Source organism: Pogoniulus pusillus, chromosome 8 (genome assembly GCF_015220805.1).
Source record: "Pogoniulus pusillus isolate bPogPus1 chromosome 8, bPogPus1.pri, whole genome shotgun sequence".
NCBI classification, from domain to species: Eukaryota; Metazoa; Chordata; class Aves; order Piciformes; family Lybiidae; genus Pogoniulus; species Pogoniulus pusillus.
Window position 1 is genome coordinate 8,901,939 of NC_087271.1, and position 576,716 is coordinate 9,478,654.

The 576,716-nt window shown below is 42.6% G+C and overlaps 6 protein-coding genes across 17 annotated transcripts; 4 read left to right on the forward strand and 2 right to left on the reverse strand.

Moving 5' to 3' along the window:
• Window positions 1–20,166: 20,166 nt before the first annotated feature.
• ZBTB41 (zinc finger and BTB domain containing 41) lies at window positions 20,167–41,526 on the forward strand. Its single transcript, XM_064147142.1, has 11 exons — window positions 20,167–20,366; window positions 20,818–22,018; window positions 23,452–23,659; window positions 24,324–24,393; window positions 27,045–27,192; window positions 28,217–28,346; window positions 29,793–29,888; window positions 30,518–30,624; window positions 32,097–32,202; window positions 32,899–32,987; window positions 33,737–41,526. The coding sequence occupies exons 2-11, from the start codon at window positions 20,899–20,901 to the stop codon at window positions 34,378–34,380; spliced, it is 2,718 nt and encodes a 905-aa protein (XP_064003212.1). The 5' UTR covers window positions 20,167–20,366; window positions 20,818–20,898; the 3' UTR covers window positions 34,381–41,526.
• Window positions 41,527–41,858: 332 nt separating this feature from the next.
• On the forward strand, window positions 41,859–70,526 carry ASPM (assembly factor for spindle microtubules). The gene is given in 25 exon segments (XM_064147141.1): window positions 41,859–42,187; window positions 44,804–44,947; window positions 45,310–46,663; window positions 49,384–49,485; window positions 50,208–50,354; window positions 51,179–51,424; window positions 51,585–51,652; window positions 52,192–52,333; window positions 52,412–52,542; window positions 53,698–53,873; window positions 53,981–54,126; window positions 54,205–54,290; window positions 55,415–55,627; window positions 56,480–56,696; window positions 56,786–56,931; window positions 57,031–57,159; window positions 58,485–58,679; window positions 59,291–62,644; window positions 62,646–63,914; window positions 65,212–65,403; window positions 66,747–66,939; window positions 67,392–67,546; window positions 68,236–68,412; window positions 69,958–70,127; window positions 70,205–70,526. Coding segments are annotated over 25 exon segments (9,561 nt in total). The 5' UTR covers window positions 41,859–41,884; the 3' UTR covers window positions 70,311–70,526.
• Window positions 70,527–74,481: 3,955 nt separating this feature from the next.
• Window positions 74,482–98,175, forward strand: LOC135177837 (coagulation factor XIII B chain-like). The gene is made up of 12 exons (XM_064148278.1): window positions 74,482–74,560; window positions 79,718–79,918; window positions 80,514–80,699; window positions 81,882–82,058; window positions 82,740–82,916; window positions 86,209–86,388; window positions 86,716–86,808; window positions 88,005–88,187; window positions 95,039–95,242; window positions 95,653–95,835; window positions 96,964–97,205; window positions 98,088–98,175. The coding sequence occupies exons 1-11, from the start codon at window positions 74,482–74,484 to the stop codon at window positions 97,173–97,175; spliced, it is 1,875 nt and encodes a 624-aa protein (XP_064004348.1). The 3' UTR covers window positions 97,176–97,205; window positions 98,088–98,175.
• Window positions 98,176–100,202: 2,027 nt separating this feature from the next.
• On the reverse strand, window positions 100,203–181,718 carry CFH (complement factor H). Of its 8 annotated transcripts, XM_064147144.1 has the most exons (30): window positions 181,635–181,718; window positions 181,198–181,546; window positions 166,133–166,318; window positions 161,615–161,720; window positions 160,206–160,282; window positions 158,287–158,481; window positions 155,260–155,430; window positions 151,783–151,968; window positions 150,517–150,693; window positions 149,576–149,752; window positions 147,788–147,967; window positions 147,461–147,634; window positions 146,757–146,939; window positions 145,437–145,616; window positions 143,968–144,153; window positions 142,598–142,777; window positions 140,941–141,150; window positions 140,334–140,510; window positions 139,525–139,701; window positions 138,386–138,562; window positions 125,591–125,773; window positions 125,006–125,206; window positions 124,287–124,463; window positions 122,887–123,069; window positions 120,700–120,900; window positions 119,981–120,157; window positions 118,815–119,015; window positions 118,353–118,541; window positions 101,995–102,195; window positions 100,203–100,772 (listed from the first exon to the last, which is right to left on the reverse strand). In XM_064147144.1, exons 2-30 carry the CDS (start codon window positions 181,271–181,273, stop codon window positions 100,534–100,536), a joined length of 5,127 nt encoding a protein of 1,708 aa, XP_064003214.1. In that variant the 5' UTR covers window positions 181,274–181,546; window positions 181,635–181,718; the 3' UTR covers window positions 100,203–100,533. The 8 variants fall into 8 exon arrangements, with proteins under 8 accessions (XP_064003214.1, XP_064003215.1, XP_064003216.1 ...); XM_064147145.1 differs by lacking the exons at window positions 181,198–181,546; window positions 181,635–181,718 and adding an exon at window positions 170,057–170,448; XM_064147146.1 differs by lacking the exons at window positions 166,133–166,318; window positions 181,635–181,718 and having other exon boundaries at window positions 181,198–181,619.
• On the reverse strand, window positions 104,172–115,940 carry LOC135177333 (complement factor H-related protein 1-like). Its single transcript, XM_064147159.1, has 5 exons — window positions 115,611–115,940; window positions 115,163–115,522; window positions 105,639–105,848; window positions 105,032–105,208; window positions 104,172–104,399 (listed from the first exon to the last, which is right to left on the reverse strand). Exons 2-5 carry the CDS (start codon window positions 115,236–115,238, stop codon window positions 104,194–104,196), a joined length of 669 nt encoding a protein of 222 aa, XP_064003229.1. The 5' UTR covers window positions 115,239–115,522; window positions 115,611–115,940; the 3' UTR covers window positions 104,172–104,193.
• A 236-nt stretch (window positions 181,719–181,954) lies between the features above and the next one.
• Window positions 181,955–361,547, forward strand: KCNT2 (potassium sodium-activated channel subfamily T member 2). 5 transcript variants are annotated; one of them, XM_064147153.1, is made up of 30 exons: window positions 181,955–182,662; window positions 229,354–229,433; window positions 238,141–238,240; window positions 240,930–240,986; window positions 242,086–242,134; window positions 245,109–245,168; window positions 246,950–247,024; window positions 247,991–248,074; window positions 248,651–248,745; window positions 276,951–277,131; window positions 279,304–279,468; window positions 281,026–281,162; window positions 285,572–285,635; window positions 296,069–296,177; window positions 307,587–307,695; window positions 311,080–311,136; window positions 314,224–314,373; window positions 315,813–316,042; window positions 317,314–317,530; window positions 319,072–319,177; window positions 319,453–319,625; window positions 321,928–321,999; window positions 326,865–326,999; window positions 333,562–333,673; window positions 337,406–337,507; window positions 342,935–343,018; window positions 344,482–344,610; window positions 352,470–352,770; window positions 355,656–355,740; window positions 357,541–361,547. In XM_064147153.1, the coding sequence occupies exons 1-30, from the start codon at window positions 182,160–182,162 to the stop codon at window positions 357,650–357,652; spliced, it is 3,933 nt and encodes a 1,310-aa protein (XP_064003223.1). In that variant the 5' UTR covers window positions 181,955–182,159; the 3' UTR covers window positions 357,653–361,547. The 5 variants fall into 5 exon arrangements, with proteins under 5 accessions (XP_064003223.1, XP_064003224.1, XP_064003225.1 ...); XM_064147154.1 differs by having other exon boundaries at window positions 240,933–240,986; XM_064147155.1 differs by lacking the exon at window positions 321,928–321,999.
• Window positions 361,548–576,716: the final 215,169 nt, after the last annotated feature.

Consider the following 576,716-nt stretch of genomic DNA (forward strand, 5'->3'; position numbering starts at 1 on the left):
GATGGTGCGCTCTGCCTGGCTGGCACTGCACAGCAGATGAGGCACAGCGCTCGTTTAATCTTTCACAACATCTCGTTCATTACCTTTCACTAAACCTCCACTGCATCACACTTCTGATTAAACACTTGCTGCTCTCTTGCATAAAGTCACCTAACAAACGCGTTCTGCTTCTTGCATTTTCTGTGTCGTACCTCATTAGCACATCAAATGAAAGGATGAAATGCCCACTCTCAGGTTTTATTGTAGTTAGTTATTAGCCTGTTCCTCAAGCTTTTCTTTTTTGTCTCTCTTTCTTTCTTTCTTTCTTCCTTTCTTTCTTCCTTCCTTCCTTCCTTCCTTCCTTCCTTCCTTCCTTCCTTCCTTCCTTCCTTCCTTCCTTCCTTCCTTCCTTCCTTCCTTCCTTCCTTCCTTTCTCTCTTTCTCTCTTTCTCTCTTTCTCTCTTTCTCTCTTTCTTTCTCTCTTTCTCTCTTTCTCTCTTTCTCTCTTTCTCTTTCTCTCTTTCTCTCTTTCTCTCTTTCTCTTTCTCTCTTTCTCTCTTTCTCTCTTTCTCTCTTTCTCTCTTTCTCTCTTTCTCTCTTTCTCTCTTTCTCTCTTTCTCCCTTTCTCTCTTTCTTTCTCTCTCTCTCTTTCTTTCTTTCTTTCTTTCTTTCTATCTTTCTTTCTTTCTTTCTTTCTTTATTTCTTTCTTTCTTTCTTTATTTCTTTCTTTCTTTCTTTCTTTCTTTCTCTCTCTATCTTTCTTTCTTTATGTCTTTCTTTCTTTTCAAGAGTGGTTCTCTCTCTTTCTTTCTTTCTTTCTTTCTTTCTTTCTTTCTTTCTTTCTTTCTTTCTTTCTTTCTTTCTTTTCAAGAGTGGTTTGCTGTTATTGTTTACATTAGATTTAAATGCTTTTATCATCACTAAAAAGCATAATAATTGGGACCTGGCACAGTTCCTCTGAGTTTCGTCAGTTTGTGTTGGAATTTTGAACTGCTAATAAAGGAATGGGTTGCTCAGAGATTTGGGGGATGACATAGTAAGAGCAAGAAGTGAGGGGGATGGGGGCAGGGGATGAACTCTGTTTCTAGTTAGCCAGAGCTGGCCTTAGACAGCTGTGGCTGGTGCAAGTGCAATGAGCCTGCCCATACTCAAAAGAGTCTTCACCAGCTGCCACAGCAGCACAGTACTTCAGCTTCTCACTTCTGCATGGCACAGGCAATGCCTTTTCTGCTCAAGGTTGTCTTGGTGTCTGATGCCTCATCCATTGATCACAACTTTGTTCACAGATATTAAAGCCTTGACCTAGGCTTGCAGAAGGGAAAGAGAAGGAAGACAGCATGTTTGGATGCTATGATGCCAACCCAGACTTTAGCTCTCTGGCACCTTACAAACCTAAACATTAAGTTTGTGTGCTTATTATGGGTAACCTAAACCACAAAAGGATTGCTTGCAGCATCATTCAGGTCCTGAGACAAGAAAGAGAGGAGCTGCCCATTTGGCAGCATATGCCCTCTTCTGCCATCTTCACTTCTACCAGTCTCTCTGGCCCTGGTCTCAGTGCTTCACACTGGCACTCCGCACCACAGTGCAGAGACCAGGTGTTCCCAAGCCCAGGAACAAACCTGAAATATCTGCTTGGCCATTGCTCTGTTACACTACCATAAAAAAAAGATAACACTCAATACATTTGGGATTGCTTTTTGTCCTCCTCCATTCAGTGGAGCCTTTATCCTCAGTTCAGGAAGCTTGTGACAATGTGTTTAACTTGACATATACACTTAAGTGAACTAAGCACACTCAAGCATATACTCAAGGCCTCAGGTGAGTAGACAGCAGACTGTTGATGCTAACATGAATTCAAGGAAGCTGTTTATAATGGATGGGTACTTTTACATCCACTTTTTCAGCTCAGTGAACTGAATAATGTTAGAATTTCTCCTGCTGCAAGCCCTTCCTTCTTTCCTACCTCATTCATGTGAAGCAGCAGTCACCCACTTCAAATCCTGTGGCACATCTTTGCAGACTCTCACCTCTCTCTCACTTCTCCTGGCATCAGCAGCTGTATCCCCTCTGCTTCTCAAGAGGCCTCTACCCACACACAGGCTGAGCCTCCAGTTCCTCTGAGCCTCCCCACTCCTTCCACTGCTCTTCAGGAGGCTTCAAAGAGCTCTCACCTATCCAAAGGCAAACCAGGCTGGATTTCCTGGTTAAATGCCATGAGGTATTAGCATTACGATGAACTGGATTCTTACTAGGAAGCCCTTAGATATCTATAAAGTTAAATGCAATTGAATAGCTAATTGTATTTTTCATGTCTTTCTCTTTTAGTAATCTCCTTTGTTTAATATGTACATTTATAGTTGCTTGGATGTTTTCCTCTCCTTGCCATCTGTCTATTTAGCTTCTGTTTGAAATTATATCTAGTAAAATATACAAGCACTAAAACACAAATATGAAAATATTACTGTGCCTTGTGGGAATTCTTCTGTTGGGCTAAATTATGCAGTTGAGCTCAACACTGATTGCCTGCTTTAAGTGCATTATTATTTAAGTTTCTTACCATTAATTTACTGGATAACATTTTCCATCCCAATGTTAAACAATTTTTAATTTGGTTTTATGGAAACAGTCTCAATTAACAGGTATCTGATACATCATTTTATGGTAGCTATAACTGCTGATTAATTTCATTTAACCTTTCCTAGGGAAACACTGTGTTGCTAATCTAGAAATTTAAGGGAGAAGGTGTTGCAGAGGGGGGGGTTCTTGGTACCTACACCTATTTGGCAGAGGAGAGAAATTAATTGGAGTGATATCAATTTTATATAAATATATATATTTATTAAATTCAATATTTTGAACTCTTGCCACTCCCAACCACTGTATATTAATATTCAGTTCGGTACACGGTTATGAAAACAATTTAGGATAAAATATGTACAGGGAATTAGTTATTTAACTAGCAAACATTCAAACTATAAAGAAAGAGAGGAGTTTTTCCTGCGGCTTCATGCCACTTGGGATCTTTATGCTATTTGCCCAGCAGAGCAGGCTGAAACTCTTTCTGCTCTATGGCAGAAGCAACTTATTTTTACAGAGGTATTAAAGCTTTTACTCACAACTCTTAGCAGTTATTAGTCACCCTTTGGGGCTGTGTCACAGCCTGTGTCTAATGTCCAATTCTCCAGGATCTCTGCCTGTGGACTCTGAGGCTGGAATCTTCCTGGCTTGAGGGGAGAGGATAAATCTTCCCAGTTTGTGGGGAAATAGGTTTTCTCTAACCTTTGTTCTCCTGGTGAGGGACGATCTCTGCCTTTGGTGCTCCTGGCTTCTTCTGGATGCTTCAACCAGGGATTCTGAGCTTGGCAGGATTTCAGGAGCAGTGCAGACAATCCAGAGTCTGTTTCTTGGTTATCTCAGTGGCAGTGGCTTTTACCAGGCAATGATAGGCAGCAGGCATGCAAAGTGTGCGCGGCTGCTGGGAGTCTGAGCTCTGTAGGTAAATCAATGCAGGATCTGGTCCTGGTAGCAATGGCATGCAGATGTGCACAGCTGGCTTAGGAGGCTATAGGCTCCTTATATATATATTATGTGCAGGCTTAAATTAGCTCTGCATCTAAGGTACGCAGGTAGGTGAGCTGCGAATAAGTCAAAGCATGAGGTCTGAGCCTCTGAGCATGGGAGCTATGCAATGGCATCCGAGCATGGGGGTCTGAGTGGCTGAGTGCTGTAAGTGAGGGTCAGAGCTGTGTCTGAGCCATGCAGGTGAGTCAGAGCGGCAGGGCGCTGCAATGGGGTCCGAGCTGAGCTGCGGGTTGGGTCAGAGCACGTTGTCTACCTGTGCACCCCTATTTATTGAATGTGGGCCGAGATTAATGGGCCCTTTGGCCACCAGAATGACCAATCAGGTTGGTAGTTAGCTAAACCTTACCATAATAGGCAAAAGCTACTTGCCTGGACTTTCCCAAATATGGGGATCACATGGGCTTGCCCCAGGGAGACACGAGTTGGGTGTGTGGAGGCTTACACAACCTGTTTACAACCAGGGGTCCTGGCAGAAAGACATGTCCAGGCATGCATAGGCATAAACAAGCCTCTTTTTGGGCCTACAGGCCCTCCACAACAGAAGGCATACTTCCAATTATTAGAATATATTTGGTCTGAAGACCTACAGATTCAATATACCAATCATTAAAAAAGATAAAATCTTTGAATAGTCAAAAATAAAGAGGCAAAATTCTGCATAACAAAAGATGAAGCCTTCCATTCTGAAAAAGAAATGGTAGGTACTGCAAGGAAGCAATCACATCTATGAAACTGAGCACAAAGCCCTAAGAGGAGTAGCTGAAGGAGCTGGGGTTGTTTAGCCTGGAGAAGAGGAGGCTTGTGGGGAGACCTTATCACTGTCTACAACTACCTGAAAGGAGGTTGTAGCCAGGTGGACATTGGTCTCTTCTCTCAGGCAACCAGTGACAGAACAAGAGGACACAGTCTCAAGCTACATCAAGACAGGTTTAGGCTGGATGTTAGTAGGAAGTTGTTGCCAGAGAGAGTGATTGGCATTGGAATGGGCTGCCCAGGGAGGTGGTGGAGTCCCTGACCCTGGAAGTGTTTCAAAGGAGAACGAATGTGGCACTTGGTGCTGTGGTTTAGTTGATTAGACAATGTTGGGTGATAGGCTGGACTTGATGATCATGAAGGTCTTTTCCAGCCTGGCTGATTGTGTGAAATCTGTCTGTTTCCGTGAGAGTTACGCAAGTACATGTAAAATCTGTGCTTAAAGCAGACAACCAGTCCTCGGACATGAGGATATGCCACCAGTCTGAGTACATAACTGAGTGTGTAAACACATTGACAATTGAATTAACTTGACAAGTAACTCTGTTACAAGCCATATAGCAAGTGTATGAACAAACTCTAGGTCTGGTGAACGCTGTTAAACTGTAATTGCTGTCAAGATAGCCAAAAGAGCTGCTTTTTCACCCCTTCTGAAAATTAGCTCTGCATTGCTCCCTCTTTTCCATATCTTTTTTCTTCTTCATGAGCTACTCATTTCACTCTGCTCTGGTGAGGCCACATCTTGAGTACTGTGTTCTAGTTTAGGGCACCTGAGTACAAGAGAAATGTGTGCCTCATCCACTCTTTGCTTGAACACCTCCAGGTGGGAAGAACTTCCTCCTAACATCCAGCCTAGACCTCCCCTAGGACACCTTGAGACTGTGCCCCCTTGTTCTGTTGCTGGTTGCCTGGGAGAAGAGACCAACCCCTACCAGGCTACAGCCTCTCTTCAGGTAGTTATAGATAGCAATGATGTCCCCCCTGTGCCTCCTCTTCTCCAGGCTAAACAACCTCAGCTCCCTCAGCCTCTCCTCATAGGGTTTGTGTTCCAGGCCTCTCACCAGCTTTGTTGCCCTTCTCTGGACACATTCCAGTATCTCAACATCTCTCTTGAATTGAGGAGCCCAGAACTGGGCACAGTACTCAAGGTGTGGCCTGACCAGTACTGAGTACAGGGGAAGAATAACCTCCCTTGTCCTACTGGCCACACTGTTCCTGATATAGGCCAGGATGCCATTGGCTCTCCTAGCCACCTGGGCACACTGCTGGCTCATCTTCAGCCTATATAGTAGGAACCATAACCTAGCCTCCTCTTCCAACTGTATTTTCAATGACATGAATTTCAAGCAGTTTGCTGCACCTTGTGCTATGATATGACACAAGTTAAGGTGGCTGCTGTGCCAATTACTGCATTTCTGGCAAGGACTGTAAGCTGTTTGGTTTTTCATATCAAGTCTCTCCTGAGTATTTTACACTTAGGCAATACAAAGTGACTTTGCAAGATAAAACAGGATTCCCCTAGGACCTGCAGAACTTATTAGTCTGTGATTCACTTATCCTCATCTTTGATGAATTTTTGCAAAAGAATCTGGGTTTATGGTATTATGTGTGGCTGAGATCATCAGGGAAGCAGTTCCACCATCAGATGCATGCTAGGTCAGGCCTTGTCAATGCAGACAAAATTTTGCAATTAGTATTCTGTTCCTTGTTGCTAATGAACTGTCTAATCAGAAGGTTTCTGCCTGTACCAGTAATCTTCCTGTGACTGTCAAGGTTGCAGGAGTGCTTGAGAAAACGAGGCAAACAGTGCACTGCTGCATTAAGTGCCAAATGGGTTGTAAATTTACTTCTCATCTGTATGCTTTTTTCTTCACCAGCGTAGATGTGTTAACAGACTTACAAATCTTCTTCTAATCTTCTTCTTTCTTTCCTTCAGAGTGATATAAAACAGATCAGAAAGTCTTAAACCTCCAAGTTTTGGAATTAAATTGAAAACTCCATCTGTTTTGGAGGATATAGTTGTAAAGACAAGCGACAGTTTCAAAAGCATTTGGAAACTGTTTAAGTTAGTATGTAGATTCATCTCACCTGATCAATGCTAAGTAGTTTTAGAAGGAATTCAGACCAAACAACTCCAGCAGGAAACAGTGAAGAGAAGGGCAAAAATCAAGAATCAGGAAGGCAGGAGTACCAACCTGTTTGACTTCAGCACAGACCACACCTGTAAACATTTTTACTTTTGGTGTATGCTGTACTTGTCCTAGGGACAGGGCAGGAAGATAATTACAGCCATATGGAGATGCTGGGAAAGAGAAGATAGTTCTAAGCTGTAGGTCAAATGTTGATCTTCACAACTAGAGAAACCTGACAAACTACTTGATTTCACAGGCTGAGCACTGTGCTAGGGGGGAGGAAATCAACTCTTTCCCCAGTTCTGACTTATTGCCATTTTCAGTGTTTGTCTTCAGTGCTAAATAATTTTGAAGTGCTGCTATTTGCAATGAAAATGCAAGACACCATATTCACCAAACAGATAAATAGAGAAGCTTCTGTTTTTTTCCTGATCCTTAATATCCCCTACATTTTTTTTCTTTATTCAGTCATTGTACTGAGTCTTTATGGCAGGGTTCTAAAAAGCATCTGATGATTGGGAGCATTTTGATTTGCAGGATTCCAGCTGAAGGATGTGACTTCCAGAAAGTGCAGAACAAAATTTCCCTGCAGGTATCTCTGCAGTGTCTCATTGTAGGTCCTGGCAAGTACTAAACTCCACTTGAAAATCTTGGCCTCTGTGTTGAAGACTTAGATAACATCATGGGAACAATAGGTAACAGTAAGTGCCTCAAAGGTATATCAAGTTCCAGCTCAGTTATTGGTTAAGACAGCATTCATCTTAATGTCAATGCATTTCTCAAAGGCTGCAGTTTTGTACCAAACTAAATCCTGAAAGTTTGTCCGTTTGAATTATATAATTCACAGGGTAAAATGAAACAGTCTGGCTTACACACGTGTGTTGATTCAAAATATTTCACACCTGTTTTAATCACTGATAGTGATACTGTCCTCAGTAACAACAACATACATGATACCACCATATTCCCATGACATGAAAGGAAAACATCCCCTGGATGGAGATGGCACAGCTTAATCTCTAAGTATCATAGAGTCAACCAGGTTGGAAGAGACCTCCAAGATCATCCAGTCCAAACTATCCCCCAACCCTGTCCAATCAACTAGACCACAGCACTAAGCACCTCATCCAGTCTTTTCCTGAACACCTCCAGGGACGGCGACTCCACCACCTCCCTGGATGTGAGAGGGGAAAAGGGTGAAGGTTACTACTGAAATTAACTTACATCCTGTTAGCATCCAGAGGGGTCTTTAAATCACCAGGTGGTCTGTAGCTGAATTCAGTTGTGTGAACTGCATCTTAAATTTTGTGTGTAGGCATACTGAGATCTTTGCATAGGCTGAAGTTCACACAGCACTTTGCATTTTTCTGGGCATCAAGATATTTAGACTTCATTTTTAAAAAGAAAAAAGAAGAAAATACAGCACTTTTGTATACTAACTTACTCCAATACATTGAAAGCCCTGGTGAATATGGCTGTTCACAGGCAGCTGCTTAGAAGTCTTGTCTAACACCCAAATTTGGACTTCAGCATCAGTGTTCATCAACCACAGTTTTGTGGGAGACTTCTTAATCAGAGACCCTGAGTTACTAGTGTGCAAGAACATCTCAGCACCTATGTGAAAAGAGGCGTTCACAACAGCAAACATAAGTCCTCACAGCAGCCATCATCTGAAGGCTTGGTACATGCTGCAGGAGCTCCTGATGTCAGCAGGGGAAGACTTCCTCTTAGCTTTCAGCAGGACATTAACCAGTGGTGTGACAGTGAGGAGAAACTCCACAGGCCTGCAGGACTTTTGGAATATTTTTTTGCTTTGAGTCCTGAACTAATCTACAGGAACAACTCATGTGCCTGAAGAGCAGCAAACACTGAGCTCTTTCAAAAAGGTAGTTCTGGATGGTGCTAAATGGTGGAAACGGACAGTAGCTAAAGACTCAGCCTGTACAGCTCACTCTTTTCTTAGATAAGATTAACCAGAGTGAATTAAACAGTCTCTGACTACTGAAAAAAGGCTAAAATATGAGTCACATTAACCTCAGCCCTCTCCTGCAGCAGCAAAGTCAGATTTCAGCACTCATTTGGTGGAGTAGATTTATATAACATCCTTATGTAACACTGTCTTTAAATAAGGTGGGAAACCAATAACCCAAAAGCAAATTATGACGCTAAATTTCATCATGATGTGGTAATCACAACCAACTAATTGGTCAAGAAATGGAATTAACTTTCTGAAGGCTTGGGCATGCAGAACTTACTGCATTTGCTGGTCATGATACCAGAAGCTATGAAAATAGCTGACTGCAGTTTGTGGGGTACTTAACACAACGCTAACAATTTGGCATTTCTTCATGTAGTGGAGGGCCACATAGGCACAAATAGGCTTGTATGTATATATGCTTGCCTGGACATGTTTTCCCACCCAAACGTGTTTTCTGCCCAAACCAGAGGTAAACACATTAAACGGACAAAAGGAGCACAATAAGCCCTGGTGCCATAAAGTCTGGCCTGCCCTGGTTATATAAGGTGGATGTAAACAGGTTGCATAAGCCCACCCACTTAGCATGTGGCCCACCTGTGCTCTTCCCATATTTGGGGGTACCAGACCTATGGACTCTACCTTACTTGGTGTGTTTTGGCCTGTTACCAGATGCTTATTGGACAGTATTGTGGCCAAAGGACCATCAATCTCAGCCCACATCCTATAAATAGGGCGATTCAGGTAAAGAAAGTGCCTCTTGCCACCTCCTCTGCTCACCTCTCCCAGCTGAGCCTGGGGCCACTACCTCTATTCAATATACGTGACCCATTGTCCCACGGTACTCTGCACGGATCCAGTGGGCAATTGAACAAGGCGTTCCCAGCCGGCTGCCGCTCTGGCTCACCACCGCTCCAGCCCCCCGCATCAGCCTGGTCGTGCCTGTAGAATCTTCTCAGACAGTGCACCCCAAATTCAAATTGGACTATTAGCTCCATGAAAGTCAACTACGTGCCTTTCGCTATATATATTTGGGGCCACAGATGCTGAGACTTTCAATTAGTGAGTATTTGAACTCTCTTGATTTGAGTAGCTAAGGAATTTAATTGACTTTACCTGTGGCACTTTATGCCAACAAGACTCTCGACCAGGATCTTTCCAAACCCCTACCAAATTGCTTAACCCTGCTGTAAATAGACATTCTGTAAAATAGGTTCACTAATTGTGTACAAAGAATTTGTGTGGGTTAACTGTACATAAGTTTGGGGGAAATTCTCTTTGTATATATTATTAAATTATTCCAAAAACTTTCAAGTCAGGCTCATATCTCACCCCGAACGCAGACTAAAACCCCTCTAAAACACTTCAGGACCATATCCTTTTACATGTGAGATGCTACACTGATTCTGAAAATAGGTGTTGCACTTGTAATTCAAGACAGGAAGAATAATTTTTGTATCTGGCCAAATTTGATGCCAATCAGACATGTTCTGTAGCAATAATAAGGGATTATTCTATCCAGTCACATTTATCATGAGCTGTGGTGGTTTAAAACTAATACTTTAGCTTTTAGTCTTAATTGCAAACAAGAACTATGAAAATTCCAGAGACAATGAATAGAAAAAATAGTAAAAAGTAAGTAAAATGGAGTATTGGTGTTGGGGAGGGGAAATTAATTGATGCGAGATGATATTTTTCAGAGTTAATATTGTTTATTAATGTTGCTATTCAGAACTCTCACCACCCCCAACCACTCATTTTAATAATATTTCGGCTCTTACATGGTTATGGAAACATTCTATGGATAATATCTGCATCTAATATAAACAGCAAAATATATAAACATTCATTGAACTGGAAGAGATTATTCCACTCGCCCATTAGATTGGCTCAAGCTCTTTCAGCTCTATGGCAGAAGGCTGTAGAGAATTACAAAGAGGCATTGAGCATTTACAGATTATTACTACTACCCTCGCTGGGGCTAGCCACAGTCCAGGCAGTGCCCAAACGCTTTCAGGGGACTCTGTCTCGTTGGATATTGAGGCTTGAATCTTCCTGGTGTCTGGGGAAAGGACACAGACAATCTCTGACCTTGTCTCCTGGCTGCTTCTGGAGGATCTGTGTATATGTCCAGGGATTCTAGGCAGGACCTTCAGGTGCAGCAGGCAGATGTGGTGCAGTCTCAGCACGATGTCACGCTGGCCACACAGGCCAATCGTGTGCAGACATCCAGGGTCTGCTCCTGGTAACTGGCAGCAGTGGAGTTCAGCCAGTGGAGTTTAGCCAGTTTAGCCTTACTGCAAGCAGTAAGGCAGTGTGCAATAGCAGCAGGGCTGGGCACAGCAGAGCAGGCAAAGAGCAGGGAAGCAAAAGCAGGTTGTCCACCTGTATGTCTCCTTTTATCAATGTGGGCTGAGATGAATTGCCCTTTGGACACAGAATAGCCAATCAGGATGGCAGTTAGCCAAACCTTACCATATTAGGCAAAGCCACAGGCTCTCTTTTCCCTAGTTTAGGAAAAGCACAGGCCCTGCACTAGGCAGGCACAAGCTAAGTGTGTGTACCTTACACCACAGGACCCTGGGCAGGCCAGACTCAGTGGCTCGAGGTTTTGTGTCTGTTTGCTGTGTTTGCCTCTCTGGTGGAGCAGAAGAACATGCCTAGGCAAGGCAGGACATGTATAAGCCTATTTTGGGCCTATCAGTCCTGCCACAACAATTGGATGCAAAAGAAAAATAATAGTAAGTTTGTATCATTCCATTGGCTTGCAGGTTAGGATAAAGTGTGCTGCACAAACTGTTCTTCCTTTTCCCTTCTCCAGTATGGCTGATGCTTTTTTGCAGGGCTTCGCTGACCTTGGCTGAGACTCTTGTTTATGGCTAAGTAGATAGCAGCAGAGGGGCCTGACTTCTCTGTGGGGGGAGAGCTATTCCCTTGTTCCCTTGTCCAGAGAAGTAGGGGAACAATTTGAGGAGGGGGGTTGTGTTATTTCTGAATTGCAAATAATTGTAAATATGTTTTGTATGTATACATTGCATTTCATGCTTTTAGAGTTTAGCCTGCTTGTAATAATAGCTTCATTCTGCTTCCAAACCTTCTGAGCTAGTTTGCTGACTTTATTTTGGGAGGGTAATTTCAATCCACCACATGAGCAAAAGTAATCATGGTTGTTTTGGCCTGTGTGCCACTGCAGATGGGAGTAGCTTTACTAAAACCAAATAGGAATGTAAGTATCTTTTCCACCCAGTCACTGAAGTGGAGGTAGCCCAGGAAGTTTTGGAGGCTTTTAGAAGGGAGTGGAGTTTTGTGGTTTTTTGTGAGGGTGTTGTGGCTTGTTGTGTTGTGCTTTGTTTTTTTAATTGTCTTTTATTTAGAAGTTGTTGGACAATTTCAAAAGGTATAGCCTTCTCTCTAATTTTGTTAAGTATTTTCAAGTGTTCAACATAAATTAAGATTCCTCCAACCAAACCTTTCAACTAATCCAAATCACTTCTATCAAATATTTTCAAGGTAATAAACAAATATTAAAGATTTCAATCTGTGGTTTAGTTTGCCAAAAGGGAAATAATTTCAGAGGAGACGAAAGCATTCTTACTCCCAGATGTGCTTGGAACTCTCTTCTCTCTATCCTGAATCAAACAAAAAATACTAACATAGGGAGAAGTTTAAAGACAGTATTTTTTTCACAGTATCATCAGGGTTGGAAGAGACCTCACAGATCATCAAGTCCAACCCTTTACCACAGAGCCCAAGGCTAGACCATGGCACCAAGTGCCACGTCCAACCCTGCCTTGAAGTGCCCCAGGGATGGCGACTCCACCACCTCCCCGGGCAGCCCATTCCAGTGTCCAATGACTCTCTCAGTGAAGAACTTTCTCCTCACCTCCAGCCTAAATCTCCCCTGGCGCAGCCTGAGGCTGTGTCCTCTCGTTCTGGTGCTGGCCACCTGAGAGAAGACAGCAACCTCCTCCTGGCCACAACTACCCCTCAGGTAGTTGTAGACAGCAATAAGGTCACCCCTGAGCCTCCTCTTCTCCAGGCTAAACAATCCCAGATCCCTCAGCCTCTCCTTGTAGGGCTGTGCTCAAGGCCTCTCACCAGCCTCGTCACCCTTCTCTGGACACGCTCAAGCATCTCAACGTCCCTTTTAAACTGGGGGGCCCAGAATTGAACACAATACTCAAGGTGTGGTCTAACCAGTGCAGAGTACAGGGGCAGAATGACCTCCCTGCTCCCGCTGACCACACCATTCCTGATGCAGGCCAGGATGCCACTGGCTCTCTTGGCCACCTGGGCACACTGCTGGCTCACGTTCAGGCGGGTATCAATCAGCACCCCCAGATCCCTCTCTGTCTGGCTGCTCTCCAGCCACTCCGACCCTAGCCTGTATCTCTCCATGGGATTGTTGTAGCCAAAGTGCAGCACCCTGCACTTGGAGCTATGGAACCCCATCCCATTGGACTCTCATAAGAATAAAACAACAGTGCTTCTTTACCATTTAAAGGCACCCAAGCATCTGTCAGCTCTTTCACCACTGAACACAACAGTTCTCAGAGAACTCAGAAATGACACAAGGCAGTGTAACTCCTTCCAAAGAAAAGCTGCTAGCCCTTTCAGAATAGTGCCGACATTCTAGCAATGTTGACTATTAAAGGAAATCTACTTTAAGAACTGGTTCTCCCCTTTGTTCTTACTGGAAAAGCATTCTTCTTTCTAAATTGAAATAATCCTGGGATAACAACTAACCACAGTAAGAAAAACAAGTACAGTTGATCACAGTGTGGCACTGAGACACAATGAAGTGACAGCCCATGCAGCAAGTTTGGTTTGTTAATTATTTTTCACTCAGGAAGGTCACTGTTACAGGGCAATTTCATAGTGTTGCACTTTGGAATGACTACAAGAAGACCCTACCCTGCTTTTGTATTTACACAGACATTTTACTAACTCAGATGTAGTTTAAATGTATTTTTAAATTTTGGTTAGTATGATGGTTTAAAATAACTCTTCTGTAGCAATCTCTTGCATAAGTTTCTTTGCTGGCTGTTTATGTATATTGGATCATTAACAAGGCAGAATTAGTTCTGCATTTCCAGGTTTTTACAGTTAAACAATTTTCTTCTGTCCTGTGTGCTCACATAGTGTACACTCATCACTTCTTTGACTAGAAGCAAGTTTGTCTTGCCTCAGGTTTTTAACAGTGGCCTCAAAGCATAATTAATTTGCTTCTAATTGGCCTTGTGATATCAGAGTCTAACTATATGTTCCTTGGGAAATGTTGCAATTACTATTTAAACATTATTAAGAATTTATAAAATTAAAAGGTAGTCCTGAAATTCTCCCTTACAATACAGTGAGGCCTCCTAAACAGACAGAATGCTTTCATTATGTTGTGCTTCTTTCTTACAGGGAGCAGAGTCATACAAGATGCAAGGTTCATAATTGCTGCCTTTCATCTTGCCTGTAAGTGCATCACAGAATATGTAATTCGGGCTCAGGCTCATATAACCCTAAAACTTCCTTCAGTTTTTACAGTCACATGCCTCTGGGAAAAAAATGTATTCTAGATGATACACATATCTTTAACTTTATAATGAAAAATAAATGCCATCTACAAACTACACCAATAGTGATGAGGGAGAGTGCAGAACAGCATTTTAAACTCCTCCTACACCTTGAGGCACCCTGCCTCTTCAGCAGCAAGATGAATTTTGATTGCCTGACAACTGTAACCATGTGAAGGTTCATCACAAAGGGAAGGAGAAGAGCTCTGGAAAGCCTAGATAAACATTGAACTAGCAGGCCTATCTGACTGCTTCTAGCTGCCCTTATAATTAGCAGATACAATTTGAGGATATAAAGGTTTAAAAGCTGCTGGTAATATGTCAGCTTCGTGCAGTAACCTTCCAACATAAGACCATTGTTGGACTTCTTATTTTTTACCACATTCAGAAACTTCTATGAATTGTTACTTTATTTCTGAATATGTTTTCAATAGCAAGTGAGAGGTTTATCTGATAAAAATACCAGAGTACATTGTACACAAATGTTTCAATATGTCCATAGAGCTGCACCTTAACCTGAGCACCAAATACTACTTTCTGCTGGGCAACATAAATGTTCTGCAAACGAGTCCTGACTATGGTCAAATGTGACAGCGTCTGCCACATCCAGCTCAAGCAGACATAAGTTGGTTCTAATAGTGTGAACAGAGGTGCTGTAAGTGCAGCAGAGGTCCTTCTGACTTGGTGAAGGAATTGCTGGTCCATAGGATAGGCAGGTGAGCAAGAGAGCTGCATTGTGAAAAGATAGAGGAGATGAATCTCCCTGGCAACAGTTCTGTTTCATAAGTAATTGCAGAAGGTGTCTATGTCCAGGCATAAATAATGTGGCTGTATTGTGCCATACTCTAAACAAGCTAGGCTGGATAACAGACAGGGCATTTAGCTCATGTGGAACTTCACATTGATGTTGCTGGACTGTCTGCAATATTAAAGCAACTTTAAAAACTGGTAATTTAAATGAGCTACCTAGTTTGGTACCTCCTCTTGTGTCCCCTTAAGACCTCAGAGGGTCACAACTAAGTTCTAACCTGAATAAGTAAGGACTTGGGCACACTCAGTGCATGGTTTTTTCAGCTTCAAACAATCAATACAGCAAACTAGGCAAACCCTCAGTACCTCAGCTTAATACTATGTCAATCATGCTTTCAAGTTTCAAAATAGCATGAGTTGAAAACTATATTCTTGTAAGAGTACTAGGATCAAAGATCTGATATCTTAAATATAAATCAGCAAAAAGCCTTAAAGCGAGGCCTTTCATGGCAGAGCTCCCACCACATTCTCTACAAACTTGAGAGAGACAGAATGACCTTCAGGGTCCTACTATGACAAAGAATATCTTAAAAGATTATAATTTTTAACGTAAAATGCAACTACTTTTCTTAGGTGTAAAAAAAAAAGATGAATGCCTATGGAAAGGATGGAGAGAGAGTAAGAGCAAGACCTGAGTGACTCTTACTCATCCTGTGGCCCAACAAACAGCACCACATCTGACCATAACAAATCCCCAATTACCTAACTCGAGGGGAGGATAGCTGGCATTTCCCTCTACCCAATGATTTAATTGAGCCTGTCAGCCAGGGATAATTGGTTTCTGGTTGACTGCAAAAAGTGACAGTGACATCAGCTCTCTGCTACCCTTCATTATTGAAATTCTTGCTGCCTCATAATAGGGCCTCAGCACATAGGGCACTCCAGCAGCTTTCACAGGTCCCTCATCACACAGTGCGATGAAAATGCAGCATTGCAGGACACAGAGAAACCTTTTCAAGATGTTTACCTCATGTGTTTTCATAATACATTTTTGAGAACCAAGATTATTTCTGTACTGGAAGTCTGGGTTTGCTTCTTTACTGGAAATTTGATAATACTGTTGCTGCTGTGATGGTCTAAGGCTATAAAAAAGGCAAGGTTTACTGGGAGAGACAATACCTTTTATAATCCAGCTAATATAGCTGGGAAAATAATGATTATTTTGGACACATGAAACCTTCTCAAGGTCACAAGTCCAAAGCTGAATTGTTTTTAGTGCAGGTGGTCATATACACCATCTAAATGAATGAAAGGCATTGTATTTCTCCCCAGTGCTTGCCTTATTTATAGGAAAATACCTCTTTGATGCTAGTGGTGTATTATTGCAAAAAGTTTTGTTTATTCTGTATAAGGCACAGTTCAAAACAACAGAAAACAAGTTCTTGTTTCTTTTCTTATTTCTTCTTTACATAACTTCAGACAGGGAAAATAGAGCTTGAATTTAGTGATTTTTGTAACACTGCTTGAGATTTACATCAGTAGAGGGGCAGATTAGATATTTTCTCCAGTGTTACTCTCTTCCATTCAGCTTGTCTCTCACTCCCTCTGCTTTCCCCTGGGCTGCTGAGCACAGATGATAGCACCACAAGCAGTAGCAGCAGTGTGTCCAGACAATTCCCCTCTACTCAAGGACTTCTCCAGCTACAATATTTTTCAAAGTGAAAAGTGAATGCAGTGTACCTACGAATCTACCCAGCAAGCCCAGTTAGAAGTTCAGACTTAACAGACCTAGCAAACTTCTGCATTATTGCCACAGCAGTGAGTGTCTTATTCACAGCCCCTGTTCCCTCCATCTCAGAGCTGCACCAGAATAGTGTTCCAGGAGGAAATCTGTTCTTGTGCACTCTGTAGCTGTACAGCTCTTTGCAACTTCCATGCTGCATTAATTCCAGCCTCCTCCCCACCCCCACCCCCCAAAGATGACAACAGCCAAGACCATTGTTATTCAATCCATACTCTGTGGTGGAAAACTCAAGAGAACAGAGCCCAAGCAGAGGGTGCAGCGTCTGCCCTTCCTTGCGTTAAAGCTCCTTGGATGGCAGCTGGTCAATAGGGCTTGTGGATTTGACCTCCTTCTCTACACATTTCTTTCACTTGCTGCACTTTAGAAAGGAGACAAGAGGAGAAGCCTGATCAACATGATTCACATGTAAAACATCCATAATAGTACAACAAGCTTTCAGTTGATTAGTGCCCCTGAGAGGCCTGAATTGAGAGACAAGGGTGGTCTTTCCATGGCCTGTTTGAAATAATTTCTTGGCAATGGTTCCAGCAATGGACTTTATTCAGCACTCTTGGCTAGAAAACTTGGAGTCTCTAGACAATCTTACAATCTTTTCACTTCACAGCCTAATTCAAAACATTTGTGTGTATGTGGTGACTGGCAGTAAAATATAGAAATGTCAGACTAGAAAAAATACAGGCTTTGTGGCTTCCTCCCTGGGTCCCACCCATCAGTGACACAGCTGTGATACAAAAAGGATGGATGACAGCACGGGTCATATTTTAGCAGTGCCATACACCCTGAACTCATGTTAAATTAGCTCTGAAATTGCTAGAGACATAGACTTTTACCTTAGATAGAAACCACATTGAAGGTGAGTGTCTAGAAGGGATGTGAACGTATATGCTACTAGTTTTATAAGAGGATACTCCACAGTGAGTAGCTCCTAAATAAAACATTGGGAATAAAGAGGAATTATTCATCAAGGTCTTAAAAGCTGAATGTTATTTTTATGTAATTTTATTTCTGTTTGGCTAGCAGCTGCATGTTTACCATGAGAGCAGATTCTCTATCTGCTTATTGTTTAAATTGTATTTGATTCAAATATCTGCCATTTTTACTTTTGCTGTATCTCAGAAGTGAAGATTTGGAGCTAGAGAACAAGTATTTCAAGATTAAAATGCTTCATCCAACACCAAACCCTCTTGCATAAACCTACATCAGTTTCCAACAAAGCAATAATATTCTTTTCATTGACAAACAGCTGCATTTACAAACTATGTATATGCTCACACAGGTGAGCAAATGCTTACTCTTGGATTGAAGCCCTTAAATGTGAAAGTCAGGGTTTTTATCTATGTGAGGTATTTTATTAACTGGCAAGAACATTTAACATGGATAAGCATTAGAACAAAAAGGATTAATAGTTAAATTTTGCCTGTACCCTGTTATAGGAATTAATGCTGAAAGAACTATAATGACCTGAGAGTTCAAGGACATTTTGCTTCCAGAGTGTAATTATTGTAGCAATGGCAGCTATGGTAATGGATCACTTAGCATTGTATAACTTTCCTTTGAACTAAATCCTTCATGTAACATAAAACAGCAGAAGACAAAAAGTGTTACCTTGTGCTTTGTAGGCTGCCAAGAAACCATGTAATGCTCAACAGAGAGTAAATAATACAAGAAAAAAAAAATTCAGGTAGTTATCTAAAAAAATGCTAAATAAAAAAACAATCCACCCCAAAACAACAATCAACCAAAAGCCAACAACACAGAAGAAACAATTGGCACAAAGAGGTTGACTTCACTTCTTAAAGTGCAATGGGAAGAAAATTCTGTCTGGGCCAAAGTCCATGCTATAATGCAGAGGTGCATATTCTGCTTTCTTCATGGGGAGGGTGGATGCCAACTCTGAATTCTGCTGATGGGAGTAATTATGCATGAAAGTAATTTTGCTTGGCCTTAATTCTTCACTTCCATCTAAGGACATTTAGGCTTGAGGTGAGGAGAAAGTTCTTCACTGAGAGAGTCATTGGATGCTGGAATGGGCTGCCCGAGGAGGTGGTGGAGTCGCCGTCCCTGGAGCTGTTCAAGGCAGGATTGGACGTGGCACTTGGTGCCATGGTCTAGCCTTGAGCTCTGTGGTAAAGGGTTGGACTTGATGATCTATGAGGTCTCTTCCAACCTTGCTGATACTGTGATATGAACTCTGTTTGGCTTTAAATGGGACTGAATGTCTCCTACTTGCAATTCACCTTCCTGCATTTGAAGCATCTCCCAAGTATGTGCACAAATGTAGTCTCTGACAAAAAAAATTAGGTATGTTGAACATCTGCATTATTTTTTCTTTGCCGAGGAACAGGTGTGGGAATTCTAGTCCATGACAATCTAGTAGCTACAGGTCGCTGTGTCTCTCATTAAAGTGCAGAGATAACTAAGCTAAGTCTCAGGCCTATTCCACATTAAGTTTCCTTGTTTGCTGTAAGCTTTCAGCTTCCTCTTGCTGGCAAAACAGTTACCAAGCTTCTATTTTCCCTAGATATTTCAGTCATGAAAATTCAGGAAGCATGTAGATTTGTCTTTCCAAACTGAGAGTATTTGCTATGGAAACACTGAGTCCCCAAAAGCCAGTTACCTGCTAGATGGTGCTTTTTATGTACTTGCTCTTTAGAGTGAAATGTTTTTAAGGCACAGCTTAAAACATAGCACTACTCTGAGTGTGCTGTTTTCCATGCAAAAAAGAAACAGGTAAATTCACTTTTATGCTTTCTGTAGAGTCTACATTAAGTTGGTCATCCTAAAAGAGCAGATGCCCTGAAGGTAGGTCAGTATTTGCCTTCAGTGCAAGAAAAAAGTTATGATTGCTCTAACAAACGGATGCCATAATTTCACCTCAGAATAACTGAAAGAACTGAAACTGCTTCTTATTTCAAGCAATTGTTAGAATGTAATTTTATTTTAATGCACTACAGTGAATAATCAAATTGTAGACTTCAATTCGAAAGTGGGTCTTGAGCAGAACACAGCAACAAGCACGAAACCAGGCGATTTCACAGGGACGTACGCGAGCGCTATAAACCACTCGGGAAACAAGCGGGTGGCAAACGCAAGCAGGACGAGGCGCAGCGGGCAGGCACTCGGCGCCCCTCCCTGTGACACGGTAACGTCAGCGCGCCCTGCCTTCCAGCGCGCAGCCGCTTTGCCCTGCTGCAAGGCCGCAAGCGCGGCCCTCAGCTCACGGCTGCCCCGCAGCGGCCACACCACGCGACATGCCTCGCTGCCCGCCACAGAGGCGTGCGGCTCCGCTCTCAATTCCGCCCTGCGGCCTCCGCTCACGTCCATTTCCCGGCCCCACCCCGCCGGAGCCTGCCAGCCCCGACAGCTGAGGGACAAGAGACAGACAACCGCTACCGGACCGCCGGTAAGGCTCCACCCCGCCCCGCGCAGGCTCGGAGGCGCCGCCGCCGCCGAGTGAGGCTGCGCGCGGCGCCGGCACCCGGAAGCGGCGGGCGCGGAGCGCGGCGGCGTTTGGCGGCCGAGCGGGCCCCGGGGAGCGCCCGGCGCCGCGCGGGTGCGTGAGGGCTCGCCGATGGGGCAGCTGGGGACGGGGCGGGCGCGGCCGTTTTAAGCCCTGCTCTGCAGGGCGCAGGGGCCCTGAGGAAGAGCCCTGTGAGGGGGGCGGGTCTGCCGCGCCCTCTTTGCCCCCGAGGTCGATGCTGTGGGGCTTCTGTCTCGCCGGGCCGTGGCTCCGCGGTGGTCCTGCTGGCCTTAGAACAAAGGCACCGCCCGCGGGTCAGGCCGAGGGAGGCGCGGAGCCCGGCCGCGGGCTTGACACTTGGAGGTGACAAGCGCGGGGAGAGGGCCGCGCGGGGCGCGTCCCTGAGCTGGCCCGAGGGAATGGGCAGCGGGCAGGAAAAGCAGAGGCGTTAGTTTGCGGTGCTTGGCTTAAACAGAAAGTGAACGCTTCTCAGTGTAATAGTAGCAGCAGCAGCGTACGCCCATGCGGGCGTGTTTTCGCGGGCTCTGTGTGGGTAGGAGACGAGCAAAACCAGTCCCAGCCGTCTCTTTGGATCTAATAATAGTCTGCTCAGTTCATTGGTCTGAGTAGCGTTGTGCCGTGGTCAGGAGTGGGAAGTGTTGAGGTTGGTAATTGACTAACGGCTTCAGGTATGCAGGATAGATGAAACAGTGTGAAGTACAGAAGGCATTAACAAGAAAGTACTAAGATGTAATTTTAATCGTCATTATTTTGTAGTTTATAAAATTCTTGCTACCTTTTTTTTTTTCCCAAGGTCTGGAGCAGAACAGTCATCACAAGATTTTTTTTTCCTAGTCACCTATGAAGCTCCTGATTTTGAAGTTGCGCTTCTGCAATGAAGAAAAGGAGACAGCTCGCTGCAAATCTAAACGAGAAAGTTCATCTTGGCCATGAGAAAGATACTTCAGAACAAATTCTTGTAGTAGACTGTGCACAAGAAATTGTCTCAAAGTCTGCAGAAATAGCCCCTGCAGATCAGCTTGAATCTTCCCAAGAACTTTCACCATCATCAGAGCAAAGAAAGCTCCTAAGCTCTTTGCAGTATAACAAAAATCTACTTAAATACTTAAATGATGACAGACAAAAGCATCCATCATTTTGTGATTTACTCATAATTGTAGAAGGAAAAGAATTTAGTGCTCACAAAGTTGTAGTGGCTGTTGGGAGTAGTTATTTCCATGCCTGTTTGAGCAAAAATCCAAGCACCGATGTTGTCACATTAGATCACGTAACTCACTCAGTCTTTCAGCATTTGCTTGAGTTTCTCTACACCTCTGAGTTTTTTGTGTATAAGAATGAAATTCCGTTAGTTCTGGAAGCAGCAAAATTTTTAGATATCATAGATGCAGTGAAGTTACTAAATAACGAAACTGTTTCTAATGTACAGACTGATGTAACTGATGTGCCTACACCCGTGGAAACACTCAGTGAACTGACAGGCAAACTCTTAAATAGTCATCAGTGTACTTTCTGTGATCGAAGTTTCTGTTACAAGAAAGCCTTAGAAAATCATTTGGCAAAAGCCCACAGAGCTCTTTCTCTGGAAAGAAAACATGGGTTAAAGATGGTTGAGAAGGCTAACTTTTCCACTAGGCGCTCTACAAGGAACCGTAAGTGTCCAGCTAAATTTGATAACAGTGACAATGAAAGCGGTGGTGTCTCTGACAGCAATTTGGAAAAAATCAGTTCTGACAAGGAAACATCTGACAGAAGTGAATTTGAAGACAGTGAAAGTGAATGCAACGCTGATGAGGAGGGACAGGAAGAGGAAATGTCAGGTGAAGATTCAGAGTCTGAAGAACAAAGTGAAAAAGAACAGAATGATACCGAAGAGGGTTCCGAGGCAGTTGGTTCAGTGGGAAATATGCTTGAAGGCTTAGCTCCAGTCATCATTCAGAGCAGTAGTAAAAAGCTGCTGCAGTGTCCCAAGTGTGACAAAAAATTTGATCGAATAGGTAAGAGCAAGTTAGCTTAATCTCCTTTTTACCATGTGGTGGTGCTGTTTGTATGGGAAATAAAATGAGCTTTTTCTCTGTCCTAGGGAGTGAAAATGAGAATTTCTGGATCATCTCACTGATCCAAGTGTGCTGCTAATTTTTCAAAGTGTATTAACTTGTTCAGTCTGTGGTGCTAAACAGTCTCAATAAATGAACTGATTGCATTGTTTGAAAAATCTGCAAATACTAAGTTTACTTCTCTTTCATTGCTCTGGATTCTGTTTGTTAGTATGGTGTGTAAAAGTAGCCTTGAAAACAAGGGAAATTTAGCAATATTAAATGATAAATTCATATGAAGTCTGAAACACGTACTGGATTTTCTGCCAACTGAAGTAACAATGCTGACAATGTTGCTGTGGTAAAATAACACCATTGTCAAGCAACTTGAAATTCCTCTGTTCTACATAATGCATACATGCTGAGGACCTATCCACTGATTTCTAGCTGGGTCTTACTGATCTGTAGTTAGGACCAGGTAATACTTTGCCAGCTTAATCTGTTTGATTAGGATCATTTATGTTACAGTCAAATCTACATGTGTAGTTACTCAAGGTAAAAATTCCAGTCCTAAGCCACCCATTACTTCTTTCTCACATTAAGAATAAACTACCACTGTACTCCAGAATTTTCATGTTCTTTCAGCCAGAATAAATGTTAAATTATAATCTATGTAAGGTACTGACCACATTTCAATCATGGGAGTTTGGAATGGAACAGTTCCTTTCTTTATCTAGCTGCACAAAGTATGATGACTATTCTTCAGAGAGAGAAATATTATATAGTACAAAGCAGAGAGGCTGATTTTGGCTTGAGGGAGGTAGATAGTCAGTGTAGGATGGAGTTCTGTCCTCAGGTAAAGACTCACAAACACAAGGCAGAACTACAAGCAGTGTTACAGAAATGAGACATTATTGTTGTTTATGGTGATGTTTTGGGTCACAAATATAGAAAATTGCAAAAGCCTGTATTGTTCATTCTGTTATTTGAAAATAGCAGGTGTTGCAAGGATGTTTGCTCTTTTGAAACAATACTGCAGGATGTGTAATTAAAAAGTAGTGGTATAACTCAGTAATTAAGATCTGGGTATGCCGTAGGGTTGAATAAAGAGGGATTTGCAGCCCTCACACATTTAACGGACACTTGGAACACTTTTATTTTTACTCTTTAAAATAAGATGGAAGTGTATGGACGAACCTTGGAACAAATGCATGTGATCACATGCAAGTTTCAGTTGTGTAAACCAGTAGAAATCTTTAGGTGTGTGTTGGAAGGTACTTGGATCTTGAGCTCATTTGAGAGAGATACCATAGAAGAAAGTCCAGATGTGTGTATTTTAGGTGATACCTGTTACAGTTTATGCTAATAGATTTTTTGTTGTTACTGTTGTACAGGCAAATATGAGAGCCATACACGTGTACACACTGGTGAGAAGCCTTTTGAGTGTGACATATGTCATCAGCGCTATTCAACCAAGTCCAACCTGACAGTACACAGAAAGAAACACTCTAGTGACACTGATTTTCATAAAAAGGAACACAAATGTCCCTACTGCAATAAACTGCATGCAAGCAGGAAGACTTTAGCGAAGCATGTGAAGAGGCAAGTATGAGCAAATCTGTCTCACACTTGGAAGAGCTGGGGTTTTTCAGTTCAAAAGTGAAGAGAAATGTATGTATGCACATAGCAAGTTCTACATTATTTCTATATCTTTTTCAAGGGGCTTAGCAGTATCAACTAACCTGCTGTAAGGACTAAGTAGTGTTTCTGTGGGTGTTAGGCAATAGATTTTTCACTCAGCTAGCATTCAGTGAGAGCACAGCAGTCTTAATAATTATCAATGTTGCTTTGAATTTGCAGTTAGAATAAAATACCTGCTTTGGTTTTAGACACTTAGGCTATAGCATTGATAATAGGTGGAGAAATAATTTCCTTGAGGATTCCTTTAGGTGAATAAATTTAGTAGGTGAAATTATAAGGTAGAATTATTGTTTACATGCTGCTGTATCTTTTTAAAAATTATCCATAAAGACTTAGAGTTGAAAGTGTCCTCTATCTTCCTGATTGTTGTGTGAGATGTTACAGGTGTCTACACTGCTTTCTAGTTACTTCTTCCTTTAGAACTGCTTATTTAGCAACGTTCTCTTCCACTGAATTGCTTGATGACATTTCATGACACATGAAGCTTACAAGTAGATATTTTAGTATTTGGGTGAGCTTCATCATGGAAAGTTTTAATTACACGCAGCTTCTGTCTATCTTCTAGGTTTCATCCAGAGAGTGTACATGAATTTCTTTCAATCAAGAAAACAAAGAGTGAAGGTTGGAAATGTGATGTGCGTAATACTTAAGTACTTTTGGTTTTTTGTGAACATACTATGCTTTGTGACTTGAATGCTTAAGTGAAGATACAATTTGTGTTTCTGTAAAATCTTAGTTAAGTTTTGTCAGTGATACTGTAAGTTTCCTCTTTGTGCTGATTGAATGAGTGAATTTTACCTGTGTGTACAGGTGACCATGTAGATAATGCCAGATTAAACTCTAAAAGAGTTGAAGGCAATGTTCTTGATGTGTTTTAACAATGCTAATAACTGATCACATTAAATTTACAAATTATTAGACTTCAGTGTTATGAGTAATTTAAAAACAGAGTGTTTCTCTTCCATTAATTGTGCTTATCAAACGTTGACTGTGACGGCTCTGTCAGTTGAGAGAAGATACATGCTAAATCTGAAACACTTAATCATTTAGCTGTATATGTACATTAGCAGAGTTGTGAATTTATACTGAATTTAGCTCTAAAATCACAGACTGCTTGCCATGATTTTCTCAAGCAAGATGTGTGAAACTACCTCTACTACATGTAAAAATAAGTTTGTAGAACTCAGATACACTATCTGGCTGCTGCCATAGAATATTTTAAGGTTTGAAATGTGAGGATTTGTTAAATTTTGGTTTTGTTTTTTTGGGAATCAGTTAACTCCTTTTTTTCATGGCAGTTGTTTTATTTATGCAAACTGCTATACGCCTCTGTCTGTAATATCAGACATAATTACTAACTGTAATTATGTAATTACTAACTGTACTTTGGTTATGAACTTGCACTTATAAACATATAGTTGGAATTAGGGAAATGTCAGCTGTAGGAATTTGTAGTGTTTCTTCTGCTGGTCCTGTAGTTGGAAGGTCAACTAACAGGTATTATATTCCAGATGAAGTTACATCAAGTGAACATCTTACAGGTTCTGTTTTTTACTAGATAAGAAACATTTTAATGGTGAGACTCAATTGCACAACACTGTGGATTTCTTGGAAAGTGCTCTTAGCAGATGAATGATTTCCTCAACTCAACTTTGTGGTTTGTTTGGGGATTTTATTTGTTTGTTTTGGCTTGGAACTTTTAGTTTCTATTAATAGCAGGTTATTTTTAAAGTGAGCTGATGCTCTTGTACAGCCCATATGCACTGAAAATGAACTGTAATTGAAAGCAAGGGTGGAAGTTCAGAATGACAGAGCCCTTAGAAGCTGTGACTTTGGTTTTGGGTTGTTTACTGTTTTGTAGGGGAAGAGATGCCACAAATGGGAGCTGCAGGGTTTCTTTAGCTTGTTGTATGCTGTACTCTGTGTGAACACCAAGGTTTGGTGACCATGCTTTAATCCTTGAAGAGTATGAGCAAATTCACAGAAACAATTAAGAGTATTAATCACAGAATCATACAGGTCAGAAGGGAAAGATTAGCTAGTCCAACCTCCCCTGCCAGAGCAGGATCACCTAGAGTAGGCTGTCAGGAACACGTCCAGGCAGCTTTTGAATGTCTCCAGAGAAGGAGCCTCTCTGGGCATCCTATTCCAATGTTACTGTCACCCTCACAGTTGAAAATGTTTTTTCTGTATGTTCATGTGGAACCTTTTATGCTCCACCTTGCACCCGTTGCCCCTTGTCCTGTCATTCACATCGCTGAGCAGAGCCTGGCTCTGTCTTCCTGGCACTCTCACGTATTTATAAACATTAATGAGGTTACCACTCGGTCTCCTCCAATCTAGAGAGACCCAGCTCCCTCAGCTTTTCCTCTTTACTAGTAAAGAAATGCATGCAGGCTGTTACACTTTTTACAGGTATGGGATTTTTCATGCTTATCTTTAATGTTAATGAGCTTTTAAACAAATCTGTTGATTCTGATTTGGGTGTGTTCTGATGCAGTGCATGGGAATTAGTACTAAATGTAGCTACTGTAAACAATGGCAACAGTTCCACAATAAGGTCAATGAGCACCTTTTTGGTTTATGTTAAAGTACAGGACTCTGATGTTTAGTTATAATACCAAGTTTAAATGCCTAAATTTGAGCTTTAACTTCAGTTCTGTGATTGAACTGCATGCTTACTTTCATGACTACTAATAATTCTTGTGCATTCAGATTTTCATCAATCTGAAAGCAATAGTAAAAAGCTCACAATTTTAACATAATGAAAGTTCTGAAACTGAAGTATATTTTGAGTTATATTTCTTTGTTGTTACTGGCATTTTCTCTGTAATATATGCTGTCAGGGAATTTCCCAGAGGAAATAAAAGAACAGGAATGATTCTAAATCTGCAGTAGTATATATTACTGCAGCTTTTATCACAGTGCAGCTGAACTGTTTCAGCATCCAAAAGCAAGCTAAAGCTATTTGTTGGGATATTTTCTGCTTAGTTACTGTGTTGAGACCTGGTAAGTGCTGGAGTCAGCAGTAAGAAAAAGGGAAGAGCATTTAACTGTATGCAGGAATTGCCAGTGCTTTGCCATGAATTGACATCTTGGTTTATATAGTGTAATTTGGTTTATATAGAACAGAAAGCTTTACAAGTTAGGATAGAGTGTGCTTTGCAGTATGAGCTGCTTAATCTTATGTTGCTGCAGACAGTAGATGAACTAAACTGAGCTTCTGAGTAGGGAAAACTTCTGCAAATGACTGATGTGTTTTTGACAAAGTGTATTATTGTTTTAGATCTGTAATAAATTCTTCACTCGAAGACTTCATTTAGAAGAGCATATGATCCTTCACTCTCAGAATAAACCCTTTAAGTGTACCTACTGCGAGGAGCACTTTAAATCCCGGTTTGCAAGACTGAAACATCAAGAAAAATTCCATCTCGGTATAGAAACCTCCCTCTGACATGTAAACAATAGATTTAAAGTAAAACCTTCCTCCACCTTTGTATGTTCTTACCAGTCTGGTTTTCACCCCACTTCCTTTTCCAGTTCTCTTTTTTTATCAGATATATGGGGGAGGTTTTTTGTTTCATTTGTTGTTTCTTTTGTTGGCTAGGGTTTTTTTTTTAATCTTCTGTTGAGCTGTCTTCTGGAGATACTGCATTGTGCCTAAATAAATGTAAAATTTGGGGTGGGAAGAAGAATTAACTAGTTTTGTTCTAAAAACATGACATTGTTTTGCGTGAAATTTGTTTGTAACTATGGAGTCAGACTACCTGAAAGGGCATTGTAGCCAGGAGGGGAGTGGCCTCTTCTCCCAGGTAACCAGCAATAGAACAAGGGGACACAGTCTCAAGTTGTGCCAGGGTAGGTATAGGCTGGATATTAGGAAGAAGTTCTTCACAGAGAGAGTGATTTCCCATTGGAATGGGCTGCCCAGGGAGGTGGTGGAGGCACCGTCCCTGGGGGTCTTCAAGAAAAGACTGGATGAGGCACTTAGTGCCATGGTCTAGTTGATTGGATAGGGCAGGGTGATAGGTTGGACTGGATGATCTTGGAGGTCTCTTCCAACCTGGTTGATTCTATGATTCTTTCTGAAGTTTTCCAAAGACCTTTTTCTTTCGTCCTGAAGTATTCCAAATACTTTTAGTGCTACTAATTATTTCTGCCAGTTAGGAAATAGATTGGTGTCAGTAATAGGAATTTGTTTTTCAAGCAGTCTTAAATGGTCTTAATTCTAAACTATTAATTCTTAGTTTTTGCTTTACGGTCATGAAACATGTCAAAATAGTAGATATTAGAAAAAACCTGAACAAAAAGTGCACAGGGTGTAGAGTGTGCTGACCATATTAAACATTAATCATGTGTCAGATAAAACTTCTGCTTTGTGAATTGAACAGAATTTTCACAACAAGCTGATCTGTGCAGCTGACAGTGAATAATGCCGTGTGTGTTATCTCCTTGCAGGACCTTTTCCTTGTGATATTTGTGGCCGCCAGTTTAATGATACAGGAAATCTGAAGCGCCATATAGAATGTACTCATGGAGGAAAGAGAAAGTGGACATGCTTCATCTGTGGAAAATCCGTTAGGGAGCGGTAAGGAGTCGTGTGACTGCTTGAGCTTCGGAACAGAGCAGTATATCGTGTGCTGTGTTTGAATATGTTGTAACTTCAAGTTCTTAACACTAATTAAACTGTTTCAGAGATAGGATGAGGGGCAATGGCTTCAAACTAGAGAAAAACAGATTTAGGTTGGATGTTAGGAACAGGTTCTTTACCATGAGGGTAGTGGAACACTGGAGCAGGTTGCCCTAGGGACGTGGTTGGGGCCCCAGCCCTGAAGATAGTCAAAGGGCAACCTGGCAGGGCTCTGGGCAACCTGATCTAGTTGAGGATGCTCCGAGGTTGGACTAAATATCCTTTGGAGGTCCCTTCCAACTCAGACCATTCTATGATACTATGATTAAAAGGTGTCACCAGAGACATACGTAGCATGTGATTTTCCTGATGACCTCTAAGGCTGACAACTGTAGGTAATCAGTTATGAAACTGTATTAAGGAGCTCATACCACTAATTCACTTCACTTATGATTCCTGTGTTGTGCAGAACATCCTACATTTGTCTGGGGAAGAGTTTTCTGCCACAGATATTTTGATAAATGTACTGAAGAAGAAATTTGACTATTGCAGATACAGTTTAATGAAAGATGGAATAATACTGTACTACCTTTGCTGCTGCTTCTCAAGGTGGAGGAAAAAAATGTTAATTTAGTGCTTTGAAAATGAGAAGCTCTCAATGATAGCTTACAAATTCTAATATATAGAAAAGCACATAGAGAAGCAAAACAAAATGAAGATTCCATTCCTCACCATTTCTGTTCTGTGCACATGAGGGGAAAAGTGATTTTTTTTTTTTTAACTGTTGCTGACGTGGCTAAAGTGCAGCTGTCTCGTAGTGCTCTATAAAGAACATCTTTTAAGTTTTTCACATGCCAAAGAATTTTCTCTTTTCATTTATTTCACACACTTTATTGGCTGTGTAGGCAGTAAATTTTATTGTCTGACCCCTTTGCTTGTGAAAAATTTTCACCTGCATCCATTTGGGTCTTTTGTTAGAAAAGTGATAGTAAAAGTAGACTTGCATATGTATACATATGTATGTGTGTATAAATACATATGTATTTTAAAATAAGATCTGTGATGAGTTAAATTTAACATCTGTGATCTAGGTTTCTTTTCAGTGTCACTTTAAAGTTCTGGTAACAAGGAAATTATTACACAGAAAGTAGTGTCAGCATTGCTGTTTACTGTATGTGGTCCAGATGAATACTGGGACAGTGCTTTGTTTCTTGGTTTATGTTGTTTCTAGGTCCAGGTGATTCAGTAGGTAGTAGGTTGCCATACTGCCTTTGAATGTATGTGTGTGTGGCTGTAGCTGAATAAGTTGATGCAGTTATTTGGATATATTGTGTTCCATCAGTGTGAAGGAAATTGAGAAAATAAGTTTGGTTAAAATTAAATTTTCCTGCCTTTGTCAAACAGAACAACTTTGAAAGAACACCTGAGAATTCACAGTGGAGAGAAGCCTCATCTCTGCAGTATTTGTGGCCAGAGTTTTCGTCATGGAAGCTCTTACAGGTACAGGGTTTTGTTAATTAAGTTGGTAATATGTATCCACCATGTTAGCAGCATCATTTTTTGTGGTGTATGTGTTGGGATTTACTTACTCGGAAAGCATTAGTGAATGCTTTAATGCTTAATCACTGGAAATATATTAATAACCTGTGAGAATTCATTGAATTTATAATCCATTGGCAGTTTAAACACAGCCAGAATCCCATACAAATGCTGTATCAAAGTTGATTTTCTTGCATATGCAAGACGGTGGAGGCACCGTCCCTGGGTGTCTTCAAGAAAAGACTGGATGAGTCACTTAGTGCCATGGTCTAGTTGATTGGTTAGGGCTGGGTGATAGGTTGGACTGGATGATCTTGGAGGTCTCTTCCAACCTGGTTGATTCTATGATTCTAAACTACTGTTATTCAAATAGAAAACAAGGAGAGGAATAAAATGTTCTGAAGTTTATGTCAAATGTAATAGTTTAGCTGTGTTCTCTCTTGCTTTGCAAGACCAGTTTAAGCATGCCTCAACTGCAATTTTTTTTTTCCTGATATTTGTGTGACTGTATTTCTGTATTTTACATGGAATTATCAGTGCAGATTATGTTAACAAAATGGCATTTTATGGTTCTGACTATAAATGTGCAGACTTCATCTAAGAGTCCATCATGATGACAAGAGATATGAATGTGAAGAATGTGGGAAAACATTTATTCGGCATGACCATCTGACAAAACACAAAAAAATACATTCAGGTAGGCAACTCCTTTGAAAAGTGGTTTCAAAATAACTGGTTTTGAAATAAGATCAAATAGAAAATCAATTATGGATTTTTTTTCAGTACATACAATGTTTTGGGCCTGATAGAAGGTCCTCTCACTGTCTTTAAGGTTCACTACAGTTGGTCGATCTTACATGTTTTCAACTTTTAATAGCCTGGTGTTTTCTCCATGTTGACATGAAAAGCTGAGGGACAGTCAAAACATGTAACAGTGAATTGCTTTAAAATTAACAGAATAAAGCAAAAGTGGAAAGGAGGATTTTTTTTTTTAATGAGTTCAGGTTTCTTTTTTTTAATAGCAGTTGTGTGACACATTGCCAGAACGCAGAAGAAGCTGTCACAGTCTCTGTCAAAGTTTGTGCACTGATCACTTTAATGTAAGAACATCAAAGAGGTGTTTCTGAAGTCCCTGTTATGTGGAAGAGAGATGGAAGGAAGGTGGTGGGAGTTAACCCTGAGAACAGACAGATGGGGATGATCAGGAAGAAGAAGAAAAGAATTTGTTGCACTAGGAGCAGAAAGGTTATAAAATGTATAGGAAGAAGGAAGATTCTCTAGGGACTTCCTTTTCAAAACAAGTTTTAAAGGGAATGTGGTCTAGGAGGCAAAATACTTTCTAGGCAGCATGAAAATATGAAAGTGATCAGAGTCTAAACTTTCTGAGCCTTTATTTTGAAGGACAGCTTCTTTTTGGTGTTTGAAATCATAATGCCTGCTATAAAATAAAGAAATCTTTGAAAACTCAAGTACACACAGACAAAAAAAATCCTCTTTTCTACTCTATTTGCTTTTCCCCCTTCTAGAAAGTTACATTCTTTGACTGTTCACAGTCTTACAGGAGAAGAAATATTGTGCCACTTTGTGGAAGATCTCAAGATGACTGAAAAAAGAATAAGGGTACTTTTAAACAGCAGCATAAAAAAAAAGGTAACTATGGATATCAGGATAACTAAAAAGATGAATACTTTAAAAGAATTAAAATATTTAAAAGGAAACTTTATTGAAATAGACCAATTATTTTCTGCTAAGAATTTTTAGAACTTAAAATTCCATCAGTTTCCTTTTAAATCCCTTGAATTATTGAAGATACCACATTTTGAGTCATAATAATGCAAGAGCAGGTTCTCAGTCATTCAGTTGAACCTATTATGCAGAAGGTGTTTGGGGAAGCATCTCTTAGCTTCTGAATGGAAATTTCCTTGTGGAAATACCAAAGGTTTGATAATATTCATATATAATAAGTGGTAAAAGTCCTTACCCTGATAGAACCAACCTGCTTCCTGAATTTTGTTCTTTGCTAATGGAAACATTCTCTGAATAAGACAAGGAAGAGCTGGATTGTCTGGACTTTGTGAACGTGGATCTCCTATATGGTTTACAATTACAGCTCTTAGATATTTAATAAGTTTCATAAGATTTAACCCAGTATTGGATTTCCCCCTGTAGGTGAAAAGGCACATCAGTGTGAGGAATGTGGAAAATGTTTTGGCCGTAGAGATCACCTTACTGTTCATTATAAAAGTGTTCATCTAGGAGAAAAAGTTTGGCAGAAGTGAGTGTAAATACTTTTGTACTGTAGCTGATTTTATTGAGACTTGCATGTTTGTGCAGAATTCTAGTAGTCTGTGTGTGTTGTCATGCCTGTTACTTGAGTCTTGATAGAGAGAGGACAGTTTGAAGCGGATGTCAGAAAAGTCCCTTAGTAAGATGTTTTCTTTGTAGTATAATTAGCTGATTGACACATAAAAAATGATACTTTATCTTATTTACCTATCTCAATATTGTTATGAATGGATGTGTTTTGACTGTTTGTACTTGCATAGTAACCACCATAGACTTCTGTGTGTTGAAAGTATAGTACTCTGCTTTTGCTGTTCGCTTTTTCTTGGTAGCCAGTAGCCTAAACCATACTTAGTACTTTATTTTATAGCATAATTCTGCCAAAGGGAAAGCCTCTCATGGATTTTGGGCAAAAAAATGTTAGCTAGGGATATTTTTGGGGTCAGAAAAGAAGTTTCAGTGACTTTTGCTCTTTATGCCAATCCCAGTAGGGAATAAGATTGGATATTGAAAAGAATTTGTTTGACTTTATTGGTGTTGTATATGAACATTAGTGATGAGATTTGGAAATGCTGATATTCAGCTGGTTTGCATTTAAAAGATTATAGAAAGGACTGTGCATGTAGCTTTATTCTATCCTTAAATATATATATATATATTTAATATAAGATTTTTTTTTCTTTTAAAGATATAAAGCAACATTTCACCAGTGTGAAGTCTGTAAGAAAGTTTTTAAAGGGAAATCAAGTTTGGAAATGCATTTTAGGACACATTCAGGTAATAAGAAGATAAAGCACAACAAACATACAAAACATGCAGGAATGTATTCTTGTGTATCAATGCAGTGACAGAATTATTCATTGTGCTTGTTGAGGATTCAGTGCAGGAGTAGTAGAAGCAGCAAAACTTTATTCTGTCTTGTATGTTGGTCATTCCTGAATACTAGCTGCTAAATGTATTTGTTGAAATACTGGCAATTCTCAACACAGGCATGTGATGTGCCCTCTATACCTTTTTCTTTAGTTTCTTGGTGTATGTTCTTGAATTTTTTTCCCTTTAAATATTTTTTTGTGGTCTGTAGAGTACTACATTTCAAGTTGTAATTTAAATCTCTTTGGAAAGGTTTATGTCCTTAATTGTTTGCCCTTGTTTTTTCTGCCTTATGTCCAGGAAAATCATTGTCCTTTTGAAATATATTGAAGTACAAACTGAGATCATTTAATACCTGTATCATAAGAAATTGAAGACAACTCTTTTTAAATATTCTGTTTATCTTTTATATGCCTGACAGAAATCCCAAGTATTGAGAGAACTGTGTATAAGGAGAAGAGTACGCTAATAACAGCTTCTTAACAAACTTCTAATGGCACCTTTGCTTCCAAAATTGGTGTTAAATCTATGCTCTTTGCAGTAAAATTGGTTTATACACAAGATATTTATGCTGTAATCCATGTATGTATTTTCATTTTTATGTGTGATGTGGTGCTGCTCAGAATTAACTAGTTCTTACTCCTCTCTCATAACAGGCGAGAAACCCTACAAATGTCAAATCTGTAATCAGTGCTTCAGAATTAAGAAGACACTAACAAAACACATGGTTATTCATTCGGATGCTCGACCTTTTAATTGCCATCACTGCAATGCAACATTCAAACGAAAAGACAAGCTGAAATATCATATTGATCATGTTCATGGTTCAAAGGCTGCAGAAGAGGCATTGACATCATCCTCAGAGGAAAAGCTAGTGTCCTTACCAGTGCAGTACACCTCTGATGACAAAGTTTACCAAACTGAGGCTAAACAGTATGTGGAACAGTCCAAAGCATATCAGTCAGAAGACAAAACTTTGCTGCAGAATGTATCTACAGAAGTGTGTGTGCCTGTGACTCTGGTACCGGTTCAGATGTCTGATCCACAAGCTGATCTAGTACCGCATACAGCACAGTCGCACGGCATGCTTCCTCCGCAGCCTGAGCAAACCGATTATCAGCGAGCAACAGATCTCTCATTTCTAGAGAAATATACTCTTACTCCACAGCCTGCAAATCTTGTTCATCCTGTGAGGCCTGAGCAAATGTTGGATCCTAGAGACCAGTCATACCTTGGAACTTTGCTGGGGCTAGATACAGCTCCTGCTGTCCAGAATATTTCAAACAATGAACATTCATGATCAGACCATAACATTCCACCTAATTTACTAAGCCATTAGCCAACAGGAGGCTGATATGGCAATTAAGATTTGTATTTTATATTTTATTTGGACTCACGAGTCTTCTGCATAGTTTTGGATGAACAGGTTTGTTTACATAATATTTGAACATTTAGGCACATTTTGATGCGCATTGGAAGAGTGTTTCTTGTGATTTTAAGAGATTTTAAAAATCTTATAGGTGGTCTTTTAAAAACTATGCTCTGAAATGTCTTACAAGGATGGTGGCTGAAAAATGGAATCTGACTATTTAAAAATACTGTTTGCCTTTCTGCATCTCACATTGAGTTAATGTTTTAAGTGTGAAAGAAAGCATTCTGGAAGAATTAATAAGGACTATATCAAATTCATTAAAAGTTGCAAGGACAGGCAGGAGTATTTGAAAACTTTTATGTTTCACACAAAATACTGTTTCAGGGATGTTTGGAGGAGTTTAAAGTGTGCCAGCCTCTGGAGCATAGTCTATGAACACAGGAATTAGATTCTCCTGAAAAGTGATTGAGAAATTTTATGAAGATGCTCCCTGCCTAACCTTGGCCTCTCAACTCTTCCATGATCTCTAATACTGAATTATGTCAGAAGATTTAGACAGTGGTATTGTCTAATTTACTACAGTTAGTCCTATATCATTTAAATATGCTTTTTTTCTCTCGATTTTTTTCAGTGTTGTTTGTCTTCTAAAGTGTGCCCCACACTCTTACCTTAGAAAGAAATGGGGGTATTTGCAAGGTCATTTTAATTTATCGATGATCAATTGATCAATGATTGGCATGGTTTATCCTTGTTAGAGCACAAGTTACACCAGGGGCCCACATTAGCATGCCTGTTTTCAGGTTATTTGTGATTGAGAAGAAATTTCAAGGCTATTATTTCCAGACCAGTACTCAACTTCTATTTAAAAAACAAAGAGAAATAATCAATAATTATAAATCTTTTGTGAGTTGCTAGTGAAATTGGTTTGGTTTTCATTTTCATGTGCTGTGTTAGAAAACAAACTCAAACTCTGTAGAACATTTTATGTCTTGAATTACTTTTAGCCTTTTGTCTGCTGGACATAAGGGTTTTTTTTCCCAAAAGAACCATTCTGAAGTACAAGTCTAGTGTGACTCACTGTGACATCTACTATAATTTAATCTCGTCAAACTTTCTGGTTTAAGCCTACTTTAACAATAATTGTTCTGTGTTTATTTGGTGAATATTATGCCAAAGAAAGTATCTGATGTAATTTTATAATCTTTGTTATTGTTCACAGGATTACATAATAAGACAAAATTTTGCCCAGTTTTCCTTATTCTTAAATTATTACCTTAAAGAAACTTTAAAATGGGAAACTGGTTGTATGTATTTGTGGTATTGTAACTGTTAAATTTATCCATGACCTGAGCACAAGCAATATATGGTAAAAGGCTCTCTTGTTACTGCAGTTCTATAGACTCTTGAGCAGCATCAATCATTTTAAATTCTATTCAGATACTTTGGTGTTCGATTCTGTTAATCCCCATCTACTTCAGCATTAAGCAGTTGCAGGAGAGGGGCCAGAGTTGCCTGAATGTTTGTATTTTGAAGCTTGCATCCTAATGGATTCTTAACCTAAACACACCAAAGATTTCTGTTGGCTGTTAAATAGTGGCAGTTATAGAATTTTAAGTGTTACCAATATTTAAGGAGGACTTAGCCAAAGAAGCACAATATAAGTCCTAAACTTTGAAAGTCCAGTTTCTAAAACAGGACTGCATATGTTTAACTGTTCTATGTTTGTATCTCTAAAGTAAAATTTAGAGCTGTGCTCTGGGAATGTTCAGACTGACATGCTGTAAATATATCTGGTAAGAGCTGAATACTAGCAATTACACAGCAATAATGAGGCCATTGAATGCCACCTTCTGAAAGGACACTATCAAGTACTACCCTTCCTGCTTTCTTACTCCACCTTCATCTCTGTTTCTGTCATCTTTATGCTCCATGGCTTGAAAATAGCTCTTTTATGTGTAGTTTTTGAAGTCAACATGTATGTGTCGTATTTATACAACCGCACGTGGACATGAAACGTGGTTCCCAGCACTTGTAATTGTACTGTTGAAAATAGCCCAACATCAATGATGTCAGTGTAGTTCTCAGACTAAAAAGCCTAACTCTTTGTTATTTCTTGTCTTTTCTGTCCTACAATAGAAAGGTATTGTATGATTTTGGTCAAACAGTGGCTTAAAAGTAGTTGGCAACTAATATTTTCTTTTAAAGTCAGGTCTTTTCAGAAGGCACTCTAGGAAAATACTAAGTTGGAATTTGGAGCATATTTACTTGATAATGTCCTTTTAAAAATTCTTTCATGATTGTGCCTTTTATATATATTCTGAATAATTTTTTTTCTAGTTCAGTTGATTATTCAGAAAACAATAAGGTCAGTATCTTCCAAAGGGCTTTGCGCTTTTGGGTGCCCAACTAAAAAGAGACTATGAAAGGACTCATTTTTCAGAAAAATGAGTGCTATCTGCTGTTTGAGTGGCCAGAATTACTAGTCATTCCTGGAATAAATGACCTACTAGTTCTTTGGCATTCTTTTGTTTGCAGATAACTCTACTAGTTAGTGTTTTTACCTGCTGGTCAGGCTGGATCATTGCCAGTTGACAGTTAAAGAAAATAGGAAAGGCTTAAGTGCTACATACATAGTTTTTATTTTTTTAATATCATGAGTTATAATTGTTATGGCTTTACATCTATTTAAAATTCATATATGAGCAAAGTACTTTTTCGTGGACTAGTACTTCATTTGGTAGGTGGAAGTAGCTGGTCTCTGCTTGATGGAGAGCAGTTCCTCTTAAAAGGACTGGACCTGAAGGACAGAGATCTGTACTTCACAGCTGCATGGGTCGAAACTCCTTAGGTGTCTGATACCTCCACTTTGATATGTCTATGTACTCATCTGAGAGTGCATGTCCTGTTGAGCTGGAGGGTGCTTTTGTAATAAAGGCTGTGTTTTATCTGGCAGTCATTGACTCAGTTGACTGTTTGTTGCCAAAGAAGGAAGAGGCAGGTCTCTCAAAGATAACTTTAAAGAATGATCAGTGGCACATTGCAAAAAGTTGCTCTTTTCCATGTACTGGCTTTTGGGGAGGAGTGAAGTCTGTGAAGCACTCTAAACTGCTCTGTGGTTCTGAGAACTTAGTGCACTCAGCCTGTTTGAACATTGGATTATGTGGGTTTTGCTAAGCCAGTTTCTGGTTGTTGACTGTGTTACTGCCCTTAATTCTTAAAGTGGATGGTTTATTTTGGGTTATTTATTTATAATGGTATTTCCTCTTTGAGCACTGACACTTTTCCTACAGAGGTGAGGCTCTCGTGGGTTCTTTTTATGCTGATGTCATGGTTCAGGCCCAGTTTGCAGTCAAGCCCCATGCAGGTGTTTACATAACTACCCCCCCTCCCCTGCTGCCCAGTGGAGTAGGAAGAGAATTGGGAGAAAAAGGCAAAAGTGTGTAGTTTGAGATAAAGAGAGTTTGACAGAACAGTACAGAGAGACACCATTTGCCTGGCCCTGGCTCCCATAGAAAAGCTACCCAAGTCCTGGCCAGCTCCTCCCTTCTGTAGCAGGCATGTCAGTGTGGTGTCAAATATCCATTGACTGGTTCAGGTGGCTGTCTTGGCTGTCTCTCCTTTCATCTTGTGAAGGGAAGAAAGTCAAAACCAAAAACTTAATCATATCCTAGCTGATCCCCAGACATTATTTGCTTCCTCTTCTGTACCATCTACATCCTGCCCAACAAATTACATCATGAGATTTAATTCACTGTCTCTTTTCACCCCAGATTAGATCGCCTTGCTGTACACAATTGGTTTCTCTGTCCTTCTGCCAGGTTGATTCTATTCTATTCTGTTTTCTGACTCTATTCTCTCTAGGGTGCTATGTTGTTTTTCAGAGTCCAGGATGGTGTTCCAGGTGGTGGGATGGAGCACTGGATTTGTTTCCAGCCATTCGGTGATTGCTTCCTCCATTGTGAGCACATGGCATTTGCCGTGGCAGGTTTGTGGGAGTGTGATGTAACCAATCTGCCAGGCTTCCCAGTATTTGCATTTCAGCCATTGCTCCCTATACCACAGATGCTTTAATCTTGTGGCTGGCTTGCTTGGAGCACAGCTCACATTTATGGATAACCTGCGCAATCATGTCCTGGGTTAAGTGCACCCCTTGACCTTGCTCATCTCTATGTTGCATCTCTTCCTTGATGACCCTCATGTTGCCAGTCTAGATCTACCTGAACCATTTTAGTCTTAGAAGCCTGATCCACTTGTTGGCTATTCTGATGTCCTTCAGTGGCACAGCTCTTGGGTACATGGTTGTGACATACTTTCACTGTAAAATCATAGAACTGTTTCTGTTGGAAAAGGCCTCTGAGATCAAGTCCAAAGACATTATTGAATGCTAGGTTTTCTACCTGAGCAGCAGTATCTTGTCATAATTCAGCATCCTGGATGGGTTTACCTCTGTGCTGCCAGTTGCTTTCCTTCCATTGCTGCAGCTACTCCCCGCACTGCGTGTGCCACCATCCTTCTCTGTAGAGACACGGAGCACTGTCTGCCTTTCTTGCTCAGCAGTATTTGAAGCCAGTTGAGTGGCTTACTCTTCTGCAATCTGACTTGATTCACCTTTCCTATCAGCAGCTTTGGCAACCCATTATGTAGGACTCCACACAGCAGACTTCCACCTTCGGTGTTTTCTCACAATGTGACAGGACCCATCAGTGAGCAGGGCATATTGCTCCTCATTATCTGGCAATTTGTTATACAGTGGGGCTTCCTCAGCATGTTTCCTTCTCCTCTGGTGGTATCCCAAAATCTTTGCTTTCTGGACAGCTTGTATTGACTTACAGGATTTTTGGGTTCTCTGAGCCCGTCGCTTTATCAGTGCAACCCTCTTCATGTGGCATCGTGTGATGGCTAGAGGAGACCCTTCTTTCGAACATCCATCCCAGCACTGGCAGTCAGAATGCCAGGAGAAGCTGTACTTTGGTGTCAACTACTTCTGAGGCAGCTTGGTCTCCTTCACATGCTGCCAATATCTCTTTTTCAGTTGGAGCGTAGTTGGCTTCAAATCGTTTGTATCCCTGATTCCAAAGTCCCTAGTGGTTGGCCTCAGGTCTCCCCTGGTGCTCTGTCAGAGGCTTCAGGTGGAACCATTCATACCTGCTGCAGTGGAGCTTATTTTTATATCTTGTTCTGCTCAAACTGACCCACGGGCTGCTTGCTCGGGTGACACATCTTTCTTGAAGGAGTACCTATCCCTTGCACCTGCCAGAAGTCACCTCCAGAGGCTGAGGACTTGTGGCTATTTTCCCATTGCTTTGTCAGTCCCCCTTCCCTAGACAGAGATTCCAGCTGCTTGGCTTCCCTGCCCTTTCATTCCATACCCCTCACTGGAGCAGCCAGGTGATGGTGGCCAAAGACCAAAATCCTTTCACATAATCTCACAGCAGCTCAGGCATAAAGACCTCTGGCTCTTCCTCCTGTTCTCATGGTGACTTGGGTTCGTTGTCAGCACTTGTGAAACAAACTATTTTTTTCATGTGTTTCCTTTTCTGTACTGGGGCAACTGATAACCAACACAGGCTGACTTTATGGTATAGCTGCAGCCCCTGCTGTTTGAGGCCAGAGTAGCTGAAGTGCCTGTGAGTCTGCCTTTAGGCCCAGAGACCTTCTCTTCCATTTAAGGGCACACATAAGTGATCAGAAGGGCTCCACACATGGGCCCATTGGCTGGTTCAGCTGGCTGCCTTGGCGGTGTCCTCACTCAGCCACTTGTGAGGGGAGAAGAAACCCCAATGAACCAAAACCTTTACACTATCCCTGGACAGCCAAACATCAGTAACTGTAATGGCGCTGATATATGTTCTGTAAAGATGTGGTTTCCTTAAAAAAGTAGTGCTACTTTATAAAGTCTGAGATATAATTCAGGTAGTTGTTTATAAAGATGGGTCATGCTAGAATACAAGGACAAAAAATGTGTTTGGTATCATCAGGGAGCTGAGCTTATTTCACTACAAACTAACATGAAAGTGCATCCAGAACTCTGAAGACTCCTTCAAAGCAGCAGCCTTGTGATGTGCCTATCAAACATGAAATGTGTTGTGGAGTGCTAAGGAATAAATGGCCCTCATGCTTTTAAATTTAGAGCAATTTCAATGTAGAAGTTCATGAATGTAGAATTATGAATGAATTCTGAGAAGGCTGCTGTAGGTGAGTAGGGTTTTGTGGTCCCCTGAAAACGGTTAAAAATACATGGTTTTTTTCTGTGTTGAGCATACATGCATAAGTGATCCAGATTGCATGATCCTTTTCTGTCTGAAACTTGAGGGAAATAGAGCACATTTATCTGCAGGTCCTTGTAACTGCTCTCACTTGTGCTCTTTTTCTACAATATCAGCTCGCAGTGGTTTGGTTGTTTCAGCACAGGCATTGAGGAATGACGCTGACAGAACTAAATGCAGGTCAGTCACTTTGATCAAGACCATAAGGATCTTTTCCATGGTTCACAAGAAATGTTTTGGTTTAAAAGGGTCAGGTAGAATAAAGGTAACCATGGCAACTTTTTTTTTTTTTTTCAAATGTCCCATAAACATTTTGATCATGTTTAAATATTTGTCCTTTTATACAGAAGAATAAGGTTAAATAAACTCAATATTTTTTTTGTCACTGGTATATGAGATAACATGTTCTAAATGTAATCTGTAGAGGCTGATATTTTAGATGAAATCTGAAAGTTGTCTTTTTAGAGGAAATTCTTTACTGTAAGGAAAAGTTAGAAAGTGCACTGTAAATGTGGAAGTACTGAGTCCTATGTGTGATTTTATTTGTTATGGAAATGTAAATTCTTTTGTCTTAACATGGCTTGCTTCACAAGACTTCTTGCAGGGGAACTCATGCTGTCTTGGTTTGGTGTTTTGGTGTTTTGTTTTGTTTTAATTATTATTTTCTTTTTTCAAGCAAGGTGGCGACATAGTATTGTTTTGGGGGGTTAAAGCTCATGACAGGCTTTTTTTTTTCTTCCCTAAAATCTGCGTGCATCTCATTCTTTTAATTTTAAACTATTTTGGAAATTAAATTTATTTAGAAAAATGCTTGGCTTGGCTTCATTTATTTGGGTATGGGAAGGGCATTTTGGTAAAGCCAAGGGCTTTGGTTTCATACTTAGAAAATAGGTGGGAGCTGAGCCTAAAGCCAGCTCTCGGCCGTGCCCTTGGAAACCTGCGATGCGGAGGGCGCCGGAGCAGAGGAGAAGGCTTCCCGCCGCCACGAGGGGGCGCCTCTCCACTCACCGGGCGCGGTGTGGCCGTTTAAATAAAACGCCCTGCGCTAATTGGTGGAAAGACGGGGGGCGGGGCTAGGCTGGGCGGGTCTGCACTGGGGTTGGCTGGAGCGCTGTGTTTGAACGCGCGGGCGGTTGGTGCGGTCCGCTCAGGGGTTCTGCCCCGGCATGGCTGCAGGTTTCCTCTCCGGAGCGGCGGTGTGGGAGGTGAGCCCCTCCACCAGCCATGGGCGGCGGCGCTGGGCCACGCGGCGGGGTGAGGAGGAGGCGGACGAAGCGCCGGCGGTGCTGGTTCTCAGCCACTTCTCGCGGCCGCCGTTCCTCAGCTTCGGCAGCCTGCGCGTTGGTGCTTCCCGCACACGTCTCCTGGCTATCGACAACCCCAACGCAGAAGACGTAGAAGTGGTCGTCGACCGCTTCCCGGCTTCTGCCAGCGGCTTCAGCATTGAGCGTCGCTGCTTTTCAGTGCAGGTACCGAGCGGGAGCTGCGGCGGGGAGCAGTAGGGGAGTGGATGTGTGACATTGGAAGGGACCCCGAGCGATGCCTTGCGTGCAGGGGCGCTGGGCGTTTGGGAGGGCTGGAGGTGAAGGGGAACGGGGTCTCTCCCTGCCTGAGGCTGTCATTCTTCGGAGGCGGAGAAAGAAAGCCCTGGCTTGAAGTGTAATCTTCCCTCGGGCAAGTTGCGCCTCACCTGGCCGCGTAGATTAAGGTTTTCAGGCAGCCGGTAGCCCTAAAGCTGCCCCCGCGGTGTGGGTGGTGTTCGCGGGCTGTGTTCGTGGTTCGCGGTGTAGGGGAAGAGCCGGAGCTTTAGAAGGCGGCACCTCAGCACCTGGGGGCTGTCAGCGGCCCTGGAGGAACAACATACTGGTTTTGCAGAAAGGTGCAAAGAAATGTAACTGTTTTCTGGGCGTGTGGCTTTAGAGACAGAGGAGTAAGAGGTGTTTAGAAAATTACCTCTTAAAACAATGAGAAGCCATCTGTGTGGTTTAGGAAGAAAAGGTGGGGGAGTGTGTTGTGGAGAGGATGCTGATGCACCGCTCTGCGGGGTAGTTAATGGTACAGTAGGACTAAAGCTGGCTTTAATCTAGGAATAATTTTTTGTGATTCCCAAGGAACTATAAAGAATGGCTAAGGCAATCACTGCTGGTTTCTGAAAGGACAATTTGGCCAAAGAGATACCCGTGCTCATCTAGGCTCGGGTCATTGTGAGAGACGAGGAGACTCCCTGGGTGTCTCTTGCAAGTGTGCTCATAAAAACAGGCTGGAGCCTCACTGTGAAGCATTTGAATCACAAGTTCCTGTGGCAATTAGTGAATAGTAACCACTATTTACTGAGCTTATTGTATAAGCCCACATTAAATCAGCTTGTGTGTTGTCGTTGCCCCAGGAAGTTTAACTCCTAGTTCGAATGCTCGAGGGGTTGGTCATTTTCACACTGCCTTTGATTTTGTCTGCGTTGTCACCATTCTTTGGTCTGTTAGTGCTGACATTAGCAGAGCACCAAAATGGTTTGATGGAGGTCTCTGCACATGAAGAGTCTGCATAGGTCACATGTAGCTACATCATGTCCTGCTTCACTTGCAGTGTCGTCTTTTTTTAATGAACTTGTCTGTCACATCTCATCTTTGCAGGATGTTTGACTGAAAAAAAAAAATATTGAGTCTTTTATTTAGATTTAGCTGGCCCAGAGAGTGGTGGTGAGTGGTGCCACATCCAGTTGGCAGCCAGTCACTAGTGGTGTGCCCCAAGGATCAGTGCTGGACCCCGTCCTGCAATATCTTTATTGATGACCTGAACCAGGGCACTGAGTCCAACATCAGTAAGTTTGCAGATGACAACAAGCTAGGAGCAGGTGTTGATCTGTTGGAGGGTAGGAGAGCCCTGCAGAGGGACCTGGACAGGCTGGATGGGTGGGCAGAGGCCAATGGGATGAGACTGAACAAAGCCAAGCGCAGGGTTCTGCACTTTGGTCATAACAACCCCAAGCAGTGCTACAGGCTAGGGACAGAGTGGCTGGAGAGCAGCCAGGAAGAAAGAGATCTGGGGTACAGGTAGATAGTAGCTGAAGATGAGGCAGCAGTGTGCCCAGGTGGCCAAGAGAGCCAATGGCATCCTGGCTTGTATCAGAAACAGTGTGGGCAGTAGGACAAGGGAGGTTATTCTTGCCCTGTACTCAGCACTGGTCAGGCCACACCTTGAGTGCTGTGTCCAGTTCTGGGCCCCTCAATTCAAGAGGGATATTGAGATACTCGAATGTGTCCAGAGAAGGGCAACAAAGCTGGTGAGGGGCCTGGAGCACAAACCCTTTGAGGAGAGGCTGTGGGAGATGGGGTTTATCTTGGAGAAGATGAGGCTCAGGGGTGACCTCATGGCTGTCTACAGCTACCTGAAGGGAGGCTGTAGCCAGGTGGGGGTTGGTCTCTTCTCCCAGGCAATCAACAATTGAACAAGGGGACACAGTCTCAAGTTGTGCCAGGGGAAGGTCTAGGCTGGATGTTAGGAGGAAGTTCTTCACAGAGGGAGTGATTGGCGTTGGAATGGGCTGCCCAGGGAGGTGGTGGAGTCACCGTCCCTGGAGGTGTTGAGGAAAAGCCTGGATGAGGCACTTAGTGCCATGGTCTAGTTGATTGGCTAGGGCGGGGTGATGGGTTGGAGTGGATGGTCTTGGAGGTCCCTTCCAACCTGGTTGATTTGATGATTCTAAAAATTAATCTGTTAATCTTAATACAATTGTCCATTACATTAGGGGATTATTTGGTTAATGGGTGCAAAATCAGTTGTTATTTTTTTTTCTATCAAACTCTACTCAAATCCTGTTCTTTGAACTATGCATTCATTGCTTGCTTTTATATTTTCATTAAGAGGTGTATGTCTTGTTACTAAGATGGCTTTGAGGTTGTTTAAATTTACATGTTAAATTGCTAAATATCAGTTTTCTTCTGACATATGTTTATAATTTCCTTTTGCCAGAATATATATTAATTCTCTATACCACTTCTCATTTGAGTTATGATTACCTTTTATGTTACATAAGTGTACCTGAGAGTTAGGAATTAAATTTTTTGTCTGTTTGTTTGTTTCAATAGTCAGGACAAAAAATCTTTGTTTCTGTAACATGGACACCATTAGAAGAAGGAAAAGTCAGAGAACTGATTACCTTTATTGTTAATGGAGTTGTAAAGCACCAGGCTGTGCTTCTGGGTGTTGCTGAGCAGCCTCTGAAGAAAAAGGTGAGGATGTGCTTATTGTGTTTCTTACTGTTACTGCTTTGCATAGCTGATACCGTTTCTGTTAGTAGAAAATCCAGTGAAGGAGAGTGATAAACTGATAAATGAAGGTGTGTGCTGGAAAGCCCATTGTCCCCAAAATTTTTCAGTTGGGTTGGAAACAAGGTACTGTTGCATTACAGGCTGGAGAGTAAAATTAGATGGTAACTAAAAAGCTGTTTTCAAGCCTGGAAATAACTTACAGTGGATTCCAGAGTAAGTGTTCTTTTTTTAGAGTGTTTTAGATTCTTGAATGAATATACAACTAATGCTCACTTTTACACAAAAAACCAGCATGCTAGCTTTTATTTATGGTTCTTTTTCAGAGGAGTCTTTGGGATAATATAAAAAAGAGAGGCTTTTCAGAGTCATCCACCTCAACAAAAGTTAGAAGAAGTACATGGGAAGTTAAAAAGGTTAATAACAAAACCTTCCAAGTTTCCCAGAAGGAGGATGGACTCAGAAGCCCACTTCAGCCGTGTGAAAATCAGAACACAGATCAAAACAGCACATGCCCAGGAAACAACTCTCTTGTTGGCTCGGAAAATAAATTGCCAATATCTCCTATTGCACCAGTACTAGAAGAACATCATAGCGCTGTTTGCACACCAGTTGCAATGAGAAGGTCTACTACATTCTTGGATATTGCTGCCATTGTAAAGGAGGAGTTACTGCCTCAAATAGACAGCTGTAATGTCAATAAATCCATTAATGAACACAATGAATTAAAATCTGAACACGCAAACAGCTCTCCTGGTTCAATGCAGCTGCCCATTTCAGACAATGAACCAGTTCTTAATTGTACACTCACACCAGTTTGCACTCCAGAACACTCACTATCTGTGCCTGTTTTAAGTACAAGGAGATTTTTAAGTCCAGATTCTTTTGTAAATGGCACTTATCAAGTGGACATAAATGTAAATGAGCAGCCTGTTCCTATTCTTTCACCTGATCAGTTTGTGAAAGACAACTTGTCAGATAAACAATCAAAGACTCCTAAACTGGAGGCACCTTTGGTATCTTCTACTACAGAGACTTACGTTGTGAGGAGAATCCTCCCCTCAAAATGGAAGAAAAATGGAGATGTAGAGACAAAAACCTGTGTTCATATAGAATGTAATTTAAACAAAGCCTTTGAGGTGCATAATGTGGAGTCACAGGTACTTCATTATGATAAACCCAAAGAAAATCCCTTCAGTTTGCCTTCTACAGAAGGACTTCAGACACGTAATTCTTCTCGGGCAGAGCAGCCAAAAAAGCGTCCAATTCTTTCTGCTACTGTCATAAAAAATAAGCCTGAAGAGAAAAGGATGGAAACCCTCCAGCCAAAATCTAAAAAATGCCTAAGTAAGGCAATAATGGGATGTGCTGCTGTGGCACCAGTGCATACAAAAGCAGAAATACCTAGGCGCCTTCCAGTTATAGCTCCCATTACAGCTGAGAATAAGCCTCCCAATGAGAAAGTGAATTCATCTCCTACTGAATCAGCTACTCTGTGTCGTAAGAGAAAGTGTGAAGTATTTGTAGAAGCTATTAGAGATACAGCTCCAGCAAATGTGGAGGAAGTGGAAAGAAAAAAAACTCTTGCATCTAGCATGGAGAGTGAAAAACATCCTACTACAAGATCATCAGCCTTCAAACCTACAAACCGAATGAGAGCAGGGCAGAGAAAGAAAGCTGGTGAGCAGTGTTTCCTTCATTTTCCACTTTCTTAAAGATGCCTTTGATTAAAAATAGCAAAGAAAGTAAACTAAATTCTCTTGTTAAAGAGTCAGGAATATTTAATCTCTCTGAACTGTGGCCTTTGCTATTAGATATTATCTGCATTCTAAAAATTTGAATGACTGAGTCAGTTTTGGTTATGCAATTGGCACCAAATTTACTTTATTCTTTTGTGAACATTGTTAGTGGCAGTACCAGGTAAACTATATGCCAGTTCTCTAGCAGAGCTTATATGTACTTCAAATTTATTAAAAGCTTATTCATTGACTGAAACTTCTGACATATGTATGCTTGCCATTCTGCACATTTGCTTGCATTGCTGTTGCCAAGTGTTTTCAGCTAGAGTTCCCAACTCTTGTTCACATTTTATTCTCTGTAATTAGCTTTGTTGTCAGCCCTGTATATATCTTTCTGCTTTTATCATTTTCCAGTACTTTATTACTTGAAGATCAGAAGCTGTTGTCTTCCTGTATTTCAGCATGTTTTGTTTGTTTCTAAATGTTACATGCTCTGGAATACAAAAGCTGTGAGGGTCTGAAAGAAACATGTCATTTGCAGACTTTCCTGCCGTGTCTGCAGTGTAAGGAAAAAGTCACTATGGCTTTCTTATCAAAATAACATATGCTGCTTCCTTCAGTTCAGATGATCTGTGTTGTGATCCAGATGTTAATTTGGAGCCTTCAGTAATACACTTTGATTTCAAGCTTTTTAAGTTAGTCCTTGGGAAAAGTGTTAGTGTGAAGTGGGAAAAGCTGTGTCATCTGCCAGGTTATTCCTATTCATCCATTAGGGTAAGGATAGATTGGCTGGACAAGGAAGTATTCTGAGAGTCTAAAATTACTTTAGTATCTCTTAATCACAGATGTCAAACACAAATTAGGACAAGTTGGAGTTACTCTTAAGAATTTTTCATGAGAAATACAGCCCTTTACCCTTCTAATGAAACAGGTGGTGTTCTCTAGGCTTCACAAAAAATATCATGTTTCACTACTAATTGCCCATCATTAATCCACTTGAGAGCCAACTTCAATAAAAATTGTCAAAATGTATTTAACATTCATTAGTAGTGCATGAGAAATTAGAACGACTTCTTCTTTTTTCTAGAAGTGACTGTTCTAGGAAACACTACATCAGCTAAGTGGGAGAATGCAGCCTGTATTTCATGATCTTTGGAGGGCAGAAGGGCTCTGCAGCGGGACCTTGACCGCCTGGACAGATGGGCAGAGTCCAATGGGATGGGGTTCAATAGCTCCAAGTGCAGGGTGCTGCACTTTGGCTACAACAACCCCATGGAGAGATATAGGCTAGGGTCGGAGTGGCTGGAGAGCAGCCAAACAGAGAGGGATCTGGGGGTGCTGATTGATACCCGCCTGAACATGAGCCAGCAGTGTGCCCATGTGGCCAAGAGAGCCAGTGGCATCCTGGCCTGCATCAGGAATGGTGTGGTCAGCAGGAGCAGGGAGGTCATTCTGCCCCTGTACTCTGCACTGATTAGACCACACCTTGAGTACTGTGTTCAGTTCTGGCCTCCCCAGTTTAGAAGGGACGTTGAGATGCTTGAGCATGTCCAGAGAAGGGCGATGAGGCTGGTGAGAGGCCTTGAGCACAAGCCCTATGAGGAGAGGCTGAGGGAGCTGGGATTGTTTAGCCTGGAGAAGAGGAGGCTCAGGGGTAACCTTATTGCTGTCTACAACTACCTGAGGGGTGGTTGTGGCCAGGGGGAAGTTGCTCTCTTCTCTCAGGTGGCCAGCGCCAGAACAAGAGGACACAGCCTCAGGCTGCGCCAGGGGAGATTTAGGCTTGAGGTGAGGAGAAAGTTCTTCACTGAGAGAGTCATTGGACACTGGAATGGGCTGCCCAGGGAGGTGGTGGAGTCGCTGTCCCTGGGGCATTTCAAGGCAAGGTTGGACGTGGCACTTGGTGCCATGGTCTAGCCTTGAGCTGTGTGGTAAAGGGTTGGACTTGATGATCTGTGAGATCTCTTCCAACCCTGATGATACTATACTATACTATGATACTATCTCCATCCTTTTTTCTGAAGTACCACCTCATCAGTGTCAGGCAGCAGATACAGTCCATCTTGTGCAAGAGCATACTTTTTATACCCTTCATATTGTGTCGACATAACTGTCCTTGAAGTGTGTGATTTTTATACTCTGAGTTGAGAAAGCCTAGATCTGCATTTTTAGTTTGTGTCTTATATTTAAGCCCTGCTGCTATGGGTTGAATAATACTTGGTAAGTAGTGCCTTGATTAACACAAATCAGGCTGCTCTGCAATGAGTATCAATATAGTATCCAATCTAACTGGTGGGAAGAAGTGAATCAAGCCTTACAATGTATACCTCTCACTCAGGTGTTTATAGAATACACACTTCCATGTGTCCTAAGGAATTATTTTAGCTTAGCGTTTCTAGCAAAAATCGTGGACTCTACTCTCTCTTAGTATGTGGAAGAACTGTGAAACACAGTAGTAATTCTTTACTCATAACTATTTTTCCCTTTAAATTGTAGTCAAACTGCTTTGCTTAACTTTTTCTATCAACAGGAGATTATTGGTGTTTTGTATGAGTTCGTGGGGAATTACTCTGGTTTCATGCTTTCTAAGTGATAGGAACCCTAGTACATTAACTTCCACTGATGTGTTTGTTGTTGTTATTTATGTGTTAATGCTTGTAGGTTCTTCACTTCAGAAAGCATCTAAAACTACCAACAGAGTTAGTAAACCCATCCCTGGATTGGCTCAGTCTCACCTGACATTTGTGAAACCACTGAAAACAGGTAGGCAAACTTCTAGTATTTAGTAGAAGGCAACAGGCCAAACTGAATATCACAGTTTCTGTAGTGCTAGTGATTGGTAAGACTGAAATGGTTGGAGTTGAGGTGAAATAGAAGATTGTACCTGCAATGAATCAATATCTACTAGAAAAATATATGTAACTTTTTATGTTCCACTTTGACTACTCATAAGAAAATTCTTTGCAAGACATGTACAGCTGAAGGTGAATGTTACTGTCCTCCAGTTTTGCCTGCAAGTGTAAAAGCTACATTTACAGCTATGTTCCCAGCTGACGGTTATCACTGAAATGATGCTTCCATATCTAATAATGTTTTAGTATAATAACAGAATACCAAAGAAGAGAAAATTTCTAACCAAGAAGACACTAATTTTTCAAGCTAATAATACTATCTGTGCTAAAAAAATGCATCTTTTAAGTGGTTCTTCCCAGTTGTAATCCTGCTCAGCTTTGATTTGCTCCACAATGTGCATTGCAAATGGCCTGGATTTGCTGTTGTAATGGGTTTAGCCACTGGTTTGTGGCTTAAATTTATTTAATGCTGACTGATTTGCAATTCATTGAAGATTTTAAAAATCTTTTTTTTTTGGTGTGTTTTAGACCTAAATGAGGTATCAAATGTTAATCGTTCCCACAATGAAGTGTATATTGGTTATCAAACATTTCAAGAACTGTAGAGACTTATTTTTCTTCTTTTTTTTTAAGTCATCCCTAGGCACCCAATGCCTTTTGCTGCTAAAAATGTGTTTTATGATGAGCGTTGGAAGGAGAAGCAGCAACGAGGTTTCACCTGGTGGTTAAACTTTGTGCTTACCCCTGATGACTTTAGTGTGAAAACAAACACTTCACAAAGTAAGAGTGCTAAGGATTTTTACTTTGTCCCTTAATGTTATTGAACACTATATAATGCTTTTTATTAGTATTAGGGAAATAGTAGTGCTATCTTAACTGTAGTCTCAACATGTTGTGTTAGTTTGTGTAATGTTAAGCTCTTAGGTAAGTGCAGATTTTGAGTTGTCAATTTGTGTATATCACCTGTGATTCTTTTTTCATCATCCTGTGGCTTCACATTGTGATAATGATAAAACAAATAAGTGGTAGTGCGTTTCAGCGGCTGTTACGCTAGAAAATGCTAAGCCAAAAGCAGTTCTTCTGCTGGAGATGGTGCTTTTCATCCCAGCTGAGTTTTACAACCATTTAGCCCTTTTCAGAGCTAAGTGTGGGTGGCACACCTGCTTGTGCCACACACAACATAACGCAAACCTGAATGGGAAGTGTGCGCTTTAACAAATACGCACTGGAACGTGCGACTGCAGCACTCCTCAGAGGGTTGTGAGGAATCCCACCTGGTGAAAAACATACTTTACTAAGATGATAGTAATGTCATTTTCTTCCCGTCTTCAGTTTTAATCTAAACATTTGAGGGTCGTATATTGAACTTAAAACTCAATTCCTAGCACTGCTTGCTTATGAAATAAATGTTCTATTAAATATTTGACTAATATATATGTACTTGACCATATGTGCTTAGTGCAATAGATGATAAGCTTCCCGAGGAATAGAATTACTCGAAGGAATATAACAATGGGAACTTGAGAGGGGAAAAAATAAATTAAGTGAGCAAAGCTACATTTATTTCAGATGTGAATGCATAGTTTTGGTGTGTGTTTAAACAGTAAATGCAGCTGCTCTTATCTTGGGAGAAGAGAACCATCATAAGGCCAGTGTTTCTAGAGCACCAACAAAAGATGAAGCATCTCTAAAAGCTTACACGGTTCACCGTAAGCTGAATAAGTTACGGCGTGATGCTTGCCGGTTGTTCACATCTGAAACAATGGTTAAAGCTATTAAGAAGCTGGAAGCTGAGATTGAAACTAAACATTTGCTAGTTCGTAAAGACAGACACCTCTGGAAAGATGTTGGTAAGAATACTAAAACTTTGGATCCTCCCTTTTCTTGTAAGTAGAAAAAGGATTGTGCACACATTGCACAATCTACGCTCATCTGAAGTTGGTTGATGTCAGTTTTTGCTGTTGTATAAAGTGTTTGCTGGTTGTAATATTGCAAAATGCTTTCTTGCAGGAGAGAGGCAGAAAGTCCTTAACTGGCTCTTATCTTACAACCCTTTATGGCTGCGGATAGGTCTGGAAGTAAGTACAGAATTTATGGTCTATAATCAGAGGATATTTTTTTCACTTTTTCAGTAGGGGTGTTTTGATTGAATGTCTCTTGCATCTTTCTCTTATACTAAATCAAGTAGATTAAATTCAGCTATAGCATGTTTGCAGGTCTTAAATTACTACAACAGGCATACTTTGCAAATTGCTTACTGAAAAGGAAAATGTTTTGAGGAAAGCAGAGATTTAACTCTCAGACCAATAACGCAGAAGCAATTTCTCATCAGTATCACTCTTCACTAAACTAGATAAAAATGTTGTTGTCTTGAGGAAGTTCCTCATTGATTCCTCAGATACAGATAATCATATGTGCTTTGAGATGAGATTGGATCTTCTGGAGTATCCTTCAGTGACTGATTTGGAAAATAAAACAAACAAAACGACATTGATATTTGGAAACTAATTACCATTTTCTGCTTCCAAATTTCAGTGATGTATGTAATTCAGACAAACCTCATTACATTTGTGGTGATTTTTAATAACTCTGCTTTTCCCCCCTCTTTTCATATTAGACTGTTTATGGAGAACTGATAGCTTTGGAGAATAACAGTGATGTTATGGGTTTGGCCCTATTTATCCATAATCGCTTGCTTTGGAACCCTGACATTGCAGCTGAATACAGACATCCCACTGTGCCTCACCTTTACAGAGATGGTAACTACTACTTCCAAAACCAGGTTATAGTTAGCACTTATTTTTTGACCTGTCAATTAATGGGTTCTATCTTTTCAGGTCATGAAGAAGCCTTGTCAAAATTCACACTGAAAAAACTGCTCTTGTTAGTTTGCTTTCTGGATCGTGCCAAAAGATGCCGACTAATTGACCACGATCCTTGCCTCTTTTGTAAGGATGCAGAGTTCAAGGTAAGAGGGCTGTGAGTTGATGTCTCTCGCCAATATTGTTCTAAGACTTATTGTAGACCTTCTTGTAATTTTTTAATTTTGTTGTTGCTATAAATCTCATGATGTACTTTTGTTTAACAAGTTTTGGCCTTTTGCATGAACATTCTCAGAAGATCATGTTGTGGTCCTGTCAATGAAGTTCTAAGAACATTTTGAAGCATTGGTCCTGTGGGAAGGACTCTGAAGCTTCTGACTTATTTTTAGATATCTAGCATACTGCAGCTGATCTTAAACTGCCAAGTCAGTTTAGGCTTTTCTGTTTGCTTTATTTTGTTGCAATAAGAGACTGTGCAACAAAGGCTTCAATTAATAAATACATGACATTCACAGGCCACACCTTGAGTACTGTGTCCAGTTCTGGTCCCCTCAATTCAAGAGAGATGTTGAGGTGCTGGAACGTATCCAGAGAAGGGCAACAAAGCTGGTGAGAGGCCTGGAACACAGCTGTGTGAGGAGAGGCTGAGGGAGCTGGGGTTGTTTATCCTAGAGAAGAGGAGACTCAGGGGTAACCTCATTGCTGTCTACAACTACCTGAAAGGACATTGTAGCCAGGTGGGGTTGGTCTCTTCTCCCAGGCAACCAGCAACAGAACAAGGGGACACAGTCTCAAGGTGTGCCAGGGAAAGTATAGGCTGGATGTTAGGAGGAAGTTCCTGCCAGAGAGAGTGATTGGCATTGGAATGGGCTGCCCAGGTAGGTGGTGGAGGCACTGTCCCTGGAGGTGTTCAAGGAAAGACTCGATGAGGCACTTGGTGCCATGGTCTGGTTGACTGGATAGGGCTGGGTTGTACTGGATGACCTTGGAGGTCTCTTCCAACCTGGTTGATTCTATGATTCTATTAAAATTGCTTTTCTTGGGTCTGTGCTATGCACAGATGGAGGAAAAAAATCTTCCTGAAATTGGTGGTGGTTTCACTGACGAGTTAGCCAGGTCCAATGAAAATTAAAGCTGTGTCAATTGCATAAAAAAAAAGAAATTTTGAAATAAAAATTATTATTTTAAGTATTAAGCAAAGAGATCTGTAATGCAGGTTGGGGGACATGGTGTAAGGAAAGTACTCTGCTTGACAAATGCTACAGTGTTAAAATTATCTTCTTCTTGTTCTCCTCTTTTAGACTAGCAAAGACCTTCTGCTTGCATTTTCTCGGGACTTCCTGAGTGGTGAAGGTGACCTTTCCCGTCATCTTGGTTACCTAGGACTACCTGTCAGTCACGTTCAAACTCCACTCGATGAATTTGATTTTGCTGTAACAAATCTGGCTGTGGACTTGCAATGCGGCATTCGTCTCGTGTGCGTTGCTACAGAATTGTTGTGAATTTCAAAAATACTGTCTTGTCTTGTATGTATTGCTCACGATGGGCCTGGCTAAGGCATTCAACTGAATTTCCCTTTGTTAGGAGGACAATGGAACTTCTCACCAAAAACTGGGATCTTTCCAAACAACTGAGAGTTCCTGCAATAAGCCGCCTACAGAAGATGCATAATGTTGACATTGTTCTGAATGTCCTTAAAGAGCGAGGAATTAACCTGAAAGATGAAAATGGTAAGATCTAGAAATCAGAGTTATTCTAAGTGCTTCGAGACACTCGTGCTTACTTTAATTCCATGGTTTGTTTGATAGGTGCTTCAATTGACTCCAGGGATATTGTGGATAGACACAGAGAACGAACATTAGCGCTCCTCTGGAAAATTGTCTTTGCCTTTCAGGTACTATTCAATTAATTACTGTGTTGGTGACTAGTTACAAATAAACAGTAATGAAAATGCCAGTCTTTCAGGAACATTTGTTGTCTGTCAAAGCCTCTACTAATCACATTTTAGATGTGAAATGGTCTAATTTATTCAAAGTGCCATGCAAACTTTACCTAAGTGTGCTAGCTGTTCCCGAACAATACCTTTTAACTGTACAGCTTCTTAGATGAATTCATACCGTTAGTTTTATTTTAAAGCTTAGGCTCAAAAGTTGTGTTAGGACAACAGAATTGATAATTAAAATAACACTGATCTCAAAGTGCTGCTAGGCTTTTCCTCGGTGGAAAAGACATTTTGAGGTTAAACTGGTAGATGACAATAGAGTTAAGGTTTGAAGTTACATCTCTTCCACTCTCCCATTTGCCTGAAACAGTTAATTTGAAGAAACAGTCTTGAAATTGGGATGAAGATTTTGTAGGTGTAACTTTTGATGGCACTTCAGAGCTACTAAAAAAATAAAAAACAGGAAGCAAAAATATTTTTTTTCTTAAGACTATTTTAGGAGTTAATTTGAGTTTGATAGTCTATTGAAAGTAAATATACAATTGGCAAATACGTTTGGAAGGAACAAAAGTATGAAAGGTGAAATATGATACAATCTGAGGTGGAGTTTTCCAGTAAGTAGTCAGGAATATATGTACAATTAACTATCAAAATGTTGGAAGGAAATAGTTTATTAACTACTCTTACAGTATTGAGGAGTTACCTTCCTCTGGTTAATTCTCCTGATGCATGGACTCAGAAATGCAGGCAGGACTAAGATTGTTGTTTCCTCTGAAAATACAGTGAAATGACAGAGTCTGTTTCCTCCCAACTACTAACTAATGAAGTAATTGTTTTATGCAGAACTGTGGGAATGTGAGTTTAGGTTCTTTTATTTGAAGCAGCTGAGAGCAGACACTGACATCTATACTGGCAAATGCAGATTATCCACTGATTCAGTGTGGCAGGTGCTACTAAGTAGTAAGAATAGTTTCTTTTCTAAATGTTATTATATAAAGCCCTTGCATTCAGCTGCTGTAATGCACAACTGTTGATGATATAAATAAAGTCTTGGTTGTTTTTATTCTTCCTGATAGGTGGATGTTTTTCTTAATGTGGAACAGCTAAAAGAAGAAATTGAGTTTTTAAAGAATGCACACAAGAAGAAAACACAATTGGGTGCTCTCAAGACTTCTTGTACTCTGCATTTTGAAGATTATAGCAGTAACTCTTCACCTCAAAGTTCCAGTCAAAACATGAAGCTGCTGATGGCATGGGTTAATGCTGTTTGTGCATTTTACAGTATCAAGGTTTGTGTACTTCACAGCAAATGCATACTTTGCTGTCTTAAACATGCCTATTCTTCATAAAGCAGAACTCTTCAAACTATCAAATATGTAGTGCCAGCCAGTAGTAATTAGTTTTAACTATCCTTCTGGACTTTGTTCACTTTGATTTACAATTACTCTTTTTCTCGTGGTTAGATGCAGCTCTCTTTAAACAACCTTGAACAAAAGGATCTCTCCTCCTATTTAGCCTTACACAAAAAAATGCCTTTTAAAAATAGAACATTCTTCCTGGAGTATGAGATTGAGGTTTTTTTTTTTAATTGAGAGTTCATCCTAAAAGTATTAGTGTATAGAATTTTCAACATTTATAGGAACTGTGAGAAGTAAACTAATGTTTTTAATAAGGGGAATTCCTTTCTTCAGATGTTGTAGAAGGGATGTGTTGTTTGTGCCTTCTAGGAAGTCCTGTTCAGAAACCTGTCAGAATACAGTGAGAGTTTTTCTGAAGAGTAAATAGAACACTTAAGGCTGATGCAAGTTCAGGATTATTTCTGCACTGAATATCTGGTGTAAAAGCATCCATAGAAGATCTCTCTGTAGAAAGATTGCTTTCTTTTTGTCTTCTCAAATACTTGCCTTGGAGATTCACTGTGTAGTGATTCACGTCTTTCTGTTTCTGGTTTCTCATAGCTGTCTGTCACTGCACAGTGAATGTTCAAAGGAAACACTAGCTAAATAATACTTTTTTTGGTCAACAAAATATTTACACTTGGTCATTTTCAAAGGTACAAGATAATGAAGTCTAGATTTAGTTTATTCTGATTAACCAATACCAAAAATTTAAGGAACTTGTGTCTTACTGCATTTTAACAGGTGGAAAATTTCACAGTGTGTTTCTCAGATGGTAGAGTATTTTGTCATTTGATTCATCATTATCATCCATGTTATGTGCCTTTGGAAGCTGTGTGCCAACGTACAACTCAAACAGTGGAATGCTCAAGAACTCATACAGTAGGATTGAACTCTTCCTCCTCATTCTCTTCAGAGTCTGATACTTCTCTAAATATTACAGAAGGAACTGTTGACCACAGTGAGTTATTTGATGCACAGGAGGCCATGTTAAGTCCGTTTACTTGTATGTATAACTTGATCTGACAAACATTTTTTCTCTTTGCAAAGCTCTAACTGCCTCAGTCCTTTACAAGGAACTCTTGGACAATGAAAGGAAAAACTTCCAGCTGATCAATGCTGCAGTTTCTGACCTAGGTGGAATACCAGCAATGATTCATCACTCAGACATGTCAAATACAATTCCTGATGAGAAGGTACAGTGCCCTTATAGTTGATGGAAACATGTTCTGCACTCTTGTGAATGTGTTGCCGCCTTTGTAACCCCTAACTTGCTGTGTTCTGTGTTCATACAGGTCGTTATTACCTACCTATCATTTCTGTGTTCGCGACTTCTGGATCTTAGGCAAGAAATTCGAGCCGCGCGATTAATTCAGTCTGCTTGGAGGAATTACAGGCTGAAAAGGGAACTGAAACTTGCTCAGGTACTCTTTACCTGTACAGCATAGCTTCTACTTTGAAAAATACTGAGTAGGGAGTATATGTTCATTCACTATTTGGATTATTATATTAAAATAACATTGGCATTTTTATTAATGAGTACCATTTTTTACTATTCAATTATCTATCCTTTTTGGTGGTGTAACCTACTAAAACCCTCTTTCATTTTAGACTACTCTGAAGTAATTACATTTGTTAAAAGCTCCCTGTTCTTTCTTCTGTGTTCCGATTATGGCATGTCACCTCTTAAGTCTTTTCTCCAATACTTCAGATATAAAATATTTGCAGTGATTCCTTTAAAACAAACAAAAAAGGAGTAGTTTAATTTCTAAATAACGTCTACAAGATTAAAAGAGTAACTTAAACTTCTGCATGGATTTAGTATTTTTGTTCAGGAGCTAAACTTCACTACTGTTTTAAATTGAATCTCACGACTTTGGGTATTTTGTTTCTTGCTTTTCTGGTAGTTATACCAAATCTACTGATGGTTTTAAAACCATGCACTATTAAGGTTGCTAAATGTCACTACTGTCTCAGAGGCATGCTATTCCATGTTGGAACAGTGAAATATTGTAACAATCTGTTTCTTTATAAAAATTACACAACCTGAGTGGTGATGATGATGATAAAGCATTCCCTGCATTAATTGTTTTTAAAAGAACTAATTTTAAAGATATTAATAGAGGGACAGGGAATAACCAAAAGCTATAAACACTGCAGGCAGTATTTAATCATACAATATGTGCATATATACTTTGCCCTGTGATAGGATAAGCTAGTAGGAAGATTCTGCCAAGGTGATCCAAATGTTGCTGTGTTGCCTTTTGTTACTTGCTTTTCACTTTGACCAACATCAGTTTGTTTCTACAGTCTCTGGGTTACTATATAAACACTGTTTGGTATTTGGGCTAGGAGGACATGAGCTGGTATGACTATCTTTATACTCTTATTATTTAAATATATCTGGGAAGCATTCTGGGATGCTTCATTAGTATAGGTACCTTGAATCTATGACTAAAAAGTAAAACTGAGGCTTAAAAATGAGTGTCTTGGGAGTACTGAAGAATGAAGTATCAAAGAGGAAGAAGTATGGAGATAGGGGGAGCAGATTTATATGATCCCACCCTTGTACAAAGAAGTCAGGAGTTGAGATAAATGTTCTTTCTTAGAAAAATGATTTCACTAAAGACAGTCGTGGTATCAACAAGCCTGATTTTTATAAGATTGCTTTAGACAGCTATTTTAATAAATCAAAAATGTGAGTGAAAATTTCAGTCCTAATGTTTCAGTGGAACCTCATTCTTCATAGGAACGAGACAGAGCTGCTCGGATAATTCAAAACTCTGTAATAAACTTCTTGTCTCGTCGACGCACTCTGAAGAAAGGGAATGCAGCAGTTTGCATCCAGAAGCACTGGAGAAGATACTTAGCCAGGATGACTTTTTTAAATCTGAAAAAGACAAAGGTGGAGGAAGCCAGAAATAAATCTGCCACAGTTATTCAGGTAATACAACCTAAAGGGAGACTACGAAGCAAAGAAGCCTTCTGAAACCTGTAGAGGCTTGTGTAGGGTCATTTATTCTGCTTGCAGGAACTGATGTCTTCATGAAAATCTAGTACTTTTTTTTCATCTTTTGAGATGTATTAGTAGCTTTCCTCAAGAGAAATGCTGAGTATTCCTAAAAAAAATAAAATATTAAAACTTCCTCTCCCATTGTTATGACACCTGCAGTGGGCACAGCAGTCACAATGACAAACATCAGTTAAACATCAGTTGCCAATTAGTAGTTGGGCAGTTAATACAATTTCTTCATGGTACTTTCCTCACTATTATCCAAGGCTAAATTTAACATTCTTAAGACTTTATAGAATGAAGATTAAAGAAGTACTGATTTTTCCAGTAATTTAAAAGAATCTTTTGATGCCAGGACAAATGTAGACGTTAAAATGCTTTAAAAAGCAATGATTTGGGTGTTTGAGGTTTTTTACATCACTATTTGGCCTTACTTCCTAGGGATTAAGTAGGAATAAAGTTTTAATCTGAGTGTGGTGGTTCTCAAATTTATTATTTTCTTCATTGTATCTTAAGATAAATTTTTTTCTCTTTTCCTGCAGGCTTATTGGAGGAGATACTCAACTAGGAAAAGATATTTACGTCTGAAATACTATGTTATTTTTGTACAAGCAAGGATAAGGATGGTGAAGTGTGTTGCTGCATATAAACGAACTGTTTGGGCTACTATCACAATTCAGCGTCATCTGCGTGCATCTAAGATGGCAAAGGAAGATCGGCAAAGATACAAAACCTTAAAATCTTCAGCACTTACTATTCAGACTGCATTTAGAAAATGGAGAAATTACAAATTTCAACAGAAAATTAAAGCAACTTTAGTGCTTCAGACTTATTTCCGAAAATGGCAATCTTCAAAACAGGCTAAAAGAAACAGGGCTGCCATTGTCATACAGTCTTGGTATAGGATGCACAGAGATCTGAAGCGGTACCTGTGTATTAAGCTAAGTGTTATCAAAATTCAGGCTTGGTACAGATGTCAGATGGCCAGACGTGTTTACCAGGAACACAAGGCAAAGACAGTGGCGATTCAGCAGTATTACAGAGCTTACAGGCTAGGAAAAATGGAAAGAGAGCACTATTTGCAAAAACGTGCAGCAGCCATAGTTCTGCAGGCTGCTTTTAGAGGCATGAAGGCACGCAAACTATACAGACAAACAAAAGCAGTTTGTGTTCTTCAGTCACTGTGGAGAATGAGAAAAGAGCGACTAAGATTTCTGAAATTAAAAAGGTCTGTTGTCACATTGCAGTCACATGTGAGAAAATACCAACAAGTGCAAAGATACAGAGAGATGAAACGTGCTGCTTCTGTCATTCAAAGCCGCTATAGGGCCCATGTCACTTCCAAAAGAGCAGCTGCTGCTTTCCAGAGGATGCGCCTGGCCACTATCGTCCTACAGTCTGCCTACAGAGGAATGAGAGCTAGGAAAGAGGCTCATGTGCTGAGAGCTGTGGTAAAAATTCAATCAAGTTACCGTGCCTATATTGTCCAGAAGAGATTTAAAAAATTGAAAAGGGCAACAGTGAAGATTCAAGCGTTTGTGAGGATGAGACAGGCGGTTAAGCGTTACTGTGCATTGAGGGAGGCAACACTCTATGTCCAGCGAAGGTATCGATCTCATATACATGCTCTTCAACTTAAAGAAGATTATAGGAAATTGAAGGAAGCTTCCATAAGAATCCAAGCTGTAGCTAGAGGCTATCTTGTTAGGAAACAAATACAAAAGTGGAGGGAAACTGCAGTATTTCTCCAGGCGTGCTTCAGAATGAAACGGGACAGGCAACGTTATTTAAGCCTCTATAGTGCTGCCATTGTCATTCAAAAACGTTATCGTGCATACAAAAAGCAGCTGTGTCAGAGGCAAGAGTTCCTGCGAGTTAAAAAAGCAGTGGTGTGCTTGCAGGCAGCCTACAGGGGTTATAGAGCACGCAAAAAGCTCGAACTTCAATACAGAGCTGCTATTACAATTCAGACTGCTTTTAGAGCTTATGCTGCAAGAACAAAATACAGGGCAATTGTTCAGGCCTCCCTTGTGATTCAGAGGTGGTACAGAACCTGTGAGACTGGTAACAGACAAAGACTGAACTTTTTAATGACAAAAAAAGCAGTGCTTTCTTTACAAGCAGCATTTCGTGGCTGGAAGGTGCGAAAACAGATTCAAAGACAACATGTTGCTGCTATTAAGATACAGTCTGCCTTCAGAAAATTCATAACTCTGAAAAAATTCAGGCTTATGAAACATGCTGTGCTAACTATCCAAAAGCATTACAGAGCCACTGTTGTAGGCCGCAAACAACGGCAAGAATATGTTCAGCTGCGTGACTCTGTAGTGCGTCTTCAGGCAATGTGGAGAGGGAGAACAGTGAGAAAAGAAATTCAAAAGCAACATAATCTTGCAACAGTTATTCAGTCCTATTACAGAAGGCATGTTGATCAAATGAAATACAAGAAACTAAGACAAGCTGCACTAGTGATTCAAAAATACTACAGAGCTTACTGTAGGAAAAAAACCCAACGAGCAATTTATCTAAAAACAAAGGCAGCTGTGTTAGTCCTGCAGTCTGCTTACCGTGGGATGACTGTGAGGAAACAATTGGACAAACTAAACAAAGCCGCTACAGTTATACAAGCTGCCTTCAAATCTTACCTGGTCAGAAAGGACTACACAAGACTTAGATCTGCAGCTATTGTAGTTCAAAGGCGTTATCGTGCAGTTATTGGTGCTAAATGTCAGAAGGAAAAATACTTGGCCTTGAAAAAAGCCACGGTCAGAATTCAGGCAATTTATAGAGCTGTAAGAGTCAGACGGCAAATTCATCGTATGCGTCAAGCAGCTATTTGCATCCAGGCCACCTTCAGGATGCATCAAATGAGCATAAAGTATCAGGCAATGAGAATGGCAGCAATTATGATACAAAGACAATACAGAGCATTTTGTTTAGGCAAAGTACAACGTAACAAGTACTTGGAACTAAAGAAATCTGTCGTTCTCCTTCAAGCTGCTTGTAGAGGCATGAAGGTCCGTCAAGACTTAAAAACCATGCATCGGTCAGCAACAGTGATACAGTCCTACTATCGAATGCACAAGCAACAGAGGGACTTCAGAAAATTGTTGCTGGCAACTAGGCAGATTCAGCAGTGGTTCCGTGCTTGCAAGGAGCGAAACAGACAAGTTCACAATTACATGGTTATCAGAAGTGCCGCACTTCGTCTCCAGGCTGCATTCCGTGGTATGAAAGCAAGACAACTCATAAGAACTATGACTGAATCAGCTGTGCTTATTCAAAGAAGATTTAGAACGTTCCTCAAAAGAAAACATTTTCTTTCCATTAAGACAGCTGCTATTGTAATTCAGAGAAGATACAGAGCGGCAAAAGTAGCAAAACTTCAGCGTCGGAAGTATCTCTCTCTCCTTAATGCTGCTGTTATCATCCAGTCTACATATAGAGGCTTCGTGGTGAGGAAAAAAATGCAGCAGAAGCATCGAGCTGCTACAGTTATTCAAGCTGTGATAAGAATGCACAAAATTTACATTTCTTATCGAGCTCTCAGACTTGCCTCAGTAATCATACAGCAACGTTACCGTGCTTACAGGGAAGGGAAGCGTGTGAGAGAAAGATACTTAAAGCTGTGCAATTCTGTTACAGTGCTTCAGGCTGCCTATAGAGGAATGAAAACAAGGCGCTTTTTGAGGAGAAGACATGAGGCAGCCCTTACGATACAGAGAAACTACCGAATGTACAGGCAGTACTGCTATTATAGAAAGGTGCAGTGGGCAACCCAGGTCATACAGAAGAGATACAGAGCAAATAACCTCAGGAAAGTCGCAGTACAGCATTACTCTTCATTAAAGAAAGCAGCAGCTTGTCTTCAGAAGGCTTTTCGAAACAGGCAGGCAAAAAAAACGAGAGCAAGAAATGCACCGTGCTGCTGTTGTTCTTCAGAGACGTTTTAAAGCTTTTAGAGAACGTCAAAGATACCTTTCTCTCAAAGCAGCTGCTCTGGTCTTTCAGAGAAGATACAGAGCTTTGGTTCTGTCAAGACAGCACACATTGGAGTATCTCTCTCTTCGCAGAGCTACTATACTTGTACAGGCAGTGTACAGAGGCATCAGGGTGCGGAAGAGTATCAAGCGCATGCATTTAGCTGCAAGTACAATACAGTCGGCCTACAAAATGCACAGGAGTAGAAGGTCCTATCAAAACATGAGAACTGCAGCTGCTGTTATACAATGTCACTATAGGTCTTACATTAAAGGAAAGCGTCAATGCAAGGAATATCTGACCATGAAATATTCTGCTATAGTGATTCAAGCCTCATATAGAGGTATGAAGGAACGTCAGCAGCTGAAGGTCATGCATGCTTCAGCGATTAGAATACAGTCTGGCTACCGCATGTATGTACAACGCAGGCGCTACAAACAGTTCTGCTGGGCTGTCCGAGTCATACAGCAAAGGTTCAGAGCCAAAATGGCAAAGGATGCTGATATGGAGAGCTATGCACAAATGAAAAAGGCAGTCATTTGCCTTCAGTCTGCTTTTCGTGCTAAAAAAGCCAGGCAGTTGTATAAAGCCAGGGCTGCTGCACGGTGCATACAGGCATTCCTACACATGTGTGTTGAGCGGAGGCGTTTTCTTGAGAAGAAAGCAGCAGCAACCAGGATCCAGTCAATGTTCCGATGCCAGAGAACAAGAGCTCGCTACAAACTGATTCTGAGCTCAGCAGTTACTATTCAGAGGTGGTACAGAGCATGCCGCTATGCTCGTTTGCAGAAAGAGTATTCTGCTCAAAGACAAGCCATAGTAATTATTCAATCTGCCTTCCGTGGTATGAAAGCAAGAAAAACAGTAAGACGCATACGGGCTGCAAGAAAGGTTCAGTCTTTCCTGCGGATGGCTGTGCAGCGTAGAAGATTTGTTCAACTTAGAAGAGCAGCTATTACATTACAATCCTACTATTTAATGTATAAAGCCAGAGCACAGTATAGCAGATACAAAAAAGCAGCTGTTGTCTTGCAACGATGCTACCGCTCTCACCTGGCTGTGAGAGACTACAGAATGACTTACTTACTTACTCGGAGGAGAATTATCATTGTGCAGGCTAGAGTCAGAGGATTCATTGAAAAGAAGAGGTTTCACAGAATGAAAGAAAACACAATAAAAATTCAGGTAATTTTGATCATGTAGTAATGGTTTGGGGGTGTGGGACTTAAGGTTACTATTCTTGCAGAGCAGCAGTTTAAAGCTGCAAATTCGAGAACATACTGAAGTGCTTCAAACCCAACATGGCCCAGATGATCAAAAGAGTTATTATTGTCCTGCTGTACTCAGCATTAGTGCAGCTTTACCTTGTGTGGCTCAGAACCACACACAATTCAATTTAAGAAGGGTATTTGGGTCCTTGAATACATCTAGAGAAGGGCAACAAAACTGATGAAAAGGCTGCAACAAATGTCCAGTGAGGAGCAGCTGAAGACTGGGTTTATCGCCAGGAAGGTGGTGGAGTCACCGTCCTTGGAACTGTTCAAGAAAAGACTGGATGAGGCTCTCCAGGGATGGTGACTCTACCACCTCCCTGGGCAGCCCATTCTAATGGCAAATCACTCTCTCTGTGAAGAACTTCCTCCTAACATCCAGCCTATACCTCCCCTGGCACAGCTTGAGACTGTGTCCCCTTGTTCTGTTCCTGGTTGCCTGGGAGAAGAGACTGACCCTTGCCTGGCTATGACCTCCCTTCAGGTAGTTGTAGAGAGGAATGAGGTCTCTGTTCAGCCTCCTCCAGGCTGAACAACCCCAGCTCCCTCAGTCACACCTTGTAGGCCAGGTGCTCCAAGCTCTTCATGAGCCCTGTTGACCTTCTCTAAGCATGGTCCAGGACCTCAGTCTTCCTCTAATAAGGGACCCAGGACTGAACACAGTTCTTGAAGTGTGGCCTTTCCAGTGCTGCATATAGGGGGATGATCACCTCCCTGCTCTTGCTGGTCATATGTTTCTAATACAAGCTAGAATGCCATTGGCTTTCTTGGCCACTCGTGCACACTGCTGTTAAGTCAAGGATCAAATAGTACCCCCAGGTCCCTCTCCAAGTTTCAGCTTTCCAACCACATATCCCCAAGTCTGTAGCTTACCATGGGGTAGATGTGACCCAAATGTGGGACCTGGCAGTTGGCCTTGTTGAACTTGGTTGTAGGTCCTTTCTACCTGAAAATACTCTACTCCTACTCTACTCAGAATGCTTCCCTGACTACTCTCACTTTGCAGTCTTGAAGTCTTGGCTTTCAGCTACCCCAAGGCCAATCAGAGATGTGTCGTAGTGGTTGGATGAGTACTAGAGATGTTTAGAATGCCTGTATCTGTCAAAGCTCATGTTCAAATAGTTGTTTGGTTATTACTGATGCTTGTTTAGGATGTAAAAACTTTAGGGGTGCACCTTAAATACATAGAAACGTACTTTAATTTTAAACAGAGTTGGTTCCGAGCAAAAATGCAACAAAGAAGATTTCTAAGAGATTATCAAAGGATCATTCAGTTGCAGCGTGCGATTCGAGGCTGGCTGCGGCGCAGAGATGAGGCAGCAGCCATAATCCAGCGAAACATACGCAGATTCCTTGTCCACAGGCGCAGGAAAAGATTTGCAGTTGGAATAATTAAATTTCAGGTACGTGCCTCCTGTAAGAAATCTACAATTTGACCCAAAAATTAGTATGTTTTGAATTTATTTTTTGTTTTTCCCCTCTTGGGCTTTTGGGAAGAGGAAAGATGTTTGTTTTGGTTGGGACATTTCTCAGATAAACTGCAGTCTAAGTCACCTTCAGTTTAGACACTAAAGCTAAATACAAACAGATCAATAAGTAGTTAAGCAAGTGCTGGTTGAGGTGACTGAGGGGGGATACACTTGTGCTATGGAGACAGATTGAGAGAATTGGTGTTGTTCAGTCTGGAGAAGGCTGCAAGGACACCTTATTGTGGCCTTCGAATGTCTGGAGTGGGCTAAAAGAATGCTGGTGAGGGGCTTTTTAGGGTGTCAGGTAGTGGTAGGACTAGGGGAGAATGGAGCAAAACTAGAAGTGGGTAGATTGGGTTGGGTTTGGGTGTTACCCACCCCCCCACACATTGGAAATCACCCAGACTAGACTCAGCCAGCTCTGGAAATTGAATGAAGCTTATTATTTACAGCTTATCACAATATACAAGCAGATATTTGCAGTATATACAGTTATAGACAGAAATATACAAGGTAAAAGGTGATACAGAAACACAACAGCCCTCCCAGAAACCTGAGTCGCCAGGAGGGGCCCCCCAACCGCTCCTTCACCTTCCCCCTGCCCCTCTCAACCTTACCCCAGTCCCAAGGAAGAATGGAGGTTCGGCCAGGGGGGTTAGGAGGCAAAGTGGATTAGTCAGAGAAACGGAGGGTGAAGTTAGGGAGAGAGAGATGCAGCTCGGAGCTCCCCAGCAGGAGAAGTGCCTTATCTATGTTTTGATTCTTGTTCTTATACATCTCAGCAAGCCTATGAGTGAAGTAGACATCACCATTGTTTTTCTTTCACAGCCTGTAATCTAGTCCTCCTCACCAAAACACTCTAGCTAGCTTCATACTAGCACAGTTAGGAAGCTCTTCACCATGAGGGTGGTGAAACGCTGGAACAGGTTGCTCAGGGAGGTGCTGGAAGCCTCAACCTTGGAAGTTTTTTAAGGCCAGGCTGGTTGTGGCTCTGAGCAACCTGATCTAGTGTGAGGTGCCCCTGCTGCGTGGTAGGGAGGATTGGAACTGGATGATCTTTGAGGTCCTTTCCAACCCTGACAATTCTGTGATATATATGCATGTTTGTTTTGGTCTTCTGTCTAGAAAATGTAGTATTTGGAAGATTAAACACTGAGTGATGATTACTTAAAAATGAATAATAAATGCTTTATCAGACTTGTAAAAATGATTTGCAAAAGTAATGGAAGTTCTCCTGTTAACAGCTCTCTTCTCTTTGTGAAATTCTTTTTCTGTAGGCATTGTGGAGAGGATATTCTTGGAGGAAGAGTAATGACACAGCAAAAACGAAAGCTATAAGACATAGTTTACAAAAGGCTAATGAAAACAGCAGAGAAGAAAACAAATTGGGCAACAGAACTGCAACTGCTATTGACTACCTTCTCAAATACAAAGATTTCTCTTATATTCTTGCAGCATTGAAGCATCTAGGTCAGTATTTTATTATAGCTGACATGATAGAAACATTATTGTGAACTCTTCTCTAGTTTCTTTTTTCTGTATGATTGAGAAATTTGAATGTGTTAGGGTATAATGGAGGGCTTCTTCCAGACTAAAATTAGGTTATTGATTTGAAAGCAGTATTAAAATGGTTGTGTAGAAAAAGGAAATCTTATAGGATGGCTTAGATTTCCTGGCACTCCTAGTAATAATGTGCCTTGCATAAGTCAATTATAATTAGCATTAGTGTAGTCATCTCCGTGGATAGTTTTGGCTACTTAATTTTTAATCTAGAGTATTAAAACTGTTGACTTAGAAATACTCTTTTAAATCAGTGGTGGCAGGTTTTACTTCTTTGCACTTGCAAACCAGGGTTTTCTCTTGTATTTTAGTTCAATTGCTTGAGCTTCAAAGTGTTTATTTACTTACTTTCATCGTTATAGAGGTGGCTACCAGGCTGTCTCCACTCTGCTGTGCAAATATGGCCCAGAGCAGAGCGATCTACTCTATTTTCAGTCTGATTCGAAGCTGCAACCGGAGTGTTCCATGCATGGATGTGATCAGATATTCAGTTCAGGTTCTCCTTAATGTTTCAAAGGTAACTTTAATATTTTCCTTTGCTACTTAATAAGCTGTGGGTTACGTATGACTTAATGATCCACAAAATTTGAGGACAAATTTGAAATAGCTTTTAAAAAAACCCAAAACAACAACAAAATCAAAACTGTTTCTGAATTTTAACTGCCTTGGTATGGACCCAACCAGTAGCTGAGCTGACCCAGGCAGCCACTCACACAACTGACCCCTCACCTCTCAGTGAGATGGGAAGGGAAAAGACAAAAGCTTGTAGGCTGAGATAAAGAATGTTTGACAGAACAGCACAAGAGAAGTAGTAAATAAGAATAATAATATCACCAATGAAACAAACAGTGCATAAAGTGATGCAAAGTGCAGTATTGACAGTGGTGGCCCGGCCTGACTGTCCACCTGGTCCTGCCCCACTGTGTCACCTTTTCATAGCTGCCTTATATAGCAGGCACAACATTTAATGTAGAATCAAATAGCCATTTTCCATCCTATAGACACCTACATTCAAATTCTTAGATTTTTGGTTTAGGGGAAAAAAATTAACATTTAGGCTAAACTTACTTATAAACATATCTAACGTTATTCTAATTTAATTTTCTATTCAACTGTACATGAAAATGGATTTTGCTTTTTCTTCTAACCTGAAAGGTTCTAAAGATGTGTCTATATAACCCGTCTTGTCTATTTCATGTGTAACAGTGTGAAAAAACCACTCAAGCAGTTTATGAAGTGGAACATTCTATAGATACATTGCTAGACTTACTGCAAATATACAGAGAAAAAGCAGGGGACAAAATTTCAGAGAAAGGAGGAAGCATATTCACAAAAACCTGTTGCTTGTTGGCCATCCTTTCAAAAGACTCAAAAAGAGCTTTGGTAAGACTTTAATGGGTTTTATGTAATGTGATACAATGTTCTTTTCTTCCATGTGTTGGGATGTTTCTAATGAATTTTGGTTACTCTCCCTGTCTACCATACGTAATATGGCTGTAACATGAATTATGACTAAATTCTGGGTTTGTTTTAAATGTGTTTCCAAGATGGTGGAAACAGGCATTATTTTGTGCTTTGTATACCCTGGTTCCTAGAGCTATTCAGTAACATACTGAGATTCTGATCCTGCAAGCTTTGCAAGATGGTGATATTGCAATCCCTACTTTCCATAGGATTTTCTTAGCATTAGATACAGTTAAGTTGCCACTTCATTAACTTGTATTCCATTTCTGAAAGTTTATGATTGCTCTTCTGGTAAAGTTAAGAGCTTTGTCATTAACAACTGGCAATACATAACGATTCTGTGTTGTTGTACACTATTGTAACAGAAACAGATTGTTTCTGGAACAGAATCATAGAGTCACAAAGCGTCAGGGGCTGGAAAGGATCTCTAAAGATCATCCAGTCCAATTCCCCTACCAGAGCAGATCACCTATACCAGATCACACAGGAATGCATCTAGGCAGGTAACGAATATCTCCAGACAGGGAGACTCCACAACCCCCCGGGCAGCCTTTTACAGTGTTCCGTCACCCTCACAGGGAAAAAAAAGTCCTTCATGTGTTTCTGTGGAACTTCCTTTGTCTCAGCTTCCACCCATTTCCCCTGGTCCTTGAGCATCACTGAGCAGACCCTGGCTCCATCCTCCTGGCACTTTATGTATTTATAAACATTAATGAGGTCTCCCCTTAATTTCCTTCTCTCCAAGCTAAAGAACCCTAGATACCTCAGTCTCTTCTCATAAGGAAGATGTTCCACTCCATCATTTTCATGTCTCTGCACTGGACTCTCTCAAGCAGCTCCCTGAGGTCCGTCTTGAACTGCAGACCCCAGAACTGGACACAATATTCCAAAAATAGAGGAGAATGTCTCTTGACCTACTAACCACAGCCCTTCTAACACACTTCAGAGTGGCATTGGCCTTTTTGGCCACTAGAGCGCATTTCTTTGTTGATGCCTATTGCTACAATCCCTGATAAAGGTTACTAGGGCAGTCTGGGTTCTCTGCTACAAATTCATTACCCATTTATCCATCAGATACAAGCACAAGTTATCCACCCGCCTCTCACAATCTCATTATTCTTTCATAGTTACCAGGATGGGTACAAACACCTAATTTATCTTTGTACCAATCACTGAAGGCATATGTTAATGACAGGTGAAAATTGTTTGTAATGCAAAGTGAGTCAAATCTCACTTGTGAGATCTCAGGAGATTCAACCTCTGAAATCACACTTCAGTGAAGTGTTTTGAAAGCATTAGATCCCTGACTCGTAAGTGTGCTGTCTTTAAAATGGTTTTGCTATCTTTGTGGGCAGGAGTTCAGCTGTAATTAGAAACATTCATTTTTCCTTGGATAAAACACTTCTTGATTTAAGTCTCTTGGATGTGCAGTCTCAGCTGTGTACCGTTTTCACCTTTCCTCAGGCAATCCGAAGCATGCCGAGAGCTGTTACTTGCCTGCAAAGCATATATAAGCTTACAGCTCGTAAGCACAAAGCAGATGCAGAGAGAGCCCTCGTGAAGCAGAGGACAAACAGTTTAAGTGGGCTCTCCTTCATTCCAGTAACTCCTCTAAGAATAAAATTAGTTTCAAGGTAAGAGCTTTAAAATTAGTCTTTTTTTTCCCCTTCTGGCAGTATATTTTAATGACAAACTACTACTATTTCCACAGAATTAAACCAGACTGGGTTTTAAGGAAAGATAACATGCAAGAAATTGTGGATCCTCTGCAAGCAATTCTGATGGTGATGGACACACTTGGTATTGCTTACTACTGATATCTACAAAATGTATCTGGAAATGTATTTGTATAGCAAGTAGGTAGTAGGCAGCTAAATGGCTTTAAAATAAAGCAGAGAAGTGTCAAGCTACCCTTGGAAATGTTTTTTTAAATTGCAGTTAACATTCCTGAAACTGGTATTGTATATAGCTGTGGAAATCCTGTTTTGTACTACTACACAAAGTGATTGTACAATAAAATCCTGGAAGTCTCACCAGTGCAGTGATGTATTGCTCCTGTGCCACTGCGAGTTCTGTAAATGGTTTGGTATTCCCCACTCCCAATAAATACTGTGTAATACTTCTAAAAATGGTTGGTTGTGGGACAGTTACAGGGACTGGTCTGATCTGGAGAGACACAGGTAGGAAGAGAGGCATAGTCTGCCTTTCCAAACTGGCTGCTGTTTCTTGGGAGTTGGAGTTTACATTTTAGTAATGTTTTGAGGGGGTTTGTGTGACTGCTGGGAAAACTTTTTGCTGCTCTTTTTATTTATATGTAATTTGCAAGATGGTGTAAGTGTGAGTCTGGACATTCTGACCTGGCACTTAGAGGAAGGTCATTTGAGAGAACCATATAGAAGGGTTTGGGTTGGAAGGTCATCTAATCTAACCTCCCCTGCAGTCAGCAGGGATATCCTCAACTGGATCAGGTTGCCCAGAGCCCTGTTGAGCCTCACCTTTACTTCCAGGAGTGAGGCCTCAACCACCTCCCTAGGTGACCTGTTCCAGTGTTCCACCGTCCTCATGTTGAAGAACTTGTTCCTAACATCCACTCTAAATCTGCTCTTCATTTTGAAGCCATTGCCCTCATGCTGTCACAACAGGCCCTTGTAAGCAGTCTGCAAAGGGTTAACCCTCCTGGGAAAGAATCTCTAACTCCTCCCCGGGGATGAGCCTTAACCTTACTCCAGATGTAGTGGTTAGCCCACTCCCACTTGCTGTCTAGCCTCATATAAAAACAGAGGGACTTCCTGTTTTGTCCTCTCTTGCCCTGCATCCCTGCCTGACAGCACCACCCTCCTGTTCCTGCTGCTCTTTGTTTTACCATCTGGCCATCAGTCCACAAGGTAGCCAAAAGCACATTGCCATCAATCTGGTTGTGTTTACATATCTTCTATCTTGATTTCCCTTCCCTTCTTTGTAAGTCCCCTACCTCAAATACCTTTTATTTATTGTTAGTTCTCTCTTTTAATTTACAAATCAAAGTGAGATTATTTATTTGGGTGTGTTTTACCTTTTCCTCTCTATATCTAATTCCTTTTCTTTGAAAAAAAGAAGGAAGAGAGAAAGGCATCCTATAAATTGTTATTGGTTCTATTCACTATATTTGAGTCTCTGAGAAATTTAAACTAGAATTGAGACACAGCCTCTCTCCACCCTTCTTCTGGGACCCCTTCATGTACTTGGAAGGTTTCTATTGGGTCTCCCTGTGCCTTTTTCTTATCAAGTGAGCAGTACACACAAATCTACATCTTATCTGGCTGCATAGCTGATCTTCATCACAGCATCTTCCTTAAAGTCTGTCAGTTCTGTGCCTTAGAACTGCATTTTACTAGAAAGGAGAATAAAAAATATGACATTGTGCTGTGATGAAGAGATGGCGAGCAGCTTGATGCAAGCTAAGTTCCGTTTATTGTACTTTCAGCACTTGGTTATATACTCTTAACGAACAAGCTAAAGATTGTGTCAAATCCTAATTGGTCATCAAGACAGACCTCAGTACCTTAGCAACCAGATAAGCAAGGATTAACAAAAACCACAAGTTCCTGCTTTACATTGTTTCATCTGTTGCACCATCCTCTAGAATCATAGAATCAACCAAGCTGGAAGAGACCTCCAAGATCATCCAGTCCAACTTAGCACCCAGCCCTAGCCAATCAACTAGACCGTGGCACTAAGTGCCTCATCCAGTCTGTTCTTGAACACCCCCAGGGATGGTGCCTCCACCATCTCCCTGGCAGCCCATTCCAATGGCAAATCACTCCTTCTGTCAAGAACTTCCTCCTAACATCCATCTATACTTCCCCCAGCATAGCTTGAGACTGCTCTATTGCTGGTTGCCTGGGAGAAGAGACCAACCCCTACCTGGCTACAGCCTCCCTTCAGGTAGTTGTATACAGCAAACTCTAAGGTCATTTCAACCCTCTATTTTACTTAACTCTGTACTTTTCCACTTACACATTCTGAACCCATGGCTTATGTTCCAGTGTATCAAGATCAAGGAGCTGTACAGCACTAAAAGTCCTACCATTCCCAACAACATTGCACTTTCTCAGCCCAAGGACAGAGCATGTGTGGTGAAGGGTTGCAAAGCCCTCATTTGGACAGAATTGTGGCCCAAGGTCCATCAATCGTGGGGTCAAAAGTCCACGGCACCAGCCAAGGGAACTGACTAAGCCGCCGTCCCAGCCACTGTTCCTAGCTGTGGGAAGATTTCTTCCCCAGCGGGGCATAAGCTGTAAACATGAGACTTTGTTATGGGAAAAGGACCTTGAGTTGGGAGGCACCATGAGCACCCTACGCACACCTGCTGAGGGCTGACCCTGCCAGCCTCCTGGGGTGGAACTACAGGTTGTTTTATGAGAAGTAACCTATCTGTGCCTTACACATAACTTTAAGCCAATCTGTATTGTCCACTTGTGCCAGCCCTAGTCTGGCTGGATACACCTCCTCTGAACAGTATATAAGACTGCATTACTTTAATAAAAGCGCTCTGCACTTGCACTGTGCTGATGCATCACACTCTGCACACACACGACGTGACACAGCATTTGCACTCACTTTCGCACCGCATCAGACGGCACTGATCGAACTGATCGCACTCGTCAGTGCCCCAATCCGCGCCTCGCCAGCCTCCGGACCACCAACGCCCAGCTTGGCTGGTACCCGCGGAAGCCCAAACAGCACGCTCCAATAAACTCTGAATTGTTCCAATCCACGATACTTGGGACTTTCAAACTGACTCCGGACAGTGAGTAACTGAGGAACTCAATCTAAGCCAGAATAATCTCTCAAAAGCCTACCAGTGGCACTTTCTGCCACAGACTCTCTTCCTAAATCCTTTTCAAATCTTTGCTAATTTGTTGTGCATAGCCATTCTGTAAAAATAATCTCACAACCGCATGCAAAGAACTTACGTGGGGTAGTTACAAATAAGTTTGGGGAAGGGGGATTCCTAGCATATATATAATATTAAATCATTTAAACTCTTTAAAAATCAGCCTCGTATTTCATTCCCCGAAACCCAGACAAACTCCTCCGTGACAGCATGGTGTTAAATAAACTGGTAGCCATTAGCCAGTAAAGTGAGAACATATTGTAAATGTCCTTTTATTTAAAAAAAAAGAGGGGGAGTGGAGGGGAGAGAGGAGACAAAAAGGACTGAAAAAGGATAGCTGTATATAACAAAATTTGGCAGACAGCTAATAGCAGTGGCTATGCTCTTAATGTGAGAGCTTCCAGAATAAGTAACAGAATCATAGAATGGCTGAAATTGGAAGCGATCTTAGAGATCATCTACTCCAACTGCCCTGCCATATGCAAGGACTTCTCGCAACTGGACTTCAATTATACAAGACCTCATCCAGGTTGGCTTTGAACACCTCCAGGGAGGAGGCATCCACAACCTCCCTGGATAGTCTCGCCACCTTCTTTCCTTTCCCAGGTTCTTCAGACACCTAGAAGTTAGGTGTTGCAAGCTACTCATCTAATTTGTCTCTGTTGTAAGTAGAGAGAAATAGAGGTTGTCTAATAGAGAATGCAACTGCCTGACTACATGCGGGTAGGGTGGATGAGGGGGGTGAGTTTTCTGTTTCCTTTTATTTCAGCCAAGGTAAATAACCTGATAACAGAATGCCCTTTAAACCTGGGACTTGAGAGGTTCTGAGGGGGGCAGTGTTCAATTTAAATTGTCCTGGAAGCTTGTTATCTGCTTTCCCTATAAAATTATAGATTCTGTTCTCTTGACTTCCATTTGGCATATTTATAGCAGTAGAATTCTGCAAGTCTGGTGTTAGGGTATGTGGAGAATGAAGATTAGAAGAGTGTTTTCAGCAAAATGACTTGTAAATGCTGTGGATACTAAGGCACTTGTGAATACCTCTTGAAAATGTAGTTAATTATTTACAGAACTTACACTTCATGAGTTTTCAGAGATGGTGGAAACTGGTGATGGAGACAGTAATGACGATCAGACTTAAAAGCTGTTTTTTCTTCACATTTATATGTTTGGGCAAGCTCTTTGCAGAAGGTAAATATACTGAATTCTATCACTGATAAGTCTACATTGAATCTAGGACATGTGGTGTCAGTAACTTGACTGAAATGTCTTTCAAATCTTTACCAAGAGTAAGCACTGCTTTTAAAACATAATTTTGTTGCGAGATGGCTGATGGTCACAATTCAACTGCCACTGCAGCTCAAGGCTAAAAATTGGTATCTAGCTAGGTTGCAAAGCTGTGGTGATGGAAAGTTCTGACTTGTACTCAGGAGAAGTTTCTTTTGAGCTCTCTTTAAGCAGTTTTGAGTCACTTCTACAACCTGAGTCTTATACTGTTACACTATATATTGAAATGCCTTATATATCGAAATATTCTATATATTGAAGTGACCAAAGTGTTTTTGCTTTACCACAAGGCAAAAGAGTGCAAGATAAATGCAACCTCCAGAAGCTAGTCTGGGGTGGATCTTGATTTCCTATCCCTATTTTCAGCCTTGCTTAATATTCCTGGGCTCATGTAGTTGACATACTATGTGGACAGCTGTGGCCATTTGAGCTAGATTTCTAGCTCAGACATAGGGGAAAGGTGAACATTCCAGGGAAAGGCCATATCATGGCAACAATGAGTAAGTTAATATTTCATTGGAGCATCAAGAGCTTTATGTCTAGAAGCACAGCTTGGACCTTCCCCTTGCTGGCTTCTGCTGCTTCAGCTGCGTCCACTGCTATCTTCTACCGCTGCTGTTTTGGCTGCTGCTGCTTTGCTGCTGCTTGACCCCTTCCCCATCTTAGTTAAGGTTATTGCATTTCTCTAGTAGTTTATTTCTCCTTATACTGTTATATTTAAACTATGAGAAATATAATTTCATCTTTCCCTGACTTTCCAAAAACAATCCATGTTGTGATGAGTTTATTCTGCCGGGGGAGCGATCCAACCTAACCCAGGACAACAGCAATTTCACAAAGCTATGGACTGTTATATGTGAGGGTAACCTTCCATTGATTGAGAAGGTGTCCATTTTTATTTGCATTTCATATTGTATTTGCTAATGTGTACTTAACTCCAGCACTTTTCTTGCAACTACCTCTCTTTTCACTGGAGTTTTGTCCTCATGCAAAGCAGCTGAAATTACTCAAAGACAAGGTATGTAGGTAGAACCATTTCTGTCTTTTAATTGCCCCCAGTTTGGGGGTTGGTTTGTTGTTTGGTTGAGAGTTTTTTTGTTGTTGTTGTTCCAGTTTTGTTTGATGTGTTTGGGTTTGAGGTTTTTTTTGTTTGTTTGTTTGTTTTTGTTTAGATATGATACAGGAAAGGAATTACTAAACAATTATCTTGACAATTTCTATTTAGTAAAAGCACTAAACTTGCAGACAATTCTAGGAACTGTAGTAAATTCTAGTGTATGATGTTTTGGGAGTTACCTGCTCCCCCTGCGCCTGCACACACAATCAAATCGACTAGACTAGACTAAGCTGGGTGGAAGTTAAGGAATGAAGCTATATTTACAGCTTAGCACAATTTACAAGCATATATCGCAGGATCACAGGATGTTAGGGGTTGGAAGGGACCCAAGGAGATCATCGAGTCCAACCCCCCTGCTTGCTGGAACAGAGCAATACTATCTAACACAGATCACAGAGGAACACAACCAGACAGGCCTTGAAAGTCTCCAGAGAAGGAGACCTCCACAACCTCTCTGGGGAGCCTGTGCCAGTGCTCTGTATATATATATATATATATATATATATATATATATATATACACACACACATATATACACACACACAACATTAGTAGTTATATACAAGTTAAAAGTAATGCAGAAACACAATACCCCTCCCAAGGAGGCTCCTGACCCAAACCTCCTCCCCTCTTTCCCTCCCTTTAGAAATAACTAGATCAGTCCCTCTATATCTCATGTGATAAATTGGTAAGATGTCAAAAAGATGACAAGGAGGTTAAAGGGGAAAAAAGGGTTAGGTCAGATTAAAGAGTTAGCCACACAGACCCAGACCGCCAGAGAGAAGGAACAGAACTGAGAGAGCTGAGCAGTGTGTGAGTGTCTTATCTATGTTTTAACTAGTTGTATTTCTCAGCAGAAAAATGAGTGATACAGGGTACTCTTGTTTGTTTTTTTTTTTCTTCTCACAGCTATGGATTTAATTTCTTTCAGTAAAATATCCCAATTAGCCTCAAGCCAGCACACAGTGATATTGAGTGAAGGAGCAATATCTGGTCTTTAATATATGTAGGATGAATGTAGCAGTGCCAGCTGGTGGGACAATTCTGCCCAGTTACATTGAGATTGATGGATGGTGGCAGTGGTCCAGATTCTTCAGGTTAGATTGTTTTGTAATGCCATGCAGAGTCATCCCAAAGGATGGCTTTATAAGAAATAACATCATGGCAATTGCTGGTTTGGTTTCTGGGGCTTGGGCTTATATTTGTTTTTGTTGTTGTGGGATTTTTTTTGTAGTAATGTAGTTTTTCAACATAATTCATTTGAAAGAATTTCCTCCTGTTACTGGTTTGGTTTTAATTTCAGTTCTACTTGTCCTTAACCCCCCTTCCTTCTTTTATTTCTATTGACTCTTGTGGTGGTTTAAAACTAGCCCTATAGTCTACATCTTAATCATAACAAGAAGAGGAAAATTCCAGAGATGTTGACTAGAAAATAGTAAAAGGTAAATAAAGCAGGTGTGCTAGTTTGAAACTAGCTGGAATATTCTGGTGAGAGGAATTAGATTCTAGGCTGTGAAAAGGAAACAGTGGTGGTGTCTACTTCACTCATAGGCTCGCTGAGATGTATAAAAACAAGAACAAAAACAGAGATAATGCAGTTGCTGTGTGTCTCTGTCTGCCTGCATTTTTCTCCCTAATCTGCTGTCTGCATAACTAATCCTTCTGCTTTCTAACCCCACTGGCCAAACCTCCAAACTCACCTTGAAGGTAAGGCAATGTCTGGGATAAGGTAGAGGGGTGGAAGGGTGATTTGGAGCCCCTCCTGGGGACTCTGGTTTCTGGGAGGGCTGTTGTGTTTCTGTATTACTTTTTAGAATCATAGAATGGTTTGGGTTGGAAGGGACCTCCAAAGGTCATGTAGTCCAACCTCCCTGCAGTTAGCAGGGACATCCTCCACTAGATCAGGTAGCTCAGAGCCCTGTTGAGCCTGACTTTGAATAGCTCCAGAGATGGGGCCTTTAGCCCCTCCCTGGGCATCATGTTGCAGTGTTCCACTACCCTTGTTCCTAACTTCCAAACTTGTATATTTCTGTCTACAGCTGTATATACTGTAAATATCTGCTTGTATATTGTGCTAACTGTAAATATGAAGCTTCATTCTAATTTCCAGCTCAACCGAGTCTAGTCTGGGTGATTTCATAAGAATTGGGGGGCAGGTAACACCCAAACCATCACAGAAGGGGATTGGATACAAAAGAAAAATAATATCATTCCATTTGCTTGTTGATTAGGCTAAGGTTTGCTCCATAAAGCATTCTTCTTCTTCTCTTCTCTTTGCAATTCTTTGAACTACTCCCTTATCTCTTTCCTGACCTTGCTGGTGTCTTGTGTCTGTGAGGTACAAGGAAAGGTAAGGGAGAGGGGAAGTGGGCTGCTGGTATCCCACTCAGGGCTTGTCCAGAGGAGTGGGGAACAATTCATGAGGGTCTTTTTGTTGTTTCTGAATTTGAAATTTATTTTGTGCATATTAATTGCATTTTATACTTCTAGATTTTAGTTTGTTTTTGTAAATATAGCTTCATTTTGCTTCCAAACCTTCTGAGCTAGTCTGGTGACTTATTCTGGGGGTAATTTCAACCCACCACAACTCTGTTCTTAAAGTCTCTTTCTTCAGCAAGTTTACTGAATCAGAGTCACAGAATGTCAGGGGCTGGAAGGGACCTCAAAAGATCATCCAGTGCAACCCCCTGCAGAGCAGGATCACCTATAGCAGGTCACACAGGAACACATCCAGACAGGTCTTGAGTATCCCCAGAGAGGGAGAATCCACAGCCCCACCCCATGCAGCCTGTTTCCATGTTCTGTCATCCTCACAGTGAAAAAAGTTCCTCCTCATGTTTACATGTTTACTTTCTATGCCTGTAACTTGCATATTCCCTCACGGCAGTTTGTCATTCTGTTCTGGTAACATTTGCTGCATTGAGGAGCTGTGGCATAGCTTATCTTGACACTTGCCACTGGGTTTTAGAGCAGGCATCCTTATGTGTTTATGCAAACAAAGGGTGCTCAGGATTACATCTGGGCTAAATAGAGAGTCAGGTGAGTGTCCTGCATCACTGTTGCCCAGTTCACACCATAATTTAATTCTACAGCCTGTATGCCTGTTAACCCAAAGAACAAAACTTGATGTAATTGTAATATATCACAGGATCACAGGATATTAGGGGTTGGAAAGGACCTTCAGAGATCATCGAATCCAACCCTCCTGCCAGAGCAGGACTATAGAATCTTTTGCAGGTCACACAGGAATGCTTCCAGATGGGTCTTGAAAGTCTCCAGAGGAGACTCAACAACCTCTCTGGGGAGCTTGTTTCAGTGCTCCATGACTGTGGGTGGATTTCTTGCTAACAGAGGACATGATTTGATAAACATGAGCAACCCATGCTGCAGACTGTCCTTGAGTCCATCCCGGAGGCAGGAACGAAGACCCCCCAACATGTAGCTGAAGGAGGCAGGGCCTGCTGGCACAGAAAGCTGATCCTACAAGTTTATACAAGTTTAAGCTATCTGTACCTCACACATAACCTTAAGCCTATCTGTATCTTCCACATGTACCAATCTTAACTAAGCTAGCCCTGCACGCCTCTTCCAAGTTGGCATATAAGTTGCTGTATCACTGCAATAAAGGCAATTATTGGGGAACAGTCATATAACCATGTTGGTGTTTGAATTGTTACTGTGGGGTGCAACGCCAGCACAGGACGCTTACAGTAAAGAAGTTCTTCCTCATGTTGAGGTGGAACTGCTGTAGTTTATATCCATTCCCTTTGTCCTATATCTTAAACTCAGTGAGTTTTACAAGACTTACCATGCTTGTAGGTATCCAGAATGTCCTTCACCCTGTTTGAAAGCCTGCACCAGTCCAACTGATGTTAAATAATTTAAAGCAAAAAGGTTCATAACTGGGCTGAAATTCTTAGTGAGAAATATTTGTCTTTTTGCAGATAAGCCTTGTGATTTGCCACAGATAGAGCATGGACAAATTGCTCAGTACTACTACCATTTCAAAAGCCACTATTTCCCTATGCGTAAGGAAAAGAAGCTTTCCTATTCTTGCATGATTGGTTACACAACTGAAGCTGGGACTCAGGATGGGAGAATAACTTGTACAGCAAAAGGATGGTCTCCAGCGCCACAATGCTACAGTGAGTTAGCTTCATTAACCTCAGCATTGCTTTTCCAGCTGAATTTCCTGAAACATACAGGAAGAGGAGCTGCAAAATGTGGAAGTTAGCACAAGGAGGTGAAATCAACCCTGTGTATTTACAGATTGCATGTGTGTATATGTAGAATATTTTTGCACTGATACATGACTCACAGACTCACAGAATTGTCAGGGTTGGAAGGGAACCTCAAAGATCATCCAGTTCCAGCTCCCTTGCCATGAGTAGGGACACCTCACACTAGATCAGGGTGCTCACAGCCACATCCAACCTGACCTTAAAAACTTCCAGGCATGGACATTTCACAGGTGTTTACCTCATGTCTTTGTAAGAACACTACAAAATTCACACAGTTTCCTCCTTTTAGAAAGACAAATAGATAATTTCCCCTGTAGATGCATATCCTGCAAAGCCTCCCATTTGTGTGCTGTGCTGTTTGGTCATTGTGGTAGTGTTTTCAGTTGGCCAAGAAAACAAGATTAGACCAGGACAGCTGAAAAACTTCTGCTTACCAAAGAACAAATATATTCCATTGATTCCTTTTTAAATTCTAACCAAGCTGTCTCTTTTTACTTAGAAAAATGTAGCAAGCCCCTTTTGGAGAATGGGTTTTTTTATGGCACAGAAATATACTTCAAAGTACATGAGACACTGCAATATAAATGTTATCCAGGCTACTCCACTCCCAGTGGTAGTGCTGAAGAGACAATACAATGTCGGCCAGAAGGATGGTCCTCTCAGCCAAGCTGTACTAAAAGAATTGGTAGGATTATGCATGTTTCTCCTTCATAACCTGCTTATATGTACAGAATTCCACTGCCCTTTCTGTATCTGTAGGGCTAAACTGTCTCGGGACAGGGATCTGCTGGACAGGGTCTAGCGGAGGGCTAAGAGGATGATTAGGGGGCAGGAGGGCATGGCTTATGAGGAGAGGCTGAGGGACCTGGGGCTTTTTAGTCTGGAGAAGGGAAGACTTAGAGGGGATTTGATAAATGTTTATAAGTATCTGAGGGTTGGCCAGGAGTGGGGGGGACAGGCTCTGCTCACTTGCTCCCTGGGATAGGACAAGAAGCAATGGGTGTAAGTTGCAACAAAAGAGGTTCTGCCTCAACACAAGGGGGAACTTCTTTACTGTAAGGGTCACAGAGCACTGGAACAGGCTTCCCCGAGAGATTGTGGAGTCTCCTTCTCTGGAGACTTTCAAGGCCTGTCTGGATGTGTTCCTCTGTGATCTATGTTAGATAGTATTGTCCTGCTCTGGCACGGGGGGGTTGGACTCGATAATCTCCTTGGGTCCCTTCCAACCCCTAATATTCTGTGATCATATGAGTAGGTTTTTAGCTGTAGAATTGTCAGGGCTTAAAGGGACCCCAAAGATCATCTAGTGTCGACCCCTCCCAGGGGCAGGGACACCTCACACTAGATCAGGTTGCCGATAGCCACATCCAGCCTGGCCTTAAATGCCTCCCCCTGGAGGAGTGCTTCCAGCACTTCTCTGGGCAACCTGTTCCAGTGTCTCACCACCCTCCTGGTGAAGAACTTCTTCCTAATATCCAATCTGAATCTACCCTCCTCTAGTTTTGCTCCATTCCCCTGAGTCCTGTTACTACCTGACACACTAAAAAGTCCCTCACCAGCTTTCTTGTAGCCCTTTTTAGATACTGTAAGGCCATAATAAGGTCTTCTTGGAGCCTGCTCCTCTGCACGCTGAATAGCCCCAACTGTCTCAGCCTGTCAGCTCCATAGGGAGAAGTTGTCAGATTTCAAGTGCTGCTGATTTGGTAGATTTGTACGGATGAAATTGTACGTGGAAGGAAATCAGTGTAGCTGGAGCTGCATTGGTTCAGTTAAATCTGTTGTCACCCAAACTTTGTCCCCAAATGACACCTGGAAAACTTGTGTAAAACTTAAAGTGAATACTATGCATGTGCTTTATTTATTTAAGAGTCGTGCCAAGTGCCAAGCTTGCACCACGGCAGCTACTTCACAGCCCGGCAAGAGCTTCAACTGAACGAAACACTGCTCTACAGGTGTGAGGAGGGATATCACACTGCGGGAGGAAACACCACAGAGGCAGCAGTGTGCCTAGCGCATGGCTGGTCCCTTACTCCAAACTGCACTAGTATGTAACAGGCTGGAAAGTCATTCCATTTGATATGTCATTCTACAAATTGTAGAGGGCTAACATTCCAGGGGGAGTAACCCTGAACCTGACCCTAGGGGTCTTGACCCCTCCCCAGGGGTGGGTCTGAACACCACCAGGTGATGGTTAGGTCACTCCCCCTTCCTGTCCCATAAAAGCACGGGGGCTTGCGGTTTATCTCTCGCCCTGCACCGCTCCCTCTGCATCCCTCTCTGCCTCACTCTCTGCCTCGATCATGCCACCACGCCACGTGGCAGACACGAGGCAGACAAAGCCACCACCACAAACTCGGGTTGTATTTATACATTGTTTGTGTTTTGCTTTCGCCCTTCCCTGTCCTTTGTAAACTTCTCTACCCCAGATACCTCTTCTAAGTTATTGTTAAACTTTTCCTTTTAACTTCCAAAGCGAGATTGATTGGTTGTATTCGGGTGTGCTTACCTTTCCTCTCTACTTCTAACTCCTTTCTTTTGGGAAGGGAGGGAGGAGAGGGGAGGGCACTCTACAAATTGTTATTGGTTCTATCAAATTTATTAGAGTCCCTGGGAATTTTAATTAGAACCGAGACACAAATGAACCAAGATTTGTTTTGTAAGCCACTGGGGTCATGAGGGGAAGTCTTCCTCAACTGTTTTTCACGGCTGTGTGTTTTCTTCCTAGAGATAACTTGCTCCTCTTTGAGTGCAGTAGCGCATGGAGCCTTCTACCCAGTGAGGAAAATCTATGAAGAGGGAGATGTAGTTCACTTTTTCTGTGAGGAAAACTATTCTATCAGTGGATCTGACCTAATCCAATGCTATTATTTCGGATGGCATCCAGACCCACCAGTCTGTGACGGTACTTTATTTTCTTTCAGCTCTACTCTGTTGAATTCTTGGTGAAGCCTTACCACTTTCTTTAATGAATGCAAAATAAAAACACGTGTCCATTCACAGCCTAAGGAGAAATCCAGTGTTAGCTGAAGGGCATGGAACCAAGGGAGCGAGAGTGAGGCAATAATAATTGGAATTAGCTCTCAGTTGCCTCTACTAATAGAATAGAGACTGTCTCTTGCTGTTCCTCTGTGTGTTGTGCCCTGGAGAAGCAGGAATCAACAGTGATAGGAAAGTTATTCACCCCCTGAAGCTCAGGTTAAGCCATGTTCAGATTACATAGAGGTTTAATCATGCTTTAATCCCGCCTCGTGAAGCGGGAGCATGCCTCTTCAGCGGCATTAATAATAGCGTTTGAAAGAAGTTCTTCTGATCTTGGCACCCACAGTACTTTTCAGTTTCACAGCCTCACCAAACTGTATTTTCAACAGCATTAACTGCAAAGGTTATCCTTGGGGCAGAATCAGCCTTTTAGCAGTTACTCTTTCTTCCCCAGCCACTGAGGAGTAATGGAGATTCTCTGACAAGCCATATTCGGAAGCACAGCAGGTGTAGTAAAGCAGACGAGACCTGCTCTACAGCAGAAAACAGTGCAAATCAGCTTTTAGGCTTGCTGAGAACTTAATGTTCAACACTGGTAGTTGTGGATTATTGTTTTATCTGGATACTGTTTCCTTTATGAAGATTAGTTCTGAGCTTTAGGAGACCTCAGTGCCTTATAGGAATAAAAATCTGCTTGATATATTAGGGCTGCTAGGTGTTGATGGCAGAGACTGGGACAACCATTTTATTGCCTTAAGTTAAATAGAATCATAGAATCAGTCGGGGTTGGAAGGGACCACAAGGATCATCTAGTTCCAACCCCCCTACCATGAGCAGGGACACCCTACCCTACATCAGGCTGGCCACAGCCTCGTCCAGCCTGGCCTTAAACACTTCCAGGGATGGGTCCTCAACCACCTCCCTGGGAAACCCATTCCAGCCTCTCACCACTCTCATGCTCAACAACTTCCTCCTCACGTCCAGCCCAAACCTACCCACCTCCAGCTTTGCTCCATTCCCTCTAATCCTGTCATTCCCTGATAGCCTAAAAAGTCCTTCCCTGGCCTTTTAGTAGGTCTCCTTCAGATACTGGAAGGCTACAAGAAGGTCACCTGGGAGCCTCCTCTTCTCCAGCCTGCACAGCCCCAACTCTTTCAGTCTGTCCTCATAGCAGAGGTGCTCCAGCCCTCTGAGCATCCTCGTGGCACTCCAGTCATCCACATCTTTCTTGTAATGGGGGCTCCAGAAATCTGTGGTATTCTTTCTCAGTATATTTTTAGAAGATTTTTTTTCCTGTGAAGTGTGTTTTCTAAAGCAAGTTTGCTAATCATTGTCTGGGGTTGCTTGAGTTTTGCTTAAAAAAAACCTAAACAGCTGTATGTGGTCTTTGAAAAACAGAGACTTGTTAGGCACACTTTTCAGTAAAATCAGTACTCAGTAATTCCTTTACAGAGTGTCTTGTAGAAGACTGCGATGGGTACAAAGATGAAATTCATCTTCCTTTCATAGAAGATGGGTCCAGCCTAGAAGGGCCGGAGCACCTCTCCTATGAGGACAGACTGATGGAGTTGGGGCTGTTCAGTCTGGAGAAGAGGAGGCTCCAAGGCAACCTTCTGGTGGCCTTCCAGTGTCTGAAGGGGGCCTACAAAAAAGTTGGGAGTGACAGAACTAGGGGGAATGGAGCAAAGCTGGAGGTGAGTAGGTTCAGACTGGATGTGAGGAGGAAGTTGTTCAGCATAAGAGTGGTGAGAGCCTGGAATGGGTTGCCCAGGGAACTGGTTGAGGCCCCATGCCTGGAGGTGTTTAAGGCCAGGCTGGATGAGGCTGTGGCCAACCTGCTCTAGGGTAGGGTGTCCCTGCCCATGGCAGGGAGGTTGGATCTAGATGATCCTTGTGGTCCCTTCCAACCCTGACTGAATCTATGATCCTATGGTTCTAAGATACATTAGTACTTCAAAGGCACTGGAATCAATTAAATCACAGAATCACAGAACTTTAGAGGTTGGAAGTGACCTCCAGAGATCACCAAGTCCAACTTCCCTGCCAAGGCAGGATCTCCTAGGGTAGTTCACACAGGAATGCATCCAAGTAGGTTTTGAAAGTCTCCAGAGAAGGAGACTCCACAACCTCTTTGGGCAGCTTGTTCCAGTGCTCTGTCACTCTCAGTGTAAAGAAGTTTCTCCTCACATTGAGGTGAAACCTATGTTCCAATTTGTAGCCATTGCTCCCTGTCTTATTGTTGCTGACCAGCAAAAAGAGATTGGCTCCATAATGGCATGAGTTAGGACTCCAGTCCCATATTTGTTCTGATGGCACAGCATGGAGTTTTTTCGTGGGAGCACAGAGAAGATGGAATGCTCAGAAGCATGAAAACAAGGCCTAAATCTACTTTTGAGGACAGACAATTGCAAACTTAATCTGGTGATAGGAAATGGGCTATTATTGCTGCTTCTACAGCACAAGCATTAATGCATAAACAGCTTTAAATATATTAGTGGAGCCATATGGGAAACCTTTGTTTCCTGGAGTCCTTTGAAGAATGCCTTATTAAATCTACATGGTAAAGGTACAGATTTCTTTTTATAGCAATGCAACAACATCATTCTTCTATTTTATAGTCTATTTTTTGGTCTTATTTCCTATTTTGTGAATAAAGTGGGAGTAAGCAATCCCTCTGAACCCACCAGAAATATCTTGAGAATGACAGGCTTGCAGGTTGAATTATAGAATTGCCTGCATGGTTTGGATTGGTGAGAAAGCAATAGGCTGGCTTCCCTCCTTCCCTCCCCTCTCTCCTTCCCTCCCCTCTCTCCTTCCCTCCCCTCTCTCCTTCCCTCCCCTCTCTCCTTCCCTCCCCTCCCTCCTTCCCTCCCTCCTTCCCTCCCTTCTTCCTCCCTTCTTCCTTCCCCCTTCCCTTCCCTTTCCTCCTTCCTTCCCTCCCTCCTTCTCTCCCTCCTTCCCTTCCCCTCCCTTCCCTTCGTCCCTCCCTTCCTTTCCCTTCATCCCTCCCTTCTTCCCTTCTTTCTTCCTCCCCCCTTCCCTTCCCTTCCCTTCCCTTCCCTTCCCTTCCCTTCCCTTCCCTTCCCTTCCCTTCCCTTCCCTTCCCTTCCCTTCCCTTTGTCCCTCCCTTTTCCCCTTCTTTCTTCCTCCCTCATTCCCTTCCCTTCCTCCCCTCCTCTAGTTATTTATTTATCTCTTTCTTTCTTTGTTTTCAGGTGTAAAAACCAAATGCCCTCCCCCACCATTCCCTCCTCATGCCCATATCCTCACAGTTAGAAGAGCGTATCGTAATGGAGACAAAGTTCGTATACAGTGTAAAAGGAACTTCGAGCTACAAGGATCTGAGGAAATCCAGTGTGAAAAAGGAAAATGGACATCACCCCCTATTTGTGTTGGTTAGTAATGTTGGGAAGATTGACAGATGATCAGAAATGAGCCTATAAACAATGCCTTGGTTTTCTGAGAAGCCTCAGTTTTCATACCTGCACAGCCACGTATGTCCTCTTGTGTTAAAGTGCTTGAGAGCTAAAGTGCTGCATAACCCATAGGCAACCCACTGTTCACAGATTAACACAGAGAGGATGGGCTGGGTGAATTCAACTGACATCTTTGTTGAGTATAGTGATTTTTATTATCTCTTACATCCATCCATCAATGTCTGTTTTGGTATTTGAATATTACTTTCTCAGAGTACCAGTTCTGAGTTTCTGCTGTGGTTGTAGGAACCACGGATGAACAAGAATCTGAGGCACCACCATCACTTGAGGCAGATGCAGCTGTAAGAGCAAACAAAACACATCTCAATGAAGATATAAGTAGGTGATCATTGCTTTTCTATTTAAAAGCACCTTCAATACTCCCTAATGCTCTTCTAGGCATTTAATGACTGTTTTATACTGCTCTTTTGCTGTAGCATAGCTCCTGACTCTTTAAAGTGTTTGTATGTGCTATGAATGTTGGTGTAGCAGTCTGCATGGATGAAGGCGATTGTTGCCTGTGTCTACTGATCACAAGCTATGCCTATCCAGGGAGGTGGTGGAGGCACCATCCCTGGAGGTGTTCAAGAAAAGACTGGATGAGGCACTTAGTGCCATGGTCTAGTTGACTGGATAGGGCTGGGTGCTAGGTTGGGCTGGATGACCTTGGAGGTCTCTTCCAACCTGGTTGATTCAATGATTCTATAAGCAATTTTATTTCATTTCATACTTTAGCATTTGCTTTCAGCTATTTTGCACTATCTTGCACTGTTTGCATTATTTGTTAATATCCTCTGAGCATGCAAATTCATGTGTATTTTGCTTATACTTGGAGTAAATTGTTCCAGTGAGTTTTCTTTTGTTGATTTTTGAACCACACATGGGCTAAACATCCCAAGCAACAGAAAAAGGCCATCTTGTCACAGGAAAAGAACTAATCCATACTGAGTGTAATCCTGCAAGAACCAACAGCAGACACAGATCACAGAATTGTAAGGGTTGGAAGGGATCTCAAGGATCACCTAGTTTCAACCACCACCACCCTGTCACAGGCAGTGACACTTTCTACTAGATCAGGTTGCCCAGAGCTACATCCAGCCTGGCCTTAAAAACTTCCAAGGATGGGGCTTCTGCCACCTCCCTGGGCAACCTATTCCAGTGTCTCACCACCCTCATGCTGAAGAACTTTTTCCTATAGTCTAATCTAAATCACCCCTTCTCTAGCTTGGATCCATTCCCCCCCAGTCCTATCGATCACTACCTGACACCCTAAAAAGTCCCTTCCCAGCTGTCTTGTAGCTCATTTCAGACACTAGAAGGCCACAATAAGGTGTCCTTGGAATGTAGAGAGAAATACAATGTCTGCCTGCAGTTCAGTAAGGCACACGTAGAGTTTCTGACAACAAAACTTGGAGAGGAAGGATTGGTTTACATTTTATTTGTATATCTTTTTTTTTTTTTGCTCAGTCTCATACTTCAGTCAGCACTAACATAATTCTAAAATTGTAATTATTTATCTCCCTACCTCACGTTAGAAATGCAGCCAGGCTGTGCCTCTCCACCCGTGGTTAAAAATGGTGTTCTCCTTGGTCCCTTGCTGCCAAGTTACAGAAATGGTTCCTCAGTAGAGTATGGCTGCCAGAGTTACTATTTTTTGGATGGACCTCGCACTGTTTACTGCCAGCAAGGAAACTGGACGGAACAACCAACTTGCCTAGGTAAGTCTTGTAAGAAAAAGAAAGTTTTATCATGCTTAATGTAGACAGGTAGAACTGGAAAGAACCTCCAGATATTCCCTCTGGGATCACCTTTTCTCTTTCATTTTGGTGACTAAAGATTCCAGAACATGATCTTGTGGTTTGGGAGTTCTCCACACACACACACTAGATTAACCAGACTAACTCAGCTAGAGGGAAGTTAAAGAATGAAGCTATATTTAGTGTGCACAAATATACAAGCATATATATATAATATATATACACAGCTATTTACAATTATATACACGTTAAAAGTAATGCAGAAATTCAAACCCCATTCGAACAGCCAAACTGCCCAAGAGGGCTCCTGACCAAACTCCTTCCTTTCCCCCCATCACCCTTTATCTCAGAAATCCCAAGCACACACACACACTCACAAAGCTGGCAATTCCAAGCACAAATCCAGGCTGGAGAGCAGCCCCGAGGAGAGGGACTTGGGGTGCTGGTGGATGAGAAGTTCAACAGGAGCCAGCAGTGTGCACTTGCAGCCCAGAGGGCCAACCAGATCCTGGGCTGCATCAGGAGGTGTGGCCAGCAGGTCAAGGGAGGTGATTCTCCCCCTCTACTCCACTCTGGTGAGACCCCACCTGGAGTACTGCATCCAGTTCTGGAGCCTCTATTACAAGAAGGATATGGACATACTGGAGCATGTCCAGAGAAGGGCCATGAGGATGATCAGAGGGCTGGAGCAGCTCTGCTGTGAGGACAGACTGAAAGAGTTGGGGCTGCTCAGTCTTGTGCTAGTTTGAAGCAAGCTGGGATGTTTTGGTAAAAGAACTAGATAATGGGCTGTGAAAAGGAAAACAATTGTGATGTCAACTTCTCTCACAGTCACGCTGAGACCTCTGGGAAGAAGAAGGAAAGACATTTGATAGCATTCTCCATTTTGTCTCTCACTTTGCTTCTGGGCTTTGACGAAGCTGCATCTCATTAACCTTGCTGCCACTAACCTTGCTCCCTAACCTCTTGGCTGCACCTCTCTTCTTTCTGAGAACTGGGGTAAGGTTGAGAGGGCAAGAGGAGGTGTTGGGGTGGTTTGAGAACCCCTCCTGGGGACTCAGGTTTCTGGGAGGGGAGTTGTGCTTCTGTATTGTTTATCCTTTGTATATTTCTGTATATAACTGTATATATTGTAAATATCTGCTTGTATATTTGCTGCTGTAAAATAAATAGCTTCATTTATATTCCCAGAGGCCGTCTGAGTTAGCTGGGGCAAATTCAAAAGTGTGTGGGGGGGGCGGGTTAATGCCCAAACCATCAAATTTTTTATTGGCATCTGGAGAAGAGGAGGATCAGAGGTGACTTTCTTGTGGCCTTCCAGTATCTGAAGGGGTCCTACAAAAAAGCTGGGGAAGGGCTAGGGGGAATGGAGCAAAGCTGGAGATGAGTAGGTTTGGACAGGACGTGAGGAGGAAATTGTTGAGCATGAGAGTGGTGAGAGCCTGGAATGGGTTGCCCAGGGAGGTGGCTGAAGACCCATCCCTAGAGGTATTTAAGGCCAGGCTGGATGGGGCTCTGGGCAGCCTGAAGTAGGGTAGAGTGCCCCTGCCCAAGGCAGGTGGGTTGGAACTAGAAGATCTTTGTGGTCCCTTCCAAACCTGACTGATTCTATGATTCTAAATAAGCAGAGAAATCTCTGGATAGCTGTTGAGAAGGGGAAAGTTAATTAATGCCAGATGATATTTTTTCCAAAACTAATACTGTTTATTAATGTTGCTATTCAGAACTCTCGATACCCCCGACCACTAATTTTAGTAATATTTAGGTTCTTATACAGTCATGGAAACATTCTATGGATAATATCTAGATCTAGTAATAACCAGCAAAATATATGAGCATTAATTAAACTGGAAGAGAAGATTCCTGAAGTCAAATGCTGCTTGCGGTCAATATGCCCCTTGCCCAGTAGATGGACTCAAAGAGCTCTTCCTGCTTATGGCAGAAGGCAATGGAGGATTACAAAGAGGCTTTTAAGTAATTACTCACACAATTATTATTACGCAGCTCACAAAGGCTAGCCACAGCCCAGAGCAGTGCCCAAAAGCTTTCAAGGAACTGTGTCTTGTCAGACATTGAGGCTTAATTCTTCCCAGGCTTCTGGGGAAAAGAGGCAGACAATCTCTGACCTTGCCTCCTGGCTCCTCTGGACTTTCTGTGTATGTCCAGGGCTTCTAAGAAGGACTTTCAAGTGTAGAGGCAGAATGTCGTGTGATGCGCAGTCTCTGCACAATGTCACACTGACCACACAGGCTGATCGCGTGCAGGCATCCAGGGTCTGCTCCTGGTAACTCGCGAGAGTGCAGTTTACAGGCAAACAATAAGGCAGTAGGCAATTGCAGCAGGCAAGAGCACAGCACATCAGAAAGCACGGCAGAAAGCGCGTTGTGTACCTGCTTATCTCCTTTTATCAATGTGAGCTGAGATTAATTGCCCTTTGGACACAGAATAGCCGATCAGGATGGCAGTTAGCCAAACCTCACCATATTAGGCAAAGCCATAAGCTTGCTTTTACCCTAATTTGGGAAAAGCACAGGCCTTGTACAAGGCAGGCACAAGCTAAGTGTGTGTACTTTGTTTACCACAGGATCCTGGGCAGGCCAGACTCAGTGGCTCCAGGTTCTTTTGTGTCCGTTTCCCATGCTTGCCTCTCTGGTGGAGCAGAAAAACATGCCTAGGCAAGGCAGGACACGTATAAGCCTATTTTGGGCCCACACCAATAGCTCATGTGATAAATGTGTGGAGGTCTGAGGTGAGATGTCAAAAGCTGCTAAGGAGGTTAGAGGAAATGATTAGATAGGGCTACATAGATTTCATGCAAAGGACTTAAGGAAAGATGCAATCAGACACAGACTGAAGGAGAAGAAGTGAGGAGTGCCTTATCTTGTGTTTTGACTATTTATGCCTCTCAGCAGAACAAATAAGTGATACAAGTGTCACTACTATGTTCTTCTTACAGCAAAGGATCTATTTTCTCTCATTAAAATATTCCACCACACATGAGGATAAAGCAAAATCAAATACCCTTAGCTCACTCCTGCTAGGTGTCCTCTGGCCCATTCTTACAAACACCCAATTAAATAGATTCTTCTCTTTTCCTGAGTGGCCTATTCCAGAACATGCCTATCCCTGATACATAGGAAGATTCTCTAGTTTTTCCTCACACATTCCTCATTAATAGAATCATAGAATCAGTCAGAGTTGGAAGGGACCACAAGGATCCTCTAGTTCCAACTCCCCTGCCATGGGCAGGGACACCTCCATTCAATGGATTTCTTCCTGACCTTCAATAGCTATCTAGAACTAATGATGGCAATCACTGCCAAAACGGCTTCTAGGGCTTTCATTTTTGAATGAAAGGCTTAAAAACCTTCAGCCTTTGGGTTTTATTACGTATCTCGATATTATTTAATTCTGACCTTTCTCATTTTTCCATGTTGCTCTCATGTATGTTCAAAACAACACATAGAACTCACACTGGGAATTTACCACTACCAGCAGGAGTCCTACTGATGATCTACAAGAGCTGTTAGAATTCTTTCATGGCAGAAAGGAAAGATAAATCATTTTATTAGTATTCTTTGTTAAACTGACTGCCTTAAAGTTTGAAATAAGTGACCAGCTCAGTTTCTACATTGTACCTTGTCTGGGCTTAAAGGTCCATATCAGCATTCTTGGATCTGAACACTCAAATTTAACAATTTGAGTGAAATAAGAAAAGCTCCTTTCTTGTCCACTTCATTTGTCAACTAAGCACCTGAACAAGCACATCAAACTTTTCTTCTTTGCTGTGAGATTTCTTCCCAGCTTCTTACCAGGCCAGAGGCAGCACAAGCTCTGGTTAGTTTCGGGAAAACATCCATACCAACATATTGCTGTGCTACTGGCGTCAGAATGTGTAATAACTGATTTCTCCTTACCTTTCCCTCAGCAAAGCCTCTGTCAGGTAATGATTCTCATGGAACCTGCAGACATTTATTTACATGACTGTCCCTCTGTCAGACTTTGCTGAAGTTGAATAGGGGCTTGGAAAGTTAATGAGGGTGGCTACCTAATGGGAGGGTGAGCTTCCCGATGTGAGCCTTTTAAGAAATCAGCCAAATGTCAACCAAAATTCTGTTGACTTTGAATAACCTGAAAAAGCTCAAATTAGAATGCAAAGCTTCCCAAAAAAGCTTTTTTGGAAGACCTCTAAATTGTTACAGCAGTGACAAAACAAAGGAAAAAACGCAAAGCAGAGGCAATTGTCAAAACACTTCCTTAGGTTCCTAGTTTAAATTTACTGTGTACTAAACACTGCTGTCCTCAAAGGGTTTCTCAAACCTGTCAGCCAGATCTGACAGGTTAATTTTGATGAATGACTTAATGTTACAGTCAAGAAGTGGTAAATCCAGGCCGCTGTATGTTTATAAGTGCTGTAGAGATCAGATTTTGTCAGAAGTGTGTTTTCTATGACTTAGTGTTTCAGTTTAGGGTTCTTGTTTTACAGGTTACTTCAGCTTATTTCTTTATATTTGCATTTTGGTTTGTTTTAATGCCTCTACAATTCTTTTTCTTGCAAGATGAAAAACCACATCATTGTCCTGGTAGGGCATAAATCCTGCCAGGCAGGTTTAACCCTGGCTCCTCCTCCTGTCGTTGTGGGGTCAGATGAGCAAAGCCTTGAGGGCTAGGGGGCTTAGCACCACGTGTCAGGTGTCTTGTTGTGGGAATGCAGAACGCAGAAGAGTTGTGGGGTGCAGGTGCAGGAGAGCTGTGGGAACGGAGTGAAGAGAAATGACAACAGGCAGATCCTTGTCATAACAGACCTTGGTTCTCACACGCAGCTGGCCACCTTATCTCAGAAGGGGTAGATAATGGACACTTTGGTAATGAGAATAACAAGGCGTGTGTGTATGCTGATGGAGTGGGTTGTCCCTGACTAGTTATGCTAATGTGTAGGTGTGTGCTCTACTGGCTGAGTGTATATATTTGGGCTGTTACAAAAATAAAGTTGCCTTCTGCCTAATTCACATTGAATTGTCTGGAGACCCTCGCGGCTGGCCTACGACCAAACTGGTCTGCAGGCTTGGTTACCGCGGTCTCGCCGGCAAGCAGAGATAGCAGGCAGTGTGGCTTGCAACATCTTGTGCTGCCCTCACCGTGCCTGTGTGGTCAAAGGAGGCACGAAGCTTTCAATTCATTGGCCAGAACAATGGTGCTAGTGCCTACTGGCCAGTTTGATTTTCAAATGAAGTATATAAAGGGGGATGAATTAGAAAGCTATGCCTTTCTGTATTCAGCTTCTTCCACATTCTGCCTTTCTGCATTCAGCACGGAGCCATCCTGCCTCTCCTCGTACGCGGCTCTTTAGAGGCGGATGCGTGTATGCAGCTCACACCCGCCAGCTTAACAGCATTTCTTCCCTCTGCCTGAAATATTTGTATATTGCCCTGGAATCATCATGAGTTTGAAAGTGTCTTTCACGCAGGAGACTTACTCAGGGACCAAAAGTGTTGTGAGTACCTATGCTGGAGTGAATGCTGAGACTCCATGAGCATGGTTAGAATTTTCCCTATTTTCGCGCTACTATCTTCCAAGTTCTGCTGGTTTAATTCTGTGCCATTGCTTCCTGTCGACCAAAAATCCAAAGCACCTTAGGGAATTTTCCCATTTTTAAAATATTAACAGTAAAAATTAATATTTGTTCCGAAATGAAGAGTCATAATTCATAACTATTATTAATTTTCTGATGCAATTGTAGTACTGTTGATGTAGATTTTCTCTTGTTTAACTCCTACAAAAAGGGGCTACAAAATCACTTGGGATTGTGTGCTATTTTGAAGCTAGCTAGAACGTTTTGGTGAGAACGATTGCATCACAGGCTGTGAAAGAGAAAAAAACCAATGGTGATGTCTAATTCACTCATAGGCTTGCTGAGAGGTATAAGAACAAGAATCCAAACATAGATAAGGGAGTTACTTCTTCTTCTTGGGGCATTGCCTGAGATGCATTTCTCTCTCTAGCCTCTCTGCCATCTCTCTGATTAATCCACTTTGCTTCCTAACCCCCTGCCCGAACCTCCATTCTTCCTTGGGACTGGGGTAAGGATGAGGCGGGGGGGGGGGACGGACAGACGGGGAGAGAAGGTGGAAGGGCAGTTTGGAGCCCTTCCTGGGGACTCAGGTTTCTGGGAGGGCTGTTGTGTTTCTGTATGACCTTTTACCTTGTATATTTCTGTATCTAACTGTATATACTGTAAATATCTGCTTGTATATTGTGCTAAGCTGTAAATATAAGCTTCATTCAAATTTCCAGAGCCTGCTGAGTCTAATCAGGGTGATTTCCAAAGTGTGTGGCGGGGTGGGTAACACAGAAACATAGAATCAACCAGGTTGGAAGAGACCTCCAAGATCATCCAGTCCAACCTAGCACCCAGCCCTAGCCAGTCATCTAGACTATGGAACTAAGTGCCTCATCCAGTCTTCTCTTGAACACCTCCAGGGACAGTGACTCCACCACCTCCCTGGGCAGCGCATTCCAATGCCAATCACTCTCTCTTGGAACAGCTTCCTCCTAACATCCAGCCTATACCTCCCCCGGCACAACTTGAGACTGTGTCCCCTTGCTCTATTGCTGGTTGTCTGAGAGAAGAGAGCAACCCCCACCTGACTACAACCTCCCTTCAGGTAGTTGTAGACAGCCATGAGGTCATCCCTGAGCCTCTTCTTCTCCAGGCTGCACACCCCCAGCTCCCTCAGCCTCTCCTCATAGGGTTTGTGTTCCAGGACCCAAACCATGATAACTTTTTGTTCAAGTGCACTTTTATTTCCTAGAGCCATGCACTCTTAATGCAACTGATATGAACAGCAACAACATAGAGCTGAAATGGAAACAGGAAGAATTAATTTTTCTACATGGGGACCTCATAGAGTTTGAATGCAAACAGGGATACAATTTTCTCCAGAGTACTGTTCCATCTCCTGGGAGGACACAGTGTACCCGCGGCAGGCTGGAGTATCCAAAATGCATTATGCAAGGTAAAACTACTGCTTTTAACTGCCTTTTAAATCAGCTTCCTTTTTGAAGCCTAGAATCTGTTGCAAATAATAGATGTTTAGGATATCCTCTCACATGACAGCTGAGCATGCATCTAAGCCTGGAAAAAACAGTGCACCTTCCTTTGGGGAATGTTGTGGAAAGAGAGATGAGCTCTTCTCCAAGCCCAGGGAACACAAAGCTCTGTAGAAAGACAGCAGTACCTAAATTCACACAGGGGATCTCCTATGGTTAGAATATAGGAGGAGATTGTGTTCTAATGACACATAACCAAAAAGTAAAAAAGTACACTGAGAGTTGCTGAATCTTTAGTGTTGACAGGCACTTAAAGCTGCTGATTTCATCCGTTTATTGAGCTGAATGTTTCTCAAATGCTTTCATTTTATTCCAGCTCCTAAAGAACAGTGTGACTCTCCACCTTCTATTGCAAATGGAGCTCTTACTCTCCCAGCTCTGACCCAGTACGACAGTGGTTCTGCAGTTCGGTACATTTGCTCTGACTATCATTTTCTGCAAGGATCTGAGACAATTTTCTGTTCTGAGGGACAGTGGACTTCACCACCTGTTTGTATTGGTAGGTGTTGTAAACTAAAATAAGCACTAATTTCTCTCTGTAATTCAGAGATGGAAAGGACCTTTCAAAGTTCATCTCATCTAACCTCCCTGAAGTGATATAGAATCAGTCAGGGTTGGAAGGGACCATGAGGATCACCTAGTTCCAACCCCCACCAGAGACACCCTGCCCTGGAGCAGGCTGGCCACAGCCTCATCCAGCCTGGCCTTAAACACCTCCAGGCATGGGGCCTCAACCACCTCCCTGGGAAACCCGTTCCAGGCTCTCGCCACTCTCATGCTGAACAACCTCCTACTCACGTCCAGCCCAAACCTACCCACCTCCAGCTTTGCTCCATTCCCCCTAGTCCTGTCACTCCCTCATAGCCTAAAAAGTCCCTGCCCAGCTCCTTTGTAGGCCTTCTTCAGATACTGGAAGGCCACCATAAGGTCACTTCGGAGTCTTCTCTTCCCCAGACTGAACAGCCTCAACTCTCTGTCTGTCCTCATAGCAGAGGTGCTCCAGCCCTCTGATCATCCCTGTAGCCCTTCTCTGCACACACTCCAGAATGTCCACCAGGGACATCTTCACCTAGATCAAGTTTCTCAGAACACTGTCCAACCCGACCTTGAATGTTTCCAGGGATGGGGCTTCTAACACCTCACTAGCCAACCTGTGCCAGTGTTTCACCACCTTCATTGTGAAAAATTACTCCCTTATCCAGTCTAAATCTTCTCCTACTTTAATCCAAAACCATCACTCTTTGTCCTACTGCTACAGGCCCTACTTTAAAGTCTGTCGTACTCTTCTTTATTAGGCTCCCTTTAAGTACTGTGAGGCCACAATAAGGTCTCCCCATAGCCTTTGCCAGGCTAAGCAACCCCAACTCTTTCTAAGCTGAGATACTTAGAGTTTGTAAATTAATTACTTTCAACTAGAATGTTAAGATCTCAACTTCAGTTTCAGCCAGTTAGAGATGAAAGTTTCAATAGAAGCTGTCTGCCTTTGGACCATGACATAAATACAGTGATTTAATGTGTAACATATGATGAGAATGAGAAATAACCTACAGTTTTAGTCTCTAGTAGTGAGGATGCTATTATCTTAAAAATATGTTTATTAACACTGGTTAAACTTCTCTTTTTTTAGAGCCATGTACCTTGTCAAAACTTGAAATGGAGAAAAATAACTTGCTGCTACAAGGGTTCTATCAGAATCAAGTTTACTTTTACCATGGGGATTACATTGGATTTTACTGTAAACAGAACCATTTTGGAGCAGAATCCGGGACAACTTTATTTCAGGTGCAGTGTAAGGGAGGACAGCTGGTGTATCCAAGGTGTGTTGAAAAAGGGAAATGAGTCTGGATTCTAGGAAAGCCTTCAGGAAAGGTATGTACATGTTCTTTATCTGCTCTTAACAGCTGAATTAAGATTGCTTCCTATATTCAATGTCACTGCATTCAGACTTGAGAAATGAGTGTATGCTGGCATTGTAGGGTCTGAGATGAACGGGGAGGGAAGTTCCAGTGCTTTGTGGTATGAGGACAGAGAATGCAGCAGAGGAATACATTGTTGGCCTATACATGGAAAATGAAGCCTTACAGTGAGAAATCTGAGGATGCATCACAGTCTGGAGAACTTGAGTGAAATGCCGCAATGAGAACCGCAGAATCACAGAATATTTCTAGTTGGAAGAGACCTTTGAGGTCATCTGAGCCAATCCAGTACTGAAAGGTCAACACTAAACCACATTCCTAAGTGCCAGGCCCACAGGCTTGAACACCCCCAGGGATGGTGACACCACCACTGCTCTGGGCCAACTATTCCAGTGCTTGAGAACACTGTCATTGAAGAAATATTTCCTAGCATCCAGCCTGAACCTCCCCTGGTGCAACTTAGAACCATTTCCTCTGGTCCTGTGGCTTGACACCAAGGAGCAGAGGCTGCCCCCTTCTCACTCCAATCCCCTTCAGGCAGTTGTAGAGAGCAAAAAGGTCTCCCCTCAGTCTCCTGGGCTCCAGGCTGAATAACAACTGCTCCCTCAGATACTCCTCATAGGCCAGGTGCTCAGGCCCTTCATGTGGCTCATTGCCCCTCTCTTGGTAGGCTCCAGAACTTCAATGTTCCCTCTGCAGTGAGTGGCCTAGAACTGAACACAGTACTACAGAATATAGCTAAATTGAGATTTATTCCTGTGTGCTTCAAACCAGACGTTGAAGTGTAATTTTACAGTGATTGCAGATCTTAACAGCCCCATGTCTCCTTTCACAGGTAAGAAGGCTCTAAAGGACAAGGCTGGAGGGACGAGATAAAAAAATAAAAACAACTATATGAAAAAATAAATGAAATTGTGTTTAAGGCATTTATGAAACCATTTAAAATCTAAAAACACACACATTCTACTGAGTAATCAAAAAAAAAAAAATTCAAGCATCTTTGTCCTGTTAATCAAGAACATTGAAAATAATAAAATATCAGTCAGTTACTTTGATTTCCTATGACATTTTAATGACAGCAGGGCTCTGCCTGTGAACATGTGTGACTGAAAACATGAAGCAAATTCAGGAATGAGAACAATGTTCATTGTTCACTCATTTTTGATGTTTCAATTTTAAAAGCCTCCTGTAAAGGCAGGATTTTTTTTTTTTTTTTTTTGCTATTTTATTTCTAAACCTCACTTCCTTATTGTAGAATCATGGAATCATAGATTCAACCAGGTTGGAAGAGACCTCCAAGATCATCCAGTCCAAATTATTACCCAGCCCTATCCAGTCAACTAGACCATGGCATTAAGTGCCTCATCCAGTCTTTCCTTGACAGCTTTGTGCAGTGAGGCAGATCTGGTGGAGAAGGGCTGAACTCACTATGCAAGGACACCGCACAATCCAATGTGGATCAAAAGCGAGTGACAACTTTATTTAGTAGACGCACACTTATATGTGTTACAGATAATATATGCATACATGTAAGAAGCTAAATGGCTGAATCCCTAAATACCCCATTTGCATGGTGCACCTACTTGCTACGTGCAGCTGCAAGCAGCAAACTACTTCTTATCTTATTCAGAGTTAGCTGTATCCTGCTCTGCCTGAGTTGTCTGCTGACTCGTCAAGGACAGTGCCTCCCTAGCTAGCTACATTAAATGCTGCCTTTGTTTATTCAATATGTCTTTGTTTCAGTGTGGCCTAGCACAGCCTTAATTTACTTCCATATACTCATCCTGCTTGCCCACCTCTAAGTCATGTCCATTTTCCTTTAGCCATTATGCAACAGCTTTGCATGTATGCTGCTCTGTATGGTTTGCCAAGGCTTGTGAGTGCTACACGAGCAAATAAAGCAAACCAAAAAAAGCAATCAAAGCATTCAAGAAATAGACAACTTATGCCATTGGAATGGGCTGCCCAGGGAGGTGGTGGAGGCACCGTCCCTTGAGGTCTTCAAGAAAAGACTGGATGAGGCACTTGGTGCCATGGTCTAGTTGACTGGCTAGGGCTGGGTGCTAGGTTGGACTGGATGATCTTGGAGGTCTCTTCCAACCTGGCTGATTCTATGATTCTTTAATCAAAACCCAGTCAACTATTTTGTGAGGGCGAAAAGCTGATAAAAAGAACACTTTACATGTTTTTTTACAATAGCATTTTGACATGCTGCTGCATGACATCCTAGTCTCTAATTTGAACAGACATAGGTTTGACAGGTGGATTGCTCAGGGATTGGCTGGATGGTTGCATGCAGAAACTTGCAGTCAGTGGCTCAGTGTCAGGGTGGAGACCAGTGATCATAGAATCACAGAATCAACCAGGTTGGAAGAGACCTCCGAGATCATCCAGTCCAACCTAGCACCCAGCCCTAGACAATCAACTAGCACCATGGCACTAAGTGCCTCATCCATCCAGTATTTCCTTCAATGCCTCCAGGGACAGCAACTCCACCACCTCTCTGGTCAGCCCATTCCAATGCCAATCTGGCAACAACTTCCTCCTAACATTCAGCCTAGACCTCCCCCAGCAGAACTTGAGACTGTGTCCCCTTGTTCTATTGCTGGTTGCCTGGGAGAAGAGACCAACCCCCACCTGGCTACAGCCTCCCTTCAGGTAGTTGTAGTCAGCAAAGAGGTCCCCCCTGAGCCTCCTCTTCTCCAGGCTGCACACCCCCAGCTCCCTCAGCCTCTTCTCATAGGGTTTGTGTTCCTGGGTAATGAGCAGACTGAGAGCAGCTCTGAGGAGAAGAACTTGGGGATGACTGTGGAGGAGGAACTGAATACTGGCAATCTGCTCTGGCAACCTAAGAAGCTGTAACTTGGGTTTCAAAATTGGAGCAAGCCCAAATGTCTGAAAGAAACCTTCCAAACAAACAAAAAAAAATAATGGAGAACACAGAAAGTAATGCAGTTGCTTTTTAGGAGGTAAGGAAACTTTAATTACTCTTTTCCACTACACTTATTTTCTAAGAATGTATTCATGCAAATGTGGCTTAGCAGGCATGGGGAGACACCCATCAGTTACATGTACTGCTGGGGTAGCAGAGAAGTTGCTGCAGGCACCGTGATACTCTAGTGTGGGTGGGATGCTGAAAGCACATCTGACAAAACGTAGCGTGTATGTAATATGCATTGCCAATGAGGTTCAGTAGTGTGCAAGCTCAAGAGTGTTTCTTGCCTCCTAGCCATATGTGGAAGCAGAGAGAAACTTGCCAAGCTGTGCTGCTGGAGTAACGTTTAAGACACCCTTCGAGAAATCAAAGACCAAAACTTTGTTGGCTTGCACCGAGGGTATTCGATTCTCCCCTGCACACACTGTGCTCTAAATGGGGACGATGCTGGGTCCTTCTTATATCCCCATTTACACTGAAATTCAATAAAATCACCCGATGCAGGATGCAGCTCCTTTTTTCTTAAGATCCATCTCAGCTCAATATTGTTTGTGTTCATGTCTTCTTCAGTTGCTGTACAGGCCACTGGAAAGAAGCAAAAGCAGAGAGTCATCACAATGCACTGAAGCACCACAGGAATCTTATTTTTCTGTGATTCTACTATCACATCATATTGAAATACCACAAAAAGCTGTGATTCTGTGATTCCCCAATCACAGCCTGAAGTGTCTGACATTGGGATCCCTCACACAGTGCAGTTCAGCCAAACTCTCCCTTCCCAAACCCACTGTGGTGGTGAAAGACAGCAGAGAGGGGACCACCCAAGCTGGCTTCAAGAATAATCACGCATGTGATTGCTGATGTCTAGGGGGAATTTGTCTTCTCCTGGGCTGGAATTGCCTTGCAGGAGGTGGGTGTCTGTTCCTGATGGCAGAAACATGCACCCAGTCAGATGATGCAGGGATGGTATCCTTCACCAGGTTGGAAATGGAGGCTTTAAGATCCTCCTTCAGTTCTTTCATGCCATTTCTAATGCCATTCTCAGTGCTATCTTTAATGCTATCTTTAATACCAGCTTTTATCTCTGTACCTAGAGTTTTTATGGCACAGATTATGTCAGAATGTGACAAGCTGTCCTCTATCTGCCTGAGCTGGTCAGTGAATTCACCAGCAGTGAAAGACCTTCCATTATCACTCATTGATAGAAACTTGCTAGCCAAGATGTCAGCATAGGATGAAGGAGCAAGCTTAATAAGCTAATAAGAGGCAAAAGCAGAGAGTCATCACAATGCACTGAAGCACCACAAGAAACTTGTTTTTCTGTAGAGCCTACAGAAGATGTTTGCATCAGAAAAACACTTCCAGCTATTTGCTCTGACCCTCTTTCACCTGTGCCTGGAAAGACATGGACATCTAAGCCTAAGGGAGAAAGATCTCTGGCTGAGACCCCACACAGAGCTATGGTGAAGCATTTTCACTCTGCCAGTCACACAGGGCAAGGTCAAAGAACATATGGCAATGTCCCCAGGCACCAAAGAACTTCCCTGTGCCTTTTTTGAGATCTCCCCTTCTGCTCAGCACTCCTATGGATTTGCTTCCTCAAGGCCATGTCTCAGATGCAACCTAGAGTTCTGTGATTCTGTGATTTGTGGCTCTACCCTCATCACCAGCACTGCACAGGATACTCCCACACCCTTGCTGCTCCCCAGGTGCTCCCCCAGCAAAGCTAAAGGCTTTCACCTCGCCTTCAGCACTAAACATGAAACAAAACTCTGGCTAAGCTGTGGCTGAAGTGGACAAGACTTACTTGGTAGCTTGCACCGAGGGTATTCTATTGTCCCCTGTACACACAATACTCGAAATGGGGATGATTCTGGGTCCTCTGTATATCCTCCTTTACACTGAAATTCAATAACATCACCCGATTTGGAATACAGCTTTTTGCTGTGGGACCATCTCAGCTCAATATTGTTTGTGTTCATGTCTTCTTCAGATGCTGTACACGCCGCTGGAAAGAGACAAAAGCAGAGAGTCATCACAACGCACTGAAGCACCACAAGAAACTTGTTTTTCTGTAGAGCCTACAGAAGATGTTTGCATCAGAAAACCGCTTCCAGCTATTTGCTCTGACCCTCTTTTACCTGTGCCTGGAAAGACATGGACATCTAAGCCTAAGGGAGAAAGATCTCTGGCTGAGACCCCACACAGAGCTATGGTGAAGCATTTTCTCTCTGCCAGTCACACAGGGCAAGGTCAAAGCACATATGGCGATGTCCCCAGGCACAAAAAACTTCCCTGTGCCTTTTTTGAGATCTCTCCTTCCCTTCTGCTCAGCACTCCTCTGAATTTGCTTCCTCAAGGCCATGGCACAGGCACACCCTGAATTTCCCGAGCACTGACACCATGAGGAGACACTGAGGGATCTGGGATGCTTTAGCTTGGAGAAGTCTGGGGGCAGTTCAGCCAAACTCTTGCTTCCCTAACCCTCTGTGGTGGTGAAAGACAGTAGCAGAGGGGACCACACAAGCTGGCTTCAAGAATAATCCTCTGGACAAAACAGGGACTCATTGCTGTTCTTCCCTGCCAGCCTTGCAGCCTCCTGCACAAGCACTGCTGTACAATTGACACCTTCAGGATCTGAGAAGGCAGCTGGAGCAGAGGCAGAGTCTTTGGCCACACAGCAGGTGCTGCAGCTTACCTAGGCAAACTGGAGGGTTCATCCACTGGCCATTATTACAGGTGATAGTCTCAGATCCTTCCATTACATATAAATTTGGACATTTGTAGGTCAGAGTTGCCCCATCTGGATATTCTTTCTTGGGAAAGGACAGAATGTCTCCATTTTGAATAACTGGTGGGGGGCCACATTTCCCATTTATCCCTGGAAGAAAATTCCCCATCAGAGAGAGAGCCACAAGAGTTCACTTGTGATGGAGGCCTTGCCACAACATCCCAAAATCCCTGGGGAGTTCAAAGGAGCAGTAGTTTGTCCTTCTGCAGTGCTGAGACTCACAGCTGCCAGCTCATCCTGTTTGTTTGCCCAGAGCCAAAGTGCTTGCAGCTGCCTGCAGGACCTGCTTTCGTCCTGCATAACAGTGTAGTGGCAAGCACTGCTCTTTGTGTGGCTGTGCCTGATGCCTACCTCCTCCCTGAACTGCCTGAGCAGTAGAGAAGTGAATCTGAGTGCAGGTAGTGGTGACTGTCACTGAACTGCACCACTGTGACCCCTAATGGCACAGCCTTGGCTTTGTGGGCTGCTTACAGCTGCTGGGGGGTGCCACCTGCCTCTCCTGATGCACTGCTTCACAAATCTGAATACCTATTCAAGCAACACACTGCTGTCAAACCTGCCCTTCCAACAGAGCTTGCACTAGCAAATCTGCAGAGAAGACTCAGACTCCTTGGTTGCAGCAGTGAGCCTCTGCACTTGCATTTATGGCCTAGAGCTACAGGATGGAGCCTGATCTTAATTCTCCTGTGGTTTCTGCAGACCTTCCCACTCCCACCTGAGTGGTATTTGACTCAAGGGCTGAAACTTTCTGCATGTCTAATGAAAACAAAGGAGATTATTCAGTGTGCTCATGAACTCTTAGGAGGCACCAACAGAGCACTTGGCATAGGCTTACATCAAATTCTGCCCTCAGCTGATTTACCAGCTGATTTGACTCCCTGGCATTCGATATTGCAGCTCACCATCTGCACTATGAGAACATCAATGAGCAGAGGAGCCGTGGGCTCTGCTCTCCAGCACTGCTGGCAGAAGTTCTCACTCTCTTCTCGTTGTGCAGGTACAGAAAGTTGATGCCAAGAAGTCCAAGGGAGAGATGTGAAAATCAGACCTGGCCAGTAAGTGCTCTCAGTCTCAGGATATTTCAGAAGCATCAAACAAATTAAAGTGTCGTGCATGGGAGCAACAGTAGGTACAAAACTGGGGTACACAAAGGAGGTAGAAGTGAAAAAGGTAAAGTCTTTAGACTGTTTAGGTAAACAAAGTGCCCCTCCAGAGCTAGCAAGCAAGACAGTACAGATTCCTACCTGTGCAAGTTGGTGGGTTTGACCATTCACCATTTGTACAAACAATATAATTTTCACCCATCATTTGAAAATCGCTTCCACATTCATACTGCACTCTGGCACCAGGTCTGTACCGCTCCTGTTGAGTGCTTGTAATGTAAGCATGGGGAATTTCAGGTGCAGCTCCACAACTGTTATCTGGAAAGAGAGGTGCATTTAAGAACAGTAGTGCCTCAACATTAGCAGTGCAGCAACAAGACAATTAGAGAACATTGCACCCTGGAGCACCAGTATGGAGTGGAGCACAAGTGGTGTGTGACATGCAGGATATTTGCTGCAGGCAGAAAATGTTTCCACTGCAGTGCTTCACCACACAATAGAGTGACTAAAAAGAGAAGAGCAGTTGCAGAGTTAGCTGAATGTGCACCTTGGTGCTGTACAGCAATGTGTGCCAGAGGGCTGGGGAGTGATCACTATTTGAAGGCAACTTTCAGCAACTGACACTCTTAGTGGGGTGAAAAGAAGAGCTGTTCCCTGCCAATTATCTCCTCAGCTGTCAGCAGCATCCATTCTTCTGTAGCCCTCTGCTTGCTTGATTTCAGCAGAGAGCTTAGTTTCACCTGCTAGCTTCAGCTCACAGGGGACAGGATGTCTTTGCTGATCTACCCTGCCAGAAAGATAGATGCTGTAGCAGCCCATTCAAAGCCTATTCAAACCTGTTGGCTCTCTTGGCCTGACTCAGTCGTGTGCCTGAGTTGACATAATTTTAATTCACAGCATGAATGGCTAAGGAGGATGGTAGACTACTCACTTAGAAGTAGAACCTATACCTTCACAGGAGGGTGGTTCTGTCCAGTTTCCTTCTCTGCAAAAAATTTCAGGAGAACCAATGATCTGGAAGCCTGCCCCACAGTGGTAGTGAATTGTTTCTCCAGGCTCATAACTTTCTTTGTGCCTGCCTTCAGGCTGAGCATTGGCAACCCTTGGAATACTTCCACATGGCAGTTCTGAAAAGACACAGAAAGCTGATGCATGTGCTGATGTGATAGCACTCTGCCCGTTCTAGTGTTCCACCAAACATGCTCTAGGGCTTCTGTGCCTTTCTACACCAAAGTGGTTTCCATGACTGAAGCCTCACACCAGCTCCTAGTGACTTGTGGGCCCTGCAGACAGCTGGTCCTTAGATTCACCCAGGCCTCACCTGGCAGGGATAGAAAATGAACAAAGATTGCAAGAATACAGAGGAATACTTGAAAACTAAACTGCATTACGGACATCAGTCTTGCAGCCAGGCAGGATTGTTCTGAAGATACCCATGAGAAATGGCAAAGTTCCCCAGCAGAAGATGGAGTTACTGGCCCTTACCAACTTCCAGTGTAAAATTCTTTCCAGTTTCATTGCTAAATGCTTTTCAAAACCAGTATTGTTTTGTATTACCCAAGCATGCAGGAGCTGGAGTCCAGTTTCCCGCAGAGCAAGTTATCACTTGTGTTCCACTGAGCTTGTATCCTGGGCGAGGAACATACTTTAATCTCGCCCCAGACAGATAGATTGTTTCTCCATTTTTTGTTGTAATTTTCAAGTGTGGAGTTTCCAGGCTGGGAACAGCAGCACATTCTGGAGGATTTGGTGGCAAACACGATCTTGCTAAAAAGATGCAGAAAACACAGATAATTAATAATGCAGGCCAATTAATATTTCAATGATACATGCCTCCTACAAGTGGAAAGGCAAAAAAAAAATGTAGCATCATCCAAATGTAAACTAAATGGCTTGCGGGGGAAATTCAGAAATACCTAAGATACACAAACCAAATCTTCTCTCTTCTTTCCTCCTACACAAGAGTTCTGGCTTCTCCTCTCAAACAAATTTTCCAGTTCATAGCAAAGGGGTAGAGGTAGAGCATGAAGAACTGGGAAAATTTAATTAGTAAGCAGAGAAACAGATGAGAAATTACCTTGTTTTGTGATACTGACAGAGAGCCCAGTACTGCTGTGCACTCAGTCTCATCATCATAAAGGACAGACTGAGGGAGCTGGGGCTCTTCCGTTTGGACAAGAAGAGAATGAGGTGACCTCATTTGTGTTTCTAAATATGTCAGGGGCGTGTGCCAAGTGGATGGAGCCAAACTCTGCTCAGTGGTGCCAATTAGGGGACAAGGGACAAAGGGTGGAAGCTGTGGTATAGGAAGTTCCACGGAAACATGAGGAAATTTTTTTTCCCCTTGAGGGTGATGGAACACTGGAACAGGCTACCCAGATGGTTTGTGAACTCTCTTTCTCTGGAGATATTCAAAACCCATGGACATTCCTGTGTGATCTGCTCTAGGTGTTCCTGCTCTGGCAGGATCTTTCGAGGTCCTTTGCAACGTTGCCCTTGATGGGCACGCAGCGACCTGGTTCAGGAACGGCACGTCGACCAGCCCTTGGCCGCATGGACCATCAGCTCAGAGACACCGATGCGGTGGAAAGCAAATAGAGTTTACTAGTGGGCAACGCTGAGTTATATACTGTGGGTTAATGCATCATTTCCATCTCCTTACATAATAAGCTGAATATTATTGGTTATGGCAATATAGAGAGGAGCCCTATCTTTCCGTACAGCGCGGTATCTTCCGGCCGCCGGGCCCTAGCTGCCCACATTGCAATCCCTAACATTCTGTGATTCTGTGATTGGTGGCACTGCCCTCATCACCAGCACTGCACAGGATACTCCCACACCCTTGCTCCTCTTGCTAGCCAAGATGTCAGCATAGGATGAAGAAGCAAGCTTAATAAGGTTCTTCATGAGACCTGTTTCAAGAGGAATGTCATCAGGCTCATGTGTGCCATGATGTCTGTAGAGCACTTCCTTCACAGCAAACTCCTTCAGAAGCTTAATTCCCTGCTCAATGGTGTTCCACTTCTTAGCAGCCCATGGCAGATCATCTCGGGAAGGGTATCTCATAGCCACAGCCAACAGAAGGTCTGTCCACAAGCTAACCTTACCAAGAGGACTTGCTAGGTGTTTGTCCACTCCACTCTCCTTGGTGAGTGGTTCTAGCTGTTTGGCAGACTTGTCTCTTACCTGCAGGGCATTGGCACCAATGCTACAGCATCTCACCAGCCAGCTTAGGATTGGCTCTCCCGATTCCCTTGAGTATTCCTTTCTCACTTCCCTGACCTCTCTGAGGGGATCACTGGAATGCTGGATGCCATCCTTCTCCTCTTCCTCTTGTTGATCTGGTGGCCCCTGGCCTAGAAACAGAACTTTCCTAAGAGCACTCTTAAACTCATTGGAACCATCCTCTTTCTTGGCAGCCAACCTCACAGCGCTCCTCTCATCAGAGTACCGGGATCTGAGCATGTTCACCAAATCCCGAAGACTATATGTCTCCTCTTCCTCCTCTTGCTCACCAGAGGTCTCCTCTCTTACATCCTCTTTTGAATCCCTCTTTGTCAAGTGTGGTGTCTTAGGTTTCACCTTGCCAGGCGCCAAAATCGCCTACATTGCAACAGCCTTTGACGAGCCTGCTGGTGGGTTTGAATCATTGGGGGTCTGGCCTGAGGCCTGTGAGTTCAGATCTGCCTTAGAGCTAGAGTCCTTTTTGTCTACTGGCTGGGAATTCGAACTGGCTGAATTAGTGTTGTTAGTTGAGGGAACATCCTGGCTTTGATTATTTCCCTGTACTCCTGGGAATCCTGCCATGTTATCATTCCCACTAGGAACATTGGCAGCTTTCCCAGAATCTTGGGAAGGAGGAGGTGTATTGGTAGCTCCTTGCTGTGCCTCTGAGTTATCTTTGCTTTGTTTTACACTGGTACATTGTTTATCTTTCGTCTGGGACAGCACTGGCACCTTCTTCTTACAGGCATCGCACTCGAGCTTTTCTTACATAATGCCAAAATTAATATGAAAATCAGAATTACAAGACCTAAAATCCCACTCGATAGAAATGCCACAGACTGACGTGAATAAAATTCTGAACAAGGGTCTGACATCTCAGTTTTAGGTAAGATAACTCTCATGAGGGCTGTAGGCAAAGCAGTAGAAGTACTACTTTCACTGCCTGTAATGTTACTGGCAAAAGTCTCAGTGACATTAAATCCAACATAGCCAAGGATGAAATCCCCCCAACTCCAAAAAGTGGATGTGAGTTTAGCTTTGACCTTTTAAAAAATTAAACAAAAAATAACCAATTTGGGCTTTGATCCAATTATACAAAAGAAAACAGATCCATCCAGTACATATAAATGTGGACATCTGTGGGTCAGAGTTGCCCCATCTGGATATTCTTTCTTGGGAAAGGACAGAATGTCTCCATTTCCAATAACTGGTGGGGGGCCACATTTCCCCTTTATCCCTGGAAGAAAATTCCCCATCAGAGAGAGAGCCACAAGAGTTTACTTGTCATGGAGGCCTGGCCACAAATACTGCTGGACAGTGTGCGGGCACAAGCGTAAGCAACAGTGGAAAGCAGGGAGTGTTGCGGAGACAGGAATTAATATGTGGCTGAGTCGGGAAATTATACAAAAATAGTTAACTTTTATTTTCCCAAAAACCCGCCCCCAAAACTATATATACAAAGATTAATTTAGTTTAATAAGCAGATTCAGTCGCTTGAGAATTACCTACAAGGATACCGTCAATAATCTGACTATTTTGGAAGTCAGAAGTTGGAAAAGGCTTTAGCTATTAATTAATAGCGGGTTTCTTGCTATTAAGCTGAGCCAAATAACTCACGATTAGGCTGACTTGCTCGCGGTCCGTCTTTCTCTACCTTTCAGCGGCTGCAGGTGGATCGTTAAAAGTCGTTAAGGGTTGTTAGGCTCACAAAGGTGTCAATAGGGAAAGCAAATCCTTTGAAAGTCTCTCTGCAGTCAAGGCGAGGAGAATGGGGGAGCTCAGGCAGACACGTACGTCCAGGCACAGGCAAAATCCAAAGCAGGAACCCCCAAAGGCAGGAAGACCCCCAATATTTATAACCTTTGCTAGACAAAGGGCAGAGTTACCACACCTTAGGCGTGAAAGCGCACGGCCAATCCCAGCCTGGCTCCAGCGCGGGAACTCACGGGACAGATCCTTTTTCAGAAGAAGTCGACACCAAGAAGTTTCCAGAAGATTTAATTCAAGGGTGATCTGCTTGGTCACAGAAGGTAGGTTCCTGCTGAAGTGCTGACGCACACCCTAACCACCGGGGCAGAGGACATCACCCACTGAACAGACCATACAGGGAAGAGTGTAAGGCACATTCCCCTTTTAATGCGTTTGCAAAATGAAGACTCCTGTAGCTCCTTCTGTCTTTCCAAGCTATTCAAAATGCTTGCTTCACACTCACACCTGCCCCCTCCTGGCCCTCCTCCTCCAAAAAAAAGGACTTTGTAATCATGAGGAAAAGATTTTTGTCTAATACCACAGGTTTTTCACTAGAGCTTGTTAATATCAGTGCTTTCAGACAGCAAGCTGCGAAAGTACCCTCTGAAGTCTGGGATTTAAAAATTAGGATATTTAATACAGAAAGAGCTTCTCTACTCCGTTTGTCACGGAATCATAGAACGGTCCGGGCTGGAAGGGACCTCTAGAGGTCATCCAGTCAGGCCCCCCTGCAGTCAGCAGGGACATCCCCACTAGACCAGGTCACCCAGGGCCCCACCAAGCCTCACCTTGAATGTCTCCAGGGAAGGGGCCTCAACTACCACCCTAGGTAACCTGTTCCAGTGCTCCATCCACCTCCCTTGTCGTAAACAACTTGTTCCTCACATCCAATCTAAATCTGCTCTTCTCAAGCTTGAACACATTGCCCCCCGTCCTGTCACTGCAGGCCTTTGCAAACAGCTCCTCTCCATCACTCCTGTAGGTCCCCATCATGTACTGGAAGGCTGCTATTACGTCCCCTCAGAGCCTCCTCCTCTCCAAACTGAACGATCGCAGCTTCCTCAGCCTGTCCTCATAGCAGAGATGCTCCTTTTCTTGGCCCTCCTCTGGACCCGCTCCATCAGGTCCATGTCCTCCCATAACGAGGGCTCCAGAACTGGACGCAGTACTGCAGGTGAGGTCTCAGCAGAGCAAAGTGGCAGAATCACCTCTCTGGATCTGCTGACCACACTTGGTTTGATGCAGCCCAGGACACGATTTGCCTTCTGGGCTGCAAGTGCTCACTGCCTGCTCATGCCCAGCTTCTCGGCCACCAGCACCCCCCAAGTCCCTTTCCATGGGGCTGCTCTCTTAACACCTTGTTCCGCAGTCTGTACTGACAGTGAGGATTGTTCTGTCCCAGTGCAGGACCCTGCACTTACTCTTGTTGAGTATCCTAAGGTTCACCTGGGGCCACCTTTCCACTCTGTCCAGGTCCCTCCCTCCTGTCCCTTTGGTGTGTGGGCATCACCACGCAGTTTGGTGCCATCTGCAAACTTGCTGATGGTGCCCTTGTCCCACTTTGTCACTGATAAAAACAGTAAATAGCAGCGGTCCCAGAATGGATCCCCGAGGGACACCACTTGTCCCCATTCTCCATTTGGACTTCGAGCCATTGAGCAACACCCTCTGGATGCGACCATGCAGCCAATTCCTTATCCACTGAACAGTCCACCCATCAAACCCACCTCTCCAGTTTGTCCCTTATTTCTGAGTTCGACTGTACTTTTATTGGCTATTGTGTCGAATGAGGACACTTAATTCTACCTGGCTTCCTATTTTGGTTTAGAGAAAACAAAACCCACAAAAGAGGGACATGTTCTGATAACAGCTAATTATTCTTTGTTGTTGTTGTTTGATGCACTTTCTTAGCTGCTGAATAAAAATAAACCTGCTGGCAGGTTTGTGCACTTCAAAACTCTATCAATTCCATCATGGACTCACCAAAACTGGGACGGTTTCATTTGTATGTTGGAAAGGATGTACTAAATGCATACCTTCAAATCCCTAACTGAGGGACCAAGAGAGCTGGAATTAATCATTTACTGTTTATATGGGATGTGGCCTGTGTTAGAAACAACTCAGGCTGCTTCCTTGCTGTCATTATACAGGTAGCAGCTTCCATTAAGCCAAGCATAAAGCATCAATTCACACAGAATTCAGATGCCCACATGCAAACACACAGCTCACACAGACTTTTAACACAAAGCTTCAACCAGGAAGCCTGCTTGACCAACAGTAATAGTTGTCCTGGATAAATCAGGTACTGCTACATTCACATTCCTGTGCAGTCTTTCTCACTCAAGTGAAGCATTGTGAAAAGGATGTGCAAATTCAGGCAATCTCTCTTTTCAAATCCCAGGACTTTCTTTGGACTTGTTTGCACACAAACTAGACTTTATCAGGTGCTGCATTTCATTCATATCCTACTTTTTCAAGGTAAAATCCATTGGATTGTTTTTAATAAGGACCTTCGTCACCTTCACTTAAAATAAAAACCAATCAGGACCAGTTAAAGACACCCTGCATTAGCTCAAAATCACACAGCAGCACTTCCACAACAGACCACAGAAAGAAATCCAGAGAGAGATGGAATTAAACTACTACAAATACATTAAACAACGGAAACACAACAACACAAGAAAAATAAATTGCACAGAAAATATCAGAGGCTTTCAAGAATATACCCTGAATATTAGCTACATCTTTAAACCTGTACAAAACTAATATTAGCTACAACTTTAAACATGTACAAAACTATACCTGCATACATTTATCTCATTTAATACATCAAACAAAGTCTGTCAGCCGTAAGACACCATGGAAGCTTTTCAGTCCATTTAGTAATCATTCTTGCCTCTCCAACGATCTCACAGATTGTTCCATGCAGAAAGAAGGGCACATCCATTGAATGTTTTCTATTTTAGTCTCCCAGCTGTTTACAGGTTTTAGCTGTTCAAATAATTAAACATCCTTGACGAGCTCTCTGGCTCTAGTGTTTGGGAAAGTGACCCTTGAAGAAGTTGTGTGAGAGATAAATACCAGCAGCAGTTATCCAGATAAACAGACGAACTAATACCGAGGAGAGGACACTAAATACTGCAGATGCTAAATACTGCCAGAAGAAATCTCAAGTACTGTTATTGCCAGATGTTCATTAAAACAGGCTACAACGCAAACATTTAATCTATATCTTGCTTTAGTCACCAACTTTGCCTATGCTTTAAGAAAGGGTTTGGTTTTCTTTTCACATTTGAACTTACCTCTGTCTGCAGCACAATACACCCAACCTAACAGCAGAGCTGTATAGGCCAGCAACAACATCTTAGCGTTTCAGAAACCCAGCAGATGCCATCAGTACCATAACCTGCCTTTTCTGACTGCTTTGTGCTATTTCCACACCTCCTTTCCTCACTAACTGCTCCAGGCACTGACCTTGCAGAGCATTTATACTCCAGTCCCGGTAGTCACTTCCCCTAATCCTCTTGCAACACACAGGTGCTTATTTTTGTCCCTCTCCAAACATTGCTAAATGAACATGTAAATAAGCGCCTGGCAACTTCGGTTGCTGCAGTTCTCCCCCGTGGCCTGCTTGTTTTAACATCACACTTTTTTCCCTGCAAATCCCTCCCAGTCTCAGGTAAGTTTATTTCTTTTGGCGTCCAGAAGAAGTTGTAAAGAGAAATAATGGGTTGATTCCTTGTGCCTTGTATGCTAAAATAAAGAGCAGAAGTTCACATGAAAGACGTGCAAAAAGTCACTTTACTACACGCATTCCATTCCAGATGTGTGCTGAAAACATCAGAAATAAAGAGCAGAGACAAATACAGAACCTACAACTGGCTTACTAACCCACTGGCTCTCGTGTAAGACAGCTGCTCAGAGCAAAGGAAGTACAACCAATCAAAGGCTTGATTAAAGAAAGCTAGGCCGTGTTGAAGCATTTGTTTCAGTGCCACATGAGAAATACTAAGCTGGAGATGATGAGAATTAATTGCAAGATGATGATGAACTACCCAAAGAAAACACAGTACAGACTGTGCTAAAAGAAGAACTATGAGCTTTATGAGAGGTGCACCCCAGAGGAAATGTGCATCAAACAAAAAGAATTACCTGACACAGAGAGTTTGGGGTTGTTTTTTTAACCTGGTCTGTGTTTTCAGTTACCAGTACTAAAGAACTGCCAGTGAACAGCCACCGAAAGAACGTGAAGGTGCACAAGTCCATGGAGCACGATGAGATCCACCCATGGCTCCTGAGGGAACTGACAGAGGAAGCTGCCAAAGCACTGCCCATCCCATTTGAAAAGTCATGTCAAACTGGAGAAATCCCTGCTGAGAGGAGAAGGGGAAACACAAGCCCTCTTCAAAAAGGGAAAAAAGGAGGACCCCAGAAACTACAGGCCACTCACTCTCACCTCTCTGCCTGGCAAGCTCATGGAGCAGATCCTCCTGAAGGCCTTGCTGAGGCAAACAGAAAATGAAGGAGGAGATGACCAGTGGTAACCAGTGTGGCTTCTCCAAGGGTAAATCAGGCCTGACTAACTTGATGGCTTTCCATGAAGGAGTTACAGCAACAGCTCATAAGGGAAGAGCCACTGATGCCCTCTACCTGGATCTATGGAGGCATCTGAAACTTGTCCCGCATGACATCCTGGTCACCAGATTGGAGAAGTATGGGGTCAAGGGGTGGACCACTCATTGGATAAGGAATTGGCTGGGTGGCTGCTCCCAGAGTTGGGATCAATGGCTCACTGTCCAAAGGGAGAACAGTGAGCAACCGTGTGCTGAGCTGCATCAAGAGATGCAGGATAAGGGAGTTGACTCTCCCTCTTTGATGTCTCCTCAGACATCAACTGGAGTACTGAAATCCAGGTCTGGTGCCCTCAGCATAGGAGGGACATGAACTGCTGGGCCAGGTCCAGAGGAGGGCCACAATGGGCTGGAGCACTTTGCCTGTGGAGACAGACTGAGAGAGTTAGGGCTGTGCAGCCTGCAGAAAAGAACACTCTGGTAGAGAGCCTTCTGGTGCCTGAGGAGGGCCTAGTGGAAAGCAGGAAGAGACTTTTCACAAGGGCCTGTTAGATTACTTGGGAGCACAAAATTAAGCTTCAGTACAAATTGCATGACTACAGTCCCTGTTTTCAGTTTGATTCCTCTAAGCTCTGCTCAACTATTTACTAAGTTGCCAGTTTACTAGCCAGCTATTACCACTCTGAAATGCAAAAGGCAAAAGCAAGCTTCTACTGCTACTTAGCTCCTCAAGTATGGAAGCAAATGTGAATCAACTCAGGCAGAAATATTAATTGACTTCCCAGCTGATCTGTGATTCATAGGCATCAGAAAAGGGCTACAGTTAGTCTCAGCACTTTACTTTTACAACAAACCATTGCAAAGTGCAGGCTTCACTTCACCTCCTAATTTGGCAAGAGGAAAAGATACCCAGGCAGAGAGGAAGCAATGTTTTCTTGGAAAAGGCAGCCAGCCTGTCCAAGCAGAGAAGCAGCCAAGAGACAAAAACAAGGCTCTGTGGCCACAAATCTGCAGCAAAATAATTCAGCATTTTGTTTAATTAGGCTTTTAGAGAGATCTGACCTCAGCACACAGCACAGTAAAACAGGCAAGAATAAGGCAGCAGCTCACGCTCTGTTTTATTTATTTCCCTTATCAGCCAAAGCAAAGAGAGAGAGAGTTACCTTTGAACTCTTGCCACATGTGTGCATCTGTTTTACACACAGCCTTTCTGAGAAGCACACTGTGAATGCTGAATGCAGCAAGCTGTGTAAAGGGGTAAGCACCATAGCCCAGGGATCTCAGCACCGCACACAACCTGGGTTACAAGTCGCTTTAAAGGAGGAGCAGAGAAGTTATGCTTAAGACTGTGCTAAAGAGGGAAGGTAACAACAGCAGAGATAACCCAAGTCCTGAACTGCACTGGCTGTCGCTTACCTGTAGAGAGCCATGAAGCTGAGCTGGCTTTTCAGCAGGGCACATTCTTTTGTGCTACACTCCAGGCTGCCACACTTAAGCTGCTACTGTACTTGCCACATCAGCTTTCAACGAACTTACCTTTTGCACAGCCATCCAACGGAACGGAAAACGCTTCCTTCTTCAACGGGCAGCATGAACGCAGGCAGCCTAACATGTGGTGCTTAAACCATAAGCTTCTCCTTTATCATTCAGCTTCTGAGCCAGCAGAATCGCCATCTGCAAACTGTACCAGGGCAAGAGCTGCTTATGGCCTCCTTCTGGGGAGGAATGCTAGGACTGAACAGCTGAGGTGAAGACCCAATCTGGGAAGGCAAATGATGACAGGCTGTGGAAACGTAGTAATATTTGTGTTTACCGGAGGAGGGGCATTGGATGCTAGGTGTGAAGAGCTGTCACAAAGCAGGACCAGAGCTATGTCACTGAGCAGAGAGTGCCTGACTAAAGAGGAGCAAGAGACAAAGTTAGGAAAGACCCAAGTACTCTCAGACGACTACCATCAGTAACACGGGCGCTGCGCAGCGGCTACCTGTAGCTCCCGAAGCCTCAACGCCTCCCGTTTCGGGGGCTACACACAGAGACTTCAGAGGAAGCCCAGGTGCTGCAAGAGGAGGTCGCCGGCTGCAGCGGAGAACTCCAAAACACCCCCAAAGCGGGGGCCGGAGTCGTGCTGGTGCTCAGAGTGTGAGGCGCCTTCTCCGTTCTGCATGCCCAGTCCCGGTCCTGCACGGTGGTGTCTCCGTGCGGCGCCGTGCAGAACACCCGAGAGGCGCCGAGACCCGGCAGCGGTGCCCGCGGAAGCGCCACCAGCGCAGCACCGCCTGCCGCACCTCCCACTGCCTGCCGCTCTCCGACCGCCACCAGCGCAGCACCGCCTGCCGCACCTCCCACTGCCTGCCGCTCTCCGACCGCCACCAGCGCAGCACCGCCCACTGCCTGCCGCTCTCCGACCGCCACCAGCGCAGCACCGCCTGCCGCACCTCCTACTGCCTGCCGCTCTCCGCCTGCCTGCCCCTGCGCAGCACCGCCTGCCGCACCTCCCACTGCCTGCCGCTCTCCGACGGCCCCCAGGCGCCAACGCGCCCTGCCCCTGCGCTGCCGAGAGGCTTCCATTGGTCGGCAGGCGGAGGTTCCCTCGCAGTCACTGCAGTATGCCAATGAGCGCTGGCGCCATTGGCTCACCTGGCCTCTGCGGAGCGCTTCTGGTTGTCAGGGGGGCCCACGCCACGGCAGGCGGAGCTGTGCCGCCAGGGGTCAATGGACCCGCAGCTCCCCGCAGCCGCCGATTCTGGCTAACGAGGCGCATGTGGGAGCAGAGAGACGCTGAGCTGCGCTGTTGCTTTCAAAAGAAGCATCGAGATACCAAAGCCCTCAGCGTAACTCCCTGGCAGTCCTGAACTTCACTGCCTTTGTACAGTCGCATGTAGAATCACAGAGTAACAACCAGGCTGTCCAGGACCTTAAGAGGCTGTTTCCCAGCCTGTCAGGGAACCTGTTCCAACGTTTGTCTTTCTGGTGAAACTTTCTTCCTGATACCTAACTGGAATTTGCTGTACTGCATGTTTGTGTCTTGTCTCACCACTGCACATCTCGTAGAAAGGGCACAGCTCCATCATCCCTGTCCTGTCCCCTTAGGAAACCAAAACCATAGTTAAAACCTTCTCTGTGCCTTCTTTTCTCAAGAACGGCAGTGGGAGCCACAATAAAAAGGGATTTCTGTTCAGGATGTTGTTCGTGCTATACTAAAAGTTCCCCAGAGACCTGTGTTTCTGAAGTGGAGGAGAAACAGAAGGTGAGGAGGAGGCGAGTCAGAAAGATTGGGCTCAGAGTGAAATCCAGAAAGCTTTGTGAAGTGTCATTTGTGGGGCTGCAGGAGCCCATTCACTAGTTAATGCCTGAGGTCATGCTGGGCTGGCAAGATTCATAAACACAAGTGAATGCTATGCACCTCTGGAAACGTTAGTTACATGCTTATGTTCCTGTGTGGTTTTCTAAAGCATGTGCATAGTTCCTTCAAAAGTGGTTCCCAGAGGTGTTAATACTGGACATTTGTCACAGACTTGCATTTAGAACACAGCTTTTCTGTGAGATGCTTTGAAGTTCTGGCAGTTGTATCAAGTAGCACGGCAATGCAAGTGACAGTCATTTAGAGTCTGAAGCAAGAGCAATACCTGCAGGGCAAGGAGATTTGCCCCGTGCTGCACAGTGTCACTTGGGCTGACTGTATGGCCTTAGAACAGTGAATGGCAAGAAAAAGAACTGCTCCTCAGCTGCACAGCAGGATGAGAGGCAGCAACAACTTCCTGACCAGCAACACATCCATGACCTGGAAATGTGTTAGCTCCAGCATGCCAGTGTACACCATTTGCCTGCACTGGAACAGCCACCAGAACAGTAAAGAAGGTTCTGGCCCTATGAAAACACCATCAAGACACTCTCTTATAAACTCTCAAGGCAACAGGTCCCGTTCCAGGAATGGTACCAAGAAGTCATCTCTGCCTGCAGCCAGATAGCTGCCACTACTTGCATTCCAGCATCTTGCCCTGCCAGCAAACATCAAGGAGCCTTAGGTTCCCTACAAGAACCGTGTCTGTGATCTGAAGATCTCCTTGAGTTATTTAAAGGAGACTCCATTCACTTGCTCCTCCTGATCAGGCAGGCAGGGGACACAGCTCTGCACAGAGCCCAGGGCAGTTCCCAGGTGAGTGCATGGAGAAGAAGCCGGAGCAGGCAGGGCCAAACACACCCTACTTGCTGCTGAACAAATTACATGAATGTTTTAATTCTTGTCTCAGCAAGCCACCACAAGCAGCCTATTTCTGGACACAATGGTTCACCAAAGTAACAGTGAGATGAGTATCGAATGGGTCAGTGCAAGCACAGCTATTCACTGGGTAACATGTAAGGGCATGTACAAAGCTAAATACAGTGGCAGAAATGGGGAAGATGTGGAGACAGTGGAAACATAGTCATCCAGAGCAAAGAGAAACCCAGTAACATACTCAAGGCCAGAACGCTGGCTGAGCTGCAAACAAAGCAAAGCAAAATGAGAAATGCCAGGAAAAACTGGGCTCAGATCTCTGGGTCACTTGAAGGATCTTCCATTTGCACAGCTGGGCTCCTTTGTGCTGTTGCCATTTATCCAAAGGTCCTACACAGGAAGAGAAAGCAAGGGGTAAAGGTGTGAAGACGAAGCCTGGGCACATCACAGTGGCTCCTCAGAGTAGCAGACAGGCAGTTGTGCCCCATGCTCTCAGCCTCGAGCACTTACATGCACAGACAGGGTATGTCACTGCTCCGTTCTTGCATACTGCGTTGAATTGCTCAGGGTATGAAACTTGCTGCTTCCTCCAGGTGCAGTGAAATTCAATGGTTTCGCCATGGTGGTAGGTGGATTTTGCCCAATACCCTAATTTGATATGATTTCTTGCCATAATGCTCGGATCCACTGTACAGTCCTCTGCAAAAAGTACTTTCATTATTTGCCTGTAGACCTCACGCTGGACAACTGCTACTCGGAAACTGTTGGTACCAGCTGAGTGTCCTTAAGAACTCTTTCCCCAGCAGTCTTTCCATGCTGGTTATGTTCTCTGTAGCACTGCACAGGATACTCCCACACCCTTGCTCCTCTCCAAGTGCTCCCCCAGCAAAGCTAAAGGCTTTCACCTTGCCTTCAGCACTAAACATGAAACAAAACTCTGGCTAAGCTGTGCCTCAGTTGGAGATGACTTACTTGCTGGCTTGCAACGAGGGTATTGTAGTGTCCCCTGCACACACCGTACTTGAAATGGGGATGATTCTGGGTCCTCTGTGTATCCTCTTTTACACTGAAATTCAATAACATCACCCAATTTTGAATACAGCCTTTTTCTGCGGGACCATCTCAGCTCAATATTGTTTGTGTTCATGTCTTCTTCAGATGCTGTACATGCCTCTGGAAAGAGGCAAAAGCAGAGAGTCATCACAATGCACTGAAGCACCAGAAGAAACTTGTTTTTCTGTAGAGCCTACAGAAGATGTTTGCATCAGAAAACCATTTCCAGCTGTTTTCTCTGACCCTCTTTTACCTGTGCCTGGAAAGACATGGACATCTAAGCCTCAGGGAGAAAGATCTCTGGCTGAGACCCCACACAGAGCTGCTGTCAAACCTGCCCTTCCAACAGACCTTGCACTAGCAAATCTGCAGAGAAGACTCAGACTCCTTGGTTGCAGCAGTGAGCCTCTGCACTTGCATTTATGGCCTAGAGCTACAGGATGGAGCCTGATCTTAATTCTCCTGTGGTTTCTGCAGACCTTCCCACTCCCACCTGAGTGGTATTTGACTCAAGGGCTGAAACTTTCTGCATGTCTAATGAAAACAAAGGAGATTATTCAGTGTGCTCATGAACTCTTAGGAGGCACCAACAGAGCACTTCGCATAGGCTTACATCAAATTCTGCCCTCAGCTGATTTATCAGCTGATTTGACTCCCTGGCATTCGATATTGCAGCTCACCATCTGCACTATGAGAACATCAATGAGCAGAGGAGCTGTGGGCTCTGTTCTCCAGCACTGCTGGCAGAAGTTCTCACTCTCTTCTCATTGTGCAGGTACAGAAAGTTGATGCCAAGAAGTCCAAGGGAGAGATGTGAAAATCAGACCTGGCCAGCAAGTGCTCTCAGTCTCAGGATAGTTTTCTCCTTGTGGCCAGCTTGAGTGAGGCCACCCAGGTCACTCAGCTGGGAAACTCATGTGCATATAGACCTCAGAAAATGTCCTTGCCAGATACGTTGCAGTAACTGTGCCTGGCACAAGGTGAAAATCTGGAGAAGTAAACGCTACCAGGTCAGCCTCCTGACGGTCTCACTGGCAGCTAAGAACCTCTGTAGGAGTGACTGTCTGAAGAGAGAGAGAATTTACCTTTGCACTTTGGCAGCTCTGTCCAGGTCCCGTTGTCACACGCTACAGTGGCAGCCCCTGTCATCTCTGCACCTTGCCAGCACTGATAGCGAGCTGTCTCCCCAGGCAAGTACCTTGCCTTTTTGGTACCTTGGACTCGACCACCAGCAATTTCTGGAGGAGGCCCACATGTCATATCTGAAAAGACAGACTGCAGCAGTCACCTTTGTAGTCACAGAGGTGTTCCCTGGCACAGACATCAGTTAGTGCTAACAACTTGGTTACAGTTTCTGTCCAAGATTTCCTTCTCAGGTGTGTCACAGCTCTCAGAGTTCACCACAGAGAGGGCAATTAAGTGTGACAGAGGCAGCACTCAGCCACTGTCAGGAGATGGCAGGGTCAGTGAGAGATGCTGGGAAAAGCCAGCATTTCTGTAGCTACCGGAACAGGCTACCCAGGTCGTTTGTGAACTCTCTTTCTCTGGAGATATTCAAAACCCATGGACATTCCTGTGTCATCTGCTCTAGGTGATCCTGCTCTGGCAGGATCTTTTGATGTCCTTTGCAATCCTTAACATTCTGTGATTCTGTGATTTGTGGCACTGCCCTCATCACCAGCACTGCACAGGACACTCCCGCACCGTTGCTCCCCCAGGAAAGCTAAAGGCTTTCACCTTGCCTTCAGCACTAAACATGAAACAAAACTCTGGCTAAGCTGTGCCTCAGTTGGAGATGACTTACTTGTTGGCTTGCACCGAGGGTATTGTATTGTCCCCTGCACACACTGTGCTCTAAATGGGGACGATGCTGGGTCCTCCATATATCCTATTTTACACTGAAATTCCATAAAGTCACCCGATAGAGTATACAGCTTTCTGAGGAAGACCCACTTCAGCTCAATATTGTTTGTGTTCATGTCTTCTTCAGATGCTGTACACGCCGCTGGAAAGAGGCAAAAGCAGAGAGTCATCACAATGCACTGAAGCACCACAAGAAACTTGTTTTTCTGTAGAGCCTACAGAAGATGTTTGCATCAGAAAAACTTTTCCAGCTGTTTGGTATGATCCTCTTTTACCTGTGACTGGAAAGAGAGGGACATATAAGCTAAAGGGAGAAAGTCCTCTGTCTGAGACCCCACACAGAGCTATGGTGAAGCATTTTCACTCTGCCAGTCTTTGGTGGAGGGGCTGCAGCTCCAAAACAGAGGCCTCCCTATGCCTCTATGTGCCTGGACATGTTTTTCTGCCAGGACCCATGGTGGTAAACAGGTTGCGTAACACACACACGGCCTGTCCGTGTATCCCTGGGGTCCGCCCAGGTGATCCCCATATTTGGGAGGGTCCAGGCAAACAGCTCCTGCCTATTAAGGTAAGGTCTGGCTTACTGCCAACCTGTTTGGTCGCTTTACATGGCCAAAAGAGCCACGAATCTCGGCTCAGAGTCTATAAAGAGGGGTGCAAAGGTGCACCACGTGTTGAGTGTTCAGAGGTTCAGACTCCACTCTCTGATCCATATAGCAGCACCCTGCTGCTCTGACCTGCTTGCAAGGCCTAGACACAGGATTGGGCCCTCACTTACATACTCACTGAGGCTCAGCCCTCTTGCATTGATCTCAAGGCGCAGTTATCCTGTCTGCATAACCTTTAGAAGCAGAGCACATTCACGCCTGCCTTTGATACATATATGGGGAGCCGATAGCCCCCTAAACTAAGTCTCATAGCAGCCTGGCACACATACTGCATGCCTGCTGCCATAAGCCTGAAGAATCAGGTCAGTAGACCTTCCAGATTGTCTGCAAACCCACAAACACAGCCTGCTAGCTGTGAAAGGACCGTGCCAGGAGCTGCATGGACAAATCCTTCTCGTGCACCTGGAATCCTGCCAGCTGACCATCCCTGGACATGCAGCATCCAGAAGAACCAGCAGCATCGAGGCAGAGACCACTTCACACCAGGGGAGAAGGTTAGAGATATAATGTTTACCCCAGAGACTGGGAACACTTATCATTCTTCTCGATAGCTGGGAAAGATTCCAGCCTCACCAGGACACACTGGGTACACGCTGTGACACAATCCCGAGAGGGTGATTAATAATCAAGAGCAACACATTTAAGTAAGCTTTGATTTCTTTGTAGAATAAGGCACCTCTGCCTTAGAGCACTCACAGTTTCAGCCCCTGCTGGGCAGACAGTATAGCTGTTAAGCAGGCATTAAGCCTAAGGGAATCTTTCTCTCTGTCTATAGTTGTTGATAATTTGAATAATTGATAATCCAATCCCTGTAAATATATCATATCCTAACTGTTTTCATAACTTTGCACAAAAGAACTATTCAGTGGTTGGGGGTGACAAATTTGTAAATATTAATTTTAATAAATAATTTTATAAAAAATTAACACTGCCTCAAATTAATTTCCCACCTCCCCCTAATAAGGGAGAAACAGACAAATCCCCCTCCGCAACACAGTTACACAGGGCAAAGTCAAAGAACATATGGCGATGTTCCCAGGCACCAAAGAACTTCCCTGTGCCTTTTTTGAGATCTCTCCTTCCCTTCTGCTCAGCACTCCTCTGAATTTGCTTCCTCAAGGCCATGGCACAGGCACACCCTGAATTTCCCGAGCACTGACACCATGAGGAGACACTGAGGGATCTGGGATGCTTTAGCTTGGAGAAGTCTGGGGGCAATTCAGCCAAACTGCCCCTTCCCAAACCCACTGTGGTGTTGGTGAAAGACAGCAGAGAGGGGGCCACACAAGCTGGCTTCAAGAATAATCCTCTGGACAAAACAGGGACTCATTGGTGTTCTTCCCTGCCAGCCTTGCAGCCTCCTGCACAAGCACTGCTGTACAATTGACACCTTCAGGATCTGAGAAGGCAGCTGGGGCAGAGACAGAGTCTTTGTCCACACAGCAGGTGCTGCAGCTTACCTAGGCAAACTGGAGGGTTCATCCACTGGCCATTATTACAGGTGATAGTCTCAGATCCTTCCATTAAATATAAATGTGGACATTTGTAGGTCAGAGTTGCCCCATCTGGATATTCTTTCTTGGGAAAGGACAGAATGTCTCCATTTTCAATAACTGGTGGGGGGCCACATTTCCCCTTTATCCCTGGAAGAAAATTTCCCATCAGAGAGAGAGCCACAAGAGTTTACTTGTGATGGAGGCCTTGCCACAACATCCCAAAATCCCTGGGGAGTTCAAAGGAGCAGTAGTTTGTCCTTCTGCAGTGCTGAGACTCACAGCTGCCAGCTCATCCTGTTTGTTTGCCCAGAGCCAAAGTGCTTGCAGCTGCCTGCAGGACCTGCTTTCGTCCTGCATAACAGTGTAGTGGCGAGCACTGCTCTTTGTGTGGCTGTGCCTGATGCCTACCTCCTCCCTGAACTGCCTGAGCAGTAGAGAAGTGAATCTGAGTGCAGGTAGTGGTGACTGTCACTGAACTGCACCACTGTGACCCCTAATGGCACAGCCTTGGCTTTGTGGGCTGCTTACAGCTGCTGGGGGGTGCCACCTGCCTCTCCTGATGCACTGCTTCACAAATCTGAATACCTATTCAAGCAACACACTGCTGTCAAACCTGCCCTTCCAACAGAGCTTGCACTAGCAAATCTGCAGAGAAGACTCAGACTCCTTGGTTGCAGCAGTGAGCCTCTGCACTTGCATTTATGGCCTAGAGCTACAGGATGGAGCCTGATCTTAATTCTCCTGTGGTTTCTGCAGACCTTCCCACTCCCACCTGAGTGGTATTTGACTCAAGGGCTGAAACTTTCTGCATGTCTAATGAAAACAAAGGAGATTATTCAGTGTGCTCATGAACTCTTAGGAGGCACCAACAGAGCACCTGGCATAGGCTTACATCAAATTCTGCCCTCAGCTGATTTATCAGCTGATTTGACTCCCTGGCATTCGATATTGCAGCTCACCATCTGCACTATGAGAACATCAATGAGCAGAGGAACTGTGGGCTCTGTTCTCCAGCACTGCTGGCAGAAGTTCTCACTCTCTTCTCGTTGTGCAGGTACAGAAAGTTGATGCCAAGAAGTCCAAGGGAGAGATGTGAAAATCAGACCTGGCCAGCAAGTGCTCTCAGTCTCAGGATAGTTTTCTCCTTGTGGCCAGCTTGAGTGAAGCCACCCAGGTCACTCAGCTGGGAAACTCATGTGCATATAGACCTCAGAAAATGTCCTTGCCAGATACGTTGCAGTAACTGTGCCTGGCACAAGGTGAAAATCTGGAGAAGCAAATGCTACCAGGTCAGCCTCCTGACGGTCTCACTGGCAGCTAAGAACCTCTGTAGGAGTGACTGTCTGAAGAGAGAGAGAATTTACCTTTGCACTTTGGCAGCTCTGTCCAGGTCCCGTTGTCACACGCTACAGTGGCAGCCCCTGTCATCTCTGCACCTTGCCAGCACTGATAGCGAGCTGTCTCCCCAGGCAAGTACCTTGCCTTTTTGGCACCTTGGACTCGACCACCAGCAATTTCTGGAGGAGGCCCACATGTCATATCTGAAAAGACAGACTGCAGCAGTCACCTTTGTAGTCACAGAGGTGTTCCCTGGCACAGACATCAGTTAGTGCTAACAACTTGGTTACAGTTTCTGTCCAAGATTTCCTTCTCAGGTGTGTCACAGCTCTCAGAGTTCACCACAGAGAGGGCAATTAAGTGTGACAGAGGCAGCACTCAGCCACTGTCAGGAGATGGCAGGGTCAGTGAGAGATGCTGGGAAAAGCCAGCATTTCTGTAGCTACCGGAAGAGGCTACCCAGGTCGTTTGTGAACTCTCTTTCTCTGGAGATATTCAAAACCCATGGACATTCCTGTGTGATCTGCTCTAGGTGATCCTGCTCTGGCAGGATCTTTTGATGTCCTTTGCAATCCTTAACATTCTGTGATTCTGTGATTTGTGGCACTGCCCTCATCACCAGCACTGCACAGGACACTCCCGCACCGTTGCTCCCCCAGGAAAGCTAAAGGCTTTCACCTTGCCTTCAGCACTAAACATGAAACAAAACTCTGGCTAAGCTGTGCCTCAGTTGGAGATGACTTACTTGTTGGCTTGCACCGAGGGTATTGTATTGTCCCCTGCACACACTGTGCTCTAAATGGGGACGATGCTGGGTCCTCCATATATCCTATTTTACACTGAAATTCCATAAAGTCACCCGATAGAGTATACAGCTTTCTGAGGAAGACCCACTTCAGCTCAATATTGTTTGTGTTCATGTCTTCTTCAGATGCTGTACACGCCGCTGGAAAGAGGCAAAAGCAGAGAGTCATCACAATGCACTGAAGTGCTGCAAGAAACTGTGATTCTGTGACCCCGTGCTCAGAGCCTGCAGTGTCTGACATTGGGAGCCCTGCAGAGTGACGGAGATCCCTCACACAGTGCAGTTCAGCCATTCTCCCCCTTCCCAAACCCACTGTGGTGTTGGTGAAAGACAGCAGAGATGGGGCCATACAAGCTGGCTTCAAGAAGAAGCTTCTGGGCAAAACAAAGTCTCATTGCTGTTCTTCCCTGCCAGCCTTGCAGCCTCCTGCACAAGCACTGCTGTACAAGTGATGCCTGTAGGATCTGAGAAGGCAGCTGGAGCAGAGGCAGAGTCTTTGGCCACACAGCAGGTGCTGCAGCTTACCTAGGCAAACTGGAGGGTTCATCCACTGGCCATTATTACAGGTGATAGTCTCAGATCCTTCCATTACATATAAATGTAGACATCTGTAGGTCAGAGTTGCTCCATCTGGATATTCTTTCCTGGGAAAGGACAGAATGTCTCCATTTTCAATAACTGGTGGGGGGCCACATTTCCCCTTTATCCCTGGAAGAAAATTCCCCATCAGAGAGAGAGCCACAAGAGTTTACTTGTGATGGAGGCCTGGCCACAAATACTGCTGGACAGTGTGCCGGCACAAGTGTGAGTGCCCGCAGAAAGCAGGGAGAAACCCAAATCTCCGGGGAGTTCAAAAGAGCAGGAGTTTGTCATTTCTGCAGTGCTGAGACTCACAGCTGCCAGCTCATCCTGTTTGCCCAGAGCCAAAGTGCTTGCAGCTGCCTGCAGGACCTGCTTTCGGCCTGCATAATACTGTAGTGTTTAGCACTGCTCTTTCCTAGTCCTCTTAACTCCTGAAAAGGACTGATCCTTTTTCAGAAGAAGTCGACACCAAGAAGTTTCCAGAAGATTTAATTCAAGGGTGATCTGCTTGGTCACAGAAGGTAGGTTCCTGCTGAAGTGCTGACGCACACCCTAACCACCGGGGCAGAGGACATCACCCACTGAACAGACCATACAGGGAAGAGTGTAAGACACATCCTCCTTTTAATGTGTTTGCAAAATGAAGACTCCTGTAGCTCCTTCTGTCTTTCCAAGCTATTCAAAATGCTTGCTTCACACTCACACCTGCCCCCTCCTGGCCCTCCCCCCCCTCCCCCCCAAAAAAAAGGACTTTGTAATCATGAGGAAAAGATTTTTGTCTAATACCACAGGTTTTTCACTAGAGCTTGTTAATATCAGTGCTTTCAGACAGCAAGCTGAGAAAGTACCCTCTGAAGTCTGGGATTTAAAAATTAGGATATTTAATACAGGAAGAGCTTCTCTACTCCGTTTGTCACGGAATCATAGAACGGTCCGGGCTGGAAGGGACCTCTAGAGGTCATCCAGTCAGGCCCCCCTGCAGTCAGCAGGGACATCCCCACTAGACCAGGTCACCCAGGGCCCCACCAAGCCTCACCATGAATGTCTCCAGGGAAGAGGCCTCAACTACCACCCTAGGTAACCTGTTCCAGTGCTCCATCCACCTCCCTCGTCGTAAACAACTTGTTCCTCACATCCAATCTAAATCTGCTCTTCTCAAGCTTGAACACATTGCCCCTCGTTGTGATGGTTTCGGCTCTTACCTGCCCCCCCACATTTTTTGAATTTGCCCCAACTAACTCAGTCAGCCTCTGGGAATATAAATGAAGCTATTTATTTTACAGCAGCAAATATACAAGCAGCTATTCACAATATATACAGTTAAATACAGAAATATACAAAGGATAAACAATACAAAAGCACAACTCCCCTCCCAGAAACCTGGGTCCCCAGGAGGGGCTCTCAAACCACCCCAACACCTCCTCTTGCCCTCTCAACCTTACCCCAGTTCTCAGGAAGAAGAGAGGTGCAGCCAAGAGGTTAGGGAGCAAGGTTAGTGGCAGCAAGGTGAATGAGATGTGACTAGGTCTGAAGGCAAAGGCAGAATGAAAAGACAAAATGGAGAATGTTTTACTTCTTCCCAGAGGTCTCAGCATGACTGTGAGCAAAGAGACACAATTGTTTTTCATTTCACTGCCTGTTATCTAGTTCTTTTACCAAAACATTCTAGCTTGCTTCAAAATAGCACACTCATCCTGTCACTGCAGGCCTTTGCAAACAGCTCCTCTCCATCACTCCTGTAGGTCCCCATCATGTACTGGAAGGCTGCTATTACGTCCCCTCAGAGCCTCCTCCTCTCCAAACTGAACGATCGCAGCTTCCTCAGCCTGTCCTCATAGCAGAGATGCTCCTTTTCTTGGCCCTCCTCTGGACCCGCTCCATCAGGTCCATGTCCTCCCATAACGAGGGCTCCAGAACTGGACGCAGTACTGCAGGTGAGGTCTCAGCAGAGCAAAGTGGCAGAATCACCTCTCTGGATCTGCTGACCACACTTGGTTTGATGCAGCCCAGGACACGATTTGCCTTCTGGGCTGCAAGTGCTCACTGCCTGCTCATGCCCAGCTTCTCGGCCACCAGCACCCCCCAAGTCCCTTTCCATGGGGCTGCTCTCTTAACACCTTGTTCCGCAGTCTGTACTGACAGTGAGGATTGTTCTGTCCCAGTGCAGGACCCTGCACTTACTCTTGTTGAGTATCCTAAGGTTCACCTGGGGCCACCTTTCCACTCTGTCCAGGTCCCTCCCTCCTGTCCCTTTGGTGTGTGGGCATCACCACGCAGTTTGGTGCCATCTGCAAACTTGCTGATGGTGCCCTTGTCCCACTTTGTCACTGATAAAAACAGTAAATAGCAGCGGTCCCAGAATGGATCCCCGAGGGACACCACTTGTCCCCATTCTCCATTTGGACTTCGAGCCATTGAGCAACACCCTCTGGATGCGACCATGCAGCCAATTCCTTATCCACTGAACAGTCCACCCATCAAACCCACCTCTCCAGTTTGTCCCTTATTTCTGAGTTCGACTGTACTTTTATTGGCTATTGTGTCGAATGAGGACACTTAATTCTACCTGGCTTCCTATTTTGGTTTAGAGAAAACAAAACCCACAAAAGAGGGACATGTTCTGATAACAGCTAATTATTCTTTGTTGTTGTTGTTTGATGCACTTTCTTAGCTGCTGAATAAAAATAAACCTGCTGGCAGGTTTGTGCACTTCAAAACTCTATCAATTCCATCATGGACTCACCAAAACTGGGACGGTTTCATTTGTATGTTGGAAAGGATGTACTAAATGCATACCTTCAAATCCCTAACTGAGGGACCAAGAGAGCTGGAATTAATCATTTACTGTTTATATGGGATGTGGCCTGTGTTAGAAACAACTCAGGCTGCTTCCTTGCTGTCATTATACAGGTAGCAGCTTCCATTAAGCCAAGCATAAAGCATCAATTCACACAGAATTCAGATGCCCACATGCAAACACACAGCTCACACAGACTTTTAACACAAAGCTTCAACCAGGAAGCCTGCTTGACCAACAGTAATAGTTGTCCTGGATAAATCAGGTACTGCTACATTCACATTCCTGTGCAGTCTTTCTCACTCAAGTGAAGCATTGTGAAAAGGATGTGCAAATTCAGGCAATCTCTCTTTTCAAATCCCAGGACTTTCTTTGGACTTGTTTGCACACAAACTAGACTTTATCAGGTGCTGCATTTCATTCATATCCTACTTTTTCAAGGTAAAATCCATTGGATTGTTTTTAATAAGGACCTTCGTCACCTTCACTTAAAATAAAAACCAATCAGGACCAGTTAAAGACACCCTGCATTAGCTCAAAATCACACAGCAGCACTTCCACAACAGACCACAGAAAGAAATCCAGAGAGAGATGGAATTAAACTACTACAAATACATTAAACAACGGAAACACAACAACACAAGAAAAATAAATTGCACAGAAAATATCAGAGGCTTTCAAGAATATACCCTGAATATTAGCTACATCTTTAAACCTGTACAAAACTAATATTAGCTACAACTTTAAACATGTACAAAACTATACCTGCATACATTTATCTCATTTAATACATCAAACAAAGTCTGTCAGCCGTAAGACACCATGGAAGCTTTTCAGTCCATTTAGTAATCATTCTTGCCTCTCCAACGATCTCACAGATTGTTCCATGCAGAAAGAAGGGCACATCCATTGAATGTTTTCTATTTTAGTCTCCCAGCTGTTTACAGGTTTTAGCTGTTCAAATAATTAAACATCCTTGACGAGCTCTCTGGCTCTAGTGTTTGGGAAAGTGACCCTTGAAGAAGTTGTGTGAGAGATAAATACCAGCAGCAGTTATCCAGATAAACAGACGAACTAATACCGAGGAGAGGACACTAAATACTGCAGATGCTAAATACTGCCAGAAGAAATCTCAAGTACTGTTATTGCCAGATGTTCATTAAAACAGGCTACAACGCAAACATTTAATCTATATCTTGCTTTAGTCACCAACTTTGCCTATGCTTTAAGAAAGGGTTTGGTTTTCTTTTCACATTTGAACTTACCTCTGTCTGCAGCACAATACACCCAACCTAACAGCAGAGCTGTATAGGCCAGCAACAACATCTTAGCGTTTCAGAAACCCAGCAGATGCCATCAGTACCATAACCTGCCTTTTCTGACTGCTTTGTGCTATTTCCACACCTCCTTTCCTCACTAACTGCTCCAGGCACTGACCTTGCAGAGCATTTATACTCCAGTCCCGGTAGTCACTTCCCCTAATCCTCTTGCAACACACAGGTGCTTATTTTTGTCCCTCTCCAAACATTGCTAAATGAACATGTAAATAAGCGCCTGGCAACTTCGGTTGCTGCAGTTCTCCCCCGTGGCCTGCTTGTTTTAACATCACACTTTTTTCCCTGCAAATCCCTCCCAGTCTCAGGTAAGTTTATTTCTTTTGGCGTCCAGAAGAAGTTGTAAAGAGAAATAATGGGTTGATTCCTTGTGCCTTGTATGCTAAAATAAAGAGCAGAAGTTCACATGAAAGACGTGCAAAAAGTCACTTTACTACACGCATTCCATTCCAGATGTGTGCTGAAAACATCAGAAATAAAGAGCAGAGACAAATACAGAACCTACAACTGGCTTACTAACCCACTGGCTCTCGTGTAAGACAGCTGCTCAGAGCAAAGGAAGTACAACCAATCAAAGGCTTGATTAAAGAAAGCTAGGCCGTGTTGAAGCATTTGTTTCAGTGCCACATGAGAAATACTAAGCTGGAGATGATGAGAATTAATTGCAAGATGATGATGAACTACCCAAAGAAAACACAGTACAGACTGTGCTAAAAGAAGAACTATGAGCTTTATGAGAGGTGCACCCCAGAGGAAATGTGCATCAAACAAAAAGAATTACCTGACACAGAGAGTTTGGGGTTGTTTTTTTAACCTGGTCTGTGTTTTCAGTTACCAGTACTAAAGAACTGCCAGTGAACAGCCACCGAAAGAACGTGAAGGTGCACAAGTCCATGGAGCACGATGAGATCCACCCATGGCTCCTGAGGGAACTGACAGAGGAAGCTGCCAAAGCACTGCCCATCCCATTTGAAAAGTCATGTCAAACTGGAGAAATCCCTGCTGAGAGGAGAAGGGGAAACACAAGCCCTCTTCAAAAAGGGAAAAAAGGAGGACCCCAGAAACTACAGGCCACTCACTCTCACCTCTCTGCCTGGCAAGCTCATGGAGCAGATCCTCCTGAAGGCCTTGCTGAGGCAAACAGAAAATGAAGGAGGAGATGACCAGTGGTAACCAGTGTGGCTTCTCCAAGGGTAAATCAGGCCTGACTAACTTGATGGCTTTCCATGAAGGAGTTACAGCAACAGCTCATAAGGGAAGAGCCACTGATGCCCTCTACCTGGATCTATGGAGGCATCTGAAACTTGTCCCGCATGACATCCTGGTCACCAGATTGGAGAAGTATGGGGTCAAGGGGTGGACCACTCATTGGATAAGGAATTGGCTGGGTGGCTGCTCCCAGAGTTGGGATCAATGGCTCACTGTCCAAAGGGAGAACAGTGAGCAACCGTGTGCTGAGCTGCATCAAGAGATGCAGGATAAGGGAGTTGACTCTCCCTCTTTGATGTCTCCTCAGACATCAACTGGAGTACTGAAATCCAGGTCTGGTGCCCTCAGCATAGGAGGGGCATGAACTGCTGGGCCAGATCCAGAGGAGGGCCACAGTGGGCTGGAGCACTTTGCCTGTGGAGACAGACTGAGAGAGTCAGGGCTGTGCAGCCTGCAGAAAAGAACACTCTGGTAGAGAGCCTTCTGGTGCCTGAGGAGGGCCTAGTGGAAAGCAGGAAGAGACTTTTCACAAGGGCCTGTTAGATTACTTGGGAGCACAAAATTAAGCTTCAGTACAAATTGCATGACTACAGTCCCTGTTTTCAGTTTGATTCCTCTAAGCTCTGCTCAACTATTTACTAAGTTGCCAGTTTACTAGCCAGCTATTACCACTCTGAAATGCAAAAGGCAAAAGCAAGCTTCTATTGCAACTTAGCTCCTCAAGTATGGAAGCAAATGTGAATCAACTCAGGCAGAAATATTAATGAGGCTGCTAGAAGATACAGTAGAAACACCATTGACTTCCCAGCTGATCTATCATTCATAGGCTTCAGAAAAGGGCTACAGTTAGTCTCAGCACTTTACTTTTACAACAAACCATTGCAAAGTGCAGGCTTCACTTCACCTCCTAATTTGGCAAGCGGAAAAGATACCCAGGCAGAGAGGAAGCAATGTTTTCTTGGAAAAGGCAGCCAGCCTGTCCAAGCAGAGAAGCAGCCAAGAGACAAAAACAAGGCTCTGTGGCCACAAATCTTCTGCAGCAAAATAATTCAGCATTTTGTTAAATTAGGCTTTTAGAGAGCTCTGCCCTCAGCACACAGCACAGTAAAACAGGCAAGAATAAGGCAGCAGCTCACGCTCTGTTTTATTTATTTCCCTTATCAGCCAAAGCAAAGAGAGAGAGAGTTACCTTTGAACTCTTGCCACATGTGTGCATCTGTTTTACACACAGCCTTTCTGAGAAGCACACTGTGAATGCTGAATGCAGCAAGCTGTGTAAAGGGGTAAGCACCATAGCCCAGGGATCTCAGCACCGCACACAACCTGGGTTACAAGTCGCTTTAAAGGAGGAGCAGAGAAGTTACGCTTAAGACTGTGCTAAAGAGGGAAGGTAACAACAGCAGAGATAACCCAAGTCCTGAACTGCACTGGCTGTCGCTTACCTGTAGAGAGCCATGAAGCTGAGCTGGCTTTTCAGCGGGGCATATTCTTTTGTGCTACACTCCAGGCTGCCACACTTAAGCTGCTACTGTACTTGCCACATCAGCTTTCAACTAACTTACCTTTTGCACAGCCATCCAGCTGAACGGAAAACGCTTCCTTCTTCAACGGGCAGCATGAACGCAGGCAGCCTAACATGTGGGGCTTAAACCATAAGCTTCTCCTTTATCATTCAGCTTCTGAGCCAGCAGAATCGCCATCTGCAAACTGTACCAGGGCAAGAGCTGCTTATGGCCTCCTTCTGGGGAGGAATGCTAGGACTGAACAGCTGAGGTGAAGACCCAATCTGGGAAGGCAAATGATGACAGGCTGTGGAAACGTAGTAATATTTGTGTTTACCAGAGGAGGGGCATTGGATGCTAGGTGTGAAGAGCTGTCACAAAGCAGGACCAGAGCTATGTCACTGAGCAGAGAGTGCCTGACTAAAGAGGAGCAAGAGACAAAGTTAGGAAAGACCCAAGTACTCTCAGACGACTACCATCAGTAACACGGGCGCTGCGCAGCGGCTACCTATAGCTCCCGAAGCCTCACCTGAGCGCCTCCCGTTTCGGGGACTATATACGGAGACGTCAGAGGAAGCCCAGGTGCTGCAAGAGGAGGTCGCCGGCTGCAGCGGAGAACTCCAGAACACCCCCAAAGCGGGGGCCGGAGTCGTGCTGGTGCTCAGCGTGTGAGGCGCCTTCTCCGTTCTGCATGCCCAGTCCCGGTCCTGCACGGTGGTGTCTCCGTGCGGCGCCGTGCAGAACACCCGAGAGGCGCCGAGACTCGGCAGCGGTGCCCGCGGAAGCGCCACCAGCGCAGCACCGCCTGCCGCACCTCCCACTGCCTGCCGCTCTCCGACCGCCACCAGCGCAGCACCGCCTGCCGCACCTCCCACTGCCTGCCGCTCTCTGCCCGCCACCAGCGCAGCACCGCCTGCCGCACCTCCCACTGCCTGCCGCTCTCTGCCCGCCACCAGCGCAGCACCGCCTGCCGCACCTCCCACCTGCCCGCCGCTCTCCGCCCGCCACCAGCGCAGCACCGCCTGCCGCACCTCCCACTGCCCGCCGCTCTCTGCCCGCCACCAGCGCAGCACCGCCTGCCGCACCTCCCACTGCCTGCCGCTGTCGGCCCGCCACCAGGCGCCAACGCCCCCTGCCTCTGCGCTGCCGAGAGGCTTCCATTGGTCGGCAGGCGGAGGTTCCCTCGCAGTCACTGCAGTATGCCAATGAGCGCTGGCGCCATTGGCTCGCCTGGCCTCTGCGGAGCGCTCCTGGTTGTCAGCGGGGCCCACGCCACGGCAGGCGGAGCTGTGCCGCCAGGGGTCCCTGGAGCCGCCGCTCCCCGCAGCAAGCGCAGGCGCACTCTCGCCGCGGAACGCTCACCTGCGTATGCGCAGCCGCCGATTCTGGCTTCCGAGGCGCATGTGAGTGCAGAGAGACGCTGAGTTGCGCTGCTGCTTTTAAAAGAAGCATCGAGATACCAAAGCCCTCAGCGTAACTCCCTGGCAGTCCTGAACTTCACTGCCTTTGTACAGTCGCATGTAGAATCACAGAGTAACAACCAGGCTGTCCAGGACCTTAAGAGGCTGTTTCCCAGCCTGTCAGGGAACCTGTTCCAACGTTTGTCTTTCTGGTGAATCTTTCTTCCTGATACCTAACTGGAATTTGCTGTGCTGCATGTTTGTGTCTTGTCTTTTGTCTCACCACTGTACATCTCGTAGAAAGGGCACAACTCCATCATCCCTGTCCTGTCCCCTTAGGAAACCAAAACCATAGTTAAAACCTTCTCTGTGCCTTCTTTTCTCAAGAACGGCAGTGGGAGCCACAATAAAAAGGGATTTCTGTTCAGGATGTTGTTCGTGCTATATTAAAAGTTCCCCAGAGACCTGTATTTCTGAAGTGGAGGAGAAACAATGGTTTCTAGGGGTGTTAATACTGGACATTTGTCACAGACTTGCATTTAGAACACAGCTTTTCTGTGAGATGCTTTGAAGTTCTGGCAGTTGTATCAAGTAGCACGGCAATGCAAGTGACAGTCATTTAGAGTCTGAAGCAAGAGCAATACCTGCAGGGCAAGGAGATTTGCCCCGTGCTGCACAGTGTCACTTGGGCTGACTGTATGGCCTTAGAACAGTGAATGGCAAGAAAAAGAACTGCTCCTCAGCTGCACAGCAGGATGAGAGGCAGCAACAACTTCCTGACCAGCAACACATCCATGACCTGGAAATGTGTTAGCTCCAGCATGCCAGAGTACACCATTTGCCTGCACTGGAACAGCCACCAGAACAGTCAAGAAGGTTCTGGCCCTATGAAAACACCATCAAGACACTCTCTTATAAACTCTCAAGGCAACAGGTCCCGTTCCAGGAATGGTACCAAGAAGTCATCTCTGCCTGCAGCCAGATAGCTGCCACTACTTGCATTCCAGCATCTTGCCCTGCCAGCAAACATCAAGGAGCCTTAGGTTCCCTACAAGAACCGTGTCTGTGATCTGAAGATCTCCTTGAGTTATTTAAAGGAGACTCCATTCACTTGCTCTTCCTGATCAGGCAGGCAGGGGACACAGCTCTGCACAGAGCCCAGGGCAGTTCCCAGGTGAGTGCATGGAGAAGAAGCCAGAGCAGGCAGGGCCAAACACACCCTACTTGCTGCTGAACAAATTACATGACTGTTTTAATTCTTGTCTCAGCAAGCCACCACAAGCAGCCTATTTCAGGACACAATGGTTCACCAAAGTAACAGTGAGATGAGTATCGAATGGGTCAGTGCAAGCACAGCTATTCACTGGGTAACATGTAAGGGCATGTACAAAGCTAAATACAGTGGCAGAAATGGGGAAGATGTGGAGACAGTGGAAACATAGTCATCCAGAGCAAAAAGAAACCCAGTAACACACTCAAGGCCAGAACACTGGCTGAGCTGCAAACAAAGCAAAGCAAAATGAGAAATGCCAGGAAAAACTGGGCTCAGATCTCTGGGTCACTTGAAGGATCTTCCATTTGCACAGCTGGGCTCCTTTGTGCTGTTGCCATTTATCCAAAGGTCCTACACAGGAAGAGAAAGCAAGGGGTAAAGGTATGAAGACGAAGCCCGGGCACATCACACTGGCTCCTCAGAGTAGCAGACAGGCAATTGTGCCCCATGCTCTCAGCCTCGAGCACTTACATGCACAGACAGGGTATGTAACTGCTCCGTCCTTGCATACTGCGTTGAATTCCTCAGGGTATGAAACTTGCTGCTTCCTCCAGGTGCAGTAAAATTCAATGGTTTCGCCATGGTGGTAGGTGGATTTTGCCCAATAGCTTAATTTGATATGATTTCTTGCCATAATGCTTGGATCCACTGTACAGTCCTCTGCAAAAAGTACTTTCATTATTTGCCTGTGGACCTCACGCTGGACAACTGCTACTCAGAAACTGTTGGTACCAGCTGAGTGTCCTTAAGAACTCTTTCCCCAGCAGTCTTTCCATGCTGGTTATATTCTCTGTAGCACTGCACAGGATACTCCCACACCCTTGCTCCTCTCCAAGTGCTCCCCCAGCAAAGCTAAAGGCTTTCACCTTGCCTTCAGCACTAAACATGAAACAAAACTCTGGCTAAGCTGTGCCTCAGTTGGAGATGACTTACTTGCTGGCTTGCAACGAGGGTATTGTAGTGTCCCCTGCACACACCATACTCGAAATGGGGATGATTCTGGGTCCTCTGTATATCCTCCTTTACACTGAAATTCAATAACATCACCCGATTTGGAATACAGCTTTTTTCTGTGGGACCATCTCAGCTCAATATTGTTTGTGTTCATGTCTTCTTCAGATGCTGTACACGCCGCTGGAAAGAGACAAAAGCAGAGAGTCATCACAACGCACTGAAGCACCACAAGAAACTTGTTTTTCTGTAGAGCCTACAGAAGATGTTTGCATCAGAAAACCATTTCCAGCTGTTTTCTCTGACCCTCTTTTACCTGTGCCTGGAAAGACATGGACATCTAAGCCTAAGGGAGAAAGATCTCTGGCTGAGACCCCACACAGAGCTATGGTGAAGAATTTTCACACTGCCAGTCACACAGGGCAAGGTCAAAGCACGTATGGCGATGTCCCCAGGCAACAAAGAACTTCCCTGTGCCTTTTTTGAGATCTCCCCTTCTGCTCAGCACTCCTCTGAATTTGCTTCCTCAAGGCCATGGCACAGGCACACCTTGAATTTCCCGAGCACTGACACCATGAGGAGACACTGAGGGATCTGGGATGCTTTAGCTTGGAGATGTCTGGGGGCAGTTCAGCCAAACTCTTGCTTCCCTAACCCACTGTGGTGTTGGTGAAAGACAGCAGAGAGGGGGCCACACAAGCTGGCTTCAAGAATAATCCTCTGGACAAAACAGGGACTCATTGGTGTTCTTCCCTGCCAGCCTTGCAGCCTCCTGCACAAGCACTGCTGTACAAGTGATGCCTGTAGGATCTGAGAAGGCAGCTGGAGCAGAGGCAGAGTCTTTGGCCACACAGCAGGTGCTGCAGCTTACCTAGGCAAACTGGAGGGTTCATCCACTGGCCATTATTACAGGTGATAGTCTCAGATCCTTCCATTACATATAAATTTGGACATTTGTAGGTCAGAGTTGCCCCATCTGGATATTCTTTCTTGGGAAAGGACAGAATGTCTCCATTTTCCAGAACAGGTGGGGGGCCACATTTCCCATTTATCCCTGGAAGAAAATTCCCCATCAGAGAGAGAGCCACAAGAGTTTACTTGTGATGGAGGCCTTGCCACAACATCCCAAAATCCCTGGGGAGTTCAAAGGAGCAGTAGTTTGTCCTTCTGCAGTGCTGAGACTCACAGCTGCCAGCTCATCCTGTTTGTTTGCCCAGAGCCAAAGTGTTTGCAGCTGCCTGCAGGACCTGCTTTCGGCCTGCATAACAGTGTAGTGGCGAGCACTGCTCTTTGTGTGGCTGTGCCTGATGCCTACCTCCTCCCTGAACTGCCTGAGCAGTAGAGAAGTGAATCTGAGTGCAGGTAGTGGTGACTGTCACTGAACTGCACCACTGTGACCCCTAATGGCACAGCCTGGGCTTTGTGGGCTGCTTATAGCTGCTGGGGGGTGCCACCTGCCTCTCCTGATGCACTGCTTCACAAATCTGAATACCTATTCAAGCAACACACTGCTGTCAAACCTGCCCTTCCAACAGAGCTTGCACTAGCAAATCTGCAGAGAAGACTCAGACTCCTTGGTTGCAGCAGTGAGCCTCTGCACTTGCATTTATGGCCTAGAGCTACAGGATGGAGCCTGATCTTAATTCTCCTGTGGTTTCGGCAGACCTTCCCACTCCCACCTGAGTGGTATTTGACTCAAGGGCTGAAACTTTCTGCATGTCTAATGAAAACAAAGGAGATTATTCAGTGTGCTCATGAACTCTTAGGAGGCACCAACAGAGCACCTTGGCATAGGCTTACATCAAATTCTGCCCTCAGCTGATTTACCAGCTGATTTGACTCCCTGGCATTCGATATTGCAGCTCACCATCTGCACTATGAGAACATCAATGAGCAGAGGATCCTTGGGCTCTGTTCTCCAGCACTGCTGGCAGAAGTTCTCACTCTCTTCTCGTTGTGCAGGTACAGAAAGTTGATGCCAAGAAGTCCAAGGGAGAGATGTGAAAATCAGACCTGGCCAGTAAGTGCTCTCAGTCTCAGGATAGTTTTCTCCTTGTGGCCAGCTTGAGTGAAGCCACCCAGGTCACTCAGCTGGGAAACTCATGTGCATATAGACCTCAGAAAATGTCCTTGCCAGATACATTGCAGTAACTGTGCCTAGCACAAGGTGAAAATCTGGAGAAGTAAATGCTACCAGGTCAGCCTCCTGACGGTCTCACTGGCAGCTAAGAACCTCTGTAGGAGTGACTGTCTGAAGAGAGAGAGAATTTACCTTTGCACTTCGGCAGCTCTGTCCAGGTCCCGTTGTCACACGCTACAGTGGCAGCCCCTGTCATCTCTGCACCTTGCCAGCACTGATAGCGAGCTGTCTCCCCAGGCAAGTACCTTGCCTTTTTGGCACCTTGGACTCGACCACCAGCAATTTCTGGAGGAGATCCACATGTCATATCTGAAAAGACAGACTGCAGCAGTCACCTTTGTAGTCACAGAGGCGTTCCCTGGCACAGACATCAGTTAATGCTAACAACTTGGTTACAGTTTCTGTCCAAGATTTCCTTCTCAGGTGTGTCACAGCGCTGAGAGTTCACCACAGAGAGGGCAATTACGTGTGACAGAGGCAGCACTCATTCACTGTCAGGAGATGGCAGGGTCAGTGAGAGCTTCTGGGAAAAGCCAGCATTTCTGTAGCTAATCCTTACAGCACAAGAAGTCACTCCAGCTTTCTGTCATGCCCTGGCACTCCTGGGCATCACAGGGGTAATGGCTGAGATGGTGCTCTGCTGATGTACAGGACTCTGAAAGGCCATCAGCACTAGAGAAGCTTGCCAGCTTGCACTGCTCAGGGGTGGGCAAGCACAGTCAGTTTGTTGGAGGTATTTGTGAAAGCCAAGTAGCACTTGCTAACCCTGCAGCCACAGATTTGTGGCTGGGGATGGCAGCACAGCTCCTAAGAGTTTCTGCACACAGAGGCACTTCCAGTTCTACAGCCCTAGCAGATATGACATGGTCTTGATGCAAGTCTCTGCTGGGATCTGCATTGGCTCGGGTGGAGCCCTGGGGAAGAAGAGCTGCTTCTCTCCCCTCCTGCTTCTTCCATTCAGAGACCGCCTGACAGGTTTGAACAGAACAGATGAGCCCTTACATTGTCTTTCTATGACTCTGGGGAAATGCCTGTATCATATGGAGCATGATGGAGCAGCACATTTTGGGTCCTGCTTCTTCAAGGTGCTGAAAAGACTGCCAATATTTCAGAAGCATCAAACAAATTAAAGTGCCGTGCATGGGAGCAACAGTAGGTACAAAACTGGGGTACACAAAGGAGGTAGAAGTGAAAAAGGTAAAGTCTTTAGACTGTTTAGGTAAACAAAGTGCCCCTCCAGAGGTAGCAGGCAAGACAGTACAGATTCCTACCTGTGCAAGTTGGTGGGTTTGACCATTCACCATTTGTACAAACAATATAATTTTCACCCATCATTTGAAAATCGCTTCCACATTCATACTGCACTCTGGCACCAGGTCTGTACCGCTCCTGATGAGTGCTTGTAATGTAAGCATGGGGAATTTCAGGTGCAGCTCCACAACTGTTATCTGGAAAGAGAGGTGCATTTAAGAACAGTAGTGCCTCAACATTAGCAGTGCAGCAACAAGACAATTAGAGAACATTGCACCCTGGAGCACCAGTATGGAGTGGAGCACAAGTGGTGTGTGACATGCAGGATATTTGCTGCAGGCAGAAAATGTTTCCACTGCAGTGCTTCACCACACAATGGAGTGACTAAAAAGAGAAGAGCACTTGCAGAGTTAGCTGAATGTGCACCTTGGTGCTGTACAGCAATGTGTGCCAGAGGGCTGGGGAGTGATCACTATTTGAAGGCAACTTTCAGCAACTGACACTCTTAGTGGGGTGAAAAGAAGAGCTGTTCCCTGCCAGTTATCTCCTCAGTTGTCAGCAGCATCCATTCTTCCATAGCCCTTTGCTTGCTTGATTTCAGCAGAGAGCTTAGTTTCACCTGCTAGCTTCAGCTCACAGGGGACAGGATGTCTTTGCTGATCTACCCTGCCAGAAAGATAGATGCTGTAGCAGCCCATTCAAAGCCTATTCAAACCTGTTGGCTCTCTTGGCCTGACTCAGTCGTGTGCCTGAGTTGACATAATTTTAATTCACAGCATGAATGGCTAAGGAGGATGGTAGACTACTCACTTAGAAGTAGAACCTATACCTTCACAGGAGGGTGGTTCTGTCCAGTTTCCTTCTCTGCAAAAAATTTCAGGAGAACCAATGATCTGGAAGCCTGCCCCACAGTGGTAGTGAATTGTTTCTCCAGGCTCATAACTTTCTTTGTGCCTGCCTTCAGGCTGAGCATTGGCAACCCTTGGAATACTTCCACATGGCAGTTCTGAAAAGACACAGAAAGCTGATGCATGTGCTGATGTGATAGCACTCTGCCCGTTCTAGTGTTCCACCAAACATGCTCTAGGGCTTCTGTGCCTTTCTACACCAAAGTGGTTTCCATGACTGAAGCCTCACACCAGCTCCTAGTGACTTGTGGGCCCTGCAGACAGCTGGTCCTTAGATTCACCCAGGCCTCACCTGGCAGGGATAGAAAATGAACAAAGATTGCAAGAATACAGAGGAATACTTGAAAACTAAACTGCATTACGGACATCAGTCTTGCAGCCAGGCAGGATTGTTCTGAAGATACCCATGAGAAATGGCAAAGTTCCCCAGCAGAAGATGGAGTTACTGGCCCTTACCAACTTCCAGTGTAAAATTCTTTCCAGTTTCATTGCTAAATGCTTTTCAAAACCAGTATTGTTTTGTATTACCCAAGCATGCAGGAGCTGGAGTCCAGTTTCCTGCAGAGCAAGTTATCACTTGTGTTCCATTGAGCTTGTATCCTGGGCGAGGAACATACTTTAATCTCGCCCCAGACAGATAGATTGTTTCTCCATTTTTTGTTGTAATTTTCAAGTGTGGAGTTTCCAGGCTGGGAACAGCAGCACATTCTGGAGGTTTTGGTGGCACACACGATCTTGCTAAAAAGATGCAGAAAACACAGATAATTAATAATGCAGGCCAATTAATATTTCAATGATACATGCCTCCTACAAGTGGAAAGGCAAAAAAAAAAAAAAAATGTAGCATCATCCAAATGTAAACTAAATGGCTTGCGGGGGAAATTCAGAAATACCTAAGATACACAAACCAAATCTTTTCTCTTCTTTCCTTCCTACACAAGAGTTCTGGCTTCTCCTTTCAAACAAATTTTCCAGTTCATAGCAAAGGGGTAGAGGTAGAGCATGAAGAACTGGGAAAATTTAATTAGCAAGCAGAGAAACAGATGAGAAGTTACCTTGTTTTGTGATACTGACAGTAAGTTTCTGGAATGTTAGGTATTAAACCTTTCCACCATTCAGAAATCTGTACCAATATCTTCATCAGTTTTGTCATCACATGATGAAAATGTGAAGAGATAAACTATTGCAATGTTTTTCCTGATAGATACAGTGGATTAAATCTCTATGAAGCCCTCCTGTTGGGGCTGTCCCCATGCCACTTTCTGTTACACTACTGTAGAGTGAGTTGATTTAAATTGTGTTTTATATGCTCTTTATTAATAAATTAGTTCTTATCGGTTGAGACCTTAAGTTGAACACCTATGTTTGCACTGAATTACACAACAGAAAACATCTAATTATAGTCCAAGTTCCTGTTCAGTATCTTTTCAGTAAAAGTTGCTTTATGAGTAGTGGAGACTTTTTTTGTTGTTGTTGTTACTTTTCTCTCTGTCTACCACTTCACAGCAGAAATGGAGACTCAGAGGCAATGCGAAAGAAGAGGTGCTACATGGCATTGGAATTTTGCAGCTTAAAAATACAGGTATGGTTGGTATGTGCACATCAGTCACCAGTTGGCATCTCATTGGTCCTGCGCTAAACTACCTCTAAATCAGTCCTGAAAACACTTTATTTGTATCTCTTAATGAACTTTTGCTTACAAGATATTGCCTGCATTGGTAACGTTTTAACAACTGAGTTACAGATTCCCCAACGTTTCTTATAATATATGGCCTGAATTATGCCTTATTAGTAACAGTCTTATTACAGGAATAAGCCAAAACAAAGAAAAGAGGGAAAATAAAGACTTACTACTGCAAATAAATAACAACATATACTGATTGTTTTTTCACTAGGATACAATTAAAAGGTCCACAGCCAAAACTAAGACTCTATACTGCAATACATGAAACAAGGAAGTAAACATAGCTCTTGAGGGTCTACCTGGAAGCTTTATATGCCATGTTAGACAAGTCCGTGTAAATGAAAAGACTTGCTGTGCAGCAGTTGGTTAACTTCACTTTCTTTAGCAGCTTATGTCCTATTGTTTTTCTGCAGTTATCTCTTCCTGATAATAAAATGCCCCAGCTACTGATGCACAGAAATTCACAATAGCGCAAATGGAAAGCAATAATCCACTACTGACCCACACAGTAAGGTGGTGATTGCCATTTCCCTTCTATACATGTTATCTCACTTGCACCGATGAGCTGGAAACCCTCCCGACATGAAAAAGATATTTTACTCCCATTCTTGTAATTTCTTCCCGTTGTTATCTCTTGGGCATCAGGCACTTGGGGTGGAGGAGGGCACATAGTCGTCTCAGCTAAGGACAAATACTCGTGTTATAATAGAATATAAGATAAAGTGTAACAGTGCATTACAGGTTACAACACAAACAAGCAAGAAAACACTGGTGTTAGATAACGCTTCAGTAAGTAGCTGAAAATTTAATTCAGTATCATGATTATTTTATTCTGCTTCAGAACTGCCTTCAGCTGCTTATGCGCTTGCAAACTTGTCGGAAAGACAGCCACAGTTGCCTATACCAATGAAACTTCTTGTAGTCTCCCCTTTCCTTTATGGATTGCCACAGAATCTTACTTGCTTTCTCTGTCCCCTCTCTATGGTGAACTATTTTGGGAGACCTGGACCAACCTCTGGTGTCCTCTTTTCATTTTGCTATTGCATTTCATTTCAGATTTAGCTGATAACAGAGATAAATTAAAATCACAAGAGGAAACAAAGGAGGTAAACTTTAGTTTTGCTACTCAAGGACCAAAAGGCTGCTTCCATCTACAGAAAGAAAAAGATAAAGGAGGAGATAAATCTAGAAAGGAGGAGACCTCTAGATCATGGTCTGTTTCTTCCAGTGGTTCCAGAAAACTGAGAAGGGCACTTGGCTTCTCAGTTTGAGAGAGGCGATTGCCAGTCCATGTACTTCGCCAACTTTCACACATCATTTCCCATGATGGTAGCATAATCAAAGCAGGCAATGAGGCAGTGATTACAATCACACCTTCTGCCTAAAAAGCAGGCTCTGCTAGGTCTGTGCTTTTGAACTGGATAACTTGGAGTTTTGTCTTTACTTTGATAGGAAGCAACTGGAAAAAGTAGAAGGGGGAGGGGGGAGGAAAGAAAAAATTGGAAATTGAAAATTTTTGAAAGTTTACAGTAAATAAAAGAGTCTTGTCTGGAGCTTCAACTATGTGCTGCTCTCATTTTCACCAGGGTAAAGCCCTTTAAAAGAACTGTGCTCAAATTGCATCTTTTCTTACATCAGAAGTGACAGAGTAGAAATTACTAAGTGTGCCTCACTTATTCTTGTGTGTCTCTAAACAGTTCAGATGATTCCCCTGATCATTCGTGACCACTCAGTAACATAAAATAATTTAAGCCTATGTATATATAAGCTTGTAAGCATTTCTGTTTCAGACTAATGACACAGTAATGCTAAGAGGCTTTAACAAGGAGCATTTATCATTCCTACATAAAAAGAACAAACTGAATGCAAACCTGAAAAAAGATCTGCACATTCAATCTCTGGTAACCACTTTCCAGACACACAAGTTGCCAATTTAGTACTCTCAGCTGATGGACATCTATACTGTATAACTGCAGGCATCCGAGTTCTCTGATTGGAACTATAATTTTCGCCCATAATCTCAACATCCTTTGGACGTGCACACTGAGGCTGTGGATCTGAGAAAGATAAAGAACAGATTTAGTTCAGATAATTCATACACACTCGTTCACTGATGAAGAGGTCATCAGCTTCCTAATGAATGTCCGTGCAAAAATGTTTTTGATTTTCTGCAGTCACTACTGAGATTTTTAGATTACAGAAACAGAATATTTTTTTTCCAGTTATCTAAAGCAGAGACTGTTCCCACTGACAAAGCAATTATTATTGTTGACAGGATCCATTTGTTGAGTGTAGCAAACAGCATAAAAGCTAAGCATTCTTCTCTTGCCTGAAATCTTTTACTGTAGGAGCAGGAGCATTTGGGAGCTACTACTCCACACTAAATATGCATCAGGTGTCAATTTCCTGTGGAAGCATCTTTGTGTCTTTGGTGATTCTGAGAGTCAGAACACAAGCTACTTGTGAAAAGTAAGCAGATTGTGTTTTGTGTCAGGTTCAGTCCTCAACATAATTGTAAATAAAAGATACAGTGTACTCAACTGATGAATGTAAAATAATTTCTGAGGAAAAGGGGAATCAAGACCTGGATACATCATACATAATATTCACTTAAAGGTAAGTGAAGTACTGGAATAGTTTATCCTAGGTAACATGACTCCGTGTCTGGTATTGCCTTTTGTCTTAAATTACTAACTCCAATGTAATTTATTTTTCTTTGTCTTCAGAAAAGGCATTGTTTTCTGTCTTTTTAAAGAACGTGCTTTTCTTCCATTTACACACTGCAAAACAAAACAGGAATAAACAGACACCCCCAAAACAAAACAAAACAACCCCCCAAAAAACCCCAACAACTACTGACCAGAAATGAAAAGGACTAATCTATATAAAAATAGTAAGGGTGAGATAAGCCTCGCACATTGTGGCTCTTAATATGATTTTTAATTCCTGGTAGGATTTTTTAAAAGCAAAGTGGCATGCAGAGGCATAAAACTACAAGTAATGAATGGAATGAGAGCACCATTATATTGCAGGCTCTGAAAGGTGTTACCAGGAAGGAACACTGGAAAATGGGTAAAAGCCACTACACACCAAAGATACACTCTCATATTTGATATTTTCCCATTGCACAAGTGTAATTTCCTTCCCCAAGCAACACAGAGTGCTCACCAAGTTATGCACAGAGAGTCTTTAAAGGGTGAAGGACATGTTCACATAAAGAGTAAATAAAAGTCCCCTTAGATAGAGGAGACTCTACTATCTCTGGCTACATACTGAGAGCTTAAAGTTCTGGAGAGAACTGTGCTATGTTTAGATCTGAAATATTATGGAAACAGATTACCAGGACAGTGAAGGAAAGGCTTCCATTCTCCATTAAGACATCTCAGCTTCTTTGCAGCAGAGTTGAGAGGGCTTTGTTTACATGTGCAAATTACTTCATCTCCATGGGAAAACGGGGGTTGTTTTTGCTGACAACGAACATTGGGAATAGAAGAAGGTGATCCACATGGCGTTTTGACTTCTGTTAATAAGAGCAGAAGTAGTTGACAATAATAGTGGGGCCACATATGAATAGTTAGAAGAACTTAAAAATACTTGGTGAGTCAAATCTACTCCCATTAACAGTAACAAATTTCAACACTGTTGGAGCATGTACATCTTTTAGTAAGTTTACTGAATACCTCTCTGATCTTTTCCCTTCCTTTTCCATCACTGTGGTAACTCCACAGCACACATCACAAGTAGCTTCAGCTAACCTTAATTTCCCAGGAACAGGCTCTAAATGCTTACATGCCATTGGCTTGCCTAGACAGCGTGACACTGTGCCAAGACTGCACATCACATTGCATTCTACCTGCCCCTCTGCAAGGCTTCTGCTGAACTGGGAATCAAGAAGAACCAGGTCAGAGACTAGGCTAGACTCCCAGCTGCTTTAGAAAAGGGCCTGGAAAAACTCCAAAGCCTCTACTGGCTTTGGGACCATGGACAGCAACCCTTCCACATGCTTTGGGTACTGTCTGATACTATTCTTTGAGTAAATGCTTAAAGCCTCTTGTAATTCACTAACTGCCTTCTGCCATAAGCAGAAGTCCATCTGGTGGATAAGTGGTATAATTAACTGCAAGAACCTTCTCTTCCAGTATAATGTTTGCGTTTGCCACTTTAAGAAATAAGTGTCCTAGTTTTGCCTGTTCCCTGTGTGTATAAATTTCCAAACTCTGCATTTTGAACCTTGTGAATAAGTTTTCTGGCAAAATTTAATGTTAATAAACCATGTTCGTAGTTACTAACCATCATTGCCTGCATATCAAAATTAATACAGATTATTAATTTTGCATAATTTGTAACAATGTGATAAATGGTATTATTTATGTATTCTGTTTTTATATATTTATACTTCACATACCTTGTATTTATTTTCTTCCTATAATAATTTGATTAGGACTCCCAATCCTTTAACTGGACTGTTAAGATTTCAGTTATACTACTAAGAAAGTTTTGGCTTTACATACAGAGTGTATTTATTTTTCACCCATAACACGATTTTGAGCATAACCTGTATTATACCTGCAAAGATGTAATTTTAATTGTGACTGTGTCTGTGAGATACTAGCCTATGATAAATTACAGACTTCTCACAAGTAAGAGTTACATAGATTACCAATGCAAGAGGGAGGAGATGACCACTGTCCATCAATGCATTCTATTTCCTTCGGTCCAACCAATTTGAATTCAATGCCGCATTCATACTGCATTCTGTCACCGTGCTGATACCTTCCCACAACGTCTTTAGTAACAGTTCCATTAGCAATCTCAGGTGGAGGTCCACAATCCTTGGGATTCTCTGAAATCAAAAGATCAAACCTATGCTCTGAACTCAGTACTTTTAGTGTAGTTATATGTCAGATGCAACATAACATAAATACAATTTACTGTTTAAAGTTAAGAAAAAATCAGTAAAACAAGTTAAACAGGTTATTGGTTTATGTCTTTGAATATCTAGATTCATGTGTACAAACAGGTAGATGTGACCATGGCTTGCTCTACTCTCTTCCACACACTATCAAGTGCCTGATACGATAAAAGAAGTGGTTGATAATATTAACCCAGTTTTAAGATTTAAAAAGGTGATATGTCAATGACTTCACTATTCTCTTAGAAACACAAAAAAAAGAGCGAAAAATATTTCCTTCACTGAGAGCAAAACACAAAGAAATGATCCAAAGAGGACCAGTTCCTGTTCTCTTAGAGTCAAAGATGGGATAATTGTTCTTGGGAGCAAGAGTGGTTTACAGAAGGTGTCCATAGCAGTTTTCAGGACCCATGACCCGTTTCTTACCACAATGAAATTATCAGGAGAATTACCTTTACACAATGGTGGTCGTGGAAACCATCCAAAGTAATAGCACTGACTAAAGGCAGGTCCCAATCTTTTGTAATTGCTTCTACAGGTAAATGTCACAACATGTCCATTGTCATAGTTATTCCACCAGGGAGAAACATCTCCATCGGTAAATGGTGGCGTTTCACATTTTATTTCTACAAAGACAAAATATTTTAACATATAGTGTACACTCTACAAGAATTACCTGAAATGCTGCTGATTAGAGCAAAATCAAAGAAAGTTGAAGAAAAAAAGCTTCACAAAGTGTATACAGAATTACACTGATTAGCAAACACAGTGATATTTACCGAGACACTGAGGCTTTGGGTTCCATTCACCCTTTATGCCACACCTTGAAGTACCAGTTGGCATTTTATGTTCTGTTACAAATCCGTCTGAACACGCATACTGAATTGTATCACCAGGGACAAACATGGTTTTATTTGCAGGGTAATTCAAAATATCCCAAGAAGGTGCTTTACATGCTTCTGTGGAATAAAACAAAGCATAGCGCATTTTGTGATCCACAAGCACTGCACTTTGGAAGCATCATTTCTGTAGTGCTTTAGTGTGTGCCAGTCTATTGAACTGCTCAGTATATGTGAAGCATTACAAATTCTGCATTGCCAGAATATGAATGTAGAATATCATAGGTAGCATATTGTAGTGGTTTGGGTGTTACCCACCCCACACACACACTTTGGAAATCACCCAGACTAGACTCAGCTGGCTCTGGAAATTGAATGAAGCTTATATTTACAGCTAGCACCATATACAAGCAGATATTTACAGTATATACAGCTATAGACAGAAATATGCAAGGTAAAAGGTAATACAGAAACACAACAGCCCTCCCAGAAACCTGAGTCCCCAGGAGGGGCGCCCAAGCACCCTTCCACCTTCTCCCACCCCTCTCAACCTTACCCCAGATGTTGCCTTGTGCCCCAAGGAAGAATGGAAGGTTGGCGAGGGGGGTTAGGAAGCAAGTATATTAATCAGAGAGACGGAGGGTGAGGTTAGAGGGAAATGTCCAGAGCCCAGGCAGTGCCCCAACTGCCTTATCTATGTTTATACTCTTGTTCTTAAACATCACAGCAAACCTATGAGTGAAGTAGACATCACCATTGTTTCTCTTTCACAGCCTGTAATCTAGTTCTTCTCACCCAAAACATTCTAGCTAGCTTCAAACTAGCACACATATTCACACAATAGCTGTTGCATTCATCCTCAGAACTATGTGTCTAAGAGTAATATCTGCACAAATATTGCTTCCTTAGATTCACTTCCTTTCCTTCTGCTACAATTATTATTAATGGTCAAAGCAAAACCAGTTTGTCATGCTGTTCCTTTTGGTCATTTGTGAGGGTGTGAGAAAAAAAGGCTGTGAATTTCTAGGTAAAGGCAGCCTGAAATAAAAGGACGAGATAAAGTATCAGCTAAAGCTCATTAATATCATGACACGGGAGGATTAAATCTCTTCTTTTGCTATCCTATATTTCTGTTCAGGAGAATTCTAAGTTCAGGAACTTCTATAAAGAGAAAGACAACAGAAGTTTGGAGATATTTTCAGGCAAAAGTGCTGCAGTATTTTTCACAAATGTACTTTTTAACACCAAGGCAGACATGTGCATAGTGCACTTTATGCATAATGGTAACAACTTCCCAAATAAGGAATCCACTTTTTCTCTACGGTGGTCATTTTAAAAGAAAGTTCATGGCAGAACCCCTTGATTTGCAGGCTCTTCTTTGTAAATTTCCCTCATGTATGAAAGACAGGATAATTGGGAGTAAATTGGGGCATATGCACTCTTCACCAGGTAAGAATTGCCAGAGCCAGTGATTACTCTCTCTTCACTCTATAGAGGTCTAAAAAGATGGCTCACCCTGAAGGCAGCAGATATTTTGCTGCCTCAATTCCTTTATGTTTTCTGTCATTTCTTAGAGCCCCAGAAAGGCTAACCTCCTGGGGGAGCATTCCTCTATTTGAGTCTTCCTCTTCCCAGTAAGAAACCTCTGCTGATCTAGTTGAATACACAGGACATCATGTTTGACACAGTAGCAAGGATAGGCAGCTCTGAAGACTTTATGCTACTCACTGATGCACTCTGGACGCGGACTCCAGCCATTCTCTTGGCACCGTGTCGCTCCAGTTTCTTTTCCTTCTGGAGTTACAAAGCCAGCATGACAACGGTAAGTGGCCATCTCCTGCAAATTAGCCGTTCGCTTGCTCCCGATGAAGTCACCATTGCCAATATTTGTCTTCTGGCATCCTCCTGAAAGAGACAGAGTTTCTGACAAGTAAACCACTACAGTACTGCATGCTTGTAAGAGACACATGGGAGGACAAATGAAGCAGCAGAGGGATTTAGCCCATTTTTAAGCGCACATGAATTTTCACTTTTGCATTGAACTGTCTTCTAGGGTTACAACTGGAAAGTGAAAAGTCAAAGTGCATGGTTAGCACCTCAGGTAGCAGTGTTTTGGACAGAGGTTTGATTTGCAGCAGCCCTTAAAGTTTCCCAAATTGTACATCCACATCTGGTGTGACTTTCTGTCCGTATCACAAGGGCAGCATTGTCAGGAGAGCTAACTTTCCTATTCCCTTCCCTTTCTAGTGTGGTGCCAACTGGAAAGGAAGCAAGAGAAACCAGGATCAGGTGGCACTGTGAGAGGCTGAAAGGAGACAAGCTGCAGATAGACTAGGCAAGGGCAACAATTACTATTTGTGATATTAGAGCACAGCTATGCAATAACAAGATTTCACTACTGAAAACAGAGCTCATATTCTAGGTCTGGACGAGCCATATGTAGATGACAGTGTTACATTCTGCATGGTGGTATAGTGACTGACCTCAGCAGCTCACAGGGATGTGGGAGCTGCACGAGACAGCTGAGAGAGTGCCTGCACTGTGTTCCAGTCATAGAGTATCTAGACGTGGAGCTACTAAACAGTAGTAGTGGGTTGGTGTAGGTGATGAGATGATTTTCAATATACTGGGTCTAGGTACAAATCTCAACAAAACACAAGCACACTCACTTTTACGGATACACTTTGGCTGAGGTGACCAGTCATTCTTTGTGCAGATGACCTCCCTCTTTGCATATGCAGCAGAATATCCAGCGTCGCAGACATATGTAATACTTTCACCTTCCTTGTACACATGCTGGCTAGGTGTGAACTTGCCATTTGGAATATATGTGACTTGACATTGCTCTGAAGAGGGAAGATAAATACATTTAACCACAGCAATTTGGACATTAAGAACAGAGGCAAATTAACCCTTAGGAAGAGAGTGACTAAGAAAGAGGCCTTGAAGCATCTTTCCATAGCCTCTTATTTCCAAAAACCATTTGTGTTCAAACCTGAAAGAAAGCATCTTTGGTTTCACTGCTCTGAGATGAAGGAAGTGATCCAGTGAGCAGTGTCACTTCCCGAGTGGTCATAATCAAGTCTGGATAACTTTGGTGCCTCTAGCATCATGCATACCAGCTCTGGTTTGGTCTCTAAAAGGTTGATGTCTGCCCTGAGTGATTGTCAGCGTTTGCTACAGAAGATATTTTTCACCTTGGTGCAAATATATCAGCCTCTCAAAGCAGATCTACAGATTTTCACAGCAGCTGGGCACACTGGCTGCACAGCATCCTGCACTTCCAAGACATAAGCAAGATGGATGAAGGAGTGCTAGAGTTCTGATACATCAGTAACTGGTCCTTTCCTCTTGGCAGCACTCCATTAATTTCCTGCACTGAGCACTGCTCCACTGAGGGCAACAGGGAAAGGTCATTGACCTTTTGCAATCCACTTCCAAGCCTCTAGTAGGCAGCATCTTTACCATGACTGAAGAGTTGTGTTAGGAGAGGTGGCCTCAGCTTGCAGCCTTAAGTCTATTTCCTGTAGTTCAGTGACTAAGTGTGTCTGGACCCCTTGCTGATGCCACGCTTGCTTTCACTGATTACAAGAGTGTGCCACCTTCTCAGGTCCCAGTATTGTCCAAAGGACTGGGCAGTGGATCTCAGGCAGGAACCTCTAGACAAAGTGCCCAAGTCACAGAGGGAAGAATAAAGTTAGAGCAGAAATTTGCTGTCTGTAATTTCAACCTTACTTAAGAGTATCACCTTGCAGCTGAAAGTTTGAGCTCTGCAGACAATATGGCAGTCTGGGTGCAACTGTAGGGGTCAGCTATGGCAGTTCTACTTTAACAAATTGTTTTTTGTTCCATCTTGTGCCCTACTGGCACAATTTCTGCTGCACAGACCTTTGATAATTATAACAGAATTGAACATATAATGGAAATGTACTTACTGAAGCATTTTGGCACTGGAGACCAGCCATCTACAGAACAGACCAATTGCTCCCATGAGTTTCCACTTGAGGTTACATAACCACTTGAGCAGTAGTAATAAACGTTCTGCCCAACCGTTTTTGGACGGTTCTTCACCGGCATGTCTAACCGACCATTTTCTATAAGTAGGTATTCACATTTTTTCTCTTGAAACATTCAGCAGCAGCAGTATCAATGCATGCATGGGGGGGGGAAAAAAAGTACAGGACACAATTAATTCAGCTTCACCATTTGAGTGTTTTCTGTGACTAACAAAAATCAAGAGTGCAAACTTTGCAGATGCTACTGAAACCACCAGAAACATAGGTAGTGTGCTCAGTGGACTTCAAAGGCTGACCAAGCGTAGGTACTCATTGTACGATGAGAGGACACTGTCTTTGTAGAGCGTCTCTTGACTAAATTGATTATACTGACTGCGATGGGGTCACAAGCAGCTAGCTCTTAAAATTGGGATGACTCCTGTCATTGCTTCCAATTGCAACTGTTGGAATTTGGCACCAAAAGTTCTTCCTTAGATGTTCTCTTTTTTTCTTTTTAAACTAGTGTTTTTGTTTTGTCCTCTCAGTTCCTCAAGACAACTGATCCTTTTCAGGAAGAAGTCAAGAATAGGAGCTTCCCAGAAGATTTCATTCAAGGGTGACCTACTTGGTCATGGCAGGTAGATTCCTGATGAAGTGCTCTGACCCAGAGCCTACCCACCGGGGCAGAGGAGATCACCCACTGGACAGACTATAGAGTGGAGTGCCTGAAGTGGTCTGAGAATGATACCTGACTTTTAGAACCCACACATACAGAGAGAAAACATTAATCCAGATACTATCAGTGTACTTTTCAGGAGCAGCTCAAATCAACTTATCCCCAAAGGATAATTTATAAGAGTGACTTCATCAAGGTTCCTTTCAGATCCTATTTTCTAAGTGTTTCTTTTATTTTCAGTGACCATAGATTGAAGAGTGCTAGATTCTTAAATGAATTGCTAGTTCATTTTCCCCAAAGGATAATTTATAAGAGTGACTTCATCAAGGTTCCTTTCAGATCCTATTTTCTAAGTATTTCTTTTATTTTCAGTGACCATAGATCGAAGAGTGCTAGATTCTTAAATGAATTGCTAGTTCATTTATTTGTTGATGTCATCCCCAAAGGATAATTTATAAGAGTGACTTCATCAAGGTTCCTTTCAGATCCTATTTTCTAAGTGTTTCTTTTATTTTCAGTGACCATAGATCGAAGAGTGCTAGATTCTTAAATGAATTGCTAGTTCATTTATTTGTTGATGTCATACATACTGAGCAAAACTTAAATCTTTCCTCTGAACTCTTTTTCACTGAGATGTTTCTATGAACTCTGCATCTTTTGTCTTCATTCCTGAGAACTACTTATGGGCACAGTGAGGATCAGCACCCAGCAATTCTTGGTGTGTTCAGATGTGGGTTTGCTAGTCAATGCTTTAAATCTGTACCCGGGGTCACACTGTATTGTGGTTTATAGCATGTGGTGGAAGGGCCCAATGGCCCAAAATAGTCTCCAGAGGAGTCCTCAATAAATCCAAACACAAACCCAATACATCCTGGCATGTCCAGTCCATAATCCTCCTCTCCCCCTTGCACTTCTGGAGCAAGGAATCTCAGGAAAGAGGACAAAGGCCTGGGACCAGTGAGTCTGAATAACAATTATTAACAATCCTTTATATCAGACTTTCAGCATTGTAAATATATTAATTTGGAGAAATTCTCAGCCAGTTTCTGCTGGGAAGTTTGAATGTCATGGATAAAGTGGTTGTGCATGCAAGTACAGTTCAGATTAAACAAGTTGCTGTCTTCATTCTAGACTATGAGTTGTGGACAGTGGCAGGATTCCTACATACCATGGTACTTGGATCTCTGTTTATACATCACTTCATGTCCATGGTACTTAGCGTTAGTGAATTTCATGTTGTAAATGACTCTTGGCATAACAGCCCTGTAGAAAATGCTATTGTTTTCAGCTTTACGTGTAATCCAACATTGCAGATCCATTGTAGTTTGGAGCTTACATGCTCATGGCCACCAATGGACTACTTATCCATCTGAAATGGGACTATTTCACATTTGCTTGAACTCCTTTGGAAGTTGTCATGTCAACTTCCGATTGTTCTTCCTGCTATCTTACTATTTCTGAAGAACTCTGGAGAGAGAGCTTACAAACTAAATTAATTCAAAAGATACTTTGAAGGATACTTCTCTTAATTTGCAGTTGTCTCTGGAAGGCTGCACAGTACACTAACAATTTCTTATTAAAGTTCCATCAGTGAGAACGGGTCAGTTTTTAAATTGTTCCTCTTTGGTTGGAACAGGTTGATTAGTAAAGCATGGCTCTAATGACAACCAGCTTCTCAGTCTCTTTATGTTACAGGAAGACTCATCAATACACTCAGACAAAATGCAGAGGTTAGTTCATTAGGTCAAGCAAATTTCCATTCTGTCAGATTTTCATATAAAGTAAAATGCTGAGTGGTATTTGACTGAATGACAGTCCTATTATTACCAGTAGCAGTCTTGATATAGGGACACAGGGAAGACCTGAAGATGCATTAACTTGTATCTGTCCCTCAGAGAACAGCTTGTGATTCATAAGTAGGTTGCCAAGCTAAGACTACTATCTTTCCCCAGTTTTATTGATACTACTGCAATTTATGTGGTATGAAATAAGTATTTCTTACCAAGCACACAGCACACAACATAAGCCACTGACTTGTACCAATAACATTCATGCTGAACACACTTAGAAATGGTACTGAGGCATGATATGAAGACAGCGGGACTTAAAAAACCACCTAACTTCTCTAAAAAGCTGGTTAAAAATGTTAATTTTCCCATACATTAAATTTTCCAGATTCCTTCTGTAGTATCTCTGATACAGACCTTTATTTTTTCTCTCTTACTTGTTTGAATATTCTTTTTCACGTCTGAGTTTTCCATTCCTTAGGTAAAATGGTTGCATTGTATTTTATAGTAAGTAGAGATTCAGCTCTACCCTTCTTACAGTCCAAACTAGGACTGTTTTTCTAACTCAAGAAATAATTTTTTCCTACATTCTCCCTGGTAATTCAGAGTCACATAAAAAAATGATAATAACAACAGCTACTACTAAAGTTCCATGAAGTATTTTAGCATCAGTCTCTTTTATGAAGTACACCAGAGCAACTCTTGCTTCCTGGATATATTTAACTACACTCAAGTAACAAAAGATAAACTCTTTGTGCTACTGTTCTCCATGGATAACTCTTACTTAGTTGTTTGGTCCCTTTTACACTTAATCCTTCCAGATCTTCATGAGGCACTATTTAGATGTGGAAGGCTTTTTTCCATTACAAATAAATTAACTTTTGTCACAACCTAATCTTTGAAATTCCATTGGAAACACAACAAATGTACAAAATAACTTTGGGCAAGGCTCACCAACACAATGTGGGGTTGGATTCCATCCCGACTCAGTGCATCGTACATCTGCTCTTTCACCCTGTTTGTATCCTTCATTGCAGGCAAACTGCAGCTTTTCAAATTTCTTGTAAGTTTGCTTTGGAGAACGTAAATATCCATTTGGGATTTCTGGCGCGTTACAGAGAACGTCTGAAATCGAGAGAGACAGTATCCATATATTTTAGTTTATTTATGTTTGGTAGGAATAAAGGCCTATTGGAATAAACTTTAGGTGGGGTTTCTTTCTTTCTTTGTTTTTCTATTTGACATAGCAAAATATTTGGATTTGGAAGCTGTTTGAAGCTTAGTGGAGAACTGTTCAATGACTTGATTGTGGGTACCAGGTAGAAAGTGTGGTGTAGCAGAACATCAATATCAAACTGGTAGGTGAGACAGATTTTAGGACTGTGGTTTGGATTTTAATGGATCTCAGAATTGGCATAAAAGGCAGGGGACATTCTAAAAGAAGAAACAAGGCTAGCTGATCTTTAAGGTTTTCCATTCAATTTCTGGCAAACCTAACGCTCTTTTGTAGTCAACAGACAATTGTGGATTCAACAGGAAAAAGGAATGAAGCTCTGAGGAACTGAGACTAGAATGCTTAACCACATGTAAAAGAAGCTCAGCATTCCCAGCTCCTTGCCAAACCAAATAAAACTACCAAACATCTTGCAGTTTCCAAAAACTGTATTCATAAAGCCAGAGAATAGTCAAGGCTTTGTTTCCAAAGCCACCAAAGAGCTTTCTCAGATTCCTTTGCTGCATGAAAGGGTGAAATATAGTTCAGAGGCACTGCCATCCTGACATGCATACTCTGCCCTTCTAAACATATACTTACCGATCAGATAACATATGAATAATCTAGGAAACTTAATGAACTGAATGTTTGACAGTGACTGTTACCATAAGCTTCCTGGGATTCATCCTACAGTCCAGTTGTACACAATTCCTATTTGCAAAATGGAAGAATAACTCCATCCACCAGTACAAACTGTGGGTGGGGTAGCGTGGGGTCAAATGTTTGAAATGTAGTTCTGCAGAAACAAGGATTGGTAGTCCTGATGGAGAAGTCAAGTTGATCAGGGGCCAGTAATGTGTCTTTGCAGCAAGCAAAACCACCCCACATTCTGGGCTCTACTGGGAAGAGTGTTGCCAGTAGGTCAGAAGAGGTGATCCTTTCTTTCGATTTGGTATTGGCAAAATAACATCTAGAGCATTGAGTCCAGGTCTGAGTTCCCTAGTACAAGAAAGATATGGATGTACTGGAGTAGGTCCAGTGAAGGGACATGAAGGTAATTAGAATCATAGAATCAGTCAGGACTGGAAGGGACCACAAAGATCATCTGGTTCCAACCACCCTGCCATGGGCACAGACGCCCTACCCTAGATCAGCCTGCCCACAGCCTCATCCACCTTGGCCTTAAACACCTCCAGGGATGGGGCCTCAACCACCTCCCTGGACAACCCATCCCAGGCTCTCACCACTGTCATGCTGAACAACTTCCTCCTCACGTCCACTCTGAACCTACCCATCTCCATCTTTGCTCCATTCCCCCTAGTGCTGTCACTATCTGATAGCTTAAAAAGTTGCTCCCCAGCTTTTTTGTAGGCCCCCTACAGATACTGGAAGGCCACAATAAGGTCACCTGGGAGCCTCCTCTTCTCCAGACTGAACAGCCCCAACGCTTTCAGTCTGTCCTCATATGACAAGAATTAAGAAGAAATTGGAAAAAATGTGAGATAAATGAAACTTAAGACAGTTAAGAGAAAAGAAGGCCTGCAGGGGAGGATCTCATATGTATAAATTTTTGGCTATGGTAGGGCAGGCAGAAGTAAATTTGATAGAGCCAGACCCTGCTCATGGCACTCAGCGATGAGAAGCAAAGGGCACTATTTGAAATACAAGAAATACTACTTTAAAATAAGAAAAAACATTTTTTGCTCAAAAGTGGTCCAAAGGTGGAATGAGTTATCCTAAGAGGCTGTGGAGTCTGTATACTTGCAGATGTTGAAAAGCTGACTGGACTTTAGCAACTTGCCCCAGCTGACTGCTTTGAGGGGCCTTTTGAAATCCCTTTCAACCTATTCTGGGTTTCTGTGGTTCTGTAAAAACATAAACCCTATGAGGAGAGGCTGAGGGAGCTGGGGTTATTTAGCCTGGAGAAGAGGAGGCTCAGGGGTGACCTCATTGCTGTCTACAACTACCTGAAGGGACACTGTAGACGAGTGGGGGGTGGCCTCTTCTCCCAGGCAACCAGCAACAGAACAAGGGTACACAGTCTCAAATTGTGCTGGGGGAAGTGTAGGCTGGATGTTAGGAGGAAGTTGTTGCCAGAGAGAGTGATTGGCATTGGAATGGGCTGCCCAGGGAGGTGGTGGAGGCACCATCCCCAGAGGTGTTGAAGAAAAGCCTGGATGAGGCACTTAGTGCCATGGTCTATTTGATTGTTTAGGACTGGGTGCTAGGTTGGACTGGATGATCTTGAAGGCCTCTTCCAACCTGGTTGATTCTATGATTCTATGAACCTTCTAATTTGTTAAAACATATTTGTCTGAAGAAAGAAAATTCCATCACAATTTCTTTGTATTTATGTACCCTAAGAAGATGAACAAAGTGAAATCAAACCTGTTTCTTAAACTCGTTTCACAGAGATTGAAAACTGTTTGTGACTACTTCAGTTAGTCAACACTGAAGTCACCAAATCTTATGCAGACATATCAAAGCTAGTTTCAAAGAAATTGACTGCTGCCTGGCAAAATGTACAGCTTGTAATTAAAATCTGGAACAAACAGATGGTCCATTATGACTATATTAGTATCCAATATTCTCCAGTTTCTTTCTTATCCTACTTCTTCATGCCAGCAATGGAAAATTCTTTACAGAGAAACTATATGCAAATAAAATGAAAATGTTGTAATTTTCCATACAGTAATAAGTCCTTCAAAGTCTGTGAGAATAAAGCTTCTTAATTACAGATAAATAACGTCCTTTTTTTTTTTTTTTACCTTGGCACTGAGGCACATCACTACTCCATTTTCCATTTGAAGAGCAAATCAATTCTTTATTTCCAACAAGCTTGTATTCTGCGTTACATTCAAAATTTACAACTTGGCCAAAGGAATATTCTCGGTTTAGCTCAAAGGCACCAGCTGTAATTATTCTTCCATTTTCTGGTGCTTCTAAAGGTAGACACTTTGCCACTGGAAAAAAATAAAGGGAAAAAAGAAATAACCATTGTGAGGTCTATTCTGTAACATAAACTGATGCACAAAAGAAGTTTAGATACAGAAAACTCACTGTAATTTCCTTACACAATTTAAAACCACTCTTGCTATATATTCAGATAACATTTGCATTAGATGTAATAGAAAACCCCAAGTTGGAAGAGAGATTGCCATAGAGGAGAGTTTGTAGGGCAGCTCTTGTCATCCTCTCCTCTACCCTTGAACGTTAAGGACCGACCACCTAAGGAAATATATGGCCTCCTAAGATCTTTCCCAGTCTAAATCATTGTGTGAATTCTAAGGATGGTTAGATGATCTTTGGCTGACACATAACAGCCATTAGACTTTGTCAAAACAGCTATGCCAAAGTGAATTTGCTATAGACAGCTAAGTGGAAAAGTGTGTCATAGACTGACTGCAACAGTTCAGTTACTAATTAAAACTCCTTCTTAAGGATATCAGAACAATTATATTACTAAAGTAAACAAACCCAATATCAGTCATGAACTTAAACTTCTTGTATCCCCTGGCTTTGTAAGTGCAGGGGAAAAAAAGAAGAATTAACATATGCCATCAGATATTTCTTATTACGGGAGAAATTACTATCAAAACTCATTCCTGTATGTTCACATAGTTATTGCTGAGCACATACAAAAGTGTCAGGAGTTTTCCCTGCCAAAGCTCCCTCTTCTCTCTGATAACATCCTCCATCTTATAATTCATCTATCTTTTCTGTGAGCTCACATTCTATGTCATGGATTCCTCACAAATACAACAGTAAACAAATACTTTCATATATAATCATATTTTGTCCTAATGGAAACTTCTCAATCATTAAAAAAAAATCTTATGAGGACTTTGAACGTGCAGTATTTTGGTAACATGTGCCAAAAAAAATGTTGGAAACCATTGCTCTGTATTGTGCAGACAGAGATTTGTATGCCTAAAATCGAGGACACTCAAAATCCAGTCAATGAAATGTGAAGTATCTGAGAACAAGCAAATGTCTGATGACAAACTCTAGAGAATAACAAGATACCTACTTTTGTTTGTGATTCTTTACTAGGAGTCCCTTTCCTGACATTAGATGCTTAACCTAAAGAGAAATTTCACTGCTGACATATATGTCAAAGTAGTACCAGTTAAAAATTATCTTTGAGAAGAAAGGAAACCTATTTTCATAATCATACAGGTTTGAAATTGGTGAAAAGGCTTCAAAAAATCAGGCAAGCATTACCTGAGCCATCTATTTATTATGTCTTGAGGTCTATCTCTCTTGCGCTCATTCTTACTTACTGAAGTCATTCCACAGTATGCTAGGAGGGAGAAGACCTTAAAACAAATCCTAATGGCTAGGATATTGGAGGGTAGGAGGAGAAAACTAGCTAAAAATACACATGCTTTCATGCACATCCATAGCACTTCATCCCATCTGCCTTTCGTACCCATGTTTTGGAGACATCTATTCTATCAGGGCCCTTAGGCAAGGCAGAGCTTTGAGACAGTCTGAAGGTGAATGCTTTTTAAGAAGTGCTTGAGAGTTTACTGGACAACAGTGGCTGAGCAGTCATTGTAAGAGTTTCACTGCCACGTAACATGAATTTAAACATGGGAGCAGAGAGATCACATTCTAGTTTTAGATAGTGTCCAACAGATAAAATAACAATTTGATAAAGGATTGAATGTCAAGCTCCATTTACCTTCACAGTGAGGGACGTCATTGCTCCATCCATCAGCCAGACACTCACGGTAGTTTTTTTGGCTGAGCATCCAGTACCTTACCAAATAAAAAGGAAACAATGCTAAAATGCAGTCTCGTTTTGTGACAGAAACAGCAGTGTTGCTGTTATTGAAGCAAAGGAAGTATGTTTCATATGTTCTAGCACAGATTAACCAAATCATGGCTGAATCAAGCAGGGTTTTTTTTGGTCTGCATCTTCCCTATTTTATTTCTTTTAACTTCATATGGTAAAAAACTTGGAAAAAAAACCTTAGAAAGTAGCAAGTAATCTGTAATATGACTTCTTCATTACAGATAGCAAGCTTTGGCTACATAACCAGTAACCTTGTTACGGTACTTAAACTATCAATAGCAAGCAAAGTGAAAGTCCTGTTGCCTAAGATCTAGTATGACTGAAAGCCACGTGACAGCATCTTAACAGAATTTAATCCAAACCATAGGTACATCGTGCTTTGATGAGCTAGTATTAGCTTTGAGGGCAACATGCCTACAATCCCATGGCTTGTGCATTGTCTGAAATGTAGTCAGAGGAAGTACAACTAGTCTGAAATGACAGCGAAGAACTGTCTGAATTTAAGGGATTAAGGAGAATGCTGATTTTGGAATGGTGGGTTTTTTTTTGAGTTCAGAGTTGATTTCAGCTCTACAAAGACTGCAAAAACCTGGCTAAACCACTGAACTGTGCTTATGGTTGCTTTGCATTTCAAGAGGAAAGAATCCAGTATTAGGCATACTTAATTAAGCACAATACTCTATATTTGCCTTGCTACAGTTTCCATAGGAGAAGATTCATAGAGGAGGAAGAGAGGATTTCTTCCAAGCAGTCAGTGAGGGTATATTAGTGACTCTAGCAGAAATTTCTTTCTTCAAGAATTTTTACATTACATTTTACTTCATAATGCAAAAAAAATTAGGCAAAACTGGTGAGTTGCAATTCTGAATAAGAGACAGCTGAATGGACTAATGACTTCATTAACAATAACTGCATTGTGACTGCTTAATGAGAGTTTATCGTTCCAGCATACAAAGCTGCATTTCCAGCTGGACTGACTTCATGGTGGACTCATGAAGAAGCTTTCCAGACAGATCACTATTTTTGTTTTCTGGTTGAGTTAGCTGCAGCTTATGTATTTCATACACTTTGGATGACAGTTTCAGGTGTGTGAGTTCAGTTAGGAGTTATGTCTCCCCGGACATAAGGAGTAACATTCAGTATTACTGCAATTGCAAAATTTTAAATGCAACAATAACCAGGTATTAAATTCATAAGTTACAGAATGCTCTACAGACAACAAAACTAGAATTGACACTCCTCTTAACATTAACAACTTGTATTAACTGCCATCTATTGAATCAAAGAAGTATTACCCATCGTCACATCTGTATTCAACTCTGGCACCAAATACAAATTCACTTCCATTGGTAAGTTGAAAGGAACCGAACTCAATATCTCCAGGATGTCCACATGGCTTATCTGGGGGGGGAAAGAAAAGAAAAGAAAAGAAAACAAAACAAAAAGAAAGAAAATAAAAGGAAAAGAAAAGAAAAGAAGGAAAGAAAATTAAAAGAAAATTAAAAGAAAAGGAAAAGAAAAGGAAAAGAAAAGGAAAAGAAAAGGAAAAGAAAAGGAAAAGAAAAGGAAAAGGAAAGGAAAAGGAAAGGAAAAGGAAAGGAAAAGGAAAGGAAAAGGAAAGGAAAAGGAAAGGAAAAGGAAAAGAAAAGGAAAAGAAAAGGAAAAGAAAAGGAAAAGAGTGGGCCGGGGGGGGGAGGAGAGGCGTGGGGAGCAGGCAAATGAGCGAGGGGGGAGAAAGACCGAGTGGGGGGGGTGGGGGAGAGGAAGGGCGAGGGGGAGGAAGGGAGAAGGAGGCAGAAGGAGGGGGGCAGAAGGAAGGTGAAGAGAAGGGGGAGGAGAAGCAGGGAGGAGAAGGAGGAGGAGGGAGAGAAGTTAACCTACATCATACATAGGAATGTAAAAATGTGAAAGATAGAACTTTTCTAGCATCATACATAGGAATGTAAAAATGTGAAAGATAGAACTTTTCTAGCATCATACATAGGAATGTAAAAATGTGAAAGATAGAACTTTTCTAGCAATTAGTAGCAATTATGAGCCTTTCAAAAGCTAAAAGGAGAAATGGTCAGCCTTATCTGAGCATTAGCACTGCCTCCCATTTATTTAAGCACTATCCTTAATGAGGACATATTTCAGTGAGGATCTGCTGAACTAAAAGTAACAAAAGGCTAAGCTGATCTCAAGTATTATGACAAATTTAATTGCAGGATGTAACTTTAGTTTTTCATATGACTTTAGACAAACTGATCAAAGCTTCCACTACAGAATCTATTAGTGATTGGAAATGAAATTTCCTTAATCTGATGGGATTGTGCTAAGTAAAGAGAGATGATCTAAGGCCACAGAAGTCTTTTTGTGCTCTGTCCTTTCTGCTTAAAGTTCTCCATAGGAGGGTTCTTGCTGTCTGGATCTCCAAAACACTGCAAGCACCATGAACACATGATCCCCCTCAATTATCCACCTTTAGTGGTATACTATGGACTGGGAAACCACCTGCATAGCTAAAACTTACCAGACCTTCTGTGAAGAAGTCTTTCCTAGTCCTTGTCAATCTAGGCAACTGGATTTCTTAGACCGTATGAAGGCCCTTGTTTTGTTCCAAAGAAGAGCTGTTTGAGCAGTCTCTAAACCTGCTCCAGCGTAGTTCTGTCCCAGTTCAGGGCCATGAGCTACTCAGGACTGGAGAACAGAAATTATACCTGAGGGGAGGTTGTGGCCAGGAGGAGGTTGCTCTCTTCTCTCAGGTGGCCAGCACCAGAACGAGAGGACACAGCCTCAGGCTGCGCCAGGGGAAATTTAGGATGGAGGTGAGGAGAAAGTTCTTCACTGAGAGAGTCATTGGACACTGGAATGGGCTGCCCGGGGAGGTGGTGGAGTCGCCGTCCCTGGAGCTGTTCAAGGCAAGGTTGGACGTGGCACTTGGTGCCATGGTCTAGCCTTGAGCTCTGTGGTAAAGGGTTGGACTTGATGATCTGTGAGGTCTCTTCCAACCCTCATAATACTGTGACACTGTGATATTTACTGCTTTTGGGGAGTAAAAACTAACTGGAAGTTTAGAGGGAGATTCTATTTCCAGGTACGTATGTACAGAAGGCATTCAGGTAGAATGACTACATTCACAAACTAGGCCAAGTCTATCAGAATCCTCCACCCCATCCAACCTCAGCAGGCCTGAGAGTAGGCCAAAACTGCCCTCCCCACCTCAGGCCTACAAGGCCTCAGCAGGCCTCCTGACGCATCTCAAAACTCCCTGCCAGCTGGGAGCAGCCTCCCCACACGAACCATGAGGTAAGCAGAGCCCTTCCGGAAGAGAGGAGTGAAGGGAAGAAGACAGCAGTGTCAGCCAGGCACTGCTTTGAATAAGTTATGACACCCAAAAGCAGAACAACAATATTACAGCATCCTGGGATGACCAGGTCTGTCCCCACCCTGGCAGGACCCCTGGCAGATGATCCCTGGCCAAGCCACTCCACATCATTTATCAACAGTCCTGGCTCACTGGAGAGGTGCCCAAAGACTGGAAGCTGCCAGTGTGATGCCCATCCACAAGAAGGGCCAGGAGGAACTGAGAAATTCCAGACCTGTCAGCCTGACCTCAGTGCCAGGCAAGGTCATGGAACAGGTCATCTTGAGTGTCATCACAAAGCACCTACAGGATGGCCAAGGGATCAGGCCCAGCCAGCATGGGTTTAGGAAGGGCAGGTCCTGCCTGACCAACCTGATCTCCTTTCATGATCAGGTTACCTGCCTGGTGAATGTGGGGCAGGCTGTGGATGTAGTCTACCCAGACTTCACCAAAGCCTTTGACACAGCCACAACAAGCTCCTGGCAGAGCTGGCAGCTCATGGCTTGGGCAGCCTCACTGATATGGGTCAAGAACAGGCTATAGGGCCAGGCTCAGAGAGTGGTGGTGAATGGTGACACATCCAGTTGGCAGCTGTCACTAGTGGTAGAAGACAAACCCTATGAGGAGAGGCTGAGGGAGCTGGGGTTGTTTAGCCTGGAGAAGAGGAGGCTCAGGGGAGGCCTCATTGCTGTTTACAACCACCTGAAAGGAGGCTGTAGCCAGGTGAGGGCTGGTCTCTTCTGCCAGGCAACAGCCAACAGAACAAGGGGACACAGTCTCAAGTTGTGCTGGGGGAGGTATAGGCTGGATGTTAGGAGGAAGTTCTTCTCAGAGAGAGTGATTTGCCATTGGAATGGGCTGCCCAGGGAGGTGGTGGAGTCGCTGTCCCTGGAGGTGTTCAAGCAAAGCCTGGCTGAGGCACTTAGTGCCATGGTCTAGTTGACTGGCTAGGGCTGGGGGGTAGGTTGGACTGGATGATCTTGGAGGTCTCTTCCAACCTGATTGATTCTATGATTCTACTAGCAAAACTTTTCTATGTTAATATGTTTAAAAAAAATGCTCGTGTGTGTCAAAAATTTCATTGTGTCTAAAACTGTGTATCTGCTAATAACAATAAACTTCTGTTTCTTCACTAATGAATTCTTACTTGTCTAACTTCTAAACTCTTAGCACAGCATACTAGAGATAATAAACATTAGCTTTCATTGCAATTAATTAAATCTCCTTCACAGATTAAAAAAGCAGCCCGGAAAAAATAATTTTCCCCCTCCAAGAAATTGTAGCTTTCATAGAACTAGCTGAATAAACTGAAAAGACAATACTGCCCCTGGATTTGCATTCACTAACTATGATCAGGGTTTTATTATGCACTGTACTTTACTATAGACTGCTTTATTATGCACTGTGCTTTATTACAGACTGTAAAGTCCATCTGCATTAGACTTTAAAAAAAAATGTTGGAAGCAAGCTGTGCTGGTTTGAGGTTAATTTTTAGGGAGAGAAATCCTTAGCTGTGAGAATAAAAAAAAAAGAAAAAAATAACAGTATTCTCTATCCCTCAGTTTTCAGCTGAGAAATGCAACCAGTCAAAATACAGATATGACACTTCTCACACACACACTGCTTAGCTCTCACTTGTGGTTGTGCCTTCTTTCTGGTGGTCTGGTCTCTGTGGCTGACTCTGCCTTTAACTCTCTGATCCACCTACCCCTTTTTCCTCTAACCTCTTGGCATCTTTTTTTGACATCTCACCTCAGAGCTCCAGATTTATCACATGAGATATACATGGGTTGATCTGGTTATTTCTGAAGGGAGGGAAAAAAGGGAGGGGGAAAGGGTTTTGGGTAGGTAGCCCTGCTGGGGACTTTGATTGTTTCTGGGAGGGGTATTATGTTTCTGTGTTACTTTTAATTTGTATGTAACTGTATGTGTGCATATATGCTCGTATATTGTGCTAAGCTGTAAATATAGCTTCATTCTTAATTTCCATCTCAGCTGAATCTAGTATGGGTGATTTCATAAGAGTGAGTGGGCAGGTAACACCCAAACCATCACACAAGCTTCTAATAACTTCTTAGTAAATTATAACTTAGTAACATAAGGCTAGCCTAGAGTATGATTTTGATGGTGGGATTTAGTGATCTTCTTAGTAAGTTAACTTCACTTTCTAATATAAGGCTGGTCTAGAGTAAGATTTTCATGGTAGGGCTTGATTTCAGAGGTCTTTTCCAATGAAAACATTTCTGTGATTCCATGATTTTAGTATTCTAAGATCTTCTGTCAAGAAAAAAATAAATAAATCCTGTGATCTGAACAAAAAGAACTTCAAAAAATGGTTTCCTAATGCATAAGTACTTCTTAGGAAGGATGCTGAAATTAGCAAGCTACAGCTAAAGAAACAATGGCAATTTCACCTTGCAATCACAGGCAAGGAACAAGTTGTCAGGTCAAAGGCCTGCGTACTTACTTTTGCATTCTGCCCCTGTTAACTGCTGTATCCATGTACCATCATTACACTCAAACGTAATTCGTCCAACTTTTATATATCCAGGCCGACATCTGTACGTTGCTTTAGTGCCGTGTGGGTAGGGAGGTTTGTTCCATGTTTCAGTAGGGGTTTCTCTAATCCTCCTAGGAGGAGGACCTTCACAAGCTAAATATCATTAATAAAAGTATTGGTTAGTGTAGTGCATGCTGCAAATGCCAGAACTGTTTTACACCAGAAAATGTAGCAAGAAATCCTGCTTAATTAGCACAAACTAGGAAACTGCCACACTTTGTAGGAATATGAACAGACATTAAGAAGGACATAAGAATAATCAAGCAAATGCCAAGAAACCACACACAACAGTCATAGAATAGATTTTAGTTGCAAAGATTGAGATGAGATCAGTACCCTGGTTCTAACCACAAACACCTCTTACCCTTCCATCTACAGGAGCTCCTCCATGCCTGCCCTCCCATGGCCAACTCTGCAACTGTGTGCACTGTGTAAAGTTTCCTAATTATTTTCAGCCACCCCCGTCCTTGCTGACATTAGGTTTATGTGTCATTTGATCAAGATCTGTGCTCTAGTTTGAGCCTAGCTGGGATATTTTAGTGAGAGGAATTAGATTTTAGGCTGTGAAAAGGAAAAAATGGGGATGTCTACCGCACTCATAGGCTTGCTGAGATGTATAAGAAACAAGAACATAAATATAGATAGCACAGCTGCTCTCTGGCTTTGGCTGAATCCCTTCTTTCTCTAACCTGCTCTCTGTGTAGTCTGTCTGCATCCTAACCCACCTGGCTGATTCTCCAAACTCACCTTGAACGTAAGGCAAATTCTGGGATAAGGTAGAGGGGTGAAAAGGAGGTGGAAGGTGGTTGGGAGCTCGTCCTGGGGACTCTGGTTTCTGGGAGGGCTGTTGTGTTTCAGTATTACTTTTTAACTTGTATATTTCTGTCTATAGCTGTATATATTTGAAAATACCTGCTCGGATGTTGTTCTAAGCTATAAATATAAAGCTTCATTCTTTAATTTCCAGCAGCTGAGTCTAGTCTGGGTGATTTTCTTAAGTGTGGAGGGACAGATAACACCCAAACCTTCACAATCTGTTAAATCCACCCTCACCTTTACATTACCTAAACTTTCCACTTGACCATGAGATTACCTCTTATGACAAGTTACTTATTAACTGATTTAATTAATACTGAGTATTCGCTTACATCTCTGCTAATTCAAAAGCATTTTGATTCGGTCTGAGGGGTGGATTGTGCCATCGCTTATTTCACATTAGCTCATGTTATACAGTCCTTGAATGTTCTTCAGCATCCATGAAATGTATAACCAAGCTCATATGAATTAGTAGAGATGAGCCTGAACTATTTTTATTAAGTAGTCCTTCAGCAAAATGAGAATGAGAAAAAAGGCACTAAAGAGGAAAGAAACAAGTGTTTGGAAGCTCTTAATGAAAGACTAAATGGTGAAGTAGCAGACAAATTAGATGCAGGAAATTGTTTAACGTTTTGTTGTTACAAGAACCTCTGATGATACTGTTGAGGTACTGTGGTGGAGGGTCACATACAGGCCCTAAATGACAGCGTTTACAAATCTATTCATCCCCGGACATGTTGTCCCCCTGAAGGGTGCTGCCCTACCCAAACCTGGGGGAAATAAATTAAGGGGGACAAAGGAGCACAATAACACTGGTGCCTTCGAGTCTGGCCTGACTGTTTGCAAGGTTGAAATAAACACGTTATGTAAGCTCACACACCTAGGGTGGGGATCCGCCTGACCCCTATCCATATTTGGGGGTACCGGACCCGTGGACTTCACCTTATTGGGTATGTTTTGGCCTGTTGCCAGACCCTTATTGGACAGAATTGTGGCCAAGGACCATCAATCTCGGGGTCATACCTCATAAAAGGAGCAATTCGGTGTTCCTGTCACCTCACCTCTCCTCTCCTCCACCCGCCGCTCCTAGCCGCTTTGCCGCCTTTTGGGACCACCGCCGCTGTGTGATTCCAGCCCACGGCACCTTGCACCAGCCCAGGGAAACTGACCAAGGCGCTCCTGGGCAGCTGCCGCTCCAGCCCGCCGTGCCCGTGGAATCTTCAGACAGCGCGCCCCAATAATCCCTGAACTGAACTATTCAAACCCACGAGGGTTAACAACCTGGCTTTGCCGCACATATTTGGCATCACCGAAACCGACTCCAGCCAGTGAGTAACTGAGCAAACTCGATTTAAACCAGCATAGACTCTCAGTAATTTTACCTGTGGCCCTTTCATGCCACAGACTCTCTATCTAAATCTTTCCAAACCTCTGCTAAATTCCCAATTTTGCTGTATATAGACGTTCTGTAACATAATTTCACAACCACATACGAAGAACGTGTGTGGGGTAGCTGTAAATAAGTTTGGGGAAGGGGGGAATTCCTTGTGCATATAATATTAAATTATTTAAACCCTTTTAAATTCGGCCTCATATTTCTTCCCCCCAAAACCCAGACAAAACCCCTTCACAACAGGTACTAAGGAAGACTACTCCAACACCTTCGCATTTTTTCCCAAGCAGTTCTCCTCTTTTGCCCTACTACTTCTGTCCACTAGAGGGTACTACCCTACTATCAAAGAAGAGAGCAGGGACTGCTTTTCCTGCTAAGCATTCACTTTTTAACGTTGTCGCAAAACTAACAAGACTTCTCCAGTTAATTCTGTCTTTCAAATATCTTCAAAATGTCTACTTTAACACCCCCCTTCCAGACCCCCACTCCCAAAAAGTTCTTCGTAATGGTGGCATAAAGATTTTTTTCTAATGCTACATAATTTTTTATTAGACTTTATCAAAATCAGTGATTTCAGATGCCCACATGCAAACGCTCAGCTCTCAACTATCTAATGCAGACTTTGAAGATGAAGCTTCAACCAGGAACCTTGCCTGACTTATGGTAATTGTTGTCATGGATAAATCAGACACTGCTCCATTCACATTCCTGTGCAATCTTTCTCATCCAAGTACAGCACTGTGAAAACGAAGTGCAAATTCAGGCAAATTTTATTTTCATATTCCAGAACTTTTTTGGACTTGTTTGCAAACAAATTAGTTGTTTTGGAGCAGTATTTATTATAAGTATATATAAAAAAGGTACTGCTTTCATTCATATCCTAGTTTTTCAAGGTAAAATCCATTGGGTTTTTTTGATTAATAAGGAGATTCATCATCTACACCTAAAATTAAAACCAATTGGAACCAAGTAAAGACATACTGCATTAGCTCAAAGTGACATAGTAACACTTCCACAACAGACCACAGTAAGAAATCCAGACAGAAAGAGAAGGAATTAAATTACTACAAATACATTAAACAATGGAAACACAACAACAAGAAAAAGAAATTGCACAGAGGTTTCTGAGAAAATACTCAGAATATTAACCACTTCTTTAAACATGTACAAAACTATACCTGCATATATATCTCATTTAATGGATTAAACAAAGTCTGTTAGTCAAAAGATACCATGGAAGCTTTTCAGTCCATTTAGTAATCATTCTTGCCTCTCCAACGATCTCACAGATTATTCCATGCAGAAAGAAGTGCACATCCATTGAATGTTTTCTATATTAATCTCCCAGCTGTTTACAGGTTTTAGATGTTCACATAATTAACAATTAATAATTGATGAGCTGTCTGGCTCTCATATTTGGGAAAGAGACCCTTGAAGAAGTTGTGTGAGAGATTAATAACGGATGAAATAATACCGAGGAGAGGACACTAAATACTGCAGATGCTAAATACTGCCAGAGGAAATCTCAAGTACTGTTATTGCCAGAAGTGCATTAAAACAGGCTACAACACAAACATTTAATCTATATCTTGCTTTGGTTTTCTTTTCACATTTGAACTTACCTCTTTCTGCAGCACAATACACCCAACCTAACAGCAGAGCTGTATAGCCCAGCAACAACATCTTAGCGTTTCAGAAACCCAGCAGATGCCTTCAGTATCATAACTTGCTTTTTCCAATTACTTTGTGTTGTTTCTGCTCCTCCTTTCCTCACTAACTGCTCCAGGCACTGACCTTGCATAGCATTTATACTCTGATTTCAGCAGTCACTTCCCCTAATCCTCTTGCAACATACAAGTGTTTATTTTTTTTCCCCCTCTCCAAACTTCTCTAAATGAATACACAAATAAGTGCCTGGCAACTTTGGTTGCCACAGTTCTCCCCTGTGGATTGCTTGTTTTTATATCATGCTTCATTTTTTCCCCCCTGTCAATCCCTCCTATACTCATATATGCTTATTTCTTTTGGCATCCAAAAGAAGTTGTAAAAAGAAATTATTGTGTGATTTCTTGTGCCTTATATGCAGAAATTCACATTAAATTTGTGCAAAAATTAACCTCTCTACTACACACATTCCATTCCAGATGTGTGCTGAAAACATCAGAAATGAAGAGCAGAGACAAATACAAAAACTACAACTGGCTTACTAACCCACTGGCTCTCGTGTGAGACAGCTGCTCAGAGCAAAGGAAGTATAATCGATCAAATGCTTGATTAAAGAAAGCTGGGCTGTGTTCAAGCTTTTCTTTCAGCACCACGTGAGAAATACTAAGCTGGAGATGATGTGAATGAATTGAAAGATGGATAATGACCTATCCATTGAATGGCCCCTACACAGGTTTGAGGTGACAGGGAGCTAGCTGTGTGGTCAGGCTGACACACTGCAGGGAAGCAATGCCACCCAGAGGGACTTGCACAGGTTGGGAGGTAGGTAGGCCCAAGCCAATCTCATGAGGTTCAACAAGGCCAAGTGCAAGGTCCTACACCTGGTTCTGAGCAATCCCAAGCAAAAATATAGGCTGGGCAAGGAGTGGCTCGAGAGCAGTCTTAAGGGGAAGGGCTTGGGGGCATCAGCTGATGAAAGACTCAACATGAACTGGCGAAGTGCAGCTGCAGCCCAGAAGGCAAACGTGCTGGGCTGTATCAAGAGATGCAGGATGAGGGAGGTGACTTTCCCCTTTGCTCTTGTGAGACTCTACTTGGAGTACTGCGTCCCAGTTTAGTGCCCTTAGCACAGGAGGGACATGGAACTGCCAGACTAGGTCCAGAGGAGGACCACAAAGATGGTCAAAAAGTTGGAGCACCTCTCCTATGGAGACAGGCTGTGAGATTTGGGGCTGTGGAACCTAGAGAAAAGAAAATTCTGGAGAGACATTACAGAGACCTTCTGGTACCTGAAGAAGGCCTACAGGAAAGCCTGGAGAAAAGAAAATTCTGGAGAGACATTACAGAGACCTTCTGGGACGTGAAGAAGGCCTACAGGAAAGCCAGGGAGGGACTTTTTACAAGCACCTTTAGTGATAGGACAAGAGGGAACAGCTTTAAGCTTGAGAAGGGTAGATTTAGGCCAGATACTAGGAAAAAATTCTTTACAGCGAGGATAGCAAGACACTGGAACAGGTTGCCCAGGAAGGTTGTGGATATCCCCTCCTTGGGGGTTTTCAAGGCCAGGATGGATGAAGCCTGGAGCAACCTGGACTAGCAGAGGCTCATGTCAGAGGAGCTGGAACTACATGATCCCCTCCAACTTGAATCATTCTATGAATCTATATGTCTATGAAAACTGGCATTCATCTGTTTCACTTATAAGAACTCTTCCAGGTAGCATAACAGCTCTTTCTTGCCCTCCTCCCTTCTCTTGCTCAGAGAGTAGGAAAACACCGAGGCAGAGTGCTGGGAGGTGCTCAGATTCCAGATTGTTTCAAAACAGTCAGCTGTAAAGATCCATGCTGCAGGCATGGGCTCTGTGATTTTGCCAGTGCTGTGTTATAGCTTTGGATATCATGAAGCTCTAAGTGGTTCAGGTTTTATCAATCACTGGCCAAATCATTACGGGTTTGAAGCACAGTCAAACATATTTTCAGCTACACCTAAAACAAAACTGGAAGCAAACTGAAAATTCATGATAAATTTCTGACCGCTGTCAGTGAATACAGGCAATGTTCAGCATCACACCAGCACACAAGAGTACATATGTATAATATTCCTGTGAATAAGTTGAAGATGAAAATTAGAATATTCACTTAAGTAGTGAAGCTTTGAAATAATCTTTGCATAGACATAATGCAGGCCTATACAAAGAAACCAGCTTCAATTTCAAAGTAATCTGATTCACTTCTTTCCAGCCCTGTGTTTGTGATCTTTTTAAGTCTTTGATTAAACTTACCCTAAGCAAACGGAAATACATTCAGGAACTTTACCTTTCTTCCTTTCCTCACCTCTTCCTTGGGCTATCAACTGACTTATCTCCAGCATCTAACAAAGAAGAGTGCATTGCGTAGGCAAACTGTGCCTCAGGACCTCTAAGACAGGCAGAAAAAATGATAAGAAAAATCCAAATAGTGATGCAACTGAAGGCAGCTGGATTTTACCTAAGAAAGCAGAACTATTGCATTAAGAACAGATATGACCACATTAAATATTGCCTAGGGCACAACCAGACAGCCAAAATATATCACATAGGTCCTGTACTAGCAAAACTTTGTGTTAAGGTACAGTATCACAGGAAAGTTCAGGTTGAAAGGAACCTCAGGAAATTATCTTGTCCAAAACGCCTGTGCAGAGTCAATTATGAGGTCAGACCAAGTTACTCAAGATTTAATTAGTCACTGATTAAATAGCATCTCTGACCATTATAATTTCACCGTATTCTAACAGCCTATTTGCTGTCTCGTCAGTTGAGTTTAATACCATTAGAGCTTGCAGAATTCTAGAACCAGACACTACTTTGCCCAAAATCCTTCAAGAAAGATTCTTACCCCACTATATTAATAGTGAGATTATGGTTTTGTTGTCAACAGTTCTCTCCTCCCACTGGCAGACAACTTCTCCAACTCATAATTAAATTAGACATTATGTAATAGCTACAACACCAACATAATGGGGTGATAGAGAAAACCTACAGAATGAACTCATTTTAAAACAGATCACAACCAAATCAGTTTATTGATTTACTAACAGCAGGTAATTATGCATTCAGGTTCAATACTGGCAATACAAGAGATAAGCACTATCAATAAACAAAATGTTAATGAACACCTAATACATTTCTGAATAACCTTTCTTCACTAAGCTGTTTGCCCACTTACCCACAGTTCTATGTAGGCTCCCTCTCACACATACCTTTTGCAGGAGGTATGGGTACTTAATGGACACTTGTGCTGCACCTCACAACCTGGTCACATGCCAGGGAGAAAAGCACCACATGAGGTCACCGAAGCACACCCAGTTGTGCATCCCTACCTGTTGCACTGGCACTGTCACAGCCTGAACTGGAACCAGGCTGCTGGTAGAGTTAGACTGGGGGAAAGGTGCTCCGCCTCACCCAGCCAGAGGTTGTGATGCCAGTGGGTGAACATATAACATGCTCTGGTTTTGACTGGCTGTTCTGTTCCTGCTGTTCTGTTCCCACTCTTCTCCCCACAGTCACAAAGTGTTATTTGTCCCTTATGTTTTCTTTTTTTTTTTTCCTCCAAATTGGCACCCGTTTGGTTTCAAAATTCACTCTGTGCCTTCCTGGCTACTGTTTAATCTGGCTGGGGGTCATTATCCCCTTTCAGTTGTAGCATATGCACTCTCAGGCAGTCTTGGCTGCCTGAACTCATGTTCCTATCTTAACAGCATTGTTGCTCAGACAATTGAGCTTTGTGAACACCCCTGCAATAAGAAAAGTAGGAATTCTTTGAATATTCCTCCAGATTCTTCTAATACACACTAGGTAACAGTGTGTTCAGGCAAAGTTTTGCAGCGTGACAGAAGACAACATCAAAATTTTAGAAGTATTTTGTGCCACATTTCTTATTACTCTAGTTTAAGTACTGTCTTGTTCTGCCTTGGTGCTTTGTACTCAAAAGAGAAAACTATTTGAAAAGGTGTTCTTTGGAGAAAAAAAACCCAAAAGAAAAAGTGTTCTTCTATATAAAAGCAGCTGTCAGTTTTAAATAATGTCCTCCTACTCACAGCCAAGTGGAGATTTACTGGAAGGCAGTTAAAAGGTTATCACCATCTCCCAACACCTCTCTTCTGCTGCTGAACTGCTATTCCTCTTTCTCCTACAATTTCTTTCCAGGTCACCACAGATGTCAGAGAACTACGGTGCACCAGGACCTTGGGTAGCTCTGAAGTGGATGCTGCTCCTTTTTGGATATGTCCTATGGTGGTTTAGGATATAAAAATACAAAGATCAGGTCACACTGTGTGCCTTGTGTCTAAAATAGCCTGCTCACAGTACAGCCGTGGTCACTTGGCTGTGGAAAACATGCCCTCTACCTACTAAAAATCAGTTTAATTAAGCACATTATAAACCCAAGTTACCTTCCTTCCCCCCCCCCCCCCCCCCCTTTTTTTTTTTTTTTCTTTAATCCTTTCTGAGGAATTATGAAATGGGAAATTCCTCACATTCCCCTTCGCCCTAGCTTTGCAGCTTTACTGTGACCTTAAAACTCTGTTCTCGCTTTCGGCTATTTCTATCTGTTACTGTTTCTGAATCACTATCAAACCTTTTGTGCCAACAGAACAGTCTGCTACTGCACAGCCATTTAAAAGAGAAACACCCAGTGAAAAGATAGGAGGTCTCCAAGAACATTTTTCCCCTGAAGTGTAAATAATTACAAGCATTGTAGCATTGTACTCTGGAAGGTATATCAGATAGTAAAACCAAAAAGCAAAATACACAATAAAAGAAATAGTGTCATTAAAGATTTAAAGGTATGTAACAATAGCAAGATTTGGTTAGACAGAAATACTTCTTTGGGGAAAAAAATACATGGAGCAGCATGGAGCTTGTGTCAATGGTTGTAGAAACTGACAATTACCATTTAAAACAAGTTTCATTATGTAGTATTCTCCCAATGGCTGTGTTTTCTTAAAGGACAATTAAAAGTATCATCAACCATTCCTATTACTAGTTCATCATACGCCTCAGCTACCTAACAAAGAGGTGACAAAATATTTCTCCCTGCAGAAACATTAAGAAGTCTTACTGGACAACATGAGTATTATTAGTTATGCTATAGCAGTACTCAGACCCTTTCCACTCTGCTCCCAGACTGTAAGCTTCAGAATGTAGCGAAACTGGGCCACATGCCTAACAGCCAGGAACCTAGAGAACTGCAATAAATGTACATTTAAATTAACAAACAAAATGGATGAAACAAACAAGCTCAATGTTGACCTAACTATCTAGCAAGTTCTTTCAGAAAAAAGGATGTGAAGGAGTGGCATTGCAGTGGCAATTCCTTTGCAGCAAGGAAGAAGTAAGAAAATGATGCCTTCGAATTATAATGTGTGGGAACAGAGAGTATTAGTGAAAGATGCAAGGCAGAAGCAATCATCTAAATAGGAAATGACATAAAAGAATAAGGCAAAGTCCAGGCAGTGCTTGAAACTGAAATGGAAATAAGTTGATCTTTGATCTAATAGATCATAGAATCAGTCAGGGTTGGAAGGGACCACAAGGATCATTTAGTTCTAACCCCCCTGTCACAGGCAGGGACACCCCACCCTAGATCAGGCTGGCCAGAGCTCCATCCAGCCTGGCTTTAAACACCTCCAGGGACGGGGCCTCAAACATCTCCCTGGGCAACCTATTCCAGGCTCTCACCACTCTCATGGTGAACAACTTCCTCCTCACATCCAGCCTGAACCTACCCATCTCCAGCTTCGCTCCATTCCCCCTATATCCCACTAGCTATAGTGTTACACTCAAAAAAATGACAAATGTAAGAAAAATCTACCCTTACTCAAATAATTGACACAGAAAATGATGGGTCTAAGAAGAAATGTACATCAGATTATAGGAAATAAATGCTCAAGATTTAGATATTGTAGATGCAAGGATCTAAAATTACAGTCTTTAAGTACTGTGTGCTCTATAAATGTTGTGCTGCTCAGCAACCCCTCTTTTCTTGCCATCAACCTCAAGAAGCAAAAGTGCTGGGTAAAAAAGAAGGCTGTATGACTCAAAGGTCATTTCAGCCCCTTGCAGCTCAGTAGAAAACCACGTATCAATGGAACATTTCTTAGCATTATTAGTGTAGAGTGGTGATATATATACTTTTTAGACATCTATTTTAAGAAGTCAACATTTCAGTAAACAAGCTTAAAAACTGTGATCCATTAAGGCACCCTTCAGGTAACCATTTCACTCTGATGTAGTTTTTAGTTGTATACTCCATGTCACAACAGTTCTGCATCATGGTAGGCAAAGAGAGAGAGTCTGCAAAATATATTTTTTCACCAGTTTTTAGTATTGGTTTGATTTAGCCTCTCAGATCCATTCAGAATGCAGGATGCTGTGACTCAGTCCAGCACACAGAACTTTATTCCTGTAAGGCATTTATGTCCTGCATAAGCTGATGGTTTGAAGGACAGGCAAAAACCAAAACAAACTCTCCAAACCTAACAGATTTCTTTAACAAAACAATTTGTTTTCTAACTGATGAATATTTTTTTTCAATACCCTTTTCAAACCCAGCCAGCAATGAAGCACCATACAGATGCTCACTCACCCCTGACATGGTGGGATAGGGGACAAAATCATCTCCTTGCCCCCATTCTTGATTTGGCTTATCCACAGACTGCAGCCTTATCTGTGTGCCATGGTCTCTTCAGGGGTGTATCTACTGCATCAGACTTATCCACAGCCTCCATTACTTTGATGTGCACCTGTTCCAGTGTGCCCTTTGCCATGGGCCACAAAGCCTTAAGAAAATATACCTGCTACAGCATAGCCTTACCCACAGGCACAGTATTTTCAGAGTTAAAGCTGCTCTGAGTTCCTCCAGGGGAGCTGTTCTGTCATGGGCTTATTCATGGCCACACACTTTGAGGTGCTCTGGCATGAGGTCATGCAGAGCCACTGATCTTTCAAGGTGGACCTGCTGCAGTATGGACTTATGTCTGGGCCACAGCCTCTTTAGAAGGTCCATGCCAGTTGTGGCGTAGACATAACCATGGCCATAGACACTTCTAGATGTGCCTGCTTTGGTGTGGACTTACAGCCACAGAAGCTTTGGGGTGTCCTGCTCCTGCACATACTCATCCACAACTCACAGTCCCTTTGACTTGAGTTCAGAGTGAAACTCCAGTGTCTGGTAGAGCAGCACAGAAACAGCAGCAATACCCTGGCCATCTGCCAGCCCAGAAACATCACTATTGCTGTTATCAAAATGTTCCCAGGCACAGCAGAGTAAGATGATAAGCAATACAGCAGTACAGCAAGCAGCAAAAGCAAAAAGCAGCCACTACCCAGCTATGGACTAATGTACAGTAAGGCAAGCAAGTTCCATGGCAAACACAGGAGCCTGACAATTAAGCTAAACAGAAATAGCTGCTATAAATTCAATCTACCATACTCCAATCCAGCCTGTCCTTATTTTGAACCCTTTGAGCCCACATTGAGTATCAAAAAGGATTGCTGTGGTTTAACCCTGGCCAGCAGCTAAGCACCACACAGATGCTTGCTTAGTTCCCTCTTACTGAGGTAAGGAAGAGAATCAGAAGAGTAAAACAGAAAACTTGTGGGCTGAGACAAAGCCAGCTTACTAGGTAAAGCAAAAGACACACACACACAAGCAAAGTAAAAGAAGGAATTCACTCACTGCTTCTCATCAGCAGACAGGTGTTCAGCCACCTCCAGGGAAGCAGGGCTCCATCACATGTAACAGTTGCTTGGGAAGACAAACACTGTAACTACATGTCCTCCACTACCCTTTTATTTTCCACTGCTATATGATGAGCATGATGTCATGTGGAATGGATATCCCTTTGGTCTGTTGGGGTCAGTTGCCCAGCCTGTGTACTCTCCCAATTTCTTGTGTACATCCAGCCTAACTGATTATGGAGTGGTGTGAGAAGCAAAAAGAGGCCTTCACTCAGTGTAAGTGCTTCTCAGCAGCAACTGAAACATCTCTGCGTTAGCAGCACTGTTTCCAGCAGAAATCCAAACCACAGCCCCACAACAACTACTGTGAACAACATTAACTCTACCCCAGCCAAAACTAGCACAAATGCAGGAAACTATTTTCTGAGATAAATAATATTTATTGGCAAGGACTCTTCATTCCAGAATTTCATCTAGGCACATTTTAACAGATAATGTCATTATGCTCTTTTCTGCAGAAAGCTCTGCCTTTGCAGACTATTTGGGAAGTGAAATTACATCTGAAGTGAATCAAATATTGTTTAAGTACATCTTACTAATCTAATCCTCAAATCATTTTGTGTACTGTGAATGCTGTGTCCTTAAATATTCTGTTCAGCTGGCAAAGATGCAGACTGTCTCATGTGGTTTCCAGTGCTGCTGGTACTCCAGTGCTCATTTCTAGTCTTAAACTCCAAACCACACAAACACACTCATGTGAGAATTGATCAACTTGCAGAAATATGATAGTTCCAGAGGCTGTCATTAGAGACACAAACATTCAGATACTTCTTAATCATAGGGGAAGAAAATTAAAAAGCAAAGATAAAAACCTAAAAAAAGAACCTAAGTCTTGTTAATTTCATCTCAGTTGGTTTTTCAATCAGCCTGCCTAACCCTATACTAGCAGCAACAGACAACTAGCAAAAAGCATTCAGACTTTGCAAAGGCATTTCCACTTACTGTGGACACTGCAGTGTCTTGTATATGTTTGCTTACTGACTTAACTGAATTCATTTGGATAATACTACACTATCTTCCATGAAAGTAGAAGTTACTCATTTTACATAGCAGAAGGATGTGTGCATTTGTTTCATAAATGCTTCACCTTTTGCTTAAAAAAACTTTGTCTCCATGAGTGTTCTTTCTTACCCCAGTCACTACCTAATAATATAATTTAAGAGAGTAAAACTAACATAACAGTTTAATAGAACACAATAGCTAGAATGATGAGCTTATCAGCAGGGGAACAGAAAGCACTGTGCCATGGTAAAAACTGAAAAGGAATGAAGGTTAAAGAAGGAAAATCTGTGTCTTGTAGAACTGGTTCAGCACCACAATGCAGAGGGCCATCAAAACTTCAGGAGGGTGAAGTGCACTGGTATATTATGGGTAAGATTCTTCTCTAGCTCTTTGCAGTCAAGTTTGGCTTTGATTTCCTTGAGTAGTTTTAGGTATCAATGCTAAGAGTAAAGAATATTCCAATGAGAGTCAATAATTAAACTGATTAATAATAAAGAAAACCTTGCAAGCTTTTAGAGTAAAATATTAAAAATTAACCAAATAATTTAGTTTATTACAGCATAATGCAGAATTCAGATTTAGATAGAGGGGGTAGGCATCTTGAATTAAGAATGGTATTGATAATTTAAGTATATCTCCATCCACACTGCAGCTGTTTGAAAAGTCTAGAACTCATTTGCATTGTGCCAGCTACTTTTACCTATACACCATCAAAAACATAAACAAACTAAAAATAAAACCTAAATACTTATTTTGTTCTTGCCTGTACTTCAGTAGAATCCACGATTTTTATCCAATCACTAGCAAGAAACTCTGTAACACAGTTCTTAACCCTCCCTTGTCTCCTGAACTCCAGAGTTGAGTACTTGGAAAGAGTTACAACCTATATCTACAGAGTCATTAAAGTCTATTTCAGTCCCCAATTGGGGACACAGATGCTTCTGACACGTCTCAGGATCAGAATCATGCAGAGAGTATAAACCTACGTTTGTTCCTTGAAAGAGATGAGTGTGGCTCACAGTTTTTCTTTAACACAAACACAGCAGAAGGAATGAGCGTAGTGGCCCAGTATAATGGTTGATATATTTGTCTTCAAGTTGATGATTCAGTGTCTTCTCAGCTTGAGGACATGTATTTGCCAGGTCAAGTTAGTAAAAACATTAGATTTAGCCAAATAAAGTACCACCTCTGTCTGGTTTTACAGACTTAGAACTTTTCAGAGTGACCAGGCTCATGCTGTCAGATGTACAGAACCACTGCTAATTTTATACTGTAAATAGGCTATATTACTTGGGAGCACAAAATTAAGCTTCTGTACAAATTGCATGACTATAGTCCCTGTGTTGAGTTTGATTTCTCTCATCACTGCTCAACTATTTACTAAGTTGCCAGTTTACCAGTCAGCTATTACCACTCTGAAATATATCTTCATGGTAGAAAAAGGGCAAAAGCAAGCTTCTACTGCTACATAGCTCCTCAAGTATGGAAGCAAATGTGAATCAATTAAGGCAGAAATATTAATGAGGCTGCTAGAAGATACAGTAGAAACACCATTGACTTCCCAGCTGATCTATGATTCATAGGCTTCAGAAAAGGGCTACAGTTAGTCTCAGCACTTTACTTTTACAACAAACCATTGCAAAGTGCAGGCTTCACTTCACCTCCTAATTTGGCAAGAGGAAAAGATACCCAGGCAGAGAGGAAGCAATGTTTTCTTGGAAAAGGCAGCCAGCCTGTCCAAGCAGAGAAGCAGCCAAGAGACAAAAACAAGGCTCTGTGGCCACAAATCTTCTGCAGCAAAATAATTCAGCATTTTGTTAAATTAGACTTTTAGAGAGCTCTGCCCTCAGCACACAGCACAGTAAAACAGGCAAGAATAAGGCAGCAGCTCACGCTCTATTTTATTTATTTCCCTTATCAGCCAAAGCAAAGAGAGAGAGAGTTACCTTTGAACTCTTGCCACATGTGTGCATCTGTTTTACACACAGCCTTTCTGAGAAGCACACTGTGAATGCTGAATGCAGCAAGCTGTGTAAAGGGGTAAGCACCATAGCCCAGGGATCTCAGCACCGCACACAACCTGGGTTACAAGTCGCTTTAAAGGAGGAGCAGAGAAGTTATGCTTAAGACTGTGCTAAAGAGGGAAGGTAACAACAGCAGAGATAACCCAAGTCCTGAACTGCACTGGCTGTCGCTTACCTGTAGAGAGCCATGAAGCTGAGCTGGCTTTTCAGCAGGGCACATTCTTTTGTGCTACACTCCAGGCTGCCACACTTAAGCTGCTACTGTACTTGCCACATCAGCTTTCAACGAACTTACCTTTTGCACAGCCATCCAACGGAACGGAAAACGCTTCCTTCTTCAACGGGCAGCATGAACGCAGGCAGCCTAACATGTGGGGCTTAAACCATAAGCTTCTCCTTTATCATTCAGCTTCTGAGCCAGCAGAATCGCCATCTGCAAACTGTACCAGGGCAAGAGCTGCTTATGGCCTCCTTCTGAGGAGGAATGCTAGGACTGAACAGCTGAGGTGAAGACCCAATCTGGGAAGGCAAATGATGACAGGCTGTGGAAACGTAGTAATATTTGTGTTTACCGGAGGAGGGGCATTGGATGCTAGGTGTGAAGAGCAGGACCAGAGCTATGTCACTGAGCAGAGAGTGCCTGACTAAAGAGGAGCAAGAGACAAAGTTAGGAAAGACCCAAGTACTCTCAGACGACTACCATCAGTAACACGGGCGCTGCGCAGCGGCTACCTGTAGCTCCCGAAGCCTCAACGCCTCCCGTTTCGGGGGCTACACACAGAGACTTCAGAGGAAGCCCAGGTGCTGCAAGAGGAGGTCGCCGGCTGCAGCGGAGAACTCCAGAACACCCCCAAAGCGGGGGCCGGAGTCGTGCTGGTGCTCAGAGTGTGAGGCGCCTTCTCCAGTGAAATGACATTCTCTATGCCTAGTCCCGGTCCTGCTCGGTGTCTCCGCGTGGAGCCGGAGCCTCCTGCCGTGCGGCGCCGTGCAGGGACACCCGAGAGGCGCCGAGACCCGGCAGAGGTGCCCGCGGAAACGCTACCAGCACAGCGACGCCGTCCGAACCTTCTACCTTCCGCACCTCCTACTTGCCCGCCGCTCTCCGCCCGCCCCCAGACACCAAAGCCCCCTGCCCGTGCGCTGCTGAGGGGCTGCCATTGGTCGGCAGGCGGAGGTTCCCTCGCCGTCACTGGAGTATGCTAATGAGCGCTGGCGCCATTGGCTCGCCTGGCCGCGGCGGCTCCAAACAATATTTGCATGGCGGCGGACAGCCCTTTGTTGTCAGCGGCGGCGGGTGCGCGTTCGCGGTCGCTTCGGGTGGGTGGGTGCGCCGCGGGGGCCCCCCCACTGCCGCCAGTCGGCACCTGCCTGCGCCTGGGGCGGGCCGCGGGCGCCCTCGCGGCGCGAGGCGAAACTGTGCCGCCGGCTCCGCTCAAGTCGCCGCTCCCCGCAGCCACCGGCAGCTGCGCTCCCGCCGCGCGCCGCCCGCCTTTGTGTGCGCAGCCCCCGCATCCGCCGAAGGGACAGCCCGCGCCGCGCCGCGCCGCTCCCCGCCTCGGCTCCTCCTGTCGCGCTAGGCTCTTCCCCACACCCCTTGTGGCGGGTGGCGGGGTGAGTGCCCCTCCGCAGGGGATCGGCGCTGGGTGTTCCCCTTCTCCGGGCAGAATGGCGGACCTGGACAGCGAGGTGCCCCCGCTCCCCCCCCGGTACCGGTTTCGGGACTTGCTGCTGGGCGACCAGGGCTGGCAGAGCGACGACAGGTGAGGGCGTGGGGGGGCTCCCTCCCAAGAGGGAGCTGGGGTTTGCGTCTCGGGCGGCGTCCCTCGCGCCTCTCAGCCCGCCTGAGAGGGGGGGTACGGGCCCCGCAGAGGGGTCGAGGTGGCGGCGGAGCATGCCGCCCGGGTACCGAGCGGCCCTGCTGCCGACAGGTTGATGCTGTGAAGGCACGCCCGCCCGCAGGAGGCCAGCCTCGGTGACAAACTTTCCCGGGAAAGGGATGCAACCGGTGCGAGTCGAGGCCGGCGTCCCCACCAACGTGATGGGCATCCCGCAGCCTTCGGGGCAGTACCGCCTCTGCGGAAGGGCTGTATCTTCCTATTTCCTACAGTCACGGTAGGAGGAAGAGTCGTAGAGGTATGATACCGTCTCCGGATGGTAACAGGTACTGAGGGGAGAGCCCAAACAAAACGCGCTTATGCCGCTCGTCGGAAAGCTGACTGCTGGGCTCGCTGGATGTTTTCATTGTCCCCATATGCATGCTTCTCTGCATGCAGCTTCTTTTCATGCTAGGGTTCTAGGCTTGCGTGTAACTACCGTTAATTTACTGCTTTATGAATTATTTCAACGACAAACCAACAGAAAAAGATATTTGTCTGTTTCAATTCAAATAGTGGCCCTTATTTTTTAAAATAAAAACAACAAAATAAATAACCCTTATATGAAAACAAACCAGGAATGTGGTGTTTAATTTCAGAATGCTGACTGAACTGTACCCATGAACAGGATCCTGACACTTTGTTTGACGGTAGAGCCTGGTTTGTCAGTAGGCTGTTACATGATCCCGTCTTGCAAAATTATGTGTGAGATGTGCTTTGCACTTACAATATATTGTGGTTAAATGACACAAGAGCAGAAGTCTGCTAATGTATAAAGGCATATAGGATTGCTTTTAATTGAATTTATTTACTTTACCAGGATGAGTCTTCAACTCAGTGGTCTCTGACTTTAGATATTAGCTACTTTCATAGAGAAAGATGGGTTCTCATTTACTGGTGATCACAAGATCATGCAGATTTGCAACTGAGTATTACCTCTGTTTAGGAGAATATGCTATACATTGAATCAATTAAATGACGTTTTTTTCAGACAGTTATGAAATGGTAAATGACTGAGGGATACCACTTTACTGAAATATTAATTAAGTCCTATGTTGCTGGTGTTTTACTAGTGTCCACTATAGAGAAAGCATATATATTCTGCACAGAACTATAGTCAAATAGAATATTTAGTCCATTAGGAATACTTTCAGCATACATGTTCTGCATGGAACTACAGTCAAATAGAATATTTAGACTATTAGGAATACTTTCAGGAAATATTTCATGTGAAGGACTGCAGACCTGTAAGCACCCTGAGATCACCTGCTTATTAGTTAGAAATAAGTATTACACAAATATATCTTATTTTTAATGGTCTTTTTTTTTTGTCTTTGCACCCTTATGGAAGTGGTTCAACTTTGGTTTTGGTGAAGCACATCTTTTGTGTCTTTTATTCTAATTAGTGTTCAGTATAGATACTGCAAAATGTATAGCTTGTAATCCCGCTGTAGAATGGACATTTAGTGTGAATGGAATATCTGAACACTAAAATACAGTTGAAGTAGTTTTATAGCATGGCCACACAATGTCAGGTGATCAGGATAGTTTGAGGAGGTTAATGGCTTTTGGCCAAAATGCTGAAAATAATTTGTTTAGCTCTTTCTGGTTTACTGATACTTCTTTATTCCACTTGGTTTCAACTCATAGAGTCTACTTTTTATCAAGTGTTTTCTGTGTGTGTGGTCTGTGAACTTCAGGTCTATTATCAACTGAATGCTTTGTCATCTCTCTCCTTTCTTAGATGTATTCCCTTTTTGGTTTTTCCATTTTATTGAGGTCTCTCTTCTTTTTCTGGAATACCACTTTTCCCATCTCTGCATTCCTTGTTGATTCTTTAAAGTGGGGAGGGTATGGAATTATTCCTCTTATCTGCCACAAACCATGCAGGATTTTTAGCCACCAAATCAAACTTTCAATAGCATTGTTAGCCAGTAATTAATACTGTAGTATTTAATAGCAAGTCTGGTTGAAATTCTGTAGATTTCACTGTGATTTCTGTGGCAGATAGGGCAGTGTGATAGGTTTCTTCTGGCCCCAGTACTGGGCTGTGGCTGAAGAGAGAGTGAAGTGACTCACTTGCTTTGTAAATATCACTAATGCCTCGTGAATTTCATGTTTTGTTTTCATTACTGAAAGTGCCTGAAACTAAAATAAGCTGTCTAGATTTACTAGGCATTTTGAGATAATTTTTGACCATCATAATACAATTCATCTTTCAGTTTGGCTGTTGTGGTAGGGAGCAGAAACAAAGGGGAACTCAGTGATTAACAGAAGTTATTCACCTGTTAGTTCAGTGAGGTTCCACTAAATTAACTGCTTCCCTTCCATCTGTTGCCAGCAGACCTAGTATCCTATAAACCAATGCATGATTTAAGTTCTTTGATCGTGGGCTGATTTACAGGACACCAGGCCTGCTGACAGTAGAAGGAATACACCTGTCTCAAAGTGGGAAAAGTATCCTACCACAGGAGCTAGCAGGGCTCATTGAAAGAGCTTTAAACTAGATCTGAAGGAGATAGGGCACAGAACCAGGCTTGCTAGAAGTAAGCCCGAGGGCAGCAGAGCAATGTTTGAAGGGTGGTGTGCTAGTGAGGTCTGTAGGTTTGCCATATCAGTGGAGGTAGGGAATGGAGACCCACATGGCAGCAAAGACATAAGGGTAACTCATGATTTAGCCACAGGAGCACCTGAGAACAGCCCGACTGAATTAGAACTCCTCCCTGCAGAAAGGTGGCAAGACCTATTTAGAGCAGCTGAAGTGCATCTACACTAATGAATACAAACAGGAGGAGTTGGAAGCCAGCTTGTGTCAGGGTTACTAGGGTGCAGTAGCCGTTGCAGAAATGGTGAGATGTCTTGCACAACTGGAGTGCCACAGTCAATGGCTACAAACTCTTCAGAAGGTATAGGCGAGGAAGGAGAGATGATGAGGCAGCTCTGTATGTCAGGCAGAGTTTGGTTGTGCTTGAGGTTACTGATGGTGACAATAGGGATGAGTATTTGTGGGTAAGAATTGGGAGGAAGACCAGTAAGGCAGATACCATTGTGGGAGTCTGTTATAGACCACCCAACCAGGATGAAGAGACAAGTGAAATATTCTTTAGGCATCTGGGAGAACTGTCACAATCTCTAGCCCTTGTGCTTGTGGGGGACTTGAACTACCCTGTCTGCTGGAAATACAACACAGAGGGAGCAGTCCTGGAGGTGTGTGGAAAATAACTTCCTGATACATCTGGTGATGGAACCAACTGGGGAAGGTGCCCAGCTGGACCTGCTGTTTGTGAATAGAAAAGAGCTTGTGGGTGATGCAACAACTGGGGGCCTTGTTTGGCATAGCAGTAACAAAATGATAGAGTTTTCAGTTGTTGGAGAAGAGGTGGATCAGCAGACCTGCCACCTTGGACTTCCAGTGGGCAGACTCTGGACTGTTTCAGACTGCTTGGAGGGCCAAGCAGTCCAGGAAGGCTGCATACTGTTTAAGAGGGAAGTCTTAAAGGTAGCAGGCTGTCCCTATGTGCTGAAAGACAAGTTGGCAGGGAAGAAGGCTGGCTGCAGTTTATGGAGAAAAGGAGAGGTTACAGTTGTCCTCCTCAGCAGCCTTCCTCCAACGAAGTTATCATGAGGCTACACAGAAAATTAGAAGGGCCAAAGCCCAACTGGAAATTAAGTTTGCTTTAGCTGTTACAGAGAACAGGAAAACTCTCTGGAAATGTATTAGCAACAAAAGAAAGACTATGGAGAATATCTGTCTTTTGTTGGATGCAATGGGGAACATAGTTATAAAGGATGAGGAAAAGGCTGAGGTACTCAATACCTTCTTTGCCTCAGCCTCTAGTAGCAAGACCAGTTGTTCCTTGGATACTCAGTGCTGTGAGCTGGAAGATGCGAATGGAGAGCAGAATGAAGCTTCCATAATTCCAGATGAGTGTTAGCGACCTGCTGCACCACTAGGACATACATGGGTCTGTGAGGCTGAATGGTGTACAGCCAAGGGTACTGAGACAGCTGGGGAGTGTTCACCAAGCCATGTTCCATTGATACTGGCAGTCCTGGCTAAGTGGAAAGGTCCCAGTTGACTGGAGATTGGCAAGTGGCACTCCATCTACAGGAAGGTCTAGAAGGAACTACAGACCGGTCAATGTGACCTTGCAACTGGGGAAGGTCATGCTGTAGAAAACCTTGAATGCTATTATGGTGCATGTAGAGGACAACAAGGTAATCAGACTGAGTCAGCATGGGATCATGAGGGGCAGATCCTGGTTGATGAACCTGATCTTCTATCACAAGGTGAGCTGCACAGTGAATGAGAGAAAGGCTGTGGATGTTGTTTACCTGGACTTTAGTAAAGCATGTGACACTGTCTCCCACAGCTTTCTCGTGGAAAAACTGGCTGCCTGTGGCTTGGATGGGTGTAAGCTTTGCTGGGTTAAAACCTGGCTGGGTGGCTGAACCCAAAGAGTGGTGGTGGTGTTAAAGCTGGTTGGCAATGAGCCACAAGTGGTGTTCTGCGTTCCCCAGGGCTCAGTAGTGGGATCAGTCTTGTTTAATTTCTTTGTCAATAATCCAGGTAAGTGGGCTTGAGTTCTGCCTCAGTAAGTTTTCAGATGACACCAAACTGTGTATCTGCTCCAAGGTAGGAAGGCTCTGCAGAGGGATTTGGACAGGCTGGATCAATGGGATGAGTTCAGTTGTATGAAATCAACATTCAAGGGCCAGGTCCTGCACTTGCATCACAACAGTCCCATGCAATGCTACAGGCAGAGTGGCTGGAAAGCTGCCTAGTAGAAAAGGACTTGGGGGTTTTTGATTGCCAGCCATCTGAACATGAGCCAGCAATCTCCTCAGGTGACCAAGAAGGCCAACAGCATCCTGGCACGTTTCAGGGATAGTGTGGCTGGCAAGAGCGATCATGCCCTAGTATTTTGCTCTGGTGAAGCTGTGCCTTGAATACTGTGTTCAACTATGAGAAGGACATTGAGTTACTGGAGTGTGTCCAGAGAAGGGCAGTGAAACTGAGGGAACTGGAATTGTTTAGTCTGGAGAAGAGGATACTGAGAGGAGACCTTACTGCTCTCTACAACTACCTGAAAAGAGGTTGTAGTGAGGTGGGCGTTGGACTCTTCTCCCTAGTATCATCAAGTGATAGAATGACAGGAAAATGGCCTCAAATTGTGCCAGGGGAGCTTTAGATTTGGATATTGGGGAAATTTTCTGCAGTGTAAAATCTGTTGAGCATTGGAACAGGCTGCCCAGGGTGGTACTGGAATCATTGTCCCTGGAGGTGTTCAGAAAACCTGTAGACTTGGCACTTTGGGACATGGTTTAATGGCCACGGAGTGCTAGGCTGATGACTTGGTAATCTTAGAGGTCCTTTTTAACCAATGAGATTCTGTGATTCTAGAGTAAATTGTATATTAAAACATTTCATGAACCTATTGATTAGGTTGAAGAGCAGCACAAATAAAAGTAGAAACCTAGTAAAGACCTGATATGTTTGAAGCTGGAAAGTTGGCTTCAGAGAATAGAAGAGGATATTCAATTTAGATCTCCATGTAAGCTTTGAAAAGACAGAATGAAGAAGTTATTCACAAAAAGAGGTTGTGCACATATATAATTACTACGTACTTCAAAACAGCCAAACCCTAGGATATTAGAGATGTAAAGAAAAAAGTCCATGTTAAAAATAAACCCCATTTACATTCTGTCATTATCGCTGCTTTTTCAGTACAATCCATCACATAAATTCAGTGCTTGAGTATCTTGCAGAGCACAATTTACCTCACATTTCTTAATCCATTTATGTACAGACATCTAGTCTGATCCTTGGATACTTATAAAGATAGAAAAGCTACTTTTTTTTTTTTTTTTCTAGTAGATTCAAGCAAGCCAGGAATATTTCTACCCATTGAAGCATGACTTGTTCATACTACTGAGCTGTTAGACTTTTTGTTTGTGTGTTTTGACCCTAGCCACCTAGCCAAAACTGCCTTGAACAGTGCAGTGCTCAGGAATGAGTTGGCAGTTTGAGTGTCCAACGAAACACTCCAAGCAGACAGGTTGCTGGTAGTCTCCCAGTTTGAGAACCTGAAGCAGTTTTCTGCTATGTATCTGCTGCTTTGTGCTGTGATTTAGTGTCAGTGCCTGGGCAACTTTAACTTGTATAAGTGTACCCAGAGAGGGTCAACATAATTTAGTTGTGAAGGTAGATTCTACACTTTACCTGTACATGATGCATCTCTTATTTATGCTCCTAGTTCCTCTCTTTCTGGACTCCTGTTTCCTGCACATTCACAAGTTCAGATTATGCATATATAATAGACTGTATTGCAAAAGCATCCATGTATAGAGAGCAGAGCTGCTTAGGTTTAGTGCTTCCTTCACTGAAATATGCAGGATAGCCCTTAAACATAGGCAATATGTGCATTTTGTCTTAGAGTCCTTGTCAAAAATCAACCAACTAAAGAAAAAACTTAGTTTGAATTACTGGAAGAATTCTTTTCCAACAGCATTTTAGAGGGAGAAAAAGAGAAAACAGCATATGGTTGGTTTTAAAATATGCACAGTGAGATTAATTTTACTGATCTCTAAAGCATCTGTAGTATTTTTTTAGCTTATATACCTTTTACATTTCAAATCCACTTGGACTTATGTAAAATTAAGCAGTATATTGGGCTTTCTTTAGACCTTGCACCCCAAGGTAATTTCTTTCAGTGCTGAATATTTCTGGGAACATTGAGTCCATGAAGTATACATTCCAGAATTGATTGCTGAATGGAGAGTCTGTCATATGAACAAGTCATTCAGCAATCACAGATTTAACAGTTTAACAATCACAAAACACAAATATTTCCCAATTCTGTAATTTTTGTTATTTTTCTCTATGTACATAACAAGACACATTAGCTACCACTGGAAATACTGCTCGTGTACTTTAAATCCTGGTCCTGTATTGAGATGAAAATTTGAGTGATTTTGTTACAGTACATACTTTCATGATGAAACCAAAGAGCTAAATTTTTCCTTTGTGCAAGAACTGTTCTTACACTGGATACTTATAGGATTAAACTAAAATCAGCTTTCCCTTCTGATGTGCTGACTGTATAAATGAGCATTACCACCCATCTGGAAAGAGGCTCAGATAATACAGAACACCTCCACACATCACTTGGACAATTGTATACTGCTGGCTGTCATGTTGACTGGTGACTTTCAGGAAATGGCTCCCTGCTGTAAATCTCAGAAGGCACTCCAGCAGTCGTTTGTCACATTGTGAATTAGTGGGTAAAGCCCTCCCCTTGCCTTTCCTGTTGGAAATCACCTGAGATTGTTAAACTGAAACGGAATAAAAAGCCTACACGTTTCTAAAACAAGTGGTTTAAAATATCTGGAGTCTAGATCCAACTCACACAAAAATTCCATAATAATTTCCTCAAAAGACAATTATATTATGATTTCTTCGAAAGAATCTTCTTCTTTCCTTCAAGAAATAGTTTAGTCAGTATAGCCTCCTCATTTTAGAACATGTGTTAACTTTCAGGAGTTCTCCATTTAACAGAGGCTACAAAATAAAATGACTTGAGTCAATAGTGTCAAATTTATCTTGATTTGTCCTGGTAAGTAAATTATTTTCAAAAATAAAGTGAATTAGAAGCCTAAATTCTATTTTTAAAGTTTGGTTTTGATTGAAATTGCTCAGGATCTTAATGGTCTAATTCACTAAGGGACCCAATTTTATTTGTATCTGCATTGAGACTCTGCACAGAAGTAGTTGGAAAGTTGGAGTTGCTCTAAACCCTGAAAAACGATTGCCTATGTATAGCCCAAGCCTGTTCTTACTGTGCAAACCCACCTGCATTAAAAAAAGTATTAAAGACAAATACTAACGTTTATAAAACCGCTGCATCAGCCACACAGAGAGGACTGAATTTACACTTCTGTGGCAGGCTTAGGAGTCAAGTTGCATGTCTGGTGTGTGACAGGTTTGAGTCCCTATTACAGATGAAAGAGGAAATCAGTTTACTTGTGTGGAAGGAAGAGGAACTAAAGCTTTGTAGAAAGCGTTTCTGTGAGCTTGATGCTAAGTTTTGTTTTAGCATTATTCCAGCAACAACAATGGAAGGAAAAAAACATTGTTTCTGTATTCCACTAAAAAGTGGCATACAGTGGAAATGAGAGAAAGACATGAGAAGATAAATGCTTCAGTGTTGTTACAACTGTATAAATCTAAGGAAGACTTCGGTAGTGTTCTAGCAGTTTCTAGTGCAGAAAAGGTTTGTCTCAGCTTAATATCTTCCACAGATCAAGTAGCCTTCCTCCTCTGGGACAGCATCATGCACAGTTTGTAAATGTTCTTGGTGCTTCAGTCATTAATTATACACTTACTACTCTGAAGCTCTTATTTTTCCATCTAGAACGAGATATCTACCACTTTACATTTAGCAGATGCTGTAATACTCCATGGGGAACTGAAGCAGTTCTCTCCCAGATGGTTTTGCTCCTAATTTTACAATTATTATTCTATCACAGCCAATTATTATGATTATTTATTTTATAACAGTAAATTCTGTGCTGCATTGTGCATTGCTCTCAGAATGACTCTTCTATAATGCAAGTAACTTTGATTCATACTGTCTCCCTTCTATGTTGTAACAAAGAAAGATCACTTGGAGCATGGGAAGTCTCCGAAGCTAGTGTAAGGAGGTGTCTGCCAACTATGTGCCCAAGTACTTCGACTGATTGCCTAAATGCTTTATAAGTGAATTCTTCTTATTTTTTTTCAAGTAAATGGGCAAGTCAAGTCCTTTCCAGAGGCCTGCACACCATGATATTATAATCTCTGTGTCGTTGGAGAGAACACCATTCAAAAACTGTAAATGTTCTGTGGCAGAGAAGAGCTGGTGGTACACAGTGCCTTAAACCAGCTGTTAAAGATTTCAGCCTCTCCCATGCAATCATCTGCTAATTATGTTAGCAGTCAACTTCCTAGTGGGAAGTAGCAGTAAAACAGAAACAGTCATTGAGAGACAAAAAACAGTGTTTATCCTCACAGATAAAAATAGTGATATCATTGAAGCATCTCTTGAGGGACAAATCCTGCCTCCACATAGAGAGAAATCCGTGCTGCAGTTTTGCAGTGGAAGGCAGGTTGCGAGGTTTAATGTAGTTGTGCTTGACTTGCTGAGTGTTAGGCTGTGCTAGACGGGGAAGGCAAGCATTGGGTTAAGACTGGTGCAAGTTACATGAGTTAGCAAAACAAAGAAAACTTCGTGCCCTCTGTCTGGGTCTTAGAAGTCTCCTGCTAGCTTTAGCCATTAATAATTGCGTATCTAAGAGCTAACAGTAGGATCTCACGCCTGGCAGGGCCAACAGTCCTCACTATGGATTTTCTCTGTCAGGAAAGTCTATTCCTGCCTCTTATATTCTGTACCCTAAGTCAAAGCACTTTGTTTTTTTGCAAAGAAAAAAAGAAGTTGCCCTTTAGCTTTTTACGATGTTGATGGTGTTTATGGTACTGCAAGTAGTTCGAAGTTACAGAGCTCCTTCCAAGTAGTGTAATTGTTAAAATATTTAATAAGGAGTAAACACTCTAAAATAGCCTCAGTCTTATATTGTTCTAAATAGCAAAAAAATGTTCTAGAGGTTTTGTGGTTTTCTCACCTGGTTTTCTCTTCCCTTTGTGACAAGAGACAACTGCAGCACAGGTAAAAGCAGTATTACCGTATCTGAAACAAATACAGATGAGAAAAACAACAAGCTGAGTTGCAAATGGAAAACCATGGTTATATTTGTTACATAGGTGCCAGCACCTGTTAATACACAGTATTCCCTGACTTCTGGAAGGGCATTTGGTTTTCCCCTCTTCACACCAAATTTAAAAGAAGCTAAGGACACTCCTCACTTATCACTATTGTCCTGTAATTCTCACCTTCAAGTACAGACAGCAGTAACAGAGATGGTCTAAAAGCTAAGCTCTATATATAGCTGCATGTACCCTTTTGAAAAGTGAGCAAGCTATGTTTTCAGTGTGTACAACAAGCTCGCATTTGAGTACTTGTTCAAAGGTGTTTTATCAGTTAAAACCCCCCAGATTTTAAAGAAGGCATTTTTGTAGGTAACAACTGCTGCTTTGTTTTTGCAGTCATTCTAAAATGAGAATACGAACACAAAAAAGTGGAACAAAATGTTTTGTGATGTGCAGATGTTGATTAGTCAAACAGGTTTTATAAAAGACTAACAAAATTTAAGGAGATTTTTCACCCACTTAGAATATAAGCAAAGCTTTTTCTCACAGGACTGGTTCCGGATATCGTGGTCTCATTGGTGCTGAGGAGTTAATTCACAGACTATTCAAAGCAACCCACAGGATGGGTTTGGTGGTTTTTTGGTTATTGAGACTGACCACAGATTGTATGAAAATTATGATTTAGCTGAAATGATACCACATTCAGAAGGCCCTGATTTAATTTTAAAGGCTTGATTAGTTCTTGTTTCTCATTTCCCCCTCTTATTTGGCAGTTCACAGATCACAGGCAACCACCAATAGAACAAGGGGACACAGTCTCAAGTTGTGCTGGAGGAAATACAGGCTGGATGTTAGGAGGTTCTTCCTAGAGAGGGTGATTTGCCATTGGAATGGGCTGCCCAGGGAGGTGGAGGAGTCACAATCCCTGCAGGTGTTCAAGCAAAGACTGGATGAGGCACTTAGTGCCATGGTCTAGTTGATTGGATAGGGCTGGTTGCTAGGTTGGTCTGGATGATCTTGGAGGTCTCCTCCAACCTGGTTGATTCTATGATTTACAGTCTGAGTCCAGGGTTAAAAAAAAAACAAAGTTAAGCTACATTGGTACTAACATTGTGAATCCATTTTAGTGCAATTTAGTGTTATCAACTGATCATTCAGAATTTTGGGATTTTAGTGTGGTATTGGCAGAGTATTGCATCCGGGGGTAAGAACATGGATGACTACTAGAAGTGTTTCAGAGTGCAGAGAAGGTGTCTGCAAGGTTGTAAAAGAGAGGGAACTTTTAATGAGTCTTTAGCGGAGAGTCTTTTGATAAATATCTTGGGCTAGTCTGAGGCTGTTATGAAAGACTTCAGATTCTGCTCTTATTTTCAGACAAAAATGACCATTATCAAAATATGAAGTGAATATTATCCTCTAAGGCAGAGATGACTAGGATTGTAGGGAAAAGAGTTGGAAGTATTACTGTTCTTTCTTACATACCACCCTTGACATCTGAGGACATCGAGGACCTCTCTCTTAGTATCACAACTGTACAGGGTTAACCCTCCAGGGGGAGTACCTTGAACCTGACCCTACGTGGTCTTGACCCCTCCCCAGAGGTGGGTCTGAACACCTCCAGATGACTCATGGTTCGCCCATTCCCCCTTCCTGTCTAAAGGTCCATAAAAGCAGGGGGAGCTTCTGTTCTCTCTCTCTCTGCGCTCCCTGCTTACCAGCATCACCATCCTGTTCCTGGTTCTCTTTGTTTTACCACGTGGCCATCACCCACGGGGCATGCAAACCCATTGCCATCAAAAATCTGGTTGTATTTACACATTTTGTATTTGTTTTCCTTTCCCTATACCTTTGTAACTTCCCTACCTCAGATACCTTTTTTAATTTACTGTTAAATTTTCCTTTTAACTTCCAAATTAGAGTGAGATTATTTATTTGGGTGTGCTTACCCTTCTTCTCTCTACATCTAATTCCTTTCTTTTGGGAAAGAAGGGAGAAGAGGGAAGGGCACTCTCAAAAAATGTTATTGCTTCTATCAAACATATATTTGAGTCTCTGGGAATTTAAATTAGAACCGAGACACCAATCCAATTCCATTCATAAACACAGGTCTTCACAGTATCACAGTATCACAGTATCACCAAGGTTGGAAGAGACCTCACAGATCATCAAGTCCAACCCTTTACCACAGTGCCCAAGGCTAGACCATGGCACCAAGTGCCACATCCAACCTTGCCTTGAACTGCCCCAGGGACGACGACTCCACCACCTCCCCAGGCAGCCCATTCCAGTGCCTAATGACTCTCTCAGTGAAGAACTTTCTCCTCACCTCGAGCCGAAATTTCCCCTGGCGCAGCCTGAGGCTGTGTCCTCTTGTTCTGGAGCTGGCCACCTGAGAGAAGAGAGCAACCTCCTCCTGGCCACAACCGCCCCTCAGGTAGTTGTAGACAGCAATAAGGTCACCCCTGAGCCTCCTCTTCTCCAGGCTAAACAACCCCAGCTCCCTAAGCCTCTCCTCGTAGGGCTTGTGCTCAAGGCCTCTCACCAGCCTCGTCGCCCTTCTCTGGACACGCTCAAGCATCATTGTGTCCATATATTCCACCTAAGTTTGATCAGCATTAAGATCTATGTAAGACTTAAAGACATATGGCAGAACAAAACTTGTCACTGCTACAGTTATCTAGAGATCTTAGATAATTTGATTCCCACCAGTCTGCAAACTCTGAAATTTCTGCATCCCTTTGGGAAGTCATATTTAAGGGAAAAATCCCAACCCAGTGTTGACATTAACCAGGCCAGTTTGCTGAAGGTACCTGCTCTGAATGAAACACACAATCTAAAGGCGATTAAAGCTATGCCTTATGATTAATCAGGAAGTGTCATAGCTCATAGAGTAAGGAGACTAAGATTTCTATGGGTTTCATTATTAAGTCTGTAATTATATGTACCATTAGCTGTGGAGATAGCAGTATCAGATGGGTGACATTTTAGATATGGTAATGACTTTTAAAATACTTGTCGTACTATGTGTTCTACTTGTTGTACTATGAGTTCTTGAGTCATTGTCACTCCTTAATGAGATATTTACAGCTTGTGTTAAAATGTAATTTTTCACATGCAGAACAACAATCACATACTATGGTTGTACTGTGCAGCAAGCTGTGTTTGGTAGGAAAAAAGCAATTCCACACCACCGCTGGGTAGTTACAGTGTATACATATGTCAAACTCCCAGGAATTGCTTCAGAAATCCTGAGTATTTTATTCTCCTCACTGCAGCCAAAGCACTTCTAAATACTAGAGAATGAGGACAGATTTGTATCAGTCCACAATTCTCTTGGGAAGTGGCATCAGCACTTTCCTGTTGATTTGGTAGAGTAATTGGAGTCTCTGACAGCCCTTTCTTCTGTGGGAAATGTCAGGCAAGACACCGTCAGTATTGGGGTTTTATTTATGCCTTTTTCTGAGTCCTTGCCTGAATACTCCTCCACTTTATCTGTTAAATATTCACCTTTGTCCTTTGTGTAACTGTTAAACACACGATCCTGGGAGACTGAAAGCTTATGCAGGTCCCATAATTTCAGGGAAATTGTGATGCTCTCGGATTCGGATCTATGTTTAATTCTCAGAGTTGCTGGCAAGCTAATGACAGCTTTTTGGGCAAATTGTGTTTCCAGTTTGCAAGTCTGGACTATTAAAAAATGTATCTATAAAGAAATGATAAAAAAAAATCCAAATCCCACTTTTTGAATTCTCTTTGGTAAAGTTTCCTTGGTCCTGGGCATGTGTAAAAAGCATGTGCACTATCACTTTTTCCCCCCCTTTTTAACACTTCAGCTATATATGGAGTCTCAGATAAGCGCTTTCTAAGCTTGTTAAAGTGTATGTGGGAAGTTCCTGACAAATTGAATTTGGCTTTTTACTATTTTTTCCCTTTTAGATCAGGCATTATCCCTATAATTTCTTACCCTGTAATTAACAAACATGCCTTATCTACTTAAAGCTGTAGGTAAGTGGGAAATTGAGCAGAGTATGCATAAAATGAATGAAACAAACTAGCTTAATTTATTGCTTTGGATGCCATATCCTTGCATCTGACCTAATTTAATTTACCTCTATCAGCAGAAGAAATGTAGCTTGCAGAAGAAATAAACGTTTGCACAAGAAAATCTTAGTTTAAAAGGTCCGATATAAATACTTCATTGTGTTCTGTGACATTGACCAGTACACATTTTTTTGGAATAAAATCCAAAAGATAATGGTGTAATATTTTCATTTACTTAAAATTCTAAAAATAATAAATAAAACATAATTATCTTTAAGAGTACCTTTACTAACTAGTAAATACTTTGGAAATACTGCTGGCTGTGACTGGAGTAAAGAAAGAGCTATAAACCCGAGCCTTCATTGTGCATTGTTTAGGGAGTTTTCTTCCTTACTGAGTTCATACGAAGGTGAGGAATGATCAGAATTAGTTAAGTATTTGTTTTAGATTAAAAAGAGAATGCATATTTACCACACAACTTGGTCAGTAAGTTTCCAGAATGACTTCCAGTAACTTTGGAGAGACTGTTTTAATCTTTCCCTCAAAAGTGAGTGAGGGCTTATTATAATGAATAGTGGTTTGATGAGCATTAGCACAAAGTCTGATTTAGACTGGAAGCCTGTCTCTTCAAAGCCCAAACATCTTTTTCAGGTAGTTTTCTGCCTCTCTGATCAGTAAAAATTCATAGTTCAAAAAGTTCTGTATCAATTTTCACTTCAGATCATAGGATAAAAAGCAGCTTTTGGCATTTATTCCCTATTGCAAATTGTAATGTAGATAACCTGTAAAAGACATTGTTCCTTAGAAATGATGAAATTATGCACAAATGGGAAACCCCTGAACACCAACTCTATTCCTTATGTGGCATTCTCCCTTCTCCACCTCCATTCTTCACTCCCAACATGTGCATACACAGTTGAGGCTGTATATTGTGGAAGCGAAACATCAGTGTTTTATCCACCTGATTACACTTCTAAGTGGATTTGCACAAGTAGTGTTCTGTGTAAGCATACTGCATCAGTATTGTACAGCATTGCTTTAGCCAGAGTTTCATTCCCTGTGTATCAATAGGTATTCATCAAAATACTGTACCACCACCACATCTGCCTGAAGAAAGTTAGCCAAAATATGTTCTGACAGTTATAGAGAAACATGATACATACATACACCACCTCCCCTCCACTTCCCCCACCAAATTTCTTTTATAACCTGTAGAAAGATTGTAAATGTTGCACATTCACAGAATGGTCTGGGTTGGAAGGGACCTCCAAAGGTCATCTAGTCCCACTCCTTCTGCAGTAAGGTAGATCAGCTTGCCCAGAGTCCTGTTGAGCCTCACTTTGAATATTTCCAGGGATAGGGCCTGTATCATCTCCTGAGACTGAAGAGGATGTTGTCCTCCTTTTCAAAAGTGTGAACTGCAGCACAGAAAGTTAAAGGTCTAAAGAAATGTGGACAAAGATAATGAAAGAAACAGCAGTCTTTTATGCCTTGTGCCAATGCTACCCTCCTGCTTTTCAGCAAGGTGATTCAATAATTCCATTTTTCTGAGTTTCAGAAGTAGTCCCTCTTCAGTCATTCCTGGAAAGAGTAATTTCTGTTTATTTCAGTGGAAATATTTATGGGTCTTAGTCTGAGTAGAAGAGACTGTTTTCCTTTGAAGAGAAAACATACCAAGCAATATGGTCATAGAATCATAGAGTAAGCCAGGTTGGAATGGACCTCCAAGATCATCCAGTCCAGCCTATCAGCCAGCCCTGTCCAATCAAATAGCCCATGGCACTAAGTGCCTCATCCAGGCTTTTCTTGAACAACTTCAGGGATGGTGACTCCACCACCTCCCTGGGCAGGAGGTGGTGAAGGAGTTCTCTGTGAACTTCCTCCTAACATCAAGCCTATACCTCCCCCAGCACAACTTGATACATGTCCCCTTGTTCTGTTGCTGCTTGCCTGGAAGAAAAGACCAATCCCCACCTAGCCACAGCCTCCCTTCTGGTAGTTGTAAACAGCAGTGAGGTCACCCCTGAGCCTCCTCTTCTCCAGGCTTTATGGAGAACTTATTGCATCTCGCCCCAGTGTAACTGATCTGGTGCCTTAATAAAACTGCACAAGTTTTCATGTATATGGAAGGCTCAAAGCTAACTTCAGTTTCCTTATTGGTAGAATGAATATAGGGTTAATAGGTTAAAAACCAACCAACCAAACAAAGGTCAAAACCCATCTAAACAAATGTCCAGTGAATTCTTATGTTGATTTGTACACAATCAAATACAAACTGGTTAGTGATTCTCTTGGAAGTCTCAGTTTGCTAAATGAGATATGTGTGTATGTTTTCATGCCCTACAAAGTTGAGACATATGTACAAGTAGTTATTACTGGCCCCATATTGTACTGCTCTGTATTGAGGTTCATGGAGCATCTAAATCACTCTCTTTTGCATTATGTGATGTATTTTAAATGGAAGTGGTATCAGGAATAACAAGAGGCACCAGTGCAGATTGGGGGCTGCCCTGCTGGAAAGCTGCTCCATCGAGAAAGACCTTGGAGTCCTGACGGACAGAAGTTCTGCATGGGACAGCAATGTGCCTTTGTGGCCAAGACAGCCAACGGCAGCCTGGGGTGCAGCAAGATAAATGTGGCCAGCAGGTCTAGGGAGGTTCTTCTCTCCATCTGGTCTGCCCTAGTGAAACCACACCTGCAATACTGTGTCAAATTTTGGGCTCCCCAGTTCAAGAGACATAGGGACTTGCTGGAAAGAGTCCAGTGGAGAGCCATGAGGATGACTGGGGGACTTGAACATCTCCCCTGTGGAGAGAGACTGAGAGACCTGAGGCTGTTTAGTCTGGAGAAGACTGAGAGGAGATCTCATCAATGTGTACAAATATTTGAGGGAGTGGCTGTCATGTGGATGAGGCTACTCTCTTTTCAGTGGTGTGCCACATAAGCCAAGGAGCAAAGGCTATAAATTGCAACATAGAGGGTTTTACTTCAACATGAGGAGAAACTTCTTCACTGTGAGGGTTGTGGAAGCACTGGAACAGGCTGCCCAGAGAGGTTGCAGAATCTCCTTCTCTGGAGGCTTTCAAAACCTCTCTCTATGCATTTCCATGTGAACTACCCTGGGGGATCCTGCCTTGGCAGGGGAGGTTGGACTTGATCTCTGGAGGTCCCTTCCCTTCCAACCTCTAAGGTTCTGTGATTCTGTAGTTCATGCTGTTGGGTCCTATATAGCATATTTCAGGTGACATCAGTGACCAGGGCTTGATGACATAAAAGTATTCTAGAAGCAGCTCATAGATCGGTCTTGTTTGTCAGTCAAGATGTTTAAAATAGTAGGTCAGTTTGCTGTTACTCGGTATTTTAAGAATGGAGATGCTTTGGTTTGGTTTTGAAAGCCTAACCACTCTACAAGGCCAGTGCTAAACAATAAGCAGATACAAAGATAACAGCTGGATACTGTAGCACTTGGTTTTCTTGTGAACCCTAGCACTGGGTCCTATTTCAGATGCTCTTGCCTCTTGTATGAGAGAACGTCAATGGCTAATATGGAATATTAGGAGTCAAGGAAATGTAGTTATACTATGAAGCAAACCATGTCCAGTATTCCTTTTAATGTGGAAATACCCCAGGCTGATGATTACAGTGAACTGACACCTCTAACATTTTATTGTGTGTGTAAAGCTTTATATCAGGATATGTAACATCAGAGATAAGATACCACTTTAGGTAGCACTTAGGTAGCTAAGAGGGTTTTGCTGTCATTAACATTACAAGGAAGTCTCACATAAGTTACTATACAGCTCTGTAACTGCAGACAGAAGATCTAAGTCATACCCTGACATGTGACAGATTTTGTTAAGACAGAATAGAATAGAATAGAATAGAATAGAATAGAATAGAATAGAATAGAATAGAATAGAATAGAATAGAATAGAATAGAATAGAATCAACCAGGTTGGAAGAGACCTCCAAGATCATCCAGTCCAACCTATCACCCAGCCCTAACCAGTCAACTAGACCATGGCACTGAGTGCCTCATCCAGTCTTTTCTTGAAGACCCCCAGGGACGGTGCCTCCACCACCTCCCTGGGCAGCCCATTCCAATGCCAATCACTCTCTCTGTGAAGAACTTCTTCCTAACATCCAGCCTAGACCTACCCTGGTACAACTTGAGACTATGTCCCCTTGTTCTATTGCTGGTTGCCTGGGAGAAGAGGCCACCCCCCACCTGGCTACAATGCCCCTTCAGGTAGTTGTAGACAGTAATAAGATCACCCCTGAGCCTCCTCTTCTCCAGGCTAAACAGGCCCAGCTCCCTCAACCTCTCCTCATAGGATTTGTGCTCCAGGCCCCTCACCAGCTTTGTTGCCCTTCTCTAGACATGTTCCAACACCTCAACATCTTTCTTGAATTGAGGGGCCCAGAACTGGACACAGTACTCAAGGTGTGGCCTGACCAGTGCTGAGTACAGGGGAAGAATAACCTCCCTTGTCCTGCTGTCCACACTGTTCCTCATGCAGGCCAGATGTTAAACAACTAAACATGAAAAGTAAAATTGCAGTGCCATACTCTGAGGTATGAAAGCAGGATTCGATAATGATCATCTGTTTGTCGTTAGTTATGGTAACAGACTTGGAGAGTAAATAAGAAAGTGACCACAGATGATACAAATAATCCAGGCTAGAAAAGAGATTTGAATCAGGTTCTCAAAGACATGCAGGAGAAGGCCATATTTTCCCTTATTTGCCTATCATTAGATTAGATGGGTAGATCAGATAATAGCATGTTTTGTGTGTAGGAGCTGAAGTAACTGTAGTTTTTGTGCTCTTCCAGTGCAGGTGGCAAACTACAAGACCTAACTTTCCATTATCTTTCAGGTAATTTCTCAGACTTCCAACTGCAACAGTGAAATTTTAGACCATTCAGTTGTCACAGAGGTGCCAGAAGGGGAAGATGGATACATGCAGTTTGTCAGAGGTGTTAGAAAAGGGGAGAAAACCCAAACAAAACAAAAAAATCCTAGGAAAGGCTGAATGCAGTAGAATATTAGAAAGCTTGAGGTTGAAAAGGTGCCAAAATAGACTAATTTACTTATAGGAAGGAGATGAAAATTGAAAAGTGAGCACAAATCAAGGTTGTTACATCTGCTCTTGCCTTAACAAGCTATTAAGCTGCCATCTCAGCCTGCAGTGACCTGGAACACAGGCCCTATGACGAGACACTGAGGGAGCTGGGATTATTTAGCCTGGAGAAGAGGAGGCTCAGGGGTGATCTCATTGCCATCTGTAACAGCCTAACGGGAGGCTGTAGCCAGATGGGGGTTGATCTTTTCTCCCAGGCAACCAGCAACAGAACAAGGGGACACAGTCTCAAGTTGTGCCAGGGGAGGTATAGACTGGATGTTAGGAGGAAGTTGTTGGCAGAGAGAGTGATTGGCATTGGAATGGGCTGCCCAGGGAGGTGGTGGAGTTGCCATCCCTGGAGATGTTAAAAAAAAAAAAGCTGGATGAGGCACTTAGTGCCATGGTCTAGTTTATTGTCCAGGGCTGGGTGCTAGGTTGGCCTGGATGATCTTGGAGGTCTCTTCCAACCTGGTTGATTCTATGGTTCTGTAAAGTGGCAAAAATCTCATTGATATATTTATAGCTACATCTGTCATAATAATAATAATAATTAGTTATTCATTCCCATTCATTACCCTTCTTGGTACTTACTATGCTAAAACTATTGTTTATTGTAACAGTTAATGTAATGTAATCCCTCTCTGGAGATAATCAAGACCTGCCTGGATGTGGCCCAGTGTAATCTGCTCTAGCTGATCCTGCTCTGGCAGGGGGGGTTGGACTGTATGATCTTCTGAGGTCTCTTCCAGCCCCTAACTTTCTGTGATTCTGTGAAAAATCTTTCTATTTTTTCATAAATATTTAATAGAAAAGGCTATTTTTTCCCTTTGTCCCAATACCTATGAAAACAGTCCCCTTGTGTACTGGAATTCTTTATGTTCAGGATAATAATGTTAAAAATGCTAGTCCAGAAATATTTACAGCATCAAAGCCATAAGAAAACTTTATCCAGTTGAGCTGAACAAACAATGTTTAGCTTGTGTTGTTTTGTTCAACTGAAGTATTAATTTGGTGATCTGTTACTTTTACCTCTGTGTGCTAGTTTGAAGCTAGCTAGAATGCTTTGGTTGAGAAGAATTAGATTACAGGCTGTGAAAAAGAAACAGCGGTGATGTCTACTTCACTCATAGGCTTGCTGAGATGTATAAAAACAAGAACACAACCATAGATAAGGGAGTCCCTCTCCAGGGTTTTTGGGCTGCACTTCTCTCTCTAACCTGCTTGACTAATCCATCTGCTTCCTAACCCCCCGGGCCAACCTGCCTACTGTTTTTCCCAACCCAAACATCATCTATGAGGATAGGCAATCACTTTGTGTTATATCAACACTATTTACTTTTTGGGTTGTTTACTTATTTTCCTTATTATAAGCATTTGATTTTTTTACATTCGGTATCAATCTCCAGAGATCCTTTTCAAATGCCTTATAAAAGTTTAAGTACATGATGTTCATTTCAGACTTCCCCCTTATCTGTCTCTTCCAATTATCTCGTAATGGAGCAGAGTGCTACAGCTCATACTCTATTTATGTCTGTCGTTTGCTTCATTCTTAGTTTGTTTCCCAGCTAAATCCAACTTGTAGGTGTTGCCATGGGTTCCATTTTTTGGCTTTTCATCTTTCATTGACATTCTAACTAATACTTATGTTTTTTTTTTCCAATTCATGATTATTAGTTTATAAATTAGAATTAGGGATGTGTATTTTGTAATTATAAACCTAGTCTCTGTACCTGGAAACTCCTAGCACTTTGGTAAGGTTAAGAGTTTTACATATGCCAGTTTATATATTCCCAATGTTTTGGTAACAATTGGAATATATAAACTAAGGAGAATTTTGATATTAATTGAATAACACTAACAACATATTTGAGACTACTATATTCATGCCTGTTGCTCACATCTAATTGTGCAGACACGTTTCTGCTAAGAACATGGCTTATGCGACTCCACAGAAATGGAAATCATTCCACACTGAGCATTATCTCCTGTTTAAAATGTTAAGATGCTTTCCAACTTTAGTGACTACTGAACTGCAGACTTCTATTTTTTTTAAGGCAAAGCATTCTTAGGAGTTCATAAAGAGAAAAATGAGGGAAACAAAAGACCATTGGAAGGAAATAACTGTGATTTCATTTTGAACTACATTGTGTTTTGATACAATCCTGAGACCTTGAATCTAGGTCAGGTTGTTGTAGAAAAGCAGTGTAGGGGAAGCAAAGCAGCATATGATTCCCATTTCATAAAGAATGTGGCAGAAGTCAAGCAATGTGTAGCAAGTAGCTGGAGCTACTTGAATAGCTCAAGTGCAAATCATACAATGAAACCCCCTAATCCTGAAGGCATAAACCCCTTCAAACTTGAGACGCGCTTTTAGCAGGAAGAGCATTTGAAGACAGTAGACACGAAAACAGAAGAATTACTGAAGGAAAAACAGACCAAGTTACAGAGGTAAATGGAACACAGCCTTCTTCTAGACAGAACAGAGGCTTGATAGCCTTCATGTTTAGGTGTGTTATTAGTAGAGTAGGAGAGGGGATTCAGCTTTTGACCGGGTAACCACTCCAGCATCAATCAGTTCAGCAAATAAAAAAAAGATGACCTGTGAAAGCCTCCTTGTGGGAGTACTCTGTTGATGGATCTTCTTACACTTCTTTCAAATACAGTTCCAACTATTGCTGTAAAAGCATCAATTTTGATTTTACAAACACTACAAGCTGAAATGGGGAAGTAGATCATGCTGTATTTTAGTTAGCTGGCTGGATATAATGTTTCAGTTGACGAGGTGAATTTATACAGCTGAAAGTTAGTTAAGGTTGTTGTTAAAAGGCTGAAAGCTCTTAGAATTATTTTTTTTTTGGGCCAATTGTATTTGTCTTTGCTTAATTAGATTTCTTTTAAAACTGAAAAGTGTCTACACTGAAGCAGGTTATTTAGTCCACGTGGCAGATTGAACTGGCCTGTTTTGTCAGTTAGCAGATGGTGGCAAATGTTAAGAGGAAGTAAAGCACATCAAATAACACAAAAGTGTATGTTCTGGTGCACCCTCTTTTCCAGCTTTCCACTCCACCAACACACATTCCATTTCCAGGTGTATTATACCCATTTCGTTCTTACCATCAATGTAGTATTGAAACAAATCAACATTTTCCTAATGGGACCAAAGTGCTCTTGATGCTCTACTCTGACAGGTGAAAATGTGCTTTGGAACTTTTGTATTAGTTAACATGTACAAAATGCTATTAGACAGCCTAATACAGGCAGAGCCATTAAGGGAAGCTGCAGAGAAACAGCTGGACCTTCTTGGAATTAACTTGTGTTTGGGAAATGCACTCTGACTGCATGACTATTAGCAATGATCAAGTAAACAAGTGATGTGTTCTGCCTAAACTACTCACGTAGGAGCTCTAACATCCAAACAGTGACAGATACATAATCCACCTGGAAGTGTTATAGCACTTTAAGAACACTGTTTAGGGATTTGGCCTATAAAAATACTGTCTCAGATTGCAGAATTAATAAAATTACATATTAAAATACATAATAAATTTAACAACATTTGTCCAGATGTGGAGACAAAAATGAGCCAAGGAATTTGCTTTTGAAGTGCTATTTATAAATACGTTTGCTAGTCGCAAAAATACTGAATGAATGTGTAATAGGACTATGTCATCTGTTATTACTGTATTATAAATAGCATAGGTGTTTTACAGAATCAGTGGAAGGGCCTTCCTAAGGGGATCACTGATGGAGGTATGTTAAGGGGGTCACTCGTGGAGGTATGTGTAGCCAGCAAAAAAGTCACAGGAACATATTTTCCATGTAGCGTGTACACTTGACTGCAAGTTTATCAGTCATGCTCCACAACATTAAAGTGTTCAGCTAGTCCAAACTGAAACTGGTGGACCTGAAAGTGCAGTCCAAGCATAGTCTAATGTCCTAAACATCTCTGTGTTGCCTCTGGAAGCTGCTCTTCCTCTGTAGTGTGAAGTAAGCTCAAATCAAAGCCCAAGGCTTGGGCCTCTTCTCCTTTCAGAGCTGCTATTCACTACACTGCAGGTTGCTACAGAAAGGAAACTGAGAGTCCCTCTATTTCTTTACTCTGAGCCCAACAATTTTGTCCAAAGGTGGTACTGCTCACATTAAAATCCTGGACAGCTGCTTTTATTTGCCATGGTGCATGGTGCTTCGAAAGGCATTGCTGCCACCTCTTCCACCCTGTGTTTGAGCTTCATTGTGACAGTTGCTCTCCGCCTTGTTTCTAACAATTGCTTCTCATGTCTGGTGGTTTTTTGTTTGTTTGTTTTTCCCCTCAGTTAATTTGGTTTTTAAACATACAACTAGAGAAATAATCAGTGTTATCATTTGGCCTTTCTGGATTACTTCAGTAGTGATTTGGACTGTCAGACTTTGGCACCTGTCACACAAAGGTTTTAGGTAATTTCTCTGAGCATACAAATACCTTAACTTGTCTTGCCCAGACGTTAATATTTACATTGTAGATGTGCACCTGCATTTACCTTCAGCATAGCATAAAACTCATCCAGACTCCTTTGTTTTTTATAAACTGCTGTTGAGTGAGTCTGCTCTACAGGGCCCTGGAGAGCAGTTTTGCACTTACTCCATGCTTATATCCATGCCTGGAGGGAATTATGAGGTGACAAAGCAAACTGTGGTGACAGCTGTGGGTGGCAAGAGGAAGTTGTGAGGATTAGGGATGGAAGGAAAAGAGTCAGTGGCAAGAGTGGTGATGGAGAGTGAAATTGAGCACTTCTGTTCCTTCATGTCTCCCAAACTGAAGAAATGTTCTTCAGTTTTGCTGAAGGAAACGTGCAAGAAGTCAAATAGCCAAGGCATCAAAGATATCACAGGTATATAGAGATGTATACACAGACCACAGGGGATTTCACAAATTAGCAGCAACTTCATTCTGGTGAGCTAAAGGTCTAAATATTTGAAGGTTCTAGTGTCTCAAGAACTTATCTGCTTACTTCTCTGTGACTCAGTAATAAAGTCCACTAGTTTCTGAAAGCGTAGTTCACGCCTCAATTGCTTTTGCTGCATAGTCAGATGTGAATTGTAGACTGAGTGCCAAACTTTCATTCAGTAGTGACGAATTTTACCTGCGAGGTTTCTCCTATAGCAGACAGTATTTTTTGAGGTAGTTGTGTGATTCAAAGGTAGTTGTGTGATTCAAGTTCCAAGGGAGGCATCTCATTAGTATCGCATCCCAAGAAACACAGAAATCATTTCATTGGTTTTGTTTTGGAGCTGAAGATTTAGATCTAGCCATTGGAGCAGGTCCAGAGAAGGGCCACAAAGATGATCCAAAGATGACTGGAACACCTCTGCTATGAGGACAGGCTGAGGGAGCTGGAGTTGTTCAGCCTAGAGAAGAGAAGGCTCCAAGGGGACCTTATAGCTGCCTTCCAGCACCCAAAGGGATCCTACAGGAAGGCTGAAGATGGATGATCCTGGAGGTCTTTTCCAACCTGGTTCATTCTGTGATTCTGTGACTTTTCATAAGTGTGTCTAGCAGTAGGACAAGGAGGAATGGTTTTAAGTGGAGGGAGAGTAGGTTTAGACTGGATCTTAGGAAGAAGTTCTTCAGTACAAGAGTGGTGAGAATCTGTAATCGATTGTGGATGCCTCCTCCCTGGGATGTTCAAGGCCAGGTTGGATGAGGCCTTGAGCACCTGAGTCTATCTGGGAGGCATCCCATGGGGAGGGTGAAGAAGGTGATCTCTAAGGTCCCTTCCACCCCAAGCCATTCTATGAATATGTTCAGGTGTCATTTTCTCCAGGTTAATAGTTACACACACTTCCATTTTATATTGTTTTAGAGAAATAAGCTAAACTTTGGAGTTTGTTTCTCCTCCACATATCTGAAGTATGGACATATTGTTTGGCTTGAAGGAAACAGCTTTAGGAGATAGAATAAAAGAGGAAAAAAAAAAAAAACAAGCCACCAAGCAGGTCAGCCTGAATGGGATCAGAGAATTCAGATTTCTTAGAGATCTCTCTTTGGTAGCTGATTTTTTTTTATAAAGTAGGCTCTTAAATGCAAGAGGTATTTGCTTTTGGCTTAACACTTGGAAAGAATCTGCCATAGCTCACAGGATCACAGAATGTTAGGGGTCAGAAGGGACCTCTAAAGATCATTGAGTCCAACCCCCCTGTCAGAGGAGGACCATCCCTTAGCACCCAGACCAGGGGATCCTCTGGGACAGAGGTGCCTGTATGCAGGATACTGAGCAGCAGAGGATGCTGAAGCATTAAGGCCAGGCCTCAAACAATGGCTCCTTGGAGTACAGGATGCTACAAGGAGGCAAAGGCCTCTCACAGACTGTACCACAGCCCATAATAGACAAGCAGCAGCAAGAAGCTTATTTCAGTGGTCAACCAAGAGAGTACTGGAGCAGGAGGCTGCTCCTGAGGATGGCTCTTACCGGGTGCCCTGGAGAGCTGGGCCTCACTGCTCTTCATAGGCAGCACATTGGTCTTGGAGCGGTCCTTGATGAAGTTCTTGGTCAGCCTGTGGAAGGACAAATGCAACATTTTTCGAAACTGAAAGCTATTCCAATTCATCTGACACTTGTTACATTTTTTCCTAGTATTTTCAGTGAAGATGGCCTTGTTTTTTTGCCATCTTCACTGCTGAACTCTGTGGGAAGTTGTTACACAACTAAGAATCATATTATCATCCCCATGTTGTTTTTCAGAAAGCAATGATGACAACAGAGTTTGGAGAGATATATATGAAAAGACTCCAGCTTCTGAAAAAGAAGACAACAGGATATAGACCACATCCTCTCAGGTCGATGTGACTCAAAAGGCAGCATAATGTCTTGCATGGTAACTGTACTTGTACAGGAAATAGAATTAAGGCTGCAAAGACTTAAAAAAATCCAGAAAGTCTGTTTTAATAAGGTCAGAAAACTCAGACAGTCCAGATGAAACATAACTGGGTCTTGTGTTCATGAACACATTTCCTTTGAATGAGTTCAATGGAGGGTGAACCAAGACCTTTTGATTTGGACATGGTACATTGACATTGCTGTCTTAGAACATTCACTTTCTGAAACTTCTCTCCTTACTAAGTGTTAATCTCTGATTAAGATTGCATAAACAGGTCATGTAGGTTCATCTGTTGACACTGTATGCTGTAGATTAAGATATTTCATAAGCTTCTATTTTCTTTTGGGTAGGTGCAGCTATTACTTCACTATAATTTGCTGTGTCTTTAGGAAAAATGTGAGGCAGTTTAATGAATCCCCAATATTTTCAGTTTCTGTTATGCTGTGCATTATTCCAGGAAAAAAAACAAATCACATTTTGTTTAAAATTCAATGTACCAAGTACATACTACAGTAAAGATCACAGTATCACAGTATCACAGTATCATCAGGGTTGGAAGAGACCTCACAGATCATCAAGTCCAACCCTTTTCCACAGAGCTCAAGGCTAGACCATGGCACCAAGTGCCACGTCCAGTCCTGCCTTGAACAGCCCCAGGGATGGCGACTCCACCACCTCCCCGGGCAGCCCATTCCAGTGTCCAATGACTCTCTCAGGGAAGAACTTTCTCCTCACCTCGAGCCTAAATCTCCCCTGGCGCAGCCTGAGGCTGTGTCCTCTTGTTCTGGCGATGGCCACCTGAGAGAAGAGAGCAACCTCCTCCTGGCCACAACCACCCCTCAGGTAGTTGTAGACAGCAATAAGGTGACCCCTGAGCCTCCTCTTCTCCAGGCTAAACAATCCCAGCTCCCTCAGCCTCTCCTCATAGGGCTGTGCTCAAGGCCTCTCACCAGCCTCGTCACCCTTCTCTGGACACGCTCGAGCATCTCAATGTCCCTTTTAAACTGGGGGCTCCAGAACTGAACAAACCCGAAGCAGAAAAGTCAGCACCAAAGTAATAACAGGTCAGGATGGTAACAGTAAGAAGCTGTGGAACTCTATTAAAGAATGAGTGTATATACACTTCTGAATCTCACACTGACTTGCCAGTGTTATGTAAAATACATTATATAATGGAAATAGCAAACCAATTAATTAGTATTTTTCTCCCAAAAGAAATCAGTAAGGAAATACTTAGTTTGAATATGTTTTCTGTTTGGTTATTTTGCTATACTCTTTTATTTGCCATTAGAATGGGCTGCTCAGGGAGGTGGTGGAGTCGCCGTCCCTGCAGGTGTTCAAGATAAGACTGGATGAGGCACTTAGTTGTGGACGGGATGGGAAAGCCAGGAGAAGACTCAATATGAGTTAGCTAGCCAGGCAATCCTAGGTTTATTGAGAGCATCAGGCTTCAACTTACAGAGCACACATTGCTTGATTAGGGTGAGAAAGTGAGCGCACCCAGCATGCAATGAGGTACATCTAGAGATTGGACTTTGCATGTTCCTCCTATTTGCGGTATCATTCAGGGCTAACTTCCCTCCTAATCTGCACACAGTCCCACAGAAGCTGTTTATCAGAAGGCTCATGGACAAATTGCTTTTCTTCTTCACATACACTGCTGTGGCTTACTGTGTCTCAACACACTCAGACCTCACGTCAGGGGCTTGATTGTAAAAGCTTCTAGGGGCTCATGCTTCCTTCTCCTTCAGCCAGTTCCCAACACTTAGTGCCATAGTCTAGTTGACTGGACAAAGCTGGGTGATAGGTTGGATTGGATGGTCTTGGAGGACTCTTCCAACCTGGTCGATTCTATGATTCTAAGCAAAGAGAATCTCTCCATTGATCTAAGCAAGCACTGGATCAGACTTGCTAGGAAGCTGTCTCTGTGCTCCAGGTAACACAACATCTTGACAAGTCAGATTTAAAATTATATTTTACACTTGGTCATGTGATACTTCCAAATGACAGATTGGGATTCACCCACAATTTTTTTTTAATGCTTTTTTTAGATTTTTTTTTCAATTCCATCTGCTCTTTTTAACTTCTCCCTTCTGCTACATTTTCAGAAAACTAAATCTTAATTTCTTCTTCTTTTTTTTTTTTTTAAATGTAAAATTAAAACTGGGAGAAGTGACCTTATCTGTGAGGATACCATGTAGGAACAGCTCTCAGGTGTTGTTCTACTTGCTGCTCTTGAAATGATAGAATCTTTAAAAATAAGAATGAACTAAAAGCTCACCTGCAGAAGAGCAGTAACAGAACAGTCTCATCCTACAGGCGAGAAATAGAATTTAAGTGAATATTGATTTGAATTTCTCTTGTAATCAGGGGCTAGCTCGAGTCACTTGCAGAGAACCAAATTGAAGAAGAGTGTTTGCTCAGCAAACCAAACCAAGGCATGTTGGAATCATCCTTTTTCTCATTAAACAGGAGTCCTGTGAACACGGTGTTTTTGCCGTTTTAAACCCTGGACTACTATACACACACAAAAAGACCCACTGCAAACCAATCAACCAACTAACCTACCCCCAGACCAAAACTCCAAAATAAAACAAACAAAAGCTCACAAAAAAAAACCCCTCAGAATCTCAAATCAACCAATTAATAAATAGTTTCTATTTGTTAACAAAAATGCTTCACACAGGTATTTGCCTTTTTATATGCAAGAAAGGTGAGTGTACCTGTAAACTGCCAGATCTGAAGTGAATCATGAGTCTAAAAGTTTTTATTTATTTAGTATTGTAGAGATGACAAAGTCTCCCAGAACAGTTTAAGGCTCCTATCCATCTGAACACCTGTTTCTATCTTTATCTGGATAATCTCCATGACAATGTCCCTCATAGTCTTTCGCTGCTTGCTTTGTAAGAAATGTTAAATGGAGAGCACAAAACTGAATCTAAACTTATTAAAATAAAATGTGCAGAGAAATAACATCACAAATCAAGTGTTGTGGTAGGAGTGATAACTCCATCTCTACCATCCATCCATTTCAAACATATGGTGGATGTTTTCATACACGGTCACCAAAAGTTTCTGATGGTCCTGAGGAAGAGTTGTCTTTTAAGGGCCATATAGCACCAACAGTAAGAGGGCCCATATGGCATTTATACAGTGCTGCAAAGTTTATTTATTACAGCCTTGATATTTATGGTATCCTAATGTGCAGTACAGGAAGTAGGCTGAAAACTAATGAAATAATTCAAGAGGAAAAGACACTCAAACATCTCAAAAGATGCAGATTTCTCAAGGCCATGAAATGATAACTTAAGAGTAATGAAATCCAGAAGCCCAGATCAAGATTTTGAACAGTAGGAGTCCAGAAGGAAAGGAATAATGTTTAGGTTTACTGTTAAGCTGAAGGATAAAGTGACAGGAGGAAATTGATAATGAAAAAGGAGAAGTTGCCATGAAGTTGTTAAGTGACATGGAAGGAGGGCCAGACAGAAGGTTATACAAGCTGTTTTGACTGTGGTTAGAGGCGGTGGTGCTATGAGGAAGAAAGAGTTGTTTTTTGACTTGAAGAAGTGAAGCAAAAATAGAAGCATGAGACTTTGGCCAGAAGGAAGGGAAGTTTCTAAAGGAGAACAGAAAAGTCATGGGTTACAATGCCAGACAGTGACTGTGTAAAGAAATAGGTATGTTGAAAGCAAAGATCTGCATAGGAAGTTAGAGAAAAGAAACCACAGGAAGAACAATTGCCACTTCCTCAGTATTTTCTAGGGAAATTATGTAGCATGTAGAAGATAACAAGACAGGGAATTCTGCAAGAAACTAGAGAATCATAGAATCATAGAATCAGCCAGATTGGAAGAGACCTCCAAGATCATCCAGTCCAACCTAGAACCCAGCCCTATCCAGTCAACTAGACCATGGAAAGGAACTGTTGGAGAAGAGATTCAAAATATTCTTAAAATTTGGGTGAAAGAATAGAAAGAAGGAGGAATTACAATGAGAGGGTGATGGAGAATAAATTGTGTGTTGATCATGGAGTAGCAGGAGGGAGGTGTCAGAAAACTAAAGGAAGAGGTTGAGGGCAAGAAGGTAAGTAGATGGAGGACTACAAAACAACTCTGAAAGTAGTAGATCCTGAGGACTCTCCTTAGGGTAGATGCAAGAATGTTTACTTGGGGAAATAATTAAGGTTTGGTATTTTTTTAAGAGAATGTGATGGTTTGGGGGTTACCCCGCCCCCCCACACTTTTGAATTTGCCCCAGCTAACTCAGACGGACCCTGGGAATATAGATGAAGCAATTTATTTACAGCTAGCAGAATTTACAAGCAGCTATTTACAATATATACAGTTATATACAATTATATACAGAAATATACAAAGGATAAACAATACAAAAGCACAACTTCCCTCCCAGAAACCTGAGTCCCCAGGAGGGGCTCTCAAACCACCCCAACACCTCCCCCCGGCCCTCTCAACCTTACCCCAGTTCTCAGGAAGAAAAGAGGTGTAGCCAAGAGGTTAGGGAGCAAGGTTAGTAGGAGCAGGGTTAATGAGATGTGACCAGGTCTAAGGCAAAAGCAAGAGAGAGAGACAAAAATGGAGAATGTTTTTTTCTTCTTCCCAGAGTTCTCAGCGTGACTGTGAGAGAAGTAGACACAATTGTTTTTCATTTCACTGCCCGTTATCTAGTTCTTTTACCAAAACATTCCAGCTTGCTTCAAACTAGCACAATCCACCCCTTGTCTACTTCGCTCAGAGTATCGCTGAGAATTATCTAATCTAATCTAAACCAATATTTACACTAAAACAATATATACAAGTTCAGTTCACACTTCAATCAGATGTAGGTGATTCAAAAGCTCAGAACAGGGACTCCCAGGTGATATTGGGTTCGTGCTCACGTACTGTAGATTCTATTGTAGATTCTCTCAGTGTTGGGCGCCGATGTTACCTAGAACAGAAAACTCCTAACAGCTTGAATTTAAACTCTCTCAGCTAAAGTTAGATTTCTCTGTGGAATACACTGGATTTCACCATTCTCCTGCATTACCCAGTATGTATGACCAGGACCTTCAGCAGAAACCACCCCTCGGACAGGTTTCCCTTCGCCCGAAGGAGAAAATACCCAAACAGTTTTCCCTAACAGATTCTTCTCATGTACAACAGGAACTTTATCACCGTCTACTGTTTGGACCAAATCTGATTGTGCAGGTCCTGCTCTGTTTACTGAACCTCTACTATTTACCAACCAAGTAGCTTGTGCTAAATGTTTGTCCCAGTTTTTCAGAGTTCCACCCCCCATGGCTTTTAGGGTGGTTTTCAGCAAACCATTGTAGCGCTCAATCTTCCCTGAAGCTGGTGCATAGTAGGGTATGTGATAGATCCATTCAATACCATGCTCTTTGGCCCAGTTTTTCACAAGATTGTTCTTGAAATGAGTACCATTGTCTGACTCGATTCTCTCTGGAGTTCCATGTCTCCACAAGATCTGTCTCTCCAAACCAACAATGGTGTTACGTGCAGTAGCATGTGGAACTGGATAGGTTTCCAGCCATCCAGTGCTGGCTTCTACCATCGTTAGCACATACTGCTTGCCAGAACGAGATCGAGGTAAAGTGATGTAGTCAATCTGCCAGGCTTCACCATACTTGTACTTTGACCATCTCTCACCATACCATAAGGGTTTGATTCGCTTAGCCTGCTTAATAGCAGCACAAATGTCGCAGTCATAGATGACTTGGGTGATAGCGTCCATAGACAAGTCAATTGACCTATCACGAGCCCATCGGTATGTTCCATCTCTGCCTTGATGTCCAGATGAGTCATGGGCCCACCGAGCTAAGAACAGCTCACCTCGGTGTTTCCAATCAAGGTCAATGTCAAGTTCAGAGTTGGTATCAGCTTGAGCAATCTTAGCAGCTTGGTCTGCCTGCTGGTTATGTTGATGTTCCTCAGTAGCTCTGCTCTTAGGCATGTGTGCATCTACGTGTCGCACCTTCACTGGAGTTCTCTCCAGCCGTGCTTCAATGTCCTGCCATAGATCAGCACACCAAATAGGCTTTCCTTTCCTCTGCCAACCATTCTTCTTCCAGTCCTTTAGCCAACCCCATAGAGCATTGGCTACCATCCACGAGTCGGTGTAGAGGTAAAGGATAGGCCAATTCTCACGTTCAGCCACATCAAGAGCAAGTTGAACAGCTTTTACCTCAGCGAACTGACTGGATTCTCCTTCGCCATCTTTCGTTTCAGTAACTCTCCTGGTTGGACTCCAAACCGCTGACTTCCATCTTCGCTTGTTCCCAACAAGACGACAGGAACCATCTGTGAACAAAGCATAGTTCTTTTCCTGATCAGAGAGATCACCATAGGGAGGAGCTTCCTCAGCACGAGTTATTTTCTCCTCTGGAGGTTTGGAACAGTCTGTGCCTTCCGGCCAGTTGGTGATCACCTCCACCAAACCAGGTCGGTCAAGATTACCCATTCGTGCTCGTTGGGTTATCAAAGCCATCCATTTAGACCAGGTTGCATCTGTGGCATGATGTGGTGATGAACCTTTGCCCTTGAACATCCAGTTAAGAACTGGCAGTCTAGGAGCTAAAAGCAATTGTGACTCAGTTCCAATCACTTCAGAAGCTGCTTTCACTCCCTCATAGGCTGCTAGAATCTCTTTCTCAGTTGCAGTATAATTTGTCTCTGAACCTCTGTAACAACGTCCCCAGAAACCAAGAGGACGACCACGTGTCTCATTTGGAGCTCTCTGCCAGAGACTCCAAGTTGGACCATTGTCACTGGCAGCCGTGTACAGAATGTTTTTGATGTCCGGACCAGATCTCACAGGTCCCAAGCCCACTGCATGGACTACTTCTCGTTTGATTTGATCAAAGGCTGCTTGTTGTTCAGGTCCCCACTCGAAATTGTTTCTCTTACGAGTCACATCATGCAGAGGTTTGACAATCTGACTGAAACCAGGAATGTGTAGCCTCCAAAATCCCACCACACCAAGGAAAGAAAGTGTGTCCTTCTTACTGGTGGGAACTGCCATGGTAGAGACTTTGTTAATCACATCCTGAGGAATGTAACGGCGACCATCCTGCCACCGCACTCCCAGAAACTGAATTTCTCTGGCAGGTCCTTTGACCTTGTCTCTCTTAATGGCAAAACCTGCTTGCAACAGAATGTCAATGATTTTGTTACCTTTCTCGAAGACTTCCTCAGCAGTTTGGCCCCACACAATGATGTCGTCGATGTACTGGATGTGCTCTGGAGCTTTACCTTTCTCCAGTGCATTGTGGATGACTGAGTGACAGATGGTTGAGCTGTGTTTCCACCCCTGAGGCAAACGATTGAACTGGTACTGGATTCCTCTCCAGGTGAATGCAAACTGAGGCCTGCACTCCTTTGCTATGGGAATAGAGAAGAAAGCATTAGCAATGTCTATAGTTGCATACCATTTAGCCTCCTTCGATTCCAGCTCGTACTGGAGCTCCAGCATGTCCGGCACAGCTGCGCTCATGGGTGGCGTCACCTCGTTGAGGGCACGAAAGTCAACTGTGAGTCTCCAGTCGCCCGTAGGTTTGCGCACAGGCCAGATGGGACTGTTGAAAGGTGAATGAGCTTTCTCGATGACAGCCTGACTCTCCAATTGACGAATCAGCTGATGAATGGGCAACAAAGAGTCACGGTTAGTTCTGTACTGCCTATGATGAACAGTTTGAGTTGCAATTGGCACTTCCAGGTCCTCTATGTCATGATGTCCCACAACTGCAGATTCATCAGAAAGTTCAGGTCTAACAGACAATTTCAATTTATCATCCTCAATCTCTACAGATGCTATTCCAAAAGCCCATTTATGACCCTTAGGATCTTTGAAACAACCTTGTCTCAAAAAGTCAATTCCCAGAATGCAAGGCGCATCAGGACCAGTTACAATAGTGTGTTTCTTCCACTCTTTACCAGTTAAACTGATCTCAGCCTGTATCTTAGTTAACTCTTGAGATCCACCAGTGATTCCAAAGATAGAAATGGACTCTGTCCCTTTACAATTAGATGGCAATAAAGTACACTGAGCACCTGTGTCAACTAAAGCCCTGTATTTCCGAACTCTTGAACTGCCAGGCCACCTAATGAATACATTCCAATAGATTCGGTTCTCTCCACTATCCCTTTCCTCCTCCTGGCTGGAGGCAGGGCACCCCTAATGCTGAACATGGCATGTAGGGTGTACACAGTGATTGGTGTTGTTGTGAGAGGAACTGCAACTGTTGGAACAATTGCAGTTGCTCTCAGGAGCTGAAGAAGTGACAGCTACTTTCCTGGCATTATTGCCTCTGTTTCTGCCACTCTGCAGTTCCCTGACTCTCTTTGAAAGAGCTGAAGTGGGTTTACCATCCCATTTGTTCATGTTCTCACCGTATGTGTCACGCAGAAGTATCCACAGTGACGCACGTGATTGCTGCTGTCTGGGTGGAATTTGTCTCCTCCTGGGCTGGAATTGCCTTGCAGGAGGTGGGCGTCTGTTCCTGACTGCAGAAACATGCACCCATTCAGATGATGCAGGAACGGTATCTTTTACCAGATTTTTGAGATCCTCCTTCAGTTCTTTCATGGTATTCTCAAAACCATCTTTCATGCTCTTTATTTCAGAAGTCATAGTTTTTATGGCACAGATTATACCAGAATGTGACAAGCTGTCCTCTATCTGCCTGAGCTGGTCAGTGAATTCACCAACAGTGAAAGATCTTCCATTATCACTCCTTGCTAGGAACTTGCTGGCCAAGATGTTAGCATAGGATGAAGGAGCAAGCTTAATCAGCTTCTTCATGAGACCTGTTCCCAAAGGAATATCATCAGGCTCATGAGTACCATGATCTCCATAAAGCACTTCCTTCACAGCAAACTCCTTCAGAAGCTTAATTCCCTGCTCAATGGTGTTCCACTTCTTGGCAGCCCATGGCAAATCATCTCGGGAAGGATATCTCATAGCCACAGCCAACAAAAGGCGTGTCCACAAGCTAACCCTACCAAGAGGACTTGCCAGGTGTTTGTCCACTCCACTCTCCTTAGTGAGTGGTCCCAGCTGCTTGGCAGACTTGTCTCCTACCTGCAGAGCATTAGCACCAATGCCACGGCATCTCACTAGCCAGCTTAGGATTGGCTCACCTGATTCCCTTGTGTATTCCTTCCTAACTTCCCTGACCTCTCTGAGTGGATCCTTGGATCCCTGGATGTCATCTTCCTCCTCTTCTTCCTGTTGTTCTGGTGGTGCCTGGCCTAACACTATCTTCCTCATAGCATTCCTAAACTCATTGGAACCATCCTCTCTCCTGGCAGCTAACCTCCCAGTGCTCCTCTCACTTGAGTATTGTTGTCTCAGCACATCTACAAGGTCTCGCAGACTAACTATCTCCTCCACCTCTTCTTGCTGCTGATCACCAGAGGTCCCCTCTCTTACATCCTCCTGCGAACCACTCTTTGTCTTAGCTTTTGCCTTAGCAGGTGCCAGAAGGGCCTGAGCAGCAACAGACTTGGATGTGTCTGCTGGAGGATTTGAATCCTTAGGGGTCTGACTTGGAGCACTTGAATTATTGGAGGTCTGACTTGGAGCATTTGTATCCTTAGGGGTCTGAACTGGAGCTTGTGAGTTCAAATCTGCCTTGCTTTTAACAGGAGGATTTTGGTTCTGGTCTGCTGGCTTGGGGTTTGAATTGGCTGAGCTGGTGTTATTAGGATTTGGACTGACTGGGCTAGCGTTACCAGCACTAGTAGTAGTATTAGCATTAGTGGGATTATTTGCCTGTCCTCCTGGGATGCCTGCCAACCCTGACGTGTTTTGATTGTTGCTAGGAACATTCTGATTTTGGGTACCTGCCTGTCCTCCTAGGGCTCCTGCTAAACTCTGTGGCTTGTTTTGGTTATCCTTATCATTGTTTACGTTAGTGGCGGGAACGCTGGCTGTGTTCCCAGCACTCGGAGAAGGAGGGGCAGAGGCTGGCAAGGGGGAAGCCGATAACTGTGTTCCCTTGTTTTGCTGTGAAAGAGACTGCTTCTGAGACACAGAATTTTTCCTAGCTCTTACAGAAACTGGTTTTGAATTTTTCACCAATAATGCCAAAATTAATATGAATATCAAAATCATGAGGCAAATATTAAAAATTGTGAGAAGAAAAACAGTTTTACACGAGCATGTACCTATGCAAACAGTTGGAATTCCTGTCTTAGGCTGAATAACTCTCATTAGAGCCATATTTAAAGCAGAATTTCCATTGATTGTCACATTATTGACCAGAGCTCCTGTAATGTCCTTGGTAATATTCTCAGAGATATTAAAACCAGCATAACCAAGAATAAAATCACCCCAGCTCCAGAACATATCTGAAACCTTAGCTTTAGCCTTATTATAAGCCAGATCAATGAAATAAGCAACAATTTGACCTTTTAACCAACTAAATGCCAAGAAAACAAAACCAGACCAGAGCAATGCACCAACCAAATACAATAGCTGCTTGATTAGCTTCATCTTAATTCCCAGAGCTAATTTCCACTCACTGAAATATCTAGCCTCACGTTGGGAAAAGCCAATTAAAAATGTGATGGTTTGGGGGTTACCCCGCCCCCCCACACTTTTGAATTTGCCCCAGCTAACTCAGACGGACCCTGGGAATATAGATGAAGCAATTTATTTACAGCTAGCAGAATTTACAAGCAGCTATTTACAATATATACAGTTATATACAATTATATACAGAAATATACAAAGGATAAACAATACAAAAGCACAACTTCCCTCCCAGAAACCTGAGTCCCCAGGAGGGGCTCTCAAACCACCCCAACACCTCCCCCCGGCCCTCTCAACCTTACCCCAGTTCTCAGGAAGAAAAGAGGTGTAGCCAAGAGGTTAGGGAGCAAGGTTAGTAGGAGCAGGGTTAATGAGATGTGACCAGGTCTAAGGCAAAAGCAAGAGAGAGAGACAAAAATGGAGAATGTTTTTTTCTTCTTCCCAGAGTTCTCAGCGTGACTGTGAGAGAAGTAGACACAATTGTTTTTCATTTCACTGCCCGTTATCTAGTTCTTTTACCAAAACATTCCAGCTTGCTTCAAACTAGCACAGAGAACAAGAGTGTTACTAAGGTAACAACTGGCAATATTACAGCAGACAGAAGTTTGGGAAGCATTAATATCTCCAAACAGAAGGCTTGCAATGATTAGTGTTAAAATACTCTAGTAAAAGATACTGTTAAATCAACAACTTCAGGCATGTTGTTATTCTAAGAAGAGTAATTTCTAATTCATTCATACTATGTACATGGGGTACTCAGGCAAGCTGCTTGACCCTGCATACACCTCATGGTGAAGATAGATCTAGTGAATAGACCACTGTAGTTGGAGATGAAGGATCTGTCTTCTAACTTTTGTTACAGGACATTTAGAGGAAATTGGTATATGGAGTTGCCCTGCTACTGCACTTTCATCAATTAGGAATTGCTAGCTGTCCTGTTGCCTTTCACAGCAAAGCAGATTTTCCCTTGAAAGAAAAATCAAATGTGGAAAAGTAAAGAGTTGGTGCAGAAAAATAATTTCAGGAAAGCAATAGAGAAATTGTTCAGGTGGGCAGAGAATAAAATTTGGACATATGAACCATAGATAGATATGGTAGCTTGTAATGGGTTACTCTTTTGTTCCTAATACTCTGTCCAAGGCTGACAGTGTTAACCACAGTGTGCTTAATATTCAACAAGCTTGTTTCAAGTCTGTCTTTCACAAGTAGGTGACATTATGAAAACAACATGAAAAAAAAACCAGCCCAGCATACATTCCTTCTACAGCATGGGCAAGTGACACAATCATAGTCAACTGAGCAGGGTCTGGAATCAAACTCCTGAAGCACACTCCATTCCTTAGCGCTCCCCAGTCCTGAGAATTAGCTGTTAAAAAAAGCCTTGCATAATGGATTTTCATTGCAGGACCTCTGTGCTGTATATAACCTACATGTGAAGTATTTTTGCTTAGAGTTTAAAAAGAGCTGTCCTCACATGCAGTAAGTTCACTTTAAAATATGTATGGTTTACTACCCTCGTATGGTTTACAACCCTTGTATGGTTTAGGGAAGGAAAAAAAAAAACCCATAAGAAGAGTTTTACCAAACTTTTAATGTATCTTGCCTGCAAAATTCAGCTTAAAAGCACACTATTCCTTAATGCATAATTCATATTTATTACCTTTCTAACTTTAGGCAATAGATTTGCAATAGGAAAGTGTATTTGTAGTAAAAAGTCAAGTACGTGGTATTTGGAGGGCCACTAAAACGTAGAGGGAGATTGCTCTGAGGTTTCTTTTCCCCTTAGTAAAACTTCACAGTATTTTACGTGTTGAGTTTTTAAAGAAAAGTTTATAATCACAACAAGTACAGATTGAAAATCTATTTTTAGTATCATAGAATCAACCAGGTTGGAGGAGACCTCCAAGATCATCCAGTCCAACCTAGCTCCCAGTCCTATCCAGTGAACTAGACCATGGCACCAAGTGCCTCATCCAGTCTTCTCTTGAACACCTCCAGGGACGGTGACTCCACCACCTCCATTGTCCCATTCCAATGTCAATCACTCTCTCTCTGAAGAACTTCCTCCTAACATCCAGCCTAGACCTCCCCTGGCACAACTTGAGACTGTGTCCCCTTCTTCTGTTGCTGGTTGCCTGGCAGAAGAGACCAACCCCCACCTGGCTACAACCTCCTTTCAGGTAGTAGTAGACAGCAATGAAGTCACCCCTGAGCCTTCTCTTCTCCAGGCTAAACACCCCCAGCTCCCTCAGCCTCTCCTCACAGGGCTGTGCTCCAGGCCTCTCACCAGCTCTGTTGCCCTTCTCTGGACACATTCCAGCATCTCAACATCTCTCTTGAATTGAGGAGCCCAGAACCGGACACATTATTGCACCATTACTTCAGTGGTGAATTTGTTACTTGTTTTAATGACTGCAGGACTGAAAAGGTTATTTCCTTTTCAAATCTGCATGACAGATTATGAAAGGGAGATTTTCTTAAAGAAATTATTACTACTTGATTAAAAAGCATGCATATTATCCACCACTGAGTCTCATTCAATTGCTATCAGCCTTCTTATGTAAAAAAACCAAGAATCTTTCCCCTCAAAGGAATGGAAAAAAATAAATGTATCTTGCATGGAAAAGTTTGAGATGTAATATTATTTCACATCTCTCTCACTGTAATATTAGATTGCTGCCACAGGACTTTATATGTTTAACAAAGGCAGTTTTTTTGTAGCTGAGGCCAGCTGATTGTAAAAAAGGAACATGAAGCAGGCTCACACAAAGGCAGTTTTTTTGTAGCTGAGGCCAGCTGACTGTAAAAGAGGATCATGAAGCAGGTTCACAATCAGATGATAAAACATTTTTGTGTTTGTGTGCATTAAAATGTAGGTACACAAGATACTAGTTCAATTGTAGGGAATAAAATTTTAATTAAGGGTTGATTTTTTTTTTTTTTTGCATTTTTGTAACATTTGACCAAAAGAGTAAAAGGTTGCCTTTCACAGAGAAAATATCTTCTTGTGGTTGCAGGGGCAAATTGTCACTTTGTGCAACTTCAAAGTTTTGCTTTGGCCTGTTTTATGCTGCTGCCCTGGATTTGTTTCAGCTGAAACAAGCAGCTCTTACTGGAAAGATACAGTAAGAAAAAAAAGGTTAGAAACACATGCAGTTCTAAGAGACCAGCTTATTTCTTCGTTGTAGAACCTTACTCTGTAGCTTATGATAATCATAGCATCATAGAATGGTTTGGGTTGGAAGGGACCTTTAAAAGTCATCTAGTCTAACCCCCCTGCAGGGATATCTTTAACTAGAGCAGGTTGCTCAGAGCCCCAATCAACCTGACCTGGAATAGTTCCACGGATGAGGCATCTACTACCTCTGTGGGCAACCTGGGCCAATGTCTCACCACCCTCAGTGTAAGAAATTTCCTCCTTGTATGTAGTCTGTGTATCTCCCTCTTAAGTTCAAACCCTTTTCCTGTCACAACAGGCCCTGCACAAAGTTCTGTCCCCAGCTTTCTGCTCAGCCTCTTTAAGCACTGAAAGGCCACCAGAAGGTCTCCCTGGAGCCTTCACCTTTCCAGACAGAACAAGCCCAACTCTCTCAGCCTAGCCTCACAGCATCATTGCTGTGGCCTCCTCTGGCCCTGCTCCAACAGCTCCATGTCCTTGTCATGCTGAGAGCTCCAGAGCTAGACACAGTACTTCAGGTGAGGTCTCACCAGAGCAGAGCAGAGCAGAGTTCACTGAATCAAGTTTGCAAATAAATGCCCACATCTGTCATCATGCACACCAAAAGGCAACATTATTCCCAGCCTGTTTTACTGCCTCAACTCAGTTCATGCTATCCCTGTCTTCATTAATAGAGAGCTTTTACAGTGACTCTGATAGCACCTAGTCTCTATAAACCCATTTCTTGTGGTAGCAGCCAATTACATAATCAAGCAAATGTAGGTGTGTCAGGAAGTTCTTCACCAGCTAGATTAGCTAAGACTCACCGATTTAGATCACAAAAGAAGCAGCTTTTCTGTTTTTCCAGTGAGTGAGAGGAGACAAGCACACTGCTTGTCCCAGTTACCACCGTTTGTTTTGGGGCGCTGTCATTCCCTGTGGAGAAGAAAGGAAAAGCTCATAACTCTACATGTTCAGTGTTCATCATGACCTGTGCAAGCAGTGACTCGTTTCCAGGCAGAAACAAATGAAAAAGCCTTCCCAAGTTAAGAGCCAGTAGTAGAAAACTACTAATTGTGCTGCCATTCCTTCCAGCACAAGATGATGAGGTATCATTCAACAAGCAGTCTTGAGCTGTTGTATTGATTCTGATGGAACAAGTAGGCCTGTAAAATCGAATGAAGCTCTGAACAAGTCAGAGCTCTGACTATTTCAGGTTTTGCAAACCTTGGTGTGATGATTTGAGTGTTTCCCGTCCCCCCACACTGTGGAGAAATCACCCAGACTAGATTCAGCAGCTCTGGAAATTGAATGAAGCTTTATATTTACAGCTTAGCACAAGATACCAGCAGATATTTACAGTATATATATATACAGCTATATACAGAAATTTACAAGTTAAAAAGTAATACAGAAGCACAACTCCCTTACCAGAAACCTGAGTCCCCAGGAGGGGCTTCCAACCACCCTTCCACCTTCCATGCCTTTACCTTACCCAAGATTTTGCCTTATGCCCAGGGTAGTTTGGAGGGTCGGCTTGGGGGGGTTAGGAAGCAGATGGATTAGTCACACAGACAGCAGGTTAGGTTAGAGAGAGAGGCTGAGCCCCAGAGAGACAGCGACTCTGTTACCTATATGTTCTTGTTCTTATACATCTCAGCAAGCCTATGAGTGAAGTAGACATCACCATTGTTTGCCTTTTACAGCCTGTAATCTAGTTCTTCTCACCAAAACATTCTAGCTAGCTTCAAACTAGCACACTTGGGCAGAGGAGAGCTGCTGCCTGCCATCATTAAAATATGCTAATCTTTTATTAAGAGCTGCAATTCTGGTGAAGTCACCAGCAAAGTTGTAATTGATTTTCATCTGAGCTGAAGATTTACCCCACAGGGGAGTCAGTTTTAAGTAATATTGAGATGGTTTGGGTGTTCCCTGCCCCACCAGCCCCCCAACTTTGGAAATCACCCAGACTAGACTCAGCCAGCTCTGGAAATATGAATGAAGCTTATATTTACAGCTAGCACAATATAGAAGCAGATATTTACAGTATATACAGTTATAGACAGAAATAGACAAGGTAAAAGGTAATACAGAAACACAACAGCCCTCCCAGAAACCTGAGTCCCCAGGAGGGGCTCCCAACCACCCCTGCACCTTCCCCCTACTCCTCTCAACCTTACCCCAGTCCCAGGGAAGAATAGCAGTTCAGTCAAGAGGTTAGGAAGCAAAGTGTGTTAGTCCAAAGTGATGGATGAGGTTAGATGCACCTCAGCCAGCAGCCCCAGCAAGAGTGGTGCCAAGTGTATTATCTAATGTTTTTGTTTCTTGTTCCTATGCTTCTCAGCAAGACTGTGAGTGAAGTAGACATCCCCATTGTTTTCTTTTTACAGCCTGTAATCTAGTTCTTCTCACCAAAACATTCTAGCTAGCTTCAAACTAGCACACTTGGGCAGAGGAGAGCTGCTGCCTGCCATCATTAAAATATGCTAATCTTTTATTAAGAGCTGCAAGAAGAAAACATCCAGTGGGGTGTTTTTTGTTTGTTTATTGGTTCAATATTTTCCCCTGTAAACTAAGCTTTGACAGTAGAATCATAGAATGATTTTGGTTGGTAGTGACCTTAAAAATCTTTGTTTTCCAGCCCACCAGACCAGCTTGCTCAGGGCCTTGACCAGTCTGGCCTTGAATACCTCCAGGGAAATGACATCCATCCACAACCTCCCTGGGCAATCTGTTCCAGTGTCTCACCACCCTTATTGTAAAGAATTTCTTCTTAATATCTAGTCTAAGTCTACCCTTTTGAAGCTTTAATCCATTCCCTCTCATCCTGTCACAAGCCCTTGTAAAAAGCCCCTCCCCAGATTTCTTGTAGGCTCCTTTCAGGTACTGTTAGGCCACTATAAGGTCTGACCAGAGTCTTCTTTTCTCCAGGGTCACTTCAGTACTTGAAGTACTTGATTTTTAAGCACCTACCTATGCCCTACATAATAAACTTTGAAATTTGATATCTAGTAGGATTTTAAATATATTGGATTAGCAGCAAATCCCAAGGAAAAGAAAGTGTCTATGTTACAGGGGACTTTTGGTAGTATAATTCATGATGTCCCTTCCCATAAAGATGAATCTAAATAAATTGATGTGGTTTTCTTCAGGTTGTCCCCATTTGTACGTTTAGTATCTTGATTCCAATGCCAAGTAGTACTAGGTGTAAACATTTACAGCTCCTAGCAGTCACACGGTGTTACTATAGCAAAGCCTGGTTGTGGAATTAGAATGACATTGTAAATAGCAATGGAACAGCACAGACAACATTAATGAAGTAAGCAGGGTGCAGACAGATTGGTCACAGTGATTTAGACTCATCAGAAGTGCTTTGCAGTGCTATCTGTGGTGTGAGTCCTGTCCCTGGTGTGAGTCAGGATTTTCCTTCTATGCTTTGTATTTCATTAAAGTCTACTACTCAGATTACCTCTTGACTGAATTAGGAGTGCAATGTGTACTTGTACTTTGGGTACTGAAGATGCTTTTTACAGTTTGAAGGATTCCACTGACACTACTGTTCTTTGGCTTTAAACTAAGGAAGACTGCTATTGACGGTATTGAAGGAGGAGATTGAGCAACACTGTTCTTTAAGGGAAGCATAGAACTTCACTTGGGTTTTGCCACAGGTATTTCAGCCACATATTTGTGCATTTTCAGTAAAGTTGAAGCAAGAGTCAGTAGAGCCTATGTCCTGCTCTCTACCTTCCAAAAAAACCAAAGCTTTTCATGCAATATTCAGTGCTTAACATAGACACAGGAAAAGTCAGAAGCAATTGGCTATGTGTGGAAACATGGCTGTGCCAGTAACCTGTGTGAAGGAATAATACTTTAATCCTTCAGCTTGATTTCCTCTTTGTCAAGATGGACTGAACTATAACTGTCTTTACAGGCAAGTAAAAACAATGAAACAGAAGTTGTTTAAACCACACTTTTAAAATTCCTTACACTAGAAAAATGGAACAAAACCAGATCTGTTCCATAGGCCAGATGATCTGAGAGCACACATACTATCACCCTCTAATCCATGGGTGCTATTTCATCACAGGCATTTGCTCGGAATTAAATTACAACTACAACTTATCCTGCAACTAAGGATAACTGAGCTTATGTAAGTATGTGCCAGTGAATTTCACTCACTTGAAATTGCCTTACTACTTTGTATCTAAGTCCAGACAAAACTTCTTCAAGGCCTTCACTACTATTACTGATAAACAATCTTAGTATTAGAGATGAGGTCCAGAAATTCAATGTGAATTCTGAAATACTCCTCTTTTAGGTTACGCTTCAAAGTGCAAAGAATACAGAAAAGAGCCAATACTTGAAATAAAATTTTAATCATTGAAAGATTAAAACAGAAGGGCAAGTACAATGAGTGCTAACATAAACAACAGAGTGTTAGGAAGGAACAGCATCTGGGAGTTTCTCTCCTTACTCTGACTCCTTCGGCCATTCATTCTTATCTCCACCTTTAAGAAACAAAGTGAAATATTCTCTGTCCAGTAGGCAAAGTATCATGAACACCCTGCATTGATTATAGAGTACTGATGATGCGTTTCCTGCAGATGCTAAAGGCCAGTATAGTTTCTGCTTAAACTTAGAAAGAAGTCAGGGGAAGGAGAAGGAGGAATTGAACCACAGAAGTGGTGTTAGTAGCATTCGTAATCCATTTTACCATGGAAACTGCTGCAGTGTGGAATCCCAGTCTGCTGTGAGCACAGGTTGCTAAGGAAAGAGAAGTAGACAGCTGTTAGAAGGCTATCAGAGCACTTCAGAATGCTAGTGATAGGAGGATGATTAGCTCCCACGTCCTTTTTCCTCATTATCATTAAATCATGGCTTACTGATAATATGTTGTTCTTTCGTGGTAAGTGACTACTGCAATTTTCTTACTTAAAAATCTTAATATGTGTATGAAAGATCACTGATACTGTGCACCTTTTGAATCACATCCCATAGTTTAGTAGTTTGCACCACTTTGTTTACTTATTGAAATATGTCTTTGAACATTAAATATATACACTTACTGTGTGGCAGCTGTCAAATCGTGGCAACTGTTTCTCACTAAGTCACTGCATTAGTAGTAAGTACCTTGGGAAATGGGCAGTAAAGAACAGAAGCAGAGCTAAGGCACTCACAAACCTGTTCACCTACTAAGTAACCCTTGTACATGCTTCCTTAGCTTGCCTTAAAGCTACCAACCATCTAAGTTGTACCTCTGTTAATGGCAACAGTTCTTGCACAAAACAATGCCACAAAACACAGCTTATATTTAAGCTCAATAAAGACCCAGAAACAAGTTCTTCATCTGAAGGGCTTTTCCTCTAGCTGGGCAGCAGTTTCTACAACCTTCCTCCAGGCCCAGTATCTTTGAAATATACAACTGCAGCTACTCCTTGTTTAAAAAGCAGAGGGCAACTTCTTGGAGGTCTTGCCACAAAAGGTGTAGAGCCAAAAAGGGCAGAAAAGCTGGTCTAGGGTTGGAGTTGCTCTTGCCACTGTGTCAAATGTATCATTGCACAGAAATAAATAAGTTCAGCAAGTTGTAGAGCTCATTTCTTAAGAGAAATGTTCTAGTTTTGCTGCCTCTAAATAGGAAACAGTGTAATTATCCATTCTACAGGGAACACTACAGTAAACCACACCAAAGCCAAGTGACTAGCTAAAATTAGCTGACCTCGCTAAGTGAGGCATAGAGAGCCTTTCTTTTTATGTCATGCTGACCCTGTCCTACAAAGTGATATGCCTAAACTTCTGGTAATAAGTAGGCAAGCATGAAAAAGTCACTTTCCCTGAGTTGCCATCCATTCTGGGCCCACAGCTAAATATGCTATTCAATACCATGTATGCATAAATGCATGGTATTAGACAAGTATTTGAAGGGAAGAAAGAGACTACAGATAGCATTAAATTATATCAAAAAATGTTTCAGCGAAGGCTCCACACGAAAGAAGGGAAAAAATTCTAGCCAGGATTGTGCATGAAATATGTGACAGGATATAAGCAATATATGCCTGTACAATTTTGCAACATGTGATGGTATACAGAAAAAATGAGAAGGCAGCAATTCACTTGTGTGGTGTTATTTTGTGCTTCAGCAATAGGAGAACAGTTAAACTGAAGACTGACTTCTCAGGAAGGCACAGAGGTTGTTCTGTGATAATTTTATTCATTGCTGGAGGAGAACTGGGCTTGCTGTTGAGGGAGATCCAGCTGGGTAGAGCAAGGGCTCCAACTATGCAGTACTACAGCTCTGGAAGCACCTATGTTTTTCTGTATTGCTATTGCACACTTTGCTTTTCCCTTGCCAAGCCCCTTCAACGATTTTCTTTTCTCCTAGGCTGTAGAGCAATTGCATGACTTGTACTCAGACTGAATTGAGGGATAGAAACATTAAATACATCTGGGCAAATCTGTGAAGAAGGGAGGGGAAGAGAAGGATGTTTCTGTGCTTCAACATAATCAGAAAGAGGAATTCTCTGTAGAAAATTATGTGATTGCAACATAACTATGATTTCAGGTCTCTGGCGAAAGGAAAGTATAGAGGTTAGTTGGTTTGGGGCAAAGGTATTTTATCGAAGATGAAAACATGCAAGTGAACACTTAACTGAGACACAGATTCTTAACAGAGATATGAATAAAATAGAAAGAAATGAGGAATTGTTACCAAGACAATGTTATGAGAAAGAAGTTAATCTGAGATGGAACATTCAGCCTGAATATCAAGGAACAGCTTGTTACACAGCTGTAGAGATGAGAATAGTGTCCCAGTGAAAACAATAAAATGTAGCTGCTTCTGATATTGCAGTGTAGAGTGCCCAAACAATAGGAAAATCATTCTGCTTGTAAAGGGGATAAACTGAATAAGGTTTGTTGGTGTTTTGTTTGATGTTCTTATTTTGTTCCTTAATCTATTAACATTACTCATTCAAAGCTGTGTCAGCTGAATGGTCTGTCTTTCCCTGTATGCTCTATGTGAAGAACAGATGTTTAAGGAAACAAATTATATTGGAAGAAAATAATTTGTATTTCATAATAAATTCTAATGCTTCCTTTTGTATTTCAGGGTGCAAGTTGAATTCTATATGAATGAAAATACATTTAAAGAGAGGCTAAAGCTCTTCTTCATCAAAAACCAAAGATCAAGTAAGCAGTTGCATTAATTTCTATTAAGCATCATTATGATAGTTTGAGTAGAATACAATTCTGTTGAAGTCACCAGCAAAGTTGTCATTGATTTTCTTCTGAGCTGAAGATTTACCCCACAGGGGAGTCAGTTCCCTGCCCCGCCAGCCCCCCAACTTTGGAAATCATCCAGACTAGACTCAGCCAGCTCTGTAAATATGAATGAAGCTTATATTTACAGCTTAGCACAATATAGAAGCAGATATTTACAGTATATACAGTTACAGACAGAAATATACAAGGTAAAAGGTAATACAGAAACACAACAGCCCTCCCAGAAACCTGAGTCCCCAGGAGGGGCTCCCAACCACCCCTGCACCTTCCCCCTACTCCTCTCAACCTTACCCCAGTCCCAAGGAAGAATAGCAGTTTGGTCAAGAGGTTAGGAAGCAAAGTGTGTTAGTCCAAAGTGATGGATGAGGTTAGATGCAGCTCAGCCAGCAGCCCCAGCGAGAGTGGTGCCGAGTGTATTATCTAATGTTTTTGTTTCTTGTTCCTATACTTCTCAGCAAGACTGTGAGTGAAGTAGACATCCCCATTGTTTTCTTTTTACAGCCTGTAATCTAGTTCTTCTCACCAAAACATTCTAGCCTGTGTCAAACTAGCACAAATCTCCAAAACAAATCCAGGAATTTAAATTTAAAACCAGCATACTTATTTTGTAGGATCAAATACTTAGTGACATGACTTTATTTTTGTATCACAATCAAGTTGACTAATTTGTAAGGACCTGACATTGGAATACTCCCTGACAAGTCAACACCTTACGTCTAGGAAAGAAGAGAACCTCCAAGATACTGGATGAAAACCACAGCAGAACTGAGTGGCCTTTTGAAGCATTCAGTTTTATCAAGTATTCCTAAATCAAATTTGGACTTGATCGGTACTAAAAATCACAACACACTAACAGTTTGGAATGGAACCTTGTGGGGACATCATACCCCCTTCTCATCAGTGTGATACTTTAGAAATTTAGCAATTTGGCCCCTATGCACTTAAATTCATAGGCCATCATAGAAGAAAACAAGGAACCAAGACACTGACCTTTTAAAATAACATCCCAGCAGCTGGATCAAGCACTGTATTAACCACATTTTGTTAGGCAGAGTTCATAGCTGAGAAGAGCAGTAACTGACCTCTTTCTCTGTGTGGCAGGATTGAATTTACTTCCATTTGTCCCATACCTGTAAAGTATTAAAAATGTAATAGCTTTATACACAAGGCTTCTAGACTAGAAAGAATACATTTAGACCTTTGTAATACAGTTAAGACTGTTTCAAGGCTTTGTGTCTGGGAAAAAAAGAAATGAGAAAAGACAGACCTTTACTTTTGTGATTCCTCAATCTAAAAAAACCCAGACAAAATTTGGGAGACCCAGAGTGTATTTTTGGAAGACAGACAGACCATAGGATCTCTCTGTAGGAGTTGTTATTCAGTAAATACTAGTTTTACAGCACAGCAAATGATTCTTTTATTGGCTAAGCTTCTCTAACTTTCTAAGCATGCTAAGCAAAGTATTTGCCTAGGCCAAATAAAGCCTTCCCCCCCAAAAAACCCACCAAACAACAACAAAACCCCAATCAAACAAACATCCAACCTTCCCAAAAACTGCAGAAAGAGAGAAAAAGTGTTCTGTGAATAACTTAATTTCAGTTTGGGCTTTGGTTTCCAGCTGGAGAATCAGGTTTAAACAAAGCTGCTGGAACTTCACTCACAGTATCACAGTATCACCAGGGTTGGAAGAGACCTCACAGATCATCAAGTCCAACCCTTTACCATAGAGCTCAAGGCTAGACCATGGCACCAAGTGCCACGTCCAATCCTGCCTTCAACAGCCCCAGGGATGGCGACTCCACCACCTCCCCAGGCAGCCCATTCCAGTGTCCAATGACTCTCTCAGTGAAGAACTTTAGGGGCAGATTTGTTTATTATGCTTACAGTGATGCACAGGAAAAAAATCTTCCTAATTCAGTTACCTAAATAGGACAGAAAGCCAAGGACTACCTCTCCCAGTAAATCATGTGGATAGTCTTAAGAATATCTTCTCTTCTGAACTTCAGATGGGAGATAGTTGTTTTTTTTCCACATTATTATACATTGAAATGGATGTGGTAAATACCTGTGGTTGGTAAATGCATTTTCTCATATTTAATTGAAACAAGTTGATTATTCTGTATTAACATGCTTCAGAGCTTTCTTACTGTATTTGTATTTTGACTAATGTGGAGAGAACATGTACAAAACCTCAGTATCCATAGAAGAATGAAAGGAAGAGTGTGTGATGAAATTTCATTCAGTTTTGTGTTTACAAATCTGTTTCACAGAATTCATTTTTGCTCAGACATTTCTGTGCGTAGATTGCAGAGCCTACTAGTTTTCATGATACAAGAAGCTTAACCAACAGTTAAACAAGGAACTAAACCAAAATTACTACTGTCCTGAATTAAAGAAAATGAACAAAATCCCCAAACTGAGGTGGTCAGAATTAGGAACTTCATTTAAACTTAACTCCTGCTTCTCCAGGTCTTGGTTCTCATCCAAGTACACACAACCAGAATCCTCTGAAAGACAATCTCCAAAACCCTGCTGCTGAGATAGTACCTGCCACTCACTCAAGTGTAGGCATTCAGGCCACCATTAAAATTGTAGGATTCTGTTGCCTGGAAATACCAGGGTGTTGATTAAAGGTACTGCCCTTTAGATCTTAGTTGGTGTTCAGTGAGAACACTGAAAACCTTACTTCATGCACTAAACATGTACTTGCTATGATTGATTCAGTTCTATTATTGGAAATTTTTTTTCTCAAACTACACACATTCATCAGTTTTTGCTAATCCTTAAGACTTTGCAAGTGAATTGAACACATTGAAGTGTAATACCACCTGCTTTTGTCAACCAGAGCACTTAGCTCTACAATTTATATGAGTTTTTTATAGGCTACTATTCTAATCTAAGTCAGGTACAGGCCAGTAGCATGAAATATCAACTGCTTCATTCATTGCTCTGATCTTGGAAATATTCCTTTAAACAGATATAACAAGACTTCATCCATGTCTAGTGCTTGCTTAGCTGCCACTCAATCCTCTGCAAGCAAATGTCTAATCATGTTCAACCAATGCATGAAAAGGATACTATTCTAATCTGTAGGATACTATTCTATTCTAGGTCAGATACAGGCCAGTAGCATGAAATATCAACTGCTTCATTCATTGTTCTGATCTTGGATGTATTCCTTTAAACAGATATAACAAGACTTCATCCATGTCTACTGCATGCTTAGCTGCCACTCAATCCTCTGCAAGCAAATGTCTAATCATGTTCAACCAATGCATGAAAAGGATACTATTCTAATCTGTAGGATACTATTCTATTCTATAGGATACTATTCTATTCTAGGTCAGATATGGACTGGTAGCATGAAACATCAACTGCTTCATTCATTGTTCTGATCTTGGAAATAGTCCTTTAAACAGATATAACAAGACTTCATCCGTGTCTACTGCATGCTTAGCTGCCACTCAGTCCTCTGCAAGCAAATATCTAATCATGTTCAATCAATGCATGAAAAGGATACTATTCTAATCTAAGTCAGATATGGACTGGTAGCACAAAACATCAACTGCTTCATTCATTGTTCTGATCTTGGATGTATTCCTTTAAACAGATATAACAAGACTTCATCCATGTCTAGTGCTTGCTTAGCTGCCACTCAGTCCTCTGCAAGCAAATGTCTAATCATGTTCAACCAATGCATGAAAAGGATACTATTCTAATCTATAGGATACTATTCTATAGGATACTATTCTATTCTATAGGATACTATTCTATTCTAGGTCAGATACAGGCCAGTAGCATGAAATATCAACTGCTTCATTCATTGTTCTGATCTTGGATGTATTCCTTTAAACAGATATAACAAGACTTCATCCATGTCTAGTGCTTGCTTAGCTGCCACTCAGTCCTCTGCAAGCAAATGTCTAATCATGTTCAACCAATGCATGAAAAGGATACTATTCTAATCTGTAGGATACTATTCTAATCTGTAGGATACTATTCTATTCTATAGGATACTATTCTATTCTAGGTCAGATATGGACTGGTAGCACGAAACATCAACTGCTTCATTCATTGTTCTGATCTTGGAAATAGTCCTTTAAACAGATATAACAAGACTTCATCCATGTCTAGTGCTTGCTTAGCTGCCACTCAGTCCTCTGCAAGCAAATGTCTAATCATGTTCAACCAATGCATGAAAAGCATTTTACAAAAGCTGTCAGCCAGCAATCTCCCCCCGCCCCCCAAAGAGAGACATATTGGTATGACATGCTTGTGCTTGCCAAGATCACAGACTGCATTCTCACAGCCTAAAATAAGTCTCAAAAGGAAAAAGAGTGAAGTTTTATTCCTTCTCTAATGAATAGAAAGAAAACCACCACTGGGATATAAATTATTGACAGTATATATTGATTCAAGTTACAAAGCCACCTACTACTGAAATGATTGCACTAAAACCAAAAGATATTTTAGAGACGTAGGAGAATGGAATGATGGAAGGTGATTGTAAAACCTTGAGTTGCTGTCTCTGTCACACTTGTTTTGGTTTAGAGCAGCTCTCTAACTGAGAGGGTTAATCCTCACAAATGTATGCAAGAGAAACATTGAGAATTTGTAATAAAAATTAAAGTCACAGCCAGAAGTGGTGCAGTGTAATATATCACTATGCTTACACATGCCTGAAGAAAAGTAGCAAATTCTCGTTCAAACCAAGAAGGAAACATTCCTGTTTGACATGGTTATATTTGTTTCAGAACACAAACAAATTTTGAGCTGTTATTATCTGTTTCTTCTTTGAAGGAAGACAAAGGATGTAACACCATGGTTACATGGACACAGTGCAATTACTGTCTCGTTAAGGAACACATAACTGGATAGCAGTGTATGATGGATGTAGCTGAATACAAGTTTCAGGCACCAGTGTCAAAACAGAGAGATACTCCTTGAAAACAGCCCTGCTGCTTGAACAGTGATTGTGAATGGAAGAAAAGAACTTTAGTCAAGCAGACCACGTTGATCCACTGACAGCATATAAAATAGAGGACAAAAAATAGGCAGCAAACAGAAATATTAAATTCCTTCTTTGTACAAGAGCAAAAAAAATCTCCCCTCTTTTAGATGCCTTCTGCAGTGACTGTCCCCTCCTTCCCACATTTGGTATCCTAGATCTCCATGACAGTAATATAAATGCATTTCTTCACACTCTCAGGGGACATCTCTGTCTATGAAGGTACAGAAGATTCGACCAGAGGGAATACTCACTTGGTACTCCTACGTTAATTATTAAAGCTTTAACAGAGTGACTAAACATGCCCTAACAGCACATCCTGTTTCTAAAGCCTGAGGAGCACAGAACTAAGTAGAAGAGACCTTTTGAAGCTTGTTCTTCTATATTTATATTGTAATCACAGTGGAACAAGACGTGTTCTATTGCCTTTGTAACCCAGTCCTCTGCTAACTTAGAATCCTTAAACAAAAGCCTTACCTCATATTCTGTGAGAAACAGCCATTCCTGTGGAGGTACCAGATACTCTCCTGGTTGCTAGAGTGTAATGCAAAGCATAGCAAAGCATATTAAAAGCCACAGAAATCCATAGCCTGGGCTTAACACAGAAGCTCGTTAAGCCAAAGTTTCACATAAAACTCCCTTTATACCAGGCCATCCAACCCAGACTCTCATGCTGCCCCCCAGCAGAACTCTACCCTCCGTTACCACACCATTTGTGACACAGCACGAAATTCAGCTTGGCAACTCCAGGCCCCAGTTAAGCCACCCCAAGTCTAACTGGGAGCATTGCCAAGGTCAACAACCAAGCCTCGCTCATCCACAGGAGATAAGAACCCAGGCAACCTTCTCAGGAGCAGAGAGCAATGGAAGAGGGAAGAAACTGACTTTGCAGTGTTTTTTATAGGGAGACAGGACTTACAGGTATACAATACAAAGGTTACACTTTCTGGTACACCTCTTGGACCTCTCTAGGTTCTTGAGGTCAGTAACTCTGCAGTGTTCTTAAGGGCATTAGCCTCAAACTGACACACCAGAGCTGGAAGAACTTTTAGGCATAGCCTGAAAATGATCTATGAAACTGAAATATTTGAATACTTAAAAGCATTTCTAGGTCTTTCAAGACTCAGATTTGAAATGTCAGAGTTTAAGGAGTTTAAGACAGAGGTGTGGGTCTCCTATTCTGATGTAGTTTTCAATCAGAAAAGCACCATGTGCTTTTGGCATTTAAACCAGCATACAATTTCAAAATATTATTAGAAATCAGGCCATTATCAAAGCAGAAAAGTAATATTTCATACCAAGAGTAACATTTACAGAGCTAAAACCCAGAAGATACAAACCATAGACTTTTGTACTTACTTAAGAAAGCTAGACAACACAAAATTGGCAAGGCAAGGAAATCCTGGTAGGCTGTAAACCCTGCTTAGCTGGGTTTGGGTTTTTGGTTCGTTATTTGTTTTACCATTATCTGCTCCTGTTATAATAGCCCAGTTGTTATGGCAACCAGTCATACTCCATCAGACTTCCACAAAACCATTAATACAGAAACAATTCAGGCTTTCTTCATTAACAGTTCAAAAAAGATCATAGGATTCCCCAAGAAAAGCACTGAAGTTCTTCCTAATCAAATAATACCACAGCACACTCAGCTACACTCCTCAGCCTCTCCAACCATTTACCACTTCAATCCATCAACATCTTCACTCATGTTGGGGAATAAATAGTCTGTGGCTAATTGCTTTTGATAGTAGGAATCACTAGGCTAATGTTAACCTAATTGTCAGTAACAGCTGTGGGATTTCTCATGGTCCAGACCACTGGATTTTAACCCCTAGTTTACACATGACAAGCTGTTATAAAAGCCCATTCAGTTCTCATGTGATAACTGCAACTCCACAGTTAAAAGTGATAAACAGTGCTGTGTAATAAACCTTAAGAATTCTTTCAGTAATTGTATGGTAGACTATTTAAGAATCTATTTTCTAATTTTCTGTGTTTGCTGTAGATTGTGTTTTAGTTGTGTGTGTCGGGGGGAAGAAGTAGATACAAAAGGTGGTTTATCACTTTTCTCTCTAAGGTGATCATTTTGAACTTGGGACTGAGGAAAGTCATAAACTACATAATATTACCATAAGATTACTGTGATTCTTTCCTTAAGGAGGGATGTATGCTTATACTTTTGGGTATGCATAATGTGGAAGTAATTCTGAGGTCAGCAGAGCTACTTACATATTTGCAATACAACAGCAAATATGATCTTCATTGTGACTCGGTACAAGGTTGGACGTGGCACTTGGTGCCATGGTCTAGCCTTGGGCTCTGTGGTAAAGGGTTGGACTTGATGATCTGTGAGGTCTCTTCCAACCTTGGTGATACTGTGATACTGTGAAATGTGCAAGACTCAGTTAGTAGTATTTTGCTTTGGACAGGAGGATTCTTTCATGTAGAAATGGAGTCTCAGGTCACAAGACTCAAAAACCTGAATGCTTAAAGTGACCTCCCTACTCTTCACCTAAGTTGGCTGGCAGTTTTTACCTAATGAGTGAATGAAAACTTGGAAGCAAGGTACAAATATTTACACTGACAAAATATTAAGACTAGTCCATTTAATAGCAAGACTGAAAATTTAAACTCTAATAATGATTACAAAATGTGATTAGAGTGCAGTTAAATTCCACTGTAGTAGGTAACTGGAGCAGCTAGCACTAAAATAAATTGCATATGTGAAACAAGGAATATTTCAATCTTGACACGGTCTGTAGAAGAAGCTGTTGGTTTAGTTCAGTTGTACATAGACAACTTGTGCATAGACATAGACATCTTGAATCTTGAAGAAGATTATCATGCAATTTTGTTATTAAATAACAACAGAGTAATATTTTATAAGTTGGGATGCTATTATTTCTGTATGAGAAGCTACTGTATGAAGACTTTTCATATATTAATATCTAAGTACTTTCCATTGTATATCCTTTGCCCATCACTGAAAGTGTGTTTTCTTCTTGTTGCTTTACCTTGCATCTCAGATACCCATATAGAATCATAGAATTAGTCAGGGTTGGAAGGGACCACAAAGATCATCTAGTTCCAATCCTCCTGCCAGGAGCAGGGACACCCTACCCTAGATCAGGCTGGCCAGAGCCCCATCCAGCCTGGCCTTAAACACCTCCAGAGACAGGACCTCAACTGCCTCCCTGGGCAACCCATTCCAGGCTCTCACCACTCTCATGGTGAAGAACTTCCTCACATCCAGTCCATATGCAGATCTGGTTCCCCTTTCAAGAAAGTGGCCTGAGGGAATGTCATGTCATCAAGAAAGACAAATGGCGTAGAAGAGCTTTCTAATAAATGACTGAGTAGTTGTTCTTTCCATTAAAACAGACTGAGTCTTCACCTGGAGATCTCTGGAAGCTGGAAAGGTGTATTGTATGGGTGTCTGAGAAGCTTACTTGTTATGTCCTTCTGTCTGACATGCTGTATGGGGAAAGGTTACTGTCTAGATCAACCTCTGTTCTGTTGCAGCATAACTATTCTAGTTCCCTTTAGTTTTACCTTAAATGTGTATGAAAGAACCTGGGTTTAATTCTGTATTTTCCTTTAAAACAGGCCTGAGGATAAGATTATTCAATTTTTCTCTCAAGCTACTAAGCTGTTTCCTATACATAGTTCGTGTACTCCTGGATGATCCTACACAAGGACTTGGATGGTAATGTTTTGGTTTTTTGGTAACTTCTGCTTTAAAAGCATTGTTTAATATTCTAAGAGAGAACTGAATTTGGTGAATAAATGTTTGATATTCCATTTTACAGATGTTTGGAAAGAATCACAAAGCTAATCTTACATTGTGTGAATGGAAGTAAGAAGTAAAATAACAGTATTCTTTTATTCACTTTCCTGCTGAAATCATCCTGGCTCTTTGCTCAGCTGCTGTACATCAGATATAGTCGTGCAAAGTTACATCTTTTGTTTATATTATCACCTAAAATTTCTAAGTATCTTATTTATATTTCTACAACTGAAATTGCAAGTATCTGATTAGCAGCTAATGCAACAATAATTTTAAGCTTTTACTTAAATATTTTTACTTAAACCCCTATGTCTCAGAAACAGACAATACACAAAAGAGCTTTCATGTAATAATTTTGTAGCCTTCTGCTTTCTCTGAATATTTGAGAGGGAGACCAAAAGTACATTCTACACTTAAGCTTATCTATAGTCATAATGGATGGTTTAGCACAGACACAGATGGTACTTCTGCCACAGGTGTACTTCCATACCTTTATACTCATATGCAAAGATTTTTCTGCATCTTGCTGACTGCTTAACTCCTCAGACCATTCTTGGCATGGTTGTTCCTTTCATGTAAAGGAGAGCCAGAGAGTATTATGTATTTTCTGTACATATCATTCCCTTGTGTTGGGAAACATTTGAGAGAGTTTGTTCTGTCTGTGCTTAACATCAGTGTGGCTGAGAAGCTTTAGGTAAGTTGCCACTGCATGCTAGAAGAATCCAGTCGTAGAAGCTTTGCCAGACAAACCAGCTCTGTGCCCAAATGATAGCCTGTTTACATCAATGGTTTTGCCCATAGAGATCCTGAGTGCCTGATAGCTAAACTACTGCCATAATGCATTCTTGCAAATGCACTGTTGTGAAAAAAATCCTCTCTAGACCTGTGTCACAGCCTGAAGAAAGAAACTACTCAGTGTCTTGAGAGCATTGCCACAGCAAACGTTAGCACCTGGTTGTCTATCAAGTGGCACTTTTGTGAGGAATGCTTCTCATGAGAGATTTATTTTCTGTTTCTCAGAAATGCCTGCATAGGTTAGTATCATTTATTTACTCCTTCCGGCACAACAGAAGAGCTTAGGGCATAAAGCATCCTTAAATAATGGCATTTAGCACCTGCCCCTCTCATAGTCAGTGAAAATAGAGCTATTACTAATCTGTGGCAAGTCATTTTCCACTGACCTTGTTTGCCAAGGAGAAACAAGGATATTTTACATCATTTAGACAAATACGTAGTCCCACATCTGTGCATGCCCATTTGAAGGGAGGATTTGTGCTAGCAGTTCAGGGCAAGATAACATCAGATGTATGTAGCAGCTATTTTTTACGTAGATGTCACCGTTTTCTTCCTTGAATTACTGCTGCCCTCCAGCCCTTCTCACAAGAGGATATAAAGTGTAGTTTAATGCTGTGTTTCCTGACGAGAGGATGGCAGGTACATGTGCTCTTTCCATGCCAGCCTATCCATGTGATAGGCTTTCTAGTACCTGTCTTGGTTCTAATTTAAATTTCCAGAGGCTCAAATATATTTGATAGAACCAATTAACAGTTTTTTAGAGTGCCCTTCCCTCTTCCCCCTTCTTTTCCCAAAAGAGAGGAGTTAGATGTAGAGAGAGGAAAAGGTAAGCACACCCAAATAAATAAATCTCACTCGATTTGTGTCTCGGTTCTAATTTAAATTTCCAGAGACTCAAATACATTTGATAGAACCAATTAACAGTTTTTAAGAGTGCCCTTCCCTCTTCCCCCTTCTTTCCCAAAAGAGAGGAGTTAGATGTAGAGAGAGGAAAATGTAAGCACACCCAAAGAAATAAATCTCACTCTGATTTTGAAGTTAAGAAAAGGTTAACAATAAATTAAAAAGGTATCTGAGGTAGGGAAGTTACAAAGGTATAGGGAAGGGAATTCAAATACAAAATGTGTAAATACAACCTGATTTTGATGGCAGTGGGTTTATCTGCCTTGTGGGTGATGGCCACATATTAAAAACAAAGAGAAACCAGGAACAGGATGGTGATGCTGGGAGGCAGGGAGTGCAGAGAAAGAGAACAGGAGGTCCCCCTGCTTTTATGGGTCTTTAGACAGGAAGGGGGAGTGGGCTAACCATCACCTGGTAGTGTTCAGACCCACCCCTGGGGAGGGGTCAAGACCACCTAGGATCAGGTTCAAAATTACTCCTCTTGGAGGGTTAACCCTGTACTGTACCGCTTGATAGTCCATGTTTAGTTCAGCTTCGGGAAGCAGCATTTCAGTTGTTTTGTTTTTTAATCAGAACATGCTTGAAAATAAATCTTAAAAAGAAGCCAAAACCTGGAATGCTTCATAATCCTTTATCTACAGATGCAGAACACAGACAGAACTACTCTCCAGAAGTCATTTGACTTTTAAAAATGTCTATGCATTGCCTGGGGTTTCAAATGACTGTGTGCAGTTTAGAGAACAGTTAATAATGGAACTGCTATCCCTTTTCCTCCTGTGTGTTTTTGTCATCGTGTTCCCACATATGTTTGCTAATGAAACTGGACTTTGTGTGGATGGGATGATGATGACTTCCCACCTACGTTTGCTGATGAAACTGGACTTTGCGTGGATGGGATGATGACTATCAGCAGGGAGTTAAACCGGAGTTGTTCCAATCAAAACTACACACCTGGAACAATTGATTGGTGAGTAAACCAAAAGTCCATGTAGTGGTTGGAAGAGGGAGAGACAGGAATAGTGGCATTTTAACATATAATCTTGATGTTTCCATAACTCTCATGAAATTACTTTCATGTTCCTGAATATTCAAAACTGCCATGACTATTTTATCTCTGACTGTGTAAGTGAACTGCTGGATTGGATGATCTAGTGAGATCTGGATGCCAACAATGCTCATACCTTGCAGGCTGCCCATGGAGGCAGTTGAGGCCAAATCCTTGGTGATATTCAAGGCCAGGCTCAAAAGGGCTCTGGGCAACCTGATCTAATGAAGGATGTCACTGCTGACTGCAGGGGATTGGACTGGATGACCTTTGGAGGTCACTTCCAACCCTAACCATTCTATGATTCTAAATACTGGGTGCCTTTGTTTAAAAACCTATTATGACCAGCAGTGGATTACTATCAGTAAAATATTACACCACTGAGCATGCCAGATTCCAGTAGTTTTGTATCAAAGTGCCTATTGTCAGAGTTTACCAAATATTAAGCCAACATGATATTTTTCTAAGGTTTGACACAGCCTCTATGAGTTAGATACCATTTATGTGATTACACAGCACAAAGTTCACACAAAGGAGTTGTCAAATTTGTTTTTCTTAGCACAAAAAATGACACCTCTGCATCTCTAGAATACAAAATAGTAATGTCTTTATTCTTGGAATCAAGGAGATAAAGTCTCTTTCTCTGGAGACTCTCAAGACCTGTCTGGATGCATTCCTGAGCTACATTCCTGCTCTGGCAGGGCAGTTGGACTCAATGATCTATGGAGATCTCTTCCAACCCCTAACATCCTTTGACCTCATACCTACTGAAGGTGATAAAAGATTTTAGCATTACTGAGTGTTGGATTACTCCCATGGGAACTCCATGATTGGCTCTCAATTAGGAATACAAGCAGTGTCGTTATTTTTACTTACATTTTGTATTGCTGAGAGCTTTTTGTAACAAATAAAACCGCTCTAATTTCTACTCACATGTCCATTTTTTTTCCTCTTGACTTTGTTCAAAACAGTAATCAGCTTTTTATTAATTTCATGTTTGTTTTCTTACTATGATGAACAGGACTCCTATTATTTGGGTGAATCGAAGCTTGCCTTTGTGGGGCTTGCAGGTAATGTGTCAATGACCATTTTAACTGTTTACAATTAGTAACTGTAGGCAAGACTGATTTTATAGCATTGTAAAGCTTTTAAATGTGATACTAACAAAGATGCATGACATCAGTGCTTTGTGGGGCTTAGGGATATTTTGAGGTTTGGGATTAAATCTTCACTGTCTCAGAGCCTGCTCATTTTTGGAACAGTTTTGGTTTTTTCACTTGTAGACAGTGCTGTGGGAATTCTTCCTGTAAAATGTCTTTTTCTGCAAAGAATTCCTTAAGCTTGTAGAATGGCTACACCATTATATTGATAATCTTGAAAGTCTTTTACAACCTGATTACTTCTGTCATTCTGTGATTCTTGTACCATGGGCAACACCATTATGATAGTTTGTATCTTGCCATCCCTGGAGGTGTTCAAAGACTGGATGAGGCACTTAGTGCCATGGTCTAGTTGATTGACTAGGGCTGTGTGCTAGGTTGGACTGGATGATCTTGGAGGTCTCTTCCAACCTGGTTGATTCTATGATTCTAAGATCTCAATGTAATACAGAGTTTTACTAAGGGAAGAATCTCTTAATGAAAACATCTTTCAATTCCTTGCTTAAATTATACATAGTTTGGATAACTTTTGATGTAGACAGTCAAATTAATGTATTCAATTTCATTAAAAGCCACTGAGAAGTCTATTTGCTTCTGGTTGCAGCCTTAGTTATAATAAGTTTATTTGGTAGACAGGAATTTATACATGTGTATACACACATGCATGGGCAGGATATATACAACTGTTGCAAAGAAAGGTTTATTTTCATTTGAGATACAATATAAACCAGCAATACTTATTTTGAGGACCTGATATCATAGCAACTCTGCAATTCATAGTATCTTTTTTTTAGTTCTAGATAATGATATGAGTGCAAATAGTGCAGTTTTCAGTAGTAGTGAGAATTAGTTTAAAACCAGAAGTCCTGAGGCTTTTTTGACTTCAGGCTCCAGCTGAATTTGCACATCTTCTTCACAGAATATCCCCACCATAGACATGAAATATTTACTGTGCAGAGGATTTAAATAAGTATATATGCTGGAGAGCAGCCATGAGGAAAAGGACCTGGGGGTCCTGGTTGATGAAAAGCTTAGCATGAGCCGTCAGTGTGTGCGCACTCAGCCCAGACATTAACTGTGTGCTGAGCTGCATCAAGAGCAGCGTAGCCAGCAGAGCAAGGGAGGTGATTCTCCCCCTTTACTCTGCTCTTGTGAGTCCCCACCTGGACTACTGTGTACAGTTCTGGAGCCCCCAACATAAGAACATTGAACTGTTGGAGCAAATCCAGAGAAGGGCCTCAAAGATGATCGGAGGGCTGGAGCACCTCTGCTATGAGGACAGGCTATGAGAGTTGGAGCTCTTCAGCCTGCAGAAGAGAAGGCTTTGAGGAGACCTTGTAGTGGCCTTCCAGTATCTGAAGAGGGCCTACAGGAAGGCTGAGGAGGGACTATTGAGAAGGTATTGTAAAAACAGGATGTAATGGGTTGAAACTGGAAGAGGGGAGGTTTAGACTAGATGTTAGGATGAAGTGCTTTACAATGAGGATGGTGAAACACTGGAACAGGTTGCTCAGTGAGGTTGTGGGTGCTCCCTCTCTGGTGGTGTTCAAGGATAGGTTGGATGAGGCTTTGAGCCACCTGTTCTTGTGGGAGGTGTCCCTGCCTATGGCAGGGGGTTGGCACAGGGTGATCTTTGAGGTTCCTTCCAACCTAAACCATTCTATGATTCTATGAATATGTATAAAGTTTTAAGCATTTTTTTAACTGTTTTGATATTTGATTATTTAAATGTTTTAAAAATACATATATATTTAAACGTTTAAGCACATTTAAATATACATTTAAATGTTTTAAAAATACTGCTCTGTGAGACCTCACCTGGAGTACTGCATCCAGCTCTGGAGGCTGCAATATGGGAAGGACATGGACCTGATGAAGCAGGTCCAGAGGAGGGCCAAGGAAATAATCAGGAGGTTGGAGCACGTCTGCTGTAAGGACAGGCTGAGGGAGCTGAGGTTGTTCAGTCTGGAGAAGAGAAGGCTCTGGGGAGATGTAATAGCAGCCTTCCAATACCTGAAGAGGGATACAAGAAGACCAGAGAGAAACTGTTTAAAGAGGCCTGCAGTGACAGCGTGAGGGCCAATGATTCCAACTAGAGAAGAGCAGATTTAGATTTGGTATTAGGAACAAGTTCTTTACTATGAGAGTCATGGAACACTGGGACAGTTTACCCAGGAAGGTGGTTGGGGGCTCCTTTCCTGTAGATATTCAAGGTGAGGCTCAACATATCTCTGGGCAGCCTGCTCTAGTTGAGGATGTCCCTGCTGACTGCAGGGGGGCTTGGTCTAGATGACCTTTGGGGATCCTTTCCAGCCTGGATCATTCTATGATAACACATGCACTAACTACCTGTAATCTAAGTGAAAGCTTGGAAGTTGAGCTCAGCTGCATTTAAATATTGAAATCGATAATGATTCATCCATGCCATTTTTTTTTTTGCTGTTTTCAGCTTCTGAATTATACACAGTGAGAAAAGTGTTTTTCCACACAGTCATAACATCTTTACAGAGAAGCAAAGAGCAGACTAGCTTCCGTTCTTTACAGCTTCCTTGCTAGGTACCTCTTGGGAACAGACAACTGAAACTTGAGAAGCAGTCTGGCAGGCAGTGTATGGAGCTCCCTAAAAACCATGGAAGGGCTACCCTGCAGGCTTTCTGGAGAGTTATGCTTAGGAAAGAGCAACAGGACTCAAGTCACAGCCTGTGTTTTAGTCAGAAAAAATAACTAATTTGAGCTTTGTGGTAAATGCTGTTAGCTGAGATGGTTTAAGAAGATGTAAAGGAAAGCTGGGTTTTGTTACCTGTTACTTTGCATTGTAATGCTTAATGTCATAAGTTGTTTAGAAGTCAGTATTAACACACATAATGTTATTATTTCACTTAAGGTTTCTGTGGCTTTAATAAGTCTCTTTGAAACTCTGCTGCTCAGTTATTTAAGCTACAAGGTAAGTCCTTTTAGTTACTTCTAGACATAATTCATCCCAAACAGAAACTGAGGTAAATGTTTTAATGTAAAACTCATGTGCCTGCATTTATGCCCATGCTGCTATAGAAGCAGGAAGGACAAACCCACACATGTAGAAGGCTGCATATTGTCACAGGCAGCCCTGTTCATGTTTCCCACATTCATAAGCGAGCACAAATATCTACAGAGTGGAAGTCAGAAATGCAATTTCCACTTTTGTCCATTTATGTGTCCAGTGTCCTGGCACACTGTAATTTGAAAACACATTCTCAAAATGACCTTGATTTTTGGGTACTGATTTTTCAGGTGTACACTTTGATGTGTTTATCAGTAATGCCATGGACCTGATATTCAGTGGTGTCAAAGCTGTTGCTTCTCAGTGCCTGTAAGTCAAGCTTTAGGCTTTTAAAACTGCACAGCAAAAGTTAGGCCAAGAGAGTACTCCTTTATTTTCGTCTTAAATCAGATTATGAATACCTGCACACTTGTTTTATCTAGCCCTCTGAGGCTGCATCAACAAGGGCTTTGCCAGCAGGGATAAAGAAGTCATTATCCCACTCTACTCAGCATGTGTCAGGCCACGCCTGCAATACTGTGTTCAGTTTTGGTGCCTGCTATGCAGAAAAGATGCAGACAGGCTAAAGAGAGTCCATTCACCACCACTCTTTGGGCCCAGCCATCCAGCAGTTTCTTATCCATTTCAGAGTACATTGAGAAGTTTCTAAGAAAAAAGAAGAAGTAATTGCAGATAAAAGAATTTGCCAGCAGGGTAGTCTGGTACTGTTATGAAGAGTCACTGGAAAATGGCTGTTGGGTTTTGGGCAGAATTGAGCAGTCTGAAATAAGGAGAGCAGGAAGAGTACTGTTAGGTCATTCTGATAAGGAAGCACAGCTGCAGGAAAATAACCTTGAGAAGGCTGACAGAGGAGCTGCAAAGTTAGCTGCTATCTGCAAAGTTAGCTGTAGTTAGCTGTGCTAGGGGGATTAGGGGAAGGGGTGGTCAGTCAGATCTGCCTCTAGGCATGTGGACAGCCCATATTCTGCTATGTAACCTATCAGAACTATACACATTATGTTAGCCATTAAATAAGCATCACTCTTAGCTACAGTAAAGGGTATTTGACTTTAGGCATCGTGTTGGTGTAAGACTTGTTGTACCAGTCCCTGCACAGATTTGAGGAACCTCTGGCAAATGACAGTTATTAAACAATGAAATTCCTTAGGACAGGAACCTCATCTCCTTATCTGTGTGTCCCTGTAAAAATAAAAGTAACCAACCCTTTCAGAATGAAAAAAAAGAAGATGACTTTGTAAAGTGCCAAGGTTTCTAAAAATGCAGTAGAAGAGAACAGAAACATATTATCTGCTGAGAAAAAAATAAACTCTTTATAATGCAGCTCTTCATTAGCTGAGAGAATGAGTTGAGTTGTTAATGCAACTAGAGTTCTTCACTTCAGCTATCTTACTAACCAGGTCACAGCAAGTGAATGTATGGTCATATGGAAACAGCTGCACTAGTGAAAATACAAATCTAAAAGTCTGTATTTTTACCTGTGTGGTACATGATGTTAAACAGTAAGAAAAGTAGGCCAGAGTGGCCTATATTCTATATTCACATTTGACATATGTGTTTAAATCTGAGATGAATGATCTGCCCAAAATTCAGCTAGTGGGAGAAATTCCATATGTGGCATTGGAATATGTAAGCCTGCTGTAACATGGTGGTGATTTTTTTTGTTTCTCATTTCCTTTTCTTTGAAGGGAAATATCTGGGAACAAATCCTGAGAATACCCTTTCTCCTGGAAATAATTAATGCTGTTCCTTTCATCATTACGGTAAACACATTTGAATTACTACATTTTGACATTGCACTTCTGAATCTGCACATATTGAAGTAAATGTGAATCTTCTGCTGCCACAGGCATAAATCTGTCACCCACATAAATTTGTCAACAAGGAGATAGTTTGCTACTTGAATGAAGTAATAGTACAGGCTACTTTCCACTTTTTCTGCCATGGAGAAAACCCAAAACCAAACTCTTGCATCTCAAACTACAGCACAATCAATAAAATAAAGTACTGTACTCAACACTGCTCAGGCCACACCTTGAGTACTGTGTCCAGTTCTGGGCTCCTCAGCTGAAGAGAGGTGTTGAGATACTGGAATGTGTCCAGAGAAAGGTGACAAAGCTGGTGAGAGGCCTGGAACACAGCCCTGTGAGGAGAGGCTGAGAGAGCTGGGGTTGTTTATCCTGGAGAAGAGGAGGGACCTCATTGCTGTCTACAACTACCTGAAGGGAGGCTAAGTGAGGGTTGGTCTCTTCTGCCAGCAATAGAACAAGGGGACACAGTCTGGAGTTCTGCCAGGGCAGGTCTAGGCTGGATGTGAGGAGGAAGCTGATGTCAGAGAGAGTGATTGGCATTGGAATGGGCTGCCCAGGGAGGTGGTGGAGTCGCTGTCCCTGGAGGTGTTGAAGCAAAGCCTGGCTGAGGCACTTAGTGCCATGGTCTATTTGATTGGCTAGGGCTGGGTGCTAGGTTGGACTGGATGATCTTGGAGATCTCTTCCAACCTGGTTGATTCTATGAAAGTAGGTAGACACACAGAAACTCTGGTGTCTGTTATCAGATTATCTTACATACAGTTGATTGTAAAGGAAAAATTGCTATTTAAATTCTCATCTCACACTAGAGACATATTAGTGATAAATATTTTTCCCAAATTATTCATTGCTGCCTGAATAGGAAAGCTCTGTTGGTGAAAAGAAAAGCTTTTAATGAAATTGCTAATTTTTCTTTCAGATTTTCTGGCCAGTCCTGAGAAACTTGTTTATTCCTGTGTTTTTAAATTGTTGGCTGGCAAAGCATGCTTTAGAGAATATGATTGTAAGTATGACAAAGGAAGTAACTACTTTAGAGTTCCATTTTGTTAGTGTGTTTGTTGTCCTTACTGAGATCTTGTCAGTACAGTCCACTGTCCAACTTTAATAGGAAGCTAACCAGATCTTTATTTAGATGATTCAAATGGTCAAGCATTGCTAAACAGCTTTCTGCATCAAAATTAGAAACAAAAGTCAGCAAGTGAAATCTTAATTAGCATAAAGTGTTACTGTGTCAATATGGGAAAATTGGAATGGTTGGTTCTTTTACTGCTCTTCTATCCATGAAGAATTGCAGGGAACTCAACTGCTATGCCTTCATTGGTCATTGCAGTTGTAAGCTAGACATGAACAGACAGATATTAAAGCACTTGGAATAGTATCAGAGTTGTGCCAGGATGAACAAAGAGCTAGTTAAACAATCACAGGTTCACAGCTGGCTCCTTTGTGCCCTTCTATACAATCAGCAAATTCTAACTACATTGGAGTGACTGTATTTTATCAGGGCACTATATAATGCCTCTACTGAATCATGCCTTATTAATTCAACCCCCAAAATAACATCTATTTTCCATTAATATAGAATGATCTTCACAGAGCCATCCAACGCACGCAGTCTGCGATGTTTAACCAAGTCCTCATTTTGATATCTACCTTACTATGTCTTATCTTCACTTGGTAAGTGGCCAAAAGCCCTTTGTTTTTATCATTTTGTATTGGCTTTTCTTCTTTTGCTGCACAGTGATAAAATTGGCATTGTGGAAATAATACATTGAAATACACAGAGTAATATATTTGCACTTAAAGTGTTAACTGGCACCTGGTGCCACTGGGGTCCTGACACAGTAGGTTTGGAAACAGAATGTGCATGCACTTGGGTAAGGGAATCCTTCCCACTTTAAGGAAGGAAATACAGGTGATGCAAACAGATGGGAGAAAGGAGCGGGGGAAAGTTTAACTCTGTGTCAAGAGTGCAGTTTCAGCAGAAAGTTCGCTCTGACTTGAAGAGTATCAACAGAAGTACCCAAACTAATGTCGCCTTATTCTCATTGTTGGGACAGACAGAGAAAAATATGCAAATATCTCAGCCTCATCACTATGATGGCCAAGTCAGGTTCCCAGAAGGACCACTGAGGACAGATGTTAATCATCTAGGTTATAGAAAGTAGTGGCTGGCAGATTCAAACAACTGGAATGTGTTACTCTGAAGAAATTCTTGCTGCAAGACCTTGTAAACTTAAATTTACAGGAGGTTGGGAAGCATGGAGAAAAATATGTTGAGAGTATTAAATACAGACATACTTGGTTAATGAAATTCTTCAGTTGCAGATTATTGGAGGCTAGGAAAAAATCCACTACTTGATTGCCCCATCTTTATGCTATACCTTAAGAATCTGCTGTTTATCAGGGCTGGAGACAGATGAAGCAGGCTACAGAAATCTTCAGTCCTACCCAATATGGTCATATAGGTGCTCTTATAGGTAGATAGAATTTTTGTGCTTAACATAAATAATTTTGTCAGAGATAATGCCTGAGAAATGATTATCATATGCAGGGAAAAAAGAAAAGGGAAAAAAAAAAGAGAAATAAAGTGTGTTCCAAGATGGTGTACAAGGGGGCAGAGAGCAGAGAAGATGATTCTCTGTGGATAGGCTAAATCATCTCTATTTATTTCTCCAGACAGGATGCTTTGGGTCAGCACACTGATAAAGTTTGGTCTGTCATTCTGGAGACAGTGATTTGATTTTCTCTAGTTTGTTTTTTCTGCTAGCCACTGTTAATATGCTGCCTAACCTTTCTAGCAATAACAGCGTAAAGTAACACATGGCCTCTTCCAGTCTTCTTCCTCTCTATCCTTTATTCAAGAAGAGGAGTTTTTTCTAGCCCGTGGTTAATGAGTGGTCCACCTTTTGTCTTATGGCTGCACAACTGCATAACAACAAATGCTGCCACTTCAAAGCAGTAACAACTTCTTGTGAGATTAAAGTGACTGCTGAATATTATGGCCCCTTAAGAGGAAATTCTATATGAATAATGACTACAAGAAATGTACCAGAATGCATAAAATTCTGTAACTGTAGCACTTGGACATTTTTAATTTGCTTTAATTTTGCTTTTTAAGCTTTTTTACAACGCAAAGCACTTTTCAGTTACTATATCTTCATCTTTTTTTTACTAACCTACTTCAGTGTTATACTGAACTGCTAAACAAAATATATATCCTGTTCTTACTGAAGTGAGCTAATCACAAGGATATTTTCTAAGAACTCACCTAAGCTAGTCACAAGGATATTTTCTAAGAACTCACCTTGATGATCCCAGACTGAGTAAGGTATAGAAGCTGCAGCTAACAGAACATCGTGCTCACCACCAGGCATTTTGATAACTGACAGTAAAACATGCTGAAAATGGCAAGCTCACCTGCAGTAATTACATCTGCTTTCAACAGCTGCAGATACCAGCTCATCACAGATCATTATAAGCTGACCTATTGTTGACCCTGCTAGACTGCAAAATAAGCTAAGTAGGATGAAAACACCCAATAATACAATAACTAAAGAAATGAAGCACATGGGGAATTACTAAGAATAGTTGTTCAAGTGTCTGCAGCTTTCCTAAGACAAGTTCAGCTTAGGCAATTGTTGCTGTTGCTTACATGAAGGCATACAAGAGCATTTTTATACCTTTTAACCCATCTATGTATGATTTTATGTTGCATAGTGTACTTTTTTTGAGGATCTACAAAATTCTCTATAGACAGTTAAAATCAGTTAGCTTAATGTCTTTGATTAGGGAGGTCTAGGCTGGATGTTAGGAGGAAGTTGTTGCCAGAGAGAGTGATTGGCATTGGAATGGGCTGCCCAGGGAGGTGGTGGAGTCACTGTCCCTGGAGGTGTTCAAGCAAAGCCTGGATGAGGCACTTAGTGCCATGGTCTATTTGATTGGCTAGGGCTGTGTGCTAGGTTGGACTGGATGATCTTGGAGGTGTCTTCCAACCTGGTGGTTTCTATGATTCTATTCTATGATTATGCTATATCTCTCTATAGACAGTCAAAATCACTTAACTTAATGTCTTCAGTTATGTTACCTCTGTGGTCTATATGTAGATATGTTCCAACCTATGTCTTGTAACTAACTCAGATGTCAGCTTTCAGATGAAAAATGTGAAAAATAATCTCATCTTTACAGCCACTTGGCTAATCTCAAAGCTTTTACGTATTTAAGGTGTCCTTTGCACTTAGAACACAGTGGGGAAAATCTCCTATGTTTCTGTACAGTTGACAATTTTGGATGTTGTTACAGAACAAACAATATTCACACACAATAATTTTTAGCTCTATTCCAGTCTTTCATTTTTGGTGATAATTGTTTGTGGGTCTGGGAATAGAATGCATTTGCAGATGGAAAAATTCGTAAGCCTGTGTATGTATTTACAGATTACATACAAAGCTTTTTCCCCCCTTTTATTCTGATTTCAGAGATAGATTTGGCTGTCCCATCCTCAGTGGCCTAAACCCCTCTATGGCACTGTTCAGCAGATGCCATTGATAGAATTTGAGTGGAAGTTGCAGACCTCGTCAAAGTATATGTTTTGTCATTTAGCCAATGGATGTTTGCACTTGTTTGTCAGATGGAATACTAATTATTTTTGTAAACTGTACAAAAACATTAATAACAGTGAATGATTGTTTCAGGCATCTTTCTGTGACAGAGTGAATCATCTATTAAGACTTATTTTGCTTTTTAAATCAGTCATATATTATCAGTGTAGAATTATAAGCTTCTAAAAAAAGTGGCTACCAACTGATTGAGATATGCTTTTAGCTTTTTCATACTGAAGGCTAAGGAGCAGACATAGGATTTATGTCTTCACTGAACACTCATGTGGTCAATCAATATTTTCTGAAAGCAAATCCAGTTTATCATCTAGTCCAAACAAGACAAATCAAGACCTTCTGATTTGGAACATTTCCGTTACAGGAAAAAAAACCCAACCAAAGAAGGTTTGATCCCAGATAATGTTAGAGGAAACCTGGCATTGTAATGTTCTGGTTCTCTTTATTACCAATAAGTAGAGACAGGCAACTCTGAGGGCAGTGCAGAGCTGAATGGAACTAAATCACCACAGGGAGGTCTGTGCCTCTCTACCCTGCTGTGTTAGTGGTACCAGGAGCCTACAGTGGCAGTTACTTAAGAATGATGCCTAATGTTATGTAGGATGAGCTTGGAGAGTGTTGGTAAATTATGTAGTGTGAATGAAATGTGGGGTTTGGAGTTCTTCTTGTGGTGTTATGTTTTGTTGTACAGCACTCTTAAGTGCAGTTTGTGATTTAGAGGGATTTCCTGCATTCAAATTAGCACCAAATTAAACTGCATTTCTGTCATTTAGTTTGATCAAATCCAATGATTCTAAAGTGGGTAAATTACATGAACTCTCAGGATTTAATGGACTAAAGAGGAGCTGAATAATTTTTATCACAGAATATTATAAAACATTGATTGAAATGTCTAAGTTACTCTAAATAATACAAAATAAATTATTCAACTATTACAAGACTCCCACAAAGTATTAAAATAATAGCAGCTGTGCTTTTTTCCCCTGTGAAAATAAGAGCTCTGTCAGGATCTTGCTTGTTCCAAACAAAAGATTTATATTTTCTGTTGTGAAATATTCCCTTGCTCTCCAACCATAACAAATGCTTAAAAAGGGACCTGCTGAGCCACATAAATCCTCACAATTCCATGGGACCAGATAGGATCCATCCTAAGGTGCTGAAACAGCTGGCAGATGAGCTGGCCAAGCCACTCCACATCATTTATCAACAGTCCTGGCCCACTGGAGAGGTGCCCCAAGACTGGAAGCTGCCAGTGTGATACCCATCCACAAGAACTGAGAAATTCCAGACCTGTCAGCCTGACCTCAGTGCCAGGCAAGGTCATGGAACAGGTCATCTTGAGTGCTATCACAAAGCACCTACAGGATGGCCAAGGGATCAGGCTCAGCCAGCATGGGTTTAGGAAGGGCAGGTCCTGTCTCACCAACCTGATCTCCATTCATGATCAGGTTACCTGCCTGGTGAATGTGGGGCAGGCTGTGGATGTAGTCTACCTGGAGTTCAACAAGCCTTTGAAACCATCTGCCACAGCAAGCTCCTGGCAGAGCTGGCAGCTCGTGGCTTGGACAGATTCACTCTAGAATGGGTCAAGAACAGGCTATAGGGCCAGGCCCAGAGAGTGGTGGTGAATGGTGCCACATCCAGTTGGCAGCTGTCACTAGTGTTGTCCCCCAAGGATTAGTGCTGGGCCCAGTCCTGTTCAACATCTTTATTGATTATCTGGATGAGGAGAATGAGTCCATTATCAATAAGTTTGCAGATGACACCAAGCTAGGATCAGGTGTGGAACTCTTGGAGGGTAGGAAAGCCTTGCAGAGTGACCTAGACAGGCTGGATGGGTGAGCAGAAGACAATGGGATGAGATTTAACAAGGCCAAGTGCAGGGTTCTGCACTTTGGCCACAACAACCCCAAGCAGCTCTACAGGCTGAGGCCAGAGTGGCTGGAGACAGAGTGGCTGGAGAGCAGCCAGGCATAAAGGGACCTGGGGGTACTGGTAGATAGTAGCCAGCAGTGTGCCCAAGTGGCCAGGAAAGCCAATGACATCCTGGCCTGTATCAGGAACAGTGTGGCCAGTAGGACAAGGGAGGTTATTCTTCCCCTGTACTCAGCACTGGTCAGGCCACACCTTGAGTCCCGTGTCCAGTTCTGGGCTACTGAATTCAAGAGAGATGTTGAGGTGCTGGAACCTGTCCAGAGAAGGGCAACAAAGCTGGTGAAGGGCCTGGAACACAAACCCTATGAGGAGAGGCTGAGGGAGCTGAGGGTGTTTAGTCTAGAGAAGAGAAGGCTCAGGGGTGACCTCATTGCTGTCTACAACTACCTGAAGGGAGGCTGTAGCCAGGTGGGGGTTGGTCTCTTCTCCCAGGCAACCAGCAATAGAACAAGGGGACACAGTCTCAAGTTGTGCCAGGGGAAGGTCTAGGCTGAATGTTAGGAGGAAGTTGTTGGCAGAGAGAGTGATTGGCATTGGAATGGGCTGCCCAGGGAGGTGGTGGAGTCACCATCCCTGGAGGTGTTCAAAAAAGGATTGGATGAGGCACTTGGTGCCATGGTCTAGTTGACTGGCTAGGGCTGGGTGCTAGGTTGGACTGGGTGATCTTGGAGTTGTCTTCCAACCTGGTATATTCTATGATTCTATGAAATAAATCTACAAGTAGGGCAGGTAGCACAGATGTGTTGTACCAACTTCCACCCTATCCTTGTTCTGCCTTTTGGCTGCTGGAAGGTGTATGAGCAGTTTTCCCCTGAGCGTGTACAATTAGAATTTTGATCTCCTTCAGATGTTCCCTTAACACTTCCTTAAGTGGTGGAACAATAAAAAGGTTGTGCGGCCTCTGGAAGGTCAATAGTGAAAGATTTCTTAAAATGTCCATCTGTTACTTGTGAACAACAACAACAGAAATCTATAAAGGCAATTAAAGTTTGTCTGAACTATTGCCTTCTGTGGGAAGCTGCATGAACACAAGGACAACATTTCCATCAGCTAAAGCAGATAAAAACCATAATGCATATAGAGATTGTATTTTCTTGGGTATAAAACTGTCTAAATGTTGCTCTGCTAAAATCTGCTGTATAAGAATCACGTCAAAGCATGAACACAAGGGCAACATTTCCATCAGCTTAAGCAGAAGAAAAACATAATGCATATAGAGTTTGTATTTTCTTAGATATGAAAATGTCTAATGTGGCTCTGCTAACATCTGCTGTAGAAGAATCACATCAAAGCAGAGTACTGGCACAACTCTTTCTCAATAGATTACTGCAAGAAACAAACTGAAGTCAGACTCCTGATGTTTGTGGTGGAATACAGAATTCTGGGATGTGCCACACCTTTTTCAGGTTTGAAAGCACTGAGGACCATTTGCTTACCTCAGTGTTATTAGTACCTAAGGGCCAAAAACCTTGATGAGAATATGTAATGAAAAATTACAACCACAAAATGTAATGAACCTCCAGCTTGCTGCTGGGATTAATGCATTTGCTTATTTTTCTGCAGCTGTTGTATTGTAATAACATAGAACTGCTACCACAGCCATCAATTGAGTCTGTTAGTTTTCCCTTTGGTTGATAGGACAGGATTTGTCATAATACATTTTAGAGATTATTTTTACCTGTCAAAGAGTTCAGCTCTTTAAAAAACAAATCAATGATAAGTGATGTTAGAAAGTAAGGTAAGGATGTATGCTGCTGAACAACTGGGTAATTGCTTGTGAAAGGCAGAACAGAAATGTTTATTATAGGGAGAGCAGAAGTATGGAAGCCCAATCAAACTCATCAAGCATGGTTTCTATGGAAACTTAGATAATTATACAGAGATTTTCATGCTATTTCAGTTACTAATTAGCTAGTGACATAATATTTCCTTTGTTAATCTTTTTAGATGTTTCTACATAGTTATTTCCAAAATAATTAGGTCAGCATCTTTCCCATGCAACATGCAGGGAAATCTTTATGCAACTGATGTAATGGAACATTTAGAAGTAGACACAGAGGCCAGTGAAATTAATAATAATTGGAGTAGTCTATTTACTGTGGAACAGAGTCATAAATGCTAGAGAGTTCAATCTAAATTACCTTCTGAGTGTGAGAGGTACATTTGTAGCTGTCTTCTTCTGAAAATAAAAAATAATCAGACTAAATGGTACTTAGCTGTCCTTCAGAAAGCCTCTAGAAAATGGAATGCAAGGAACAGATACTTTGTAAGAAAATCCTCCTTTTTTTTTTTAATATAGAGCTAAATGTTAAATGAAGGATGTAAACAATATCACTGAGAGATTACTGTTGTTTTATTGTACCCTGGAAGAGGAGCTAGGGCTCCAGGTACTCGAGGTCACTTGGGATTAACAATCAAAGCTTTGCTGATTTTCTAGCACAGGTTGCAGATCATTTATTAACCTGAAAATGAATTTAGATAAAGATGGGCAAGGTTCAGTTTTAATAAACTTGAAAGACAAAATAAACAAACCCTATGAGGAGAGGCCGAGGGAGCTGAGGTTGTTTAGCCTGGAGAAGAAGAGGCTCAGGGGTGACCTCATTGCTGTCTACAAGTACCTGAAGGGAGGCTGCAGCCAGGTGGGGGTTAGTCTCTTCTCCCAGGCAACCAGCAACAGAACAAGGGGACACAGTCTCAAATTGTGCCGGGGGAAGCATAGGCTGGATGTTAGGAGGAAATTCTTCACAGAGAGAGTGATTGGCATTGGAATGGGCTGCCCAGGGAGGTGGTGGAGTTGCCATCCCTGGAGGTCTTCAAGAAAAGACTGGATGAGGCACTTAGTGCCATGGTCTAGTTGATTGGCTAGGGCTGGGTGCTAGGCTGGACTGGATGATCTTGGAGGTCTCTTCCAACCTGGCTGATTCTATGATTCTATGATGTTTTCAGAAGTGACAGGAAAATCTTGTCAACTGAAATTCTAGAATCAAAGTCTATTAGAACACAGCCCCAATCTGCAGGTTGTGAAATGCTCTTTCTTTTGATTGGTAAAAGAAATCTTAGATTTTGCTTTTGTTTTGGGAGGACTTCTGTAAAAAAACAGATAAGATTCCTGCTTTAAGAAGCAGGTACAGGGGCAATTTGACATGTTATTTAAGTGTCAAAAACTCGTGTCTTCCATCTCTTCCATTACAGGCAGGCCTATATTTTGCATGTTTCCTTTTATCTCTGCAGTGAAAAGAAAAACCCAATATTCACATGCAGACTTGGGAGCATTTTATCATGTTAGAAAGCAGCAAATAGAATGCCATGTGTAACAACAGATGACTAATTGTGTTGAGGATGTTACTTCACCATTTCAAATTCAATGCCTGGCAGCAGACCATCATCACTCACAATCCCTGGCTTAAAAATGAAGTTGTCATTAGCATGCAGACTTAAGAAAAAATAAATGTAGCTCTCATTGACTGATTCATCAGGCTGACAAACTATTTTACTTTGCTGAAATTTGGTGTTTATGGTGGTTTATGCTAACACATTTAACTGTATTATTAGATGCCACCAGTTATTCTGGGTCTCTGATGAGCAGTAATTAATTGTGATGATTTATGATCAGTGTAACTAGTGATTTGTTCACTTTTGTTGTCTGCTTCATATTCCAACTGTATTTTAAGGATATAAAGTTTAGCAAAGTTCATATTTCTCAAACTAGAAAGTGGGGAGATAAAAAAAGATGTTGATACAACTTTGGTTGTGCTAACAGACGCTGGCAGCAGACACTAGGAATTATTCATTCACACTTTGTTTGTATTAAGTATAATTTTATGGAATATCAAAAGGACACCTCAGACTTTGGCAGAGCTAAAGAGGTGATGTGAGATGATCTAAAAAGAGGCAGATAGATTTTAGTGCATTTACAATGAACCTTAAAAGAAAAAAATGATTCTCATTTTCCTCTAGAGTTACTATAGTGCTCAGACAAATGTTTTCCAGATAGGTAATGACTGGAGGGGTATACAGGCATGCAAACATAGTATCACATTTGGGTGCTAAACAAATACATGTCCGTGGATTCCTCTATACATCAACAACAGGGGTCCCACCCCCCATGCCAGAGCGGTCACATGCCAAATGAACTTGCTGAGCTTAAGTAAAGCAAGGAAAGAAAACTGATTCATTGCAAAAATGTTGTTTGTAAACTCCCTCTCACAGAATCACAGAACCAACCAGGTTAGAAGAGTCCAAGATCATCCAGTCCAACCTATCTCCCAGCCCTATCCAGTCAACTAGACCATGGCACTAAGTGCCTCATCCAGTCTTTGCTTGTACACCTCCAGTGATGGCGACTCCACCACTTCCCTGGGCAGCCCATTCCAATGGCAAATCCCTCTCTCTGTGGGCTTCCATAGAAGACTTTGCCAAAATATAGAGGTCTGTCAATCGTTTAATCTTGTCACAACACTTAAACATCAACCTGATGTTAGAGAGTGTTAAAGATTAACCTTTAAATGGTATCTCAGCTCCAATGAATTTATATTTCTACCATTGTTAGCAGACACCACTTTCCATTTTCTCACTGCCACGCAAAGAAGTCTGTAAGTCTTAATGATGCTGGGATGAAGGTTGGACTGGATGATCCTGGTGGTCCTTTCCAACCACAGCAATTCATAGTGCTTAGGTGTTGTGCTGAGGGATTTGGTTTAGTCAAGGACTTGTCAGTGTGAAACTAATGATTGGACTCAATGATCTTGAAGGTCTTTTCCAATCTAAGAAATTCTGTGATTCTGTAAATCAAGATCCTTTAGAATATAATCCAGACAAACAGCACTCTGATTACAATGAGTTCTGTACATCCATTGACAGCTAAAACCTGGTGTTAAAGTTTAAATTAGTACGTTATATTGAGTTTTGTCACCTCCCAACTCCAGAAAAATAACCAACTATATACATGTACAGGAACCCAAATGTAAGCTTAAGGCTGAGTGCACGGTCCCATTCGTTGCCAAAACATAGCTATTTTTTGGTCTAAGTTGTACATTTCTGCAGTATATATGAAATATTATATATGCTTCATATTAGAGTGGAAGTGCCTGAGTCACAGCAGTAAGGAATAACAAATGATTGGTATTCATTTAGTGAACACTTGGGCAGAAACCGTGGGTTAACTTTGCAGGCTGGGAACTTAACGACAGGCATGAAATCAAATTGCCATTTCCTTTGGGCACAGAATACCATACCTAGATGCATTCCACAGCAAAGCAGCATGTTTACAAGTGTAGTGCAAAAGGAGGAGAAGATCATGAGGAAGGTTATTCTTCCTCCGTACTTGACACTGGTCAGGCCACACCTTGAGTACTGTGTCCAGTTCTGGGCTCCTCAATTCAAGAGAGATGTTGAGATACTGGAACATGTCCAAAGAAGGGCAACAAAGCTGGTGAGGGGCCTGGAACACAAACCCTATGAGGAGAGGCTGAGGGAGCTGGGAGTGTGCAGCCTGGAGAAGAGTAGGCTCAGGGGTGACCTCATTGCTGTCTACAACTACCTGAAGGGAGGCTGTAGTCAGGTGGGGGTTGGTCTCTTCTGCCAGGCAACCAGCAACAGAACAAGGGGACACAGTCTCAAGTTGTGCCAGGGGAGGTCTAGGCTGAATGTTAGGAGGAAGTTGTTGGCAGAGAGAGTGATTGGCATTGGAATGGGCTGCCCAGGGAGGTGGTGGAGTCGCTGTCCCTGGAAGTGTTCGAAAAAGGATTGGATGAGGCACTTAGTGCCATGGTCTATTTGATTGGCTAGGGCTGGGTGCTAGGTTGGACTGGGTGATCTTGGAGCTGTCTTCCAACCTGGTATATTCTATGATTCTATGAAATAAATCTACAAGTAGGGTAGGTAGTACAGATCTGTTGTTCCAACTTCCACCCTATCCTTGTCCTGCCTTTTGATTGCTGGAATCTTCCAACCTGGCTGATTCTATGATTCTGTGAACTTACATTCTAATCCAGCGTGCTCTTTTGGGAATGCACTGTGTTAGGATTTCATCATAAATGTACTTGTGATTGTTGAACAGCCACACCTCATACTTCAGAATACACCTCTGATGTGTTGGGTTTCATTCTTTTTTTTCTTGATAGATCCATTTGAATTCTAGCCAAAGAAATTATCAGTCTTGAAAGCTTTTCTTCAGATAAACACATGGTCAGAGCAGTAACCCAAAGAAGAAAACTCAGATGGAATTCCTTAAAACTTGTATGACTTTAAGGAAATTCTTCACCTGCTTTAAAGCTCATGCTTTTTCAGGCAACCAAAACATTTCATTTAAAATTCCCATTAGTGTTAACAACAGTGAAACCATGGAGCCTGATGATCAAAGCAAACAAGACACAGAGAGTCCTAGGTACCTACATCCTCTGTCTCACAGCTAGAGGGATTGCTAAGTTTCCAAGCAGAAACTCAAACTATAAAGGACTCTACTTCTGTGATATATACTAGACTAGACTAAAATGTAATATTGCTTTATCTCCTAGCAGCTGCCTCCTATAATTTTCATCCCACTAGACAACTTGTATTTCATATTTGCTCCCTTTCGGGTATTTCAGCAAATCTAAGCACTTAATTATGTCTTGTTCACAGGCCAGTTGTTTCCCTGGTCATTGTCCAAACAAGTTCTTTCTAGTTAAGACAGTAGGTAAGCAAGGAAACAAATACCTTGTCAGTAGAAAGACAAAAAAGTGGCATACATTTTCACTTATGCTCTTGTTTTTTAATAGCAGATTACCATAAAATAAAGGAGAAGAAGTATACCATAAAATTATTTAAGTCACATTTCCTATGCACCCTTTGGATCATGTACTGGTCTTTTCAGTGAACTTTCTACTCATCAAGAGTCTACAGAAAGTGTTTTAGAGACTGGACCTCAGTGCAGTTGCCTTGAGCCACCCATTTAACCAGCCTGAAAGACAATACCCTTGTAGAGCAGCAATGCAGTGCATGCTCCCATTTTGCTTGTGGTCTGAACAATCTTTCTTTGCATTAAAAATTTCAAGGAATATTGCAGCTGAACTGAAAAAAAAAAGCCCTAACAGAAATGCACATGCACAGAATTTACCCCTGCAAACCCCACTGGCAATATGCAGGGTATTTGTGTAATTATTTTTCTCCACTGTCAGATTTTTCTCCACTGTTGATTAGAGTTCAGTCCTGTTCCCATTTAATCGTCAGTCTCTCTCTTGTCACTACCCATCATGATCTTGAGAGTTCTTCACAAAGAAGATCAAGAATGGAACAAGCTTGCAAGAGCTAAAAGGAATCAAAGAAATGATGAAAAACTCTTTCTGATGTTGACACAGAGGCTACAGTTTTGACAGTAACTAGTGGCCTTTATTTGCCATACATGTGACCTCACTGGCAAAGGTGCCAACATTGACAACACCTGTGTGTATGAAATAAGTTTAAATGATGCCTTATTTTGCATATAAAGGTACTCATAATGCTAACAGAGAAATGAATCATAGAATTACAGAATCAGTCAGGGTTGGAAGGGACCACACCGATCATCTAGTTCCAACCCCCCTGCCATGGGCACAGACACCCTACCTTAGATCAGGCTGGCCAAAGCCTCATCCAGCCTGGCCTTAAACACCTCCAGCCATGGGACCTCAACCACCTCCCTGGGCAACCCATTCCAGCCTCTCACCACTCTCATGCTCAACAACTTCCTACTCAAATCCAGCCTGAATCTCCCTATCTCCAGCTTTGCTCCATTCCCCCTAGTCCTGTCACTCCCTGATGGCCTAAAAAGTCCCTCCCCAGCTTTTTTTGTAGAACCCCTTCGGATACTGGAAGGCCACAAGAAGGTCACCTCAGAGCTTCCTCTTCTCCAGACTGAACAGCCCCAATTCTTTCAGTACACACTACAGAACAAACCGCATTCTTTCAGACTCTTTCAGTCTGTCCTCATAGGAGAGGTGCTCCAGGACACCAATGAGTCAACAATTTCACAGGGCTTCAAGTGTGAGAAGCATACACTACTGTTTCAATGTGATGTGACAACAGCCTTTTATTTACCTTAAACACTCCTAAATTTAGTTTTCCAGAAGGGAGAACAATATGAATTCTATTACCTAAGCTCTTCATCCAAAGAGGTGACTTGGAGGACAAGTATGTCTTCTTGCTTCATTTTATACATACAAGGAGGTTACTGCACTTTAAAGCAGCAGAACTCCATAATTTAAATCATGTGCACAGCTGTTACTTTCACTTTAAGAAAGTATTACTAAAAATATAATAATTATATTACTAAAAATATAATAATTACTAAAAATATAATAAAATAACCCTAACTTTTTAATTTTACAGGTGCTTATGTTCATTGTTCAGCATTTGAACAATTATTTGAAATACCACCTTAAGTTTATAAAAGTTCTTTAAAAGTAAATAGTAGTGAAATAAGCAGAACCAAAACAGAGCCGATTGCATCCTCATTTAAGTTGTTATAAAGCTTTAGTGTTCACTGAGCTATATATATTCATCTGCAGAATGAATACCCCACCCTCCCCCATTGTAAGCCTAAACATTGTGCAGTAAGAGGAACACAACAGATCTCTATTGCTGTGTTCCTACAAAATGATAGCATTTCACAGCCGTCTTCCTTTGGCTTTCTCAGAATGTTTAAGTAAGTCCATCATGTTCCATCTGTCTCCTCTCCCGATCTGCAAACCTCTCCCCTTTGTTCTCAGAAAGATTATATATAAAGCACAGCAAGCAGCTGCCACGAGCAGAAGATATTTCTCATTGGCTTCTAGCCTACATGTCTGGGTCTTCTATTTATTCACCCTATAATCTTATAGATGCATATTCTGTTGATTTTCCTCAAGAAGTGCTTTTCTCCCTTTTAGATGCCTAATAAAAGAACCCACAAGTTCAGTAAATTAATGAAAAGCTGTTTCTAGTAAACAGAAATATTCCATTGTAGTGATAGTCCATGACTAGTTTTTCTTACTTTGGTTATGCATTAACATACAAAATAATTCCATACAGAATAATCACTCTACAAGCTAGACTTGCAGGACCATAGGTTGGACTGGATGATCTTGGAGGTCTCTTCCAACCTGGTTGATTCTATGATTCTATGAAATCTACCGACCTGGACTGAGGAGGGTAGAATTTGTGAGGTAGACCAAGGGAGCCTCAGAGCCTACATTCTGTCTCATGAAAAATCAGCTTTCTAGTCTCAGTTCTCCATGTCTTTTACTGATGAATATTGGCACTGTGCAGTCCTTTTGTATAGTTGGTGGTGAAAACAAATGTGAACAAAAGAGATGAGCTTAATGCATCCAGTGAGGAGTGACTGCAGTAGCATGTTAAAAGATTGTGAGTGAGATAGAATTAAGGCCAGCAGTTTCTTCCAAGTCTACAAATAAAACTCTGCTCTGACAGAGCTTGGCTATAACTCTGCAACTGAATATGTATTTTAGGGAAATTCAGGCTGGGAAGGAAAATTTCACCTGTTAGCTCTCCAAAGGGCTGTACCACATATGCCTACGGTTAAGGCAGATAAGCTAAGTGATACCTGCTGTGAGTCACTTGCATGTTTTAGCCCACTGCAGCTTGTATTTACTATTAGTCTGAGTTTCACAGCAGGAGAAGCAGTGAAAGTCCATTCTTCCTGAATATTACTTGTCTGTAAATTTCTGAGAAATTAATTTTTGTTTAAGGTGTTAAGAACATTTCATAATGGAAGGTAGGAGAGCCCTGCAGAGGGACCTAGACAGGCTGGATGGGTGGGCAGAGGCCAATGGGATGAGATTTAACAAGGCCAAGTGCAGGGTTCTGCACTTTGGCCACAACAACCCCAAGCAGCACTATAGGCTGGGGACTGAGTGGCTGGAGAGCAGCCAGGAGGAAAGGGACCTGGAGGTACTGGTAGATAGTAGCTGAAGATGAGCCAGCAGTGTGCCCAGGTGGCCAAGAGAGCCAATGGCATCCTGGCCGGCATCAGGAACAGTGTGGCCAGTAGGACAAGGGAGGTTATTCTTCCCTTGTACTCGGCACTGGGCAGACCACACCTTGAGTACTGTGTCCAGTTCTGGGCCCCTCAATTCAAGAAGGATGTTGAGGTGCTGGAACATGTCCAGAGAAGGGCAACAAAGCTGGTGAGGGGCCTGGAACACAAATCCTATGAGGAGAGGTTGAGGGAGCTGGGCTTGTTTAGCCTGGAGAAGAGGAGGCTCAGGAGTGATCTTATTGCTGTCTACAACTACCTGAAGGGGCATTGTAGCCAGGTGGGGGTTGGTCTCTTCTCCCAGGTAACCAGCAATAGAACAAGGGGACACAGTCTCAAGTTGTGCCAGGATAGGTATAGGCTGGATGTTAGGAGGAAGTTCTTCACAGAGAGAGTGATTGGCATTGGAATGGGCTGCCCAGGGAGGTGGTGGAGGCACCGTCCCTGGGGGTCTTCAAGAAAAGCCTGGCTGAGGCACTTAGTGCCATGGTCTAGTTGATTGGATAGGGCTGGGTGCTAGGTTGGACTGGATGATCTTGGAGGTCTCTTCCAACCTGGTTGATTCTATGATTCTATGATTCTATAATTGCAGGAAGATAACTTGGCTTGTCCTGAAGCAGTTATTTTAATAGCAGTGAGAGCAACAAGACAGAGCTGAATTCAAAATGCAAACAAATGAGAGGCTGTCAAAGAGATGTCAAAATGGATGGAAGTACAAGGAAGATCCATGATGAATATCCTTGAGAATTAAATGAAAGGGCAAAATATGATAAGAAGACAGTGTTGACTGGCAGAATTGAAAGAATACTAGGAGGAAGATTCCAAAATGCTGTTCCACAAAGGTCTGTCCTAAGAGGATGGAACTAGGAAAGGAGAAGTTGTCAGGTCTTGGTGTAATGTAAATCAAAATGAGTACTTAGCAATTAATTTAAATCCATTTGTCATTAAAATATGCTGTGGGTTGAATTGGGTCATTTTATGAGTAACTTCTAGCCTGCATCAAAAGATTTGTGGCCAGCAGATCCAGAGATGTGGTTCTGCCACTTTGCTCTGTTGAGACCTCACCTGGAGTATTGCATCCAGCTCTGGGGCCCTCAACACAGGAAGGACATAGACCTTATGGAGTAGGTCCAGAGGAGGGCCACAAAGATGGCTGAGGGAGCTGGAGCATCTCTCCCACAAGAACAGGCTGAAGGAGCTGGGATTGTTCAGCCTGGAGGAGACTGAGGAGAGCTAATATCAGCCTGCTGCTATTTGAAGTGGGCTACAAGAAGGCTGCAGAGGGACTGCTTACAAAGGCCTGTGATGATGGGACAAGGGGCAATGGTTTGAAATTAGTGAAGATGAGGTTTAGCTTCGATGCTAGGAACAGGATTTTTACCATGAAGGTGGTGGAACACTGGAACAGGTTGCCCAGTTGAGGCCCCATCGCTGGAGATATTGAAGGTCAGGAACTGCAGGGTAAATGGTTGTAAGGAGACTGAAGGGTGCCTAGGCAAGGGTGGTCACAGAGCTGACCCTCTGTCCATCAGAGAAAGGCTGCTTTTGGCCCACAGCTTGGCTATGCACACTGAATTATTATAGAATCACAGAATCAGTCAGGGTTGGAAGGGACCACAAGGATATCTAGTTCCAAACCCCCTGCCACGGGCAGGTTCACCCTACCCTAGATCAGGCTGCCCAAAGCCTCATCCAGCCTGGCCTTAAACATCTCCAGGGATGGGGCCTCAGCCACCTCCCTGGGCAACCCATTCCAGCCTCTCACCACTCTCATGCTGAACTACTTCCTACTCAAGTCCAGTCTGAACCTACCCACCTCCAGCTTTGCTCCATTCCCCCTAGTCCTGTCACTCCCTGATGGCCTAAAAAGTCCCTCCCCAGTTTTTTTTGTAGCCCCCCTTCGGATATTGGAAGGCCACAAGAAGGTCACCTGGGAGCCTCCTCTTCTCCAGACTGAACAGCCCCAACTCTTTCAGTCTGTCCTCATAGGAGGACAAGTTCTTTTATTACAGGCAGAGTATTTTGGAGGAGAATCTTTCCATAATGTGTTTTTGGTTATTCTTTCATTTAAAAAACCACCAAAGCCTCTTGCTTCTCTCAGAAGAAGCAGGACACTGAATCAGAGGAGCCTTTTGCCTAATCCACTATGGTTTTTGGCTTATTTTCTGTTTCAGGCCTTCTATAAACTTTATCCATCCAACTTGAGAATCTGTTTGCCTCTTTTACCATCTCTATCACTTTCATAAAAAGGAAAGAAACAGAATGTGGGTTTGAATTCACAGTCATAGAGGACTAATACAAAGCTGGATCTTCCTTATCAGCAGCAGCAGTCTAATCAGTAATGACTGCTTCCTTCAAAAAGGAGCAAATAATCAAAATGATAAAGAAAAGGTACTCCCATAGTAGAACCTGATCTTTCAGGTTTAAAAGAGTGAGTTTCCATTTCTTTATTACTGTTAGCATCTTTTAACCAATGTTCTGTGGTTCAAGACATCTTTCTAAACAAATCTGATGATTAAAATCCAAGTTGAGCATGTTTAAAATCTGTCAAGTATGTAATTGAATGGTTTCTATAGTGGCACAATACCAGGTTTGGAAAGTGAATATTGTTTTCAATCAGTTGCCTCAAAACAAACCTAGGTTCAGCTCATGTCCTGACAGAGTCCTAGAGCTAGACTTCATCCTTTAGCTTTTCTTCGTATTTATAACTGCATTCTGTCACTAGGAAATTAAATCTATTTATACTTGCTATGATCAATACCTCTGTCTCCTGTTCCTATCCTGATTCTTCAGGGTGGATTAGTTGCTGCTTAAGCACATGTAAGAGAGCCACGAGGATGCTCAGAGGGCTGGAGCACCTTTCCTATGAGGACAGACTGAAAGAGTTGGGGCTGTTCAGTTTGGAGAAGAGGAGGCTCCCAGGTGAACTTCTTGTGGCATTTCAGTATCTGAAGGGGGGCTACAAAAAAAGCTGGGGAAGGACTTTTTAGGCCATCAGGGAGTGACAGGACTAGGGGGAATGGAGCAAAGCTGGAGATGGGTAGGTTCAGGCTGGATGTGAGTAGGAAGTTGTTGAGCATGAGAGTGGTGAGAGGCTGGAATGGGTTGCCCAGGGAGGTGGTTGAGGCCCCATGGCTGGAGGTGTTTAAGGCCAGGCTGGATGAGGCTTTTGTCCAGCTTGATCTAGGGTAGGGTGTCTGTGCCCATGACAGGGGGTTTGGAACTAGATGATCCTTGTGGTCCCTTCCAATCCTGACTGATTCTGTGATTCTAAGAAATATTTGGATAACAACTCTTTCAATTGTTAATTCAGTTTGATGGAGGGAATGTGGGTGGTTTGCATAACGACTGTTACGCTCTTAAGAGTGTTTCAAAACTATTGCAAGAGACATTAAGCTCCATGTTCTAATGCATAACATATTTTGGTGCGTTAAATCAGAAGTCTGCATTTGAATTTTCCAGCACAGTACATGTGTTTTCTGAATATTATGAGTAGATTACTTCATTATTCTTCCTGAGAAAGAGCAGGTATGTAGTATTGCCTAATTCTGCAACACACTGTAGGTGGGGACTATCTGGTAGTTGAAGTATTGACTGCATGATTCCCTCTGAATAGTTACTTGACTTCTTGTGTGCAGTCCAGAATCTCAGCCTCCAGCAGGCTCTGAGCCACAAGAGTATTGACACACTGAAGCTGCAGTGCCAAGGTTTACTTTGTTCACCACCAAAGCTCTGGGTCAGTCTGAAAGCATACAAAAATACAGATAGTTCTTTGAGGCTGTGCACAGATCTTTTTATGGAAATGCAGCGAGCTGAATCCTGCCCAAGTGGGGCTCTGCAGCCTCAGTGGCCAGAGTTGTTTCATTACAGCTCCACTTCTCATTTTACCAAATGCAGCACCAGTGGAAGGGTTCCCACTTGGTTTCCACAAACGTTTATATATAATTGGTCATTTCATAATATCCTGTTCTGCTTAACAAGATGTTCTGCAGTTTCAGGAAGCCACATGGCTCACCACTGGAAGTTTATTTTTATAAGTTGAGCTTTTGCAACCATTAGCTGCATATAATGTACTGTTATCTGGGGAAAGAAAGTGCTTAGATTAGATGCTATGGGTAAGCAATAATGTTATCATTAAACACCACCATTTAGGAAAGAGATTCAGTTGGAATACAGAAGAGGATGGCTTTTCCATCTGGAGAGAAATTCAGCATTCATTTCTAACGTGGTGGGCTTGCTGTGTAGGGAGAGAAAGAGTTCAGCACCTCTACATCAGCTTGTATTCAAAGTCTCACAGAACTAAAGAGCTTGATTTAATGCCTACTGAGGTAATTTATGCCTTTGCCTTCTGTCATTCTGAAAAAAATCAAGGGAAGTGTTTTGTATGAAAATATGTGCTGGTCTCTGGAAAGAGAAGGTTCTGGAAAAACAGACACGCAGAAGTGTCTGATGAAGCACTGGTGAGCCCACACCTTGCGTACTGGATTCAGTTTTGGGGCCCTCACTACACAAAAGATGTTGAGGTGCTGGAGAGAGGCAACAAAGCTGGTGAAAGGTCTCAAGAACAAGTCCTGTGAGGAGCAGCTGAGGGAACTGGAATGGTTTAGCATGGAGAAAAGGAGGCTGAGGGAAGACCTCTCTCTCTACAGCTACCGGACAGGAGGTTGTATTGAGGCCAAGATTGTATTGAGATGCATTGTACATCTCTTCTCCCTAGCAACAACTGGTAGGACAAGAGGAAGTGGCCTCAATTTGTGCCAAGGGAGGTTTAGAATGGTTGCTAAATGAAACTTATTCACTGGAAAGGTTCTCAAACACTGCAACAGGCTCGCCAGAGAGGTGGTTGAAACTTGATCCTGGTGCTGTTTACAAGATAAATTTGGTGCTGAGGGACATGGTTTAGCACCAGGCTTGGTACAGTTAGGAAGTGGTTGGACTTGATGATCTTAGAGGTCTTTTTCAACCTAAATGATTCTATAAAGTGGCATTAGAGTTGCAAAAATATCTGATACTTGTTATAACATTGGCTTTTTCCTTGACTATTAAGAAGCCACAATGTCTAGCAGGGGCTTTTTTTGTCCAGATTGTAAATACATTTTGGTTCAGTTAATAAATACATTTCAGCATGACTGCTGAAATGGGGTGTATTAGGAGGAGTGTGTCCAGCAGATCAAGGGAGGTTCTCCTCCCTCTACTCTGCTCTGGTGAGACCTCATCTTGAATACTGTGTTCAGTTTTGAGCTCCCCAGTTTAAGAGGGACAGGAATCTTCTGGAGAGGGTCCAGTGGAGGGCTACGAGGATGATTAGGGGACAGCAGGGCATGGCTTATGAGGAGAGGCTGAGGGACCTGGGGCTGCTTAGCCTGGAAAAGAGAAGACTTAGAGGGGATTTGATAAATGTTTATAAAGTATCTGAAGGCTGCCAGGAGCTGGGGGACAGGCTCTGCTCACTTGCTCCCTGTGACAGGGCAAGGAGCAATGGGTGTAAGATGCAGTACAAGAGGTTCCGCCTCAACACGAGAGGGAACTTCTTTACTGTAAGGGTCACAGAGCACTGGAACAGGCTCTCCAGGGAGGTCGTGGAGTCTCCTTCTCTGGAGACTTTCAAGGCCTGTCTGGATGTGTACCTCTGTGATCTGTGTTAGATAGTATTGTCCTGCTCTGGCAGGGGGGTCGGACTCAATGATCTCTTTGGGTCCCTTCCAACCTCTAACATCCTATGATCCTATGATTTACTGCATTTATTTCCCACTAAGAATAACAAGTTTATTTCTCTGCTGCCTTACTTCAAAGACAGCATAAGAACCTTTGTCTTCTTGCCAGTCAGCATTACTTCATAGAATCATAGAATCAACCAGGTTGGAAGAGACCTCCAAGATCATCCAGTCCAACCTAGCACCCAGCCCTAGCCAGTCAACTAGACCATGGCACCAAGTGCCTCATCCAGTCTTTGCTTGAAGACCTCCAGGGACGGTGCCTCCACCACCTCCCTGGGCAGCCCATTCCAATGCCAATCACTCTCTCTGGCAAGAACTTCCTCCTAACATCCAGCCTAGACCTCCCCTGGCACAACTTGAGACTGTGTCCCCTTGTTCTATTGCTGGTTACCTGGGAGAAGAGGCCACCCCCCACCTGACTACAATGTCCCTTCAGGTAGCTGTCCTCATTCCTTTCACTGTCTTGCATTCAATAAACATTTTGATGTCCTGAAATTCAGTTGTTCCCACAGATTTTGAGCCTGTTATGTTCTATGAAAGGTGCAAATTGGAACTTATAATTCTTAAATTTGATATATGCAATGTATTGTACCAGATTCTCTCATTTTAGCATTTTCAAAATTGTACTTAAACTGGGCAACTTGAATTTTTTTCCTCTATTTTAATGCTGTTCATGGAGAATTATTTTTCAGAAACTAAAAGTTTAGGAAAACCATAGGTTGTATAAAAGACAAGAATGCATCACACTGAGGACAATGGAGGCATTGGCTTTCAGCTATCTGAAACCTCAGCTTCAGGACATTTTATATGGGTTAGATTATTTTCTAATTGTCTCCTTCTTGTTCACTTAATGAAGTTTATGCTCACCCCTTGCTCTTTTTCTTTGCCTCTTCTTCAACACTGACACAAGAATTAGAGGTTCTGTCACAAAGCATTGGGTTTTTAGGTCCACAGGTAAGGTGGTCAGCAACACCTTCACCTGAACCAGAGTACGCAGCACAGTAGTGTCTCATAGAGAAAATAGTATTAAAATCTAGGACACGTATTTACAGCATTTCTGTACTGCATTTGGAAATAGGTTATTTACAAACAGGAGTTAGTTTTGGTATGTGCAATACTTGAGCAAACAAAAGATTCCTGGAATTAGAAAGAAAACTTCCCGTAAAATGAAGACTGAACTCTCTGAAGTTCAAATGATATCTAAACTAAACATAGCTATTCTTCAGAGATTACACCTTACTATCTTTAGTTTTTTGGGGTTTTTTTCAAGTGCAGTAGTGGTAGAGTGTTTAAAATCATGCTTCTGATCTCTAGAAGTTTGTAATACATTTAGGTTTAATAATGCTAAGGCTCCTCCAATTTTGTTTTGTTGTAACTGATCATTTAGGTCCACTGTGAAATGACAGCCTTGCTGAAGTTACAGGAAATCTGAAGTTGATTATAGAAGGTGCTGAATGGGGCTCTATGTTTTGATTTGGTATTTCCATTGTGTATCTTATGACAGTGATTTGTTTTCTCCACAAGAACAAGTTGGTATGAGCATTGCCTTTTTCCTGTTTGAAACCATTGGATTTATCCAGGGATAGGCCAGTAAGTTATTATTTTTTCATGGGATGAAAGAAGAGGAAGCAAGAAGGATGACATAAAAATGCCACTATTGTGATGGTTTGGGTGTTCCCCGCCCCCCCCCCCCTCCCCACTTTTGGAAATCACCCAGACTAGACTCAGCCAGCTCTGGAAATATGAATGAAGCTTATATTTACAGCTAGCACAATACACAAGCAGATATTTACAGTATATACAGCTATAGACAGAAATAGACAAGGTAAAAGGTAATACAGAAACACAACAGCCCTCCCAGAAACCTGAGTCCCCAGGAGGGGCTCCCAACTGCCCCTTCACCTTCCCCCTACCCCTCTCAACCTTACCCCAGTCTCAAGGAGGATTGGAGGTTTGGCCAGAGGGGTGAGGAAGCAAAGTGGATTAGTCAAAAAAAACAGAGGATGAGGTTAGAGAGTAAGATGCAGCTCAGAGCTTGCCAGCAGCAGAAGTGAGAGTGGTTATCTATGTTTTTATTTCTTGTTCTTATACAAGCAAAAAAAAAAATGGAAGGTGAGGTTAGAGAGTAAGATGTAGCTCAGAGCTTGCCAGCAGCAGAAGTGAGAGTGCTCTTCTATGTTTTTATTTCTTGTTCCTGGCAAGCCTATGAGGGAAGTAGACATCAGCCTTGTTTTCCTTCCACAGCCTGTAATCTAGTTCTTCTCACCAAAACATTCTAGCTAGCTTCAAACTAGCACAACTATAAAACAGCAAAATGTCCAAAAGATGAAGTCCAAGTTGCTGCATATTTCATTATATTAGGACAGCAGACAAGAACCCAGGCTCTCTGTATTGGTGCGTGCAGGATTTGTGCAGCATTTAAAAATAATGTTTAACATTTCATTAAGAAGAAATAAAGAAGTCAATACTACTGTTCATGTAATGGATTAGGTTATATTAAAAGCAGTCAATAAGTTGTGGTGAATGAAGTTAACTACTCCATGTGGACTTGGCTTTTTGGAAAGCCAGTAACTTTCCACTGCTTGCTCTATGCAGTGTGATCAGGTAACCCAAGTAGGTAAGTGCATGCTGTAGATGCTAAAGTAACCTTTCTTTGGGGCAGTGATGGTGAATTTAAAGCATTATATTCTTGAAGGAGGAGTAAAAGAGTTAATAGTTAATGTGGCAATCAGACTCCCATAAAGTTAGCTCTTGAAAATAATTTTTTTTCTGCAGTTTTGTGATCTCAGTCTCTAGTAAAAAAGCAAGTCCGAGCAGCAAAACATCCACTAAAATTAAGACTTTGTGATCTCAGTCTCTAGTAAAAAAGCAAGTCCGAGCAGCAAAACATCCACTAAAATTAAGACTTTGTGATCTCAGGCTCTAGTGAAAAAGCAAGCCAGAACAGCAAAAGATCCACTAAAATTAAGACTTTGTGATCTCAGTCTCTAGTAAAAAAGCAAGTCAGAGCAGCAAAACATCCACTAAAATTAAGACTTTGTGATCTCAGGCTCTAGTAAAAAAGCAAGTCCGAGCAGCAAAACATCCACTAAAATTAAGACTTTGTGATCTAAGGCTCTAGTAAAAAAGCAAGCCAGAACAGCAAAAGATCCACTAAAATTAAGACTTTGTGATCTCAGGCTCTAGTAAAAAAGCAAGCCAGAACAGCAAAACATCCACTAAAATTAAGACTTTGTGATCTCAGGCTCTAGTAAAAAAGCAAGCCAGAACAGCAAAACATCCACTAAAATTAAGACTTTGTGATCTCTTTGGGGCAGTGATGGTGAGATTAAAGCATTATATCACCTGGTTGATTCTATGATTCTATGATATTCTTGAAGGAGGAGTAAAAGAGTTAATAGTTAATGTGGTAATCAGACTCCCATAAAGTTAGCTCTTGAAAATAATTTTTTTTCTGCAGTTTTGTGATCTCAGGCTCTAGTAAAAAAGCAAGCCAGAACAGCAAAAGATCCACTAAAATAAAGACTTTGTGATCTCAGGCTCTAGTGAAAAAGCAAGTCAGAGCAGCAAAACATCCACTAAAATAAAGACTTTGTGATCTCAGGCTCTAGTAAAAAGCAAGTCAGAGCAGCAAAACATCCACTAAAATTAAGACTTTGTGATCTCAGGCTCTAGTAAAAAAGCAAGTCCGAGCAGCAAAACATCCACTAAAATTAAGACTTTGTGATCTAAGGCTCTAGTAAAAAAGCAAGTCAGAGCAGCAAAACATCCACTAAAATACTTTGTGATCTCAGGCGCTAGTAAAAAAGCAAGTCAGAGCAGCAAAACATCAACTAAAATTAAGACTTTGTAACCTAATTTTGGTCTTATCATTTTTATGTTTTCAGAGTTAGGTTTTCAAGTACAGTTTGGTAGATCTGCAAATGTGATGCATGTAATTTTGAGGGGAAAACAAGCTAATTTGTTCAACAAGTTGTTAGGAGTGCTGAATTTATGCTTCAAAGAAGAAATAGCTCCCACGTCTTTAATATTGTTAACTAAATGTGAGAAGCTCTGGCTCACACCCACTGAGTTCAGGGAGAAACAGCTTGAACCCACAACATTTTGGATCAGGCATAAAATTGTTGTGATGGCTTTGAGGAATGGAAATATATAGGACTATAAGGGAGTACAGCTGATGAAAAGAAATCTTGATCTCTAAAAATTCAGTGGGAATTTTACTTTCCAGTTAGAAAAGATTGAAGTGGTTCATGATACGGTAACTTGCTTCAATTAAGCTTAAGTAAGAATGGATGGGCTGGCTGTGGAAAGCTAATAGCACTCATAAAGATAGTATCTCCTTAACCAAGACTTGAGTCTTGACTTGAGGCTTCCTACCAGCAAGCTAATAAAACTTTTCTTAAGGTTTCACAAAAAGAACAAGAAGTGAAGATACAATTCTCATTTCTTGAAAGCATATTAGAAAAACCCCACAGGGTACAAATTTTTGTTACCTTTGAATCCATCCTGTCACAACCCCAAGCAGTGCTACAGGCTGGGGACAGAGTGGCTGGAGAGTAGCCAGGCAGAAAGGGACCTGGGGGTACTGGTAGACAGTAGCTGAAGATGAGCCAGCAGTGTGCCAGGTGTCCAGGAAAGCCAATGACATCCTGGTCTGTATCAGGAGCAGTGTGGCCAGTAGCATGAGGGAGGTTATTCTTCCCCTGTACTCAACACTGGTCAGGCCACACCTTGAGTGCTGTGTCCAGTTTTGGGCTCCTCAATTCAAGAGAGCTGGTGAGGGGCCTGGAGCACAAACCCTATGAGGAGAGGCTGAGGGAGCTGGGGGTGTTTAGCCTGGAGAAGAGTAGTCTCAGGGGTGACTTCATTGCTGTCTACAACTACCTGAAGGGAGGTTGTAGCCAGGTGGGGGTTGGTCTCTTCTGCCAGGCAACCAGCAATAGAACAAGGGGACACAGTCTCAAGTTGTGCCTGGGGAGGTCTAGGCTGGATGTTAGGAGGAAGTTCTTGCCAGAGAGAGTGATTGGCATTGGAATGGGCTGCCCAGGGAGGTGGTGGAGTCACTGTCCCTGGAGGTGTTCAAGCAAAGCCTGGCTAAGGCACTTAGTGCCATGGTCTAGTTGATTGGCTAGGGCTGGGTGCTAGGTTGGACTAGATGATCTTGGAGGTCTCTTCCAACCTGGTTGATTCTATGATTCTATGAGATACAAAGGAGTAAAAATGACCCTTTTACATATCCAAACCGCCAGCAGCTTCACAAGCACTAGCATAAAAAAAACCCAACATTTCTACCAATGATAGGATCCTGCATTATGTTTTAATACAACCCCATCTGCAGATATTTCACACGCTTAGTGGTGTGGTGTAGTAGTCTTGGCATGTGAGAACTATATCACTGGCTCAGTACAACTGCTGCTTTCCTCACCCTTGTAACCCAGATTCCTGAAATCAGAGCTAGGCATTTTAGAAATGTACCCACAAAAGGCAACTACATTGAAGAAAATGCACCAAAGTGATCAGGAATAATAACAATGAAGAATTAAAACCCCATCACCATCCTGCTTTTAAGATTCCAAGCATCTTATGTGAATAATGACACTAAGATTCTTCTCCCACCCCCTTACTTGTACAGCTCTGCAGTATATTGCATTACTTCACATTAACACTGGGAAAGGATTTAGCTGACAAATTTCCTTGTCTGGGGCAAAAAGAGAACTTCATGACTATAATTCCTTACAGTTCTTCTCTTAATATTTTTCAGGGACAGAAGTATAATAATTCTTTTCAGAAAAAAAAAGAAAAATGAAAAAGTAGAGAAAGAAAAACTGGGAACATAGTGAAGTTTTGGAAGGTCTAGATTACAACTCCAGGGAGAAATGTGGGATGAATTGGATAGGAATATAAAAGTATGAATCTTAGGCAAACAACAGGGTAAAAATCCCCACCTTTTTTGGAACATCTTGAGATGTGAGAAGACTACAAATGCTAGAACTGTGAAAAGGAAACTGGGAATTTGATCCATATGTTCTGGAAATGCCACTGCCCACAGCTAAATTATTTTTGGAGAACAGATAACAGAAGAACAACTGCTAAAGCTGTTATAAACACAGGGTCTCCCTGGTGATGCAAAGATCTTCCCATGGCAGATATTAATGAGCAACTATTACCATCCGCATGCCATATAGGAAGAAATCATCTTGGGTATGTTCTAGAGTGATTACTAAAAGGTACAATATTATTTATCAATTATCTCTCTACTTCTCTGAGGAGAAATCATTCTGCTAACTCCAAGAGGGGAAAAAAACCCAAACTATTCAGGGTGGTTCACACATTGATTGAATATAATTTAAAAGCCTGAACTGATCTAAGTAATTCTGCTATATTAGGGAAGATCATATTTGAAACTTGGGAAGCTCTTTATCATGGTGGTTTTTTTTTCAGAGTGAAATAGAAATAACTGATCCAAGTAATGTTGCTATATTGGGGACGACCATATTTGAAACTTGGGAAGCTCTTTATCGTGGTGTTTTTTTCAGAGTGGTATAACTGATCCAAGTAAAGTTGCTATATTGGGGAAGATCATATTTGAAACTCGGGAAGCTCTTTAGCATGGTGCTTTTTCAAAGTGAAAGATGTTCCAAATCTGCAGCACAGGATGTAGCAGAGACCTGTAGACATATTCTTCTGCTGCTTCTCAAAACCAAAAGAACAGAGTACTGTTTATGAGAGAGGTATTTACTGGTTCACAGGAATGTGTGACTGGAAAGAATTGACTTCATTTGTTCTGTTAAAACCAAGTTCTGTACTTTCAGCAAGCAGAATCTTCTTACCAGTTGGCATCTTCCACTTTCTACCTGAAGGCTGACCCTGGATGTTTATTCTTCTGACAATCCCATAGCCTGCAGTTCTCACATTCAGTTTATTCTAGACAGTCACTTCTCATTTGGGCCAACATTATCTTTGTAGTAGGCTGGATGAGGCTCTGGCCAGACTGATGTAGGGTAAGGTGTTCCTGCCCCTGGCAGGGGAAATGGAACTAGATGATCCTTGTGGTCCCTTCCAACCCTGACTGATTCTATGATTCTATGTATGCAATACCCTCAGAACAAGTTCATGCTAGTAACTCTTGGCACAGAAAGGAGCCGAGACCAACATAAAGAGCGACAGCTTTCAAGAAAGCAGTATGTACCTTTTTTTTTTGGCCATACCAGCAAACTCCCTGGAACAAGTTAAAAGACATTTATAAAAGAAATTGTGAATGGTGGCAGCTATATACCATCTGCTTTCTTCTGGTTTCAAAAGGAATTGCATCTATCCAAGGTGTTCTATATACCACCTCTCCCTCACAACAGCCACTAAACAAAACCTAGCAACAGAGTTGTGACTGACCTAGTCAAGTAACCAACACATTATTTCCTTTCATTACAAGTGGCATTTGAATATGACTAACACACATCTGGTTTGATATTAATTTTTACTCTTTGGAAAAAAAAAAAGGTCTAAGCTAAGTAGTGTTATCAATTCTGAAAATAAATAGTTCTCTGCACATAAAATCATGAAACTTGAACTGACCCTAAGTACAGTTTTTATTTTTCGTGTCTTTATTCGTTCTTTTCTACGTAGTATTTGTGGAATTCAGCATCTGGAGCGAGCAGGAAACAGGCTGACTCTCTTTGACTCCCTTTATTTCTGCATAGTGACATTTTCCACTGTGGGCTTTGGGGATGTTACACCCAAGATATGGCCTTCAAAGCTGCTTGTTGTCATTATGATCTGTGTTGCTCTTGTGGTGTTGCCCATACAGGTAAATGTGGATTTTTCTTCTCTTTAGAATTATTTTAAAACCAAAAGAATAATAAGTGAAATTATTTGGTACTACTGTTATTGCATATAAAATGTCAGAAAACCCTCACATCTTTTATATCTCCTGTTTGTTTTTATTTTCCTTCCTCCTTTCTTTGCTTCTGTGTTCCAGATTTATACTAAAAAAAACAGAGCACTGATAACAGGTTTCAAGTGCTGATGAAAGCTTTCTGTTCCTCTTATGTTCCACAAAACCTTTCCTTCGTCCTGAGATGTGGGGTTGTTGTTTTGGGAGCAATTACAAAATAAAACCCAAACAACAGTACCCAGCACTTTCTTTATGAATATAGCATTTCCTCTGCAGGCTGTCCCTGTTTCTAATCTTGATTTTCTCCACTTCCCCTCTTAGGCTTACAGCTCAGTGCTAACTTCTTAAAAAAAAAAGACAAACAAATCTCATTAAATCTACAACTCAAGCAAATTGGGTTCACAGCTGTGTGTGTCAATACACACACACAAAAAGCCAACACTACAGTTAGGAATTGTTAATGCCTACTTCAGTTTAGGTCTTCTAACAGTTTCAGCATGGAAAGGATGAGTTATGAAAATCCAAGGAGTCAATTAATTGAATTCAGTTTGTACCAAACCTTTCTCAGCAACTTGGGTGAAGCATGATGGCCGAAACGCTGAGCTTACATGGAAAGCCCTGCTGAGATGTTAACTGTTCCACACTCAGACATCACTCAGACCTTGTGCCACAAAAAGGAAATGCAGAGAGACACTGTGCATGCTTATCATGCTTATCACAGCTTACAGTAGATAAGGTAGATTCATGGCTGCTAGAGCATGAATCTTTAAAGTTTATCACATCTGTAATTTGCAGACTCTGTTACTTTGACAGTGCACTAAAGCTCAGTGAGCAGACAACACCAAAAGCTTGAGTGGTCAAAAGCTCAAGCTTTCAGCGTGCATTTTGTTGAAATTAAGTGACCATTTAATTTATAACTAAATATGTAGTTTCTGCATACAACAACACATTCAATAACACAAGTATATTCCCACTCACTGGAAATGTAGTGTTGAAAAGTTAAATTATACTTTAAAATTGTTGGAATTTCCTAGGAAATAGAAATGTCACCATTCAGGTAGTTCTTATGTACACCCCTCAGGCTTAAAAGCTCTGCATTACCAGTAAATAACTTGAAATCTACTGCCCCTTCATGTAAGTTTACCTATTATTAGCTACTTTATTTTAGAGCTTTCTAGTGATAATGGTGCTTCATACAGTCTAACTTACACAGAATGTGGGATGCATTCTCTCCTGAGCTTTGTCTTGCTATAATTGTTATTCACAATTCAGTCTCTCCCTCAGCAGAGCATGGATGAGAAAAAGCAGCTATCACACAGATAGGTTGTTAAATTCAGCTCAGTATTATATGCCTGTTGTTTAACAAGAAGCTTTGAAAAGGTGTCTGCATGTTTTATTACAGATTGCTGCAATGGCACTGGTTGTTATGGCATTCTCTTTGGTCTAAAAGATCCAGACTTGTAGAGCAATATTTACTGTCAGCCTGCATGTCTTGTTCAGCTGGTAAAGGCAAATTTGCTGTATTCACAGCTGCCACATGTTTAAGTTGCATCTAAATTTATAAGACTTATATAAGAGAATATACAGAAAGTCACCTTCAGAATGTTGTAAAATCTCCAAGAGGAGTTACTGTGCAAACTAAGTGAAATGATGCTTCTGCCTGAGTATCTGTACTTGTAGTATACACTCAGTGTGTGAAGCTTTAACCTTTCATTTGAGGGAAGCATTTACATCATGTGGCACTGAAAAAACAGAGCTCAGAGGTATTAATCAATGACAAAAGGTGCAGCCTTAATACATTCTTTTCCCAAATCTTGAGATTTATTTTAATTTCATGGATTTACCCTGCTATTTGTGGGTGGCAAAGACTGGTTTTACTGCCATATTTTTTCAATCACTTTATTATTCACATCACTCACTCCTTAGAGAACTTTTTACAAATTAAAAGACATTGGGGGCTAAGTTTACATAGAGGCATGAGACAAACAATGCAACCCTGTTATGTACTTGTACTGCACAACCCTGTATGATGCACATGTACTGCACATCTCTTTGTGTTTCACTGACAGTTGCCATCTCTTGCAGTTTGAACAGCTGGCATACTTGTGGATGGAGAGACAAAAGTCTGGTGGTAACTACAGTAGGCACAGAGCTCAGACAGAAAAACATGTTGTGCTGTGTGTCAGCTCTCTGAAGATTGATTTACTTATGGATTTCTTAAATGAATTCTATGCTCACCCCAGACTACAGGTACTTACAGGGAAGAAAGAAAACAACTAAGCAAAACACTGATATTTTTGCAGACAGCCTTCTGAAATGGTGTTTAATTTGTAAAAGTGCATTTGGAAATAGCTGGCTGAGTTGGGAATCTGTAATTCCAGTAACAGGGCTAGAGATTCTAATTTTAAACTGGAGTAAACAAACTGAAAAGAGAGAGTTCCTGTCTCACTGAATTATAGCAGTTCTTTCAGAAACAGATGTTTCCATGCACATTCCTTATTTTCTTCCCTGAATCAGAAAATAAAACTATTCATTTTCTTCCTCTTGTTTTGAGACTGGATGCAAAACTCCTCACAAGCCAAAGTGTCTTTTGGTTTTCACATTTTGCTTTGGGGTTTTTTTTTTGTTTTTTTGACAGTGTTAGGAGGATTAAATCCTTATGGAATTGTTGAAATTGAGAAATAAATAGACATACTTTAAAGGAGGAAGACATGGAAAGACTATACACACGAGATTTTCTTAGTGTAGACTTATTCCCTAGCTAATGCAAAATGTGCTATGAATTATTTTGATAATATCAAAGCTTATTCATATGAGAAAGCAATTTGGATTAATTATCATTACCTTTGCTACAGATGATTTCTTTTACTAAATATTCTCAATGTCTTTTACTAAGTTAACTGTGGTACTGTGCTTCATTAGCTAGTGCAAAAAAAAATTAATCACAAATACAGTCCTCAAGTTGCTGAGCAGCAATTTCACAAATCCCAAATACAAAATATTCCCCAGAATAATTAGCTAGTAAGAGGCATAAGCAAATGCAGAAAGAAATCCTCTGCTTTATAGATGCAAACACAAATGGAAATCCAAACTTCAGTGAACTAGCCTGAAGAAAATGAGTCAGGCAATGCCATACACTGAAAACAATAGAAGAAAAGTCCTATACTACTCACTCACTATAAAAGTGACATCATCTTCACAACTGAAATGGGGAGGAAGAATACTGATGGTGCACTGGATTCAATGCACTAAGCTTTCTGCAAAAATCAGTGTGTGTGCTAAGAAAGATTTCTATGACAAGCCTGTCCTAAGCTTTCAGTCTCTCACTTAATATTCCATTTATCTCTCCTTCTCACATGCACGCACACGTATACTTCAGAGCATCCTTATTCTGTAGCACAGGAAACAGAGTTTGGATCTGCCCATTCATACAGAGGAAAAAAATCTGGGCAAAGACAATTCCATTTTGATTGTTGAAGACTTCCTACATTTTCCAGCTGGAATGACAGAAATGTAGATTGTCTCTAAAACATGTTATGCTTGCACGGCTACAAAAGTGTTTCTAAATGGACTCTAGCTGCCATCCTGGAGTGCTTTATGACAACTGTCCAGCTGTTTTCTTTAAAGTAGTCAATGTTTCAAAGACATCTATTGAAATAACTTTTGTCAATTACATTTGAGAACTATCAGAGACTTCTTTGGCATCCTGAGTCTTTGTTGGCTCGTTCTGAGCCTTTCTTGGCTCATTCTAGCAACAACACAGAAGTAAATAAGTAACATGACTATTGCCCTTTATGTTTTTGACAGGATTATTATGTCGTTATTTTGTGCCCTACTGAGATGGATGCTCAGGTCCGACGGGTGTTACAAATCCCTATGTGGTCCCAAAGAGTTATCTATCTGCAAGGCTCAGCACTAAAAGATCAAGACCTGTTGAGAGCTAAGTAGGCAAATACTGCCCAATATTGGTTTTCATTTTTGTTTTGCTCATACTGTTTGATAAGTCTGGTGAAGCTGTGGTAGAAGGAGAGCATGTGTAGTGGTTACTAGCTGGACTTTTTCAAGGAACAAGTATTTGCAAGCTCTTTCATCTGAACAAGTAATTACTTCTTCACTATCTTTTCTATCTCAGGTTTTAAAGGTATGGAAACAAGATGATTTCTTGTAAAAAAAGCACCACAGACAATTCTGGAACTGCCAGTAGTCCTAACAACTTGTTTCTGTGCCTTGAGCAAACATGGTGTACGTGATGGCACTTTTCTTGACCAAGTGAAAGAGAAAAATATTAGACAAAAATATTTATCACCCTTTGAACCCATTGCAATTCTGAGCCTGGTAGTATAAGCAACTACTCTTCTAGAATAGCTCCATATTCGCTTCTTTCGAGGCCTTTCTCTTAGCACAAACTTCCACCACTTTTTAAAAATCCTCTCTGCCAGTTAATAGTGAATGACACGAATCAAAACACATCAGTCAAACACAGTTCCTTGACACCACCCCCCTCCAAAATTGCTCAATCACTTGAAGGTATGAAGGAATTCACAGTAGAATTCACGTAGGAGGATCGTTTCTATCAACTCTCCAAAGGTAGTGAAAGGTGATTCTTAGCAAAGAACTGATTTAACTTCTCTGCACTGATCTTTTTAAGAACATATTCAGCAACTAATATAGCTGTCTAAAATTAAGCCAGTACCTCTGTGAGTATTTGTGTCATTCAGCCTTCTTTATCCCAAGGGAGTTATTTCTAAGAATCTAGTCTGTGAGAAGTCTGGTGAGCAATGTTATTTTTCTGCCCAGCTTCCTGCCACCAAAAAAATTTAGTGTTTCAAAATACAATGTCAGGATTAGGAATTTTTGTCCCCCTTCCCTTTTGTTTTTGGGGAGGTGTGTGTGTGATTTCTTGCTGATTTCAAAAAAGAATTAATGTGGAGGTTTGGTTGGCTTTTGTTCGACACATTAGGAAAAGAAAAAGTCGGCTGTTTCCTAAAGATAATCTTGAATTTCACTTTTAATAGCCTGGAGGTAGTCAACTGTGGAACTGTGCTTTTTTCCTGCAGAACTTGTAATTGAACATACCTGTCAGAGAATAATTTTCAACCTCTCCTGAGGGAAGAAGCATTGTGTGAATTTAATAGAACAGTTAATATGAAATACAACCCAGTACCTGAAACATTGACTGTATTTCTTCTTAATGAGAACATAATGTACTGAAAAGATAACGAGGCACATGATAAGCTCCTAATAAGTAAAGTCTTAGTTATCACCACCAAAACTAATCAACAAGTGTCTCATTATCAAAATGTATACAAGTGTGGGTCAAAAGGACCTGATGAAAGTTACACCAGTAAGTAAAGGAACACCCAAACTTGGCTGACTGCATGAGTAGTGAACAGTCAGGTAACTAAAGGCTGTGTTTTTCTTGATGCATCCCAGCACACAGTCTGACTTTACAAAACCAGTATTGGTTCTTGCTTCCTACCTTTGAGAGCTTCACTTAACAGATTATTGTTGCTTGCTGAGCAGAGTTCATCTGCCCAGCATAAACAGAAAAGCAGAACAAACTCCACAGGTATCAGTGATGCCTATATCATTCATCAGCATGGTGGGAAACTTTTTAGCTACTTCAGCATTAGAAACCACACAGTAACTGATGAAAGCAGCTCTCATCTGCCACATAAACTAGCACTAGAAACTGAGTAGCCCTGACATGCTTGGATTCTTTCTCCTACAGCTTTCTTGCATATTTTGTCATGACTTCAAATATTTTTCTTTCTCCTTCCACTTTCTCCAGTGAACCATAACAAATCTTAATCTTTTTCCAAGTACCTTCTTTTTCTTTACTTTGTACTTTTTTCCTTCTGCAACACTTCAGTATCTAAAGCACCTCTAATTTCTGCTGTCCTCAAGCAGGGGAACTACTTTTTGTCTGATTCAATTTTCTGACACAAGAAAATGGTGAAATTGAAAAAGCTTCTTCAGTTAGGACATCAATAACACTTTTTTCGTAAGGATACTCTAGGTTCTAATAAATGGTTTTAACATAGATGCTATTAGTGTTTCTGTCATCTATATTCATGACATGCATAGTTGTTCATCTCACGTTATTATCCTTACATCTCTGGCTGAAGTGATTCAAGCAGTTGGAAAAAAACTTTGGAGAAAAAGATGAATATGTTCACAGAAGGTTTCATTTCTTTACCAGACCATCTATATATCCTGTCAATCCCAGCTACCTCATCGTTTCCCATCAAAACCCCATCTAATTTCACTGAATTTTCTTTCTTCACAGTTCTGCTCCCATGATTAGCTGAAACTGCTTACCATAGCTCCCACAATTTCTTCCTAATCAGTGCTCAGAAGTACCTCCTCTCCTCATCACTTCTCATCAGCCGCATCTGACATTGCTATTTTGGATGTATTGATTTGCATTCGTTACAATGATTTTACCTTTTCAAGTACTTTAATGTTTTGAGGCTTCCCCTTGTTTTCCCACTGCAAGCTGCCTATGTGGAAGCTACAATGTCCTGATTTTATGCTTCTCTCTTCTTTATACTTTCTCTGAATGATCTCACCACAAAACACATGTATATTTAGTAACTATTTCTGCATTCAGAAAACCCAAAGGTTGCTGTGCTGTCTGACACCTCATTAGGGCTCTCTGTTCACCAGCTTTAGGTAAATTTCCAAAGTTGTAAATAGGTCCTCATTTTTATTACCAAAATAAAACCTCTCTCCTGCTCAGGATCATAGGCTCAAAATCGTACTTCATTCTATGCAGACTCAGCCTGCATCTTGCAAGTGCTTTCTGAAAACAAATTGTCATTTTTGCTTCATGTAAAACTGTATTTATGTTCTTGACATAAATCATCTCAACTGCCTGAACCATTGCTTCAGACCACTCCGGAAATATTTGTGTAGTACATTACTTTGTTTTATTGCAGTTCTTCCCTGGCTTACCTTTCTTTATCACATCAGGGAGTGCCCCCTGATTCTCACTTAGGCTGCAACTCCCAGATTTTACTGAGGTAACCTTCTCATAAGTCTGTAACACTGTTCTCTTTCATGTGTAGGACAGATCAACATCCAAGTCTCATTGTGATTATTCCACCCGTGCTGTCCCTTCAATCGAGGATGAATTCCTTAGAAATGTCTGTAAAGCAATCCCAGTAGTCTCAATTGCATCCTCTCTTCAGTTAGTTTTCTGCTCTGGTATCTAGTCTGACCACATTTTACCATGATCATTTGCTATTCAGACATCACCACACTGTTTTTTACTCTTTCCCATGTTTGCAGATACTTTTATTGGCCTTTGTCATGTCACTTGAGTTTGTATACAAGGACCTTTTGTTCTGCATTTGGACAACATCTGAAACTCTGGGTCTTCAGTCTAAGCCTAGGGTTCCATTACCCTAAACTGTTACTTAACAACCAAAACCTCCATTTTATAGCAGCAGAGGAACCAAAACTTTAGGAAGTTCAGGGCCCATTCCAGACTGCAGAATGGAGTTGCTATTATGAGCAGTGGATTGCTTGTTCATTTTCCCCAGCTTCCTTCTCACTGTTCCCCTTCCCAGGAAACCCATTCTCTTTGTCCAGAAAAGTCCTGTCTTCCCAGGGAGGTATCTATTTCTTTATGTACCAGTAAGTGAAGTAGGATTCACTGGTGAAAGATAGCAAGACCAGAGGCAAGAGAGAGAAAGCAAACTTTGATGAAACCTTCAGTTTCCTGTGCACTTTCACCACCACTCTTTTTCTAACGTGCCCAGCTGTGCCTGCTAGAGAGCAATCAGGCATTGAAAGTTCTCAAAGAAATCATGAACTGAAAACAGTTAATTCATTGAATGCATACACAACCAGAAATGCTAGTTATTTACCCCAAACACATTGTTCACTGTATCTGCCCATCTTTCTGCTACTGATAGAGCAGCCTATATTATCTGCCCCCTTCCATTCGTTCTTGTCAATACTAACTTGTACATATATAATCTTTATGCACTATGCAGACTGCACATTCTAATGCACACTATTTAGTCACCTTTTATACTCATGTCAGATAGATATTTAGTTTGCAAATTAAGTGTGTTTGAGGCCACTCTGCCTTTATTACCTTGGCACAGCTTCTACTGGCACCAGGGGAAGACAGTTTCCCAGGACCCAGTTGTGAAGTCCTGATACACCATAAGTTAGTGCCCATGGTGATTGCTGCTGGCATTCAGATAATGCATGAGAACAGACAGATTCAGTTTTCTCTGTATTCTGTTTTTATAAGCATGCAAGACTATAAACTGTGAAATATAAGTCCCTAGAACTACTTTATTGGTATTATGTAACAGGCTTGTCTTCCCTTTTCTAGAATGGATGATGCTGAAGCTTGTTTCATTCTGAGTAGCCGCTGTGAGGTGGACCGGACAGCAGCTGTAAGTTTGGAGGAAATAACTAATGATTAATCTGCATGCTGTGTGTTCTGCTGCTGCCCTTGCTCCCTCCCAGGGACTGAGGTGTCTGCTGCAAACAGAAGATTAAAATTAGCTGGGTTATAGAGAGATTTTGCACGTGGGAGGAACTTTTTGTCTCAGTTAAGAGAAGGAAAAGGTTTCCACTGGATTCCACAAAGCCAGGATTTCACAAATCTGTGAAACGTGATCTAATGACTCATTCCACATAACTTAGCTGCTTCTGCTTTTGTAGAAAATAAATGGCATGACCTACCTACTAAGTTAGGATTTTGCAGCACATTCTAGCTATACATTGAAGTTTTTCTTTTCAGTAAGAATTTATACATTTGTGCAGCACATTATATGTATTTTAAAGTACTGTTAATAATACAGTACTTAAAAAGAATCTTAATCACTAAAGTAAATTTTAATGAATTCTCTTCTTTTTTATGGAACAATGACAGAATATCTTATAACCACTGCCACGTTACTTTATGTGTTGATTCTTGGTCATTAACCACTCTAAAACTCTGTCAAATAAGTCTTTACTCCAATTATCTCAACTAATACCAGTGTTTGCTTAGATATCCTGGTCAAAGAGCTGTATTTATCAAATCAGAGAAGAGATACATACCAATGGACTGCTATGCCCATTCAGAACTGCTACTAAAAGTTTACTAATAACAAAGTAAAGGTCAAATTCAACTTTATAAATGAGTGGCTACTGCCAAATAACCAAAATGAGAGTATTCAGAGAAGAGATACATACCAATGGACTGCTATACCCATTCAGAACTGCTACTAAAAGTTTACTAATAACAAAGTAAAGGTCAAATTCAACTTTATAAATGAGTGACTACTGCCAAATAACCAATAGATCTGAGAGTATTCAGAGAAGAGATATATACCAATGGACTGCTATACCCATTCAGAACTGCTACTAAAAGTTTACTAATAACAAAGGTAAAATTCAACTTTATAAATGAGTGACTACTGCCAAATAACCAATATGAGAATATTCAGAGAAGAGATACATACCAAAGGACTGCTATATCCATTCAGAACTGCTATTAAAAGTTTACTAATAACAAAGTAAAGGTCAAATTCAACTTTACAAATGAGTGACTACTGCCAAATAACCAACAGATCTGAGAGTGTTTGATAGTTTTTCACACTGGCCAATTTAAAATGTGAAAAATGCCAAGATCCTTTAACCAAGTTACTGTTTCCTCCCCCATGCTATTAGTTATTTGCAGTCAGGTAATTTACTGCCCATAAAGGAATCACTAATACAAAGCCTCTAATCAGCTTCTCTGTGCTAAAAGAGTAAAACTATTTTAATTTCCACTAAAACTCTTCACAGTAATGACATAAATCACCTACCTGATTACAAATACCCAGGAAGGAAGCCCACTGAGGAAGGATTTATGAGCACAACTTTAAATTTTTCACTGTGAGCTGAATTGTTGCACACTTATAGAATCATGGAATGGTTTAGGTTCGAAGGGACCTCAAAGATCATCTAGTTCCAACCCCCCACCATAAGCAGGGACACTAGAACAGGTCAGTCTTGACCTCCAGAGGAAGATCAAGTTAAGTCTGAATATTCACAAAGTTAAACTGAGATGCTTATGAATGGTCTAAGAAGAGCAAACTGGTGTTTATCATTCAGTAATTACGTTTTAAGCTCTCTCCATTAAAATATAGTGTTGCTGCTCCATGGCAGCAAATAGCATTTCCTAAATGTTAAAAGCAGATGCAAATAAAACATGAGAGAAAAAGGGCTTTGCATAATCTATGTAGTATTTCTTAATATATTCTTTCACTTGCTACAACTACTTCAGCTGCCTTCAGAACTTGTTTCCATACCTGCACATATGGCTTATCAGAGAAGGAAGGACAAAAAAAGCAACGTAAAGCTGCCAGCATAAGTTAGCAAAGAGAAAGGATTATTTCTTTGCTAGACAAATGAGCCCTGAGAAACAAGTTTTATCAAAAATAACTCATTTTTTTGCAGACTACCAGCATGCAGTAGAAAACATTTTATTCAAAACTAAAGGTTCTGTGCTTGATCTGTCGTTGGCAGAAAGCCAGCTGAATTCCTTGATAAGCAAACATTTTTTCCTACTATATAACAGTCGAACTGACTCAACTAAGATCTCTGAATTTCATTAATCACCAGTAAACTCCTGAAATACACTAGAGGAGAGCGACTGAATTGGCAGCAAGTAATCCTGGAGTAGTCAAGCAAGCAAACTGTTTGGAAGTGAGAGAGGTGCCAGGTTATTTAAGGATAAGAATATGCAGATAGCTGGGAAAATAGTGGTAACTTCTGTGAGGGTGAAAATTATCCTAGCCAAACTGCCTTGTCTAAATTAGCCATGGAGTTCAGAACAAATTCACTACAACATCTCATTTCACCAAATGTGCTTGGCAGTTGTGAAATGTTTAGGCATGAGAAATCCCCTACAAGCAGAGAAATGATTTACATTGCACTTGGTAGTTTTGTGCAGCTTTAAGGGACAGCTGCGCTGATACAGTGTTCACTTAGAGGTAAGCTGTTCATTTCTGCTTATAACCTCTGCAGAATGTACACAAAGAAAGGACTATTTTTGACGCTGCTGAACAGTCCTACAGGGCAGACGATGGATTCTAAATGGAACTTCCATTCATTCTGACCACCACTATCTAATTTTAGTGTCAGAGTCATGGCCAGCTACCATTCTCCCCAGGCAATCTCTATGCCCTCAGGGACAGTATGCCCCAGGAAATACCAAAGTGGTACCTGGCACATTTCAGCTTTCAGTACAGAGTATTCTCAAATCTCATTTATCATTGTGTCTGGAGCAGGCAAATCTTACCCTAGATGCAGTCATATTGCCTTACTCTGGGACAGAAAGCCCTGTTGGGTAACTGGATGGCTAGGCATCGTGGTGCAGTATTTCAGCTGTAGCAGTGATAGTCTGAGGGTCAGTGTCACCTAAATTTTAAACAAGATGTCACTTCTGTGGTTTTTTGTTGTTGTTGCTCAGATTTACTTTTCACAGGCCATGCAATTCCTTTCACCACAAGCAGAAAATAGAGCTGTTCTCTTTTTTGTTATTTTGTTTTATTTTACTGCCCCCTAGAGCTCTGAAGTGAAATGGATTTAATTTCCCACACTTGCCAGCTCCACTCACTACCAACAACTTCAGCCATGTAGTACATAAGGTTATAGTTTGTCACTGGGCTGAATGTTCAGTTGTCATCCCAACGTCAATCATTACAGCTACAACTTACTTTTCACCCTGTTGTGCTTGAGAAGCTGACAAACTGTTAGGAGTGCCTTGGATCCTCTCCTGTGTCTGACAGCTGTCAAAAATTAAGAGATGCATTGAGGAAATTCCTGACCAGAACAGCTGTTGTTACTCATCGAGTTTTCAAAGTTCATGAGGGTTTTATATGTCCCTAGATGCAATCCTCAGCAGAGGATCTGCTCCTTTGCCATAGATAACCACTGGCTCTTCATTGCTTGCTATTTTGTTAGCTAATAAGTTTCAGTGCCAAAGTCACTTCTGATCCATAGATCTCAGCAATGTCTCAGAAGAAAAACACAGTGACAGGTGACATGCAGCTCTTTCATAAAAATTGCCAGTTGCTTCCTTTTCCATTTGGAGGAGTAGGAACTTCAACAGTCAGACCAAGAATTTGTCAGCTTTCCAAAGTCTCCTACCAGAAACTTTATCTTCTTTGGCAAGAAAACCTCTGCCAAATTTTAATCTATCAAACGCTATTTTGACATCTCAGATCAAGATATAAGCTGTTCATCTGCTACAGCAAGCAGGACAGACCTATTTCACTTCCGGATGTTGCAGCTCTTAAAGACAGTTCTAACTATACTTAAGTCTGGCTGACTATTGATTGAGTCATTGGAGGGTACAGAACAGCAGTAGCGTGTGCCACACCACACCAAGTTAGCCAATGACTTCAAGTAGATTGCTTACATCAAATTTCTCCATGAAAGTAAGATGCTTGAAAGCTGGACCTGATGATTTAACTCAAGGAGGGGTGGGAAGAGGAGTCTCTTTTGCATTATCCTATAGATGACTTATTAATGGGCTATATAAATGTATGACAGACCACTTCTACTGCTGCTTTGACTGATGCTTTCTGAAAATTCAGAGATGATTGAGCTCAGGCTTCTACCTTTTTTTTCCCCCTCTCTGTTAATCAAATGGGGTGATGTGACTACTGGTAACCTAAATGACTCTGACTTAATAGCATCACAAGATGGCTGCGCTGTGTGGGATGACAGAACTGATGCATCAAATCGTGTGCAGCAAGAAAAGAAAAGTTAAATTAACAAAACTATTTTAAAACACATATTAAATCAAGGCTGTTCTTTCAGTTCTGAGGATATAACTTCCTGTTATATCCACTTTAATGCTTCCAGCTTTTAAGACATGAACTTAAATATCGCCTCTGTACTAATTACCATCAGTAACAGTGGCAATTTTTGATCAGTGACTGGAATGAATGGAAATTACTCAGAAGAGAAGATATTTTTGCCCTCATCTATCAAAGAAGCATATATTGTATAACATGAAGAATCATAGAATCATAGAATCAACCAGGTTGGAAGAGACCTCCAAGGTCATCCAGTCCAACCTAGCACCCAGCCCTAGCCACTCAACTAGACCATGGCACTAAGTGCCTCATCCAGGCTTTTCTTGAACACTTCCAGGGATGGTGCCTGCACCACCAACCTGGGCAGCCCATTCCAATGCCAATCACTCTCTCTATGAAGAACTTCCTCCTAATATCCAACCTATACCTACCCTGGCACAACTTGAGACTGTCCCCCCTTGTTCTATTGCTGGTTGCCTGGGAGAAGAGGCCACCCCCCACCTGGCTACAATGTCCCTTCAGGTAGTTGTAGACAGTAATAAAGTCACCCCTGAGCCTCCTCTTCTCCAGGTTAAACACTCCCAGCTGCCTCAGCCTCTCCTCATAGGGTTTGTGTTCCAGGCCACTCACCAGCTTTGTTGCCCTTCTCTGGACATGTTCCATCACCTCAACATCTTTCTTGAATTGAGGGGCCCAGAACTGGACACAGGACTCAAGAGAGAAGCATAGGATTTTTTTTCCCAGTTACCTGTGTTTATATTATGTACATATATACCTCCTTTTTGCTGGGAAGTGTGAACATTTTTCTCTAAAAGAACACTCAGGCATTGGAACAGGCTGCCCGGGAGGTGGTTTGAGTCACTGTCCTTTGATGTATTTTATGGTCGTTTAGACGTGGCACTTAGCGATATGGTTTAGTAGTGAACTTGTCAGAGTAGGGTTAATGATTCACAGGATATTAGGAGTTGGAAGAGACCTCCATAGATCATCGAGACCTCCATAGATCATCAAGTCCAACCCTTCTGCCAGAGCAGGACCACAGAATCTAGCTCAGGTTGTGCAGGAATGCATCCAGATAGGTCTTGAAAGTCTCCAGAGCAGGAGACTCCACAACCTCTCTGTGCAGCCTGTTCCAGTGCTCTGTGACCCTTACAGAAGAGTTCTTCCTCATGTTGAAGTGGAACTTTCTGTGTCATAGTTCGTATCCATTACCTCTTGTCCTATCACGGCATAACTGAGAAGAGTTTGTCCCCTCTCTCATGACCTCCAGCCCTCATATATTGATAACTATTCATTAGATCCCCTCTAAGTATTCTCTTCATCAGCCCAAAAATCCCCAGGTCCCTCAGCCTCTCCTCATAGGGCACTGCTCCAGCCCCTTAATCAGCTTTGTAGCCCTCCATTGGACACTTTCAAGTTGCACCTGATGATCTCAAGAATCTTTTCCAACCTGAATGATTCTATGATTCTATGTATGAACATGGAAATGAGAATAATGTCTGAGAGATAGCATTCATGTGCCTAGAGCAATAGCTCCCAGATCATCCTGTTAGTAACAAAAATATGACAGAATGTATTTTGTCATCCACAAAAGGTCTTCCCCTTATGACTCCATTCATATATTTCTAGTAGAAAAAGTACTTGTTAGTGCCTCAATTGACATTAAAATAACATGGTTTGAAAATGTCAATTGCACTCTATTCCTGGCAGAGTTTCTCCCTTGTGTTCACGAGTCTGAAAGCTTTTCTTCTTGCTGGTGCTGCAAACACAATGAATCATTCTTTGTATTTTATCTTTCAGCACCGCTGATTTCATGACTAGGCAGTTCAACCCAAGTGCTGCTTCCTACTTGCAGCTCTCAAGTATTCCCTTTTAGCATAGAATCAGTCAGGGATGGAAGGGACCACAAGGATCTTCTAGTTCCAACCCCCCTGCCATGGGCAGGGACACATCTTACATCAATTTAGCATCTCACCCCAAAATTTAGCATCTCACCTCAATTTACATCTTGCCTCCATTTTACATCTCACTCCAAAATTTAGCATCCTGTCTCCACTTGATATCTACCCCAAAATTTAGCATCCCACCCCAAAATTTAGCATCTCACCTCAATTTACATCTTGCCTCCATTTTACATCTCACTCCAAAATTTAGCATCCTGTATCCACTTGATATCTACCCCAAAATTTAGCATCCCACCCCAAAATTTAGCATCTTATCTCCATTTTAGATCTTACCCCAATTTAGCATCTTACCCCAAAATTTAGCATTCCACCCCAAAATTCTGCATCTTATCTGCATTTTATCTTACCCCAGTTTAGCATCTCACCCCAAAATTTAGCATCCCACCCCAAAATTCAGTGTCTTATCTCCATTTTATCTTACCTCAGTTTAGCATCTTGCCCCAAAATTTAGCATCCCCCCCAAAATTTAGTGTCTTATCTCCATTTTATCTTACCCCAAAATTTAGCATCCCATCCCAAAATTTAGCATCCTACTTCAATTTCCATCTTATCTCCATTTTAAATCTTACCCCCAAATTTAGCATCTCACCTCGAAATTTAGCATCTTATCTCCAATTTATCTCACCCCAAAATTTAGCATCCTACTTCAATTTCCATCTTATCTCCATTTGATATCTTACCCCCAAATTTAGCATCTCACCTCGAAATTTAGCATCTTATCTCCAATTTATCTCACCCCAAAATTTAGCATCCTACTTCAATTTCCATCTTATCTCCATTTGATATCTTACCCCCAAATTTAGCATTTCACCTTGAAATTTAGCATCTTATCTCCAATTTATCTCACCCCAAAATTTAGCATCCTACCCCAAAATTTAGCATCCTACTTCAATTTACATCTTATCTCCATTTTAAATCTTACCCCCAAATTTAGCATCTCACCCCAAAATTTAGCATCTAATTTCCACTTGATATCTCACCCCAAAATTTAGCATCCTACCCCAAAATTTAGCATCCTATCTCCATTTTATCTCTTACCCCCAAATTTAGCATCTCACCCTGAAATTTAGCATCTTATCTCCATTTTCTCACCCCAAAATTTAGCATCCTACCCCAAAATTTAGCATCCTACTTCAATTTACACCTTATCTCCATTTGATATCTCACCCCAAAATTTAGCATCCCCCTGAAATTTAGCATCTTATCTCCATTTTAGATCTTACCCCAAAATTTAGCATCTCACCCCAAGATTTAACATCCTACTTCAATTTACACCTTATCTCCATTTGATATCTCACCCCAAAATTTAGCATCCCACCCTGCAATTTAGCATCCTATCTCCATTTTAGATCTTACCCCAATTTAGCATCTTACCCCAAAATTTAGCATCCCACCCCAAAATTTAGCATCCTACTTCAATTTACATCTTATCTCCACTTTATATCTTACCTCAGTTTAGCATCTTACCCCAAAATTTAGCATCCCACCCCAAAATTTTGCATCCTACTTCAATTTACATCTTATCTCCACTTTATATCTTCCCTCAGTTTAGCATCTCACCCCAAAATTTAGCATCCCACCCCAAAATTTTGCATCCTACTTCAATTTACATCTTACCTCCATTTTGTATCTTACCTCAATTTAGCATCCTACCCCAAAATTTTGCATCCTGCTTCAATTTACACGTTATCTCCATTTTATATCTTATCTCCATTTAGCATCTCACCCCAAAATTTAGCATCCCACCCCAAAATTTTGCATCCTGCTTCAATTTACATGTTATCTCCATTTTGTATCTTATCTCCATTTAGCATCTCACCCCAAAATTTATCATCCTATCTCCATTTATTTAGTTGTGTAATTCAAAACCCCCCATCTCCCTTGATGGCTGATATCTATTAACATTAGCCATACTTCATGAAATTCAGTCTGTGAATGTATTATCATGTAATTTACTATGGGAGAGCAGCACTCATCCTGCAGTTAACTTGCTCTTGACATGTGACAACAAATACAAAAGCCAACAGACTGGAGAATCTGTTGGAATCCTTTGGTCAGTAGCTGACTAAATCATGACATCAGTTATACAGATGTTACAGAAAGATGTAGATCTGATTTTAAGTGAACTGATATTTTTCAGGTTTATCTACTGTTTTAAGCTTGAATTCCTAATATCCTTCTTTAATGTAGAAGGACCTAGCTCAAACAACATTCTTCATCAGTTAGGCATGACTTATTGCTGCCATCTAAATTCTCACACAATTCCTCCTCATCCAGCCACCCCTTCCAAACACTTACAGAAAGGGAGAGGGACAGAATACCTTATTAGGAGAAGATCTGTGGAAACAAACTCTCTATTCTGCATTCATAAAATCATAGAATCAGTCAGGGTTGGATGGGACGGCAAAATCATTTAGTTCCAACTCCCCTGCCATGGGCAGGGACACCTTACACTAGATCAGGCTGGCCACAGCCTCATCCAGCCTGGCCTTAAACAGCTCCAGGGATGGGGCCTCAACCACATCCCTGGGCAATCCATTCCAGGGTCTCACAGATTTTACTAGGAACATAGGGAAATGGAGGTTGGAAGAAAGCTCAGAAGGTCTCTGGTCTGACAGGGGTCATTTATGCCCACAGACCACCCACACACACAGCCTAGGGCTTTGTCTGGGTTGTTGTGGAAAGTGTCCATGGGTGGAGGCAGCTTGGCCTTTCTGTGCAGCCTGTTTTTATCCAGCCTGAATCTCACTTTTCAACTTATATCATTGTCTCCTGCCTTCCAACTCTGCATCACTGTGCAGAGCCTGGCCCCTTCTGCTCAGCAACAGTCTTGTAGGTTACTCTCAGGTCTCCCTGAAGTCATCTCTTCTGCAGGTTGAACAAGCTCCAGTGCCTCAGCCCTTCCTTTAAAGGGCCTCTGCTTCTATGCCATGACCAGCTCAGTGGCCCTCTGCTGAACTCCTCCAGCTTACTCATCTGTGCTGTATTAAGGGCTGCAAACTAGGTGTTGTGTCTTGATTTGGTCTAGTTTGCGATGAGTAAAGGGGGATAATCTCTGCCTTCCATCACTGTGGTCCTACTGGAGCAGCCTAGGATGCTGTTAGCCTCCTCTGCAGCCAGCCCATGCTCAGGTTGCTCTCTGCCAAGAACCCCAGGCCTTTTCCAGCAGAGCTGCTGGCCAGGCAGTCAGCCCTCAGCCTGGGCATCCGCAGGTGGTTGCTCAGTCACAGAGGCATTGGGCCCTTGCTGAATTTTATTAGGTTCTTGTCAGCCCATTTCTCTGTCTCATCTTACCCTCAACATTTTTGACTGTTCTCTCTGGTTTGGTATTGTCTGCAAACCTGCCACTTGTGCATTCTCACCTCCTACCAAGTTATGAATAAAGGTGTTTAACAGAACAAGTTCTAGTGCAGATCCTTGTAATGTCCCACTTGCCCCAGGTCTCTTGAGTAGAGTAAGTGTCATTTACCACTGTCCTAAGACTGCAGTCATCTAGGCAGCATTTTACTCAGAGAGCTTTTCACTCCTATATGTGAAAGTGGAATGGCTCCCAGATCATCCTTTTGTTTGAAGATCGTTGAAAGTATTCCTTTTTCTGCCTTGGTTGGATATCTTCACCAGTTTCCACAATGTTTCTAAGAAAGCAACCATACAAGAGATTGGCCTGTTCCTTCTGCACCCATTTGGTCCTGTGGGCTCATGTGGGTTGAGTTAAGTTGGAGCTACTCCTGTCTAAAATCGTCCACTGCTGGTTGTTCTTCTGCTTGAAGCCTGCCTCAAGGCCTGATAGACCTGGTTGGTGAACAGTGAGGATGCCTCAGCTTGGTCTGTGTCTGCAGGATGACTGGATGTTTTTATGTATGAGTATACACATATGTCTTTTAAAATATGTGAGATACATAATATGTGATGCTGCTTATGTAAACATCCACACCAGCTGGTGTTAGATAGTCTTATAATGAGTTTCTTTCAAAGGATTCAGGATGATCAGAGCCTTTTATTCTGATGCAAAATGGTTGTTTATGTTTTATTCTCATCACCTCATACTCTTTATTCATACTCCAGGATCATCAAACCATTTTAAGAGCATGGGCAGTAAAAGACTTTGCTCCAAATTGCCCTTTGTATGTCCAGATACTAAAACCTGAGAACAAATTCCACATTAAGTTTGCAGGTAAGTGTAAGATTTCAGCTATTTGAAGCATATTTGTTAGTATTTGGCAGTTTGTTTCATAAAGAAAGCAAAATGAGATTCTCTAGGCATATTTACTGGTTGGAAGCATGTTAAGAGTGCAGCATGGGAAAGTAACTTGGGTTGTGTATATCCTATCAACAGTCAAATGTCATATTTTACAGTGAAGTCTTATTTATAAGCACTTTTAAGAATGATTTTTTGATCACAGGATGACAGGATGTTAGGGGTTGGAAGGGAGCCAAGGAGATCATCAAGTCCAACCCTCCTGCCAGAGCAGGACAATACTAATCTAACACAGATCACAGAGGAACACATCCAGACAGATAATGTTACGTAATACATAGAGTAGAATTAGTATATATATATATATATATACACACATATATAAAACCCACATCTTATTCCTTAATTACAGATGTAGCTTGCTGTATCCACGTCCTTCAATAACTTCTGGCTTACAAAACATACTGTTACTATGGGTCATATGAGATGATCTGCTCAGAAAGGGCCAAGTTTTACCCAAGAAACCGAAGCAGGCAGACTTCCCATGGGATTTTGGGAAGCACTTTGGAAAGAGACATTAGATCTATTTTCTCTACCCAGTAAAATGTGTCTCAGAAGCTGATATGAAATGCAAATAATGTTAAGAAACCCAAACAAATCTTCTATTTTAAGAAGAGATGAGAGTTCTTAATCTGCCATTGTTTCTCTGCACTATGTAGGTAGAGCTCTCTTCCTCTCTCTAAGCATACACACACATAGAGTGTACACACCAAGAATGGTGTGGTCAGCAGGAGCAGGGAGGTCATTCTGCCCCTGTACTCTGCACTGGTTAGACCACACCTTGAGTACTGTGTTCAGTTCTGGAGCCCCCAGTTTAGGAGAGACATTGAGATGCTTGAGCGTGTCCAGAGAAGGGCGACGAGGCTGGTGAGAGGCCTTGAGCACAGCTCTACGAGGAGAGGCTGAGAGAGCTGGGATTGTTTAGCCTGGAGAAGAGGAGGCTCAGGGGAGACCTTATTGCTGTCTGCAACTACCTGAGGGGTGGTTGTGGCCAGAAGGAGGTTGGTCTCTTCTCTCAGGTGGCCAGCACCAGAACGAGAGGACACAGCCTCAGGCTGCGCCAGGGGAAATTTAGGCTGGAGGTGAGGAGAAAGTTCTTCACTGAGAGAGTCATTGGACACTGGAATGGGCTGCCCAGGGAGGTGGTGGAGTCGCCGTCCCTGGGGCAGTTCAAGGCAAGGTTGGACGTGGCACTTGGTGCCATGGTCTAGCCTTGAGCTCTGTGGTAAAGGGTTGGACTTGATGATCTGTGAGGTCTCTTCCAACCCTGATGATACTGTGTGATACTGTGATACAGACAAAAACCACACAGATACTTTTATAATGAACTCATTTTGCCCATCTTTAGAAAAATATGGAGAATGACAGGGGTTGGAAGGACCTCTGGAAAGAGTGACCCCTGGAAAGACCTCTGCAAAGCTTTTCCTTTTTTAAATGTAAGCTTGAAAATTCAGTTTTCTCACAGGATATTCTAAGGCAGAAAAGGTTTGCTGATCCATACAAACTTTGACAGCAGAAAACATCTATGGAAAAAGCTTTAGTCACCTCCATCATGCCAGAATGTGGTGAAAAAGTCAATTGAAGTGCAGAACAATTCCAGAGCAAGAGTTAAAACTGTAATTTTCAAAGCTACTGAATTTACCACTGTGTTGGAAAGAAAGGGAAAAGCCATCAATAGCAGTTCTGAAGTTATAAAACTGTAATCTCAAGCTCTGAGATGGCACAGCAGGGAATAAAACTCCTGCTGTTACAAGAATGATGGTGCTTTTTCATCTGCCCCTTAAAATCGTACAGCACAGTCATTATCTCTTCTCCCTAGCCATGGCCACTTTTCTTTATTGGTAACTGTGTTAATTTGTTGTTCCTAATTGTATTTTTAAGAGAGCTTCATTATTCTTAATGGTTTGTCTCTGTAGGAGCTTACCTATAACCAGACTTGCAGGAACAGAGGTAACATGTTTATTTTCCTAGCTGTTCGAAGTTGCAGGTTGAGAATTTGGATCCTTTTGGGATTGTTTTGAAAAAGCAAACAGCAATCTTCCCCCCCTCCAGACACCACCTTCACCTAAGCTTAACCAAACTGGTATCTTACTGCTGTAGTTCCTCAAGGGCTTCAGAAGACCTTATGTATTCTGTGCTTCATTAGATCCCCTCTAAAATTAATTACAGCAGTACTTTATTTCAAGTCTAAGTATTTGTCTAGCACCTTAGATCCAAAAAAAATTTCACGTGAATCATAAGGGATCACTGCATCCATTTCTGCTGATTCTCTCTGCACAGCATTCAAGGCAGAGAACTGCAAACCATCCTTCAAGACCAATTTAATTCTGCTCTCATATAAAGCATGAGACATTCAAATTCAGTTCTACGCTCGGCAAGGTTGTGAGCATGGTCTAAACGTCCCCGCTGGATGCTTACCTACTGCAAATGGTTAGGCTACTGCTAAGAGTCATGCAAACAACATTTTCCTAAGAGGATTCTGCTGGGGTTATTAATCTCATTCAACTCTTTTTCATTGTGAAATATGTCCCCTGTCCAGTGGAGGCTGCAGACTATAGCCCTGTCCAGAGTGCTTGTGAATAAAATTTGTCATAAGCACAAGGGGCATTTCTCCAAGGGCTTTTCCTATTGTGATTCAGGACTGCTTCATTTTACTGCCTTAATGCAAACCCTTCTGTTAAAATTGATACTGCTTTAAAAAAAAAGTCTCATTGATTCTAGAGGCTTCCCCAAAACAATCTTGTGCATTTTTATGAACCTGAAATATTTTATATCTTTTATATATGCTCTATGTTTCCCCACCCTGTCATTCCACACAGGTTTAGAGACTGGAAGTGTCAAAAAGAAAGTTTCTGAGTTTAGAAAATATACAACCAAAGATTTCCAAAGAGTCCTTCTAACAGAAGTCTAACTACATTGCAAACGTGTAAAACAGTAGAATTCCAGTTTCACAGTATCACAGTATTATTAGGATTGGAAGAGACCTCACAGATCATCAAGTCCAACCCTTTACCACAGAGCTCAAGGCTAGACCATGGCACCAAGTGCCACGTCCAATCCTGCCTTCAACAGCTCCAGGGATGGCGACTCCACCACCTCCTGGGCAGCCCATTCCAGTGTCCAATGACTCAGTGAAGAACTTTCTCCTCACCTCCAGCCTAAATTTCCCCTGGCGCAGCCTGAGGCTGTGTCCTCTCGTTCTGGTGCTGGCCACCTGAGAGAAGAGAGCAACCTCCTCCTGGCCACAACCACCCCTCAGGTAGTTGTAGACAGCAATAAGGTCACCTCTGAGCCTCCTCTTCTCCAGGCTAACCAATCCCAGCTCCCTCAGCCTCTCCTCGTAGGGCTGTGCTCAAGGCCTCTCCCCAGCCTCGTCGCCCTTCTCTGGACACGCTCAAGCATCTCAATGTCCCTCCTAAACTGGGGGGCCCAGAACTGAACACAGTACTCAAGGTGTGGTCTAACCAGTGCAGAGTACAGGGGCAGAATGACCTCCCTGCTCCTGCTGACCACACCATTCCTGATGCAGGCCAGGATGCCACTGGCTCTCTTGGCCACCTGGGCACACTGCTGGCTCATGTTCAGGCAGGTATCAGTCAGTACCCCCAGATCCCTCTTCTGTTTGGCTGCTCTCCAGCCACTCCGACCCCAGCTTGTATCTCAGGCACTTATGCTGACTGCATGAGACAGTTCTTTTTTCTTAACCTCCCTCCTTTTCCTTCCTTCCTACAAAAGGTCATGTCCCCTCAAAGCATCCATCTGACCTTGTATTTCAGCACCAACATGAATCAAAGGGGAGATTGGCCACAACAGAGCAGTGTATTTCTCTAATTCAGGGACTGGAGTAAATTGCATATTTTCTGAGTCGAGCTTCTACCTTTTATACATTTCCTAGAAAAGGAACTAATTGCCTTTACTTTGAATATTCTGAAATTGTCATTAATCACAGTTCCAGGAGCTGGAGATAAATTCTGACGTTTTTCCCATTTATTCAAAATGCATCAGTGAATTAGCACAGCTTGGTGAAGTCTGACATTAAACCTGCAGTACTTTATTTCATAGAATTACAGAATTAACCAGGTTGGAAGAGACCTCCAAGATCAGCCAGTCCAACCTAGCACCCAGCCCTATCCAGTCAACTAGACCATGGCACTAAGTGCCTCATCCAGGCTTCTCTTCAACACCTCCAGGGATGGTGACTCCACCACCTCCCTGGCAGCCCATTCCAATGCCAATCACTCTCTCTGTGAAGAACTTCCTCCTAACATCCAGCCTATACCTTCCCCTGGCACAACTTGAGACTGTGTCCCCTTGTTCCATTGCTGGCTGCCTGGGAGAAGAGACCAACTCCCACCTGGCTACAGCCTCCTTTCAGGTAGTTGTAGACAGCAATGAGGTCCCCCCTGAGCCTCCTCTTCTCCAGGCTAAACACCCCCTGAGCTGAGCTCAGCTCCCTCAGTCTCTCCTCATAGGGTTTGTGTTCCAGGCCCCTCACCAGCTTTGTCTCCCTTCTCTGAATACATTCCAACACCTCAACATCTCTCTTGAATTGAGGAGCCCAGAACTGAAATGATTTGAAACAAACATAGTCCAGATTCACCAGAATGGATATTCAATGCATCTGGTGATGGATCTGTCCAATTATGGGTTAAAAAAAATAACCCAGAGGGAATGGGTGGACATTTTTCTCCATCTGGTCTGGTAGTGGTCATGTTAATTTACCTAAATGACAAAAGTAAGGTTTTTCAGACTAATTGTATCTAATCAAGGACATTGTTACCACATGGTTGATGCTGCAGGCATAAATCAGTGGTTCAGGTGTGTTTTATTTTCAAGACCATTGCAGAAATCCTAACTTGCCACCGCTGCACTACCACATCTATTTGAGACAGACTTAGCAACAAATTTCCTGGCAGAATATATTTTCAACAGAAGCTACAGCTCTGGAAAATTCTAAATGGAGTATTTCTTCAGTTTAAATGAAATAAGATGATTTCTGTTTGGTAAAGTGATTCAACATATTTAATATTCAGATCAAGATCAACTGCAGTTTCCTCTGGACACTGAATGAGTAATTTCCTCATCCTAGTACCTGCTTTCATGGGCCCTGAGTCACGTCCCAGACCTGAGGAGTTGGGAGAGTCATCACTTAGCTTCCTCCCTACTTACTTTCAAAGACAAAGCATCAGATGAAGTTCTGTGCAACCCTCACCACAGCTCCACAATAAGAATCTTGAACGCAGATATAAACCCCAGTAGCATTACAGGAAAGCTGTAATCTGTCAAATAACAAATGAACAAGTTGGTTTTGACCTGATCTCTGTCTACACAAGAAATTAACTCCTGCCCAGGGGCAAAACCTGTAATACCTCACCTCCTGTCATGGTAATTAGACTGCTAAAGAATATTTAACCTGATGTTATCAAAGTACCTCTGAAAATTCAAAAGCTTCAAAACCCTTCTGAAGTAGGTAGGGTGTTATTTTCACAGGTTTTGTTTTTTTGTTACAGATGCATAATATGGCATGAAGGGCATAAATAGCTCACATGTCAGAGTGGAAAGGAGGAGTGGGAATTACCCTGCAAATCCCAGCTCCATGTAAAAACATTTGACAAGATGATGCAAACCTCTTATGCATACTAGATTGAGATGAGTGCTGTAGAACAGCAGCCTGTTTGCTGTATGCTGTTAACATGAACTTGCACTCAGCACTGATTAGGCCACATCTTGAGTACTGTGGCCAGTTCTGGGCCACTCAATTTAAGAGAGATGTTGAGATGCTTGAGTATGTCCAGAGAAGGGCACCAAGGCTGGTGAGGGGACTGGAGCACAGCTCTATGAGGAGAGGCTGAGGGAGCTGGGGATGTTCAGCCTGGGGAAGGGGAGATTCAGGGGAGACCTTACTGCTCTCTACAACTACCTGAAAGGAGGCTGTACCCAGGCAGGAGTTGGTCTCTTCTCCCAGGCAACCAGTGACAGAACAAGAGGACACAGTCTCAAGCTGCGCCAGAGCAGGTTTAGGCTGCATGTTAGGTAGAAGATCTTCACAGAAAGAGTGATTGGCATTGGAATGGGCTGCCCAGGGAAGTAATGGAGTCACCATCCCTGGAAGTGGAGACTGGATGAGGCACTTAGTCCAATGGTTTTGTTAATTAGAAGGTGTTAGGTGACAGGTTGGACTCGATGATCTCAAAGGTATCATGGAATCATAGAATCAACCAGGTTGGAAGAAACCTCCAAGATCATCCAGTCCAACCTAGCACCCAGCCCTATCCAGTCATCTAGACCTGGTTAATTCTGTGATTCCTTATGTAAAATCCTTCCCAAAAGTTGACCATACATGTTAGAGAGTATAGAACATATGGAGGAGTTAAGTCTTGAGACAGACTTTTCATTTGCATCGTGCCACTCACGATTTACTCATTTTCATTATACATATTTAGGTCAGCATGGACAGTTTTTGTCATAGGCTGCTTACCATAGCAAAAATTACTATACCAAACAAGTTTTTGTTCAATTGCAAGATCTGAAATTATAGATGATTAAGTAATTTTCCTGTCCATTTTTTCCCTTGCTCCCATTTTAACTCTACTGTAACATTCTAAATAAATACAAGGAAAAGTTACTTGGTGAAATCTTATCCAGATTCACAAATATGGAGAATCTGCATTCCTTCAATAGCAGGAAGTCAATATTCACTTTCATTAATCTTTGCCCTCTAACTAATGGTGATGGAATGCAGCTATTCCATCCAAGTAGCAGACAATGCTTCACTGTCTCCAGATCTCTAGTTTAAAGTCCAAATAGATTTATTAGTGGCACATGATCAGCTAAAAGAACACATTTCTGCCTGAAATATTTTCTGCAGGAAATATTTAATTGCTATAACTGAAGTATATTTAGGAGAGAAAAAAAAAGAAAATCTCGTTTTGTTCTATATTCAACAGTGTCTTTATATAACTAAATTAATTCATTCCCTGTGACATTTAAATAGGCTTTGATCTTCACAAAACGAGAGAATTAATTTCTCCTTTCAGTAGTGAATGATTCTGGTGTTGAAAAGCCTTTGGAAATTTCAAGAAGGGGAGTAGAGAAAGCGTACAAAGTATGCCCTCACTTTTCAGTAAGGGGCATGCTTATGGCTCTATTATAAATTCAGCTTAGATAGTAGCTTAGTTAGAAAGGTGATGTAGTTCTAAGGATTTCAAGGGTACATTGGTGCAACTGAAAGCAGAGGTATTTAGTTCAGATCTTATTACTGTCTACAACTACCTGAAGGGGCATTGTAGCCAGGTGGGGGGTGGCCTCTTCTCCCAGGCAACCAGCAATAGAACAAGGGGACACAGTCTCAAGTTGTGCCAGGGGAGGTATAGGCTGGATATTAGGAAGTAGTTCTTCACAGAGAGAGTGATTTCCCATTGGAATGGGCTGCCCAGGGAGGTGGTGGAGGCACCGTCCCTGGGGGTCTTCAAGAAAAGCCTGGATGAGGCACTTAGTGCCATGGTCTAGTTGACTGGCTAGGGCTGGGTGCTAGGTTGGACTGGATGATCTTGGAGGTCTCTTCCAACCTGGTTGATTCTATGATTCTATGATTCTCTGATCTAGGTGGGGAGATGATTTGTTTAGCAATTTCCACATTCCTTGTGTTCTGAGCATTGGCTGTACTGCTGGCATTCGCACCTGAAGCAAACTCTGCTCCCATTAAATGTAATGTAGACTAAATCAGAAGTTAAATTCAGAAGAAAAACCCCAATTAGTCTGCACTAAATGCCTTCATGGCCTTAGAAAACCTTTATGATTCTTCACTGACAAGAAGTTTGTTAAGTTGTAAGTTTTGTGCTTATCTCTTCCTATATCCATTTTAATACCCTTTAATGTCATTCACTTACACCTGAGAATAATTTCTATTTCCTTTTCATGTCATGACCAGCACTGCACCATGTCCTGAGTTTTAAGCACTGGCCATACTCATACAATACTGGAGGCATGTGCAGAAAATGTGGCAGTTTTCAGTATAAGCCAATACAGAGGAGTAGGTGGAACACCTCTGCTGCGTTCTCTTATCGCTCTTAGAATCATAAAATTGTTAAGGTCGGACAAGACCTTTAAGATTGTCAAGTCCAGCTGTGAACCAAACACCTCCACGGCCATTAAACCATGTCCCCAAGTGCATGTCTACATGTTTTTTTGAGCACCTTCAAAGATGGTGACTCCACCATCTCCCTGGGCAGCATGTTCCAATGCCTGACCACTCCTTCAGTAAAGAAATGTCTCCTAATATCCAATCTAAACCTATCCTGGCATAACTGGAGGCCTTTTCCTCCTATCCTATCACTTGGTACTTGGGAGAAGCAATCTACACCTACCTCACTACAGCCTCCTTTCATGTAGTTGTAGAGAGCAATGAGGTCTCAACCCTCAGCTTCCTCTTTTCCAGACTAAACAATCCCAGTTTGCTCAGCTGTTCTTTGTAACACATATGGTCTAGATCCTTCACCAGCTTTGCTGCCCTTCTGTGGACACACTTCTGCAACTCAATGTTGCTTCTCATTTGCAAGGCTGTAGTGTTGTATGGGGCTGTTGTGACCCAGGTGCTGGACCTGGAACTTGTCCTTGTTAAACCTCATACAACTGACCTCAGCCCATTGATTCAGCTTGTCCAGATCCCTTTGTAGAGCCCTCCCACCCTTGAGCAGATCAGCACTCCTGCCAAACGGTGTTGTATGCAAACTCACTGAGGGTGTACTCAATGCCTTCCTCCAAATCTTTGAGAAAGATATTAAACAAGACTGGCCCCAAGATCCACCCTGGGGAACAACAACTGTGGCCAGCCATCAGATGGATTAACTCTGTTCACCACCACTCTGGACCTGACCGTCCAGCTAGTTTTTGACCTGGTGAAGAGTACACCTGTCTAAGCCATGAGCAGCCAGTTTCTCTAGGAGAATGCAGTTGGAGACAGTGTCAAAGGATTTACTAAAGTCCAGGTAGACAGCAACCACAGCTTTCTCCTCATCCACTTCCCCTCCCCTAAACTTCATTCAAAGACAGAAAATAGTCTACAGTATTGTTCCATCACAGCAAATGCTCATGTGCAGACATATTCTTGTAAGGACTCTCAAAAACAAAGCACACTTTTTTATGATTACAAAACCCAGACAGAGACAGAGGTGAAATGGATGCAAAGTTTAGGAAAAAAAAAAAAAGAAAATAAGCAAAAAGGAGCATTAAAACCAACCACCCTCCTGCCTATACTGCAAGGGGGCAGTAGCTGCTACCAGATCACTGGGGAGATGTAGCCAAATCTGTACCATGCTGCAGTGCAAAATACCAGAGCCACTGCTAAATGACAGCTCTATAAACCAGCAGAGCCTTTCCAATTATCAGCACTCCTGTACTGCAGTCTCCTAGGTATGCTCTTTTCTGAGCACATAATTGTTATCTCTGCAGAATGCTTGATGTTGCTGTACCAGCTTATGCAAAATTGCAGAAGGTGCAAAAGACATAATCTAGTCTATGCTGTGTGGCTTACTGATGCAACTAGGGTAGCAAGAGAGTAGAAGTGAGATTCAGAGAGCTGTTGCATCCTCTTCACATGTAGCTGCAGGACAGAAAGTATGAACTGGGTGCAAAAAAACCCTCTAATCATGCAGTCTGCGAGCTAGCAAGAGATTGGGCATATCATATTGAGAACAGCACTGTGGAGAGGGACCTGAGGGTCTTGGTGGACAAAAGGCTCAGCATGAGTGAGCTGCAGTGGCAAAGAAAGCCAAAGAATGCTGGTTGCATTACAAAGAGTATCACAAGCAGGATAAAGATGTCATTGTCCCACTCAGTGCTGGTCTGGCTGCACCATGAGTACTGTGCAGTTCTGGTCCCCACTATGCAAGAAGGATGCACACAGGCTGGAAAGGGTCCAGAGAAGGGCCATGAGAATAATCAGAGAGCTGGCAAAACTGTGACATGAAGGAAGGCTGGGAGAGCTTCTCAGCCTTGAGAAGAGAAGGCTTAGGGGAGACCTCATAACCATGCACAAATACATACAGGGTGTCTATAATGAGGAGGGAGACTCCCTGTGTACAGAGTCCCATGGTGAAGACAAAGGGCAGTAGGTGCAAGTTGCTACTGGGGAGATTCAGACTGGATGCCAGATTTTTTTTTCCACTAAATGAGCTGTTAAACACTGGAGTAAACTCCAAAGGGAGGTGGTGGATTGCCCTGTAGTAGACAGTTTGAACTTACTGATAGAACTAGTATCGGATAAAATCCTGCAGTCTCCTCAGTATGCTGTTTTCTGAGCACATAATTGTATCTCTGTAGAATGCTTGATGTTGCTGTACCAGCTTGTGCAAAATTGCAGAAGGTGCAAAAGGCATAATCTAGACTGTGCTATGTGGCTTACTGATGCAACTAGTGTAGCAAGATTATATTAACATGGATCTATAATCTTATGATCTTGTGATACTCTTAGTAATGCAACCAGCATCCTTTGGCTTTCTTTGCCACTGCAGCTCACCCATACTGAGCCTTTTGTCCACCAAGACCTCCAGGTCCCTCTCCACAGTGCTGCTCTCAACATCACAGTATCACAGTATCATCAAGGTTGGAAGAGACCTCACAGATCATCAAGTCCAACCCTTTACCACAGAGCTCAAGGCTAGACCATGGCACCAAGTGCCACGTCCAATCCTGCCTTGAACAGCTCCAGGGACGGTGACTCCACCACCTCCCTGGGCAGCCCATTCCAGTGTCCAATGACTCTCTCAGTGAAGAACTTTCTCCTCACCTCCAGCCTAAATTTCCCCTGGCGCAGCCTGAGGCTGTGTCCTCTCATTCTGGTGCTGGCCACCTGAGAGAAGAGAGCAACCTCCTCCTGGCCACAACCACCCCTCAGGTGGTGATATGCCCAATCTCTTGCTAGCTCTCAGACTGCATGAATGGAGGAGTTTTTTTGCACCAGTTCATACTTTCTGTCCTGCAGCTACATGTGGAGAGGATGCAAGAGCTTTCTGAATCTCACTTCTACTGTCTTGCTACACTAGTTGCATCAATAAGTTCAAACACAGACCTTGTCAAGCTGGGCCTACTCATGTAACGTGTATTCTTACCCTGACAGGTTGGACGAGGTGATCCTTGAGGTCCCTGCCAACCTGGCATTCTATGAATCTATGAATACACTCCAGGTTCAAGAGAGAGGATCTGGAAGGAGAATTTGACTGTCTTTCCCATTTTCCTAGACAAGGAAAGGAAGTGATAATTCTGTTCAACACAAAGTACATCTGTAGAACACTTTAAATAACCTTTTTTTTTTCCTCTCCCCCATAGATCATGTTGTGTGTGAAGAGGAATTCAAATATGCTATGTTAGCTCTGAACTGTATATGCCCAGCTACCTCTACACTAATCACACTGCTGGTCCACACCTCTAGGGGACAGTAAGTATATAGTACCATTGTGATGGTTTGGGCGTTACCTGCCTCCACCCCCCCTTTTGGAAATCACCCAGACTAGACTCAGACAGCTCTGGAAATTGAATGAAGCTTATTATTTACAGCTTAATATACAAGCAGATATTTACAGACAGAAATAGACAAGATAAAAAGGTAATACAGAAACACAACAGCCCTCCCAGAAACCTCAGTCCCCAGGAGGGGCTCCCAACCGCCCCTTCACCTTCCCCCTACCCCTCTCAACCTTACCCCAGTCCTAAGGAAGAATGGAGGTTCAGCCAGGGGGTTAGGAAGCAAAGTGGATTAAACAAAGAAATGGCAGAGAGGGGTGAGGTTAGAGATGCAGCTCAGCCAGTTCCCGAGCAGAAGTGAGACTCTTCTATCTATGTTTGGATTTTTGGTTTTATACATCTCAGCAAGCCCATTAGTGAAGTAGACATCCCCATTGTTTTATTTTCACAGCCTGTAATCTAGTTCTTCTCACCAAAACGTTCTAGCTAGCTTCAAACTAGCACAACCATAAAAAGAACGAGCACCACCTTGTAAAAGTTCAGAAAAGAGCTTACCCTGAACTCCCAGACAACTACATTGCTTAAAAATAAACTAGAACTTTCTGCACAATGAAAGTGGCAAGATGTTATACTTGAGGCATTATCATTTCACTAAGAACCCCTCAAAACATTTAGCAGTTTGTTGCATGCTGTTGTGTCACTGACTTAATTTTTATTTCAAATTTATTAGGCTGAATCATGGATCTATCAAAGAGTTCTACTTAAAAACACCACCGAGACCCAAGAAAACCTATTTTAATGTTTGTTTCTAGGTCTATTTTTGTACACATGTAAAAATTCTAATTCATTGGACTAAAAAAAAAAAAACAAAGAAGGGTTTTTTTTCTTGCTAACATGTAAAATATTATTTGCTATTCAGTGTCTGTGCATTAAGCAGCAAGCAAACATACCTAGGAAGAGATTTTTTTTTAACATAATAAACATGCTGCCAAAAGGGGTAGCAGGCTGCACAGCAATACAGAGTCTGTACAAATGGATACTGGTTTGCAAGCAGAGTTATTTAACCTTCTCATTTGTAGTATTCCCTTGTGCCCAGGAGAGGGAAAACTGAAATTATTGCACTAGGAACAACAAACATCAAGATACTTTGATGGCATGGTTTGTGCTAGTACCTGTTAATAACAAGACAACAAAATACTGTTTCCATGCCTCCTGAGAACTGTGGTGAAACTATTCAAACTGCCTAGCTTTCCATCATCTGACATGCACAGAATGCAGAACCCTTTTGAGTTATTTCTTAGCATATGTACATGAAAGAAGCATGGCATTCCTAACAGCTAGCAGAGAATTTTCCACTGGCTCTATCAACTATACAGAATCCCAGAATTATTGAGGCTGGAATGGATCTCTGTGATCATCAAGCCCAGCCTATGACATAACACCACCGCATCAACTAGACCATGGCACTAAGTGCCACATCCAGTCTTTCCTTAAAACCCTCAGGGATGGTGACTACACCACCTCCCTGGGCAGTCCATTCCAGTGCCTAATGACCCTTTCCATGAGGAAGTGCTTCCTAACATCCAGCTTCCCTCTTGTCTTGTCACAAGTTGCCCGAGAGAATAGCCTGATCCCTACCTTACTACAACTTATCTTCAGGTAGTTGTAGAGTGTGCTAAGGTCCCCCCCTGAGTCTCCTCTTTTCCAGGCTAAACAAGTCCAACTCCCCTCCCTCAACCTCTCCTTGTAAGACTTTCTCTCCAGTCCCTTCACCAGTCTCATCACTCCTCTGGACCCACACATGCCTTTATATCCAGACTGAATACTAGATCAGCTCTAAGTAGTGAAGAATACATCTTAGACAGACTCCACTCTAAACACTGAACTGATTTCCTTTTGGTTGGTTCCTGTTTGATTGTTCTTTCATTGTCCTGGTCTCTATCAGTACCTCGCATTACACTTTTATGTAAGACTTGAGTCTTAAATTCCTGTCAGTATTGACTAGCTTATGGAAAAGCTACAGACTTGGAACATGGAGAGACTGCATTGATCCAACCAGTTCCAACCTGACGTCAACTTTTCAAGTTCTGTTCAAAGCCATGAGGAGGATTTGCTTAGCAATCAGGTCATGTTTCCATTCACAGAAGTCTGTTGACTCACAATTTTAGTAACATCAATGTAGTGACAGGGAGTGTTTAAGTTGTTATCACAGATAGCCAAGTTCAAGTTACTATCTGTGCCTTTCTATTCCATGAGGAATGGCTCTTCTTTTTACACAATATTTTAGGTGCATGTAACCAGAGAGTATCAAGAAACTCACCAGGACATTCCATGCTTTTTGTCATTTCTCTAGTGGAAAAGACATTAAGGGAGAATACAGCCACTTTCAAATTCTGGCTTCTTGATATCAGTTAATTTAGAAAGGTCATGATCTTAACCTGACTTAACAGTTTAATCACAGAACTGTCAGGGTTGGAGGGGACCTTGAGGATCATCTGGTTCCAACCCCGCTGCCACAGGCAGGAACACTTTTCACTAGATCAGGTTGCCCAGAGCATGGGCTTAAAAACTCCCAGGGATGAGGCTTCCACCACCTCCCCGGGCAACCCATTCCAGTGCCTCACCACCCTAATGGTGAAGAACTTCCTCCTAACGTTTAACCTAAATCTGCCCTCCTCTACCTTGGATCCATTCCCCCCCAGTCTTACTGATAAAACAGTCCAATGTTCCACCTGTTTGTTGTAGTCTTCTACAAATGAAGTGCTACCTGTTCCACAGGGAATCTGCTTCCTATATTTATTAATAAATAGTATGACACTGCTTAATATCACAATCATGAAGGTAAGTACACTGTGTAATTGCCAAAAAGTTGAAGGCAACACACAGTAGCAGAACACAGAAAAAGTTATTAATAGAAAGAAACAGTAAATAAAAAAAGACAGATGTACATAAATTCAAACCATCTTTTCTTCTGGTATTAATACGTGAGGAGACTGAGGGAAATGTTCATTTTCAAAGCAACTTTGGCTAGATCAACTTGCTAGCAAAATTAAGGAGGATCTTGCTGCTGTTTATGTGAACTGGCATCACTCTTTAATGCTATTTTTCAAGCAAACTACATGTCAATGAACCCATTCTCATCTATTCATAGGACTCAAAACTGCAGTCTGACAGAGACACCAAAACTCTACCTTGAAACTTAATCTTCTTGTTCATCTTATTGATTAATCTTAACATTTGTTTTTAAATGATGTACAGTTATCTAATCTTGTCAGAGAATTTCATTAGAGCTTATATTAAGATATAAAATGTTGGAAGAAGTGGCTTTTCTGACTTGAACTTAATGTGATCTTTACAGAACAGCCCCATGGGAAGCTTTTAGACAACTAACTGGAACGAAGCAGACTTTAAACAGGTGAATCTTTTATTTTAGGGGGAAAAGGGAAATTGGGAAAATAATTTCTTCTGTAACAACCTTTCTGATTCCGCTATTTATACACTGTTTGCTTATGTGCTGCAATAAAAGTGGTTTACTTATTTCCATCTTTAAGCTATTGCAAGGGTGGAGATGTATGGTAAATTGAAGATAAAATGGAAATTGTGTTAATATGTTGAAATGTATAAACAGAGGAGCGTGTCCCAGTATCTTGAGATTTTAGCTCCAAGTAGCAAAATGCAGAGCATATTTGTCAGTTTTATGCCCTACTTGCATATATACAGATATCTGTGTGTGTATAAATATATATATATATAAAAAATGTATATTTTATATATATTTACATATATATGTGTGTATATATATATATACACATATATACAAGTATATGTACAGGTATATACTAAGTTGTTATATCCAGTAAAACTCATGCAGACAGAATCTTGTGTGTCCCAATATCTTGAGATCTTATCTCCAAGTAGCAGAATGCATAGTACATATGTCAGTTTTATGTCCTACCTGCATATATACATGTATTTGTATATATATGTATATATACGTATATATATAAATGTATATAATATATATATATATACATACATAAAAGTATGTGTGTATATATATATATACACAGGTACATACTAATTTGTTATATCCAGTAAAACTCATGCAGTCAGAATCTTGTGTGTCCCAGTATCTTGAAATCTTAGCTCCAGTGTGGCCAGTAGGACAAGGGAGGTTATTCTTCCCCTGTACTCAGCACTGGTCAGGCTACACCTTGAGTGCTGTGTCCAGTTCTGGGCCCCTCAATTCAAGAGAGATGTTGAGGTGCTGGAACATGTCCAGAGAAGGGCAACAAAGCTGGTGAGGGGCCTGGAGCACAAATCCTATGAGGAGAGGTTGAGGGAGCTGGGCCTGTTTAGCCTGGAGAAGAGGAGGCTCAGGGGTGATCTTATTGCTGTCTACAACTACCTGAAGGGACATTGTAGCCAGGTGGGGGGTGGCCTCTTCTCCCAGGCAACCAGCAATAGAACAAGGGGACACAGTCTCAAGTTGTGCCAGGGTAGGTATAGGCTGGATATTAGGAAGAAGTTCTTCACAGAGAGAGTGATTTCCCATTGTAATGGGCTGCCCAGGGAGGTGGTGGAGGCACCGTCCCTGGGGGTCTTCAAGAAAAGCCTGGATGAGGCACTTAGTGCCGTGGTCTGGTTGATTGGATAGGGCTGGGGGCTAGGTTGGACTGGATGATCTTGGAGGTCTCTTCCAACCTGGTTGATTCTATGATTCTATTCTATGATTCTATGATTCTACCTGCATATATCATATAGTTGTATATATATAAAATGATTATAATATATATATTTATATATATACACATATATATACATGGAGCTGTTCAAGGCAGGATTGGACGTGGCACTTGGTGCCATGGTCTAGCCTTGAGCTCTGTGGTAAAGGGTTGGACTTGATGATCTATGAGGTCTCTTCCAACCTTGGTGATACTGTGTGATATATACACACATGCATACAAGTATGTGTATATGTACAGGTATATACTCATTTGTTATATCCAGTAAAACTCATGCAGACAGAATTTTGCGTGTCCCAGTATCTTGAAATCTTAGCTCCAAGTAGCAAAATGCCATGCACATTTGTCAGTTCTATGTCCTACCTGCATGTATACATACAGTTGTATATATAGAAAAGGTATATAATATATATATATATATTTATATGTATGTATATATACATATATACACACACACATGTATTTATATACACGTGCAGGTATGTGTATATGTACAGGTATATACTCATTTGTTATATCCAGTAAAATTCATGTAGACAGAATCTTGTGTGTCCCAGTATCTTGAGATTTTAGCTCCAAGTAGCAAAATGCAGAGCATATTTGTCAGTTTTATGCCCTACTTGCATATATACAGATATTTGTGTATATATATATATATAAAATGCATATATTATATATATTTACCTATATATGTGTGTATATATATATATACACATATATACAAGTATGTGTACAGGTATATACTAAGTTGTTATATCCAGTAAAACTCATGCAGACAGAATCTTGTGTGTCCCAGTATCTTGAGATCTTAGCTCCACGTAGCAAAATGCAGAGCACATTTGTCAATTTTATGTCCTACCTTCATATATATATATGTGTATATATATATAAAGTGTATATTTTATATATATATTTATATATGTGTATATATACACACACACATATGTACAAGTATGTATATATATACAAGCATATATATATATCCAGTAAAACTCATGCAGACAGAATCTTATTTCCACTTGAAACTTATTAAAGTAAGAAGTTCACAGAAGCCTGAAGTCTGCCAGTTTTGCTGTTAGCTGAGGTTTCAAACATTTCCACAAACAGTCCACATGGATAAGGAACATTAACTGTGTAAGGAGTTATATACTTGCTGTCATTAATTTTTTCACTTTACAGTGGAGAAGAAAAGGTATATACTTGTCACAGTACACACAGCACACTAACTAAAAATGTGCAGAGAGTAAATGCTAGAGATAAGTGGTAGACAAATGCAGAACATAAAATAAAATCTTCCTTACAGACAAAGTGACTGAAACTAACTGGGGCTTGCTGCATAAGCTGTTTAAAATTATTCTTTACCTACTCCAAACAGGAAACAACCAATCTGCCACGGAGTGCCTGAAGAGACTGCCTTTGTGAATAGAATGAGCATGCTGCTGGTTTCACCTGTCATCTTTAAATTGCAATGAATATACTTATTATGGTGTGAATTTAAAGTAATTGAGCCATATCTCTCCTGATATTAAAGTACATAATCTCATATGCCTATTACTTAGCAGAAAATGCTCTTTAATATGTTAGAATAATCGCTGCACTTAGAGTATTAGAAAGCTTTGATCTCAAATACTTCCTTAAATTAGCCTATGGGACCTTTTTAATAGACATTTGTAGTTTCTATTGGCATGAAATATTATTCTGATTAATACAAATTTTACATTAAGTTTTAAGCTATTCTCTTTATCTGTACGTTTCAGGGACAGTCAGCAGTCATCAGAACAATGGCAGAAAATGTATGGCAGATGCTCTGGTAATGAGGTGTATCACATTAACTTGGAAGAAAGTACTTTTTTTGCTGAGTATGAAGGGAAAAGCTTCACATATGCTTCTTTCCATGCACATAAGAAGTATGTTTATTTTTCTATCAGCAATTAAATGTTCAAGCATATAATTAATCACTTTGCCTGTAATGTAGCTCTGCATTCCAAGGTGCAATATTACACATTGCTGTGTTTCTGGGTTTAAGTGTCTGGCCACTAATACATTTAATGGATTTTTTTTCTGCCTGTATGTTAGATTTGGTCAGATAAAACCTCATGTGGGTCTGTACAGGCCAGCTCAGTCTGAGAGCACAGAATATAAAGAATACAGAGGATAAGCCTAACAAGTACTTTAGAGTGGTAATGAGAACACCAAACCCCTTTCTGTGTGCCAAACAGGGTAGATAAGGTTTGGTGGGAGGATTTTAGTGTATTAGCATGTTAGCGTGGTACTGCACGGAATCCACACAATTCAATGTGAATCCACCAGAGACCTTTATTATTCATTCTGAGTCCATTTCCATAGTCTAGAGCATAGACCACACACCTACACATTAGCACAATCTAGGCAAATACAGCCCAGTCTTTTACATACATCACGCCTTGTTTTTCTCATTAACCAGGTGTCCCGCTGTGTCTTTCCTCCCCCGTGGGAGGCATCCTGAAGCTGTGGAAATCAAGGTCAAATGCTCACAGACTGCCAGTTATTATTCCCTCTCACATTGCATTCCCACATTAGTGTATTATTATTTCTTACAATTTAGGAGTCAGCTGAAAATAAGGCTTCTTTTATAGTGCACTCATTATTATGCAAAATACTCAGCTTTACAAGTGGTACCTGCTGCATTCTGGTGATTGTTCTAAACAAAACCATATATTTTTTTGTTAGATGCTAACATACATTCTTCAGGTTCCAGATCATATATATCACTTATTCAGTGCTGCTCTGTGAGATGAATGGACAAGCTAAACCTGGAGTATGCATATTTGTATCTACACAAAATGAACACATATGAAACTCAGAACACTGAGTTTATACTTAAGTGAGATTGATTCTCCTTAAGTAAGATTGTCTTGGCTTTATTTCATTATTTCCTATCACTAATCAAATACATCTCTAAGAATGAACTGCAAAAGTGAATTCTGCTTCCATTGCATTTGAATAATGGAACAATTCAACATGATTAATACTTTTTCATATTATATATCCATTCTGCTAATATTTTCCCAGAAGGGACTATTCATCTGATAGAAAAATGGAAGAGTGTTAGATGAATATTATGGAGATTAAGAAAAACACTGGTTTCAAATGCCTAGGAACTCACGAGCTCATAAGAAGTGTTTGAGCAGAAGTGGCCCATTTAAGAGAGAATATTTTCCAAACATATTTATCATCTAGAAATCTGCAAATGGTCATGATCTGCAAAATACAAAAACATAGTGGAGGTTCCTTTTTTGACAGTGGAATTTCTGGTGTATGTATGGGACTATGCAAAATGAACTATGCCTTTCCTTTTCTGATTAAGGTTTGGAGTCTGTCTGATTGGTGTTAGAAAGGAAGATAACAAAAGCATTTTGCTGAATCCAGGTCCTCGATATATCATGAGTTCTACAGATATATGCTTTTATATAAATATCACCAAAGAAGAGAATTCTGCTTTTAAGAAGCAACAAAAGCATAGAAAAAAGCATGAGTCAAAACTGTCATATCATGGAGCTTCTAGGCTACCTGTACACAGTATAATAGCCAGCATGGGTAAGTAAAAACCAAACCAAATAAAAAAACCCCAAAACTCTTTGCAAAATAATTCTTATTCAATGAGTAGTGCATTTTAAAGGTGTTAATATGTATTCCTAAAACTGTAATTAAAATCAGTATAAAAGGAAAACTGCTAAATACCCTTGTGTTTAGGAAAAAAAGTCAACTAAAAAACAATGGGATTTGGTTAAATTAATTTTTACCTGACAATATGGAATGAAGCCACTTAAGACTTGCATTAAAAAAGGTAATAATCTATGCAAAGCAAAACGACTGGGAAAATCACATGGGCAGTCTGTTTGTCAGTCAGAACTGATTGCAACAATTTTGTTATGAGGTTCTTTAATCTAAAAAGTGTCCATGGCTCAAGGAAAGCCTAGAGCAGGGGTCATCAAACTACGGCCTGCAGGTCAGATACAGCCCCCTTGGGTCCTCAGTCTGACCCGCCAGTATTTACAGAACTCCCCTTGGGAAGCCAAGCAGCCACTTCCTCACACTTAATCTGCTCGCCTGCCTCCAGCAGCCCCCAGGCACCTGCGGGGCTGGGCTGGAACCAAACTATAGTCCAGCCCCTGACACTACTGGGCAGGAATCAAACTATAGTCCTGCCCTCAACACTATTGGGCTGGAACCAAACTATAGTCCAGCCCCCGACACTACTGGGCTGGAACCAAACTATAGTCCAGCCCCTGACACTACTGGGCAGGAATCAAACTATAGTCCAGCCCCCGACACTACTGGGCTGGAACCAAACTATAGTCCAGCCCCTGACACTACTGGGCTGGAACCAAACTATAGTCCAGCCCCCGACACTACTGGGCTGGAACCAAACTATAGTCCAGCCCTCAACACTACTGGGCTGGAACCAAACTATAGTCCGACCCCCAACAAACTATAGTCTGGCCCCTGACAGTGTCTGAGGGACAGTGAACTGGCTCCCTGTTTAAAAAGGTTTGAGTACCCCTGACCTAGAGGTTGTTGATCTGTGTAAATATGGATTAATTATATACGGTTTGATTAAAAAAAAGATAGATAGATAGATAGATAGATAGATAGATAGATAGATAGATATTAATAGTCATGAAAAGTGCTACTTTGCAGGAAAAGGCTGCCTCAGGTATAACTTAAGTCTTTGCTATGTTGTCATGTAATAAACGCAGCCAATACAGTATTGCTTTTAGTCTTTGTTAACCCTCACTAAATAACAGACTCTCATTCAGATGTTTTGACAACCACATTGAAAAAAAATGCTTCCATCAATACTTCAGGGACAGTGGCTATCGATTTACAAGACACAGGATGCCGAACGTCGAGTGGACCTACGCTAGCCCTTCCTTCTGAAGGAGGGAAAGAGGGCAGACGGCCCAGCATAGCACCTGTCCTGGAGGTTGCAGACTCCTCCTCACTTCAGACATGTGATCTGCTAAGTGACCAGTCAGAAGATGAAACTACCCCATCAGATGATGAAGTCTCTGGGGGCTTAGAGTATGTATACTCAATGTAAACAAGATCATTTGAAAAGCTCATATTACGTCAACAGCGTGGGTGGATGTTTCCACATGCAGATCAACCCGAGCTGTGGTAGCAAGCAAGATCCATAAAGACCAATTACAGCTATGTTCCCAATTATGAAATGCTGTTGTGTGTTAGCAGTATGCCATTATGCCTGTTTCAGAATGAAAACAGAACAGATTAACTCCTCTGTTTGTTGGGAGATTTTCTATTGTCGGTTATGAAGATCTAGTTGTGTATTGTCATTTTTTTTTCAATAGCAGTTTTATGGCCTTTTTTCTTACATTCCATAGTTATAAAGACAGGACTCAATTTGTAAACAGATAAATACTTCTGTCCTGAGGAATGAGGTGATAATCAGATCATTCAACAGCCTCGTTAAACATTGAGGCTAGGTGTCTGACTTCAGATGGTAGGGATAAGAAAAAAGCAGTATGACAAAATGAATACGTTTAAATTAAAATGCTTGTTAGCATGTTACTTAAAGTAATGATGCATTGCTAATAGAAAAGCAGAAGAGTCTATTCTGTAACTTCCATGCAGATAGGCAATTATGTTTATTGGGATTACTGACAGGGAGGCTCACACTGAAATACACGATTAAGTCAGTGGCTCACCTAGCACAGTTTCCTGTCTCTGACAGTGGCAAGCATGAAAAGCCCCAGGGAAGATTACAAAGCTCCAGTGAAAGGAATGAAACAAGTAAACTTAAATCTGCAGATTGAAATATTGGGGTATAAATGGCCTCTTACTGAAAACTAAGGCAAAATATATTATTAATCTCATCATTAAGGGAATTTGCTACTTAAAATTTATTGCAGATACATTGAAAATGTGTTGTTGTTGTGACTTGGTTCTTAGTAAGCATTTGACAGAAAAACAGAGAAGGAAGTGCAGGAGTACCACAATTACTTTAATTTTCTCTCCTTCCTTTTTTTCTTCCTTGAAAGTTTCCAAAACACTGATATACATCAACACATTTCCAAAGATACCTATACAATAAATGAAGCTCAAGCAATAAAAAAAACTCATGGGTTTAAACTGAAGAGGGAGGATTTAAACTAGGAAAGGGTCATTTACAGAGAGGGTGGTGAGACACTGGAACAGGTTGCCCAGGAAGACTGTGGCTGCTCTCCCTGGAGGTGTTCAAGGCCAGGTTGGATGGTTGCCTTGAGCAACCTGTTCTAGTGAGAAGTGTCCCTGCCTATGGCAGGGGGTTGGAACTAGATGATCTTTGAGGTCTCTTCCAACCAAAACCATTCTGTGATTCTATGAAAATACTTGTAATCCATAAAAGCATAATACCTTTCACTAAACTGGATCATATAGGTCAAAGCTACAAAACGTATTCCTTTGATCCTTACTAAACACAGTTCATTTCATGTACTTGACTCTGGCAGTCTACAGATAGCCACAAAGTTTAGACAAGTGTAAACACACCATGAAGTAGGAGTGGGGTCGAATGTATTTCAGTTATTTGCTATACTGAAAAAGTAATTGCTTCCTTCTCCTAGGTATGCCAAAGGCTATCCTCCTTATTCCCCATATATTGGAAGCTCTCCCACATTTTGTCATCTTCTGCATGAAAAAGTACCCTTCTGTTGTCTAAGACTAGATAAGGTAAAGAGAGTTCCTGTTACCAGATAAAAATGCATTCTCATTTGTCTCATGCATGTGAGCAGTTAAAGTCTGGTTTCTGCTTAGAGAGGAAGTTTGCTTAGCATTTTCTAGCCTGTGATGTTTCCTCATCCTTTCCATCACCAAGCATTTTTCTTTTTGTCTATTCAGATCCATATAAGATCATTTGATACAATTTTCTATTCCTAATGGTAAACCACTTTAACATCACAGCTGAAGCTCTTTACGAATACTCACTGAACTTGTTTCTGTTTTAGGGATGCCAACATAACTACTATGAAGATGCAAAAGCCTATGGATTCAAAAATAAATTGATTATAGTTGCAGCAGAAACTGCTGGGAATGGCCTTTATAACTTCATTGTTCCACTCAGAGCTTATTACCGACCAAAGAAAGAGTTAAATCCCATTGTGTTACTCCTAGATAACCCGTAAGTAGATGGGAATTATTTCTTTTGGGACACATTTAAAGTCATTCTACCATTACTTCAATAGAGGATCACTCTTTGTGTGGGCAACTTAAAATAAAAAAAAAAATATGGCACATTTACCTGTGAGAAATGTTGGTGAAAAAATAAGGTCCTGTGTTGGCCATGAGTGTAAAAGGCCATAATGAATTTAGCTGTCCTTATTCTTTGTGGCCGAAGTTTCAACCAGGTGCTTCTTAAAAATACCCCAACTAATATGCTAAAATGAAAGAAAACTTCCTAGGCACTGTGAAAAGCAAACTGTGTAACACTTTCATACCTATGTGACAGTACTTCGGGCAACACTAACCTACTTAACCAAGGCTTTTAGTGGCCTAGACCAGTTAAGTATATGTGGAGTAATTTTAGACTCTAAAATAAATAGTTCCTTAGGGCATTAGGATACTGCCTACAACCCAGTCCATCTACAAGCATATAAATCATGAGGACTGCTGGAATTCTTAGTTTCTCTTGCACTAGAGGTTTCAAATTTCAGAGAAATTCTTCTCTAGCAAGGTTGATTCATTTGTAATTTGAATGAGACTTCCTATCACCACCACCACCACTCTGGCACGGCTCTAAAACTTAAAATCACAATTTGGAAGACGCAGTTATAGAATTATAGAATCATAGACTCAACCAGGTTGGAAGAGACCTCCAAGATCATCCAGTCCAGCTTATCACCCAGCCCTATCTAATCATCTAGATCATGGAACTAAGAGCCTCATCCAGGCTTTTCTTGAACTCTTCCTGGGATGGTGACTCCACCACCTCCCTGGGCAGCCCATTCCAATGCCAATCACTCTCTCTCCGAAGAACTTCCTCCTAACATCCAGCCTATACTTCCCCCAGCACAACTTGAGACTGTGTCCCCTTGTTCTGTTGCTGGTTGCCTGGCAGAATAGACCAATCCCCACCTGGCTACAGCCTCCCTTCAGTTATGGAGGTGTTGATCAAATTGTGACTCAAAGGAATGTTGGCAGCAGACATTTCTTACAGGTTCTGATACCTGACAATTTGCTTTTCATGCATGTGTTAGTTTAAGTGATTTATTATAAAAAGGCCTGCTGTGAAGTCTCCCACTTCTGCCTCAGACAGCTCTTTAGTGAAGCTGCATACACCTGTGTTTGTAAAACAGAAGCTTTTCTTTATGTACATATTATGGCATAAAGTGGATTACATAAACTGGTAGAAAGCCTAAACTAGGCGAAAGGACTTTTGATTTGTCACTTTCTTGACTAAAGATGTGAGCATCCAGTGCCCTCTAGTGCTTGTTCTCTTTTCCAGTACAGTGCCTGACTGTATACTGTAAGACATTTACAGTAAACCCACGTTTTATGAGCACAAAATAAAACCCATAGCTGCTAATTAAACTAATACCCTTAGTGCTGTCTCTTCCTACACTGCATTTGCAGTGAGTCCTCTGAAAGGCCAGCATTCATGGGACTACAGAAGCTAGCTCAAAAGCCAGCCTGCTTTTTGTTCACACATGAGGTGGAACTCAGGCTGCCATTCAAGCCATTTGGAATTCTGTGATTTACTTCACTTGACTCAGGAATTCAGCCACCTTCCAGGAATACATCCATGTCTCGTTGCCACATTCCCATTTTCTTAATCCATCAAGGCACTTTATCACAGTATGCCTATTCTGATAGCTACACATCACAGGTGTTTTAAGATTTCTCATGTTTCTTAGTAAGCCAGAAGAAACACAGTAAAATTTATCATCAAAGAAACAATGCAAAAAACCCCAAACAGTAGCTCCATTTTTACATTCCATTTTTAAAATAAGGTTTCAGCTAATATTGTCTCTCTGATGTGAATGGAGCTGCTACTACAAAATTCAAATCCTTTGGCTCCCACATGAAAATAAGCAGTGAGAATTTTAAATTAAGAGCTACAAAGTCGGGAATTGGGGCACAACTTGGTAGTGTGTCTCTGACATCAGCCCTTCATCCTTACCTTGGGAATTGAGCTGTGCCATAAAATCTCTGATTTAAGAGGTGCATTTATTAATAGAAGCATGTTAATTCTGATCATTCTTTATGATCACAGCAAACTGTTGATTCACAGCTTCCTGCAAACCAATTTTCTGTTTAAAAGTGATGTTATACTGCCAAAGACTGGAAAAAAATAGTTGTGGGGTGGGTTTTTTTGGTTTATTGTTGTTTTTTTTCCTTAAAGCTACCAATTTATTGAAATATTTTAGAACAGATGCTACTGTTGTGATACTATGTTTCATTTTGTAATCCCATCTGCTGCTTAGGCCAGATATGCATTTTCTGGATGCAATCTGTTGGTTTCCAATGGTTTACTACATGGTGGGCTCTATCGACAAGTAGGTGAAATAACTGTTAGAGAACTTAACGTTGTAGTGCTCAGTGGTTTGTTGTGTGTGTTGTCATTGCATGTTTAAGTGTCTTGTATATGAAGGTAATCTTTGCATGCATGGTTTGTATCTGTGTGCTATAATCTGGGATTCCAAATTTCTGATTTAGAAAGGATATCATTAGTGAAAAGTGTAACAGAAAACACAGGTTAATATCTTCAAATGCATAAAATTAGCTCCTACTGCTTGCATGAATATCTTTCTACAAATTGCCATATTATAGCCCTGATTCTAGAGTGTCATTCCATAACCCTGATTCTAGAGTGTCATTCTATACTTAGTTACAATTTGTTTTGATTCTCTAGCTAGGGTTTTGCAAAGATAGCTACAGAATGTAGACAGTTTGGGCAATCTTGACTGAGTCAAACAGTCTTCATCTTCCACTGCTTAACCTGTCATCTAGTCCTACATTTCTTCACCTCTGCTAATATACGTTTGTATATCTAGGATTATCAACACAGAGTTCATGTAGAAGTTGAATGGAAACAGGAGGAGCAAGGGTTCCCTGTCATTTGTTCCCACATTTCTTCACCTCTGCTAATATATATTTGCATATCTAGGGTTAGCAACAGAGAGTTCATGTAGAAGTTGGATGGAAACAGGAGGAGCAAGGGTTCCCTGTCATCTATTCCTACATTTCTTCACCTCTGCTAGTATATATTTGCATATCTAGGATTAGCAGCACAGAGTTCATGTAGAAGTTGGATGGAAACAGGTAGGGCAAGGGTTCCCTGTCATCTATTCCTACATTTCTTCACCTCTGCTAATATATATTTGCATATCTAGGATTAGCAACATAGAGTTAATGTACAAGTTGGATGGAAACAGGAGGAGCAAGGGTTCCCTGTCATCTATTCCTACATTTCTTCACCCCTGCTAGTATATATTTGTACATCTAGGATTAGCAACACAGAATTAATGTAGAAGTTGGATGGAAAGTGAATGAGCAAGGGTTCATTAGTATTTTAATAAACTCCTCTGTGTACAGTGTCAAATTAAGGAAGAAAATGGATCGCTTCACACATAGCTAATTTTGAGTTGGAGCTAAAAACCCATGGTAAGCAGAAATCAAAAAGCTCTTTCTTGCCCTGAATCAACAGAATCCAGTTTTTTTAGTGAGAATTCTGGAGTTTCAGCATTTCTCCATCTCAACCTTTAAAACTGCTTATAATAGTGACACAGTCAGAGGTTTACTATGATACCATCATAGTCATTGTGGGATTTGCAAAGATTCTACAGAGATGTTTTTTTCACATTCTACATGTCTTCTGCCAAACCAAAAAAAGTATCTCAGGTTATTACTGTCTACTGCTTACTTAACTTGCAATGCCACAACAGGTATAAAAAGTAATTCATAACAGCAGAATAATTGAATTGACTGAAAACAGCTAAAGTGCTTAACAGTCCAAAGATGCCAACATGGTTTTTTTTTTTATTAACATGGAAATTTAAGGTTTAATTAAATGTAGTGAGTGTATTTCCAAAAACAAATTCACCAAATCCCTCTATAAAGGTGTTCTGTTGCTTTTAATACTGATGTGATGGTTTGGGTGTTACCCACCCCCACACACACTTTGGAAAATCACCCAGACTAGACTCAGCCAGCTCTGGAAATTAAATGAAGCTTATTATTTACAGCTTAGCTCAATATACAAGCAGATATTTACAGTGTAGACAGAAATAGACAAGGTAAAAGGTAATACAGGAACACAACAGCCCTCCCAGAAACCTGAGTCCCCAGGAGGGGCTCCCAACTGCCTTCCACCTTCTCCCTACCCCTCTCAACCTTACCCCAGTCCCAAGGAAGAATGGAGGCTCAGGCAGGGTGTTAGGAAGCAAAGTGGATCAATTAAAGAAACAGAGGGTGAGGTTAGAAAGAGATGCAGCTCAGCCAGTTCTCCAGCAGAAGTGAGATTCCTTTATCTGTGTTTTGATTCTTATTCTTATACATCTCAGCAAGCCTATGAGCAAAGTAGACATCACCACTGATTCTCTTTCACAGCCTGCAATCTAGTTCTTCTCACCAAAACATTCTAGCTAGCTTCAAACTAGCACAACTGTAATGTACACACTTTTCTTTCTTATTTAATAGGTATAGAATACAATTCCCAAGTGACACCTACTACCTTTTAGGTATCTAAAAGATTTGTCACTTGGCCACCTGGCATTGTCTTAGAGAAAGAAAATTACTTTGATCTACTCCTTATTGCTAGAAGCAGGTGGCCTGCAGAAAAGTAACTTTACCAAATTCATTACTATGAGGAACTTTCTCAAATGTGCCATGAAAGAGCAGGAATCTCTTACCCAGTTTTCAGGTATAAATGATGTGAGAACTGCAACTGAACTGATTTCACAGCAGTGTAGGGATCTTTCAGTGTTAAGAACGCTGTAGCCAGAGGTAGCTGAGAACTAGAATAGCAATACTTCTCTTTATTATCTACATATTAGTTGAATGCAAGTGCTAAAATAAGAACAGGTGGTGAGCTTATGAAAGGTTAAAACACAGACACTCTGGATCTTTCAGAAGATGCTGCTTTTTTCAGTGTCTGACTGGAAAAGCACAAGTACACATTAACTCAGAGAGTGCTCAGAGTTCTACTTGTGCACTGAAGTTGTTATTATAGCTCATAATAAAAAGTAGCCTTCAGCAGTCAGCCTCAGGTAATACTGCACAGTTTAAAATGAATACTTATATGATGCATATTCTAATGGAAGAATATTTACAAGGTGCAAAATAGATACCACCAATTTAGAGAGCTTTTTAAATACATACTTATATGATGCATTTTTTTATGGAAGAATATTTGTAAGGTGCAAAATAAATACCACCAATTTAGAGAGCTTTTAAAAGAAATACTTATATGATGTGTTGTTTTATGGAAGAATATTTATAAGGTGTAAAATAAATACCACAAATTTAGGGAGCTTTTAAAATAAGTACTTATATGACGCATTTTTTCAATGGAAGAATATTTGTAAGGTGCAAAATAAATACCACAAATGTAGAGAGCTTTTAAAATAAATACTTATATGATGCATTTTTTAATGGAAGAATATTTATAAGGTGCAAAATAAATACCACCAATTCAGGGAGCTTTTAAAAGAAATACTTATATGATGCATTTTTTATGGAAGAATATTTATCAGGTGCAAAATAAATACCACCAATTCAGGGAGCTTTTAAAAGAAATACTTATATGATGCATCTTTTAAATGGAAGAATATTTATCAGGTGCAAAATAAATACCACCAATGCAGAGAGCTTTTAAAATAAATACTTACATGATGCATTTTTTTTATGGAAGAATATTTATAAGATGCAAAATAAATACCACCAATTTAGAGAGCTTTTAAAATAAGTACTTATATGATGCATTTTTTTATGGAAGAATATTTATCAAGTGCAAAATAAATACCACAAATTTACAGAGCTTTTAAAATAAATACTCATATGATGCATTTTTTTATGGAAGAATATTTATAAGATGCAAACTAAATACCACAAATTTAGAGAGCTTTTAAAAGAAATACTTATATGATGCATTTTTTAAGGAAGAATATTTGTAAGGTGCAAAATAAATACCACAAATTTAGAGAGCTCTTAAAATAAATACTTATATGATGCATTTTTTATGAAAGAATATTTATAAGGTGCAAAATGAATGCCACAAATTTAGAGACCTTTTAAAAGAAATACTTATATGATGCATTTTTTTTATGGAAGAATATTTATCAGGTGCAAAATAAATACCACAAATTCAGGGAGCTTTTAAAAGAAATACTTATATGATACATTTTTTTAATGGAAGAATATTAATAAGATGCAAAATAAATACCACCAATTTAGAGAGCTTTTAAAATAAATACTTAATATGATGCATTTTTTTATGGAAGAATATTTATCAGGTGCAAAATAAATACCACAAATGTAGAGAGCTTTTAAAATAAATACTTATATGATGCATTTTTTAATGGAAGAATATTTATAAGGTGAAAAATAAATACCACAAATGTAGAGAGCTTTTAAAATAAATGCTTATATGATGCATTTTTTTCAATGGAAGAATATTTGTCAGGTGGAAAATAGATATCACAAATGTAGAGAGCTTTCCCTATGCAAAATTTCAAAAGGAATTTATAGTGGTTATTTAAACTTAGGAGCCCAAGAAGGTGATTGCTGAAAAGAAGAACTGTATCAGGACAAGTAAGACCTAACTGATAATACAGACTTCCAAATCAGAAGCAATCATAATACCAAAACAGCTCTTCACCTTGGAAGTAAACAGAATAATGCCAAAAATGTGTTTTTCCAGTCTCCCCTGTTAATGATGACCCTTTCTTCTTATTTTCACTTACTTAAAAAATTCCCAAGTCCTTTACCATTACAAAAATTCATTTATAAACTCAAAAAGTGCTTTGTTTCTGTGGCAAATGCTCTTGTTGGAATGACAAACACCCTTCAGTTTGGAAACAAATTACAAAGCACGATGTAGCTCAGCTGTCTGTGAGTGTTCTCTGTGGTCAGGCTTCACTCTCCAGCAGTTTCATTGATATACAGCTGCTCTTAAAAGCATCATGGGAACACCCCAACTCATAGACTAACCTAGAAGAGGAATGCATTAGATATCCTGGCAAAACCTTTATTAACATTTGGAAACTGGATAATGCTTGATATAGATTATATTGCCATGTACATGGAGATGAAGGGAACCAGCAACTCTGCCTGTGACCTGCAAATTCCGACCATCTCTAATGTTTTAAGCATTCCATACTTAAGTTGCTTGTTTCTTTCTCCTTCTTTCTCTTCACAAAAGCCTAGATGACTTATTAAGATGTGGGGTCACCTTTGCAGCTAATATGGTGGTGGTGGACAAAGAAAGTACAATGAGTGCCGAGGAAGACTACATGGCAGATGCTAAGACTATTGTAAATGTTCAAACACTCTTTAGGTAAGGCATTTCACAATCTATATATACTTCTCATTAATCATCAAATACTTAATGCCTTCTGTACCCAGTAACTTTTTTTTTCTCCCTTTGCCTTAAGTTTTCTATTATGTGAATTTGTGTCACACACAGACAAATTTTTTTCTGACCCTGCTTAACAATATACTCAGAGTACTGAGGTGTTCTTCTGAAACCTCACATGAAATTGTCTGTGGCCCAGAACTGGATGATCATTTTAAAAGTCAACTGTCAAGTTAGCAGGAAGGAAAAGAAAGCTACTCTTGAAGATTTAGGGCAAAAGATAGTTGAGAGAAGAAGCTTTTCCTCATTGCCACAGCCCTTCACATTAATGCTAAAACCAGTTTGTAAAGCAGATCATTCTGAAAGGTTACCAGCTTACCACTATGAAGTTAGAAATAAGTGTTCACATCTTTAATACTTAGTTCTGAACAAAACTTAGGTTTTTAGGCACATGGATGCAGCATTACACGATAATCTGTTGAAAGGTAGAGAGCCCTGCAGTGGGAACTGCACAGGTTGGATGGTTGGGCAGAGGCCAATGGGATGAGATTTAACAAGGCCAAGTGCAAGGTTCTGCACTTTGGCTACAACACCACCAAGCAGAGATATAGGCTGGGGACAGAATGGCTGGAGAGCAGCCAGGAAGAAAGGGACCTGGAGGTATTGGTAGGTAGTAGCTGAAGATGAGCCAGCAGTGTGCCCAGGTGGCCAAGAGAGCCAATGGCATCCTGGCCTGGGTCAGGAAGAGTGTGGCCAGTAGGACAAGGGAGGTTATTCTTTCCCTGTACTCAACACTGGTCAGGCTACACCTTGAGTCCTGTGTCCAGTTCTGGGCTCCTCAATTGAAGAGAGATGTTGAGGTGCTGGAAAGTGTCCAGAGAAGGGCAACAAAGCTGGTGAGAGACCTGGAACACAAACCCTACGAGGAGAGGCTGAGGGAGCTGGGGATGTTTAGCCTGGGGAAGAGGATGCTCAGGGGTAACCTCATTGCTGTCTACAACCACCTGAAGGGAGGCTGTAGCCAGGTGGGGGTTGGTCTATTCTGACAGGCAACCAGCAATAGAACAAGGGGACACAGTCTCAAGTTGTGCCGGGGAGGCCTAGGCTGGATGTTAGGAGGAAGTTGTTGGCAGAGAGAGTGATTGGCATTGGAATGGGCTGCCCAGGGAGGTGGTGGAGTCACCATCCCTGGAGGTGTTCAGGAAAAGCCTGGATGAGGCACTTAGTGCCATGGTCTAGGTAATTGGACAGGGCTGGGTGCTAGGTTGGACTGGATGATCTTGGAGTACTCTTCCAACCTGGTTGATTCTATGATAACAGCATACTAAGGGTGAGGAAGACATAACAATACCTTCAGTATAGTAACACAGCTGAGAAGGCAGTGCTGTGATAAAGAGGTAAACAAACTGAAATATCCTCTTCTTTTGTGGGCCTCTCTAGATTCAAGCCTCACATTGTGCTGAATATTTCATTTCAACAAGTACCAAAAGATCCATCACCCTTTAAAGTGAAAACAAAGCTTACTTGCTTTAAAAAAAACAAGAAACCAATCCTAAAATACCCATGGAGAAACTTGATGCTGTGTGGCCAAGTCTGAAATATGTGGAATAATCTGGAGTTTAAGCCTAGTATTTCCTGTTGTACTTTCTAATAAGACCGGGACAAAATGAAGACCTTTCAGTACTGCTGCCCTTTTCTATGTCAGGCTTTCCACGCTGGACTGCAGAGAAGTTCATAGCAAAAGTCTTTTGAATCTATCAGTGTTTTAGAAAACTGAACTCATTAAAACATAGGTATTTCAGTGGAGATTTATTTTTAATGCAGATGCGTGAGAGAATGCAGTCAGATGTCAGCATTTCTGCAAGTTGCTCAAAAGAAGCAAAATATAACCTTGGAATCATAGAATCAGTCAGGGCTGGAAGGGACCACAAGGACCATCTAGTTCCAAGCCCCCTGCTGTGGGCAGGGACACCCTACCCTAGATCAGGCTGGCCAAAGCCTCATCTAGCCTGGCCTTAAACACCTCCAGGGATGGGGCCTCAACCACCTCCCTGGGCAACCCATTCCAGGCTCTCACCACTTTCATGCTCAACAACTTCCTCCTCACATCCAGTCTGAACCTACCCATCTCCAGCTTTGCTCCATTCCCCCTAGTTCTGTCACTACCTGATATTCTGAGATGGCCCTCCTGAGGTTTTTTATAGGCTCCCTTCAGATAGTGAAAGGCCACAAGAAGGTCACCTGGGAGCCTCTTCTTCTCCAGACTGAACAGCCCCAACTCTCTCAGTCTGTCCTCATAGCAGAGGTGCTCCAGAGGTACTCTTGCTTAACAAGAATACATATTTCTGTCTCTGGCTTTGAATTTGTACCCAATACCCACACAGGTCTGTGGATGTTTTGTAATCACAGCTAAATCTAACTTAGAAAATATAACTGAACTTAATCATTCATTATTCAACTCTACTCTTAACCATTCTGTGCTGGTTTTAACTTACACCCTTTACATTTTTTTTCAGAAGTACATTTTAATTCTATATACAGAACAGAAAAATGAGTTGAAAAAAAATACTACCAAAAAACAACCAACCAAAAAAAAAACCAACCCAAACAAAGTCCAAAATGCCAGTTGTTTTGTTCCATAGTCAGCATTGTGCTTCATAAAATACTAGAAAGAGAAAAACATCCTACTAGTGCACTGTGTACCATAAGTAACTAGCTGCAACTTGCTAAATAATCTTTCAGTTGTGTTGCAGAATGCTTCAACTAGGTGGCAGCTTTAACTCATGTATGAACCATTTACCTGGTTCAGTGGAGTTTTAAACCTGCACAGTGCTATTTTTACAGTATCAAAATAAATATCTTGCTTTAAGACTTATTACCCTCTCAGAAAACTGTAAGTTTCAGGAGTAGAGTTTTGTTCAGTGTTGTTTTTTTCCTATTGTTTTCCCTAGAACATGTACAGTAATCTTACTGCATTGTTATAGTCTGTAAAAAGTGTAGAAATAAGTAAGCTTTGGGGAGAGGCATAAGGTAGTGCCATAGAATCAGTCAGGGTTGGAAGGGACCACAAGGATCATCTAGTTCCAGCTCCCCTGCTGTGGGCAGGGACACCCTACCCTAGATCAGGCTGGCCACAGCCTCATCCAGCCTGGCCTTAAACACTCCAGGGATGGGGCCTCAACCAGCGCCCTGGGCAACCCATTCCAGGCTCTCACCACTCTCATGCTCAACAACATTCTCCTTGTGTCCAGTCTGAGCTTACCTACCTCCAGCTTTGCTCCATTCCCCCTAGTCCTCTTGCCACCTGATAGCCTCAAAAGTCCCTCCCCAGCTGTTTTGTAGGCCCCCTTCGGATACTGGAAGGCCACAAGAAGGTCACATGAGAGCCTCCTCTTCTCCAGACTGAACAGCCCCAACTCTTTCAGTACATGTACTACAGAACAAACTACATTCATTGCACTAAAGTAAATGGTTTTGTAAATGAGATTTAAAAATGTCTTCAAAGGGTTTTTTTCTTAATAATAGCTAATAACATCAGAAACTAATGAAGAACAACAGCACTTAAGATAAACTGTAGTATTAAAGAAGGATTTTAAACCAGTGAGGTTAGGCAATTCTCAAAGACAGCACATGAGTGAAGAAGATTCCAACGATGATTGGAATGGGCTGCCCAGGTTGGTGGTGGAGTCGCTGTCCCTGGAGGTATTAAAAAAAGCACTGGATGAGGCACTTAGTGCCATGGTCTGGTTGATTGGACAGGGCTGGGGGATAGGTTGGACTGGATGAGCTTGGAGGTCTCTTCCAACCTGGTTGATTCTATGATTCTAAGTGAAACCATTCAGAAGATAGAGGCTGATCTAAACATCAGTGGTTTGATTGACTCAAAGCAGCTGTCTCCAGGAAGGAAAAGGAGGTGGAACTGGCCTAGGTTGTGTGTTCTGATGTACGTGGATTCATCACTTCTCCTTGCTGGACTAGTACATCCCCTCAAACACTTAGAAAACGAATGCCATGTTTATAACAACAGAGTCATTAGCACCTTTCAAGCTAGCAACTGTTCCATACCCACTAAAACTCTGACACAATGAATGCTTATCTGACTTTTTGCAGTTAAAAGGAGTAAAGAAGTGGTTTAAGGGAAAATAATTTCCCCTAATTCTGCTATAAGGCACTTACAAGTAAAATATGAATTTTACCAATACAGATTTGAAATTGATTTCCTAAGACAAAGGAGTTTTCATATCTTGGTATTAAACTACGCTGATCTTTAAAAGAAATCTAGTCATATTCATTTTTTCCCCCCAAGTTGTCTATATTTCATTACTAAATCAGCTTTTAATTGTCTGTTAGTCTTAAATGGTTAGCATTCAGATATGTCCATTAATACAGCAGTACCATAAAACTTCTGTGGTACGTGATACAGAATTATTGTAGTGGAAATTTGTTCTCCTCCCTCAGAATTTCAACACTTTTGTTAGGCTACTTAGTAAGTACAAGTTCATACCTACAAGTGTGATGTTGAAAAGATTTGTTTTCAATTTTCCTAAGCGCTCCACGGGATTTTATAACCTGCAGTGTACAAGTGAAGATGTTCCACAGCTGCATCTCTAGGGCATGGCTATCAAATATTTAATCTATGTACATAGACTTAAAGGCTTAATCTTTAGGAGGACATAAGCAATACTTCACCACTCAGAGTCTATATCAGACTGACTGTAAGAGCAGAAGAGGTAGAGAAATTCCTGAGCATGCACAATGACTTTCAACCTCAGAACACACAAGTGGTCATTCGCATCCTCGCCCAGTTTGCCAAGTCCATTTTTCCTACATGAGCATATTTAATATTTGGTTATTTGATACTGGTTTATGGCTGGGACTCTTTAGACTGAGGGGGGACCTCCTTCATGGTTTATAAAGATGTGAAGGGCAGTGTCCAGAGAACTGCTCTTCTCAGTGATGTCCAATAGAATAAGGGGCAGTCAGTACAAGCTGGAGCATAGGAGATTCCACATGAACATAAGGAAAAACTTTTTCACTGTAAGGGTGACAGAACTTTGGAACAGGCTGCCCAGAGAGGCTGTGGAGTCTCCTAAGGAGACAATCAAAACCTGCCCGGATGTATTCCAGCGTGACCCACTCTAGGTGATCCTGCTCTAGCAGGGGGGTTGGACTGGATGATTGTGATGGTTTGGGTGTTCCCTGCCCTCCCCACCCCCCCCTTTTGGGAATCACCCAGACTAGACTCAGCTGGCTCTGGCAATTGAACAAAGCTTATAACTTACATCTTAGCAGAATGTACAAACAGATATTTACAGTATAGAAAGTTACATACAGAAATATACAAGGTAAAAGGTAATACAGAAACACAACAGCCCTCCCAGAAACCTGAGTCCCCAGGAGGGGCTCCCATCTGTCCCTTCACCTTCCCCCTGCCCCTCTCAACCTTACCCCAGTCCCAAGGAAGAATGGAGGTTCAGCCAGGGGGTTAGGAAGCAAAGTGGATTAGTCAAAGAGGCTAGAGAGAGAGATGCAGCTCGGAGCTCCCCAGCAGTAGAGGGACTCCCCTATCTATGTTTGGATTTTTGTTTTTATACATCTCAGCAAGCCTATGAGTGAGGCAGACATCAGCCTTGTTTTCCTTCCACAGCCTGTAATCTAGTCCTTCTCACCAAAACATTCTAACTAGGCTCAAACTAGCACAATGATCTTTCGAGGTCTCTTCCAGTGCCTAACACTGTGATTCTGTGATCTCACTTTCTGTCACTAATCTGTAGAGGAACCAATCAGACAACAACCTGAGTTCTATTCCATGTTCTATCTGTATAGCATAAGCTAAAAAATTTGTTCTAGTTCTTAGACCTCTGAGGACTGGAGAGAGAGATCTCTCCAATCAGCTTCATGAAAAGCTGTGCAATTCACCCAGATCTGAGTTAAACTTTCTTCACTGTTTTTGTTATTGGAAGCCTGAATTGGTGTCACTTTTGAAATATTTTGTGCATGTAAAGATTTAAAAGTGAAAACAGAAGTATATGTAAGCATACATTGTCCCAGCAAATTCCAAGAAATGTAAATTTTCATCAGTGTTGCTCAGTCTGTGGACTCAGCATACAGAGAGAACTCAGAAAAAAGGGCCAAAAGCCTCCAATAAAAAGGACTGAAAGCACTTGTAATAAAAAGGTAATTTACATGCAACTAGAGACTAAGCACAGACTATATAGTTTCACATTTTTTGTTATTTCCTGCAGATTTGTGTCGTTTTAGCAATTATTCCTGGTAATTAAATCAAGTGGTTCCTTTCTAGCATTAAAATAGTTTATAAGCTCAACCTTTAAATGTATGTTTGCTTTGCTGTGAATTCTACAGAGAACGGTTTATAGTTTCCTCTGCTATTATACCTGCCTTTCATTTTGCCAAAACACACCTTAGGTTTCAGGGACTTGATTAAAAGCCTGGGCATGAGCAGAAGCTGTAGCATTCTGTAGGGCCTTCTACTTGTGAATTGTTACAATGAGAGGTGTAACTGCTGCGTTCTTTTAAAACACAGGTTGTTCTCGAGCCTTAGCATTATCACAGAACTAACCCATCCAGCCAATATGAGGTTCATGCAGTTCAGAGCCAAAGACTGCTATTCCCTTGCTCTCTCCAAATTAGAAAAGGTAAGGAGATTGGCTTCCCCCACCTCTCGTTTATGTGCTGCTGGTTCAACACTCTCTAATTTTCTAACAGTGAAATGATTTTATGGTTACAGAGTGAATGTAAAAGTGCCCTTTTCCAAACTGTACCCTGTGATGGTTTGGGTGTTACCTACCCCCCAACACAGTTTGGAAATCCACATGTCTTCTGCCAAACCAAAAAAGTATCTCAGGTTATTTCTATCTACTCCTTTCTTAACTTGTAATGCCACAACAGGTATAAAAAATAACTCCTAGCAGCAGAATAATTGAATTGACTGAAAATAGCTAAAGTACTTAACAGTCCAAAGATGCCAACATGTGTTTATTAACATGGAAATTTAAGGTTTAATTAAATGCAGTGAGTGTATTTCAAAAAACAAATTCACCAAATCCCTCTATAAAGGTGTTTTGCTGTTTTTAATACTGGTGTGATGGTTTGGGTGTTGCCCACCCCCCCACTTTGGAAAATCACCCAGACTAGACTCAGCCAGCTCTGGAAATTGAATGAAGCTTATTATTTACAGCTAGAACAATATGCAAGCAGATATTTACAGTATAGACAGTTATAGACAGAAATAGACAAGGTAAAAGGTAATACACAACAGCCCTCCCAGAAACCTGAGTCCCCAGGAGGGGCTCCCAACTGCCTTCCACCTTCTCCCTACCCCTCTCAACCTTACCCCAGTCCCAAGGAAGAATGGAGGCTCAGGCAGGGGGTTAGGAAGCAAAGTGGATTAATCACAGAAATGGCAGAAAGGCTAGAGAGAGAAATGCAGCTCAGGCAATGCTCCAAGCAAAAGTGCCTTGTCTATGTTTGGATTCTTGTTCTTACACCTCTCAGCAAGCCTATGAGTGAATTAGACATCCTGTTTCCCTTTCACAGCCTGTGATCTAATCCTTCTCACCAAAACATTCTAGCTAGGCTCAAACTAGCACATACTCTCATTTAAGAATGGGGTCGGATTTGAGTTCCATCACTTTTGTGATGGATTATGCAAAATTAATAATCTGTATTAATTTTGATGTCCATGTGATGATTGCTAATAACTATGAAAGCTGTTTATTAACACTAAAACTCACCAGAAAACTTATTCAGAGGTTCAGAAATGCACAGGTTGGGAATTTGTACACGCAGGGCACAGGCAAAACTAGAACACTGATTTCTTCAAGTGGCAAAAGCAAATATTATACTGGAAGAGGCTTTTAAGTATTTACTCACAAAGTATAAATCAGGCAGTACCCAAAGCAGGTGGAACTCTGTCTTTTTGGCCACTGAGACTGGAATCTTCCCAGGCTTCTGGGGGAAGGAGACAGACAACCTCTGACCTTGTCTCCTGGCTCCTCTGGATGTTCTGTGTATCTCTGGGCTTCTAGTCTTAGCAGGAGACTTTCAGGTGCAGGGAGGAAGTCTTGTGATGTGCAGTCTCAGCACAATGTCTGCCTGGCTGTGCAGGCCAATTGCCTGCAGGCATTTAGAGCCTGTTTCTGGTAAGCTCTGCAGGCAAATTCAGGATGCAAAATGAGACAGCAGCAGCCCTGTGCTACCTGCTCATCCCTTTTATCAATATCCAGCCTGAGACTAATGGGGCATTGGACACAGATTAGCCAATCAGAATGGCACTTTGCCAGGCTTCACTATATTAGGTGAAGCCAGGGCTTTCACCCTCCCCTCCCATGGCTGCTTCCTCTCAGCACAGAAGTAGGGAGAGCAGGGGAAGATGTCTGGGCAAGACAACATGGATAAGCCCATGCTTGCCCTATCAGGCCTACCACCACAACTTTACCATATAATATTAATCCATCAACCTTCTGGACAGAGGTGGACACACAATTTGCTAAAAGAAAATGAATATTTAGAGCTAATTTGTTTTTTCAATATGTTAACTAACTGAAGACTTAAAACCTATCTGGCTTCTATAACAGGGACAGGGATCTACTCAAAAGAGTCCAATGGAGGGCTACAAAGACGATGAAGGGGCTGGAGCATTGCCCTGTGAGGAGAGGCTGAGGGACCTGGGGCTTTTTGGTCTGCTGAAGAGCAGACTTAGAGGAGATCTAATCAATGTTAATAAATATATGAGGGCTCAGGGTCAGGTAGCACCTGTGATAGAAGAAGGGGCAGAAAGTATAAACTACAGCACAGGAAGTTCTACCTCAACATGAGGAAGAATTTCTTTACTGTAAGGGTCATGAAGCACTGGAGCAGGCTGCCCAGAGAGATTGTGGAGTCTCCTTCTCTGGAGACTTTCGAGCCCTATCTGGATGCATTCCTGTGTGACCTGCGCTAGATTCTGTGGTCCTGCTCCGGCAGGGACGTTGGACTCTCTGATTCATGGAGGCCCCTTCCAACCCCTAACATCCTGTGAGCCTGTGATGAGGGGTTTGCCAAGGGATGTGGTTGAGGTCCCATCCCTGGAGATATTCAAAGTGAGGCTCAACAGAGCTCTGGGCAACCTGATCTAGTTGAAGATGCCCCTGCTGACTGTAGATGAGGTTGGACTGGATGACCTTTGGAGGTTTCTTCCAACTCAGACCATTCCATGATTCTGTGATTCTATAGCAATGCATTTTTCATTCCAGTTCACACTAAAGGGACTATAGTTACGTATTCCATAGAGGTTTCCATGGATTTGTGTACAGTATTTGCATTATTGTGAGGGTCTGAGAACAGCAGAGGGTAATCCTTCTGTTGAAGGGCAATCCCAGCAACCAGGTTAGCAACACTACTGAAATGCTAGATAAAATCTTCATATTCTTTACATTCCAGTGCATGTTTGCACTTTCAAGCTGCAAAACAGAGAGGCTACGTTGAGAGATGTTTGATTTTCTTGTCCAAAATACTATTGCTGATAGATTGCATGGAGCATACAAAGTGAACCTGAGCATGTGTTTCATTTGGTAATGAAGGGACAAGCCACTTCTTCACAGCAGTTTGTTGATGATCTGGCTTAACATCTCAAGAGCCAACAAAACTTAGAGTACCACCTTTGCAATCTGCCAGGTCATTTTCTGAGTTTATGAGGGTAAGACAAATGATATGCCTGTGCCAGTCTGCAAGGACAGAGGTCTTGCACACCACTGATCTCTTTTTCCCGTTGCCTGTGTCTTCATCACAGATATCTTACCACGTCTTAGCAAATCTGAATTCTTGCCAAAATCATGTTACTGTATTAGAAAGCTGTTCACAGGCCAGCTCCCAGTTTCTTACACAGGAATTGGATTCTCCAAAAACTCAGGATGTCTAGATGAGATGGACGAAGTCTTAGAAGTCAGTCTTTTACTCAGTTGTCTACGATGCTTACGTTTCGACCACAAGATGTGATTGTAGACCTTTGTCTGAAGTAGAATGAAGACTTAATCTTGTTTAGGTGGTATTCTGAGAAACACATAAAGTGGGGAGCTGTGAGGAAGCTAAACAAAAGTTGTTGCACAGGGAGGAGCAGTTTGCAGTGGGAGGCATGTCTTCATTTGAGTTTTGCCACTCCCACAATCCAGCAAAGACTGGAAGAACACCTGCATTAAACAGAGGCTTTCAACCTGAGAAGTGGTAAGTACTGAACAAATGTGCTACCTAACTGTAGGAAGAAACTGCATTCAGAAGAAGAGGATTTTACACTTTCGACCTCTTTCAAGGTACTATCAATTTGATGATTTTATGACAGTCCTTCCAACATCAGCACTAAAAGTCTTTTCTGGTTTTTAATTCTTTAACAGAAAGAGCGAGAGAAAGGATCTAATCTGGCATTTATGTTTCGACTGCCCTTCGCTGCTGGCAGGGTTTTCAGCATCAGTATGTTGGACACACTGCTTTATCAGGTACTATGAACAATAACGTGGCTTGCTTTAACCCAGACATGGGTTGTTACCACCTTTTTTAACATATTTATTAGGTGACCCTGTTTCCTACATGTTAGGTGTTCCTGTCCACATCTGTACCAGGAACAAAAGCATAAGGTAGTGGAGCATGTTTCACATAACCCCAAAACCACCCAGGCCTCACATGAACTCTGTTGTTAAATGACACAATCCTGCTCGCCAACCTCTCCACAGTCAAATAAGCAAATAAAACACAGATTATCCAGACTAATAATCATAGAATCGTAGAATCAACCAGGTTGGAAGAGACCTCCAAGATTGTCCAGGCCAACCTAGCACCCAGCCCTAGCCAGTCAACTAGACCATGGCACTAAGTGCCTCATCCAGGCTTTGCTTGAACACCTCCAGGGACGGTGCCTCCACCACCTCCCTGGGCAGCCCATTCCAATGCCAATCACTCTCTCTGGCAACAACTTCCCCCTAACATCCAGCCTAGGCCTCCCCTGGCACAGCTTGAGACTGCGTCCCCTTGTTCTATTGCTGGTTGCCTGGAAGAAGAGACCAACCCCCACCTGGCTACAGCCTCCCTTCAGGTAGCTGTAGACAGCAATGAGGTCCCTCCTGAGCCTCCTCTTCTCCAGGCTAAACACCCCCAGCTACCTCAGCCTCTCCTCATAGGGTTTGTGTTCCAGGCCCCTCACCAGCTTTGTTGCCCTTCTCTGGACATGTTCCAGCACCTCAACATCTCTCTTGAATTGAGGAGGCCAGAACTGGCCACAGGACTCAAGGTGTGGCTCACATTCTGCAACAAAAAGGCAGTGCCTGTTCCCACAAAGGACAGTCTCTAGCCATGAATACCAGTAGAACTCTTTTGTGAGCAATTTATCAGTTATCTTCATTTTCTGATAGAGACATCAGTTACTTCATGGTGTCATGTCCTCTTACTCGTGTCGACTAGACTTGCAGATGACCAGCCAGCATATCTTGAAGTAACTCATTCTGGCCCTAACAAGAAATGTATGCAGTGGTTACAGCAAGACAGTCAGGGAAGAAAAGGCAGCATTGAACCTTGTTGTCCAAGAATCAGGAAGGGAGCTCCTCATACAAAGTGATGCCAGTCAGTGAGGACAAGAGAAAGGCAACTGCCTCAGCCAGCTGAAGAAACAGTGTATCAGAAAATATGGAGTCAGGCCAAATAAAAGTAGTAGTTGCTGGATGGAAGAAAGAGAATACTGGCCTTGCTTCTCATCAGTGACCACCTTTCTGCACACTCTGATACATCAGGATGCCCAAGCAGCAGCAGCAGCTTCCAGCACTAGCGTTCAAGGACCTCGCTATGCAGAATAAGCAGCACCCTGGCTCATGTACTTTGTTTATTTAAGCAGCTACTACTTTGCCTGTACCTGGAGGTAGTCTGTGGAAACTTCTGTATTCAGGTGCTAGACATGAATTCAGGGAAATTATTTTACTTGGTAATTTGGTGCATGAAAGGTATTCTTCCAGTTCTGGGCTCCTCAGTTCAGGAGAGGTGTTGAGATACTGGAACGTGTCCAGAGAAGGGTGACAAAGCTGGTGAGAGGCCTGGAACACAAACCCTATGAGGAGAGGCTGAGGGAGCTGGGGGTGTTTAGCCTGGAGAAGAGGAAGCTCAGGGGTGACCTCATTGCTGTCTACAACTACCTGAAGGGAGGCTGTAGTCAGGTGGGGGTTGGTCTCTTCTCCCAGGCAACCAGCAACAGAACAAGGGGACACAGCCTCAAGTTGTGCCAGGGCAGGTCTAGGCTGGATGTTAGGAGGAAGTTGTTGCCAGCGAGAGTGATTGACATTGGAATGGGCTGCCCAGGGAGGTGGTGGAGTCACTGTCCCTGGAGGTGTTCAAAAAAAGACTGAATGGGGCACATAGTGTCATGGTCTAGATCAGTGGCTAGGGCTGGGTGCTAGGTTGGACTGGCTGATCTTGGAGGTCTCTTCCAACCTGGTTGATTCTATGATTCTATGAACTCTCCTTCCAAATCAATTCCCTGAAGGCAAGTTCAACATAAATAGAGAAAATCCTGGCATTCAGCTTCTCTCAAAAAGTCATCAATATATACAATAGAGTCATCTATATGAAGAGGTACCAAGACAGATATGAAGCTTTTTATCAATTTCTAAACACTTTATAACTGCATTTGCTTATAAATTATGCTTTTATTCATGTCCCAGGATAACAGCATCATGCATGGCAACTTTTTTTTTTTTTTTAAGTAGATTAGGGCACTTCTATAGAAAGAGATCTGAAATCTCTGAGGGGAGGCTGAGGGAGCTGGGGCTCTTTAGCTTGGAGAAGAGAAGACTGAGAGGTGACTTCAGTAATGTTTATAAATATGTAAATGGTGAGTGCCAATAGGACGGAGCCAGGCTCTGCTTGATGATGCCCAGCAACAGGACAAGAGTCATCCAACCCCTAACATTCTGTGATTCTGTAATCACCAGCTCCTGCCAGCACATAGGTAACGTCAACATCTTATATCTGCTTATAGATTGTGGTGGTTTGTGTGTTACCTGCCCCCCCCCCACTTTTGGAAATCACCCAGACTAGACTCAGCCAGCTCTGGAAATGGAATGAAGCTTATATTTACAGGTTAGCACAATATACAAGCAGATATTTGCAGTATATACAGTTATAGACAGAAATAGACAAGGTAAAAGGTAATACAGAAACACAGCAGCCCTCCCAGAAACCTGAGTCCCCAGGAGGGGCTCTCAACCACCCCTTCACCTTCCTCCTACCCCTCTCAACCTTACCCCAGTCCCAAGGAAGAATGGAGGTTTGGCCAGGGGGTTAGGAAGCAAAGTGGATTAATTAAAGAAACTGAGGGTGAGGTTAGAAAGAGATGCAGCTCAGCCAGTTCCCCAGCAGAAGTGAGACTCCCTTATCTATGTTTGGATTTTTGGTTTTATACATCTCAGCAAGCCTGTGAGTGAAGCAGACATCACCATTGTTTTCCTTTCACAGCCTGTAATCTAGTCCTTCTCACCAAAACATTCTAGCTAGCTTCAAACTAGCACATAGATGCAATCAGTCCCACTATGACCTGACAGAGTAAAACCATTCATTAAAAAGTGTTTAAAACAAACCCTCAGACACTCATTCAAATTCAGCCCATTCCTTCTTTGAACTCTTAACTGCTTGGTGAACTGTCAAGAATTACCTTTCTTATTCCAAGCTACAATGCTATGACAGCAAGTACTCTCTGTTCTTTTGCATGGTCCCATCCTTCTCTGTATGAAATCTTTTTCTTCTGCACACAAGAAACAGAATAAATTATATGGAAAACAGCAGGGTTCATCAGGTGCTTCCTATTTCATGCCAAAAGGAAAGTCTGAGACTGACTGAAAAATGAAAACTTGGTCCAGCAAATCCTTGTGAATGCAACTTGGTAATCTAAATATAATAGGCTAGCATCAGTGATGCAGTAAAGAGAACAAATAAGTGAAGGTTAAAAAAACAACCACATTCTTGTCAGGAAAATGCTCATTTGCATTCACCCCATCACAACTGCAGGGTCTCCAGTCTGAAAATTAAAATCATTGTGCATCCAATTAAATCTGTCTAGCTTCTGAGTTTAGATGCTGTAACTCTAAAGAGTTTATAGAACACCTTTATAAAGTATTTTGTTATTAAAATGTTTTTGCTAGCTCCATATTTGCATTAAGCCAAAAGAGACCTGATTGCAAGTTATTGTTTTCCAACAAGGACTGACAGCCTGACTTCAGTGCTGCTCTGCTACGCCTTAGAAAAGATGACAATAAACAGCCCTACTACAGTTAGCAGGACACTGAAATGACCCCCTGATTCTGGCAGCTCAATCCATAATGAGAAGAAATAATTGTGCTTTTAGCTGATGTAATGTCTGTTTCTGGTCATCACTACATTTACTTTTATTTCTGAGTTTTAAACAAATCAGCAGAACACTTCTGCAGAGCAACAAGCCTGACCTGAGATAAGGCAGATCAACACTTAAAAAAAATTGATGGATTGGCAAAGGCAAATGGCTTGTTTGAATTGAAATAATAGTGGGCTTCCCTTAGTATCACCCACTACTCAGGACTGCAGACCCATCTAAGATAGAACAGCAGTTCTTTCCTGGCCCAGTCCTATTCAGTAGCTTTATTGATGATCTGGACGAGGGAATTGAGTCCATTATCAGTAGGTTTGCAGATGACATCAAGCTAGAAGCTGGTGTTGATCTGTTGGATGGTAGGATTGCCTTTCAGAGAGACCTAGACAGGTTGGATGGGTGGGCAGAGACCATTGGGATGAGATTCAGCGAGGCCAAGTGCAGGGTTCTGCACTTTAGCCACAACAACCCCAAGCAGTGCTACAGGCTGGGGACAGAGTGGCTGGAGAGCAACCAGGAAGAAAGGGACCTGAGGGTACTGGTAGATAGTAAGCTGAAGATGAGCCAGCAGTGTGCCCAGGTGGCTAAGAGAGCCAATGGCATCCTGGCCTGCATCAGGAACAGTGTGGCCAGTGGGACGAGGGAGGTTATTCTTCCCCTGTACTCAGCACTGGTCAGGCCACACCTTGAGTACTGTGTCCAGTTCTGGGCTCCTCAATTCAAGAGAGATGTTGAGGTGCTGGAATGTGTTCAGAGAAGGGTGACAAAGCTGATGAGGGGCCTGGAGCACAGTCCTGTGAGGAGAGGCTGAGGGAGCTGGGGTTGTTTAGCCTGGAGAAGAGGAGGCTCAGGGGGGACCTCATTGCTGTCTACAACTACCTGAAGGGAGGCTGTAGCCAGGTGGGGGTTGGTCTCTTCTCCCAGACGACCAGCAATAGAACAAGGGGACACAGTCTCAATTTGTGCCAGGGGAAGGTCTAGGCTGAATCTTAGGAGGAAGTTGTTGCCAGAGAGAGTGATTGGCATTGGAATGGGCTGCCCAGGGAGGTGGTGGAGTCACTGTCCCTGGAGGTGTTCAAGCAAAGCCTGGCTGAGGCACTTAGTGCCATGGTCTAGTTGACTGGCTAGGGCTGGGGGATAGTTTGGACTGGCTGATCTTGGAGGTCTCGTCCAACCTGGTAGATTCTATGATTCTATGATTCTTTTGCACTGTTGTAATTTCACACTTAATAAGTCTAACACCTTACTACCATTAATTTACATCTGCATTCATCTTTGCTTTCATAGTGCTGCCTTACACCTTAGACTCTGAATCCTGTGTGCACATTGCTCACGTACGCAGAACTGAATAGTGTAAGTAGATTCAGCACAAAGAAAGAGATAGCTGTTTCTGCAGTAATTAAGATGCCTTCAGGATGAAGAGATCTTAAGCACAGATGTAGAGTTTCTTTGAAATTCACACGTGGTGCTGATGGTTACTCGCTCATCTGTTCATTAAAGCTTTTTTCTTTCTTTTCTGTCTCTCCTGTTAAAACTCTTGCAGTCATTTGTGAAAGATTATATGATTTCCATCACAAGACTTCTGCTGGGACTTGATACCACACCAGGATCTGGGTTTCTTTGTTCTGTAAGTTATTATACAAACGTTACTACAGAGTAGCAGAGAAGATTTTGTTCTGTCCACAAGATATCTCTACTTTCTCTGTAGGGCATTTCCTTTTGTGAAAGTCCAAGAAAGGCCATCTGTTGCCTTTTTAGTCAAGGGAGAAGACAAGAAGATGAGATAGAAAATATACTTGGGTTTAGTAGCAAAAAAAACTCCACTTCCCCCCAAGAAAACACAAGGAAAATAGGAAAGAGAGAAAAACAGGGGGGAAATGCACTGTATATGAATTAGCAAAGGCAGTTTAGCAATCAACTTTTAAACTTGAGTATCAAAAACCCAGGAAACACTCTCTTTATTGTGTGACCTGGCTAGCAGCTACACACAAGGCTAATTCACAACGCTCATTTTCACCACAAGGCCCTAAAGGCTAGAACTGGATTTTACATAAAGATGCAATGTATTCAATGACTTTAAGCACCAAAGCTTGAAAGACATCCTGCTGTTATGTCTGTCAATATTCCCAATGCAGACTTTGCTTTTTATATCTATTTTTTCATATGTGCATGTACACACAAATCCATAAACATTATTTTTCATCAAAAATAAATCCCACCTCTCTGTTTTCTCCCATACCACCATACCCCAGGTGGCAAACAGGTAAATAGAAGCTGTGTTATTTACCAGTTGCTTTCTGGACAACTATAAAGACTTGCAGGATGCCCTTCTCAGAAAGGAAGTTATCCATGATGGTTTAAGAAGGTTGTTGAAATAAAAAACAGTTGTGGATTTGGTGGTCAGTTGTTAAGATTTGTGCAAGACAACTGAAACTCTGAAAAGGGGCTCACACATCTTGAAATAAAGATAGTGTAGTAACAATTAAATACTTGAGAATAAGCATAAATGACATAGGAAACTCTTAAATTGGTGTACTACTTTCCCTCCACTCCTTTGTCCTCAAATATTCAGCAGCCTGCAGCTCAGTAAGCAGTTACCTGTCTACATTCAAAATACATGGTCTAGTTGACTGGATAGGGCTGGGTGCTAGGTTGGACTGGATGATCTTGGAGGTCTCTTCCAAACTGGTTGATTCTATGATTCTGGGTTTTACTTACTGGTTCCTCACTCAGTTCATCACCAGTTTCTTACTGCTGCCAAAAGTTTGTTGGTTCTTTCTTATATTTCAGTCATATGTGGACACTGGATGAAGGATTCTGTATACATTTTAAAGTCATTTGAAAACAGTGGTTTTATAAGACCGAAGCATTTGCTCTGCAGCATCTCTCAAACGGGGAGAGAACAAAAGAAACAGTGTCTACAAATTCAATGGAAGTTGCAGATTTGTTGTGGAGCAAAGCTGCAAATACCACAATGTGATCATTAGCAGCTCATGTTTAGCTTTAAAAGAATTGCAAGAGCAGTATTAGTAAACAAAGTGATAAGCCCTCAAGAGTTAAAAGTCCTCCTTCCTATTATCATTTGTTCAGATGAAAATCACAGAAGAGGATCTATGGATTAGGACATATGCCAGGCTATATCAGAAACTTTGTTCTTCTACAGGAGACATCCCAATTGGAGTCTACAGGACAGAATCCCAAAAGCTTACAACATCAGAGGTATGTCAGTTTACTGTATTTCCCTTTGATCTGTTTGCAGAGTACACAACTTTCTTCCCATTCATAAGGATGGGAACCAGTTATGTAAAGAATATTGCCATGTCTGCAAGTGCAGAGTTCCAGCAACCCCCAGAGGTGTCCTCATGCTCACATGCAGCCCCAGAAGCCCGCTCTACACTACTGACTTTCATTCCTGTGCTCACCTACAGAGAATAGCCTGATGAGAAATTAAGGGGCAGCTCACACACAGACAAGACAGGCTAGGACAGAGAGAGAGCTGTAGTGAACCTGCATGTGGTGACTGATGGTGGCATCCACTGCAAGCTGTGTGGCCAGGTCCTGTGTCATGTATGACAACAATGTCAATGCTGTCTGCCAAGCCAGGTGGCAGTTCAGTGTCCCTGTGAATTTCTATCAAGAAATGTGCAATGAGAGAATAAATTAATGCCACTAAAAGGATTGTGGGATTTCTCTAAACTTAGCTGCCCAACAGTGGAGGTTTTCGTTGTACCTGTGTTATTTATGTGTCTGCCATGTGAATGTACACATTGCTCTCTCTGTTATGTAAAAAATGACAACAGTACTTTCTCCTGACCATTTAACATACATTGTTTTGCTTGTGCAGCTTTTATTTCAGTCATGGATAAGGTGTGTTTTCCTCGTGACTATTAACACTGCAATCTCATTCTGATGGATTATGCAAAATTAATAATCTGTATTAATTTTGATGTCCAGGGGATGATTGCTAATAACTATGAAAGCTGTTTATTAACACTAAAACTCACCAGAAAACTTATTCACAGGTTCAGAAATGCACAGGTTGGGAATTTGTACACGCAGGGCACAGGCAAAACTAGAACACTGATTTCTTCAAGGGGCAAAAGCAAATATTATACTGGAAGAGGCTTTTAAGTATTTACTCACAAAGTATAAATCAGGCAGTACCCAAAGCATGTGGAACTCTGTCTTTTTGGCCACTGAGACTTGATTCTTCCCAGGCTTCTGGGGGAAGGAGACAGACAACCTGTGACCTTGTCTCCTGGCTCCTCTGGATGATCTGTGTATCTCCAGGACTTCTAGTCTTAGCAGGAGACTTTCAGGTGCAGGGAGGAAGTCTTGTGATGTGCAGTCTCAGCACAATGTCTGCCTGGCTGTGCAGGCCAATTGCCTGCAGGCATTTAGAGCCTATTTCTGGTAAGCTCTGCAGGCAAATTCAGGATGCAAAATGAGACAGCAGCAGCCCTGTGCTACCTGCTCATCCCTTTTATCAATATCTAGCCAGAGACTAATGGGGCATTGGACACAGATTAGCCAATCAGAATGGCACTTTGCCAGGCTTCACTATATTAGGTGAAGCCAGGGCTTTCACCCTCCCCTCCCATGGCTGCTTCCCTCAGCACAGAAGTAGCGGGGGGGGCGGGGGCAGGGGAACATGACTGGACATGGATAAGCCCATGCTTGCCCCATCAAGCCTACCACCACATTCATTAAACCATGGCTCAAATACAGCTCTAAAAGACAACAGTGAACAGCTTTGCTCTTTCTTCTAAAATGCTCACACACTTGACTGATTTCCAAGGCAGATAGTTTGTATTTTCTCTTCCATATTTTGGGAGACTGTTAATAAAACATTAAGCCACGTAATGCCTAACTGCAAGATTTATCTTGAGGGAAGCACAAACATTCAGTTAAAATGATTTTTAAAATAGAGGTTGCAAAAAGCTATCTTGCATAGCTTTTTTTTGCAACGAAGTTCACCACTGTCTTTCTTTGAGGACCACCTAATACTCCTACAGCTCAGCCACTGGGCTGTGCCACTGCAATAATGACAGCTGGTTTTTTGAAAGTAGGAGCATTGACATAATTCATCAAAGTCATTCCTAGGGGAAGAATAAAGGCAGTGTCTCTGCTAATATGAAAAACAACCCAGTCTGCCATAGCTTTCAGTGAAACAGAGGAGATGCCAGCTATTAAGAATTCATTAAATAACAACAAAAGAAGATAAGATCCATGGCAGTGCTTTGTTCTGACATTCACAGTTGGCTATTTCAGTTCAGGGCCAAAAAAGAGGATTAAGAACAGCTGAACTGTGAGGATACAACATATTGTGAAGAGTGCATTTTGGAGCTCTGTTTTTTTTTCCTTTCTACCTTCTTCACATGCATGCAAACCTGCAGGTGACTGGCAAAGAGCCTCTGTACAGGGTAGGGGTAACTCTAAAAGCAGCACTTACATTTCTACATGAACTTTTGTTTTTTGGCAGGGCAGTGCAGTGTAGGCATTTCAACAAATGAGATTTGGGGCTGTCAGTCACATCACTCTAAACTCAATTTTACTGTGACGTTGGGAGCCTGTGCATCTTCATCTGGCTGAGTTGTTTGACTGACCTGGTCTGACCAGGTCCAGAGTTATTTAAGATAGTTATTGATTATCTTTTACAAAGTAGCTTCTCAATATTTTCTGAAAACCTCAGACACTGAAACCAACCTTGTGTACATCAATTTGAGTTTCAGTAGACATGGAAAACTTACTTTGTATTGCACACACCAGGACACTGTCAGTTCATGGTTAATGAGTCATGAGAACAAAATATGCCAATATTAATATCTCTACACATATGATTTCTTCTTTGATGCTCCTTTTTCCACCATGTGAGAAGCCCTGTCTTTCCTCTGATGGACAAAATGTAATTCCTTTGTAAAGAAATCAAGTTTTCAGTGTTTCAATTACTATAAAACAAGCAAACCTAGGTTACTCCTCAAAGACCTGCACCTATGCCTCCAACTATATCCATTTCATTTAAAAAAACAACTCATTGAGGAATTATGTCTTCCTTACTGCCTGTGTATCATTTGCTCTGGTTGCTTCTAAGTCCATGTTTGTTTCTTGTTTCTTTACATTCACATCTGTTTAAATTGTTTTGTGTTTTCTTTTTCCCCTCCCTTTGTCAGTCAGGAGAAATGGCTTCACAAGTAAGTATCTGCTTATTGTCTGCCTGTTTCTGGGTGTTGTGGTTTAAGCTAGGTAGGCAGGAAGCACTACAACTGTAGTTGGGAGGTTATTCTTCCTCTGTACTCAACATTGGTCAGGCCACACCTTGAATACTATGTCAAATTCTGGGCTACTCAATTCAAGAGAGATGTTGAGATGCTGGAATGTGCCCAGAGAAGGGCAACAAAGCTGGTGAAAGGTCTGGAACACAAACCCTATGAGGAGAGGCTGAGGGAGCTGGGGGTGTGCAGCCTGGAGAAGAGAAGGCTCAGGGGTGACCTCTTTGCTGTCTACAACTGCCTGAAGGGAGGTTGTACCCAGGTGGGGGTTGGTCTCTTCTTCCAGGCAACCAGCAACAGAACAAGGGGACACAGTCTCAAGCTGTGCCAGGAGAGGTCTAGGCTGGATATTAGGAGGAAGGTCTTCAGTAAAAAAGTGATTTGCCATTGGAATGGGCTGTCCAGGGAGGTGGTGGAGTCTCCATCCTTGGAAGTGTTCAAGCAAAGCCTGGCTGAGGCACTTAGTGCCATGGTCTAGTTGACTGGCTAGGGCTGCGTGCTAGGTTGGACTGGATCTTGGAGATCTCTTCCAACCTTGTTGATTCTATGATACTATGAACTGCTCTCTCAATTCCTCCCAGTGAGATTTGGACACAATCAAAAAGGTAAAAGTGAGAAAATCTTTTTCCATGAGATAATTTGGAGATATTTTATTGAGATAATGGCAGTTTAATCCACACAGGAAATTGAATTATGCAACTCATTGTCCTTGAGTAAATAAAGATGAAGCAACATTGGTCTGGACACAAACATTTATAACCTGAAAGCTGACAGACTGGGGACTTAAGGAAAAGCCCAGTGAAATTTGGTCCCTGTTGGGCTTGTCCCTATTCTGAAGAGGCTGCCCAGGGGAATTGTGGGGTCTCCCTCTTTGGAGATACTGAAAAGCTGCCTGGACACGTTCCTGTGTGATCTAGTATAGGTGGTCCTGCTCTAGCAGGAGGCTTGGACTGGATGAGCTTTTGAGCTCCCTTCCACATGCTGTGATTCTGTGGTCTTTACGGTATGGTGAAAGCTTAAATGCCAAACACCATAAATGCTAATACAGAAAAATCCCCAATTTATCATAGAGGACTATGTAGCTGTATTTAGTGACAGGTCAGACAGCTGAGAAAGAAGAAAAAGCATTCCAAGACCCCCAGAAGCTGCTAAGGCCTCTTGGTACACAGAACACTAGTTATTTTGACATGAAAGTCAGATAAAAATAAGGCATTGCTTCAGAATAGATGAATCATCACATTAAAACCATTTCATATCACATAGAAACCATTTCATATCTTAAACATCAAGCTCGTAGGGAGCAGCAAGTCAAGGCAATAAATGTCCAAGAAACTAACTGATGTTCAGTACTATGCTGCTACCATCCATGCTGACCATCCCAAATGTGACTATTGCTATGTTCATGACTACATTCCCACAACACTAAATCAACTCGGGTTGGCCAATAAGGTATGCAACATCCTATTAGAGCACCTTGGCCAAACTGAAACCTCCTCTGGCCACAAATGTCCAGCAGTACAAACGAGCAATTACACTCTTTTGGGCACAGTCTGATTCTTAAGATGGGAACCTGCTTTTAAAATAAAATAATTTCACACACACACAAACCACCACAACAACAAAACCCAAAGAAAACTCCCTGAAACTTAGGGAAAAAAGGTGTGAAAGGTGGCCAGGTGGGGGTTGGTCTCTTCTGCCAGGCATCCAGCAACAGAACAAGGGGACACAGTCTCAAGTTGTGCCAGGGGAGGGTCTAGGCTGGATGTTAGGAGGAAGTTCTTCACAGAGAGAGTGATTGGCTTTGGAATGGGCTGCCCAGGGAGGTGGTGGAGGCACCATCCCTAGGGGTGTTCAAGCAAAGCCTGAATGAGGCATTTGGTGCTATGGTCTAGTTGACTGGCTAGGGCTGGGTGCTAGGTTGGACTGGATGATCTTGGAGGTCTCTTCCAACCTGGTTGATTCTATGATTCACTAAATGGGTGACAGACAGGTTTCTTCCTAGTAAAAATAACAGTGATTACATAAGGACTTAATATGTATCTTGGTATTTTCCAGAGATTTCACCATTTCTACTTTAGGGATTCTGAAAAAAAAACCCAAATGCTTCACAAAACTTAAGATGATGAATTACTGCTGTATAGCAGCACTGACACTGTATCAGCAGTAGTGACACTCTGTCATCAGTTATGCTTCTTGTACAGCAGCTTTATGAGCTGTGTAAAAAAAGAAATTAAATTAAAAGAAATAAAAGCAACCAAACTTCAAAATAAAGTTATATTTTGGCAGAAAGTTTGAGACTGTTTAAGACAGTCTCAACAGTCTTGTTGAGACTCAACAGTTTGAGACTGTTTAAGACAGAGGAGGACAGACAGAAGTACTCCGTGAGGGACTTATTGTGTATTGAACACCTGCCATTGCCAGGCACACTTTTGTTCATCCTTCAAAAGAGTTTGGTTTTCTTTGGGTTTTCTTGGTCTTTAAACAATTTTCCTCCTGCATAGAGCTAAGGTCCAGTCTGCACACCTTTCTGGAAACAGTGACTGAAGTAAATATTTAGCTTTCTTTACCTTCATTTATGGTCTCAACTCACTTATCCCAGTGTTTCAAAAGTTCAGTCCAAGGATTTACAGAGTCACAAGACCTGTTCTTTGACATGTCCAAACCCAGTTAAGCTCTAGTTCAAAAATTGTGATTTACCCTGCTGTAATAATTGGGAGGAGAGGACTCTACCTTTCCAACACTGCTGCTAGCAAGTCCAGATGGCTGATTTATGAAGACTTGGACAAGGAAAGCTACCAATGCAGACAGAAACATAAAACAAAAGCTGAATGTGAAGGATGGTCTTATCAGATTTGTTCACACCAGATCCTATCCACAAGTAGCCTCTTGTCATATGGACTGCACTTTGTCTATGTTAATACTCACTGTAAAATACATTTGAAATCAAAATGACAATTCCAAATTACACATATGGTGGTTTGGGTGTTACCTGCCCCCCCCCCCAACACTTTGGAAATCAGCCAGACTAGGCTCAGTCAGATCTGGAAATGTGAATGAAGCTTATATTTACAGCTTAGCTCAATCCACAAGCAGATATTTACAGTATATATACAGCTATAGGCAGAAATATACAAGGTAAAAGGTAATACAGAAACACAACAGCCCTCCCAGAAACCTGAGTCCCCAGGAGGGGCTCCCAACTGCTCTTCCACCTTCTCCCACCCCTCAAGTTTACCCCTTGTGCCCCAAGGAAGAATGGAGGTTTGGCCAGGGGGGTTAGGAAGCAAAGTGGATTTATCAGAGAGACGGAGGGCGAGGTTAGAGGGAAAAATGCAGCCCCAAGCTCAGGCAGAGAGAGCGACTCCCTTATCTATGTTTGGATTCCTGCTTTTATACCTCTCAGCAAGCCTATGAGTGAAGTAGTGTGCTAGTTTGAAGCAAGCTAGAATGTTTTGGTGAAAAGAACTAGATAATTTAGCTGTGAAAAGGAAAACAATTGTGTCTCCTTCCTTCATCAGTCTCGCTGAGAGTTCTGGGAACAAGAAGTAAAATATTAGATAACATTCTCCATTTTGTTCTCATTCTGCCTTTGCCTTCAGACCTAGCCACATCTCCTTAACCTCACTGCCACTAACCTTCCTTCTTAACCTCTTGGCTGTACCTCTATTCTTTTCTCAGGATTGGGGTAAGGTTGAGAGGGGCAAGGGGAGGTGTTGGGGTGGTTTGAGAGCCTCTCCTGGGGACTCAGGTTTCTGGGAGGGGAGTTGTGCTTCTGTATTACTTATCCTTTGTATATTTCTGTCTATAACTGTATATATTGTAAATAGCTGCTTGTATATTGTGCTGCTTGTAAATAAATAGCTTCATTTATATTCCTGGAGGCCTTCTGAGTTAGCTGGGGCAATTTCAAAAGTGGGGGGGGGCGGATAAGATCCAAACCATCACAAGTAGACATCACCATTGTTTTTTCTCTTTCACAGCCTGTGATCTAATCCTTCTCACCAAAACATTCTAGCTAGCTTCAAACTAGCACAACACAGCAACAGCATAATCAAAGAACGTTCCTGTACCCAGGGATTCAGGGTTCTCTCTTATGCCTGACCCAAAATAACATCAGCTGAGGCAGTAACAAAACTTCAAAAACACATAATTTTTTTGTAAAGAAAACCCTCTCTTTCTATTGCAGGCTAAGCCAAAGAGCCTCAGTGAATTACTAGGTCTTTACATGAGGCTCATTGCAAGATCCCAGTCTAGACTATTGAAACTGTGATTTTACTTGAAGTGCTACAACGTAAGCGTATTTAGTGTTCTTTCTATTGGCATTTGAGACACAGGCCCATTCCACATGTGGTCTAAAACACAAAGAGCACTCAAAATGATGCAGTCAAACTTGGATTATTATTTCATGATTACACAACATGTATCAGGAAAAAAAAAAACCCAGTTACAGAACTGGAATTTCTGAAAATGTGCACGCTTGGAAGGAAGTGAAGAAGTCCTTTAGAACAGGCTCTGAGATTAGGAAAGGCAGTTCAGATGGCTAGAGGAGATTTCAGAATCGAAAGTGGAATCAGACAGTAAATGTCAATTAACTGCTTTTTCACTTGAGAAATGTAAAAGGAGGTTTTCACACAGCAAGTCAAAGTCTAGTAAAGGGTCCTCAACTCAGGAACCCTTGCTGAGCAAGAATTCCCTTAGCTCCACTGCAGCCAAACCTCGCGTTCAGCTGCGCTGTTGTACACATCTTTATCTGCTTCCACTTTTAAAGCCCTTAATCTCTCTTGTCATTTTTTTTTTTTTTCGTTCAAGTCTCAAATCTCTATCAGTGTGGAAGAATGGGAAGACACTAAAGACACCAAAGAACAGATGAGCTACCGCAGCAATCATCGCAACTCAACCTCCAGTGATCAGTCTGATCACCCCTTGTTGCGGCGGAAAAGCATGCAGTGGGCTCGGCGGCTGAGCAGGAGGGTACCAAGGCACTCTGGCAAAACAGCTGAGAAGATAAGCCAGCAGCGAATGAACCTGTACAGGAGGTCAGAAAGACAGGAGCTTGCTGAGCTCGTGAAAAACAGAATGAAGCACCTGGGCCTTTCTCCAGTAGGATATGGTATGGTTACACTGATAGGTATTAAATGCAGCAGTAAACGTAAACTGCAGGACAGATTCATAGAAGTGGTTTGGATTGGAAGGGACTTTAAAGATCAGTTAGTTTTAACCCCCCCTTGCCATGGGGCCCTAGGGATATGTTCTGCTGGCCAGGTTGCTCAAGGCCCTGTCCAACCTGATCTTGAACACTTCCAGGGAGGAGGCATCCACAACCTCCCTGGGCAACCTGTTGCAGTGTCTCACCACACTCACTGTAAAGTTTCTTCTTTCTACCCAGTCTAAATCTACCCTCTTCCAGCTTAACGCCCTTCCCCCCATCCTATCACAGATTCAAACTCCACGAAGCTCAACACAGCCAAGTGTAAGGTCCTGAACATGTGTCAAGGCAATCCTGAGCACAAATACATATGGGCAGATGAGTGGAGAAGGACTGGAGGACACAGGTGAATGAAAAACAGTGTGTGAGCCAGCAATGTGCACTTGCAGTCCAGAAAGCAAACCACATCCTGGGCTGCATCAAAGAACCGTGGCCAACAACTTGAGGGAGGTGATTCTGCCACTCTGCTCTCCTCTGATGAAATCCCATCTGGACTACTGTGTCCAGCTCTGGGGTCATCAGCATAAGAAAGACATTGACCTGCTCAGGCAGGTCCAGAGGAGGGCCACGAATGTGGTCAATGGGCTGGAGCATCTTCCCTATGAGAACAGGATGAGAGACTGGGAGTTAGCCTAGAGGAAAGAAGGCTACAGGAAAACCTTGCTGCAGCCTTTCAGTACTGTGATGGTTTGGGTATTACCCACTTAATAAAATCACCCAGACTAGACTCAGCAGCTGAAAATTAAAGAATGAAACTGGATTTACAGCTTAGCACAATACACAAGCAGATATTTACCATATATACAGCTATAGACAGAAATACACAAGTTAAAAAGTAATACAGAAACACCACCACCCCCCCAGAAACCAGAGCCCCCAGGAGAGGATCTCGCCCACCCTTCCACCTCCTCTCCATCCCTCTACCTTATCCCAGGCTTTGCCTTATGATCAAGGTGAGTTTGGAGAATCAGCCAGGGGGGTTAGGAAGCAGAGGGATTAGTCACACAGACAGCAAGCTAGAGAGAGAGGGGAGGCAGGCAAAGCCAGAGAGCAACTCTGTTACCTATATTTGTATTCTTGTTTTTATACATCTCAGCAAGCCTGTGAGTGCAGTAGACATCCCCATTATTTCCTTTTCACAACCTATAATCTAACTCCTCTCACTAAAATATCTCAGCTAGGCTCAAACTAGCACAAGTACTTAGGAGGGACCTATAGGAAAGGTGGGGAGGGGCTCTGTGTCAGGAAGGATAGTGACAGGATGAGAGGTAAAGGTTTCAAACAGGGAAGGTAGATTTAGGTTAGGTATTAGGAAGAAATTCTTTACTGGAGAGGCACAGGAGCAGGTTGCCAGGAGAACTTTTGGATGTCCCTTCCCTGGAAGTGTTCAAGGCCAAGCTGACTTAGTGGAAGGAAGGTGTCCCGTGGCAAAAAGGGTTGGAACTGAATGATATTTAAGATCCCTTCCAACCCAAACTACTCTTGCATTATTTTTATGAAATTACATTAAAATGGGGTTGCATTCAGCATTACTATTGCTGAAAGATACAAAAGAGCTCTTTTAGAACATTTAGAAAGACAAGAAGGTATTTTGAGTACTAATAACTGAAACCATGGTACGTCAGATTGTTCCAGCCCCAGTACAACTGAAAAGAAGTTGCTAAACTTACTTGAAATCACTTTGACCCCTGACAGTTCTCTAAACCCAAGATGATCTTTCATCAGATTAGTTCATCAGAACTCGTAGTTTTTACGCTTTGCTTGTGGCCAGTCACTAGTGGTGTCCCTCAGGGATCAGTGCTGGGCCCCATCCTCTTTAACATCTTCATAGATGATCTGGATGAGGGCATCGAGTCAGTCATCAGCAAGTTTGCAGATGACACCAAGGGGGGGCATCTGGGGGAAGATGTGACTGAGTTGGAAGGCAAAAGGGCTCTGCAGCAGGACCTTGACCACCTGGACAGATGGGCAGAGTCCAATGGGATGGGGTTCAATAGCTCCAAGTGCAGGGTGCTGCACTTTGGCCACAGCAACCCCATGGAGAGATACAGGCTGGGGTCGGAGTGGCTGGAGAGCAGCCAGACAGAGAGGGATCTGGGGGTGCTGATTGATACCCGCCTGAACATGAGCCAGCAGTGTGCCCAGGTGGCCAAGAGAGCCAGTGGCATCCTGGCCTGCATCAGGAATGGTGTGGTCAGCAGAAGCAGGGAGGTCATTCTGCCCCTGTACTCTGCACTGGTTAGACCACACCTTGAGTACTGTGTTCAGTTCTGGGCCCCTCAGTTTAGAAGGGACATTGAGATGCTTGAGCGTGTCCTGAGAAGGGCGACGAGGCTGGGGAGAGGCCTTGAGCACAGCCCCACGAGGAGAGGCTGAGGGAGCTGGGATTGTTTAGCCTGGAGAAGAGGAGGCTCAGGGGTGACCTTATTGCTGTCTACAACTACCTGAGGGGTGGTTGTAGCCAGGAGGAGGTTGCTCTCTTCTCTCAGGTGGCCAGCGCCAGAACAAGAAGACACAGCCTCAGGCTGTGCCAGGGGAAATTTAGGCTGGAGGTGAGGAGAAAGTTCTTCACTGAGAGAGTCATTGGACACTGGAATGGGCTGCCCGGGGAGGTGGTGGAGTCGCTGTCCCTGGGGCAGTTCAAGGCAAGGTTGGACGTGGCACTTGGTGCCATGGTCTAGCCTTGAGCTCTGTGGTAAAGGGTTGGACTTGATGATCTGTGAGGTCTCTTCCAACCCTGATGATACTGTGATAAATGTAATTAATTGGATATGTTTTTTGTCCTCTAGATGAAATGAATGATCATCAGAATACCCTTTCCTACATCTTGATCAATCCTTCTCCAGACACGAGATTAGAGCTGAACGATATAGTGTAAGTTAAAGCACAGACCAAAACACCTATCACAAGTCTGCAAGATTTCTTGTTTGCAGCTCCTGCCCGAGTTCAGCAGGAGGGTCTGTCTGAGTGTGCACTGTGTCCATTATACTAGACCTTGGTACAGCTGTACATCAGGTGAACTTGGTTGTTTGGGATTTGACAGCAACAGAACAAGGGGACACAGTGTCAAGCAGTGCCGGGGGAGGTCTAGGCTGGATGTTAGGAGGAAGTTCTTCCCAGAGAGAGTGATTGGCATTGGAATGGGCTGCCCAGGGAGGTGGTGGAGTCGCCGTCCCTGGAGGTGTTCAAGAAAAGCCTGGATGAGGCACTCAGTGCCATGGTCTAGTTGACTGGCTAGGGCTGGGTGCTAGGTTGGACTGGATGGTCTTGGAGGTCTCTTCCAACCTGGTTGATTCTATGATCCTATTATCTGAAGCAGGCCAACAGGAAGGCTGAGGTGGGACTATACAAGGTCTTGTAATGACAGGATGAGGGGTAATGGGTTTAAACTAGAAGAGGGGAGATTTAGACTAGATGTTAGGAGGAAGTTCTTTACAGTGAGGGTGGTGAGACACTGGTACAGGTTGCCCAGGGAGGTTGTGGGTGCTTCCTCCCTGGAGATGTTTAAGGCCAGGTTGGATGAGGCCTTGAGCAACCTGCTCTAGTGGGAGGTGTCCCTGCCTACAGCAGGGGGGTTTGGAGCTGGGTGATTCTTGAGATCCCTTCCAACCTAGACCATATTATGATTCTATTGTCTTTGTGCTGGAAAAGAACCCCAAACTGTCCCATGGAGCTGTGAAAAAAAAAATCCCTATGGAGACTCCTATCTAAAGAGACACCTAATTATAATCTAAATACAATCACTTAAGCATGCATTTTAAAAAGCACATATAAATATAACATATTTCAGGTTTGAGGCTTTTGTTTAGTTTACTCTAAAAAGAAACTCAGAAACACCTGAATTTTACTTCCCCAATCTAAGTCTGTTAAAAAAAAAAAGAAAGCAAGCAAACTAGGGAAAGTTTTTCAGGTGTTTAAACAAACTCGATTTGGATTTGATGAACAGAACAGACTCTGGATTTACTAGAAGTTCTTTAAATTTCTTCTCCAGATGTAGAGGTTTGGGTGTTACCCACCCCCCCACACTTTGGAAATCACCCAGACTAGACTCAGCCAGCTCTGGAAATTCAATGAAGCTTATATTTACAGCTTAGCTCAATACACAAGCAGATATTTACAGTATATACAGTAATAGACAGGAATATACAAGGTAAAAGGTAATACAGAAACACAACAGCCCTCCCAGAAACCTGAGTCCCCAGGAGGGGCTCCCAACTGCCCTTCCACCTTCTCCCACCCCCTCAACCTTACCCCAGATATTACCTTGTGCCCCAAGGAAGAATGGAGGGTTGGCTGGGGAGGGTGGTTAGGAAGCAAGTGGATTAGTCAGAGAGATGGGGAGGGTGAGGTTAGAGAGAAAAATGCAGCCCAGAGCCCAAAGAGTGACTCCCTTATCTATGTTTGGATTCTTGCTCTTATACCTCTCAGCAAGCCTATGAGTGAAGTAGACATCACCATTGTTTTTTCTCTTTCACAGCCTGTGATCTAATCCTTCTCACCAAAACGTTCTAGCTAGGCTCAAACTAGCACACCAGATTATCACCATCAAGCTTTTTATTGAGGACAGTTTCTCACAAAATTCCTCAGATCTTTAGACCATCACAACTGTCTATGCTTATTTTATCCTTGTTCACATTAAATCTGCCTAATAAGAGTTTTAATTTCTTTTTATAGATACTTGATCCGACCTGATCCTTTGGCTTATGTTCCAAATACTGCACCCAGCCAAAAAGACAGCTTCTGCAATACAGTGGGGCAAGACACCAGAGAGGAAACACAGCTTTGATATGCAACTCGTCACAAAATTAAGAGAGTTTTATACATGTTGGTTGTTTCCATTGACCATTTTGACAACTGAGTGGTAAATTTGATTCAGATTTTAGAAAAAAATGACAGTGGGTAAGTGACTGAATTTAGAAAAGTGGTGTCTAGGAACTCTGGTTTAAGGGATTTGCAGGCTCCTGACCTGTTCAATGTGGTGGTTGAACTTTGTCAGCTTAACAGAATTGTGACACCTATTAGTATTTAACAAATATGAACAAATGATTTAAAAAGTGACAGATTCCATCATGTGCTCTGCTTAGGTGTTTCTAAGCAAATTTATCAAGGTGACAGCATGTCAGTGACTAAGCTTCAGCCCTACATCAGCAAAGATTAACTGATGCCCACAGAGACACCATCCTTTGGAGTAGGGAAGACAGGAGTACCTAAAGCCTCCAACATGGCTTTGTGTGTCAAGAATGCAGTTGCTGAAACATTTTTCACTCTCAGCATGTCACCTGTTTAGATCAGAACAGGCTGGCTCAAGTCCCATTTCACCTCTGGGACTGGAGTATCAGTTCACTGGATTTACACAGATCAAGTTGAATGGCACAGCCTAGTCATGCTGCAGAGGTTGAGATCTCAGGCATATGCACTAAAAGACGGGCTCAGGAGGCTACATGGAGGAAAGTCCCCCTCATGTCACACAAGCAACCCCCCACATCTGCAAAAAGTGAGAAGATACTACCTGTATGAAGCTGCAAACAGTGGTGGCTCAGGTGAAGTATAACCCTCTAACTTGAGTTTGTTAATAGAAAGTTGAGTAGACAGAAAAGTGAGAGCAGCTCTCAAGGGAATGAGTCACACCACACATCCTTCCCATTGCCTTGAATGTGCCAGATTGCACTTGCCTGAAGTATGCAGATGCCCAGTCATGCAGGTTACTCAACTGTCATGTTTTCACATGAAATTCTGTATCACACAGAAGAATAAAGAAGTGAATGACCTATTCCATGAAGTGAATGTAATACTACATTATGTGCAAAGGCACGGTGGATTTGAAGACCCAGTTTTGGCATTAAGGCATCTACTAGTGAATGAAATGTCTGAAGCTGCTCAGAATCTCCAGTTTGCATGGACAAGAATGCCACAGTTGGTCAGGCTTTCTACAGAATTAATCATGCCTGTACCTCATCTTCCAAAATCACATTCTAGCTTTGCTATCTGTCACAGAAGGGAGAGCCTGCCTAAGGTAAAAGCCCTGCTGTTATGATTACCCATGTAGAACTGGTATGAGAAATTTGGCAGGTAGTCTACAATGGAAAAATATTCTTTGAGTTTCCTTGATCTCCTCTATATACAAAAATTTAGTCAAAATTGTTGGTATTCTCTATTATCTGGTCACATTCATGTTAGGAGTGACAGCAAGTCTGCTAATATCCCTCTCTTCCCCTCCTCTTCATTCTCCTACAGGTTAAGTAATCTGTTCTGCATTATAGATTAGAAATCCTGAAGCCACAATTACACATGCACAAAAAGAAAGCTACAGGGGTCTCAGAGCAGACTAAAACTTCATCAGAAGGCAAAGAGTAGCATCAGTTTCAAAAGGAAAAAGACTAAGTGTAACAAAGGGTTTCTCAGCAGTGTTTTATAGTAATATTAAAGCACCATCATGGATCAGAAGGGTTGCAGTGATTCTGCACAGGGTCCATTTACTGGTCAGTACTTTTTTCTCATGCACAAAATTCATTTATCAAATTGCTCACAGGAAAAGACAAAGTGTTCTGGGGAGAAACAAAAGAACAACTGAAAGAGCTGCACAGACTGAAGTCTACAGGCACTTACAGAACCCACGTCTGTAGTACAGGATCTCAGCCAAGATCTGCCATAGAAGTTACCCCAGAAGAAACTTGCATGTGCGGTGTGAAGAGCTTGTTATTTTTAATCCTTCAGTGAGAAGACTGCATTCCAGTTGAGTAATTTTTTTTATAACACAAGTTCCTTACAAATTTCTATTCCAGAATCTTAGGAGGATCCTTTGCTTCATACCGAAGGCCTTTCTGACAGTCTCAAGTAGACAGGATGCCAGAAGCATGCCTACCCTTCAGCTGGCAAGCTAGCCACTGCTTTCAACACGAGGCAAACACCCTTCACGGGCATTCCCTGTAGGGTGTCTGTCATACCCACCATAGATTTAAGGACTCTGCCACAAGGATCTATACCTAGGGCTTAATGCCTCCCACTTAACAGCCTATAAAGCAGTAGAAACAAGCAATTGGCTGTATCCATGCTTCCAGCCAACTCAGCAGAAGTGCTGCTTGGCTAGAGTTGAATAGTAACATCTAACATGACCTGATATTTCTCCAGTCTTAATGAATTTCTAATTGCTCATTAGCCCCAGAAGATTTGCTAAAGCAAACACAAAGACAGCTGGAAACACTCGCAGGCTCTAACATGAATGACAGGCAATCTTTGAGAACAAAATCTTTTGTTCTCTTCAAAACCTTAAGGCAGGATAAGCAAAGTAATAAAAATTAACAACAGTTTCTTATGAAGCAGAAGTTCTAATAACCTATGAATAATCATAGAATGCACTGGGTTGGAAGGGACCTCTAAGAATTTCTTCCAGCCCCTACCAGCCCCCCCGCAGTAAGCAGGGACACCCTCAAGTAGATCAGGTTAATATACCATGAAGATGAGTTCCTCAAAGTATACTGCCTTTCATGTTGAAAGCAGAAGTGCTTTGCTTCCTCTGGAATAGCTTCACGGGCAGCCCCCATTCTAGTGGGATTTAGACCTTTCAAGAACCACCCTAAGCGCCTCTGCATTAACTCTGAACGAGACAGTGTCACCTGGGAGGTAGCTCTTTAACAGTCATCCTACAGGCAATCTTACGTTCACATATGGTCTTCTCATCATGATTATCAGAAACAAATCTGGCTGTAGACCAAATTGAGGAACAGTAATCTCTATGGAGATTGCTGGGCAAGGGATGATGAAGTTCAAGATCAACAGGTCCAAATGACTGTTGAACAGAGGAGCTGAAGAGGATGATTTCAATCTGTATTTCACTCTATTTTTTCCCTCTCGTTTCTACCAACAATTCAAAGATGTCCATCTTGCCCAACACTACCTTAACAAGCACCAAAGCAATCTGCTACCCAAAGTCACTGAAGAAAGTTCTAGCAGATAAAAATTGCTTTGTTCTCACGAGGAAAAGCTCCAGCAGAGCGAGATCTGCCTATGAAGGCATGTCTTCTAGTCTGCAATAGCAAGTCACAACCAGCGTTTCACTGGAATGCAGCAGGTTTCCTTAATGATTTCACTCTGGTTCCAGAACATGCATTAATTCACATGCAGAAGTAAAAAAGACACAGTTTGGGGTTTAAAAAAACCTGCAGTAGAATGAATTAGTGAAGATTTGGGGACTTTTTTCCATTTGGAAATGCAAAGAACAATTATTTCCCAGCATACATATTTCCCCTCCCACAAACTTCTTACAGCAATTAGTATTTAACAACTTTAAATGATACAGAAATGTACTGCTGACTATTTCTTCTACTTCTTTATTTACCAGTGCACCAGTAAAACTCTAAAGAACAAAGAGGTCTCAGGCTTCAGTAGGGGAAGAAAACTGAAATGGCATGAAGTGAACCCAAAGTAACGCACAGCTCTGTAGTTTCTAGGCAGCTAGGGCTGACAGTGATCATTCTGCAATTTTGGAGCACTGATGCATGAGGTTTTTGCTGCATTGAATTCCACTTGAGATCTGAGGGGAATCAGTTACTACAATCTGGAAATGAATGATTATTAAAAAGCAGCACTATGTAGTGACATCAAGTTGTACAAGGTTATAAATACTTTTTGAAGGCAATGCTATAAAGGCAGACTTTATAAAATAAAGCAATCTGTATAAAACAGCCTTGTGTATTCTTGATGTTATCTTAGAAACAGCCACTCTAAAACAGGCAGACTAAATGCCTGAAGGCATTTTCAGCCACCATTCCTTGTGCATGGTGTAGAAGATGCATTGCAGGAAGACAGGGAAAGCGTTCCTGATTCGTGTTAATTTATGACAGGTGACCAAGGTTTTGCCTATGATCTTCTGAAGTTAATCCAGAATATTTATGATGATTTTGTTGTGCAATTCATTATTGCTTACACTGCTAATGCACAGATGCTGCCAGTACTGGCAATTTAACACAAGCATAAACTCCCACTCGCAAAAAGCTGAAAAAAGGCAAACATTTCATAAAGTTTCTATGCACTGAAGTTTCAAATTAGGCATTTGAAGTTTCTATGAACTCAAGTTTTCTATTTGTTCTAGCCTATACAGTTTTGAACCTTCACAATCTGCCCATGCTGACCAAGGAGAGAGGCTGGGAAGCAAAGTATAGAATAAAAGGAGACAATACTTATTTCATCCACCCATGCTGACCAGGGAGAGAGGCTGGGAAGCAAAGTATGGAATAAAAGGAGATAATACTTATTTCATCCACCCATGCTGACCAAGGAGAGAGGTTGGGAGGCAAAGTATAGAATAAAAGGAGATAATACTTATTTCATCCACCCATGCTGACCAGGGAGAGAGGTTGGGAAGCAAAGTATAGAATAAAAGGAGATAAAACTTATTTAATGTGTATTAGATGTCCCAACCAAACTGAGGTATCTCAGATGTGGTTCTGTAGAGGGCTTTTACCTTACTTTGTAACGTTCAGGTACAATGTGGTTTAACTGATCACCAATACCCACATCTTCAATTACTTATTGTGGTAAAACTTCTCTAGATCATTTCCTGTTTCTTCTTCATTCAGTAGTGAGGTCTGGCTGATGAAGGTTACCTAGTTTCTTTAGCAATTGTATGGCTTTCAACAGTTCAGTACTTACTCCCACTAGAAGTTACAAACCCTCACTGTTCCCATAACTGTGCAGTGGCCTGGCAGACTCCAAATGCAGACAGAGAGTTGGAGTATTTATAACCTTCACTTTGGACAGCTGGTGAGTCTTTGTCAATGCAGTTCTACTGCTTGTGCATTTGGCTTCAGATTGAGCAGTGAAGCCTCCACGACCTTACCTTCAGTGGTTACTGAATAATCTGTGGCTCTGATATCAAATAGTGTGAGTGCTTTCCTACACATAGTTCAAGATCAGGATCTGCAAATGGCATACCCATTGAATAGTCCAGGTTTGGTTGGTGGGTTTCTCCAGCTTCCCTAGTTGCTATTGCACAGTCACGATACACTATTCCTTCCCCAGGTAATGGGAGCAGTAGAGTTACGAGGTTGAGCTTATTAAATTGCTGATCATAAGGTACTAGTGTGTCAGCTATACAGGATTCCAGGATACCAAGAAATTACCAACATACTGTGCTTTAAAACACAACATCCCATGAAACTTTCACTAAAATTTTAGAGTAGAGCTGGGGGACCCAGTGAAGCTCTGAGGGAGCTTTGTTCATGTCAGCTCTATCTTTCCTGAGGTAAATGCAGAAACACCTTGATAATAGACATAAGTGTAACAATTTAAGATATAGAAGTATCCATTTTATGTGTTAGACAGGGGTAATTCTGTTCACTAATGAAAGGTTTAAGAGCACATTCTGTAAGAACAGGACAATATTTTGTATTCAGAGGCTGAATTGAATTGAGTGAATTGCAGCTGTCCCTGTTACACAGTGCACCACAGGATTCAAAGGTCCTTTTGGGAAGCTTTTTTCTGCTGCCAGCAGACTACCTTCCTTTTCCTGGGCTTTTCCTTTTGTGCAAAAGCAGTGTTCTTGCTGCTTACCTATGGATTCAGATGTCCCTGGAGGTTGGTCTTGCTATGGATACTTATCCATGATGCCAGGTAATGCTGGGAGGTTTTCCAAGCCATGTCAATGAAGCTAGGATGCTAGTTTATTAGAGATTGGACTACTTTAAAAAGAGATTGGGCTTCTTCAAAATCTTTTTCAGCAACAATATTACAGCTACCCATGAGGTTCATATACAATCCTCAACTCCCACTCCCTAGTATCACCTTATAGCAGAGGCAATAAACATGTTCTAAAAGCACGTAAGGAATCTGTGTGTTTGAATAAAATAAGAGTTCAATACAGATGAAGACAAATCAACTCAGATAAGCTAACAGAAGCTTTTTTTTTTCTTAATGGAACCAAAGACCAAAGAATTCAAACCATGCAAGAGCCTCAAAGCATACCCGACAATTGGCTTCACTTTTGCTATGCTTGCAGGGACTGCGGCATACAAAATACTGCTCTCTCACAAGCAACCTCAATTTTCAAGCTGACCTCTTCAAATTCCTCTGTCTAGAAGGGGGAAGGCACTATACTGCAGCCTGAGAACAGCTCTCCAGTCATCTGAAAATGTTAGCCAAAAGTTTGGAATACAACCCCAGTTGTGAGTGCAAATCAATATCATATCCGAGGCAAGAGATTACATCTTAATCAGTTTGTATTGGTGTTTGTCTTCTTCTGTACTTTGGGTGAATGTCTCCATTTAAAATCTAAAACTGCACCAAATAAAGGCTGGCCCAGGGGAATATCTCTATACATTGAATTACATGAATGGTTGGTTTAAATCAGATAAAACTTAACCTAAGGTTTTATGCTCTTCTCCAACAGCCTCTAAAGTACAAAAATCCACAAGATAAAGATCAAGACACCAAATCTAAAATACCACTGCTTTTGCTTCTGTGTACTGACAGGCAGAACAGTAAACAACATGTCAGCAGCCATAAAGGCAATAACAAAATCCAATTATCAGTTTGCTTTCCCAGACGCAACTTTAAATTACTTCTGCATGCAAAAGATATTACACTTTTACCAGCCAACATCAGAAATGGGAGACATTAATCTTCTTGGCCCTGTATTTGCTGAGATTAGTCTTACCTGGGTGCAGGATCCTGATGCAGAAAAGTTATTTTTCCAGTATCTTTCCACCTAGAGCAGGAAGAGTGACATAATTAATGCTTTCTTGAAAAAAACAACTGTACTAAAGGAGAAAGAACTGTGCAGCTCAAACCTCTGCCACGGGGCTCACAACCTCTCCCAGGGCCATTTGTAAATCACCCCAATCAGAAAATTCACCTGTGTCTTGAGCCTGAAGAACCAGCACCATGTCCTACACAGGACATACTGATTTCACAGTATCACAGTATCATCAGGGTTGGAAGAGACCTCACAGATCATCAAGTCCAACCCTTTACCACAGAGCTCAAGGCTAGACCATGGCACCAAGTGCCACGTCCAACCTTGCCTTGAACTGCCCCAGGGACGGCGACTCCACCACCTCCCCAGGCAGCCCATTCCAGTGTCCAATGACTCTCTCAGTGAAGAACTTTCTCCTCACCTCCAGCCTAAATCTCCCCTGGCACAGCCTGAGGCTGTGTCCTCTTGTTCTGGTGCTGGCCACCTGAGAGAAGAGAGCAACCTCCTCCTGGCCACAACCACTCCTCAGGTAGTTGTAGACAGCAATAAGGTCACCCCTGAGCCTCCTCTTCTCCAGGCTAAACAATCCCAGCTCCCTCAGCCTCTCCTCGTAGGGCTGTGCTCAAGGCCTCTCCCCAGCCTCGTCGCACTTCTCTGGACACGCTCAAGCATCTCAATGTCCCTCCTAAACTGGGGGGCCCAGAACTGAACACAGCACTCAAGGTGTGGTCTAACCAGTGCAGAGTAGAGGGGCAGAATGACCTCCCTGCTCCTGCTGACCACACCATTCCTGATGCAGGCCAGGTTGCCATTGGCTCCCTTGGCCACCTGGGCACACTGCTGGCTCATGTTCAGGTGGGTATCAATCAGTACCCCCATTTCATGCACAGACTGAAGTGTAAAGACTTGCCCAACCCACAACAATACAAACGCGAATCTCGAGTGCTTTTGCATTAACATGGAATCCAATCTCATTCTTTATTGCACTGGGGATGGATGAAAACATTTTGGAAGGGCTTGGAACATATTGCAGAAACAAAGCAGTATTTAATGACTTGTTCTGTTTTTCCCTGCCAGATACATATCCTTGTTTGTTAGAGCTCACATTATTCTGACTGCGTAGCCATAATAAGCATATCAATTTGACACACTCAGTAAACTTCTCTAAGTAAGCACTCATTTTTGGACTTAATTGGAGAATTTGCATCATTAAGTATTGTCAGCTTTGGTAGGCAGTATCCTGAAGAAAGTCCTTTCTCAGGGAGAATTAGTATTACTGAAGTATGTCTTGGCTCTCCTCCATATGCCACTGCAATCATTCAGAGCCTCAGCATGCTTAAGGTAAATTCCTATAATCATATCACATCATAGAGTAATAGGATAATGCTGTTAGAAAGGAAGCTTGGGAGGTCTCTAGTCCCCATGCTCCTCCTCAAAACAGGCTGCTCAGGGCTTTCTCTTAATTGTAGGGATGAAAAGTATGAACTAATCCTTATCTCTATGCCAGGGCAGATCAGCTAAGATATTGCTGGCACATAGTGTCATACATATTGGATCAGAAGATGGCATAGAGAAAAGAGGTCCAGCATCTTCAGGTTTTCCTTGCTGGTCGTTTTAGTCAAGGCTTGGTAATTCATGCTTTTCTCCTTTGCCCTTTCTCTTAAAGGTTCAACTCTTTAGACTTAGTGGACAACATGAAACAAACAAACAAAAACCTCAGCCCATAACCTTGATTTCTATACATGAAATTCCTAAAGGAAGTATATTTGGGGTTTTACTGAACAGCTGCAGAAAGGAGTTTTTTTACTCCAGAGGAAGACATATGATTCAGTGGTGCTTTTTCATTAAACATGATAATGTATGCTCATAAAATGACAGTGGGGATGCACATCTTATGTACTCACTTAATCACTTCAGCTCTGGCTGAAGTAATTGTAATGTGGTCGACATTTTGATTCCCATATACATCAGATAAGCTTCCTGCAAAGCTACAGGCCCTTTTTTTTCTAGCTATTCAGATAATCCAGCCAGTTGTCTTGCTTAGTCATTACTATAAAGCTCTCCTGATTTTTACTGGGAGAAGCAGGTAATTTATATTCTAGGTTAGAGAGGAACCTGGAAAGTAATTATATAGACATTTTGACTGAAAATTTTAGGTTGCCAGGTTATTAAGCATCATCTTATTTTTTTTTCCCAAGCTGTGAGGATATTTTGTACATGTCTGTGTAGCCTGAAATGGAAAGCAATACATTTCCTGTCAAAGCACGCTAGCAGTATTTCATTTTTCTCTTTGTATTAGATCTCCATAATTTTAAGTTGCATCTTGTGTGTGAGATGTTCTTTGTACACATAAATACAGAGAGTAATAGCAGCTAACCTAACATACCCTAACAGAGATCTGGCACTTGCTCACACTAGATATTCTGAAAAAAAGGAGCAGCTTCCATTCATGTGTCTGTCACTAATTCATCAGCACAGGGTGTCATGTGTGCTTTCTTCTTCAGTCACACCAAAATGTTGTCTGAGTAAATGCAACAGAATGGAGACTGATTGCACCTGAGCAATACAAATTTAATGCATTAACTCAATTGTTAATGTAAAATTTGGTCTCACTGCATCTCCATTGTTGTTTCTTCCGTGTAGCTGACATGGTCCCTTGTGATACTTTAAAGTAGTATCAGAATTATACTGTCCAGCCAAAACGTTTTCCTAGACATGAAGAAAACTTTTTATTTCACAGAAAGAGTGGTCAGGCATTGAAATGGGCTGCCCAGGGAGGTGGCTGAGTCACCAACCCTGAATGTGGTGCTTGGGGATATGGTTTAGGGTGAACCTTGTAGAGTAGGGTTCGGGGTTGGACTTGGTGGTCCCGAGGGGCTTTTCCAACCTGAATGTTTCTGAGCCTCTGTGATTTTGTAAGCCTTCACTCAACAGAGAGAGCCTACTTTAATGAAGACAAATCCTTTGAATGGAGCTCAACACAAAAACTGTACCCCTGAGAATGTCTGAGGACGTTGCTGAGCCTTGAAAGCTGTCACTGCAGAGATGCTCTAAGAAAACATCTGTGGTTCTGTCTGTTGTCAAAGAACAGCCTCTCTGCTATGGGTCTTTCTGTTCTGTCTGACATGTGCTTCATCTTTTGCAGTGTCTCCCTTGTGCTTGTTTATCTGAATGGGTGAGATGTGATTATGCTGTTGTACAGAGGAGGAATTAGGACCCTCTATGTTAAACAAGAAAGTAGCAAGTAGAGGTAGTATCCATATTTGCATTAAGACAGAGCCCTACATAAACACCTTCCAAATGTGTATCTTCTATGCTTACACAAGTACTGAGAATTTTTGAGGTCAGGTCTCCAGAAAATACATGGCCAGTACTCTGTCCATTTCCTTAATCCACATGGATATTCCCATGCTACACTTTAAACTCATTACTTCTTGAACCATTGAAAACAAATATTCTATTTTCTCTATGAAGAGTATTTGATAATTTTTACCTTCTCTCAGATTCCACTTATATCCCCAGTTCTGTCATGTTTTCAGAACTTCTAACCACTCTTTTTCATCCTCTTCAGTTCTCTCCAGTGGATTGACATCTCCCTGGAAAGACAAAGGGGGCTCATTATTTCAAGTGAAGCTTAGCAATGGGAGAGTAGAATAGAATTACTTCGTGTGTCTTTCAGGCTTTCTCTGAGAAAACATTTGTCTTTGTTGTAGTTACTAAACTGATGATCCACAAGATCTGCTGTTGCACTAACAGGTATAACTTGTGACCTGCACCATGCAGGACCCCGCTTTCATGTTGCTGGGCAGCTTACCCAATATCCTACCTTTGTGTCTCATTATCTCAGATCATTCCCACTTTGCCATCCACAATCTCATTATTTTAGTTAGTTATTCCAAGCCCCTTGTGAAGTTCTGATGAATGTCAAATTCCACTTTCATAAGATACCACTGCAAGGCAGTCTCTGAGCTGGCTTTCTAGACACTTATATAATTCCCTCAGGGTAGATTCTCTGCCCCCACAGCTGCTCAACCAGTGCTTCTGCCCCCTGCACTAACAATAGTGTGGTGATTGTGCCAGCCACCCTAAACCATATCCCCAAGCACTACATCCAGGGTTGGTGACCTCCCCAGTACAACTTGAGACTGTGTCCCCTTGTTCTGTTGCTGGTCGTCTGGGAGAAGAGACCAACCCCCACCTGGCTACAGCCTCCCTTCAGGTAGCTGTAGACAGCAATGAGGTCACCCCTGAGCCTCCTCTTCTCCAGGCTGCACACCCCCAGCTCCCTCAGCCTCTCCTCATAGGGTTTGTGTTCCAGGCCCCTCACCAGCTTTGTCGCCCTTCTCTGGACACCTTCCAGCACCTCAACATCTCTCTTGAATTGAGGAGCCCAGAACTGGACTCAGCACTCAAGGTGTGGCCTGACCAGTGTCAAGTACAGGGGAAGAATAACCTCCCTCGTCCCACTGGCCACACTGCTCCTGATGCAGGCCAGGATGCCATTGGCTCTCTTGGCCACCTGAGCACACTGCTGCCTCATCTTCAGCTACTATCTACCAGTACCCCCAGGTCCCTTTCTTCCTGGCTGCTCTCCAGCCACTCTGTCCCCAGCCTGTAGCTCTGCTTGGGGTTGTTGTGGCCAAATTATCATAAATAAAATAAAGTTTCAGTTAATGAAATATATCTCTTATTTGTTGCAATGGTCTCTGCATTCTTAAATCCATCACGGGCATGAGAATCAACACTGCATTGATTTTTTTTACTATCATTAGCACATGGTTGTGTTTTTACAGGAGTTAGAATAAATTAGAATAGAAACTTATATTAGAGCTATCTGGCTACTTTTTATTTTTGTAATTAAAATTTCTGGCAATGACATTTAGTTCAATTACAACAAAAAATAAGGCAAATTTAATTATGTCTGTTTGTGTGTGGATAGCTCACAAAGAGTTAGTCTTCAGGATCAGTATTTCCTAATGTCTTACATAGCTTCCTGTAAAAGAGACAGAACATCCCACTCTTTCTTTCCTCCTCTCTTGGTTAATCTCCCACTCTTTCTTTCCTCCTCTCTTGGCTAATCTTCCACTCTTTCTTTCCTCCTCTCTTGGTTAATCTCCCACTCTTTCTTTCCTCCTCTCTTGGTTAATCTCCCACTCTTTCTTTCCTCCTCTCTTGGCTAATCTCCCACTCTTTCTTTCCTCCTCTCTTGGTTAATCTCCCACTCTTTCTTTCCTCCTCTCTTGGTTAATCTCCCACTCTTTCTTTCCTCCTCTCTTGGTTAATCACCCACTCTTTCTTTCCTCCTCTCTTGGTTAATCTCCCACTCTTTCTTTCCTCCTCTCTTGGTTAATCAGGAACATGCATAATTCAATTCAGGTAAAAATGACACTTAGAAAGTTTCCTTATTTGCTAGAACATAAACTCCTTCTTCTGCAGCAGGACACATGTGGGAAGTCTTAGCATTTGTGTTCGACAGTCACAGGGCTTGTTCACTGCAAGGATCAGGAATGTTTCTTCATCAACATAACTGTGAGTCTCATGCTTTTTCCTATAGAGACCCAGCACAGGGAGTCAAGACACAGGAGAGGCAATCTGGAAGGCCTTGTAGGTGGGAAAGGTGCTGAATCAACTCTCTTCTCTCCTGAACACAGCACTACCTTCAAATCCCATGGCTGCTTCTACATTTTTAAATGTCACTCTTATGCACCAGGCAGTGCACCCTCATCAGACCTTCAAAAGATGAAACTAGAATGTTACTTCGTTTGAATATTCTGACTTAGAGGGGAGTTTAGAGGTGAGCAGCATGAAAGCTATCAGCTTTAGCCAGACAGTTACTGCTGTCAGCATAGCCAGAGGCACTGTGCGGAGCCCTTGCGAAATCTCCCCGCTTAAAACAAAGACACCGATGGATTTTTTTAGGTGCTGTGGGAATAGACAGAAGTTTGAGACTTGCATTTTTCGCTGTATTTAGCTGTATAGATCTGTTTTGCACTTGAATCTTCCTTTACACTGCCTGCGTTCCGTTATATTCAGTGAAGCACTTCCACACTCTGAAGGGACATTGTGTTTCACACAGACTGCGGGGATGTTGCTCAGTGGAGCGCTGGGGCTCCTAGGATTGCTGAGCAGGAGCCATCTGATCCAGGCATGGTTTGACAGACTAGTTTTTTCCCATTTGTAGTTCTTTTATAAACCCTTGCAGATAAGCTGCCTTAAAAGCAGGAGAAAGATCACTCTTTTAGGGCTTGTTAAGAAAACTTTGCCTGTAAGATTATATTCTGCCTAGGGATCTATGCCATAAACCCCACCCTTGTTAAATCTTCATTTTCAGACAACTCCAAAGAAATGCCAGGATAGTGATCGACTTACTGCTCAGCATCTAAAGTGAACAAAGACACCTACAGGTTCAGATGTGAGGGTGTTTGTCCCCTGGCTTGTTTCAAACACACCACACCAAGGTTCATTTCTCTAATAATGAAAATAGGCAAAAAAAGATAAACATAAGGAAATGCAGGGTTGAATAAAAATGATAAAGCACCTTTACTTTTGTGAGTGACAATATCTGTCTCTGCCCTTCCTGTCAAACTCTTAGACTTTCTGCTCAATCCCCAAAAATTTAATCTCAGCCTCACAGCCAAGAAGGATTCCTTCAGAGGATAACCAGCAAGTTGTTGCAGGCTACTCAGGAGCAGCACTGTCAGACCTTGACAGCTTTCAGCAAAATGAGCCTAAAAGGACAAAATTTTGCTTCTCAAAGGTGCTATCTTCCTACAATGATTATTAAAAACAAAACACCCTCCAAAGTGGGTTTAAGGAATTCTGGGAAGGATGGTTTTCTTTGAACTTTATATTTCAAGGAGAAGCAAGACCTTGCACTAAGATTTCTTAGATTCCCCATTAGGCTAAAAACATCAAAAGTCTGAGTAGGCAATGAAACCCATCATAGTGGACCAAATGTTACTATAAACAGGAATCACTTTTTGGGTGCTTGTGCCAATGTTTGGGTTGCACAGAACAGCAGACATTTTCCACTTGTTTAGTTGAGATGCTCTAAAAATAGTCCTGGTGGTTCTATGTAACTGGTTCAAAGCATAGCTAGTCACATTTCCATTCATCTGATGTGTACTTCTGATACACGTTCCTTTAGAGCAGCTTAATCCTGGCTGAGCCTCTAGATGGTGGTGTAATATTACTAATACCAACAGGAATGCTCTGTACTGGAATGGGAGTATTTTCACTTTAATCATTGGCCGAGACTCAGCTCATGTTACACAGTAGTCCTAAGAGCCAGGCGTTATAAAACCAGATGGTTGTTTCAGGCCAGGATTTATTGGGAAGCTGTCTGCTTTCCATCATCTCAGTTTGCATTCCTATTGAAGGTGACAGCCAAATCATTATTCTCTAGCACAGATCAGAGTTAAAACACTCCACTGTAGCAGAATAACAAATTTTCTATGGACTTTAGGAGGAAAAAAATCTTGAAATTGTGTCGGGGTCCGGAGGCTGGCGAGACACGGATCAGGGCACTGCAGAGTCGACTCTGTAGCTTCTATACATCAGTGCGCTTCATTAAGGCAATACAGAGGCTTATAGAATCATATAGAATCATAGAATCAACCAGGTTGGAAGAAACCTCCAAGAACATCCAGTCCAACCTATCACCCAGCCCTATCCAATCAACTAGACCATGGCACTAAGTGCCTCATCCAGTCTTTTCTTGAAGACCCCCAGGGACGGTGCCTTAGGTCAAGGGAGGTTATTCTTCCCCTGTACTCAGCACTGGTCAGACCACACCTTGAGTACTGTGTCCAGTTCTGGGCTCCTCAATTCAAGAAGGATGTTGAGGTGCTGGAACATGTCCAGAGAAGGGCAACAAAGCTGGTGAGGGGCCTGGAGCACAAATCCTATGAGGAGAGGTTGAGGGAGCTGGGCCTGTTTAGCCTAGAGAAGAGGAGGCTCAGGCGTGATATTATTACTGTCTACAACTACCTGAAGGGACATTGTAGCCAGGTGGGGGGTGGCCTCTTCTCCCAGGCAGCCAGCAATAGAACAAGGGGACACAGTCTCAAGTTGTGCCAGGGTAGGTATAGGCTGGATATTAGGAAGAAGTTCTTCACAGAGAGAGTGACTTCCCATTGGAATGGGCTGCTCAGGGAGGTATGCTACTTGGAAGAGGCATGCACAACTAACTTCGTTTGAGATTGGTACAAGCGGACAGTACAGATTGGCTCAAAGCTATGTGTAAGGCACAGATAGGTTATTCCTTATCAAAACAGCCCGTGGTTCCACCTCAGGGGGCTGGCAGGGTCAGCCCCCTGGAGCTGTGTCCGCCCCAGGGGCCGGCAGATTCCAGCGCCCAGCAGGTGTGCGTGGGTTGCTCAGTCCACAGCCTAGCTTCCTTGGAGCCTGCGAGACTCCGAGGACATCTCCCATCACAAGGTCTCGTGTTTACAGCTCATGCCCCGCTGCGGGAGAAATTCTCCCACAAAATTGCCCTTTTAGTCTGGCACCTCAGCGGCCATCACTTCTATGTCATCAGCCCTTTGAACTGAATTCTCAAACTCACGTCTGTAAAGCTGTGGTGGAGGGCCACATAGGCCCAAATGGCCTTGTTCACAAGTCTATTCTTGCCCGGACATGTTTTCCTCCCCAAAGGTGTTTTTCTGTCCAAACCAGGGGAAAACAAATTAAGTGGACAAAGGAGCACAGTAAGCCTGGCGCCTTCAAGTCTGGCCTGCCCTGCTTGCAAGGCTGAGGTAAACAGGTTGCATAAGCTCACGTGCCCAGGGTGTGGATCCACCTGAGCCCTCTCCATATTTGGGGGTACCGGACCTGTGGACCCTACCTAATTTGGCATGTTTTGGCCTGCTGCCAGACGCTCATTGGACAGTATCGTGGCCAAAGGAACATCAGTCTCGGACCCACATCTCATAAATAGGACAATTCAGTGCTCCTGCCACCCTCCTCCACCCACCGCTCCTAGCCACTTTGTCGCCTTTGGGGCCACCGCTGCTGTATGGTGTCCAGCCCATGGTTCTTCTCACTGGCCCGGGGAAAATTCAACCAAGGTGCTCCCGGCCAGCCACCATCCCAGCTTGATCGTGCCCATGGAGCCTCCTCAGACAGCATGCCCCAATATAATATTTGAACTATCCAGGTCCACAAGGATCAGCAGTGTGGCTTTTGCTACACACATATTTGGGACCACCGAGACTGTGACTCCAACTAGTGAGTAACTGAACAATCTTGATTTGAACAGCTTGGCAGTTCCAGTGACCTTATGTGCTAGTTTGAAGCAAGCTGGGATGTTTTGGTAAAAGAACTAGATAACAGGCAGTGACATGAAAAACAATTGTGTCTCCTTCTCTCACAGTCACGCTGAGAACTCTGGGAAGAAGAAGTAAAACATTCTCCATTTTGTCTTTCATTCTGCCTTTGCCTTCAGACCTGGCCACATCTCATTAACCTTGCTCCCACTAACCTTGCTCCCTAACCTCTTGGCTGTGCCTCTCTTCTTCCTGAGAACTGGGGTAAGGTTGAGAGGGCTGGGGGAGGTGTTGGGGTGGTTTGAGAGCCCCTCCTGGGGACTCAGGTTTCTGGGAGGGGAGTTGTGCTTCTGTATTGTTTATCCTTTGTATATTTCTGTCTATAACTGTATATATTGTGAATAGCTGCTTGTATATTTGCTGCTGTAAAATAAATAGCTTCATTTATATTCCCAGAGGCTGACTGAGTTAGCTGAGGCAATTCCAAAAGTGTGTGTGGGGGGTAAGAGCCCAAACCATCACACCTTAGCTGTGGCACTTTTATGCCACAAGACTCTCTCTATCCAAACCTTTTCAAACCTCTACTAAATTCCTGATTCCTGCTGTAAATAGACATTCTGTAAAATAATTTCACAACTGCACAGAAAGAACTTGTGTAGGTTAACTGTATATAAGTTTGGGAGGGGGGAGGAGGGAATTCTCTTTGTATATAATATTAAATTATTTAAAACCCTTTTAAATTCGGCCTCATATTTAATGCCCTAAAACCCAAACACAACAAAAGCTTAAAGAAAGCTTAGTTGAGGTTCTCATCTTTAAGGATACCACAACAGATGGACCAAATCTTTATAAAGACCTTGTGCACAGCACCTAAAAATGATGATTGCTAATTTCTCTGACCACCTCTGAGAGTGCACTTTGAAATGAAGGGCAAGATGTAATTTTCTGTTGAGTGTTATAAGCATACTGCATTTTTGTCCTGACAGGACTGGAATTCTCAACAGGGGAGTTGTATGACCTTGCTTATAAAAGGGTAGTTTACATTGTTTGTGAATGAGTAAAGAGGGTCTAACTCAGGGCTATCTCAAATGTGAGACACAGAGCTGCAAAAATCTCCTTAGTTGTATCTAGAACTCAGAATCTATGAGTTTTGAATGATAAACATTGCTCCTGCATCCTGTGACCATGTTACTCCTGTGCTCAACACTGACCAGGCCTCACCTTGAGTACTGTGTCCAAGTCTGGGCTCCTCAATTCAAGAGAGATGTTGAGATACTGGAAGGCGTCCAGAGAAGGACAACAAAATTGATGAGAGGCCTGGAACACAGCCCTGAGAGGAGAGGCTGAGGTAGTTGGGGTTGTTTAGACTGGAGAAGAGAAGGCTCAGGGGAGACCTCATTGCTGTCTACAACTACCTGAAGGGAGGTTGTAGCCAGGTGGGGGTTGGTCTCTTCTGCCAGGCAACCAGCAATAGAATAAGGGGACACAGTCTCAAGTTGTACCAGGAGAGGTCTAGGCTGGATGTTAGGAGGAAGTTCTTCTGAGAGAGAGTGATTGGCATTGGAATGGGCTGCCCAGGGAGGTGGTGGAGTCACTGTCCCTGGAGGTGTTCAAGAGGAGACTGGCTGAGGCACTTAGTGCCATGGTCTAGTTGACTGGCTAGGGCTGGGTGCTAGTTTGGACTGGCTGATCTTGGGGGTCTCTTCCAACCTAGTTGATTCTATGATGCTGCTCACCTCTGAAGCTAAGCAAGTATCAAGTAGCCAGAATGCTGAAGAACAGATACACTTTAGTGCCACAGAAAACAGAAGAACTTACAAAATCAACATAATTAGTGACAGAGTTTCCTGAAAAAAAAAAAAATAGAAAAGCAAACAATAGGATGATTTCAGCCACTAAAAGGGGCTTTGAAACACAAAGCTAAACCTGTCATTGCCTTGTCAGATACTCAGGCTTTTTCATCACAGTACTAAACTACATTGTAATGTTTTAAAGGCAAAATAGTAATGGCTATGTGCTAGTTTGAGCCTAGCTGGGATATTCTGATGAGAAGAATTAGATTCTAGGCTGTGAAAAGGAAATAATGGTGATGTCTACTTCACTCATAGGCTTGCTGAGATGTATAAGAAACCATCACAAGCTACTAGGAAGTTATGAGAGTAACAGAAATTGAAAAAAAATATTATAATATACTTGATATATGTGCAGCTGAGCTAGAAAATTAATAATATTTGTAATGCTCAGAAATTCATATACAAAGGGGGTGATAATCTCTAACTTTGGGGTTTATTTGCATTCTTCCATTCTATGTTTTTCTTGCTGATTTTTGCTACAGCCACTAATGTAGTAGCTGAAAAAACACCTGTAATTGAGTTGTTGAAAGAGAATCTCCTCCTCAAGACAAGTACAGGAAGAAGCATTTAGACATGCACTTTCTTTTTTTCAATGAGTTCTGATGTTCTTCGCTTTTCTACTGCACCTTGAGCTCTTAGACCATTTTCATTTGGCTTTATGATTCAGTTTTTTGCTTCAGAATACTACTGCAAGACTGTCATATCTAAATAAAATGCACTTTTGAACTGTCATAATTGTTTTTTCCTAAGATAGAAGTAGCACATATTTGGCAACAAAAGGGAAGTTTCAGTGAGCAGCAAAAGCAGTAGAAATATTTCTGAGTACTGCAAATAGACTACCAGTTTTCATGCTAGTACTTTGTAGTGCATTTCCCTCTTGATCAAAACTTTCCAAGGGGAAAAAAAAAGGCACCATTTTCTGAAGCCTCAGATGATTAATTCATCCAAAAAACCGAGAGAGGCAGAAATAAATGGCTCCAACACTTTCAAAAGTCCTCCTGTTTGAAATCCTGGAACAAAAACCCTATGAGGAGAGGCTGAGGGAGCTGGGGGTGTTTAGCCTGGAGAAGAGGAGGCTCAGGGGGGACCTCTTAGCTGTCTACAACTACCTGAAGGGAGGCTGTAGCCAGGTGGGGGTTGGTCTCTTCTGCCAGGCAACCAGCAACAGAACAAGAGGACACGGTCTCAAGTTGTGCCAGGGGAGGTCTAGGCTGGATGTTAGGAGGAAGTTCTTCCCAGAGAGAGTGATTGGCATTGGAATGGGCTGCCCGGGAGGTGATGGTGTCATTGTCCCTGGAGGTGTTCAAGAAAGGACTGGATAAAGCACCTAGCCAATGGTCTAGTTGACTGGCTAGGGCTGGGTGCTAGGTTGGACTGGATGATCTTGGAGGTTTCTTCCAACCTGGTTGATTCTATGATTCTATAGTTGAAGGTGTCCCTGCTCAATGCAGAAGGGGTTGGGTTAGATGATAAGAGACTCAATTTTAAGTTACTGATTCTAAACGTTGATGAAAGAAGCGAATGCTCATTGCAAGCTCTCTATTTACTTTGCCTGTGCATGGAGGAGAGTTTTGTAATTTGCCTGTTTTGGTGCCATCTCTGCTCTTAGAGAAGAACTTATCTTTACAAAACAAATGGACCAGTGAAATGAACTTGGGTTTTATAGATGCCAGGGAAGCACCTCAGTTAGAGAAACACTCTGCACAGACACATGCTTTTTTCTCCTTTTTGTCTTCTATTCTGAGGCCGTAGAGGGGAAAAAAATCATGGTGCAGCTGAAACACATTTTGAAAGTGGATAATGTTTCCAAGAAACTGTCAGTACTGGTAGAAGTGATTGAGACTTACTCATGAAACCCTAAACCAAATTTTCTCTAAGGGCATGGTATGAAGGAAAGCAGATTCTGCCCCTCTTGTTAGCCACTCTGTTTCCTTACAGAAATAGTGATATCCTATTTTTTTTTCTCCTTTCTTGTAAATAATAGTAAATGGTTCTTCTGATGGGCCACTGAGGTTATTGCTTACAAGTGTCAGCAGGTTATGGATCCATTAAAGTGCAGCAGAAGTGAAAGCTCTATCACCTGAGTGCTTGTGGTGCATCCAAAAAGCTTGGATATTTTAATAGGCTGCAATATATTTTGTCACCACAAGTCACTTTCACAACTCTCTGTGCAACAAATTATTCTGCTGCCACTAATCTTTTCTCAGATATCAAAGACATTAATTCAAAGGCAATTACATGCACTTTCTTGATGTTTGCAATGATTTCCTCCCATCCTCTTAGAAGCAGAAATGGATGGTGAAAAAGTCCCTTGTCAGGGTGGACTTCAGAAAGAAATGTGAGAAGTAGTTTGACAGTCTCCTGAAATGGCCCTGTAGAAAATGTCACACCAACATTACTTAAGCATTAAGGTCATGTCTGTGCATGTCTGAAGATATTAAGTGGGATATGGAAGTAGTAAAACTATTGTTTGAATAAACTACTATTTTATTTTCCTTGTGCTTCTGCTCCCAGCTCTCCTTTCCCCCTTTAAACTTTATGACTTGTGTAAGAATATTTATTTCAAATTCAAATCCTAACCTCTGGTAAGAGGATACAGGCTGCTCCAGAAACAGTGGCCTTAGCATCTTTCAGTAGGACGAGGGAGGTTATTCTTCCCCTGTACTCAGCACTGGTCAGGCCACACCTTAAGTACTGTGTCCAGTTCTGGGCCCCTCAATTCAATGCTGGAAGGTGTCCAGAGAAGGGCAACAAAGCTGATGAGGGGCCTGGAACACAGCCCTGTGAGGAGAGGCTGAGGCAGCTGGGGGTGTTTAGCCTGGAGAAGAGGAGGCTCAGGGGTGACCTCATTGCTGTCTACAACTACCTGAAGGGAGGCTGTAGCCAGGTGGGGGTTGGTCTCTTCTGCCAGGCAACCAGCAACAGAACAAGGGGACACAGTCTCAAGTTGTGCTGGGGGAAGTATAGGCTGGATGTTAGGAGGAAGTTGTTGGCAGAGAGAGTGATTGGCATTGGAATGGGCTGCCCAGGGAGGTGGTGGAGGTGTTCAAGCAAAGCCTGGCTGAGCCACTTAGTGCCATGGTCTGGTTGACTGGATAGGGCCACGTGCTAGGTTGGACTGGATGATCTTGGAGTCAACCTTGTTGATTCTATGATTCAACGAAATCTGATGTGGAAAAAAAATAACCCCAAAAGATCCCCTTTGTGCACATACAATAAGATGTGGAAGGACCTCTACCACATAAAGCAGAAACTTTATTTCCTACCTGTCTAACTGCATCGCAACCTAATATACTTTACGTTAGCTATTACTTCTGCAAATTCTCATTTTCTCTGTCAAATGATGCATGAAAGCTGGAATCACCACAGCTTAATGGAATAAGCCTCTTATCGGTGTGATACATCAAAGGCATCCCTCTCTGAACATCTAAGGACAGAAGGATCATGAGTTCTAAAACAATTTTTACAGAATTCACAACAGGTCATTGGGTTTGAAGTTTTGCTCCAGCTGTTTACCTCTCCCTTGCTGTGGAGATAGTGCTTGCTGCTATGCTGCTATTTGATTTCTACAAGCTTAAATGTGCATGGGGTTATAGCTATGAAATGATGTCAAGAGGGATTTCTCTGTCCTAGAAAAAGCACTCTGTTTGTCTCCTTTGGAGGAGTTTGAGAAAGAAATCAAACTCATGAGTTTTTGACATAATAAATATCATCATATAAAATGATCAAAATAATTTAAACATTTTTAGGTGAATAATAAAATATTAAATGACTGATATGAAGGCAAGGAAGAGGCTGAACAGTTTTACAAATCCAAGGCTGTAATCACAGAATCATAGAATGGTTTAGGTTAGAAGAGACCTCAAGGACCATCCAGCTCCAACCTCCCACTAGAACAGGTTGCTCAAGGCCTCGTCCAACCTGGCCTTAAATACCTCCAGGGAGGAAGTACCCACAGCCTCCCTGGGCAATCCATTCCAGTGTCTTATCACCCTCACTGTAAAGATCTTCCTCCTAACATCTAGCCTAAATCTCCCCTCTTCCAGTTTAAACCCATTACCCCTCATCCTGTCATTACAAGACCTTGTCAGTAGTCTCTCCCCAGCCTTCAGATACTGGAAGGCCTCCATAAGGTCTCCTCAAATCTTTCTCTTCTCCAGACTGAAGAGCCTCAACTCTTTTAGGCTGTCTTCATAGCAAAGCTGCTCCAGCCCTCTGAGCATCTTTGTGGCCTTCCTCTGGACTCGCTCCAACAGTTCCATGTCCCTCTTGTGTTGAGGGTTCCAGAACTGTATGCAGTAATCCAGGTGGGGTCTGACAAGAGCAGAGTAAAGGTCACAGAGGCTACACCCAAAGAAAAGAAGCAGAGGCTTGGGGTAAGCTATAAAGAAAAATGAGGCAGGAGAGAGGAAAGAAAAGGCATTCAAGTAAATGACTACCTTGACCTGGAGTGACTGCCTCTGCATCTCTGCTGAGGTCATGGTAACACTAGTTGGTAGATGTTAATCTAGGCAACGATTCCAGGCAAGTTGCAGAGAGGCAAATGAATGTTTGTGTCCCTCCTGAATGAAAAGGAACTTAAAAATATTCCAAAGGTACCATTGGGGTGGGTGGGTAAGTCCAGGATTATGCTAAAGGTTCAGAATAGAGCAGTGAGAATCAATGAGGGAACATTTCGTGTACGTCCTCTTATTGTACAATGGTGAAATGCAGACTTCAGTGTTCAATTTCTGATATGATGCTTATGATGTTAGGGAAGAAAGTGAGTCTGACCAAAACTGTTCAGGTGGCTGCCAGTTATTATTTCCTTTTCCAAAGGCTGATTTTCATTACAAAGTTGCTTCTTAGCTACCTCTTCTAACTATATGGAGATTTAGCTCACAAAGACTCTATGCTTCATCTTCTTAGTTGCATCCTCTTTCAGATTCAGTCAAGCAGCATTTTTCTCTCATGAGAAAATCTGTAGGCACTTAACTAGGGCTCTGGGAATCACAAAAAAAAAGCTAATAAGAAACAAAACCCACAAGAATGAGAGTGTATCTTAGGTTTTTTTCTCATCTATCTCTATCAGAGAATAAAATAAAATAGAAAATACATGAAGCATTAAACTATATTTACACAGAAAGTTTTGAAGCTCTCATCACTGAAGAGCTTTAAGAACAAACTACACAAACTTCAGGCAGGGAGTGTTAGCCTGCTTTAAAGCATGGGAATCACCCCAAGGAGCTCTGAAAGCCTCCCTCTGCCCTATTTTCCTGTAATGACTAAATACATCCATTTACAAATAGTTATTTAGCATCTCTTAAAGCCTCCAACAAGCTTACAACGACACAAAATATTCAGAAAACCATTAAAGAAAAATAACTTTCCCCTTCAATTTATTCTCCTTAATCAAGAGATTCAGAGTTCCCATTAATTTCTGAGGACCTTATACAAGTATATGGTTTTGTGCCTCATACTCTGAAAACTGATCTAAGTCACACAAAGGAATCTGCAGTAAGCCTTTGGCTTTTATTATACTGATTTTCTTTTTTTCTTGGTACCTTATAGGGCATCTTTCTTGTCTTGAAGTAATGGCTCTGCCCACAAAATAGCTTCTACCCCAGAATAGTTCATTGTTATTAGTTCAATCTAATTTTATCATCATTTCCAGCTCTTTCTCTGGCATTGTGTTTATCTGGGATGATTTTCTCAATTTTATCAGATTTCAGCAGCTCTGAGGTGAATCAAAGAAAGAGTAATTATTTCAGCAAAACCTCATGCAGTGTGGGAGCTGCTTAAATAATTAGCATTTTTTAAGATGGAAAAACAGATTTTAAAAGGCTCCTGCTGTTGCAGCAGGATATAGTCATGTAACTCTAGAAAGAGTGTGTTTGAGTATTCATATCACAGGGGAAGCACTGTGAGCAAGAACAGGACACAGATGAAAAAGTGCTGACAGCTGGCAGGTACACCAACTTCTTTCCTACATAATGAAGGGGGTGTACAGCTGGAGGCACAAACCTGATATTAATCCATTTCTTTCATTGTGAGGCCATGAAGGCTTTATTTTTCTAACACCTGATTTCTGGTGGACTTCATAATGACATGCAATTTATTCAACCAACCTCAGCTATTGAAGGTAAAAAGAGCACTGCCACCAGGCTGCTATCATCTTAAATCACATACTCCCTCTGCTAACAAGTATGTTTGTATCAAAAGCAACCCAAGAACTACTCAGCTACTTAATGACACCTTCAAACAGCAGATCAACATTTCAGCAATTGCAAATCCCAGGTCTGAGGAGACTTAGCTGAATTTTTCCATATGCTGTGACAATGTATATTTCTTCTTGTTTTGTTATTCTTTATAGCAAATGGAATTATTTTGCTTTGATTTGTTCATCAGTTGTTTGTAAATCGATTTCTCTTATGCTGCTTGATGAAAATGCTTATCAAACATTTCAAATTAATAAGAGCTGTCTGCATAGTTTTTCCAGCTACTCAAACTGATGCAGTTAAAATCTAAGCTTCATTTAAACAGATGATGGTCATAGAATCATAGAATCAACCAGGTTGGAAGAGACCTCCAAGATCATCCAGGCCAACCTAGCACCCAGCCCTATCCAATCAACTAGACCATGGCACTAAGTGCCTCATCCAGGCTTTGCTTGAACACCTCTCCAGGGATGGCGATTCCATCACCTCCCTGGGCAGCCCATTCCAATGCCAATCAATCTCTCTGGAAACAACTTCCTCCTAACATCCATCCTAGACCTCCCCTGGCACAACTTGAGACTGCATCCCCTTGTTCTGTTGCTGGTTGCCTGGCAGAAGAGACCAACTCCCACCTGGACAGACAATATGATCTGACTCTGATTCTTTCCCCTGGATTCTCATGAGGAACAGGTATTTGGAGGATCAAGATTTTAACAATAGGGTGGAATTTATTTATTTCAACATTAATATTGTTTGTTATTTTTTCTGTTAAAATATTCAGCCCTACCACAACAGGTACTAATGGTTCTTTGGCCACAGATTAGCCAATCAGAATGGTAATTTGCCAAACTTGACCATATAAGGTAAAGTCAGGGCTTGCTTTTACACTTTTGGGGCAGAACACAAACAAGTGTATGAACATGTGCCAGTACTCTGTTTACAAGTTTGGAAGGAGAGAAGGAGACTTGAAGGCACCAGGCCTTTGTCTTTCTTTCCTGTGGTTGCTTCTCCCATCAGCAGAAGAGAGGAGGAGCAGGGAATATGTCTGGACAAGCCAGGACACATTTAGGTATATTTTGACCTTCCACAACAGGGATGAATATCAGCTGAGGAATAGATGTCTTCAGTAGGGCTGTGGAGAGGAACTTGAAAGTGGTGGGGTCCTCAGGTGGCTGAGAAACAGTGATTAGCCTTTGGAATATGCTGCCCACAGAGGTGGTGGGGTTGCCATCCCTAGAGGTGATCAAAAGGACTCAGGAAGAGGCACTTAGTGCCATGGTTTAGTTCATTAGAAGGTTTTAGGTGATAGGCTGGACTCAATGATCTCGAAGGTCTTTTCCAACCTGGTTAGTTCTGTGACTGTCTTCTCTGAGCATCCTCCTCAGTGCTGCAGGTTGTTCTTGCCTAACATGGTTCCTGCAGTAGCTAGGTCATTTTTGTCAGGATGCACTCAAATTCCTATGGGCTGTTGCTGTTTATAGTGCTTAGCACTGACTGGAGAATGCTTTCATAAGGGGCAGTTGCTACACACTGGTTGTTTTATTTTGTGCATGTAAATTGTTGAGTCCTGCAGCATATAACAAAACACTCCAAACACAAAGTAAGGCAAAATGCAAGAAGGGAAAGGATCTTGTTGTTATATTGAAAACAATGATTCACTTCCTCACCTGTACACACCTACTAATGTAAGGCAATGGCTGAAAGTCTCTCTGGAGGCTTTCAAAACCTGCCTGGATGCATTCATATGTGAACTACCCTAGGTGATTCTGCTTTGGCAGGAAGGTTGGACTTGATGATCTCTGGAGGCCCCTTCCATCCTCTAAGGTTCTGTGATTCTGAGAAAATCAATGATGCTTTCAAAAGTCAAATTATTCTTTACAGTTGCATTATCAGTTTCTGATCAGACTGTAATAATACTGTAAAAGAACTAGTGCATATAGTAGTAAGCATGGAAAACTGCTCTAACAGGGCAGTACATCCACTAATTTCAAACAGAAAAGAAAAATATGTATTTAGGGAAAGGCACAATTGCACTATCTGTGATGGTTTGGGTGTTAACCACCCCCCCCACACCCCTCCACTTTGGAAATCACCCAGACTAGACTCAGCTGCCTCTGGAAATTGAATCAAGCTCATATATACAGCTAGCACAATATACAAGCAGATATTTACAGTATATATAGTTATAGACAGAAATAGACAAGGTAAAAAAGGTAGCACAGAAACACAGCAGCCCTCCCAGAAACCTGAGTCCCCAGGAGGAGCTCTCAACTGCCCCTTCGCCTTTCCCCTACCCCTCTCAACCTTACCCCAGTCCCAAGGAAGAATGGAGGTTTGGCCAGGGGGGTTAGGAAGCAAAGTGAATTAGAAAAGAAACAGAGGGTGAGGTTAGAGACGCAGCTTAGCCAGTTCCCCAGCAGAAGTCAGAGTGGTTATCTATGCTTTGCTTTTATTTTTATACATGTCAGCAAGCCTGTGAGTGAAGTAGACATCACCACTGTTTTCCTTTCACAGCCTGTAATCTCGTTCTTCTCACCAAAACATTCTAGTCAGCTTCAAACTGGCACACTATCCAAGTAAATTCCATACTTTTCTCACTATCTCATCAGATGGATGCTGTAGCAGAGACAGCATAGGTAAATGTTTGACCCAGTTCTTCATGGCCAATGCTGACTACTCATACATTGTTTTTTTTTTTAACTTCTGCAACTCATTAACTGCAATGGATGACAATAAGACCAAAATCTCACTTCCTTAAATAACAAAAGTCCACACTGTCAAAAGGCATAAAAAGCAATTTAAATGGCACAGAATCGCAGCCACAAATCTGTTGAATTAGCAAGGTGTGAAGAAAATAAAACCTGTGTTTCCTGGATGGCTTTTAATGGCAACAGATATTGAGTCTACTTTAGTCTCTTTTATATGTCTTTATAGAAAGTGTACACCTGGACCTGCTTCTCAAGGCAAGTTGACAATTGGGAATGGTAAATAAAAAAAGATGGACCTTTTCCAAATAGAAGTATCATCATCCTAGTTTAGACATCAGTTCTAGGGAAAGAATAAATCACTATCCCTGTTTCTCTCCTTTGACAATAAAGGCAGTCAAGAGAACAAGCCTAAACACAGACAAACATACATTACATTTCTGAGGGTTTTTGGAATGGATCCCATCCCTTCTCAACCCCGTGTTCACTCCTGGAAGTTCTTCACAGAGAGAGTGATTTGGCATTGGAATGGACTGCCCAGGGAGGTGGTGGAGTCACCATCCCTGGGGGTGTTCAGGAAAAGCCCGGATGAGGCACTTGGTGCCATGGTCTAGTTGACTGGCTAGGGCTGGGTGCTAGGTTGGCCTGGATGAGCTTGGAGGTGTCTTCCAACCTGGTTGATTCTATGATTCTATGATACTTTCTTTCTGTTGTTGGGGTTTGTATTCTTTTCCATTGCAATCATATAAAAAATGTGTATTAGTTACTTTCTTAATTTGTCTCAATGAGCAGCAGTTAAGTATAAATTATTACATGCTCTAAAATGCTGAAGTAGAGTTGACATCTTATATTAAATGCGTAACCCCACTTTAATTTCCTATAACGTCGCAATATGCAGAAGTAAACAGACAAGAATGTCCAGAGAGATGTTAAATTGTGTTGATAATGAGAAGGGTGACAAAGCTGATGAGGGGCCTGGAACACAAACCCTATGAGGAGAGGCTGAGGCAGCTGGGGGTGTTTAGCCCGGAGAAGAGGAGGTTCAGGGGTGACCTCATTGCTGTCTACAACTACCTGAAGGGAGGCTGTAGCCAGGTGGGGGTTGGTCTGTTTTCCCAGACAACCAGCAACAGAACAAGGGGAAAAAGTCTCAAGTTGTTCTGGGGGAGGTATAGGCTGGATGTTAGGAGGAAGTTCTTCACAGAGAGAGTGATTTGCATTAGAATGGGCTGCCCAGGAAGGTGGAGGAGTCACTGTCCCTGGAGCAGTTCAAGGAAAGACTGGATGAGGCACTTGGTGCCATGGTCTAGTTGACTGGCTAGAGCTGGGTGCTAGGTTGGACTGGATCTTGGATGTTTCTTCCAACCTGTTTGATTCTATGACTCTAAGATTCTATGATATTATGGAAGTATCATAGAATTGTCAGGGACCTCAAAAATCATCCAGTTTCAATCCCAGTGCCATGGGCAAGGACACCTCACACTAGTCCAAGTTATGTTGCTGTGTGTAAAGCAAACAGATACATTGTGAGGTGAGTTTCCTGTTTTGCTTTGTTTTAAATGGAAAATGATCTTAAAATGATAAATGAGGGCAGATGAGAGGAGAGGAGGCTCTGAGGTGATCTTCTTGTGGCCTTCCAGTATCTGAAGGGGCGATATAAAAAAGCTGGGGAGGGATTTTTAAGGATATCAGGGAGTGACAGGACTAGGGGGAATGGAGCAAAGCTGGAGGTGGGGAGATTCAGACTGGATGTGAGGAGGAAGTTGTTGAGCATGAGAGTGGTGAGAGCCTGGAATGGGTTTCCCAGGGAGGTGGTTGAGGCTCTGTCCCTGGAGGTGTTTAAGGCCAGGCTGGATGGGGCTGTGGCCAGCCTGATCTAGGGTAGGATGTCCGTGCCCATGGCAGGGGGCTTGGAACTAGATGATCCTTGTGGTCCCTTCCAACCCTGACTGATTCTGTGATTCTATGAGAAATCTGTACATATGTTTTGCAGAATACAGTATGTGAGTAAAAGGTCTTTTGGAATTTGAGAAACAGCAAAATCCTTGCAGGAGGATAAGCCTATGATTTGAATTATACCTAGTTATTATTATGAGGTTACTCAAATTCTAGGTGACAAAATAATACTGCGGATTACACAGAAGGCTTGTTTGAAAATTCATTCCACTTCTTGGCTTTTTGTAACTGTGGCTTTAACCTCTTGATTGTCTCTCATTGTGTGAGAACTGAACCTCTTTCACATTGAAGATTTATTCCTCAACTCACCAGAAGCCCCCATGCCAAGTGGACTCTATATGCTCTTGCAGGCATAATCCTGCTCCTTTTGACTACCACCTCTGCCCGCTCAATCACTGCAGACAGTTGTTGTGTGTTCTGCAAGATACCTCTAATTCTGCATTTTCCCTTTATTTTCCACGTTACTTCCCCATCCACAACTTATTTTTTATTCCTAAGGTTACTAACATGCATGTCTAACCAGGACAACACTTACTGATAGCTGTAAAACAATAGACAATGCTGTATTATTTGTTGTGATTACATTTATAACTCTGAGCCACCACTCATGGAACTGCCAAAGGAAGCAAGTTTTTTTTTCCTCCCTTCAATTCTTCTTCCATGCTCCTGCAGGCCTGATTTTCCCAGTTGCTGACATTTTATAAATGTCATAGTTTACCAGGAAATAATAAAACCTCAGATAACACCACATAACTTTGTGACCTTTAGCTGAGGGATTGCTATAAGTTCTTAAGTAAGCTCAGTAAAGAAATTCGGAGGTGAAAGCTCAGGTTCTAATAAGTAGCTGAAGACTTCAAAGGTCACAGATTGAGCAGAAATTCTGCCTGTGAGTCAAAGGCAGCAATACTTTTAATCTGTTGCTTGTAATTTGATTTTGTAAGTGATCTGCTTTAGCAACACATTACAAACCACTTTGATTTAAAACTTGGAAATTTTCATTATTAGTTGGAACTGAATTTGTTTAGTGATCAGTCTAGTGTTAAAGTTACTGCTTGGGAAGTAGGTTTTGTGGATCTATTTCTATCATAGTGTTTCTGGCAGATACTCTCCACAGGTATACATTTCCATTTAGAAATATAGAAGTATAGAATCAACCAGGTTGGAGGAGACCTCCAAGATCATCCAGTCCAACCTATTGCCTAGCCCTGTCCAGTCAACTAGACCATGGCACTAACTGCCTCATCCAGTCTCTGCATAAGCCAATGTCTAAATATAGCTAGAGAAAAATATATTCTGCCATATTAAAAACAACCAAAAAAGGATTATTAGAACTGTTCTGAAAACATTTATTTGCTGTCATAGCTTGAGAAATGTCTTGAAACTGGAGGGTGCTGCCATAGCTTGGATAGATGCCTTGACATTTGAAGAAGAATCCTCTACTGCAAAGGAATATATATTGTTCTTTTCATGAGAAAACATCCAATATTTGAGTTACCAGCCTCCAAAAGGTTCCTTCATGCTCAGAGGTTTATTCTAGTTTGGCTATTATATAATTTAGATATTCTATTTTTGGTGACAGTGCTCAAGTGACCACATCTACTAGGGTGTATGCACGTATATTCAAGACAACTGATACAGATGGTTATTGCTCAGACTTTGAGAACTGAGCAGAGTGCATCAGTTCATTTTGTACTGTTTAAAACCAGGGAACTGGACAGCAAATGGCAATTTACTTAGATCTTCTAATGAGATAGACATTAAACCATATCTCTCTGTGCAAAGAATTACATCTGAAACTGCATAAAATGTGAAGCTATAACAATCAGAAGCAACACCACTAAAAATCATACAAATACACCAACAAATTGTGTTTGTCAAGTAAGTTGATGAAGTGCAGACTAATAAGTGCAGTAATAATACTAAAAAGGGAGAAATAATAATGTAATTATACTAAAAAGGCAGAAATAGCCACTGTTTTCCTGTGCCCTACATTTGAAGTGAAATTCAGGAAGAACTTGAACAAGAAACTTCACTACAGGCAGCACAAGACACAAGAAGCAGCTTCTTCCAAAATTAAATCCATGCAGCAGTGTGCACTTGCAGCACCGAGGGCCAACCGGAGCCTGGGCTGCATCAGGAGAAGTGTGGCCAACAGATCGAGGGAGGTGATTCTCCCCCTCTACTCTGCTCTGCTGAGACCCCACCTGGAGTACTGCACTCAGTTCTGGAGCCCCTATTAAAAGAGGGACGTGGAGATGCTGGAGCGTGTCCAGAGAAGGGCCACGAGGATGCTCAGAGGGCTGGAGCAGCTCTGCTCCAGGACAGGACAGACTGAAAGAGTTGGGGCTGTTCAGTTTGGAGAAGAGGAGGCTCCCAGGTGACCTTCTTGTGGCCTTCCAGTATCTGAAGGGGCGACAGAAAAAAGCTGGGGAGGGACTTTTGAGGCTATCAGGGAGTGACAGGACATGGGGGAATGGAGCAAAGCTGGAGGTGGGGAGATTCAGACTGGGCATGTGGAGGAAGTTGTTGAGCATGAGAGTGGTGAGAGCCTGGAATGGGTTTCCCAGGGAGGTGGTTGAGGCTCTGTCCCTGGAGGTGTTTAAGGCCAGGCTGGATGAGGCTGTGGCCAGCCTGGTCTACGATAGGATGTCCCTGCCCATGGCAGTGGAGTTGGAACTTGACGATCTTTGTGGTCCCTTCCAACCCTGACTGATTCTATGATTCTAAGTAATATTTATCCTGAAAAATCCCAGATATCCAAAGTAAACATGTTTGTGGCAACCACAGATGATTATATCTCAGATCTCAGCTACCTACATGTATAATACATTTTAGATTAAAAGATTCACTGGAAACAGCTCAAACTCAGAGCAGATGGAATTATAAATGTTCCTGTTAATAATGGACTTGCAGTCACATAGATTAATAGGAAAGGGCCCATTTTGTATACACATATACCTTGGTGTCTTTCTTAAACCTTGAAAATTTGTTGTTACAGAGCTAACAAATTTTAATGTCAAATCCACGCAAAGTTATGACCACACAATAAGCAATATTGTTACTGATGAGCTATAAATGCTGGGCTAAGGTAAACATAGAATCATAGAATAGAATCAGCCAGGTTGGAAGAGACCTCCAAGATTGTCCAGGCCAACCTAGCACCCAGCCCTAGCCAGTCAACTAGACCATGGCACTAAGTGCCTCAGCCAGGCTTTGCTTGAACACCCCCAGGGACGGTGCCTCCACCACCTCCCTGGGCAGCCCATTCCAATGCCAATCACTCTCTCTGGCAACAAGTTCCTCCTGACATCCAGCCTAGACCTCCCCTGGCACAACTTGAGAATGTGTCCCCTTGTTCTATTGCTGGCTGCCTGGGAGAAGAGACCAACCCCCACCTGGCTACAATGTCCTTTCAGGCAGTTGTAAGACAGTAACAAGATCACCCCTGAGCCTCCTCTTCTCCAGGCTAAACAGGCCCAGCTCCCTCAGCCTCTCCTCACAGGGTTTGTGCTCCAGGCCCCTCACCAGCTTTGTTGCCCTTCTCTGGACACGTTCCAGCACCTCAACATCTTTCTTGAATTGAGGAGCCCAGAACTGGACACAATACTCAAGGTGTGGCCTGACCAGTGCTGAGTACAGGGCAAGAATAACCTCCCTTGTCCTACTGGCCACACTGTTCCTGATGCAGGCCAGGATGCCATTGGCTGTCTTGGCCACCTGGGCATGCTGCTGGCTCATCTTCAGCTTACTATTGATTGGTACCCCCAGGTCCCTTTCCTCCTGGCTGCTCTCCAGCCACTCTGTCCCCAGCCTGTAGTGCTGCTTGGGGTTGTTACGACCAAAGTGCAGAACCCTGCACTTGGCCTTGTTAAATCTCATCCCATTGGCCTCTGCCCACCCATCCAGCCTGTCCAGGTCCCTCTGCAGGGCTCTCCTACCTTCCAACAGATCAACACCTGCTCCTAGCTTGGTGTCATCTGCAAACTTACTGATGCTGGACTCAATGCCCTCGTCCAGGTCATCAATAAAGATATTGAACAGGACTGGGCCCAGCACTGATCCTTGGGGAACACCACATGCTTTTTTGTAAACTTGACATGCAACAGTGATCATAGAATCATAGAATCAACCAGGTTGGAAGAGACCTCCAAGATCATCCAGGCCAACCTAGCACCCAGCCCCAGCCAATCAACTAGACCATGGCACTAAGTGCCTCAGCCAGTCTTTTCTTGAACACCTCCAGGGACAGTGACTCCACAACCTCCTTGGGCAGCCCATTCCAATGCCAATCACTCTCTCTGGCAACAACTTCCTCCTAACATCCAGCCTAGACCTCCCCCAGCACAATGTGAGACTGTGTCCCCTCGTTCTGTTGCTGGTTGCCTGGCAGAAGAGACCAACCCCCACCTGGCTACAGCCTCCCTTCAGGTAGTTGTAGACAGCAATGAGGTCACCCCTGAGCCTCCTCTTCTCCAGGCCAAACAACTCCAGCTCCCTCAGCCTCTCCCCATAGAGTTTGTGCTCCAGGCCTTTCACCAGCTTTGTTGCCCTTCTCTGGACAAGTTCAAGTACCTCAACACTGGCTTTCAATTGAGGAGCCCAGAACTGGTCACAGTATGCAAGATGTGGCCTGACCAGTTTGAGCACAGGGGAAGAATAACCTCCCTCATCCTACTGGCATGAAATTTATCTCTGCAGATTTTGCAGTGTGACTCATTGATCATAACCTTTAATAATCTTCAGCAAAATCTGCTGCAAATTAATCATTGCAGGGTATTTTGAATACTCTCTGCATACCTAACACCAATTTATATCTTCATTTTTTCTATAATAGTATTTTGCACTTATATTACACCTCTTGCAAAAATTAATTTGACAAGACCCCCTACATCCAGTGCTGAATTCAGGTTCATAGAACAACGGTGACTGAATACAATAATTGCTGGGTATTAGGAAGAAGACATCAGACTTCAAATGTAGAGGATCACATAGAAAATATTAATTATAAGTTATTAGGAATCTAATCTTAGGGTCATTTAGGAAAGGTCAGTTGAAGCTGTTTCAAGGAGGAAATGGGAAGAATATGACTGTCCTTCCCCCTCTGTCTGCCATCATTAAGGACTCATTATGAGATGTGATTAAGCAAAGTGTTTAAAAACCTGCAACTAGTTGATCACTTATTCAGTGCAGTGGAAGGTTAAAGACCTCCACATCAGACTGAGCCGTCTAATGAAATGCTCTGGTAAAGATTTCATACAGTGAGAACCTTGTTCTTGAAAAATCCTTAGAGACTGAATTTTCCCCTGTGTGTGGATTTACTTCCTTTTTTATCCCAAAGAGAAAAGAAAAAGATGATTCTCTCTACAAAACCATTCATCTCCAAATGAAATTAATATTGTAAGGTGCCACCATCAGGACAGTGAAATTATTTATTTGAGTAGAAAGAAAATGTCTTCAAGGATTTTCATCATTGCTTCAGAAAAAGAAGGGGAGAAAACTCACTTGTTTCCACTCTTTGCAAAATTTGCTGCAAGAGCAGAGTGATGCTCGGAGGATCAGACAGCTTTGAGTTTTGTCAATTGAGACCCTGAACGTTTTCAAGGTGGAGAGAGTGAGATATGTTAACACACTTCCTATCGCAGTTTCTGACTGTATTTCAGGATGTAAGTGATGATTCTCTGCTATATCCTCACCAATCCACCTCACTTATCCCAGCTTCCACCATCATCTTGGACAGATTCACTCTGTGCTGGGTCAAGAACTGGCTGGATGGACAAGCCCAGAGAGTGGTGGTGAATGCTGCCACATGCAGGTGGCAGCTGTCACTAGTGGTGTCCCCCAAGGATTGGTGCTGGGCCCAGTCTGTTCAACATCTTTATTGATGGTCTGGACGAGGGGATTGAGTCCAGCATCAGTAAGTTTGCAGATGACACCAAGCTAGGAGCAGGTGTTGGTCTACTGAAAGGTAGGAGAGCCCTGGCAGAGGGTCCTTGCCAGGCTGGATGGGTGGGCAGAGGCCAATGGGATGAGATTTAACAAGGCCAAGTGCAGGGCTCTGCACTTTGGTTGCAACAACCCCAAGCAGCACTACAGGCTGGGGACAGAGTGGCTGGAGAGCAACCAGGAAGAAAGGGACCTGGAGGAACTGGTAGATAGTAGCTGAAGATGAGCCAGCAGTGTGCCCAGGTGGCCAAGACAGCCAATGGCATCCTGGCCTGCATCAGGAACAGTGTGGCCAGTAGGACAAGGGAGGTTATTCTTGCCCTGTACTCAACACTGGTCAGACCACACCTTGAGTCCTGTGTCCAGTTCTGGGCCCCTCAATTCAAGAAAGATGTTGAGGTGCTGGAACATGTCCAGAGAAGGGCAACAAAGCTGGTGAGGGGCCTGGAACACAAACCCTATGAGGAGAGGCTGAGGGAGCTGGGGCTGTTTAGCCTAGAGGAGGCTCAGGGGTGATCTTATTGCTGTCTACAACTACCTGAAGAGAGGCTGTAGCCAGGTAGGGGTTGGTCTCTTCTCCCAGGTGACCAGCAAGAGAACAAGGGGACACAGTCTCAAGTTGTGCTGGGGGAAGTATAGTCTGGATGTTAGGAGGAAGTTCTTCCCAGAGAGAGTGATTGGCATTGGAATGGGCTGCCCAGGGAGGTGGTGGAGGCACCGTCCCTGGGGGTCTTCAAGAAAAGCCTGGCTGAGGCACTTAGTGCCATGGTCTAGTTGACTGGCTAGAGCTGGGTGCTAGGTTGGACTGGATGATCTTGGAGGTCTCTTCCAACCTGGTTGATTCTATGGTCTTTGAGGGTAACTTGATGAATCTACTGTTGTTAGTAAGAGTTAATGGATTTGATTCCCCAGTGTTTCTTTTTAAAATTCCAAACAAGACAGAAGCTGCTAAGACATCCAATTCTAGGAGCTTTCCCTACAAGTAACTTCAGTAATACTGTCTGAAATAGCTGCTAGCTCTATCTTCCTCCATAAAAACTTGTAGCTGTGGCTGCAACAAACACAGCCAAGGAAACAGGGATGCACTTTGGACTCCTCCATCAAGAAATCTTTTAAAAAAGGAATGCCTTCTGTGGTCTGCTACATAAACATAAAGGAGACTTCAGTCTATTAATCCCAGGGCTAAGTGCTTTGTTCACATTCACAGACTTTGTGGAAAAGTAATAGTTAATTAAATGATTTACCTTTCCTGAGAGATGCCAATTACAAGTCTTATGTATTAAAGCTGCCTCGGATCCAGTGCTGCCTTTTTGCTTTAAATGATACTCTCCTTGAACCAAGCCAGAGATTTAAATCATCTTTTCCAATGTCATGGTGTATATATAGATAAGTTAACTTTCCTGGGAGTGCCTAATTCCCACATGAAACACACAAATATTTTTTAAAGAGAGCAATGCTAAGAAAAGAAATCTATATTGCTGTCTTGCCCTACTGTCAGGTGCGAGGGAATGTTTTTCATTGAGTCATTTAATTGAGTTTATTTTCTGGTTTTGCTACAGTAAACAAATGAACAAATCATAGAATCATAGAATCATAGAATCAACCAGGTTGGAAGAGACCTCCAAGATCATCCAGTCCAACCTAGCACACAGCCCTAGCCAGTCAACTAGACCATGGTACTAAGTGCCTCATCCAGGCTTTTCTTGAAGCCCCCCAGGGACGGTGCCTCCACCACCTCCCTGGGCAGCCCATTCCAATGGGAAATCACTCTCTCTGGGAAGAACTTCTTCCTAATATCCAGCCTATACCTACCCTGGCACAACTTGAGACTGTGTCCCCTTGTTCTGTTGCTGGTTGCCTGGGAGAAGAGGCCACCCCCCACCTGGCTACAATGCCCCTTCAGGTAGTTGTAGACAGTAATAAGATCACCCCTGAGCATCCTCTTCTCCAGGCTAAACAGGCCCAGCTCCCTCAACCTCTCCTCATAGGATTTGTGCTCCAGGCCCCTCACCAGCTTTGTTGCCCTTCTCTGGACATGTTCCAGCACCTCAACATCTTTCTTGAATTGAGGGGCCCAGAACTGGACACAGTACGCAAGGTGTGGCCTGACCAGTGCTGAGTACAGGGCAAGAATAACCTCCCTTGTCCTACTGGCCACACTGTTCCTGATGCAGGCCAGGATGCCATTGGCTCCCTTAGCCACCTGGGCACACTGCTGCCTCATCTTCAGCTTACTATTGATTGGTACCCCCAGGTCCCTTTCTTCCTGGCTGCTCTCCAGCCACTCAGTCCCCAGCCTGTAGCTCTGCTTGGGGTTGTTGTGGCCAAAGTGCAGAACCCTGCACTTGGCCTTGTTAAATCAAATCAAAGCAGTTCAGATTGGCATCCATTCAAAGTTACCACTTCAGATGTAAAATTGAAGGAAGCTAAAATCATCAACCACTAGCATTAGCTGCACAAACTGAAGTTTAATTTTATGGGTTGGATTTGGCTGAGCTGGGGTTAATCCTCCCCATAGCATCTTTCCAGTGCTGTGTTTATCAGCGTTGTAGCTAGGTGTTGATAACACATCAGTGTTGGCTGCTGCTGAGCCAAGCAGCAAAGCTGTGCTTTTACAACATTTCTCTCTCAAGAATATGCTGAGGGGTGAGCAAGATCTTAGGAGGGGACACAGCTGGGCCAGCTGACCCAACCTGACCAAAGGAGTATGCCATACTGTATGACATCAGCTCAGGTAGATCAGCTAAGTGAAAGAAGGAACAGTAGGTGGCATTTGTTGATGCCGTTTGTCCTCTGGAACCCTGCTGCCCGGACAGTGACCCAACATTATCTCCTGATGGGAAGTAGAGACAATATCTTTGTTTACTCTTGCTTTGACACATGGCATCTGCTTTTGCTTCTCATCCTATCAAATTGCTTTTCTCTTGACTCAAGGGCCTGTGGTTATGTTTTTCTGCTCCCCTGTCCATCTATGAAGGGGAGTGACAGAGCACCTTTGGTGGGCATCTGGCCCTAGCAGGGCCAAGTCACCTCACTTAAAAAAATATATATTCTAATACTTTCAAACCATTTTCTCCATTACAGAAAGGTCAGGATTAGCTCTCCAAGATTAAAAGTTGCATTTTTTAGGAGGTTGATTTAAAGATTGAAAGCAGGGTTTCTAAACAGAAAATATATTCCTGGTTTGTTTCTTTGCTTTTTTCATTTGTGTCCATTTTTCTTCAACCAGTACAAAAAAACCTTTCTAGTTCAGCCCTATAAACATCGATACTGAAAATAGATATTTAAGGAGCAGGCGTGTCCCTGGAACACAGCTTCATGCTTGATTTATAATTTAGAAGGAAAAGGAGTTTTACTGGCTCAAATGCAACAACCCACTTCTACACACAGTTTCATTCAAGGCAGTGAGACTACTCACACTCTGAAATGCACCACTGCAACAGCCACTCCTGGCAAAAGTTTACAATTATTTTTCAATGACATTCAGAGATAAATCCCAAAATATCACAGTATCACCAAGGTTGGAAGAGACCTCACAGATCATCAAGTCCAACCCTTTACCACAGTGCCCAAGGCTAGACCATGGCACCAAGTGCCACATCCAACCTTGCCTTGAACTGCCCCAGGGACGTTAAATCAATATAAAGGTTTTAAAAGCCCTCAGCCTTTGTTTAAGAGGTTTTAACAGATGACAGCAGAAAGTACTACCTTTTTCCCCCTTATTTCCAGATACTATTTCTTATTCCCAGATTATTCCTATGGCACAATTAAAAAATGTAGAGCTGTTTTGAAAACAAGAATTCCACTTTACTGAGACTTTGGGGTTTTCAAAACATGTTACTTGGGTTTTTTTCTCTAATTTTAACCCAACAACATTATAAACTTCATAAGGGAAATATATTTATGTGAAGATGATTTGTTTTGCCCACAACAGCTATTCTTTTAACTTGCTTTTTATTGGGTATTTGCAGAATCACAGCAATGTTCAGGTTGGAAAAGGCACTTGGGATCATCAAGTTCAACCACCAACCCCACTCTACAAAGTTCACCCCTAAACCATATCCCCAAGAACCACATCTAAACTGTCTTTAAACAGATCCAGGGTTGGTGACTTAACCACCTCCCTAGCATGATGGTTTGGGTGCTACCTGCCCCCGCCCACACTTAAGAAATCACCCAGACTTGACTCAGCCAAGCTGGAAATTGGAATGAAACTCTGTATTTACAGCTTAGCACAATATACAAGCAGGTATTTACAATCTATACGGCTATAGACAGAAATATACAAGTTAAAAAAAGTAACACAGAAACACAACAGCCCTCCCAAAAACCAGAGTCCCCAGGAGGGGCTCCCAACCGCCCTTCCACCTTCCTACCTTATCCCAGACTTTGCCTTACATTCAAGGTGAGTTTGGAAAATTGGCCAGGGGGGTTAGGAAGCAGACAGATTAGTTACACAGACAGCAAGTTAGGGAGAGAAGTGCAGGCAGCCAGAGCCAGAGAGCAACTCTTCGTGTTTATGTTCTTGGTTTTATACACTTCAGCAAGCCTATGAGTGCAGTAGACATCACCATTGTTTCCTTTTCACAGCCTATAACCTAATTCTTCTCACTAAAATATCCCATCTAGGCTCAAACTAGCACACATGGGCAGCCCATTCCAATGCTTGACCACTCTTGCTGGGAAAAAAATTCTTCCTAATGTCCATTGTAAATCTGCCCTGTTGCAGCTTGAGGCCATTCCCTCTTGCTCATTGCTAATTACCTGTGAGCAGAGAACGGTACCAACCTCTCTCTACAATGTCCTTTCAGGAAGTTAGAACAAAGAATTAAAAAGAATTAAAAATGAAAACTTGTTCCAAAGACTTAGTCTGTAACATGCTTTAAAACAGGCTAATCTGAAGTTGTCAGGACTTTTACCTACTTTTTGTATTTGTCTTTTTTTCTGGAAACAAAGTTCTAAGAAAGAAACCATTGTTTTAATCAAAGATTTTGAATTAAATTGAGGAATAATTTCTCACAGAAATAGCTCTGTTGTTTTTACTACCTGTTTCATTTAGAAATCCTAGCCATAGGGGGTTTTGCACAGTAAAAAGAATTGGCTAATCTAGGCTGCTCTGTACAGAGGCAATCACACCAGCTGTGAGGTTGTTACTTGCCAGCTTGGGATGATTTGATTTCAGGTACACCCTGAAAAAACACATCCTATGATCTACTGGCTAAGCTACAGCTGAATTCAAAGGTCTCACAAGAATTTGCATCTTTGGGATCACAGAACCACAGAAACATTGCAGTTGGAAAAGATCCTCAGGATCACCAAGTCCAACCCATATTCCTTCTCTACAAGGTTCACTCTAAACCATATCCCCAGGCACCACATCCAAATGGATGGGGCTGGGGATAGGTTGGACTGGATGATCTTGGAGGTCTCTTCCAACCTGGTTGATTCTATGATTCTATAATTTTAAACACATCCAATGTTGGTGAGTGAATCACCTCCCTGGACAGCCCATCCCAATGCCTGACCGCTCTTTATGTGATTTTTTTCCCCCTTAATGTCCAGTCTAAACGACCCAGTTGCAGCTTGAGGCCATTCTCTCTTGTTCTATCACTACTTACCTGTGAGGAGAGACCAGCACCAACCTCTCTACAACGTCCTTTGTAGACGGCAATGAGGTCTCCTCTCAGGCTTCTCTTCCTCAAACAAACATCCCCAGCTCCCTCAAGCACTCCTCATAAGATTTATTCACCAGGCCCTTCCTCAGCTTTGTTGCCCTCTTCTATACTTGCTGCAGAACCTCTACATCTCTCCTGTGCCCAAAACTGAACATAATACTTGAAGTGTGACCTCACCAGATCTGAGTCCAAGGGGCAGTCACCTCCCTGCTCCTGCTGGACACACCACTGAAGAAGCTTTCACATTGGACATGTTATGTAACCAGCGTGACAGGCTTAATATGGACAAAGTTACTGTTAGCACTCTCACATTATTCTTAGATGTTTTGGAAGTGTCAGTGTGTAAACTTGAAAGCAGATAGATTATTGCAAGAAAAATGTTCCTCTATTCCACACATTGCAATTCTGTTGCTACATTGATTTTTCCTCAGCTTCCTGAAAACACTTCAAGTCATTCATGTTTAATCATGCTACATACTCAGAAGAGTGCCAAGTCTTTCTCTCCTGTGGTATTCCCCTTTTGACTTAATACCAAAGTATAAATGCTACATACAAACCCTATGAGGAGAGGTTGAGGGAGCTGGGCCTGTTTAGCCTGGAGAAGAGGAGGCTCAGGGGTGATCTTATTACTGTCTACAACTACCTGAAGGGAGGCTGTAGCCAGGTGGGGGGTGGCCTCTTCTCCCAGGCAACCAGCAATAGAACAAGGGGACACAGTCTCAAGTTGTGCCAGGGTAGGTATAGGCTGGATGTTAGGAGGAAGTTCTTCACAGAGAGAGTGATTGGCATTGGAATGGGCTGCCCAGGGAGGTGGTGGAGGCACCGTCCCTGGGGGTCTTCAAGAAAAGCCTGGATGAGGCACTTAGTGCCATGGTCTAGTTGATTGGTTAGGGCTGGGTGCTAGGTTGGACTGGCTGATCTTGGAGGTCTCTTCCAACCTGGTTGATTCTATTCTATTCTATACTCAGAAGAGTGCCAAGTCTTTCTCTCCTGTGACATTCCCCTTTTGACTTAATACCAAAGTACAAATGCTACATACTCAGAAGAGTGGCCAAGTCTTTCTCTCCTGTGGCATTCCCCTTTTGACTTAATACCAAAGTATAATTGGAACAAAGATGTTGTCATGGAGGGCCCATAGGTGCAAAAATAAGTTTACATATGCCTATTTTTGCCTGGACATGTTTTCCTGCCCATACCAGAGGTAAACACATTAAATGGATAAAGAGGGCACAATAGGCCTGATGCCATAATGTTTGGCCTGCCCAGGCTTTAGGTTGTGTAATGTGTTTGTGTAACGTGGTTGTACAAGCCCACATGCCCAACTCATGTTTACTGGGTGCTAGGCCCATGCTATCCCCACATTTGGGAGGTCCAGACCTGTGGCTTTTGCCTATTACGGTATGCTTGCAGCTAACTGCCAAACTCATTGGTCATTTTGGTGCCCAAAGGGCCATTAATCTCAGCCCACATTTAATAAATAGGGATAGACAGGTAAACAAGGTGCTCTCTTACTCTCATTATCCTGCTTAGACTCACCTGCACTGCTTTTTGCTTATGCTTGCCTGCCTGAACCCTCACCTGCAGTGCTCGCCTGCAGTGCATCTGCAGTCATGAAATTACATGAGCCAGTCATAGAATCATAGAATCAACCAGGTTGGAAGAGACCTCCAAGATCATCCAGTCCAATCTATCACCCAGCCCTAGCCAGTCACCCAGCCCATGGCACTAAGTGCCTCATCCAGGCTTTTCTTGAACACCTCCAGGGATGTTGACTCCACCACCTCCGTGGGCAGCCCATTCCAATGCCAATCACTCTCTCTGCCAACAACTTCCTCCTAACATCCAGCCTAGACCTGCCCTGGCACAACTTGAGACTGTGTCCCCTCCTTCTGTTGCTGCTTGCCTGGCAGAAGAGACCAACCCCCACTTGGCTACAGCCCCCCTTCAGGTAGTTGTAGACAGCAATGAGCTCTGCCCCGAGCCTCCTCCTCTCCAGGCTGCACACCCCCAGCTGCTTCAGCCTCTCCTCTTAAGGTTTGTGTTCCAGGCCCCTCACCAGCTTTGTCACCCTTCTCTGGACATGTTCCAGCACCTCAACATCTCTCTATGAGTGCAGTAGACATCACCATTGTTTCCTTTTCACAGCCTATAGGCTAATTTCTCTCTTTAAAATATTCCAGTTAGCCTCAAACCAGAGAAATCTAAACTAGAACCAAGACACTACTGTTTGCTTTTCACAGCCTGTAATCTAATTTCTCCTACTAAAATATTACAGAATCACAGACTTTCTTAGATTGGCAAAGCCCTTCAAGCTCATGGAGTCCAATCATAAGTTTCACACTGACAAGACCTTGACTAAACCAAATTCCAAATCCCTCAGCACAACATCTAAGCACTATGAATTGCTATGGTTGGAAAGGACCATCAGCATCAGCCAGTCCAACCTTCATCCCAGCATCCTTCATCACCAGACCCCAGCCTCAAGCACCACAGCCACTCTCCTCAAACACCTTCAGGGATGGAGACTCTACTTTATTCTACGGAGGCAGAGTCTCCTATGGGCTCCCAGCCAGCCATGCACACCTGCACGCCACTGCGGTGAGTTAGCAGGACTAGATCCTGTATTGCCTGTCTTTATCTACAGAGCTCAGTCCCCTGTGCAGCTGCACACCATATTGCATGCCTGCTGCCTTACCACTGCCTGGTAAACCACTGCCGCATGTTACCAGGAGCTTGACTGTCTGCACGCGATCAGCCTGCATGGCCAGCGTGAGACCATGCTGAGACTGCACAGCATCGTACTCCTTCTGCACCTGAAGTTCCTGCCTAAGAATCCCTAGACAGAGCGTCCCCTGAAGCCAGGAGGATTCTCCTTTCCCCTGAAGATGGGAGAATTCCAGCCTCAGTGCCCACGGGCAGACTCCCCTGAAGATTAGACACTTGTAATAGGCTGTGACATAGCCCCAGAGGGTGACTAATTGTTGGAGAAATTCTTGCTAGCAGAGGACACAGAAATCATAAACATGAGCAACCTGTGCTGGGAATGTCCTTGAGTCCATCCTGGGAGTTAGATACCAGGCACAGGGTGGCTTCCCCCCACATGCAGCTGCAGGTGGGCAGAGTTTAGCCAGCCCCAGAGGCTGACCCTCAGATTGTTATGTTATACTGACCTATCCATGCCTTACAAGTAACCCTGTACCCTCTATATGTAACCAGTCTTGGTGGAGCACACCTCTTGCTAGAATGCATATAAGTCACTGTATCACGGAAATAAAGTGGATTATGACCATCTAACCATATTGGTGAACAAAGAGTCACTTTACCCAGGTGCTCTACTGGTTTATACGCCAATAACTGATAATTAATAAGAATTTGTGAGTAAATGCTTTGATGCCACTGTAATTTCTGTTGTCTTCTGCCACAGAGCAGAGAGTTTGGGCCCATCTACTGGGCAAACAGCATATTGACCCCAAGTGGTATTTTCTGCAGGGAAAAATCCTCTCTCTTGTTTATAGTTCGAATGTTTGCCAGTTATTAACAAGTTAATGTTTGATATTATCCCTAGAATGTCTTTCATAACCTTGTAGAACAAATATTAATATCAAAAATTCAGTGGTTGGGGGTGCTGAGAGGTCAGAATATTGAAGTTAATAAATATATATGTTTATAGAATATTATCTCACACCAATTAATTTCTCCCCTCCGCCACAATTGGTGCAGGTGGCAGAATTCTCTCTGCGGCAGATGTCAATAGCAGGAATGCCATTTTGATACAATATCTTACTATATTTAAAGAGTTTTCCATTTGTTTTGTGGAAGTTGTTGGCATTTATGTATAAGCTACATATGGCAACTTGCTCAAAACACATTTTGATTCTTTGGCTATTATTCTGGGAGCATTGGGTAGTGATGTACACACACTTACTTATATTTACTGTGCTCCTGTTAAGGAGGGATATGAACCTGGGTTAGAAGTGAATTGTAATCATAGAATCAACCAGGTTGGAAGAGACCTCCAAGATCATCCAGTCCAACCTATCATCAAGCCCTATCCAGTCAACTAGAACATGGCACTAAGTGCCTCAGCCAGGCTTTTCTTGAACACCTCCAGGGACAGTGACTCCACCACCTCCCTGGGCAGCCCATTCCAATGCCAATCACTCTGGCAACAACTTCCTCCTAACAGCCAGCCTAGACCTCCCCTGGCACAACTTGAGACTGTGTCCCCTTCTTCTGTTGCTGGTTGCCTGGGAGAAGAGACCAACCCCCACCTGGCTACAGCCTCCCTTCAGGTAGTTGTAGACAGCAATGAGGTCACCCCTGAGCCTCCTCTTCTGCACACCCCCAGCCTCTCCTCGCAGGGCTGTGTTCCAGGCCTTTCACCAGCTCCATCACCCTTTTCTGGACACATTCCAGTGTCTCAACATCTCTCTTGAATTGAGGAGCCCAGAACTGGACACAGGACTCAAGGTGTGGCCTGACCAGTGTTGAGTACAGGGGAAGAATAACCTCCCTGGTCCTACTGGCCAATATAAAAGGTATGTGGTGCAAAGGCACGCCAGGCAAACGGGTAGCAGACAAAATAAAGGCAGCAGCAGCAAACAAATAAGTTGGATAGGGTTTTTAAGCATTTTGATGGGTGTGTTTGACTAATAGCAACAGGTAAAATCATCCCTAGAACCAATTCTAAGTTATTTCACCAACAAAAGGACATGCACATGCCTAGCATCCATGACCTGTGTTTACCAAAGACAAAGCAGGCTGTGAAACAAGGCCAAATATGGTGTCTGTGATAGATTGAGAGGTGCCAAGGCTTTTGTCTGCTTTCCCACTTCTTCCATCCGGGAAGAAGGGGGAAGTGGCAAGGTGAGCATTCAGGTAGGCCTTTAGGATATGTCTTGGATATGTATTCTAGGTATAATTTGGACCTTCCACCACAGCTCCATCTCCACTGCACTCAGGTATACCACAGTATTTGTAGACTTTCTACAAACTCAGTAAGTTAAGCATAATTAGCTGTATGCAATGATTGGTTATCTACAGATAAATATCCCAGCTCAAGCCCTTGTTCAACAATGCAGGAAAACTAAATGCATGCTCTGTGAATTACCAAACACCTATTTGCTCTAAAACTGTATGTGAAAAAAAATCAATAATTACAAACTTGGAGTTAAACAACAACAAAACTTATTTTTTTTCCAACTGATGATTAAGCATCCTCCTTCATCAGGTATTATTCACTAACTCTTTGCAACCTGCTTATGGGAGTATTACAACAGTCACAGTTCTTTCAGTGACATCCATCATAATCCATGTGTCCTCTTCAGTTCTGTCTATAGCTAGCCCTGCATGAGTTTCCAGTGTGAAATCCAGCTTAACTGTTCTCTTTGGTTTAAAACAAAACACTGGACCTTTGTTAGTATCAATTGTGCTACCTTGCAGAGCAAATCTTTACACCAAGAGAGGCTGAGGCACATCAATGTACATTTAAATACTTAGAGATTCTGCCTCTGCCTTTTCCCTCCTCCTCTACTCTTTGTGTAATGTTGTTTTATAATGTGTCACTAAAGAGATTCTGAATAGACAGCCTACAAAGGATAAGCTCCCCACAGTAGGTTTTTAAGCATTATCTCTTTATCTACAACAGTCTGTAGACAGGATGCTTCATTTTCATGCACAGGCACCTGACAGAAAGATGAAAGCTTTAGTCATGTTCCCTACTCTCACTGTTCTTCCAAGGCAAAGTATTTTTTTCCATTCAAATCACTATTTCCCCCTAGTATGTTTCTATCTGTCCATCTTGTTTTCTTCATATGCTTGCCTAACATTTCTCCAGAAGTAGGAGCTGCTCCTTCATTTGGCTTCTGCCTTGCACTTTGGGAGTGTTCTCCATTCTCCCTGAGCCCTCTTCAATTGTTGTGGATTTTTCCATTCTACCATAATCCTAAATCTTGAAATTATATTACTGTGCCAAAGTGAATAACCAGTACTCTTTGAAAAAGAGCTTCAAAACCTTCTCTTTCTGTGGCATCCTCATACAACTGTCACAAATAAGTATCTATTTTCTGGATAGAAGATGCAACCAACTGCATTAGTCATGCTGACTGAAAGGGCACACATATATTTGAGACACGTGTGGCTCTACCTGTTTCCAAAGAGACTTGTCTAGGTAGGCTGCTCTGTTCTTTACTACTAACAGGCAGTTAATACTGAATTGCCACTACAGCTTCTTGTCAGCAGGTGACCTTGGGTTTATTTTTGTCTGACAAGTTACAGAGTGCACAATTAAAATTAAGATGTAATAATTTTATATTTTAATATATGGCAAGTGCCAGAGGACCATTAGACTGCACAGCTATCTAGTTTATGACTTAACACTGAATTGCATTCTTCTCAGTGGGTACAAGAGATGGCAAAGAAGGGGAGAAGGGGCAGTTGTGCTTCCCTTTCATCTACCTGGGAGTCCCAGTGAAGCTGAGTTTCACAAGACTTGGAAAATTAATATCTAATTCTTCATTCCACTTATCTAACATTTGGTGTTTACTTTGCTCTCCATCAGTTTCCCTTGTCCAGTTTCATAGTGATTTGGTAGCTTCATGTAGGGGAAGCACAGAATGAACTTCAACATTGCAGTGTCCTGAAAGATACAGGTATTCTAGATGTGAAAACTGAACATTTTGTTAACTGGGTTTTGGGTAAATGTCAGCAGGTGGAACAGAAGATGTGCAGGTGTGCTACTGTTCTGCTTATTGAGGAGGAATCAGAAATGAAACATAGTAGAACTTAATTTAACTACTTTGTTTTAAAGGGAAGATGTTTGTTGTCTTCTGAAATGTAGACCCAGCAGCCTTTTTGACCCTTACTTTACTCCTCAAACAATCCTAAGAAAATAGGCTGGTAGTATTCAGAAACAAGTGAGATTCACATCTCCTGAACATTTGGAAACATATGTAAAGCAGTCATTGTTTCAGAATTAGCTGCTTGTTTGCCGCAGGAAATGTGGTCAAAGCCTCACAGATCAGTGTGATCAAAGGCAAAACCACATGGACTCCAGACAATTCAGTGTGAATTATGCCAGAGATGTTTATTGATCATTCGGCTCTCAATAAATACCCTCAGGGCCACAAGGCACATGCCTACACATTAGCATAATTAGTCAAGGACAACCTACTCCATCAGCATAAACCACGCCTTGTTTTCCTCAGTAACAAGGTGTCCTTTATCTATCCCTTCTAAGTTAGCCAACTGCTTGTGAGAACCAAGGTCAGCCTCTTATTCTTCACTCTGTTCCCACAATTCTTCTTCCCTTTGCATTCCCACAGTAATGTGAGGCCATCCGCACTGCTTCTCCTCCCTAGCTGAATTGAATGCTACTTCTGGCTATTTAGCCCTTCCAACCATCTCAGTCACAAGTTCTGCTAGACAGCAGTATAACAACACCCTTTTTCTGTAGGCTAAGAGCGATTTGTTCCACAAGATGCCACAGTGTGACAGAGACTATTGAAGGGAAGATAATTTTGTTATGAAGGTAGCAGACGTAACCTAAATAGCAATTAGCCACTCCAAAGAGAATGGCTCATGGGTTACATCCTTGGAGTCAGAAGCAAATTCAGACTGGTTTTGACGAGGTTCAGCGTGTCATTACGTGAAAGAAGAATTTCCTTCTGTTTCAGGTGATGAGTGCAGTCACCTGTTTTAATTATGAGTGGTACTCATTGCCTCAGAACAAACCCCAAATCTTACTTCTCCATAGAAAAGAAAGCAAGTGTTCAGCTAGCTTCAGAAATTATAATTTTATGTCATTAATGGCTTGTTACTCCATAGTTTAGGCTACTTCATTTTATTACACAGAAATCAACACGCCAATGGTTTGGCAGAGTTTGTATTGAGCAAACAGTCACACATCTTTTTTTAGACAGATTAATGAGAGATTTTATGAAGGGAAGAGTTCATTTAGGGATTATGTCTGAGTCTATATTGCAAAGTCTTGGCTATACGAGTACATTAAAGGTGATAAAATATTTAGAATTACTTTAATGAATCTACTCTTATCTCTAAAAGAATAGAAGAGAGGCAATTCATGCAGTTAGTGCTTAATGGAAAAGGTTTATGTGCTGACACCTACTGCTTTGTTAACCTCCTTCTAGTTAATTCATTATGTATTATTGAAAAGCCTCTCACAAGATGCAGTACACAAGTTTCTTCTGTAAGCCAGGCCGAACAACTAATAGAGTAGAGATGCCAATGCCATGCTTCATCTACTACATATTCAAGATCTTATAGGTATGACCATTTTTTATTCCTTTCTTTCACAGAAGAAGGGATAAAAATATCAAGGTGTATTTAAAGGTTTCATATCATTCTCTCCCTGAAATAGCCCAGCCCAAACTTCTTCAAGAACTCAATGCTAATTGCAAAAGACACGGATCCTATTTTTAAGTTAGTACATCTGCTCACAGAATGAGCAGTGATTAAAAAATACACCAAACAACTGAAAGAGTATTTCACTACAATTTTTTTTCCTAGAATCATAGAATCAACCAGGTTGGAAGAGACCTCCAAGATCACCCAGTCCAACCTAGCACCCAGCCCTAGCCAGTCAACTAGACCATGGCACTAAGTGCCTCATCCACTCTTTTCTCGAGCACCCCCAAGGACAGCGACTCCACCACCTCCCTGGGCAGCCCATTCCACATTTTGCCACTGCATTTCTGTGATGGGTAGTATCAGAACTCTTGATGATCATAGATCTTTTCACTTGCACTGCTCAAAACCTGCATATGACAGAGCACACATGGATTTGAGGCAGAGGCTTTTTTTTTCCATTAGCTCAGGTGAAAGAATGAGGAATATTTTTCACTAGCTTCAGTGGCAGGGACTTTATTCTAAAGCAGATTTTAATGGAACAGCTTCAGCCAAATCCATTTATATTTTTACTTAGAAAAAGTGGCAAAAACCTAGTTCTTTTCCTCATATCTGTTTTCTTCAGTGTCGTTGCTGGTGATACCCTCCCCCCCCCCCCCCCCTTCTCTTATTTATTTATACTATTATTAATTTCCCATATATTTATCCCCCATTTTTATTCCATTTCACCGTGATTGACTGGATTTTCTATCCAAACATTGCTTGATTCTCTTCTGTGTCTCTGAGTTAACTTGCAAATATTTTCTGCTGGATCAGAGACAATGTGGCAGAAAGGTCTTAATGATAATGAAAAATGTTATTTTTCACAGGTCAGCGAAGCCTGCTGTATCGTTCAAGCAGGGAAGTGAGAGTTAGGTGATCTGGGTCACCAGTGAGCTGTGGGCAAATGAGTTAGAGCAGCCTCCTCTAAGAGCCAATTTAGATTTCACATATGCAACATCAGGTCAGCCATCTGAAGTGCCCATATCTGAGTCTATCTCACAAGTTTTATGAGATGTGCTAAAGCCTTTGTGATGCTTTTCTTCCCAATCTAAGACTTAAAGTGTTTTGGTTCTTTTGCAAAGGTATATTATAAGGCTTAATTAATTTAATCTACCACTATTACTAAATAATTAAACCTCTTAAAGATCCACAGAGGACAGCTGCCAAGGAAACAATATCATTAAAAAGCTAAGAAACCTGCAATTCATGGTAGCAACAGCAAGTAGTTCTAATGAGGTCACAACATGCTTTTTAGTTTCTCCCTGGATGTAATAATCCATTTGGATTTGAAAAATAATGGTAACAGACATTTCTTCTTGTATGATTATAAGCAGAAAACAAGAAAAGATACTGTCCATCCTGCTGCTGCAAATTCTGATACCAAATGGCTGACAGAATCCTTCCAGCAATTGCATTTCTGTCTGAAAGAAGGCATTAAAGGTTTAGAAAGATAAGAGGAGAAACTGATTTAGAGTTTAACATTATCCTCTGACCTACTATATATAATGACTAACATGTTTTAAGATTAGAGGGCATGTCCGGACAGGATGTGGAAAGGTTATATCTGAATGATGAAGAATTTTAAACTGCTGACTGTTATAGGCAGATTTCAACACAAATACACTTCCTCTCCCTTTGGTACTGCTTGTATCTACCACAAATGCAATATTTAGTTAGATCTTCTGTAGTTTGCCATATCATATAATGCAGAACTGGAAACCCACCTCAGACAGAAGAGGGAAAATATGCCACTTAGAATAGAATAGAATCAACCAGGTTGGAAGAGACCTCCAAGATCATCCAGGCCAACCTAGCACCCAGCCCTAGCCAGTCAACTAGACCATGGCACTAAGTGCCTCATCCAGGCTTTGCTTGAACACCTCCAGGGACAGTGACTCCACCACCTCCCTGGGCAGCCCATTCCAATGCCAATCACTCTCTCTGCCAACAACTTCCTCCTGACACCCAGCCTAGACCTCCCCTGCCAGAACTTGAGACTGTGTCCCCCTGCTCTATTGCTGGCTGCCTGGGAGAAGAGGCCAACCCCCACCTGGCCACAATGTCCCTTCAGCTAGTTGTAGACAGCAATAAGATCACCCCCGAGCCTCCTCTTCTCCAGGCTAAACACCCCCAGCTCCCTCAGCCTCTCCCCATAGAGTCTGTGCTTCAGGCCCCTCACCAGCTTTGTTGCCCTTCTCTGGACACATTCCAACACCTCAACATCTCTCTTGAATTGAGGAGCCCAGAACTGGACACAGGACTCAAGGTGTGGCCTGACCAGTGCTGAGTACAGGGCAAGAATAACCTCCCTTGTCCTACTGGCCACACAGTTCCTGATACAGGCCAGGATGCCATTGGCTCTCTTGGCCACCTGGGCACACTGCTGGCTCATCTTCAGCTACTATCTACCAGTACTCCCAGGTCCCTTTCTTCCTGGTTGCTCTCCAGCCCCTCTGTCCCCAGCCTATAGTGCTGCTTGGGGTTGTTTCATAAGCCTTTATCTAACACAGTGGACCAAATTTCCTGACAATTTAGCTCTGTGATTTTATTTTAAAAGAATGCTGACTAGAAATAGCACTCTGAATAAAACCTCAAAAGCACCATGGGGAAAAAAAGCAGTTGTCAAGACAAAAGTCACCACAAAGTAATGATTTTAACTGGTCCAGTGAAATGCTACATCTGCAAGGCAAAGGCATCACTAAGATTTCAGCATCTATATAGCAGAGAGTTGAAGAACCTGCCAGCCTGTTCAAATCAGGAAACTAAAATACTTTTGTACATTGGAAAAGTGATAGTTTGCCAAAATTAACTTCAAATTGTGTAATCCAGGGAATTGTCTACTAGTCTAGTAAGCAGGAAAAGCATAAATTACAGCAATGCAATTCCTTTACTATTTCATGCAATGGAATTCAGCATAAGGTATTAAGTTGTCCTGAAGAGCTTTCTTCCTGTGAATGAGTTTCCATAAGGCACTACCACCACTACTGTTTCCTCACTGGAAAGCATATTAGCAGCATACATATTAGTTGTGACCACATGGCACTTGGTGCCATGGTCTAGCCTTGAGCTCTGTGGTAAAGGGTTGGACTTGATGATCTGTGAGGTCTCTTCCAACCCTGATGATACTGTGATACTGTGTGATACTGTGCACACACCTAATATAGATTAAAATAACCCTTCTGTCAACAATTCATGGTCTGAGCATGGAAGGCATGAAGAACACTGTTTTTTTCCAGCCAGGGACTTGTTGTGTTTCTTGTTCTTTACATTATAAATATTCCTAAGTACAAACCAGCCATGGTTTCACAATATAGCCTAGAATATTCATGGCTTGCACATGATAAACCACTGTCATGAAAAGTCAGCTGACCCTGATGAAGATTGCCATCTCCTTTACTTAAACAAGATTTACAGTTTTATGAGACAGTGCTGACTCTTTCATAATAAACTCTTCATCTTCTACACTAAAGCAGCAAAACTATAGAGGGTTTCACCTCAACATGAGGAGAAACTTCTTTACAGAGAGGATGACAGAGAACTGGAACAGGCTGCCCAGAGAGGTCGTGGAGTCTCCTTCTCTGGTGACTTTCAAAACCTATCTGGGTGCATTCAATATGCAAACTACCCTGGGTCATCCTGCCTTGGCGGGGGGGGTTGAACTTAGAATCACAGAATCAAGCAAGTTGGAAGAGACCCCCAAGACCTTTCAGGTAGTTGTAGACAGCAATGAGTCACCCCTGAGCTTCCTCTTTTCCAGGCTAAACAACTCCAGCTCCCTCAGCCTCTCCTCATAGGGCTGTGTTCCAGGCCCCTACCAGCTTCTTGATGATCTCTGGAGGTCCCTTCCAATCTCTAAGGTTCTGTGATTCTGCAAGTGACAGCAGAGCAGTCCATCCCCATCCTACCCAGCAGGAGATGTCTCTTCCAGTGAGCAAGTATGTAAAAAAAAATTAAAAAGCCATCATTCTAGGTGGGAGAGAATTTAGAACTCTGAACTGGTGGAAGCTGGAAAATAGGCCATCATATCATTTTGATGAATTGCTTTGAAGAATCCAACAGCTAAGTTCAGTTTCATTATTTTAGTTTACTTTGGTTTATTTTAAACTCGCAGTAACTGCTTTAATTTCCTGGGTAAAATTCACAGGTAGAACTTCTTCCTAGGCTGGATATTAGGAAGAAGTTCTTCACAGAGAGAGTGATTTCCCTAAGGAATGGGCTGCCCAGGGAGGTGGTGGAGGCACTGTCCCTGGGGGTCTTCAAGAAAAGATGGGATGAGGCACTTAGTGCCATGGTCTGGCTAGGGCTGGGTGCTAGGTTGGACTGGTTGATCTTGGAGGTCTCTTCCAACCTGGTTGATTCTATGATTCTATGATTCTAAGTTAGGCTGAAAACAGAAACTTAGTGAAGGAGATCACTGTTGTGAACAGCTATTCTCCAGAGCTCTCGTTAATGGACGGATGGCAAGCAAAGTTCCTGAAGGAAAACCAGGCCATCCTTCAGATAATTCTGTGACAAATTTCTACTATAGAAACAACTCATTTCCTCGCTCAGGAATACAGACAGACAGACTAGATCCCTGAATTACACTGCTTTTGCTCTGGTGTTCTCCTCTAGAGGTCAGTCAATGGTTCATAAACTTACATCGAACAATAATTACATCACTGCATGCAAAAGACTACATTTTCTTATTTTCCTTTGAATTTACTTAATGTGAATATAACATTCTGGTAGTGAACCAGTCATATTCGCTTTGAAAATCTTACAAGCAGAGGCTTAGACTCCATAATTGTGCTAGTTTGAGCCTAGCTAGAATGTTTTGGTGAGAAGGATTAGATCACAGGCTGTGAAAGAGAAAAAACAATGGTGATGTCTACTTCACTCATAGGCTTGCTGAGAGGTATAAGAACAAGAATCCAAACACAGATCAGGCACTTCTTCCTGGGGCATTACCTGAGCTGCATTTCTCTCTAGCCTTGCTGCCATTTCACTGATTAATCTACTTTGCTTCCTAACTCCCCTGGCCGAACCTCCATTCTTCCTTGGGACTGGGGTAAGGTTGAGAGGGGTGGGAGAAGGTGGAAGGAAGGTTGGGAGCCCCTCCTGGGGACTCAGGTATCTGGGACGGCTGTTGTGTTTCTGTATTACCTTTTACCTTGCATATTTCTGTATATAACTGTATATACTGTAAATATCTGCTTGTATATGGAGCTAAGCTGTAAATATAAGCTTCATTCAAAATTCCAGAGTTGGCTGAGTCTAGTCTGGGTGATTTCCAAAGTGAGGGAGGCAGGGAGGCAGGTAACACCCTAACCATCACAATAGCTTTCAGGAAACTCTCTGAAGCCACATAACTATCTCAGGGAAACAAAATATGCTACCTCATACAGGATTACTCAGCCTACTTCCAGACAAATATCTGTGACTGCAAGGACAATAAGGATGTGACCACAATAACCATAGTGGTATGACAAAAAAGCTACCTTTGGTGGTAAAGAAATGAATAGGTTGACAGAAGGTATTTATGTGGTATTTTCACATACTGAAGTGGATTTGAGTCCATAATTAAAGACTCGGTGAGCCTTTACATAGTAACTTTTAGCAGTCAACTCTGCTGAAGCAGCTAATGGGATTGGTAAGGAAGGCAATTAACCAGCTTAAATATTAATGGAAATCATTGCTGAATTGTCAAGACACAATAACCATAACAAATATGCTTCAAGACAACACCACTAATCGGATGAACACACTTGTCTTACAGTAAAATGTAAATTGCAAAAGCACTTCTCTACCAAAAAAAACCCAAACAAACCCCAAAATTATAAGAGACAGATCAAAATCTTAATTGAAGCAAACCTTCCATCACTGCAGTGAGCGACTTCAGCAAAAGAGTGATACCTCATCCTCCCTAAATCCATGGTGTTGGGGCTAGAGGATCTGATACCTACCTAGATTGCTGTATGTGTGCAGTGCACAAGTGCCATAAATAGGAACCACTATCTTTATCTTGGATATTATGGATTGTATGCTATTGAATGCTGGGGTCCCATGACCACATGCCCTACAAGGAGAGGCTGAGGGAACTGGGATTGGTTAGCCTGGAGAAGAGGAGGCTCAGGGGAGAAATTATTGCTGTCTACAACTACCTGAGGGGAGGTTGTAGCCAGGAGGAGGTTGCTCTCTTCTCTCAGGTGGCCAGCGCCAGAACGAGAGGACTGTCCCGGGTTTGGGCTGATCCCTCCCCCGGGAAGAAAATTCACAACACAAACCCCCCTTCTTTTTTGAAAGTCAGGGAAAGATGAAATTGTATTTTCTTATAGTATAACAATGTAAAGAGAGATAATAACTAGAGAAGGAAGGAAGGAAGGGAAAAAAACAATACAATAACCTTAAGGGAGATGAGGGAGGGGTCAAGCGGTGGCAAAGCAGCAGAAGCAGCAGTAGCCAAAACAGCAGCCGGGGAGATAGGCGAAGCTGAAGCAGCCGAAGCCAGCGGGAGAAGGGGGAGAACAAACTGTGCTTCTAGACATTAAGTTCTTGATGCTCCAATGAAATTACATTAATTTATCTACTGTTGCCATTTATGTGGCCTATCCCTGGAATGTTCATCTCTCCCCTATGTCTGAGCTAGAGGATCAGCTCAAACGGCCACAAGGACACAGCCTTAAGCTACACCAGGGGAAATTTAGGCTGGAGGTGAGGAGAAAGTTCTTCACTGAGAGAGTCATTGGACACTGGAATGGGCTGCCCAGGGAGGTGGTGGTGTCGCTGTCCCTGGAGCTGTTCAAGGCAGGATTGGACGTGGCACTTGGTGCCATGGTTTAGCCTTGAGCTCTGTGGTAAAGGGTTGGACTTGATGATCTATGAGTGATACTGTGATACATAACCGGTTAGCTGTGGACTTCAGTATTGCTAGAAAACCCAGCTGCAATCGAAACAATGCAGTTTCTCTGTATCTTTCATAATTCACAAAGGATGCTTCATATTTTGTGCAAATTCTAGTCTTGAAAGGAAATGAGGTTCGTGTAAGAGGAAAATTATTTCAATTAGAAAATGAGAATCTTGATTTTCATATCTTCATCTTAAGACATTTGTAAAGGATGGTGATACAAAAGGCAAAGTTCATAAACCTGGAATCAGACTAAATATTCTTCTAGAAATGATCCACAGATAGTTAAAAAAAATCTTTCATTAAAAATGTATTGATAATAAAATACTCCACATTTCTATAGATATGCATATTCTTTATCTGAAGTTTTAGCCATCAGAAGATGAAAGAGGTTGGAAATACTACTTCCTAGATTTTTCCCCCATTCTTTCCCCCTCTCTTACTAGTTCACAGTGATTGTTTTTGATTGTGGAATTGATCTCTTTTTCTTCCAGTGAAATTTTATTTGTGAAAAAGGTCTCACAAATCTGAAGTGGGTATGGAGAACTAACTGAATCACCAGTTCAGAACACAAAAAACCTCTCAGACTTATTAGAGCTTAATGAAGACCCTAAGTCTTAACAGGAACAGAGGATTCTTTTGCCTTTCAGAAATTCTTTCACAAATGAAGCACTCAAACCCATCGGTCACATAACTCTAGAGACTGTTTTTCTTCAAATCTACTGCCTGAATTATATTCAAAGAGCATAGAAAATAGTAATTCTGTTTATAAGTTGGCAAAGCTCCTGGAAAATGGGACTGTAAGTGCAAAATGTATGCTCTTGTCCCAAGCACTGGGTTTGGCATTGTGGCTGTTTGAGCTAGATTTCTAGCTCAGACATAGGGGAGAGGTGAACATTCTAGGGGTAGGCCATAGGATGGCAACAATGGATAAGTTAATGTAATTTCATTGGAGCATCAAGAGCTTTATGTCTAGAAGCACAGCTTGGACCCTCCCCCTGCTGGCTTCTGCTGCTTCAGCTGTGCCCACTGCTGTCTTCCCCCCACTGCTGTTTTGGCTGCTGCTGCTTTGCTGCTGCTTGACCCCTTCCCCATCTTTGCTAAGGATATTATATCTCTATAGTAGTTTATTTCTCTTTATACTGTTATATTTAAACTGTAAGAGATACAATTTCAATTTTCTCTGACTTTCCAAAAAAAATCTGTGGTGTGGTGAGTTTATTCTACTGGGAGAGGGATCCACCCTAACCTGGGACAGGCATAGCATGTTTTACATGTTGAGCAATACTGACAGTAATACTTCTAATCTCCTCAAAAAATACATGGTAGCGTTTCCTGGTGGGGACAGCCTTTATCTGAGCAATCCTACTATCATCAGAATTCTACATGCACAGAGAAGTCTAATTTGGATCAAACAATGAGTTTAGTTTTCTGTGAGAAAACATCCCAAATGTGCTGGTGTTATAGAATCCTCCCAATGAAAAATAAAATAAAGAGTTAGTCTTGCACTGAAAGCTTGAAAGATGAGATCCAATCAGGCAGTGAAACTCTGATGGAGTAAGAATTCAAAGATAGCAATAAAAGGTACTACTAAAAGCACTTTGCACCTTTTGAGGTTTTTTTTAATGCAGAGGTTCATCTCTACTATGATTAGCTGTTTGAAGAAGCTGTTCTGGTGTCCTTCTGACATTTCTTAACTAGCACAGAACCCCAGAAAAAGGTGGGTGACAGGATTCTATTATAAAGCATGACTTTAAAATCTACCTTGTGCAGTTGCTTTACTATTTGGTTGTTTTGTTTTGACCACATCCCCCCTGCCATAAGAAATATTTTATGAATGGATTTCTTTAGCAATAAGCCAGGAAGGTGTCCTGGCTACACCAAATTCCTCTCACTCTGTGGTTTGAATGAGAGAGGGAAGGTGTGAAAACCTGCTTTCCCCCGCCTCTGCCCTGCGGGCTTTGAAGGGGAGGGCATCTAAGGATCCTTCTGACACGTGGGGTGACCCATGAAGTTGCCTACACTGAAATGAGGCTGCTGATTGGCTGTGGTTTTGTGCCTAGTAATGGTAAATGGACACTTTGTCTAAGAGAAAAGTATCAATGTAGCAGTGCTTCCCATCTTGGGGTTCTTCCTGCCTTGGGGTGCTTCCCACCTTCATAGTTCCTGTCTGGAGAGTCCCCTGCCACTGCAAAGGGTAGGCTCCTGCTGTGACTGGACCTTCCCCACTCTTTTGGACCCTTTGTGCAAACTGGCAGACTTTGCAAGCCTCGGGGTCCTTTGAGAGAGAGAGAGCTGGCAGCACCTGGACCGTCCTCTCTCAGACCCTATTCAGTAGCTAATTGCTGACTGCCTGCTGGACTGGGGACCCCAGCAATTTTGGGCTCTCCCCCTGCTGTTGTGAGGGCAGCATCGTCCCGCAACCATCCCACTCAGGAAGAAATACTCAAGACATTTCTGAGTTTGGTGGCTCTGTGACTCATGTCAGACCTCTGTGGCACTAATCTCTTTTATTGGATGTTGCTGGTAAGGTCAGAAGGCTGCTCCTGCAGGAGAATGCAGCAGGGATCTTTGCTGAGCGCCCAGCTCACATCCATGAGTAAGCTTTTCCCTTCATCTTCTGCTCAGCCTGATTGATAGTGGGGTAAACCTGTGTCTACAGCTTACCCTTTTCCATTTCCTGACTTCCTAAATAGCCCAATTTACCTATAATATCCTTTGTAAAATATTCCTGATAAAACTGAGTCTGCTAATAAACTAAACTAATTTTGTATACAGTTTTGGAGGTGTAGTTCCAGTAAAATAAACCAATTCTATTTTTATATATTTCCTGACTCAGCCATGGTAATTCCCTGCCTCCATGACAGAAGGGTGTTTTAGTTACATCTGTACAAAGAACAAGGCTACTTAAAGATGGTATGGGAACTGATGGAACACAGCCCTATTTATGCAGCACTAAACTACTCCACTTTCATTAACATGTAATTTTAATTTATTACCATGCACTTTAGTAGGTGCAGGTGACTAACAGGAAGGCTGAATGGCTTTTAATCATTAGACTTCAGCTGAATGTCAGCAATATCATTGGGAGATGTGAATTCTGTAACAGTTTCTCTTGTTTACAAGAGATCTTTTATCACTGAGTAATTAAACTATGGAAACTTGCAAACTGTAAAGCAGTTAAATCCTTGCCTCCGTAGACTCACATTTCTCAAAATGTATTTTATGAAGTTATTACTAGCAGGCAATGTATTTACCCTGTTGATAAACTGCTCTTTCCCAAAACAGGTGTTGTGGTTAGGCCTGATAGGCCCAAAACAGGCTTATACATGTCCTGGCTTAGGCATGTATTTCTGCTCTCCCTCCTTCTGCTACGGGGAGAAGCAACCACAGGAAAGAAGACAAACAAACCTGCAGCCACTGAGTCTAAGGACTCAGTCTAAGTGCCCAGACTTGTTTTACATCCTATGGTAAGCAAGGTATACACACTTTCACAGTATCACCAAGGTTGGAAGAGACCTCACAGATCATCAAGTCCAACCCTTTACCACAGAGCTCAAGGCTAGACCATGGCACCAAGTGCCACATATTTCCTCATATGTGATGCAGGAGTGGAATATTCTAACACAGAACTTGGTAGAAAAGCTTCCACCAATGTTTCCTGCTGTGATCCATCCTTTGTTCTCCTAACCATATCCAACACCAAAATGCCTTAAACCAAATTCTCTCAACAATGTCACACTTAGCTTGTGCCTGTCTTGTGCAAGGCCTATGCTTCTTCCAAATTTGGGTGGAGCAAGCCTATAGCTTCACCTAATATGACCAAGCTTGGCTAACTGCCATTCTGATTGGCTATTGTGTCCAAAGGCCCATTAGTCTCAGCCCACACTGATAAAAGAAATATGCAGGTAAACGCAATGTGCTCTGCTGCTCTGTTTGTGCCTGCTGCTGCCTCATTGCATCCTGCCTGCCCTCTGCAAGGCTTCTTCTGAATTGGGAATCAAGAGGAAAAAGGTAAGATGCTATGCTATAGACTCCCAGCTTCCCAAGAAAAGAGCCTGGGAAACTTCAAAGCCTCTAACAGCTTTGAGCCCACCGACAGCAACCCCTCCACGTGCTTTGGGTACTGTCTGATAATATTTTGTGAGTAAATACTTAAAAGCCTCTTCTAATTCACTAATTGCTTCCTGTCATAAGCAGAAAGGAGCTTCCTGTGTCCTCTAGTGGATAAGTGGTATAATTAACCACAAGAACTTTCTCTTCAGTATACTGTTTGCCTTTCCTATTTTAAGAAATAAGTGTTCTTGTTTTGCCTGTTCTCTGTGTGTATAAATTTCCAAACTGTGTGCTTTTTGAACCTTGTGAATAAGTTTTTGGGTGAGTTTCAATGTTAATAAACAATTTTCATAGTTATTAACAATTTTCATGTGGATATCAAAATTAATACAGACTACTAATTTTGCATGTCATAAAATCAACCAGGTTGGAAGCGACATCCAAGATCCAGTCCAACCTAGCACCCAGCCCTAGCCAGTCAACTAGACCACGGCACTAAGTGCCTCATCCAGGCTTTGCTTGAACACCTCCAGGGACAACTCCACTACCTCCCTGGGCAGCCCATTCCAATGCCAATCACTCTCTCTGCCAACAACTTCCTCCTAACATCCAGCCTATACCTTCCTCCAGAACAACTTGCAACTGTATCACCTTGTTCTGTTGCTGGTTGCCTGGGAGAAGAGACCAACCCCCACCTGCCTACAGTCTCCCTTCAGGTAGTTGTAGACAGCAATGAGGTCCCCCCTGAGCCTCCTCTTCTCCAGGCTGCACACCCCCAGCTCCCTCAGCCTCTGCTTACAGGGCTGTGTTCCATGCCTCTCACCAGCTTTATCGTCCTTCTCTGGACATGTTTCAGTATCTCAACAACTCTTGTGAACTGAGTAGCCCAGAACTGGACACAGGACTCAAGGTGTGGCCTGACCAGTGCTGAGTATAGGGGAAGAATAACCTCCCTTGTCCTACTGGCTACACTGTTCCTGATGCAGGCCAGGATGCCATTGGCTCTCTTGGCCACCTGGGCACACTGCAATCCATCACAACAGATCTGAAAAAATAACTAGCACTTTTCTTTCATCACCTTGTGATGGCATGACCTTAGAATATCAAAAGGACAAGTATGAAACATTTTTTTTTCCTACAAATTTTACAAAGCTCTGTGTCCTTCAATAATTAGTGGTGTGATTTTTCTTTTGTAGTGTTGACATAGTGGTGTAATCTTTTACTTGTGTTGACATGAGTTATAAGATACTCTATCCAGAAAAAAATTGGATGAAGTGTGCACAGGACCACAGAGATCCTGAAATCTTCAGCATGCTTGCAAGTGTGAAATTTTGCAGGATCAAGCCTCGACTACAGGTAGAAATGTGTCATATTCAGCAGGAAAATATTTCTAACAACTAACATGAGCTTTAAAGAATCAGTACTTGAAATTAATCATTCCTGTGGGTCACTGTTGCTAGTGGATGTCCTATGTTTCTACTCTTTGTCTTAAAGAACTCCATTTGTCTATGTATACACAGCGAGAACTCAACTTTAAAACACAACTTTAGTCACATATTTCACTTCAGAGATAAAAGACAACATCCTTCATAGCCTGTAAGCCTGTCATAGGAAGGAAAATATAAGCTCCTAAGCAAGAAAAGACAGAGGGGAGGTACTATATGTAAACACTTCCAGTTGCTGGGTTAAGTAGTCATGCATAGACATTTGATTCCAGTTGTCATCAGATGTTGGTTAAGGCACTTATAACTAATGCCATCAACAGCACAATTCCTGCCTGTAGAACTGCATTTCACACAACTGAATCCATCTTGTGGACATCTTATTTTCAAAGAATGTTTTCTTTGATTTTTTTTTTGTTATGAATTTGATCTTTTCTAATATTGAAAAGGGTATTTAGGATTTTTTTCCCAACATTTTACTCTTAAAATAGTAAGAACATGGAAATCAGATAGATATTAGTAGAAAAAAAAATCAAATGCTGTCTGGGTTTCCTGAATGTGTGACAAGATGGGACAAAATAAAGGCAAGGATCTAACTCACCAGTACACAATGCTGCTTTGCTACAGTAGGCAGCTGAAGCTTTTATTGAAGTAATTTATTTATAAGGACACATCTGAGTTTGCATTTCATAGATAGCAGGATTTAACAATGAGTGTATCTCCCAATGGATAATTGAACATAATTCTGTCACTTTGCCAACAGGAGTGAAATGTTTTAATGTCCTAATTCCAAGGAATATAACATTAACTTATTATTCCCAAATAGTCTACATCAAGTTAATTAGACCTAATAGCTGAGTTAAGTGATATTCACTGCCATTAGTATTTATGACACTAGGCACTTACACTCTAATTCTGCAGGCTATTAATTTGCTTGTAAACACTTTACTTGGGATACTCTGTGAGTCTCTACTTTGATGCTAAGAGGTGGATCATTGCCTTCTCAGGTCACAATGAGTGCAGTTGGTTTTAAGAATGCTTTTTGCCCTCACACCCATGGTCCATCATTTGCCACTTCAGAAGTCTCTAACATCTTTCCAATACACTGCTATTCCATCACATCACAGGACCACAAGAAGCCCTGTGAAGTGTGATGATTTAAGTGTTACCCATCCCCCCATTCTGAAGAAAATCACCCAAACTAGACTCAGCCAAGCTAGAGATTAGAATGAAGCTTTATATTTACAGCATAGCACAATATACAAGCAGATATTTACAACATATACAGCTATAGACAGAAATATACAAGCTAAAAGGTAGTAGAGAAACACAACAGCCTTCCCAGAAACCAGAGTCCCTGCGAGGGGGTCTCATCCACCCTTCCACCTTCTTTCCACCCCTCTGTGTTATCCCAGATGTTGCCTTATGTTCAAGGTGAGTTTGGAGAATCAGCCAGGGGGGTTAGGAAGCAGAGGGATTAGTTACACAGACAGGTTAGGGAGAGAAAGCATGCAGCCAGAGCCAGAGCGAGGAACTGTGCTTTCTATATTTACGTTCTTGTTTTTATACATCTCAGCAAGCCTATGAGTGAAGTAGACATCACCACTGTTTCCTTTTCACAGCCTATAATCTAATTCTTCTCACCAAAATATTCCAGCTAGCTTCAAACTAGCACAGAGGCTTTTCCAAACAGGCATCCTCACAGTATAGGACCAAAGGAAATTCCCCTGTAGGAAATCAGGCTTTTCTGCACAGTCCAAGGGAACTATAACAAGAGCTGAGACTTTGACATTCACCACCTCTAAGGACTTAAGGTGACTCTATGGCTATACAGTATTTTGAAAAGGTGCACTCAGAAGCCTTCTATGAGATGGAATAAAAAGCCTACAAAATTCAGAGGAAATTGAATGAAAGAAGCACAAAAGTTAATGAGGTCTTGAAACCTCCTGATCTCACTACCTATGCACAGTTATAAGAGAAAAAGAAAAGAAGAAGAAGAAGAAGGAGGAGGAAAAAAAAAATAGTTCAAGATAATAAAAGGACAGAGAATCAAATGGTTGAGGTTGGAAGAGAACTCTGAAAGTCATCTTACCCTACAGGTACTTAAATTTTCTTGCCATGGAATTTCCCAAAGCTTCAATGCTAAGAGCAGAACAACACAGAAATATATAATTTTTTTTTGACAGGTGGCCACTTAGTCACCAGATTTTAGATGTTTAGGAAAACAGCTTCTTTAGGACAGAAGAAATGAAACAGCCTTTCTTTCTTAAGGATCAACCCTGCAGTTTAGATTTCAGTTGTGACCTTTTGTTTTGCTTTTTCATTTCTGTTTTCCTTTTGCATTATAAAGAAAAAGTCCACACCTTATAGTAGCGTAATGGATCATTACATCTCCAGCCTAAGAAATGTTACAGCTGTGAAGAACTTATATAGGTCTTTTTATTTCCAAATTAACAGGAAGATTTTGTATGAAATTTCGTGCAATGTTATTGGCTGTATTGTGATGTTTACTTAGGATATCAAAGAATAACTCTATCATTTGGTTTGGAACAGACCTTTAAAATCATTATGTCCAACTGTAGCCTTAACACTGGCAGGTCCACCAGTAAATCAAGTCACAAAGTACCACAACTAAACATTTGTAAGTACCTCCAGGGATAGTGACTCAACCACTGCCCCAAGCAGTCTGTTCCAATGCTTAACAACTGTTCCAGTGAAGATTTCTTTTCCTAATGTCCAGTCTAAACCCCTCTTGACAATCTGAGGCTGTTTCATCTCATTCTATCACCTGTTACTTGGGAGAAGAGACCAACATCCACCTTGCTTCAACCTCCTTTCAGGTAGTTGCAGAGAACAATAAAAGTCTCTCCTTGGCCTCATTTTCTCTAGAGCAAACAACCCCAGTTCCCTCAGCTACTCCTCATAAGACTTAGGTGCTAGACCCTTCATCATCTTTGTAGTCCTTCTCTGGATGCTCTCCAGCACCTAACATCCTTCTTGTAGTGAGAGGCTCAAGACTCAGCACAGATTTAACGGTGCATTCTCATTAATTCTGAGTACTGGAGGACAACCACTTTCCTAGTTCTGCTGGACATGCTGTTGGCCACTTGAGCACATTGCTGGCTCATGTTCAGCCAACTACTGACCAACACCTCCATGTCTTTTTCCATTGGGAAGGCTACCATCAGCCACTCTTCCTCAAGCCTGCTGCATCATGTGGTTTGTTATGACCCAAGTGCAGAACTCAGCACTTGGTCTTGTTCAAGCACATACAGCTGGCCTCAGTCCCTCAATCCAGCCTGTCCCGTTCCCCAGGTACAGCCTTTCTGTCCTCAAGCAGATTAACACTCACACTGAATTTGGAGTCATCTGCAATCTTACTGAGGATGCACTCAAACCTCCCATGCGTAGTTTTGATAAAGATATTGAAGAGAAGTGGCCCCATTGTTGAGATGTGGGGAGCACAGCTTGTGACTGGCTGTCAACTCGATTTCAGTTCATCCACCTCTGTTCTTCAGGCCCAACCATCCTGCCCATTCCATGCATAGTCTCACACACTGGTTTTCAAAAAGGGATAAGTACTAAATTCAATTTATGACCCTAACAATAAGGAAAGGCATTCCTGCAGAGGTCTGAGCTACAAGGAGGACCACATCGTCTGCAGAAGGAATTTTGATAGCTTTGACCTACTGAGCTAATAGAAGTAATCTTCCTGTAACAGCAGAGATCTCAGATTTTCACAAGTCTAAAGTCTGGCAATAGAAAAATAATTGGCTTATCCATTTTCATGAAACTAAAACCGACTCTTCACTGAAAATTTCTGAAACTTTTGAGAATTCAGAGCCCCCAGATTCATGGCTTTTGGGTGCAGACAAAGCTGAAAAAACTGAAAGGTCAGAATCAAGAGTTTCAAAGAGATCAAAACCCACAGAAACCCTGACTTAGTATAACTAGATATGAAATAGCTCCTCAGTATAAAATGACTACTCTTTGACACTCGTTTGAATACACCTGTAGAACACTTTATAATGTCAAAGTACTTTAGAAATGTTAGCACAATTTGTTACATAAACCAACAGTGAACTGGAGATGTAGAAAAGGATTTTGCTGTGGTCGTGTGCTAGATTTTTTTGTACACAGAAACTTAATGGCCCAAGGGACCTGCAAAGATACTTTGAATGTGAAGTTTTCAGCTTACCACTTAAAATTTGTAGGCCAAAACACTATAACTGTGCAGGGACTCTTTGATGGGCCATGTGAAATGAATGGGTGATGGTTATTGATTTATGGTGGAAGACAGACAGTTCTCACTACCATGACCTGGTTACCATTAGTTCTGTTATACATTTTCATAGAATCATAGAATCAGTCAGAGTTGGAAGGGACCACAAGGATCATCTAGTTCCAGCCCCCTGCCATGGGCAGGGACACCCTACCCTAGGTCAGGCTGGCCAGAGAATAGAATAAACACAGAATTAACACCGCTTTAGAATAGAATTAACACAGCTTTAATGCTCTTTGAACTTGAGTACTGTGATTAGTTTTGGGCACCCCAGTTTAAGAGGGACAAGTATCTGCTGGAGAGGATCCAGAGGAGGGCTACAAGGATGATTAGGGGACAGGAGGGCATGGCTTATGAGGAGAGGCTGAAGGACCTGGGGCTGTTTAGTCTGAAGAAGAGATGACTGAGAGGGGATTTAATAAATGTTTATAAACATCTGAGGGCTGGTCAGGAGGGGAGGGACAGGCTCTGCTCACTTGCTCTCTGTGATAGGACAAGGAGCAATGGGTGTAAGTTGCAGCACAAAAGGTTCTACCTCAACACAGGGGCAACTTCTTTACTGTAAGGGTCACAGAGCCCTGGAACAGGCTCCCCAGAAAGGTTGTGGAGTCTCCTTGTGTGTTATACTTGTAGAGAGACACAGAGAAGACATTACAAAGCAATTACTGCATCCCTAGCAAACCCCCTTGAACTTCCCCCAACCCAAAAACCCCTAAATCTAAAATCCCCAGTACTCCAATCCTCCCCCCCTCCAATGCCTCTGCCATCCAAGAGCCCTACTGGAGGCCCCAAAACAGGCCTACTGCTTACACTTTCTTCCCTATAAAGTGGCTCTCACCTGACATAGGGCAGGAGGAGGAGGAAAGGAGAACGAGCTGGTCTCGTTGTGAGTTTATAAAGAGATAGCAGAATTACGGGATTGAATAACAATCTTCTAGTCCCCTGTCCTGGAGTCCTGTATAACCCTAAATTCCTCTCCCTCAGTGGTTTGAATGGGAGAGGAAGAGGCGCAAAAAGACCTGTTCCCCATCCTGCCCTGCAGGTGTGAAGGGGGTGAGCAAGGGACTCTTCTGGCACGAGGGGTGCTCCGTGCGGTGCCCGCGCTGGAATCGGGCTGTAATTGGCTGTGGTCTTTGTGCCTAGGAAGTGGTAACTCTGCTCTTTGTCTAGGGAGGGTATAAATATTGGAGGACTTCCCACCTTTGGGGTTCCTGCCTTGGAGTTCGTTCCCACCTTAGAGATCATGCCTGCCTGCAACTTCCTCCACCCCCGCCTGGATAGATTCTACAGAAGGAGCCCTGCCCTCTGTTCCAAAGGACTGCTTCACCCATTAACACCTTTTGTGCAGACCTGAATATCTCTTAACGACCATTCTATGGCTTCTGAAAGAGAGCAAGAGCACAGGCTGCTGGACCAAGTCAGCCTGACCGTGAGTTATTTTGGCTCAGCTTTATTATTAAGTGGGAAATGCTATTCATTTATAGCTCAAGCCTTTTCCAACTTCTGACTTCCAGAATAGTCAAATTATCTATGGCAGTTGTGTAGATCTTCTCAAACGAGCTGAATCTGCTAATTAAAACTAAATTAATTTCTGTATATAGTTTTGGGGGCAGGTTTTCGGGAAAAGAAAATAACTCTATTTTTATATAAAATTCCTGACTCGGCCACATTAATTCCCTGCCTCCACAACATCCCCAGAGGATTTTTTTAACACTGTAGTCTACAACTACCTGAGGGGAGGTTGTGGCCAGGAGGAGGTTGCTCTCTTCTCTCAGGTGGCCAGCACCAGAATGAGAGGACACAGCCTCAGGCTGTGCCAGGGGAAATTTAGGCTGGAGGTGAGGAGAAAGTTCTTCACTGAGAGAGTCATTGGACACTGGAATGGGCTGCCTGGGGAGGTGGTGGAGTCGCCATCCCTGGGGCTGTTCAAGGCAGGATTGGACACGGCACTTGGTGCCATGGTCTGGCCTTGAGCTCTGATGTAAAGGGTCGGACTTGTGAGGTCTCCTCCAACCCTGATGATACTGTGATACTGTAACTGGGACAGGGTCATTTCATAAGAGTGTGGCAAGTGGGCAACACTCAAACCAACACACAGCGGAACAAATCTTACTGCATTATATTCATCAGAATAGAATGATCTTGTAGTTGTAACAGTTGTGATTATCAACCGCTAGGCTCGACCTGGTTGATCCTATGATTCTATGAAAAAGAATACTCCTATGACGAAAGCAAAAAGATGCAATCTACTCAGTTTCCTGCCACATGAGTCTTTCCTAAGTAGAAATCCTATGAAATAAACAAATCTCTGATTTAAGAGCTTTTTCTCTGGAGAGCGGCCAGACAGAGAGGGATCTGGGGGTGCTGATTGATACCCACCTGAAAATGAGCCAGCAGTGTGCCCAGGTGGCCAAGAGAGCCAGTGGCATCCTGGCCTGCATCAGGAATGGTGTGGCCAGCAGGAGCAGGGAGGTCATTCTGCCCCTGTACTCTGCACTGGTTAGACCACACCTTGAGTCCTGTGTTCAGTTCTGGGCCCCCAGTTTAGAAAGGACACTGAGATGCTTGAGCGTGTCCAGAGAAGGGTGACGAGGCTGGTGAGAGGCCTTGAGCACAAGTCCTACGAGGAGAGGCTGAGGGAGCTGGGATGGTTTAGCCTGGAGAAGAGGAGGCTCAGGGGAGACCTTATTGCTGTCGACAACTACCTGAGGGGTGGTTGTGGCCAGGAGGAGGTTGCTCTCTTCTCTCAGGTGGCCAGCACCAGAATGAGAGGACACAGCCTCAGGCTGCACCAGGGGAAATTTAGGCTCGAGGTGAGGAGAAAGTTCTTCACTGAGAGAGTCATTGGACACTGGAATGGGCTGCCCGGGGAGGTGGTGGAGTTGTCGTCCCTTGGGCAGTTCAAGGCAAGGTTGGACGTGGCACTTGGTGCCATGGTCTAGCCTTGAGCTCTGTGGTAAAGGGTTGGACTTGATGATCTGTGAGGTCTCTTCCAACCTTGGTGATACTGTGATACTGTGATTACAGGAAAACCATTACCAAGTAGTAACAGCCCAGAACAGCATCTGTTGTATTAGGCATCAAGAATAACCAGTCCTGGTGCCAGTTAAAGTCCGTTCTAACTTCATGTATCCTTTAACCATGGGATCAGTTATGCCAAAATATCTGCAGCATAGCTGTCTAATCATGATAGAAGATGTGGGCAAGCAGTAATCAAGACAAAAATCAATAGGATAAGCTATGCAATGAAAAAAGAAAACCATAATACTTGGGGAAAATGATAAAAAGATAATAAGGTCATTTGTCAGTCAAGAAGGCTCAGAGAGCCAAAGAAATATATTCCTAGTGAAGGAACAGTCACAGCTGAAGTTACAGTTCTCAGAATATCTACATAGCTTCTACTTAATACTACAGATTAGATGAAGATATCAAAGATCTATCAAGTTAATAACCTTTAATAGGTATCTAATTTTTTCTTTCTAGGCTTGAAGAGATGTGCCACCATGCCAATATCACAGGATCACAGAATGTTAGGGGTTGGAAAGGACCCAAGGAGATCATTGAGCCCAAACCCCCTGCCAAAGCAAGACCACAGAATCTAGCACAGATTACAGAGGAACACACCCAGACAGGCCTTGAAAGTTTCCAGAGGAGGAGACTCCACAACCTCTCTGGGGAGTCTGTTCAACATCTTTATTGATGATCTGGATGAGGCGATTGAGTCCTGCATCAGTAAGTTTGCAGATGAAACCAAGCTAGGAGCAGGTGTGGATCTGTTGGAAGGTAGGAGAGCCCTGCAGAGGGACCTGGACAGGCTGGATGGGTGGCCAGTGGCCAATGGAATGAGATTTAACAAGGCCAAGTGCAGGGTTCTGCACTTTGGCCACAACAACCCCAAGCAGCACTACAGGCTGGGGACAGAGTGGCTGGAGAGCAGCCAGGAAGAAAGGGACCTGGGGGTACTGGTAGATAGTAGCTGAAGATGAGCCAGCAGTGCGCCCAGGTGGCCAAGACAGCCAATGGCATCCTGGCCGGCATCAGGAACAGTGTGGCCAGTAGGACGAGGGAGGTTATTCTTCCCTTGTACTCAGCACTGGTCAGGCCACACCTTGAGTCCTGTGTCCAGTTCTGGGTCCTCCAACTCAAGAGAGATGTTGAGGTGCTGGAACGTGTCCAGAGAAGGGCAACGAAGGTGGTGAGAGGCCTGGAGCACAGCCCTGTGAGGAGAGGCTGAGGGAGCTGGGGTTTTTTTAGCCTGGAGAAGAGGAGGCTCAGGGGGGACCTCATTGCTGTCTACAATTACCTGAAGGGAGGTTGTAGATAGGTGGGGGTTGGTCTCGTCTGCCAGACAACCAGCAACAGAACAAGGGGACACAGTCTCAAGTTGTGTCGGGGAGGTCTAGGCTGGATGTTAGGAGGAAGTTGTTGTCAGAGAGAGTGATTGGCATTGGAATGGGCTGCCCAGGGAGGTGGAGGAGTCGCCCTCCCTGGAGATGTTCAAGAAAGACTAGATGAGGCACTTAGTGCCATGGTCTAGTTGATTGGATAGGGCTGGGTGCTAGGTTGGACTGGATGATCTTGGAGGTCTCTTCCAACCTGATTGATTCTATGATTACAGTGTGCTGTGATTCTCACAGTAAAGTAGTTCTTCCTTATGTTGAGATGGAGCTGCTTGTGCTGTAGTTTATATCCATTGCTCATTATCCTCTCACAGGGCATAACTAAGCAGAGTCTGTCCTCTCTCTCTTGACCACCAGCCCTCAGATATTTGATTAGATCCCCTCTATGTCTTGTATTCAGCAGACAAAAAGCCCCAGGTTGCTCAGCCTCTCCTCACAGGGCAGTGATCCAGCCCCTTCATCATGTTCGTAGCCCTCCCTTGGAGTATTTTGAGTAAATAAGCAGTTCCAATGAAAGTCACCATTCAAAGTAAAACAGGCAAATTTGGGTTTTGAAATAGCTGAATTAGTCTTAGGTATTCAAAGGATACGGTACTAGGAAAGCTTCTGAATTGCAGGCAGCAGTATTGCAGCAAAAGTAATATTTTGACACCAACAGCCATAAGATATATGCTTCCTCAAAAGGTATTAGAAGAAAGACAAATTGCTTATGTCTTAAACTGCATGAAGTGTGTAAGGAAATCATTAAAGTATATACAGTAATTATCTGGAGTATGGATGAAAAGACATTTAAATGTCAGCAATCCCATTAATTTTATAACGGAAGATTGAGAACTGGCAGAGCAGAGGATAACAAACCATGAATGTCTGTCATTAGAGGCCAATAGAGCATTAGAATGATTGTGCTTTCATAAAACTGGTTAGCGCCGAGGTATGTACAGAAACACAGAAATGTGCATGGACAACTGAGTAGCATCCTCGGACCACCTCAGTCAGCCATGCTGTAGAAAATGCTTCACGTTGTGATTGCTGATTCTACTGCCTGGACAGTATCACAGTATTATCAGGGTTGGAAGAGACCTCACAGATCATCAAGTCCAACCCTTTACCACAGAGCTCAAGGCTAGACCATGGCACCAAGTGCCACATCCAACCTTGCCTTGAACAGCTCCAGGGACGGCGACTCCACCACCTCCCCGGGCAGCCCATTCCAGTGTCCAATGACTCTCTCAGTGAAGAACTTTCTCCTCACCTCCAGCCTAAATTTCCCCTGGTGCAGCCTGAGGCTGTGTCCTCTCGTTCTGGTGCTGGCCACCTGAGAGAAGAGAGCAACCTCCTCCTGGCTACAACCACCCTTCAGGTAGTTGTAGACAGCAATAAGGTCACCCCTGAGCCTCCTCTTCTCCAGGCTAAACAATCCCAGCTCCCTCAGCCTCTCCTCATAGGGCTGTGCTCAAGGCCTCTCCCCAGCCTCGTCGCCCTTCTCTGGACACGCTCAAGCATCTCAATGTCCCTCCTAAACTGGGGGGCCCAGAACTGAACGCAGTACTCAAGGTGTGGTCTAACCAGTGCAGAGTACAGGGGCAGAATGACCTCCCTGCTCCTGCTGGCCACACCATTCCTGATGCAGGCCAGGATGCCACTGGCTCTCTTGGCCACCTGGGCACACTGCTGGCTCATGTTCAGGTGGGTATCAATCAGCACCCCCAGATCCCTCTCTGTTTGGCTGCTCTCCAGCCACTCCGACCCCAGCCTGTATCTCTCCATGGGGTTGTTGTGGCCAAAGTGCAGCACCCTGCACTTGGAGCTATTGAACGCCATCCTATTGGACTCTGCCCAGCTGTCCAGGCAGTCAAGGTCCTGCTGCAGAGTCCTTCTGCCCTCCAACCCAGTCACATCTGCCCCCAGCTTAGTGTCATCTGCAAACTTGCTGATGACTGACTCCATGCCCTCATCCAGATCATCTATGAAGATGTTAAAGAGGATAGGGCCCAGCACAGATCCCTGAGGGACACCACTAGTGACAGCCGCCAGCTGGATGTGGCACCATTCACCACCGCTCTCTGGGTCCGGCCCTCCAGCCAGTTCCTAACCCAGCACAGAGTGTTGCCATCCAAGCCAGCTTAGCCAGCAGTTTGCTATGGGGGACAGTGTCAAAGGCCTTGCTGAAGTCCAGATAGACCACATCCACAGGCCTCCCCACATCCACCAAGTGGGTCACCTGATCATAGAAGGAGATCAGGTTAGAAAGGCAGGATCTGCCCTTCCTAAACCCATGCTGGCTGGACCTGAGCTCTTTGCCATCCCTCAGGTGCGCTCTTAGCACCCCCAAGATAACCTGCTCCATCAGTTTAAATAAAGAAAAAATACAGGAAAAGAGGCTTCAACCAAAAGGACGAGATGGTTCACAGGCAGGACAAAGATACATCACAACAATGCAAGTTGGCTAGTGTTCTTTTAAAGCAAGGCTTTAAGCCAAAACAGAACACTAAGTTTGTGTTAACCCTAAAAGAAGAATATGGTGTGGATTTAAAAAATGTTGAAAAGCCCAGGAAAAAAGAGAAGGTGCTATGATTAATCAGAAATACATTTCCTTGCTGAAAAAGGATTGCCCTAGTTTCAGCTGGAATACAGCTCACTTTCTTCCTAGTAGCTGGTATACTGGTATGTTTTGGATTTAGGATGAGAACAATGTTGATGACACATTGACCACTTAGTTGTTGCTAAGCAGTCGTTCAAACCAAGTTAAAGGCTGCTGAGCTTCATGTAGTGCCTTGGCAGCAGAGACTGGGTGTGCATAAGGAGCTGGCTGGGGACAGAGCAAAAACAGCTGACCCAAATGAACCAAAGGCACATTTCACACCGTACGATGTCGTTCCCAGGGTAGAAACAGGGAGCAGAGCTGGCTAGTGGACACTGTGCCTTGGGAGTGGATGGGCATTGATCACCAAGTGTTGAGTAACTGTACTGTGCATTACCTGATTTGTATATTCTCATTATTATTATTTTTCTTAACCCATGAGTTTCACTCTTCCCTCCTTACCCTCAGCCCACTGGCAATGAGTGGGACATGTGGAGAAGGGAGTGAGTGAGCAGTGGTCTGGTGCATAAGTGCTGGCTGGAATTAAAATATGACAAACTTTGAAGACCATAAAAGAACTACTTCATCACCATTATAGTTGAATAATTCAGGTATGAGATCCATAACATTAGCCTAAATGTTCCATCCTTCCTGACAGCCACATCTTCTTGTCTTGGTTCTAATTCAAATTTCCAGAGACTGAAATAAATTTGATAGAACCAATAACAATTTTTAAAGAGTGCCTTTCCCTCTTGCCCCTTCTTTCCCAAAAGAAAGGAATTAGATGTTGAGAGGAAAAGGTAAGCACACCCAAATAAATAAATCTCACTTGGTTTGGAAGCTAAAAAGAAAAGTTTAACAATAACTTAAAAAGGTATCTGAGGTAGGGAAGTTACAAAGGGTATAGGTAAGGGAAAGCAAATACAAAATGTATAAATACAACCTGATTTTGATGGTGATGGCTTTGTCCACCTCGTGGGTGATGGCCACGTGGTGAAACTAAGAGCAACCAGGAAAAGGATGGTGATGCTGGGAGGCAGGGAGTGCAGAAAGAGAGAAACAGGAAGTCCTCCCTGCTTTTACAGATCTTTAGACAGGAAGAGGAGTGGGCTAACCATCACCTGGTAGTGTTCAGACCCACCTCTGGGGAGGGGTCAAAACTACCTAGGGTCAGGTTCAAGGTTACTCCCCCTGGAGGGTTAACCCTATACACTTCTCTATGTGAGCGAGTCAGTATATACAAAGTGGTATCACAGAAAGAATGATCTGACATTTATTTGTTCATAATTTCTCTTTCTTCAGGGAAAGGGCACAACTTTCCCATTTCAGCCATGATTTTCAGAGGATGTTGGATTCAGATTGCAGGCAGATGCTAAGGGTTTCAGCTTAAAGGAGGCACCAGAGTTACAGTCACCCTTTCTACAAGGAACCACTTCCTCCCTAGTGCAATGAGGCAGCTTAAAGTGATCAAGGAACGTTTTATTGCTCTCTTTTGCTAGAGCAGACCTGGCAAGACTGGGAAATATGTTTCTATGACACAACTTGAAAAATCATTCTTTCAACATCCAAAAGTGAATTTACATTCTCTCATAGTAGAACTTGTATAACAGTCTGTTTACTATGTATGCAATACATGTAAGTAATATATTTTACACAGATTAGCAGTACTTGCAAGGTTTGAAAGCAGTTAACATTTCCTGTTCTGATTTATAAATGTAGAATAAAGAAACAATTAATGTCTCTTGCTAGATTTCTTGAAAGAAAAGAAATTGCATACTAATTTAGACTTAAAAAAAAACCCAAAAAAGTGTTTTCAAGGAAACAATATTGCAGGTACAGTACAGATAAAATCAAACAGATTTTGATTAATGTCTTGATATTTTCAAGATGTGAAGAAAAATCAGTGTTTTACTCCCACTTGTGATGATTTGGGTGTTCCCTCCCCCCCCCTTGCCACACACACTTTGGAAATCACCCAGACTAGACTCAGCCAGCTCTGGAAATTTGAATGACACTTATATTTACAGCTTAGCTCAATATACAAGCAGATATTTACATGGTCTAGTTGATTGGCTAGGGCTGGGTGCTAGGTTGGACTGGATGATCTTGGAGGTCTCTTCCAACCTGGTTGATTCTATGATTCTATATACAGAAATATACAAGGTAAAAAGGTAATACAGAAATGTAGCAGCCCTCCCAGAAACCTAAGTCCCCAGGAGGGGCTCCCAACCACCCCTGCACCTTCCCCCCACCCCTCTCAACCTTACCCCAGTTCCAAGGAAGAACAGAGGTTTGGCCAGGGGGTTGGGAAGCAAAGTGGATTAGTCCAAAATGGAGGGTGAGGTTAGAGAGATGCAGCTCAGCCAGCAGCCCAAGTGAGAGTGGTGCTGAGTGTGTTATCTATGTTTTGGCTTATGTTTTTATACATCTCAGTAAACCTATGAAGGAAGCAGACATCACCATTGTTTTCTTTTCACAGCCTGTAATCTAGTTCTTCTCACCAAAACATTCTAGCTAGCTTCAAACTAGCACACCACTGATGAGTCTTATGCATTTTATCTGCCCTATTAGAACAGACTAGAAGCATGGTAAGAAAAAAAACAAAATCAAAAACAACAAAAGAGAGGAAAACAAACAACCCAAATTTTATTTGACTCCTACTGAAAGCAAGAGCTTACTCATTGGGACTGGGAAAGGTATGTCCTGTTTTCTTTGTATTTCAGAATGAGATAATAGCTTAAAAAGAGATAATAGTTTAAATTAATAATATTTACTTGTCCCCATTTTTCAGTTTCTTGATAATTAGAAGACAGTTTTCAAGCCTTGTCAGGCCAAATATTGTGTGGAAGCCTAATGATGCCACCCCCAAAGCATCATTAGGTTACTTGATGGAGGATATGATTTATGTATGTTATAGAAGCATTTACTCCAGGGAACCTTTTCAAATCAGCAAGAGCAAAATTTTGTTCTCTGGTAAACAGAAATGTAATGACAGGCTATTAGTTTTGGGTGGCTGATGTTTGATTTCCTGGAGTTACAAAGACAGTCTGCTTTTGTTCTAATGGCATAATGTATTTCTGTGATGGAAATAATTAATTACTGTGTGACTTAGGTTCGTTACCATGCTAGCAAGCACAGTTCGGTTGTACTTTACACATATGTGACTTTCTAGAGGTCAAATCAAAATCAACTCCTGTTTCCAGAAAGGATCAAAAGAAAATGGTGCTAATTTGAAGCTAGCTAGAATGTTTTGGTGAGAAGAATTAGATTACAGGCTGTGAAAGGAAAACAATGGTGATGTCTACTGCACTTATAGGTTTGCTGAGATGTATAAGAACAAGAACAGAAACATAGATAACAGCTTTGTGGGCTGTGCTTCTCTGTCTAACCTAACCTGCTGCCTGTGTGAAATCCCTCTGCTTCCTAAGTCCCCTGGCTGACCCTCCAAGCTACCTTGAGCATAAAGCAAAGTCTTGAGTAAGGTAGACGGATGGGAAGAAGGTGGAAGGGTGGTTGAGAGCCCCTCCTGGGGACTCAGGTTTCTGGGAGGGCTGTTGTGTTTCTGTATTACTTTTTAACTTGTATATTTCTGTCTATAGCTGTATATATTGTAAATATCTGCTTGTATATTGTGCTAAGCTGTAAATATAAAGCTTCATTTTCATTTCCAGCTTGGCTGAGTCTACTCTGGGTGATTTTCTTAAGTGTGGGTGGGCAGGTAACACCCATACCATCACAAAAACATATCTCAAACCCCTGTATATGCGCAGGTTTTGTACCAGAGCAGAAGAGTTCTAAAAAACTTTAGGTTCAGTTGTCTCTTTGTCACAGAGAAGTGCAGTTAGACAATTATTTCATTGCTAGCTAAAGGTAAAGGTAGAGAAGTGCACTCCTTCACAGCTAGTACTGCAGAACAGTGTCATCACCTATGGTTAAACAGCATCCATCAAAGTAGATTAATGGGATGAAGTCCTTAAGTACCAGAAGAAAGAGAAAATAAGTATTAAAAAAAAAAAGAGTTTTTGTTTGATCCCTGCCCTGTAGCATCATTCTCTCTACTAAAGCCTTAAATGTAATAAAAGCAGGGATGCTTGCTGAATCCCTTTATTTGCAAGGGCTGATGCATAAGGAAAATATGCAAAGTTTTGTTATGCTTAGCATGGAATCCAGCATAGACCAGCATCAGACAGCCATCTACCCCTATTCCAAGCATTTAATTTTTCAAACTGCTTCACAACTGAAATATTTACCATTGATAAGCATAAGAAGAAGACTAAACAAAAAAACACCCAACTCCCCCACCCACCAAAACCAACCAAACAAACCCAAATAAAACAAACAAGCAAACTCTCCAAAACAACTCAAAGTGAACATTTGAAGATAAACTATGCTCATGTCTAAGGCATTTTTGTCAGATAACACAATCCTTAGTGAGGCAGCCTGCCAAATTGACTCAAGGTAGTCATCATTCAGTTGGAATTATAGAAATCATATGAAGGTTTAGGTTGGAAGGGACCTTAAAGCTCATCCAGTTCCAACCCCCCACCATAGACTGGGACATCTTCCACTAGAACAGGTTTCTCAAGGCCTCATCCAACCTGGCGTTGAACACTGCAAGGGAGGGAGCATCCACAACCTTCCTGGCCAACCTGTTGCAGTGTCTCACCACCCCCACTATAAAGAACCCTTTCCTAACACCTACTTTGGATCTCCCCTCTGCCAGTTTAGACTTAACCATTACCCCTTGTCCTGTCATTACAAGACTTTCTGAATAGTCCCTCCCCAGCCTTCCTGCAGGCCCCCTTCAGATACTGGAAGGCCCCTATAAGGTCTCCTCAAAGCCTTCTCTTCTGCAGGCTGAAGAGCCCCAACTCTTGTAGCCTGTCCTCATAGCAGAGCTGCTGCAGCCCTCTGATTATCTTCGTGGCCCTCCTATGGACTCGCTCCAACAGTTCACTGTTGGCTTGTTAATGGAAATAAATGAAAGGGAGGGAGGAGGCAAATGCAGGTGGAGTGAGAGGAGTTCATCAAATAGCAGTCTTTAGTTTTCAGGACCTTATGAACCCTATTTTATTGTGTAAGTGCAAGAAAACACATCTATTCTTACCATTACTGTGATCCGTTGTCTAACACCACTCAGAGATCACAGTATCACAGTATCATCAGGGTTGGAAGAGACCTCACAGATCATCAAGTCCAACCCTTTACCACAGAGCTCAAGGCTAGACCATGGCACCAAGTGCCACCTCCAACCTTACCTTGAACAGCCCCAGGGACGGCAACTCCACCACCTCCCCAGGCAGCCCATTCCAGTGTCCAATGACTCTCTCAGTGAAGAACTTTCTCCTCACCTCCAGCCTAAATCTCCCCTGGCACAGTCTGAGGCTGTGTCCTCTTGTTCTGGTGCTGGCCACCTGAGAGAAGAGAGCAACCTCCTCCTGGCCACAACCTCCCCTCAGGTAGTTGTAGACAGCAATAAGGTCACCCCTGAGCCTCCTCTTCTCCAGGCTAAACAATCCCAGCTCCCTCAGCCTAGCAAGCAAAAGATGTGAGCAAAGACCTTAGAAGCATGTTGTCCCACTAGTGTGGTGTGGTTTGGAATTATTGAATTACTGGAAATAAAGTGTTAGATTGAGATAGTCTGAAGCTGAATTATTACAGGAGTTGGCAGAACTATGGGAAATTTTATTGTGAGATTTGTAGAAATACAGAGACTTTCCTGGACCACAGCTGGGAGAGAAATGTCATAACAGCAAAAGACAGATGCATTTCTCTTCTTTTAATAACATCTTGAGGCTACTCATTTTTGGGATGTGAAGATGCAGAGAACCCTCACAGTTCTTACCAATCATGAGCAGAATACAGACACTTGAAAAGCAGTTCTGATATGTGGAAGTGAAAGAGAACCTGTTGAAAACTCTGGTATCTCCTTTTCTTCTACCAGGTCATGTAAGCAGAGCTAAAGGTAGTTGCTTCATCATGTAAGTTGTAAATCACCCTTTAAATTTTGTATGACCCTAGAGGTTTCTCCCTTCCCCTTGTCAGTCTAAGTAATGTAAGGAGTTTCTAGGGCAGAAAGTGGCATTGTCAGCAGTTGGGGCTTCATAGATATGATGAGCACAGGAGTAATACCTACAGTAAAATACCCAAGATGTGTAGAGCTCAGCTGAAAGGCTTAAGTCTTTAAAGTTGCCTCATGTATTCCTCATACAGTTTTTGGCTTCTGACTGTAATACATCAGAAATCTTTGCCTTGCTCCAAAAAGCTCTGTGAAAGGCCTGGAACACAAACCCTATGAGGAAACGCTGAGGGAGCTGGGGTTGTTTAGCCTGGAGAAGAGGAGGCTCAGGAGGGACCTCATTGCTGTTTACAACTACCTGAAGGGAGGTTGTAGATAAGTGGGGGTTTGTCTCTTCTCTCAGGCACCCAGCATCAGAACAAGGGGACAGAGTCACAAGGTGTGCTGGGGGAGGTCTAGGCTGGATGTTAGGAGGAAGTTGTTGCCAGAGAGAGTGATTGGCATTGGAATGGGCTGCCCAGGGAGGTGGTGGAGTTGCCTTTCCTGGAGGTGTTCAAGCAAAGCCTGGATGAGGCACTTAGTGCCATGGTCTAGTTGACTGGCTAGGGCTGGGTGCTAGGTTGGCCTGGATGATCTTGGAGATCTCTTCCAACCTGGTTGATTCTACGGTTCTGTGATTCTAATGTGACTTTATGGTTAATAACCACTTCTATCAGACACAAGACATCTGCAGAACTTATTTTGAAAAAAAAAAATATTAGGAAATAAAGTCACAATACTGGCTGTAGATATTGTCTTTGCAAAACAGCACTGAAGTTGTAGAACAGAAATCAGGTATACTTGTATTCGTTCATTCCATATCTTTGTCAAACTGCTGTCAATAGAAGTGACCTTAAATGTATGAATGAAATGAAATTGCTGAAGGTATCTGTCCTCAGATACCCCAAATTCCTTTTTTTCTCCTCCCCCTGCAGGGGTTTGAATGGGAGAAGACGGTGTGGAAACTGCTTTCCCCCACATCCTGCCCTGTGGGCTTGAAGGGGGAACAGCAAAAGGCACCTTTCTGTACATAGGCTAACCCATGTGGAAGCCTGCACTGGAATCAGGCTGGTGGTTGGCTGAGTTTTTGTGCCCAATCAAAATGGTAAATGGACACTTTGTCTAGAAAAGGATAAATAGAGCAAGTGAGAAGGTGAAAAGGTTCCCATCTTGAGAGTTACTGTCTTGAAAGTTTCCCACCTTGAGAAAGAGCTCTTGACAGAGTGACTGACAGAACAGGTTCCTGCTGTGACTGGACCATCCAGCTGCTTTTGGACGGATCATACATTTTTGAACAGCTTTCAGTTTTACCCAGTCTCTGTTTTTTGGACAGTTCTCCCCAGTTTTGTACCTTTCTGTGCAAACCTGAAGGCTTGGCAAGCCCTGGGGTCCTCCGAGAGAGCCACCAGCAACATCTGGACTGGCCCCTCTCACACCATATCAGCAGCTGACTTCCTGGCTGCCTCCCAAACTGGGAGACACTAGCAGTTTTGGCCCTCCCCTGCCACTGTGAAGACAGCATCATTCCACAGTCATCCTACTTGTGGTAGAAGTGCTCGAGATATTTCTGTGTTTGGCAGCTCTGCCATTTGCCTTGGGGTTCTGCTGCATGGACATACACTACTGGATATTGCCTGCAGCATCAGAAGGCTGCTTTCACAGAGGAATCCAGTAAGGGATCACTGCCGAATGTCTATCTCACATCCGTGAGTAAGACCTGCTCTTCCCTTAATCTTCTGCTCAGCCTGATTGATAGTGGGGGAAAGCTGTGTTTATAGCTTAGCCTTTTCCATTTCCTGACTTCCTAAATATCTAAATTTGTCTATAGTAACCTTTTTTAGAAAGAAATTCCCAATCAAACTGAACCTGTAAATAAACCTAAACTAATTTCTGTCTATAGTTTGGGGGCAGGATTCCAGGAAAATAAAATAATTCTACTTCTATAATTCCTGACTCATCCACGTCAATTCCCTGACTCCACAACAGTATCCAAAAGCATTTTGCTACCCTTAGGCTACCTGGGAAATAAGGTGCAGTTATACAGAGTTTTATTGTGAAGTAATTACTCTAATTTACATTCCAGGTTGTTACAGGCACAAATTCCAGCTGAACACTTCTAATCCCTGAGGTCCAGCTAGCTGCATAACACTCATGCTAGCTGGTGTCTTGTTTAGTTTTATTTGAAATACAATGCTCACAAGTAAAATTTTCTGCTTGTAGGGAAGCTTGCAGACTAATGTGTTGGTTTTTTTTCTGGTGGGTTAATATGTGGGATATGCATTTCTTAATAAACAGTTTATCATGGGTGAATTCCTTTCCAGTGGCTGAAAAATTTTGAGTAGCTTGAACTATTCTTAAGAAAAATCTCAATTACTCCTTGAAAGAAAAGATCATTCCAGAGGTAGCAACTCCAGGTGCATCAGAGAACAGGTAGAAAGGTGACAAGGAACTTGGCAGCATCAACCTATTGATAAATATGATATCGTCTTGTCACACTTAAAAGGATAAAGGTAGGTAGGTTAAAATCATACTGCAAAGTGAAAACACTAAGAAATTCACTGCACTTTCCAGGTCAGTGAAACAGAGGACTGTTAATCAGCAAAATCATTTTAGACATCAGCACTGGCATATGAGGTCCTCACAACACCTCTGGCACTGGCGTCCTAGTGGGCAGGGAGTTACCCATGGGACAGGAATGTGCCCTTGTGGCCAAGAAGGCCAACGGCATCTTGAGATGCATTAAGAAGGGACACCTCCCTGTGTCCAACAGATCTAGGGAGGTTTCCCTTCGCCTCTACTCTGCCCTGGTGAGATGACACATGGAATACTATGTCCAGTTTTGGGCTCCTGTGCTAGTTTGAAGCTAGCTAGAATGTTTTGGTGAGAAGAACTAGATTACAGGCTGTGAAAGGAAAACAGTGATGATGTCTACTTCCCTCATAGGCTTGCTTGGATGTATAAGAATAAAAGCAAAGCATAGGTAAGGGAAGGGAGTCTTCGCTCACTTGGGCTGCTGGCTGAGCTACATCTTACACTCTAACCTCACCCTCCATTTTGGACTAATCCACTTTGCTTCCTAACCCCCTGAACAAACCTCCATTCTTCCTTGGGACTGGGGTAAGGTTGAGAGGGATAGGGGGAAGGTGAAGAAGTGGTTGGGAGCCCCTCCTTGGGACTGAGGTTTCTGGGAGGGCTGCTACATTTCTGTATTACCTTTTTACCTTGTATATTTCTGTATATAGAATCATAGAATCAACCAGGTTGGAAGAGACCTCCAAGATCATCCAGGCCAACCTAGCACCCAGCCCTATCCAGTCAACTAGACCATGGCACTAAGTGCCTCATCCAGTCTTTTCTTGAACACCTCCAGGGACAGTGACTCCACCACCTCCCTGGGAAGCCCATTCCAATGCCAATCACTCTCGCTGCCAATAACTTCCTCCTAACATCCAGCCTATACCTACCCCGGCACAACTTGAGACTGTGTCCCCTTGTTCTATTTCTGTATAACTGTATGTACTGTAACTAGCTGCTTGTATATTGTGCTAGCTGTAAATATAATCTTCATGCATATTTCCAGACCTGTCTGAGTCTAGTCTGGGTGATTTCTAAAGTGTGTGTGTGTGGGGGGGGGTGGGCAGGGAACACCCAAACCATCACAGCTCCCCAGTTCAGGAGACATAGGGACCTGCTGGAGAGAGTGCAACAAAGAGCTATGAGGATGATTGCAGGACGTGAACATCTCTCCTGTGAAGAAAGACTGAGAGCCCTAGGGGCTGTTTAGTATTGAGAGGAGAAGGCTGAGAGAGGATCTTATCAATGTCTATAATATCTGAGGGATGGGTGTCAAGATGAAGGTGTCAGTCTCTTTTCAGTTGCTTCCAGTCATAGGACAATATCTAAGGGGTACAAGCTGGAACGCAGGGTGCTCCACCTCAGCAAGAGGAGACACTTTATAGCGAGGGTTATGGAGCACTGGACCAGACTGCCCAGAGAGGTTGTGGAGTCTTCTTCTCTGAAGACTTTCAAAACCTACATGGATGCATTCCTGTGCAGCCTGCCCTAAGTGATGCTGCTTCAGCAGGGGTGTTGGAGGACTGAATTTTATTTCTGGAGATCCCTTCCAACTCCTAACATGCTGTGATTAGCCTCTGAATTTCAGCATGGCTTACCACACCCTGCAACTGCAAGAGGCAAACTTGTGCAAACTGCAGGAAAGCATACTTGTAAAACCTCTTTGTTCCACAGCAAGATGTGACAATATATTATAGAGAATCATTTCCACACTGTAGGCAAGTGAAATAAGTTTACAGAAACAATTATACAGACTCCCAGATGTCTAAAGAAGTGGTGAAGTGTAAAGAATGCTAATATGTAACCTGAATAAACAATATCATCACACACACACTACTGAAATTCACAGGTACCTCAGGGGATATCTGTCTAAAAGCTTCATGAGCAATTACAAACAGCTACTTACATATGCATTTCCCAACGAATAGCAGGTTACACTATAATGACTTTTTATTTTAAACTTCAAGGGCTTTTGTAGAAAGCTACATTGCTGAGTGTATTTCAGCTGCATTTCCTTGGAGGGTAAATGTTTAGGTACTTAAATTAACGCAAGTGGAATACAGATATTTTAACCTAGACATCTCATCCATAACAGAATTACTTTGAAACTCTCCTTTTGTATTTTTTAAGAAGATACTATCTTCAATCTCCAAGACATAATATTATCACAGTATCATCAGGGTTGGAAGAGACCTCACAGATCATCAAGTCCAACCCTTTACCACAGAGCTCAAGGCTAGACCATGGCACCAAGCCTGTGCTAATTTTAGCCTAGCTGGGATATTTTAGTGAGAGGAATTAGATTATAGGCTGTGAAAAGGAAACAATGGGGATGTCTACTTCACTCATAGGCTTGCTGAGATGTATAAAAGCAAGAACACAAAGATAGATGACAGAGTTTGTTCTCTTGGGCTCTGGGCTGCATGCACTTCTCTCTCTAACTTGCTGCCTGACTAATGCCTCTGCTTCCTAACTCCGCTGGTTGATCCTCCAAACTCACCTTGAACATATGCAAAGTCTGGGGTAAGGCAGAGGGGTGGAAAGGAGGTGGAAGGGTGGTTGGAAGCCCCTCCTGGGGACTCTGATTTCTGGGAGGGCTGTTGTGTTTCTCTATTACCTTTTTAACTTGCATATCTCTCTATACAGCTGTAAATATTGTAAATATCTGCTTGTATATTGTGCTAAGCTGTAAATATAAAGCTTCATTCTTCTATTTCCAGCTTGGCTGAGTCTAGTCTGTGTGATTTTCTTAAGTGTGGGGGGTGGGTAACAGCCAAACCATCACATAGCCATAGAAACTAAAAAGTATTTTTTTCCCTTTAGAAGGTACTGAGTTTTACACAACATGATCTTTTGTACTGTAACAGGCCTTTCAATCTTTGGCTTTTCCAACAGGTGTAGTACAGCTGCTTCCCTTAAAGAGCTCTGTAACAGCAGCCATCAGTGCCTGATAAACATATGTGCAGCTGCCTGAGTTGTGAGCTGCAGGAAAGACTGTTCTAACAGCCTGTGTCTTCTGAGTGGATGATTTTAGCTACTTGTCCTATGTTACCATAAATTTGTTGTCCAAAGAAAATCAGTAAAAAGACTTCTGAGATCCTAATCAAACATTGTACAAAACTGTCTATGAGTTCTCTAAGACAACTCTTGCAACTCTGACTGCAACAAACCTTTAGGAGTGTGCTGGGTTTTGGGAAGGTTTTTCTGAAGAGTTTTTCCAAGGTCACAAGATTAACAGTACTTGACTCTTGTAGCCTCACAGATCTTCAAGACAATGTGTGGTGAAATGTTAGCACAACAAGCTGAGTAGTTGCATGGTTCCTTTCCCCTTTTTTGTTTGTTTAAATCTGCACAGACTTAGACGTTACAGCGGGGAGAAGGTTTGGGGTGCATAGATGGGAAAACACATATTTTCCTCCTATCAGGTGAAAATGTATTTCTCTAAGTATAGCTATATAAAGCTGATAAGAAAAACTGCATTCTGTAATTTATGCTTCAACCTCATTATGCCATCATATCGTAAGACCTATAGAGATTGTGATGTTTCCCTCTTCTGGAGCTTCTTTGGCCAAGATTAAAGAAAAAACAACAAAGCCAAACACATGCACACACACACAAAACTGACTGCAACCCAATTTCAGTAACAGCTTGTGCCCAGAACTGCAGCAAATCTTGGAATTAAATGCTTGGAATTTTTTCTCATAATGTGAGTAAAACACATCTCAGAAATACTCTTACTGTAAGGTGAGAGATAGACAGAAAAATAATCTTTCTCTTTTCCTCCTCGATAAAAACCAAACCTATTTATTTTTCCTCCTGCTCTCTCAGGCACTGGGGTTTGAGTGATAACTAATTCCTTAAGCAGATATATTAAGTTCAGCTAATAAGATAGAACCTCAGTGTTAGTAGATAAGCAAGCATGGGAGGATCATACTCTGCATTCAAATATTTGTGCAGTGTTATCCAAATACTAAAACCATCTCTTCAATTCCTTTTACTGCATAGATTTGGAATCTATTCTTTTTCATAAATTCCCATTAATAACCAGTTAATTGTGCAGGTGATCTAATGTTTTGGGATTCTTTTTGTATCTTTCCACTTTTCTCTCCAGTCATAGAAAAACTGAAGACTGAGTTTCTGCTCTTATCACTCCATCAGAAATTTATTGTTTTCTGCCAAGTAACCTCAGGCCTTAACTAAAGAATATCTCATGTCTCAAAATAAAAATGTTCCTTTGGGGACACTAAGAATGCTTCCTCTTGCACTTAAAAAAATATTGCATATGCTAATTATTAGCCACATCAAACTTTAATACCTCAGGTTTAGATTTTCAGCTGATATGAACTATTAAAAGTCCCCTACTGAATTCATATTATTATTGCTAATTCACTTTAACACTGTTACAGATTATACCTGGAGGTTTTAGTGTATCTCATCAATATCCCTCTGCTTCTTCTAATGCATTTGGGTTAGTTTGGAATTAAGACTATCCCTCACCTGCTGGAAAAAAATAGCAATATCTTAACAGAGCAGACAAGGAGCTTTTCTTACCACCTCTGAGGTTACTCACTGTGAACTAGAGGCTATAATCAGAACAGCAAGTGAAGCTTTCTGTTACTCAGGAGAATGAACTCTTACAGTGCACAGTTCTAATACCAAAAAAAAACCAATGATACATTTAGAAATTACCATCACAAATTTTTTTCTAAAATACAATTATTTTAGGCAGTTCAACTTCTTTCTAAATGCAAACTCCACTTCCAAATCAATGAAGGAACTAATGTGATTTCCCCCCACCCGACTCTGTTCTAAGTATTTATCCTGTTCTAAGTATTTATGGCAGTTTGGGTGTTGGTGGTTTGTGATGGTTTGGGTGTTACCTGCTCCCCCACTCTTATGAAAATCACCCAGATTAGACTCAACCAAGATGGAGATTAGAATGAAGCTTAGAACAATATCCAAGCAGGTATTTACAATATATACAACTATAGACAAAAATATACAAGTTTAAAAGGTAATACAGAAACACAACAGCCCTCCCAGAAACCTGAGTCCCCAGGAGGAGCTCCCAACCACTCTTCCACCTCCTCTCCACCCATCTACCTTACTCCAGACTTTGTTTTATGTTCAAGGTGAGTTTGGAGACTTGGCCAGAGAAGTTAGGAAGCAGAGGGACTAGTCACACAGACCACAGGTTAGAGAGAGTAGGAAGGCAGCCAAAGCCTCAAGAGAGATGTTGAGGTGCTGGAATGTGTCCAGAGAAGGGTGACAAAGCTGGTGAGAGGCCTGGAACATAAACCCTATGAGGAGAGGCTGAGGGAGCTGAGGGTGTTCAGCCTAGAGAAGAGGCAGCTCAAGGGTGACTTCATTGCTGTCTACAACTACCTGAAGGGAGGTTGTAGCCAGGTGGGGGTTGCTCTCTTCTCTCAGATAAGCAGCAATAGAACAAGAGGACAAAGTCTCAAGCTGTCAGGCTGAAAGTTAGGAGGAAGTTGTTGCCAGAGAGAGTGATTGGCATTGGAATGGGCTGCCCAGGGAGGTGGTGGAGTTGCTATCCCTGAAGGTGTTCAAGAAAAGATTGGATGAGACACTTAGTGCCATGGTCTAGTTGATTGGATAGGGTTGGGGGATAAATTGGACTGGATGATCTTGGAGGTCTCTTCCAACCTGGTTGATTCTATGATTCTATGCAATTGGTTCATTTCTCTGATTTATACAATGAAGCTAATTAAAGCACTTTTCTTTGCTTTCTCCCATCCTTCTCAAATACATTAGCAATGAGAAACTGCCCACCAGGTTTCAGTTACTTTTGGATCAACCTCTAAACCTTTCTAGTTAACCAGTTTAGAAATTTATAGAGAAAGAATGGGAAACATTTTGAAATTAATTTAGAGCTGAGTGATGCACTCCTTTGTATCTTAAGCATTTTATAGACTGAGAACATATGTATAATACAGGCCAATGTAGAGTTTCAAGGTCAGGGAAACAGAATGGGACAGCATTCAAAGGATTTTGTTTTAAACAAAAATAACTCAAGATCACGATGCTGTAAAGAATATAAAGTATAAATATATATATTCTTCCCCTGTACTCAGCACTGGTCAGACCACACCTTGAGTCCTGTGTCCAGTTCTGGGCCCCTCAATTCAAGAAGGATGTTGAGGTGCTGGAACATGTCCAGAGAAGGGCAACAAAGCTGGTGAGGGGCCTGGAGCACAAACCCTATGAGGAGAGGTTGAGGGAGCTGGGCCTGTTTAGCCTGGAGAAGAGGAAGCTCAGGGCTGATCTTATTACTGTCTACAACTACCTGAAGGGGCATTGTAGCCAGGTGGGGGGTGGCCTCTTCTGCCAGGCAACCAGCAATAGAACAAGGGGACACAGTCTCAAGTTGTGCCGGGGTAGGTATAGGCTGGATGTTAGGAGGAAGTTCTTCACAGAGAGAGTGATTTGCATTGGAATGGGCTGCCCAGGGAGCTGGTGGAGGCACCGTCCCTGGAGGTGTTCAAGAAAAGCCTGGATGAGGCACTTAGTGCCATGGTCTAGTTGATTGGCTGGGGCTGGGTGCTAGGTTGGACTGGATGATCTTGGAGGTCTCTTCCAACCTGGTTGATTCTATGATTCTATGATGTATGTTAAGAGAAAGTAATTACATTTTGCTTCACCTGATAAAAGAGTCACAGTTACTCTCTAGATAAGAGGATGAAAGGCTAACAATCATTTGCTCCTCTCCTCTGATGTGATCTGTGCAGTTTCAATGTCTTTGGATATTTCCTCTATAGCTACCTTGGAAAGTTATGATCACTGAAAGCAATTAATAATAAATTATAAGAAATATTGAATCTTGGTCAAAACCAATATCTTTCCCCTGAAGGGTAATGTGGAAGATTTCAGTTGTACTTTGAACATTTCATTTGGAAAATATAAAAATACTGGATAAGAGAGAACACAATGGAAGGGGAAGCAGTAAAGGGAACGTTCTATAACTTTTTATTCATCTTCAGGATTTATCAGAAGCAATTTTCAACAGTTTAATCTCCTGCTGTTCTAACTTCCTACAAAAGACATGAGGAAGGCAGTATTTATGTGTTCCAAAGCCAGGCTGATCCTTTTCGTGGGGAATCCTTGTCTCTGTTTCCTACTGTACGTACTGAATAGTACCAGTCGGGAGGAGGACTGGAGCCATGCTCAGGATTTTGAACTGGGCACTTCAGATGGGCACATCCCTCTGCACAGTGTCAAAGTAGAAAATACAGTTTGGCCTACAGGCTTTTTGAGCTATGAAAATCTGCAAAATACATCACTGAACCTCCCACATATGAAATCAGGTCAAAGTCAACCAGCAGGGCTGCTGAGTGTGTATCTGTATCAGCCTATTACATGTCTTCAAAGATGACATTTTCCTCTCAGAAACCTAATCTTCCCTTATCCTGCCTATTAGAATAAGCTAATTAATGAAACACTTCTCCCAAGTAGCAAAATTTTCATGGGCTTCTCTTATGAGCAGATGTCCATCTGTTGGAGAGTAGGAGAGCCCTGCAGAGGGACCAAGACAGGCTGGATGGGTGGGCAGAGGCCAATGGGATGAGATTTAACAAGGCCAAGTGCAGGGTTCTGCACTTTGGCCACAACAACCCCAAGCAGCACTACAGGCTGGAGAGAGAGTGGTTGGAGAGCAGCCAAAAAGAAAGGGACTTGCGGGTACTGGTAGATAGTAGCTGAAGATGAGGCAGCAGTGTGCCCAGGTGGCCAAGACAGCCAATGGCATCCTGGCCTGGATCAGGAACAGTGTGGCCAGCAGAACAAGAGAGGTTGTTTTTTCCCTGTACTCATCACTGGTCAGACCACACCTTGAGTACTGTGTCCAGTTCTGGGCTCCTCAATTCAAGAGAGATGTTGAGATACTGGAATGTGTCCAGAGAAGGGAGACGAAGCTGGTGAGAGGCCTGGAACACAGCCCTGTGAGGAGAGGCTGAAGGACCTGGGGATGTTTAGCCTGGAGAAGAGAATGCTCAGGGGTGACCTCATTGCTGTCTACAACTGCCTGACAGGAGGCTACAGACAGGTGGGAGTTGGTCACTTCTCTGAGGCAACCAGCAACAGAATGAGGGGACACAGTCTCAAATTGTGCTGGGGGAGGTCTAGGTTGGATGTTAGGAGGAAGTTGTTGCCAGAGAGAGTGATTGGCATTGAAATGGGCTGCCCAGGGAGGTGGTGGAGGTGTTCAAGAAAAGCCTGGATGGGGCACTTAGTGCCATGGTCTGGGGCTGGTATCTTCATAATATGGTTAGAGTGGGTGAGAAGATGGACACAAGTCAGCAACATGCACTTGTAGCCCAGAAGTCAAACCATATTCTGGGCTGCATCAAAAATAAGCACGGGCAGCAGGCTGAGAGAGGTAATTCTGCCACTCTACTCTTGTGACAATTCACCTGGAGTATTGTGTCCAACTCAGAAGCCCTCAACACAGGAAGGATGTGGCTCTGTTGGATTAGGTTCAGAGGAGGCTGCAAAGATGATTGGAGAGATAGAGCATTTCTTCTACAGAGACAGTTAAGAAAGTTGCAAGTGTTGCTTGGAGAAAGGAAGGCTCTGAGGATCCCTTCAGGGGAGGGATTGGTTAGTAGGGCATTTCAAAATAAAGCAGGAGAGATTTAGGTTGGACATTAGGAGGAAATAGTGAAACACTGGAACAGGTTGCCCAGAGATGTGGTGGAGGCTCCTTGACTGGAAACTGTCAGACTCAGACTCGATGGGGTCCTAAGTAGCCCAACCTAGTTCAAGCTGTCCCTGCTCAATTCAGTGGGATTGGACAGGATGAGCATCAAGACCCCCTCCCAATCCGATACATCGTGTGATTCTATGATAACTGCTGACTAAAAATACCTGTGTGCTGCTGAGAATTACAATAGATTGTTAAAATTAATGTTAGCTCTTGTGAACACATTAAACAACAGCAACATATACATTGTATATGGTGCAGTAGCAGAAAAGCAAAGTCTTAGCCACTACAAATTTATTTCTGCTGTCAGGAGTCCAGTTTAGATCGGTTGCATCTGTAAGCTAAACAAGTTTGGCTTAGGCAAGGCATGCTAAGAATACAGATAAGGCATCTCCTATCCAGAAACAAGATTCTAATTTTGTTATAGAGCAAGATTTGCTTAAGAACATAGCTATCCATCAGTGCTCCATCCTTAGGTCACACAACACTAATTACAGCATAGTAGCACTGGAGAAGCAGTAAGTGTTTGACCAGAATATAAGGTAAATTGTAAACCCATCTGAATGGAATACATTCCTCTCTGAAAGAAATGTTTTGATACTATGGAAGATGACCTGGCAGAAAAGGATTTAATCCTCAAACCAAAAAGTCAAGGAAATAGCCAATTTGAGGATAAGTATCACCTTTCTTGTAAGACTCTGCTCCTTACAAGCCATTAATCAAACAAGAATAAGATAGGGTTTTCCAGGCAACAGAAGATTTCTTTGTTCCCATAATTAATCTCTTCTGATAATTTATTGTAATTCACCACAAGGTGAACATCTATCATTTGTGATGCTGTGAATGCTTTCATTGCATGCCATTAACAGGCAGACTCAACTCCAGAACTCTGAAAGAAGTTGTGTTTCAGTATGGATAGAGTTTAAAACAAGGCAAACCAACCAACCAAAAAAGAATATAAAAAAATCATAATGGGTTCAAAAGAGGAACAGGCAAAGAAACCTTGGCCAACTTGTACACAGAGATAGTGTTGCTCTGAAATGTATGTGCTTATCTCTGGTTTTGGTGGTGGTGGAGTTTTTAGTTGCCTTTTATTTAGTTTTAAAAAGAAGTCACCAGCTGTAGCTTTTCCCCACAAAATGCTTTGTATTTCTTTGACTCAGTGAGTGATATCATCAAATCAACCCGGTCCGAAGAGACCTCCAAGATCATCCAGTCCAACCTAACACCCAGCCCTATCCAGTCAACTAGACCATGGCACTAACAAGCTGCCCTATTCTCCAGTTACAGTCAATTAAACAACTTGGGAAGATAAACTCCTTCAATTTTATATAGGTACATGTGGCTGTTTGAACTGATTTTTTAGCTCAGACCTAGGGGAGAGGTGAACATTCCAGGGATAGGCCATAGAATGGCAACAACAGATAAGTTAATGTAATTTCATTGGAGCATCAAGAGCTTTATGTCTAGAAGCACAGCTTGGACCTTCCCCTTGCTGGCCACTGCTGCTTGAGCTGCACCTGCCTGCTATCTGCCCTGGCTGCTGCTGCTTTTGCTGCTTTGCTGCCTCTTGACTCCTTCCCCATCTCCCTTAAGGTTATTACACATATTTTTTTCTCTAGTAGTTTATTTCTCTTTATACTGTTATACTTACACTATAAGAAACACAATTTCATCTTTCACAGTATCACAGTATCATCAGGGTTGGAAGAGACCTCACAGATCATCAAGTCCAACCCTTTACCACAGAGCTCAAGGCTAGACCATGGCACCAAGTGCCACGTCCAGTCCTGCCTTGAACTGCCCCAGGGACGGCAACTCCACCACCTCCCCGGGCAGCCCATTCCAGTGTCCAATGACTCTCTCAGTGAAGAACTTTCTCCTCACCTCCAGCCTAAATTTCCCCTGGTGCAGCCTGAGGCTGTGTCCTCTCATTCTGATGCTGGCCACCTGAGAGAAGAGAGCAACCTCCTCCTGGCCACAACCATCCCTGAGGTAGTTGCAGACAGCAATAAGGTCACCCCTGAGCCTCCTCTTCTCCAGGCTAACCAATCCCAGCTCCCTCAGCCTCTCCTCATAGGGCTGTGCTCAAGGCCTCTCACCAGCCTCATCGCCCTTCTCTGGACTTTCAAAACAAACCTGTGTTGTGGTGAGTTTATTCTACCAGGGGACAGATCCACCCTAACCAGGGACAGTATATCTTCAGAAAAAAAAATCTCATTTAAAATATCACTTCATGAACAAAACACAAACACTCAGTTACGGCAGAAAAGATTCCTCAAATATCATAGTATCATAGTATCATCAGGGTTGGAAGAGACCTCACAGATCATCGAGTCCAACCCTTTACCACACAGCTCAAGGCTAGACCATGGCACCAAGTGCCACGTCCAACCTTGCCTTAAAGTGCCCCAGGGACGGCGACTCCACCACCTCCCCAGGCAGCCCATTCCAGTGTCCAATGACTCTCTCAGTGAAGAACTTTCTCCTCACCTCGAGCCTGAATCTCCCCTGGCGCAGCCTAAGGCTGTGTCCTCTCGTTCTGGCGCTGGCCACCTGAGAGAAGAGAGCAACCTCCTCCTGGCCACAACCACCCCTCAGGTAGTTGTAGACAGCAATAAGGTCTCCCCTGAGCCTCCTCTTCTCCAGGCTAACCAATCCCAGCTCCCTCAGCCTCTCCTCATAGGGCTTGTGCTCAAGGCCTCTCACCAGCCTCGTTGCCCTTCTCTGGACACGCTCAAGCATCTCAACATCCCTTTTAAACTGGGGAGCCCAGACCTGAACACAGTACTCAAGGTGTGGTCTAACCAGTGCAGAGTACAGGGGCAGAATGACCTCCCTGCTCCTGCTGACCACACCATTCCTGATGCAGGCCAGGATGCCACTGGCTCTCTTGGCCACCTGGGCACACTGCTGGCTCATGTTCAGGCAGGTATCAATCAGTACCCCCAGATCCCTCTCTGTCTGGCTGCTCTCCAGCCACTCCGACCCCAGCCTGTATCTCTGCATGGGGTTGTTGTGGCCAAAGTGCAGCACCCTGCACTTGGAGCTATTGAACCCCATCCCATTGGACTCTGCCCATCTGTACAGGTGGTCAAGGTCCCGCTGCAGAGCCCTTCTGCCTTCCAATTCAGTCACATCTGCCCCCAGCTTAGTGTCATCTGCAAACTTGCTGATGACTGACTCGATGCCCTCATCCAGATCATCTATGAAGATGTTAAAGAGGATGGGGCCCAGCACAGATCCCTGAGGGACACCACTAGTGACAGCCGCCAGCTGGATGTGGCACCATTCACCACCACTCTCTGGGTCTGGCCCTCCAGCCAGTTCCTAATCCAGCACAAGGTGTTGCCATCCAAGCCATGGGCTGATAGCTTAGCCAGGAGTTTGCTGTGGGGGACAGTGTCAAAGGCCTTGCTGAAGTCCAGATAGACCACATCCACAGGCCTCCCCACATCCACCAAGCGGGTCACCTGATCATAGAAGGAGACCAGGTTAGAAAGGCAGGATCTGCCCTTCCTAAACCCATGCTGGCTGGACCTGAGCCCTTTGCTATCCCTTAGGCGTGCTCTTATCACCCCTAAGATAACCTGCTCCATCAGTTTCCCTGGCACTGAGGTCAGGCTGACGGGTCTGTAGTTCCCAGGTTCCTCCATCCGACCCTTCTTGTGGATGGGGACCACGTTGGCCATTTTCCAGTCTCCTGGGACCTCTCCGGTGAGCCAGGACTGCTGGAAAATGATGGAGAGTGGCTTGGCCAGCTCAGCTGCCAGCTCTCTCAGCACCCTGGGATGGATCCCATCTGGTCCCATGGACTTGTGGGTGTCCAGTAGTTTCCATATACAATGACAATAAAGGAGAGGGAAAAAATGAAGTAAGAAATTTTCATTGCATGGTTTTGGAATTCCAGAGTTATAATTGGTTTCTAAGGGGGGGGGGGGGGGGGGGGGGGGGGGGGGAAATAAAAAGGTAAAAATTAAAGTATTGTTCACAATTACAATAATGTCTTTTTGAAGGTGTGTGCCAGTTTGAGCCTAGCTAGAATGTTTTGGTGAGAAGGATTAGATCACAGGCTGTGAAAGAGAAAACAATGGTGATGTCTACTTCACTCATAGGCTTCCTGAGAGATATAAGAACAAGAATCGAAACACAGATAAGGCATTTCTGCTTGGGAGCTCTGGGCTCCATTTCTCTCTCTAACCTCTCTGCCGTCTCTCTGTTTAACCCACTTTGCTTCCTAACCCCCTGCCTGAGCCTCCATTCTTCCTTGGAACTGGGGCAAGGTTGAGAGGAGTAGGGAGAAGGTGGAAGGGCAGTTGGGAGCCCCTCCTGGGGACTCAGGTTTCTGGGAGGGCTGTTGTGTTTCTGTATTACCTTTTACCTTGTATATTTCTGTCTATAACTGTATATACTGTAAATATCTGCTTGTATATTGAGCTAAGCTGTAAATATAAGCTTCATTCAAATTTTCATAGTTGTCTGGGTGATTTCCAGAGTGTGGGGGGGCAGGGAACGCCTAAACCATCACAATGTAACATTGTTTGCACAAATTGAAACTGGGTAAATGCAAAGGCTTTGAGAACAGGTACAAGCTTCCATTTCACTGAAATTAACTTGATATATTTCTACCAATTTGGCCTGTAGCTTGCATTAAACTACAAAGTGAACTTGTCTAAACATGATCTAAATCTACTCTGCATACTGCATATTCTGATTTTTAAAAGGGAAAAAAAAGAGTGCATTTCATTTTACATTTTCCTTACATCAAAACAAAAGTTCCAAGTGAAGCACAAAAAGCTCTTTGCAGACAGTATGTTTCTTTTAACCTTCAAAGTCAATGCTTTTCTGCTGGTTCTTTTAATTATTCACCATCACATATAATTTTCACAGGGTAGAAATTAAATATGGCACCTGACACACATTCCAATCAGTGCATATAATCTGTTTGTAAGTAGCATTTCATCCCAAGTAGGAATTTATAATACTTTCCTGTACTAAATGAATATACATTTTGACAAAAACTATAGGACAGGCAACAGTATCTTGTAAGATCCAGATTATTGCTTATTTTTTTTCCTGGGTACAAATATGGAGGTCTAGGCTGGATGTTAGGAGGAAGTTCTTCCCAGAGAGAGCGATTTGCCATTGGAATGGGCTGCTCAGGGAGGTGGTGGAGTCACCATCCCTGGAGGTGTTAAAAAAAGAACTGGATGAGGCACTTAGTGCCATGGTCTAGTTGACAGGATACAAGGCTGGTTGATAGGTTGGACTGGATGATCTTGGAGGTCTCTTTCAACTTGGTTGATTCTATGCTTATGTGAATCTCTCTCACCTCTAACAAACTTTTTATGACAGATCATGGAATGGTTTGGGTTGGAAGGGACCTCTGAAGGCCATCTAGTCCAACCCTCACTGCAGTTAGCAGATCAGGTTAGCCAGAGCCCTGTTGAGCCTCATCTTGAATATCTCCAGGGAAGGGGCCCTCAACCATCTCCCTGGGCAACCTGTTCCACCACCCTCAGAGTAAAGAACCTATTCCTAACATCCAATATAAAACTGCTCTTCATTTTGAATCTACTGCCCTTTGTCCTATCACCATATGCCTTTGTAAAGATTCTCTCTCCAGCCTTCTTGTAGCCTCCTTCAGGTACTGGCAGGCTGCTACTACTAAGTCTCTGAGAGCCTCCTCTTGTACAGATGGAGTAACTGCAGCTCCCTCAGCCTGTCCTCGCAGCAGAGGTGCTCCAGCCCCCATTATACACATTACACACATGCTCACAAACATGCACTGACTGCCCTCCTCTACAAATCCTTCAGAGTTTTCTTTTGCTGAGCTTCCCAATTTTAGGTTAGCCTGTTAATTTTAGCAAAGACAATGCAGTATTTTGGTTTGGTTTTAAGATGTGCTGTTACACATCCAAAAGCCTTTAAAAAGATCACATTTTGCCATTTGAATTTATTTTGAAATATCTGTACTTTCAGAAAATGCATCCCCCCCCCACACCTGTCTCTGAAAGATACAGCAATCCCCATGTTAACTCCCCCACGTCATCTCTTTCAATGTGTCAATATCATTAGAAAGCTTTTCACATGTTAAAGAATCAGAATTTATCATGTTGGAAAAGACTTCAAGATCACCAAGTCCAATCTAGCACCTAACACCTTCTACTTAACTAAACCATGGCACTAAGTACCTCATGCAGACTGCTTTTAAACACCTCCAGGGATGGTGGCTCCACCATCTCCCTGGGCAGCTAATCACTCTTTTGGTGAAGGACTCCTACTCCTAACATGCAGCCTAAACCTGCCCTGGCACAGCTTGAGACTGTGTTGTCTTGTTCTGTCACTGGTTGCTTGGGAGAAGAGACAAATCCCTGCCTGGCTACAAACTCCTTTCAGGTAGTTGTACCTGACAACAACGTCTCCCCTGAGCCTCCTCCAGGCTGAACAACCTCAGCTCCTTTTAACTTTGATCACTGTTGCCTTATCCAATTAAGTCTATTATTTCCTGTCCCACCTGGTATGAACACAAGAGCACAGACTACTGTCAAACACAGATAACTGTTGCTTAAATATCTATGAAACTGAAGATTTTCTTTTGCTGTTCTTTGCCCCCTTTTCTACAAACTCTGCTTAAAAAGCTGAGAGCTTTAAGCCAGTGCCATACTGAATGGCAGTGCTACTGTGGAAAGACCCTCAGTAGCAGCAATTCAGTTACACAGTGAGGTAAACCATGCCTTAGGTGAGCGCAGCTGAGTGCATTTGTGTCAGAAACCTGTTAGCAGAACCAAGCTTTGCTTTACAAACCAAATTGCAGCAGAGATTTCCAGCAATCTGAAAATGAAGCCTCCAATCAGAATCTAAAGGTATTATTCATAGAAATAGTTAGGCAGAGTAATTTTTCAACACATCTTTTTGAAGTACCAAGTGTGACTTAACAGCAAGAGAACGAAGAGGGACACTATTCTTAAAACATCCTTCAAACCTATCATCAAAAGCCAAGTTACTGCTACTCACTCTTTAATAGTTGGTTCTCTATTACTGGGAGACAGGAGAGAACTTGTGAATATGCTTCACACCAGTCTCTTAAAGATACTGATTCAGGTACTAATTACAATAAGAGAGGACATTTGGAGAAGAGCTTGGGCTGCACAAATGTTCTTGGCAAAGAAAGGGGATTAATTTGTAATGGGAAACCAAACCCATCTGTCATTCCTATAGGGAGCTGTTAGAGGGATGATATGATTTGTAATTTCACATATTCCTGAGGGATCATTAAAAAAAAAAAGCACAACCAAAACCTCATGTCAGTGTTCCATTTGCAATTACATTTCTAAATTGAACTAATTGATGAAATAGCCTTTTTAAAAATAGAAATCTCACTATGTCCTGAGCATCTCAGCCCCAAAACCAAACTAGACCTTTTGCGCTCCCCTGATGATTCTGACTTGCTGTGACACAGCCGTAAAACTGCACTTTAGAATGCCCAGTGCTTGGCCTGAAGGGTGATGAAATCCAGCTGTGGATAGAGTGCTCTGCTTCTTCCCTCTTCTTCTTTTCTTTGGATGCTTCCTAAATTAAGGAAAGCTGCTTCCCCACCCCCTGACATATATGGGCTTTCTTGATTCAGGAACTCCAGTGTCTTGAAAGACATCTAAAGAGAGCTATCATCCTTTTAATGGTGGCAACTTTGACAAGCCTAATCACCCTCATTGGCTTCCCAGAGAGAGGCACAATAGTAACGCATCCTTTGAGTAGCCACACGTTTTCAAGTAGAAACACAAGCAGCTGCATTTCAGCTGAAATTAGTGCATTAGTAAGCGATGTGTAATAAAGACAATGTGTAATAAAGTATACTGTGCCACAGCAAGGATTAAGAAATAGTAAGAGACCTCTAAAGCATAATTAACAGGATATTGTGGAGTTATGAAACTGTGATGTCAGAAGTTTATTATTCATAATTTAAATTTAACAGTTCTGTGTTTTCCAAAACTCTTCTTCGCATGCACTGTGATGACAGCATTGTGAATTGTTTACACCCTGTGGTGAAACTTGGAACCTTTTCTGAAGGCAGTTTTGGGTTACAGTTAACATGAAGGTGACTCAGAAAAAAAATTGTTTGCATTTATGCTTACAGCAGCAACTTAACTGAATGGAGGTGAACAACATCAATTAATAAATCATGTTGGTAAAGAACAGTGCCCATTGCAAAATGCTCAGCAGTTTAACTTCTTAATATTTTGGAGATTTAAAAAAATATAAGTAAAATAAAAAAATACCAGAACTTGTCCATGGCAAGATCCCACATGACAAGCCAGGCTATAGATTAATAACATACTGACTGATTTCACATGACAAGCCAGGCTATAGATTAATAACATACTGACTGATTTCACTCATGTAAACAGCTGCAGCACAAGAATGCACTTGGAAAAGCTAAAAATATTTGCTAGAGCTTAGTGAGGAGCAGGCAAGGAGCACTAAATGCACAAATTGCTCTGCACAGTTTCTGCAGACAAGACTCTTTCTAAAGTCCTAGAGTTAATCTAATTATTGAAAATGGCACTAAATTTCTGTGCTGGGTCAGAAGCCTCACAAAGACACTTCATGATTTGCAGCATGTTCTGGCAAGAACCTTCTATGCTTTGAAAAACATAAGCAGAAGTAGATTCAAAATTAAAATGCTTTTTGCATTTTGAGTATTTCCATCTATGATAGGTATGCCTTTTCCTGCATACATGTACATCTCTCTTGCAGCATATATCTGTATCTCACTTGCAGCATATATCTCTCTCACATACAGCATATATCTGTCCTGAATACCCCAAATTCCTCTTACTCGGGAGGAGAAGAAAGGTGTGAAAACCTGCTTCCCTTCTCCCTGTCCTGCAGGCTTGAGGCAGGGCAGCAAAAGATCCATACTGCACGTGGGGTGACCTGTGCAGATGCCCATGCTGAAATTGGGCTGGTGATTAGCTGTGTTTTCACGCCTAGCAAATGGACAATTTGGCTAGAGAAAGGCATAAACAGAGCAAAGTTTCCCGCCTTGAAGTTCTTCCTGTCTTGATAGTTCCCTTTTGGAGAGTCCCCTGCCACTGTAAAGGACAAGTACCTGCAGTGACTGGATCGTTCCTGCTTTTGGACAGCTCCTACCTTTCTACGGCTCCTGATTTTTCATCCTGTCCCTGTTTTGGATGATTCTCCCCACTTTTGCATGCTTTGTGCAAACTGGCAGACTTAGCAAGCCTTGGGTCTTTTGAGAGAGAGAGCCAGCAGCACCTGGACCACCCTCTCTCAGACCCTATCAGTAGCTAATTTTTCCTGGCTGCCTCCCAGACTGGGGACCCCAGCAATTTTGGCTCTCCCCTGCCACTGTGAGGGCAGCACTTTCCCGTGATCACACCACATGGGAAGAAGTGCTCGAGACAGTTCTGAGTTTGGTGTCTCTGTGACTTGTCTCAGACGTCTGTGGCATGGATCTCATTTATTGGACATTGCCAGTAATGTCAGAAGGCTGCTCACACAGAAGTGAGCCTAGCTCACATCCATGAGTAAGCTTTTCCCTTAATCTTCTGCTCAGCCTGATTGATAGTGGGGGAAAGTTGTGTTTATAGCTTAGCCTTTTCCATTTCCTGACTTCCTAAATAGCCAAATTTATCTATAATATCCTTTGTAAGATATTCCCAATTGAACTGAATCTGTTAATAAACTAAACTAAATTTTGTATATAGTTTTGGGGGTAGGGTTCCAGGAAAATAAAACAATTATATATTTTTATATATACATATTAAAAAAATGTATTATATATATAATTATGTATTTTATAATTCTACATTTTCTGCCTTGGCCATGTTAATTCCCTGCCTCCATGACAATATCTCACATACATCACTGTTTTAAGTTCATGTTTTTCCACAAGCTCAGACCATAAGATCTCTTCATTAAAACTGTATTGATTCTAGATAGACCTGTGCCAATACACGTGGGGAAAGAACCTGACTTTCTCTAATCTTTATTTTTTTGCATCATTTCTCAGCTATATCAATGACTTTTATAATTATTTTTAGTTTAGTAAAATTGGTTTAGTAAATTTCATAGAATCATAGAACCAACCAGGTTGGAAGAGACCTCGAAGATCATCCAGCCCAACCTATCACCCAGTCCTATCCAGTCATCTAGACCATGGCACTAAATGCCTCATCCAGTCTTTTCTTGAGCACCTCCCAGGATGGTGACTCCACCACCTCCCTGGGCAGCCCATCTGGGGTTTGAGATTGGGTTTGTGCAGGTGGAACACGTTTAAGATGAACTCTTAATTTTGGAACAATCCAACTGATTAGATGCAGTGTGAAAGGCTTTTGATTGAAATATGTATTTTGTCAGGATCTGAGAAGAACAGATTGCTCTCATTGAGAGAGCTTTCCATGCCTCTTAAGTTAGTGATAATTTCATTTATAAATGACATAAAGGGAAAGGAAACAGTAGAATCTACCTTCAATCTTCCTTGTATGGTACCAAAATATTACTATGAGATGATAGGTCATTAATAATCCTTTTCTTTTTGTCATTTTTATCCTTTACATTTCAGAAGAATAAATATAATTTATCCAAGTAGCTTCATTTCCCAGCAGACTGGAAAAGTAATCTCCTTTAGAATATACCTTTCTTTCTAGGTCTTCTGCACGTTCCAGAGTTTGGGTAAACCCAGTAAATGTTCTTGACAGGTCTCCCACTGTAATTTATATTTTTTTTTTGTAGCTAAAGTGGTTTTGTTTGCACTAGAACACATTAATTCCAGAAGACAAAAAAGGAAAGGACAGGTGGCAAATTTTTGAGGCAAGGGAAGAGGAAAATGAAGGATCACCAAGCAACAAACTCAGAAATCCAGGAAACAGACATGGATTCAATTAGAAATCATGCTCTTTTGCAGAGTCTGTATCAACAAAGAAAACCAGCATTTCATAGTCATAGTTCCACATGAAAACGTAACACCACAAAGTGATAAATACTCATCGCAGAATCAGCTTGCAGGGGACAACAATGATCCCTACACTTACCACCTCTCAAAAAGAGTTTGGAGGAAAGCAAAAAACAAAGCAATGAACAACCACAACAAAACCTACCCTAAAATCAGTTTCTGAGAACAAAAAGCAGATCACTTCAAAACTCTCACTCTGGAGTTACTAGGAACAGGATAGAAAAGAGCATCAGCTACTCTAAAATGAGAGTGGATCATTTTAATTGCCTCACTGAAATGATGCCAGTTATCTGTCGATTCTGAAGTGTTATGGAGGGGACTAATTAAAATAAAATAAATTTAAAAATTAAAGATTATCAGATTTTTGGAAAAATAGACTAATGGAACCATTTTCTCATCGAATAAAATTGAGAGGTTATGACTACTAATATTAAACAGATCATCCTCCAGGATCTGTCAGTTTCCAAAACTCTACTATCATAGAATCCTAGAATCAACCAGGTTGGAAGAGATCCCCAAGATCATCCAGTCCAACCTAGCACCCAGCCCTAGCCAGTCAACCAGACCATGGCACTAAGTGCCTCAGCCAGGCTTTTCTTGAACACCTCCAGAGATGGCAACACCACCACCTCCCTGGGCAGCCCATTCCAATGCCAATCACTCTCTCTGCCAACAACTCTCTCCTAACATCCAGCCTATACCTTCCCCAGCACAACTCGAGACTGTGTCCCCTTGTTCTGTTGCTGGTAGCCTGGGAGAAGAGACCAAGCCCCACCTGGCTACAACCTCCCTTCAGGTACTTGTATACAGCAATGAGGTCACCCCCGACCCTCCTCCAGGCTAAACAATCCCAGCTCCCTTAGCCTCTGCTCATAGGGCTAGTCCCACTCATCAAAAGCATTTTGGATCTTGTACAATGCAATACAGAGAAACTGCTGTGTGGGATTTATGTACTAGGGTCAAGATTAAATAACATAATTTGTGTGTGGTGCTGTGAATTGATGTTTCTGCAACATAAGTCTCAGGATTGGTTCTGATACAAACAGAAGAAAATGAATATTTGGCAGAATGAAGTAGTCTTAGATGGGCAGTTTTGAAGTCAAACTGCAGAGGAACATGCTTTTTGTTAAAAAAACCAGTTTGCAATTCCAATTTCTACCAAGAAGATCAAAACCAAACCATGCATACAGATAAGGTAATGAAGCTTAGGTTCAGTGCTGGGTTTACAGATGATGCAACTCAAAACACAGAAACAATATGATTGGGAAAGGCAGTTTTCCACGTAATTAGAAAGGTGGTCTGGCCTTTCTGTTCCAGAAATCCCTAGCCCCTGTAGCTGAACGAATGAGGGCAAGCCTCAGAGAAAAGGTTCATGAGTTTTTTGGAAATATGAAACCATATCTGCATGTATAATTACAGCAAAGAATGTACTATGTTACAATCTAAACTCTTTGGAAGGTCCTGAAAACCTGCCAGCTGTGAAGCAGAGTGTAATGTATAAGCAAGCAGGTTGTAAAGCAATTTAGGAATTCTAGAAGTGATGTAATTTTCATTATCATTCATGTATCACAGGCAAGTAATAACGGTACCAGGAGGCACGACTTCTTTATTAGCATAATTTGCTTCTTGATGCTACCATTATGCTTTTCATATGTTGACAAATGACTGCTGCCCATTCCTACACCTGCTACACTCCCCTTTATCTCCACAAATCTCCACAGATTCATGTAATTGTTAAATTAATGCCATTTATCTACTCTACAGCAGAGTTACAATTTCCAGACACTGTGAAAATGGTGTTTAAAACCTGGAACTATCATTGGAGATCTATATAGATTTTCTAAGACTCTGAATTTTAATACAGAAGACCCTGTAGGAATCTGAGCCCAGATTTTTAAGTTTCCTCCAGTTTCTGTAGTATTTTGTTGGGTTTCAGTAATGCTACCTATTGAATCATAGAATCAACCAGGTTGGAAGAGACCTCCAAGATCATCCAGTATCCTACATGGAAATAATGGAGGCTTGAAGGCAGACAGCCAACCAAGTCTACTTAAGTCTCCCTGACTATTGCTTCAGCAGATTCAAATGTCTTCAGTGACATATCAGCTGTAATCATCATCCAAAACTGAAATCAAGTAAGTTCTGCTGTGTTTTCCCTTCAGAAGCTTGCCCATAAATGTACTGTGACTCAAACAATCTTATAGTTTAGTTAAACAAACTTCCTGCTCATGCATTCCAACAGCAACTCCAGTCTATATCTTGGTTCTAAACACTACATTTCTTTACTAGACCCTTCCTAGAAGAACAGGCAGAAATCAGGAGGGTTTTTGTTTTTACTTTACAAGTGACAAACTATTACTGGCAAACACATTTGTCAAAGTAGGGCACCTCCACTTACAGAGAATTCCAAACCAGCTGAATCCCCACGTTGCACAGGGGCACAACATGACTCACAGAATCACAGAATTAATCAGGTTGGAAAAGACCTTCAAGACCATCAAGTCCAACCTATAACCCAGCACCATCTAATCAACCAAACCATGGCACCCAGTGCCACATCCAGTCTCTTTTTAAACACTTCCAAGGATGGTGACTCCACCATCTCTCCGGGCAGCCCATTCCAATGCAAAGAACTTTCTCTGCAAAGAACTTTTTCCTAACATCCAGCCTAAACCTCTCCTGCTGCAGCTTGAGAGTGTGTCCCCTAATTCTGTCACTGGTTGTTTGATGGTTTGGGTGTTACCTGTCCCCCCACTCTTATGAAACCACCCAGAGTAGCCTCAGATGAACTGGAAATTAGAATGAAACTCTATATTTACAGCTCAGCACAATACACAAGCAGATATTTACTATATACACAGCTACAGACAGAAACATACAAGGTTAAAAATGTAATGCAGAAACACAACAGCCTTCCCAGACACCAGAGTCCTCAGAAGGGGCTTCCAACCACCCTTCCACCTCCTTTCCAGCCCTCTACCTTGCCCTACACTTTGCCTTACATTCAAGGTGATTTTGGAGAATGGCCCAGGGGGGGTTAGGAAGCAGATGGATTACTTAGACAGACAGCAGGTTAGGGAGAGAGGTGCATGCAGCCAGAGTCAGAGAGAGAGCAACTCTGTTATCTATGTTTGTGTTATTGTTTTTATACATCTCAGCAAGCTATGAGTGCAGTAGACATCACCACTGTTTCCTTTTCACAACCTATAATCTAATTCTTCTCACCAAAACATTCCAGCTAGCTTCAAACTAGCGCAGGTTGCCTGGGAGAAGAGACCAATCCTCACCTGGCTACGGCTTCCCTTCAGGTAGTTGTAGCCAACAATGAATCACCCCTGAGCCTCCTCCTCTCCAGGCTAAACAAAACCAGCTCTGTCAGGCACTCCTCATAGGGCTTGTGTTCTCATCACACATTACACAGAAATTTTCAGAGACAGAAATATGTCATGGTGCTGACTACAGTATTCTATTGGCAAATATTCCTGGTGAAACCAAAATTATTTAATGAGAGCATGTCACAGACAATGGAGATTTTATATCAAGGAATGCAAGGTGTTTGGCAGAATTTATCAGTTCCAACCCTGAAAACCAAACCCTGCAGTTCTAAGAAATTCAAATGAGAAGTGCTGGCATTTCTATTTCAGATACTGAAATAGTGCAAAAAAAAAAAAAAATCATATCTGTAAATGCTGGGGGAAAAAAATATCTTATATATATAAATCTTATGTATAGAAGACAAGTTCTTTCCATCAGAGACCTTCCAGTACCCTGATAAACCCCCCTAAATCCTGTAAAACTTTGTACCATCTGAGGAAAATCTATGCTTTTTGGCCACAAATCACTAAATATGTATTACATAGCAAAATACTTTCATATTCTCAGTGTTTGTGGAAAATATTTGTAGTGAATTCACTGGCTGCTTTCTAAGGATTTGCCAACCCAGTATTGCACACAGATTTTTTTTCTTTTATTAACTACTATTGCCAATGAGACAAAAAAACAAACAACCATTCACACATTAATGAGTAGTGAAAAAATGACACTGGAAACTTCTATTTCTTCTTTTAGTTTTGAAGAGAAAGCAAGCTCAAGAAAAAAGAAGATAAAAAGAAAAATAATTTATCCTTTTTCCTCCAAAATCAATTATAGGCTAATCAAAAGAATCTTAAATTACTTGACACTGGAATGCCACACTAAAAAGAGCCACTCCAACATCTATACTGTCTTTACCAAGGACAATATAAACTTCAGATAGGCATTCAACATGAGTCAAGAACTGGCAGGAGAGCTGGACCCAGAGAGTGGTGATGAATGGTGTGACATGCAGTTGGCAGCCAGTGACTAGTGGTGTTCCCCAAGGATCAGTCCTGTTTGATATCTTTATTGATGATCTGGACGAGGGCATTGAGTCCATCATCAGCAAGTTTGTAGATGACACCAAGCTAGGAGCAGGTGATGATCTGTTGGAAGGTAGGACAGCCCTGCAGAGGGACCTGGACAGGCTGGATGAGTGGGCAGAGGCCAATGGGATGAGATTTAACAAGGCCAAGTGCAAGGTTCTACACTTTGGCCACAACAACCCCAAACAGCGCTACAGGCTGCAGAGAGAGGGGCTGGAGAGCAGGCAGGAGGAAAGGGACCTGGGAGTACTGGTAGATAGTAGCTGAAGATGAGCCAGCAGTGTGCCCAGGTGGCCAAGAGAGCCAATGGCATCCTGGCCTGCATCAGGAACAGTGTGGCAAATAGGACAAGAGAGATTATCCTGCCCCTGTATTCAGCAAGGCTCAGGCCACACCTTGAGTGCTGTGTCCAGTTCTGGGTTCCTCAATTCAAGAGAGATGTTGAGGAGCTGGAATGTGTCCAGAGAAGGGTGACAAGGCTGGTGAGAGGCCTGAAATACAGTCCTACAAGGAGAGGCTGAGGGAGCTGGGGGTGTGCAGCCTGGAGAAGAGAATGCTCAGGGGTGACCTCATTGCTGTCTACAACTACCTGAAGGGAGGCTGTAGCCAGGTGAGGGTTGGTCTCTTCTCCCAGACAACCAGCAACAGAACAAGGGGACACAGTCTCAAGTTGTGCTGGGGGAGGTCTGGGCTGGATATTAGGAGGAAGTTCTTGCCAAAGAGAGTGATTGGCATTGGAATGGGCTGCCCAGGGAGGTGGTGGAGTCACTGTCCCTGGAGGTGTTCAAGCAAAGGCTGGATGAGGCACTTAGTGCCATGGTCTAGTTGACTGGCTAGGGCTGGGTGCTAGGTTGGACTGGATGAGCTTGGAGGTCTCTTCCAACCTGGCTGATTCTATGACTAGGCGTAGTGTGTAAAATTGATCTGTGTTCTTTAAAGACAACATTTTTAGGTTTCATGAACAGAAATCAATCACAAAATATACAGTAAAATATGACTTTTCTCTACTAAAAATAACTCTATTAAATGCTGAAGCTAATGAACAGAGACTTGACAGAGCATTCTTAAGAGAGTTCAAAATTAATCCCACTGCACGAGTTTCAAAAAGGAAATAAAGGGAACTGGTTTAGATGCCAAAGAACTCCTATCCAAAAAGAAGAAGCCATTCAGTTGAAAACCGACAATGGAAAACCATCAACAGCTTTGGTCTTTGCAAAACAAGCCATTTCTGAATCCTAGAAAACTCTGAAGCTGACAAGTACGCACCTATCTGATTGTATCAGAGGAAAACCAAGCACACTGATATTTTAAGACTCCCTAAGAAAAACTAACTTCAAGGGAAGAAAGTCTGAAATGTCCACAGAGGCATAGGGCTCAAAGTCCCTCTGATTTAAACTACATAGAGTTGATTCTATAGGTTCCTATACTATGTAGTAAAAGAGGTGCCTGAAGAAATAAAGACCATATTGCAGAGATGAAAGTCATTGCTTATCGGCCTGGATATGGTACAGTATAGGACATAAAGTGTGGCTGCTCTGAGGTCACCACTCATTTTCCTAGAGACTCAACAAGCTTTTCAAAGAAGCAAAAATTGAGAGCTTAGCTGCCAGTCTAAAGAGCACTTGTTAGTATGCTGCCTCTCTTCCCACCCTCTTCAAACAATCTAAACAATGACATTAAACATTTAATAGGTTTAAAACTCAACAAACACATGTGAAGAGTCTATAGAGCTTGGTACTTACGTTCCTTGTCAGCAGCTTCATAAAGAGATTGGCAGATGTATCAGGTGTTCCTGAAGGGAAACAGAAGGATGAAAACATGAGTGATTGCTCTCTGTGATGGTTTGGGTGTTACTTGCCCCCCACACTTAAGAAAATCACTCAGACTAAACTCAGCCAGTCTGGAAATTGGAGAATGAAGCTATGATTACAGCTTATCACATTGTACAAGCAGATATTTACAACATATACAGCTATAGACAGAAATATACAAGTTAGAAGGTAATACAGAAACACAACAGCCCTCCCAGAAATCTGAGTCTCCAGGAGGAGCTCCCAACTACCCTTCTACCTTCTTCCCACCCCTCTACCTTACCCCAGACTTTGCCTTATATTCAAGGTGAGTTTGAAGGGTTGGCTGGGGGATTAGGAAGCTGAAGGATTAGTCAGGCAGCAAGTTAGGTTAGAGACAGAAAAAGTGCAGCCCCAAAGACAGAGAGCAAACTCTGTCTTATCTTCGTTTATGTTCTTGTTCTTATACATCTCAGCAAACGTATGAGTGAAGTAGCCATCACCATTATTTCCTTTTCACAGCCTATAGTCTAATTCTTCTCACCAAAATATCCCAGCTAGGCTCAAACTAGCACACTCTCTTTGCTTCCATAAACAACATAGGTAAGAGCATCCCACACAGTGGAAAATGAAAGGCTTTAAAAACATGGCTGTCTGAGAATACTTTCATGTAGACACAATATGAGGATAAATTCAGAAGGTGGAAGTGAGACAAGAAATGAAATCTACAGGTGAAAAAGTAACTCACATTTGAAATATGCTTCCAAAATTAGGCAAGTACACAGACTTATTTTGTAATTCATTAGAGCAGGCTAATCTGTGTCTAAATGCAGCATACCTCATCAGTGACTCAACATTTGTACACAAGGATCATTGCACACTTCTACCTCCTCCTATCAACTTTGCCAAAAATATTAATTAAAAATATTGTATGTTATTTGATATTCTGCTTCATACCCTTCAGACACAGAACTCCTATCAGAATCACTTTCTTATTCCAAAATTATCTTCCCAATTGCAACTTGCATAATTGTATTTTTCATATTGTATAGGGTTAACACTCTGGGGGGGGGGGGGGGGGGGGGGCGTAACCCTGAACCTGACCCTAGGGGTCTTGGCCCCTCCCCAGGGGTGGGCCACACTCCAGGTGATGGTTAGCCCACTCCCCCCACTTCCTGTGGTATAAAAGAGACAGGAGCTCCCTGTCTCTTTCTCTTTTCTTCGCTCCCTCTCGACACACAAACACACACACACTGCATACCAGCACACCACGTGGCAGCCACGAGGCAGAGACACCATCACACTGCTCAGGTTGTATCCATCCCTGTTTGTATTTTGCTGTTTTCCCTTCCTTATCCTTTGTAAACTCCCCTACCTCCAATCCCTTTTCTAAGTTATTGTTAAACTTTTCCTTTTTAACTTCCAAATTGAGTGAGATTGATTTATTTGGGTGTGCTTATATCTCTCTCCCTATATCTAATCCCTACCTTTTTTGGGAAAGGAGGGGAAGAGGGGAGGAAGCTCTATAAATTCTATAAATTGTCATTGGGTCTATTAAATTTATTAGAGTCTCTGGGAACTTGCATTTGAACCCAAGACAATTTATTTGGAGCCCAACGTGGGGCTAGGTAGAAAGAATTCTTTCAGAGAAGATTTGGAAGTTAAAAAATGGATATTCTGAGAGTCTTAATCATTCACACTTTTGCATGGCTGTTTTGGTCCTGGGTGTTAAAGTTTATAAGTTACCATGTTTTCTGGATTGTCATTGATATGGTCTGGGAATATTCTAAGCATTTGCCTGTCCAAGTCTATGCCTATTTCCTGAATTCTGTTAGTAATCTAACTGTGTTTCGAAATGTTTCTGGAACATGGAATCAATCTGAGTATATGTGTTGGGACACAGAAGCTCCAGATATTTTGGGGGAGAAATGGTACTGGATAGCAGTTATTTCACTATGTTTAAATGTGGTTTTGGGAATTTACAATGTCGTCCTAGCAGAAATTCACTGGCTGCTCAACACACTATAGTATATACGAAAAACAAAACACCACCACCTACAGTAAACACACAGCTTCAGGGAGACTCTTGGTGTAAAATAGAGAGCAACTGAATCACTGTCTAGTGGCCTAACTTCCTCCAGCTGATGCAGGTGGATTTCACTGCTAAGAATGCAAGCCTCCTAGTCAGATGTCTGTCCTGCATACCCCAAATTCCTCTCACTCAGTGGGAAGAGAAAGGCACAAAACCCTGCTTCCCCCTACATTGGCCTGCATGCTTCAGGGGGGGCAGCAAAAGGTCCTTACTGGATGTGGGCTGATCCACGCAGAACCCTGTGCTGCAATTGGGCTGGTGATTGGCTGTGTTTTTGTGCCCAGTAAATGGACACTTTGTCTAGAAAAAAATGATAAATAGAGCAAGGATTCCCACCTTGGAGTCCCTGCCTTGAGAGTTCCCTATGGAGAGTCCCCTGCCACTGCGAACAATGCACTCCTGCTGTGACTGAACCATCCCCGCTTTTTGGGCGGCTCCTACCTCTGTATGGCTCATGATGTTTATCCCATCCCTGCTTTGGATGGCTCCCCCTGTTGGGAACTGGCTGAAGGAGAGGGGACATAAGTTCCTAGAAGCTTGTACAATCAAGCCTTTGACGTGAGGTCTGAGTGTACTGAAATGCAGTTAAGCCACAGCAGTGTAGGTGAAGAAACTCAAAGGAATTTGTCCTTGAGCCTTCTGATAAGCAACTTCTGTGAAACTGTGCCCAGATTAGGAGGGAAATTAGCTTCAGCAGAAACTGCAAGTAGGAGGAACATGCAAATTCCAATCTTTAGATGTGCCAATCGCTAATTAACAATACTGCATTGCATGCTGGGTTCGCACTAACCGGGTTTGCACTAACCTAAAAGCTGATGCTCTGTAGCTTGAAGCCTGATGCTCTCAATAAACCTCGGATTGTCAAGCAAGCTAACTCAGATTGGGTCATCACTGACTTTCCTGCCCCCACATCCCCCCACTATTTTGCACCCTTGTGCAAAACGGCAGACTTTAGCAAGCCTCAGGTCACTTGAGAGAGAGGACTGGCAGCAACTGAACTGCCCTCTCTCAGACCCTATCAGTAGCTAATTGCTGGCTGCCTCCTGAACAGGAGACCCTAGCAGTTTTGGCTCTCCCCTGCCATTGTTAAGAACAGCATCCTCCCACTTGGGAAGAAGTACTCTAGACGTTTCTGAGTTTGGTGGCTCTATGGCTTGTCTTGGACTTCTGTGGTGTAGATCTCTATTATTGGATATTGGCTGCAATGTCAGAAGGCTGCTCCTGCAGAAGAATCCAGCAAAGGTCTTTGCCAAGTGTCTAGCTCACATCTGTGAGTAAGCTTTTCCCTTAATGTTCTGCTCAGCCTAATTGATAATGAGGTAAATCTGTGTTTATAAATTATCCTTTTCCATTTCCTGACTTCCTAAATAGACAAATTTATCTATAATATCCTTTTGTAATACGTTTCTGATTGAACTGAGTCTGCTAATAAACAAAACTAATTTTGTATATAGATTTGGGGGCAAGTTTCCAGGAAAATAAAATAATTCTATTTTTTATATTTCCTGACTTGGCCACATTAATTCCCTGCCCTCCACAACACCATCAGAACGTCTTAATGTTCATAAGTGATGAAAAAATTACAATGGAAATTTCCATTTCTTCTTATAGTAGTGAAAAGAAAGCAAGGTCATGGAAAAAGGACAATAAAAATACTTTACCCTTTGTGCTCCTAAATCAGTAGGTTAATCAAAAGAACTTAAATTACATGGCATTGGAATGCCCTACAGAAATGAACCACTGTAAGAGCTATATTAGCTTCAGCAAGGACAAGAAAACCATAGGCTGGGCATAAGATATAGTGCACAAAATTGATCTGTTTTCCTTCAAGAAAAAAATTTTAGGCTAAATGAACAGAAATTCATCACAAAATATATAGTAAAATGTGACTTTGAGTGTTTAAGAGAGTTATATTTTGTAATGAACAGAAACTCGATCAAGTATTGTTTAAATATTTACAAAACAATGCCATCACATGAATTTGCAAAATGAAAAACCCTAAAAGCAGCTGATTTAGATGAGAATACACTGCAGTTCCAGAAAGAAGCCTCCCTTTTCACAAAAATGAATGGGAAGCCACCAATAGTTTTGCTCTTATGTTGTAGAAAATATCTTGTTAACTAACCACCTGTCTGCTAAACAGAGAAAGCTGCTACAGACTGGAAACCTAAACACTGAGCCGAGTCTGGGTCTTCTGCCACAGCAGCAGGGGTGATGATGACTAATTGGCACTGGCCAGTTGGGTTCAATATTGGGTTTATATATATTTGTATATGCTTAGTTTTATTGTTACCATTTTCATGAAAATAGTTTTAGTTTTTGGTCTCAAGGAGTAGCTCTCTCTCTCTTATTCCCTTTCTCTTCTGTTGGAAAGGGAGATGGATTAGTAGAGAGCATTTGCCACTTGTTTAGTGGCCAGCCCAGGTCTAAGCCTTGATGAGACCAAAATATAAACCAAAAGAAAGAACTAATTCATAGAATAATAGAATCAACCAGGTTGGAAGAGACCTCCAAGATCATCCACTCCAACCTAGCACCCAGCCCAGTCCAATCAACTAGACCATGGCACTAAGTGCCTCAGCCAGGCTTTGCTTGAACACCTCCAAGCACTGCGACTCCACCACCTCCCTGGGCAGCACATTCCAATGCCAATCACTCTCTCTGGCAACAACTTCCTCCTAACACCAAGCCTATACCTTCCCCAGCACAACTTGAGACTGTGTCCCCTTGTTCTGTTGCTTGTTGCCTGGCAGAAGAGACCAACCCTCACCTGGCTACAACCTCCCTTCAGGTAGTTGTCGAAAGCAATGAGGCCATCTCTGAGCATCTTCTTCTCCAGGCTAAACACCTCCAGCTCCCTCAGCCTCTCCACATAGGGCTGTATTCCAGGTCTCTCACCAGCTTTGTTGCCCTTCTCTGAATACTTTCCAGTATCTCAACATCTCTCTTGAATTGAGGGGCCCAGAACTGGACACAGGACTCAAGGTGTGGCCTGACAAGTGTTGAGTACCTCCCTTGTCCTACTGGCCACACTGATCCTGATGCAGGCCAGGATGCCATTGGCTCTCTTGGCCACCTGGGCACACTGCTGGCTCATGTTCAGCTACTATCTATGAGTACCCCCAGGTCCCTTTTCTCCTGGCTGCTCTCCAGCCACTCTGTCCTCCCTAGCCTGTAGCACTGCTTGGGGTTGTTGTGGCCAAAATGCAGAACCCTTCACTTGGCCTTGTTAAATCCCATTCCACTGGCCTCTGTCTAGCTATCCAGCCTGTCAAGGTCCCTCTGCAGAGAAGAAAACATATAGCATATTAAACCAAATCAGATTGCATTACAAAACAAAGGACAAGAAGGGAGATCTCGCACAAGTGTTTGCAAAACTATTTTTGGGGAATTCCCAAAAAATTCACAATCTTCATCTTCTCAGAGAAGCAAGAAAGGCAAAAGAAAGCTTTTTTGGCAATCTGATATCTAATTACAGATTAAGAATGTATAGGTTCATCAAATCAGAACTGTGCTCACAATTAGAATTTGCAGCTATGATCTCCACCTTTACTGTTTAGACAAATTGTTTAAAGGATCATGGCAAACTATTTTCTTTTCATGACTGCTTCTCTATTGCATTCACAATAAGACCTCCCAAGGGAATCTCTGATTGTGTATAAACAGTTACCTTCTACAGGCCAGATGAGCTGTACCTGAAGATCTCTGGGACAATTCTCAGTGATTTTAGGTGGTGAAGATTTTTAAAAGTGCAGGATTTTCTAATTTTGTGATAAATCTATGGCATGTAGGGAATTTAGCTTCATTTTCATTTACAAAAACATGATTTACAGAATCATAGAATCACAGAATCAACCAGGTTGGAAGAGACCCCCAAGATCATCCAGTCCAACCATCCAACCTAGCACCCAGCCCTATCCAGTCAACTAGACCATGGCACTAAGTGCCTCATCCAGGCTTTGCTTGAACACCTCCAGGGACAGTGACTCCACCACCTCCCTGGGCAGCCCATTCCAATGCCAATCACTGTCTCTGTGAAGAACTTCCTCCTAACATCCAGACTATACTTTCCCTGGCACAACTTGAGACTGTGTTTCCTTGTCCTATTGTTGGCTGTCTGGGAGAAGAGACCAACCCCCTCCTGGCTACAACCTCCCTTCAGGTAGTTGTAGACAGCAATGAAGTCACTCCTGAGCCTCCTCTTCTCTAGGCTAAACAACCCCAGCTCCCTCAGCCTTTCTATTTGTTTCAGAGGCATTGGAAATATCAAAAAGAGAATTTTGTTCTCAAGTAACTCACCAGATAAATTATATGTTAAAGAAGACTTTCAAAGACTCTATTTAAAGCAGGCATAAAACACTGAACTCTTTAAGAAATGAACATATAATTTTAAAACCAAGTACTCTAGGCTGTTACATGAAGTGCAGACACATTGTCCAAGCTCAATGCCAAATGACATTTAGTATGATGGTATTTTGAAATCAATGTTAGTGTCTGAAATTTTGACAATTTTCACTGTTCAAATCATGTGCAACACATTTGTAGTGATCAATTTTATGAGAAGGAAAAACACAGCTACAAAATATTTTGCAGGTGTGAAGCAGAGGATGTGTAAGGGAATGATTCCTTCTTATAAAAATGACCTTGGAAGCCCAAGCAACTTCAGAAGTCCCACACTTTTGTAAAACCTTTCTTCTAACTCAATTCTCACTATGACAGATGAATAAGAACTTTAATGCTGGCTTTTAGATGATAATATTAGCTTTAAGATGGAAAGCATATTGCTCCAGCTTTTCTTTAACCTGTGATAAATGGATGTATTAAAGTGAAAAATTCTAGGCAGAGCTTTCCTGCACTGAACAGGCACACTCAAAGAATCACAGAAATATTCAGGTTGGAAAAGACCCTCATGATCACCAAGCCCAACTGATAACCCTACTCCACAAGGTGCACCGTAAACCACAGCCTCAAGCATCACATCCAAATGACCTTTAAATACATTCAGAGTTGGTGACTCAACCACCTCCCTGGGCAGTCCATTCCAATGCCTGACCACTCTTTCCCTGAAATTTTGTTCCTAATATCTAGACTAAACCTACCCAGTCACATCTTGAGGCCATGCCCTCTTGCTCTATTACTAATTACCCGTGAGAAGAGACCGGCACCAAGCTCTCCACAACGTCCTTTCAGGTAGTGTAGACAGTGATGAGGTCTCCCCTCAGCCTCCTCTTTTTCAAACCAACCAGACCCAGCTCCTTCAGTTGCTCCTTGAAAGATTTACTCTCCAGGCCTTCCCCAGCATTTATAGGCATTTATGCCTATTCCTGGTAAACTCAAAGGAGCCAGTTACCAGGCAGAAAAACCCAGAGTATGATGGTTTGTACTTTATGGCAGAGCTATCTTATGGCTTAGTGTAGCATAATGCTGCAGAAGGCAATGGCAGAATCACTGCCAGAAGCAGAGAGCATGGTAAATAGGAACAATAGCTGCAAGCAAGCACGAATACACCAGTAGAGCATATTGTGTCACCTGCTCATCTCTTTTTATCGATACAGCCTGAGGCTAAGGGACCTTTGGGCACAGAATAGCCAATCAGAATGGCACAGTATCACAGCATCATCAGGGTTGGAAGAGACCTCACAGATCATCAAGTCCAACCCTTTACCACAGGGTCATTCTGCCCCTGTACTCTGCACTGGTTAGACCACACCTTGAGTACTGTGTTCAGTTCTGGGCCCCCCAGTTTAGGAAGGACACTGAGGTGCTTGAGCGTGTCCAGAGAAGGGTGATGAGGCTGGTGAGAGGCCTCAAGCACAAGCCCTACGAGGAGAGGGTGAGGGAGCTGGGATTGTTTAGCCTGGAGAAGAGGAGGCTCAGGGGTGACCTTATTGCTGTCTACAACTACCTGAAAGGTGGTTGTGGCCAGGAGGAGGTTGCTCTCTTCTCTCAGGTGGCCAGCACCAGAACGAGAGGACACAGCCTCAGGCTGTGCCAGGGGAGATTTAGGCTTGAGGTGAGGAGAAAGTTCTTCACTGAGAGTCATTGGACACTGGAATGGGCTGCCCGGGGAGGTGGTGGAGTCGCCGTCCCTGGGGCTGTTCAAGGCAAGGTTGGACGTGGCACTTGGTGCCATGGTCTAGCCTTGAGCTCTGTGGTAAAGGGTTGGACTTGATGATCTGTGAGGTCTCTTCCAATCCTAATAATACTGTGATACTGTGACTTGGAAGCAAGATGAAGCTATATTTACAGGGTGACAATATTTACAAACATATATATAAAAAATATATTTACAAGTATTTATAATTATAAACAGATTAGAAATAATAGAGAAATCCAAACTCTCTCCTGGACAAAGGAAACTATCCAGAAGAGCTCAAAACTACCTCCTCTTTCTCCCTCTCTATCCCCTGTCCCAGATAGGCAAACAAGAACAAAACAAAAGCATCAAAGCTTATGTTACTTTCTTTTAGCTGAGATTGGAAGATAGATATTAAAACAGATCAAAGGAGAAGCAAAAAGGGAGCAGCACTGCAGACCAGACTGAGCAAGACTGTTTCTATTTTGACTTTTTATCCCTTTCAGCTAACCAATGAATGATGTAGACTTCATCATTATTTTCTTTTCACAACCAATGATCTAATTTCTCTCATTAAAATATCCCAAGTAGCCACAAACCTGTACAGCCCATATGGTTTTCAGTTCAGATACTTGAAAAGGAGGGGTCTAGAGGCATAAATTCAGTGAGAGCCAGAAGTCACTTAGCATAATTCAAGTTGGCATTTCTTGTATTTTATAGCAGAGTCATAGTATAGAAAATAAGCAGTGGTAATCAGAAATGTCTGTCAAGAAGAAAAATATTGACAATTAAATGGGTCAGAAAGGTGAAAAAAACTCCATAATTACAAAAAAATGGAGAAGGAAACTTAATTTAAGTTTTTAGTAACTTATTTTCCCATGTAATGGTTTTGTGCCTGCATTTGTCATTATGATGCTTTATTTCACCCGTGAAGGTGATGTTACTAAGGCTGGCATAACCATTCAAATGGATAACATTAAAATCTTTGTCCCCTTACAGTTTCCTTTTCGTGGCCCTCATTGGGCAGCCTTAAAGCTTAAAAGACTGTAAGCTCCAAAGAGCTATCACTTCAAACATCGAGTCAGTCATCAGCAAGTTTGCAGATGACACCAAGCTGGGGGCAGATGTGACTGAGTTGGAAGGCAGAAGGGCTCTGCAGCGGGACCTTGACCGCCTGGACAGATGGGCAGAGTCCAGTGGGATGGGGTTCAATAGCTCCAAGTGCAGAGTGCTGCACTTTGGCCACAACAACCCCATGCAGAGATACAGGCTGGGGTCGGAGTGGCTGGAGAGCAGCCAGACAGAGAGGGATCTGGGGGTGCTGATTGATACCCACCTGAACATGAGCCAGCAGTGTGCCCAGATGGCCAAGAGAGCCAGTGGCATCCTGGCCTGCATCAGGAATGGTGTGGTCAGCAGGAACAGGGAGGTCATTCTGCCCCTGTACTCTGCACTGGTTAGACCACACCTTGAGTACTGTGTTCAGTTCTGGGCCCCCCAGTTTAGGAGGGACATTAAGATGCTTGAGCGTGTCCAGAGAAGGACGACGAGGCTGGGGAGAGGCCTTGAGCACAGCCCCACGAGGAGAGGCTGAGGGAGCTGGGATTGTTTAGCCTGGAGAAGAGGAGGCTCAGGGGTGACCTTATTGCTGTCTACAACTACCTGAGGGGTGGTTGTGGCCAGCAGGAGGTTGCTCTGTTCTCTCAGGTGGCCAGCACCAGAACAAGAGGACACAGCCTCAGGCTGAGCCAGGGGAAATTTAGGCTGGAGGTGAGGAGAAAGTTCTTCACTGAGAGAGTCATTGGACACTGGAATGGGCTGCCCGGGGAGGTGGTGGAGTCGCCGTCCCTGGGGCAGTTCAAGGCAGGATTGGACGTGGCACTTGGTGCCATGGTCTAGCCTTGAGCTCTGTGGTAGAGGGTTGGACTTGATGATCTGTGAGGTCTCTTCCAACCCTGATGATACTGTGATACTGTGAAACAGATTCTTTAACACCTGAATATTTATTCCTTCACATCTAATATAGCTCTCTTTCAAAAACCATGCTTTTCTAGTATCTTCAATTGTACATCTTTCTTTGTGTGTTGGAATTTAGAAGTATTTTAATCCTCATCTCCAGCATTGTGGTGTGTTTTTAGAAGCTGCAGCTACAGGAGTCAACTGCTGATTGCAATGCCTTAAGACCCAGCTGTGGAAAGATTCTTGTTTACATGGGTGCAGCTCACCCTCTTGATTGACTAATGGCAAAACTGGGAATAATCCAAAGCATGTAGGCAAGTCACATCTGTTTTACACTCCTATAATGCCACTGACTTCAACATCAGAGTTACTCCTGATTTACACTGCTTTAAATCAAACTGCAGTCAAAGTCTGGGAGTACTTTTTGGAGTCAAAAGCTGGCATTTCCACCTGATTACTGTTCCAGATAGGACTGCTGTTAATGTCCTACTTGTTCTTCAGAATTCTCGCATTGTAGTTTTCATTTCCACTGATTTAGCTACATAATTACTTTTCAGTGGCGGCAACAACAGCAAACACACTTTCTCCTTGCTATAAAGGCAACATTTGTTTTGTCAGTTACAGTAACTGCATGTGTCACTGAGACTGCACAAATACCAGAGGCAAAAATATAAGCGCAGCAAAACAAACCCAAAAATAAACCCAAAAGAGAGAGAAACAAATAGGAAAAAAATGGTATTAACAAAAAATCATTTTAACAACAGAAGGGTTTTTGCAATGTGTTTGTCACTCCAAAAATATCATCACCCAGCTCCCACCAGCTGCTGTGGTGCAGTACCTTCTGCAGAGCACCCAGGAGACCATAGGTATAGCCAGCCCTGGGTATCTCCAGTCCTAGGTGTCCCCAGTCATGCCTCTGGCAGTGCTGTCCCCTCCAAGCAAGTAGGAGCACTGACAAAAAGGGACTGATCCTCCCCTCCAAGCAAGTAGGAGCACTGACAAAAAGGGACTGATCCCTTCTGATGGGTGTGAGCTCATTAATAAAACAAGGAGCAATGGCTTCAAATTGGAACATAGAAGGTTTCACCTCAACATCAGGAGAAACTTCTTTACAATGAGGGTGACAGAGCACTGGAACAGCCTGCCCAGAGAGGTTGTGGAGTTTCCTTCTCTGGAGACTGTCAAAACCCACCTGGATGTGTGAACTGTCTGAACTACCTTGGGTGATCCTGCTCTGACAGGGAGGTTGGACTGGATGATCTCTGGAGGTCACTTCCAACCTCTAAAGTTCTGTGATTCTGTGATATCAAGTGGCATATATTAAATGAAATTATAGATGCTAAATAGAATAAAATTGTATTTCATAATCATAATGGTTTAAGAAGTTCAAGGATGGAGAAAGCAGAAAAGGAAGAAAGGGTATTTTAGCAGCAACTAATTTCCATAGCCATTGACGTGGCATGTAGTGAAAATGCCACTCTTGAAAGAGAAGACTCACAGGGGCACGAGAATTCCACAGAGGCAGTGCAGAATTGAACATGCCCTCCCTTCTTCTGCCAAAAAGGGGAAAACAACAAAAAAGCAGCACATTTTTCAATTATTTACTTCAGGCCCTGACAATAAACTGGTCAGGGCAACGTGGAACTCATTATGAGCTCATTTATATTGCTCTGCTCCGTGCTGCTGTGGCTAGGCTGACATTGTCACCCCACCTGAGAATTTGTACATAGAACTGTATCTCTAAAGGAGCAGTTTCTTTCAGGATTACCAGTGTAATCCTGTCCAATTCAACGCTGCCAATATGTAATCCTGATTAATTGTAGTGCTTTACAAGAGTTGCACTGGATCAGAGGAAATTAGCAGAAGTCAAAACAAGAAGACCCTTCTGAGGATTTTAAGTCACATATGGTTACTGAATATGAATTCCTAAACTCTTGAGAATTCTGCTTCCATAAATGCATTACAATTTGGTGGGGGGGAAAAATGACATAAAAGCAAAGTTTTTTTTTCCTACTAAAGCAAATGTCTCTAGCTCAAGAACAAATTGCCCAAACAGTAGAATGGGATGCAGTCATTATTGCTTTTAGTGCTTTTACAGTTAGTGGAGAAATGCAAGAACTACACATTTTAGAAGCCCTTATCTTGATACTCTGCTGAACACAAGAATTGGATTTCAGTGCTTCAGAAGGAATTAACAAAGGTATCTAAATCTCTTAAATACAAAACTGCAAGTCTCGTTCACCTGCCAATTAAGTCTAAATTTTATGTACCCAAGTTAATAAAGTGGCTAAATTACTTCGTCTTTCTGCTTAAAGTGTCTTACATCATCTAAAATTATGGATCTTCACAGAGTGATTTGCCATTGGAATGGGCTGCCCAGGGAGGACAGGGAGTTGCTGTCCCTGGAGGTGTTCAAGAAGAGGCTAGATGAAGCACTTAGTGCCATGGTCTAGTTGATTGGCTAGGGCTGGGTGCTAGGTTGGACTGGATGATCTTGGAAGTCTCTTCCAATCTGCTTGATTCTGATTCTACCACTGAGTTTTGTTCCCAAGCAAGGAAAGTGGTTAGCAGCATTTGGACACTTAAGTGGAATAGTTTATTATTTCACTCTGGACATGGAATCCAGAGTATGGGATCAGTTCACATTTAACAGTTTCTGAAGCCATAAAGAGGCAAGTCAAAGTGTGCACGTGAAGGAAGATTGGGGTGAATCACTGTAGTGAATAGTCCTAAAGGGCATAAAATGGGCTTAAGCATGTGTGCTAGTTTGAAGCTAGCTAGAATGTTTTGGTGAGAAGAAGTAGATTACAGGCTGTGAAAGGAAAGCAATGGTGATGTCTACCTCACTCATAGGCTTGCTAAGGAATATGGGAACAAGAAATGAAAACATTAGATAACACTCTCGCCATTTTTTTCATCTCACTCTGGCTTGGGCTGCTGACTGAACTGCATCTCTCTAACACACCCTCCACCCACCTTTGCTTCTTAACCTATTGACCAAGCCTCTATTCTTCCTTGGGACTATACAACACTACTAAGCCTCTATTCTTCCTTGTTGCTATACAACACTACTAATAAAAAAAAAGGTTTCACAGGAAAATTGTAGATGATTGGACAAGAAGCACAACAGGAGCCAGCAGTGTGCACTTGCAGCCCAGAAGGCCAACCAGAGCCTGGGCTGCATCAGGAGAAGTGTGGCCAGCAGGTCGAGGGAGGTGATTCTCCCCTTCTACTCCACTCTGGTGAGACCCCACCTGGAGTACTGCATCCAGTTCTGGAGCCCCCCATTACAAGAAGGATGTGGAGATGTTGGAGCGTGTCCAGAGAAGGGCCATGAGGATGATCAGAGGGCTGGAGCAGCTCTGCTATGAGGACAGACTGAAAGAGTTGGGGCTGTTCAGTCTGGAGAAGAGGAAGCTCCCAGGTAACCTTCTTGTGGCCTTCCAGTATCTGAAGGGAGCCTACAAAAAAGCTGGGGAAGGACTTTTTAGGCTATCAAGGAGTGACAGGACATGGGGGAATGGAGAAAAGCTGGAGATGGGGAGATTCACACTGGATGTGAGAAGGAAGTTGTTCAGAATGAGAGTAGTGAGAGGCTGGAACGGGCTGTCCTGGGAGTGGTTGAGGCCCCATCCCCGGAGGTGTTTAAGGCCAGGCTGGATGAGGCTCTGGCCAGCTTGATCTAGTGTAGAGTGTCCTTGGCCATGGCAGGGGGGTTGGAACTAGATGATCCCTGTGGTTCCTTCCAACACTAACTGATTCTATGATTTAGGATGAACCTAAGATACTTGTCAGAGCAGGCAGATGGTCTGCGAGGGTAGATGTTGTTGCACCTTGTACAACGAAGTTTCACAGAATTCTTGCAAAAATGCAAGAAATATTAATTAATGGATTTAAATTTAGTACATTTTTCATTTGGTGATATTTGGTGTTTGGTTTTTTTTGGAAATGAAGACTAGATCTAGTACATTCTATCAGGGTAAACCACACTGGGCAAGTAAAGTGTGGTTTTATGCTGTAGTGTGCTGTGTATAATTTCTTTTGTGATGCAAACAACTAAATTCTTCAGTTGAAAGAGAACAGGAAAGCAAAATGAATGGCTCTACTGATAAGATAAACTCTTAAGTGAAGTAAGATATGTTCTAATTCAAGGAGATGGCTTAAAGATTCTTCAGAAGCCCATAATACAGCTTTGTTTGTGCACAATATATGCCATAAGAATCTAAGACTCCTTCCAGGAAAATAGTAATAACCTTTTGTGACAGTCTGAGAAAGCTTTTAAAATCTGGAATACATTGGACTGGGGCTTTATAATTTTCTATTTACAGGTACTTCATATTGCAATTTTTATGTATTTAATTTTTTGTCTAAATAGAAAGAAGTTTGAATAAGGCTGTTGGACTAAGTTCATGTCATGCCTAAAGAGATGTAGCCTGATTTTCTCTTCCTTATATGAATAGAAGCTTTGATTCTCATCATATCTGAAAAACAATTACCTTCACTTGTGGGATTAATGTAACAGTGGTCTATCAGTGGACCAGCTGCAACACAAGCCCTTGGCCAAACTATCGGAGTCAGAATGATCTGATTAGAAGAAGCAAGGAGACTGTCCTGCCATCTGATGAATATGCCTGTCCTTCTTATCTGATGAATATGCTAACTGTTTCTCCACAGGGAAGCAGATGTGGCAGACAAGAATTTAGATTGGAAGAAGAGATGGTTTTGCATGTGATAAAATGACTAATCAATATGTAAAAACGTTAAGCCTTCTGATACCTTCTGACAAAGTATATAAGTCCTGTATGTTGCCTAATAAAGTTGGAACTTAGCTTGCGTCAAGCTGCCTCCCCATCCCTTTGTCGCAGCATTCACTTCAGTGTCTGTCAAAGTTAGTTTCCTCTTTATAAACTCTCAAGAACTTCAGTAGAGGCAAATGACATTATGTGGAAATCTGACCACAGAGCAATCTTGTCATTTTTATGTATTTAATTTTTTGTCTAAATAAAAGAAGGTTGAATAAGGCTGATGGACTAAGTTTTTAAATCATTAGGTCGAAGTCCAGCATCAGTAAGTTTGCAGATGACACCAAAATAGGAGAAAGTGTGGATCTCTTGGAAGGTAGGAGAGCCCTGCAGAGGGACCTAGACAGGCTGGATGGGTGGGCAGAGGCCAATGGGATGGGATTTAACAAGGCCAAGGGAAGGGTTCTGCACTTTGGCCACAACAACCCCAAGCAGTGCTGCAGGCTGGGGACTGAGTGGCTGGAGAGCAGCCAGGAGAAAAGGGACCTGGGAGTACTGGTAGATAGTAGCTGAAGATGATGCAGCAGTGTGTCCAGGTGGCCAAGACAGCCAATGGCATCTTGGCCTGTAGCTGGAATAGTGTGGCCAGTAGGACAAGGGAGGTTATTCTTCCCCTCTACTCAACACTGGTCAGGCCACACCTTGAGTGCTGTGTCCAGTTCTGGGCTCCTCAATTCAAGAGAGATGTTGAGGTGATGGAATGTTTCCAGAGAAGGGCAATAAAGCTGGTGAGAGGCCTGGAACACAAACCCTATGAGGAGAGGTTGAGGGAGCTGGGGGTGTTTAGCCTGGAGAAGAGGATGCTCAGGGATGATCTCATTGTTGTCTACAACTACCTGAAGGGAGGTTGCAGATAGGTGGGGGTTGGCCTCTTCTACCAGGCAACCAGCAATAGAACAAGGGGACACAGTCTCAAGTTGTGCCAGGGGGAGGTCTAGGCTGGATGTTAGGAGGAAGTTGTTGGCAGAGAGAGTGATTGGCATTGGAATGGGCTGCCCAGGGAGGTGGTGGAGTCACCGTGCCTGGAGGTGTTCAAGAAAAGCCTGGATGAGACACTTAGTGCCATGGTCTAGTTGACTGGTTAGGGCTGGATGATCTTGGAGGTCTCTTCCAACCTGGTTGATTCTATGAACATGAAGGTCTAAATAGATGTAGCCTGTCTATGTAGCATATAAGCCTCTTGCTTATACGAATAGAAGTTTTAATTATCATCATATCTGAAAACCAATCACCTTCACTTCAGTGACTATAGATGTTAGTTTCCTATTTATAAATTCTCAAGAACTTTAGTAGAGGCAAATGACATTATGTGGAAATCTGACCCCAGAGAAATATTGCTGTGCCTGCTGTGGGTCACTGTGAAATACCAAATGATGAAGGCAGGCTGGCAGGATTTGATAGAGTCTTTTTTCTTTGTTATTACACACTGGATTACTGTCACACTCCCCAGGGAGACTGAGGGCTTATGTTAGACTACTGCATTTTGAAAGGTCTGATGCACAAATCGTCTGTATTTGCAGGACAATAGCATCAAGCAAAAGCAAAATGCTCTAAAACTGATTTCTGAAACAAATAGAAGCGGCCTTATGAGGAACTGTTCCAGTGCTAAACCAGCCCTGGTGACAATAAAGAATGCTGGGTAGAATCAGCTCTGCTTCAGGATAAACTTGCAAGCTTTTTCTCTCATCAAGCAGTTTGATTATGGTAGCTACTGCCAGTACTGTATATGTCTGTACTGTACTATAGTTCTCACCTACACCCATGCTTCTCGGTCAACCACATAATTACTAGTTCTGCTATGATGCTGTCACTTGGCATGTGCAGCCTTGATAGAGCTGTCATTACTTTGAGCACAACTGTTTACTGTCCCATATATCTTCAGATTGCTGTCCTGTAATTTTAAGTGCAACTTTGTTCTTGTGGAAGGAAAATATTGCCTTAACTTTGCTATTTAAGGGAAATTAATTCAACACATAAAACCTGATGACTGTGTTGGCTCCAAGCCATGATCTCTATATTTGCTTTCTTGCTAACTCTGAGATTTACTGTAAGCCCCACACAACCATTGCATAGGTGTTAATCTAACTACATCACAAATAGCCACTTAAAGTGCAATGAAGCACAGCTCAGCGCTGTGCTCACAACACAGCACTCACAGCCAGCATGAAATCACTTCAATGTTTGGTCACTCAGTTTAACTTTTCTTCTGCTTTCTCTTCAGTTCTTACTGATATGTTCACAGCAACACTCTTTAATATATTTTGTAGCAGTGACCTGAAAACATCTTGGAGAGTTCATCACAAGCAAGCATGAGAAAAGTTCATTGCACTGAATACTTTATAATATAGGCAATGATAACCTTTAAAGTAATTAGGAGTGTAATAGCCAGAGTCCACAGACTGGCTCTTTCGTGTCACTCAGGTCCTTATGGTTTCAAGGAGGGTTGACAGCAGTGGTGGCTATCTTGTATAATTAATAGGGAGTTAGTTCTTAAGTAGCTTAATTAGTACTAAAGTCTTAGAATAGACAACAGCATAGGAAGAAAAAATTGTTTCAAAGCACCTTTAGCATTGCTAATTTATAGGATACTACCTATTGAGTCTTAATAGTCATCTCTTAGGGTAGGGGGTTTGAACATACAGCAATGAACATGAATAGTCTCATTATAAGAGGAATAGAAACCAAAATATTACCTGGAATGGAAAACAACCTTGGAAACAACAAATATATCTTGATTTGTGATTTGCTCTTTATTTACTTTTAGGTATATCTATTGTTTTCTCTACTCTATTGTTATATTTGTTTCAAAAGCTTTATAATTCTGGCTTTCACTTAGCTGACAAAGATGCTACATCTAATCATCTTTTAGTGATTGTCTTGTTTTCTTCTGGATGTTCTTAAAATACCTTCTCTTCTTTCATTTGTCATCTTTCTGACTAGCTTCAGTGTTACCCACCTCTCTTTGAATGTGTTCATCTAATATTTACCTCCATTCCCCCCTCTTCTCGGTGGCTTTGGTTTCTGTCTACTCAGCTGCTTTTGATTGTTTTCTGTCTATTGTTCCACATCCTCCTGCATTAACAGTGTCTTCCTCCTTATTCTGAATCCCATGATTGGTCACAAAATCAAATGGTGTTCTGTTGCTGTTGTAGGTTCCTTTGGGATGTTAACCTCTTTTGAGGACTCTGGGACTTTTCCAGAGCGTATTTTCAGTCTTTATTAGATATTTGGGTTTTTTTTATTCATAAGGTACATAATTTCTTTTTGCCTGGTATTTATGAATTAAGAATTCAGTGAAAAGGTTCCTCTTTGTAATCATCTTACTCTAGTCAATACTGTGCTTTGCTCTTTGATTTTACTGTAACCCAAATCTTCAAGGTGGTGAAAATTAGCACAACACAGAGACCATTGTGTCCTGAAAAACAGAGGTTGGACTCAATGATCTCCTTTGGTCCCTTCCAACCCCTGACATCCTGTGATCCTGTGAACTGCAATCCTTTGGTTAATACTTGTTCAGGTACAGAATGGCGGAAAATCAAACTGTTCCTTTGCCATCCCACATGTTAGTGTTATGCATGTGCCATCTTTTGTTAGGGAAAAAAAAAAGGCATCGTATTTCTGGCTGAAAATAATTAGAGTTGTTTTTTAATAGCCAATTTAGAGTTACATTATTGTCTTTCCCACCCTAGGGCTGATTCGAATATCTTAGTTTTCATATGCAGTGTATATTTCTGCAAACAGAAATCCATCTTGGTAGTTTAGTAACATACTGCTTGAGGTCAGTCCTCTCTAGTGAATTCCTTTAATTTTCTACCCTCACAAACAACAATATTAGTTGTCTACTTGCTTCTGCCAATCAAATCTTCCTTTTTTTTTCCCATGGAGGGCAAAATTCAGTATCACTTTTCTGTATCATTCCCCTCAGAAACTCTTCTCATGCCGATTAAGACTTTGAGATTTTTAATGTGACGTATTTATTTGCAATAAGCAGATCTATCTTCTCTGCTGATTAGCCTCTTTCCTTGCTAGTCCTTACCAGTATCTGTGGGTTGCTCCTGTGAGACAGGAAGGATTTAGGCTGATTAGAATACCTGACACTGAAATACTTACTACTTGAAAATAAAGAAACAAAAATCATCCATCATTTCCGTGTTTAGTAGATTCTGTACTTGTCTCTATTAATACAACTGAAAATAGAAAAAGGCAAAGCTACAGCCCTTTATTTTTAGAAGAGGAAAAAAGTATTAATTCATAGAATCAGACAGGTTGGAAGAGACCTCCAAGATCAGCCACTCCAACGTAACAACCAACCCTATCCAGTCAACTAGACCATGGCACTAAGTGCCTCATCCACGTTTTTCTTCAACACCTCCAGGGATGGTGCTTCCACCACCTCCCTGGGCAGCCATTTCCAATGCCAATCACTCTCTCTGCCAACAACTTCCTCCTAACATCCAGCCTATACTTCCCCTGGCACAACTTGAGAGTCTGTCCCCCCTGTTCTATTGGTGGTTGTCTGGGAGAAGAGACCAACCCCCACCTGGCTACAGCCTCCCTTCAGGTAGTTGTAGACAGCAATGAGGTCTCCCCTGAGCCTCCTCTTCTCTAGGCTAAACAACCCCAGCTCCCTCAGCCTCTCCTCATAGGGTTTGTGTTCCAGGCCTTTCACCAGCTTTGTTGCCCTTCTCTGGACACGTTCCAGTATCTCAACATCTCTCTTGAATTGAGGGGCCCAGAACTGGACAGAGTACTCAAGGTGTGTTAGCAGCTATGCTTATGCATAGGTCTTCCTGATGGAACAGAAGTCTTTTTGGACATCAAACATCAAAGGAACAATTGCAAGGTCATCAATTCCTTATCTCTGATACTGTTTTTTCCTCACTGTCAGGACTGTTATTAAGCCTCCCTCCCATCCTTCTGCTCTGTGGTGACCCCATGATGATGACGACGTTCCAAATTAGGGATGATACAGTGAGGAATTACTAGCAGGGTTCAATCGTGTAGCCCTCTGAATATATGGAGCTTTATTTGTGTGAGAATAACTCTCCTAGCTGGTCCCAGCCCAGTTCTCAATGGACAGGTGTCTGCAGAGTGTGTGCTTTAATAAGCCACAGCAGTAGTCATATCAAGACCTTATTAAAGACGGTGGATCCTCTGATCAGTTCATAGAAACTCAGATGTATACAACTGTGCTTAGTTTATATTCTAACTACATTTTTTTCCTCTATGATTTGTTTCCATTTGGGTTTTCCTATGCCACTGCAATAATTTTCAGTTTAGTCTTTCTAATGGCAGCTGCTTTATATCTTCAGAACTTAAGAATGACAGATTACATAGTGTATGGAACTTTCAGATCCTTTTGTCTCGGGGTATATGTGAAAGATCTCTTTTTATAAGTATCTTTCCTCGAAATGATATTTGTTGTAAATGTAGCCCTCCCCTCCTCATACACCAATGTTAAAATGCACCATAAAGCATTTATATCATCCCTTGTTTACTGCCTTGAATGTTCTGATGGAAGCAAAAAAACCCACAAGTGTGATAATTTGAAAGGTTTTGTGCGTATACTACTTCCACTTAAATAAGCCTACATGGAAATTAGCAGTGCACACTTGAATTTTGTTAGCATGATTGTCTCTTCTGCCCCTAGATGATTTAATACCACCCTCTGCCATCACAGGCAACTGTTATCTAGTCCTCTCCGCTTCAGAAAATAGAGGAACTGTAGTGAGAGACCAAAAGAGGAGATAGAGGGAAAGATGAAAAATACAGCTAGACAGGATAAGGAGGGTTTAAGGTATATTCAGTCCTCTGATATCAGTTAGGAGATGTTTGACTTGAACTACTCGAGTTTCCTCTGAAAATGTGCTTGTAGGTTTGTATGTTCTGATGTTTCTTTTGGCCTAAAATAATGAGATTTGTTCACAAATAGCTGCTGAATGTGTACACTGCTTTGTGTATCATTTTATTTTGCATTCCTGGGTGTGCTCAGAAGTACATTTCAGTATTACTTTTTGATGGATTTCTTTTAGAAGCAAAAATAGTTTAGCATTTTTTAAATCATAGAATCAGTCAGGATTGGAAGGGACCATAAGGAGCAGCTAGTTACAACCCCCCTGCCACGGGCAGGGACACCCTACCCTAGATTAGGCTGACCACAGCCTCATCCAGCCTGGCCTTAAACACATCCAGGGAAGGGGCCTCAACCACCTCCCTGGGCAACCCATTCCAGCTTCTCACCACTCTCATGGTGAAGAACTTCCTCCTCATGTCCAGTCTGAACCTACCCATCTCCAGCTTTGCTCCATTCTCCCTACTCCTGTCACTACATCATAGCCTAAATATCTACTTTTAAGTTAAAAAATGGTAATTGAGCCTAGGTAGGAAGGCTTATTGTGCTTCATCAACATCTCCCTTTCAAAACTTGTGCACAACGCTACAGCAGCTTAGGCTTTTCTTACTGAAAAGAGCAAAAAACATCCACCTATGCAAGGCCAAAAAGCTACCCAAGTTGTTCTTCCCATCCTCTCCTACCCAAGTGTGTTGCCTTTCACCTCCCGCTACTGAATTTTCAACATTTTTTACTATTATTATTTTTAGGTCATTCATGCATCCTTTAGGAGAAAGATATGAAAGGCTAATGAGGTGTCCTGGATACCCTAAATTCCTCTCATTCCGTGGTTTGAGTGGGAGAGGAAAAGTGCGAAGAACCTGTTCCCCACCCAGCAGGCTTGAAGGGAGGATCAAAGGGTCCTTCTGGCAGGTGGGGTGACCTGTGCAGATGCCCGTGATGAAATCAGGCTGGTGATTGGCTGTGTTTTGGCACCTTGAAAATGGTAAATCAACAGTTTTTCTAGGAACAGGAATAAATATAGGGAGTTCTTCCCACCTTGGGGTGCTTCCTGCCTTGATAGTTCCTGGCACTGCAAAGGACAAGCTCCTGCCGTGACTGGACTGTCCCTGCTTTGGATGGCTCCCCCACTTAGCACTCTTTTGCACAAGCCAACAGGCTTAACGGGCCTCAGATTCTTTTGGAAGAGAGAGAGCCATCAGCACCTGGACTGCCTCTCTCAGACCCTATTCATAGCTAATTGCTGGCTGTCTCCAGACAGGGGGACCCTAGCAATTCTGGATCTCCCCCTCCCGCTGTGAGAGCAGCCTCATTCTGTGACCATCCCATTCAGGACAAAGTGCTTGAGACACTTTTGAGTTTGGCGGTTCTGTGACTCATCTTGGACTTCTGTGGCACAGATCTCTATTACTGGATATCGACAGTAACATCACAGGCTCCCCTGCAGAGACAATCCAGCCTAGCTCACGTCTATGAGTAAGCTTTTCTCTGAATCTTCTGCTCAGCCTGATTGATAGTGGGGGAAAGCTGTGTTTATAGCTTGGTCTTTTCCATTTCCTGACTTCCTACATACCCAAATTTGTCTATAGTATCCTTTGTAAGATATTCTCTATCAAACTTACTCTGCTAATGAAACTAAATTAATTTCTGTATATAGTTTTGGGGGCAGGGTTTCAGGAAAGTAAAATAATTCTATTTTTATATATTCCCTGACTCAGCCACCTTAATTCCCTGCCTCCACAACACAAGGCTCATCATGACAGTGTATGTTAGCCTGATTTTAGGACAGGTACTGTTGAAAAAGACTAATTCATTTGGTTATAAAGAACAATCATAGAATCAACCAGGTTGGAAGAGACCTCCAAGATCATCCAGTCCAAACTATCACCCAGCCCTATCCAATCAATTAGGCCATGGCACTAAGTGCCTCATCCAGTCTTTTCTTGAAGACCCCTAGGGACCGTGCCTCCACCACCTCCCTGGGCAGCCCATTCCAATGTGTCAGCCATCATGAGAAAACAGCACATGAGAAAGGAAAACCACATGAAGCTGGATCAAAAGGAAAAAACAGTGGTGTACATCAAATGTGCATCGTGCTCCTAATTAATATTCATTTCTACTTTCTCCTGAGTAATGAGGGAACGTGGCAAAAAGGGAAAAAAGACAGGACCAGCGATATTTGAAATGTAGATGTCACTTAGCTCACCAAAGTCATTATTTCCCCTTTTCTCAGGCTATAAACAGCATACCAACAACTGTGAGTGGTTATTTCGCTGCATTCACACATTTTGGAATTTTCTCAGGAACCATTTCAATCCAATGCAACAAATGCTGGAGGCAACAGTAGGCTATTTGTGATTTTTTTCCCCAACTGAATAGCTTTACTCTATGACCCCAACAACTGTCAGTACTACTAGCAGGACATCTTTCCCATTTCTTAAATTCTGCTTATTTCATTCATCTACTACATGCTCTGAACTACCTCAGTGTTTCAGTTTGTCTTTCCCACCCCAGCCCCAGCCATTTCAAGACATCTAATAGGAAACAGAAAAATCAAACTTGCACCCTGTCTGTAACCAGTTGAACACCTCAGTTACTTCACAAAGGCATTTCAAACGGTTGGCATCTCACTTAAACCAGGCTACTAAGATTGCTTCTACAAAGGTCCACACAGCAATTTCACCAAGATTTTTTCAGAAGCCAAGTCATGCCTCGTGTCACCCTGTATGAAGAGATCTCTTCATTCTGTGTGGCACCTTCTCCTTCGTACTGCAGCATTTTTCCCAAGGACTGGCAGAATACCAAAAGGGAGAAAGCCAGCCAGGAGCACGACATAAATCACTGAGAAAATACACTGTCAGTCTGCATACAAGCAGGATATCCTTGTTTGAGGAAGTCTGACCTACATATTTTGGCATCACAGCTTTCAGTATCTTAAGTTTTCAGTATGGCATAGTCAGTTTGTTGCCCCACACCTAAGTAGCATTGCAGTTGTCTAGTAAAGAAAAAGGATAAATTTTAGGATAAATGGTTTATCTAATGCACAAAATCCTCATGTTTCTGCAGTTTGTCTGCCCTCTACTCCTAGCCTCAAGTGATCATAGAATCAACCAGGTTGGAAGAGAACTCCAAGATCATCCTCTCCAACCTAGCACCCAGCCCTAGCCAGTCAACTAGACCATGGCACCAAGTGACTCATCCAGGCTTTTCTTGAAGATCTCCAGGGACAGTGACTCCACCACCTCCCTGGGCAGCCCATTCCAATGCCAATCACTCTCTCTGTGAAGAACTCCCTCCTAACATCCAGCCTAGACCTCCTCCAGCACAACTTGAGACTGTGACCCCTTGTTCTGTTGCTGGTTGCCTGTCAGAAGAGACCAACCCCCACCTGGCTACAGCCTCCCTTCAGGTAGTTGTAGACAGCAATGAGGTCACCCCTGAGCATCCTCTTCTCTAGGCTAAACACCCTCAGCTCCCTCAGCCTCTCCTCATAGGGTTTGTGTTCCAGGCCCCTCATCAGCTTTGTTGCCCTTCTCTGGACATGTTCCAGTACCTCAACATCTCTCTTGAATTGAGGGGCCCAGAACTGGACACAGGACTCAAGGTGTGGCCTGACCAGTGTTGAGTACAGGGGAAGAATAACCTCCCTTGTCCTACTGGCCACACTGTTCCTGATACAGGCCAGGATGCCATTGGCTCTCTTGGCCACCTGGGCACACTGCTGGCTCATCCTCAGCTACTATCTACCCATACCTCCAGGTCCCTTTTTTCCTGGCTGCTCTCCAGCCACTCTGTCCCCAGCCTATAGTGCTGCTTAAGGTTGTTGTGGCCAAAGTGCAGAACCCTTCACTTGGCCTTGTTAAATCTCATCCCATTGGCCTCTGCCCACCCATCCAGCCTGTCCAGGTCCCTCTGCAGGGCTCTCCTACCTTCCAACAGATCCACAGCTGCTCCTAGCTTGGTGTCATCTGCAAACTTATTGATGCTGGACTCAATCCCCTCGTCCAGATCATCAATAAAGACGTTGAAAAGGACTGGGCCCAGCACTGATCCTTGAGAAACACCACTAGTGACAGCTGCCAACTGGATGTGGCACCATTCACCACCACTCTCTGGGCCTGGCCTTCCAGACAGTTCTTGACCCGTATCAGAGTGAATCTGTCTGAGCCACGAGCTGCCAGCTTGGACAGGAGCTTGTTGTGGCAGACGGTTTACATCACAATGTTGTGTTTCATATATAGATGAACAGCGACATGAAGAAATGAGAATCTCTAAGATGGATAAAGAATGGATTAAATCACTACAGTTCTTTCAAGAAACCCTACATATCCATGAGGGCTTCATAAATTGCAACTTAAAGGACAGATTTGATTACAGGAGTTGTGTCCTTGTAAGGAACACTGCGCCAGGGGACATTTAGGCTTGAGGTGAGGAGAAAGTTCTTCCCTGAGAGAGTCATTGGACACTGGAATGGGCTGCCCGGGGAGGTGGTGGAGTCGCCGTCCCTGGGGCTGTTCAAGGCTAGGTTGGACGTGGCACTTGGTGCCATGGTCTAGCCTTGAGCTCTGTGGTGAAGGGTTGGACTTGATGATCTGTGAGGTCTCTTCCAACCCTAATGATACTGTGATACTTTGTAAATCTAGTGTCTGCATTTGCTAAGTTGCTTGAATTTCTGTTTCTGCAGGAATGTGGCCACAGAAGAATTAATCCTGCAAATTTTGCATGACAGAAATAAAGTAACTGTAGGTGTTATTTCATCTATTTACCATATATTTTACAACTTAGGATTATTAGTAAGTGAAAGGTTAAGCAGAGGCCATGATATAATCTTAACATTACCCACAGAAATTTAATTTGTCACTCAAACTAGACTCAAAAATTACACATTAAATAACTAAGTATAAATTTTGAAAAAAGATAGAAATGTAACTAAAATAACATATATGAAGGTCATTCGGTAGGAGGAACTGTCCCTGAGTTGATATTAACCACTCTGAGTATGCTAAGTAGTACATATGATGGAAGGCTTCCTTCCCTCTCACCTGTCTATGAGGAACAAACTTTGTCATTGTTCCATTTTGTTATTCGGTGGATGCTCAGGAGGGATTGGTTTAGATAGTTTTGAATTCTCAATATCTGTAAGACATCTACCCAGGAAGATGTTTGTTTTAAGGAGGAAAAAAGGAACACAGGAGCATGTGAATAAAAAACGGAGATCCTGTAGTCATTCATACATATATATAACTGTGGTGGAGGGTTGCACAGGCCTCAAATGACTTTGTTTACAAACCTATTCATGCCTGGACATGTTATCCCCCCAAAGGGTATTGCCCTGCCTAAACTTGGGATAAACAAGTTAAGGGGACAAAGGGACACAATAGCCTTGGTGCCTTCCAGTCTGGGTTGCCTCCTCGAAGGTCGAAGTAAACACATTTCATAAGCTCACACGCCTAGGGTCAGGAACCCACCTGAGCCCTCTCCTTATTTGGGGGTACCAGACCCTCGGACTTCACCTCATTTGGTATGTTTTGGCCTGTTGCCAAGCCCTCATTGGACTGAATTGTGGCCCAAGGACCATCAATCGCGGGGTCAGAACTCATAAAAAGGGACAATACAGTGTCCCTGCTACCTACCTCCCTACCTCGCATCTTGCCTCTCACTCCTTGCCACCCTCTACCACCCACCTGCTGCTCCTGGCCGCTTCCAGCTGCTTTTGGGGACCACTGCCACTGCATGATTCCAGCCCACAGCACCAGCCCAGGGAAACTGACCAAGGCACTCCGAGCCAGCTGCCGCTCCAGCCGCTGTTCCCAGCGTGACCGTACCCATGGGAGCGCCAGACAGCGCACCCCAATAACCCCTGAATTATTCAAACCCATGACATGGCATTCAAATTATTCAAAACCATGGGATGGCATTCAAATTATTCAAACCCATGGGATGGTGTTCAATAGCTCCAAGTGCAGGGTGCTGCACTTTGGCCACAACAACCCCATGCAGAGATACAGGCTGGGGTCGGAGTGGCTGAAGAGCAGCCAGACAGAGAGGGATCTGGGGGTGCTGATTGATACCCGCCTAAACACGAGCCAGCAGTGTGCCCAGGTGGCCAAGAGAGCCAGTGGCATCCTGGCCTGCATCAGGAATGGTGTGGTCAGCAGGAGCAGGGAGGTCATTCTGCCCCTGTACTCTGCACTGGTTAGACCACACCTTGAGTACTGTGTTCAGTTCTGGGCCCCCAGCTTAGGAGGGACATTGAGATGTTTCAGCATGTCCAGAGAAGGGCGACGAGGCTGGGGAGAGGCCTTGAGCACAGCCCTACGAGGAGAGGCTGAGGGAGCTGGGATTGGTTAGCCTGGAGAAGAGGAGGCTCAGGGGTGACCTTATTGCTGTCTACAACTACCTGAGGGGTGGTTGTGGCTAGGAGGAGGTTGCTCTCTTCTCTCAGGTGGCCAGCACCAGAACGAGAGGACACAGCCTCGGGCTGCGCCAGGGGAAATTTAGGCTGGAGGTGAGGAGAAAGTTCTTCACTGAGAGGGTCATTGGACACTGGAATGGGCTGCCCGGGGAGGTGGTGGAGTCGCCGTCCCTGGAGCTGTTCAAGGCAGGATTGGACGTGGCACTTGGTGCCATGGTCTGGCCTTGAGCTCTGTGGTAAAGGGTTGGACTTGATGATCTGTGAGGTCTCTTCCAACCTTGATGATACTGTGATACTGTGATTTAGTACCATCAAAACTGACTCCAGCCAGTCAGTAACTGAGAAACTCAATCTAAGCCAGCATAAACTCTCAATAGTTTACCAGTGGCACTTTATGCCACAGACTCTCTTCCTAAATCCTTTCAAACTTGTGCTAAATTCCCAATTTGCTGTCCGTAGACATTCTGTAATATAATCTCAGAACCGCATACAAAGAACTTTGGTGGGGTAGTTGTAAATAAGTTTGGGGAGGGGAGATTCCTTGTGTATATAATATTAAATTATTTAAACCCTTTTAAAATTCGGTCTCATATTTCATTCCCCCAAAACCCAGACGAACTTCTCCATGACAATAACAAAGTATATCCTCAGCTGTCTGCCATGCTGGCAAACTGTTGTACCTCTGCCTCCATCCCTGCTTCTACTGTTAGCTTTCCTTAATACATTGCAAACTATGACTTTGCCACATAAGCTCAAGCCTGTATAGCACATAGCTTTAGGTGGAAGGAAATTTATAGCAGTGATTCTAAGAGCATCTGCTGTTTTGAAAGACTTTGACAGGTCTTTTCATGTTAAAGGCAAAGAGGTTATCTCTGGAACTAGTAAAATCACCCAAAGCAGTGGAAATCTCAGGCTAGCTGTCAAATAGCTTGGAGTATATAAAGACAGACAGTTTTAATTGGAAATGCCAGACTCCCCACACAGGTTTGAAGAACACTTCTCTCAAGGGTAAAGGGGAAAAAAGAAGAAGAAAAAAACAACCCACCAACAGAAAAGTTTGTAAGACTGTGGTGGTTTGGGCTGTAACCCTCCCCCCCACACTTTAGAAATTGCCCCAGCTAACTCGGATGTACTTTGGGAATATAAATGAAACTATTTATTTACAGCAGCACAGTATACAAGCAGATATTTACAATATATACAGTTATATACAGAAATATGCAAGGATAAACAATACAAAAGCACAACTCCCCTCCCAGAAACCTGAGTCCCCAGGAGGGGCTCTCAAACCACCCCAACACCTCCCCCTACCCCTCTCAACCTTACCCCAAATCCTGAGAAAGAACAGAGGTGCAGCCAAGAGGTTAAGGAGGAAGGTTAGTGGCAGTGAGGTTAAGGAGATGTGGCTCTGTCAGAAGGCAAAGCAGAGTGAGACAAAATGGAGAATATTATCTAATGTTTACTTCTTGTTCCCAGAGCTCTCAGCGAGACTGATGAGGGAAGGAGACACAACCATGTTTTCCTTACATAGCCAGTTATCTACTTTCTCTCACCAAAACATTCTACTCTGCTTCAAACTAGCACAAAGACTACCTATTATACAAGTCACAGTATCACCAAGGTTGGAAGAGACCTCACAGATCATCAAGTCCAACCCTTTACCACAGAGCTCAAGGCTAGACCATGGCACCAAGTGCCACGTCCAATCCTGCCTTGAACAGCTCCAGGGACGGCGACTCCACCACCTCCCCGGGCAGCCCATTCCAGTGTCCAATGACTCTCTCAGTGAAGAACTTTCTCCTCACCTCAAGCCTAAATTTCCCCTGGCGTAGCTTGAGGCTGTGTCCTCTCGTTCTGATGCTGGCCACCTGAGAAAAGAGAGCAACCTCCTCCTGGCTACAACCTCCCCTCAGGTAGTTGTAGACAGCAATAAGGTCTCCCCTGAGCCTCCTCTTCTCCAGGCTAAACAATCCCAGCTCCCTCAGCCTCTCCTCGTAGGGCTGTGCTCAAGGCCTCTCACCAGCCTCGTCGCCCTTCTCTGAACACACTCAAGCATCAAGTCTGCAGTGGTAGAAATACAAGAGTACCTGCAGAGACTGCATTCGGTTTGGCTTTGATTTAGCTAATCTCTAAAGGGGCCTGCAGCAAGGATAAAACCTGCGAAAATTACTACAGAGTTGAAATCTCACACAAGACTGTCAGTCAATCAGCATCTACTTTACCCAATTAGCCAAGCAGCCTAATGACTTTTTCAGTCAAAATTGAAGGGATCACATGTGATGATTTTTTTTTTCTACTTCTACCTCCAAAACGTTACAGTGTTTCAATTACACTGTAATGTAGTAACGTGTGATAGTGTAATAACACTGTAATGTAGTAACGTGTGATGGTGTAATAACACTGTAACGTAGTAATGTGGGATAGTGTAATAACACCGTAACGTAGTAACGTGTGATAGTGTAATAACACTGTAAAGTAATAATGTGTGATAATGTAATAACACTGTAAAGTAGTAATGTGTGATAGTGTAATAACACTGTAAAGCAGTAACGTGTAATGGTGTAATAACACTGTAAAGCAGTAACGTGTAATGGTGTAATAACACTGTAAAGCAGTAACGTGTAATGGTGTAATAACACTGTAATGTAGTAACGTGTAATGGTGTAATAACACTGTAATGTAGTAACGTGTGATAGTGTAATAACACTGTAATGTAGTAATGTGTAATGGTGTAATAACACTGTAAAGCAGTAATGTGTGATAGTGTAATAACACTGTAATGTAGTAACGTGTGATAGTGTAATAACACTGTAATGTAGTAACGTGTGATAGTGTAATAACACTGTAATGTAGTAACGTGTGATAGTGTAATAACACTGTAATGTAGTAACGTGTGATAGTGTAATAACACTGTAATGTAGTAACGTGTGATAGTGTAATAACACTAACGTAGTAACGTGTGATAGTGTAATAACACTGTAATGTAGTAACGTGTGATAGTGTAATAACACTGTAACGTAGTAACGTGTGATAGTGTAATAACACTGTAATGTAGTAACGTGTGATAGTGTAATAACACTGTAATGTAATGAATGCAATAACAGTGTTAGTGGCAAATATACTTTTTCTGCTTCTGTAGCTAGCAGTAAAACAGTGAGCTCGAATTATTTCCCATTTCAATTGCATTTTAGGACCAGGATATCATCAGCCCTGTCATTTCATCATTGGCCACATATGACCTTTGTGCACAACAAAAAGTTAGCTCAGACATTTCACAAAGTTTGCTCTGTTGGAACTAAGCAAATTTCAGTGAGAAGGCATAAAGAATCCTTTATGTTCTTATTATAATCTTCCAGATGCAAACAACAATCTAAGCACCTAGGAGCTAGTATCAAGAGTAATTAAGGGTTCTGAAATGATGAAGTAAGCTCCTTTCCTAACAACTAAAATTACACAAACTGTCAGATCTTTCCCTCTAATCCTCATGCATATAACTCTCAAATTGCACTACACTACTAAAAAAGTACTGACAACTGTACGCAGAAAATGAAAGAAAAAATCATTTGCAACACACAAAGAAGTGTGAAGGTAGCTCACATTGCATAGGCTGTAGAGAAGTTAACAGCTCTAACATCTGTGTAGCAGCCAAAATGCAACACAAACTGTCAGGTCGAGTGGCTTACACTGGACAACTCAGAACATGACTCTGCACACGAGAAAAAAAGCTACTATTTCAGAAATTCATTTTTTAAAAGTCTTTAATGTGAATTGACTTCAGAACGAAACCTTCACTGAATTCTTCATGCTGCCTTCTACCTGTGGTTCCAACCAATACAATTCCTCTCAAGCTGTGCCAGGGGAGGTCTAGGCTGGGTGTCAGGAGGAAGTTCTTCACAGAGAGAGTGATTGGCATTGGAATGGGCTGCCCAGGGAGGTGGTGGAGGGACCATCCCTGGAGGTGTTCAAGCAAAGCCTGGATGAGGCACTTAGTGCCATGGTCTAGTTGATTGGCCAGGGCTGGGTGCTAGGTTGGACTGGATGATCTTGGAGGCCTCTTCCAACCTGGTTGCTTCTATGATTCTCTGCACACTCTGGTTGAATTTCTAAAGAAGTTTTACATGTGAACAGCAGAACCCTGAATGCAACTGCCAAAAAGTCATGAAGCTTCTCTTCCAGACCTATTTTATGTTGTTCAATAAGTACAAAGAGATACTTCTACTGGTAAAGATGCCAGAAAAATAATAACCATCAGGTATCCAGTTGCTGCATTTCCTGTTGCTTAGTTCTGAATGATGAATTACACACTAAACCCATAAAATTCTGATAAATTGCATGCATATGTAACAGGAGATTGTCTTTTCTAGCTTATTTTTCCACTGAACCTTGGTTGTTTTTTTTTGCTTTTGAACTGGGACTTCTGTACTTGTTTTCAGGTTGTCTTGCTGGCAGAAATGATGATCTATTTATACAGCTGGTATGCTAGTGGCAATTTGTAAATACTACAAGAAAAGCTGCTGAATTTCATCATAGAGCTCTTAAAGATGTAAATGCTTTTCAGCACACAATAGCCAGAAATACCTCAGGCAAGTAAGACAGGTGAATAGAAATGGAACAGCTGCAATCAGACAGACTGCATACAGTTTATCCCAAAACCAATGGAAGCAACTTAGCCAAACCTATAGGTTTTTAAGTGGAATATAGTTTAAGACAATTTACATAGAATCATAGAACCAGTCAGGGTTGGAAGGGACCACAAAGACCACCTAGTTCCAATCCCTTCTGCTATAGGCAGGGACACCCTACCCTAAAGCAGGCTGGCCGCAGCCTCATCCAGCCTGGCCTTAAACACCTCCAGGGATGGGGCCTCAACCACCTCCCTGGGCAACCCATTCCAGGCTCTCACCACTCTCGTGCATCCAGTCTGAATCTCCCCACCTCCAGCTTTGTTCCATTCCCCCGAGTCCTGTCACTACCTGAGAACCTAAAAAGTCCCTCCCCAGCACTTTTGTAGGCCTCCTTCAGATACTGGAAAGCCACAAAAAGGTCACCTGGGAGCCTCATCTTCACCAGACTGAACAGCCCCAACTCTTTCAGTCTGTCCTCATAGCAGAGCTGCTCCAGCCCTCTGATCATTCCAGTGACCCTTCTCTGGACACTCTCCAGCACCTCCACATCCTTCTTGTAATGGGGGCTCCAGAACTGGATGCAGTACTTCAGGTGGGATCTCACCAGAGCAGAGGGGGAGAATCACTCTCCTTGACCTGCTGGCCACACTTCTGGTGCAGTCCAGGATCTGGCTGGCCCTCTGGGCTGCAAGTGCACACTGCTGGCTCATGTTGAGCTTCTCATCCATCAGCACCACTAAGTCCCTCTCCTCAGGGCTTCTCTCCAGCCAGTCACTGCCTAGCCTGTATTTGTGTTTGGGATTGCCTCAACTCAGATGCAGGATCTTGCACTTGGTCTTGTTGAACCTCATGAGGTTGGCTTGTGCCCACCTCTCCAGCCTGTCCAGGTCCCTCTGGATGGCATCCCTGCCCTCCAGCATGTCTGCTACACTACACAACTTGGTGTCATCAGCAAACTCGCTAAGCCTTCAATCTTGGGTTGTACCAGAAAATGAACATTATTTACCTCTGTCAAAATGAGTCTATAAAACAAACAAAACCCCCTCAACCCCAAACCAAACAGAAACCCATGCCTCTCCTCCAAACAACTAAACTATAAACCAAACACACACACACCCCAACCCCCTAAAAAAACCAATCAAACTAAAAACAAACAGACAGAAGGAAAGGACCTATTTTAGAGCTGTTGAAGTGATGGGCACAGATCTCACTTCAAATCCTCTTCAACTTTCCAGAGATAACAGCATGAGGAAGAAGTTCAGGTCTGTGTAAAACACCCAACAGCTGGATCTGGTTGCATGCCCATTTTAGTCATCTTTTTCAAGCATAATGTACAACCAAACCTCCTACTTATTTTACTGTTCCATCTGTTTAGGCACTTTCTGTAACCGTTCTGCATCATTATGCTGACACACAAATACTGCAGCCAGCAAAATTTTAAGACTCATCATAAAACACTATTGTTTTTTGTACATAAAATAGCAGTAAATGGAATGATTATGACCACAGGCATCAGCATAAAAAAGAATTCCTGCACTCTGATGACTATCCAAGGCATTTTATCAGTGTTTCCTGGTCAGCTGCTTGTCCTTATACTACTTCAAATTCAATTATATATAAAGATTTCTTCAAAATTTAACTCTAAAGAACTCTTTTTTTTTCTTTAGAGGAAATCTAATGGAATCCTCTCTTCCATTCTCAGCTTCATGCCAGCTTCATTTGCTTTGTGAAGTGTATTTCTTACAATGTAATATATCCTACTATTAGCAAGACATCCTTCTTTGCAACTCCCATCTCCCTTTTGCCACTGTCTTGAAAATTAAAAACCAGTCTAGACTACTATTATCTGCTGTGTAGGGAGTTACATTTAAATGATGATGAAACAACGCTCAGAAAAGTTTTGTAAAAACCTTGGCAACAGAAAGCAGTGCAAATCTTTTTTGTTTATCACTGCTCAACTGGTAAGAGACTGTTCAGAAGACATTTTAAGGGGTTCAGGATTTTTTTTTTCCAGTGAGAACTAATAGAAAATGGTAACTGTATCTTCAACAGACCAATCTGCATAGCATATTTCCCTGTGGGACCAAAGTGTTAACCTCTAACAATAAACTGTTCATAACTCAATGCTATTATTTAGTATCTGAAAATATTTGCCTATTGGAAATGTTTTCATCTGTCTAAATGAGCAATATAATCTGAGATTTCTCTGCTGAACTGTGCTAGTTTGAAGCTAGCTAGAATGTTTTGGTAAGAACTAGATCACAGGCTGTGAAAGGGAAACAACAGTGATGTCTACTTCACTCATAGGCTGCTGAGAGATATAAGAATAAGAATCCAAACACAGATAACCTACTCCTGCTGGGGAGCTCCGAGCTGCATTTCTCTCTCTCTAACCTCTCTGCTGTTTCTCTGATTATTCCACTTTGCTTCCTAAGCCCCTGGCCAAACTTCCATTCTTCCTTGGGACTGGGGTAAGGTTGAGAGGGGGAGGGGGAAGGTGGAAGGGTGGCTGAGAGCCCTTCCTGGGGACTCAGGTTTCTGGGAGGGCTGTTGTGTTTCTATATTACCTTTTACCTTGTATATTTCTGTCTATAACTGTACATACTGTAAATATCTGCTGGTATATTTGATGATCTGTGAGGTCTCTTCCAACCCTGATGATACTGTGATATTGTGCTAAGCTGTAAATAAGCTTCATTCAATTTCCAGAGTTGGCTGAGTCTAGCCTGGGTGATTTCCAAAGTGTGTGTGGGGGGTGGAGAACACCCAAATCATCTCATAAACTTAATGCCTGGTCTGTCTGTTTGATTTTCCCTAAAATATAATCAGCCTTACACTTCTCTTGCAGCAAGAATGTCACCTAATTAAATCTGTCCAGTTTTGAAGAACAGGTTACAGATAGCTGAGGAAAATGATAACTGATTTCTGTACTGATTTTTCTTCAAACTACCTAGGGAATTAATGAACATATTGATTGAAATCAGGACTAATACACTGTGAACTCACAGGTTAAGAAAAAAAAAAGTAAAATATCTACTATGCAATGAATAAAATTACAAAAGACTAAGAGGTTATTTTGTTGCACAGAGGAATAAAACACTTTGATTGTTGAGGGAAGAACCATGGTAGTGGGGGAAGGGCTGGTGGGAAAAACTACTTGTAGCAGGGGGTGGGACATGGAGTGGGAACTGACAGATGGGAACATGCACGGTGAAAAAAAGCACAACAAAACAATGCTCCATGTTCAGTAATGCCAGAAGTGCCAGGAAAATGTAATGTACCTAGAATAAAATTAAACTACACTACTAAGCCGTTTTGCCATCCCCCAATGCTCACTGTGAAGATACTGACCTGAAAAGCGAAGGAGAGCAAAGGTTGCATTCTACTTTGCATGCTGCTGAACTTTGGACTGGTCTTGACCTCTGATCTCAGCCACCTCGGCCTCTCTGAATGTCAAAACAGACGTGCTCATAGAACTGAGCTCAAAAGCAGCAATCAGCTAATGAAACAGCAGAGCACTGGCACGAAATGCCCAGGAGCAGAAAGAGCTCAGTGAGGAGAGGCTGTTGGCTATGTGTCCTGGGCCCCATGCACCGCCCTTGAGCACCACACACAATCTTCTGAAAAAGGGGCAGGGGAAAGCACTAGAAAGCACAAAGGCAGCCAGAGGAGCAGCAATGAGTTCTCATCTGCCTTAAGCTCACAAAAGGCTGGACAGAGAAGGCAACCTTTGCTGGAAACAGCATTTCCTGCTCTTGTACTACAACTACACCTGCCGTATCGACTTGTGACTTGGACTCACCTTCATGATCTCCCTAAACTGACACACTCACATAATAGAACTAGATGGACAGAAAACACACAAAACCCATGGACATGTGAGAAGTGCATCAGAAACTGTCTGAAGCAGCCTAATTAACACATAAATAGCTAAAACAAAAACAAATTGCAAAACAACAAAAACCATTCCAATAGATCACAGTATCACACTATCACCAAGGTTGGAAGAGACCTCACAGATCATCAAGTCCAACCCTTTACCACAATGCCCAAGGTTAGACCATGGCACCAAGTGCCACGTCCAACCTTGCCTTGAACTGCCCCAGGGACGACGACTCCACCACCCCCCCAGGCAGCCCATTCCAGTGTCCAATGACTCTCTCAGTGAAGAACTTTCTCCTCACCTCCAGCCTAAATCTCCCCTGGCGCAGCCTGAGGCTGTGTCCTCTCATTCTGGAGCTGGCCACCTGAGAGAAGAGAGCAACCTCCCCCTGGCCACAACCACCCTTCAGGTAGTTGTAGACAGCAATAAGGTCACCCCTGAGCCTCCTCTTCTCCAGGCTAACCAATCCCAGCTCCCTCAGCCTCTCCTCGTAGGGCTGTGCTCAAGGCCTCTCCCCAGCCTCGTCGCCCTTCTCTGGACACGCTCAAGCATCTCAGTGTCCTTCCTAAACTGGGGGGCCCAGAACTGAACACAGTACTCAAGGTGTGGTCTAACCAGTGCAGAGTACAGGGGCAGAATGACCTCCCTGCTCCTGCTGGCCACACCATTCCTGATGCAGGCCAGGATGCCACTGGCTCTCTTGGCCACCTGGGCACACTGCTGGCTCATAAAAATTGATAAAGGCTCTCCCTGCCTCTGAAAAACTCAAGAGGAGATCTGAGCTATAATTGATGTCTTTGGGGTACCTAATACCAAGCAGAAACAGACTAATAAACAAAACCCAGACTGCTCTGGAATACAAAGATGTCTTCACATAATGTTCTGACAGAAGAGACATCAGTTAAGAGATGTATTAGGGAAGTCTTGAGGATGCAATGAAGTCAAGAGGAAATTGAACAAAGTACAGATGTCCTCAGGGACCAAGAACCAAAATAGAGACACATCAAATGGATAAGAGGACAGAAAGACCAACAGGTGTAACAGATGTGGACTCAGAAAGGGTTCTAGGGGGAAAACAAGGGTGCAAAGTGCCCTCATGGCTAAAACAAAGCTGTGATGCACAGGAGGTGCCTTGTGAGGGCTTGACAAAGGGAGTGACAGAGTCCTGGGAGGGTCAAAGAAATCTCAGAGGAACAATGAGGAGGTTTGAAGGGGATGTAAAAAAAAATATTGTCAGGGAGTCAGGAGCTGAAACGAAGGCATCTTAAACAGTGAAGAGTAAAATGAGAGCTCTGAAGTGCACCAGAAAAAAGAAAAGGAAGCTGATGTCCTACAAGAGTTCTGAGAAGTACAAGAACTACCCAAGATGATGTTACAGAGAGTAGAGAAATAAGGAGGGGGATGAGTAAGAAAAGGCAGCCTCCTTTCTCCCTAGCTACCAAGCTCACATATAAAAATACAATGTTCCAGCCTCAGGCAATTTCAAAGATCAAGACCATCTGCTATGTATTACTGGTAAATTATGTACTGGCATCTTTACACATTGCAACACAGGCACACAGCATTATTAGCATATTTAGGATTGGGAATAACTCAGATTAGTCTTCCCTAGCTACAGAGCTACACCTGCAGTTTCTAATTCTAATCCTTGCTCGTGAGAATAGTTATTATGCATGTGAATACAAAGTCCCTGATTTTCCATTAGGGCAGAACACACTTCCCACTGGCTTGTACTACATTACTGTCCTTCCCTAGGGCTCTCAAGCAGGTGGATAGGAGCTCAGATTACTCAACAGACTTGCACAGCCTCTGCCTCCTTGTCACACATGACAAACTCTGCTACTTTGTGTTGTAGTACACAAAGCCAACAACATTTCCTTCTCTGTACCTTTAGGTAATTTGCAACAATTGGTACCTTCTAGTGCAGGAGCAGGTACAGGAATAGTAACTGTACTGCTCCCACATGACCAACACAGCCAGCAGCATTTCTCTCAGTCATATGTTTGCACGGAAACCCAATCTGTTCTTGAAGCACAAAGCAATGTGGTGCTTGCAGGACGGTTACAGGAGTTGTTGTAGCTCTCTCTCATACCCTTCACCGTATGAACTGCCTTGAAAGCTAGTCCCTAGCAGACAGGACATGGGGATATGTAGGCTTTATGTACTATTTCAGTGCAGTACTTTTGGGAATGCAGAGCAGACACTTTTCCCTTTTCCTTTTGCATACGAGTAGTCTAGAAGCACAATTCAAGTACAAGATGCCTGGAGACACTTTGAAAGTGAAGAGAAACCTGCATTTTTTGTAAGCAGCATGCACCAGCTTGTATTACTGAACAAGACCACTGCAGTACGCTCGAATGTAAGTTACTGACTGTGGTGGTAGGCTTGATGGGGCAAACATGGGCTTATCCACATTGGCTTGCCCAGACATATTTCCCTGTTCCCCTGCTCCTCCTGTGCTGGGGCAGGCAACTGTGGGAGGGGAGGGTGAAAGCCCTGGCTTCACCTGATGTGGTGAAACCTCACAAAGTGCCATTCTGATTGGCTACTCTGTGTCCAATGCCCCACTAGTCGAAGGCTGGATATTGATAAAAGGGATAAGCAGGTAGCACAGGGCTGCTGCTGCCTCATTTTGCATCCTGAATTTGCCTGCAGAGCTTACCAGGAACAAGCTCCAAATGCCTGCATGCAGTTGGCTTGTGTAGCTCCCAGCATGACACTGTGCTGAGACTGCACATCACAAGACATCCTGCCTGCACCTGAAAGACTCCTGCTAAGACTACAAGTCCTGCAGATACACAGATCTTCCAGAGGAGCCAGGATACAAGGTCAGAGGTTGTCTGTCTTCTTTCCCCAGAAGCCTGGGAAGAATCCAGTCTCAGTGACCAGTCAGACAGAGTTCCACCTGCTTTGGGTACTGGGTGATTTATAATTTTGTGAGTAAATACTTAAAAGCCTCTTCCAGTATAATATTTGCATTTGCCACTTTAAGAAATCAGTGTTCTCGTTTTGCCTGTGCCCTGCGTGTACAAATTTCCAACCTGTGCATTTTTTGAACCTGTGAATAAGTTTTCTGGCAAGTTTTAATGTTAACAGTTTTCATAGTTATTAACAATCTTTGCCTGGATATCAAAATTAATACAGATTATTAATTTTGCATAGTCCCTCACACTGACTTTACTTAAAATGTGGTTCCATAGCTTAAATAGTTTAAAGGTTTCACCAGTGGCTGCTACTCAGGATATCTTCCTAGTCAACTTACAAGACTTCCAAATGAAGAGAAAACAAAAACAGTCACTGAAGGAAATGCAAAATGTGAAGCTGACTATTTGCACTGCAGAAATGATGTTTCAGATGAAATGAGTTTTCAGCTGGCTGTCATGGAAAAAGACCATGGAGAGGCTGCATTATTATGTGATACTCTGAGATGACAAGGTGACACACAAGGGAATCGTAATGTGGCCCAGCAAGACCTATTGCCAACTGAAGCTGCAGATAAAATTGTCACAAGTTCACAGAAGCTGAGTTGACACCAAGTGATAGATCAGTGCACTGCCAAGACAGTAAATATTTGAATTTCTAAGAGCATTCTGCACATGCAAATAGCCTGCATGCACTACAAAGCGTACAAGATTCTTACTATGAGTAAAATGGCAACAGAAAGTTTTGAAACAATGCTTGCATTAACTGCTGTGCTTTTCAACAGCAGTGTCCAGATGCACAGTAATGTCCAAAGCAGCAAAATACCCCTCCCTCCACACAACAACAGTTTTATGCTTATTACACAACTGGAAAACAGGCTGGTTCTCTGACACAGGACTGCTCGCAGGAGCAGGCAGTGGGCTCTGCCTCACTGCAGCTTGTAGCAATTACTCTGAGCAGCTCGCAGGAGCAGGCAGCATTTTGTTAAGGCTGCACATGGCTGCTGGCACAGCCACACTCCCCCTGCATCTCTGCTTTGCAAGATGTTAGCTCAGCCAGAACCCAAATCTCAGAAAACGACAGCTCCTGTGAAGTGTAAATGGTGGCCTGGTGGCTGCTGCTGAAGCTGTGCAGGCAGCTCTGCACTTTTGGTTGTGCTGCACAATTTCTGGACATCAGTTCATGTTTTGCTTGGGGCCTGGAGCACAAATCCCATGAGGAGAAGTTGAGGGAGCTGGGCCTGTTTAGCCTGGAGAAGAGGAGGCTCAGGGGTGATCTTATTACTGTCTACAACTACCTGAAGGGGCATTGTAGCCAGGTGGAGGGTGGCCTCTTCTCCCAGGTAACCAGCAATAGAACAAGTGGACACAGTCTCAAGTTGTGCCAGGGTAGGTATAGGCTGGATATTAGGAAGAAGTTCTTCACAGAGAGAGTGATTGGCATTGGAATGGGCTGCTCAGGGAGGTGGTGGAGGCACCGTCCCTGGGGGTCTTCAAGAAAAGACTGGATGAGTGTCCCAGGCTTGGGCTGATCCCTCCCCCAGGAAGAAAATTCACAACACAAACCCCCCTTCTTTTTCAAAGTTAGGGAAAGATGAAATTGTATTTTCTTATAGTATAACAATGTAAAGAGAGATAATAACTAGAGAAGGAAGGAAGGGAAAAAACCAATACGATAACCTTAAGGGAGATGGGGAAGGGATCAAACGGCGGCGAAGCAGCAGAAGCAGCAGTAGCCAAAACAGCAGCCGGGGAGATAGGCGAAGCTGAAGCAGCCGAAGCCAGCAGGAGAAGGGGGAGAACAAACTGTGCTTCTAGACATTAAGTTCTTGATGCTCCAATGAAATTATATTAATTTATCTATTGTTGCCATTTATGTGGCCTATCCCTGGAATGTTCATCTCTCCCCTATGTCTGAGCTAGAAGATCAGCTCAAACGGCCACAATGAGGCATTTAGTGCCATGGTCTAGTTGATTGGCTAGGGCTGGGTGCTAGGTTGGACTGGATGATCTTGGAGGTCTCTTCCAACCTGGTTGATTCTATGATTCTTCTTGAGTCTCCAGCACTGTCATGCTTTGGACTTCCTTGCTCGTTATACAAGAGGAACCTTTGTCTTGTGCAAAACCAAATGTTTTGACTTCTTATAAACATCAGAAGGAAACTGACTTCTTAGTACAAATGACCTACTAAGTGCTTTGTACTGACAAATCACATGCAAAGAAACTTTGAGCTCTCACCATCGTTTATTAGAACTAAGTGTTGGGAGAGTAATAATTGCCTCAGAGCCAGTTTCAGGTTTGGTGACAGGCCCATGAGAAGTTGGATGCTATGGCCTCAGCAGGACCTGCCAAAGGTCTGAGACAGAAGCCTTGTGCCGAGTGGGAGAGACTAAACTTAAGGAAGGAAGTCTAAAGCAAATCTCTGGATGTGAAGGACTAAATAGACCTGAGGGCAGGTTGTAGCCAGGAGGAGGTTGCTCTCTTCTCTCAGGTGGCCAGCGCCAGAATGAGAGGACACAGCCTCAGGCTGCGCCAGGGGAGATTTAGGCTGGAGGTGAGGAGAAAGTTCTTCCCTGAGAGAGTCATTGGACACTGGAATGGGCTGCCCGGGGAGGTGGTGGAGTCGCCGTCCCTGGGGCAGTTCAAGGCAAGGTTGGACGTGGCACTTGGTGCCATTGTCTAGCCTTGAGCTCTGTGGTAAAGGGTTGGACTTGATGATCTGTGAGGTCTCTTCCAACCCTGATGATACTGTGATATTGTGATACTAAGTCCACTGGCTCAGAGATGGGGGGAGTAGGAGACACAGGGGAGAAAATGTGTTTTAATTCTTTGTCTCCTTTCCCCAAGGTATTATCAAACTGATTCAAGCAATATTTTTGGACTGTATTAGCCGTTTAGGTTGCTAGGTTCCTTACCTTGTCAAAAAAGCACACCTAGAAATCAATCTCTGTATTAGCAATTTTGTTGCTGTTGTTGTTTTTTTGTTAAATTAACTTTGGTTTATTAAAGACTTGGAAGATTTATAAACTTCTGGCTCAGGCTTAATCATTATATCACACTATATCAATTATTCTCACCTGCACACTTTAACTACACATTGAAGTCTAAAAAAGTACTTACATGGTTCAAGCATGTGCATAATTATACTTTTGGACTTTACCACTCCAAGGCTGATTTTGTAAATATAAGCATACAAAACAATACCAATTAAAACCTTTCAAGGGAAGGCAGCTGTTGTAAGCTGAAACTTTTCACCTTTATAAAAAAGCCACAACTCTAAGTAACTTTGAAAAATCCTCGACCCATCCACAAAATAATACTGAAATACATCAGCAAGTAGATGTTTTGCTAAGATGTTGCAGCAAACAGTTAAAATGTGTTGGTTTAACATATTAGTAGAGCAACTGGCAAGTTACAATGGCATTCTGGAGTCTGCAATAAAGGCTACTGGGACTACAGCAGCAGCAAGATAGTCTACATACTACAACAGTTGATAAGACCCTTCATATGCACTGAAACTAACTGAAGCTCAGTTTTATATGCTGAAACTCACCCTTATACAATGTCTGATAAGTATGCCAGGAAAACACAAGTTCTTGGTGGTTTACATATGCCCTGTGCTTCCAGTTACAACTGAAGAGTGAATTCTCCAGCTGCTCTGACATTATGAATATGCCACTTTGGAAGATATGGAGATTTATCAATTGAATTGCAAGAGAAGGGTAGAAAAAGCAACTCCTTAATTTTAACCACAACTTTTCTCTACAGACCATATTAGCATATTGTAGCTGAACCTGCCTGGAGGCAGTAAAATACTTGATTACAACCTGTTCACAGATTTCTTCAAGCATAGAGTACTTACTACTGACAACTTGATACTTAGCATGGGCAGCAACAGAACAACAAAAAGAGGCTCGAGGTGAGGAGAAAGTTCTTCACTGAGAGAGTCATTGGACACTGGAATGGGCTGCCCGGGGAGGTGGTGGAGTCGCCGTCCCTGGGGCTGTTCAAGGCAAGATTGGACGTGGCACTTGGTGCCATGGTCTAGCCTTGAGAATTGTGGTAAAGGGTTGGACTTGATGATCTGTGAGGTCTCTTCCAACCTTGTTGATACTGTGATACTCTGATACTGTGAAAAGGAGACTGAGGACAAGTAAGTAGCATTGGGGAATGGCAGACCAACATCAGGGCTTAGAAAACACCCAAGGTACTCCTGTATACTCAGCATGAAGTTTTCAAGGGAACTTTAGAAGTGGATGAGCTGTGCTCCCTATTTCCTAAGGTCGTTTGAAAATCTTATCTGGTGACTAGAGAGCCGCTAGGTTCTGCACCAGCTTAGTCTTTAGATGGTTTTAAGATGAGAACATGGCAATTGCTTGTCATAAATACAAAAGAAAGCTCTAGAAGTCTAACCCTTCTTACTGAGAATGACCTTTACAATCCAAAAAAAGGCGGCTGTATGTTTTTTATAGATGGGTAAAGAAAATCTTTTCCTGTTCTTTCTCTTCTGCAGCAATGCAGAGCTCTTGATTCAGATACTCTTTTTCTGATCAGTTGTTTCAAGTCTGACTAGTAGCAGATGTTTCTATCTCCACCATATATTTTATAGGTGTAAAAATGAATCAAGTCTGATGAGTAACAGATGTTTCTATCTCTACCATATATTTTATAAGTGTAAAAATGCATTTTTTTACCAATTCAAAGACACAAAACCCTCCAATCAACCAGACCAGAAAGACCCCTCATAAGGCCCAAACAATAAAATCCAGTGCAATACTATGGAATTTTGAAACAATCTAAGCAAAGAAACCTTTCTTTCTTATTAATTAAGGTTGCTAAATGACAACAAATTTAAATTGTGCACCACTTGCAAAACATGCATGTTAAAAAAGCAGGGAGATAGGAGTTAGTGACATCTTAAATCCATCCTCATCTACACGAGAAGCACAAATCCAATATTCCTATCCCATAGAATCAACCAGGTTGGAAGAGACCTCCAAGATCATCCAGTCCAACCTATCACCCTGCCCTATCCAATCAACTAGACCATGGCACTAAGTGCCTCATCTAGTCTTTTCTTGAAGACCCCCAGGGAAAAGGACCTCAATACATATTTACTAAACTGCTGATGGAGATCAGCCACATATTAAAGTGTTGCCCTTCCACTGATCACCGACAGCACAAAAACCATTTCAAAATGCAATGTAAAAATATGATGTAAGTGCAATTAATGATCTAGTACCAAGCATCAAATAGAATTTAAAATATATCATTTCTTCTCAAAGGAGTAAAACTTAGACACTCTTATTTGATTTATATTTGATAGAGCAGTTTTTGAAATCAGCTTCCCCCCCCCCATCAAACAACCCCCACATTAACTGAGGCTCAGGGGGGACCACATTGCTGTCTACAACTACCTGAAGGGACACTGTAGCCAGGTGGGGGTTGGTCTCTTCTCCCAGGCAAGCAGCAATAGAACAAGGGGACACAGTCTCAAGTTGTGCTGGGGGAGGTCTAGGCTGGATGTTAGGAGGAAGTTCTTCCCAGAGAGTGATTGGCATTGGAATGGGCTGCCCAGGGAGGTGGTGGAGTCACTGTCCCTGGAGGTGTTCAAGAAAAGACTGGATGAGGCATTTGGTGCCATGGTCTAGATGACTGGATAGGGCTGTGTGCTAGGTTGGAGTGGATTATCTTGGAGGTCTCTTCCAACCTGGATGATTCTATGATTGATGTTTCTGGTTTACCTTATCTAGTATATATTATATACTTGCATTGTAACTATATAAATGTGGGAATCAAAACAGGGAGTCAGCCAAATATGATGAATGATGTATCTTTGGAACACATCCCTGTGTATCCTTGATGCAGTAAGATTGAGGATAGAAGCATAGTAAATTGATATTCTCACCTTGTGTAACATTTGCATGGAAGTGGCATAAGTTAGAACACAGAACTGAAAGAAACCTCTGCTATAATAGCTAACATCTCACTATTACTTCACTGTTATCCAGTAAGAATGTTGGGAACAATATTTTATCCAATCACTGTATTCTGTAACTTGCAAAACTACCACAACTTGTAGAATGGCATATAAAAGACTGTGGGTATAGCAATAAAAGGCTTTTGGGCTTTTGCCCTTGGCTTTCAGCTTCAGCTATTGTGTGTTGCTGTTACTTTGTCCATCATTAATTAATACATACAGTGACATATAAAGAATGGCAAAATGCAGGCTGCAGTTAAGATTATTGTGCTTTGACAAAGTATTCATTCAGACACTTGCTAAGAACAATATATTATCATGTGGCAGAGCAGGATTTGGCTTTAATGTTTTTCTTGCATTTTAGTGCTTATGCTTACGTGACAGATAAGTGTATTGTCCTCACTTAGCAACTTCAACTGCCTTATATATTGATTTTTATCAGTGCTCTGTCCCTTTTAAAAGGAAATAGAAGAGATATGAAAAGTTTGAACTGTGCAGAAGTACTTCAAAAGTTTAATTTCAGGAGCATAATTAGATAGAAAAGTCAAACTAAATAATGCACAGTAACTTCGTATACTTATATTTCATCTAGACAAATATTTATATGGGGGAACCTTGAGTACTGTAATGATAACCTGACTCTAATGATGGATATGAGGCTCTAGCACAGGGGTTGGACTCTGTGCTAGTTTGAGCCTAGCTGGGATATTTCAGTGAGAAATTATATCATAGGCTGTGAAAAGGAAGCAATGGTGATGTCTACTGCACTCATAGGCTTGCTGAAATATATAAGAACAAGAACACAAACATAGGTAACAGAGTTGCTCTCTGGCTTTGGCTGCCTCCCTTCTCTCTCTAACATGCTGTCTGTGTAACTAATCTGTCTGCTTCCTAACCCTCCTGGCCAATTCTCCAAACTCACCCTGAACATGAGGCAAAGTCTGGCATAATGCAGAGGGTTGGAAAGGAGGTGGAAGGGTGGTTGGGAGCCCCTCCTAGGAACTCTGATTTCTGTGAGGGCTGTTGTGTTTCTGTATTACTTCTAACTTGTATATTTCTGTCTATAGCTGTATAGATTGTAAATACTTGCTTGGATATTGTGCTAAGCTGTAAATATAAAGCTTCATTCTTTAAATTCCAGCTTGGCTGAGTCTAGCCTGGATGGTTTCTTAAGTGTGGGGGGCAGGTAACACCCAAACCATCACAGACTCGATTTCTGGAGGTCCCTTCCAACCCCTAACACCCTGTGATCTCGTGATATAACTCCACTGTTAGATTTACCATTAATAGTAACATATGCCCACCCCAAATAAAACATGCATGCTTACAGCAATATATCAGCTACACCTATCACAAAGTGGGTGAACAAGTAGCAACTGAAGACTGTGTGGTTGAAGAAGAAAAAAAGAAAACCAAACCAAAACAAAAAAGTAAACCAAAGTGAAGGGAAGCAGTCCTGTGATTATAACAGATATTTTTCCAATTAACTTTTGGGGCACATTCTGTCAGAAAGTCTTTTGTATACATCCTAATTAGCTGATCCAATGTCCTTCAGTTCTTGTAGCAATAGTAACTCATGAGACTCAGTATATGCCAATTAGATCTCTCAGTAGGAATGACTTGCATGATTCTTTTGCTCTCCTTTATTGAAATGATAGACACTACTTTGTCCTTCACTAGCTATTCCCTTGCCCATAAAAGAAAGATCTCCTTGGATTTTAATGAGGTTAAAAGAGGCACAAATTAAACCAAACAGCCATGTAAAATACTGTTTCTGAAAATGAAATATTTGATAGATCATTTAAAGCTCGTAATTTTAGAGGAATTGATGTGCTTCTGTTGTAATTCTGAACCAATGCTGAATGTTTACAATCTTCTAGTTCTCTATAATGTTTTATGGTAATAGTAAAACAGTACAATCATTAATGACCTAACCTCAGGCCCAAAAGAAAATCTAATCTACCAATTAGCTCTCTGTGTAAGATGTGCAGCTGTAGAAGACAATGGAGACCTTGATTTCTGATTTCTCCTGTACTCTGTTGGACAGCCACCCACCAGAGCATCTAATAAATGTGTCACATCCATCATTCAGTTCCATGCTCTGAGAACTGCAAAGAATGGAGTCAGCACTGTTAAGTTGCGTCCTGGTTTCACTATACTGAATTCTCCCAAAAGTCTGCTGTGTCTGGCAGCAAGTAGAGCCAAAGTGCCCTCTACCATGCATTATGTTGATCTCCCACACAAGATGGTTTGGGAATTACCCACCCCTACACTCTCATTAAATCACCCAGCCTAGACTCAGCCAGTTGGAAGTTAAGGAATGAAGCTTTATACTTATGTGCTACAATTTACAGCTTAGCACAATATGCAAGCAGGTATTTACAATATATACAGCTATAGACAGAAACATACAAGTAAAAAAAGTAATACAGAAACACAACTATCCTTGCAGAAATCAGAGTCCCCACAAGGGGCTCCCAACCACCCTTCCACCTCCTTTCCACTCCTCTACCTTATTCCAGACTTTGCCTTACATTCAAGGTGAGTTTGGAGAACTGGCCAGGGGGGTTAGGAAGCAGGAGGATTAGTTACGCAGACAGCAGGTTAGCTTAGAGAGAAGTGCATGCAGCCAGAGCCAGAGCGCAACTCTGTCATCTGTGTTTGAGTTCTTGTTCTTATACATCTCAGCAAGCCTATGAGTGCAGTAGACATCCCCACTGTTTCCTTTACACAGCCTATAATCTAATTCTTCTCACCAAAATATTCCAGCTAGCTTCAAACTAACACAACAGCTATATACAGAAGCATACAAGTTAAAGGCAATACAGAAACAGAACACCCCTCCCAGAAAATCAGAGTCCCCAGAAGGGGCTCCCAATCACACTTCCACCTCTCTACCTTACCCCAGAGGGTACTTTATTATGTAAGGTGAGTTTGGAGGATCAGCAAGGGGAGGTTAGAAGCAGAATCAGTTGGGTTACACAGCAAAGGCCCAGGGAGAAAGCACAGGCACCAACAGACAGACAGACACTGTCTAATCTATATCTGTGTTCTTGTTTTAATACATCTCAGCAAGCCTATGAGTGAAGTAGACATCACCATTGTTATCTTTTCACAGCCTATAATCTAATGTTTTCCATTAAAATATTCCAATTGGCCTCAAACTAGCACAACCAGCGAGCACACTGTTTAACAAGGCACTCATATTCTAGGTAAAATCATCATTATTCTTAAAACAGAGATGTTTTTTCACACACATCTAGATAGAAGAATTTTTAGCTAAAGCTATTCGTGTCCCAGGAAGCTGAAATTGCTCATCATACCACAAGAGTTTCTTTGCTTTATCTACTTAAGAAATACTTAGCACTGGACATGCCTCAGTGCCAAGCTTTTGTCAAGAACAACAGAAAAAGGTATTATAGAGGTGTAGTGGTTTATATAACCCCTGCTAGGGAATGACTCTTGATGAGCACATACCCAAGACAGATTGCTAATTAAGTTAAAATTATGCATGCAAAGATAAAACAGCTATTTTCCAGTCAATGCTCACAGCATTTATTGTCATATCTTGGACAACAGTCTAAAATTTAATTTAACATTGAATGTGACCCTCTTCCTCTAAAACCATAGTGTAACCCACAAGGCCAGACTTGCCTTTGAAATGTCTACAGCAGAAGAACCCTACAGAATTCAATCTGTCTGCCAGGGGGATAATATGGGCATGAAGAGAAAGAGTCATCAGTCTGTGTTCTATACAACGGTGACACTTTTCCTAAGTTCCATGTTAAGTATGAAACCTCAAAGGTCATTATAGCTCAGGAACATTTCTGCCTTATAACACAGTCAACAAATACACAAAACCAGCAGCCAAACTCTCTCTGCCTAATTGGTACAAGCCTACTCCCACCACTTGAGATTACATATCCTGTGAAAGTCAGAATCGTGAGAGTCCTCAGAAAGGGTATTTTGGAATGGAGGACTCGCACTGCTCAGCATGGAGTGATGGACTACTCACAACAGACAGGAAAAGCAGGACTCTGGCTCATTAGTATTTTCAGTCAGATATAGAAACAGGTATTTGTTAATTTCGTGGGGTTTTTTTCCTGGACACTGAAGAATCCAGAAGAATATGAAAAATACATTTAATGGTCCACAAATCCCTGGGAACTGAGCTCCAATGCACAGAGGTAGGCTGCACCAAGACATAAATAATAACTGTAGGTGGTTATGCACAAACTTCAAAGGATATATTACTGTGAAGTCTGTGAGGTACCCACAGGCACCCTGGACCTCCACACATCCGAATAAGAGAAGAATAGAATCATAGAATGTCAGGGGCTGGAAGGGACCTCAAAAGATCATCTAGTCCAACCCCCCTACCAGAGCAGGATCACCTAAACAGTGAGATCCTGCTGATCAGGATCCTGATTTTTTTTTTTTTTCTGTTGTTCTCTGAAGCTGCTTCACTGAACTTATGACTTACCTAATTGAGGGTTTGGACCAGTACTAAAATTACAAAATGTGTATGTGCATTGAAAATTCTAAAACTATCTCCATATTACAAGAAGCTAAAAACACAATGAGACTCATAGGCCATACAAGGAAAAGAAATAAATAATTACTAAAGAAAAGAGAAAGAATTAATTAAAATGACGAGCTTGCAATCAGAGTTTGAAAAAAATAAAACTAAAATCCCAGCAGCTCTTATGTGCTCTGATTCGCATCCAAATAACTACAAACTCAGCAGTGTGAAGGAAATACATTGAATTTGCCTGCTTTGTCAAGCATCCTCCCCACGTAAAGAAGATGCACATCTAAGCAGTTACAAAAGTGACTATGCAGCATTCTCTGTGAAGCATGCAAGAACCAGTGAAGCATACATATTAGCCCTGCAGTTGCAGCCTCTGTGTGACTCATGCTGGAATCAGTGCATTGCAGTATTCAAATCTTTGGTGCAGCTGAAGGAAGGGAACCTTCTGCATTGTCTGTAGCCCTTTGCAGTGTGCAGCTCTATCAGGTGGAGAACATGCCCCTGCAAAGCCACAGTAAATCTATCTCCTTGAGATATGGAAATACAGTATAGGTTTGGAACTATGTACAATGCATTATCACAGCTTCACAAACACTGGTACTTGTGTTTCAAATAGGGATGAGTTGGACTGGAAAATAGCTGAACTGCCCAGCTCAAATTGTTGTGATCAGTTGTGCAAAGTCCACCTGTAAGGCAGTGACAAGTGGGCAAGCCGGAGGCCAGCACAATGAGAGTGCTGCCTCATCAAGTTTGTAGATGATACAAAATTGGGAGGAGTAGCTGAAACACCAGAGGGAGGGTTGCACTTCCATTCAGAGGGACCTCAACAGTCGGAGGAAAAGGCCAAACAGGAACTCATAAAGGTCAAGAAGTTGGAAAGAAGGTTAGCAGAAAAAAAATACCTATGTTCTACCAACAATGTACCCAGGCAGAAAACAAAGCAAACAGCCACCTGAGTTGCACTGGTTGGAATACTAACAAATAATAAAATGAGTCCACCAAAATTTTGTTTGCTCTTTGTTATTCTTTCTTCTTAGTTTGGAAAGGGGAGGTGTGGGAAATTCTACTAAAGAAATGTATTTAAAGAGAATTACAGGCTAGAAAACATTATTTAATGTTTCTTGACAGATATTGATTATAAATATGGTAGACTCAATAGCTCCAAGTACAGGGTGCTGCACTTTGGCTACAACAACCCCATGCAGAGATACAGGCTGGGGTCGGAGTGGCTGGAGAGCAGCCAGACAGAGAGGGATCTGGGGGTGCTGATTGATACCCGCCTGAACATGAGCCAGCAGTGTGCCCAGGTGGCCAAGAGAGCCAATGGCATCCTGGCCTGCATCAGGAATGGTGTGGTCAGCAGGAGCAGGGAGGTCATTCTGCCTCTGTACTGGTTAGACCACACCTTGAGTACTGTGTTCAGTTCTGGGCCCCCCAATTTAGGAGGGACATTGAGATGCTTGAGTGTGTCCAGAGAAGGGCGACGAGGCTGGGGAGAGGCCCTGAGCACAGCCCTACGAGGAGAGGCTGAGGGAGCTGGGATTGGTTAGCCTGGAGAAGAGGAGGCTCAGGGGTGACCTTATTGCTGTCTACAACTACCTGAGGGGTGGTTGTGGCCAGGAGGAGGTTGCTCTCTTCTCTCAGGTGGCCAGCACCAGAATGAAAGGACACAGCCTCAGGCTGTGCCAGGGGAGATTTAGGCTGGAGGTGAGGAGAAAGTTCTTCACTGAGAGAGTCATTGGACACTGGAATGGGCTGCCCGGGGAGGTGGTGGAGTCGCCGTCCCTGGGGCTGTTCATGGCAGGATTGGACGTGGCACTTGGTGCCATGGTCTAGCCTCGAGCTCTGTGGTAAAGGGTTGGACTTGATGATCTGTGAGGTCTCTTCCACCCCTGTTGATACTGTGATTTTTGCCTAAAGAGCCTGTTCTGAAGCATCCCTAGTGCTGACAAGTCTTGAATTAATAGGATTTTTTTTTGTTGTGACCAAGAAGAAAGTTTCACTTTCTCTTCAGGATATTCATTCGTTTCTTCAATCATTTCATTTCGTATCAATGGCAAATAGAAAATATTTTCACAGCTGTAAGTATTCAACCTTCTTTTTTTTTTATTTTAAGTCAGATTAGATGGGTACAAATCTGGTTGTGGTGTTGAGTATGTGTGCTAGTTTCAAGCAGGCTAGAATGTTTTGGTGAGAAAAACTAGATCATAGGCTGTGAAAGGAAAACAGTGGTGATGTCTACTCCCCTCAGAGTCTTGCTGAACAAGAAGAAAGGAAAACATTAGATAACACTCTGGCCATTTTGTGGCACTGTGCTTTGGGTTTTTGACTGAGCTGCAGCTCCCTACCCTCACCTTCCACTCACCCTTGCTTCTTAACCTCTCGGCTGAACCTCTCTTCTTCTTTAGGACTGGAGTAAGGTTGAGAAGGGCAGGGGGAAGGTGCAGGGGTGGTTGAGAGCCCCTCCTGGGGACTCAGGTTTCTGGGAGGGGAGTTGTGTTTCTGTATTATTTTTTACCTTGTCTATTTCTGTCTATAACTGTATATACTGTAAATATCTGCTTGGATATTGTGCCAGCTGTAAATAAATAACTTCATTTATATTCCCAGAGCCATCTGAGTCTAGTCTGGCTGACTTCTAAAGTGTGGGGGATGGGGAACGCCCAAACCACCACAATATGTCACTCTTCATATGGAGCAAATTCACATCCTATAATAAGCCTAATAAATATTTGTATATTTTTTCTCATTTAGAACAGCTGCAGAGAAATGAATACAGTGACATATCATTACATACTTTTGTTTTCTCTTGTCACTGCATTTTTTGGGTGATTGAGGAGTGTTAAAGCCTATCTGTTAGACAAGATTATTAATCACTCATTAAAATATTGTGACTGATGGCAACATGTCATATATATGAGAGAAGAATCACACCCAAGCATATAGAAATACAGTAGTTAAAGCTAGCAATAGAAAATACTATCAACAAATCCTTGTGGGAGTTATGATTAGGAAGTGCTTTACATAGAGAGATTAAAGTCTCGACATCCTATAACTGTTTGTCTAATGGAAGATTTAAGAAGTATTCTAAATATTTACTATGAGGATTGTGTTCAGTATTTCAGACATAACTTACATAACCCTTAAAATGCAGCAATTTCTTTTCCCACTACCCCTACTCATGCTGAGAGGCCTGTTTGAGTTATTACATGTTTTATGTAATAGTAAAGTTGTGCATGCTTTTTTTTAGCCTTTTCAACTCATATATACAATGATTTTCCCTGGTACCAAATCAACATAAAGAAACCAGGTCAGGATATTCTAGTAAATACAGAATAGTGTAAAATTTCACAGAGGAGTGTTAAATTCCTAGAAGAACATCCAAAGAAATGCATATGCTTTTCTGACACTGAACCTGAGGTACTTCTGAAAAGGTGATTATTCACCTCCTCTAAAAAAAAAACCTCACTTTGAATTATGCTATCAAATCAAATGAAGGTTCGAAGTTAAAACCTACCTTACTTAGAATCATAGAATCAACCAGGTTGGAAGAGACCTCCAAGATCATCCACTCCAACCTAGCACCCAGCCCTAGCCAATCAACTAGACCATGGCACTAAGGGCCTCAACCAGGCTTTGCTTCAACACCTCCAGGGACAGTGCCTCCACCACCTCCCTGGGCAGCCCATTCCAATGCCAATCACTCTCTCTGTGAAGAACTTCCTCCTAACACCCAGCCTATACCTCCCCCAGCACAACTTGAGACTGTGTCCCCTTGTTCTATTGGTGGTTGTCTGGGAGAAGAGACCAAGCCCCAGCTGGCTACAACCTTCCTTTAGGTAGTTGTAGACAGCAGTGAGATCTGCCCTGAGCCTCCTCTGCTCTAGGCTAATCTCCTCTTCTCTAGGCTAAAACTTAATAATACACAGGTCTAGTTACTTATATATATGACAAACAGTAGCATAGAAGGCTCCAGAAACAACTTCTGAAATATCTCTTTGACCAAGCCATTCAAAGCTTAAACAGCAAATTGATTACAACCAAGCTTACACAATGTTCTGTTTCTTCCCATGCACACTACTGGCTCTATACCACCTTCCTGTCCTCTTTCTGAATTATTACAGTGCAGTCACATGGGAATGTGACATTGGGTACCAGTGAGACATGCAATGGCATTTTTAAGCAGCATCATTGGGCATACAGGAAAAGAACATACGAGTTTCTTTTCCAAATAATCCACAAAGTCTTAAAACTTTGCAAAAGAACCCCAGATTAAACCTGCAAGAATTAAGCAGACATTGCTTGGCAAACTGACTCCACTGTGTTGTGCTCTGGTTTAAATTTTTTTTTTTTGATAATCCATCTAATTAAGTAGAAATATTGTGAACATTATTAGATGCTTGTCAACAGCAGTCTGAATTACAGCCCTTCACATAAATCACAATCCAGACAATGGGAAACTAAACTGAGCCATATCTTACAAATGTAACAGCAACTGAGTGAAACCCACCAAGGCATACTGTAAGTTCACCATTAGAACACTGCAGAAAATGTTTTGGAGCTTCTCATAATTGATGGATATTTGGATAACAAGAAATACTTATGTAGAATCATAGAATGTCAGGGGCTGGAAGGGACACCAAAAGATCATCTGGTGCAGCCCCCTTGCCAGAGCAGGATCACCTAGAGCAGATCCTGCTGGAACACATCCAGATGGCTCTCAAATATCTCCAGAGAGAGAGAGACTCCACAACCTCCATAATATTTTGTTACCATGTAGAAAGCATATAGGCATGTCAATGTATAGAAGTGTCTGAAATTAAATGAAATTACTGTCACAAGAGCAGTGGAACAAAATTAGTTGAGAAATGTCTCCTTATTGAACAACGACAGAATAATATGTGATACGAGTTTTACTAACAAGGGATAGCAGTTTAAGCTGCTGTCCATGGCATCCCAGCCTGTAGCAGAATTAGTGTGGCCAGCAAAACGAGGTAAGCTTCCCCTGCACTCAGCACTGGGTAGGCCACACCCTGAGCACTGTGTCCAGTTCTCGGCCCCTGTCCTGGAGTCCTGTACCCCTGAATTCCTCTCCTGCCTGGACTTCGAGGGGGAAAGGGGAAAAGCCGCCTGGTTTCCCTCCCCCCTCGCCTGCCCTGCCGCCGTGAAGGGGTGGGGGGGACTGCTCCGTGAGTTCCCGCGCTGGAACCAGGCTGGGATTGGCCGTGCGCTTTCGCGCCTAAGGTGTGGTAACTCTGCCCTTTGTCTAGAGAAGGTTATAAATATTGGGGGTCTTCCTGCCTTTGGGGTTCCTGCTTTGGAGTTTGCATGTGCCTGGATGTATGTGTCTGCCTGAGCTCACACACTCCCCTGTGCCTGGACTGCAGAGAGACCAAGGATTCGCTTTCCTATTGACACCTTTGTGTGCCTAACGACCCTTAATGACCTCTTAACGATTCACCTGCAGCTGCTGGAAAGAAGAGGAAGACAGACCACACGAGCCAGCCTGAGTGAGCTATTTGGCTTAGCTTAATTTAGTAAGAAACCGCTATTAATTAATAGCTAATGCCTTTTCCAACTTCTGACTTCCAAAAGAAGAGGAGGCTCAGGGGTGACCTTATTGCTGTCTACAACTACCTTGAAGGGTGGTTGTGGCCAGGGGGAGGTTGGAGGTTGCTCTCTTCTCTCAGGTGGCCAGCACCAGAACGAGAGGACACAGCCTCAGGCTGCGCCAGGGGAGATTTAGGCTCGAGGTGAGGAGAAAGTTCTTCACTGAGAGAGTCATTGGACACTGGAATGGGCTGCCCGGGGAGGTGGTGGAGTCGCCGTCCCTGGGGCAGTTCAAGGCAAGGTTGGACGTGGCACTTGGTGCCATGGTCTAGCCTTGAGCTCTGTGGTGAAGGGTTGGACTTGATGATCTGTGAGGTCTCTTCCAATCTTAGTGATACTGTGAAATAGTCAGATTATTGATGGTATCCTTGATAGGTTAATTCTCATGCAACTGAATCTGCCTATTAAACTAAATTAATCTTTGTATATATAGTTGTGGGGGCGGGTTTTTGGGAAAATAAAAATTAACTATTTTTGATAAATTCCTGACTCGGCCACATATTAATTCCTGTTCTCCGCAACAGCCCCTCAAATTAAGAAAGAGCTTGAGGTGCTGGAACATGTCCAGAGAAGGGCAATAAGGTTGGTGAAGGAGCTGGAGCACAGCCCTGTGAGGAACGGCTGAGGGAGCTGGGGTTGTTTAGCCTGGAGAAGAGGAGGCTCAGGAGGCTACAACTGCCTGAAAGGAGGTTGTAGCCAGGTGGGAGTTGGTCTCTTCTCCCAGGCAACCGGTGACAGAATGCGGGGACACAATCTCAAGCTGTGCCAGGGCAGGTTTAGGCTGGATATTAGGAAGAAGTCCTTCACAGAAAGAGTGGTTGGCATTGGAATAGGCTGCCCGGGGAAATAGCGGAGTCACTGTCCCTGGAAGTTTTTAAAAAGAAACTGGATGGGGTGCTTGGTGCCATGGTTTAGTTGATTAAATGATGTTGGACAATAAGTTGGGCTTGATGACCTTGAAGGTCTTTTCCAATCTGGTTGATTCTGTGATTTTTGAAAAGTGGAGGACAGGTGGCTGAAGCTGAAAATAAACAAAAATTCTTAAGAAAGAGAATTTGCTTGGTTTCCAGTCTAAAGTCAACACCAACATCTCCAGTGAAACTAAAAGCTCCTCAACAATAAGTTAAGTTGTGAAAAAAATGTGATATGGCCATGAGTCTACAGGAGATACTGACTTAAGTAACAGGAAAAGATAAGGAAAAAATATCCTTTCAAAGCGAATTGCAAGAGTAGAAACTATATTATAGATCAAGGTGAGAGGAGGGTTCTGTTTACAAGATATCATTTTCAGTGATCTTTGAAAGAAACCTGAAGGTATTTTATACTGCAAAAGTTTTGAAATACATTGCTTTGGAGGAGGAAGGAAGGTTAAGTGGAGGGCAGTTTACACCTCATTTTTCACTTCAGAATTGTTCAGACTTTGAAGACTTATTCTAACAGTATCTATTTAATTGGGTGGTTTTGGTTCCTTAATTGAAATTATGTAAGCTCTAAATATTAAATAGTGGTGTCCTTCACCAAAAACATTAATTGAGGCATTAATAAAGCTAAAGAAAAAGACTGATTGCCTAGAAAGAAAAATTAGGAAAATCATCTTTACTTTCAACTCTTAAAATTTAGTGTTTCAATTCACAGTTTCCATTAGCTTGTCAATCATCTTTTTTTTTCAGAATAAGATATAAACACTACCATGAACATAGAGATGGACTTTTAAACTTTGAACTATGCAGAATTAAAAAAAATAACCAAACCAAATTTTACCCAAGGTTCATGCACTCTGAAGCTAGCAAATGGTTAAGTCCTTAGTTTCTATTTCCATGGAAATGACCTTTAGAAACACATTTGCCAGAGCTTGGCAAGTAACAAAGGTCTATTTAATTTCCCTGATTACTTTAGGTGACTGTTGATTCTGACTTATATTAAGTGCTATGGGCTTCTAAAATCAAAATGTTGCTGTATCAAGGAATATCTTGCTGAGGTCGTTCAGACTGGATTGTTTTACACTTATATCTAGCAACAGCTTCTATTTGATTTCTTCCAATATATTTCAAATGCTTGATAAACACAGCGTTGATAGGAATAGCAGACAGACCTGGCAAACAGTTCAAAAGACAGCTTCAACCTGGTCTAGTTGAGGATGTCTCTGCCGACTGCAGGGTGAGGTTGGCCTAGATGACCTTTGGAGGTCCTCTCCAACCCAGACTGTTCTATGACTCTATTGATTCCATTATTAGAAGCTGAGAGTCTACCGCATTACTGAAAAGGTGATTCTCAATATCTCTTAGATCACTCCCTTAGCAGTATCTCTTCTTTTTCAGAGCCTATGGCACTACATTAGGAAGGGCATCACAGAGCCATTCATAATTTTTTACCTTTTTTTTTCCCCCCTGTATGTGTTTAGGTGGAAGCTTCAGGTGCTCAGTATGCAGAAGTTTTACGTGGACTATTTTCTTTGCCTTGAACATAGTGCAGATTTAACTACTCATTAATAATATCACAGTATCACAGTATCACCAAGGTTGGAAGAGACCTCACAGATCATCAAGTCCAACCCTTTACCACAGAGCTCAAGGCTAGACCATGGCACCAAGTGCCACGTCCAACCTTGCCTTGAACTGCCCCAGGGACAGCGACTCCACCACCTCCCCAGGCAGCCCATTCCAGTGTCCAATGACTCTCTCAGTGAAGAACTTTCTCCTCACCTCGAGCCTAAATCTCCCCTGTCACCGCCTGAGGCTGTGTCCTCTCATTCTGGTGCTGGCCACCTGAGAGAAGAGAGCAACCTCCCCCTGGCCACAACCACCCCTCAGGTAGTTGTAGACAGCAATAAGGTCACCCCTGAGCCTCCTCTTCTCCAGGCTAAACAATCCCAGCTCCCTCAGCCTCTCCTCGTAGGGCTGTGCTCGAGGCCTCTCACCTTACAGAGTTCTTTACTACACTTGAAACATTGATATGTTTCTGTATCAGAAGCGGTGTGACCAGCAGGAGTAGGGAAGTGATCATGCCCCTGTACTCAGCACTTGTGAGACCACATCTTGAGTACTGTGTCCAGTTTTGGTCACCACAGTATAGGAGGGACATTGAGGTGCTGAAGTGGGTGTAGAGAAGGGCAATGAGGCTGGTGGGAGATCTGGCAAACAACTTATGGGGAGCGGCTGAGGGAGCTGGGGTTGTTTAGTCTGGAGAAGAGGAGGCTGAGAGGGAACATTATTGCCCTCTATGACTACCTAAAAGGAGGTTGTAATGAGTCTGGAGCTGGTCTCTTCTCCTGAATTACTCATGATAGGACAAGAGGAAATGGCCTCAAGTTGTGTCAGGGGAGGTTTAGGTTGAATGTTGGGAGGAAGTTCTTTCCTGAGCGAGTGGTGGAGTCACCATCCCTGGAGGTGTTTAAAAGGAGAGTGGATGTGGCGCTTGAGGCTATGGTCTAATCATTAAGGATGCTGGGATGAATCTTGGACTGGATGACCTGGTGGTCCTTTCCAACCACAGTGAGTCATAGTGACTAGATGTTGTGTTGAAGGATTAATAGCGATTAGAAAACTAATCAATTCCCTTCAGGTGATATTTTGTTCGCAAAAATGATCACATTTTATCAAAAGATACATTGAATATTTTTCCACCAGTAAAATTCAAATGCATTTATATTACAAGTTGCCTGTGTGAAGCTTTCCTGGCTTAGTAGCTATCTCTTCCTTTTCCACTGTTTACATTTGTACAGGGTAAACTCTCCAGGGGGAGTGACCTTGAACCTGACCCTAAGTGGTCTTGACCCCTCTCTAGGGTTAGGTCTGAACACCACGAGGTGATTTATAGTTAGTCCACTCTCCCTTCCTGTCTAAAGGTCTATAAAAGCAGGGAGAGATCCTGTTCTCTCACTCTCTGCCTACCAGCATCACCATCCTGTTCCTGGTTCTTACCACATGGCCATCGCCCACGAGACAGACAAAGCCATTACCATCAAAATCTGGCTGTGTTTACACATTTTGTATTTGTGTTCCCTTCCATATACCTTTGTAACTTCCCCACCTCAGATACCTTTTTATTTATTGTTAAACATTTCTTCTTTTAACTTGCAAATCAGAGTGAGATTTATTTATTTATTTGGGTGTGCTTACCTTTTCCTCTCTCTACATCTAATTCCTTTCTTTTGGGAAAGAAGGAGGAAGAGGGAAGGGCACTCTAAAACATTGTTATTGATTCTATCAAATATATTTGAGTCCCTGGGAATTTAAATTAGAACTGAGACAACATTAAGAAAAGTTGTGCTTATCAGCAAGGATAAGGAGAACAAGGAATTCAAAACAAGGTGAATCTTCAATGTTATCCTTTACATTTAAAACTATAGAAAATACATGATTTCAAACAAAAATCCACTAATTATTTGAGTGGACCAAACACTCGTTCAGCTCAGGATTTACTCTGGCACCTCCAAAATTCAAATGGCCTGACTGTCAAGCCAGGTATTCCACGGCAGAGATTGTAAAGCTGTAAGGTTTGGAATATTTCTGTAATGAAAGTGTTTCAGCCTCTTGTCAATGAAAATGGAGGAATTCTCACTATTATTTTTTTGTGCATGTCAATTCCATGAGTTTACCTCACTCTTAACCAGCGCAGCTGCTTGTAGGCACCCATTCACTTTTTGTTCTCCAAATGTAAAAAAATAAGAGCATGTAAATACTTTTGAACTTATGTTCTTGTAAGTATCACAGAAACAAAGGAAACAAAAGGAGTTCAACAAAAAAAAAAATATAAACCAAAGATTGACCTGTGTAGCTATGATGTGTTGTTACCAGACCTAATGTGAGAAAATATCAAACCCTAGGTTTGCCAATATGTCTGAAGCAGAGGCCAATGGGATGGGATTTATCAAGGCCAAGTGAAGGGTTCTGCACTTTGGCCACAACAACCCCAAGGAGCACTACAGGCTGGGGACAGAGTGGCTGGAGAGCAGCCATGAAGAAAGGGACCTGGGGATACTGGTAGATAGTAGCTGAAGATGATGCAGCAGTGTGCCCAGGTGGCCAAGACAGCCAATGGCATCCTGGCCTGTATCATGAACAGCATGGCGAGCAGGATGAGGGAGGTTATTCTTCCCCTGTATTCAACACTGGTCAGGCCACACCTTGAGTCCTGTGTCCAGTTCTGGGCTCCTCAATTCAAGAGAGATGTTGAGATACTGGAACATATCCAGAGAATGGCAACAAAGCTGGTGAAAGGCCTGGAACACAAACCCTATGAGGAGAGGCTGAGGGAGCTGGGGTTGTTTAACCTAGAGAAGAGGAGGCCCAGGGGTGAGCTCATTGCTGTCTACAACTACCTGAAGGGAGGCTGTAGCCAAGTGGGGGTTGGTCTCTTCTCCCAGGCAACCAGCAACAGAAGAAGGGTACACAGCCTCAAGTTGTGCTGGGGGAAGTATAGGCTGGATGTTAGGAGGAAGTTCTTCCCAGAGAGTGATTAGCATTGGAATGGGCTGCCCAGGGAGGTGATGGAGTCACCGTCCCTGGAGAAGTTCAAAAAGAGACTGGATGAGGCACTTAGTGCCATGGTCTAGTTGACTGGCTAGGGCTGGGTGCTAGGTTGGACTGGATGATCTTCCAACCTGGTTGATTCTATGATTCTCTATCCCAATGCCTTCTGAGAAAGCAGCATGATGACTGTGGGTTTAAAAAGCTCTGTAACTGCAATAGATAAACAAGACCTTTTCTAAGTTCATGTGTTAGATAAACATCATTTATCTACAACTCTTGGTCTTTTTTTGTCATTCTCAATCTGTTATTGGGCACCTGATAACATGCTTCCTGGATTTACCAGTGAAAGTCTTACAATCTAAATGGTGTGCAAAGAGAAATGTTTTTTTTCTTTTGTGGGGACTGAGATAAGCCTTTTTTTTCCTGCCCTGAAGAAAAATCGATCATAGAAGTGAAGCACATTTAGCTGACAATGCTGTAAAGTACAGGAAACAAGCAGGTATTTAACTGCTTTTAGCCATAAAGGTCATCATTACAAAGAAAGTAAATTACTACTACAAAGGTATACGCTGTACATCTTTACAGAAGGAGATATAGGAAAAGAAGTCAACAATCTGTCTCAAGTGGCTTAGAAGGAACTGGTTATCATTTAGGGATGGATAATTATCTCTGGCTGTATCACATACTGTCTTCTGCAGGCATACCAACAGGTTCCAGAACGCAAAACAGATGGTCCACATTCTCAAAGCTTCAGTCTTGAGACAGCCAAGTCAAAACACAGGAATACATTGTGAGGAAAGACAATGTTATATCATAAGGAGCATGGGTTATAGAGAGTTATCATTATAATAGATTCGCACAGCCTCTGAGAAGGACACAACCTTTGTGATCACATATGTATAGAGTAGATATTTTAGCTCTTGAACTGAAACTATTTCCTACAACAGAACGTACTGTGAGCGGGCACCCTGGTGAATCATTATGGCACAGCTGCTGCTTCCTCCAGTGTGGGTTCTTGCCTGGCAAAAAGGCAATCCCACAAAAAAAAACCCCAAACCCTCCTTTAACTATCTGTTCTGCTCTGGTGTGATACCAGCTGGAGAGCTGTGTCCAGCTCTGATGTTCCCAGCACAGAGTAGCTCAAGAGGCAGGAGAAAAAGTGATGAGAGGAATGAAATGCATCTCCTAAGGAGAAAGGCTGAGCAAGTTGGGGTTGCTTGGCCTGGAAAAGAAAAGACTCCAAGGACACTACAAGAAAGACAGGGACAGACTTTTTGCAGGGTCCATAGTGATAGCACAATAGGTGATGGTTTTAAACTAAGAGGGGAGAGATTTAGACAATATACAAAGAAAAACAAAATGCACTTATGGTAGAAACACTGGGATAGGTTGCCTGGAGAGGAGGTAGACCTACACTCAAGGTAAGGTTGGATGGGGCTTTAAGTAACCCACTCTAGTTGAAGATGTCTCTGCTCATTGTGTGTGGTTTGGATTAGATGTCTCTTAAGGATCCCTTCCAACCCAAACCATTCTATAATTCTGAACAGAATCAGAGAATAGTTGTTTCATCCTGTCCAAAACTCCTACCTGAATAGGCTGTGCAGGACTGAGTATTACCTCTTTGTGGGAGCATGAGCATCTAGGAGGTATATCACAGTATCACAGTATCATCAGGGTTGGAAAAGACCTCACAGATCATCAAGTCCAACCCTTTACCACAGAGCTCAAGGCTAGACCATGGCACCAAGTGCCACGTCCAACCTTGCCTTGAACTGCCCCAGGGACGGCGACTCCACCACCTCCCCGGGCAGCCCATTCCAGTGTCCAATGACTCTCTCAGTGAAGAACTTTCTCCTCACCTCAAGTCTAAATTTCCCCTGGTGCAGCCTGAGGCTGTGTCCTCTCATTCTGGTGCTGGCCACCCGAGAGAAGAGAGCAACCTCCTCCTGGCCACAACCACCCCTCAGGTAGTTGTAGACAGCAATAAGGTCACCCCTGAGCCTCCTCTTCTCCAGGCTAACCAATCCCAGCTCCCTCAGCCTCTCCTCATAGGGCTTGTGCTCAAGGCCTCTCACCAGCCTCGTCACCCTTCTCTGGACACGCTCAAGCATCTCAACGTCCCTTTTAAACTGGGGGGCCCAGAACTGAACACAATAGTCAAGGTGTGGTCTAACCAGTGCAGAGTACAGGGGCAGAATGACCTCCCTGCTCCTGCTGACCACACCATTCCTGATGCAGGCCAGGATGCCATTGGCTCTCTTGGCCACCTGGGCACACTGCTGGCTCATGTTCAGGCAGGTATCAATCAGTACCCCCAGATCCCTCTCTGTCTGGCTGCTCTTCAGCCACTCCGACCCCAGCCTGTATCTCTCCATGGGGTTGTTGTGGCCAAAGTGCAGCACCCTGCACTTGGAGCTATTGAACCCCATCCCCTTGGACTCTGCCCATCTGTCCAGGCGGTCAAGGTCCCGCTGCAGAGCCCTTCTGCCTTCGAACTCAGTCACATCTGCCCCCAGCTTGGTGTCATATACTACATTTGAATTATAAAGCTGATAATTTCTGATGGATTATTCATAGGAGAGACAAAGGGATGAAAACTGGACAAAACTTAACACCCAGTGTCTCAGTTAAGCAAGAGCTAGGAACGAGTGGAATGCAAATAAGTTATCACTTGAACTTAGCTTTTCCTTGAGAAATTGTGTAGACACACAACTTAGGAACATTCTACACTGTTCAGTCGAAAAAAAACTTATTTCTAAAGCCAGAAGAAAAATGACTATTTCTTAAGTGTTTCAAAACATCTCAGAAACTGAATGTTGTGGTAGGCCTGATAAGCCCAAAATAGGCTCGTACATGTCCTGCCTTGCCTAGGCATGTTTTTCTGCTCCACCAGAGAGGCAAGTGCAGGAAGAGCACACAAAAAAACCTGGAGCCATTGAATCTGACCTGCCCAGGGACCTGTGGTTAACAAGGTACACACACACTTAGTTTGTGCCTGTCTATGGCAAGGCCTGTGCTTTTCCCCAAATTTGGGTAAAAGTGAGCCTATGGCTTTGCCTAATATGGTATGGTTTGGCTAACTGCCATCCTGATTGACTATTCTGTGTCCAAAGGGCAATTAATCTCAGCCCACGCTGATAAAAGGAGATACACAGGTGAACAACATGCTTTGCCTCCCTGCTTTGCTCTCCTGCTCCCTCTGCTGTGCTCTGCCATTGCCTGCTGCAATTGCCAACTGCCTTATTGTTTGCCTGGTGAACTCCACTGCTGTGAGTTACCAGAAGGGGACCCTGGACGCCTGCACTCGATTGGCCTGTGTGGCCAGCATAATATCATGCTGAGACTGCATGACATCCTGACTCTACACCTGAAAGTCCTGCTTAGAAGCAGCCAGGAGACAAGGTCAGAGATTGTCTGCGTCTTTCCCCAGAAGCCAAGACTTAAATCTCCATGTCCTACAAGGCACTGTTCCCTGAAAGCATTTGGGCACTGTCTGGACTGTGGCTAGCCCCAGGGAGTCAAGTAATAATAATTTGTGAGTAAATGCTTAAATGCCTCTTTGTAATTCTTCATTGCCTTCTGCCATGAGCAGAAAGAGCTTGAGCACATCTACTGGGCAAGTGGCATATTGACCACAAGCAGCATATTGACGGCAAGAATCTCCTCTTCCAGTTCCATTATTGTTCATATATTTTTCTGGTTATGACTAGATCTAGATATTATCCATAGGATGTTTCCATGACCATATAAGAAGCAAAATATTATGAAAAGTAGTGGTGGGGGGTAGTGAGAGTTCTGAATAGCAAAATTAATAAACAATATTAATTTGGGGAAAATATTGTCTCACATTAATTAGTTTCCTCTCCATGACACTGGGCTCATGGTATAATCAATTTTTTGAAGCCAAATGGAATATTAGGAGGGAAATTAGATATTTTGGTTGGAAAAAGAAAATAATGATAAAGTCTGTATCACTCATTGCTTTGCTAAAAGGGTGTCCCAGGTTGAGAACTATAGGCTTAAAAAAAAATCTTCTGGGGACTTGAAGATTGTTATTCAGTCCCATAATTCTGCTATCTCTTTATAAACTCATGGCAAGGGCAGCTCGTTCTCCTCTCCTCCTCCTTCAGCCCTGTGTGTGGCGGGAGCCACTTTATCAGGAGAAACATGCAAGCAGTAGGCTTGTTTTGGTGCCTCCAGAGGCTTCTGTTTAGGCCTCCTGGATGGTGGAGGCATTGAGGGGAGAGGATTGGAGCACTGGGGATTATAGATTTAGTTTTGGGCTGGGGAAAAGGTCAAAGGGGTTTGCCACGGCTGTTGTATCTGCTTCTGTAATTTCTTTTCTGTATCTCTCCAAACATAACTCTGCATTTTTTCTCCAATTTGAGAGCTTCATTTCTGTCTCCTCTCTTTAAAAACCACTACAAAGGGATAAAAAGCCAAAGTAGAAACAATTTGTCCCTCTTTGCTCTGGGATGCTTCTCTTCACTTCTTCATTCTGCTCTAGTACCTTCCACTTACAGAGAACAAGTAAGCTTTGCTAATTGTTTGTCTGACTAGGAAAGAGGGGGAGAGAGACAGGCTGGCATTGAGCCCCTTCTGGGCAGTTTCTTTGGGCGTGAATTTGTTTTTCTGCATTATTTCTCAATTTTATATAGTTGTAGATGCATGTAAATATGTTGTATCTATATGTTTCAGTCTGTCCTCATAGGAGCACAGCTCCAGCCCTCAGATTGTCCTCATGGCCCTTCTCTGGACACTCTCCAGCACATCCACATCCCTCCTGTGATAGAGGCTCCAGAACTGGATGCAGTACTCCAGGTGGTCTCACCAGAGTGGAGTAGACTGCTAGAATCACTTCCCTCGACCTGGCCACACTTCTGATGCAGCCCAGGATCTGGTTGGTCCTCCAGGCTGCAAGTGCACACTGATAGCTCCTGTCGAGCTTCTCATCCACCAGCACCTCAAGTCCCTCTCCTCAGGGCAGCTCCTCAGCCAGTCACTGCCCAGCCTGTATTTGTGCTTGGGATTGCTTCAACCCAGATGAGGACCTTGCATTAATATTGCTTAAAATGAGGTAACTCCTCCAAATCTATATCAAATGCACAGGCCTTTTGGTGCCTGTATTGTATGCGGCCCTTAAAACCATCAAGAAATTATTTGTGCTAATGCTAACATTGCTTATTCTAATGTAAAGCACAGAAACAAGTGCAGAGAGAGGGACATGAAACTGTTGGAGCGAGTCCAGAGGAAGGCCATGAAAATGACCTGCTACAAGGACAGGCTACAAGAGTTGGGACTCTTCAGTCTACAGAAAAGAAGAATTTGGGAGGTCTTATAGTGGCCTTCCAGTATCTGAAGGGGGCCTACAGGAAGGCTGGGGAAGGACTATTGACAAGGTCTTGTAGTAACAGGATGAGGGGTAACGGGTTTAAACTGGAAGAGGGAAGATTCAGACTAGATGTTAGGAGGAAGATCTTTACACTGAGGGTGGTGAGACACTGGCACAGGTTGCCAGGGAGGTTGTGGGTGCTTCCTCCCTAGAGATGCTTAAGGCCAGGTTGGATGAGGCCTTGAGCAACCTACTCTATTGGGAGGTGCCCCTGCCTAAGTCAGGGGGTTGGAGCTGGATGGTCCTTGAGATCCCTTCCAAACTAGACTATTCTATGATTCTATAGGCTTGGAGTTTCTGATATTTAAAACCATTTCTATTAATTTGTATTAAAAAATTCCCCAAGGGGCAAAACTGATATATATTAAGGCATGTCTGGCCACAGATTTCTTCTGTTGACTCTGCCTCACTTTGTCTTTCCCTTCACTCCCTTCCCCAGCCCCTCCCCTTCTTTTCAGCAGCCACCATTTCAAACATGAACTAACAGGACTTTTATTAGTCCTTCCTCTGGCTGTAAAACTGTACTGGTAGGACAAGCACGAAGCTTTACCTGGTTTTGTTTGTTTTATTTGCTGTTTTGCTGGCTTCTTTTTTTTTTTTTTTCTCATTTTGGTTTGTGGGTTTTGGAGGTTTTTTTTTTTTTTTTTTTTTTTTTGAGTTTTAACCAGGTTGGAAAAGACCTCCAAGATCATCCAGTCCAACCTAGCACCCAGCCCTGTCCAATCAACTAGACCATGGCACTAAGGCCCTCAACCAGGCTTTGCTTAAACACCTCCAGGGATGATGAATCCACCACCTCCCTGGGCAGCCCATTCCAATGCCAATCACTCTCTCTGCCAACAACTTCCTCCTAACACCCAGCCTATACCTACCCTGGCACAACTTGAGACTGTGTCCCCTTGTTCTATTGCTGGTTGCCTGGGAGAAGAGACCAACCCCCACCTGGTTACATCCTCCCTTCAGGTAGTTGTAGACAGCAATGAGATCTGCCCTGAGCCTCCTCTTCTCTAGGCTAAAGAGGAGGCTCAGGGCAGACCTCATTTTGGGTGGGGTGTCTTTTTTTCATTCAAGAGAAATAGATTATTCTCTGAACAGAAAGCGCAGATGCTTACATAGAAAGACATAACCACTGAAGACTGTCTTCTGCCTAAAATACTAGCTATAATGTTGACAGGCAAAAAAAAGTGTCAATATAAAGTAATATGCAGGATTACATGAGTAGTCGGCAGGCTTTCAGACTTGCTGAAATTAGAACCTGTTAAATATGAAGCTGCATTTTTGAGGTTGAGGGAGACTTACAACTATCTGAAGGGACATTGTGGAGAGTTTGGTGCTGGGCTCTCCTCAAATTGGAGGCAGAACAAGGGGGAACGGCCTCAAGCTGAGACTGGGTAGATTTAGATTATTAGGAAAAAGTTTTTCATAAAGAGAGTGGTCAGACACTAGAATGAACTGCCCAGAGAGGTGGTTGTGTCATCTATCCTGATGTTTTTAAATATAGTTTGAATGTGATCTTTAGAGACATGGTTTAAGATGAACCTCTAGAGTAGGGTTACAGACTGGACTTGGTGATCCTGAGGGTCTTTTCCAACCTGGATGTTTCTGCGACTGTGATTATTACGAAACAGATCAGATTGTATCTGGAGGCTTAGGCTAAAATACTACATAGACTGCTATTGCTAGTATTTTCACAGTATCATCAGGGTTGGAAGAGACCTCACAGACCATCAAGTCCAACCCTTTACCACAGAGCTCAAGGCTAGACCATGGCACCAAGTGCCACATCCAACCTTGCCTTGAACAGCTCCAGGGATGGCGACTCCACCACCTCCCTGGGCAGCCCATTCCAGTGTCCAATGACTCTCTCAGTGAAGAACTTTCTCCTCACCTCCAGCCTAAATCTCCCCTGGCACAGCCTGAGGCTATATCCTCTCGTTCTGGTGCTGGCCACCTGAGAGAAGAGAGCAACCTCCTCCTGGCCACAACCACCCCTCAGGCAGTTGTAGAAAGCAATAAGGTCTCCCCTGAGCCTCCTCTTCTCCAGGCTAACCAATCCCAGCTCCCTCAGCCTCTCCTTGTAGGGCTGTGCTCAAGGCCTCTCCCCAGCCTCGTCACCCTTCTCTGGACACGCTCAAGCATCTCAACATCCCTTTGAGTAGAACTTTTTGGTTTTTTTCATTTGCATTAGCTAAGTAGGCTTTTGGCAAGCATATTCCTTCTCTCAGATCAGAAGAGAAAAAGCCTCTCTTGATGACATTTCCAGTAAGTCCCTATGCTTAAGCAATGCTATTGCTATTCTAGTATGGATTGTGCTCTAAGGGTGCCCTCTGTCTTTCCACAAGATGAAAAGAGTTTAGCTGACTAGAGAGTCCTGGAATATTAGAGGTTAGAAAGGACCTCCACAGGTCATTAAGTCCAACCCTCAAGCCAAAGCAGGGTCACCTAGGGTAGTCTGCACAGGAATGCATCTGGGCACATTTTGAAAGTCTCCAGAGAAGGAGACTCCATAACCTCTCTGGGCAGCCTATGCCAGTGCTTTGTCACCCTCACTGTAAAGAAGTTTCTCCTCATGTTGAGGTGAAACCTTCTATGGTCCAGTTTGTACCCACTGCTCCTTGTCTTACTGCTGTGCATCACCACAAAGAGATTTGCCCTAGCCATTACCTTGAACCGAGCTCCAACTACTCTGGACTCAAACTCTTATCTGTTTATTAGTGTTGCACCCAGGAACAGCAAAAGCAGCAACATATAAGCTATTCTTTCACAGGCCAACAGACCATTCAAGATCTTCCTAGTCACATACTCCTCTTCACCTTCTCGTATGGAGAATGCCAGCTGTGACAAAAGTATGCAAATTTAATTTAATGCTTTAATGGTTTGTGTCTTATTCATTAGGGAGCACACCTTTTTTTTTAATTAACTTTACAGAAGATGACTTCTGACCATTTCGAAGTCAAACACGTGTTTGTAATTCATAAACTTGCCAAAACCAACACCTTGCTCTTTCTGCTGACATTTTCATACATTGCTGCCCTGCAGCAGATGGCTGCAGCGCCTAATCAAGAGGCTTTGTACAAAGCAACAAGAAAGTTAAGTTGAATGTATAGTTGCCACAAGCAGTTACAGAGCTCTGTGTCTAAAAACACTGATGTGCATAATTGTTGCAGTGCATTTAATGAGCTTGTGCCAAGCTATCGACAAATCCACATCAACATTTCTCTGGTGAGGACAAGTCACTACAATACAGAGATCAGACAGTTTTGACTGAGCTCAATCCCTTACTGAATCATAGAATCAACCAGGTTGGAAGAGACCTCCAAGATCATCCAGTCCAACCTATCACCCAGCCCTAACCAATCAACTAGACCATGGCACCAAGTGCCTCATCCAGGCTTTTCTTGAAAACCCCCAGGAACGGTGCCTCCACCACCTCCCTGGGCAGCCCATTCCAATGGGAAATCACTCTCTCTGTGAAGAACTTCCCCCTAACATCCAGCCTATACCTACCCTGGCACAACTTGAGACTGTGTCCCCTTGTTCTATTGGTGGTTGTCTGGGAGAAGAGGCCACCCCCCACCTGGCTACCTTTCAGGTAGTTGTAGACAGTAATAAGATCACCCCTGAGCCTCCTCTTCTCCAGGCTAAACAGGCCCAGCTCCCTCAACCTCTCCTCATAGGGTTTATGCTTCAGGCCCCTCACCAGCTTCATTGCCCTTCTCTGGACATGTTCCAGCACCTCAACATCTTTCTTGAATTGAGGGGCCCAGAACTGGATACAGTACTCAAGGTGTGGTCTGACCAGTGTTGAGTACAGGGGCAGAATAACCTCCCTTGTCCTACTGGCCACAGTGTTCCTGATGTAGGCCAGGATGCCATTGGCTCTCTTGGCCACCTGGGCACACTGCTGGCTCGTCTTCAGCTTACTGTCTATCAGTACACCCAGGTCCCTTTCCTCCTGGCTGCTCTCCAGCCACTCAGTCGCCAGCCTATAGCGGTGCTTGGGGTTGTTGTGGCCAATTCTGTCTCTCTTCATTTAAGTATTTCCTATCAGGCACTTCCTATTGAATGCTTGAGTCAGTCTATGGGCTATCCCTCTGACTGATTTCTCTACCCTTCCTTACACTTAGAGTACGGACAACACAGAAGCCTAAGAAGAGTGTGATGGTTTGGATGTTACTCACCCTCCCACACTTTGTAAATCACCCAGACTAGACTCAGTGGCTCTGGAAATTGAATGAAGCTTTATATCTACATCTTAACAGAATATACAAGCAGATATTTACAGCATATACAGATATAGACAGAAATAGAGAAGGTAAAAGGTAATACAGAAACACAACAGCCCTCCCAGAAACCTGAGTCCTCAGGAGGGGCTCACACCCATCTATCTTACCCAAGATTTTGCCTTATGTTTAAGGTAGTTTTGAGGGTTGGCCAAATGGGTTAAGAAGCAGATGGATTGAGTGATACAGATAGCAGGTTAGGTTAGAGAGAGAAGTGTAACCCACAAAGACCAGAGAGAGAATCTCTTATCTATGTTTGTGTTCTTATTCTTATACATCTCAGCAAGCCTATAAGTGAAATAGACATCACCATTGCTTTCTTCTCACAGCCTGTAATCTAATTCTTCTCAACAAAACATTCTAGCTAGCTTCAAACTAGCACAAAGAGAGATTACACATGGACAGCTGAAGATACTTTCTTAAACCCTACAAACTCACAGCTTCGTAGAAGTCAACAGAAATTTCCACTTATTTGAGTGAGATTCCTGAAGTTTTGCTTTACTGAAAGTCTATGGTTTGGTGGGGTTTTCTTTTGGTGTTTGGCTTTCATTTTTAAACTTCCACCCATCAGCTTTTAATTACTTCAAAATCAGAAACATAATCCTAACTTAAAAGACCACCAGAGCTATAATTAAGCAGACAGTACAGAAAATCTCTGTCCCTCTACATCAAAGAAATTCAACTGCATTTCCCTAACTTGGCAATATGATTCTGTGGTATGATTAGTTTGTTGTTTTTTTCTCCCCCCCGAGTTTTACTTATTATACAGTGCAATCAGTGTGGCAAACTGTTGCCTCCATTTGTTGTGTCAGTTAAAATGGTTGCCTCCTTTCCTGTGAATTTCACTCTTTACAAGATCCAGAGGAATATTAAATTTGCTTTATATTTTTTATTTATTTAGATATTTCCTTTACATTTTTAACTCTGAATCAGAGTAACTACATCTGTACTATATGTTAGTTCAACTACAAATATACTAGGTTCTAAAATACTGGATTCTAAAAATGCACCACCAAGAAGCAAAGACTTAAATTGCAGAAAAGGTCAGGACACCATGGTGTCATGTTTGGAGGTGGCACTTTCCCTTCAGAACTCTTCAAGAGCATTATTTATGCTTGGACAAGGGCTCAAAGAATAGTGCTAGACTTTATATTAAATATGCACAGATGGTTTCTGAGTTTGAGGTGGACAGAGGGGGTGTGATTTTTTTGTTTCTTTTTCATGAAAACTCTTTTTATGACTGGAAACAACACTAAGAAATCCAATCAAATCCTTACATATTACTTTCATTATAAGTGTGATGGTTTGTGTGTTCCCTGTCCCCCTCCCCCACTTTAGAAATCACCCACACTAGACTCAGCTGCCTCTGGAAACATGAATGAAGGTTATAATTTACAGCTAGCACAATATCCAAGCAGATATTTACAGTATATACAGTTATAGACAGAAATATAACAAGGTAAAAGGTAATACAGAAACACAACAGCCCTCCCAGAAACCTGAGTCCCCAGGAGGGGCTCCCAACCACCCCTTGCCTTCTCCCTACCCCTCTCAACCTTACCCCAGTCCTAAGGAAGAACAGAGGTTCTGCCAAGAGATTAAGAAGCAAAGGTGGGTTAGTCCAAATGGAGGGTGTGTTAGAGAGATGCAGCATGGTCAGCAGCCCAAGCGAGAGCAAGAGAAAAATGGCGAGAGTGTTATCTAATGTTTTTAGTTCTAGTTCCGATAGTCCTCAGCAAGACTGCGAGGGAAGCAGACATCACCATTGCTTTCCTTTCAGAGACTGTAATCTGCTTCTTCTCACCAAAACATTCTAGCTAGCTTCAAACTAGCACAATATGATTCTTCAAGTTGCCCCTGCTCAAGAAGGGCCACAGCAGTTCAAGGAGGACATAGAACTGCTTGAGACAGTCCAGCACAGGGTCACAAAAATCATTAAGAGAGTGGAACATTTCCCTTATGAGAGGCTGAGGGGGCTGGGGCTCTTTAGCTTCGATGAGACTGAGAAGTGACCTCATTCATGTTTATAAATATGTAAAAGTGAGTGCCAAAAGGATGGAGCCAGGCTCTACTCAGTGACACCCAATGATAGGATAAGGGGCAATGGGGGGAAGTTGAGGCACTGATAGTTTCCTTTAAACAGAAGGAGGAATTTCAATAGCTCGAAGTGCAGGGTGCTGCACTTTGGCCACAACAACCCCATGCAGAGATACAGGCTGGGGTCGGAGTGGCTGGAGAGCAGCCAGACAGAGAGGGATCTGGGGGTACTGATTAATACCCGCCTGAACATGAGCCAGCAGTGTGCCCAGGTGGCCAAGAGAGCCAGTGGCATCCTGGCCTGCATCAGGAATGGTGTGGCCAGCAGGAGCAGGGAGGTCATTCTGCCCCTGTACTCTGCACTGGTCAGACCACACCTCGAGTACTGCGTTCAGTTCTGGGCCCCCCAGTTTAGGAAGGACACTGAGATGCTTGAGCGTGTCCAGAGAAGGGCGACGAGGCTGGGGAGAGGCCTCGAGCACAAGCCCTACGAGGAGAGGCTGAGGGAGCTGGGATTGGTTAGCCTGGAGAAGAGGAGGCTCGGGGTGACCTTATTGCTGTCTACAACTACCTGAAGGGTGGTTGTGGCCAGGGGGAGGTTGCTCTCTTCTCTCAGGTGGCCAGCTCCAGAACGAGAGGACACAGCCTCAGGCTGCGCCAGGGGAGATTTCGGCTTGAGGTGAGGAGAAAGTTCTTCACTGAGAGAGTCATTGGACACTGGAATGGGCTGCCTGGGGAGGTGGTGGAGTCGTATTCCCTGGGGCATTTCAAGGCAAGGTTGAACGTGGCACTTGGTGCCATGGTCTAGCCTTGGGCACTGTGGTAAAGGGTTGGACTTGATGATCTGTGAGGTCTCTTCCAACCTTGGTGATACTGTGATACCGTGATACTGGAACAGGCTGCCCAGGGGCGTGGTGGAGTCCCTCTCTTGAGATAGTCAGGACTCATCTGGATACGTTCCTGTGTGATCTGGTATAGGTGAGCCTGCTCCGGCAAAGGGTTTGCACTGGATGATCTTTCAAGGTCCCTTTCAGCTCCTGACATTCTGTGATTCCGTATCTCAGTCAAATTTAGTCTTTTAGGTTAATACAAAATCTAACCAAGTCATAGCTGATGTTTCTCTATTGCTGCAGTTTGCCTGAAGTAAACATGTTTGTTTACTGAAAGTGATATTGCCTGGCTCACATTTCAGATAGAGGAACCTGCAAATTTCACAATCTGCTTTGGAATCACACATAAATATTAACTATATGTGGGAATAGAAGACATGATACAAATGAGCAGCAGCTATTCAATTTTGCTAATGTTCCCAAGATATTTTAGTATTGCAAGAACTGACACAAAGAAAGTGTTTTGTGAGATCTCTGCCAGCTTGTTGATATAAAATAAGCTTGTTTCTCACAAGGCTACTTAGGCAAGTCATACAGCCTGAATTATTAGAATAAATACCTCAATTTTCCCACAAGTCAGTAATTAAAAAACTAAAAGCCCATATGAGTTCTGAAAACCCAGTTTCCTTAACACAGTTCATCTGTGAGCATCACATAGAACTTGCACACTTGATAAACAGCTACAACGGAAATATTAAATGTCTGCATGAATGCAGCAAGATATTATTAAAATTCAGTGGAAGTTAGATGACTAATTCCTATCAGAACTTTGGAAAATTTCAATTAATGAACTGGAGAACATTGAGGTGAGTAAGTGAAAATGTAGTTATTCTTAAGAGCCACAGTGCTAACAAGAACAGGGAGCATCAGAAAGTGCATACAAAGCAGACATCAGCTAAGCAGAACTGGCCTACAGAAATCATTTGTAGATGGAATGGCCTTTCCTGGAATCCTTTGCATCAGCACTTGACTGCTTGTTTGTTCCAGCAAATTACATTTTGTTAGAAAATACAAGTTTCACTCTATGGGAATGACAGAAGATCAATAAAGTCACAAATATGAGGAACGTATAATACGTTCCTTCAGAGCTAAGAATATTGACAGTGTGTATGACAGATTGTTTCTGTACTGTTGGAGAATACTGTGACATGCTAAACAGCACAGCTATTGCACTTCCCAGCTTTCTTTGAAAGGAACAAAGTCAGATTGTTTTAGAAAGAAAACATCGTAAAAACTTTCATATTAAGATCTGCAGAAGTCCAAGCAGGAATATTACAAAACTTCCCTATGAAACACTGCAAATGTCTCAATCATTTTTTTTGTTTTGTTTTAATGAAATGTAGTGCCCCTATTCTGCCATTGGAATGGGCTGCCCAGGGAGGTGGTGGAGTCACAGTTCCTGGAGGTGTTCAAGCAAAGCCTGGATGAGGCACTTAATGCCATGGTCCAGTTGACTGGATAGAGCTGGGTACTAGGTTGGACTGAATGATCTTGTAGGTCTCTTCCAACATGGTTGTATAGGGTTAACACTCCAGGAGGGGGCGTAACCCTGAACCTGACCCTAGGGGTCTTGGCCCCTCCCCAGGGGAGGGCCACACTCCAGGTGATGGTTAGCCCACTCCCCCCACTTCCTGTGGTATAAAAGAGGAGCACTTCCTGCTCCTCATCCTCTTTCCTTGGCTCCCTCTTGACACACACACTCACACTGCATACCTGCATACCAGCACACCACGTGGCAGCCACGAGGCAGAGACACCATCACATTGCTCAGGTTGTATCCATCCCTTTTTGTATTTTGCTGTTTTCCCTTCCTTATCCTTTATAAACTCCCCTCCCTCCAATACCTTTTCTAAGTTATTGTTAAACTTTTCCTTTTTTACTTCCAAATCGAGTGAGATTGATTTATTTGGGTGTGCTTACCTCTCTCTCCCTATATCTAATCCCTACCTTTTTTGGGAAAGGAGGGGAAGAGGGGAGGGCACTCTATAAATTCTATAAATTGCCATTAGGCCTATTAAATTTATTAGAGTCTCTGGGAACTTACATTTGAACCCAAGACACTGGTTGATTCTATGATTCTATAAATGCTGTTGTCTTTTTTGGTGATGCCTCTGTTAAACTGAGACCTAAATTATAACTTAGAAAAAAACACAGAGTTAGTTTTCTGATTGTTTTATCTTTAAAACAAAACTCCAATCCTTCTTGACACAGAAAGATTCTCACAAAGCTCGCATGATTGATAAGTCAAAGCATGAGACTTTCATTGGACAGAGTAGCTTCACATTGCCAGAAGCTCTAAGTTCTCGAGACACAGGGAATATTTGTATGTACAGACTGACACTGAGCATAAGAACCCCGTATTGCACACCATTCTTTGTCAGTGCACATCTCTCACTACCTCATTAGCCAACAACATGACTCAGTTTCAACAGTAGATACTATTGCTCACGTTGTTGTGCAAACCTATCTGCTAGAACAGCCTGCAGACACCTCAGCTGACACACCTAATTGCCTGGGTCAGGCCAAATATAAAAGCAGCTTAATGTCATCTTTCCCTCTCCTTCATCCCTAACAAAGCAATAGCATACATAAGAGCATCTGGTAACAGACTGCTGTACTCTGTAATCTGCAGTCAACTGTGTACTTAAAAAATGTATCTGTCCAACTTATGATTACATAAGGCTATTATCCTAACAATATCAATCAAAGCTAATTACTATCAATAAGATACTGACTGTGATGAAACTAACAAACTGAGAAACCTCAATGATGTGTATAAGATGTTACACTACAGATAATGCATGACAGAATTTGATCCAAGTGTCCTGGATACCCCAAATTGCTCTCTTCTCCCTCTCCATGGGAGAAGGGTGTGAAAACCTGCTATCCCCACCCCCCTCACCTTCCCTGTGGGCCTGAAGAAGGGCAGCAAAGAGTCCTTACTGCACGTAGGTGACCCGTGCAGATGCCCGTGCTGAAATCAGGCTGGTGATTAGCTGTGTTTTCGTGCCTAGAAAATGATAAATGACACTTTGTCTAGAGAAAAGTATAAACAGAGGGTTCTTCCTGCCTTGATAGTTCCAGTCTGGAGAGTCCCCTGCCACCACGAACGACAAGTTCCCACCTGACTGGACTGCCCTCTCTCAGACCCTATTAGTAGTTAATTGATGACTGCCTCCCAGACTGGGGACCCTAGCAGTTTTGGGCTCTCCTCTGCCACTGTGAGGGCAGCAGCATCCCGTGACCATCCCATTCAGGAAGAGTGCTCAAGACATTTCTGAGTTTGGCTGCTCTGTGACTCATCTTGGACTTCTGCAGCGCAGATCTCTGTTATTGGACATTGCTGGTAACACCTCAGGCTGCTCCTGCAGAGAGAATCCAGCAGGGATCTTTGCCAACTGCCTATGTTACATCTGTGAGCACTTTTTCCTTTCTGCTCAGCCTGATTGATAGTGTGGTAAAGCTGTGTTTATAGCTTAGCCTTTCCCATTTCCTGACTTCCTAAATGGCCAAATTTATCTACAAGATCCTTTGTAAGATATTCCCAAACTCAGTCTGCTAATAAGCTAAACTAATTTTGTATATCATTTTGGGGGTGGGGTTCCAGGAAAATAAAATAATTCTATTTTTATGCATTTCCTGACTCAGCCACATTCATTCTCTGCTTCCACAACACTAAGTTGTTAATAGTAAGTTGTGCTTTTAAGACCTCAGATAAAACTACTGTAATTTTAATACCCAACCCATTTAAATATTACAATATCTATTGAAGAACAAGTTGCTTGAAAATATTTTCTGTGACACTTGCCGCAAAATAATCTTTGTTTTCAATCCTCAGGTGCCCAGGGAGGTGGTGGAGGCCCCATAACTGGAGGTTTTGAAGGCCAGGCTGGATGGGGCTCTGACAACCTGATCTAGTGTGAGGTGTCCCTGCCCACTGCAGGGGTATTGGAACTGGATAATCTTTGAGGTCCCTCCCAACGCTGACAATCCTGTGTCTCTGTGATTCCAAGTAATTAATTTTTTTCAAGTCATGAAGCACCTAGGGAAGCATGTTTCTCACCAGATTAAAAGTAAATTACATAATTAGCACTATTTAAAACCAAGTACTGGCATGACTCCCATGATAAAGTATAAAAAGGTGTGCATTCTTAAGGGCTATTTGTGCAGCCTTTCTCTTCTAAGGCAGGTAAATAAATCCAGCTTACTTGCAGAAGCTTGGTGGAGAAGTCAGGTTGTTTATAACACACACTACAATTAGGCACTCCGGGACAGAACAAGAGGATACAGCCCCCAGCTATGCCAGGGCAGGTTCAGGATGGATGTTAGGAAGAAGTTCTTCACAGCAAGAGAGACTGGTGTTGGAATGGGTTGCCCAGAGAGGTGGTGGAGTTCCTACCCGTGGAGGTGTTTAAGACGAGACTGGATGGGGCACTTAGTGCCATGGTTTTAGTGAATTAGAAGGTATTAAGTGATAGGTTGGACTCAATACTCTCAAAGGCCTTTCCCAACCTGGTTAATTCTGTGATTATCTGAACAAATAGACCTTTATTATTATTACTGGTAACTTATTTACATGCCACTTCTATATCTGATTGTTTTAAGGACAACTTGATATCATTAATCACTTCACGACAAAAAAATAATGACCCTGTTTTAACTGAAAAATACCTTTCTTACCATGCTACTAAAATCAGTGTGGGACAGTATCTTTCCTGAGCTTTTTCTTTTTAAAGATCACTGACATTTATCTTCCCAAGAAAAGGCTGTACCCCACCAATAACTGATGTAAACAAATTTGCATAGATTATCACAGTATCACAGTATCATCAGGGTTGGAAGAGACCTCACAGATCATCAAGTCCAACCCTTCACCACAGAGCTCAAGGCTAGACCATGGCACCAAGTGCCACGTCCAACCCTGCCTTCAACAGCCCCAGGGATGGCAACTCCACCACCTCCCCGGGCAGTCCATTCCAGTGTCCAATGACTCTCTCAGTGAAGAACTTTCTCCTCACCTCGAGCCTAAACTTCCCCTGGTGCAGCCTGAGGCTGTGTCATCTCGTTCTGGAGCTGGCCACCTGAGAGAACAGAGCAACCTCCTCCTAGCCACAATCACCCTTCAGGTAGTTGTAGACAGCAATAAGGTCACCCCTGAGCCTCCTCTTCTCCAGGCTAAACAATCCCAGCTCCCTCAGCCTCTCCTCATAGGGCTGTGCTCAAGGCCCCTCCCCAGCCTCGTCGCCCTTCTCTGGACACGCTCAAGCATCTCAGTGTCCCTTTTAAACTGGGGGCCCAGAACTGAACACAGTACTCAAGGTGTGGTCTAACCAGTGCAGAGTACAGGGGCAGAATGACCTCCCTGCTCCTGCTGACCACACCATTCCTGATGCAGGCCAGGATGCCACTGGCTCTCTTGGCCACCTGGGCACACTGCTGGCTCATGTTCAGGCGGGTATCAATCATCACCCCCAGATCCCTCTCTGTCTGGCTGCTCTCCAGCCACTCTGACCCCAGCCTGTATCTCTGCATATGTATAGGTGATTCTTTCAATAACAAAGATACAGAATCTATTTTGAAATGGGATATAGGATTGACTACTGGAAAATTTCAGTACTAAACGTGATATATGATGGTTTCATATGACATTTTGAAGAGAGAAAAGCTAATACTTTTTACAGGCTGGAAAGCTGCTCCATCGAGAAACACCTTGGAGTCCTGGTGGACAGCAAGTTCTGCATAGACCGGCAATGTGCCCTTGTGGCCAAAAGAGCCAATGGCAGCCTGGGGTGCATCAGAAAAAGTGTGTCCAGCAGGGTTAGGGAGATGGTTGTTCTGCCTCTACTCTGCCCTGCTGAGACCACACCTGGAATACTGTGTCCAGCTTTGGTCTCCCCATTTCAGGAGAGACGGGGACCTACTGGAGAGAGTCCAGTGGAGAGCCATGAGGATGACTGGGGAACTTGAGTAATTCCCCTGTGAAGACAGACTGAGAGCCCTGGGGCTGTTTAGTCTGGAGAAGAGAAGACTGAGAGGAGATCTCATCAATATCTATAAATATCTTAGGGATGGATGTCAAGTAGATGGGGTCAATCTCTTTTCGGTGGTCAGCAGCAATAAGACAAGGAGCAACAGCTACAAACTGGAACACAGAAGGTTTCACCTCAACATGAGAAGAAACTTCTTTGCAGTGAGGGTGACAGAGCACTGGAACAGGCTGCCCAGAGAGGTTGTGGAGTCTCCTCCTCTCGAGGCTTTCAAAACCCATCTGGGTGTGTTCCTGAGCGAACTACCCTATGGGATCCTGCCTTGACGAGGGTGGTTGGACTCAATGATCTCTGGAGGTCCCTTCCAACCGCTAAAGTTCTGTGATTCTGTGAAAGTAAGTAAATAAATAGAAAAAAATGCCACAGCTTTGGCAGCTAAGCTTCTGGTTCTCTGTCGCATTTTCTGTCTCTAGCAGCCCTGCCAGGAAAACAATTTTGTAACAGACTATGTAGTTGCACAAAGGTAATCAGACAACACTGAAGGTAATGTCAGCACTTCCCCATACTATTGATCCATTACCATACAGTCCTATGATTCATAGACATTAAAAAGGTTTATTCTGCTTTGGGTTCTTCAGCCAAAATTGGAAAAAAATATGTTAAAGTCCTCGGATTTATACTAAAATTTACTTCAGACAGAGGAAAACCTTAACTATTGTAAAAGTGTTTTCTGTTCTTCCTGTGATCTTTCTGTGAAGATAGAAGATTAGTATCACAGTATCATCAGGGTTGGAAGAGACCTCACAGATCATCAAGTCCAACCCTTTACCACAGAGCTCAAGGCTAGACCACGGCACCAAGTGCCACATCCAACCTTGCCTTGAACAGCCCCAGGGACGGCGACTCCACCTAGTGCTTGAGTAGTCTTTTCTAAAGGATAGCATCACCCCTACAATATTTCTAATCTGTGACAGAAAGCAAAGGGATTATTATCAACTGTGGTGGAGGGGCAGCAGCCCCAAAACTGAGGCTTCTCTATGCCTCTACATGCCTGGACATGTTTTTCTGCCAGGACCCACGAGGCAGTAAACAGATTGTGTAACACACACACGCCCAGCCCATGTACCCCTGGGGTCCGCCCAGGTAATCCCCTATTGGGAGGGTCCAGGCAAACAGCTACTGCTTATTAAGTTAAGGTTTGGCTTACTGCCAGCCTGATTGGTCACTTTAGATGTCCCAAAGAGCCACGAATCTTGGCTCAGAGTCTATAAAGAGGGGTGCAAAGGAGCACCACGTGTTCAGAAGTTCAGAGCATTCAGACTCAGCTCTCTGATCCACAGAGCAGCACATAGCTGCCCTGACTTGTTGCATGGCCTAGACACAGTCAGGCCCTCTCTTGCAAACATCACTGAGGCTCAGACCTCTTGCATTGATCTCAAGGCACAGTTAAGCTGTCTGCAAACCCTTTGAGAGGCAGAGCGCATGTACGCCTGCACTTGGTACATATATGGGGAGCAGAGAGCCCCCTGCCTAAGCCTAGAGCAATCATACATACTGGCTGCTATCCTACATTTATCTATGGAGCTCAAGTCTCCCTGCAGCCCGGCATAGACCCTGCTTGCCAGCTGTCCTGTAAGTCTGGAAAGATCCAGGCCCAGCAGACCCTCAGACTGTCTGCAAACCTACAAACACAGCCTGCTAGCTGTGAGACTGTGTTAGAAGCTGCACGGACAGATCTTCCTGCACCTGGAAATCCTGCCAGCTGATCATCCCTGGACACACACAGCATCCAGAAGCAACAGCACCAAGGCAGAGACCACTTCACTCCAGGAGAGAAGGTTAGAGAAATCCTGTTTACCCCAGAGAGTGGGAACACTTTATCAATTCCCCTGCAAGCCGGGACAGATTTCAGCTTCACCAAGACCCGAATACTGGGCACACACTGTGACACAATCCTGGGAGGGTGATTAATAATTAATACTTGAGAGCAACACATTTAAGCAAGCTTTAATTCCTTTGTAATATAAGTTACCTCTATCTTAAGAGCAGACACAGTTTCAGCCCCTACTGGGCAAACAGTATAGTTGTTAAGAGGCATTAAGCCTAAGGGAATTTCTCTCTGTCTATAGTTGATAATTTGATATTTCCATTTAAGAATCAATCCCTGTAAATATATCCCAAGCTGTTTTCATAACCTTGCAAACGAACCTGATTTCATAGTGGTTGGAGGTGGCACAAATTTGTAAATATTAATTTTAATAAATAATTTTATTAAAAAAATAATACAGCCTCAAATTAATTTCTCACCTCCCCCTAACAGAGGAGGAATAAGAGAAACTCCTCCATGACATCAACGTCATCATCCTCTCTGCTACACTCTGATATTAAGTCAGTTCACTACCAAATAACACTGAGCCATTTCTAAGAACACAAGCATGTTTAACAATGAGGTGTGTTAAAGAGTGAGTTCACTGCTGTCACACTGCAAATCAACCCTGAGACTCTTAATGACGAAGCTCGCAGGCTCTCGCGATCAGCAGCTGTATCACTTACAGAAGTGTCCTTGGAAGAAAATGCTGTGGCAGTTGCATAGAATCACAGAATTGTCAGGGCTGGAAGAGACCTTATAAAATATTCCCATATGTATGTGACATGAAAGGCACTGTAAGTTGGTTGCAATCAGTGAGTGTGAAGGGAGTAAAAATTAACTCTCCTTGTGCTAAAAATTACCCAGGGATTGGTTGGGGATTGAAGTTGTGCATAGTGCTGCTCCCATCATCTTCCCCAATCTTAGCATGTATACAGTGATACAGAAAGAAAAGAGCTTAGACTTTCTACATCTACTTTTCGTAGCTGGGTTAAATAAATGACTGGACTGAGTTCTGGTCTGCTGTGGGAATCATAGAATTGCCAAGACTGAAAGGGGAGATTTCAGGGATCATCTAAGTCCAACTCCCCTGCCATGGGCAGAGACATCTCACACTAGATCGCGTTGCTCAAAGCCACATCCAGCCTGGCCTGAAAGATGTCCAAGGATGGAGGCTTTCACCACCTCCCTGAGCAACCTGTTCCAGTGTCTCACCACCTTCATGATGAACAGCTTCTTCCTGACATGAAACCTGAACCTACGCACTTCCAGTTTTGCTCCATTCCCCCTAGTCCTATCACTACCTGACACCTTAAAAAGCCTCTCACCAGTTTTTTTTTGTAGCCCACTTCAGATACTGGAAGGCCACAATAAGGTCTCCTCAGAGTCTTCTCCTCTCCAGATTGAACAGTCCTAACTCTCAAAGTTCGCAGGCTCTAGTGATCAGCAGATGTTATCACTTACAAATGTCTCCTTGGAAGAAAATGCTGTAAGTGGCAATTGCATGGTCCATAGAGAGAGATAAGCACCATATTATTGCAGCTCTATGTAAAATGCAACTATAACAACTGTAGGAAAGAAAATTTTGAAGAATATATAGGAATAATAGATGGCAATAATTAGAGTTTATGATAGTTCAGGGAGACTTGCATGTTCAGGAAGAATGATTTACTAAATGAAGTTCAGAGAACCCAGTAAAAGAATAGGAAAGTTTTATTTGTACCATTTTGGTTTTGGTTCCTCCCCAGCCAGTAATCTACAGGAAGTGCTGTGCTGGTGATTACCCCAAAAGGGAGTAGAGCATGCCATAGAATGGAAATTATCAAGTGATAGAAGCAGAATTAGTTAGGTGTCTACATACTTTCAAAGCTAATGGAGTCTCTGAATGGTGCTATATTAACCACATGCAAGTCTTGTTCTTTTCTTTACAGACAACACAATTATTTCCACTTTCCTGGAGCAGGGGTAAGGCTAAAGAAATAACATAGGCTGCATCACTGTCAACTTCGATGTGTTTTTTCCACAGGTTTGCATAGTATGTTCTGTGCTTGGGCTATGCTCTTCCTGAAGGTACAGAACAGTGGGTTCACTAACAGAACCAGAGCTGCACAAACATCTCAGGTTAAAAACCTCATCACCACAGGCAGAAAAGGTGTCACACAGGCTGTGACCCTGGACATTTCATATGGCTGTGTTGAGAGAGACCTACTGAAGAAGAGGAACTCGTTGTGACTGCCCTTGACAATACTGAAATTCCTAGCACTCAGCCCCGAATGGAAGATGATTTTTAGTATTTTAAACCCAAGTGCTTTGCACTGTAAATAACTAGCAACTGCAATTTGAAACAACATTTGGCATGACATGTAATTATGAATGGAAAAGTGCTGATAAAAGATGGGGAAAAAACACATCATAGACCACAAATACCGTCACAGCTGGTGGCATTCACAAGCAGTACTTGTTAAGTACAACTGACACATGCGCTCGCACTGCCTCCTTTCATCCCTTTTAGCAGTGTTTCTGCATAAGGGCCCGTAGATGGTAAGGATAAAGGGCTGGCTAGAGTTAGCTGCAGTGTAGAGGCAGTAGTAGTCTAGCCTGGAAATGCAACGGGTAGAATTCTGACTGCCAACTTCTGAAAGAACCTAGAATCATAGAATCAGTCAGGGTTGGAAGGGACCACAAGGAGCAGCTAGTTACAACCCCACTGCCATGGGCACAGACACTCTACCCTAGATCAGGCTGGCCACAGCCCCATTCAGCCTGGCCTTAAACACCTCCAGGGATGGGGCCTCAACAACCTCCTTGGACAACCCATTCCAGCCTCTCAACACTCTCATGCTGAACAACTTCCTCCTCACATCCAGTATGAATCTCCCCACCTCCAGCTTTGCGCCATTCATGCTAGTCCTGTCACTCTGTGAGCCCTCCCCAGCTTTTTTTGTAGGCCCCTTCAGATACTGGAAGGCCACAAGGTGGTCACCTCGAAGCTTCCTCTTCTCCAGATTGAGCAGCCCCAACTCTTTGAGTCAGTCCTCATAGCAGAGCTGCTCCAGCCCTCTGATCATCCTCCTCGTCCCTTCTCTGGGCATGCTCCAGCATGTCCACATCCTTCTTATAATAGGGGCTCCAGAACTGGATGCAGTACTCCAGGTGGGGTCTCACCAGAGCAGAGGAGGAGTATCACCTCTCTCGACCTGCTGGCCACACTTCTCCTGATGCAGCCCAGGATCTGGTTGGCCCTCTGGGCTGCAAGTGCACACTGCTGGCTCCTGTTGAGCTTATCCACCGGCACCCCTAAGTCTCTCTCCTCAGGGTAGCTCTCCTAACCATCTCCAAGCCCTGGGAAACATGGCAAAGCACATGGTAATATAATTTCTTGTTTGGGACCTAGTAAGTTGCTCAAAATAGAGTTCTTGCATAAAGCCACAGTTATCATTTCCCAGTCTGAACAATAACCATGGTCTTGATGCTATTTGAGGGAAATGGTGCTACAGGAACCCTGGAAAAGTATAAATGGAAGATAGTAAAAGCAACATTCAAGATGTACTGATGAAGCCACCCTATCTTCTCCCACTGGCACTGCTTTAGAGACCTTTTGCATAAACAGGTAAGTGTATTATCTACACAAAAACTCTAGAAATATTGTCACTGCTGTATTGTCCTAAATAATATACATTGTGGTCCTGGAATATAGGCAGAATTATGTTCATTGCCTTCATTACAAAAGTCAGACTCACGTTAGTGTGATGGTTTAGGTGTTAGCCGCCCCCCCATCCTTTGGAAATAACCCAGACTAGACTCAGCCAGCTCTGGAAATTTGAATGAAGCTTATATTTACAGCTTAGCTCAATATACAAGCAAATATTTACAGTATATACATTTATATACAGCAATATACAAGGTAAAAGGTAATACAGAAACACAACAGCCCTCCCAGAAACCTGAGTCCCCAGGAGGGGCGCCCAACTGCCCCTTCACCTTCCCCCTACCCCTCTCAACCTTACCCCAGTCCCAAGGAAGGATGGAGGTTCAGCCAAGGGGTTAGGAAGCAAAGTGGATTACTCAAAGAGGCTAGAGAGAGATGCAGCTTGGAGCTCCCCAGCAACAGAAGTGTCTTTATGTTTTGTTATTTGTTTTTATACCTCTCAGCAAGCCTATCAGCGACACAGACATCAGCCTTGTTTTCCTTTCACAGCCTGTAATCTCGTCCTTCTCACCAAAACATTCTAGCTAGGCTCAAACTAGCACATTTCCTTATACTTGAGAGTATTCTTTTGCCAAAAACTATTTACAGAGAAATTGCAGGTTCACCATAGTGCTTTTAAATTAAGCCAGTTGATAACCAGTGGTTCTAGCACTATAAAACACACACTCCCATGCTGTTACTTTTTCAGGCACTGCACAATGCATTAGTGAATGCTCTGATGGGCATGCAGGGAGAGTGGCAGCAGTTTTCATTTCCTTGTTTTTCTAGAAAAACTAGAAGTGGGTAGGTTCAAATTTGATGTCAGGAAGAAGCTCTTCACCATGAGGGTGGTGAGACACTGGAACAGGTTGCTCAGGGAGGTGGTGGAAGCCTCCATCCTTGGACATCTTTCAGGCCAGGCTGGATGTGGCTCTGAGCAACACGATCTGGTATGAGATGTCCCCGTCCATGGCAGGGGAGTTGGAATTAGATGATCCCTGAAATCTCCCCTTCCAGCCTGACAATTCTATGATTCCCACAGCAGACCAAAGCACAGTCATTTATTTAACCCAGCTACGAAAAGTAGATGTAGAAAGTCTAAGCTCTTTTCTTTCTGCATCACTGCATACATGCTAAGATTGGGAAGATGATGGGAGCAGCACTAGGCACAACTTCAATCCCCAACCAATCTCTGGGTAATTTTTAGCACAGCAAGGAGAGTTAATTTTTACTCCCTTCACACTCACTGATTGCAACCAACTTACAGTGCCTTTCATGTCACATACACATGGGAATATTTTATAAGCATTCAGTTCAGAGCTATAAAAATCAAGATGCAATTTGCAGCCTTTCCAATCTCGGTTGAAACTGAAATAACGAGGTATGTGTCCTTCAGTGACTTATGTTTTGAGCTTTTTTCCCCTTTCTTCCTTGAAAAACTAAATGCAAATAAAAGGCATCTCATGAAATTGGCATCAGGTAATGGAATGCATTCTCACCCTATTTTAATTAGTCAATAGTGCTGAGTTAAATTATCCTATATTACTAGAAATTTGACAATAATGACAACATGCAAAAAAAATTTGTCTCTTGTTGTTTTTGAGGAAATGCTGTCATGGTCAGCCTGATCTAGGGTAGGATGTCCCTGCTCATGGCAAAGGGGTTGGAACTAGATGATCCTTGTGGTTCCTTCCAACCCTGACTGATTCTATGATTCTGTGATCCTTTCTGAACACTCGAATTTATAGAAGAAGGTACTTTATGCCTTAAAATCTGTTTCATGAGTTCATTAAGAAATGATCCCATAAGAAGCAAAGGAGGGCTCAGTCCCCTTTAGCCCAGAGTCATCTATATCTGTGAGGTCTCTTCCAACCCTGATGATACTGTGAATTCACTTATTCACCACTCATATATTTGCCCCAAACTCTTAATTTATGCATCGATGAGGCAAACATTAAAATCAATATTTCACACCTCCCAGCTTGGAGGTTTGTTTTCTTTTAGCCTTTCCACAAGAATGCCAGACAAAAGATAAGAGCCTGTGGGTGACAAGGGCTGTGTAAGGAATGGCCTCTCCTGCCTTTTGGCTGCCAGATCTGCTGCCTTTGAGCTGCATCTCTGCCCTGGTGGCAGCGCTCCTGGCGTGAGCTGGGTCACCCCAGGTCTGTGCAGGGTCTGAGTGCACAAAGACAGAAGTTCACCTTTTCACATGGCTGCAGACATAAGAACAGCAACGTTTACTGGAATAACTGCACTCAGTTTTATTTTTTTGAACTGAGAAACACTTTCTGCTGCTTTACTTCCATTACTTACGTATTTAGCAGTTTCCATTTTACAAAGGTTGTTTTTCTGACACAAACTTTTTTTTTTTGCTGCAGCACAGTAATAAATATCGCAGTATCACCAAGGTTGGAAAAGACTTCATAGATCACCAAGTCCAACCCTTCACCACCAAGCTCAAGGCTAGACCATGGCACCAAGTGCCACGTCCAATCCTGCCTTCAACAGCCCCAGGGACAGCGACTCCACCACCTCCCCGGGCAGCCCATTCCAGTGTCCAGTGACTCTCAGTGAAGAACTTTCTCCTCACCTCCAGCCTAAATTTCCCCTGGCGCAGCCTGAGGCTGTGTCCTCTTGTTCTGGTGCTGGCCACCTGAGAGAAGAGAGCAACCTCCTCCTGGCCACAACCACCCCTCAGGTAGTTGTAGACAGCAATAAGGTCACCCCTGAGCCTCCCCTTCTCCAGGCTAACCAATCCCAGCTCCCTCAGCCTCTCCTCATAGGGCTGTGCTCAAGGCCTCTCCCCAGCCTCGTCGCCCTTCTCTGGACATGCTCAAGCATCTCAATGTCCCTCCTAAACTGGGGGGCCCAGAACTGAACACAGGACTTAAGGTATGGTCTAACCAGTGCAGAGTATAGGGGCAGAATGACCTCCCTGCTCCTGCTGACCACACCATTCCTGATGCAGGCCAGGATGCCACTGGCTCTCTTGGCCACCTGGGCACACTGCTGGCTCATGTTCAGGTGGGTATTGATCAGCACCCCCAGATCCCTCTCTGTCTGGCTGCTCTGCAGCCACTCCGACTCCAGCCTGTCGATTCTCTCTTTAAAAAACATAATTAAATGTTATAAGTGCAGCCAGTTTAAGAAGTACTACAAATGCAAATGTCTTTACAATATCAGATATTATGTCTGTATTGAATTTTCAGGAGTCATGGCAGTGATATTTTGTTTACCAGCATTTTTTTGCTCAGTATGATTATTACTAAGGAGCTAAATATCGATCTTCATAAACAGCAGTGCAGTAATATGCAGACTGGACACAAAAAAAAATGTTCCATTAATCTTTTCACCTTACAAGTGGTAAAATAGGAGAAGTTCTATTTATGCATCCCCTCAACTAACTTCTATTTAAGAAAAAAAAAGAAGCTTGAAATGGTATTTAAAAAAAAATGAAAACAAAGAAATGAAAACTGCTGCCACTCTCCCTGCATGCCCATCAGAGCATTCACTAATGCATTTAGCAGTGCCTGAAAAAGTAACAGCATGGGAGTGTGTGTTTTATAGTGCTAGAACCACTGGTTATCAACTGGCTTAACTTAAAAGCACTATGGTGAACCTGCAATTCCTCTGTAAATAGTTTTTGGCAAATGAATACTCTCAAGTATAAGGAAATGTGCTAGTTTGAGCCTAGCTAGAATGTTTTGGTGAGAAGGACGAGATTACAGGCTGTGAAAGGAAAACAAGGCTGATGTCTGTGTCACTGATAGGCTTGCTGAGAGGTATAAAAACAAATATCAAAACATAAAGACACTTCTGTTGCTGGGGAGCTCCAAGCTGCATCTTTCTCTGGCCTTTTTGAGTAATCCACTTTGCTTCCTAACCCCCTGGCTGAACCTCCAACCTTCCTTGGGACTGGGGTAAGGTTGAGAGGGGTAGGGGGGAGGTGAAGGGGCAGTTGGGAGCCCCTCCTGGGGACTCAGGTTTCTGGGAGGGCTGTTGTGCTTCTGTATTACCTTTTACCTTGTATATTTCTGTCTATAACTGTATATTCTGTAAATATTTGCTTGCACATTCTGCTAAACTGTAAATAATAATAAGCTCCATTCAATTTCCAGAGCTGGCTGACTCTAGCCTGGGTGATTTCCAAAGTGTGTGGAGGGGTGGGTAACACCCAAAACAGCACATGAAATCTGAATAAAAAGTTTGTTTAAAAATACAGCACTGCTGATATTACTGTCTCACACAGCAGTAAGTTCTGCTGGAAATAAGATTCTGCTGGAAAAAAAAACCCCAACATAATGTGTTTCCAATTCCATCTTAGTTGAGCTTGAGAATGAAATTACTGAAAGTATTACATATTTGAGGAGATGGGAGAATCACTTATTTATGGAGCATATAAATCTAAATTCAACCAGTAAACATCTAAACAGGGTTAGATGCAAATTTTAATGAATTGTAACTAAGTATTTGCTTTTCTTCTCAATGTTTTATCTACATTGCATATGATGTTCCACCATCATCTTCTCTGCAAATGATCTTCTTGCAAGACAGATTATAATACATACATTTGGGGGACAGATAAGGAAAAATAAAATCAGGAAAAATATACTGCTGTTCTATAGCTCCTAAAGGCTAAAGCAAAATGACAAATACAAAGAAAATTCCAACCTAACGAAAACAAATTCAGCAAAACACCACACAAATACCAAAAGTGATATCTTCATTTTTGCAGAGATGGAAACTCAAAAGGAATCAGTGCTGAAGTAGATTCAAACCACAAATCCCCTGCACCAAGATGCTGACTTACTGTTTCTCAGTATGATGCACATCAGTGATGTGCTGGGTATAGACCCAGTGTTACTGCAAGCACAGCAGAGTATGTAATCCCAGAGGGAGTGGCTCAGGGGTGACCTTATTGCTGTCTACAACTACCTGAAGGGTGGTTGTGGCCAGGAGGAGGTTGCTCTCTTCTCTCAGGTGGCCAGCTCCAGAACAAGAGGACACAGCCTCAGGCTGCACCAGGGGAAATTTCGGCTCGAGGTGAGGAGAAAGTTCTTCACTGAGAGAGTCATTGGGCACTGGAATGGGCTGCCCGGGGAGGTGGTGGAGTCGCTGTCCCTGGAGCTGTTCAAGGCAAGGTTGGATGTGGCACTTGGTGCCATGGTCTAGCCTTGGGCACTGTGGTAAAGGGTTGGACTTGATGATCTGTGAGGTCTCTTCCAACCTTGGTGATACTGTGTGTGATACTGTGTGTGATCTTAAAGCTGACCTGACATCAACCTGAGAACAATGTGCACTTCTCCCTGTATCACACAGAATCACAGTATCATCCAGGCCAGAAAGGACATCCAATATCAAGTCCAGTCATTTTGCCTACTCCACCAAGTCTGTCACTACACCACAACCCCAAGCACTACATCTATATGGCCTTTAAACACATCCAGGGATGACAACTCCCATGGTGACATCCCTGGGCAGCCTGTTCAAGTGCCTGAAAACCCTAGTGTCCAGTCTAAACCTCCCTCTCATTCTGTCATTAGCTCATGGGATCACAGGATGTTGGAAGGAACCTCCATAGATCAAGTCTAAACCCCATGCCAGAACAGGATGATAGAGTCTAGCTCAGGTGGTACAGAAATGCATCTAGACGGGTCTTGAAAGTCTCCAGAGAAGGAGACTCCACAACCTCTCTGGGCAGCCTGTGCCAGTGCTCCCTGACCCTCAGAAAAGTTCTTCCTCATGTTAAGGTGGAACTTCCTGTGCTGTAGTTTAAATCCATTACCCCTTGTCCTGTCACAGGGCACAACTGAGAACAGTTTGTCTCCTTCCTCTTGACCTTCATCCCTCATATAGTTATAAATATACAATAGATGTCCTTTAAGTCTTCTCTTCACCAGACCAAAGAGCTTCAGATCCCTCAGCCTCTCCTCATAAGGCACTTGTCAGAAGAGAGCAGTGCCTACTTCTCTACAACCTCCTTTCAGGTAGTTGTAGATAGCAATAAGGTCTCCCCTCAGGCTCCTTGTTGTACACTATACAGCCCCAGTTCCCTCAGCTGCTTCTCATAGGACTGTGGTGGTAGGTCTGATGGGCCAGAAATAGGCTTATACACGTACTGGCTTGCCCAGGAATATTTTTCTCCTGTGGTAAACAATGTACACATACAATCATAGAACCAACCAGGTTGGAAGAGACCTCCAAGATCATCCAGGCCAGCCTATTACCCAGCCCTATCCAATCAACTAGACCATGGCACTAAGTGCCTCATCCATGCTTTTCTTGAAGACCCCCAGGGACGGTGCCTCCACCACCTCCCTGGGCAGCCCATTCCAATGGGAAATCACTCTCTCTGTGAAGAACTTCTTCCTAACATCCAGCCTATACCTACCCTGGCACAACTTGAGACTGTGTCCCCTTGTTCTATTGCTGGTTGCCTGGGAGAAGAGGCCACCCCCCACCTGGCTACAATGCCCCTTCAGGTAGTTGTAGACAGTAATAAGATCACCCCTGAGCACATGCTTAGCTTGTGCCTGCCTTGTGCAAGGCCTATGCTTTTCCCAAATTAGGGTGAAGCAAACCTATGGCTTCACTTAATATGACCAGGCTTGGCTAACTGCCATTCTAATTGGCCATTCTTTGTACAAAGGCCCATTAATCTTGGCCCATGTTGATGAAAGAAATATGCAAGTAAATGCACTGTGCTCTGCTATTGTATTCGTGCCTGCTGTTGCCTGCTGCTATTGCTTACTGCCTTGTTTGCCTGGAAACTCCACTGTCACAAGTTCACCAGGAACAGGCTTTAAATGCCTCCATGCAATCGGCCTGCGTAGCCAGTGCAACATTGTGCTGAGACTGTGCATGGCAGGACATCCTGCCTACACCTGAAAGTCTCCCACCCAGACAAGAAGCCCTGGAGCTATACAGATTGTCCAGAGGAGTCAAGAGACAAGGTCAGAGATTGTCTGCCTCCTTTCCCCAGAAGCCTGGGAAGAATCAAGTCTCAGCAGCCAACAAGACAAGAGTTCCCTGAAAGTGTTTGGATATTGTCTGGGACTGTGGCTAGCCTCACAAGATGAGTAATAATAATTATATGATTAAATACATAAAAGCCTCTTTGTAATCTTACATTGCCTTCTGCCATAAGCAGAAAGGAAATCCTTGCGTCCATCTAGTGGGCAGGCAGCATATTGACCACAAGCAGCATCTGACTGCAGGAACATTCTCTTCCAGTTCAATTAGTATTTATCTATTTTGCTGGTTATTAGATCTAGTTATTATCTGTAAAATGTTTCCATGACCTTGTGAAGAACTGATTACTATTATTAAAATTAGTGGGGGGGGGGTGGTGGTGGTGGCAAGAGTTCTGAATATCAAAATTAATAAACAGTATTAATTTCAGAAAAAATACCATCCTGCATTAATTAATTTCCTCTTCATAAAAAGGACTTGTTCTTCAGGCTTAGCATCCCTCCTCTGTGCCTGCTCCAGTGCTTTCTGAAATGTAATCTCAAATTTTAAAATGTATGTATCACAGTATCATCAGGGTTGGAAGAGACCTCACAGATCATCAAGTCCAACCCTTTACCACAGAGCTCAAGGCTAGACCATGGCACCAAGTGCCACGTCCAACCTTGCCTTCAACAGCTCCAGGGACAGCGACTCCACCACCTCCCCGGGCAGCCCATTCCAGTGTCCAATGACTCTCTCAGTGAAGAACTTTCTCCTCACCTCCAGCCTAAATTTCCCCTGGCATAGCCTGAGGCTGTGTCCTCTTGTTCTGGTGCTCTCCAGCCACTCCAACCCCAGCCTGTATCTCTGCATGGGATTGCTGTGGCTCCAAGTGCAGCACTCTGCACTTGGAGACATTGAATGCCTGTCGTGGAACGCAGTTTCGCGGCAGAATTTATGGCGGAAATACGCGAGGCGTTGACTATTTTATCAGTGATTTATTGCAAAGAATGCGGATTCCCTCTTCCCGAAACTACACCACCACTGTGAATTCTTTTTGATTGAGATCAAAGTAACATTTCCGAAAATGGCAAATTAAAGAGTCTACGATGTTTAAAGAGAGTTCTTTGAGTCTCTGGTTCGAGCTAATAGTTCGTCAGCTACTCACAGTCTGCAGCTTGGCAGGGAGTCCCTTTCTCCCGATCAGGGTCCAGGCATGCAGGCTTTAGCCTCTGCGACTCGGCGTCCGCCCGAGGCGAGACTAGATCGGCGAGCAGTTTGTTGTTGTTAAGTCCGGGAAAAAAACCAGAAAGGCTGGAAAAACCCAGAAGGACAAGACGCAGACCCAGAAGGCTAGGGCAAGGGCGCAAGGGCCTCGATCCTGGCCTGTCCACCATTTTTATAATGCTCCAAAATAGGACTAGCCCACAATTCGGACCACTTTTACGTTGTTCACATACATTGGTAAAAACCAGTAAGCAATTTATATAATTGGATAATATTACTCAAACAATATAAAGACCACTCCTCAGGCCAGCCCACCTGCAGGTGCTGGGCAGGCCCGAGATAGTCGTTTCTACTTAACCAAAACAATACCCTGTTGTCTGGAAAGCAAGGCCAAGTGGAAAGGAAAACATGGCCAGTGTTTACCTTTTCACTTACCCTAGGGAGAAATCTTCCCATGGGACTGAAAGATTGTTTTGGGTTTTCGATGCTTCTGGCTTGAATGTGAGGCACTAGAAACTACACAATATAGCAAAAAGCTTAGAGAGCCTTTTGCTACTCTCCATGACAATGCCATCCCATTGGACTCTGCCCATCTGTCCAGGTGGTCAAGGTCCCACTGCAGAGCCCTTCTGCCTTCCAACTCAGTCACATCTGCCCCCAGCTTAGTGCCATCTGCAAACTTGCTGATGACTGACTCCATGCCCTCATCCAGATCACCTATGAAGATGTTAAAGCGGATGGTGCCCAGCACAGATCCCTGAGGGACACCACTAGTGACAGCCGCCAGCTGGATGTGGCACCATTCACCACCACCCTCTGGGTCCGGCCCTCCAGCCAGTTCCTAACCCAGCACAGAGTGTTACCATCCAAGCCACGGGCTGACAGCTTAGCCAGTATGTGTTAAACAGAGCAGACTGGAAAATGGCACTGTGGTGTGTAACACAATTGCAGAGATTTTTCCTAGATAAACAAAGCCATCAAGTCTTCACACTATGAGTTCTGTCTCAAACACAGCTTAAAAAGGACCTGTTTATTGGAAACCACCTAGGCTTTATGGATACTGTGGTGCTTGTTATGTTTTATATATATGACACATGAACCTTTCCTCCTACATGAATTTTCTCTTTTGCAGCTAATCTCCTGGGTAAGTCACAGGAGGTAACTGGACATTCTCTACAAATTACATTTCAGCTTTGGAGTTGTAAATAGATACAGCATACTGCACAGTGTAAATAGGTTACAGAGAGAACCAAGTACTACAAGAAGAGGTGTAAATTACTTCATTAATCTTTTGGGAAAAGTTAAATTATCTGGGTGCTAGTTAGCCCATAATTCATGCAACAAACAGGATTGAGCTGACTGAGTTTTTGTCCTGAATTGCAACACTGCAACTGGGAATAAGCAGAGAGTCAACATCCTTGGAGTTGTTAAAAAAACCCAAACAAACCACAAAATTTCAAAGCAAACAAAAAGACAAACAAAAAAAATCCCAAAGATGTAGGCAGGGCACTTTTGGATGTGGTTTAATGAGCACGGTGATGTTAGATTGATGGTTGGACTGGATGATTTTAGAGGGTTTTTCCCAACCAAAACAATTCCTTGCTCCCATTTCACAAATCATAACTTTATGTGAAAAGCCTAAAACCAATAAAGGAACCTCAGTGTATATGATTTGAGGCAAACTACATCATCACAAATTTCTGAGAGATGTGCATACTATAGTGGATAATGCATTCTGACAATTTTCAACAGAGCTATTACACAATATCATAGAATCAGTCAGGGTTGGAAGGGACCACATGGATCATCTAGTTCCAACCCCCCTGCCATGGGTAGGGACACCCTACCCTAGATCAGGCTGCCAACAGCCCCATTCAACCCAGCCTTAAACACCTCCAGGGATGGGGTCTCAACCACCTCCCTGGGCAACCCATTCCAGGCTCTCACCACTCTCATGCTGATCTAGTTTCTTCTCATGTCCAGTCTGAACCTACCCATCTTGAGTTTTGCTCCATTCCCTCTGTCCTGTCACTCCCTGATATCCCGAAATGTCCTTCCCCAGCTTTTTTGTAGGCCCTCTTCAGATACTGGAAGGCCACAAGAAAGTCACCTCAGAGCCTCCTCTTCTGCAGACTGAACAGACTTGACTCTTTCAGTCTGTGATTGTAGGAGAGGTGCTCCAGCACTCCTATATGTGGCCCTTACTCATTGTTCTTATTTGAGCTCTCCACTAGCTAGTGGAGTTTAGGGAAGTCACAAAACAAACTTGAAGGAATATAATGTCAATTCAGATCATATCGAGCAAGTATCATCTAAATGCAAACCAGAAAACAAAAGAAATTCACTCTTGATATAATGAATTCAAATTTAGGAAGCTGGCAATATAAGGGCAGGTGCATTTGCAGTACTGTCAGTATTTAAGACTTTGACTGCATTTATTAGCCACAAACAGAGTATGATTTTATCTTCTTGAGAGTGAGATTAAACAAGATAGTTTACTTGTGGGTAAGTTGTTTGGATTCACCTTCCCCTCCAGCCATTTCAGAAATATTTTCCATGTTGTGGTGGTTTGGGTGTTCCCCACCCCCACTTGTGAAAATGACCCAGACTAAACTCAGCTGACCTGGAAATTAGAATGAAGCTTTGTATTTACGGCTTAGCACAATATACAAGCAGGTATTTACAATCTATACAGCTATAGACAGAAATACACAAGTTAAAAAAGTAATACAGAAACACAACAGCCCTCCCAGAAAACTGAGTCCCCAGGAGGGGCTTCCAATCACCCTTCCACCTCCTTTACAACCCTCTACCTTATCCCAGACTTTGTCTTACGTTAAAGGTGAGTTTAGAAAATTGGCCAGGGGTGTTAGGAAGCAGACAGATTAGTCACACAGACAGCAAGATAGTGAGAGAAGTGCACACAGCCAGAGAGTAACTCTGTTATCTATGTTTGTGTTCTTGTTTTTATACATCTCAGCAAGCCTATGAGTTCAGCAGACATCCCCATTGTTTCCTTTTCACAGCCTAGAATCTAGTTCTTCTCACTAAAATATCCCAGCTAGCCTCAAACTAGCACACATGCATAAACTAGAGACTGTTTATTCAATATTAATTGTAATAAATCTTTTAGCTATGGAGTAAGGTTGTTCTGATTTCGTTTGATTGATTTCCACGCCCCCCCCCCCCCCCCCCCCCGGGCTTGTTTAGCCTGGAGAAGAGGAGGCTCAGGGGTGACCTCATTGCTGTCTGCAACTACCTGAAGGGAGGCTGTAGCCAGGTGGGGGTTGGTCTCCTCTCCCAGGCAACCAGCAGCAGAACAAGGGGACACAGTCTCAAGCTGTGCTGGGGAGGTCTAGGCTGGATGTTAGGAGGAAGTTGTTGGCAGAGAGAGTGATTGGCATCAGAATGGGCTGCCCAGGGAGGTGGTGGAGTTGCCATCCATGGAGGTGTTCAAGAAAAGAGCGCACGAGACACTTAGTGCCATGGTCTAAGTTGATTGGACTGGATGATGTTGGATGTCTCTTCCAACCTGTTTGATTCTATGAAATACACAGCCTGTTGGATCACTGTTTTCTTATTCAGCTTTTGATGCAATTCTAACACACTCACTGGAATTTCTGTAAGTTCAAGTGACAGTAGTTGAAACCAGAATCCAGAACAGTTTCACAAATACAGCTGTTGTTCATTCAGCTGGCCACACATTTTGAACTAATTTCTAAAGCTTTAAAATAACTTCAGATCTATTAATCTTCTCTTTCCTGCATCTCACAAAACGAAATGAAGATCTCTGTAGCACAGAAAACATCCAATCCTGCAACTCCCTATTTTCAGGACAAGTTGTATGTATCATTGTGCTAGTTTGAAGCAGGGTACAATGTTTTGGTGAGAAGAACTAGATTACAGGCTGTGAAAACAGTGGTGATGTCTACTTCCCTCAGAGTCTTGCTGAACAAGAAGAAAGGAAAACATTAGATAACACTCTTGACATTTTGACTCACTCTCGCTTGGGCTGCTGACTGAGCAACATAGAATCATAGAATCAACCAGGTTGGAAGAGACCTCCAAGATCATCCAGGCCAACCTATCACCCAACCAGACCATGGCACTAAGTGCCTCAGCCAGGCTTTTCTTGAAGACCTCCAGGGATGGTGCCTCCACCACCTCCCTGGGCAGCCCATTCCAATGGGAAATCACTCTCTCTGTGAAGAACTTCTTCCTAATATCCAGCCTATACCTACCCCAGCACAACTTGAGACTGTCCTCCATTTGGCCTAACCCACTTTGCTTCTTAACCTCTTGGCTGAACCTCCATTCTTTGTTAGGACTGAAGTAAGGTTAAGAGGGGCAGGGGGAAGGTGCAGGGGTGGTTGAGAGCCCCTCCTGGGGACTCAGGTTACTGGGAGGGCTGTTGTGTTTCTGTATTAACTTTTACCTTGTATATTTCTGTCTATAACTGTATATACTGGAAATACCTGCTTGTATATTGTGCTAGCTGTAAATAAATAGCTTCATTCAATTTCCAGAGCTGACTGAGTCTAGTCTGGGTAATTCTAAAGTGTGGGGGGGCAGGGAACACCCAAACCATCACAATCATTCTTGTAACAGTTGAACACATTTTTCGTACACTTACACCTTGAAGTATCTGTGATACTTCCAGCATCTGTCCTGGTTTGAAATTTGAATAGGACAATAGACATCATCTTATTTAGCTCACTTGTTTAATGCAATGAGAATATTCGTTTCTGGTATAACCCCCTGGAGTAAAACATGACTGCAAAATAGTAGTCAAGGAATTATCATGTATCTATTTAATCCATCTGTAAAGAGCTACCATTTCTGATCCCTTCAGAGTCTTCTCTAACACTGGGATGCTCTCCCTGACAGAACACACCTCTAGTTCACAGCCATTTTACTGAAGTGAAATGGAGGCAAAATAGCTCCAGGCCACTTTGTGCATTTGGTGCAACAGACATAAATAATACAGGCTCAAATCGTATACCACAGGTATAAAACCTAACCAAGAGGAACAAGAAAAAAAGCCCCAACCCAAAATAAAACCAAAACAAAAGAAGAACCACAAAGAGGAGCACTTCAGAAATGGAAATTATTAAAAAATGACTGATGCTCAAATGGAATACTTTAAAGCAAGGTTGACTGCTTAAATGATGGTATGCTCTTTACTAGTTTAACCCAGTAAAATAGGAGAGTTAATGCTAAAAAAAAACCGAGTACTGTCAGTGCAAGAAGTGTTTTGAATTCCAGTAAATTATTTTCTGTGCACCAGGAATTCACTGACAGCTTTAAAAATCTGTTTTGACAACCACAATCATCACATCACAGAGAAGTCCCCAAAACACCCTACAGTGTGTTTGACTACACTTGTGCCAGTACTAGAGACATTAGGGAACTGATACACTCATTCAACAGCATGAATCACTTTTTAGTGGAAGAATATTTATTACTATATTATTTATTCAAGGGCATCATCTGTGATTTGATTTTGTTGTCAGGGCTGAGGCTCAGAACCATTGCACAACTGCTAGATAAACTTTACTGCACATAATTTCCCCCCATGTTTCTGAAACCACTTAGTGTCTTGTCAAATAAAATAATCAGTGGAAGCAATGACATTATTCTAGGGTTTGGTACTACTGTTCTGAAAGATACCTCTTACAATTAACTGGATCAATTAACTTGGCTTAAAATAATGAAGCAACATCACAGACAATCAATCCAACACAAGAGGAAAATAAAAAGGCAGCCTATTTCTTTTCATAGTCTGTGGTCAGCTAAAACAGAATATCTGACAGCTCAGGCTGAAAATGGTAGAGAAACTGAAAAAACAGTGATTCAAAAGAAAGGCTTTGAAGTCAATGAACTGCCAAGTCAGGATCTTACTCAGTAAGATACAGGAAAACATGCCTAACTTCAAACATATAAGTAGGCCAGTTTGACTTATTTGCATTATGGCACCTTCATATTAAAAAATGCAAACGAGAATCCAATACTTCAAAGAACCTGCTCCTGAAACTGTAGTCTGAAACACAGTTAAATAGGTAACTGAACTGCACACACTTTTACTGTCTGTGTGAAGTGCTTGATACTTAGTGCCTTATGCTCAAGTTCCAGGCATTGTTATTTTGTGCTATATTTGTAACTACTCATTTGCACGTTTCTGGACCTCTCAGAAGATTATGGGTTTCCATATCACTGATGAGTGAAGCCTGAGTTATGGATGAAATAATATAACATGTCCACAATGATTTTGTAATAGAAAACCAAACAAACCAGTTAGGGAACAGAAAGTGCAGAGAACATATGTGAATATGTGTGTCCAGTTCTGGGCCCTTCAGTTCAATAAGGGCAGGGAACTGCTTGAGCCAGCACTGAGGCATAAATATTATGAAGGGAATGGAACATCTTCCCTATGATTAGAGACTGAATGAGCTGGGGCTCTTTAGCCTGGAGAGGAGTACACTGAGAGCAGACCTCAAGAATGTTTATAAATATGTAAAGGTTGAGTGCCAAGAGGATGGAGCCAGGCTCTGCTCAGTGATGCCCAATGACAGGACAAAGGGTGGAAGTTAAGGCATAAGAAGTTCCATGGAAACACAATAAAGTGTTTTCACTGTGAGAACGAGGGAACACTGGAACAGGCTGCCCAGGGAGGGTTGTGGAGTCTCCCTCTCTGGAGATACTCAAAACCTGCCTGGATGCATTCCTGTGTGATCTGATATGAGTGATCCTGCTCTGGCAGGGGGGTTGGACTGGATCATCTTTTGATAATCTTTCCAAGCCCTAACCTTCTGTGATTCTGTGTAATCACATGCTGCTGTTGGGAAGATACTTACAGTTGCAAAACAGAATCTTTGCATTTGTCAGAAGTTTACAGAACAAGAACAATACCTCAGATATTATGAAGCAGATCTCCAACTGATAAAAAATGAATTTGTGGATCTATGTAAGTAATGCCAGTTGTGAACATGTGTCTGTGTCAAACTGCAACGAATAGGATATCACTTCAGCCTAAACCAGGTTATAAATATTTGATAGAGATCACTCTACCATGTTAATGAGATCCTTAAGGGATATGAAAGCAGTCAGAAAGTTATCGCTTAAGGTGTTACCTGAGCAATGCAGTCAATTTAAACATAAGGTAGAATTTGTTTCTCAGTGCATAACATAAAATGAATTGCTTAGCATAGTTCAGTTCTCCAAGTCAATGAAATTAACTTGTAGGCTGTCTTAGAAGATTTTGGTAGTAAGATGAGTTTGTTAGTGCTGGTAACTTTTGGAGGTTGTAGCTTTATGAGGGTGCTGACAGTATGATGCTTCTTTCTCGTCATTGCAAAGTTCTAATGGGATTATCTAATACAGACAGTTGACATAAAAATAGCCTGATCTGGGAGTCTTGTCCACGCTTCACAAGGTTTGCTAATTTCTCAGAAGTGTAGCAAGGACAGACTAGATAATGAGAAGGTTAGAATAAATTATGAGACAAAAATACAAATTTAACATTGTGTAGATTGCATAAAAGGCAGAAAGGTTTGGAGGAGGAAGGCTGGCGGCTGAAAATGCAGCCTGCATGAATTACCTTCCTTGCTCCACATCCTGCCTACATTTGTAATGCTTTTTCAAGTTCTACCATTCCAAAAGCCAATCCAAATCATGCAGTTTATATATACTGGAGATTGACAGAAATAAGCTAAAATTGCAACTACCTTTTTTTTGTTTGTTTGTTTTAAAGGCATTATCAATGGATAAATGAACTGATGCCTCAATTTCCTACCTGTTTCAGTGTTAACACTCGCTATATTATGTATTTGTAAAACACATCTGTACTAAACAGCAAAGATTTTTTTAACTGGTCATTTTGATGTCAGGTTTTCCTCTTAGTGTTCCTTTCATTTGTTTAGTTTTCATTTCTGCATTTGGTTGGAGCAATGTAAGGGCAATTCTGTCTGTCCTATAGATACTAAAATGAAGCCTTTCAAGAGACAGGTGATATTATTTACACATTTATTACTTTATAATTTGAAATGTAGTTCGATTAATTATGATTTAATACAGTCACATTAACTAAGTTTAAATTAATATATACAAATTAATATATACATTTAAGTTTAAATTTATATTCCTTTATATTATTTGTATGGTTTAATTTTATGTTATCTATATTACTCATAAATAAAAAAATCATATATAAATAATTATTTTTGTATATTTATTACTATATATTTCCACTTAATGAAAATATTGATGGAGGAAAAAGAATCATCAATATGATGCCCTCTCCATTCCAAGAGAAGAAAAGAGAAAATACACAAACTCAAAGAAATATTCCTAGAAGGCTTTAGGGAGGTTGGCATTTCAGACAATATGACTGCAACTGCCAAGGTTATAATTAAATTCTGCATCTAGCACACTACTGGACAAAGAACTACGGCAGCACATTTTGCTATTCCACCAGGGGTTCACAACTTGTGTTTTCATTTCCTTAGAAGCCCTCCCCGAAGCCTTCCGACCTTCAGCATTACCTGCTAGAACAGATAAAGCTTGGAGATCAGGTCTGGAAGATAATTAAGATGCTGAGTTTTTACTGTGTTTATAAAATGTGTTTTGATGATTATATATAAAAAATAAAGTTTTGCTAAATTTCCTTCACTGCAATGTTTATTCTTTGAACTTTTAAAGCTCACAATGTGTGGTCTAATGCAAACTGTTTCTCAAGGATGAGTTATGTATGGCTACTGTTTACAAAGCTCGTGTGGAATATTCTGGCTGGGTTCAGCTGCTGATCACATGATGGAGAAGGTAATAATTATAACTGTTACATTAATTAAATGATAGTGTCCAGAGCACATCCTCTCCTCCCTAAATCTGACTAAAGATTTTTTTTTTCATACTATATGGCACTTATTTACACTTAAGGCAGATTCCAATCTCCAAAGTTCTTCAAAACTTGGAATAGGTAATTTCCTGAAAGTTAAATTATTCACAACATCTTGCCTACACCTGTAAACCTCCTACCAAAACTGGGAAGCCCTGGAAGGGACACACATATTGTCCAAGAAGGGCCAGGACTGAGTCAGAGATTGTCTGCCTTCTCACCCAGTATCCTTGATATAATCTGGGAAGACTCACAGGAACATTTATAAGCCTCAGCGACTGACAAGGCATTGACAAAACTCCCTGAAAGGGTTTGGGTGCTTTCTGAAGCTGTAGCTAGCCCCATGAGTTGGGGATTAATACTTGTGAGTAAATACTCAAAGCCTCTTTAGCAAAACTCTGTAAAAGAATCCCAGCCTTCTGCCAGAAGTAGAAAGGAGCTCCTCGGGTCCATCTAGTGGATGAGTGCTATAACTGACTACAAGAACCTTCTCTTCCAGATCAATTGAGTTTGATGTGTATTATTACTGGTTACTTGCTAGATCTAGTTATTTATGTAATTCTTTCCATGACCATTGCAAAGAACCTAATTATTATTAAAAAACAGTGGCTGCTGGTGGTGAGAGTTCTGAATACCAACATTAAGAAACAACATTAATTTTGAAAAAAATCATCTCTCACAGCAATTTATTACCCCTCCACTAGTGAAACAATACCAATAAGCAGTATTTGCATCTATTTCACCATAAATTTTGGAAAGAAAGATCTGAAATAAACACTCAAAGTTTATAACTATGAAATCCTTATATTGAAGCCATTACAAAATTGAACATTTTCCGCCCTATTCTGTTACTCTTCAGTATCTGTGAGTTGGCAGTAAGAGACAGCGGGAAGGAATTTGCTTCTTCTCACTGGAAACCTGGAATTTTTAAGTTCTGTAACATCTTTCTTCTTTTAATTAACAATCTCTCAGTTGGAGATTATTTCATCATCACAATTAATAGAGAATATAATCACATAATATCTCAGGGTGGAAGGGATTCATAAGGATTATCAAGTCCAACTCCCTGGCTCCTTGCAGGGCTTCCTAAAACTAAATCATGAACTGCCCAGTTCAACAGCAGCCACATGTAATTATTTCCCAATCTCTCTTCCCCTTGCTTTGTTCATGGTTACTGTAAATGCTATTTCTTTCAGTCATTGAATGTACCTTTTTGTTCCTAACAACAATCTTTTTCATGTTTGTGTCATTTTTCAGTATTCAATGTCCCTTTTTTGGGGCAGTGTTTAAACATCTACCAAATCCTATTTTCCTGTAACATATATTTGTATATAAACAGGAGTTGTGCAACTTGTAGAATAGAATTTCTATTCTGAAGGCTTGACATTCACAGAGTTAATATCTGTAGTCTTACCAGGCATTACCTAGCTCTTTATTGTTGCATTGCTCCATTCTGCAAATAGGAACACACTTTTCTGTGCTCTACAGAGGTATGTGCTTTCAATGACAGTGTGAGATAAGGTGCTAAATGGAATCAGAGAAGTTCAAATACAAATGTTATGCTTTCACATGGCTTTGTTCAGACAGCAGTGGTGCTAGCAAAGGGGCAGGCTAGAAACCTGCATATTGTAATCTCTTGGAATTCAGACTGGGCTCCAGCAGCAAGTATCCTGGCTTAAGGTACATACAAAACAATTAAGTTAGTCCAGAAACACTGGTGTAATTGACAGGAAAAGCTGGAACAAACTATTTGGCTGCAATGGGTTGCCCAGGGAGGTGGTTGAGGCCCCGACCCTGGAGGTGTTTAAGGCCAGGCTGGATGAGGCTGTGGCCAGCCTGATCTAGGCTAAGGTCCCTGTCCATGGCAGGGAGGTTGGAGCAAGATGATCCCTGTGGTCTCTTCCAACCCTGACTCTATGATTCTAATGGGCCTTTGGACACAGAATAGTCAATTGGAATGGCAGTTAGCCAAGCTTGACCATATTAGGTGAAAACATAATCTTGCTTCCCCCAGATTTGGGAAAAGCATAGACCATGCACAAGACAGACACAAGCTAAATGTGGGCACCTTGTTTACTACAGGATGTAAACAGGAGGAAAACAAGTCTAGTTAAGCCAGAGTCCTTAGACTCAGTGGCTCCAGGCTCTTTGTCCTCTTTTCTGCAGTTGTTTCTCCCAATAGCAGAAGGAGGAAGAACAGAAAAACATGTCTGGGCACAACAGGACATGTATAAGCCTATTTTAGCCCGTTTAAGCCTACCACGACACAGCTATAAACTTGACATTTTATGTCACCTCATTAAGGTACAGTTTGTTTTAAATACCCCATAGATTGTAAAAAACATATCCACGGAACGTATTTGGAAACAGTGAATTCCCTCCATTGCCAGCAAGAAAGCCTTACTGCAATGCAGTCCCCCTGCAACTAAAGGGCTGTCAATGAATCAAAGCAAAATCTTCCTCTATAACAATTTGTATTGCCTAAGTACTGTAAATGCAATCTTGGGACTCCAGCTGGACTGTTGTGAACATGTCTGAGCCTCATTAAGCCTTGTAAAGAGCTGCTGCAAGGCTATATCACTAATTCAGGGCTGGTAGTAGTCCTGTCACTTACTTAAGGTAAAGCTGCAGAGAAAAGGGACCATTTGGATTTCTGGTAAAGTGAAATGGGACCATTTGAACTTATTTTGCTTGCCATTAACTGAGAAAGTACTTCTCAAAGCAGACAGTGATTAACAGAGCATTTGTTATGCAGACTTCTATGGCCTCAGCTCCGGCTGCATACTTAAATGTGCAAGTGAAACTTCAAGCACTGCTAAAACATAAACCCAAAGACTACAACGGCCAAAACCAAACAGAAACTAGAGGCAGAGAACACAGGATAATGCATAAGATTTTCCTGGTAGCATGCAGTAACATAAAATCAAGTTTAGTCATTGAAGCCTAAATGCTATTTTCAAGATAATGTGTGTGCCAAAACCTTTGATGCATCAGAATGGAGTTATTTATCAAATCTCAATAACTGTTATCATCATATACTTAGCTCTCTTTTGAATATAGGCTACTGTGGTGGTTTGAGCAGTCCCAGGTTTCCTTAAAATGACCACAGAGACAAGGCCATCCCAGGGGATGAATTTGGGTGTCCCCAGATATCATAATTTGTTATTCAATCCCATAATCCTGCTGACACTTTCACTTGTAGTCAAAATACTGTTTGCCCACTAGATAGACTCAAGGAGCTCATTTCTGCTTATGGCAGAGGGCAATAGGGAATCACAAAGAACTCACAAAGTGAGTTCACAATAATGAACTCACAAAGTATTATTCCCTAACTCACACAGTATCACAGTATTACCAGGATTGGAAGAGACCTCACAGATCATCAAGTCCAACCCTTCACCTCAGAGCTCAAGGCTAGACCATGGCACCAAGTGCCACGTCCAACCTTGCCTTGAACAGCCCCAGGGACAGCGACTCCACCACCTCCCCAGGCAGCCCATTCCAGTGTCCAATGACTCTCTCAGTGAAGAACTTTCTCCTCACCTCAAGCCTAAATTTCCCCTGGCAACTTCCTTCTGGCCACAACCACCCCTCAGGTAGTTGTAGACATCAATAAGGTCACCCCTGAGCCTCCTCTTCTCCAGGCTAACCAATCCCAGCTCCCTCAGCCTCTCCTCGCAGGGCTGTGCTCAAGGTCTCTCCCCAGCCTCGTCGCCCTTCTCTGGACACGCTCAAGCATCTCAATGTCCCTCCTAAACTGGGGGGCCCAGAACTGAACACAGGACTCAGGGTGTGGTCTAACCAGTGCAGAGTACAGGGGCAGAATGACCTCCCTGCTCCTGCTGACCACACCATTCCTGATGCAGGCCAGGATGCCACTGGCTCTCTTGGCCATCTGGGCACACTGCTGGCTCATGTTCAGGCGGGTATCAATCAGCACCCCCAGATCCCTCTCTGTCTGGCTGCTCTCCAGCCACTCTGACCCCAGCCTGTATCTCTGCATGGGGTTGTTGTGGCCAAAGTATCACAGTATCACAGTATCACCAAGGTTGGAAGAGACCTCACAGATCATCAAGTCCAACCCTTTACCACAGTGCCCAAGGCTAGACCATGGCACCAAGTGTAGCACCCTGCACTTGGAGCTATTGAACCCCATCCCATTGGCCTCTGCCCATCTGTCCAGGCGGTCAAGGTCCCGCTGCAGAGCCCTTCTGCCCTCCAACTCAGCCACATCTGCCCCCAGCTTAGTGTCATCTGCAAACTTGCTGATGACTGACTCCATGCCCTCATCCAGATCATCTATGAAGATGTTAAAGAGGATGGGGCCCAGCAGGGCTAGGTAAAGCTTCAGATAGAACCCAAATGCTTTCAGAGAATTCTGTCTTGTCAGCTACTGAGACTTCTGATTCTTCCCAGGACTCTGAGGAAAGGAGGCAGACAATCTCTGACCTGGTTCTCTGGACAATCTGTGTATCTCCAGGACTTCCTATCTTGGCAAGAGGCTTTCAGATGTATGCAGGATGTCTTGTGATGTGCAATCTTAGCACGATGTCACACTGGCTATGCAGGCCAATTGCATGGAGACATTTAGAGCCTGCCCCTGTTAAACTCATGACAGTGGAGTTTCCAGGCAAGAAAAAAAAAAGGCAGTAAGCAAAGGCAGCAGGCAACAGCAAGCACGAATAGAATGGCAGAGCATACTGTGTTTACCTGCATATCTCTTATCAATGTGGGCTGAGATCAAAGGGTCTTTGGACACAGAATAGCCATTTGGAATGGCAATTAGCCAAGCTTGACCATATCAAGTGAAATCATAGGCTTGCTTCACCCAAATTTGGGAAAAGCATACACCTTGCACAAGGCCAGCACAAGCTAAGCGTGTGTAGCTTGTTTACCACAGGAGAAAAACATTCCTGGGCAAGCCAGTACATGTATAAGCCTGTTCTTTTTCCTTAAAAAGAGTAAAGTGAAATAACCCAAGTCTGTCATGCTCTTAAACAAAAAAACTACAACAGCTATGTTAGGGAACAACAGATCTAATTCAGACTTCAAGAATATGAAACTTAATGAAGATTAAATGATGGACACAGGTGCAGAGCAACAGAATGAAGATGATCTTGGGGAAATAGAAGTGACTTACAGATGTCATAGGCTACAGTTATTTTTTTTTTGCATAAAATAATCAGAAATAGAGTATTAGTGGCTTTAAAATAAAATGTACATGCTGAGTGTACAACTGGCAGCTGAGGTTTTTCTCTGCACATTTGATTTCAAGAAGACAGCCGAAGGTAAATTTTGCAAGGTTAAATGTGGCAGTTGTCACCTCTCAAACTTCTTCAAGGCACAAACTAAAGTTTTTGCTATTTTCACTACAAAAAAAAGGTTACAGTTACTGCATATTATTTTTTCCTAATTTTACCTATATATTGGAACAAAAGGAAGTTAGTTCCACAGCATCATGAGGGCTGCTTATGAAACGAGACTACTGAAAGCTCCAGTCATGCTCTAAACTGAGGTTTATGTCCACAGAAATCACTGAATAAGAGCATTACTGAGCCAATAGAAAAAACAAAACCCAAAACATCAAGAGTTGTCTGAGACATATCTTTGATCCATTCAGTAATTACCAATGACACCACAGTAAAACAACATTTTGATCCCCTCTCCCCCACCCCTCAACTTCTCTCCCTAGAATGCATGATCAATCCCTGGCTCAGCGATAAGCTGATCTGGGTTGGTCTGCTCTGTTCAAAAGAGATACTCTTTCAGAAACAAAGCTCTAGCACCTAGCAGAACTAGACAAGGTATGGAAGTAAAGTATATTACTGCAAGTCATGATGGCTTATTTCACAGAAAACTCTCCACAAAAGCTCCCACAAATAGGCTAAATGATGGTTTCAAAAGCTACAACTGCTAAGAGATTAGTTCTTCCAAAACAAAATATGCTACATTGCCTGGCAAACAAGATTAGTTAGCACTGTTATACAAATGTAGAAATGTTTTGCTAAATAAAATATGCATAATGACAAATAGGTTTGCTCCATTTAAAGACTTTTGGATCCTGTATGCTATATATATACACACACACACACTAGCTTGCAAGTTTCATTGCCTTTCCCATGTTTCAATTTCAAACTACCAGGTTTTTAGAAAAATAAATAATAAAATCACAAATACTAAAAAAAAAAGTCTGCATTTACTTCTAGAATTCTACATCTATGTGCTAATCTGAAGCTAGCTAGAATGTTTAGGTGAGAAGGATTAGATCACAGGCTGCGAAAGAGAAAAAACAATGGTGATGTCTACTTCACTCATAGGCTTGCTGAGATGTATAAGAACAAGAATCCAAACACAGATAAGGCACTCAGGCACAGCCTGGGCTTTTAGCTGCATTTCTCTCTAACCTCACCTTCCGTCTCTCTGATTAATCCACTTGCCTCTTAACTCCCCTGGCCGACCCTCCCATTCTTCCTTGGGGCACAAGGCAACATCTGGGGTAAGGTTGAGGGGTGGGAAAGGTGGAAGGGCAGTTGGGAGCTCCTCCTGGAGACTCAGGTTTCTGGGAGGGCTGTTGGGTTTCTGTATTACCTTTTACCTTGTATATTTCTGCCTATAACTGTCTATACTGTAAATATCTGCTGGTATATTCTGCTAAATTGTAAATAATAAGCTTCATTCAATTTCCAGAGCTGGCTGAGCCTAGTCTCCATGATTTCCAAAGTGGGGGGGGGGCAGGTAACACCCAAACCACCACAATCTAATATGAGATTAATATAGGAACAGGCATGCTATTTAGAAAAACCAGATCTTCCTTACGATGATGAAAAATCTTTGCTTATCCCATGGTAAAATTTGTCATCGTAATCTATTCTCTATAATAAGGGCATATGCCAATAGACAATGCATTCTTTTCCTCTTCTTTCTGTCTGTGTGCAAGGCAAGCACCCACAAATATGCATCATCAGGTTTGTTTTTTTCCTCCCTTTAATCATTCAGACTACTCATAAGTATCAGAAAAGCAAGATCTAGACAAATCAAGGATTTAAAGCGCATTTGTGTGGGCCTGTGCAAATTGCAATGACAGCTTCCAGATTAGCATTCCATAAACTCTCCTGCACGATTACCCTTCCCAGAGCATTTTAAATTTTGCTTCTGGAGTCTGGGTGACACAAAACAGGTGATTTCAAGCTGACTGTTCTCACTACTTCTAATGGATAATAGCAGGCTCTTAAGTAGAAAACCTAAGGGATGAATGACAGTATAGAGTGGTTAGGGTCAGTCAGGGTTTGCAGTGTTGTCACATACAGCAGCTTGTTTTAACTGTATTCTAAAGGCAGTTCCTGAATTTGTCATATCTAGGAAGTAGGAGTAAAACATTTCAATGAGAGCCAGAGACTTTTTCATGACACAATGGGTGAAAGAACACTTGATATCACATATCTTGCAGTAAACGTATGCACATCCCTGAGATACATTTTGGACACCTTAAAGCTGATCAAGAGCACAGTCAGAATACTCAGTAGCTATAGCACTGGAGTAAGTAACAGTAGAAAATGAACAGTGATACACTTCCTTCCTGCACCTTCCTGCATCTTTCTGTACATGGTCACCCTCTGCATCATATTCTAACAGAACCATCATTCACTTTGTTTTCACACATGGCCAGCAATTGCTACCTCCCTCTTTAGAAGGCAAAGATAAAATGAAAAGCATTGAGATTTGTGTCCCATTTCACAGTAAAATTAGATGTAACTACCAAGGACCTGGCAAATAGAGATACAGGAACCTAAGTGGAACATTAACAAGCCATCGTATTTTACAATCTACACCTCTACACACAATTCCTGCATCCAGCTGACATGTACTGTGCATGGCACTCTGGAAAATGGGAAGCATGCTAGTCAGTGTTTGGTTTGAACTGTGTGATGAAGTCCTGATCCACAAAGACAGACCTTTGTTCTCTTCATCCCAGAGCAAACCATCTCCACTATGTCTGTGTTGAGGATACTTGTCCTCACCAATCTCTGGCTTTGGTATGACTGCAGCTGCTTGGATATATGTGTCATGCTTCATCTGCATGCTTTGAACCAGTCCTTCAATCCTTTGAGGTGTAGAAAACACATGACTTTGCAAAATGGTCCCACCTACCACACTGCACGCTGCCTTCCTCTATATGACTGTAGGCACTGTGCAGTCACTTCTTCATTAAGTCCTAGTAAGAATCTAAAGTAAAACCAAACCAGGTAGATATTTTCTGCAACCTGTGATGCTAAACAGCTATTTTGTGAAACCCAGCCCCAAAACACTCAAAAGAAGAGAGAGGAAGAAAGGCATGCCCTGACTGGGCTATCTCCTAGCACCTCGCCTCTTCCATTTGCTCACCGTATATATCACAGTATCATCAGGGTTGGAAGAGACCTCACAGATCACCAAGTCCAACCCTTTACCACAGAGCTCAAGGCTAGACCATGGCACCAAGTGCCACGTCCAACCTGCCTTGAAGTGCCCCAGGGACAGCAACTCCACCACCTCCCCGGGCAGCCCATTCCAGTGTCCAATGACTCTCTCAGTGAAGAACTTTCTCCTCACCTCCAGCCTAAATCTCCCCTGGCGCAGCCTGAGGCTGTGTCCTCTTGTTCTGGTGCTGGCCACCTGAGAGAAGAGAGCAACCTCCTCCTGGCCACAACCACCCCTCAGGTAGTTGTAGACAGCAACAAGGTCACCCCTGAGCCTCCTCTTCTCCAGGCTAAACAATCCCAGCTCCCTCAGCCTCTCCTCGTAGGGCTGTGCCCAAGGCCTCTCACCAGCCTTGTCGCCCTTCTCTGGACACGTTTAAGCATCTCTATGTCCCTCCTAAACTGGAGGGCCCAGAACTGAACACAGTACTCAAGGTGTGGTCTAACCAGTGCAGAGTACAGGGGCAGAATGACCTCCCTGGTCCTGCTGACCACACCACTCCTGATGCAGGCCAGGATGCCACTGGCTCTCTTGGGCACCTGGGCACACTGCTGGAAACAGGATAGCAGATTTCTGTACTTGCTGTGTGAACTAGATATACCAAAATTATTCTTCTGCCACACTCTAATCTAGCACTCTTGGAATAATTGATTTTTTTTTTTTTTTAATGTTGAACCTGTAAGATAAAGCAGAGATTGAGGATGCCAAATTTTAAAGCTTTGCACATTTTGCAGGCTGCCTTCAGGAGGAACATAAGAGGTGATGAAACTTGTTTTGACAGACTGTACTTGAACTAGAACTGAACAAATACACAATGAAAAATACACCAACTGTACGGTTTTGAAGGACTTTAATAATGGAAGAGAGATGAAAACTATGCTGATTCTTTCTGTTCTGCACTGATTTTTGTATTTAAATCCAAAAGGAATACAATAAACAAACATGTAGAGGATGAAACTGATGAATTTTGTCAATCTGTTTGCTCATGCAATATATGCTATGCTAGGAAAATCCTGTTTAACATTGTAATGGTCAGCTGAGCAACTATCTATGCTATGCTTTTTGTCCATTGCTTTGCATTTGATTTGTTCCTATTCCTCCCATCTCCTAAGTTAATTTTGTCTGATCATTTACATGGTTTCTCCTGGCATGACCCTTACACCATTGTGGTGGTAGGCTTGATAGAGCAAACATGGGCTTATCCATGCCCAGACATGGTCCCCTGCTCCCTCTACTTCTGTGCTGGGGGAAGGCAACCGTGGGAATGGAAGGTGAAAGCCCTGGCTTAGACTAATGTGGTGAAGCTTGGCAAAGTGCCATTCTGATTGGCTAATCTGTGTCCAATGCCCCCATAGACTTGGGCTGGATATTGATAAAAGGGATAAGCAAGTAGCACAAGGCTGCTGCCACCTCATTTTGCATCCAGAATTTGCCTGGAGAGCTTACCAGGAACAGGCTCTAAATGCCTGCATGCGACTGGCCTGCATAGCCAGCGTGACATTGTGCTGAGACTGCACATCGCAAGACATCCTGCCTGCACCTGAAAGTCTCCTGCTAAGACTAGAAGTCCTGGAGATTGTCCTGGAGTCCTGTATACCCCTAAATTGCTCTCCCTCTATGGCTTGAAATGGGAGAGGAAAAGCTGCCTGGTTCCCCCCCCTCCCCTGCCCTGCAGGCGTGAAGGGGGTGAGCAAAGGGGTCCTGCCCGCATGAGGAGTGCCCTGTGCAGTACCCGCGCTGGAATCAGGCTGGGATTGGCTGTGCCCTTCTGTGCCTAAGGAAGTGGTAACTTTGCTCTTTGTCTAGAGAGGGTATAAATATTGAGGGCTTCCCGCCATTGAGAGTTCCTACCTTGGAGTTCATTACTGCCTGGACGTTCGTTCGTGCCTGCCTGAGAGTTCTCCCCCACCTCTTGCCTGGCCTGGACACAGAAAGAGCTTCAAGGAGTGCTTCACCCATTGACACCCTTTGCAAGCCTAACAACCCTTTATGATCCACCTGCAGCTGCTGAAAAGGAACAGTGGGACAGGCTGTGCGAGGAAGTCAGCCTGATCCTGAGTTATTTTGGCTCAACTTTATTAGTAAGAAAAATGCTATTAATTAATA

Coding starts and splice junctions, on each gene's coding strand:
- KCNT2 (XM_064147153.1), top strand. CDS start 182,160: ATGGCGGCGGACAGCCCTTTGTTGTCAGCGGCGGCGGGTGCGCGTTCG. Junction 245,169..246,949: donor TCAGTTATTTAAGCTACAAG/GTAAGTCCTTTT, acceptor TTTTCTTTGAAG/GGAAATATCTGGGAACAAAT. Junction 311,137..314,223: donor ACGAAGCAGACTTTAAACAG/GTGAATCTTTTA, acceptor TGTACGTTTCAG/GGACAGTCAGCAGTCATCAG.
- ZBTB41 (XM_064147142.1), top strand. CDS start 20,899: ATGAAGAAAAGGAGACAGCTCGCTGCAAATCTAAACGAGAAAGTTCAT. Junction 23,660..24,323: donor TTAGCGAAGCATGTGAAGAG/GCAAGTATGAGC, acceptor TCTATCTTCTAG/GTTTCATCCAGAGAGTGTAC. Junction 24,394..27,044: donor GTGAAGGTTGGAAATGTGAT/GTGCGTAATACT, acceptor TTATTGTTTTAG/ATCTGTAATAAATTCTTCAC.
- CFH (XM_064147144.1), bottom strand. CDS start 181,273: ATGTTAGGCTGCCTGCGTTCATGCTGCCCGTTGAAGAAGGAAGCGTTT. Junction 158,482..160,205: donor TGACGTCCCTCACTGTGAAG/GTAAATGGAGCT, acceptor ATTTTTTTCCAG/TGGCAAAGTGTCTACCTTTA. Junction 144,154..145,436: donor GCCTTTCCTTCACTGTCCTG/GTAATCTGTTTC, acceptor TATCTTTCTCAG/ATCCACAGCCTCAGTGTGCA.
- LOC135177837 (XM_064148278.1), top strand. CDS start 74,482: ATGGAGACAGTAATGACGATCAGACTTAAAAGCTGTTTTTTCTTCACA. Junction 74,561..79,717: donor GGGCAAGCTCTTTGCAGAAG/GTAAATATACTG, acceptor GTCTTTTTGCAG/ATAAGCCTTGTGATTTGCCA. Junction 79,919..80,513: donor TCCAGCGCCACAATGCTACA/GTGAGTTAGCTT, acceptor CTTTTTACTTAG/AAAAATGTAGCAAGCCCCTT.
- LOC135177333 (XM_064147159.1), bottom strand. CDS start 115,238: ATGTTAGGCTGCCTGCGTTCATGCTGCCCGTTGAAGAAGGAAGCGTTT. Junction 105,209..105,638: donor TCCAGCTCCTGCATGCTTGG/GTAATACAAAAC, acceptor GTGTCTTTTCAG/AACTGCCATGTGGAAGTATT. Junction 104,400..105,031: donor AGAACCACCCTCCTGTGAAG/GTATAGGTTCTA, acceptor CTCTCTTTCCAG/ATAACAGTTGTGGAGCTGCA.